Below are 576716 nucleotides of genomic sequence, written 5' to 3'. Positions count from 1 at the left end.
CTAGGTTGCTGACAGTCTCACTACTTGTTGACACTGGTCTCTAACCTGTGATTTTCCTGTCTCAGCCTCCCAAGTACTAGGATTACAAGCATGTGCCACCATGCCTGGCTCAATCTGAAGAAATTTATGTCCTAACCACAGTTGCTATTTTTATTTTATTTATTTATTTAGTTTTGCGGGTCTGGGGATGGAACCCAGGGGCATTCAACCTCCGAGCTATACCCCCCTGGCCTATATTTTTTATTCTTTATTTTGAAACTGGGTCTCACTGAGTTGCAGAGGGCCTCACTAAGTAACTGAGGCTGTCCGTGAACCGCGATCCTCCAGTCTCAGCCTCCCGAATGCTGGGATTACGAGTGTGCGCCACCACGCCTGGCTCAGTTGCTATTTTTTTTTTATTACTAGCCAGAATATGTCCATGCCTCAGCTTAAAAATCTCCATCTCAGAAATGACATCTGGGTCTTGATTCAAAATTACATGAAAGTGGAGCACCGAGGTGTGTGTGTGTGTGTGTATCTGTGTGTGTCTGTGTGTACCACATGCGGGATACTGGGCATTGAACCCAGGGGCATTTTACCTCTGAGCTACACCCCAATCCTATTTTTATTCTTTATTTTGAAACAGGTCTCACTAAATTGCTGAGTCTCACTAAGTAGCTTACTCTGGCTGTGAACCTGCCCAACTATGAGTGGGGGGTTTTGATTAAATGAAAAAGGATTGGAAGCTGGGCGTGATGGCGCACGCTTGTAATCCCAGCATTTGAGAGGCTGAGACAGGAGGATTACGATTCATGAACAGTCACAGCTACTTAGTGAGGCCCTTTGCAACTCAATGAGACCCTGTTTCAAAATAACGAATAAAAAAATAGGGCTGGGGGGTGTAGCTCAGAGGTATATATATATATATAATAGGTCTGGGAGTGTAGACCGGAGGTAGAAGGGTTTCCAGAAACTCCAGTACCACCAAAAAAAAAAAAAAAAAAAAAAAAGATTTATGACCCAGGCCTTGCTCTGGAATGTGGCTGTCAGCTTTATTGCCTCTGAAACTTAAATGCTGGCACACATAGACCTAATGGGACTCTAAGGGCTGATGAATGCCAATTAGTTAACTTGCCATGGGAAACATAACTAGAACCAGGCCCCATATTCGTTTGCTGATTAGCGCATTTTCTATCTATGGGAAACTTTTTTTTTTTTTTTTTTTAGTACTGGGGGTGGAACTCAGGGGCATTCTACCTCCAAGTGACACCCCCAGCCCTGTTTTTATTCTTTGTTTTGAAACAGGATCTCACTGAGTTGTAAAGGGCCTCACTAATTAGCTGAGGCTGTCCGCGAACCGCTGTCCGTCTCAGCCTCCCAAATGCTGGGATTTTTAGCGTGCACCACCACGCCTGGCTATGGGAAACTTTTAGGCAAAGCCAAATTATAATCAAAAGGGTATCTGGCGAGAGCAAGCTCTACAACATTGAATTTGCAACTAGAGCGAGTGATTGGGAGTCAATAAAGGCAGGGGGCTCTTAGGGGTATTTTTATGGGTGTGGTGTTTCCCAATCCTCCCCTCTTAAGCATATATAACTAGAAAAGACATCCAGTATTATAATTCAACAATGACTTTTTTTAGGAAAATGTAAATCCTATTGCTTTCATAATTAAAATGATAAACAGGAAAGCTCAACACAGGCTTTCTGGGTGGTGAGTCAGCTGGGAGGGTAGAAATCTACACATCGGACTCTCTGGAGGGTCTGAGATTTTTTTTTTTTTTTTTTTTTTGTGGTACTGGGGTTTCTGGAAGCCCTTCTACCTCCGGGCTACACTCCCAGACCTATTTTTACATTTTTATTTGGAAACAGGGTCTCCTAAGCCAGCGCGCGCTGCTGGCTTCGAACCTGCGCGATCCTCCTGTCTCCGCCTCCCAAGCGCGGGGATTACAAGTGTGCACCACCACGCCCGGCTGAGATTTTTTTTTTTTTAATTCTTTCAAAATGAAGCAAGAAAACACTGTTTACTGAGACACTAAACAAAGCCAAACAGGAGACAACTTACAATGGCAGGGTCCTAATCAAAATTTCTGTTTTCCAATTCTTCCCACTAAGCAGTTTTGTGATGACGATAATCGCAATCCCTGGCCACTAACTGTGGAAAGTGATGTAGAAAGGTTTCTAGGTCACTTATAAAGTATTCCTTACTCTAGCCGGGCGTGGTGGCGCACGCTTGCAATCCCAGCATTCGGGAGGCTGAGACCGGAGGACTGCAGTTCACAGACAGCCTCAGCTGCTTAGTGAGGCCTCCCGCAACTCAGTGAGACCCTGCTTCAAAATAAAGAATAAAAAACAGGGCAGGAGGTGTAGCTCAGAGGTCAAATGCCCCTGGGCTCCATCCCCAGACCCGCAAAATACATACATACATACATACATACATACATACATACATATTCCTTACTTTGTATTATAAAACATAAAACTTTGAAACACTACTAGAGATTTGTGAACAAATTCTGCTGCTAGCCCAAAGCAGTGTATTGGTATAGCAGATATTGATGTTTTCAGCTTTCATTTTTCTCCCTTTTTTCTTTCCAAAAGATTCCATTTTTCGTTTGGGGCTTGCCATGGTTGCCCAAGCTTGGAAATATCAGTAACAAAACAAGTTTGTTGAATTTTTTTTTTTTTCCCGGTACTGGGGATGGAACCCAGGAGGCATTCTACCTCTGAGCTACACTCCCCAGCCCTATTTTTTATTCTTTATTTTGAAACCGGATCTCACCCTCTTGCAAAGGGCCTCACTAAGCAGCTGAACCGCAATTCTCCAGTCTCAGCCTCCCAAACGTAGGGATTACACGCATGCACCACCATGCCTGGCTAACATTTTTTTGTGTGTGTGTGTGGTGGTACTGAGGGTGGAACCTAGAGGCCTTCTACCTCCAGGCTATCCTCCCAGACCTATTTTATATTTTATTTGGAAACAGGATCTCGCTAAGTTGCCGAGAGCCTCACTAAGTAGCTGAGGCTGGCTTCGAACCTGTGCGATCCTCCTCTGTCAGCCTCCCAAGTGCGGGGATTACAAGCGTGAGCCACCATGCCCAGCTCCGGCTAACCTTTTTTTTTTTTTTTTTAACACATATTAATTGTACAAAGTAATTTTCACTGTGACTTTTTATTGGTATATTGTAGTCATACATCTCAATGTGGTACAAGATGGTAGAGGCATACATGCACACACCACACAATTAACCCTTACCCAATTCCCGCCCTCACTGTGACTTAAAAAAAAAATTTTTTTTCAGCTCTGGGGATCAAACCCAGGGATTCTCTACTACTGAGCTACATCTCCACCATCTTTTATTTTCATTTTGAGATGCACCAGGCATCACATCACTGTGACATTCCATACATGCATCTAGCCTGCGCTGATCATTTCCACCTTTCCTCCACCATAATCTAATTTTCTTTAGGACACATGTCAGCTCAATTGCTTCAACAATTCATACAACTAGTTCCTTACCTGGTATAACTTTGAGTGCGGCTAAAAATAAAACAGTACCATTAAAGAACTCTTTTTTTTTTTTTTTTTGGGTGGTACTGGGGGTGGAACCCAGAGGCTTTACCTCCGGGCATACTCCCAGACCTTTTTTTTTTTTTAATATATTTTATTTGGAAACAGGGTCTCACTAAGTTGCTGAGAGCCTCACTAAGCAGCTGAGGCTGGCTTCGAACCTGTGTGATCCTCCTGTCTCAGCCTCCCAAGCGCGGGGATTACAAGCGTGCACCACCACGCCCGGCAAGAAGAACTCTTTGAATAACTGGCTAAGAAGATAATTCTCTCAGACTCCTCTAATTTGTATCTGGAAAGAGAATTCTAAAGAGCCATCATTGTAGAGAATACACTACTAAATCTATTAGAAGGTCTTTTATGAATATAAAGTAAGATGCAACTGGTTAAATTACAGTAAGACTAGGATAAGAATCAAACAATATAAAAAGAACTGGAGTGTCCAAAAAATGGAGGATTATCCAGGCATTAAAATGCTCCAATATGGATCTGGGCATGTTGGCGCACACTTGTAATCCCAGCACTTGGGAGGCTGAGACAGGAGGATGGTGGTTCACGGACAGCCTCAGCTACTACTTAGTGAGGCCCTTTGCAACTCAGTGAGACCCTGTTTTAAAAAATTGGACTGGATGTGTTGCTTGGAGGTAGAATACCCCGGGGTTCCATCGCTGGTACTGAAAAAAAAAAAAAAAAAGCTCCAATATGGATGAACCTTTATATGATTCATTATAATTATTCCCAGAAGAATAGATAAATCCAGAGATAGTAGATTTGAGGTTGCCAGGGGCTAAAGAGAGACAAAATTAGAGTGACTGCTAGGGATGACAGGCTTTCTTTGCAGATGATAAAAATGTTCTGTAATCAGACAGTGGTGACGGCTGTACAACTTTGTGAACATACTCAAAACCACTGAACTGTACATTCTGAAGGGGTAAATTTTATGTTTATACGACATACCTCAATAAGAGTATTTTTTTAAAAAAGGGAGGGAGGAGGTTTAATTAGAGGTTTGGCATGAAAATAAATTGTTCTAAGGGTCTAAGAAGGGCATGAAATTTGGTATATCTTGGCAAAGACAAGGGCTAGAAGAAAAAGCATGCAAAAGAATACCCAGTAATTACATTCTGAGAACCTAAACATAAAAAAGGGGGTTTAATTACATTGTTCATACCACAAGATAAGTCATTTTTGCCCTTTTTAAAAGTACATGGTGACTTGCTAATGTTTTTCAGGTATCTAAAAAAATAGCAGACTTTTTAGGGTTCTTCTTTCAGAAATTTAATTACGTTGCAGCACTTAAATTCAGTTGAGCTTTGTAAGAATTTTTTATTTATTTGGAATAAAGACATACGGTTTTCAGACGGTGCCAGGAAATCATATCCTAGCCATCTCTACTTGCCCCAGTGAAACTCAGACTTCCCTGGATTTTCTTTTCCTCATTCTCTGAATTTTAATCTGTGTTTTTAGTCTTTGAGTTAACTGAGAAGCCTTTGGTTCTGTGAACTAAGCACATTCCTTTAAAACCACAGGCATCCACTTCTCATTGGATTTATGACAATCACAACATTGGCATGCAGGTAAAAAAAAGAACTCCGTTTGCTTTTCCCATCACACCTCTGCTCACCTCAGGGAACCCCACTTCAGAGGAAAGGGAACAGGGTAACTCTGCCTCTTAACCACGTCCAAGTATTCCCCGGTATTCTGCCACAAGTCAAGTTTTTCTCTGCACAATTCTACACTCTAGCCACTGAAGCATATTGTAGCCTGGCCTTCTGGATGATGGTGAAGTTTCAAGGAAAGCATTGCCAGCAGACACAAGACCAGGAAACTCCCCTTCCTCAGAATGACTCCTGCAGGGGATTCGTTCCTGCAGCCTAATGAGCTTAGGGATTAAACTCACTCAGAGGATGGAATGGCCTGAGAATTCACTAAACTCTGAGTAGATTAGGACTTTATCCTTTGTTAGACACACAGCACGGATCACTCTCGGCACTTTATAAATATTTAACTGAATCTGTGGTATGTTTTAAAGAAAGGTAGAAAAGTTTTCGAGTTATTTTTCTTTTTTCTATCAATACAGTGCCATATATAAGTAGGCGGGTTATCGTTGAGCGTAAGAGAGTAAGGAGTAAAAGAGATGGAAGACCTCACACAGTTGGTGAGAAAGGCAAAAATCCCTTTTTCTGTGTTGTTTCTCTTTCTAGCTGATTGCTGGCAGACTTCTGTAATAGAGGAAAATGAACAGGGTCACTCATGCAATTGAAAAATAGTGGCCAGGCGTGGTGGTGCATGTTTGTAATCCCAGCATTTGGGAGGCTGAGACAGGAGGATCGCGGTTTGTGGATAGCCTCAGCTACTTAGTGAGGCCCTCTGCAACTCAGTGAGACCCTGTTTCAAAATAAAGAATAAAAAATAGAGCAGGGGGTGTAGCTCAGAGGTAGAATGCCTCTGGGTTCCATCCCCAGTACTGCAATAAATAAACAAACAAACAAACAAATAAATAAATAAACAAAAAGAAAAGAAAAATAGTGATTTAAGCCTAAACTCAAGAGCATGAGCTCATTCTACTGACCATATAATTAATAATGGTACTAATGATGACAGATGTCATTTACACTAATTTATTTTAAAAATCATCATATAGAAAGTTGCTTGGGTTTAGAATGGAATCAATCTGAATAGAAACCAAGTTTTAGAGTCATTAATATTTTTATATCTGATGTTCCTTTTTCTTCAGCTGTCGGTCGCAGTGACGACTCTTACACGATCTTCCTCAAGCAGTTTTATTACCCCAGGTTCTTGTACAGTTCCCGTAGATCTTCTCCATCTTCTTCCCCCTCTCCCCAGAAATCCTCCCCTTATATAGAGCCCAACAGCCAATCAGCAGACCGTTCACGTGTACAACTCATGGGCGCAGCCAGTCCATTGGCTGTTGCCCTATGGCATGCGGTGTTCCCGTGTATCTCATGCTCTTGTCGTCACTTCCTGAAAGCTGTTTACCACCTAAGCGCTCTGGGGAATTTCCGCTCAGCGCCATCTTAGCTCTCGGACTTACTGGCTGATGGGCGGGGCCCGTCACATTCAGCCCATTGACAGAATAAAATTACTTCTCCCATCTTTCACCATTAGGATACTCACAATCCTATGGACTCAATTCATGGCTATCAAGTATACTTAAGTTGTTTGAGTTCCTGGGCAAAGACATAATAAAGATCCATTAAGATTCAGGAATCAAAATTGTTATATATAGCCAGGCGTGGTGGCGCACGCCTGTAATCCCCGTGCTTGGGAGGCTGAGACAGGAGGATCGCACAGGTTCGAAGCCAGCGTCAACTACTGAGTGAGGCTCTCAGCAACTTAGTGAGACCCTGTTTCCAAATAAAGTATAAATAGGGCTGGGAGTATAGCCCGGAGGTAGAAAGCCTCTGGGTTCCACCCCCAGTACCACCAAAAAAAAAAAAAATCATTATACACACACACACACACACACACACACATACACATATGTATACATACATACATATATATACATATGTATACATACATACATACACACACACACTTTTTTAAACTATTTTTTTGTGGTATTGGGGATTGAATCCAGTGGAGTTTTACCTCCAAGTTACACCCCCAGCCCTATTTAATTTTTATTTTAAAGCAGGATCTTGCTGCCAGGTGTCGTAGTACATGCTTTTAATCCCAGTACTTGGGAGGCTGAGACAGAAGAATCAAAGGTTCAAAGCTAGCCTTGGCTACTTAGTGACGCTTTCCACAACTTAGTGAGACCGTGTTTCAAAATAAAGAATAAGAAATAGGGCTAGGGGTATAACTCAGAGGTAGAATGCCCCTGGGTTCAATCCTTAGTTCAAATATATATATATATATATATATATATATATATATATATATACATATATATATATATATATATATATATATATATATATATATCAGGATCTTGCTAGGTTGATGAGAGTCTCATTATTTGCTGAGGCTGTCCTTGAACCTATGATCCTCCTGTTTCAGTCTCCCAAGTACTGGGATTACAGGCATGTATCATCATGTCCAGCATTTTTATTTTTAAAACTAGGCATTGAACCCAGGGGCATTCTACCTCCAAGCTATGTCCTCAGCCCTTTTTATTTTTTTGTTTTGAAACAGGATCTCACTAGGTTGTTGAGTCTCACTAAATTGCTGAGGCTAGTGTCAAACCTGCAATCCTCCTGTTTTAGCCCCCCAAGCATTGGGATTGAAGACCTGTGCCAGAATGCCTGGTTTATTATATATATTTTAATGCCATAAAATTATCATTGTTTTTCCTTCCTTTTCATTTTTTTCAGTACTGAGGACTAAGCCCAGGGGTGCTCCATGAAGCTAAACCTTCAGCTTTTTATTTTTTGAGACAGGATCTTGCTAAGCTGCCCAGGCTGGCCTGGAATTTGCCATCTTCCTGCCTCGGCCTCCTGAGTGGCTGGGATTACAGGTGTGTGCCACCGTGAGCAGCTCTATTATTATTATTATTATTATTATTATTATTATTATTGTTATTATTATTATTTCATCTCTATAGTACAATGATTTACAAAGCTGAAAAATAGTGGGCTTAATCTGCTCTTTTAATTAAAACATTACTTTCAAAGTCGGTAAAGCTCACTGAACTAACCACGTGAATGGCAGAGTTAAGCTCATTTGTTCTAGGGAAAGTATGAACAGAATAGTCACGGTGGTTTCAAAGTGAGCGTACAGTTGGAGGGAATGTAGCATGAGAACCTTCCCACCGAAATATTTTCTCCAGTTTGTGAAAAGGAAACGACACAATGAGAGAACCCTATGATTATGGAAACTCTAGAGGAATAAACTAAGGAGAGGCTTAATCCAATACATATTTTTAAAAATAAGTAGAGAGAAGAGTATGTTATAACAGGACCTTAACACAGCGGCTGACACAACTTCCTGTTACAGGGGCTGCGAAAAATCACAAAGTGGCCTCGTATGTTTTTTTTTTTTTTTTGAGATGAAAACAACACAGATAATGCTTTAAGTATAAAATTACCTAGAAAAAGAGAACTGGCTTACATAGTCTTGAGATCCTCATGCTTCTTGCACTATTATGGGGGAAAATGCAGAAAAGATGGACTCTAGAGCAAGTCTAGGCAAGTTTTTCTTCTCTGTGGTTCTGAGGATGGACCCCAGGGCCTCAAGCAGGCTGGGCAAGAGCTCCACTGAGCTACGTTCCCAGCCCTTAGAGCAAACCTATACATGAAACCCTAGCAGCTTTACCTGAGTCCTTTAGGGACTGTTTTTATTTTTTTTATTTTTTATTTTTGTTATGTTCTCTCTTTTTTGTGTGTGTGGTGGTACTGAGGGTGGAACTCAGAGGCTTTATATCTCCAGGCTATACTCCCAGACCTTTATTTTTATTTATTTATTTATTTATTTATTTATTTATTTTATTTTTTATTGGTGCACTGTATTCATACATCATAGTGGGATACAAACTTTTGTAGACATACATGCACACATCGCCCAGTCAGCCCCCACCCGATCCCCACCCCATTCTCTCCCCATCCCTCCCTCCCATGCTTGGCTTAGTGGTTGACATCTAGTATTATAGCAATTTATCCAAAATTAAAAATGATAATCTCAAATAACAGTTTCATTTGTCTGATACCAAGCTTTTGATGACTTAAAGATAACATTTCAATATTTCTTTTTACTTTCTTTCTTACCAGAGAATATTTTTTTTCTATTTTTTTTAGGTGAAACTATCATATATTTATATATTTATTTTTCAGAAAAAAACTCTATCCTAATATGGAATATGGACTCTAGATACCCAAAACGATGTTGAAAAAGAACAAAGCTAGAAGATATATATTTTCTGATTTCAAACCATATAAAGCTACAATAATTGAAACAGTGTAGTACTGTTCTAAAGGCAGATATATAAACCATTGGAGTTAAATAAAAGCCTAGAGCTAAATTCTTCCCTATATTGTCAAGTTATTTTTGACAAGGTTTCCACGAACATTTGGTGGTGGAAATAATAATCTTTTAACTAAATATTGTTGAAACATAATAATTACATGGAAAAGAATAAAGTTGGACCCTTACCTAATCCCATATACAAATATTAACTCAAAATAGATAAAAGACCTAAATATAAATCTTAAGACTATAAACTTTTAGGAGAAAATCTGGGTCATAAAACCTCACAACATTGAAATTGGCAGTGATTTCTTGGATATGATTTCAATGGCACAGGCAATAGAAGAGTATACAAACTCCCTAAAAAATAAAAAAAAAATATTGTATATCCAAAGACAATGTAAACAGAGTTAACAGTTACTAATAGAATGGGATAAAATATTTCCAAATGCTATATCTGAAAGTATATTAATATTCCAACTAGAAATCCTAAAAATTAACAACAATAAAGGCAAACAATACAATTTAGAGATAGGTAAAAGACTAACATAAATAATGAATCTCCACAGATAACCAATCTTAGTTGTCTGTTGGATGGAAACTTGTTTCTCTGGTTCTGGTGTGTGTTACCTATTTCTTTTTTGTAGTTAATCTCTTTGAGTATTTTCTCTAGTGCTGGTTTTGAAGACATAAATTCCTTCAGTTTCTGTTTGTCGTGGAAGCTTTTTATTTCTCCATCTAATTTGATAGAAAGTTTTGCTGGGTAGGAAATTTTTGGCTGGAAGTTGTTTTCTTTCAGAGTTTGGAATATGTTACTCCAAGCCCTTCTGGCTCTCATGACTTGGTTTGGGAAGTCTGGAGTGATTCTAATTGGCTTGCCTCTGAATGTCACTTGGCCCTTTGTTTTTGTTGCCTTTAAGATTCTCTGCTTGGCTTCCACATTGGTCATTTTGACAATTATGTGGCGTGGGGATCCTCTTCTCCGATCCTGTCTAAAGGGAGTTCTGTAAGTTTCCTGGACCTGTGTATCAACCTCTTGCTCTGTGTTTGGAAAATTTTCTGCTATTACTTCCTTGAAGAGATTGTTGATCCCTTTGGTTTCACTTTCTTTTCCCTCCTCTATTCCAATTATTCTTAGGTTAGCTCTCTTAAAATGGGCCCATATTTCTTCAATATCAGATTCCCGCTGTCGGATATTTTTTCCTAGATTAGAAACTATGCATTCATTTTTGGAATTATCATCTTCTAAGAGCGAGATTCTGTTCTCCATGTGGTCTAATCGGTTGTTTGTGCTTTGAATTGAGGCCTTTACTTCATTAATTGCATCCTTTATCTCTTTTTGGCTCTCTCTGAGTTCTTTTCGAAGCACCTCTATTATTTCTACAGTTATTTTCCTGATTTGATCTTCTAGAAATCTCTGATTTTCTGTTTTATCGGGTTCTGATGTTGTGGGGTTGTGGGCATTCATTGCTCCAGTATTATTCCTCTTTCCCATGATTTAGGAAGTTTGTGCCTTCTCTGGGTTCTTCCCTTGGGTCACTATGACTTCACTTAAGGTGTTCTGGATCTCGAGTCTGTATTATCTCAGACCCCACTACTCCTTTACTGGGTTGTATCACAGAGTCACCGACCCAGAGAGTCGATAGAGGCTGCTTTAGACTGTGGGGGGTGCCAGGTTGCACGTTCTCCTATGGTGTGATATCTCTGCCACCGCCCCTCTCCCACTGGGTCAAGTCCCAGGGAGTACAGTACTGGGATTTCTCCTCTGTGGCCCGCAATTTGACTCACTGTTCTTGAGTATGCAGATGTAGCTGTACTGGATTCGGTGAATTCTCTGCTGCTGCCGCCGGTGGCAATATGGCGCTGCTGCTACGCCCTCGGCCGTGAGGCTGGTGTATTTCTTCTTGGTTTTGATTTCCACTCTGAATCCCTGCAGCGTGTGCTGAGCTCAGCCACTGGGAGCTTTAGATTTTACCTGCGGCGAGAAATCCTGCCTGGCTGTTCCGCAGCAGCTCACCTCGGCTTGCTGTAGCCGTCCGGTGAAGTCGCCGCTGCCGCCAGCAGTATGGCGCTGCTGCCGCGGCCTCGGGTGTGAAGCCGGTGTATCTCCTCTGTGGCTCTGAGCTCTGTTCTCAGTCCGCTTTCTCTCTGGAGCCTGGTGATTTTTTTGTTTCTCTGGTGATGGTGTTTTCTGGCTATGAAAGGTGCTGATTTTGTGGTAATGGAGATTAGTTGTTAGCGGGGCTCTTAAGCCCCGCTTTTCTCGGTCGCCATCTTCCCGGAAGTCCAGACCTTTTTAAAAATATTTTATTTGGAAACAGGGTCTCACTTAGTTGCTGAGAGCCTCACTAAGTAGCTGAGGCTGGCTTTGAACCCGTGCGTTCCTCCTGTCTCAGCCTCCCAAGCGTGGGGATTATAGGCGTGCGCCACCATGCCCGGCTCCTGTTTTTATTTTTAAAAACTATTTATTTATTTATTGGGATTTTTAAAACCTATTTTTAAAAACTATTTATTTATTTATTGTGGTTGGACTTAGGGGCATTCTACCTCTGAGCTACACTTGGCCCTGTTTTATTTTTTATTCTAAGACAGGGTATTACAAAATTGCTGAGGGCTTCTTTAAGTTGCTGAAAGCTGGCCTCAAATCTGTGACCTTATCCAAGTACTAACCGGGCATGGTGGTGCACGCTTGTAATCCCAGCATTCGGGAGGCTGAGACCGGAGGATCCCGGTTCACGGACAGCCTAAGCTACTTAGTGAGGCCCTTTGCAACTCAGTGAGACCGTCTCAAAATAAATAATAAAAAATAGGGCTGGATGGCCAGCCTCAGCTACCTAGGCTCTCTGCAACTTAGTGAGACTCTGTCTCAAAAAAAGGGGGGGGGCTGGGGGTGTAGCTTGGAGGTATAATGCCCCTGGGTTCAATCCCTAGCACCACATAAAAAAATAAAAGTAGGGCTGGAGCTATAGCTCAGAGGTAGAATGCTCCGGGTTCCATCCCTATACTGCAAAAACAAAAACAAAAACAAAACAGCTTGGCGTGGTGGCGCACGCTTGTAATCCCCGCGCTTGGGAGGCGGAGGCAGGAGGATCCTGCAGGTTCGAAGCCAGCCTTGCTAGCTTAAGAGACCCTGTTTTAAAATAAAAATATAAAATAGGTCTGGGAGTGTGGCCTGGTGTGATCTTTCTGTCTCAGCCTTCCAAATCCTGATATTTTAAGTGTATGCCACCATGCCCAGTGGCTGATTAAACAGCTCAGTTTTTTTTTTAAATTTTATTTTATTGGTGCACTGTATTCATACATCATAGTGGGATACAAACTTGTAGACATACATGCACACATCGCCCAGTCAGCCCCCACCCGATCCCCACCCCATTCTCTCCCCATCCCTCCCTCCCATGCTTGGCTTAGTGGTTGACATCTAGTATTATAGCAATTTATCCAAAATTAAAAATGATAATCTCACATAACAGTTTCATTTGTCTGATACCAAGCTTTTGATGACTTAAAGATAACATTTCAATATTTCTTTTTGCTTTCTTTCTTACCAGAGAATATTTTTTTCTTTTTTTTAGGTGAAACTATCATATATTTATTTTTCAGAAAAAAGGCTATCCTGATATGGAATATGGACTCTAGATACCCAAAACAATCTCGAAGCAAAAACAAAGCTAGAAGATGTATATTTTCTGATTTCAAACCATATAAAGCTACAATAATTGAAACAGTGTAGTACTGTTCTAAAGGCAGATATATAGACCATTGGAGTTAAATACAAGCCTAGAGCTAACTTCTTCCCTATATTGTCAAGTTATTTTTGACAAGGTTTCCACGAAGATTTGGTGGTGGAAATAATAATCTTTTAACTAAATATTGTTGAAAAATAATAATTACATGGAAAAGAATAGAATTGGACCCTTACCTAATCCCACATACAAGTATTAACTCAAACTAGATAAAAGACCTAAATATAAATCTTAAGACTATAAACTTTTAGGAGAAAATCTGGGTCATAAAACCTCACAACATTGAAATTGGCAGTGATTTCTTGGATATGATTTCAATGGCACAGGCAACAGAAGAATATACAAACTCCCTAAAAAATAAAAGAAAATATTGTATATCCAAAGACAATGTAAACAGAGTTAAAAGTTACTAATAGAATTGGATAAAATATTTCCAAATGCTATATCTGAAGGTATATTAATATTCCAACTAGAAATCCTAAAAATTAACAACAATAAAGGCAAACAATACAATTTAGAGATAGGTAAAAGACTAACATAAATAATGAATCTCCACAGATAACCAATCTTAGTTGTCTGTTGGATGGAAACTCTTGTTTCTCTGGTTCTGGTGAGTGTTACCTATTTCTTCTTTGTAGTTAATCTCTTTGAGTATTTTCTCTAGCGCTGGTTTTGAAGACATAAATTCCTTCAGTTTCTGTTTGTCATGGAAGCTTCTTATTTCTCCATCTAATTTGATAGAAAGTTTTGCTGGATAGGAAATTTTTGGCTGTAAGTTGTTTTCTTTCAGAGTTTGGAATATGTTACTCCAAGCCCTTCTGGCTCTCATGACTTGGTTTGGGAAGTCTGGAGTGATTCTAATTGGCTTGCCTCTGAATGTCACTTGGCCCTTTGTTTTTGTTGCCTTTAAGATTCTCTACTTGGCTTCCACATTGGTCATTTTGACAATTATATGGCGTGGGGATCCTCTTCTCCGATCCTGTCTAAAGGGAGTTCTATAAGTTTCCTGGATCTGTGTATCAACCTCTTGCTCTATATTTGGAAAATTTTCTGCTATTACTTCCTTGAAGGGATTGTTGATCCCTTTGGTATCACTTTCTTTTCCCTCCTCTATTCCAATTATTCTTAGGTTAGCTCTCTTAAGATGGGCCCATATTTCTTCAATGTCAGATTCCTGCTGTTGGATATCTTTTTCTAGATTAGAAACTATGCATTCATTTTTGGATTGCTCATCTTCTAAGAGCGAGATTCTGTTCTCCATGTGGTCTAATCGGTTGTTTGTGCTTTGAATTGAGGCCTTTACTTCATTAATTGCATCCTTTATCTCTTTTTGGCTCTCTCTGAGTTCTTTTCGAAGCACCTCTATTATTTCTACAGTTATTTTCCTGATTTGATCTTCTAGAAATCTCTGATTTTCTGTTTTATCAGGTTCTGATGTTGTGGGGTTGTGCACATTCATTACTTCAGTGTTATTCCTCTTTCCCATGATTTCGGAGGTTTGTGCCTTCTCTGGGTTCTTCCCTTGGGTCACTATGGCTTCAATTAAGGTGCTCTGGATCTCGAGTCTGTATTATCTCAGACCCTACTACTCCTTTACTGGGTTGTATCACAGAGTCACCGACCCAGGGAGTCGATAGAGGCTGCTTTAAACTATGGGGGGTGCCAGGTTGTACGCTCTCCTATGGTGTGATATCTCTGCCACCACCACTCCCTCACTGGGTCAAGTCCCAGGAGGCACAATACTGGGATTTCTCCTCTGTGGCCCGCAATTTGACTCACTGTTCTTGAGTACGTAGATGTAGCTGTACTGGACTCGGTGAATTCACTGCTGCTGCCGCCGCCGTTGGCAATATGGCGCCTCTGCCACGCCCTCGGCCATGAGGCTGGCGTATTTTTTCTTCTCTGGTTTTGATTTCCACTCTGAATCCCTGCAGCGTGTGCTGAGCTCAGCCACTGGGAGCTTTAAATGCTGTCTGCGCCGAAAGATCCCGCCTGGCTGTTCCGCATCGGCTCACCTCGGCTTGCTGTAGCCGTCCGCTGAGTTCGCCGCTGCCACCGGCAGTATGGCGCTGCTGCCGCGTCCTCGGGCGCGTGTATCTCCTCTGTGGCCCTGAGCTCTGTTCTCAGTCCGCTTTCTCTCTGGAGCCTGGTGGTTTTTTTGTTTTTCTGGTGATGGTGTTTTCTGGCTATGAAAGGCGCTCTTTTTGTGGTAATGGAGATTGGTTGTTAGCGGGACTCTTAAGCCCCGCTTTTCTCGGTCCAACAAATATTTTCTCAACAGCTCAGTTTTTTGAAGTACTATGTCTTTATCATTCCAAGAATTAAAATTTTGTGTGAAAGTATCATACTAAATATATATTTGAATCCATATATATATATATATATATATATATATATATATGATGGGGGGATAGAATTCAAGGGCATTCTACCTCTGAGCTACACCCCCAGCCCCTATTTTTATTCTTTATTTTGAAACAGGGTCTCATTGAGTAGTAGCTGAGGCTGTCCACAAACCTCGATCCTCCTGTCTCAGCCTCCCAAATGCTGGGATTACAAACATGTGCCACCATGCCCGGCGGAATCCCCTGATATTTTCTCTTCTTCTTTTAGACTTTTATTCTTTCTAAATATTATGGAAGTTATCCATACTCTGCAGACATTAAAATCACTCAGAAAATTAATGTTTTCTCCCAGTTTTCTTTTTTTGTCCATCTTGGGAAAAAATGAGCATACTCATAATCTACAAAATTTGGCAAAAACTTAAGATATTGATAGAGGTAAAGGCTTATCAATCACCCCGGGTCTAGAAACCTGGGTCATACTGAAGAGAACAGTGACTGCATCTGCAGAAAATTATGTTCATTTATTTACATGCTAAAAATATAAAATGTGGAGAAAACAAAGGAGGTGAAGGAGTCCATGAAGACGAGGAAGGTTTGAACAAGAAATGGAAGGCGCTCCTTTGAAAGCCTGTACTCAAAGGTCAGCCTCAGATTCTAAATTGGGAGCAGTTTTAATCTTGCCCTAACTCATAAAGAAGACAGGACATCACAGAAATAAGGGTGCAAAAGGTGGCCAGGGGAGTTTGATTCAAATAGTTTAGGCATGCTTTTCTGTTTTGATAGAGGGTGAGAACAGTGGCTAAGAGGTGAAAGACAGGTTGTTCTGAAGGACACAGGGGTATTATTTCAGACCTGGCAGGGTCAGTCCTGTTTATCTTCTATTAAATGTGGACAAATAAGAAGCCTCACAGAGCTATTTTATCACATATGCTCGGCAGGCATCACTCTGTTCCCTGTGCTGGGGACTGAAACCAAGGGCCTTGCAAACTCTCAACAGGTGCTCACCACTGCGCTACATCCCCAGCCCAACATAGCGCTTTAAAACCCAATGATAAAGCGGGCATGGTGGCACACAGTTGTAATCCCAGCATTTGGGAGGCTGAGATTGGAGGATTGCACAGGTTCGAAGCCAGCCTCCGCTACTCAGTGAGGCCCTTTGCAACTCAGTGAGACCCGGTTTCAAAATAAAAGAGTAAAAAATAGGGCTGGGGTGTAGCTCAGAGGTAGAATGCCCCTGGGTTTCATCCCTAGTACAACAATAACAAAAAAAGACATATGCTACCAATTCATGTAATCCATTGTTTCCTTTTGTCAGATCATTAATAAGAATTGCAGTAATTGTCACTACAACTAAAAATCTACTTCTAAGCCAGGCGTGATGGCGCACACTTGTAATCTCAGCGCTTGGGAGGCTGAGACAGGAGGATTGCACAGGTTCAAAGCCAGCCTCAGCTACTTAGTGAAGCTCTCAGCAACTTAGTGAGACCCTGTTTCCAAATAAAGTATAAAATAGGTCTGGGAGTGTAGCTCAGAGGTAGAAAGCCCCTGGGTTACACACACACACACACACACACACACACACACACACACACACACAATCTACTTCTGATTTTAGTTTGCTAATATATAATGAGAGTTTACTTTTAGCTAAAGATCATATATTTATAGGAAAAGGGTGGCCCAGTGCCTGTAGGGGCCAAGGACGACATATTCAAGTGTGCTTTTGTGCCCCTAGCCTCTGTGGCCTGGCAAGCCCTCTGGCTCCCATGACATCACTCTGACCTAAAAATCTGATTCGTAAGATGCCAAGTGTTGGGAGAGCTGCTAGTGCAGCTTAAGAGTTTGATGGTTCTGAATGCCTTTCCATGTTGTTCTCCGTGGGCATAAAAACCTCAGGATGAGGCTTTGGACACACAGGTAAGACTGAGCCCCCATTTCCACCTTTCCACATCACTGTGACTCTGCCCTGTTCTCATGCTGATCTGAAAAATTCACACCTGCATCTTTGGTTACCCACTTAAAAATCATTTGTAAGGAAAAAGGGATATCTGCCTGTATTGTAATAAAGATGGATGAGTCTTTTACAGTTTATTCAAACAAGACTATAAAAAGTGATTATAATTCATATCCAGATAATCAAGAACAGATATGCTGCTCTTGTATTCATTATACATGTAAATGAGAGTGTTGTCTTACTTGCTTTGGGTAAAGAAAAAAAGTTAGTCCTTAATAAAAACACAATATATGGTCACACAAACTTGAGTACTCTTAAAGCCAAATAACCATGTGCACAAGTCAAATTTAAGCAATATGGTAAATACTACAAAGAAAAACACAAAAATTGCCTTAACAATATAAATTATTATAAAAATCATACTTGAAATTACTCTGTGGCTCTTACTATTATGAGTTTTTTTTTTTTTTGTGTGTGTGTGTGTGGTACTGGGGATGGAACCCAGGGGCATTCTACCTCCAAGCTATACCCCCAGCCCTATTTTTTATTCTTTATTTTGAAACAGGGTCTCACTATGTTGTAGAGGGCCTCACTAAGTAGCTGAGGCTGGCTGCGAACCGCGATCCTCCTGTCTCAGCCTGCCAAATGCTGGGATTACAAGTGTGTACCATCACGCCTGGCTGTGGGGTGCTTTTAAAGGTAAAAAATACAGCCAAGCGTAGCGGTGCACCCTTGTAATCCCAGCATTCGGGAGGCTGAGAGGATCACGGTTCGAGGATAGCCTCATCTACTTAGTAAGGCTCTCCACAACTTAGTGAGAACCTGTTTCAAAATAAAGAATAAAAAATAGGGCAGGGGGTGTAGAAACCTCCGGGTCAAATGCCCCCGGTTTTCGTTCCCAGACCTGAAAAAAAAAAAAAAAAAAGTAAAAATTACCGAGCAGTCTAGAAATATTCTGAATGGTAACAGTTTAACACCATAAATTTTATTTTCAAATTTTGATCAATAAAGAGGAAAATAATTAAACTAAAGAGATGAAAAAGTACCAAAACAGAGTAATCATTCATATATACAGAAGATATAAACAGTATAGATTCATTACTAGTTGATTTCGTCCTATTTACATACTTAAAACAGAAAATACAATTCAATCTGTCCAGAAGCTGACCATATTTAGCACCAGAAAAGGAACGTTAGCTTCTGATCATGACCTCAATATCCTAGAATAAGAATAGAAGTTTCATGGAATCTATTTAGTACTATAGGTTAATAAAATATTAATTTTTGGTTCTGGGGATTGAACCAGGGGCATTCTGCCTCTGAGCTATACCCCAGCCTTATTTTATTTTTTATTTTTATTTTTTTATGATCTCGAAGATTGAAGCCAGGGGCATTCCACCTCTGAGCTACACTCCCCGCCCTATTTTATTCTTATTTGGAAACAAGGTCTTGCTAGGTTGATGAGAGTCTCACAACTTGCTGAGGCTATCTGTGAACCCATGATCATCCTGTCTCAGCCTTCAAAGTACTGGGATTACAGGCATGCTCCATCATGCTTGGCCTTACTTTTTATTCTGAAACAGAGTTTGCTAAATTGCTGAGGGTCTTGCTAAGTTGCTGAAGCTGGCCTTGAGCCTCCAGTACTCTTGTCTCAGGCTTCCAAGTACTAGAATTACAGGTGTGTACCACCACGCCCAGCTGATAAAAATTAAATTTGAACAGCAATTCCAGTATAGCTTCATTTCCCAAATTCGAAGGGCTTAAAACTGCTGCTACTTGATGTTGCGGACTACTCTCCTGCAGTGGCTGGTTTTCATCTCCTCCAACGCTTGTTCCAGTTGCTCAACTAAGTGAAGCAGGGTGGCTGGGTCCGTCTGCAGAGCTTTGGTGGTGTGCTCTCCATTCTGATTAAGGTGCAGCTTTAAAGTCACTGCTGGTTTAATCTGTTGCCTGAGACTTCTGCTTGCAAGCTTGATTTTTACATGGAACAAGAGCACAATAGTTATCTAATAAGCATACGGAATATATAATATTTACAATTATCTTACACTGTACAGAAAACTCAAATTCAAGATTGAATCAAAGACTTCAAAATGAAAAGGAAACTTTGAAACCTCTGAGCTACATACTGAGCCCTTTTTTATTTTATATTTTTATTTTGAAACAGGGTCTTACTAAGTTGCTGAGGCTAGCCTTGAACTTGCAATCCTCCTGTCTCAGCCCCCCAAGTACTGGGATTACAAGCATGTGCCACCATGCCCAGCTTGAAAAGAATGCTTAAACATCACATAAAATGAGCAAACCATAAAGATAAAATGGATAAATTTAACTATCTACAGATGGTGAAAACACATGCCATTAAACTGGGAAAACATATTTTGCAACATGTATATAACCCCCCCTAAAAACAGATGAGTATTCAGAATATATGAGAAACTCCTCTGATGTATTAAGAACCACTCCCCTCCCTCCACCGGGTGTGGTGGCGTACACCTGGAATCATAGTGCTTGGGAGGCTGAGACAAGAGAATGGCAGGTTTCAGACCAGCCTCAGCAACTTAGTGAGACCCCATTTCAAAATAAACATAAAACAGGGCTGGTAGTGTAGCTCAGAGGCGGAATGCCCCTGGGTTCAATCCCTAGTACCACAAAAGGGGGAAAAAAAAAAACCCAAACCCTCCAAACCCAAGAGAAAAATGCACTGATGATCTGAATAAGATTTCACAAAAGATAAATGGATAAACATAGAAAAATATGTAAATATGTTCAGTTTTATACATTAGGAAAGTGACCCACAAGACTCTCATGAGATACTTTTTTACACTTATCAGATTAGCAAAAACTAAAGACCTATCCACATCAGGCACAGCAAGAGACGACAATGTTCAAATTCTTGCCAACAGCCGGGGAACATAATGAGATAATCAATTTAGAAAATAGTACACATCGCCGGGCGTGGTGGGCACGCTTGTAATCCCCGTGCTTGGGAGGCGGAGACAGGAGGATCGCACAGGTTCAAAGCCAGCCGCGCTGGCTTAGGAGACCCTGTTTCCAAATAAAAATGTATAATAATAGGTCTGGGAGTATAGCCCGGAGGTAGAAGGGTTTCCAGGAACCCCAGTACCACCAAAAAGAAAAAAAAAAAAAGTACACATCTTCGGCATCTCTACTCCTAAGTGTACACCTTAAACTCATACCCATATACATTTATTCAGAACAGTATTTGATTTCAAGAGCCTAAAATTAGAACCATCGCAAATATTCATTAACAATAAAAATTGAGAATACTTATATATAATAAATTGCTTACTAAATGGTAGTGAAGAGAAATGAAATAGAGCAACATGAATTATCACGGATGAACTAAAAAGAAAATTTTATATCAAAAAAGCAAGTCACAAGCTGGTGTGGTGGCGCACACTTGTAATCCCAGCACTTAGGGTACTAAGACAGGAGGATTGCAAATTCAAGGACAGACTCAGCAAGTAGTGAGAGTTTCATTAATGGAGTGAGACCCTGATTCAAAATAAAAATAAAATAGGGATAGGGGTGTAGCGTGTAGCTCAGAGGTAGAATGCCCTGGGTTCAAAAAAAAAAAAAAAAAAAAAAGCAAGTCACAGAATATGTACAAATTTAAACAATATACAATTTAAGAGACAGTATATGTAAAAAAAAAAAAAAGCTAAAGAGTAACAGAAGATTCAGGAAAATGATTCCTTCTATGTGGCTGGGGAAGGAGAGTTGAGATTAGGGAGGACACAGGTGATTCGAAGGTACTGGTTAAGTTTGGTGGTGGAAATACTCTTATTCGCTTTATTATTATTATTATTATTATTATTATTATTATTATTATTATTATTACTTTGTGTGTAGTACTAGAGATTGAATTCAGAGGCATTCTACCTTCAAGCTACACCCCCAGCCTGATTTTATTTCTTATGTGGAAACAGGTCTCACTAGGTTGATGAAAGTCTCACTACTTGCTGAGGCTGTTTTCGAACCTGCAAGATCCTCCAGTCTCAGCCTCTCAAGTACTGGGATTACAGGTGTGTGCCACCACACCTGGCTATTATTCTTTAGACAGGGCTTTTGCTTTTTTTTCGGGGGGGGGGGTACTGGAGATTGAATCAGTGGTATTGTACCTACAAGATCTACCCCCAGCCCTATTTTATTTTGAAACAGGATCTCAGTTTTGAAGGGCCTCGATATGTTGCTGAGGCTGGCCTTGAACCTGTGATTTTCCTGTCTTAGCCCACAAAGTACTGGGATTACAGGTGAGTATCACCATGACCACCTACTACTGAAATATTTTTAAAAGGAAAAATCTGCCGGGTGTGGTGGCACACACTTGTAATCCCAGTGCTTGGGAGGCTGAGACAGGATGATCGTACAGGTTCGAAGCCAGCCTCAGCTACTTACTGAGGCCCTCAGCAACTTACCAAGACCCTGTTTCCAGTATCACAAAATAAATGAATAAATAAATAAATAAATATATAAACAATGACTAACTTGAAGGTAATGGCATTCAATTCTAGCACCATGGTGTTCTGTAAAGAATATTTTCTTTTCTTTTCCTTCCTTCCTTCCCTCCTTCCTTCCTTCCTTCCTTTTCTCTCTCCCTCTCTCTTTCTTTGCAGAAGTGGGGATTAAAACCAGGGTATCCTACCTCTGAGATATGTCCACAGCCCTGTTTATTTTTGAAACAGGGTCTCACTAAGTTGTAGACAGTCTCACTAAATAGCTGAGGCTGGCTGCAAACCTGTAATCCTCCTGTCTCAGCCTCCCAAGTACTGGGATTACAAGCATGTGCCACTACACTGGGCTGACTATTTTCCATTAAATGAAACAAGGACCACCTTGAAATAATAGTTGATTCAAGGGACAGAAACTGTTCAAGATGAGCCTGAAACATCTTGGTTTATTTATTTATTGTAGTGCTGGGGACTGAACCCAGGGTCTCACACTTGCAAGGTAAGTGCTCTATCACTGAGCCACATTCCCAGACTCTGAAACATTTTGTTATACAAGAAGTTACCAGAAATTATTAGTCACATAAAAAAAAAAAAGAAAAGAAAAAAGAAAGCCAGCTGGGCATTGTGGCACAGGCAGTAAATCTCAATAATTGAGAGGCTGAGAAAAGAGGATCGCAAGTTTTGTTTTGTTTTTGTGGTACTGGATGTGGAACCCAGGGGCTTTCTACCTCCAGGCTATACTCCCAGACCTATTTTATATTTTATTTGGAAACAGGTTCTCACTAAGTTCCTGAGAACCTCACTATGTAGCTGAAGCTGGCTTTGAACCTGTGTGATCCTCCTGTCTCAGCCTCCCAAGTGTAGGCTTACAAGCGTGCGCCATCATGCCCGGCTGTTTTGCAAGTTTAATATGAGCCTTAGCAACTTGGCGAGAACATTTCCCTCCCAGGTATCCATCCATCCATCCATCCATTATTTTTGTGACACTGGGGGTTGAACTCAAGAGCAATCTACCTCCGAGCTACACCTCCAGCCCTATTTTTTTTTTTTATTCTTTATTTTGAAATTGGGTCTCACTGAGTTGCAAAGGGCCTCATTAAGTAGTTGAGGCTGTCCACGAACCACAATTCTCCTGTCTCAGCCTCTCAAATACTGGGATTACAAGCGTGCACTATCACGCCCAGCTTTTAATGTTTTGTTTTGAAACAGTATCTTATTAGGTCATTGAGAGTCTTGCTGTGTTGCTGAGGCTGCCCTTGAGCCTGTGATCCTCCTGTCTCAGTCTCCCAAGTACTGGAATTACAAATGTGCGTCACCACTCCTGGCTAAAATGTCACTCTTTTTGTTAAAGCTTTTCTGAATCATACCAGAATACACAAAACTACATTTACTGTAATTTCTTTCAAATACAGTTGTCACCTTCATTTATGGAATCATATACTCTTTTTCTCCTTCTGAACCTTATTTTATTTATTTATTTATTTATTTATTTATTTATTTATTTATTTATTTTGCAGTACTGGGGATGGAACCCAGATGCATTCTACCTCCGAGGTACAACCCCAGCCCTATTTTTTTATCCTTTATTTTGAAACAGGGTCTCACTGGGTTGCAAAGGGCCTCACTAAGTAGTAGCTGAGGCTGTCCACGAACCCGGATTCTTCTGTGTCAGCCTCCCAAATGCTGGGATTACAAGTGTGCGCCACCACGCCTGACTCAGAACCTTAAACTGGTCACAGTGGTGCATGCCTGTAATCCCAGTACTTGGAAGGCTGAGACAAGAGAGTAGGTTTGAGGCCAGCCTCAGTAATGTAGTAAGACTGAGCAATGTAGCAAGACCCTGTTTGAAAATAAAAACGGGGGTGGGGGGGCGCTGAGGGATAGTTTGAAAGTAGAATGCCTCTGGGTTCAAGTCCCAGTATTACAAAAACAAAAAACACCCACCCCAAAAAACTTTTTTTGTGTGTGGTAGTGGGGATTGAACCCAGGAGCATTCTACCTCCAAGATACACCCCCAGCCCTATTTTTTTTTTTATTCTTTATTTTGAAACAGGGTCTCATTAAATTGCAGAGGGCCTCACTAAGTAGCTGAGGATGGCCATGAATTTGCAATCCTCTTGTCTCAGCCTCCCAGCTACTGGGATTACAAGGATGTGCCATCATGCTCAGGCCAAACCTTATTTAATACCTATCTTTAATTACTGGTTACTTTGAGAACTCCTAGTACTCCTAACCATCCAATAAACATCTATTAACTTATCGTTTTTTTGGGGGGGACTGGGGATAGAACCCAGGGGCATTTCAATCTCTGAGCTATAATTCTCAGATCTACTTTATTTTTTATTTAGAAACAAGGACTTTATAAGTTGCTGAGAGCCTCAGTAAGTTGTTGAGGCTGGTCAGGCGTGGGCTACTATCCCCAGCTCAATTAATTTATCTTTAACTGCTTTGTAAAGGGCTACATATAATGGTCTGAGAATTTCCTTTATATTTATTTGTTTAGTTATTTTTTGAGATGGGGGTCTCACTATGTTCTCAGGCTGGTCTTCAACTCCTGGGCTCAAGTGATCCCCTTGCTTTAGTCTCCCAAGTAGGTAGTACTACAAGTATGCATCGCTGTACCTGGCTTTTCCTTTCACTTATTTATATGGCTTCAAAAATAAACAAAGTTGGGCATGGTGGCGCACACCTGTAATCCCAGAACTTGGGAGGCTGAGACAGGAGGATCGCACAGGTTCGAGGCCAGCCTCAGCTACTTATTGAGGCTCTCAGCAATTTAGTGAGACCCTGTTTCCAAATAAAATACAAAATAGGTCTGGGAGTGTAGCCCAGAGGTTGAAAGCCTCTGGGTTCCATCCCCAGCATCACATACACACATAAACAAACAAACAAACAAAAAAATGAAAGTTTCACAAAAACAATGCTATGCTAAAGCCAGATACAATAGAGAATTTACTAAACCATTCCATATATAGAAAGTGAAAAAAAAAAAGCATGTAAAACCTATGTGTTAGAAGTCAGGACGCTGGTCGTCTTAGGAGAGGAGGGAAGCAACAATAACTGTAGGAGGCAAGAAGGATGCTTCTGGAATACTAGTGATGCCGTGTCACTTCATGGGTGTTTTTACCCTGTGATAATTCATTAAGCTGTATACAGACTTATACGCTTTCCTATATATTTTATTTACAGATAAATTTTCTAAAAATCTTGTGCCACTTAAAAATCTGCATAACCAAAGCAACTGATATATTAAAAAGTTTAAAAACATGAATCCAAATTCAATACATTAAACATAAAAGAAAATGAACGACTTTTGAAATGTACATTAAAAAAGCCAAAGTTTTAAGCCAGAGCGTGGTTAACGTGGTAAAGAACATATTAAGTAGGACATAAACCTTAAATAACTCTTGTATTCTATGTCAGGTTAAAAACATATTAAGAGACGTACCTGTACATCTAGTCGCCATTCAAGGCTGTGGTAACTGGGAAGGTCAGGTGCCAGTTCACCCAGAATAGTTCTGATTTCCTTTCTGTTGTCCAGATAAAGCTGAAGCAATAATTTGTTCAATTCTTCCGAGAATCCCAAGACCAAAACAGAGTCTTGGAAATCCAGTTCAGAAATCTAAAAGTGAATGGAGTTTAACAGAACATTATTTATTTTGTCTAGTAAATGCTAAAATACTAGTTATATACAAAAGATGTATTTGATATCCCCAATTCATTTCTGTCTATAACTCTTTTTAAAGACAACCACTGCTTACTCTTCTAAAAGCTGAGTTAGTGTTATATAAAAACATTTTCTAAAAGAATACAAATAATTAAAATGCTCAGTTTTATCTTTTATTCTCCATGAAGCCAGATACTACTGATATGCAAACAAAATAAATAATTTCATTCTTTCTTCTCATTGACTATGTATACTATGGCAGAAATTTTGACAACATAAAGAATTAAGAGACAATTTAATTTGTACTAGTAAGAGGTATTCAAATCAGAGGACGTTAGAAACATTGTTTAGGTATGTCTTCACAAAACTATAAACCATTCATAACTTTAAAATACACAGGTATTAAAGGACCCAGGTAATACAAAACAGTCTATAGAAGCTCTTACCATGAGCTTTGAGCTCTCTGTAAGGAGATAGGTTAGTCCTTCCACACCATGCTGGACTGTGTCACTACTCACATTGAGTTTTCCTAAGAAAGAAAAGGATAAATGAACAAATAAATTCTTGTTTGGTATTCTACTTTCATCCCTTCTCTTTCATGCCTGGCAGAAGAGGAACTCAAAAAAGACTGATTTAATCCCAGAGGGGAACCAAAACTTTAACAAAGCAGCTGTCTGGACAGCCAATATTAACCACAGACACTTGGATATTTACAGGTCAGCTCTTTGACAGTCTCTGGTATAGTGTGTTGGCTGGTTGGTTGGTTAGTACTGGGGATTTAACCCAGGGGTGTTCTACCTCTCTCCCAGATCTGTTTTATTTTTATTTCAAAACAGGGTCTCATCTTCTCATCTTCCTGTCTCAGCCTCTCAGCCTCCGAAGTATTGAGATTAGAGGTGTGCACCACCATGCCTAGCCTGGTATACGGTATTTATTAAGAATCATAGTACTTTGCCCCCCACCATACTGGGGATGGAACCCAGGGGCATTCTATCTCCGAGCTACACCTCCCAACCCTTTTCTTTCTTTCTTTTTTTTTTTTGAAACAGTGTCTCACTGAGTTGCAAAGGGCCGATCCTCTTGTCTCAGTCCCCAGATGCTGGGATTACAAGCGTGCTCCACCACGTCTTGCTATCATAGTACTTTTTTTTTTTTTTTTTTTTTTTGGTGGTACTGGGGTTTCTGGAAACCTTTCTACCTCCGGGCTACACTTCCAGACCTATTTTCTTTGGAAACAGGGTCTCTTAAACCAGTGGAGGCTGGCTTCGAACCTGCGCGATCCTCCTGTCTCTGCCTCCCAAGCGCGGGGATTACAAGCGTGCGCCACCACGCCCGGCTATCACAGTACTTTTGAAAAGCCGGTAATATTATATTCATTTTAAACATGAAGAAATGACTTCATAGAAGCTTTAAAACGCTCTCAGCTTCCTATGAGGACAAGGCCCCACGACATCAAAGACGCTTTTCCTCTCTCGGAAGAAAGCGGCGCCCACACTCCCCGCAGCTCGCAGAGCCGGGCTTCCCCTTCTTACTGGCGGCGCCTTCGTAGATCTTCGGGTTCGAGCCTCGCCTCAGGAACTCCACCGCGATCCGCCCGAACTCCGCCACCACTGCAAGGAAGTCGGAGGCCGTGAGCGCCGGGCGCCCCTGCCGCCTCCCCAGCCCCGATCACGTCCCTTTACCCCCTACCCGCGCTGTCCACTCGCGGCAGGAAGGCCAGGTGCTCCTTATGCTCCTCCGACAGGTCCAGCAGCATCTTGAATGAGCGGCGGATTTCACCCAACAGTGCCGAGCTCGCCCGCACCACTTCCGGCGCCCGCGTCCAGCACAAAAAGGCTCCGGCGCCCGCAGCATCCCAAGCTTTGGGTTCCGGCCTAGCACTGTCTAACCAGCGAGCGCCCCCCGGAGCGCATTCTCGGGGCCAAAGCTTTCTGTTCTTAAATCATCTTGCAGACTTTTGAGTGCCTGCTGGGTGCAGGCTCTAGTGGAAAAAGGAAAGTGTTTAAAATTTGACACGCCCTCTCATGGAGCATTTACTACCAATAGCTAACATTTATTAAGCACTGGGTCAGGATTGTTTTTGGATTTATTAACTCATTTGCAGTATTAAAAATCTTATCAGCGAGGCCCTTTATTATTGCCTTTTTTTTTTTTTTTGGTGGTGGTGGTACTGGGGATGGAACCCAGGAGGATTCTACCTTTGGGCTACCCCCCCCCAGCCGCATTTTTATTTGAAATAGGGTCTTACTAAGTTGCAGAGGGTCTCACAAGTAGCTGGGAGGCTGTTCACGAACCCGAGATCTTCCTGTCTCAGCCTCTTAAGTACTGGGATTACAAGTGTGTGCCACTATGCCCGGCCTATTTCTTTTATGGAAATAACTTAGTAAGTACATGAAAGATGTAAGGAAATTTATCTTTACAAAGTAACTTAATGAAAGATTCAGGCCAACATAAACTTTAACCAAAGTTAAAAATGGTATACCCATCTTATGGAATATTATGACTATTAATGCAGATCTGTATTTACTGACATAAAAAGGTGACCATTCATATTTAAAATAGCATATGATTCTAAACTTATTTATATAAAATTATATCATATCGTATGTGTTACCTTCAAATAGATTCTGTGTGTGTGTGGGGGGGGTACTGGGGATAGTACCCAGAACATTTTAGCTCCAAGCTACACCCCCAGCCCCATTTTTATTCTTTTATTTGACTCAGGGTCTCAGTAAGTTGAGACTGATGCTGAGGCTGGCAGTGAACCAGCAATCCTCCTGTCTCAGCCTCTATTATTGCATTTATTTATTCATTCATTCATTCATTCATTCATTCATTTATACTGGGGATTGAACCTAGAGGTATAGCTAAACCCCCCAGCCCTATTTTTTATTCTTTATTTTGAAACAGAGTCTCACTAAGTTGCAGAGGGCTTCACTAAGTAGTTGAGGCTGGCTGAGATCCCAGATCCTCCTGTCTCAGCCTCCCAAGTACTGGAATTACAAGTGTGTGCCACCATGCCTGGCTTTTATTGCCTTTAGAAAGAAGATAACAGAGATAAATCAAGCAATGGAGACTTTTACAGAGTTTTCATAGAGATTTTGTACATCTTATTTGTCTCATTTAATGTGTTCGGTAATCACGGCCTTCTTTTTACTACTGAAGAAACAAAGCTCTAAAGCTATGTGACAAACGCAGTGACAGTGCTGGAGATGGTCCGTCCAGCCTCTTCACGGCTACACATGCCCTGCTGGAAGCTGGACAAGGCGTTTTCAACAAGTCTGTTTATTTGTTTGCTTGTGTGGTGCTGTGATAAACCCCAAGCTAACCAAGCGCTCTATGGGTGAGCTACATCCCCAGCCCCTGTAACAAGTCGTAGGAATGATTCTAAATTATAGTGATGATAACAATAGCAGATACTTGTAGGGTTCAGAGCGATGCCTCTTTTTTTTGTTGTTGTTGTTTGTGAGAATGTGGACACTTTGATCCCTTTTATTTTCTTTTATTGGTGCACTGTAGTCATACATCTTAATGGGGTACAAGTGATGAGTGCACACCCCCCCACTCTCCTTCTCATGTTTGGCTTAGTGACTGACTTTGATATGTTTGTGAATGTACATCATATACTTTCCCTTTCCAAATTTCTCTTCTCACCAGCGGGTGTTCAAATACAAGAGACAATAGAATGCTAACTGATAGGAATAGACTTCAAGTCTCTCTCCCTTGTAGAGGAGGGAATGGTGGTAGAGAATAGGAGGGTGAGGAAGGATGATAGAGACACAAACAAGAGAAAGGAGAGAGAGAGAAGAGGAGGAGGAGACGAGGAAGAAGAAAAAGAAGTAGAAGGAGAAAAAGGAGAAGGAAGAGGAGGAGGAAGAGGAGGAGAAGGGGTAGGAGAAGGAGGAAGAGAGGGAAGACTTCACATCTGTCTTTCATATCTAGGGGTGCTGGGATTGAACCCAGGGTGTCCTGGGTGCTAGGCAAGCACTGTACCACTAAAATACACTTCTAGTCAGACACAACTCTGTCTGTTCTGAGTTTCCTAGGCAGAAGTGGAAATTGGAAGTTTGTCCAACTTCTCTTTCTATGTTTCTAGTGACTTTCACATATGATTGAAATTGTTGGTTTTCTCCACTGGTGCAGAGAAAGGCCAATCCTTGAACTTGTTAGTTAGATCTTGAAGCAGCGTTTGCAAGAGATCAATTTCTGCTTAGATGGAAAAATTGATAATTAACAAAAATGGCATAATTTCCTGAAGATATTTTATTCATACATTATTGAAAAAATGTCCATTATTAAAGCAAAAATTTCAAACAAAGCAAAATTGTGTTTCTTTTGCAAATATTTAAAGAACACAAATAAAAAATTGTACTGAAAGTCAAGAGTGGTGGTACACACCTGTAATCCCAGTACTTGGGAGGCTGAGACAGGAGGATCTCAGGTTTGAAGTTAGCCTCAGAAACTTAACAAATCTCTCAGCAACTCAGCAAAACTCCGTCTCCAAATAAAAAATAAAATAGGACTGAGGGTGTATTTTGGAGAAACTCATGTTAGATAATTTATTTTGTTGGGCATGGTAGTATACACCTATAATCCCACTAATTAGGAAGCTGAGACAGGGGGATCACAGGTTCAAGGTCAGCCTCAGCAATTTAGTGAAGCCCTCAGCTCCTTAGCAGGACCATATTTTAAAATACAAAATAAGAGCTGGGCGTGGTGGCGCACGCTTGTAATCCCAGTATTTGGGAGGCTGAGACTGGAGGATCACGGTTCGTGGACAGCCTCAGCTACTTAGTGAGGCCCTCAGCAACTTAGTGAGAACCTGTTTCAAAATAAAGAATAAAAAAGAGGGCTGGAGGTGTAGCTTGGAGGTCGAATGCCCCTGAGTTCCATCCTCAGATCTGAAAAAAAAAAGAAAAGAAAGAAAGAAAGAAAGAAAGAAGGAAAGAAAAAAAAAGAAAGCCAGTTGTGGTGGCACATGCTTTTAATTCCAATATTTGGGAGGATGAGACAGGAAGATTGCAGGTTCGTGGCCAGCCTCAGCAACTTGTGAGGCCCTCCTCAAATTAGTAAAATCCCGTTTCAAAATAAAGAATAAAAATAAGACTGAAGGTGTAGCTCAGAGGTAGAATTCCCCTGAGTTAATCCTCAGTAACACACACACACACACACACACACACACACACACACACACACAGGGCAGTGAATGTGGCTTAGATATTGAATTGTCCTGGACTCAATTCCAAGTATTGCACAAGAAATTTATAAACACAAGAAATTAATTTTGATAATTAAATGAAATAATAATTGAGAATTAAGCAATTGAAATACTTGTAAACTGAAGCATTTAGGTTTTTTGTATGTGTGTGGTACTGGGGATCGAACCCAGGAGGATTCTATCCCTGAGCTACAGCCCCAGTTCCTTTGTATTTTTTGCATTGAAGCAGGATCTCCCTAGGTTGCTGAGGCTGTCTTTGAACTTGTGATCCTCATGTCTTAGCCTCCCAAGTACTGGGATTATCAAGTACTGGGATTATAGGCATGCACCACCATGCCAGCTCGCATTTAGATTTTATTGAAGCATATTTTATGGTAAAAAATAATTGATCATCTTAAAGTATGTGATCATCTTGAAGTCCTGTCATTTACTTCAAACATTCATTGAGCAGGTCCTTAAAGGTTCAAGTGTATGCTGTGCCTTGTCAGTTTGGAGATAAACAAAGCAGTGTCCTTCTAAAAGAAGACAGTGAAGTGAAGGAGACAGACAGTGAAGTAATTTCAATACAGTATGATAAGTGGTGATGCTTGAGGAGTGAAGAGACGACATGAAAATAGAGAAAGTGACGATTAGCTCTAAATTCATTACAATTCAGGCAGGTCGCCCAGCTGTTGTCCCCTGGACACCACGCCGAGGCAAATGCGGTTCCCTGCAGGAGTGATGATATTGTATGTATTTTTGAAACACAGCTAAGGAAATGGCTTGTACAGAGATTCTGGTGCTGGAATTCCTAAGGGGGGGGGGAAAGAATATGGGAAGATGTGAGGGGAAAGGAAGGTGGGTGAGCCAGGGGGAGAGAGAAAGGTGCGGGCGAGTGTGTGGACAGGGATCTAAGGGGGTCCTCTGCCCCGGTCAACTGAAACAATGGATGGGAATAGAGAAATTAATCCATTCACATGGGGCTAATTGAGTCTCCACAGGGGTGCCAAAGAAATCCAGTGTGGGAGAGGGAGAAGAAAGGTCTTTTTAATAAACTAGTATTTAATAAGATAAATTCATGGGGGGAGGAGTCTTGGCCTGGCATGGGGGGCATGCCTATAATCCCAGTACTTGGGAGGCGGCCAGCCTCACCTACTTAGTGAGGCCTTCTGTAACTTAGTGAGACCCTGTTTCAAAATAAAGAATAAAACATCAGGTTGGGGATGTAGCTCGGAAGTAAAATGCCCCTGGGTTCCATTCCCAGCACCACCACACACATGCACAAAGTCTCGATTCTTACTACACACCACACACACAATTTGAGAAAAACTATACACTCAAAATAAAAGATAAAACTATAAAGCTTCTAGAAGAAAACACAAGAGAGTCTCTTAATGACTTACTATCACCAAACTAGAAACAAAACTCAATTTCTTTTTTATCTCTCCCACACCCAATCAAGGACCAACTGTAATTAATTATTCCCCAGAATCATCCCTCCTGTTTGGTGCTCCCTCTCCTCCCTCGCTTCTAGGGCTCTATCTAGGTCTTCACTGTCTCTCGCTTCTCATCACCACCCCTAACTCTGTCGTTGTCTGTTCCAACCTCTCCAATGCGTCTTCCACCCAACCACATTTGTCTTTGAAAACTGACTATGGGCTTGACCTTATATGTGATTGTCCCACCCCAGTCCTGCCCCAGAGAGAGGCATAACCAATGGCTACTCTTCCCACCCTAACCCACCTCTCTGGGTTGACCTCTGGAAGGATTACATTCCATTTGGTTCTCCAGATCCTGGCTCTCATGGTAGCGTGGTGATGATGTACAGCCATAACATCCACCAGAAATTCCTCATATGTGTGCCTTTGGGACATGACATCTGGGCGTGTCTTCGAGAGATGAGTACTCGGGCCACCTGCCGGCCTGGCTTGGTTGGATGCTTCAGGTGGATATAGGTGCTTCTGTGGCTGCTCTAGAGGCCTGAACCAGACCAAGAATATAGTCATGAGACCGTGTGTCTCACCTTCTTCAGAGCCTACCAATGAAGGATGAAGGAATGAATCCTAGGAAAGATGCAGAAAGAGAGAGAGAGAGAGAGAGAGAGAGAGAGAGAGAGAGAGAGAGAGAGGAAGGAAAGTGTATGTATATAGGAAAAAAAATACTGAAAAAATATAAAGGAAACAAGGAATTTTTTTTTAGGCGTGACTCTGCCAGGGTAAGTAAACAGTCAGCCTGACCACCACTTTTAAGAATCTTCCTTTTGCACTAACCCCATTCTTTAATAATAATGTTCTTGGCTTTGAATTTTCCTTCTTTGAAAACTTCAATTCTTATGAGATATATCTACAAAAACTCCAGCATGCCAGTATAACCTTCTTGGAAAACTGGAAGTGTTTACTAGAGTGAAACATAAACTCACTCTATGTCTCAACAATTCTACTCTTACAGAGTCAAGAGAAACAGATCCTAATGTCCTTCAAAGTTTATATACAAAAAGTCATACATTTTAATTAAAATAGCCCATCTCCCCAAAAAAACAGGTGTGGTGGTGCACACCTGTAATCCCAGTTCCTGGGAGGCTGAGACAGGAGGATCACAGGTTTGAGAGCAGTCTCAGCAAGTAGTGAGACTCCCATCAACTTAATGAGATCCTGTTTCCAAATAAATTTAAAAAATAGGTCTGGGGGCATAGCTTGGAGATAGAATGCCCCCAGGTTCAATCCTCAGTCACACACACACACACACACACACACACACACACACACACACACACACTGTTCATCAATAAGAAAATTGATACATAAATTAAGATATGGAATACAACATAGAAATTGAATGCCACATAGAAATAAGAAAAATCAGCCAGGCGTGGTGGGACACACTTGTAATCCCAGTACATAGGAGGCTGAGACAAGAGGATTGCAGGTTTGTGGCCAGCCTCAGTTACTTAGTGAGGCCCTCCACAACTTAATGAGAGCCTATTTCAAAATAAGAATAGAAAATAATGCCAGGGGTGTAGCTCAGAGGAGGAAGTACCACACACAAAACATTCAACTAACCTTCAGTTATAGAGATTGAAATGTAATTGTTATATTTGAGAGGGAGTAATATATTTCCCAACCTTTTTCTTTTTCTTTCTTTCTTTCTTTCTTTTTTTTTTTTTTTTTTTTTTTTTACAGAGGAGGAAACAAAATCCACCTTGAAAAGGCCTCTGCTTATTGAATGGGACCAGCATGATGGCTTTATTTTGAATTACAGTGTCTCTAAACTAGGAGATAGTTTTATAAATATTTACATAAATGCATGTACAATGTGGGAAAAGAATATTCTATTAACGGGATTCAATTAAATGGATTTCCTGAGCAAACCTGTATGTACATTCATAAACATAAAGAAATCAACCAGTAATCAGATTTCTGTAAAGCTCTGGGAGAGATAATTGACTGCCAAGGGGCAGGACAGAATATGGGGGTTGATGAAAATAGTTGGCATCTGATGTGGGTGTTGGTTACAGGGATATATACACAAACATGGGCGAAGTTTCTTTCTTGGGTTTTATAGTCTGAAGTTACTCTTGCTGCTAGGGGGCAACAAGAGAGCGGAAATAAAGGTGAGTTGAGAGGAGACCCCTAGGGAAAGGCAGGTGAAAGAAACAACAGGTCCTTGTGTGTTCTGTCCTTCTCTTATATTAACCAAGGAGGAGAGCTACCCATCAATCTATGCTTCTCCAACATCCCCATCCAATAATACCTCGTAAGCAATGGGGAGGACCTAAGGTCTCATCTGAGAATTCTGTTTTCAGCAAAATCTAATGAACAAAACTTACTTCATTGAAGTGGATGTGCCCAAAAAGTCCACTTCAGATACACTTTGTTCATTCTTTAAATATGATAGATTACGTGTGTGTGTGTGTGTGTGTGTGTGTGTGTGTGTGTGTGTGTGTGTGTTTTATTGGGGATTGAGCCCAGGGACATTCTACCTCTGAGCTACACTCCCAGACTGATTTTTTTTTTTTTTTGAAGCAGGGTCTGTCTAGGTTGATGAGAATCTCACTACTTGCTGATACTGTCTTCAACAACTTGCAATCCTCCTGCCTCAACCTCTCAAATTCTAGGGTTACAGGCTCGTGCTTGTATAGATTACCTTTTTTTTCTTTTCTTTCTTTCTTTCTTTCTCTTTCTTTCTTTCTTTCTTTCTTTCTTTCTTTCTTTCTTTCTTTCTTTCTTTCTTTCTTTCTTTTTTTGTGGTACTACCTCCAAGCTACACCCCCAGCACTATTTCATTTCTACATTTGGAAACAGAGTCTCACTAGATTTCTGAGAACCTTGCTACACTGCTGAAGCTGGCTTTGAACCTGTGATCTTCCAGCCTTAGCCTCCCAAGTAAACCCAACTACGGATTACTTTTTTTTTTTTAAGGCTAACTATGGTCAATTATTTATTTATTTATTTATTTATTTTTATGTGAAATGTATTAAAAATGGCATACATTCAGACTGGGATTAGCTTCCCCTTCCTTACTTTCCAACAGTGAGGGTCCAGACTAACCATATTCATACTTTTACACATATTCAGATGTAGCTCCTCCATTAATCAACCTCAGCTTTCTTCCTCCCTACCCTTCCATTATAGCTTTGCTGAGGTTTCCCCTCCATTATCCGGAGTCCCTCTGGTATTCCTAATACTTCCCTAGTTTAGGCATATTAGAGAAAACATATGTTCCTTCTCTTTCTGTGCTTGGCTGATCTTACTTAACATAATGTTCTCCAGGTCTTTCCATCTTCTTGTGAATTACATGATTTTGTTCTTCTTTATAGCTGAGTAGAATTCCATTGTGTGTATTTCCCATAATTTTGCAATCCATTTATCTGTTGATGGAGACCTAGGTTGGTTCTATATTTTGGCTATTATAAATTGTGCTGCTATGGACATGGATGTGCATATGTTACCATAGTTCTCTGATTTTTTTTTTTTTTTGGTGGTACTGGAGGTGGAACCCAGAGGCTTTCTACCTCCAGGCTATACTCCCAGAGCCATTTTATATTTTTATTTGGAAACAGAGTCTCACTGTATGCCTATTGTTGTGCCAATACCATAGTTTTTTTTTTTTTTTTTTTTTTTTTTTTTTTTTTACTACTATTGCTCTATAGTATAATTTGAAGTCTGGGATTTTGATGCCTCCTGCTTGGTTCTTATTGCTGAGGATTGCTTCAGCTATTCTGGGTCTTTTCTTTCTCCATATAAAATTCATGAAAGATCTTTCTAGGTCTATGAAGCATGTTGTTGACATTTTAATAGGAATTGTATTGAATCTTTGGATCACTATTGGCAGAATGGCTATTTTGATGATATTTATTCTGCCTCTCCATGAGCAAGGAGATCTTTCCATCTTCCAAAGTCTTCAATTTTTTCTTTAATGTTTTATAGTTTTTGTTAACGAGGTCTTTTACATCTTTGGTTGGGTTTATTCCTAGGTATTTTATTGGTTTTAAGGTTATTGTGAATGAAATTGTTTTATTTCTTTCTTTCATGTGGATTAATTGTTGGCATAAAGAAAAAACACTGATTTCTTTAGATTGATTTTGTATCCTGAAACTTTGATGAATTGGTTAATCCTCTCCAGTAGTCTTTTGGTAAAGTTCTTTGGGTCTTCTAGATAAAGGATCATGTCATCTGCAAATAAGGATAATTCTAATTCCTCTCTTCCTATTTGAATTCCTTTGATTTTATTCTCTTGTCTTATTGCCGTGGCAAGAGTCTTGAGGACTATATTGAAAAGGAGTGGTGATAGTGGACATCCTTGTCTTGTTCCTGATTTTAGGGGAAATTCTTGCAGTTTTTCCCCATTCAATATGATGTTGACTTTGGGTTTATTGTATATTGCCTTAATGATGTTGAAATATGTTCCTTCTATTCCAATGTTCTGCAATGCGTTTAACATGAATGGGTGTTGGATTTCATCAAATGCCTTTTCAGCATCTATTGATATGATCATGTGGTTTTTGTTCTCAGTTCTATTTATGTGGTGAATAACATGTGGTGATTTGCATATGTTGAACCAACCTTGCTTTTCTGGTATGAAACCAACTCGGTCATGGTGTACAATTCTCTTGATATGGTTTTAAATGCATATAGCTAGTATTTTGTTTAGAATTTTTGCATCAATGTCCATCAAGGATATTGGTCTGTAATTTTCCTTTCTTGAGGTATCTTTATTTGGTTTGGGGATTCATATGATATTGGCCTCATAGAAGGAGTTTGGGAGAATTCTATCTCTTTCAATTTCCCAGATCAAGTTGTGAAGTATTGAGATGAGTTCTTCACTGAAGGTTTTGTAGAATTCAGCTGGAAACCTATCAGGGCCTGGGGTTTACTTTGATGGCAGAATTTTTATTGCTATTTCTATTCTTTGCTTGCTATTGGTTGGTTTAGGCTTGCTATGTCCTCTTGGTTCAATTTAGGTAGGTTATATGTGCTTAGAAATCTATCAATTTCTTCCACGTTTTCCAGTCTATTGGAGTGTAAATTTTCAAAATGTTTTCCGATAATTCTTTGAATTTTCCTACTGTCTGTGGTGATGTCTCTTTTTTCATTTTTGATTTTAATAATTTGAGTTGAATCTCTCTTTTGGTTAGGTTGGCCAGGGGTTTGTCAATTTTATTAATCTTTTCAAAGAACCAGCTTTTTGTTTTGTTGATTCTTTGAATTTTTTGTTCTCTATTTCATTTATTTCTGCTCTGATTTTAATAATATTCTGTCTTCTGCTGGCTTTGGAATTAGACTGTTGCAGTCATTCTAGGTTCTTGAGATGTGTCATTAGATTGTTTACTTGGTGACTCTCTGTTCTTATGTGAGCACTCATTACTATAAACATTCCTCTTACCACCACCTTCAAAGTGTCCCATGGATTTTGGTAAGTTGTGTCTCTATTTTCATTTAATTACAGAAATTTCTTTATTTCTCCCCTTACTTATGTTCTTCTTCATTGTTCAATAGTGTATCAATCCTCCATGAATTTAAATAGTTTCTTTTGGTCTTCCTGTTGATTTCTACTTTCATTCCATTATGGTGTGAAAAGATGCAGGGAATTATATTACATCTTTTGACTTTGCTGGTGCTTGCTTTGTGGCCCAGGATGTGATCTATCTTGGAGAAAGTTTCATGGGCTGCTGAGAACATGTATTCTGCTGTTTCTGGTTGAAATATTCTGTATGTCTATTAAGTCCATTTGGTTTATAGTTTTCTTTAGTTCTGAAGAATCTTTACTCATCTTTTGCCTTGAAGATCGATCTAGTGATGTAAGAGGTGTGTTGAAGTCTCCCAATATTGTATTTGGGTCAATTTGAGATCTGATATCCAGGAGGGGTTGTTTTACAAATGTGACTACACCCACATTTGGGGCATAAACATTTACTATCATTTTATCTTCTTGGTGAATGGTTCCTTTTAATAAAAGGAAGTGCCCTGCTTTGTCTCTTCTGATGTTTTAATGTCTGTTTTGTTGGATATCAGTGTTGCTACCCCTGCCTGTTTTTGGTCTCCATTAGCATGGTATATCTTTTTCCATATTTTCACTTTGTCTATGAATGTCTTTGGCTGTGAGTTTCTTGCAAACAGCATATATTTGAATTATGTTATTTTAACCCACATTGCCAGTCTATGTCTTTTGATTGGTGAGTTAAGCCCTTTGATGTTCAGAGTTATTATTGAAATATGATTTTTGTTTTCTGTCATTTTGTGTTCTATCTTGTTTGGCATCATGTCATTTCTTCTTTACTTAGAATCCCCACTGATCAACTTCTCTCTTTCCTGGTTCTGAAAACTGCTTCCTTTTTCTTCTTTATGTTTTATTTAAGTATTTGTTGGCTTTGAGTTCATGAATTTTTTTAGATTCAGCTACCACTGAGGCCATCTTCAACTAAGTCACACCCTGTTTTAAAATAAAAGGTGGCACATGCTTGTAATCCCAGCATTCGGGAGGCTGAGACCAGAGGATCACGGTTTGTGGACAGACTCAGCTATTTAGTGAGGCCCTCTGCAAATTAGTGAGACCCTGTTTCAAAATAAATAATAAAAAATAGGGCAGGCAGTGTAGCTTGGAGGTCCAATGCCCCTGGGTTCCATCCCTAGGCCCGCCAAAAAAAAAAAAAAAAAAAAAAAAAAAAATATATATATATATATATATATATATATATATATATAATAAAAATAAAAAGAATAAAAAATAAAGATTAAAAAATAGGGCTGGAGGTGGAGCTTGTAGGTATAATGCCCCTGGGTTCCATCCTCAGTTACAGACACACACACACAATACCAAGAAGACCTAGCCCAGGGTGAGGGGAAAATTGGCCAACTGTTCCCCCAGGAAGAAGAATGAGAGTTCCTTTCTCTGATTTTCTTTCTTTTTTTTTTTTTTAAGTACTGGGGTTGGGTCCCAGGGGCATTATACCTCAGCACTACACCCCCAGGCCAATTTTTAATTTTGATTAAGGGTCTCACTGAATTTCGAAGGGCCTCACTAACAGAGGCTGGCCATGAAACACGATCCTCCTGTTTCAGTCCACAAATGCTGGCATTTGGGAGACTGGATTCACTAATAAGTGATCTATGTGGTCAGTGTTGGTGTCTTTGGAGCCAGAACAGGGTCTGCAGAGTCAGTGTCAGCAACTCATTCTTTTCTTTTAATAAACAGCTTTTTTGGGTTATAACTTATATACCATATTAATCCTTTTCATAATTCAAAATTTTTTGGTATATCTAAGTTGTGCAAGCATAATAAAACTAATTTTATAATATTTCCATCACCTCAAAAAAACTTCATTCCTGGATCCAGTCAGTATCCATTTCCACTGAGCCCAACAACTGCTAGCTTATTTTCTGTCTCCACAGATTTGCCTTTTCCAGACATTTCATATAAATGAGATCATGTAATATGTGACCTTTTGTGTCTGGCTTATTTCACATAGCATAATACTTGTTTTATTTTGGTACTAAGGATTGAATTCAGTGAAATTGTACCTCTGAGCTACAATCTTAGCCTTTTATTTTTTGTTTTTGAAACAGGGTCTCATTGTTTGAGGGCCTCACTAAAAGGCTGGGGTTGGCCTCAAACCTGCAATCCTTTTGTCTCAGCCTCCCAAGAACTGGGATTACAAGAGCACTGCTATTCCTGGATTAGCATATTTTTTAGGTATAGACATAATTAACAATCAGGGTCCCCAAAGAATAATCATGCTATGGTTTGGATCTGGAGTGTCCTCTGAGTCTCCTGTTGAAAGAGAGGTCTCAGTGCAGCAAGGTTCAGAAGTGGGGCTTTCACACAGTGCCTGGACCATGAAGGCTGTGACTGCATCAGTGGATTAACCCACTTAGTGCATGGCTCATTTGAGGGGATTAATCCATTGGTGGCTGAATGCACTGCTGGGAGGTAGGACCTAGTTGGAGGAAGCAGGTCACCAGGCTATGCCAAGTTTGTCTTATTCCCAGCCCCTTCTCTTCCTCTATCCCTATCTCCACTCTCCTCTTTCCAGGCTGCCATGAGCTGAGCCGCCCCACCCCTAGCCCTGACAAAGACCCTTCTGCCATGATATTCTACCTCACCTCAGGCCTAGAGCAGCACAACTGGCCAACCATGGACAAAATCTAGTCTTTCTCCTAGCTTCTGGTGGCTTTCTGGCAATCTTTGGCTTATAGATGCATTACTCTGATCTGTTTCCATACTCATATAGCATTCTTCCTATATGTGAATCTGTGGCCACATTTCCCCTATTGATAAGGACATAGTAATATTAGCAGCTTCCCCTACTACAGTATGACTTCATCTTAACTAATTACATCTGCAATGGTCCTATTTCCAGATAAGATCACTTTCTGAGCTACTTGAGGTTAGGACTTTTCAGCAGAGTGCTTGGACATGAGACCTAGATGTATTCCTTGGATCTAGGCTTTAATTCTGGATTTGAATTTGAGTAGAAGCATCAAGCCTTAGAACTGAACTTCACTTCTAGACCTTTAGCTTGTAACTCAAAACAGAGTATTCATGACCTTGGAACTAGCTCTTGGAGCTGGAATGGGATTTAGAACTGGACAGAACCTCGACTTCAGATATGGATTGAATCTAGTCCTTGGAATAACTTAGAGCTAGAAAAGTCGACTGAGAATTAGATCTCTGACTTGGACCTTGACTTCCCTCCGTGCTTGATATATGACCTTAGCAAGAGCAGCTCCATTGAAACAGGTGTGCAAATTACACTGGCGTGGGCTGCTGGGAAAGTGGAACTGCACCTGTCAGTGTAGACAACTGAAGGTATAAGAAGTAGCTAGAGTGGAAGATGAGGTTAGGAAAACTTTCAAAGATGGGAGACACCAAAACATGTTTGAATTCAAAAGTGAAGACTAAAGAGAGAGAGAAAGAGAGAAAGAAAAGAAAGAAAAAGTACTCAGTAGTAAAGAGTAAATGATGGAGAAAAGACTGGTACTTAAAAAAAGCAAGAACAGGCTTCATAGGAAACAGAACCTTCTTATACCAAAACAGGTATATGGGAGAGGATAGGTATATGTCCAGAAACATTTAGAGATTCAGATGGAAGAAGATTCTTTAAGAATTCTAGACTTTTCTCTATAAGCCAAAATATAGTGCATCAGATAGTATAACTGCTTCTGCCCACTATCTTTAGCTGACCAGTCTCCACACAAGGCAACCTTCCCTAACCTTCTTTCAGGTTCCCCACAACTCCAAGCATGTTATACTGTCACAGTAATGGCTCCCAGTGATTCACTTTGCCATATCCATGCTCTTATGTATTTCTCTCCCTCATGGACGCTGGACTTGGCCCTGTGACTTGCTTCGGACAATGAGATATCAGCAAACATAACACAAGCAAAAGTTTCATAAACTTGAATAGAGGCCTGCCCTTCATGGGACCCTGAAACTACGGTGCTGTGGAGCTCAGGCGAAAGACCATGTTAGACCTGCCAGGTGAATGCAGCCACATGAGCCCCCATAAACCCAACACATGCACACGGCCAACCCACAGATACGGAAAAAATCATTGTTCTAAGCCATTAAAATATGAGGTAATTTTTAATGCAAAAATAGATAACTGTTTGACTTGGTTATATTGGAGACATCTTTATCTTTGTACAAATCAGAAAAAAAAAAAAGTGTGTCATAAAGAAATGCCTCCACTGGGCAGATATACCTTGGTTCAACTAAAAGGTACCTCTTCTTCCTGTGCTACAGTCACAGCATGGATTTGAGTCCACACTCAGCTCTACTGCTGGGTTCCTTTATGTGTTACATTAGAGTCATTATATGCATCAAACTGCTGGGAGATTCCTCTACAATTCTCTCTTCACTTGGATGAGAAACCTAGCTTCAGGAGAGGTGTAATTATTCCAATTAAGGATAGAGGGAAAGCTCCCTAGCAGTATTCCCAGCCTTGAAGATTCAGTAGAACACTGACTTTTATAGAGAGTCACTGAATTTCCCAGGCAGGTCAACTGGGAAAGCTCCTTCTTGAGGAAAGATGAATAGTTTTCCACAAAAAGAAGAGTCACCATTCTCTTAACTACCCATGAGCATTTCAGAGAAGAGTTGGAGAGCTAGATTCTGGAGGCTACGCAGTGATGAGCTAGGCCCCCCTCTAGCAGGTGGCGGTGCCAAGTAGAGCCCAGACTCCCCTAGTCCTGTGAGAATGTTTTGGACTACAGATCTAAGAGAAGCCTGGGTCTTTTCACTGGCCTTCATGCAGCTGGCCCTGGCCCTCCTATCCCAGCTGCACAATGGACGCCTCCCTCTGGACTGTAGTGCACAGGGCCAGAGCGCAGCTGGGGCTCCTCTTCCTCATACCAGCGCTGTTCACTGAAGTCCGGGAAGAAGGCTGCAATCTCTCTGCTGGCTGAAACTGCAGAGTCTGAGGGGAGCAAGACAGAAAAGGGGTTTTCATAGGAAGTCCAGGGTGGAAGCAAGAGAGCCATAACCAGGTTCAGGAAACTGAGCCTCCACTTCTGCCTGCCCCCTCAGCCTGGGACACAAGAAGAAAACCCACGGGCCACAGCAGCAGGGATGTCTATGAAGGGCCAGAAACATAAGTGGGAACAAAGTTCAGGGGAGGAACGTGGCCGTCAACCTTACCATCTGCCCAACCACCAACCCTAAGAATTTACGGCTGTGAACAAGGGAGGCAGATCCACCTGAGCCATGGGTGGTGTTGCGGGTGTCAGTGAGACCAAAACTCCCACGGATTGAATCTGGAGCCAGGTGGCGTGCTTGAAACACTCTGGTGGGTCCCATTAGAGTCCTCCAGAGCTGGATGGCATCCTTGTGGGCAAGGATGTAGGCTCGGATTGGCCCACTGTGAACAAAGGAGCATATGTAAGAACAACCTATGAGAGTATGCTGTGAGCAGGGCATGAATAAGTGTATCACATCCTCACAATTTCACTGGCCTAGAAAAGCAGTACCAATGCTGCTTCAAGGAGAATGTGACAGAGGCCACTGCTTGTGGACAAGGAGACCGCAGTGATCAGCAGTGCCATCAGGCAGCATTCAACATGTCTCCTCTAGCCACTCGCCCACTGACTACCATGAAAGTCGTCTAACAGGGCAGTGCCCTACACTCACTTTAAAGAGTGGCAAATACAGTTGAAAGTTCTATTTATGGGACAAAGACAATATACCCTCGTGAAAAAAGATGCTGGGAAAAAATTAGAAGTACCTGGCCATGAACTCCACCAGCCGCTGATAGAAAAAACGACCTGCAAAGAGAATACTTTCATGAAGATAAGTGCCCAAGAGAAATTTCTGTGCTTCTGCCTCCTTTTCTGGAATAATAAACACTGCTTTAAGAAAAAAAAAAAATACCAACGACCTTGGAGTCTGACATTCCTGGCTATGAATCTAGGTTCTGAACTTACAAATTGTGCAGTTTTGGGTAAGTCCTTACTCTCCCTAATTCATCCTAATCTATATACTAAAAATATAACAATATCTACCTTTTAGGAACTTTGGAAGAATTAAATAAAATGAGCATTAGAACAATGTCAGATAGAATAAACACTAAATGTTAATTGCTGATATTATCATGACATAAAATTGAGTTTCAGAACTGGATGAGGTAGAACCTGCCTAGAAAAATAAAATCATAAAAAGTCTGTGTATAGCCAGGTGTGGTGGATGCTTGTAATCCCAGCATTCAGGAGGCTGAGACTGGAGGATTGTGGTTCACAGACATCCTCAGCTACTTAGCGAGGCCCTTTGGAACTCAGTGAGACCATGTTTCAAAAAATAAAAACGAAAAGCCGGGCGTGGTGGCACACGCTTGTGATCCCAGCATTCAGGAGGCTGAGACCAGAGGATCGTAGTTCATGGACAGCCTTGGCTACTTAGTGAGGCCCTCTGCAACTTAGTGAGACCCTGTTTCAAAATAAAAGTATAGAAAATAGGGTTGGGGGTGTAGCTTGGAGGTTAAATGCCCCTGGGTTCCATCCCCAAACCCGAAAAAATAAAATAAAAAGACTAAAAATAGGACTGAGGGTGTAGTTCCAAGGTAGAATGCCCTTGGGTATTATCCCCAGTGCTGCAAAAAAAAAAAAAAAAAAAAAAAAAAAGTGATGATCATGACAACTGGCTGCCATTGATCTGATAGGACAAAGTGAGCCTGCCTGACATTATATGTTCTTGGGAAAATCTCTTATGGGCTTCTTGGGATTGAGACATCTTCCAGTCCCAGCAATATTGGCCCTACCTTCATGTTCTTGGTAAAACCTCTGACAATCTTCCTTTCTCCATAGTAGCTCTCTCATTCGCACGATGAGGAACTTGTTGCTCAGAATCTGCTGATGAACCGCCTGAATGCCCCACCCAAAGGAAAAGCAAAGAGAAAACACAAAGATAAAAACCAATCAGGAGACTTAGGCTGGCCAAAGACACCATAAGGCAAATCCCTCCGCTCCGGACTTGAAGGCTTGTCCCACTGGTGGGTGTTATGGTTTAGATATTAATGTTCCCTAAAACCTTGTGTGCTGAGGGCCTGGTCCCCAGCTCATGGCACTACTGGGAGATGGAGGAGACGAGGAGGTGGAGGTGGGGTCCAGTTGAAGGAAGTGTGCTTTTAAGGGGAAGCGTGCTTTTAAGGGGATATACGGAGTGGGCCCCTTCCTCTCTTTTTCACTTCCTGGCTGTCATGATGTGTACAATTTAAAAAAAAATTTTTAACCTTCTTTTATCTCAGGTGTTCTCTCACAGCAAGAGAAAGTAAATGAACACACTGGGGTCAGAAAAGGAAGGTGGGGTGAGGTCAAGACCTTCAGAAACACAGAGTGTGAGCCAAAGGTGCATGGGGACAAAAGATGCTGTCCTCCCTCCATCCCTCAGCCCTGGAGATCAAACCCACAGGACCCACCATTCAGACCACCAGAAGAGTCCTGCCTTGAGTTTCTCTCATTCTCTCCAAACCATCACAATGAATAGATTAAAAAGTTTGTAACTTACATGTCATCCTCTGGTCAGAAGGTCTGGGGTCGTTCCTATCATTTATGGAATGAAGTGCAACCACTCTCTCCCAGGGCTTCTCCCTGCCTTCTATCACATTTCATGCCCCAATTATCCCAGCCCGGGCTACCTGTAGCCTTCTGACCACCACAGATGTTCCTACCTCAGCGTCTCCCTGCTGTGGAACTAACCAACATCCACCCTTCCTCTGAGGCTCAGTACAGTCCCACCATGTGCAGGTCACCACTCCAGAGCACTCTGGTCTTCCTCTGCACCACAATGGGCTACTGAGCAGGGACGCTCAATAACTGCTTATTAAAGTATGAGTAGGCAGAGCACTAAAATAATCCTTCCCTTGCCTATGTCTTATTATAAATATCTCCTAAATATTAGTGTTCATTAAGGTTCTGCCATTCTGCCCTTACCCTAATTCTAATTCAATGTTGTTCATTTCCACCATTTCAAATTCCACTAATGATGTGTAAGCATTTGTCTTCAGCCAGATTTCCCACCCTAATTCCCGGGACTGTGAATGAATACAATATGATTTTGTCACATTACCATAATAAAAGGGATTTTGCAGATAGAATTAAGGCTACTACTCACTGACTTTGCCTTACTCAAAAGGAAGATTACCCTGGTGAGCCTAATTAGTTACACAAGTCCTTTAAAAGCAAGTTTTCTCTGGCTAGGGGCTAAAGAAGTCAGATTACAAACATGAGAAGGATTTAATGCACTGCTGCTGTCTTAAAGATGGAGTGGGCCAAGTGATGAAGAATTTAAGTGAAACTGAAAGCACTTCCTGCCCGAAAGCCAGCAAACAAATGGGGACCTCAGTCCTCTAATTATGGGGGACTGAACTCTGCCAACAACCTTAGTGAGAGCAGAAGTGGATCCTTCCCCAGACAGTCTAGATAAGGGCCCAGTCAGCCCACACCTTGACTTTGGCCTTATTAAGACCCTAAGAAGATAATCCAGGCAACCCACTAGACCTGTAAACTAGAGAACTGTAAGATAATGAGTATTGTTTTAATTGGTCAAGTTTGTGATAATATGTTATGTAGCAATAGATACCTAATACATACACACTGGCTTGAGGGTTTTAAAAGATGCATTGGGTTCTTATATTTTATGCCTGCTCCACGTTGCCAGTGGACTTTTCAATTTCTTTATGGTCAGAGTCCCTGCCTCCTAGCCTAGGATGTCTCCTCAGCATCCAGCACAGGACTGTGTTGCAGTCACCGCCAGGGGCCCTAGAGCACCTGAAATGGTAGCCATGCCCAGCACATACAGGAGAGGCTCAAGGTTTATTCTTACCTCCAGAATCAGTGGGTGAGCAACTGCATCAGGCTTGATCAGGGCTAGAGTGAGCTGGAGAACCTGAGGGCTTCGCAAGACTGAGGTCATCTCACTTCTGCCGTCAGAGAACTAGATTAGGGACCCATCAGCGCTGCACTGCTGCCTCTTCCTATTCTGGAAGCCAGGCAGCCTTGCAAGCCAACCAGTACCCTCACTCCTGACACACACACAAAGTACCTGACATCTAAGGCTGTATACGTTTCTTATTTGCCGATTTCGGCTCACAGTAGTGGTAGAAGGGACACTCAGGTTACTCTGGAGTGTGTAGTATAGTTTGTGTAACTGTAAGGCCATGAGGATGTTACCCATTCAAGAGAAATTTAACTGCTACTGTCTTTGTCAATACTCTTTTTTCCTTCCAAACTTTCTTTTGTACTTTATACAAGATTTAGAATTACACATCTTACAGCCTAACCACAAGAATATAATGATTGATTCTACTTGTAAGGCCTTCTATCTCATAGTGGTCTCCTATCAATTTGAGAACTGGAAGACTGACTGACAAAAATTGAAATGTCAGCAGGATAACAAAAAGTCCACTGGCTTACCACCAAGTCTTATCTAATATGATAGGTCAAGATTTCTTCTTCCCAAATCAAATCTGTTAATATATTGAGGTGTCCTCAATGGTCAGACTTATAGACATGCAACTCCAAGTCAAAAACTGGTGGTAACCATTCTTTATATGAAGCAGCTGAAATAGTGCCTGGCACAAAGGTGCTGGATCAATTTTATTGACCACGGTAAACTATACAATTTTGTTTCTTTTCATCTTTGAATACCTAATGTCTAACATTGTCTAAATGCTCATTAAATAATTGTGGAGATGACATAACAGACATAAAAATATTTTATAAACTGGACTAAGAATTTGAGGTCTCTTTTGTGAAATTTTGTTTACATGTGAGAAACTGATCACCTCTGCAGGAATAAAAGTTAGGTCTCAAAACATCTCAGTATTATTTCTAATTTGCCAAAAAAAAAAAAAATACAGAGAAGGCTTCCGTGAACACACACAAGCAGGGTATGAATAACATTTTCATTTCTTTTGGCCTAAAGATCATGTAAGAGGTGATGTGAAGATCGCACCCAAATAAAAACCATGCTGAGGTCTCTTCTATTTATCTTTTTTTCTAGTTTTCGACTTGATGTTCTATTCAAACTATAAAGCCAAACCCAATCTAACCAGTAAAAGCCAACCCTCTACATAATGCCCCAGATTGTGCGTAACCCAGCACTGTACCCTAGTGGAATATCCTTTACACTTCCGGTCTTTCACCCTCCATATCCATTCTTCCCAAGTTCTGGTAATTTTATCTACCCTATATCTCAACATCCACATCATCAAATCTCTGTCTCTAACTGCTAGCACCCCAGTCCAAGACACCAGCCATTCCTCCCTGGCCTTCTCTAACAGCCTCCTTAACAGTCTCAAAGCTCAACTCTTGCCAGAGTAAAACTAAAAGTGCAAAGCCAATCATATACTCCCCTCCTTAGCCCCTAAAGTATAGTCTGCTTTTACAATAAAACCCCAAATCCTTGCTATGTGGGTACCCTCTGGCCTCATGTGGAACACCACAGTCCTTAACTTCTTTCGCTCCTCACGGGTCTTTCTGGCCGACATCCTCTGTGTTTGCCTTCACTCACTACCTCGGGAAGCTCACGCACCAGATCTTAGCTGGCTGCCCCAGTTTACTTCCTCGCAGTTCCTTGCACGCTTCAACTCAGCTCACATTACTTCCCAATGTAAGTTCTGGCTGTCTCGCCTCTTCTGTCATCAAGTGGAAAAACTTGCTCGACTTGAAGGTCATTCAGATGGAACTCAGAGGCATGTTACCTCTGAGCTTCATCCCGAGCCCTATATTTTATTCTTTACTTTGAAACCGGGTCTCACTGAGTTGCAGAGGGCCTCACTAAGTAGCTGAGGCTGTCCGCGAACCCCGATCCTCCAATCTCAGCCTCCCAAATGTTGGGATTACAAGCGTGCGCCACCACGCCTGGCTTGGAAAACTACAAAATTTAAAAGTTGCCTCGGGAGTAGCACACGCTCTCGGCCGGGACGTGCGGCCTCTCAGCTCCACTTCCACTCGCAGGCCGGTGGCCGCATCCTCCACGCCCCCAGACTCCCGGCCTCAGCCCCGGCCTCCCCTCCATCAGCCTCCAGCGGCCGCGCGGCCCCCGCCCGCTCCCGGGACCCCAAGCCGCAGCCTATCTCCCACTCGGCTATTCGGAACCTGTGTCTAGGTCGCCCCCGACCCTCACTCGCTCAGCCTCCAGTCGCACAACCCCCTCCCCCTGTATCTGGGGCCAAAACCCATCCCAGAGTGGGGCCTACGGACCCGCTCCTCCCGACAGCTGGGTCTTCAGCCGCGGCGCCAGGCCACCGGCACTGCGCTAGCCTGCTCGGCCCTTCCGGGTCCTTCGGGCGCCCGGCGGGGCAGCCCTCCCTGGGGTCCTTGCGCGTTGCGTAGCAACCGCGAGGCCGCGCGCCAAGCCGGAAGTGCAGCGACTGGCGGCCCCAATGAGCGCCGTCTGGTGGTCCTCGTGCTGCGGTTCTAGTGGGAACAAGACTCAGCGAGTGCGGATGGAATAGCCTCAGGTCTATGAAAGTCGTCCAGCAAGCCGAGTCTGATGGCACAAGTTTGTAATCCCAGCATTCGGGAGGCTGAGAGTGGAGGATCTCGGTTCGAGGACAGCCTCAGCTTCTTAGGCATTCAGCAACTTAGTGAGACCCTGTTTCTAATAAAATATAAAAATAGGTCTATAAAAATATGTCTGGGAGTGTAGCCTAGAGGTAGAAAGCCCCTGGGTTCCATCCCCAGTACTACAAAAAAAAAAAAAAAAAAAAAGGCTGGGGGTATAGCTCAGAGGTAGAATGCCCCTGGGTTCCATCCCCAGTACCGAAGGGAAAAAAAAAAAAAAAAAAAAAAAAAAAAAAAAAAAAAAAAAAAAGTGGTCCAGGTTGAGAACTAGAGTTATTCCTGTGTGTGATATGTCTGAAGAAATGTTGGCACTGGGAACGAGGAGTTGCATCAGATGTGACCAGAAAGCTGGTGACAGGTTTAATACGTGTGGTACAAGGTTTTAGAGTCCATCTTCATCTTCATTAACATATCTTTAGATCATAGGGACTTCGCTGGCTTACCTTTCCTTCTGTCTCTGTGTCTTACACACACGCGGCTCTATATTTTACAATTGCTTTATTTTCAACTAAAAACCTGTATAATAAAAGGGCAAATATTGTGTTTTTTTTTCTGAACTAAAGCTGAGAACTGGAAAAGAAAGAAGATAAAGACTAAATTGTTAGTTTAATTCATAATGGATGGAGCTAATGGAGAACATAGCTTAATGTGGAACCAAAAGTCCCTGCCTTCTAATTCTTCTGATTATTGTTCATATAAGATCTTTTATAAACTTGCTTGAAACAATAAGGACACAAAAATGATGCATAAGATATTAGTATATAACATAAGACAGTGAAGCGGACATAAAGAATTACCACACCACTCACAGATTTAGAAAACAGACTAATCCCCAGATCCTAACAAATCTCAGGTAAAAATGTGTCTCTAGAAACAAGTTTTTACTGTTATCGAAGACCCTAACAGATTCAGTGATACCCAATGGAAGGTGAGTGGGCTGAGAACATCCTGATTCGATTTTGTTGGGACTCCCAAGTAGTTCTGTGCCGGTTATTCAGAGTAAACTTGTGAATTTAAGCTCAGTCGGGAGGATTTGCCCTATAAATGGTTAGGATCTGTGCTCATCATATCTGAAGGGGCATCTACTTGTGTCTTGTCTAGTCTTATTTCTAGTGATATTGAAAACAAAACTACCAGCTGTGTGCATGCATGTTTCCATTACAATGAACCTCACTGTGAAGTATAATTGTAATGTACTAAAAAAACTTTTTTGTTGTACTAGGGATTGAACCCAGGGGCATGCTACCTCTAAGCCATACCCCCAGCCTTTCTTATTAATTAATTAATTAATTTTTGAAACAGCGTCTTCCTAGGTTGTTGAGACTCTCCTGAAACTTGAGATCCTCCTGTTTCAGGAGGGTCCTGCTTCCTCTCAAGTACTGAGGATTTTAGTCATGTACCAACACACCTGGCAATAAAATAATTAAAAACAACAACAAAGCTATCTTCTTAGAGTGTTAACTTGCAGTTTTGGAAACCCTAATTAGATCTTTATTGAGGTAGCTTTTTCTCTCCCACCCCCCACATAAAATTTCTTAATTTCATTTCCCCTTTGCGTCCCATGATCAGATAACAGTGGAAGCCTTCTGATTAGGGAAATAGCTCCATGGAAGAGAAGGGAGGGGCTGGAAATGGGAGAGCCTTTTCACAGAAAACTCTGGAGTGGAGCCAGCTCTTTACCTGGTTACAAACTGGGAAGGAAGCCTTTAGGGGCATACAGATGTATTCCTCAATCCAAAGAAAGTTCTTCCGTTCTGTGTGGTACTGGGGATTGAACCCAGGGACGTTCTACCTCTGAGCTCACTGCCAGCCCCATTTTACTTTTTACAACTTAGAACAGGGTCTAAGTTGCTGAAGGTCTCCCTACATCACTGAGGTTGGGGTGGAGCCTGCAATCCTCCTGTCTCGTCCTCCCAAGTATCGGGGTCACAGGCATGTGTGACCATCACCTGGCTCAGTCCTGTTTTTTAAGCCATCAATTTTTCTCTTAAGAAAATCTCTCTATTTTAACTCCTTTACTGCCTGTCCTATGCTGGGGTAGAATTTTACAGCTCCACTTTTCCTCCCCGGCTGGAGTGCATGTGATTCCTCAAGAGTTTTCCAAGAGCAGGCTTTTCTCATGCCATTCTTAACCCCGTAATTTCATTGAGTGTTTTATTTCTACTTCAGTCTAAGAAGATGGCATATTTTATTAGCAATAAGGGCACTGCTTTTTTTTTTTAATAAGTCATACCTATCACCGTTGTATAGTGAAGCTACACAATAGTATAAAACCATAGCCAGAGGCCAGAGTTTGTTACATTGCCCTTATGTAGAAAGTGACTCTTAAACCATATAGAAAAAAAATATATGAATTCATTTCATTTGTGCTCTGGTCTTAAGTGTAGCTGAGATTTACAGAAGGGCCTTCCCATGCCATCTACTAGGTTGGGACTAACCGTTTAAAGCTAGGAGCTTGAATACCCATGTCTCTTAGCAAACGTGGAACTTAGTTGCAGTTTAAAGCCTCTGGATGGTAGAATTAGCTAAAAACAAAACCAAAAAAAAAAAAAAAAAAAACACAGGAAAGGACCAAATAATTGTTTGTCCCTTGTCAGTACCTAGTCAGGAAAAGTATCCAGGAAAAGGACATGCTGGTTCTCATGAGAAAGGATCCGAGAACAGGGACAAAGGGTCCCAGCCAGCTCTCCATGTACCCAGATATGGCTTCCCGCCTTGCTTTGGTGCTTCCTCATGTCAACATTTGGTGTAAGTGCAGGCTTGCCTAAGTGTTCTCAGATAGCTTACAATTTAACATTTACTGAAGAGGACTTTGATCAAGGGTATCCTTGCCTGACCTTGCCTGGTCAGAACTGTATAAATATACTATTTACAAGAATAAAATTGTCTTCATCTGCGAGATTGCATTCTGCCTCATCCTTCAAGTCTGTGTGTCCTCAAGTTCCACTCCCAAAATAGAGGAGTGGTCCCAAGAAGCGACAAGTGGTGCCTTGAACAGGGACTTGAAAAAAGGAATTCCACACCAGGACACAGACCCCCACAGGAGGAGGTAAGCGGGAGATAGACGACGAGGCTAAAATCGGTCAGATGTATTCCTCATGTGGAGCTCATTTATCAGGCATTGCAGCAAGTAGGGGCCCAGGTCTCCACAGGACAACACAGACGTGAGTTCAGCACGCGCCTTGCCTGTGCTGTCCACCAAGGCAGCATGAGTTGCACTAGTTTCCCCTGCCCAATTTCACCAAAATGTCTATGAGGGGTTAAACTTTGATACTTTAATAGAATTTAAGAAGACATGCTCCTCCTATGGCCCTAGAGTCATGTGATAAACTAATCGGTAAACTAAAAGATGCTGTAATAAAGCAGGTAAAAGGGCAAGATTTATAGGATAAAATATAGTTTTTTTTTCTGGGCGTGGTGGCACACGCTTGTAATCCCCATGCTTGGGAGGCGGAGACAGGAGGATCGCGCAGGTTTGAAGCCAGCCGCGCTGACTTAAGAGACCCTGTTTCCAAAAATAAAAAAAAGCATAAAATAGGTCTGGGAGTGTAGGCCGGAGGTAGAAGGGCTTCCAGGAACCCCAGTACCACCACCAAAAACAAACAAACAAACAAACAAACAACAAAAAATATATATATATATATAGTTTTTTTTAACTGCTAAAACTAAGACCTTTTTTTCCTTGAGCTCATGGATTTTTACCCAGGTCTATAAGCATATATTTTTGTTCTGATTTATCTAACAAGAGACATTCCAGGTTTCTATCTTTACTCAGCAGCTATCCAAGGGTTAATTGTCTGTTTGATATCCTAAAAAAGAGATAACCAGTGATAATTGGCTGTTTGCCTACCATGGGGGGACAAAGTGGCCACCTGAATAAATTTGATTCAGTGTCACCCATGGTAAGCTAAGCAAACATCACCAACTGTGCAGGTAAAAAGCCTGTGCAATTTTATTTTCTCTACGCATGTCTGTGAGACCTGGCTTCACTCTGGGCAATGTGTGTATCTCTATATATGTGTTTATATATGGCTCTCTTGTCCACTACCTGTTGATGTTATATATTATGTTATAAATGTACTATGTTTGTCTACATGGTACCACGATATATTAAATACACTCTCATAAAAGTTACAACAGAAGATCTTATGCCTCTAAGTTCACATTACTTAAATATTTACAGCTAAATAAATCTAAAATATGTCTTTAAGATTAAAGTTTTCCTTAAAATCAACAACACATGCTATGCTAAAACTACAATTATTAAAAAACAAAAAGGGGGGAAATTCCCCCACAGATATCTTATCAATTACTCTTTTCACTTTAAATCTCTTGAATTTGTCCCATGGAGACAGACTTACTAAAGCAGAAAAGCACTTTTAACATATTGGCCCTAAGCAGGTCCTAGATAGACCCGTATGGTTAAACAGCTTGATCACTGGCTCCGGGTATGTTAGCACACCAAGGGAAAGGTTTTGTTTCTGTCATTCCAGATGGATCCTCTGAGCAAGTGTGGGTTCCTTTTTGGTGTATCCGCCTTGGAAAGACAATGACAACACCCAACCAGGAGACAGACAAAGTCAAAGAAACCACCACAAAGATGGCAAATTACAGATGAGGCCCAAGATCAGATACCGTCCTCACCAGAACAAGTCTCCAATGCCAGCCTGGGGTCGGATGAAAGGGCTGGCTCGCAAGGCTGAAGGCATCCTTAATAACACTGGTAGGCCCCTCACTCCTGAAAATGTATTATCAATGATGGCTGTCCTAACATGCACCAGCGTGGTAAGTGGGCCGTCTCATGTTTATTGGGGTATGTTTTTCACCCTCCTTTGCTTCAGGTAGTTGATTGGATCGACCTTGGGCCGGTGGTGTATACCAATGAGAGCCTACATATGCTCGGACCCTGGTACCAACAGGGTTCCCAATTTCCTCATGAAGAAGGGACTTCTTTTGTTTCCTGTAATTTGTAATTTGTCCATATGTTTCAGGAAATCACCTTGCTTACTGATTACGTCTCAAGTTTGGGATATGATTTGGCTAAGGGAGGCAAAGTGGGTTTATTTTGTCCCCAATCATTTATGTTTGTGGAACAATAGAATTATACACATTCTATTCAGGATGTCACCAATGATACGGGATGAATTTCTGATTCAGTCTGTGAAACAATGACCTTTAGACATCATGAATACAGCCCTGTTCATTGGTCCCTGTGTAGAGGAACTCAATGCAAAGTAACTAATCACTTTGGCTATACTTTTGTAGATTGGGGACCTCATTGGTATTTTGTCACTAATTGTACTGAGGACAATCCTACTGCTGACCCTTTACATTGGTGTAATATGGACAGCATACTATGAAATTTCACCACCAATGAGTTTTGGAGAATCAAAGGAACTGAACTCATGGCGTGGCATGATGGAGGATTATCACCACTATGGCCTCGTATTTTGTTACCACATGGACGCATAGGTCCTGAGCAATAGCATATTTGGAAATTGCCGGCTGCCACAGGGTCTGTTGTTCTTGGAGTGGGAGATTCTCCATCACAAAACCTGCTAATTTCTCTTTTCATGGATATTTTACTGGATTTATACAATCCTGTGTTAAAAATTTTTATGTACTTGCTGTCTAAACTTTAAGTATTAATCAAACCTTGTGGAATGTAGATTGCGGGATTGTAGGTGAGATACCTGTCTTAACACTTCTGTACACTGTAATCAGTCCACTGATTTTATTCTAATATTGAAACAATGATTAGATATTTTGTTACCAGTAAATTTGACCTGACTTTGGGAAGAAGGGCTCATGGCAGGGCTTATAAAACAAGTTTTATATCATCCTTTTCTTCTTTTGAGGTACTGGGGATGGAACCCAGGGGCATTCTATCTCCGAGCTACATCCCCAGCCCTTTTTTAAAATTATTTATTTATTTATTTATTTATTTATTTATTTATTTATTTTGGTGGTGCTGGGGGTGGAATCCAGAGGCTTTCTACCTCTGGGCTATACTCCCAGACCTATTTTATACTTTATTTGGAAACAGGGTCTCACAAAGTTGCTGAGAGCCTCACTAAGTAGCTGAGGCCGGCTTCAAACCTGTGTGATCCTCCTGTCTCAGCCTCCCAAGCACGGGGATTACAAGCGTGCGCCACCACGCCCGGCTTATTCTTTATTTTGAAACCAGGTCTCACTGACTTGCAAAGGGCCTAAGTAGCTGAGGCTGCCTGTAAACCACCATCCTCCTGTCTCAGCCTTCCAAATGCTGGGATTACATGCATGCGCCACCACACTCAGCTTGTTGTACCATCTTTTACAATGAAGCAGTTGTTTTATAGAGTGGGTGGTTCTTGGTATACTAGGATTAACAGCCATTTCAGCCACAGCAGCAGTTTCGGGGATTGCTTCATAATCCACTGTGCAAACATGATTTTGTCCAAAGTTGGCAAAAGGACTTCCATGCCTTATGGACCCAGCAAGCCTGCATAGATGAACAATTAGAATCCAAACTGCAGGATTTACAGACAGTGGTCCAATGGCTCGGGAGACAAATGATTGCTTTGCAAAAATTATGTGTGCACTGTAATTGGAACATTATATCTTACTGTGTAACTCCTGCCCACTTTAATCAAAATTAAATAGTATTCATGGGCCACTATTAAATACCATCCCCAAGATTTGAGAAGTAACATAAGTCTTGAAGTGAAAAATCCACAAGAATTTTCTTTTTTGGGGGGGGGGGTCTGGGGATGGAGCTCAGGAGCATTTGACCTCCGAGCTATACCCCCTGCCCTATTTTTTATTCTTTATTTTGAAAGAGTCTCACTGAGTTGCAGAGGGCCTCACTAAGTAGCTGAGGCTGTCCGCGAACCGCGATCCTCTGGTCTCAACTTCCTGAATGCTGGGATTACAAGCATGCACCACCACTCCCGGCTAAGAAGAAATTTTTCAGACTTTTTCTAAGTACCTCTCTGGTATTTCTGGAGAGGGTATTGCTAAGGAAAAAAAAAAAAAGTACAAGCCATCCAGGATATGGATTCTCATACTTGGTTTCAAAGTCTGACAAATGCTACTATTTCTTCCATCATTGTATTTACTGTCTGCTTTATTTTACTTTGCATAGGATACCTCTGTTTCTGGAAAGAAGTAAGCAAGGAACAACAGCCCAAATAGCTACTGCCCTTGCCATCCTGCATTTAAAAAAAAGAAAATACATGTTGGAACCTATTCAGAAAAAGTATCTGTGGAAAATTGACATGCTGGTTCTCATGATAAAGGATCCGAGAACAGGGACAAAGGGTCCCAGCCAGCTCTCCATGTACCCAGATATGGCTTCCCGCCTTGCTTTGGTGCTTCCTGATGTCAACATTTGGTGTAGGTGCAGGCCTGCCTAGGTGTTCTCAGACAACTTACAATTTAACATTTGCTGAAGAGGACTTTGATCAAGGGTATCCTTGCCTGACCTTGCCTGGTCAGAACTATATAAATATACTACTTACGAGAATAAAATTGTCTTCATCCATGAGATTGTATTCTATCTCATCCCTCAGGTCTGTGTGTCCTCAAGTCCTGCTCCCAAAATAGAGGAGTGGTCGTGAGAAGTGACAGTCCCTGATGTCTAAGTGGCCTGTGTAAAGAAAGGCTCCCTACAGTCAAGCCTGTGTCTCATCAGGGTCTCACTGCTGCTCAGCATCTCAGATATGCCAACCCCATATCAAGGAGGGCAGTGAGTCTGTGCTAAGGCCAGGACTGGTGTTGGTATAGTTGAGGGTTACACTGTCCTGACTCTGCTCTGAGGCCTAGATCTTAGCCAGCATAGAACCACAAATGCTTGCATAAGGAGTTAAGTGCTGTGTCATAGACTAGTATTTGGCTACAGGGTCCATTCATCCTTACCCTTATAGAAATACTTGCCTGTGAACACAGTGGCCAACTTCAGCAGGGCCCCCTTGAAAAGTGTTTGAAATGCCTCAAGGACTGCCGGCTCCTGGGTACCTTCCTTTGAGAGAATGGTGGCAAAAGACATTTCGAGGGCCAACAGGGGCCTGCCCTTCCCAAGCCAGCCAGCCCCACTTCACCTGGCTCCCTCTGGGTAGGACAGGCCCTTGCCAAAGAGAGTGGATGTTTTGCTGGACCCTGCCAGGGCCTCCACAAGGAAACAGCAGGAGGGCAGGAGGATGGTTGTTCCAGAGCAAGACTCAGGAGAGAAGCACAGCCCCCTCCAGAGGCCGCCTCACTACATACCCACCCTCTGACCAGACCCCAGTACCCATGCCCCTCCCCCGCCCATGGAGAACATAAACGTATGCAGTTTAGGCTTGTTTGTTTGTTTGTTTTGGAAAAAGTATCTTGCTAAGTAGCTGAGGCTGGCATCAAACCTTCGATCGTTCTGTTTTGGCCTCAAGTGTAGGGATTTACCAGTGCATGCCAAAGTGCCCAGCTTAGTTTTTTTTTTTAATGTAACATTTGTGTGTGTGTGTGTGTGTGTGTGTGTGTGTGTGTGTGTGTGTGTGATACTGGGGATTGAACCCGGGGCAGTTCTATCTCTGAGCTAAACTCCTAGCCCTTCTTATTTTATTTTTTTTTATTATTTTGAAACAGGGTCTTGCTAGATTTTCACACTAGCCTTGAGCCTGAAATTCTCCTGTCTCAAGTCTTCCAAGAAGAGGGATTACAGGCATACAACACCACACTCAGCTTCTTGTTTTTAAATTGCGATTTGTGGTTGTTGTGAAGTAATATATATGTGGTAAAAATAAATACATAAAGAAAATAAATCAAGCCAGGTGTAGTGGCAGAAGGATCACAGGTTCCAGAGAGACAGAAGGATCACAGGTTCCACGACAGCCTCAGCAACTTAGCAAGGCCGCCAGCCACTCACTGAGACCCACAGCAATTTATCAAGACCCTGTTTCAAAACAGAAAATAATAAGGGCTGGGGATGCAGCTTGGAGGCCAACCACTCCCGAGTTCAATCTCTAGTACCAAAAGAAGAATAAGAAGGAGAAGTAAAAGTTAGTAGAAGGTTAGCCAGTAAAAAAACCAACTCTTTCTCCTAGACCTACTCCCAAACCTGCCATTTCCCCTATAAAGAAATGACCACAGCTTCTTTCCCTGGGATTGATGAATTAATCCTTCTTGTGAGTCCGATGGATTAATCCAGGTTGTAAGTTAATCTTCTTGCACCTCAGTCTTTAAAAATTTTTGGGAAGTGCCACGCAGCATCGTTTCCTGAGTCATCACTGGCGCTGCTTACATGTGAGGCAGATAAACGGTTGCACAATAAATGTGGGATGGCTGTTGTGGATCAGTGAAGAGGCACCACTCAGGTTATAAGTTAACCATGCTAAGAAGAAAAAAAATAACCAAACTGTGGAAACAAATGGGGATAAGTCAAACAAGCTCAGAGATTTTAAGCAACTTTATTTTAATTTATAGTTTGTGGAAGATTTCTTTTTCCTTAACATCATAGAATTTGGATAACTGTTTAAAATAGTTATTGCTGGCATCTCAGTGCAAACCAGTGATCCCAGTACTTGGGAGGCTTAGACAGGAGGATCAAACGTTTAAGGCCACGATCAGCAACTTAGAAAGAACTTCAGCAACTTAGGTAGACCCTGTTCCAAAATAAATAAAAATAAATAATAAATCAATAAAATTAAACAGGCTTGGGGTGTAGTTCAGAGATAGAATGCCCCTGGGTTCAATCCCCGGTGGGGGGGGGAGAATTTTAAAACTAGTTGTCAGTTGTCTGCTATCCATAATAATTGGACAAGAGTTAGAAATGAGCTCTTATATTTTTAAAAGAAAGGTATCTTGTCTCCCCCCCCCCCTTGGTGCTGAGGATTGAATCCAGGTGCATTCTACCTCCAAGCTATACCCTCAGCCCTTTCATTTCTCATTTTGAAAGAGTCTTGCTAAATTGCTGAGGCTGGCCTTGAACCTGTGATCCTCCCTGTCTCAGCTTCCCAAGTACTGGGATTACAGGTACATACCACCATGTTGGGCATGCCTGGCCTTTATGAGCTTAATTTGTGTTCTGCATTCTGAAGGTTGTTTGTTCCCAATACCAAAGATTTGGCTTTTTGATAGCTATTACATTGATAGGGGTAAGATGAGTCAACAGGGAGTACTTGGTTTGCTCGGTACTAACTTGCTAGAGTTGATTATTGAGAAAATTACCAAACTAAGGTAGCATTATTAGCATGTCCGTTCAGAAGTAAGTTGTAAAAACTTCAGAGGTTGCTCTGTAGCATTTGAATCTGCTTCCTTACAGATACACTCTACCTCCTAATGCACCATGCATATTTTATATTAAAAAGCAAAGTGATATGGATCAATTGATACCTAATTACTACATCCTTTTATTATTGTTATTATTACTATAGGCAAGAAAAGGGAGCACCTCTTACCTGATCCCATTTAGTTTTACCTTTTATTAGTAAGTGGTAACTCTGACCACCCAGTTTCTTGATCCAGAAACCTGTCATCCTTGAAAAATTCATCTCCTTGTCGTGGATCACATCTCTGATGGCTGTGACAACCTCACTGCACTGGGCCCTTCTTCAATCCAATTCCCAACAGCTGAGTGGCAGTTGAAAGGGGGCTGATGTGTCATTGCTGTTAGGTCCTCGACCCCCCATATGGGACAGGGGCGGGGCTGACCCGCCTCCTTACCCTGCAAGTTCCCACGGAAAGCCACTCCCCTTTGATAAAAAGGGGAACGCGGCGATCTCGACACAGAGAAGCCACACACAGAAGAAGCCTGTGGGACGGAGAGGTTTTCTACATCCGTGGAAGGCTCTCTTCCAAGCCCTCTCCCACCCCCAACCCGCACCCGCGACACGGGGGTGGGGGAGGGAGCTGCCTGGGACCGATGGGCCGGTCTAATAAAGACTTATGCCGCCTGCATGGCCGATCTCGCGTGTCCGGTGGATCTCTCTCTCGCCATCAAACAATTGCTCTGCTTAAAATCTTGGAAAGATTCCACTCCTCTCATCTGGATGAAGGGAAGAGGGATGTGTTTGACCCTCCATTTGGGGCATTTTTAAGGGTTGGAGACCTTACTAATATGGTGAAGTGGGTGCACTTGAATTGTTCCAGGAGAGCGGATGAGCATCCAGACTTATGGGTGAGTGAGAGGGGGTGTGTCTGCTTCTCCAAATCAGCCCAGCCTGTTTCAGGAAACCAAACCCCTGGGGCCCTTTTCTGTGTGCCTGGATCCCGGGGGTGGAGGCCTGCCTGGGAGTAGAAAATACTGGTGGTGCCTGGGGTCAGCAGGCCAAATGGGCTACCAGCCCTGGACCCTAATATCCAGACTTGGGAGGCACATGTGGTACTCTGAGACTTGAAGCTGTACCCCTGGAGGAGAGGCTGCTGGTGGGTCATAGGAAACCCACAGGGGCCACCACTCAACATGGAGCCATGGCCGGTGCCCTGATGGCTTTGAAGCATCTGAGATCAATGAATGTATGGTGGGTCCTTCCTGACCTACCCTGGAAGCTTCCACATAAACGAGGAAGCAAAGCGTCACTGCCCCCACAAAGCTGGAGGGGGAGGGCCTGGCCAGCCAGAGATGGCCCCCGGGCAGCTCCTGATTCTGAGTGGATAAGTCAGAGTTCTCTGCAGGGAACGTGACCAGGATATCCATGGCGATGAGAAGAAGACTTTGGGTGGCCTAGGGCCGCCTTTGGAGGGCAGAGGCTCTGTGGGATCTGGAGCTCCCCCTGGGGCTCAGTTCTGCTGGAGAGGGGATGCCGTTCAGGGGCCAGATGGGGGCTATGGGCCCGCTCTTCTCTGAGTTTCTGTGGGTTCTGAACAAGTTGTGGCCCCTCTCTGAGCCTCAGTCTTGTCTTCTGGCAAGTGGAGGACTGACGAGCCTGGTGCTGACCTCACTGGAGGTGGAGAGCTGTGAGGACCCAAGGGAGACCAGGCCCAGCCAGGACCCTGGAGGTTAGAGCCAGAGCAGGGCTCTGACCTGGAATCTGCATGCTGGGGGTGGCAGGAGGGTTGGCTCCAGCCCACCAGCCGGAGGCCAGGGGCCCGGCCATCTGAGGTGTAAGGACAGGATGGCCTTGCTGCCTTCATCCTCAGCACTGGCAGGAGGGAGCCTCCATCATGACCACCCTGGAGATGCATGGCCACCGAGCCCAGAACTGGCCACGGGAGGTGGTGAGAAACCAGGCAACAGGCCAGGCAGGGGCAGGGATGACAGGGGTAGGAAAGGAAGGGCCTCCCGACCTTTCCTTTTCTTGCTGCACTTCCTGAAATGCCCCATTACACCAGCCTCCTCGCCACCACGAGGGCCAAGCCCCGAACAGCTGGCATCTTGTGTGGAGGAGCTATGGCCACCAGACCCAGGGCTGGACAGAGCCCTTGGGAGAAGAGCGCTAAGCACGGGTCACATAAGCATAGGCATCTGCTGAATGCCAGCCTGGGAAGTCTGAGAGGCAGCTGGCAGACATGGAGGCCAGGTAGGGGCTCAGGGAATTGGTCTAAAAGTACCTTGAGTGCGGCGCGCGTGCGCGCGCACACACACACACACACACACACACACACACACGAGTGGGGTGGGTGTTTCTTTGCCATGTGAGGCCATTTTGTGCACAAAATAGTATAAGCATCCATGGCCAGTAGCAAATCTCCCACACATCCACAGGTCTGACAACCCAAAATGTCTCTAGACATTGCCACATATTCCCCTAAAGGGCAAAATTGGCTCTGGTGGGAGTTGCGGGTCTAGGAGTAAAAACACAAAAGGATTATAAAAAAGTACAATGTAGTTAGGCATCTAACTCTCCAAATTCCAGAGGTGGCTAGGGGACCTAACATCCATTCTATAAAGGCTAACTAAGGTCAGGGAGTCAGCATGCTCTGAATTCAGGTGCAGGTACACAGCCTACCAGCAGAGGGCACCATCCACACACACAATGGGTCGCTGTCCCGGCGTCCTGCAGGCCCTGGTCCTGCAGTTTGTGCAACCACTGGGCTGCACAAAGCGCGCCTCCCCCTGCCCCATCCTGATCTTCACCTCCCGTGGCATTGTAAATACACTTCTCTCACTCCTTCCATAGAATGTGAGGGCTGGTTCTGTTTATAAGAATAAATACATAAGCAAATAAATAAACGAAACCATGCTTTTCTCCCCCAAAGGGTACTGATAAGACCATGAGGAGACCACCATCAGATGAGACATTAGACAGGTGTGGGGGTGCTGTGAGTGGTGGGGGCTGAGAAGCAGGAGGAAGACACACACGCAGCCCCCGGCAGCAGGCAGGGAACTGAGAAAGGAGACGCAGCCTCCACTTGCAGAAAAACTTACACCGGAAAAACACCTTTCACTTGCAGAAAAACTTACGCTTTCCAGTTGGTCGTGCAGAACCCCCAGAGTGGGAACATTTCACCTGACCCTTTTAGGTATGAATATAAGATTGTTGCCTTAATTTCTTAAGGAAGGATTAAAAAATGCCCCATACATAACCATCATCATCTTATGAAAAGAACATTTTCAAGATGGAGCAGGACCCAAAGTCATAGTAAGGGATTATCAGTTACACAATCACATACCAACAGACACAACAACACGTGCTGGTATGTACAACGTGCAACTGCAAAAATACATTACAATTTCATACAGATATGGTTCTGGAGCCGGGCGTGGTGGCGCACACTTGTGATCCCAGCATTCGGGAGGCTGAGACTGGAGGATTGCGGTTCATGGACAGCCTCAAGTACTTAGTGAGGCCCTCTGCAACTTAGTGAGATCCTGTTTCAAAAATAAAAGAATAAAAACTAGGGCAGGGGGTGTATCTCGGAGCTCAAATGCCCCTGGGTTCCATCCCAGACCTTCAAAAGCAATGGTTCTGGAAAAAAAAAAAGTATTTATCTTTTGAAAGAAAGGATTTTAAAATGTCTTTGAAGAGGAAACATGTTATTACCATGGCTCTATCTAGCTGCTTCCTTCAGCCATTGCCTTCACCAACCACTTCCTCCTCACAGGCCACACACTGTGGCCGGCCATGCCCCGGTTGCTTGTGGGTCACCTGATCAGCTCCGGGGGTCTGGGAGAGCCCGGCCTCCCCCACCACCTTATATCCAGAGTACTAGCTATTTCTGTTAAGGATGGCAGGGTGCCTGGTGCCCGCTGTGGGGGGAGCACAGCCGCTTCCCTCCACCAGGGGAGGCAGCGCCATTCTCTTTAGTCTTCTGCAGAGACTGGGTAACTTTTTATAGACTTGGATAAATGACAACTAACATACATCACTCCACAGCTTACAACACTGTAAGAAACACACATTTAAGCACAGATTCAACCTGGTTAAAGTATGCTACAGCATCAAGGATATTAGGCATCGCAATGGCTTGTCTGCACCTTTCCCTGCCGTGTTTGATGGCGAGAGCTCCTGCAGGCGCTTACTCTACAGATATGGAGGGGCCTGGGCCTTCGCTGCAGAAGAGGGGGGACCCTGTTTTAGTCTCTGGAGACCAACCAGGCAAGAGTCAGAACAACAAAAAAAGCTCCTGGTTTCTGTGGCTTGCTGGGCAAAACCTAACCCAGGGCACAGCTGGGGAAATGCTCAGAACTGTAGACCTCAGATGGCCTGCTCACGGCCGTGACATATACTCAGCTCTTAAAGCTCAACACACAGCCAGCTCCTCTGAACCTCAAGACACTCAAACCTGAGGTAGGCCCGCCAAAGACTCTCAGGACACTCGAGATGAAGGATGGCAACCCTCAGGTGACCCCAAAGGGACTGAGAGAAAAAGTAAATGGCGCGTGTGTGTGTGTGTGTGTGTGTGTGTGTGTGTGTGCACGTGACAACGTTCTATTCTTCTGAAACATTTTCTGTTTTCCTCTTCCATACCTCTGGCCTGGTTCCTTAACCTCTACAGAACTGGGACCACCAGGTGCAGAGTAGGTAAAACACAGACACAATGTAATAACTGGGCAGCTACAATAAGACTGAATGATGCTGGAAACCTGGGGAAAGGGTGAGGCCGCCCACTTGGGTGCTAAACAGGTTACTACCATGATCCACGCATTGTGAGGATTGTCCAGAGGAAAAAGGACCATGCTCAGAAACTCCCACTGAAGAAATCTTCTCTCTCCGTGTCCCCTGCATCCTGCAGCAAGCCGGCCAGACGCCCCCCTCCTCTCTGCTCGGAGAGGAGCCAGCCCTGGCGGGCATTAAGGCACATTGTCCCCACAGCAACATCATTAGATGCTCGCGGATCCTCTCCTCTGCCCAGGACCAAGGGCTTGACGGGGAAGAAAGAGTGAGATCAGCTGCTCTGACTTTGAGGTTGCCGAGTCCCCCTGCTCCCCACAAACACACACAAGCCCACAGGAACCCAAAGAGAATGGACATCCCATGCTGGTTCTTTCCCATTCCACACCAAGAAAGCACAGGGCCACACTTTCTCCCCCTACCGGTCCCTTCCTCAGCCTCTGTCCACGCAGCCAGCCACCCAGGTTCAGTCTACAAGGGCCTTAGTGATTCAGCCCAGTGCTTTTATTCTAGGCCATGGACATATTGCACTTAAAGGCCACTCTTTCTGAGGAGAAAAGCAAACACAGAGTGCTTTCTTAAGAGCCCTCTCAGCTGGTTTCTTGATTTAGCAAGTCCTCCTGGGACCTGCTTCCCCCAAAGCCTGAAATCCTTCAATTTCTCTAAAGGTTCAACTGGGATTCTGCCCATCTGGTCAATTTTGTCAAGAACTTACCGACTAGAGGAAATGGCTTGGTTAAATAAAATATAAGCTGTGTATATAGCTAAAACTACAAAGAACAGTCGTGTCTAGCATATAATTCCATTGTTAGCAAATTTTCAAAGCTGGAAGTGGTCTAGTCGGGGCCATTCAGCAGTGTTGCTTTTTACTAAATGGCCCAGTGAGAACCGTCCACTTTTAAGTGCAGTTGCTGTTGTGTTTCTTAATCTTGGTGCTAGACACCTGTAGATTTTTTCTGTAGGCATACTAAACTTGATTCTTTTTTTTTTTTTTTAACATCAGTACCTTCTAGAAAATGAGAGAATAAGGCCAGGTATGGTGGCACACACTTGTAATCCCAGCTTTCGGGAGGCTGAGACCAGAGGATCGCGGCTCACGGACAGTCTCAGCTACTTAGTGAGGCCCTGTGCAACTTAGTGAGACCCTGTTTCAAAATAAAGAATAAGCCGGGCGTGGTGGCACACGCTTGTAATCCCCGCGCTTGGGAGGCTGAGACAGGAGGATCGCACAGGTTCGAAGCCAGCCTTAGCTACTTTATTTAAAATGGTCATGAACCAGGGAAAAAAATAAGAAAGAGATAGATGAGTTTTCATAATTCATGTATAAAATAATATCAAAGTTTAATAAAGTCAAGATATTGCATAAAATGTAGGTAATCTATGTGTACCAACAGACATTATTTTGTGTGCTATTTTAAGTGTGCTGTCAATTAAACTATCTTTCTCAATGAAAGTGGGAACTATTCATGAGCATGAGTTTAGTTTCAGAAAGCCACAGGATAAAATTTTAGCAAATTCTGGCTTTGTTACAAATAATATATTTAAACTTAAGTGACCTATTTAGTTTTAAACACCACTTTTTAAGTTTTTAGTATAATTTCTATGGCTTTAACCCTGTAGGGAAGGTGAAACTTTAACACACGAGTAAAAGCAAGTCATGGGATGTACAGTTTTTCTCTTTCCCCTGGGCTTAGTGACAATTCGACAGTGCCCTTCCAACTTTATTTAGAACCTTCCTAACACGGCAGCAATTCCCCTTGCTGTGTGCCAGATTTCCTTCTGAGAGGACCTAAAGTGGGCGCGTCATAATGATGAGCAGTCAGAGCCTCACTGAAGGGGTGGTTTTGTAGGCTCAACCTTGCTAAAGGGTTCCACAAGAAGGTGAGATGCCTCACAAGGCTCCCCCTCAGCCCTCAGCCAGCCATAGATGGAAGCTTTTCCCTTACTGTTGGTTACCTTTCCTCATGCGTGGCCCATTCGCCCTTTACCTTGGGCGAATGGATAATAGAGCCCACCATCCTTTACTTTGATCTGGAAGGACAACACTATGGTTTGAACAGTTGTTTTCCAGAACTTGTGTGTTGTCAATTTAATCTCCACAGTCATATGCTGAAGGCACTTGGAGGGGCAACCTTTGAGGGACAATTGGTCAGGATTAAGCCATGCTCTGTAACCAAAGTCAGCTCTCCCTGGCACACTTGGCCTCACCTAAGCTCACACCTCTTCAGGACCCAGTAGAGAGGCCACACTGGCAAAGAAAACCCTCGACAGATGCAGCCCCATGACCTCAAAATTTTCAGCCTCTAGAACAGTAAATGTACATTTATGTTCTCCATGAATAGCAGTCTTTGGCATTCAGTTGTAGCCACAGGAAACAGATAAAAGCAGACATCACTAACAAGAAGCAAGGTAGATGGGCAATAGACAGATGTCAACTGATATCCAATATATCAGCAATAGAAGAATAATTGGAGCCAGGCGTGGTAGTGCACTGTAGCCCAGGCCACTGTAAAACTTGGATAGATGATTTTAATTAGTTTCTTACCTTATGAAAAAAATTGGGCAAAATTATTTCAAAATGTAAAGCCAAGAAGGAAATTATGGCAGAAAGGAATCAGTTTGTAGAAATGAGAGGCAGATGTGAAGAAGGTACATGAATATGAAATATCTTGTATGGGAAAGTTTATCCTAAGATTGCCCTAAATGGGAAAGGAAAGAATAGGATAATAACAGAGGGCTAAAAGCAAGTTGCAGGTTTGAGTACATCATAGAACGTTTGCGGAGGATAAAAGTAATACTGCACATGTGATAAAGATGGCTATATTTACAAATTATTCAAAAGGTTTACAGTGAGGTTCTATTAAGATGATTTCTTGTGTTTTCTACTATTTCTGTTTTCTGCGGTTATCCTATTAAGTCTTAGATTTTAAACTTCACTTCTGAAGTGAAAATTTACTCTTCTATAACTTTAATGCTATAGTTGTGCTTCCCAAATGTTAAAAATATACAAATTGGTATTAGATAAAACACCAGTCAGTTTAGCTATCCCAGTCCATCACAGCTGCCTGAAACCAGCAGCCCTGGAGCCAACTGCCCCAGAGACAACGCTGGACTTCTCACGAAGAATCTGAAAAGTCAAGCAAGCTGATCCTGAGAAGGACAACTCGCTCCATTCCAGTCACATCCAGAAGCTGACGAGATGGTGCATGACGAGAAACTGGAGTGCCACATCTCGGACGACAAAATTGGACTATAAATTTTATGTGATGAGTTCTTGAAGACTGACTTTACTAGTGGGATTGGCGATGTTCTTAATTTTAACACTTAGTTGTCTACCTAGTTTGACTTTGCATTGTTAATATGAAAAAACAATTGGCAATCACCATGAATATATCCAAAATTGTCAAGCCTGTTATTATCAGATTATATCTTGTGGCAGCCTGGAAAACCAGCAACTGTTCTCCTGGGTTGACAAATACCACTGACCTTATTTCAAAGACAAAAAAGGAGAAAATGTTGGGAGCATCGTTAGTCATCAGCTTTGAGGTCACCTCAGTCCTGCTTGGAAGGGCACAAACTGCCTACTCAAGTGGAGATTTCTGCACGCAGATGAGTCACCATGGACCAAATGATACCAATCAAAGACCCTGAAAACTTCCTTATTTCCCAGAATTTTATCTTTCCATTCCCAGATTCATCCATGATTACCTTAATGCCCCCCACCCCGACTCACCCTATGACTGTTTTTCTGTCTTCTATGATTACAATGTTTTGGGTGAAACTCTCAAGGGCAGGTAGGAGAGATAGATCTCTTTCCTCCCAGCCCCTCAACTGTCTTGTCATTTTGACCCCATTGTCATTCATGCAAGAGACTTTTCATCTATCCATCAATGGCAACTGTATCCGCAACACACCAGTAACCCCAGTCTTACCAGCTACATAACATGATCAAGTTGTTTAATAGTTCCCTTTCTCAGTCCTCTTGTAAGAAATGAGAGTAATGCTAGAACCCGCCTCTCAGGATCAGAGCAGGGGTAGATGGAACAGCCTGAGCAAACACCTCACTTGTACCTGGCCGACACTGATGCACAAGAAACGTCAGCAAATCTAATATCATCACTAGTTGTATGGCAACAATTAATATCAACACTAGTTGTTGAACAATTTTGCAACCCAAATTGGTTCAACGCTTGACACTATTGTTTTTACCACTGGTGGAATTCTGAAGACTGTAGACCAGCTTCGAGGTGTTGAGAGGATCTGATGACACAGAGCAGTGCGGGTGCCCAGCCTGAGTCCCGGGTCAGTTTGTTAAGCTCTGAGGTTGTTTGCTGGAAGACCTCGCCTTGTCCTGTCCCTCTGGGGCACTCAGCATATTGAGCCTGTTCAGCTGGAGGGAATGCCTGGGACAAGATACAGAACCAGAAGGCAGGGTCACTGCCTTCCACGGACAAGGTGGGGAGCAAGGTGACTCAGACTCAGCCCCCCCCCCCAATAAACACTCCCCAGACATACCCACTAGAGAGTCCTCTGACTAACAAACTACTTTATTATAAAGGAAAGAAGGAATCTCCACACTGATCTCCATAGTGGCTGGACTAGTTTGCACTCCCACCAACAGTGTTCCTCTTTCCCCACATCCTCGCCAGCATTTTTTGTTATTTGACTTCTTTATGCTTGCCACTCTGATTGGGGTTAGATGGAATCTCAGCATAGTTTTGATTTGCATCTCCCTGATGGCTAATGATGTTGAATATCTTTTCATGTATCTATTGGCCATTTGTATCTCTTCTTTTCTGAAGTGTCTATTCAATTCAGTTGCCCATTTCATGATTGGGTTATTTGTTTTGCTAGTGTAGAGTCTTTTAATCTCTTTGTATAAGTTGGATATTAGCCCTTTATCAGAGTGGTGGCTGGTAAATATCTTCTCCCATTCTGTAGGCTCTTTTCTAGTTCAGCTGCTGTGGAAATCAGTGTGGAGATTCCTTAGAAAGCTGGGAATGGATCCACCACATGATCTGGCTCTACCACTCCTGGGTATCTTTCCAAAGGGGTTGAAATCAGAGAACTACAGTAACATATGCATACCCATGTTCACAGCAGCACAATTCGTAATAGCCCAAATATGGAACCAACATAGGTCTCCATCAACAGATGAATGGATTGCAAAATTATGGGAAATACACACAATGGAATTCTACTCAGCAATAAAGAAGAACAAAATCATGTCATTTGCAAGAAGATGGAAAGACTTGGAGAACATTATGTTGAGTGAGATCAGCCAAGCACAGAAAGAGAAGGGACATATGTTTTCTTTAATATGCCCAAACTAGGGAGTATTAGGGATACCAGAGGGACTCCAGATAATGGAAGGGAAACCTCAGCAAAGCTAGAAAGGAAGGGTAGGGGAGGAAGAAGGCTGAGGTTGATTAATGGAGGAGCTACATTCAAATATGTATATAGGTGTGATTTTAGCATGGTCAACCTGGACACTCATTGTTGGGGGGAGGGGAAGTGGGGGGAGAGGGCACCAAGCGCTATGTGAATGTATGCCATTGTCAATATGATCCACATTATGATGTGAATCTATAGTGTACCAATAAAAAAAAAAAGAAAATTAAGGGAAATAAACCTGTATGTTTCTCATGCCTGAGAATGACTTCACCAGAGAATTAAGGTGGAGAACCTTCTGCTAGAGCTGTCCACTGAGACCCAGGGCTTTGGGGCAAGAGGACAGTGCGGGGAAGTGGTCTGGCCACACATGCAAAGGGAGTCCTGGGAAGCTCAGGAGATGTGAAAGGGCGCTGGATGCCCGAAGGAGGAAAGAAAGCCCAGAGGCACTCAGAAGAAAACAACCTTGTGGGGCAGCACGAGTAACCAGCACTGGTCCCTTGGCCGTGTCTCCTGGGGCCAATCAAAGTGTCTTTGAGTAGTAAACATTCCGCCCCAGCCAGAATGATTTTAGTTTCCTAGTTTAAGCCAAAGTGCGTTACACTATTTAAAAGAAAAGGGGCCTGGAGGTACAGGCCAACGGTAGGTACAGGTCTGCCTGGCCTTGGGTGTGACCCCCCAACACCACACACACACACACACACACACACACACACACACACGTCTCAGCCACATTTTTCAAATAATAAATTGCATGTACCTGGAATGTTTTATAACAATATAAAACAAGTACAAATCAATAGTTACATATATAACTTTGAGTTTTATGTTAATGAGTGTGAATTAAGATACCAGAGAATATTGCCGGGTGTGATGGCACATACTTGTAATCATAGTACTTGGGAGGCTGAAACAGGAGGACTGCAGATTTACAGCCAACCTCAGCAGCTTAGTGAGGCTCTCAGCAACTTATTTGGAGACCCTGTCTCCAAATAAAAAAAATAAATTAGGGCTGGGGGTGTAGTTCAGAGGAAAAAGGCCCCTGGTTTCAATCCCCAGCACCACACACATGAACACACACACGCATACACATATATTCAGATAATATGATCATATAAATATATATATATATATATATATATATATATATATATATATATAAACACACATATATGCTAACATCTCTTGTGTGCTAACTAAATGCCATGCCTTTAGTATGTGTTAGTGGTTCCCACAAATACATATAACCTCCCCCAAATAATCCTTGGTAGAGACAGAACCCGAGACAGAAGGTTGTATAAGCTCTGTCCCCCTACCTTGACGAGATTCTCCACAGAACACAGGGCACTGGGAAGAAACCATGCTTGCCGTAGCAAACCGTGGGCATGTTCCAGGGGTGGAGGCCAAGGAAAAGGTTTACATAAGCAAGGAAGAGTGTTTATGAATGTGCTGGGATGCAAGGTCCCTGGTTTTGGAGAATACAGCCCGCACTTAGTGTCATCTCACTGGTGGAGGCCTTGCTGGGCAAGTGCTCTGTGCAGAATATTTTGCCTGCCCTGCTGCAGTTAAAGGCCAACTGTGTGGCAGAAATCTGTGCCTAGTGCTAGGTGGGCAAAGCACAGGATGTGTGTGGAAGGAGAAGGAATTTCTCGTGGACCTTTAGAAAGTCCTTGGTAAATGCTTACACAGGTGGGCCTAAGCCCACTCCTTCTTTTACTTCTCAGCTCTAACTTTGTGGGGGTTACAAGAATAATTTTCTCTTTTCTTTAAATAATTTTTTTGTGGTATTGGGGATGGAATCCAGGTTCATTCTACCTCCAAGCTATACCCCCAGCCCTACTTTTTATTATTTTATTTTTATTTATTTATTTATTGGTGGTACTGGGGGTGGAACCCAGAGGCTTTCTACCTCCAGGCTATACTCCCAGACCTTTTTTTTTTTACATTTTATTTGGAAACAGGGTCTCACTAAGTTGCTGAGAGCCTTACTAAGTAGCTGAGGCTGGCTTCGAACCTGTGCGATCCTCCTGTCTCAGCCTCCCAAGCGCGGGGATTACAAGCGTGCGCCACCACGCCCAGGCTTATTATTTTACTTTTAAAACCCAGGTCTCGCCGGGCGTGGTGGCGCACGCTTGTAATCCCCACTCTTGGGAGGCAGAGACAGGAGGATCGTGCAGGTTCAAAGCCAGCCGCGCGCGCTGGCTTAGGAGACCCTGTTTCCAAATAAAAATGTAAAAATAGGTCTGGGAGTGTAGCCCGGAGGTAGAAGGGTTTCCAGGAACCCAGTACCACCAAAAACAAAACAAAACAAAAACAAAACCCAGGTCTCACTGAGTTGCAAGGGGCCTCACTAAGTAGCTGAGGCTGTCTGCAAACTGTGATCCTCTGGTCTCCGCCTCCCATTGCAGGGATTCCAAGCGTGCGCCACCACGCCTGGCTTGATTTTCTCTTGCTATGAACAACATTGGGAGCTCACCTGGTGAGTAGGAGGCAGAGGCTAGATGTGTACCCTGGCGTGCATCTCTGTCTCTTGTGCCTCCTATGAAGGTCACAGTAAATGAAGAGACACTTTGACCATAGTCACATGATCACAATGATTTAGGGGCCTCCCCCTTGACCCTTGAACTGCAAGAACCTCGGTGTACCAAGAGTTTTATTACTTATATATTTGTTTCTAGGCCCTGGTACTCAAAGATGGGAGAGAAAGGAAATCTTCTCTGGCTGCATAATCCCCACTATGAGGATGAAAGCAGCTCTGACAAAAAGGGGAAAAGAGAACAGGGCTCTCCAAATGTTTCAAGTCTCTGGCCTTTTCCTGTTAAGGAGCAGTAGGATTCTCAAAGCGCTGAAATGACATGGTATTCTGTCAGGGAACTGTTCTTACATTCACATAGCTTAGAGAATAAAAAAAGATGAATTTAGTATTTTCCTCATGTAGAAGACATCTCTTGAGCCAAATGCAGGCAATTATCAACGTGGTTCAAGGAAAAGTTCTGTATGATTTTAAGTGAATGTAGAGTATTTTTGGGTGTCATGCATAAAGAACTTCGGAGAGCCCAAAGGGTCACAGAAATTAGAATAATCTAACTACAAATCCTCTTAGTCGTTTTTTTCCCAGTTGAAGAATATTACGATGTCTAATGCATTAAGTCAGGGATCTGTGGTTAACAAACAGAACATTTTTTTGTGTATTTTACTTTGAGATTCAGATATGGAAAAAAATATTTGTTAATTTGTTTCAGGTATTAAAGCAAATTCTTCTTCTTCTTCTTCTTCTTCTTCTTCTTCTTCTTCTTCTTCTTCTTCTTCTTCTTCTTCTTCTTTTCTTCTCCTTCTCCTCCTTCTCCTTCTTCTTTTTTGGTGATACTGGGGTTCCTGGAAGCCTTTCTACTTCTGGGCTACACTCCCAGACCTATTTTAATTTTAGAAACAGGGTCTCTTAAGCCAGCGCGGCTGGCTTCGAACCTGTGTGATCCTCCTGTCTCTGCCTCCCAAGCGTGGGGATTACAAGCATGTGCCACCATGCCCGGCTTGAAGCAAATTCTTACAACCCATAACTCACAGTGTGGAAGCCTATCCATTTTTACTAAACTTCTTATAAAAATAAGGTTGAGGGGAGTTGGAAAATGGAGATGGTATTGCAGTTTCTTTGTAGGGTCAATTTATTCAAATATGATTAGAGTTTTCAGTTTTTCTGCAGTGTGTGTTTTAACACTTAAATGGTTCAATTAAGCCAAGCATGGTGGTGCACGCTTGTAATCCCAGTACTTGGGAGGCTGAGACAGGAGGATCGCAGGTTCAAAGCCAGCCTTGGCAATTTAGCAAGGCTCTCAGCAACCCAATGAGACCCTATTTCCAAATAAGAAATAAAATTGGGCTGGGGTGTAACTCAGAGGTAGAATGCCTCTGGGTTCAATCCCAATACCAAAATAAAAAAAGTTTGAATGAATTACACTAAAAACACATGAGAATTACTTGCATTCCATTAATTTATTATTATAATATTTATAAGGCATGATTCATATCCACTTGATAAATATATTAATAAATATAACATAAAAATATAACTTAGTTCACATGCTTTCATAAATATAAAATATATCAATAAATATTTTTAAATAGAGGGTGCTTAAATGTTTCTACAAACACTTTAGTAGAGAAATAGCTTATTAATTCCTGTTCTTCTATGAAGGGGAAAGAAAGTCACATTTGGGGCAAGCAGGTTCCCTTCTCAGCAATTTGCTCATAAAAACTAAAAGCAACTTATCCATGGCAAACGTGAGAAGGCTTGACTAAGGGGTTGGAGGACAGCTAGGTCAAGCTCCCTCTCCAGGCCTTAGCCATCTTTTGAGAATTTCTTTGGTTCAAATTTCTATAAAAATGACACTAAGGCTGGGAGGGACCTCTGCTTTTCAGGAAGAATTCAGGTAGCTCATCACTCTGTCGATAGTCACCGCACGAACTCTGAAGGCATGCAGAAGTATGCAGAGCTTGACTTTTGTTTTATAAAAATCTGGTTCTTCAAGGGGAAGTTTTTGTGGCACAGTCTCACTGTTGAAATTCAGGGCCTAGAAGAATAAATATGGAGCATGACTGTATAGTACTACAAAACTAAAACATTTATACATGTAAACAGGTAAAGACAATACATGTCTCAGAGCCTGCAACCCGGTCCCTCATTATACTCCTGGTCCCAACCCAAGTCTACTCCCAGCCAGATGGCAGGGCAGAGCCTGAGGAAATAAATGCTTGCTTTCCAGGCACATGCATCTTCAGTGAGCTCTGAACAGACCCTTAAAACTTCATAGGAACTAAATGCCATGCCTTTAGTATGTGTTAGTGGTTCCCACAAATACATATAACCTCCCCCAAATAATCCTTGGTAGAGACAGAACCCGAGACAGAAGGTTGTATAAGCTCTGTCCCCCTACCTCGACGAGATTCTCCACAGAACGCAGGGCACTGGGAAGAAACCATCAACACAACTTCAGTAGGAGTTGTGTTTTAAAAAGGCACAATTCTGTTAAGATGATAGCTGATGCCAAATCAAATTAATTTTTATAATTGAAATTAAGAAACCCAGGCCTTTGCAGAACAGGGAGGTGATGGATTGCTACTGATCAGAACTCTCTGTTACTAACAGATCTATTTACTGTAGAAACACCATGTGTGTGTGAGATAAGGACATGAGCAGCGAGCAGTGTATCCCAATATTCAGTCTTTGTTTGCCTGACAGGTCTGCATAGCACTGAGTTTCTCAAAGGAACACACTGAGGCGCTGGGGGCGTACTGCTGCGGGCACAGCTGTCTGGGCACACCCACGTCACCTACGTCTTGTTCCTGAAAATGAAGTCTCCTCTACAGCTATCTGCCTGCTAACATTCTCTGACACTTGCATGAAGCTCACTGCCGTTCACCCAAGTACTTTGGCAGACACATATACAAAATGAAATGAAAGAAGGAGTTGCTTTTCAGATAAGGATAATATGCCACCATGCTTGCATCCCAAGCCCCTGGGGCAGAAGGCCCTTTCTCTCTTATGTATATATTCCTGTGTTGTGTTAGCGGCGTGTACTATAGTGATCTAGAAAATGACACAGCAAGCCCTGCCTGTAACAGTGTGCGTGCTCCCAGGTAATTAGAACCTTCTTTTTATTTTGTTCACAGTTTGGTTCTAGCTGAGTCATAACCAGGCACCAGCTTTGCTTGTTTCCCCAGAAGTATCAGCAGATGCACACGCTGCCCCTCGCATGCCTAGCCTGGATCCTTCGGAGGTGAGAGAGAAGGCAGGTGCAACAGAACTGTTTTGAACGGCTCTGGTTCTGCTTCTCACAGGCCGGGCAACCTTGGACACGAGGTCTTGCTCTCTGAAGCTTTCATTCCTGCACAACATGGTTGTTGCGGGAATGACATTGGAAAATGCCTGGAAACATTTGCAGACAGCCTGGCACGCATCATGTGGTGCAGGTGGGAGGAAGCTCTTTTTAGTGTCTTTGCCCTCCCTCCCTGGAGAAGCAGCTCTGCAGGGGCCTTCAAAATGGGACTCTCACAATCAGTAAGGGGCTGCTTTTACACTTCCTCACCAAGGACCCCCGGTTGGCTATCTCCAGCATGAAAAGGTTCTTTTCATGGATAAGGTGAGGACTTACCTGTATCAGCTCATCAATAGCCGACAGCATGTTCTGATCTAGAAAGATCTGCCGCTTAGGGTCCATCAAAAGCTTGGCATTCATGGCCTTGAACTCCACTCGGTACGTCTTCAAGTCTTCATAAATGCTGCCGAGGCACAGGGTCTGGGGAGATGATGCAAGTGGGAGGAAGTCACTGAGGTGATCTAAAACCATCGCCCCACATTCCATCTGAGAGAAGAGTGGAGCATCTTACTTACCATCATCAGAGAGGTCTTCCCAGAGCCCAGGCAGCTCTTGCTCTAAGGAGAGAACAATCAGACATGAGTAATCTGTACCCATCAACTAGGGAGGGGGGACGTCTAGGTTTTCACTTACAGTTATGAAGGAGGTCTCCCTGGAAGCCAGGCAACTCTCATTCTAGAGAGAGAGGGGGGAAGTATGTTGAAGATTTTATTTGTTTGTTTGTTTGTTTGTTTATTTATTTGTAGTGCTGAGGACTAATTCTAGGGCTTTGTGCCTGCAAGGCAAACACTCTACCACTGAACTCAAGCCCCAATGATGTTTCATCTCAAACTTTCTTATGCTGGCAAAACCACAAAACATACAATTTACCATCTTAACTACTTTTAAGTGTACAGTTCAGGGGTGTTATATTCACACTGTTGTGACAAAAAAATATCTGCTCTTAATCCAGCTGTGGTGGTGCACACGTGTAATCCCAGTAGTTGGGAGGCTGAGATAGAAAAATTGAAGGTTTCTGGTCAGCCTCGGCAACTTAGTGAGGCCCTGAGCGACTTAAAGAGACCCTGTTTCAAAATAAAAAATAAAATAGGGCTGGGGATGTAGCTCAGAGGTAGAATGCCCCTGAGTGCAATTCCCAGTACCCCACAAAACTCGATATCTGTTTTTATAATTAAAAAAAAAATCTCTCTGATGGACACAAGAACCCAGCGAGTCAGGCAGGCTGTGGCCCAGAGCGAGGCCCTACCTTGGCGAGTTCCAGGGGCAAGCAGGCCTGCACAGTGGTGCTCTTGTCTTCTGTGATGTCTTCGTGGTCCATCTCTTCAGCAGTGCAGGGGTAAAACTCCAGGGTCTGTCTGGCCTGTTGAGAACAAGAGGATCAGCTCAGATGGAGCTGCAAAGAGGCGCTGGCCCCGGAGAATCTGGGAGCCAGAGGACAGCAGGGCTGGAACAGCTTCCTGGGCCTTGTCTCTGACCCGCAGGAGACATGGGCTTCTCACAAGATCCTTGCCCTCTCCTCTCCTTTTGCAAAGGACATGTCTCTCCAGATGACTACTTCTATTATGTATGTGTAAATCATTTTCACAGGTCTTGCAAATCAGCCTCTGCACCGCACAACGGCGCTTGGCTTTTGGCAAAAATGGCTTTCCCTTTTGCCAAAGTGCCTGTGTTGTATTAGTGTCTTTTTTTTTTTTTTTTGGTGGTGGTACTGGGGTTGGAACCCAGGGGCTTTCTATCTCTGGGCTACACTCCCAGACCTATTTTTATATTTTATTTGGAAATGGTCTCACTAAGTTGCTGAGAGCCTCACTAAGCTGAGGCTGGGTTCGAACCTGTGCGATCCTCCTGTCTCAGCCTCCCAAGCGCGGGGATTACAAGCTATGAGTGTCTTTTTAAAGCACAACTTAGGTATAACAGGGAGTGGGTATGGTTACAGCTTGGTGGTTATAACTCATATGCAAACTCTATTGACTAGATGGGATTTAATTTGCAACACACACACACACACACACACACACACACACACACACACACACGACATGCAGAGAGATAGCTTCTCCCGGGCATGGCAGAAAGCACTATTGAACAGAAGGATGTGATGCATGTTAAGAAGGCAGCAACTTTCTGATCGAAGGCTGAGATCACTATCCCACTGAATACTATGGATGCATATCAAGGAATGGCAAAGAGTAGGACCGGCATGTTCTTCTGGATTCCAAGCTTAGCTGCAGAGGGTGAGAAGGGTGCTTGGGTGCAGAGACAGCTCTGCCGGGAGATGGGAGCAGTTTCAGACAGAGGGAGTGGCATACGCCAGGAGCCTAGCCTGAAGCGCAGAGCATGCCAGGCACACACGCAGTGAAGTCCTATTTGTGACATGTAGTCAGACAGCCTTACCCCAAAGGCCTCCGCCTCCCAAGCCTGGCACCTGGGATATGTTCTAGGACAGGCAAGAAGTAAGGTTGCTAACAGCCTTAGAGTCAGTAGAACAAGAGCAGAGTGGGTCAGGAGTGACTACTGAGGAACCGCAGTGTGCTGGGCATGGAGCCCTGGGTCACACACTCTGCCACTCAGCGCCACCCCGGCCCTGTTTGAATGGGACGTGAGCCCAGAAATGTAGCAACTTTCTAGAAAAGCAGAGGCAACTCATTCTCCCCTAGAGCCTCCAGAAAGGATGTGAGCTCTGCAGACACACCGATTTTAGCCCAGTGAGGCCTGTGTTGGACTTCCAACCTGCTGAGCTGAAAAACAGTACCTTTTTTTGTTTCAAGGCATTCTATGTGGGGTTATTTGTGACGGTGGCTCAAGAGACCTCATGCTGCTCTTGGAGGCGTCTACCAGCCCTGACAGCCAGCACTTGACAGCCAGGTTGTCATGTTCAAGGTTTTTTTTTTTTTTTTTTGGTAGTACCAGGGCCTCATGCATGCTAGGCATGTATGCTAGGCAAGCACTGTCTCATAGAGCCACATTCCAGCCCTTGAACAGGTTGTAGAGAGACTTGGAGATGAAGGCTCTGTGTGCCACCCTTCTTGTCTTTTCAAGGAAGCTGGATATTTAGAGTTTTCCATAAGAGATCCATTGTTTTCAGTGGCATCAAACTCAAAAATCAAAATAAAATAAAAACAATAAGGGCCAAACTACTATCTAGGGGCTGGATGTGGCCTGGGAATTCCATATGTCTGCCACTCATTTTCCACAGCCGCTGAGTGGTTTCTTCCGGTAAATCTGATGCTTCGGTGGTATAAAAAACACCAATTTGAATTCAATAATGTTTTGACCTTCAATGCTGCATCTGGGAGAGTCGGCTCTTTCACATAAAGCATTTGCTTAAATTGGAGCTCCTGCCAGGCATGGTGGCTCATGCCTGTAATCCCAGTACTTGAGAGGCTGAGACAGGAGGATTATAGGTTCAAGGACAGCCTCAGCAAAACAGCAAGACTCTGGGCAACCTAGCAAAATCCTCTTTCAAAACAAAAAACGAAAAGAGTTGGGGGATGTAGCTCAGCAGTAGAATGCCCCTGGGTTCAATTCCCCCAGTACCAAGAAACAAATGAATGAATGAATGAATGAATGAATAAATAAATAAATAAACAGGAGCTCCTACATCTTATCCACATTATACCTTTTTTTCCCAGGAAACAAAGCACATACCTCTGCAGGTTTCTTTTGGTGAGCCCCTTTAAGATAGATTGAACTACAAGGAGCAATCCTCAGCATATTGTGAAAGATTAGAAATGAAGATAAGAGCGCGTTCAGGCCTGTGGCATTGAGCTTACTGTAAGATATCCATAAGGCAACAAAGGTAGAGATTCTCAAGAGAGACTAGTGAGCAGGAAGGCAAACGGAGCCTCCTCTCCCCCCCTCCCTCTCTCTCTCTCTCCCCCCCCCTCTCTCCCCTCTTCCTCCCTCTGTGCTGGGGATCTAACTCAGGTCCTCTACCACTGAGCTATGACACAAGCCCCAGAATAGCTCTATAAACACGGATCTTTTCTCTAGTTTTGCAGCAAAAGCAAGAACTAACTGATTAGAGCAGTTTTTTTTAAAAAAAGGTTTTTTTTGCATTAAAATATGAAACCCAAAGAAAAATGAATGAAGCTGTTGCCAAAATGAGATGACTCTTCCCCAGGAGATGAAGGCCATTCTTCTCCTGGCCCAGGTCACCGCTGGATGCTGGCGAGCAAGCAGTTGGGGGGCCAATATCATCCATCCCCAGGAGGCACAAAAAAAACGCTTCATCACTGCACCCCAGGTTGAGGAGCGGCTTCAGGGAACAGCACCGTCTAGGTCCCGCAGTGCTGGCAGACCGCAGGGGACCAAGTAAACCTGAGGGCTGCACCCTCGGCTGGGTGCAGCCAACACAACGCCATCATCATCCAGCCTCACTCTCGCTTTCCTGGGGCCAGGATTTTACCGCTCCTCTTTGGCTAACAGTCGGGCCATGTGCAAAGCCCCATCCCACTCCTGACATTTGCGGGAGAACAGGTTCTCCTGCGCGGCTCCAGTACCCCCCTGTGTTGAGGAAGGCCCCTTCAACAGTGGTGCCAGGGAGGACGGGGAAAGCTCACCTTCTGAAGCGCACTGCTGACCGCCTGCAGCAGGGCTTGGGAGCGGTGAAGACACTGGACCGGTCCTGAGGCTGGTGTGACCCTGGGGAGGCTCCTGGCCTGATTGAGATGGTCCAGGAGCACAAGGGTGAGGACGAGGAGGGTGCCTGGAAGGAAGAGGCAGCTGAGCTGTGAGCCTCGTTGGCGGCCTGTCCCTCTGGCCACCTGGCCTTTGCCCACTCACTTTGACTCCCCACCACCCATGTCTAACGCCTTCCTTCAGCACCCAGGGATGGACAGTGAGTGGAGGGCAGCCCTCTGTTCTAGCGTAGGAAGCCAGCCGCCTGGGCAGTCCAGACAGAACTGCTGGGATCAGTGCTTCCCCCAGAAAAAGCCTCCACTTTTTTGAGTAGGGTAACTGAGGCCAGGTGGGCGAAGTGCCTTGTTCAGATCCAATGTTTTGGAAGCGGTGGGGCCTCAAAGTCCCCATTTGGAGCTGATGGATAGCTGCCTTTTATTAGCTGTCGGTGTTAAGACCCCCCCGCCCCCCAGGCAAGACGTCTCCTTGGGCCTCAGTTTCTCATCCGTGAAGTGGGCCCATGAAGCGCAGGATACACTCCTCATCCTCCTTTCCCGCTCTTGCCCCCATGCCCAGCCTCTCGGCTCAGGCCCCAGCTCCCCGCCCACCCCCGGGACCACTCACCGCGCCCTGGGTACATGCCGGCGGCGCTGCGCACACGGAGCCAAGCTGGAGGCTGCGGGCGGACGCGGCAGGGGAGGCTGCTGCTGGCACATCGACCCGGGACGCCACTTTTTTATAATTGTCTCCAGACGCGGCAGGACTTTCCCGGGACCCGGGCAGGCTCTTGCTTTCTCTCTCTGTCTCTCACGACATCGTTTCTCGGTGCCACGTGCGGCGGGATCCTCGGCGCTTTCGGGTTAAGTGCAGGGGACCTCCCCGCCCGCCTGCGCGCACAGCGAAAGCGAAATCCGCGCAGCAGGGCTCCGCGCAGGGTCCAGCCCGCTGCCCCGCCCCAGCAGGCGCCCCGCGGGCCGCCGCCGCCGCCTCCTCCTCCGTCCTGAGCTGGAGAGGGCAGACCACTCTCCATCAGCTCCTTGGAGGGGTGGGGTGGGGGTGGGCACTGTGTGCCAGGCCGGCGACGTGCCAGGCACGGACACTCAGGGTGCACAGGACCCCATGGGGGCGCTCCCGCACCAAGTCTGTTTCACTGTGCCTGGCTCCTGGTCCTTCCAAGCCCAAAGGGGATGGAACCCCAGTGGCTATCGCTAACTGCTCTCTTAGAGAACCCAGTTTCTTTTTTGCAGCATTAGGGATTGAACTCAGAGGCAGTCTACCTCCGAGCTACACCCCCAGCTCTATTTTTTATTCTTTATTTGAAACAGGGTCTCACTAAGTTGAGGAGGGTCTCACTAAGTAGCTGAGGCTGGCAGGGAACCTGTGATCCTCCTGTCTTAGCCTCCCAGGTACTGAGATTACAAGGGTGCGCCACCGCTCCCCGCAGAGAACCCAGTTTCTCAGGGCAGCTGGGGAGGATCATTGAGTTTTGGCAGGGGAAACATGGGCCGGAGACCCGTTCCAGAGGTGGGAGGCAGGTCCGAGCTCCCAGACCCAGGATCAGAGTGTGGTGGTGGTGGTGGTGGTGGTGGTTGGGGCTCGGAGGAAGAGTGGAGAGAGAGCTCAGGACATGGGGTGAGGGCGGGCAGCCCTGTTCAGGAGCTAGTTCTGTTCTGAGGACTGGAGGGGCCTCTGGGTTTTCGGCAGGGAGATGTGGTTGGCTTTGCATGGCGCCTTTCCCACAGCAGCCTGATGGAGGATGGATGGGATGGGGGAGCAGAGCAGTGGGAGGTGATGCAGGGTATGGCTCAGGTTCCATGGAGCATGGAGAACAGGCAGAAGGAATTCCTAAGGTGGTGATGGGCCAAGGCACCGTGACCCCTCAGGTAGGAGGGAGAGGAGGGCAGTCCCCGCAGCAGGGGCCACTGTAAGAGGTCACACTTGGAGCTGACAGCGAGGAGTATGTTGTGGAGGTGCTGGGTGTGAGGTTCATTATGGTCCCCCAAGAATTAGTCGCCAGAGTGGAGGATGTGTCTGGTCACTGGCTGCAGCTTCCTGTGGGTCTGGCTGCTCGCAGGCGCTGAGATCTCAGATCTGGGGAGGCCAGGGTCCGCCTGTGTACAGAGGCAGCAGTCTCAATGATAAGGAGCCTTTGAGGCTACCGGAGAGAAGCGAGGTGCTTATTCCTCTCGCCTCTGTCCCCACTGAAGTCTGGATGGGGAGGCCAGCCTCAGCCTTGGGAAGCTGTCATGACCACCTGCAGGGCTGACCTGCTGAAGACGCTGGCAGGCCGGGGCACAGAGCTCAGGGTGGCCTGCCCGGACCCAAGGCCCTCAGCGGTGGTGGTGAGGAGCCAGCACCATGGGGACTTTCAGATGTGTGTGACGTGAGAGAGATGGCGGACCCGGGACCCCTTCCAGAGTGGCTATCTGAATTCCCCCATGGGAACACAGATCAACGTGGTTGTCAGAAACAACTGTTTTTAGTAGTGTGTAAGAAGCAAGTGTCAGCGTGGAGCTGTGTGGTGCCACAGAGACTTAAGATGGAGTCAAATGTACTTGAGGTCAGGATGTGGTTGAGTTCACTGAGAGGAGCTTCCTCTCCCCTGAAAGGGCTTTCTCCCATGGAAAAGGAATTTCTGCTACGTAGGTGAACACCAGGCTTCTGTTCAGAATGGATTCTTGGACATAGTTTCTGACGTGTGTGTGTGTGTGTGTGTGTGTGTGTGTGTGTGTGTGTGTGTGTATCTTTTTGTAGGGGACTGAACTCAGGGCCATTCTACTGCTAAGCTATATCCAAAGCCCTATTTTTATTTATTATTTTGAAACAGTGCTGTGCTAAGTTGCTGAGTCTGGCCTCAAAACTGTGGTCCTCCTATCTCAGCCTCCTAAGTACTAGAATTACAGGAGTGTACCACTATGCCCAACTTGAAACTATTTTTTTTAATAGCTGATATACAAAACAAAGAAACAACAACAAACACCCAGAATGCCCCACAAGAACTAAGATGAGAATTCACCACCTTAAAAACCAAGTGGGTTGGGGTTGTGCCTAGCCCTGGGTTCCATCTTCAGCATTGCAAAAAGTTAGAATAAAAATTAACCAAATTTTTATACACTGGCAACCATTAATTAGGAAATATACTAAAAAGAAAATATTCACACAGTTTCGTAATCCCAGTGCTTGAGAGGCTGAGACATGAGAATGGTAGGTTTGAGGCCAGCATCAGCAACTTAGTGTTTTGAAATAATAATAAATAAAAAAGGTGTAGAATGTCCCTGAGTTCAACCATCAGTATATAAAAAAAGACAGAAAATGCTCAAAATGAATAACTGTATCTAGATAGAGAGATAGTACAGTGCTAAGAGGACAGATTCTAAACCATTTAAATCTGTACCTTGACAGCTTGCCTAATGTGTATTCAAGGGCAAGTTATTTATCTCTCTGGACTCAGTTTCTTCATCTGAAAAGTAAGTATAACGTTGCTGTAATTATTACGTGAGTTAATATGCTCACAGAAGAGGTCTTTGGAGAACACTCCCAGCTTAGATTTGTTTTGAAATTCAAAAATTTAGATTTTATAAGAAGAGACAAGCCTGGGTGGCATATGCTTATCATGTCAATACTTGGGGAGGCTGAGACAGGGGGCTCTCAAGTTCAAGGTCAGCCTCGTCAACTTAGCAGGACCCTTAGTTGCTTAGTGAGACTCTGTTTCAAAATAAAATAAAAAGGGTTAGGGGTGTAGCTTGGTGGTGGAACTCTCCTGGGTTCAATCCTCAATACTAATTAAAATAAAGATAGGAAAAGAAAAGGTAGCATTCTCATGATCAAATGTAGTCTTTCTGCAGCAAAATGTGTTAAGAGTCACACTAATTGGAGAAAAATTACAAATAACCCTATGTAGCATAAAGACACAAACAACAGGATGTAGGTTTTAGGATCCATCCCACTGGGGAGCAAGGGAAATGAAGACGAGGAATGAGAGAAAGAAAATATACAAATATCTGTATGTGTTCATATAAGAAAGGGACCGATGGTGTAATGGATTAAAAGCTTATCAAGTCAATCCTTTTCATCTGAAGCCCTTTGCCCCAAAGACAATAAAAACTCCTTCCTTCCTTCCTTCCTTCCTTCCTTCCTTCCTTCCTTCCTTCCTTCCTTCCTTCCTTCCTTCCTATGGTACTAGGAATGGAACCCAGGGGTATTCTACCTCTAAGCTACACCCCCGGCTCTATTTTTTTTTCTATTTATTTTGAAACAGGGTCTCACTTAGTTGCAAAGGGCCTCACTAAGTAGTAGCTGAGGCTGGCTGCGAACCATGATCCTCCCATCTCAGCCTCCCAAATGCTGGGATTACAAGTGTGCACCACCATGCCTGGCTAAAAAAAACCACCCTTTGTGAGCAGATAACTCAAGGTGATTATTTGCAAACTTCAGTTGCCATTTTGAACATCTGGGTGTCTTCTCCTTTGGACATTTCTTTTCCATTTAGTTTTAGAATGTCCACTTGGTTAAAAAAACACACACACATAGATTTCAGTTGTTTGGTGAAATTCTCCATCTTGTCATCTATTTTCTTGATCATGTTTACCATGGTTATTTTGTATTCTGCATCTGATAATTCCAATATCTGGGTCATCTGTGTATCTGTTTCTATTTTGTACTTTTCCCTCGCCCCAATCTCTATATGCCTGGTGATTTTCGATCGCATGCCAGACATTTCTTAGGAAGAGTTGCCGAGGATCTCAGTGGCCTTTGCTTCTAGCAGGCAGTCAAAACAAAATCAGAACATCATAAACCCATCAGGGTCCGAGCCGATTGGAGGCCACCTGTGCATGCTCATAGAGGCTGTTTTTATCTATTTACACCGTTTCTAGGGTGTAGTACCCCGAGTTCCTACTGAAAGCAGCAGGTGCTTACCAGGCCTCAGTGCTGTGGTGGGCTCAGGAGTCTAAAGTGTCTTTATCCAAAGCAGTGGGACTGTTGATAGTTCTGTTCAATTTTGCAGCCACTTTTTGTCCTGCTTCTCAAACCCTGGCCTGTGCTGCTTACTAATTGGAGGATACGTAGAGGGTAAGAGTAGCTGCTTCTGTTTGGTTTCCCACTCTGTCTCCTTTCTTGGCATCTAAGTCCTGGTTGTTGTCCTGAACTTCAATTTGTTTTCTTCAGGAAACCTCCCAAACATTTCTGTTTCCTAACGGACAGGTTATGCTCAGCTTCTCAGTCCTTCCCTGGGCACCCACATAACAGTGTGCTTATGAATCGCCAAGTGTCATGGGGGGTGTCAGGAATCAGCTTATCTCAAAGTTTTTTCCTTTCAGGGTGCTTGGTTGTTCATGCCCTGGGTGCCTAGATAGCTTCTCAATGAATTCAGAATGTTAAAAAACTGGCTCTTCTACCAGCTATCTTATCATGGCTGAAAATAGAAGTAACTTTTGTATACAGTGCTAGGGATGGAATCAAGGCTGTTATGCTTGCACTCGACACTAAGCTACACCCTCAACCCATGAAAACAAAAGTTCTGTGTGTGTGTGTGTGTATGTGTGTGTGTGTGTGTGTGTGTGTGTGTGTGTTACTGGAGATTAAACCGAGCGGCATTTTATCTCCAAGATATCACCACTTCCCTGCAACCCTATTTTATTTTGAAATAGGGTCTCACTAAGTTGCTGAGGGCCTCACTAAATTGCTGAAGCTGGACTTGAACCTGCGATCCTTCTGTCTCAGCCTCTCCAGTACTGAGATTACAGGTATATATCAACTCTCCTGGCCAGAAATAATTTTTTTTTTTGGTGGTACTGGGGTTCCTGGAAGCCCTTCTACCTCTGGGCTACACTCCCAGACCTATTATTACATTTTTATTTGGAAACAGGGTCTCCTAAGCCAGCGCGCGTGGCTGGCTTCGAACCTGCGCGATCCTCCTGTCTCTGCCTCCCAAGCGCGGGGATTACAGGCGTGCGCCACCACGCCCGGCCAGAAATAATTTTAAATACAGGGACTACTCAAAGTTCCAAAGGTGATGCTTCAACTTAAGAATGATGATGAAAACTGATGGTGTGATTTTTAAATAGCTTATTAAATACTTAGAGAAAAACTCTGATAGTCATAATAGATAATAACATATGCCAGATATTACTATTATCATCTCATTTTTTTTTTTTTTGGTGGTACTGGGGTTCCTGGAAGCCCTTCTACCTCCGGGCTACACTCCCAGACCTATTTTTACATTTTTATTTGGAAACAGGGTCTCCTAAGCCAGCGCGCGGGGCTGGCTTCGAACCTGCGCGATCCTCCTGTCTCCGCCTCCCAAGTGCAGGGATTACAAGCGTGCGCCATCACGCCCGGCATCACCTCATTTTTACAGATGAAAAAACTGAGGAACAAGGAGTCTGAGTCAGTCACTGTAAGTCATGGCACTGGCTAAGTTTAGCAGCTGGGATTCAAACCCACATAGAGAGTCAGTCTCTCTCTCTCTCTCTCTCTCTCTCTCTCTCTCTCTCTCTCTCTCTCTCGTACTAGGGCTTGAAACATGGTGTCTCACTAAGTTATTTCATGCTGGCCTCAAACCTGCTATCCTCCTGTCTCAGCCTCCCAAGTACTGAATTTGCAGGCATGTGCCACTATGCCTGACTTTGAGGTCACTCTCTTAACAGAAAGATAGGCCTTCAAAACAAGTTCTTAAAAAAAAAACCAAAACAAGTTCTTCCCATTGAGAAGGCAACGAGGCAGTCTCCCTTGTGACCAGCACATCTGTAAGGAGCAATAACAGACACAAAACAAGCCTCTCACCACAGCATCCCTCAGGGATGCAGAGGACCCCTCTCTGCTGGACACACCTGCAGGTCCTACACTGAATCTGGCAGGCGAAGAGTCACAGCAAAGTGTGTTGACACTCAAGCGAGAGTCAAGATCTGAGCTGCTTTTCTCTTGCTGCTGTGGCGTGTGGAGGTGAAGCCCGGGTTGCAGAGGACACTGCAAGAGGGGAGGCTGAGCCAGCCCAGCTGGGCTTTGTCCCGGGGCTCAGCTCCCACTGCTCCCTGGAGGAAGACACGTGCCCTTTTCTCATCAGGTGTTAACAGACTTCCCCCTGATCCATCTCACTGGGGTGAACATCTTTTCTGGCCAAATAGTCGACACCCCGCTGTTTATTATTATATTACTCTCTTAACTTTGTGACCCTCTGCATGGGAAATTTTTATTTATTTTTATTTATTTTTATTTTTATTTTTTTGGGACTGGGGGTGGAACCCAGAGGATTTCTACCTCTGGGCTATACTCCCAGACCTATTTTATATTTTATTTGGAAACAGGGTCTCACTAAGTTGCTGAGAGCCTCACTAAGTAGCTGAGGCTGGCTTTGAACCTGCGTGATCCTCCTGTCTCAGCCTCCCAAGCGCAGGGATTACAAGCGTGCGCCACCACGCCCGGCTTGCATGGGAAATTTACTGGGTCTGATGATACTGATCTCAGAAAAAGGAGAAGGAAAACAGGACAGGAAAACACTGGGCATATTTGTACCTCAGAAAGGGAGGAGTTGAATCAGTTTTCTGTTCCCAAATGCTTCCTTCAGGGTGAGAACAAAAGCCACTTTTTGAGTAGATTTCCAGAGAAGAAACTGCAGGTAAAAAAAAAAAAAAAAAAAAAAAAAAAAAACCTTTCTGATATCCTATAATCTCATTTCCTCTGCTGTTTTTACAGCATGAAATGCCCCAGTGTATCTTTCCTAAATAATGACACAAATTTACCCAAGGTCAAGGAACACCAGAGTTTAGACCAAATGCCTATCCCCTGGGAGTAACGTCCTCTTATACAATGGCATGGAAGAGGTTTTTTTTTTTTTTGTTTTGTTTTTGTGGGTCTGGGAATGGGACCACCCAGGGGCATTTGACCTTTGACCTCCAAGCTATATACCCCTTTCTCTATTTTTTATTTTGAAACAGGGTCTCACTAGGTTGCAGAGGGCCTCACTAAGTAGCTGAGGCTGGCTACAAACCGCGATCCTCCTATCTCAGCCTCCTGAATGCTGGGATTACAAGCGTGCACCACTACACCCGGCTTGGAAGAGTTTTGAGTGGTTTCTCCAAGCCAGCTGCTAATGTTTCTCCCACCCCCAAAATATGTAGCTCTATAAAAAAGATTAAGCAAATGTATCTTGTAATGCAGTAGGAAATTACCTATTTAAATAAACAGAGCTTAACCAATGTCATAAAATTGTTTCTTGGCATCCATATGATAAACAAATTTCCACAAACCACTGTTTGTCTTGGTATTTTCTCAACAAATATTTTGGAAATAGCCAAACAAAAATTTCACTGAATTGTACATAAAGTCTAAAAAGACTCAAATTAATTGGAATGACTTTTCTCCATTAAATTACTCAGGGACTCTTTTTAAAAAGGCTTATAGCACAGATCTCTTTTGTGGACAGAGGATCAAAATGTAACAGTGCCTCAGAGCTCCAGTTACAAGGATGGACTGCAGAGCTGTTAGTGTTGATAACCTGTCTTTCTGGAAAAACATATTTTCCAAATTGGAGAAACTTCTCCTTTAAAAAAAAATCTGTTTCTCATGGAATAATAAAAAAGAAATATGCCATCATTAAAATAATATTTAGAAGGTAGAAAAATACCTTTAAAGATCCTCTTTGCTTCCAGTAGTATTAAGATATGCTACTATTTTAAGAATACTGAGTCTTTTTGTTTGAATAGAATAGTTGAGTGCCTTCAACCATTAACCTGTGTATTCAACAGGGAAGCTTGGTATTTTTTCCCATTGTTTAGGGGATTTTGCACCCAAATATTACTCTATCCAGGAGTGATACGGGGAAGAGTGGTATTACTGGCTGTTGGTAACAGATGCTGACAAGGAGTATGTCTTGTTTAGTAGGGACTGTTCTGGACAATTTTACATAATCATTTCATTCAATCCTTCTGAACCCTGTAAGCTGGATGCCATTACTATCCTGATTTACAGATGAGGAAACTTAACTTCAGTGAGTTTGAATAGTTTTTCCAAAATAGTAGAGCTGGGATTGAACCCAGTTTACCAGTACCCCTCTCTTAAAATACAGTGGGGTCAGAGGGATGTTTGAGGGTAGGGCGATATAAATTACACAACATTTTTTGAAAACAGGTTTGAAGTACTCATTAAAAATCTTCAAAAAATATTCACCAACTAACTCTACTTCTCAGGCTCCTGTCTGAGATATCAGCAGAAATTTGGACAATGAAACTAAGCATGGTAGCACGTGCCTATAATCCCAGTACTTGGGAGGCTGAGGCAGGAGGATTTCAGGTTTGAGGACGGCCTTAGCAACTTAGTGAGACCCTCTGCAACTTAGTGAGACCCTCTGCAACTTAGTGAGACCCTGTTTCTAAATAAAAAATAAAATAGGGCTAGGGGTATAGCTTGAAGGCAGAATGACTGGGACTCTACAGGTGTGGTTAAATCCTCAGTACCAAGAAGAAGAAAAAAAAAGAAAAGAAAATTGGACAGTGATTATGTAGAATTCTGATTGCATCAGTATTCACAAAATATTATGATGTAGTGGAAGAGAGAACAGACTCCTCTGTCTCTCGCATCCAACACAGAGCACGTTTGTGAAAGCTCCTTCCCGGCTGGCAGTACCTTACGTGTCTAGCTGTTCAGTTGTGCTCAGTTATTTGCTGCTGGTCTATGGTCCCACACGACAGCGTGCACCACCTGAGGTCAGGGACTTTGTTCTTTTTTTTTTTTTTTGTGGCACTGTGGGTGGAACCCAGGGGCTTTCTACCTCCGGGATATACTTCCAGATCTATTTTATATTTTATTAAAATAAAATATAAAAAAATTTTAAAAAGGGTCTCACTAAGTTGCTGAGAGCCTCACTAAGTAGCTGAGGCTGGCTTCCAACCTGTGCGATTCTCCTGTCTCAGCCTCCCAAGCGCGGAGATTACAAGCGTGCGCCACCACGCCCGGCTGGGACTTTGTTCTTAGACCAGTGCTTGATCAGAGTGGTAACAAAGGTCACAGTTATAGGCAAAGAAGGACTGAAGAAAAGAGATACAAATAAACAAAACCAAACAAGCAGATTGGTCATTCCAAAGTTAGTTTCCTTGTCTAGCAGGGATAGGGAACCAGAACACGGAGAAATCACTGATGGGCAAGTGGCTTCCAGAGGCCTTTTCTGTGAAAAGACTAGGGTCGAGGGAACTTGGCTCTCATACAAATTAAAGCTGGCTTGTTTGAGAAATGTGGCTATTTTGTCTTCATGCGCTTGTTTCTGTGTCTGGCCTTAGACTGTGATGCTCCTACATCAGCCTCCCAAGTACCAGGACTACGGGTGTGCGAGACAGTACCCACCCCGGGTGCTTTCTCTGTCCCCATGGCCCTTCCCTGATGTGCTCAGAGTCACGGATCAAGAGTCCTGGCCAAGGAACCTCCCTGACGATCGCCTGGAGGCATTTGTCTGAGAAGGGTTACAAAAATGAACAAGTGAACTGGTATCTTTCTAAAAATTTAAAGCAAGCTAATGGGATGCTGGATAAGTACAAAACAGTTTCCTACTTGAGAACATAGCCCAGTTTGCCCAGGCTGCAGCACCCCACCCCACAGCTGGCTGATCTCCCTTCCCCAGGAGCCCCACAGCCAGAGGGGAGTTCCTGCCTTGTTACTCCTCTTTTTTTTTTAATTTTATTTTATTGGTGCACTGTATTCATACATCATAGTGGGATACAAACTTTTGTAGACATACATGCACACATCGCCCAGTCAGCCCCCACCCGATCCCCACCCCATTCTCTCCCCATCCCTCCTTCTCATGCTTGGCTTAGTGGTTGACATCTAGTATTATAGCAATTTATCCAAAATTAAAAATGATAATCTCACATAACAGTTTCATTTGTCTGATACCAAGTGTTTGATGATTTAAAGATAGCATTTCAATATTTCTTTTTGCTTTCTTTCTTACCAGAGAATATTTTTTTCTGTTTTTTAGGTGAAACTATCATATATTTATATATTTATTTTTCAGAAAAAAATCTATCCTAATATGGAATATGAATTCTAGATACCCAAAACGATCTTGAAAAAGAACAAAGGTAGCAGATATATATTTTCTGATTTCAAACCATATAAAGCTACAATAATTGAAACAGTGTAGTACTGTTCTAAAGGCAGATATATAGACCATTGGAGTTAAATACAAGCCTAGAGCTAAATTCTTCCCTATATTGTCAAGTTATTTTTGACAAGGTTTCCACGAACATTTGGTGGTGGAAATAATAATCTTTTAACTAAATATTGTTGAAAAATAATAATTACATGGAAAAGAATAAAATTGGACCTTTACCTAATCCCATATACAAGTATTAACTCAAAATAGATAAAAGACCTAAATATAAATCTTAAGACTATAAACTTTTAGGAGAAAATCTGGGTCATAAAACCTCACAACATTGAAATTGGCAGTGATTTCTTGGATATGATTTCAATGGCACAGGCAACAGAAGAATATACAAACTCCATAAAAAATAAAAGAAAATATTGTATATCCAAAGACAATGTAAACAGAGTTAAAAGTTACTAATAGAATTGGATAAAATATTTCCAAATGCTATATCTGAAGGTATATTAATATTCCAACTAGAAATCCTAAAAATTAACAACAATAAGGGCAAACAATACAACTTAGAGATAGGTAAAAGACTAACATAAATAATGAATCTCCACAGATAACCAATCTTAGTTGTCTGTTGGATGGAAACTCCTTGTTACTCCTCTTATCCACTGCCATCTCCCTCCCCTCAAGCACACTCCTCTTCGATGTTGCACACCAAACAGCAATTGCCGCCTAACTGGGCCTTTCCAGCCACCCCGCTGCCTCTGGATTCCAGGAGAGCATGCATAAGGACTCCAGAGGGGGCAGACCAAGCTTAGTGTCCTTTGCAGGCCTCAGCATCCATTCTCTTCTAACTCCGCCCTCCGTCCTTCGGCTGTCCTCCCCTCTGCTAGCAAATGAAGGTCTCTTTCTCTCTGGAGTCCCCCACCCCCAACCTCCACAACCGTCCTCTTGAGGCTCATCCCATTTGATTCTGACCCATACCCAGAGAATGACCTTCCTGCAGAGCACAGTACTTATTCTCAGCACTAAGATTTGTTTCTGAGAAAACTAGTTTCTTAGCCACATGCAGTGGTACACTCTTGTAATCCCAACAATTGGGAGGCTGAGACTGGAGGATCACAGGATTGAGGCCCTGTTTCTTTCTCTTCTTTTCTTTTCTTTTTCTATTTATTTATTTATTTATTTATTTATTTATTTATTTATTTATTTATTTTTTTTTTTTGGTGGTGCTGGGGTTCCTGGAAGCCCTTCTACCTCCCAGACCTATTTCATACTTTTTTTATTTTTGGAAACAGGATCTCTTAAGCCAGCGCGGCTGGCTTTGAACCTACGTGATCCTCTTGTCTCCGCCTCCCAAGTGCAGGGATTACAAGTGTGTGCCACCACGCCTCGTGGTTGAGGCCCTGTTTCAAAATAAAAAAATACTTGGGAGGCTGAGACAGAAGGATTGTGCAGGTTCGAAGCCAGCCTTGCCGGCTTAAGAGACCCTGTTTCCAAATAAAAATATAAAATAGGTCTGGGAGTACAGCTCAGAGGTAGAAGTGTCCTGGGTTCCATCTCCAGTACAACCAAAAATAAATAAATAAATAAATAATAAATAAATAAATTAATAATAAATGACTGGATAGAAGTTTAGAGGTTGAACACCTCTGGATTCAATCCCAAGAAGAAAAGAAAAAGGAAAAAAAGGGAAGGAAGAACTGTTTTTTTAAATTTTTGTATTATGTATGTATAGCTGGTGAATTCTCTGAGGGCAACAAATATTTCTTAGACTTTCTTGCATTATACACAGAAACCATTTATTTATTAGTTCAACAAATATCCATCTTCCAGAATTCTTGGCCTATACTTTCTTTCTGAGGTACAAATATGCCCAGTATTTCTTTCTCCTTTCTCTGAAAACAGTATCATCAGACCCAGTGAATTTCCCATGTAGAGGGTCACACAGTTAAGACAGTAATATGATAATAAACAGCTGGGTGTCGACTGTTCCTAGGCAATGTGTTTGGCCAGAAAAGGTGTTCACCCCAGGGAGATGGATCAGGGGGAAGTCGGTCAGGCAGGAAGCAGTGGGAGCCGAGTCCCAGGACAAGGCCCAGCTGGGCCGGCCCAGCCTCCCCTCTTGAGTGTCCTCGCAACCCGGGCTTCACCTCTACAACACCAGAGGTGTAGGAATGTGTGTGTGCGTGGGGGCCTTCCCCCCGTCCTCTTATGAAATTAAAATGTTAAGATATAGTCTTAAGTTAGAATAAACCTGCAAGTTTCTGCTTCTGCAACACCCGCTTGCTAATATAGAATTAGGATAGAGTAAAATTTGTAAGTTCCTATTTGAAATTGCTTGCTCAAGTCTTTTGCTTCTGTAATGCGGCTTATGTCCCATTTACTTTAGAGTTAAGATGCTTTGATCTAAGGCCTCAGTTTGCTGTTAAAAGTTATTTTAAGGTATTTTAAGATGTTTTAAAGTATAAAACTGTTTTTCTTAGAAGTAAGTTCTAAGCCTGCTACAACCTTATCTATAGGCCAACATCTGGTCCTCGCCAGCCTGGGCTAAAGGTTACCATAGTAACCAAGCACGAGAGAGATAGTCATTCCTTGGCGGGCGGTTACGTAGAAAGGCTGTCCTTTAAAACTATTTGCTGTGATTCAAGGGTGTGTATGCTTTCTTTAAAAATCATTGGTTGTACTTGTTTACCTTTTTATTTGATTGGTTGTATCCTAATTTTTGGCAGGTTGTGACGTGTGTAACCACCCCTCCAGGGGCTATAAATTCAGAGCCTGAAGTGTGCTCGGAGTCGACTCTGACCACCTCCTTCTGTCAGGAAGGCTGAACGTTGGCTCGGCCAGGGCACTCCCTGGCAGTCATTCGGACAGTTCTTCTGACGACTGTTAGGCTTGTGAAAGAGCTCCGACCACTGGCTTGCCAGTAAGAGCTGCAGCACAATAAACTCTGCGTGTGATTTACATCCTTGGTGAGTTCTTCGCTTTTGGGTAGGGGGCGACTCTCAGACCCTAACATCAGCACAAGAAGAGCAGCTCAGGCCTCGACGCTCACTACAGCCAAAACACTTTCCTGTGATTCTCCACCTGCTGCACCTGCAGGTGTTCAGGGGAGGGTCCTCTGAGCCCCTGAGAGATGTTATGGCTTGTTTTGTGTTGCTCATTGCTTCTTACCGATGTGCTGGGCCAAAGTCAACTCAGTATGGATCAAAGACCTAGAGATACAATTAAAAAGGAATAGATTCTGTTACGTTTAAAACTTATGACATGAGTATACCTAATCCTGATGAGGATGCATAGATCAGTGGCAACCTTTTTAAAAATAAGTTTTACAAAACTTATCTTGAGTCTTAATATGCTCGTATCTTTTGATCTCAATAACTCTAGGAATCTACCCCCAAAATTTTTCAGAAAGGCTCTATCTCAAAGTTTTTGTCATAATAAAATATATTTAAAAGTACATCTGTCAAACATGAGTAAAAGCCAAATAAATTAGCATATAACATTACGCTGCAGCCAAAAAAACATTGAGCTCACAGAGAGCTTTTTAAAATTACCTATAAAAATTAAAAAAATAAAACGTACAATCCCTCTGTTTAAAAAGGCAGCTTGTGAGTAAGACTTCAAATGCAATGAGATTGCCCACACTAGAAGTGGATGCGGGAAAGAGAAAGGTAAGAGTGGGGACAAAATAAGAGCTAAAAGAAGCCCCCTGCACAAGCAAAAATAACTGCTGGGAGCCAGGCGTGGTAGCGCACACTTGTAATACCAGTGCTTGGGAGGCTGTGACAGGAGGCTCTCACAGGTTCACAGCTACTTAGTGAGGCTCTCAGCAACTTAGTGAGACCCTATTTCCAAATAAAATATAAAATATGTCTGGGAGTATAGCCTGGAGGTAGAAAAGCACCTGGGTTCCACCCCCAGTACCAAAAAAAAAAAAAAAAAGAAATAATAACTCTAGGAGTCTGAACTTTGGCCATGGGTGAGTCAAAGATATGACTTCAGCAAAAGTGAGGACAGGTGTTTTAGAACATCTCAGGGTGGAAGTTGCTGGGACACAGCAAGGGACAGACAGGAAGTGTCTGGCATTGCAGGGCACATGGGAAGTTTGCATAAAATGCTGGAATACAGAGCAGAAGGTGGCCTCGATTACAACATTGTTCCTACGGGAAAGTAGACCACGCTTCTTTCTGTTATAATTATGCACATGTTCACAGATGTACAAAAACATCCTTAAGAAAATACATCAAATTTTGAAAGGGAATTTGTTTTTAGACACACACATATGCATATGTTATATATACCTATAAGTGCTATATATACATGTATAGGTTATATATACATGTATGTATATATTTTATATATATGATGGAAGTAGAAGGAAGGCATTAGGAAAGGGGAGGGATGAGAAGGGGAGGGAGGAAGAGAGAAACGGGGAATGTGGACATGATCAGAGTACATTATGCACACATATGGAAGCATCATAAGAAAACCCATTGTTTTGTACAATATGCATTAGTGATTACTACAATAATCGTTTGTAAATCAAAAGTAACAGGTTGCTTTGGAACAGAAGCACCGTGCTGCCTACTTCATATCCGAGCCAGCGCTGCCAAGTCCTCTGCAGCCTGGACTACACTGGATGACGCCCTCGCTGGGAGACAGAACACAATTAGAAGCAGGTGGAAGGCAGAATCTTCTGTTCTTCGGTTCATGAAGCAAGGTCAAAGCTGGAAGCTCAGGGCGGGGTGGCTGCCGCCCAGTCCACAGGGCTGTTTATCTAGGAGATTCACCCATCAATTTGAAGCTGCTCCTGGGACCAATTATCCCTCTCTCTGGAATCCAGAAATAGCCTCTGCCAGAAGATTCTCTTGGGAAGCCACCTAGGATCAATGAGCGATGAAAGTGTGTGTGTGTGTGTGTGTGTGTGTGTGTGTGTGTGTGTGTGAGAGAGAGAGAGAGAGAGAGAGAGAGAGAGAGAGAGAGAGAGAGAGAGGAGAGAGAGAGAGGCAGAAAGAGACAGACAGGAGAAAATTGACCTCACTCCTTGACTTTGTCTTGCTTTATAGTCCCACTTGGTGGAAATATGTGTTCTCTGGGTAAAGGGGAAGTATTTTAGCTGCTCTGACCATGCGTGGGTCTGACACCATCATTTATTTTGGCTCAACCTTTGGAAATAAAAACTTCAAAGCCATATTGGCAAGTTAGAGGCCCTCACTTCGATTTTCTCCAGCAATTCAGTAAACAGCTGCTATGCAGGGCTGTGTTGGGAATGACTTTGCTAGATTTTGCTCTGACCTGGTCCTGCGCTCTCAGCCTCAAGAACTCTGAGATCACCTTTCCCTCCTACCCTCCTTGCCTCCATCCCTCCCTCCTGTGCTAGGGACTGAAACCAGGGCTGGGCGCCTGCTAGGCAAGCAGTCTACCGCTGAGCTGTACTGCCAGCTCTTTTTTTGTTTTTTGAGACAGTTTCACCAAGTTGCCCACGCTGGCCTCAAACTTGAGATTCTCCTGCTTCAGCCTTCTGAGTCGCCCTCAGACACCTTTCTTGTTTCTGACATCTGCACCAAGAGTTCTGTGCCCTTTCTTCCCACAGCACTTTACTATTTCCCTATTACCGTTGCTAGTGGGTGAATGATTACATTATCTGGCCAGTTATCGGCCTTTTCCTAGTAACCACAAGGGCAAGGTAGTCATAGCCTAAAAACAAGAAGCTATTATGCAGAGAGGTCTTGCTGCGGCCTCTGCTCAAAGGCTCTGTTCGTGGTGACCACAAAACGACAAAAGTCATTCTAAAAATTACAACTTATTGAAATTACTCTTTATGGTCTCACCTACAATAATTCTGCAGTCAGCTGTCCTTCTGAGAGTCACCCAGGTGACTCTGTTCATTCTCAAGATGGTACAAGTATTCAAGTCATTTAGAGAAGTCCTCTTTCTAACTGATTCTTTTTTTTTTTTTTGAAGATTTAAAGAAGTTTATTAGAAAGATAGAAATACAGAAAATAGAAATAAATAGAAATACAGCCCCATGCCAAGATGGCATGAGGGGATGACTCGAATGAGTACACCCTAACTGATTCTTAACTCAGTCTCTGCTCCACAGCCAAATGTCCCTTGAGTTCTGCAGACTTGGACACAGTGCTTGATCACCGCCTGGCTCAGGAGACTGGAGCCTCACACTTTTGGTGGCTCAGAATGGATCCTGGTCTTTGGCTGCATTCACTACAATTGCTGAAACTCCTGAGATGGAACAAAGACCTTATGGAGCTGGCCTGAGCCAACCATCCTCCCGCTCTCCCGCTGCTTCGCAGCTCAACCTCAGCCCACATCCTACTGCTGATCCCTGGGCACCAGCTGCAAAACCTCACTGTACAGTTGACAGGACTGGAGAAGGACCAGAGCAGGATGGAGGAGGATGGCTGAGGTCCAGGGATACAGTTGGTAGGAGGGATGACTTGTATGGTTCTATATTACAGTATGGTGACTGTAGTTGACAATAATTAATTGTATAAGTCAACACAGCTAGAAGAGTGGATCCTGAATATTCCCAACACAAATAACCATTTGAAGTCATGGATATGCCATTTACCCTCATCTGATCCTTGCCAAAGGTATGCATATACCATAATATCATACCTTCTCCTCAAATCAAGATATGTATCTTTCTTATTTATATATATATGAAAAGAAAGATATATAAAAAGAATATATAAAAACATATAAAACAAGCCAGGGGTGGTGGCGCACGCTTGTAATCCCTGTGCTTGGGAGGAGGAGACAGGAGGATCACGCAGGTTCGAAGCCAGCCATGCTGGCCTAAGAGACCCTGTTTCCAAATAAAAAGTATAAAGTAGGTCTGGGAGTGTATCCCGGAGGTAGAAGGGTTTCCAGGAACCCCAGTACCACCAAAATAAAAAACATATAAAACACACACACACACACACACACACACACACACACACGGAGAGAGACTGACTCTATCCTCTTTTTCCTGAACATTTTCTTCTTTTTGTCTTGCTCCCCTGCCCACAGCAACCGTCCTCACTTTATTTGCCTCCTCATTCTTCAAAGTTTGAATCAAATATCTCCAGATCCCCAGCTTGGTTTTTGTTGTTGTTGTTGTTGTTGTTGTTGTTGGTGGTGGTGGTGGTGGTGGGGTGTGTGTGTGTGTGTGTGTGTGTGTGTGTGTGTGTGTGTTACTGGGGGATTAATCCCAGCGGCATTCTACCTTTGAACCACACCTCCAGCTTCCCCCCTTCCTTTTTTTTGTTTGAACAGAGTCTTACTAAGTTGCTGAGGGTCTCACTAAATTGCTGAAGCTGGCTTTGAACCTGTGATCCTCCTGTCCCAGCCTCCCAAGTGCTGGGATGACAGGTGTGTGCTATCATACCCAGCTTCAGATACCCAGTGGTTGCTTCTCTACACTCCCTTGTCTCCCTGCTGGTGTTTCTGCACTGCTGTGTGCCTGGGGTGGTCTCCGCCAGGCTGGCCCTCCTTCCGGTGCCTGTGTCCTGGAGGGCAGGTGGCCCCCATGCTCAACAGAGTTGGGTGGATGGTGGGGAAGGATGATCGCAGGGGCCAGAGCATGTCCTCAGATATGTGCTGCTCACTCCGGAGCTGGCATGCACTCTAGGGAGGCACCTAGCTCCAGTGCTGGCCTGTCATTGGCTCTGAATGAAAGGGACCTGGCCCTCACCCCACGGAGGCACGACCAGAGGAGAGGAGAGCTGTAACCAGAGCGGGCGAGGGGCTGTGCTGGAAGAGCTGGGGCGCAGGAGGGCAGCATGCCCTGGCTCTTGTGGGTGGCTCTAGTCACGTTGGACTGTCGTCAGGCAGCAGCCTGAGGAGCTGGGGCTTGCAGGCGTCTTCTTGGTGTAGCTGGCCTCAGAGGAGGCTCTGCCTGCCTTCCAGTGCCGACATCCCCATTGTGGCAAACCTCTTCGGAGAACTGCACTATTTGCTCCAGAGAGTTGTTAAGAGTCAAATAGTCATGCACGTGACTGAATGAGCTAATAGTGTTCAGGCTCCCAGACCCCTGAGCCCAGGTCAGAAGGCTCCTCCATCTCCCTCACCTCCCGCTGGCTCAGAAGTCAGAGGGTCAGCTCCTCCTCCGAATGTACAAGGTTCCCTTTTAGGCAATGACACTCCAAATTATCTTCCTGACTTCACTCTCTTCTCCCTGTGAGCCACACTGCCTGATTAAGCTACTGAAAACAGTTATTTCACTATTCAGAACTCGTCAGTGATTTGCTCAAATTTTTAATTGAGTCTTCATGGCCCTTTGTGAGCTGATTCCAGCTGGCTTTCCTAATTTTGTATGGCAGTGATTTAGTTGGTAGACAGATGAAGCAGTCGGAAGAATAAGACCTCAAGTATGGTAGCATAAAAAAAAAAAAAAAAGACGGATGTTGCCAGGATGGTGGTGCATGCCTGCGACTGGAGAGGCTGAGACAGGAAGGTCACAGGTTCCAGGCTGGCCTGGGAAACTTAGCAAGACACTCTCTGTTTTAAGTCAGCTTTCCCATCACTATGACCTAAATACCTGATGAAAATAACTGAGAGGATGTCGGGAATCCAGCCCAGCAGCTGGCAGGGCTTGGCAAGATGATGAGTACCGACGACTCGAACACAAACCCACAAGCCGGGAGTCAAGTCAAGCAAGATCTCATTTATCTCTCTCCAAACAATCAAATATATAGCACCAAGCCACGAGGGGAATTTCCATGAGAAATAGCCTAGCCTATCTGGGATAAAGATCACTAGCACGTAGTTTACAGCCAATCCCAGGCCAGTACATGAGCCATTCATGTGTGCAGAAAGCTCCTTTAAGGTAGAAAGGGAAAAACCGCTCAGTCTCCCCACCCATAGTGAATGGGGAAACCACGCCTTCCTAGCTTCCTCCAGGCGCCATCTTTGCCCCTTTTCTGCTGAATCACTTTACTTAAAGTTTTGCCTTAGGCCGTAGGCCGCTCAGGCCGAATCTCCTTAGGCGCTGTATGGACACACCCCATCAAGAGGAGGTTTATTGGGGCTTACAGTTTTAGAGGTTTCAACCCATAGGGCAGGCTGGACAGCATAAATGGGCGCAGCATGGTGGTAGGTGCATGGCGGACTGCAGATCTCACATCATGGCAGCTGGAGGTGGACAGAGAGAGACAGAGAGGAAGCAAGAAAGGGCCCCAAGACCACCCCCAAAGACCCAACCCCTCTAGCCACACCCACCTGCCTGTATTACCACCCAGTGAATCCTTTTAATCCATCAACCCATCAATGGACTTACCCCCTGATGAGATTAGAACACTCAAATATGTCACCTCTGAACATTTTTTGTACTGCTAATACATGAGCTTTTTTGGGGAACAGTCTTTATCCAAAGTGTAGCACTGTCTTAAAGTACAAAGGACTAGGAATGTAGCTCTGTGGTAGAGAACCCCTGGGTTCAATCCCCAGCACTGCAAAGGAAAAAAAAGATATTTATTTCTTTCTCTTGCACAATTCTAAATCAGGTATGGTAGCACACACCTGTAAGTCTAATACTTGGAAGGCTGAGACAGGAGGACAGCTTCAGCAACATAGTGAGACCCTGAGCAACCTAGCAAGACCCTGCTTTAAAATGAAAAATAAAAAGGGCCAAGGGTGTAGTTTGGAGGTAGAATGCCCCTGGATTCAATCCCCAGTAACACAAAATAAATAGCGAAAGGCTAACATGGTGGCTCAGTAGTCATGAGGACTGTAGCGACCTACCTGTAGGATGGTCTCAATAGTTCCTGCTTCCAGGCCATTGTTATCCCCTCCCACACCATACAAAGATAAATGAGAAGTATTTTTATTTATACCATGCAGGGATTAATTTTATGTGTCTACCTGCCTGGACCACAGGGTGCCCAGATAGCTGGTAGACATGACTTCTACCTGTGTCTGCGAGGGTGTATTCAGAAGACATCAGCACTGAATCAGCAACTGAGAAAAGACTGACCTCACTAATCCATTCGTGTCCTCAGAAGCAGACTCAGGTGATCCCACAGATGCACACACGCACGCTTGTTCCCAGGCCGGTGGACACAGGTGTCGCCGACTAATCTCAGTTGGGTCGTTATTGTCAGCTCCCGGTCAAATCCTCAGAAAGATGGGGCAAAAGGCAGGTGGAGTTCTGCAGAAACTTATCTGCAGCAATTCTTTCCCCTCTATGAATTCCCTAAGTTTTTAGGTACGGCGCTTGGGAAAGAATCTGAGGTGGACAAAGGCTTCTTGAGCCAATGACACTTTATTACAAAAACTCCAAGAAATTTATACCTTTCACCACTAAAGTTAATAGTAAGAGGAGAGGGAGGTGGGTGTAATCATTGTGAAGTAATAATGAATGACATGTAAACAAAGGTAATAAAACTAGTCCTTCAGCTGGCTGTTGATCTTCGAGAGATTGACTCCTGACTCCTGATTCTTTTCCAAGGTCTTTGCAGATAAGCAGTCCCAGGGGGCCACTTCCCAAAATAAACAAGCATGGCCAAGGCTTGGGGGTTTCTCGGGGAATCTTCTTTGGCTTTCTTGGAACTTTCCATCTTTTGGGCTCAGTTCATATAGCAAGTGTGGGGAGACGTGGTGATTCAGGTGGATGTGATAAAGTTTCTCCAGGTGTTGGCATTTTTATCTCCTAAATCTGAAAGCTTAAGCAAACTCACAACACAGTTTTGCAGACAAAATACCACAAACAACACCACAAAGTTCTTGGTTTTAATTGTCAGATATATTTCCTTAACTGCTGAGCACTCTTCTTTAGACAATAAGCCTATTAAAAGTCTAACCATCTTTAATAATCCATTTCTCTGTCACAAACCCTCTGCAACCTGCTTCTAACTTTCTAATTCCTTTCTCTCCCAGTTGGGACTTTCTTATGATAAGCTCTTCTTCATGCAAAAATGCTTTTCTTACTCTTACACGGTATTTCCTTTCCTTCATACATATATATTTAGAACATCTGTCCTTTATTTTGTCATATTCATTAACCATGCGGTCAGCCTCTCTGTCTTCAGGAATATTTACACTGGGCGTAAAAGTCACCAATCTTTTTCCTTGAGTCTATTGTATTTGGGCAACTAAGTTGTTTATCAACTAAATTGCTTTAAGGTCACACACAAGGTTTTTATCTTCTCTGTCTCTAGGCAGGATCTCAAGGGTAAACAAAGTTTCCTTAAACTGAGCTATCGGTTACCGGAGTTAATAGCTTAACCTAAGTTAGTGATAGTGAGGGTCAGAGACCCTTTGTAATTGCTGCAGCTGGAATGCCCATCACAGCATCTGAATTCTGGCCAGTTTTTATTGTTATTGAGCAGAGCCAAGGACGTTTAGGCAAATTATCAGAGAGTTTATTTCCACGGACTCAGTTTCCATCTATAGTCCCAATTTCACATCACTGGAGCAATTCGTGTAGAAAGTTAAAAGGAATCATTAATAGTCATGAAGGGTAAAAGTGGGGGATATTTTGGCCAGAGACGACCCTCTTTCTCGGGGCGTTCTGCCGATTAACTATGTGGAGTGGGGGGTCTCAACACATAGATGCCGAGGCAGCAGGATGTCTTGGCACACAGGCTCTGTCACACCAGAGCTTTCCTGGCTCTCCAGGTTGCAGAAGGCAGCCCGTGAGACTTCATAATGTGAGCCAACTTCCACCGTAAGTCCCAGGTTGCGTATCTGTATGCCGGCTCTTAGCCCTGTCTCTTGGAACTCTGACTAATACAACTGCATATGCAAAGAAACCCGCATGGATTAAACCTTCCTGTTCCTTCCAGGGCTGCTCACAGGGAAAGCGACACCTCACACCTCACCCACGGTGACATAAAGACACATTTTTTCCCATCAATGTGCTTTTTTAAAATAACTTTTTATTGGTGCATGGTAGTCCTACATCTTAATGGAGTACAAGAGGGTGGAAGCACACATGCACACATCACTCATTTAGCCCTTCCCCAATTCCCACCCCAATTCCTTCCCCCTCCCCTCTTCTCATGTTCGGCTTAGTGATTAACTTTGATGTGTTTGTGAATGTACATCATGTACATTAGGAAATTTCCTTCTTCCGTCCTCTTATCCCCCTTATTAGGTGCTTTTTAGTGAAATATTTGATAAAGAAAGAGTAACATGGGGTAGGGGGTACATTCCCCCTTTTTTCCCTATCTTTTTAACTAATCAAACTACACCCTTTTCTGTGGGCTCAGAGATAGAAAGATTTGCATAATACCCTGGTTGCCATGGTTGATAACACCCTCTTTGTTAGTTAACCCTTAATGGAGGAGTCCTGTAGAAGCCCGTAAATGACCCCATGAATTATGCATAAAGGACTGTACTCAAGCCATGCATATAAAATTGGCATTAGAACACAACCATGACTCTCTTTCTTTCCTAAAAGCCCCACACGGGGCTTTCTAGCCTACTCCCTAGCTCTCTCCTAGCACAAAAACAGTCTGAATGATTGGTTTGAACTAATTTACAAAATGGAGACTACGAAGAAAATAAAGTCTTAGAAATGCAGTTGATATCTAGCTAATAATTATAATAATATGTGTTTTAAATTTTAGTTTAAGTGTTTTGCATAATATTCTGTGCACGCTGCACCTGATGAGAGCTGACATCTCTTCCCGTCCAACCAAGAAGAGCCAGTTTTAGACTGAGGAACAGCTAACTGCTGAGGGGCTCGGGAGGACGTTTGTGATCTACAGCTCCATTAGGGGGTCCCAGAGAAGCAGATCCGACAGGAGATGGTGGAGAGTAGGTAGAATCAGAAGCGCGGATGTCCAGGGGCAAAAGACACATGCCCCAGGTCCAGCAGAAGCAAATGTGCCCTCCCTCTGTCTTCTGTTCTGTTCAGGTCCTCAGTGGATTGGACAATCCCGACCACAATGGTGGATCTTCTTTACTCAGTGTACACCTAAATACTAACCTCTTTTTTTTTTTTTAAAGTTCTGGATATGGAACGCAGGGGCGTTCTACCTCCCTAGCTACACCCCCAGCCTATTTTTTATTCTTTATTTTGAAACAGGGTCTCACTGAGTTGCGAAGGACCTCACTAGGTAGCTGAGGCTGGCTAAGAACCTGTGATCCTCTTGTCTCTGCCTTCCAAGTTTTGGGATTACAAGCATGTACTACGATGTATGGCTAATATTAACCTCTTCTAGAAAAGCCTTCAGAGACACGAGTGCAGCTTTGCCAACTATCTGGGAACCCCTTAGCACAGGCAAGTCAATGCATAAAATTAACCAGCAACATACTCAAGTTTCACCCTTGCTCTCCACCCTTACTTTCCAGGATGCCTTTCAGGACATGATGCCCTTCGTGACATGCCCTGTCAATGTTCCTAGCCATTTCTGTACCACCCTACCCCAGCCCATCACTCTCCAACCCTAGGCTTCTTTCTGTTCTTGCATGGTGTTTGGTAGGCAGGCTCTTCACTGTTTCCAGGAGGCATTAACTCCTTGAGGGCAGTGTGAGGATTGATGTTATCACTTCTCCTGGGTGTCTGGCTAGTTTCTGTCCACACAGCTTTTATTCCTTTGTTCTATAGTCTGCAGACCCAACTGCAATGCTTTTGTTTGCTTTGATTTTTTTTGTCTCCAGTTGTATGTATTGTAAAGGGAGTGTCCACTCCTAGAAGGGGTGGGGCCTCAGGAAGCTCTGGGCCTAACTTTGGCCATGATCAGTGGTAATGGATTGCCAGAATTCAGGTCTTTCCAGGAGATCTGACATCTGTAGGGTGCCCCCATAATTTTTTTTTTTTTTGGCAGTAGAGATCATTCAGTGAGGTCACTCACCACCAGAAATTAGTCATAAAAAGTAAAAAACTAGACCCCTTTACCTACCATAATAGCATTCCACAAAAGATCCTGACAGCTGATAATACCTAATTTGAAGGGATGCTGCTATACAGACCTATGACAGTCCCCTTTTTACATCTGAAAACTCAAGTTATCTTTTTACCAGATAAATGATGATACATTAACAAGATACTTTTAACACCTCCTTTCCCTGAAAAGAGGCCTGGACCTTGGAAGAAGCTGTGTCTTTAATGTAAAAATAAGGTTAAAAAAACCTCTTTTCTCAGCCATGAACGATACTCTCTCTCCCCATCCTGTTACCCATGGGTGAGTCTTTGGGTAAAACACATGCCATGTGTCCTGAGGCTGCCTCCTAAAAAGGCTGGACTGAGAAAAGCCCTGTTCCCAAATCTTTCCCAATGGCAAGAAGTTTCAGCCCTAGAGCATAATTCCTTTTCATCTTCAGAGTCTTTCTATTTTTTTTGGTACTTTTGTTAAAACCCAACTCTCCGGACAAAGGTAAACTCCCAGAACCCCATCCCCGCCCCAAACTCTTATAGCAGCAGAACTTCCCAAGTACTTCCTAAGTACTTTTATTTGCTGTCTGCTGCCCACCAGGTGGCCAGGCACCTGAAGAGCAGAGACTAAGTACTGAGGAGCCTCAGTGACCAACAATGGTAGATGCTTCTAAGTCTAGAGAGAGCCGCGCTGAGGAAGAGGGTACAAATACTGGCGCAGGGATAATTGTAGAGAGACAGTCCCCTGACAGAAAGTCTTATGTCCTTGGCCCCACAAATCACTGAAGGGACAGGGAGCTGCATCCGTGGAGAAACTGCTTTTAAAACGCTTTCTCTGTCCTTCGGTGACTGTGAAGACCCAGGCTAAGCGGTTTCATCTCACCCCTCGCTCAGCAGTAAAAGTCTTTCCTTGAGGGAGTATTTGGGGTGTGGATTTAGAGACAGGCCTAGGAACTCCTTTAACAACCAGCACCGCCGGCTTCGGCGGCGTTGAATGTGCCCAAGACAATGGCAGCTTGATTTTCTCAGGTCACATCTCCTCTTGCAATAAGAAAGCAGCGCGTCCTTGCGGCCACATGCGGAGGGACAGGGCTGTGGCTGGCGTGTGGCTGAGAGGTGGTTCTCACGGTGCTCGCTGTGACAGGACAGCTGGCCCTAACCCCGAGTAACCCATGGCATGCTAAACATGGTGAGTGGGTCTTTTGCCGCAGGGTTGTGGGCGCCATCCGCTGAAACAAAGGCAGAACGTGCGCTCAGCAGAATGTGCGCTGAGAGTTGCTATATCGCTGTCCGGATGCACATCTGTCTGAGTGCAGTGCAGCTGCTTGTTCAGGGTTAGCTGAGCCAAGTCTGAAGAGCACATCCCTGGTCCTCCACTACCACGTGAATCCAGCCCTATAGACAGTGTGGAGAGAGGAAGGGCGGAGGCTGCCGACTTGCCTCCCTCTTCATGGCCCCCTCTCCCCGACTGACCCTTCATCTCCCAAGCGGGGTGGTGGGGGGTGGGGGTGAGGGTGGGGGGTGGGGTCTGGCTGTTGTTCTGGCCTTAATATTTTAACATAAGGACAGACCCCACCAATACAAAGAGAATAAAAGGATTTTGTTTTGTTTTGTTTTGCAGTGCTGGGAATCAAAACCAGGCCACTGGGCCATATCCCCCAAATTCTTCAACATAACAAACAGAAGGCATTGCAATAGGTAGATGATTTTTTTTTTTTGTGGTATTAGGGATTGAACCCAGGGGCATTCTACCTCTGAGCTATACCCCTAGACCAGTTTTTTATTCTTTATTTTGAAACAGGGTCTCACTAAGTTGTAGAGGGCCTCACTAAGTAGCCGAGGCTGGTCAAGAACCTGCGATCCTCTTGTCTCAGCCTCCCATGTACAAGGATTGCAAGTGTGGGTATGCCATCCATCACTCCTGGCTGGATATATGATTCTTAAGAAATAAGGAGTTTGGTTTTTATACCTCTCATTGGAAACTCTGAGGTAATGGGAGAAAATTATCCTTGGTATAAGTGTCTTTCAACAATTGTACAAAGTTTAAAAATTCCTAGATGTTTGGGTCCAAGCGGTCAGTGAATTAATGTAATCACAGTACAGAAACAAGAGTATTTCCCAGCCAAATTTCTGAAGGGTTTTCTGTGGCTTCATAGAGAAGTATGTTTTGCACTTGGAACCTCATGTCCTAAAATTAGAATAGGCCAAGAGAGACAGAGTTCCTCATAGGACAGGAGAAATCTTTAATAATGAAATTATGCGCTCAAAGCCTGACTCACTAACACATTTCCTGGACAAAAATGAACTCCCAGGGCTGGGCTGGCAGATATCTGAATTCTCTAGAAAAAGACTGATTTAGTTATAGGATTTTCCACAATGCCAGGAGCCCTGTTTTCTGCCAAGCCACGTCACTGGGAAAGGTCACACAAGTAGTAAGCTCACATAATAAGGGTGACAGAAACAGAAGCTAATTTTAGCAATGAGCTGCTTCCCAACTCTCTGGACAGGTGGGAGGACTCCTTTCCAAAGCCTCAGGGTCTCCGTGGTTCTCAGTTTCCTCTAGAGTATTTCTGTGGTTAATGTGGAAGCCTCCTGTTGAGGAGTAGAAAGAAATAGATAGGACTGGAGATTCATGGTGAAAAGACTTAATTTCCTGAGAGGTAAGACCAGACCTCCTGAATGTCAAGTGGTAGCAAGGTCAAAAGCCTTCTGAGAGTGACCAGATGTTTACAAAACTGCAGTTGTTTCTAACAATAAGGATCCCAGGAAAGAGTCTGGGACCCACTGAGAGAAGGAGACATAAAAAAAAAGTCCCAGGAAACCGCCTCTGGAACCCCGACTGGGAAAGGAAGGTCAAGGAAGAATATAAACCACTAAACAAGCCACTCTAAACAGTTACCCACTTGGGAACCCCTCCTTCTGGGCCTCCCCCCCCCTCCCCCTCTCTCCATCATGTGCATACAGGTTGTGTTGGCATTGAGAGAAGTCGGTGTGTAATTGATAGCACTCAGCCCAAGCTACTCTCGGGTAGTAACCAGATGACACCAATGGACATCAAGTCCAACCGAGGCCCCTAGGGATGGCTTGCAACTCTCTTTGGTAGATTGCATGGACTTTGGGAGAAAGCAGTTTGCATCTGACAGCACATGGCTTGGGCTGCTCCTAAGTAGTGTTCAGGAGGCAGCTGCTGGACACCAGGTCCCCATGGCCTGCAAGGGCGATCTGCCTCTTTTTCCCTTTCCCCATTCCCTTTATAATAAACTCTCTGCTCACCTTTCTGTTGTCTGTGTCATTCTTAATACTTCATAGACAAGAACCCTGGTAAGGAAAAACGTCTGTTTCCCTTTCTCCTGCTGGAGGGTCTGAACACAAGATGCTTCTGCTGAGGCCACTTAAAGACCAATCCTAAGGCTGTCCCTGTAGGACCTGGCTGCTGGGGAAGCTACACTGTGGGAACAGAAAGGTGTGGAGTTATCTTAAGTTTTAATAGTCCTCTCTCAAGGATTGGTACTAAATTCCCTTGGAGCAAAGCTAAAGGGCACTGCGAGACATCAGGCTGGTGGCTCTAGAAATATCTCCTGGCCAATACTCACCTGGCTTCCAAGCAGCATCTCAGACTTTGCTCTTGCCTGGGGAGGGACGGAGGCCCCATTCCCCTGGGGCAACCCTTGATGGATATATCTCCTAGACACACCATGTCACTGTGACTTGGAAACCTTCTCTCAGTCCTGGTAATTGGAAGAAGATGTATTCTCATTAGGTTCAAAGCCATGCGTTCAAAGCCTTGCAAGCAAGCCAATCTCATTAGTCCTTTGGTTAATGAAAGGCCTTAACATATTTCACCGACTGGCCCTCAACTGACAGCAGATTTGTTCATTTTTTAAAAATTCACCAGACATTTAGGAAGTGGGATGCAGGAATGGGAAGAATTCCAAGCACAAAGGATGCTCTTGGCAAGAGACAAATAAAGAGGTCGCAGCTAGCCTGCAATGGAAGTACAGAGTAAGGTCCTCGCCTGGACTCACCCCACAAGAAAGGATGAGAGATGAAATGCCCACGGCCTTCTTAGGTGATTAAGGAAAGGGAAAGGACCCAGGAAATGGCCACTCATTCCCCCTTCCACCTCAGAAGCGGGATGAAGGATCAGGAACATTGCAGCCGCTGCAGAGCCTTCTCCATAATCCTGAAAGGGATTCTAGAAGTCCTCCCTGAGCACAGTTAGGTTAACAGGAAGGAAGACTTGGAGATGTTTCCCATTCAGCAAGAACTGTGAAAACACAGTCACCTGTACTTAAAGGAAACTTTTCACTTCAAAGGCGAAGGCTAGTGTTTCTTAAGTGCGGTTACATGGTGCCTGTTTACTTGGCAGGTGGAGCAGCTTCCTCAGGGCAGGAGGCCAGGCTCTGCCCCTCGCCTGCTCAGAGCAAGCTTGGCAGGGAAAGAGTTTTTTATTCAAAGCTGGCTCTGAAGGAAGAAAGAAAACTTTCTTCCTTCAAAGCACCATCATCAGAGAACTCCGGGGCAAGGGAAGATTTTATAAGAGGAGCTGAATGTTTATAAGAAAAGAAATACACATGCAAATTCAGGCACAGCCAGAGGACCTGGGGTCTCTGCTTTGCAGGTGTCTATGGGGGACACAGTAGAGGGGGTTCAGCCTTTGCTCTCACAGGGAAGGTGTGCAGAAAGCAAGTAACCAGGAAGCTGCCAGTTTTAGGGGGAGTCTATTTCAATTCCCGCTGACCTTATGCATCTCCCAGTGTTGAAGGGGTCTGGACTCCACGTCCCCAGCTGGTCAGTCCTGTGCCGCAGTAGTATGCAAGTCCCACCAGGGAACAGGAACATAGACGTTAGGAGGATCCTGCCAGCCCTTCTGAGAAGAGATGTAGAGATCGCCCTTCCCAGCTGTGGCAGAGTCTTGCAGATTTACATACCGGTGGGAAAATTCCAACATGAGGTTAGTGCAATCACACTAAGCTGTGGCACAAAACCCGGAAGTGACCGCTGCAGACCACTCTGCATAAGAAGAGGTGAGATTTTTGCACAGCATAAGAACTCACCATGTGGCAAACTCTCTTCTCCACTCCTGATCCAGCCACCTTTGTGAACTTTCTGGTGAACTCACCCAAGAAAACTCCCCATGTTTACCCTATTTGTGTTCCCCCCCAAAGAAAAACCACCTTTCTTTTGGGGTGACAAATACCAAGAGAAGCTTGCCAACCTGTGAAAATGTCATTCATATTTACATAATTCACCCATTTTAAGTTGCTTCAAATTAAGCTAATCCTTTGATTAAAAAAGATTTAATTATATTCTCACATCCTTAAACTAGCACCTGTACAAATTTATAGAAGAATATAATATAGCCAGAAGTCTCAGATACACTGAGCTAATCTGGACTCCTCGGGCTGTCTCTATATTTCCTTTTGCTAGAGTAGCTATGACCATTTCTTTTCTTTTTTTTTTTTTCACTCAGGGTTTTTCTACATTCACTTGGGTTTGAATACATATATTTTTGTTCTGATTTATTTTTGTTTTGTCTAACTAGAGGCTTTCTGAGTCTCTGTCCCTTTGTTTTAATTTTTCTCCTGTTGTCTTTACTCAGCAAGATTTAGTTCTCTGGTTTGACTAAAAGTATAGCAATATCTCTTTTAGGGGGCCATTAAAAAGGAGATGGACAGATTGGTGTGTTTGCTGTCATGGGGAGACAAAGTGGCCACCTGCATCCATTGACTGAGTCCCATGTTCACTTGTAGGCTCTGCTCCAAGCATAACCAACTATATAGGTTTGCTCCATGCAAGTGTTATTTTATTTATTTATTTATTTATTTATTTATGTATTTATTCCGGGTCTGGGGATGGAACCCTGGGGCATTCGACATCCGAGCTACACCCCCTGCCCTATTTTTTATTCTTTATTTTGAAACAGGGTCTCACTGAATTTCAAAGGGCCTCACTAAGTAGCTGAGGCTGTCTGTGAACTGCGATCCTCCTGTCTCAGCCTCCCGAATGCTGGGATTACAAGCGTGTGCCACCACGCCTGGCTCTATGGCTGTTGATATAATAATATCTGTGACAGCATGATATGTTTTAGTTTCTGGAAGCCCAAGATGAGACTTTACTCTGGGTAGTAAATATCTGTAACTCTCTGGTCTCCTACCTGTTGACATTGTTTGTTTTGTTCTGTGTGTGACATGCCTGTATGTTGTTTATTTGGTGGCAAATTTGGAATATTAATAAATGAGCACTCATAAATTAAAAAACATAAACTCAAATGCCTCTTAGTTCATGCAACTTAAATAAATCTGATAACTGTAAATTTAAGATTGGTTCATGAAATTAAGGTAAAAATATCCTTAAAATTATTAACATATACCTTTTTCCTAGGTAAATTGTCAATAAAAATTATGTTTGTCTCTGTAGAATATTTTCAAATACAATATTAATTGCTTTAAAATTTTATCTCTGCGGCAGAAAAAATGGTTTAAAATACTAATGATGTTTATCTTGGTTTTACAGGATCAATCTATAATTTGATTATTAAATTATCTAAATGTGAAATGTAATTGATTCTTTAAAATGTTCTTGACTTCTTGAGATCTACAATAACATTTGGGTCTATTAAATGTTTTTTCAAATTTTGGGTATATAGGAAAACAATATCATGGTACGGATTTTTCCTGAGTCATTATTAAAGACAACAAAGGTTGCTAGAAATTGGGGTTCTGGTCAATGTGTAATTATATTTATAAAATATATATATATTGATGGGTTCAGCTATCCATTATTTTACCTAACCACCCTAAGAAATTGAAGACAATGGTCAGACCAATGAAACACTCCGCAACAACCCTTACCTGGAAGAGCTGCATGGAGATTTTTTAATCCCCTAGAAAAAGCAACCAAATTTTGCTGGACCAGATACTGGATTTACAGTGATGCCGGGAGCTGGGCTCTACATCCTGAGCTTCATACCCATATTATTGACCACTGACCTTGGAGAATTGGACACAGACAGACTAGGAACATTTCTCTTGGGTGACAAGGGAAGTCACAGAAAGGCAATAGTCGACACAGCCAAACCCAGTGTGTGTGTGTGTGTGTGTGTGTGTGTGTGTGTGTGTGACTGTGTTGGTGATCAGGGATAGTTGGGTGTTGTTGTCTACATCAGTGAGCATGAATACTCTGTACTCTGACAGGTTTGCTACATGTGTGGTCCTGCACAAATGGAGAATCAGGTTCAGGTTTAGGACCTGGGGAACACTGTGGGATGGTCTAACAGTGAGAGAAGTTAAAAGGATTTTTTTTTTTTTTTTTTGTGGTTCTGGGCGTGGAACCCAGGGGCATTCTACCTCTGAGCTATACCTAAAGCTCTATTTTTTTAGTATTTTAATTTTTTGAAACAGGGTCTCACTGATTTGCCAAGGGCCTTGCTAAGTAGCTGAGGCTGTCCATGAACTGGAATCCTCATGAATGCTGGGATTACAAGCATGCACCACCACTCCTATTTTATTTTATTATTTTATTATTTTTAAGTTTTTTTCGAAGATTTAAAGAAGTTTATTAGAAAGATAGAAATACAGAAAATAGAAATACAGCCCCATGCCAAAATGGCATGGGGGGAGGTGACTCGAAATGCATACACCAAAGGAATTACATGTGGACTCAGCCTTTTATACCCATGACCTCCATCTTGTTTGCCTGACTCTGACGTAGTTAATGTCCCTGTAAGGTACCTCCCCTTAACCCTGTAAGGTACCTTCCCCAATAAGGTGTGGCGAGATGTCTACTTTCATGAAGGTAGACCCCTCCTACCATCTTAGCTGGCTTATCATGTAGATCTGTCTTTAGCTAAAGGCCTAGTTCTCCTCTCCTATTGACTTGCTAATTACATGTAGCTAAGTCAATCTAAGTTTCAATAGCTGTTTGCTTCCTGACCAAGCCAAGCCTTTCTCTCTCCAGGTCTGCCACCATTTTGACACAATTAGTTTTGAAATATATTAATAATCAGAGCTTTCTCAAATCTTCCTAGGCCATTCCCAATACTGGCACATTCCCCCCTCTGTCTAGTAACTTCCTGACACCTGTCAGGCCAAAGGTAGATACAGAAAATACATTTTGACATTTACAATTTTGCAAACATTTAACACGAGCTCAATTTTCAATAATTTTTCCTCCATTTCTATTGCATGAATGTACCCCTCAGCAAAGGAATAAGGACGTCGAATAGTTAAAAAACTGCTTCGAGCTGTACAGGGGCAAAGTTAGGGCCCCAGCTTTAGGGTAACATTCATGCATGTAGTTGGCATGGGGAAATCAGATGGGTCAGTGCCGTGTGTGTCTATGATGATCCAAAGGGCCTTGATAGATGTCGATAGATGTCTGTCAGGTTTTGTCTTTTGGAAACCTTTAACCCTAGGAAACAATACTTATAATATAGGTTAACCATGAAACCCAAAAGATAACACCACTCCTATTTTAAAAGGATTTTTTCCCCACTGTCTTTCAAATGTGTAACTCTCCACCTGCCAAGATTACTAGCACCCCATCACATTGTATCTTAAGGAACTCAAGCTCTGTTGACCCCAGACTTTAAAGAAAAAATTTTTGGTCTTCTTCTGTGCCTGTGCTTGGTAATGCAGATGAAAAGACAGGGAGTATAAGCCACCAGAAGCAAATGTAAACAGTGATACTATCTTGCAGCTGGATTTGTTTTGCAGGAGGGAAAATAAAGGGTTTGAAGTTTGTGTTATGGGAAAAATTCAAACTTGTCCCAGCATGGTAAACCAGATGTGGTTCTTCTAACCAAACTGAGAGGTGAAAAATTTGCCATATCACTAGAGTCCAGAAAGACAAAAGAAAAGCCCAGTAAGTAAAAGGAAATGTTTACAGATATAAGAAGGCATTTAATGTTTTGAATTTTTGTTTAAAATGGAGTTTATTTGCTCAGTACACCAAATAGGATGCTTGCAAGCAGTCCTGAAAAATATGACAGCAACATGCAGATCAACAAAAATAGTAAGGTTGTTTACATAAAGAAAAATTTCTTAACTATTATGACAACATACTCCCAAGAAGAATCTTTTCTTCAGTTAATTATACATTCTTCAACAAAATTAAAAAGGTAATGGATTAAGTGGAAGTCTGCTTGTAAATTTTTCATAAAACTAAAACTCCAAGCCAGGCATGGTGGTGCACACCTGTAATCCCAGTCCTTGGGAGGCTGAGACATAAGGATCACAAGGTTTAAAGACAGCTCAGCAAAAAAAAAAAATTTTTTTTTTTTGCAGGTCTAAAGATGGAACCCAGGGGCATTCTACCTCCAAACTACACCCTCAGCCCTATTTTTTATTCTTGACTTTGAAACAGGGTCTCACTGAGTTGCAAAGGACCTCGCTAAGAAGCTGAGGCTATCCATGAACTGCGATCCTCCGGTCTCAGCCTCCCAAATGCTGGGATTTACAAGCATTTGCCACCAAGCCCAGCTTTCCCAGGAGGAATTTATAGGAAGTAAATGGGGGTGTACCCAGTAACATAGGTTCTCCACTGAGTCCTGGGTCAAACTGAAGAAAAGAGTATTTTAAAGTGTTATCTAGTTCCATAATAGAGCCTGATTCCCACAATAATAACAGTAATTGGGCACACTGAAAATGGTAACCACATTCCAACCATCGCACTGATTGTATGTCTACGTTACACAATGGTGAGATTAGAAACCAGTGTGAGACCATTGACATGGTTAAATGTTTCAGAATTGCTTTGTCTAAATGTGTAGCCAGCACCACATGGTGAAATACCCCATACACCATAATCGTTTGGATCTGACCATAGCATATCACACATTGGGCCCTCAAATGGAACTTCTTGTAAATGATCCAGGGCTTTTATAGGATCCAGTTTGTTTGTTTGTTTGTTTACTTATTTATTTGATGGTACTGGGGTTCCTGGAAACACTTCTACCTCTGGGCTACACTCCCAGACCTATTTTTATACTTTTTTAAATTTGGAAACAGGGTCTCTTAACCCAGCGTGGCTGGCTTCAAACTTGCGTGATCCTCCTGTCTCCACCTCCCAAGCGCGGGGATTACAAGTGTGTGCCACCACGCCCGGCTGGATCCAGTGTATTTGTGGATGGAGAGAGACCATCATGGAGACAGAATATCTGTTCATCTACTAAATCTATAAGTAGAAGATAATCAAAGAGATTGTAAAGTATTTCCAAATGTTGGCATTTCCATATCATAGATGTTCATCATAAAAGTCACATATTTTGGCAATTTGACGGCTTTCATGATTTCCTCTCAGTATTGTAATGCATTCTAGATAATACACATTTAATTCTACAAGAAGAGTCACAGTCTCTACAGAATAATAACCTCTGTCTGCATAGTTGCCCATAATTAGATAGTTTGTATCAGGTGATTTTCTACCAATTCTAAAAAGTTCCATAAGGTCATGGAATTGGCCATATACATCTCCAAAGATACAAACAGGGCATCGAACCTCTTGCACTTTTGATTCTTCTGTTGAAATTTCCCTGGCCTTTTTGCATAGCATCTGGACTTGGTTCTTTTTCAGCTATTTATGCTTGTTCAGCTGTTCAACCCCCTGGTCCAGTTCCATGGTGAAGGCCTGGTCATTCATGGCAGCCTGCACTCTGGCCCTGACCCACCTGGCGCGTGCATCCCAGATCCATCCCTTGGGGAGGATGAGGGAGCAGTAGAAGGCTGCTGCCTGGCCTCTGGGAAACCCACCCGCACCCTGGGAATTGCTGAAGGGCACCAGGAGGTGAGGCAAACACTGCATAGCTCTTCAGTGCTGTTCCCAAAGGATGATGGTTGCCCATGACTTCCTGTTGTCTAGCATCCCTTTTCTCTCCAGGAGGTATTTTTAAAAACTTAAATTGAAAGTTAAAATTAAAAAGGAATTGCTTTCAGGTAGAAAAAGTCTGTATATGTGATAAAATTGGTTATAGTAAAAATTTTACAAAAGCAAGCCCAGAGAGAAAAATTTTACATTTTGTTAATATAATTTTCTGTGATTCCTGTTGTCTTTATTTACTATGCCTAAAACAATAATTTTTCTTTTGATACTGAGGACCAAGGGGCATTCTACCTCTGAGCTATACTCCCAGCCCTTTTTTATTCTTTATTTTGAAATAGGGTCTCACTAAGTTGTGGAGGGTCTCAGTAAGTAGTTTACGCTGGCTTTGAACCTGTGATCCTCCTGTCTCAGCCTCCCAAGCACTGGGATTACAAGAATGCGCCACCATGCTCTGCTAACAATAATCTTTTTCTGATCAGAGATGGTATCTTGTGTTTGCTGTCTTTGTTAGGCCTTTGGTTACTTAGCAAACTGCACCTTAGAGACAGCTTAATTGTTAAATCAGTATGTGATAACTGAGGCTAAATGAACAACTCTTATGTTGGATGGTATAGTATATTTGACGTCCTATATATCTATGACTAGAGATACGCGTACATCTGAGGGCTACATATCTAAATGCTATATAAAAGCTTATAAGGTAAATACAAATTTAACACATGCAAGGTAATCAACACGTGATCCTCTTACACAATATGCATTGTATTGAACATTAAACATATAAATTAGTTAATAGAATTTTTGAAATTTCTGCCATCAATGTATTTAGTATCATTTGGATAAAAAGTGTTATTTTAAAATCTGATTTACCTATGTTTGTTTTGATTAAATAAGTAATTTATTATTGTATAAATAAGGTATAATTGTGAATAAGATAATAAGCCTATTTTTTATTATTAATACTGTTACTTAAACTTATAAAAGATCTAGAACTATATTTTTTTCGGTACTGGGGATGAAATCCAGGGGAATTCTACCTCCGAGCTACACCTCCAGCCTTTTTTTTTTTTTCTTTATTTTGAAACAGGGTCTCACTCAGGTGCAAAGCTGAAGCTGTCTTTGAACGGCGATCCTCCTGTCTCAGCCTCCCAAATGTCCAGTTTAGAGCTATTTGATTTTTAACAATATTTTTTGTCTAAATAAACCTGTAACTACAGTTATCTCACTGAGCTATGGATTCTAAATTTCACTTCAAAAGATAAAAGCTGCCATGCATGGTGGCGCACGCTTGTAATCCTCGTGCTTGGGAGACAGAGACAAGAGGATTGCGCAGGTTCGTACGTAGTCAGCCTCGCTGGTTTAAGAGACCCTGTTTCCAAATAAATAAAAAATATAAAATAGGTCTGGGAGTGTAGCCTGGAGGCAAAAGGGCTTCCAGGAACCCCAGTACCACCAAAAAAAAAAAAAATGGTAAAAGATAATTTAATATATGAAGGACTCCTATGTGCCTGTGATGTTAACTACTGCTAACTTCTTTTGGTGTTAGAGGTATTTTTGTTCCTAAAGTGCACAGGACTTCTAAAATACAATACTTAAAAAAAAACACCTTACCAAGCTAATGGCATCTAAACAAAAATTGGTGGCCTTTTCAGGTTCATATTTGTGTGTTCCTAAATGTATCACAACTATCTTTTTTATGCAAAGATACAAATGGGATTTGTTTTGCTCCTAGTAATTTAGTAACTGTTGTCTGTTAATGTTTGACAGAAGTACACCACCCAAATAGTATTTTGAGATGATAGCTGTCACTTGCAAGACAGCTTACAATGGAGTACCAAAAATGATCTCCTGGGTGTTCAACAACAGAGATTTATTTTTATTTATTTTTATTTTTTATTTTTTGGTGGTACTGGGAGTGGAACCCAGGGGCTTTCTACCTCCGGGCTATACTCCCAGACCTATTTTATATTTTATTTGAAAACAGGGTCTCACTAAGTTGCTGAGAGACTCACTCAGTAACTGAGGCTGGCTTGGAACCTGTGCGATCCTCCTGTCTCAGCCTCCCAAGCGCGGGGATTACAAGCATTCACCACCATGCCTGGCTAACAACAGAGATTTAGCGATCAATCCTCACCTTCCAGGGCCAAATAGAACCCAGGAAATGCCAGGGTCACTGGGAGGGCTCTGCAAGTCTGGTAAATCATCTGACCTCCTCCTCATCAGGGGGACCACCGAGGGCCCCCAAACTGGGAGCCACCAGCACATAAGGAAAAGGAGAGTCGATGGAGGGGAATCCTCCCTATGCTTCCAGGGGAGCGACCTAGTCATCCAGAACATGACCTGTCCTGGAAGATGGCACACCGGCAGAGAAAAAGCCTCACATGGTCCCGAAGAGCAACCCTGGGATGCCCTTGACAGTAAAATAATGTTATAAAATTTGTTTGCCCAACATTGCCTGCTTACTTGGTTTTTTTTTGTTGTTGTTGTTTATTTTTGTGTTACTAGAGATGGAACTCAGGGGTCTTCTATCCCCGAACTACACTCCCAGCCTAATTTTATTCTCTTATTTTGAAACAGGGTCTCACTAAGTTGCAGAGAATCTAAGTTGCTGAGGCTGGCCTCTAGTCTGTAATCCTCCTTCTTAGTCTCCCAAATACTGGGATTGCAAGTGTGTGCCACCACATCTGGCTTACCTGCTTGGTTTTGAACATCCAGCAGTAAAGTATAACCAGGGACAAGTGTGCTATTTCAGGGATTACAAAAGAAAAAAAAAGTGGTATTAAAGCTATTTATTTATTTATTGTTTATTTATTTTTTGGTGGTACTGGGGTTGGAACCCAGAGGCTTTCTACCTCTGGGCTATACTCCCAGACCTATTTTATATTTTATTTGGAAACAGGGTCTCACTAAGTTGCTGAGAGCCTCACTAAGTAGCTGAGGCTGGCTTTGAACCTGTGTGATCCTCCTGTCTCAGCCTCCCAAGCACAGAGATTAAAAGCGTGCACCACCATGTTCGGCTCTGTACTAAAGCTGTACTTTTATTTTTAGACTCACAGAATAAATAAGATATGACACTGATACCCAAAACCTCCCTCTAGCTAAGTCCTTACAAGATATTATAAAGTTAAACCTGTCATTTTTGACATTTTACAGGTCTAGGATCACCAGATTCTAAAAGAGGATTTCTATTCCTGAAAACTCCTAGAGGATCTATGAGTCTATTAAGAATCCTAAAGACAAAAAGAACCTGTTTAAACTAAGCTAAATATAACATGCTTGGTTTACAGGTAACTATCACATATGCAGCTGAAGTTGGCAGTGAATCTGCAATCCTCCTGTCTCAACTTCTCAAGTACTGGAATTACAAGTGTGTGCCTCCACACCTGGTTACCAAATATGTAAAAATAGAGAGGTGAGTAGTCTCATAATAAGAAAGTGTATGTTGTACTTCAGGCTGTGTGCCACAAGGACTTTTCACAATATTTTATATATACTGATTCATGGTATAATAAAAATGGTTTGGCTACCTCACTTCCAATTTAAAATACTAACAGATAGATGGTCCAAGGTAGCTAATTATGGAGAAAAAGCATTATGGCAAGATACCTGGATGATTATTATTTTTAATATATATTTTTGGTGCATTGTAGTCATACATCACAATGGAATACAAGACTTGTGAGGATATACAAGTACACATCATCCAATTAGCCCTGATCCAATCCCCATCCCATTCCCTCCCCCTCCCTCGATCCCATGCTTGATTGGTGGTTATTTTTGATACATTTGTTTATGTACCTCATGAGTTTTAAAGAGATTTCATTCTCCCCCATCCCATCCCCTCTGATTGGTCACCTTAATTGCACCTCTATAGGGCCCTTTCTTCAACTAGATCTCCTCTTATTACCTATTTCGTCCTAGCTTTTACATATTAGTGAAAGCATCTGGTTTTTATTTTCTGTGATATTTCTCTGTGTATGCCGCATTGCAAGTTCTGATCCCACTCTTGACGGCCCCGGGACTGGCTTGGCCACTGGCAGACTCTGATCCTGGCCTCACTGGCTCCAGCACCGGCCATGCCTCATGGCAAGCCCCAATCCCGACCTTGCTGGCCCCAGCACCAGCATCACCCCTTGGCAGGCTTCGATCCTGGTCTCGCTGATTCCAGCACCGGCCTAAACCCTCGGCAGGCTCCAATCCCGGCCTCTGAGGTCCCAGCACCAGCCTTGCCTCATGGCAGGCTCCGATCCCAGCCTCACTGGCTCCAGCACTGGACTCACCCCTTGGCATGCTCCAATCCCAGAGTCGGAGGTTCCAGCACCGGCCTTGCCTCATGGCAGGCTCCGATCCCGGCCTCCCTGGCCCCGGCACCAGCCTCACCCCTCGGCAGGTTCCGATCCTGGCCTCAGGCCCCAGCACTGGCCTTGCCTCATGGCAGGCTCCGATCCCGGCCTCCCTGGTCCTGGCACCAGCCTCACCCCTCGGCAGGTTCCGATCCTGGCCTCAGGCCCCAGCACTGGCCTTGCCTCATGGCAGGCTCCAATTCCAGCCTCGCTGGTTCCGGCACTGGCTCCACCCCTTGGCATGCTCCGATCCTGGCCTCGGAGGCCCCAGCACCAACCTAGCCTCATGGCAGGCTTCTATCCCAGCCTTGCTGGTCCCGGCACAGGCCTAACCCCTTGGTAGGCTCTGATCTCAGCCTCAGAGGGCCCAGCACCAGCCTAGCCTCATGGCAGGCTCCAGTCCCAGCCTCACTGGCCCCGGCACCAGCCTCACCCCTTGGCAGGCTCTGATGCTGGACTTGGAGGCCCTCGCAATGGCGTTGTCTCACACCAGGCTCTGATCCCAGCCTCCCTGGCACCAGCACTGGCCTCACCCCTTGGCAGGCTTCAATCCTGGCCTCAGAGGCCCCAACACCAGCCTAGCCTCATGGCAGGCTCCGATCCCGGCCTCGCTTGTCCCGGCACCGGCCTCACCCCTTGGCATGCTCCAATCCCAGAGTCGGAGGCCCCAGCACTGTCCTTGACTCATGGCAGGCTCTGATCCCAGCCTCACTGGCCCCAGCACTGGCCTCACGCCTCGACAGGTTCCTATCCCTGCCTTGGAGGCCCCCGCACTGGCCTTGCCTCACAGCGGGCTCCGATCCCGGCCTCACTGGCCCGGGCACTGGCTTTACCCCTAGGCAGGCTCTAATCCTGGCCTCGGAGGCCCCAGCACCAGCCTTGCCTCATGGCAGGCTCCGATCCAGGACTCACTGGTTCCGGCTCCAGCCTAACCTCTCGGCAGGCTCCCATCCCAGCCTTGGAGGCTCCAGCACTGGCCTTGCCAAATGGCAGGCTCTGATCCCAGCCTCAGAGGCCCCAGCACCGGCCTTGCCTCATGGCAGGCTCCAATCCTAGCCTTGCTGGCCTTGGCCTCACCCCTCGGCAGGCTTTGATCTGAGCCCCCTCTTCACACGGCATATTGTCCCAAGGTCCCAAGCGTGTGCGGTGGTAGCATTTTGCCTCTGGTGTTATTTCTTCAAAAGATCCAGGTGTGTTGCATCAGATCTCTGCATCTCCTAAGTGCTGGCCATTGCCATTGCCTCCACCATCTCAATTCTTTTCCAAACTCTTTTCCCACACTGCATGTTGTCCAGTATTCCTGAGCATGCACAACAGTAGCATCCCACCTCTGGGACAATTTCTTCAGATCTCTGCCTCTCCCAAATATAAGCCTCCACCGCCACCGCAGCTGCCGCTGCCAACACAGCCTTCCTCCTAGGTCTCCGCTGAGCTCCCTCCTTACAGATGATGTCCTGGATTCTTAAGCATGTAAGGAAGAAGCAGTCCCTTTTCCTGGGGAATTTTTCCAAAAGTTCCAGGTCAGTTGGATATGTTTTGTCTGTATCTCCAGAATCCTGGCTGCCACCGCGGCCATCTTGACCCCTCTCCAATATTTTTTCTTTTCTTTTTTCTTTTGAATAAGAGAAGACAGTATGTGTGGTTTGAAGAGGTTGTGGGATCAGGCACTTGGTAGCAGTGAATATTTTCTCCTTTCCAAGAGTGGAGTCCCACAGCCTCACTGCGCAGAGTAGGATCTGCTGTTCTAAGCACATCATGGCCCAACGCAGCAGCACAGCAGCACTGAGTTCCTCAGTACCCACGGCTTGGCCTTCCCCCTGGAACCGGGCCTTCCTGGGGGGAGGGGGGAGGTAGGGCTGCCAGCCTCCAGCCTGGCTCAGGGCCTTCCTGGGAGCGGGTCAGGCTGCCCGCCCCCTGCCCAGAGCCAGGCCTTCCCCTACCTGGATTATTGTACAATCTACTAACATCTTACTTTTCATGTAGATGCCCACTGCAACTGCAATACCATAGAAAAACAGATGAATTATTTTGTTAACCAACAAAACAAGATAACCAGGCTTATAAACACAGTCCAAAACTCTGACCACAAATTTAGCTGGATGAACATACCAAAAGTGTGGACACTTAGGAAACGCTACCTACAGATCATGTTCCTGAGGCTGTGTCCTTAAGATATAGATGGTAATGAGAACAAAGCCACACAAGAATGGTTCCTTCTTGCGTGGTCCTCTGGATCATACACCCCCTGATGAGACCCTGACTGCAATACTCCAACAGTGCCCTCTACCAGCATCAAGCAGCCAGAAAAATCTATGGCCCATTTTATCAAGAGGGGAGATATGATCAAACAGGCAGTCATGGAAAAAACAAAAACAAAGACAAATTTAAAAGAGGCAAACTAATTCCAAAAGCAAATGCTTTAAAACTTGCCAATCATCAAATTTCATTTGCATCCAATATATAAAGACTCTGTCAAAATTCTGAAAATGCATATAGCACCTAAGTTACTAAATAAAGTTATAAACAATTTCTGAAAATGTTCTTAGGAGTTGTGATTAACTTACAACAACAACAACAGCAACAACAACAAACCATGACTTTTTCCCTGAAATATGCCATTTCAGAAGTAAGGAATAAATTATACATGGATTATTAGCATTTTAATTCATCTGTTAGTTCCTTTGGTTTATCTTAGGCCTGGAACAAATTAGCAAGTGAGATTGAATTGCTTGAGTTTAATAATTCTGCTGTGTTCTAACTAATGCTCAGTTCTAATTCAATCTACACATTTTAGTGCATAGGCCCACATGTGAATTTTCAAATCTATAAACAAATCACATTTTCTATAAAACATTAATATCATATGTTTAAGCTTTATACATTTATCAAAAGAAGACACAATATTTAAGGTGGGAAAAGTGTCCAAGATTCCCAACTTTAAATCAAGATTTTTCTGCCCCCCAAAACCCCACATTTTTTAAAAAGAGCTATATTTTGAGCTGGACATGGCAGCGCACACTTGTAATCCCAGCATTTGGGAGACTGAGACAGGAGGATCGCAGTTTGTGGCCAGCCTTAGCTACTTAGTGAGGCCCTTGCAACTCAGTGAGACCCTGTTTCAAAATAAAGAATAAAATATAGGGCTGGGAGTGTCACTCAGAGGTAGAATGCCCCTGGATTCCATTCCCAGTACTGCAAAAAATAAATAATAAATATATAAATAAATAAAAGAACTATATTTTTAATTCTTTTGATGACATAGAAACAGGTAAACCTTTCTAGTATTATTATAGACTATTGGTATTAAGTCACATAAAAAAATGTATATGATAACCATCAGTCCTATTTGGAAAAGCCTTCAATGATGGGCTTTTATAGAAAATCAAAGAATATATTTTTTAAACTGATTAGACATTTATAAATGCCTGTTCTATATACTTATTATAATTTTCACTTTATGTGTGTGCATGTGTGTTACTGGGAATTAAAACCACGGGCATTCTACGCTCGAGCTAAGTCCCCAGCCTTATCTAATTTTTTATTTTGAAACAGGGTCTTGCTAAGATGCTGAGGGTCTAAGTTGCTGAGGCTGGCCTTTACCTGTCTCAGCCTCCCAAGGACTATAATTATAGGCATGCACCACTAGCAACAGCTTATAATTTATTCATTTTAACAGCTATCTTTGGATAACCCACAGACAAAAAGTTTGAACATTATACCTTCATTTTCTAGACCCAAAAGACATTTTAGTCATCAAAAAGTTCAAGTTAACTTAATTGTCATAAATTTATGAAACTTAGCTGGGCATGGTGGCGCACATTTGTAATCCCTGCGCTTGGGAGGCTGAGACAGGAAGATCGCACAGGTTCGAAGCCAGCCTCAGCTACTGAGTGAGGCTCTCAGCAACTTAGTGAGACCCTGTTTCCAAATAAAATACAAAAAAAATAGGCCTGGGAGTATAGCCCAGAGGTAGAAAGCCTCTGGGTTCCACCCCCAGTACCACCAAAAAAAATGTTATGAAAATTATGCAAAATAAAGGCATTCTGGCTAATTTAACAGGTTTAAGTTGCATGTTTAATCTATAAGCCAATTATGTTACTGTGCAAATATACAACATACAAACATAAAGGTCACACATACAATTTCAAAGTTTAGATGAATTACTTGCTATTTTTTTGGGGGGGGCAGATATTGAAGTCAGGGCATCCCTACCTCTGAGCTACACTCCCAGTCCTTTTTATTTTTTATTTTGAAACAGCGCTTTACTAACTTATCCAGGCTGGCCTGGAATATGCAATCCTCCCATCTCAGTTCCCTGAGCGGTTGGGATTACAGGCTTGAGCCACCATACCCGGCCATTTTCATCTCTCAACTGAGCTTGAGCAGTGGTTAGAGAAGTTCCATTTGGTGTGGTGTAGCAGTGGGGTCACGGGCTTTGAGGGTGGGCTCTGATTTCTTTAAGAGTCTGAGCCTCTGTCTGCTCATCTGTTCAGTGGTATCGTGGCAGTCCTGCTTCCATGGAGTTGAGTCATTAAGTGCTGGGTGCCCAGCAATGTGCTCAGTGGCTCACGACAGGCACACAGGGGAAGCCAGGTTTGCTGTTACCATCGGCATTTCTCCAGGCTGGTTTCCTTGCTTGTCTTGGAGGCTCTATACTGTTGACTGTAAATATCTGAGATAGTAAGATCTTCTTGTAGGGATCCTTTTCAGTTCCTTCTCTAGATCCCCATCCTTCATTGCAGATAGGAGAGAACCTAACATTGGTAAGGAAGAGAAACTCTTCAGAAGGACGTGTAATAGAAGGTTCCCACTTCCCCATGAATATCCTTGTCTGGATTCTTGTGCATCCTCAAGTAGACGTGCCTGGGGTGAGAGGTACTGAGAAGAGACTCTGGATCTGCTAGAATCAAGATCAAAGAATGACAGTGATGATCTGTGATTGGGAGAAGGGGAGAATGAGGAGATATGGTGATTCTAAGGATATCAGAAATCTAGAGATTTGGGCAGCAGCTGTTCACACTGCCTGTCCTAAAAACACAAGCTAGACTACCAAGAGCTGGCCTTCAGTTATCACTGTGCAAATGCAAACACATGTACAAAGATGTTACATGTTGAACAGTGCTCTATACATATGTATGTACACATGTACACAGGTGGGTCACGTGTGCTGTACAATGCTCAGTGTGCATGTGGACACACGGAACAGGTCTCTGTGTTGAACAGGTCATGCATATGGTTCTGTTCTCTTTCGTCAGTTACCTGCACTTTCCTCTGTACTGTACAACAGCTTCTTGTCCTGTCCCGTCTTTCAGGTAGGATCGGTTCCAGGGTTGAGGGCTGGGCAGACTTGCTGGTGTGAGGTCGTCCCAGGAAAGGGCCAGTGTGCCCCATCTGGGCTCATGCATGGTTCACGTTGCTTCTTTCTATCACCATCCATTTTTACCTCACTTCTTTTCCTCAAGGGTGGTCAAGTTAGTGGGGTTCTACGACTAGAAGCAGTAAAAATCAGCCAGATCCCTCCTGTGTCCTGCCAGGGTACTTCTAGGTAGCTAGAGGGATTAGGGTGGCCTGGACTCCAGGGCACTGTGGGCATCTCTACCCCTCCTCCCTGACCACATTTACACCGTGGTGCTTGGCCGACATTATCCCAGCCCATCAGTGATAATGTGCTTTTATGTTTATAGACCTCTAAAAGCACATGCCTGCACATTATCTCATTTGAAACTGGCAATAGACCTTGTTCTGTGCTTTATTTTCACAGGCAAGACCAATGCAGCCCAGATCTACAAATGGTAAAAGGCACTGAACAGAGTTTATTGATTACGTGGTATATGTGAACAGTTCATACCTGTATGACTGACTGCACGATTTACACAGCCCTAACACTCCTTGAATCTCACTAAAACAACAGCACACGTGTATCCCCAGAGAGACGAAATCATGCAAACCAATTCTGAAGAGGATGATACGAAATAAAACATTCCAAGAGAGCGGTTTTGTTCTGTTTCAGGAAGTGACAGAAAGGATTACCAGTAAAGTGGAAGCCAGGAGGCCTGGGCAGAACACCTCCACTTTCTTCTTGACCCCAGCCAAGAGTTAATTTTCCAGAGAGATGCACCAGGGGGACTCTAAACTGGGCAATGCCAGACATGGGCATTTCCCCACGACTTAACTGGAAGACTAACAAGCAAACATTTCAAGGATGCATGTGAGCTAATGCCTTATACATTAAGCAATGTACCCCAGCAAGGAAATGTATGTGCATGTTTAAGTAAGGATAAACACGTAAACAAATCCTAGAAAGACGCAACAGCTGCTGCCCAGGGCCTGGTGCTGGGGCCCTGCTCCTCTCCACATTCCCTCCTGACCAAAGAGTTGGGCTCTGTGGCCACGGTGACTGGCTGACAGGTATGTGTGTGACCCAATCAGAGCCCAGAGACTTCCAGGTAGTTTTTTTTTTTTTTTTTTTTAACCTGGCTTTGAACCTAAGAGGAAGGAAGGTCTTCAGCATTCTTGCTACTTGACTGCACCAGTCACAGGACAACCAAATCATTACTAATGCTGGGGGCTAACAATCCTTTACAGTGTGTTAGAAGACTATGTGTGTAGTTTATATTTCATTTGTTGTTAGAGTAAAAATCTTTATATGTTATATAGTCATTCTCATTCCCTGTTTTTTTTTTTTTTTTTCAGATCTGGAGATGGAACCCAGGGGCATTCAACTTCCGAGCTGCACCCCCAGCCATATTTTTTATTCCTTATTTTGAAACAGGGTCTCACTGAGTTACGGACTGCCTCACTAAGTAGCTGAGGCTGTCTGGAAACCGTGATCCTCCTGTCTCAGCCCCCTGAATGTTGGAATTACAAGCGTGCGCCACCACGCCCGGCTCTCATTCCCTATTGACTGTCACCATTTATAAATTACATAGTTAATTGGTTCTTTTTTTCATTTTCACCTTTCTTTCTTTTAATATTTATTTATTTATTTATTTATTTATTTATTTATTTATTTATTTTGAGGGTCTGGGGATGGAACCAAGAGGCATTTGACCTCAGAGCTACACTCTCTGCCCAATTTTTTTTTTATTCTTTATTTTGAAACAGGGTCTCACTGAATTGCAGAGGGCCTCACTAAGTAGCTGAGGCTGTCCGCGAACTGCGGTCCTCAGATCTCAGCCTCCCAAATGCTGGGATTACAAGCGTGTGCCACCGCGCCCGGCTTCTTTCTTTTAATTTTTTAATTTTTATTTTTGTATGGATCATATTGAAAATGGCATACATTTATATACAGTGATTGGTGCCCTCTCCCCCTTTTCTTTTGCCCACCTCCCAACAATGAGTGTCCAGGTTGACCATGCTACATTCACACTTATACATATATTTTGAATGTAGCTCCTTTATTAATCAACCTCAGCCTTCTTCCTCTCCTATTCTTTCTAGCTTTGCTGAGGTTTCCCCTCCATTATCTGGAGTCCCTCTGGTATTCCTAATACTCCCAAGTTTGGGCATATTAGAGAAAACAAATCTCCCTTCTCTTTCTGTGCTTGGCTGATCTCACTTAACATAATGTTCTCTAGGTCTTTCCATCTTCTTGTGAATGACACAATTTTGTTCTTTTTTATAGCTGAGTAGAATTCCATTGTGTTTATTTCCCATAATTTCACAATCCATTCATCTCTTGATGGAGACCTAGGTTGGTTCTATATTTTGGCTATTACAAATTGTGCTGCTATGAACATGGGTGTGCGTATGTTATTGTAATTCTCTGATTTCAGTCCCTTGGAAAGATACCTGGGAGCGGTATAGCCAGATCATATGGTAGATCCATTCCCAGTTTTCTAAGGGATCTCCACACTGATCTCCATTATGAATGAACTAGTTGCACTACCACTGATAGTGTAAAAGAGTTCCTCTTTCCCCACATCCTCACTAGCATTTGTTGTTGACTTCTTTATGCTTCCCACTATGTTTGGGGTTAGATGGAATCTCAGCTTAGTGTTGATTTGCATCTCCCTGATGGCTAATGATGTTGAACATTTTTTTTTCATGTATCTACTGGCCATTTGTATGTCTTCTTTTGTGAAGTGTCTATTCAATTCAGTTGCCTATTTCTTGATTGGGTTATTTCTTTTGCTAGTGTAGAGTCTTTTGAGCTCTTTATATGTTCTGGATACTAGCCCTCTATCAGAGTGGTGGCTGGTAAATATCTTCTCCCATTCTGTAGGCTTTCTCTTTAGGTTAATGATGGTTCCCTTTGATGAGCAGAAACTTTTTAGTTTGTTGCCATCCCACTTGTTAAGTCTTGCCTGAATTTCCTGTGCTTTGGAAGTCTTGTTGAGAAAGTTACTGCTTATGCCTATATGTTGGAGTGTTGAGCCTATGCTCTCCTCTAATAATAGCTTCATAGTCTCTGGTCTAATTTCCAAGTCATTGATCCATCTCCAATTGATTCTTGTGCATTATGAGAGGTAATGATTTAGTTCCACCTTTCTACAAATGGATAGCCAGTTCTCCCAGCACAATTTATTGAAAAGGCTGTCTTTTCTCCAGCGTATGAGTCTGGCCCCTTTGTCAAAGATCAATTAACTATAAGTGTGTGGGTTTGTTTCTGTATCTTCTATTCTGTTCTATGGGTCTGTATGCCTGTTATTGTGCCAATACCATGCTGCTTTTACAACTATTGCTCTGTAGTATAATTAGAAGTCAGGGATTGTGATGCCTTTTGTTTATATGGTTCTTATTGCTGAGAATTACTTTGGCTATTCTGAGTCTTTTCTTTTTCCATATAAAATTCATGACTGATTTTTCTAGGTCTGTGAAGAATGTCATTGGTATTTTGATAGGAATTGCATTGAAGCTGTAGAACACTTTTGGCAGAATGCCATTTTGGTGATATTTATTCTGCCTATCCATGAGCAAGGGATCTTTCCACTTTCCAAGGTCTTTTTCAATTTCTTTCTTTAATGTTTTATAGTGTTCATTGTAGAGGTCTTTTACATCTTTGGTTAGGTTTATTCCTAGGTATTTTATTGGTTTTGAGTTTATTGTGAATGGAATTGTTTTATTTCTTTCATTATGGATTCATTGTTGACATATAGAAAACAACTGATTTCTTTAGATTGATTTTGTATCCTGCAACTTTGCTGAATTGGTTAATAAGCTCCAGTAGTCTTTTGGTAAAGTTCTTTGGGTCTTCTAGATAAAGGATCATGTCATCTGCAAACAAGAATAATTTTAATTCCTCCCTTTCTATTTGGATTCCTTTGATGCTGTTCCCTTGTCTTATAGCTGTGGCAAGCATGTCGAGGACTATATTGAAAAGGAGTGGTGATAGTAGGCATCCTTGTCTTGTTCCTGATTTTAGAGGAAATTCTTGCAACTTTCCCCCATTCAATATGATGTTGGCTTTATTGCCTATTGCCTTAATAATATTGAAGTATGTTTCTTCTATTCTAATTTTATGCAGTGTTTTTAACATGAATGGGTGTTGGATTTTGTGAAATGCTTTTTCAGCATCTATTGATATGATCATGTTGTTTTTGTTCTCAGTTCTATTTATGTGGTGAATAACATGTATTGATTTGTGTATGTTGAACCAGCCTTGCTTTTCTGGGATGAAACCAAATTGGTCATGGTATACAAGTCTCTTGATATAGTTTTGAATGCATATAGCTAGTATTTTGTTTAAAATTTTTGCATCAATGTCCATCAAGGATATTGGTCTTAGTTTTCTTTTCTTGAGGCATCCTTATTTGGTTTTGGTAATAATGTAATATTGGCCTCATAGAAGGAGTTTGGGAGAATTACATCTCTTTCAATTTCCTGGAACAATTTGTAAAGTATTGTAATTAGCTATTCACTGAAGGTTTTGTAGAATTCAGTTGGAAACCCACCAGGACCTGGGGTTTATTTTGATGGCAGAATTTTTTTTTCTGTTTCTATTTCTTTGCTTGCTATTGGTTGGTTTAAGCTTGCTATATCCTCTTGGTTCAATTTAGGTAGGTTATATGTTCTTAGAAATCTATCAATTTTTAAAAAATATATTTTTCTTGCTGCATTGTAGTAAAACATCTCAATGGAATACAAGATTTGTGATTATATACAAGCACAAATCACCCAATTAACCCTTATCCAATCCCCATCCCATTCCCTCCCCGTCCTTCAATCCCATGCTTGATTTAGTGATTGATTTTGATATATTTGTTTAAGTACATTATGTGCTTTAAAGAGATTCCATCTTCCCCCTTCCCATCTCCTCTGATAGGTCACCTTAATTGCTCCTCTAGAGGGCCCTTCTTCAACTAGATTTCCTCCTATTACCCATTTCTTCCTTGTTTTTGCATATTGGTGGAAGCATCTGATTTTTTTTTTTTTTTGGTGGTACTGGGGTTCCTGGAAGCCCTTCTACCTCCGGGCTACACTCCCAGACCTATTTTTTACATTTTCATTTTGGAAACAGGGTCTCCTAAACCAGCGCGCGCGGCTGGCTTCGAACCTGCGCAATCCTCCTGTCTCTGCCTCCCAAGCGTGGGGATTACAAGCGTGCGCCACCACGCCCGGCAAGCATCTGATTTTTTATTTTCTGTGATATTTCCCTGTGGATGCCGCATTGCAGGCTCCGATCCCACTCTCAAAGGCCCTGGTACTGGCCTCGGCTCATGACAGGCTCCAATCCCAACCTCGCTGGAACCAGCACTGGCCTTACTGCCTGGAAGGCTCCGAACCCAGCCTTGGAGGCCCCAGCACCAGCCTTGCCTTATGGCAGGCTCCTATCCCGGCCTTGCAGGCCCCAGTACTGGCCTCGCCACACGGCAGACTCCAATCCCATTCCTCAGAGGCCCCAACACCAGCCTTGCCCCATGGCAGGCTCTGATCCTGGCCTCACTGGCCCCAGCACTGGCCTTGTCTTACAGCAGTCTCCTATCCAGGCCTTGGTGGCCCCAACACTGGCCTCACTGCACAGCAGGCTCCAATCCTGGCCTTGCTGTCCCCAGCAACAGCCTCACCACATGGCAAGCTCTGATTCTGGTCTCACTGTCCCTGGCACTGACCTTGCCTTACAGCAGTCTCCTATCCCGGCCTCGCTGGCCCTGACACTGGCCTCACTGCACAGCAGGCTCCAATCCCAGCCTTGATATCCCCAGCAATGTCCTCGCTGCATGGCAGGCTCTGATCCTGGCCATGCTGGCGCTGGAACCAGTCCTGCCACATGGCAGGCTCTGATCCCAGCCTCACTGGCCCCAGCACCAGTCTCACCACATAGCAGGCTCTGATCTCGACCTCAGAGGTCCAAGCACTGGCCTTGCCTTATGGCAGGCTCCTATCCTAGCCTTGCTGGCCCCAGCAACTACCTTGCCTTATGGCAGGCTCCAATCCTGGCTTCACTGGCCCTGCCACCAGCCTCACAGCATGACAGGCTCTGATCCCGGCCTTACTGGCCCCAGCATCGGCCTCGCCTTATGGCATGCTCTGATCCCAGTCTCCCTGGTCCCAGCCCCAGCCCCAGCCTTGCCTTAGAGCAGGCTCCTATCCTTGCCTCGTTGGCCTTGGCACTAGCCTCACTGCATGGCAGGCTCCAATCCTGGCCTTGCTGTCCCCAGCAATGGCCTCGCCACATAGAAGGCTCCAATCCCAGCCTCACTGTCCCCAGATCAAGCTTCATCACATAGCAGGCTCCTATTCTAGCCTCGTTGGCCCCAGCACCGGCCTCACCGCATGACAGGCTCCCATCCAGGCCTCGGAGGCCCCAGCACCAGCCTTGCCTTATGGCAGGCTCCAATCCTATCCTTGCTGGCCCTGGCACCGGCCTCACTGCATGACAGGCTCTGATCCCGGCCTCACTGGTCCCAGCACTGGCCTCATCACAGGGCAGGCTCTGATCCTGGCCTCGCTGGCCCTGGCACTGGCCTCATCGCCTGGCAGGCTCCGATCCTGGACTCAGAGGTCCCAGCACCAGCCTTGCCTTATGGCAGGCTCCTATCCCAGCCTCGCTGGCCCCAGCACCAGCCTCGCCACACAGCAGGCTCTGATCCCTGCCTCGCAGACCTTGACCCCAGCAGGCTCCATTTTTGGACTTCTTGTCCCCAACACTGGCTTCGCTGCATGGCAGTCTCCTATCCTGGCCTCGCTGGCCCTGGCACCAGCCTTGCCTCCCAGCAGGCTCCTAAATTGGCCTCAGAGGCCCCGGCACTGGCCTCACTGTGCTGCAAGCTCTTCTCTCTGTCATGGTGAGCAGGTCATCTACAGATGTTCCCTTTTTTCGTCCATTTTTTTTAAATATGAGAAAGCAGTACATGTCTTTTGCAAAAGCTGGGAGCCCGAATACCTGGTGGCAATGAATTTTGTCTCCCCTCCAAAGTCAGAGGTCCACAGCTTTACTACAGAGAGCAGGCTTTGCTGCTCCTCGTGCACCCTGGCCTCCTGCACTGCACAGAGGAGTGTGGTGGCCATGAGGGCTGATGTCTCTCAGAACATGCAGCATGGTGGCCCAACTGGGATATGCGGGGCTCCCTCTGATATGCCCCAAACACTTTTACCACGTAGCATGTTGTCCATAATTCCTGAGCATGTGGGGCAGGAGCAGTCTACTTTTGCAGAGATTTCCTCAAATGTTCAAGGTGGACTGGACTGGATCCGTCTATCTCTCAAACACTGGTCACCGCAGGCACCACCACTGCCACCATCGCCATCCAGTTCTCTCCTGAACACCTTTCCCACACAGCATGTTTTCTAGAATTCCCGAGCATGTGCAGGGGTAGCATTATACCTTTGGGGAGACTTCTTCAAAAGTTTAAGGTGAATTGGATGGGATCTCTGCCTCTCCCAAATACTGGCCACTGCTGCTGCCACTGCCACCTCAGTTCTTTTCCAAGCACCTTTTTCACAGAGCATTTTGCCTCAAATTCCTGAGCATGTGCAGTGGTAGCAGTCTACCTTTGGGGAGATTTCTTCAAAAGATCCAGGTGGATTGGATCTCTGCCTCTCCCAATTATTGGCTGCCAGGACTGCCACCCCTGCCACCACCACCGCCACCTGCACAGCCGCCGCTGCTACCCCCATCTCAGCACACTTTTCTCACACATCATGTTATCCAGAATTCCTGAGCATGTGTGGTAGTAGCAGCCTAACTTTGTGGAGATTTCTTCCAAAGTTCAAGGTGGATTGGATCAGATCTCTGCCTCTCCCAACTACTGGCTGCCACTGCTATCTCAGTTCTTCTTTCAAACAACTTTCCCACACAGCATATTGTTCAGAATTCCTGAGCATGAGCAGAACTAGCAGTCTACCTTTGGGGCAATTTCTTCAAAAGTTCAAGGTAGATTGGATCGGATCTCTGCCTCTCCCAAATACTGGCTGCCACTGCTGCCCCTGCCGCCATTGCTGCCCCTGCTGCTGTCACCATCCTCCTGGTTCTCCCCTGAGCATCTTCCTTACATGGTATGATGTCCAGAATTCCTAAGCATGTGTGGCAGGAGCAGCCCCCCTTCGTGGAGATTTTTTTCCAAAAGTTCAAGGTGGATTGGATAGGATTTGTCTGCATTTCCTGAATACTGGCTGCCGCCACCGCCATCTTGTCCCCTCTCCAATAGTTTTAATAAAAGAAGACAGTATGTGTTTTGAAGAGGTTGTGAGATCGAGCACTCGGCAGCAATGGATTTTTATCTCCTCTCCAAGAGCGGAGGCCCACAGCCTCACCTTGTAGAGCGTAGAGCAGGATCTGCTGTTCAGAGCACATCACGGCCCCCAGCGCAGCATAGAGGAGTGCAGTGGCCAGGCACACTGAGTTCCCTGGGACACATGGCTGGGCTTCCTGCCTGACACTGCTGAGCTCCCTCTACCACACCCGGATTATTTTTCTTACAAAGTATGTTGTTAAGAGTTCCCCAGCATGCACAGCTAAATTGATCTTTTTTCTAATCTCTTCTGGGATGTTCTTCGAAAAATCACTTTTCTTGCATGGTGGACACCTCATTGTCATCTTGCTTCTAATATAAACTCTCTCTCTCCTGTATTCTAGATAGGAAGTCATGACTGGAAATGCCTCCTTAAGTTGTCCCAATTAGATATTAACCCCAAATCTGGTGTCCAGGGCTTTTCCGAGGAATGCATGTCCTATTCGGCAACTGGGGCCGCCGCCATCTTGCCCCTTTTCGAAATCTATCAATTTCTTCCATGTTTTCCAGTCTATTGGAGTATAAATTCTCAAAATAGTTTCTGATAATCCTTTAAATTTCTCCAGTCTGTGATGATGTCCCCTTTTTTATTTCTAATTTTAATTATTTGAGTTGATTCTCTCTTTTGGTTAGGTTGGCCAGAGGTTTGTCAATCTTATTAATCTTTTCAAAGAACCAGCTTTTTGTTTTGTTGATTCTTTGAATTGTGTTTTTATTCTCTATTTAGTTTATTTCTGCTCTGATTTTAATTATTTCCTGCCTTCTGCTGGCTTTGGAATTAGACTGTTGCAGTTTTTCTAGATCCTTGAGATGTGTCTTTAAGTTGTTTACTTGGTGACTCTCTCTTCTTATGTGGGCACTCAATGCTATAAACTTTCCTGTTAATACTGCTTACAAAGTGTCCCATAGATTTTGGTAGGTTGTGTGTCTATTTTCATTTAATTCTAGGAATTTCTTTATTTCTCCCCTTATTTCTGATCTTACCCACTAATCATTCAATAGTCTTTCGATCTCCATCTCCATGTATTTAAATAGTTTCTTTTGGTCTTCCTGTTGATTTCTACATTCATTCCATTGTGATCTGAAAAGATGCAGAGAATTATATTACATCTTTTGAATTTGCTGTTGCTTGCTTTATGGCCCAAGATTTGATCTATTTTGGAGAAGGTTACATGGGCTGCTGAGAAGAATGTGTGTTCTGCTGTTCCTGGTTGAAATATTCTGAATATATTTTTTAGGTCCTTTTGGTTTATAGTTTTCTTTAGTTCTCAAGAGACTTTACTCATCTTTTGCCTTGAAGATTGATCTAGTGGTGTGAGTGGTGTGTTGAAGTCTCTCAATATTATTGTATTTGGGTCTATTTAAGATCTGATGTCCTAAAGGGTTTGTTTTACCAATGTGGGTGCTCCCACATTTGGGGCATAAACATTTACTATCATTATATCATCTTAGTGAATTGTTCCTTTTAATAAATGGAAGTGCCCTGCTTTGTCTCTTCTGATATGTTTCAGCTTAAAGTCTGTTTTGTTAGATATCAATATTGCTACCCCTGCCCATTTTTGGTCTCCATTAACATGATATATATTTTTCCATCCTTTTGCTTTCAGCCTATGAATGTCTTTGGCTATAAGGTAAGTTTCTTGCAAGCAGCATATATTTGGATTATGTTTTTTAAATCCACATTGCTAATCTATGTCTTTTAATTGGTGAGTTAAGTCCTTTGATGTTCAGGGTTATTATTATAATATAATTTTTGTTTCCTGCCATTTTGTGTCCTATCTTCTGTTTGATATAATGTTATTTCTTCTTTGCTTAGTTGCCTCACTGATCAACTTTATCTCTTCTCTGATTCTGACATTTGCTTCTTTTTTCTTTTTTATGTTTTATTTCAAGTATTTTCTCCAGTGTTGGCTTTGTATTCATGAATTTTCTGAGATTCTACTTACTTGAAATACTTTTGTTTCTCCATCAATTTTGAATAATAACCTTGCTGGATATAGCAGTTTGGGTTGAAAGTTTTTTTCTTTCAGGGTCTGGGTTACATCATATCAGTCTCTCCTGGCATTCATGACTTGGGTTGTATAGTCTAGGGTGATTTTTATTATTTTGCCCCTGTATGTCACCTGTTCTTTTGTTCTCACTGATTTTAAAATTCTTTCCTTAGCATCTATGTTGGTCATTTTGATTATTACATGGCATGAGGAGGTCCTTCTTTGATCTTGTCTTAACAGTGTTCTGTATGTTTCCTGTACATGTATGTCCAAGTCTCTTCCATGTTTGGAAAATTCTCTGAAGAGATTACAAATACCCTTGATCTGTACCTCTATCCTTTCTTCAGTGCTTTTTATCCATAAGTTAGGACATTTCATGTTGTCCCATTCTTGTTGGATATTTAGGTTTTGTTGCTATAATGACTTCTGTATGCCGTTGACTGTGCTTTCGGTTTTGAATGAACTGTCTTCTAACAGTGATAGTCTATTTTCCATTTCATTTAATCTTCCAGAATTTCTTTCTATTGCTGTCTTCATTTCATTTATTGACTCTTTCATTTCATTCCAGACCTCTTTCTGATTCTTTCTCAATGTCTCCATTTCCTCTTTCATTTTCTGTATGCTTGCTGTGAGGCCTTTCATCATATTGAAGATCAAGATTTGGAATTCTTCTTATTGCATTTCTTATAGGTCAGTATTTGTGATTTCCCTTATTTCCTCACTATTCCTAGTTCTCATATTTTCAGGGTTCTCAGGCTTATTTTTCTAATGTCTTGGCATCTTCTTTTTTGTGTGTGATTCTGTGGGTCATCTGTCTAATTCAATCTTAACAGTAGGAATTCAAAGGTGTCAGCAGGTTCGTGAATGGTAAGCAGTGCTTTTTTCAATGGTGAAGCTTGGGAAAGGGGGAGGAGCTACGGTGTTGGGTACAAGAGTCAGGTAGAGAATATGAATAAATTGAGTAAGAATTTAAGTATAATAAGGTAGTATCTGGTTGAGAATGAGAGAAGTTTAGATAATAGAATTCTTATAGTTAGTATTTAAGTGTGCAGATATGAAATAGCTTGAATATAAAACAAGTAGATACAGTAAGGGAAGAAAAGTGTTGAAAGAAGAGAATAGATAGGTTTTAGTGAGGAAGTTTGTAAAAGCAATGGGGGGAGGAGCAAACAATATGCATAAAGTAACAAAACAAGTTTCAAAAACTAACAATTATAAATCAAAGATAAAATGCAACCAAAAGAAAAAAGGAATAAGAAAAAAAAAGAATAAAAATAAAAAAGAAAAAGAACAAAAAGAACTAGTGACAGTGTGAGAGAAAAAAAACAAAACAAAAAACCCCCCAAAACATCAGTCCTGCTAATTTACATATATATGGCCTGGGCCTGTATAATATCGATATGTCTTTTCACTGTGGTAGAGTCTGGAGTATATTCGAATGTCTCTCATTTGCTCTGTAACCTATTGTCAGCTTTTGAACCCACTTTATTAGTGTTTGTGCCCCTTTCTCGCCTCTGACGGCTTTGTGTTTAGGTGTCAGGGCATCAGGTTCCACTGTTAATGAGTTCCACGTAAGCTCAGCGTTCTGCGTCTCCACACCCTCGGTTCTGCGCTTTTCTGCCGTTTGCTCCACACCCTCCAGCTCTGTGCTGTGAGCCCTCCAGCTCTGTGCTCCACGCCCCCTGGCTCTGAGTTCCCCATCCTCTGTCCCTGTGTTCCGGCTCCCTCTGGCCCTGGGATCTGCACCATCTTCCCATGGCTCTGTGCTCTCCACTCAGGTCTCTGTGGTCACAGGCCTTGCGCTCTGCTCCTTCCTGCCCTGGGCCTGCACCTCCATACCCACACCGAAAGAAGGCATTCAGTATAGTCTTGGAGTGACCTCTGTTACCCTGTGCAGACATCGCGCCTTGAGCACTATGGTTCTTTCCTGTGTCTTTTGAGGTTCTAACTGGACTACCTCTGGGATGGACAGCCAGGTCGTAGCCCGCCGGGGTCCCGTGGCTGCTCTGGGCGGTCTTCAGACTCTGCTGAGTAATGCAAAGTGATTACCTTGCTGTCCTGTGGCCTGGGTCTTTGGAGGGCACAGTGTGCCACTGCGGGTTCCACCTCTGTTAAGTGCACGGGCTTTTGGGTCTTTTTTCTGCGTTCCTGAGTGTGGTACTGGTCGCTTAAGATGTTGGAATTCTGCTGCTGCTTTCTGCACTTCAAGTTCTTGGATTATTTGTCAGGATTTCTTGAGGCTGCAGCGCCGAAGCCAGCAGCGCTGAAGCTGGCAATTGGGGTTGGGGCCGGCAGCCAGAGATGGGGCCGGCCACCACACCAGGTTAGTTGTACACTCGGGCTTTTTGCAGTGGATCTCACATTCATAGTACTGGATTTCCTCCTGCTGTGGTTCCCATTTGTGTTTTGCTTCGTGAGTATCTTCTGCTGCTTTGTTTATATTGTTTGTCAAGACAATGCCTTCTCGGTAGTTGAACTTTATTTGTTCCAGCTATTGAGATGTGCTGTGTCTTGCAGTCACCATTTTCATTAATTGGTTCTTAATGAAATAATTTTTTTTTGGTAGTACTGGGGATTGAACCCAGGGGCATTCTACCACTGAGCTACACCCCTAGCCCTATTTTTTATTTTTTATTTTGAAACAAGGTCTCACTAAGTTGTGGAAGGCCTCACTAAGTAGCTGATGTTGACCACAAACCTGTGATTCTTCTGTTTCAACCTTCCCAATACTGGGATTACAAGCATGTGCCACTACGCCTGGCTAAGTAAATTGTCTTAAGACATAATACTTCTCAACCTAGTGAGATATTGCTTCCAAATAAAAAATAATATAGGGCTAAGGATGCAGGGAGAATGTCCCTGGGTTTAATCCTCAGTGCCAATAAATAAATAAATTAAATAAATAAATATAATATCTCTGTTGTATGTGTTTCAAGTATATTTAACACATGCTTTTATTTTTTATTTTTTGCGGGTCTGGGGATGGAACCCAGGGGCATTTGACCTCCGAGCTACACCCCCTGCCCTATTTTGTATTCTTTGTTTTAAAACCGGGTCTCACTGAGTTGCAGAGAGCCTCACTAAGTAGCTGAGGCTGTCCACGAACCACGATCCTCTGGTCTCAATCTCCCAAATGCTGGGATTACAAGCGTGTGCCACTACGCCTGGCTAACACATGCTTTTAAATAACTTTTTTCTTGTGTGTGTGTGTGTATGGTCCCCCTACACACAAAAAAGAAAAACTGGGGGACTCCACCTCTGAGCTATACTTCAAGACCTGTTTTATTTTTTATATTTAAATAGGGTTTCACTAAGTTGTGGAGAGCTTCACTAAGTTGCTGAGGCTGGTCACAAGCCTGCAATCCCCCTGCCGTAGCCTCCCACAGTTGGCTTTTAATTACTTTAGTGCTATTATTAATGCTGAATGTGTCCATGAATAGTCACTAATGTAGTACACATTTAAATTCACATGGAAATAAAATAGTGTAGCAGAGTTTAAGCCCTTCTTCCTTTAGCAGCCCCTCCCAAAATTGGCTTAGCGTGGGTAGCACAATATGAAAATCCTCCTTCACAGACCTACAATTATGAAAACATGCATAGGTCCTCCTTCTCTCCTTTCTTTCTTTGTTCCTTTCTTCCTTTTTTCTTTCTTTCTTTCTTTCTCTCTTTCTTTCCTTCTTTCTTTCTTTCTCTCTTTCTTTCTCTCTTCCTTCCTATCCCTCTCCATCTGAGTATTACACTGGGGATTGAACCCAGCAGAATTCTACTTCTGAGCTATACCCCTAGTCCTTTTTATTTTTAAAGTTTTGAAACAGGGTCTCTCTAAATTTCTGAAACTAGCCTTGACCCTGCATGTGTGCTATCATGCCTGGCAACTATGTTCTTCCTAATAATATCAAGAGAGTAAAACATTTGAAAAGTGTTTTCCTTGTATTTTATCACTGAGAACATTAATGGTATTGGAAATATTGATTTATCATATAATTTTCCTTATTGACTAAAAGTAATGTGAGTTCATGTCTTAAGGACTAAGACCACTTGGTATTATGTTTTCTGTGGCCTCTTTGAGGTTTATGGACCAGCAATTAGGAAGTGATTTCTCTGACTATTAAATAACATACTAATATAGGGTGATCTGTTTCTTAAAAAGCTGTTCTCCACACATTTTTGTGTTGTTTGAAAAGAAATGCAGGTTCAAACAGGCCTCCACTGCAGTTGTCCCAGACGAGTAGAAGGTAAGGAGCCCCTGTTGGGTATGCAGACAGACAGACCTCCTTCTTGTTCTATCCTATTTGATGGCTACTCCTATGGTCACAGACTCTGGGAAGCTCTTAGGAGTGGGGACGTAGTGGGAAGTTTGGTGATGAGCTGTCCTTTCCGAAAGCCCTTGAGAAGCAACACAAAGGATGCACTGAACGTGATTCGGGTGGGGACCTTGGGAGACAGATGACTGAATACCAGGCATGGGACCGGGACATGATCAGGAGAAGAAAGGTGTGGGGTTTGCTGAGTTGGCAGAAAGAACAGGACCTGGGGGTCAGGAATGTACAAGCCGAAGGGAGAAGGAACCCTGGGTTCAGCCTTGGACACCTGGGTAGATGGAGGGCTGGGTGCTGAAATGGGAGGAAGCAAGCAAGAGGCAGTTTCAGGGAACAGACTTGAGCTGTCTGGACCTTTCAGAGACTCTAGAAGGGAGTGGGAGATTCAAGCTCAGCAGATCAGAGAGCTCAGGGACGGAGCTATGTCTAGGGTTACTCGTGCAAGCTGAAGGACACTGTAAAATGACCTTTCTTCAGGTTCCTTTGGCCTCTACCGCCCAGTGGTTTCCGGGTTTCTTATTCGAAGGCCACAGGCAGGAACTTCTCACAGGCATCTTGCCTCAATCAAAAGCCACAGAAATGAAAAGTGAAACCTCTGGGAATGGACTCAGAAACCAGACCAAACCTTCCTCTCAGAGGCTCGTTCTCTATTCATTCACTCAGTTTCCACTCTGCCAGTGTAGTTAAACAAGGCTGTTTTACTGGGAACCTCTATCTGACCACAGGGACTTCCCTGAGGAGTGGAGCCACTTCAAGGACTTCCCTAACCCCAGAGGCCTCACAAGAGAAGCAGCTGCTGGTCCCTGGAACTGTCACTTCTCTGCCTAAGGAATCTTCCTGACAATCATCCTGCTCACCCTTTATGGGAAATGCGGCTTCTGGGCCCTATTGCAGATAGCAAACTCACAGTGAAACTGTGGAAGACTCCCATTGGTTAAGCATCCCATTCATACCAGCCTGGTTGAAAACAAGAACCCATGTTGTGGTGTAGACTCGCCACTCTAAATGGGCCAGTTGGCCAATCGTCTCTGTGAGGATGTACATTTTCTGTGAATTCCGCAGGAGTCATGAGACATCAGGGAAAAGAAACACTTCTTATCTCACTTTTTATGTAGACACAACTTCCTTGGAAGCTTACCTGGGTGTGGGGTGGGGCATACTCCCAGAGGCAGCCATCAAACTCTGGCTGGATGCAGAATTTGCCTGGATCAAAGGTACACAGAGATGTCTCCTGTCCACAGGTGATCTGTTCCTGGCCAAATCTGTGACCCTGGCAAGCCACTACCTCTCCAGGTATCCTTTTTCTTCTTCTTTAAGAAAAGAGAGCCGGGCGTGGTGGCACATGCTTGTAATCCCAGCATTTGGGAGGCTGAGACCAGAGGAACGCGGTTCGCGGATAGCCTCAGCTACCTAGTGAGGCCCTCTGCAACTCAGTGAGACCCGGTTTCAAAATAAAGAATAAAAAAAAAAAGGGCAGGGGGTATAGCTCGGAGGTCGAATGCCCCTGGGTTCCACCCCCAGACCTGCAAAAAAGAAAAGAGAAATGGGATCAGTTGGTCCCTAATTTCCCTTCTGAATCTAAAAATGCTGTGATTTTTTATGAATGACAGTATAGTAGTATTCATGAAAAGGAGAACTGGGCCCAGCATGGTGGCACACACTTGTAATCTAAGTACCTAGGAGGCTGAGACAGGAGGATCACAGGTTTGTGGCCAGCCTCAGCAACTTAGCTGAAACCCTATTTCTAAATAAAAAATAAAATCAGGCTGGGGGTATAGGTTGGAGATAGAATGCCCTCAGGTTAAATCCTCAAGACCACATTAAAAGAAAAGGAGATTGTAACTTAGTTCACTTACTAGAAAAATATGTATGGGGGCCTACGATGTCCCACACACTCTGCCTGGCACAGCGAAGGTAGGATCAAGGTCATAGGAGACTGCCCTCGAAACTGCAGTGGAGACAAGACAGACATCTTTAGGGCAACAAAGGCCTGAGCTTTCTGTTTCTGCCTGGCTTGGTGTAAATGGAGTGGAATTCCAACAGTGTATTGTCTATCCATGTGTTGGTGTGGACGGCAGGGACGTGAACTCTTCTGTTCGTCGTGGTATCGCCAATACTGTGCCCTTTTTCTTCTTGGTGGCCGACGTGCATTGTGCAGTGGGGGGGTGGTAAAAATTTGAATGACACCTGTGAAAGATGAGCTAAAGGAGTGAGCATTGAACAGCTGGATGCTTGCCCCAGAGAGCTCACATGATGCTCAGAGGGATGTGTGGGCCTGGAGAGCTTTGAGGGACTTAATTTCCAGGCCCTCTAGGTTCATAGGAACTGTTTCCCAAGGCCCTTCTCTTTACAATGGACAAGATGGCTGCCTGGCTCTAGTTTTCTCAACTTAGCAATCCCAGCAGTCATCGCTCTTAACATAGACATGGCTTTCTCTCCAGTCTCACTGAGACACATTCTCCCAGGTGGTCAAAAGTACCTGGGAAGGAGCATTGGAGGTACAGATACAGTTTCGAGACACGCATGGCTCTAAAGACTATCTAATAAATTTTTGCAAGTAGGTGGCTTCTAATTCTTAGCTGTCCACAAAATTTAAGTAGAATGTAATGCAGTTGGCAGCTGATAGATCATTACAAGTAATTTTTGGTGATTGATCACAATGTGATTCTTGGCATATAATTAGAAGGTAACCTAAAGCATTGAACCATGTTACTGTAACAAGACTCCTTTCATTCCCATCTATTTACTTATGAACAGTTTCCTCAAGATTTTCATCTATATAAGCAAACGGTAGGAATAGAATCAGTGGAGGATGTCTCATTCTGTCAATAAGTAATATTAATCAACAGATATATGAATGAATTGGAAAGAAAAACACCCTTTTCACTCGCAATAAAACATATTTTGAGCCGGGCGTGGTGGCGCACACTTGTAATCCCTGCACTTGGGAGGCGAAGACAGAAGGATCACACAGGTTCGAAGCCAGCTGTGCTGGCTTAAGAGACCCTGTTTCCAAATACAAAAAAGTATAAAATAGGTCTGGAAGTGTAGCCCGGAGGTAGAAGGGCTTCCAGGAACCCCAGTACCACCAAAAAAAAAAAAAAAAAAAAAAAAATATATATATATATATATATATATATATGTATATAGTATATATATATATATGTTGAGTATGGCTTACCTTCATATTCTATAATTTGTTTATAAAAATAAATTATCCAGGCATGGTGGCATTACATACATGTAATCCCTGTTCTTGGGAGGCTAAGGGAGGAAGATTGCAGGATTGAGGCTAGCTTCAGCAAAATAGTGCAATCCCACAGCAATTGTGTGTGTGTGTGTGTGTGTGTGTGTGTGTGTGTGTACATCCACACACAAGTTAAAATAACTTAAGTTAGTTTAATTAAGTGATTAATAATAATAATAATTGTAATAGTGACTCAAAAATAGAATAATTTTATTACTTAGAACCTTAAGGTCACAAGAAACTTTTAAAATTTAACGTGATATTTGCATACAAATTTTTGTGCAAAGAAGTTTGATGGAATAAAAAGTACTTATAAAAATAAAATAAAATTACATTAGGATTAAATTCTGAGGGGAAAATAGAAGGGAAAGAAATGTAAGTTCAAGAATTAAAAAACGGGCGTGGTGACGCATGCTTGTAATCCCAGCATTTGGGAGGCTGAGACAAGAGGATCATGGTTCGAAGACAGCCTTAGCTACTTAGTGAGGTCCTTTGCAACTTAGTGAGGCTCTGCTTCAAAATAAAGAATGAAAAGGAGGGCTGGGGGAATAGCTCTGAGGTAGAATGGTTCCATTACCAGTATCTAAAAAATAAAAAATAAAAAGATATGAAACTTCAACAGTTAAAAATTTGTTTATATACACACATAGAGACACATGGAAAACATATATATGTGTGTACACTGTTTTATAGGACCAAGCCTAGGACTTTCTATGTGCTAGGCGAGAGATTATCACTGTGCTATACCCCCAGCCTATATTCTAAAAATATTGGCCATAGTCAAGTTTCTCTATTACTTATATTCCATTGGCTACATTTAGAAGATAAATTCCATTGCATATGTTAGATACATTTAAAATTTTATATTTATACAGTTCTGGAAATGCTATTATTTGACATTCTTTAAATATATGATGGTGCCGGGCGTGGTGGCGCACACTTGTAATCCCTGCGCTTGGGAGGCGGAGACAGGAGGATCGTGCTGGTTCGAAGCCAGCCTCGCTGGCTTAAGAGACCCTGTTTCCAAAAATAAAAAAGTATAAAATAGGTCTGGGAGTGTAGCCCAGAGGTAGAAGGGCTTCCAGGAACCCCAGTACCACAAAAAAATTTAAAAAAATATGATGGAAAATTGGAGGCCCACTTAGAATGCTGTGAGTATAAATGAAAACAGGATGATTTTCAAGCAACAGAGTTTGAAGACTATGGGGATAATGACATGAGTTCATTCTAATCCACACTCCATAGTTAATATTGGCCCTGGGAAATGCCCTTCCTAGCCCCTCTGCATCCATTTCCCTTTCTGCAAAATAAAAACCACACCAACTTGCTTTTCCTTATTCTTAGGAAAATTCTTAGACTATATGAGATATTGAAATAATGTAAAAAGACCTAAATTATTTCCTGGGGGTAAGTGGAATGACTCTGGGAAGTTTCAACAACTTTTTCAGGCTAACAGGATGCTGGTTAGTTCCCCAAAAGGCACAGATAAAAGCTGTTTTTATTATTACCTCTATATCTTACGATGACTTTCCATTCTCCTGGCTCTGATTCAGCCGGTGGAACTTCAAGTCCTCAGTCTTACATCACAGACTGGTCTCTGTGTCTTGGCCCCCAGGAGTTGGGCAGAAGGAACTGAGTCTACTTCAGGGTTACTTCCAAGGTCTCATCCTGAGGTTCAGTAGGAGAAATCACAGATGTAACCAATAGGAAACAAGGAGCAGAAACTCCCTTCCAGATGGGTGTGGATGCACGCATATCTTAGTCCCGACTGAGTTCTGTGCACCATTATTATTATACCTGCCTTTATAAGTAAATGAGGATGGTCAGCCCACAACACATGGTCCCTTTTAGCTTGCTGAACCACCTGCCATCTATCTTATATTTGATTCCTTTCCTCTTGAAAATGTTCATTATTTTGTAATTTATTTATTTATTTATTTATTTATTTATTTAATTTGTACTGGGGATTGGACCTAGAGGCATTCTACCTCCAAGCTATGCCCCCAGACTGATTTTATCTCTTTTTTTTAGCAAACAGAGTCTTACTAGGTTTCTGAGAGCCTCGCTATGTTGCCAAGGCTGGATTTGAACCTGAAATCCTCCTGTCTCAGCTTCCCACGTACTAGGATTACAAGTGTGCACTAGCATGTCCAGTTTTGTAAACAATTTATAAGACACAGAATGTGCTATGTCCAGCAGTCCCGATATGCTTCAGAACTGGCTTTTGCCTCAGACACCTTCACAGGATGCTGATCTCGCTTGATGACTTACTTTAAGGCACCTGGCACCCTGAACACACAGGGAGTTCTGAGTTGTATTCGTCTAAAAACTCACAGAGACATCGGGTGGTGAGGAAACTGGACAGTCAGAAGCTAGGGGTAGGACTTCTCTATGAGATGATATGGGACATTCACTTATTCATTTATTCATTCATTTGCTCCTTCAGATTTACGCTTACAATTTACCCACAGTGCTATTTTCTGGGATGGAAATGAACATACAGAAACAATTCCCAGATCTTGGAGAGTTTTCACTCTGGTTAAGAAAGGCACAGACAGTGCCGGATCTCTACATTTCCTGAGAGGACGGCACAGTGGAGGTAGACAGGCATAACAGCAGAGTCTGAACAGCAGGAGAGACTGCAGGTGAGACTGCATTTGAGTTCCAGTAGGAAGGGCATTGCAGGAGTGGAGAGCGTCGGGAACAAGTCCTGGAGGCCAGGGAGCTCTGGGTCCTTAGGAGACCAGGTTCTGCCTGCTCAAATCCAGAAGGGTGAGGCTGTGGAGAGGAGGCTAAGAGCCACACCCTGGTAGGCCTTGTGCATTGTGGGGAGAGTTTCTGTTCTATCCTTTGGGTCACAGGCTCTCAGAGATAGAGTAAGGCCACGTCAAGAGCAAATGTGCTGGAAACCTTGGGAGTTTACCTTGGCAGCCATGTGGAAGACGGCTTATGGAGGACAGCGGGGCCTGAGATTACAGAGGCGAACGCAGTAGGTTTTCAGGCCTGACAGAAAGTCTACTAAACTCATGTAATCAAATGGGGTATGGTGGCTGTTATGACAAAATGTCTAGGGGGATCTGGCCTCATAGCACTCACGGACGTCTCCGGGGGCCTCTCCTCCTGCCCTCTCAGCTCGGTGTTCTCTCCATATGGTGGACAAGATGGCTGCCAGCACTTATTTCTTGGTTTGGCAATCCCAGCATCCATATGCCAATGCCACAGGTGCTTCTCCCTGGCCCTCACTAAATCTAAAATAAATAGATTACTGCCTTTCACAGCTCCTTGGATACTGCTCTGGGAGAGGAGTTCAGATTCTGGTGGCCAGATAAGGCTACTTAGAGATAAATATACAAATAAAAATAGAGAAATTAAAAAAAAGAAAAGTATCTTACCATTCCTAGTTCCCCAAAAGAATTGGAGAAAAATAGACAGGCATGGTGGCATGGACCTGTAATCCTTGTACTTGGGAGGCTGAGGCAGGACGATCGTAAATTTGAGGACAGCTTCAGCAAACAGTGAGACTTTCATCAACCTAGCGAGACTCCGTTTACAAATAAGAAATAAATTTGGGTTGGGGTGGGTATAGCTCAAAGGTAGAGTACCTCTGGGTTCAATCCCCAGTAACACACACACACACACACACACGAATTGGAGGCAACTTTGCATGCTAACAACAGCACACCATGAGTACTATTATTACCCAAAGGTTTGTCATAGGTGGACTGCAAATCTAGTCCCCTGCTTTCTAGAAGAGGGCAGCATTATCAAGGAACTTAAAATGAGCATTGGAGAAACTTGAGTGTCCCTGGTACTGATCCCAGAAAGGCACATCTCCCCAAAATTCACAGAATTGCCACTGTGTGATATAATAAATATTAGTGTGCCCTTAAACATGTTTGTGGGACTCTTCATTAAAGTGACTTTTAGTGGTGACCACAGTCATGTACCTAAAACAGGGGTTAATAGAAGAAATGAGCGCTATGTAATAAACCTCGAACATTTTGAAATCTCAGGAAAGTCTTGCAGAAGTCTGGCCAGCCCAGCCAGGATAAGCAGCTGTATTTACTTAGTTGGACCCTCTGGCTGGGCCCCGTGTTCCTCGTCATTCTTTAAGGTCTTACACTCAACTTGCTTTTGTTATTTGTGTCATAGGTCTGGCCCCTCACTGCATTTGGGTTTGCGACCCTGGAGGAATGTGCAAGGCTAGTCCAACCCTCCTGCTCTGCATGTCTCAACCCACAGACTAATACACTGTGGTGTCGGTTTTCCTCTTCCCCGCTGCCTCCGGTGCCGGTTTCACTACATAAGTCTCCGCTTTCTTCCAGTCTTCTTGGAGGCAGATGTCCCCACATCATTCCTCTCCTGCTCTTGGCTTCAGGACCGGAAGCCAAAGCGTCCGTGTTTCTACAGATCCAGCACCCCACTGGCAATGGTGAGTGGTCCTCGTCATTGGATGGTTTGCATGACAGACTTGGAAAGTGAAGCCGGAGGAATTCCCAGCAAAAACACTTTTATTGCAGTGCAAGACGCCAGGGGTAACTTTGAATTGGGAATGACCGTGAGTCTTTGTCTCAGAAGTCTGAAGTAGCCCTAAGGTTGGACTTCCATTTTCTGATGTGATTATGAAAGCAATTGTTGCTTGTCCAATTAAATGGCAGTGGAGGAATACCCACGCAAGCATTGGAGAGTCAGAACTTTTTCCTTTCTTCCTATGAAATTGAAAAGTCTGAGGTAGATGGGTGAGCACATGTGGCGCCAGCTCCAAGTCCAGGGGCTCCTCAGGTGTGAAGCGAGCTACCTGCAATGCTTCATGGCAGTGTTACAGCCTCAAACACTAGCCAACCCTGCGATGGCTCTGTAGCCCTGAGTCCTTGACAATGAGCATGATTTAGGAAGTGACACACACATAATGCATACTTTAAAAAAAAGGAAGTGGGCATGTTGACGTTTTATTTCCGTGGATGAGGGAGGGCATTCCTAGTACAATATTGGCCCACCAGCTATGCAAATCAGGGGACTGGAGCTGATTATAAGAGGATCGAGAGAGAGGAAATGAGACTTCGGCACAGTTGGGATCTGAAGCCAGAGCCTAGGCACTTTCAGAGAGGAGGCAGATACAGCACAGACTTCAGGTGTAGCCAAAAAGGGAACCATTCCAGGCTTTCATGCTTTATTCTTTGTTGTTGGCTTCACTTCTTCCTTCCAAATTACAGAATATCTCCATCTCTCTCTCCTATCTATCTCTCTCTATATATATCTTGTTTTGCTTTTGTGGCACTGGGGATAGAACCCAGGGATGTTCTACCTCTGAGTTACACCACCTGTCCTATTTTATTTTGAAACAGTGTCTCACTAAGTTGCTGGAATTTGGGCATGTGCCACCATACTTGGCACAGTATATTTTTTGAGTGATTTTTGCCTCGGTGTTTAGGAGGAGGTAGCCCCTGGGTTCAACTTGGAAAGTAAACTCAAAAGAGGTTTTGGGATTTGAACCCAGGGCCTCACCTGTGCTAGACAACTACTCTACCACTGAAAAGAGGTTTTTAGTTATTTAGGGATAGCCTGCAAAATGCATCAAACGTCAGCTGTTCGGCCCTTAAGGCTGCCTTCAACGAGTCCCGCCTGGGCCTCCTAGGCTGGGCCTGCTCTGAGCTCCCCTCTTGGCAAGTGCAGAGTGGTGAACCTCTGTCCCAGCCTCCTATGAATCACTCTTCTGCCGTGGGGTCCTGGGAGGCGCGGTGGGAGGCAGGGTGTGCTGTGCAGGGCCTTGGTCTCTGCCGCCTACTGCGTCACTCTTTCTTGGTCAGCCCGGGCAGGTGGAGCTGTGGCCTGGCTGAACACCCAGTACTCTCTGTAGATTGTGGTGAGCACAGGGGGAACTCTAGAGACCCAAGCCCCTTCACTCCAGGAATGGCAAGGAGGGGCTACTGATCTTGTTCCATCCACACTCCACCGAGTCCTTCTGAGGCATTCATTGCTTCCCTTCAGATCCCTCAGCCCACTGCTGCCAGGTGCAACTTGATGTGCATCTGAGAGGGTGGCAGTTTAAAATGAGCCCTCCTGACTGTGGGGACAAGTGTCCTTCCCTGGAAAGAGGAAGAGGGTGCTCGGAGATGAGCAGGAAAACCCTTCCTCCTGCAGCATGTGCACACACCCTGGTCTGTCCTTGAACCTCACACCCGAAGTGCTCCTCGGAGAAGGACGCACTGCAAAGCATCCAGGGCTTTGCTCGGGAGCTCCAGGAGAGAGGGCATGTCAGCACACTGTGATTCTGCCCGAGAACCAGCAACGCCTGGAAGGAAGCAACTTTATGAGGCAAAAAGTTAAAAATCTGCTTCTACCCTCAACTACACCTGACTGGAGTCAGGATACACACTATTTTCTGAAAAGTCTAAAAGAGGGTATCGATTAAGTGCAAAGGCAGTCTTGTAGTACGTGACCAACAAGAAAGTCTGGCCAGAGAGTGAACACAGAGGCCCTTCTCCTAAGAACTGCTTTTCTGCCTTGTGCGTTTATACCTGGGTGGGGGAAGTGGGACAAGGGCTGTGTTGTAACCACAGGCCAAACACTGTTCTAGAAGAGGGAAATGTTCAAAAGGCATACAACTCTTCTTAGTGATTTTTTTTAGAAGACAAAAGCTACTAAATAAAACAGCCTTTTGTATTCTCAGAAATTGAAACACTAAGGAGTGCCCAGGCCATTAATTTATAATTGACTTAATAGTAACTGATACTAACAATTTCAACTAAGATATTCTAAAAACCTCATCACCCATCCCGCAATCTCTTAATGACTAGGTCATATCTTATTTAGAAACAATAAATGAGCACCAGTATAAAAGATGATTGCATTTTGGAGACACGAGTTCAGCTAGGATGCAGTAATCGGTAGTCTTGAGGGTCATAGAAACCAAAGCCTTTCCAGGAAGATAGCGAGCTCTTGTAGCAGTCTGTGGTGAGTGCTGCTGCCCGACAGGTGCTCTCCCAGGCAGGGACTCAAGGCCCAGCTCTTCCTGCCCATGGCTCCACCACCCTCCAGGTCCCCGCCCTGCTGTGGCGAGGGGCAGATGGGAAGACCCCACAAAACGTGGCTGCCATGAGACACATGGCACCCACTGACACTTCACCCGACACAACGGATCCTGGCTCACATCTAGAGCTGGGGCTCCCCTTCCCCATGCAGTCACTTCCCAGGGACACTGGTACAAGCATAGCAAGGTTGCAGAGGCACTGACTTCCGTAGTTGGCTTGCTATAACTGTCATAGGGCTGCTCATCAGAGATGGTGATTTGTTGGGAGGAAAGCTCCAGACCTTAGACCAGATATGTGGGGAAGGAAGGAACATACAGAAAAACACCCAACCAGTCCTGCACATTAAATTTGGCAACATGAGATTAAACCTAAGTGAGGCTGATCTGGGGTCCATCCCTCAGCCCAGAGGAGAGGAGTCACACAGGAGTGACTCCCGGATGACTGTCAGCAGCTGGTGGTCAGCCAGCATCAAAAGGGCAGGTCCATCTTCTCACAGCCAGCTGCCACTGCTGCCGTCCACTTGGTCCTGGCCAGGACTGCATTATAGAGGTGGCTGAGAGTCGCCTCCATCTAAACAGGAAGCGAGGGAGAGTTCTCCAAGAGGGGTGTGTGTGTGTGTGTGTGTGTGTGTGTGTGTGTGCGCGCGCGTGCACGCGCGTGCACACAAGAGAGAGGCAGAGGGAGTGAGGTGCAAGGAAGAGAGTTGAGGAGAGAGAGGAGTGTGAGAGGGAGAGGAAAGAGAGAAGAGAGAGGGGAGAAGGGGAGACACACACTCAAGAAGGAGAGGAGAGGAGAGGAGAGGAGAGGAGAGGAGAGGAGAGGAGAGGAGAGGAGAGGAGAGGAGGAGTCAGACAGATGCCTTCCGGTGGAGACACAGGTGAGCTCCGCGTCACCGCCTCGGCCTGTCCGCTCACTAGCGGACACGCACTAACACAGTGTGCTCACACCCTCCCAAGAATCCCGGCAGTGGCTGGCAGGCTTGCCTTCTGGGGCAACTCGCTTTTGCACAGATAAAGCTTCCTGGGGTATTTAGTCGCGCAGGGGTGAGGAAGGAGGAACCAGTCACCTTTTGTTAGTGAGCAAAAAGACATATCCTATGAAACAAAGTTTTAATTTTTATTTTACATATTTATACATAAAACTTTCAAGGAACCCTCTGAATCCAACAATGTTAATAGCACATCTACAATGAGCTTCAGGTAGTCAACATTCACAAAATGTTGAAACACTGATCGAGTATGTGCGTCACGGGAGCTACGACTTCACTACAGGCAGGCATGTCTTTTTTGACTTATAGCACCGTCATTTACAGTTCTTTAAAACTACAGTGAAGAATGAAAGTAGTCAATAGTAAAATACTGCTCCAACTTAAAATCTCTAAACAAACGGAAATAAAGTTAAAACTACTCTCTTTGATTAACCATGATTTGTGATGGTGTCAGTACTGTACATTTTTTAACAATATTTTATTAAAATGCCTGATAGTAAGTGGCACAAGTACAAAATTAAAATAAATTAAGAAGCAAAGGCCAACCACTGGACGTTAAGCTTCAGACATCAATGACGAACACTGATATTTGTTTCTGCGTCACCATTAGCAACAGCATGTTTACAACCACAGAAGCAAGACGAGTTCTTGCCCGTCCTCCAGCTGCTCCTCACTTTGCAGTCGTTCTCTCTGCCATGTGCTTCTGCTGACTTTCAGCATGTCTGTAAATTAACCATACAATTATTAAGAAGCATGACCCAAACCACTTAGTCTTATTTATTTATTTATTTATTTATTTATTTATTTATTTAGAGACAGGGTTTTGCTAAGTGGCTGCGGTTGTATTCGAACCTGCGATCCTCCTGTCTCAGCCTTCCAGGTACGGGGATTACAGGTGTGCACCACGATGCTCGGTTGCCAAACTGCTCTTCAATCAAAAGCCGCAGCATCCTCCAGAGTGATGTACGGAGCTACTAAGAGTGAATGTGTGGGAATCAAGGAGAAGCCCTTTACTCAAACTTGCTTAACCACTTTAATGTTTATGTTCAATGTATGAGCCCTTGTGTTTAGTATGCCCTAGATTAACCTAAGGCTTACAGATATTATCACCTTTGAGAAGAAGTATATTTAATATGAAAAGAGGTAAGTACCTGGGGTGCTTCTATCAACAAGTACTTGAAATGTGCTTTCTACCTGCTGGGCCCTTCTCCTGGAACTGGAGACCCCGCGGAGAGCAGGGTAATGGGGGAATATGTTCCAGTGAAGAGAGGGGACAAAGAAGTAACAGTAAACAAGGATATCACAGATAGACAAGGGATGTTAAGCAAATCATCCAAACAAGATGTGGTTGAGAGCTTCCCAGTGACAGTGGACCCTCACATGTCCAGACACCCAGAGCCAAGAACCGCACTGGCCCTGACAGAGCCGGTGTCTAACAGTGTTGGCCTCCGTGGATGTGGAGGTCCCATGTGCCCAAGTTCTTCCCCCTCAGTGAACCCTCAGGGAACAGTCATGGCAAGGAGGCAGGCCTGGTGGGTGAGTCCTAGTCATCAGACTCACTTAATACCTGTGAGCCCCATGGAGACCGAGGGGGGCGGCAAGTCCCCACAGCACTTCCTGGAGAATGTGGAGTTCAAGGCTGCAAAGGACACAGCTTTGGAGGACGGCAAGAAAAACATATCTGGCGCTATGGTTTGCCTTGGCAATCAGGGTGTGGGAAAAGCCTCCTGGCCAGGGAGGAAGGCGACATCAGGTTGAACTCCTTGGTTTGGTGCAGAATGTCTCATGAGTCCATGTGCAGGGAAGAGAGACCACAAGAATGGTCAGAAAGAGGGAAGTGACAACAGCACCCTGCCACTCAGCAGCCAGGGCGACATCTGCCTAACAGCCCAGGCGCTGCGAGAGACCCCTCCACACACCTAACACACGGGCCCTCCAGAGGACTGCCCGTCCTGCCATGTGCACCAAGAGACGATGGGCTCCTTCAACTTAGACAAACGCAGGTCAAGACATACATCGATGCCCACGAGCAAAGCTCCCACGCTAGTAATTAGGTTACAATCCCACCACAGTTGCTGCAACACACCTACACATGGGCGTGCGTGTGCGCACATGGAGGGTTTTTCTGAGAACTAAAGAAAAGCAGACGATAAGCGGCTTCAGCAAGTACTGCAAGTTGCTGTTCTTTTGAGACATGTGCAAAGGTGATATTATTAAAATCTTACACAGGACTGGGTATGGTGGTGCACCCTTGTAACCCCAGTACTTGGGAGGATGAGACAGGAAGATAGCGGGTTATGGCCAGCCTCGGCAACCTAGTGAGGCCCTTGGCAACTTGGTGAGACCCTGTTTCAAAAAAAAAAAAAAATAGGGCTGGAGGTGTCACTCAGAGGTAGAATGCCACTGAGTTCAATCCCTAGTACCCCCCTCCCCCCAAAAAAGATGACACAAAGGAGGGGAATTTCAGTTCATCAACAGTTCACATACAGTCCTTTTAAGATTGGTTTCACTGAGATACACAAGACTCCTTAACAGCACGCACTACTGAGCACCTACTATGCGCCAGGCAGGGCCTGTACCAGGCTCCGGGGGACATAGCGGTAAGTGAGCATGAGGTCGCCTTTGCTCCAGAGAAGGAGTATACAAACAGGTGGAGGGCAGCAGACTGGTCCCGCAGAGCGAGGGTTGGCGTTGCCAGGCACACAGAGAAGGGAGCCCTGAGGCACTTAGGAGCCAGCCCGGGCCATAGCAAGTGCTGCTCTGGGGCGCCTCCACGTGGCAGCTCACAGGCTGGACACAGGACAGTAAGGAAGGGCCTGGGGCCAAGCCAGGGGCAGTCCTTGAGGGTAGTCTGCCTGATGTTGGTGGGGATGTGGGAAGTCCCAGCCCACTGAGGAGCCCTTGGTAGGGTGAATGACTGCTAATGAGGAAAGGCGCGGGATCAGGGAGGACTTATCTCCAAACCATTGGCTTCCCCAGCTGGCTGTGCGTTAGAATCACCTGGCAGCTTATGAAAATCCTGATGTCCAGGCTGTCCTGCACAATAATTAAATCAGAATCTGCAGGGCAGGGCCCAGGCATTAGCATTTCATAAAGGTCCCATGAGGCTCCCCTGTGCGGCAAGATTAAGAACCATGTGAGGGACACGTAGAATGGCAGACGGCGCACAGGTAAAAGGAAGAGGTGAGCAGACCCTCCCACAGTTCCGACGGCCACGCTCCTGTGGTCTGGCAGCAGGACCCTGTGCCAGCATAGCTAAGTACCCTCTGGCCTGCTGGGGGCAGTTACTTTTCTACAGCCAGGAGCAGGCACACAGGCTGCTCCCTGCAGGTGGATACGTGAGGGACACCCCGGGCCCGGCAGGCCCACTGTACTCAGAAGCTCCTCCAAAGCCTCCAGCCAAGGTGAGGGGCTGCCTGCCCTTCCCACCATCACATCCCCTGGAGGGCAGAGGCTGGAAACCTGAGCACAGCCCAGCAAGGAACGCCAGCACTGCTTGGGGGAGGAGCAAAGGCCTCCGCGGCCCCAGACAGGTCAGAATGCACGGGACAGTGCATACGCTTTTCAGAAAATGCAGGCCTGGGTTGTTTATTTCACCACTGATTTCCCAGAATCTCAATACTTGTATGCAATTTCAAACTAACAAAAAGGGTCTGTTTTACAGTTGCTGTTGGTGCAATGCCTGAAAATGCCTGTAGGTGGCAGTGATAGTATTTGGGTCTCATTGTGCCATTTCAGAAGCAGACAAATCTGCTCAGATGGTGGTATGCTGAGGCCTAGGGTGTGTGCTTTGTTTTGTTTGTTAGGTGAGGGACAAAGCAATGTAGTTATTTAAAGCATAAACAGCAGAGTGCTGCCCATAGGTCTTCAAACAGGAGCCTAAAGTTTTTGCAGCTTTTATTTTGCCAGCAAATCTGTTTTATAAGAAGATGTCATTAAATTATTCCACCAGTGTCACACCCTGGGACGTGGCCCCTGGCAGCTGCTGTGTACATGTTCCCTGTGTGGTGCTGGGGCTTCCTCGGAAGTCCTGCTGTGTGTGGCTGACTCCCCACGTTCCCGGGACACACAGTGCTCTTTCCTGGGGAGATTCCTGCTTCCTAACATTTCTGGATGAACAGCAATTTTCGTCTTCCAGTTTGAAGGCGTCACACAGTATGAAACCATGGGGATATTTACAGTACGCCATGCACTTCCTAAACACAATCCTTAATGTATATGCGTGGTATGTGATACGCACGTGTGGCAGGCTTTTCGCTAAGGAAAACTATTAAGAAGTGGAAGATGGTGGCCAGCATGGCCCTGGTGTCCTTATACCTAGGGAAGGACACATTCCTCGCCTCTCTGCGGAGCCCCACTGACAAGCCATCACCCCCCCCCCCAAACAACAGATATCAGCAGGGCTGAGGTGCATTTCCTGTGGAGGTTAAGATGGCAATCTAGTTCTCTAGAAATAATTCTTGCCCTAATTCTCAAATTCCAGATCACCTGGTTCTTTCCTCCTTTGGGGAAGGTGAAGTCAGACCCACCTGGTCAAGTCCTCAATGTCCACCAGCATGGCATCCTGCTCTGTGTGCAGCTCATCCCGGATGAGGAGCAGCTGGACCAGCTCTTCATTCAAGCCTGGGCACAGAAAGGGGAGATGAGACAGGCACAGGGCTGGGATGGGCTGGCAGCATGGGCCGTAAACACATGGGTAGGAATAAAGAGCTGAACATCAAAGGAAAGATCTTTTTTTGTAAAAATTCATTCTCTTATATTAGCTTCCCATAGCCCATGAGAAGTCATCAAGCAGAGAGACAGGGCCAATTTGCAGAATCACTGGAGCGGTGGAAGGAGGGAAGGTGGGCATGCAGGTTGAGTATCCTTCGTGCAAAATGCTTGGGACCAGAAGTGTTTCAACCTACAGATTTTTGCAGTTTGCACAGACTTACCAGTTGAACATCCCTAATTTGAAAATAAAATACAAAATGCTCCAAACTCCAAAGCTTTTCGATCATTTCTGAGTATTTTTGGATTTCAGATACAGAGATGCTCAACCTGTATTGACATTCACATTGCAGTACGAAAAGAAATATTGTTGCCTCTTAGAAAAAACGGCTTGTTAGGAGAAGTAGGGTTTTATTTTGAATGAAAGCGAGGATATCAGGGTCCTCACCCCCCCCCCCAGGAAGCTCTGCCACTCAGAGTGCTACAGGCGTGGCATGGCGGGTGTGTGTGTGCCCAGAGCCCCGGAAGGAGCCCCCCTGCAGGGTGCTCTGAGCAGACAGTGGCAGGTCAGATTTCTGGAGCAGTCAGATGTGTAAGACCTTAGGAGATGATCCCTAAAATCTCTGGACAGTAGGTGCCAAGGGAAATGTTCCTCAGACTTACACTGGGAACACAGAAACATGGCGTGTGCTAATGGAAAGAGGTCCCACCCTCCTGTAACCAGTGCGCTGGGCGAGGCTGGCTCCTGCCTCTGACCAACACAGGCAAGTACAGGGCTCCTCAACCCCCCACCCCAGGAGGTTGTGGGGGGGCACCCAGGAGCAGGAGCTCTGGGAAGGGAGGACCAGGGAAGATATGTTCAGACAGGCACTAGTAAAGGCTTTCAGGAAGCCTCACTTGAGCGGTACATTTACTTTAGTTAGTCTGAACTAGTTTCCAATCTGAAAAAGAGGCCTAAAATTCCATCTGCTCCTGCAAAGGGACAAACAGCGATGTGCTTACTGCAGTCCAAGGAAGGTGTAACAATCCTAGTAAATCATTCTCGGCTGAAATTAAAATGCAGAGGTTTTGTTTTTAAAAAAATGATTCTGTGAATCTATGGTTTCTTAACTAATATATGAAAATTTTCTCCACTTTAAAACCATACTGAGTGTTTTAGCTTAGCGCTGAATACACTCTTTGGAGGTATGATTTGGACCTATCTCTGTGTGCAGCAAATCTGCAGCTTTGGATTGAGGCACAGCTGCGCGCGTGCGCACTTACTCTCGATCTGGGAGTGCAGGTCGTTGACAATCACCTGCAGCTGCCCGAGTGTCATGCCCCTCAGGTCGGCCGGCTTTAAACTCCTCTTCATCAGGCACTCACTTATGTGAGGCATGTGCGGCAGCTGCGGACACAGGGGAGGAAGGGTCACGAGCTGGCCGCGGGGCCCCACGATGGCCAGTCTCCTCCCAGAGCCGCCTGCCTTTGCTCCTCTCAAGGCAGGTTCTGGGCCTATCGGCGTCCTCATGGTGGCCTCCCCAACGTGGGCCCTAGATGCACACCTTGCTCTACCTGACAGGCGATCTGCATCAGAACGCGATGCTGCTGCCATCAAAGCTTCTGGGTGGTCTCACAGGCATGTGTCACAAGGCACCTAAGTACTGCCAGGGACACGGCGGTGCACCCTGGCAGCGACAGCGTGTACACCATGCTGCGGCACCGTGCAGCGTGCTTCAGAGCTCTGTCAGCGCGCACACAAGAGTGCTAGTGTTTTACCCCGGTTTACAGATGAGGAAACCAAGGCCCAAGTCACTCCAGAATCCCAGAGCAGGTCAAGGGAAGAGCTAGACTTAACCCTGAACCCAGGTGACAACCACAGCAAGAGCGCATGTGCCTCAGCCGGAGCACTCTGAACCAAGACCCTGTAAAGGTATTTAAGTATTCCTAAGACGGTCATACTGCCCTGAGAAACAGCAGACCCGATCAAGAGCAGGCTGACTCCATGTAATCTGCTGCTTCTGTATCCTTCAATGCTACACAGTAAGAACAAAAAGAAGCAAACCCAATTGCTTCTCAGTGACGGTGCTTTCTACAAACTGCCCTGGAGTGACCCGTGCTCGCATCATTCTACCATCCGCAGCCCCCAAACCCCCAGTGCGCTGCTTACGAGGTCGGCGACAGGAGACTTCTTCCTATTCTGCTTTTCCACTTCCACCTGCATCTTTGCCATTGGCTTGGCCATGGCCAGGGCCATCTTGGCTTCGGCTTGCAACTTCTTCTGCCTGGTGAGGAAGTCCATATCATCCAAGGATTCAGACTCCTCTTCAGTAGTGTCTCTATCAGAATAGGAAGAACTCTGTTTGCTCTGTGAGGGAAGAGAGAGCAGCCTGAGCCTTCCGTGCTGGTCACATCCACCTGGTGAGGGCTCCCCAGCCCCGCAGGACTGAGCGCTCCCTGGCAGCTCTTGTCTGCTTGCGCCCGCATACGCCAGACTCAAATAACAGAAAAAGGTCTATTTTTATAATAGACTCTGATTTTATATGATTAACAGCAGGGAAAATATTAACCTAGATATGAGCAGGATCTCAGGTACCCAGCCCTGTCTAAGGTCATGCTGTTCTCAACAACCAGCACCACCTCCTACCTGTTGGTCTTTGAGAGAGACCCTCACAGAGAGGGAAAATCCCAGCGGCAAGCCCTCGAGAGGGGTTATCCAGCCGACTTCTGTAGTATGTGGGGAGTGAGCTCACAGTTCCAAGCCCAATGGGAAGGGTTTCTATTTATCATGGCTTCCCTTTATAATTTTAAGAGCACGTCTGATTTCTCTTACGGTTTAAGACAAAGGTAGTCATTTAATAAAGTGTATGCATTCTTATTGTGTCACAACTTCAGTTTTTCAATCTCTATAAAATTTTAGAAGCATGTAATTAATTCCAAGAGACTGCTTTTCTGGAACATTTGCTCCTGATTCACAACAAAAAAGGATCATCGTGGGACCAAGGACTCAGCATGGAGACAAGAGCTGAGTATGGGAACAAAGGCTCGCTGTTGGGACGAGGGCTCAGCGTGGGACGAGGGCTCAGGGTGGGACAAGGGCTCAGGGTGGGACGAGGGCTCAGCATGGGACGAGGGCTCAGCGTGGGACGAGGGCTCAGGGTGGGACGAGGGCTCAGGGTGGGACGAGGGCTCAGTGTGGGACGAGGGCTCAGGGTGGGATGAGGGCTCAGTATAGGACGAGGGCTCAGGGTGGGACGAGGGCTCAGCGTGGGACGAGGGCTCAGGGTGGAACGAGGGCTCAGTATAGGACGAGGGCTCAGTATAGGACGAGGGCTCAGGGTGGGATGAGGGCTCAGGGTGGGACGAGGGCTCAGGGTGGGACGAGGGCTCAGGGTGGGACGAGGGCTCAGTATAGGACAAGGGCTCAGCGTGGGACGAGGGCTCAGTATAGGATGAGGGCTCAGCGTGGGACGAGGGCTCAGTATAGGACGAGGGCTCAGTGTGGGACGAGGGCTCAGGGTGGGACGAGGGCTCAGCGTGGGACGAGGGCTCAGCGTGGGACGAGGGCTCAGGGTGGAACGAGGGCTCAGGGTGGGACGAGGGCTCAGTATAGGACGAGGGCTCAGCGTGGGACGAGGGCTCAGTATAGGACGAGGGCTTAGCGTGGGACGAAGGCTCAGTGTGGGACGAGGGCTCAGGGTGGGACGAGGTCACACCAGGAGACTCAGCATGGGACCAGGGCTCAGCATGAGGACAAGGCCTGGCATGGACCAGGGCTCACCATGGGGGACAAGGGTGTGTCCAGGCTGGTCTCGGTCTTGCTGTCATCAGCATCGCTGTCCTTATCACTGCCGCTATCGTTGACAAAGCAGATCTGCAGGTTCATCCCACTCTGGAGTCTGGGCAGAAATAAACAGGACACTAATTCCATTTAGCTATCTGTTATTTGGCTTAGCCAACAGAACCAAGTTGCTAACAGAAAGAAACTTCATGTGCTCTTCACATGGAGAAATAAATGATGGATATTGATCTCCACGCACAAATGATAACTTTTACTAGAGGACTTTCTGATATTCTATTAGCCTTCCCACACTGACTCATGTTAAGTAAAAAATGATTTAAGGCTGAGCATTACGGCACCTGGTGAAATAGCAAACACATACTGGCACCAAAAAAACGTTCTGAGCCATCGAGCTTATATTCCTGTCAAGCTAGACAAACGGGGGGGGGGGGTCCTGCCCCAGGGACCATCAAAAGCCCTCTCCAGAGCCAGCACCCCAGGCTGCAGCTCTATGAAGAGACTCCTTTCTTCCCTAATACAATAGAAAACCTTTACTAAAGGCACTTACCAAAAGCCAATGGAGGGGACCCTTATGTCAAGAAGAGAACACACACCACAGGTTCACCTTAGTGGAATGTAAGGAAACCCAAAGCTCCGCCAGAAGAGGCCATCTTAGAAGGCAGCAGGGCTCCGACTCCACAGGGTCAGAGGCAGCTCCTGTGCTCTCCTGGGCAGAGGGCTCTGCAGAGCTCAGAGGCAGGCCTGGGGAGCTCTGCTGGGCGGGAGTAGGGGTCTGCAAGGCCAGACAGGACTCAGAGACAGGCTCGGGGAGCTCTCCTGGATGGCGGCCCTGGGGCCCCAGATGTGATTTGAACAGGGCAGCCTAGGGGAAAGCACTGGTAAGACGCAAAATCCAACTCTGCCCTAAGTTCCATTCAAGCCGAATATATTTCAGTACTACTTGGCAATAAATCCTTTGAAAGAAGTACTTTTCAGAGTACCACTAGTAGCCCTACTGAGTGTGAGCACAGAGAAAGGGCAACTGGTGGCTCTGAAGGCAGAAGAGATCCCAGGTGGCCGGCTGCAGCCAGAGGGCAAGGACACCACTCTGGTCGCTCCAGACGCACGCCGAAATGCAAATAGCAGCAGGTCTGGTGGCTGGCATTTGTATTTGATGTGTTTTGTGCGTGGTTCTGGGGACTGAAGCCAGGGGAGTGCTTTCACTGAATATACCCATGGCCCTTTTCATTTCATTTTGAGATTGGGTCTCAGTTGCCCAAGCTGACCTTGAACTTGAACTCATGATCCTCCTGCCTCAGCCTCTGAGTAGCGAGGATTACAGACGTGCACCACTGTGCCTGGCTTTAGGATTTTCTTATTCCAATGGTAGGGATGCTCCGTGGACTTTGCTGAGATGGTTTAATTTAAAATGCTCCTTTGAATGGAAACAATATAGAATATGGATCTACTCATTTAACCTAGGCTTTGCAATTATCGTGGGCATATACTGCCACCTACTGCTAGATTCTATGATTACACAAACCTCAGCTTATCTCCCTTTAAGGAATGCAGACCCTTACCCCACACCACCCCCACACTCTTTCTCCCAGGGCCTGGAGGCCACAGGTTCTGACTGATCAGCCTAGATGCCTCAAATCAATCAGATTAGGTTCCGAATCACTTCTTTCCTTCCTTCCTTCCTTTTGAACCCAGGAGGCGTCTACCACTGAGCTATGCCCCCAGTCCTATTTTTATTATCTATCTATCTATCTATCTATCTACTTATTTTACTTATTTACTTTTTTATGTGGTACTGGGGATTGAACCCAGCTAAAACCCTCCAGCCCTACTGTATTTTTCATTTTGTAACAGTGTCTCATCAAGTTGTAGAGGGCCTCACTAAGTTGTTGAGGCTGGCCACGAACTCGTGATCTTTTTGTCTCAGCCTCCCGAGTACCTGGGTTACAGTCATCTGCCACCAGGCCTAGCTTACATGCTCACTTCTTTCTCCAGGCACATCCTCTAGGTTCTCAATTTCCTTATTATGAAGTGGGTGAACAGCGCGCACTTCACGCTTCTGCAGGAGGGATTAGAGAGTTTGTTGCGAGCTCGGCAGGGGCTCCGCTTGCTACCCGTCCTGGTCCTCCTTTCTTTGCTCACTGGAGGCCTGGGCAGAGGAAGGATGGGGGTCCAGATGTGACCTGACTTTCTAAGTTGCTGACAGACTCAGCAATTTGGCAAGACACTCAGCTACTTAGTGAAACTCTATTTCAAAATAAAACATAAGACAGGGTTGGGGGTATTAGTGAGGCAGGCAGAGGACCTAGAACAGAAAGAGGCCATCCACAAGCCTTCTGTGAGGTGGGGAGCGAGCCAGGGGTGAGGGACTGGTGGACACTAGGGAATCAGGGGGCGGGGGGGGGGCAGCCCACAGATCAGCATTCAAATTCAGGATCAAAATGTGCAAAAGTCATTGGTTCCCTGAAACCTGATTCTGACCAATCCTAAAAGGGTATACAGAAGCCCTCAATAAGGCTTAAAAGCCCACTTCCCAAGAGCTCTGAGGTCACTCTTTCCAGGACGCCCCCCCCAACCCCTTGCTGATTTATCCTCTATCTTTCCCTAACTTAATATAAACTTTCATATTTCTATATCCTTTGCTAGTCCTTTGACTTCATTCATTGTAATCCACTGGTCAAGAATCTTAAGAGTGGATACGCCTGTTTCAGTAGCAGAGTAAGTAAATAAGTAAATAAAAATGTTTGTAACTACCCGGGGTAGGTATAACCACATTTCGTTTGAAGAAATGTGGGTGGTGTGAGGTTCAAATGAAGAACCGCTGCTCTGCCATGAACTGTAAAATGCCCTCCCATCCCACAAACTCGGCCCTTCCTCTTTTCCGTACTGACTACTCCGTGTTGATATTTCCCATACGAGTTATAAAAATACCTATTACTGATTAAAATGAAAGAGTTTTGTCATGAAAATACAATGCCATATTTTATTTTAGTGGGACTGAGTCAATTTTCTTTTCTTTTCTTTTCTTTTCTTTTTTGGTGGTACTGGGGTTCCTGGAAGCCCTTCTACCTCCAGGCTACACTCCCAGACCTATTTTTATATTTTTATTTGGAAACAGGGTCTCTTAGGCCAGCGCGTCTGGCTTCGAACCTGCGCAATCCTCCTGTCTCTGCCTCCCAAATGCGGGAATTACAAGTGTGCGCCACCACACCCGGCGAGACAATTTTCTTTTGCTAAGGGGTTGTAATCCAACAGGATGGCACCTTCTCGGACTTTTTAGAAAAAGAGTGCTATTTCCATAACAACTACAAATACGGCTGTTCTAACATATATCCTCATCACCCAAAGGTACCGTTGATGACTTTTATATCTATAGAAGGCAGAGACAAGGCCGGGTACTCAGGTACTCCCGCACTGAACGCTCAGCAACAGTCACACATGCCAGGTCCCCACAGGCCAGTGCTGAGCAGCTGCTCTCCCGCTAGCTGGGGCCCTCACTTCTTAGACTGCTCCAGTCCCTGCTACTCTCCTGGCTTTTACCTGGGCTACATCACTCATCTATGTTTCTTGTTGACTCCTAAAGTCATTTTAGGTTCATGACCCTAATAGTAAGTAGATGCATAGTAGTTAAACCAGGAACACAAGCCAGGTTCTCTAACAGGTACCAAGTGCTTGCCTCATAAATCACAATGTATAAATAGAAATGTGGGCTACATACAACCCTGGGAGAGAATTCACAGAACATCTAGTAGTCACTCTCTAACTCAGAGATGGAAGGACAAGCACTTCTGCTACTTGAACATAAATAAAGGATGGTATTTCAAGGAGCTGAAGGAGCAGGAGAGAAGCTGGGTGAACGGGGTCAGAGGATTTAAGGGTGGCTTCTACCTGGGTGCCGCAGGGCAGACCATGGGGGCCTTGTGTCTCTTTACATCCTGTCCTGACCCCACATCCCACAGGATCTGGGCCTCTGCCTTCTTTGGCAGTGTTGGGGCCATGCGGATGGCTTCTCTGGTCTTCTTCTCCTAGACTCACACATGTTCCCTTTCTGACTCTTCTTCAAAGCCAGTTCTGGGCCTCTCCATCTGTCACTTCACTGGCTCACCTCTCCATCTTCACTGGCTTAAGCGGCTCGCTGGGGAGGGATGAACACTCACCATCTTTGCTTTGGAAAAGCTCCAGCCTCATCCTAGCCAGGGTCTCCAAGGAGCCATGACTACTCACGCTCCTCAGACAGCTGCCAGTTCTCGTCGCACACTGGTGTCCATTTCCATTGCTAATGGCCACTTTCATGTAACTGAATTTGAAATTACACAATCTTAACGTTGGGAACACATTTTCAACAGGAATATTCTCTAGCATGAGTAGAAGTCCGGAATGAGGCCTCTCCTTATACAAGGAATCAGGCATCTCTCCTGGATGTCACATGGTCTGCTTGCACCTGAATTATGGCCAGATGATCTCCAAGTGGCCTACATGCTGCAATAAAAAGAGCTACCAAATTCTAAGCACTCACTGTGTGCCTGGCACTGTACATTTCTTGCCTCTAACGACTGCAAATCCCACTTTCCCTACGAGAACAGAGGCTAGCGAGGTGAAGCCACACAAGCTCCTGATGGGGGTGCCCTCCTCCAGGAGAGGGTCTCGGTGGCCAGCGCATGGTAGGAAGGACAGAATAAATCACAAGTGCAGAAAAAGAAGACGAAAAAAGAAGGCAAAGGAAACCACAAATGAAGCACAAAGCTGGAAACAGCTTAAACGCCTAACAACATGAGACCGATGGAGCCCACTCTGTGAAATCTATGATGGGCTTTTTTGTGGCTAGTAAAAATGCAGACAAGAGGAAGACAGTTATCAAGTGTGGATGAATGCTTCTGATATATTTTTAAGTAAAAACCGAGCTTAGAATAGTAACTATTGTATGGTTACAATTTTATAAATAATAACATAGTGATACTTGCATAGGAAAAATGGCAGGAAATACTCCTAAATATTTTTTGGCGGAAGAGATTCAGTTAACTTTGGATTTGTCTGAGGGTCTCTGGGAGGCCACATGTGGGCATTCAACAAGAATCAGGAAAGAAACAGCGCGGGCACAGTGCTGGGGACAGGGGAAGTGGCCGGTCCTGACTGTAGCCACCCCGCAGGGAGACCACTGGGGGAGACAGCCGCCTCTGAGGGCAGCCCTGTGCTGGTCGCTGGGGATCTGTGGGCCGAGGAATCATGGCGATGAACTCTTCCCTTAGCCATGGGCATCCTTCCCCAGTCTCGATTCTATTTTGCATCTGCAGCATGTACAGATCTCAGAGTAACTGATACAGATGTAACGCTTGTATTTTAGAAGCCACTTTGCCTATTTGTTCCCCCTCAGCCCGGAGTTGAAGAGTTGAAGCGTTTGTCTGCCTCCCCCACACCCTCGGTGCTGAGCCCCAGCCCTGAGTGGCCAGATAGTCATGCCGTGCCTTCCACACCTTGGTGCGCCCATGGAGGCAGTCTGCTTTTGAGGGGTGTGACTGGATGACATAAAAACAATCTTTTTGTACTGAAGATGGAACTGAAGACTTCCATGTGGGTCCTCTACTTGGAGCTACCCAACCCCCAGGGTGAAATCCTAACTCAAATGCCTTTGCTCTTTTCAACACATGCATTTCTTTTACCACTTTTTAATGTTCATGATTAAGAACATTTTGGGGCTGCCCTTCAGGCATGGTTCTATAGGAAGTTTTATCTCAAAAATATTCTATTTTATGTTTAATTTTTGACCACTGAATTATAAGTAGTCATGCTTGCAGGGCCTGGTCCATGTGTGCGCCTGTGCACACTCGCTGGGCCTGGTTCATATATGCTTCTGTGCCTGCTTGCAGGGCCTGGTCCAATGTGCCCCTGTGCACGCTCACCGGAACTGGTCTTCACACAGCTGTGTTTGCCCCACGCATGCGTGCACTGCTGCCCAAAGGGAATGCAAACTTCCGTGATAGAGTCATGATAGCCTGTCAGCGATGATGTGCCCTTGAGGAAGAATTCCTAGAAGCTCTTTTAATTAAACATTCAGCTCTCCGCGGAGCCATTTTAAAATATAAAATATAGCCCTGTGGCCTTTTTTCCTTCCTACCTCCAACCATTTTGCAATAGCTTAGGCAACTGAATTCTCATTGGTGATGAAAAATAAAATTCCTAAGTCAGGGCACAGCTGGCTGTGCCTCTAGGAAAATGTCAAATACGGCTTGCACAAAATTAATTGCACCTAATTAAACTGAGGTCATCGGCATTATTGTAAAGTAAGGCTATTTATTAGAAAAAGAACATTTCACAAATACCAATTTGCTTTTCTTTCAGGTTTATGAAAGAAAAGAATTACTTACATGATTAAATTTGTTTTGCCATTTTAATCTTATTACTACTTAAAAGATCCAGTTTAAACCTTGCCTCACTTTTGAAATTATGTAATATTTTAGAATACTAGAAGTAATCCTTGGAGGTAGACACAAAAAGGGTAGGGTTTCTGTAGATCATCCAGAGACTTTTAAAAAACTGCAAAGAAAGAGAAACTGTAGGCTACATATATATGCTACTCACATGAAGGATTTTCGGAGTAAATCTTGAGTACATATGCATAAAATTAATATCAAGTCTTAAAGATATGTTGAGTGTTATAAATGCATTGCTAGAGTACACAACTATTATTTCAAGAAAGATACCCTGGACAGCAAATCCTGCTGCATTGAAACAGGCCAACCTCTTTGCTTACCCCTGCAGGCAGCTGTGCCCACTCCGCCCACGTCTTCCAGGAAATTATGCAAAACTCATTACTGCTGCAGACAGAGGGTAATTCATTTTCTTGGCAACAATGCTGGCTGGACCCGAGGTCCTGTGGTGCATGGTCTGTACAGATCCTTAGTTCCTCCCTTCCTCACTCTACAGCCTGGTGAGCCCTGCTTCTTCACAGTTGTTCCAGAGTCAGAGCTATGGGCAGGCTAGTGCAGCTCTGGGCCCTGCTGGCTCCTGACTGCCCCTCTGCCCTAACAGAGGCCCCGGCCCCAGCCACTCACAGCAAACCTGCCAGGGCTGAAGAGCAATGAGCTTTAATTTGGGATGCTGCATGGTTGAGATAAGAAAACAGCAAGTGCCCGCTGCGTGGGAGTTCTGGGGACTCTGCCGCCCACAGCGTTGGTGTGACTGAGGGAGCAGAGCCCATCCCAGGCCACAACATCCCTCCGCATGCTGCATGAAGACTGTCACGCTGGAGTTATACGTACATGTACATAAAAAAAAATTGTTTTGGGGCAAGATAAGAAGAGGGGAAAGAATCAGATTTATCATGTGGTTAGTCTGAAAAAAAAAAAGGAGAATAGAGAAGGCAGGGAAAATTTTCAGCATTACACTGTCAGATCAGGTTATAATATTTGAAAAAAATAAAGATTTCCTAGATGTCTGTTATGTATGACCATTCTGTTTCTCATTCCCATAGCAGTTAGGCCAGTTTCTATACCCTTAGTAACACTAAGCTGCATAAACTCAAAAGTCTGAAATGGAATGCTAACTGATAATGAAAAAAAATTATAGGAAAGTATTAAATCAGCAATAAAAGAAAAAGAAAATTGTTTGAAGAACACAACTAAACCTACTATTTCTTGGTGACCTTATTTTGAAAATAAGTGATTCATTTTCCTCATTTGCTTCTAAGCTTTTAAAATCTTTTTTACCTTTGTTGTTGTTGCAACTGAGCTTTCCTAAAGGTTTCTCTGCTGCTTTATCACCCATGAAAGGGATGATGGTCAGTCTGTGCTGATTAAAAGAATTGATATTCTTAGAAACATTTCTTCTCATCACTAACAATCATTCTGAGGATGATCCAAAACGTCGCTGTGTTCTCACAGAGGATGAGTTCATCCAGAAGGCAGGGATGAGATGCCTGAAAAGACGGGTATAAAGACCTTCCTCGCAGTGAGTCAACAGTGGTGCTTGCAGAGCCACTGTGAGGCATGGGCGCGTTTGCAAAGGGGCGTCTCCAAAGGGCAGGGGACACAGCAACTCCCAGTGTTCGCTCCAGCAGAAGTCTAAGGTGGGCGTTGGGGACTCCTTTTTTTTTTTTTTTTGGTGGTACTGGGGATGGAACCCAGAGGCTTTCTACCTCTGGGCTATACTCCCAGACCTATTTTATACTTTATTTGGAAACAGGGTCTCACTAAGTTGCTGAGAGCCTCACTAAGTAGCTGAGGCTGGCTTCGAACAAGTGTGATCCTCCTTTCTCAGCCTCCCAAGCGCGGGGATTACAAGCATGCGCCACCACGCCCGGCTTGGGGACTCTTTTTTTTGTACCAAGGATGGAACTCAGGGCCATACTACCTCTGAGGTATATGCTCAGCTTTTCTATTTTTTATTTTGAAACATGGTTTTGCTAAGTTGTAAGGATCTTGCTAAGTTGCTGAGACTGACTTTGAAAGTGTGACCCTCCTATCTCAGCCTCTCAAGTACTGAGATTACAGGTGTGCACCACCATGCCCAGTGAGGCGCATGTGGGGCGCAGTGGGGCGGGCAGGGCAGCATTCCTGGTAGCCCAGTCCCTCCCCTCCAGCCCTTCAAGCCAGAGGAGGACCTCCTTGCTTTGGATATGGGGTTTCTACTTTGCATATTTTACTTGAGATAGTTCTGTTACTAAAAATTTTGAAAACCAGCCAGTTGTGGTGGCATGTACCTGTAATCTTAGCACTTGGGAGGGTGAGGCAGGAGTATTTCTGGTTTGAGGCGAGCCTCAGCCACTTAGCCAGACCCTGTTTCAAAATAAGGAAGAGAAATAAGAGCTGAGTTTGTAGCTGGAAGAGGTAGAATGCCCCTCCCCTGGGGTTTGATTTACACACACACACACACACACACACACACACACACACGCACGCACGCACGCACGCACACACACACACACACCCTCATGAGACTTAACCACATATAGCTTAATGAACATAGATATTTACACTCTCTTCTAAAATCCTACTAAAGTAATGGCAATGAACAAAGACATGGGCAAAGACAAAGGAAATGAAACAACAGCACAAAAATTGGAAGATAAAATACAAGGGCCTGAGAGGAACTTGACTTACCTACCCTAGTCCACGGGGGGCCTCCAGACACGTACCGCAGAGCCCTGGGGTACACAGGATGGCTGAGAGATGTGGTAGGACTCAGCACAAAGATCCAATACCCCAAAACCATGGAGAACTACTACCCATCGCCCGTTGTGGCAGGCAGAATCAGGAGGTTTATCATCCTCAGAGGTGGAGTCAGAGGGCCCTGGGCCAGGCATGCTCAGGCACAGCTGAGGTGGCCGTGGGCGCCTTACTGAGATGCAGGGAGTTAAGTAAAATTCTACACGTTAATATTACAACACTTCTTAAAACACTGACACAGGCTTGTAGCCCTTCAAGGTGAGGATGAAGGTTCATCTCTGCTGTAGCTCACAGCCCAGAAGAAAGGACGTTTAGATACGTTGAGTTGGGTGCACCCCAGCGAGGAGTTGTGCCCTTCTACAACCATTCTAAAGAGAAGATCACCGTTCATTTATTCCACTCTCTATTAGGAGACTATGTATTAGGTAATAGTTTATGGTGGCAAACAACATTGGTAAAGACTTGCTCTCTCCTGTATCTTACACTTCAGAGCTGGTGCAAGACAAAGACCAGATTACAGTACAAATAATACAATGTCAGGTGGTGATGAGGGCCATACAGAAACCAAGCCAGGGTGGGAGGATGAGCAGGACAGGGGAAACAGCGATGGGCAGGACAGCAGGGCGGCAAGGGAAGGGCTCTTTGAGATGATGCAGGTCAAAAAGCCCCAACCAGAGTTTACAAATATTTTCCAGTGTTTTACACTTAGTTATTAATGGACAGGAAGCAAAACAAAAATAAACTCAGAGAAATTCATGGACAGTGTAGGTAGCAGATCAGAAAAAAAAATTTAAATTAACTTAGCTAAAATGAATGCTATCAATTAAATGAGAAAATATCATGGCAACAACTTTGAAACCTTAATCCTAGAAAAATTCAACTCATCAGAACTAACTTAAAAATAAAGCATATGAAATCTTAAAACCACTTAAGAAGTTGAACCGGTTGTTAAACACCTAAAGTGCTAGGGGTTTCACTAAGTTGCAGAGGGTCTCACTAAGTAGCTGAGACTAGCCACGAACCTGAGATCCTCCTGTCTCAGCCTCCCGAATACTGGGATGACAAGTGTGAGCCAACACACCCGGTTTATACAGACTTTTCCTAGACAATATAAAAAGTGGCATAATTCTCAACTCATTTTTAAGCCAAAATAACTCAAAATGTAAAAGAATACAAAAGGTTCACGTAAATCATGTAAGTATAAAACAAAGTTTTATAAAAGAAGATAATTCCCTCTAGGGCTATAAGAGGTACGAAAGGATGGTTCTATATTTGAAAATCTATAAATGTCACCCATTAATTCATTTACAGATCAATAAGATAGAATGAAAAAAAACCTCAACAGATGAATAAAAAGAATGTGATAGAGTTAAATGTCCACTCATAATAAAAATTCTTGGAAAATTATTAATAGAAGGGAATGTCATCAATACCTTAGGGAAATCATTAAGCACACACTCAACATCTTGTAAACAGGGAAAGAGTAAAAGTATTCCATTTAACATGAAAAGTGAGATAAGGATTCCAACTATGTCCAAAATTGCCTATATTAGAGTAGTCACCAAGTGCAAAATAAAAAAGAGACCAAAAGCAGGCAGATTGGAAAGGAATAAAGTTGTGATTGTTTATAGATGATATTATTGTTTGAAAATCTCAGAATCTACTGACAACTTTATTAGAACTAGTAGGAGAGAAGATATAAGACTAGCATAGAGAAATGAACTGCGTGTGTGTTCACCAGCAAGCAATGGGAAAACTTCATGGAAGAGAATTTTTGATATCAGAAAATAAAATATCTAGAAAAAAAATAACAGAAGATATGCAATTTCTCTAATGAAAGATTATAAAAACTTCATTAAAATATTTTAAAAGATTTATATAAATGGAGGCATATAATGTTTATAGATAAAAAACTTATTATTATGAAAATGTAATTCTTTCTAAATTTATCTACAAACCCAATATAATTTGAATAAAAAATCTGAGAAAAGTAATTTATATAAAGGGATAAAAAACAGTATTAAGCAGCATACTTCTGAAGAACAAGAATTAGAAAAGGGACTTGCCTGTTCAGATATCAGGACTTATTTTGAAGCTACCCCTATTAAAATTAGTTTTTGTGCAGGAAGATAAACAATAACAAATTATTTAGAATGTATTTCCAGTGATGCACAGTATTTCCAGAAGCAGTCTATCATAGCTGTGAGTAAAAGAGGGACTGTCAGCAAATAAAATAAAAAGATCATACATAAGGAAAGAAAAAATTAGTCTTCTCTTCCATACCACATCAAGAAATCAACCCCTGAAAGATTATAGACTTCTAAACCAGTGCTTTCAATTTTTGGTAGGAAATAGAGTGGATGTTGATTGAACCCTGAGGTAGAAGATTTGTTGTTAAAATCAAGAACATATGGTCATAAACACATTAAAAATGAAAAAAAATAAGTCAAGACTTGGGAAAAGATATTTGCTATATTTGCACATTGTATTATGAATTAGTATCATGACAGGGAACTTTGATAAGTCGGAAAGAAAAGCACAAAGAATACAATAAAAATTTGGACACAAGACCCAAACAGATATTTTAGAGAAGAAAAAAATATGGCTAGAAAATACCATTTTATACCTATTCAGTTTACAAAAATTCAAAGGAAACTGGCAATATGATTAGAAAGGCTACAACCCACAGGACCTCTGAAATGCTGCTCAGCAGGCAGACATGGCTACCATGTTGCAGATGCGTGGGCAGCATCTTGCAAGCATGAGCAGTTACACGCTCTCTCACAGGTACACACTAAGGAGAAATGCCTGTACACATACAGCAAGGAGACGTGCACAGAATGTTTACAGGCAGAGTGATTACAAGAACAAAGCTTCAACACAACCCATCCCAGGAAAAGTGGCTAAGCAAACTGCGCAGTGTTCCCTCAGCAGAATATAACGCAGGAGTCAAAACCCTGCCCTGATTTCATGGCAGGAAACAGAATTTCTTAAGTAGCCATAGTTTTTCACATAGATCAGTAGGGACAATATATGATGTAAACATTAAATAGTTACCTGAGCCTTAATTGTGACCTTTTTCCTTCCTTTCTTCTTTCCTCTCTCCCTCTCCATCCCTCTTTGTTCTTTCTTTGTTTCTTTTCTCTTCTTTTCTTTTTTTCTATGTGGTACCAGGGATTGAACCTAGGAACATTCTACCTCTAAGCTACAACCTCAGCCTAATTTTTTTTTTTGGGGGGGGGTGTTCTGGGGATGGAACCCAGAGGCATTTGATCTCTGAGCTATACCCCTGCCCAATTTTTTTATTCTTTATTTTGAAACTGGGTCTCACTGAGTTGCAAAGAGCCTCACTAAGTAGCTGAGGCTATCTGCTAATGACGATCCTCCGGTCTCAGTCTCCCAAATGCTGGGATTACAAGTGTGCGCCACCATGCTCAATTCTGATTTTTTAAAAAAAGGGTCTCACTAGGTTGCTAAGAGTCTCACTAATTTGCTGAGACTGTCCTTGAACCTGTGATCCTCCTACCACAGCCTCCTGAGTAGTGGGATTACAGGTGTGGGCCACCATACCCAGCTCCCTATTTTCTATAATAGGTAGCCAGACAATGGCTATTCAAAATAAAAACTAAGCCAGGGCGTGGTGGTGCACTCTTGTAATCCCAGCATTCGGGAGGCTGAGACTGGAGGATCATGGTTCATGGCCAGCCTCAGCTACTTAGTGAGGCCCTCCGCAACTTAGTGAGACCCTGTTTCAAAATAAAGAATAAAAATAGGGCAGGGGTGGTATAGCTCGGAGATCGAATGCCTCTGGGTTCTATTCCCCAGACCCACAATAAATAAATAAATAAATAAATAAATAAGAAAATAAGCATTTTTAGAGGTATATAGGTAAAAAGCAGAAAAAAGAGCCAAGGAAGAGATAGCCACAGAGTTAAAAGTTACTACTTCTGGAAAATGGACCAAAGAATAAAAATATATATTTATTCCTATACTCACATAGATATGTATGTGTATGTATAGATATACATACATATGTGTGTGTGTGTGTGTGTGTGTGTGTGTGTGTGTGTCTGATTTCTTTTAAACACAGACCTCCCATTTGTACCAGATGGACCTGGCCCTGCTGAAGAGACAGATGGGCTTCTGGATGAAGACATTTTAGCATTTGGGAATGCTAGCATGCAGTAGCAGAGATCTGCAACATTATACGCTTGGGCCAATCCCCTCATGCCACAAAAATGAGGAAAACAAGATGTGGTAAAACCAATTGTGAAAGTCTAAAATCAGAAGCAGACTAGGATAGGCTGGCGGTCCCCAGGCCCCAAGCCAGGGCACTTTCTGCCACGTGTCACTGAAGAAAGAAGGAGGGCGCTGGAGGCGAGGCTGGCACCAGCTCTGGAATGCCACATGGGACTGCAAGGAGAGCCACCTTGACGCTTGACCAAGCTAGAGCTCTGGCCCGAAGCACCGGCCGCCTGCCTAGAAGGCACGCATCCACCTGTGCGGTCCGCTTCCTGAGCTTTGCCGGCTTAGCTGAGCCTCTACGCACTGGCCAAGGCTTGCTGAGAGCTGGGCAAGAGTAGATAGGCTTTGGTAACACAGAGATGCCTAGCCCAGCCTCACAGGAGGCGGAGGCATCACAGAAATTTGCTGGTTGGATGGACACACATACACTGTCGTCAGTCTCCAATGCGCAGCTTAACTGGTAAATGTATGTAATATTTACAGAGTGCATTTGCTTTTAGCCCAAAAGAAGACAGAGAAAAACAGGTGTTGGAGGACGGATGCTCAAGGAATGTGGAAGGGTCTTCAGCTACTATCACAGTCACAAAAACAATGCTGTGTGTACTTTCAGTACTTGGAATACTGCATTCCTAATAATTTTATCAGCTGTCTAGACTTTCATTAATCAAAGTAGCCTATGAGATGGCAGCTTGGACATTAGCTGGAGCTTTCCAGAAATGCAGAGTCCCGAGCCACAACAAGATCTACTGAATTTTAACAAAATCCCTGGAAGATCCGCAAGCTTGTTAAATTTGAGAAGCTCTGATTTATAGCCCAGTTTCCTAGGTAAAATTACAGGGATATATTTTATTGAGAAATAAAAGTTACACAAATTACCAAACATATCCTGAAACAAATTATGACAAATAAGAATATCATGAAGTAAATTAAGATGAAGGCGAGACGCCTGGGGACAAGCTAAGAGCATCATAAGCCGGGCTGCTCGGGTGCTGGCCTTCGTGGCACTCACATCGTGGAGTGGCTCTGGGTACATCAGGGACACCTGGTGTTCACCTGGCATTCTGCCACATGTCCGAAACATCAGCCAGCTTGCTTAGGAGTACAGCTCGATGCCTCCATCAGTCTGCAAATTTGGCATGTGTCCAAAAAAAAAAAAAAAAAAAGAAATACAAAAACCTGACCTCAAGTATCTGGACCACAAATGACAGTAACAAATAAACCAAATGGGTAGGGGTCAGCCTGAAACCCAGATAAAAGACAGAAGCATTGTGGAAAACAGTCACTGCAGGAGGTAGGCGCGTGGATCACTGGATAGAGTCGGGTGGTAGGACCACCCGGTGCAGGGGAAGCTGACGGGAAGCACACTTACCGAGAGGAGAGGCTGGGCTTCCCGCTCCTGCTACAGCTGGTGTAAATTCCTGGGCCATCATCAAAGAAGCTTCCCAGTGCCAACTTCTGTCTGATGGACTCTCTCTCATTCTTCTGTGCCTAAAATTTAAAAATAAATAAGTAAATAAATAAATGAATGAAACACACGGATACACAAGCAGATACCTTGCAACCATAGGCAGTCTAACATGTTAAGTTTCTTAGAGCTGAAACACGAGAAGAACAAAAGAGAGAAGGGCGGTAGCCCAGGAGCACTGAATTGTTAAAGCTGAAATCAAGCCAGTCTTTTCTGGTTCCAGCTCAATTTCTCAGAGCCCTGTGTGATCCCCAGTCCAGGGAATCCCCCTCATGGTGCTAAGTGACCATCACCATGGCAGAGCTAGACTACCTGGCCCTGTCATCTCCCCGCTGTGCAGTGGTAGGGTGAAGTCCTGGAGGTCCACAGCAAGTTCAATCCTTTTGGCCCCAAATGCGGCTTTCCCCCAGATCTCGTCCCCTCTCTTCCTTCCGTGTCCTTTCAGCTAATGGTGAGAACATTAGCTTATGGGTCTCACACGTGGCCCAACACCAGGACGAGGCAGGGCACCAGCGCACACGGCCACTGCCTCGCGGGGACTGTGGCTTCCCTCAGGCCTGGCCTCCTCTCACCACGATTCCGGTGTGAGGTCTGCAGGGGATGGCTGAAATGGGCCACCTGTCTCCTGGGAAGAGAGTCAGGTCAGTGTGTGAAGGAAAAGGATTTTGTAAACTGCACGACCGTGGTCATTTGGATGCGTTCAGCACACTCAGCTTCCCATAACAGCCCCATCAAGACTCACCCTGCTGAACTTCTAGGCTTTAAACAACAGGAGAGAAGATTAAAAATTGTTTTCTTAGATAAAAAGAAAATCACTACAAAAAGCAAACAAAAAATGAGTTAGGAATCTTGGGCTGGGAATGAGATTTGGAGCGTCTGTTCTGTGGGATGATGAAGGACATGAGAAGCATCATGTTATGTTCTAAGCAGGAGTTAGAAGACTATGAGAAGCAAATTATACTGCAAACCCAGGCTGTGTGACGGGGGTGGCGGGGAAGTCTGGCGTCCTGGCTGCACGCTCTGTCCCCAGCCTCTGTGAGGGCAGCCTGGGGAACGGCTTCCCTTCGCCGCCAACACAGGATAGCAGGCAGCAGGTAGGGCTGCTCTGTCTCATGGGAGTTGATCCTCACAGGTCCACAGTGGCAGGGGCTTGTGGAAGTCACACTGGGCAGACGGCACAGAACAGAACTCTGGGCCACCAGGACTACGGTTCCCGAGCTCTGGCTTCGCTCAGCTACAGAATACCCTGCAAGGCTTAACGCATGCAGCTCCAGCTCCACACTGAGTTTCAGTGGGCCTGAGAAAGTCACTTCTCCTCCCCCTTCCTCTACCACTTAATCCCTGTAATCCCTGGACACCATAGCATTCTCTTGTCTCTCACACTGGGCGATGATATCTAGAGCCAGTGTGTGTGTGTGTGTGTGTGTGTGTGACAGAGAGAGAGACAGAGACAGAGAGAGAGAGAGAGAGAGAGAGAGAGAGAAAGAGAGACAGAGAAAGATATAGAGAGAAAGAGAGGACACACAGAGAGAGACAGAGATAGAGAGAAAGAGAGACAGAGACAGAGAGAAAGAGAGAGACAGAGACAGAGATAGAGAGACAGAGATAGAGAGACAGAGAGAGACAGAGAGAGAGATAGAGAGAGACAGAGAAAGAGATAGAGAGACACAGAGAGAGACAGAGAGACAGAGATAGAGACACACAGAGAGAGACAGAGATAGAGAGAAAGAGAGATAGAAAGAGAGAGACAGAGATAGAGAGAGACACACACAGAGAGAGACAGAGATAGAGAGAAAAAGAGACAGAGATAGAAAGAGAGAGACAGAGACAGAGATAGAGAGACACACAGAGAGAGAAAGAGATAGAAAGAGAGAGGGACACACAGAGACAGAGATAGAGAGAAAGAGAGAGAGACAGAGACAGAGAGAGAGACAGAGATAGAGAGAGACAGAGATAGAGAGAAAGAGAGAGACAGAGAGAGAGACAGAGATAGAGAGAGAGAGAGAAAACACGTACACAAGAGAGCACCACAGATAGACTGCTTTTATAGAGATTTCTGTGATGCTGGTTTCACTGTTTTTACTGGGTAGCACAGTCCTGAGCAAGTGTTTTTGAGGGTGTAACAGGAAGCAAGAATCACTCTTGCTTTACTCCCCCCTTACAACTCTACTTCGGGAACCTTTGTCAAAGCAAACTGCCCTTCAAATATGCGGGCCTGGCACTGGCAATGGCCCAGCCCCCAAAGAAACACTTCGCTGGGCATGCATGCATTTCAGCTGTTCAGTGAACGCATTTCTCAATCCATATAATACCCAAAGAGCTTCCCAACTCATATCCACAGCGGTGAGAAGACTGTGGAGCAGAGCTGCGCATCCACATTCCGGATTGGCACAAACACGTGATGGTCAGCCCAGCCGCCCTCTGGCCTGGAGCTGCTCTAGGAGGCTCTGCTTAGGGGCATCCTCCCAGCCGTGACTGGGTGCACCCCAATCCCACGCCTCCATTTCACTTGGCACACTAGAACTATGGATATTAGGGAGGCCCTAAAACATTTCTATTTATATTAATTAAATTCTTGACAGCTGAACACTTCATTAACAGTGTAAGTAGGAATGTTCTGATATATCTCTTTCCCCCTTCTCTTTTTTTCTCTCTCTGCACCCCAAGAAAGACATGAAGAATACAAATGTCACCTATAACCCACCACTCAACAAAATCATTGCTAACATTTCCCAGCTTTTTTATCTTATGTATTCACTGTTTTCCACTTGATAAAATGGAGATCACACTGTATTTTGAGAATGTCCTTTCTATCACTTTGTATTCTTTAAAAACAGTTTTTAACGATTGCCAATGATCCCATCCTGTGGAATTGAGTTGTGTCAAAACTACTGCGGAAGTTACTGTCTTCCCATAAACCCCTCCCCAGGATAAGTTCCTGGAGTGGAACCTCGTCAGCCATGTGGGAACATCTGATACAAAGCTCTAGAGAAAAGCTCACCAATCCACACGTCCAGCAGCAGCACAGTGCTGCCTTCACAGAATCCTGACCATCATGGCACATTTTCACTTAAAAGTCCTGTTGTTTTTTAATTTGATAGGCATAAAATGGCATGACTTATATTTCAAGTTATTTTATTGATCAGGTTCTAGCACTGCCCTCTTTCCCCTCTGAGTTGCTTATTCCTAACTTTGCTTGTTTTTCTACAAAGCTCTGAGTGTGAGACATTTTATGTTAAGGGTATTTGTCCTTTTGAGTTTAGCTGTATTTTGTGGTTCACAAGCAGCCGCTTCCTGTTACATCTCCGAAGGCTTTTGGCTTGGAAGTCTCTTCCAGTCCAGAGGTACAGGCTAACACTTGATGTTGGAGGGTTAAAAGAGAGGCTTACTCAATCAGTCAGTACTGAACCTGGTCCACTGCAGTATGATGACGCTTCATCTCCCTGCAATTTCTGCTTCCCAATCGAGTTATCTGAGGGAGATGAAAGGTTACCTCGCTGCTAGGTGGAGGGGCAGGTTCAAGATCATGCAAGTTTCCTATTTATTAATAATGATGGACAGCACTTTGGAGATATGATGTCAGACTGAAGAGGTAAGGAGCTACTTCTACCCTCACTCAGAGGTGATGCTTTCTGAGAAAAGGACAGAACACCTGACTGCTAAGCACACACACCACAGACTAAGAGTAAGTGCGAAACAACCCGAGCCTCTCCCTCCCGCCCCCCTCGCTCTTCCTTTTGGAATAGATGTGATTCCTAAATTTCTAGTAACTATGATTCAGGTGCTTAGTAAAATACAGATTTTTCTCTTAAAATGCAATAACTGGAACCTAATTTCCTTTCTGGGGTGTGTGTGTGTGTGTGTGTGTGTGTGTGTGTGTGTGTGTGTGGTTTTGAAAGCCTTGTGCTCTCCAAGAAATTACACCTGCAGGACAGATATGTCCTGAACCCCAAAGCCAAGAGACAGGTCAGGGGGAGACACGCAGGAAAGGCCGGCCCCGACAGCACTGCTAGGTACACTTAATGGCAAAGAAAGCCATGTCCTCTCCTAAAACAGCCTGGGAAAATACCCTTGTAACACAAAAGCAAACATCTAAAGTTGATACTGGGAGCAGAAAGCAAAAGGGCAGCCAAGGAATAGCGGCTCGTCGCTGAGAAAGACTAAGATGAGGCAGAAAAGTGCTCAGAAACTCACCCTTACTCAGTACCAGGCCGTCTTGTCCTCTCTCCTGTCAGTGAACTCTCTATTGCCATTTCAGTGCCTGAGCAGATGAAGCTAATGTGACTCTGGAGGGTGCACATGAGCTGGAGGCTCAGACCCAGCTCGCTCAACACTTGGACTAGAGCCTCAGGCCCACGTTCCCAGGTGCCAGGGTTCTATACTGCCCACTCGGTGGGAACAGAGAGGCACTTAGCAAGGGAAACAGAAGCAAACATTAGGCTTTGGGAGACACTGTCCATCTCCAAATCTAACATGGCCCACGTCCTCTTCCATACTGCTTTCAGGATGCTCGTGCGCCCATCCTTACACCCCAGTACCATCCTGAGGACCCACTTTCGGGCTCTGGCCTAGTTGCCCCTGTAGGCAGCTTCTTGGTGTCTCTGAAGCAGGGGCCGTGTAGCCTTTAACATGTTAATCTGCACTTACATTTGCAAATGGAGAGGTTGGTGTTTTTTGCATCTCCATAATTCATTTACATGGCACACCACATTTTCACGGAGACATCTGTGAGTCCTCTATGGTTCTGAGGAATGCGCTTTGGGTAATAACATCCTCAACCCAAACCTAAACCCATCTGGTGCTTGGGACACTACCAACAGCTGCTTTCTTCTGACCCTGTGCGGGGGATGTAGGCGCACAGACAGGAAGGGCCTGCACCAAGATGAAGGGTTCTTCAAGCTCCCCTGAGGATGGACAGAGTTCAAGAAGTTTGGCCTGAGAATAAGGGGACCCAGCTGATGAGGACAGAGGTGCCGTGGGATAAACGCGGATTAATGTGTGGAGCAGGAGCAGTATAGGGCTGGACAGGGATGCCCTGTTGGGGGAGAAATGGTCTCCCTGAATCTCCTGTCTTCTGGGGCTCCGGATGGAGCCTCCCCTCCCCCAGCTCCACGTCCTGCTCGCCACAGGAACTGAAGCACTTCGTTATTTATTTTTGGATGTGCTGTTTTATAACGCCGTCTCAGTCCTCGGTCACTGCGACCCTGCAGAGGCCACTTCCCACACCCTCTCTTCTGCACTGCTAAACTGTCACTCAGCTCAGGACTCCTCAGACTTCATGTACACAGGAACCACCTGGGCATCTTGTGAGGCCACAAATTTGGATTCTCAGCAGGGCCTGTGGCTGCATTCCTAACAAGTCCCAGGTGCGGACAGGGCGGAGCCATCGGGCAGGTCCTTCCTGATGTTAAGAAGTCCCTCTGCACTGGCGTTGCACTCAGACCTCAGGAACTGCTTGTTAAAGCATGAAGTAGATACTTGGGCCTCCACACCTACAGGTTCAGATTCAACCAAGAGCCAACGGAAAATGCTCAGGGAAAAAAAAGGTGTCTGCGCTGAACACGTACTGACTCTTTCCTATGTCATTATCCCTTGAACAACATGGTACAATATACACATAGCATTTCCACTGTACTAAGTATCACCAGCAACCCACAGATGGTTTCGAGTATATGATGTGCTTAGGTTCTATGCTGTGCAAACACTTCCCCATTCTGTACACAGACTTGACCTGCCTCAGTCTGTGTATCTGTGGAGCGTTCTGGAACCAGTGCCCCACGGACACCACATCATGACTGTATTTCCCAACAAGGATGAAAAAGGAAACAAATCGTGGTGGAGAAAGAGCTTTAGAAGGACTGCGGGCTGCATTGTCCCAGAACCCGATGCATGCACCGGCCCGCATGGGTCAGAAACAAGCTCAGGAAGCCAGGGATGCTGGGATACTGTCTGCAGGTGGACAGCTGCGCATGCGCACACTCCCCAGGCCACCTCCCCATCACATGTTTTTTAAGCTGCAGCTCTCAACTTGACTGTGCATGACAGTCACCTGGAGGCCCCGCAACACAGGCTGTTTCTATTTCAGAAGGTTCAGGCTGGGTTTGTGAATGTGCACTTCTTAAAGCTCGCTGGTGCTCCCACCCTGCTGGTCAGCACAGTCAGATCTATTTTATTTTTTTAACAGAGTCTTCTTAAGTTGTTGAGGGCCTTGCTAAGTTGCTGTGTCTGGCCTCGAACCTATGATCCTGTGTCGTAGCCTCCCAAGTCCTGGGATTACAGGTACGTACCACCCTGCCCAGCCAGAGTTGGTCCTTTCTGGGCACATATCACTCCCCTGAGGCCTGTCTGGCCTCTGGAGTGGGTGGATTTAATTTGCAGCAGTTTTGAAGCAGTTAATGATCCTTTGCTTCACGCCACCTGTTGCCCAGGGACACCAGCACCGTCACCATCAGCAGCATCCACTTGGGAGCAGCCAGGGTTGTGGAAAGGTGCTCTTTCTTGAGGATAACATGGACCATTGCTTCTCTCCTCCACAGGGAGATGCTTTTCTCTAAAGACCACAGGCAGCTTTCCAGTGGGGACTCTGAGGCTATTAAATATCATGAACCAGAAGGAAAGACTTATGTGTACACTAGGCAAATTTTATTAATTTTCCTTCAAATTAAAAGGCAAAAAGAGAACTGAGATATACTAAAGACATTTCCTAAATTTAAGGTAATATAATGTCATTTCATGAGAAAATGAATTATATGCTTTTCAACGCCAAGTGCATAAATACTTGTACCAGGGTATTCCAAGTCCTTGCATCTTATTTTGATCCCTATGAAGTGCTTTTTAATTATTGGTTAATGGTTAGAGGACATAATATCTTTCCATTGTATCACTGTACAGATACTACATCTGTGCAGATCTTCACATGTTCCATTTCAGACACTATGCTGCATATTCCAGGAGGTCATGATGGTGGGTCACCAAATACTCGTTTGCTGAGCTTTCTTGATTTTGCATCCTTCACCAACCTGCCCAAGCAAGAGTCTCTGGACTAGGTGTCATCCCAGGCTGTCTAGGCCTATGGGCGCCACTTCTTGGGACTGGCTGGCAAGAGGCCTGGCGTGGATGCCTGAGGTCCAGGAGGGGCTGTGAACGCAGCCTGCGGGGCCCACCTGTGTCACCCCAGAGCTGGCCGGGATGCCAGTTCCAAGCCGGGGCGCCTGCCCACATTAGACTGACTGTGTGGATGGTTCTGCTGCTGTCCTCTGTCGTTGTGTAAGGAGGGGGCATGAAGAACAGCAGACAAACAGAAGTACTGCTGGGTAGAGCCCCAACCCTGCAAGTTCCATTGTTAAGGGGCAACGGTGCCTACGTGTACCACAAAGCTTGGTAGCCCGGAGTGTGGGAACTCTGGTAGGTGGGCGACTGAGTGCGATCCCCAAGATGACTACCGTAGGGAATGTACTTCCATATCAGGTCCTAAGGGGGCCCAGTTGAAGCAAAATGGTGTTCCTGTCCTCTGAGCAGCGACCAAACACAAACTGCTGCGAGCCGACTAAGTGCATGTCTAGTTTTCCAGTAACTGCCCACAGACCCCCGACACAGGACAGCATTTTCCAGCAGCTCTGAGACTGACATGGGTTTAGAGGCTGTAGGCCCTGCAGTTGCTGCCAGTGTCGTTGTCAGAAGCAGAGCAGTCCCACTGACTGCAGTGTGGAGACACAGCCCAGCCTCAATGGACTGCCGGGAGGGCGTGTTCTCATTCTCCCAGTCAGGGAGGACCAGGGCCTGGGATCGGGGAGCCAGACACAGACAGACACGTGACCAGGCGAGGCAGGGCTGTGCAGGTGTCAGGGTGGGAGCCCAGGCAGCTGCTTGGCTCTACCAGGGGGGCATGGTGCTGAAAACCCTCTGGGCCCCAGTTTGTTTTGTGAACGAAGGAATGACAACAACTATTTTTTGGTTGTTTTAACAAGTCAACAAAATATAGAAGCTGGTGAGGTGGTGCATGCCTGTAACCCTAGTACATGGGAGGCTGAGACAGGAGGGTCACAGGATCAAGGCCACCAACCTCAGCAACTTCCTGAGACCCTTTTCTTTTTTTGGTACTGGGGTTGAATCCAGAGCACTGCATTTGCAACTAAGAGACCCTGTTTCAAATAAAATAAAATAAGGCCAGTGGTGTAGCTCAGTGATAACCACAACAAAAATATAGAAAGTGCTTAGCATAGAGAGGTAACTTCCCACGTGGCTCACAGTTCACGTTGGGGTTCATGTTAATGGAGTGTAGTCAGCATGGTGAGAAGAGTGGAGAAAAGGAGACGAGAAGGAACAAGAAATGCCAGGACCAGAAAATCCAGAAGGACAGAGAGCTGTTAGTGGTCGCCAAAGCTAATGGGAGGAGGGTTTGGAGCGACTGCTCATGGCACGGGGTTTCTTTTGGGGTGATAGAATGTTCTGGAATTAGATGGTGTTTGTATAATCTTGTGAATATACCAAGCCCCTCAAGGAGTATATGCAAAATGGTGAATTTCATGTCTGTGAATTGCATTTTGGTTAAAAAGCCACATACATACCCTAAAACAAGAGGCCTGGAGGTGTGAGGAAGCTGGTGAAAAGAGGAAACGCCAGGGTCGCGTGACCCGGCAGTCAGGACCAGGAGGCGCCCCTCTCCACAATCCATGTGCAACAGTCCCCGTGGTCCCAGCCGGGAAGCAGCCTGCCCCAGTTGCTGGGGCCGCCCCGGGCCCCGCACCCGAATGTTTCCCCAGCACATTCATCGCTCATGGGCAGGAGACATGAGGTTAATGGAGGCTGACGGCTGCTTTTCCCTGTAACTGTGTGGGGAGGGCAGGAGCCCCATGGCAGCTGGCATTCTGTGTGGCTGCTTTTGCAGTTTATCTCAAGCGGTCACTTCCATTCCTTTTTAAAAAAAAAAAAAAAAAAAAAAAACATGAGGTGCAGCAATGGCCTCACTTTAAATACTGCTCCTTCCAGCTTTTGATTTTTTCAGGGGTCCTCCCTAATCCTTCACTGTGATTCGTGCAGGGCTCTAGCCACGGCAGCTCTGGGAGGCAAAGCCAGGTAGTGGCTCGCTCAGCCCTGGAATCGCTGGCCACCTGGGTTGTGTACAGCGCCTGGAACAAGGGGCAAAAGTGCGAGTCCGTGTGGGCTCGGGACAGAGCTGAGCCAGTGTCCTGCCCGTGCCGTGCCCACTGCGCCCGACTTCCTTTTCCTCTCCATTAACGAGTATCATGTGCACACCCCCAACAGGGATGGCTGCACACCTGCAAGCCCACACAGGAGGCACCAGCTCCAGGCTGTGATGAAGGGCATGGGAAGCCCAGTGCCCTTCAGATCCTGGTGCCTGCACAGTGCCAGGTCAGGGAGACTCTTGAGGGGATGGTGCCTGGGTGAGGAGGGTCTCCACCGTGGGCCCCTCAGGTCAAAGCCGGCATGTGTGGCCCTTGCCAGGGGCTCAGGAGCTGCTCACAGCAGAGCAGGGGTCGTGGTGCTGACTCACACCTCCAAGGCCCCCAAGGCCTCTTCTTCTAAGATATTCTTCTTCCTAGATACGGCCCCCTGTCATTTATCAAGCACAGTTTGACTATTACCATTGACGGAGCCACGGGGCCTTCATGAAATGGACCTTTCCCGAGGAAAAGGAGCGGATGCTAATCTTTCCTTCCTGTGTTGGTGGAATCTAACTTTAGTCATATGAAGTAACCTTCCCTTGAAGGCTGTTTGCCTGATTTTAAAACAAACCTGCACACTAATGCCAATGTGCATGCGGTGTTCATGAGTGTGGTTGGCTCTGCGTTCTTGGGCCAGCGTGACCCTGGGCAGCGGTGGGTAAGAGCACCAAACAGGAAAGAAGACACTGCTAGAACTTTCACCTTTTTCATACAGATATCTATTTGTATATGTTTTACACATGCACAATACACTTGGATGATTGAGAATGAGTGTAATTTCTGGATTACATGTATGCTTTTAGGGGCAGAGACGCAAACACCTTTCACCCATGGGTTCAAGGACAAAGCCCTGCAGAGTACTGTTTCATGGCAGCGAATTTAATTTTCTACTGAGCCAACTGAAGAGCAAAGACATTAGAGGAAAAACTTAGAAAAGAAAGATTCTAATTAGGGAAAGTGACTTTTAGACCAGGCAACTGTGTTCCTGGTCTTCACATGTTTTCTAAGAAGCCTGTGTTGCCCTGTTCACTGGAAGCTCTTAATGAAGTTAAAGTCACGGGCTGTTTTTCTAAGCACACTGAAGCTCCCCCCATCCCCTCGTCACAGTATGCACCTGCTGCGGAAGGTCTGAGTGCACAGCGGCAAGGACGCCTCTGCATTCGGGGTCCAGGATCTGCTGACCTCGCTTCCCACACTGCAGAAGCTTCACCTAGTGGTTTCTGACTGACCCATCAGATCCCGTTTCTCCTGCGATCACGTGGTGCGGTTACACAACGAGGCTCTGTCCTGGTGTTGCTGGTCCTTAAGCCCTCGAGTCGCTGTGCATGGCTTTCGTCCATGTCTTGGGTTGAGGGTATCACTGCTCACTCGTCCCAGGCATCTGGGTTCCCTCCCCGTTTCCAAGAGAGATAAAGTTACGATGGTCATGAATTTAGTGTTACTGCAGCTTTAGTTTTCCCCAGCGGGAAATGACCTACACTTTTCTATCTGAAAAATGGGCTGGCAAAGAGAACTTGTCCAGTTCTCTGGCACAGAAAGACAGGAAGCAGAAGAGCAGCCATATTCCCTGCAGGCTGGGAGGTGCCCTAGTGAGGCAGGGTCCCCAGCACCACCTGCACCTGGCTTCTGGGGTCAGCTGGGAAGCATTAGGGTATTAGGACTCTGCACACTTATTACCCTGGACACTTGCTCCCTTCCCAGGGGTGGAAAACACACCTGTGGCAGGTCACCCAAACCTCCATGTACCCAAGTTTCACCTTCTAGGGAAAGAATGTAAGCTACTGCACATTGCTATAAGAAATAATGTATATTCTCACAAGAGCCCCTGCATCACACTCAGCCATACGTATGAGACAGAAACCACCATCTTACACATCACTACAGGCGAGGGTCTATCACGATAGGAGCTTATTTCTACGCCTCACTCTGGGATAGAGCTAATGATTTATCTGATCAAATTAAAAATTTAGCAGCAGTTTTACTGTTCTATTGGGAGGAAGGAAATCTTCCTTTCATATTATGCTGTATGAACTACACTTGACTTTTGGCAAATAAGAAGAGAGGACACTGTGTGTTTAGCCTTCTGCGGGCAGACAGGCATATACTTGTAGTTTGATTTCATGACCTCACCCATATAACTAAAGCTATTTTTGGTTGGGCTTGTTATTACTAGACAATTACCATATAAACTATTCCTCAAATAGATTTACCAACTTTCAAAAAGAAAAGACAAGCAGAGTACTAGTAGATTTGGATTGACTTTTAAAAACCCAAAACGTTTCTTTGTAAAAGTTTATTACTCATTGTTAAAAATCTCAAACTTAGGTTAGCCATTCCAGTAATTTTTTTTCAAGCAAACTGTCAATATATGCCAATGATTTTTAAAAAGAATATGCCTCTACTTTTATAAAAGGCCTGCCTCGCAGTGAAGTGCATAATAGAATTTTCCCAACTTCAGGATAACAACACGTGTGTTTTAGTTACTGCTCTGATATGTTAATGAGCACATTCTGGGGGCGACAGAACCAAGAACGCTCTTGGCATAATGCGCTCAGGGCTGTGCATTCAGTGCCCTACTGTATTATGGAAACGGCCACGGAGCGCGGAATTTGCCACTCCTTATGGGCAGTCTTTCTCCTAGTTGGAAAAATGGCCCAATTGTTTATAAACAAAGGAGCTCTCCTTACCTTTTTATAATTCCCCTCCACATCCAGTGGGGATTCTTCACTAATGATGTCATCCATTCCATCACAGTCCGGATTCATCCTCTAAGGGCTCAGAATCTCACGCGCGCCCTCCCATGCACGCTGACGGGCCGAAGCACACAGACGCGGTTCCTGAAGGCTGCTGGCGCCCAAGCTCACATCCTGGCCCCATCCCTCAGTCGCCGCCCACCGGCTTTCTGGCTTGTCCCTGGGTCTGCACGAGGCAGCTGCCTGTTCTGGGCAGGCTGCAGCCTTCCCACCAGCTGTCACCTGCCCGAGGGACCCCACAGTGCTCTCCACAGCACCTTTCCTGGGGTGCCGGGTGCGGGCAGCTGACCAAACTCCCAGCTCAGGCTGAGCATGAACTCTGGCCCTGGGAAGAAGACGAGTGGTCTTGCTCCAGCCGGGTGGACTGTGCGGGATAAAAATAGATGCAGCAGCGCAAAGCTTCTCAGACTGCACTGGTGAGTTGAAGCCAGGAATCCCACAAGGAAAAGAAACTGTATAATTTAAAAGCTGACCTGTAAGACGGGCGTTTGCTTTCTCTTTTTCTTTTTCCCATAGCCGATCTATCTTAAAGTCAGTTGTAAAACTTTCATCTTCTGGTACAAGCTCCAGCACAAAACTGAAATTGATTTCCAACACAGAGAAGGCCCCTCCCCCCAGGAGCACTGCTTTGTGCTATTAATACAGGCAAGAGAAAAAGATCCATCTACTTTCCTTTAAAATCCAGCCAGCAGCCAGCCTGTCCAGAGGCGGATGCCCTTTTCTGTTGCTCTCCTGACCCCTTCCCCATGGCTCCTGGTTCTGTTTACGCTGTACAGAGTGAGGGGAAAGGCCCCCAGCTGGAGGGTGCTCTGATGCCAGAGGGCGAGGATCGCACAAATGCCGGTGCTGCGCTGGTCACTATCAAATTACTACTGCCACAAACTAAAAACACCCAGGGTTTATTTCAAAACAGCGACATTTGCAGGAGAAACAGGCCAGAGAAGACGCAGAGGCAGGGCTCCGCTGGTGTAGAAAGCAGCGAGTGTGCAGGGCAGCGCTCGAGCGGTCCCCGCACAGGAAGACCAGGGTCCTAACTGCAGAAGGCCACTCGGGAGGACCCTGGCCTCCGGGCCTCCACCGACGCTCCCCTCCAGCTGTCTGCTTACTGTTCTCTGTATTCAGTTGTGGAGGACTTGTGGCACAAACACATCTTGATGTCTTTATGTGGCTTACTTTATAAAGCGAGTGCTCTCCAGATCTAGGCCCTCCCGTTGCACACTCAGCCCCCAGTTCCCAAGGGGACGGATCCGTGTTTGTCAGGCAGGACAATGACCAGCCTGTCTGGCACCAGGTCGCCCTGTCTCACTGTCCTTGAGGCCCGAGGAACTCAAGGGGCCCACTGTCTGTGTGGAGGGAACATCTGCATTTGGGCCGCGCAGCAGTGTGGCTGCCCAGGTAGGGGTTTGTTGCACAGGCTCTGGGGTTGGGATAAACACCCCTGTGCGGGCCCCCAGTCCTTGCACCCTGTGGCAGGAGGCCCGTTACACACCCCTCACCCACGCTCATCGTCTCAAGAGCCTGTGGTGCTGACCCCAGGACCGGCTGCACTCCACAGCTGAGCCCAGAGAGGCTGAGCAACCTGCCCCAGTATGTCTGCTTGGCCACAGTCAGGCCAGATTCAAATCTGGCCCCTCGGCCTCCGCCCCCACACTCTGAATGGCTGCCCAGACTCCCCCACCATGGCTGCCTCCATAAGGAACAGTTACACAACAAAATGATCAGGCACAGCTCTTAAAAATTAGGATATAATACAGAGGAATCAGCCACGCTGCTACACAGTGGCTGTGCACACTGAGACGCCATATCCGTGCTCCGTGGGGACGCCCAGCACACAGGACCACCTGTCCCCTGCTGGTGGCGCTCAAAGGCGCGGGGGGGGGGGGGGACCTCAGCCCTCCCCCTGCCCGCGCGCCCTGCGGGAATTTACTTCCAGCTTTCTTCGATGTGCTCGATGGGATGGGCTCGGCCACACTGTGGCTTCTTTCCAACACCCATTAAGGCTTCAAGCTCTTCCCTAAGGGGACAAGGACTGTGTTTATTCATTTAACCCCCAGAACACTGCACTGCACAAGACAAGGGACCAGGAAGAGCCACGGAGTGACTGTGTGAACAGAGGAAAGAGGGCGCGCTGCTCAAAACGCTTCCTCTACCCGCCCACAGGAGGCGCGGTGGCACTAGTGCTCTCCACCCAGAGGCTCCTGTGGCTCACTCCTGCGCGAGGTACTTCACACCCTGCTCCAGCGAAGGCCCACCCGGCCCAGGACAGCTTCCCAGGATGCGGAGACCCGCAGACCCTGCAGGAAGAGCCCGAAGGCCCAGGGGTGGGGATGGCACCGCTGCAGTGCAGCAGGGCTGACCTGCTCCTGGCGGTGTGGGGCGCTGACTTCCAAACCCCGGTTGATGCCACCCACCTCCTGCCAGGACATGGACTGAGGTCTCACCTGGTGAGCACCCCGGTCCACTCAACAACCCATTCTGATGACTACCATGGCACAGTCACAAAAATAAAGAGATTGAGAGAATCAGTATAATACGTAAAACTACTAGCCTAAATTCTAACATCTTTTTGCCTTAATTTAATGGGGTGGGGTTAAGTATACAGTTAAAACTAAAAAAAAAAAAAAAACTCTGAATTTTTATTTAAAATTAATATGTATGCTACTTGTAGCATATCATATATATGTGAATGCTATGTGTTAATATATATATATATATATATATATGTGTGTGTGTACACACATTATTAACATGTTCTCACTGGGTGTGGTGGTGTATACCTGTGATCTTAGTACTTGGGAGGCTGACACAGGAGTATCACAAGTTTGAGGCCAGCCTCAGCAATTTAGCAAAACCCTCAGCTATTTAGTGAGACTCTGCTTCAAAATAAAACATAAAGTAGGGCTGGGCATGGCTCAGAGGTAGAATGCCCAGCTCCTAGGTACGATCCCCAGTGCCACAAAACCAAAACAAAACAACAAAACCCCATATTATCTTATGAAGAGAGATACCTCAAATCCAAGATGGAAACTCCCCACCCAGACAAGAACAAGGATAACAAGGCTTAGAACCGATAAAGCAGCACAGAGCCAGCCCACTCCTCTACCCCAGCTCGGTAAGTAACAGAGAGAGGAGCAGCAGAGTCTCCCCCAAAGACCCAGGAGGGTGTGGCTACTTCGCACCCTCAGAAAGAAGGTGCATGGCCCATGCCCTCTGCAGATGGGGCCGTGCGGCCACTGCCGGGGCAGCCTACGCAGCTGAAAGCATCTTTCAGTTTCCTATCATGTGACAGGTCTCTGGTGTTCTAGAGTTTTGCTACTCAAAGTGAATTCTGACCAGAGCACTGGAAGCTGGGGATCTTCAAGGATGCACTCAGGTCCCACTCCAGACCTCCTGAATAAGCAACTGCTGCGTGTGTGTGTGTGTGTGTGTGTTACTGTGGATTGAACCCAGGGGCAGGCATTCTACCTCTGAATTACATTCCCAGCTCTATTTTATTTTGGGGGGGGATGGAACCCAGGGGCATTCTATACCTCTGAGCTATACCTCCAGCCCTATTTTTTTATTCTTTATTTTGAAACAGGGTCTCACCGAGTTGCAAAGGGCCTCACTAAGTAGCTAAGGCTGGGCGTGAACCTGGATCCTCTGGTCTCAGCCTCCACCACACCCGGATTACTTTATTTATTGATTGATTGATTTTGAAGCAGGGTCTAACTAAGTTGCAGAAGGCCTCACTAAGTTGTTGAAGCTGCCTCTGAACCTGTGATCCTTCTGTCTCAGCCTCCCAAGGGCTGGGATTACAAGCATGTGCCACCACGCCCAGCTATCAATTGCATTTTGAAAAAGAGATCTCTACAATTTTTGAATGCACCTTAAAATATAGAAACATTACTCTGTAATGTTTCTGAATCTTCTGGAGAAGATTCATTGTAATCCACTGTGGCTTTATTTCAAGCCCCGTTTCCAGGCAAGACTCTGACTTTAGATGTCTGGGATCAACACTAATTGAATTCATTTCCAAGAAATCCAAACGAATACAAGAAGGGAAGAAACAAAACCAAATGCCAGCTCGGCAGACTGGTGCACTCGAGCTGAGTGGACCAGTGGTGATTTTTAGCAGTTACGCTGGACACGGGCTGAAGCCCTCTGTCCTTCCTGCCGGAACCGCTTGGGTTTTTCTGCTGCTGCTGCTGCTGCTGCTGCTACTGCTGCCACCTCCCTCTCTAAACACACCGCCCAGGCAGAAGACGGCCCAGACATGGCCGCTCTTCTGGGAAAATGTGCTCATAACCACTCAGCGCCCCTGAGATGGAAAGGGCCTCTTCTGCTCCCTTACCCTAAAATTCAAGGACTGGAAGCAAGCTAGCTTCCTGTCAAGCCACTCTCTGAATCACAAGGCCCATCGCTCACTTGAGCTAATGCTTTTAAACGATCATTATCGGCCACTGGTGGAAATTATTGACTTGAGAACACTGAAGGCATTACTGGGAAATCACTTAGGCACTGTCAAAAGACTTCCCTATTCACAGGTGCAGACTGCACTTGACCAGGTTAACCCTTCCGGTCCCACAGCCTTCCTTTGGCCTGGGTACCCAGATTCCATGCGCAGCATGTTATACACACTCTCTTCTCAGATCAGTTTTTTCTTCTGTATAAAGTATATCCAAAGTTAGCTTCCTTTTCAATTAAGGTATTTTATATTCAGAAGAGCCATAAAAATGTGCAGGCCTAAACATGAAAACAAAACATTAAAATAACCTCAGGGAGGTACGGGGTGGGGGGGTGTTGGAAGCAGCCAGTGCTTGTCCCACATCACGAAGACTGGGACAACACTTGCAAATCCTCCTGCCCAACTGGAGACCTGAGTACAGGGCTCTTATCTGTGGCCAGTGACGCCAGGCAGCTGCGGGGGCATCGCCCCAGCCTGCCGGCTAGTCTCACACAGGGGCTCCCGCTGCCACCAGCCTCCTCAGATGGCTGCCTTCTCTTAAATTCAAGCGGTTGACAAGTGGCTTTCTATCCCAGCTCAGGCATGTCAGATAGTTCTATAGAGTGTACAGGGCACAGATAATATAAACCAATATAAATAATGTGCTATGTCTCTGTTAATGCTGAGCTTCCAAGTGTGAAGCTGTGTTCATTACCCAATATTCCAAATACATCCATATATACATACATGGCTGTGGGGTCACCACTCTCCAAAGAGCTCTGATGCGGTGACAGATCCAGAGTGACAGGTGCCACAGAGATGCCCCTTCAGCCCTCACCACTGTCCATTCCAAGAAGGCACTAGACCTTTAGCTTAACATGTGTTTCTATAAATTCTTAAAGTCACTTTAAGTCTGAATCCTAACTTTGAGCCCTGAGTGGTGCTCCGAACAGGAAGGGTGTGCCGTGTAGAACCTTTTTTGAGGATCAGCCCCAAATGAAGCCTCACTGAAGATTTCCTTTGCTTTTTTCCCCCCATTTGTGGCACTTATGACTATGCTACTTTTGTGTGAAAGCATGTGAATTAGATTTTTAGATATTTTAGCTAAAAACTAATGTAGATAAATTTCCATCCAGAATTATTAATTTATAAGTTTGCACCCACAGCAGGAAATCCAGTTCAATACAGCAAACATTCAGTAGACACATGCTCCGAGTGCGTGGCAGGGGCTGACAGACACTAGAATAGGGCCTGTCTCGTGGGAGAGCGTAAAGAGTTTCCCAGAGAAGAAACAGCAAGGTGTGTTGGGAAGTAGGGCTCCTGGCTGGGGGTGCGAGGGCAGTTTTCTACAGGCAGCAACGCCTGAGTCTGGAAAGCTGCTGCGTTGGCATGTGCAGGTAGGAGCAGGTGGTGTGTGGGTGGCCAGCATCCCAGCCAGAGCCAGCAAAGGCAAGAGCTGCTGGCAGGAGAGGGCAGGGTCAGGTTTCCTTCAGGCCTGTGGGCGATGCAAAGGCATGGAACAAATCCTGCAGAATTCAGGACACATTCAGGACCTGTGCCTGAGCTTCTCAAGACCAGGCCTGTGTCTAAGAGGGGACCCTGCATGCCCCTGGGAAGGGGGGAGCTGAGGGCCGCCAGCTGGCCATCTGTCCCTCAAGTCTCCATTCCCAGGCAGCTAAGAACCTGAGGGTGTGGTCTGCATCTGAGTGGTCATTTAAAAGAAGACCAGAGGGATGAAAGCATGCCATTGTTTTATACACACTTACCCCAGAGCAAAACTTCAGGGGGAGGGAGAAAACATATGGGAGTTTTAAAGCAAAATAGACCCTCTGACCTAAACTTGTGCTTACAATTTGATAGTATTTCTGTCAGAGCCTCTTTGAAGGAATCTGGCCTTTCAAGGCTGCCTGGTCCTGAGACTGTGGGCAAGGTTCTTTGCTAAAAAGGCCGGTTCCCTTCCAAGACTGGAAAATGGAGGCCTTCAGTCTGGCTTTGCTGCGCCACCGCTGAAGATGACGACACCAGCCCCATTGCTAAGGTAACTCCAGTGATGGATGCTGAGACAACCTGAGAACCTCTACAGATGGACAGAGCACACCGTCTCTCGCTCTGGGCACAGCCCTCCACACACCTGCTCAAACCAGGTCAGGCTCGGGGAGCAGCGACACCCTCCCTCCTCAACAGAGTCCTCCATACGGAAAAGGGACATTCAAGAATCAGCTCTATTTCTACCTATTAGCAAGAAGCAACAGGGAATGACCTGGCTGACCCTGATGTGCACGGGCAAGGGGCTCTTGATTCCCAGCCAACCTGTTCATGCACAAAGGTGGCTTCTGGCAGGGTCCTTCCCACTCTCGTGCCAGGATGTTAACCGGAACTCCTCCTCCCCCCACTTCACAGATGAGAGATTCCCCCACCAGTGAAAATGGTGAGGGTTATTGGTTGGGCAGTGGACGGAGCAGGACTGGAAGCCAAAAATATGCCTTCACCTGATGCTGTGGTATACCTACAATGCCTTTTGTCTTGATCAATTTTTTATGTACTAGGCATATACATCCCTGTTGTCACTTGACCTGGTCTAAGCGCTAGAGAGGCAGAGAGAACAAGGATTACAAACCCTGTCATCACAGAGCTTACATAAAGCAAGGGGGAAGAAAACAGACTAAGAGTTCTGGATGGGGATAAACGGTATGCACAGAAATTAATCAGGGAAGAATGATAACATCACTGGGACAGGGCTGGGGAGCTGGGGTTCACAGAGTAGGTCTGGACAGGATCTCCCCAAGAAGTGGCATTTGAGCAAAGACCTGAAGCCAGTGAGATAGTGTGCAGTGGGTCATCAGGCAAGTGGTTTTGAATTTCAGATACATGGTCTACCATCTTTTAGCACAAACACGTGTCTCACACCTGGCAGGTTACTTGCTAAAATGTGGCAACTCTACATGGGAGAATGGGGGGGGCACATGCCTGGCAGAACCAGCTAGAGCAGGGATGCCCTGGGCAGGAGAGGGGGACCGGCAGAGCCAGGAGGGGAGAGAGACCAAGTGAACACAGGGGCCAACAAGGTCTGGGGCCCTGTGAAAACCCGGATTTGTACTATGAGTAGGATGAAAAACCTTTGGAAAATTCTGTGATGTGGAAAATGATCTGACTTGAAATTTAAAAGTTTACTCTGGATACCGTGTTGAAGACAGACTATAGTGCAAGGGGCGAGGCCAGGGCAGAGGGACCCTCCAAAAAACCTGACTGCAGTGGTGATAGGAGCAGTAATCACAACACACATCTACATATATGCACCACTGTGTGCACCTACTTTTAAAGGGAATGGCCTCTGAGGCTGTCTTCTTGAACTCTCCCTTAACGAATTCTAGAGAAATACTGGTACGCATCATTATGGAAGGGAAGGAACCAGTCCTCAACATCAATTCTGTCAACTCACTAAAAATGTAACCTAGGGAATTTTCCTTGACCACTGCACTATCATCCTTAAAAAACACAAGTAAGCCTTCATCAAATCAAGGGAGATTCTGAAAAATACCAAACTGCCAACAATCACAGAGAGCCAGATGACAAGCCAAAATGTCTGGAGAAACCACTTTTTTTTAGGTTTTTTTTTTTTTTTTTTTTGTACTGGGGATAGAATCCAGGGGCATTCTACCTCCAAGCAACACCCCCAGCTCTATTTTTTACTCGTTATTTTGAAACAGGGCTTCACTGAGTTGCAAGGTCCTCACTAAGTAGCTGAGGCTGGCCATGAACCACGATCCTTCTGTCTCAACCTCCCAAATGCTGGGATTACAAGCGTGCGCCACCATACCTGGCTGAGAAACCACTTCTGAATCCATCCACCCACATGTAATGCTGTCTGATTCTAAATCTAAGGTTTCCAGGCGGGATTAACACTTGGCTTCAAGGTTAATGGCTCTGATTTTGCTGAGCCATGTATCAAAGGGAGCATTTTAAAAAAAAGTATACATGAAAGTAATTCTACAAAATCCCACGGAGATAAAGAGTCTATTGACTGTTATTATCCATCAAACACACACTATCTTATTGTGCAAATAAGTGATAAATACTTTGAAACTATTAAATACACAATGCCAATCTTCTGTATTGCAGTTCATTTCAAATAAAATCAATTTGCTTTTCTTTGGAGGAAGCAGTAGGCTAACACAGCCCTTCTCTCCAGACAAAACTGTTGGTATGTGACCAATTTTTCACTCCACAAAAACCATGGTTTCACACTCAGCCTAATGAAAAGCTATAGGGAATAATCCGTTAGCTCACCCTTCAAAACGTAAGTGATAAAGCTTTTCTGAAAAGAGAGAAAAAAATTTAGTTGTCATGGTAATTTAATCACCTGCAGTCCAGCCATGCACAGATAGGCTCTGCAGGAACACTAGACATAGCCCACCCCAAGGTTGTATCACATCTAAGCAGGGTGTAGGGTGTTTGCATGTTTTCAGCCCCCTCTCTGACCCTTTTCTTGTGGAAAAATACCTCTGAAGCACTTTTTATTTATTTATTTTTTTGGTACTGGGGATTGAATCTGGGGGCATTCTATCTCTGAGCTATACACCAAGCCTTTTTTTTTTTTTTAACAGGGTCTTTCTAGGATGCTTGAAGGTCTCACTAATTTGCCCAGGATGGCTTCAAACCCACAATCCTCCTCTCTCAGCTTCCCAAGTACTGGGATTACAAGTGTGCACCACAATGCCTGGCTTGCAGCACAGATTTTGAGATTTAGAATCTAAATATCTAAAATGTCCTATAAAATGAAAATATTATAAACTGAGCCTACAGTTATGAAGCTCTAATGATTAAGCATTAGATGATTACAGCTCTGGGGTCTTGCTGACCCTGCTCTCCTGCCTGTGCGCCTCTCCCACTGAAGCCTGCTAGCCTGCTGAGAAGCACCTGCGTGCTCAGGTGGCCTCACAGGAGGCAGAGGCATTGTTAGGTGAGGGAGCTGGCCTCTTGGGGCTTCTGGGGTTGGTTGGCTGAGTGATAGCCCAATACTCACTGGGAGTGGATGGGCCTGCCTGCGGCTGCAGCAGTCTGAGAACACTGTTGCTGTTGTTTACAAGAAGGGCACTTTTCAGCACCGCCCGCCCGGTCCCACAGAGTGGGTAGGAGTTATGAAACATTGGAGCTGATCTTTCAAAATTGTCTAAGTGAACTCCAGCTAGCGAACTGGCAGAAAGATAGATACGTTAATAAAATGTTTCTATGCGCCATTTTTAATGCATATCAGTACTTTGATTCTCACCGTTTAGACCAATATTCTGGTAAAAATAAAAGTTCCTAAAGATACACAAGCGCAACTTGAAACATCAAGAGCCTGTTGGCTCATTTTGAAAATTTCCAAGATCATCAACCATGACTTTCTATTTACATAATTTTCTTAATGGCCATCCAAAAAATAAAAAAAATAAATAAAATGGACGAAACGTAACTCACATCCTATGCTATGAGCAAGAATCACATCTTTTTCAATGTTTATAGGTGTGCAATTCCGACCCGGTTTTCCTCTGAATCCCCTTAAATTAGCTGGCAGTTCGGAGCCATCCCTCTGGCTTACAGGGACGCACTGAGCTGCAAAGCCGGGCGCCGGGGTGGAGGGGGTTCGCAAGGCTTTAGAGGCCTCGGAGGCCCCCTGCTCCTATGCAAGCCTGCCTGCAACTCAGCGAGGCGGTGGAGGCCGAGCGGGCGGCGGGCCATCCCTGGAAACCGCCCCAGGGAGGGGGTGACTTGCTGCCCAAGACTCAGGCCTCCTCGGAGGCCCAGGCCTGGCGGCGGCGCCCGAACCTACCTGGTAGGAGCAGCTCTCCTGGTGGACCATCTCGGCGCATCCTAGGGCGGGCCGGCAGGGCCACGGCGAGGCTGCTGCGGGCAGGCGCGGGGCATCCGCCGACCAAGATGGATGCTGTCGCTGAGCAACCTGCGCAGCGGCGCCTCCCGGAGCCAGCCTCGCTCGCCGGGCCGGGGGGCGTGTCCGTCCCCGCGCCAGCCAATGGCAGCGAGGCTGAGGGGGGCGGAGCCAGCGGCGCTGACAGGTGGACGGCGCAGCATCCCGGCCCCGCCCGGCCTCCCACGCCAGGCTGCGGGGCGGGGGCGCTGCCGAGCGCGGCCTTGGGCGGGGGATCGTGGGCCTTAGACAGGGCCCAAGGAGGCCGCCCATCCCCACACTCACCGGGAAAGAGGGCTTCCTGGATGGGTTTAGATGTATTTGTCAACTTTAGAACTAAAGAAAAAGGCGTCACTCTTTAAAAAATAGTATTGTGTATTTTTTTTTAGATTCCTCGCTTTTTTGGGCTTTTAGTTGCTTTTAAGTTCAACAGAAATACTATGGGAGAATTATTCCTATAATTTTTTACAGGGAGAGAGCTTATTAAAATATTAAAATCGGTATAATTTATTCATTTCATGAACATTCAACACTAATTTGCAAGTTTTTTTTAAAGCCTTTGTGCATGTCTATTATTCCATGTTGTGATTTTAATATATAGACCAGACAAACACTGCACATATGGCCCGAGGAACAGCCCATCCTACCTACAAGGTAGTATGGAAAGACTTCTGGACTTGCAGATAATAACCAAGGGAAGTTAGACCAAATATTTTTATGGGGCAGAACTGAATGGTTTCAAGGGCCACTGTAGAACTTTGGGACAGGAAAAGCAGGACTGTTAGGTTCCTCCACTGCCCTTGTGGAGCTGGAAATTGAACCCAGGGGTATTCTACCTCTATGTTACACTCCCAGACCTATTTTATTTTTTATTTGGAAACATAAAACCTTGCTATGTTGCTGGGGCTGGCTTCAAACCTTGAGACACTTTTGTCTCAGCCTCCCAAGTACTGGCATTACAGGTGTGCATCACTATGCTTGGCTAGGCCTGATAATTCTTCAAGGTAACTTAATAACAGAAAAGTAAGACGGGGCGTGGTGGCACACGCTTGTAATCCCCGCGCTTGGGAGGCGGAGACAGGAGGATTGTACAAGTTCGAAGGCAGCCTCTCTGGTTTAAGAGAACTTGTTTTCAAATAAAAAATATAAAAATAGGGCTGGGAGTATAGCCCGGAGGTAGAAGGGTTCCATCCCCAGTACCACCAAAACAAAGAAAAAGAAAATTAAGGAAAAATAAGATACTATTTTCTTATCCATACTCCTTAGTTGCTATAGGCACTCATTTCTAAATAAATGTCCCTGGCACATAAATGGCATTTAATAAAAATGTAACTGAATTTAAGCCACCAAGTTTAAATAATCAGTAGGGACATTATTTTAAGCTACTTTAATATCCTTTATTTCCTCAAAAGCTCTTCCTCTTACCAATTACCAAAGCCTTCATCATGCTGACAGAGAAAAGCAGCTACTTTTGTCTGTGCACTGAAATGACATTTGACCAGCGTGTACAGCAAGCACTCTCTTATAGAAGGGAGTGTGTTATGAATATATGGTGGGGTGTGTGTGTGTGTGTGTGTGTGTGTGTGTGTGTGTGTGTACACACACAAATATGTTAGTGTGTATATAGACATACATATACATATACATATATTGTAGTACTAGGGATGGAACCCAGGGGCATTTTACCTCCAAGCTACATCCACAGCCCTATTTTTTATTCTTTATTTTGAAACAGAGTCTCACTGAGTTACAAAGGGCCTCATTAAGTGGCTGAGGCTTTCTAAAAACCGTGATCCTCCTGTCTCAGCATTCCAAATGTGGGATTATAAACATATACCAGCATACCCACTCTTTAGTGTATTTTTTTTTTGGTGGTACTGGGGTTCCTGGAAGCCCTTCTACCTCCAGGCTACACTCCCAGACCTATTTTTATATTTTTATTTGGAAACAGGGTCTCTTAAGCCAGCGCGGCTGGCTGCGAACCTGCACAATCCTCCTGTCCCTGCCTCCCAAGCGCGGGGATTACAAGTGTGCGCCACCACGCCCGGCTCGTTAGTGTATTTTTAATTTGCAAGTTTTTGTTTCAAAAAGGTCTTGTGCATATATATTGCTAATTTCTGTGAATTTAAAATACAGACACCCCAAATACAGCACATATGCTCCTTGAAATAGCCCACCTTACCTGCAAGAGGATAGGGAAGGAGTTCTAGACTTGCAGAGAACACTCAAGAGAAATGGAAGTTGGACCGAATGTGTTTATGGGAAAGAACTGAATAGAATCAAAGAGCTTCTAACAATTCTATATTTCTTGGAAAGAGACAAAATGCATTTTATGAATATTTTGAATTTTTGTTGAAGCTCAAACTTCTTCAATCCATTTCCACCACTGTACGAACATGTACTTCACTTCTGGTTCCTGGCCTCAATCTCAGCACCAGGTCCAAGGAGAAGCACCCTGGAAATGCCCCTGCCAAAGCTCCAGCCCATCCCCAGAAGTACAGGGGAATGGGGGTGCTCTGGGGCTACTCCTGGGCCCTGTAGCACAGGGAAAGCTTGATGTGTGAGGCAGAGGCCCTGTGTGGATAAGAGTCCAGCGACCAAATCAAAAATGGGCAATTGACCTGAACAAACAGTTCTCAAAAGAAGAAATACAAATGACCAATAAGTATATAAAAAGTGTTCAACATTTTTAGCAACCAGGGAGTGCAAATCAAAAACTATGCTGATAGCCTGGTGGTGGTGGTGCATGCTTGTAATCCCAGCATTTGGGAGGCTGAGACAGGAGAATCTGGGTTCACAGACAGCCGCAGCTACTTAGTGAGTTCCTTTGCAATTCAATGAGACTCTGTTTCAAAATAAAGAATAAAAAATAGGGCTGGGGGTATAGCTTGGAAGTAGAATGCCCCTGGGTTCCATCCCCATTACCGTAACAAACAAAAAACAAACAAACAAACAAACAAATCTATGCTGAGATTCTATCTACTCAATAGAATGGCAATCATAAATGCTGAATACAAACAATAATAAATGCTGGCAAGGATGTGGAAGAAAAGGAATGCTTCTACACTGATGATGGGATAGTAAATTATTACAGCCACTATGGAGATAAGTCAAAAGACTCTGAATGAAACCACCATATGACCCAGCTATGTTACACCTCAATATCTTTACAAAAGAACTAATGTCAGAATATACAGTGACACCTGCATGCCTATGCATGTATCTACAGCAAAATAACCCGCAATAGCCAAATTATAGAACCAACCTAGGTGTCCATCAACAGATGAATGGATAAAGAGAATGTGGTATATATACACACAATATTTTTACTAGGCCATAAGGAAGAACAAATTTATGCCATATGCAGGAAAATGGATAAAACAAGAGAATACTATGGTAAGACCAGCCAGTCTCAGAAAGTCAAAGGTGGTACGTTTTCTCTCATCTGTGAAAGCTAGAGAGAAAACAGCAAATGAAAGGGACTTCAGATAAAAATATTTCAAGGAAATCAAGCATCAAAGAGCACACTCTGTGCCTTTCCTCTCCCCTGGGTAATCCACAGATGACTTTCCACACACAGGACCCCCAAGGAACACTGCCTCTGGGCAAGGGGAGCAGGCGGGGAAGTTCCTTTTGTAGGCAGGGGTGAGGTGCAATGGAAACCACAGGCTTGGTAGGAAAGGCAGGCTCCTGACTTTCAGGACAGTGTGGCTCTCCTCCCCAACCCCCAAAGGCTGCTGAAGTTCTTGCAAGTGGTAGCTGGACAACCCATCAATTGTTCCCCATCTCTGGGCCCAAGGGTTCAACAGCATGCTTCTCAACTGTGCAAAGCTAAAAGGCTGCTTTCTGGATTCTGTTCTCTTCTGAAAATGAAGGCTTCTGGGGTATATTACATAAGCTCCTAAGACACTCATCATGTGTTGTTTAAAAAAAAAAAAGTCTAAACACAATCCTGCTCTTCACAGTTGCTGTTCCATAAATAGTGGCAGTGACTCAGAGGTGGCTCTGGGGAGGACAGATTGCTGACAATTGTATCCCAGATCCTGTCAAAAAACCCTCCCGAGAGATGCAAACAAGACAAAAAAAAAAAAAAAAGGAATAGATCAAGCAGGCTTCTCTATAAAAGCCATTCATTGGAAAGGACTTTGTGTTATTATTTAAATTGTGATCTACCAGTTAAAAAAAAACTTTTAACAAAAACCAGCTATCCTGAGAACATTTAAGCTAGAACAATTTGCCAGCCTACATCAATATTTGTTATTTTTTACTAAAAAAAATGTAATATTGATGAACTTTTTATTTGAGGCAGAGCCTGTGTAGTGCTGAGATTCTTTTTCTCCCAAGCCTTTACAGCTCCCCTTCCCCTTAAAAGTTACTGAGTCTCATGAGATGGTTGACTCCAACACTGTCATTTCCCAGACATGGAAACTGGATCTGAGAAAGCCGTCACATCCAATCATCAACATGGAGGTATCAAAGGAAGGAGAGATAAGGACATGGTTTTCTGTGTTCAGGCCTAGTGAGCCCACTTCAAAGAAACAGACACTCTCCCTCTTGCAGGTGATAGGAGGAGGTGCCACTGCCTCAAGTGGAATTTCCACCATTATTAAGACCCCCAGAGCCTGCCTTTCCACCAAGAGCTGGCCCCCTCTCTGAAGCAGATGGCCCCGCCAGACCCCAGCCCATGCCTGACCCAGGGACTCCCAATGCCGAGCAGGGGATGAATTTCTGTTGTTCATAAGCCACCCAGTTGATGTCATCTTGTACAGAAGCATGAACACAACAACACATATGCTAGATATAGGTTCACCAACCTTGAGAAATAAATTTTCTTTGAGCCAAAGTAGATGGTTTTCTCTTTCAAAGAGAAAAAGAGGTCTGTGGTGTGGCCTCACTGACCCAGATCCAAATGTGTTCAAAGGAAAAAAAAACAGTTATTTCTGACCAAAATATTGTTCCTGCCATTATACAAACTGTTGTATGTTTAAATTTAAAAAAAGTTTTTTCTTCAATTGTGGCAATTAGTTGCAACAGAAGGAAGGGTTTTTTCTTTTCTTTTCTTTTCTTTTTTTACCTTTTTTGTTGTTGTTCTTTTTGCAGTACTGGGTATTGAACCCAGGAGTCTACCTCTGAGCTATACCCTCCAGCCCTAGTTTTAATTCTTTATTTTAAAACAAGGTCTCAGGCCGGGCGTGGTGGCGCACGCTTGTAATCCCCACGCTTGGGAGGTGGAGACAGGAGGATCACACAGGTTAGAAGCCAGCTGTGCTGGCTTAAGAGACCCTGTTTCCAAAAATAAAATAGGTCTGGGAGTGTAGCCCGGAGGTAGAAGGGCTTCCAGAAACCCCAGTACCACCAAAAAAAAAAAAAAAAAAAAAAAAAAAATTAAAACAAGGTCTCATTAAGTTGTGGAAGGCCTCACTACATAGCTGAGGCTGGCCATCAACCTGTGATACTTCTGTCTCAGCCTCCCAAAAGAAGTTTTCGTGTGTGTGTGTGTGTTTTACTGGGGATGGTGGAACCCAGGGGCTTTCTACCTCTGAGCTATACTCCCAGACCTATTTTATATTTTAGAAATAGGGTCTCACTAAGTTGCTGAGAGCCTCACTCAGTAGCTGAGGCTGGCTTCGAACCTGTGCAATCCTCCTGTCTCAGCCTCTCAAGTACTGGGATTACAAGCATGCACCACCATGCTCAGCTAGGAAGGGGTTTTTAAGCAATAAATACAGTGGCAAAAAAGCAACATCCATAGGACACATGGCTTCAAAGGTGTATTATTGGGATCAGGGCTGAATTGGAAGGGGCATAGAAAACTTAAATAGATGTATAACTCTGTCAAAACTTACTGAATAAAATATGTAAATGCTGTGTATTTTATTATGTATAAAATTTACCTCTAAAGGATAAAAAGAGCTAGTTAACAAGTTTTGAACTCTAGTTAATGATATGCAGGCTAACGTATTTAGGGGACATTTACTGATATTTGAAACTTACTTTAAAATGCATGGAATAAATGAGCTGAACGGATGGATGAACACGGCAATCGGCTGACGAGAAGCTGTTACGAAGCAAGCTTGGTAAAACACCAATGGCAGAACTGAGAAGCACATAAATTGGTATTTGTGAAAAAAATCTGCATTTGAAAATATTCACAACAAAATGTTGAAAACAATGGTGTGTTCGGGACAGAGACATAGAGCTTGGGAGTCACCCGCTTAACAGTAACTTCTCAGCTTTCTCTCAGGACGGTGGGGAAAGTAGAAAACAATTTATACGGATTTAAGTTGTTCGACTTCACAGAGCAATGAAGGAAAATAAATTGCAAGGAAAATAAATCCTGTGGTCGAATGCCAGGGGAATGAGACCCACCAATGGATCCACAGAAGCCTGAGCTGCTACTGCCAACACCAACACATGCAGCTTGGGCTGTGATAAGGAACCTTTGAGGATACTTTTATTTACAAAGTACTTTCTTCAATTTCCCCCCTGATCCTTATAACTTTGTAGTTGAAACACATTCCTCTTTTCTGCCATGGGAAGTAGCATCGCTGCCCTTCGGGGCTTGACAGGAGGGATGGGCAGGGTGCTAGTGTTGTCTGCGGTGGAGACAAGCGCTTCTAGAGGGATTCCCTCTGCACAGTCACGAAGAATGGACCAGAGGAAGGGGGCGCTCAGTGAGGGGGAGCCAGAGGCTGCGGCAATCTCATTCACCTGGTTCATCTTGTCCAGATGTGGATGCAGGTGTGTGTCCTCAGAGCTCGGACCTTGGTTTACTCAGAAATAAGAGGTGAAAGAGAGATAAAAGGGACCTTTTTATCTTTGTAATTATGATTAAGAGACCCACCTGAGAATTTTATAAACTATGTAAGCTTAATGTACTCAGAAGTTAGACTACTATGGCCCTAATTACATGTATATTTACTTTTTCTGATTATTAAAAATAGTTTACTGTTAAAAAAAAAAGTTTCCTGAGAAAACTGCTGGTGTGAACCAGTGGTTGTCACTTTTTCTTTTTTAAAATATTAGCACCTGATTTTAAAATGAAAACCTATAAGTCGGGCGTGGTGGCGCACACTTGTGATCCTAGCATTCCAGAGGCTGAGAGCAGAGGATCGCGGTTTGTAGACAGCCTCAGCTACTTAGTGAGGTTCTTTGCAACTCAGTGAGACCTTTTATCAAAGTAGAGAATAAAAAATAGGGCTGAGGGTGTAGCTTGGAGGTAGAATGTGACTGGGTTCCATCCCCAGTGCTGCAGAAAGAAAGAAAAAAGAAAGAAAGAAAGAAAGAAAGAAAGAAAGAAAGAAAGAAAGAAAGAAAGAAAGAAAGAAAACCTATATGCAAATGATTAAAAATGTTTCATCAAGAAAAGACTATTCTGAGTTCAAATTTATATTTACATATTATATTACAGAGTATGAGGCTCTTCTTATATACATATCCGAGGCTCTTTTTATATACAAATATCTTAAGTCAGAGTTTAGAGATGTCATTTAGTCTTGTGCCTACATTTATTTCTATGTTTTGTTTGTGTCTTATCCATAGATTCCTATTTCATGAAGAAAAAGTAGCTATACATGGTGGCACTCCTTCCTTCCTTTCTTTTTTTAAAAAAATAATACTTGGGATTAACTCTGGGGCACTCTACCTCTGAGCACCCTCCGAGCCCTATTTATTTTTTCCTTTTGCAACAGGGTCTCACTAGGTTGCTGAGGCTGGCCTTGAACCTGTAATTCTCCTGTCTCAGCCTCTCAAGTACGGAGATTACAGGGGTAAGCCACCACACCTGGTAGCAGTTCTTATTAGCATACCTGCAATTCTGGATACTCATCATTACACATATGCATAAGTTTGAAACAAAACAGTAAGAAACTTACAGTTGATTTTCTAACAATATGGAGTGCTCACATCTCTTATAAACAAGATGAGGAGAGGCAGGGCGCTCACACATCACACATACAACAGGCACTGTCTATAACAAGACCTTCCCACTCATCTACTGCGCTCTTGGGCTTGATGAGGGACTGTGCCAATCAAACTGGACCCTAATCGGCCCTGCATTCAGCTGGCCTCTTGGGGAACCCAGATAATGGTTCCTACCTGGACCTGTGTGGCCATGACTTTTTTAGGAAGGCCAGCGAGGAGCAACCACCTTCACAGTCACTGGCTCATGTATGCCAGTTCAACTACTTTAAAGACATAAGCGACTACCCAGCAGGAGAAATTAAATATACAGATATCAAAAAGGAGGTGGAGAGAAATCATTTGCATAGATACTATGGGGATGAAATCATAACGGGGCTGAAGTGCTTTATAGTGCTTTATTCTTACACAGATTTATAGAAAGACTTTTCTTCTAAATCCTATCAACATTTCCACTTGTATATGTATTCTGAGTTATTTTTACTTTTTTAGGTGTATATTGAACTGTTTTTACATTTCAGAACTCTTTAATTTCTATTTTTTTGTCGGGGGGGTTGAGGGTGAAATGTTTAGCAGCTCACTATAATGGGTGCAAATTAGTCTCTAAAAATACCTCCTATAAGCCAAGGTTGGTGGATATGCTTGTAATCCCAGCATTTGGGAGGCTGAAACAGGAGGATCACGGTTCATGTCCAGCCTCAGCTACTATTTAGTGAGGCCCTCTGCAGCGCAGTGAGATCCTGTTTCAAAATACATAATAAAAAATAGGGCTGAGGATGTAGAGAATGCCCTTGGGTTCCATCCCCAGTACCGTACCGCCAAGAAAAAAAAAATTCCTCCTACAGCCTGGCTCTCTACAGACAGGGCTTGAAGCCCACCGCACTGGGCAGGCAGTGGGAGGGGGCTCTTTGTCCCTGCAGAAGAATGAGATGGACTGCACTTGCACAGAATCTGCCAGAGTGCCAGCTCACTGCACGCAGTCCAGCACCTCTCCAGATGCTACTTCTGCCCAGTGTAGACTGCAAGTCACATGCCGTAGAAAATTAGCAATGGGCACATAGGTAAATCTGGGTGAAGTCTACCTGATTTCATCTCAATTTTATGTTCATGTTTAAGGACATCTATGTAGATATTGGGAGGTACTGGGGATTGAACCCAGAGGTATTCTACCTTCGAGATATGCCTCAGTCCTATTTTATTTTTATTTTTGAAAAGGAGTCTCACTAGATTTCCGAGGGCCTCACTAAGTTACTGATGTTGACTTCCAACCTAAAATATTCTTATTTCAAGGTCTCAAATACTGGTATCACAGGTGTGCACTATCACACTGAACTGGACATTTCTTTTAGTCTCCATTTTCCTTTCTTTAGGAGCAGAAAGAACAGTGGCAAAAAAAAAAAAAAAAAAGTGAGAGGCTTACATCTGATAGAGTGAACATGAGATAAAGTTGATCTGGTTTTCCCAGAGGGGCCAAGCCACAGTGTGTACATGTGTGCATGTGTGTATGTGCTCCTGTGCCTTGTCCATGTGTGGAAGAAGAGCAGCCCCCACTTCCTAGGTAGGGACGCTCTTAGTGAAGAATGGTGACCTCTAGTGGGCTACTGTGGTTTTTCAGCTAGTTATTTTCAAATAGGAATAAGGTAACAAAAATGTTAAAGGTTCGTTAACAATTCCTAAGACTGATAACTTACAAAATCCACACAAATTTATAAATAAATATTAGTGATATAAATTCATTGTAATTATCAGCACTGATTTTTGTGCCAGATTGTATTGTCTTATTGGAATATACACATATATACACACAACTGTAAGGATACTCCATCTACCATATAACCTAATAATGCAGTTTCCTCCATTTTTGTACTATAGAACCGTTCTCTTATACAGTTGGCCTTTCTTATACAGTTTGGCCTTCACAGACAGAAAATACTTGTGTTTTAAGTCCACGTGTGAGTGTGAGTGTGTGTGTGTGTGTGTGTGTCTGTGTCTGTGTCTGTGTATGTATTTGTGTGGTGCTAAAGATTCAACCCAGGGGCATTTTACCTCTGAGCTACACTCTCAGACCTATTTTATTTTTTATTTGGAAAGAGGGTCTCACTAAGTTGCAGAGGGCCTCACTGTACTGCTGAGGCTGGCCTGGATCCTGAGATCCTCCTATCAAGTACTCAAGTACTGGGATTACGGGTGTGTCCCACCACACCCAGATTCCATTTTTTATATTGTTCATCTTATTTTCTAATTAGAGTATGTGTCCAGATTTTAACTGAGCGGTATGTTTCAGAAATTTCCATTCCACTTTAAAAATTAGGGAACAAGAGAAATGCAAAATGCAAAAAATGCAGCAGATGATAAAATGTTGCTGAGATTAAAGATCTAAGGAGACGGATTGGAAGACTCAGCATTGCTAAGATGGCACTTCTCCATAAAATGGTCTACAGAGTCAACACAATTCCTATAAGAATGCCAACAGGTTTGGGGGCAGAAATTGACAAAGTGATACTAAAATATATATATGAAAATGTGAAGAATCCAGAAAAGCCTAAACCATTTTGAAAAAGAACTATAATGGAAAACCAACACTTCTCAACCTCAAAACTTACTATAACCCTACCTTAATTAAGATAGCACCACACTGGCACACTGTAGACATATAAATCAATGAGACAGAATTTCTAGTCTAAAAATAAATGTTTACATTTATAGTCCATTGATTTTTTTACAAAGATAATTACAAGAGAAAGGACAGTGTTTTCAATAGATGGTGCTGGGACAACTGGGTATCTCATGCAAAAAGATGGATTCAGGAACCTCACACCATATAAAAATGAACTCAAGATGAATCATGTACCTCATATAAGGGCTAGAATAAAAAAATTTGTAAGAAGGAAACAGAAGGTATCTGCAGCCTTGGGTTAGACAAAGAGATCTTAAACACCAAATGTATGATCCAGGAAAGAAAAAAAACATCTTTAAATGAACTTCGTCAAAATGTGCTTCAATAAATACCAATAAGAAAATGAGACACCCAGGAGAAAATATTACAGAGTACTTCTGGTAAAGGATTCGTATCTGGAATATGGAAGTCCTCTTATAAGTCAATAACAAGACAAGCGACCCAATTAAAAATGGGCAACCGTTGAATCTTTCACCAAAGAAGAAATCTGAATAAAGAATAAGCACACGAGAAGATGCTCAATATCAGTCCTAGGGAAATAAAAATTAAAATTCCAGTAAAACACTACACTGTGCCCACTAGAATGGGTAGAATAAAAAAGACAAAATAATTTTGGTGAGGACACAGGAAAACTGGAGTCCTCCTGCATCACGGAGGAGATGGGAGATGCTGGCCACTTTTCAATTACTGTCAGTGCTTTAAAACAGTGAAACTAAATTTATCACGGAACCCTGAAATTTCTCTTCTCAAGGGAAAAACATGTACGTTGACACAGAGACATTATTCATGTCTACACAATGAAAAGAGTCTACATGCCCATCAACTGCTACAGCAAACGGTGGAGCCAGACAATGGGTTTTATCAGCAGCAAGAAGGGCCGGCTACTGCTCCCTGTCACAGCCGGACGGTTATCGAATGTAAGAGCAAAACCAGTCAAATGCAAGGATCACATAATAGATGATCCCATTTATATGAAATCGTATTTGTGATGTAGAAAACACAGACCCAGAGACAGGCGGGCCAGTGTTGTCTGGGCTGAGAGGGGGCGGGGAGTTACTGCCAATGAGCAAGAGGGCTATTTTGAGAGTGATGGAAATGCTCTAAATTTGGGTTGTGTGATGTTTGCACAGTCCTATAAATTTACTGAAAATTACTGAGTTGTAGCCTTAAAGCGGAGGAATTTTATGGTATGTAATTATATTTCCATAGAGTTGTTTAAAAATTTGAGAGCTTAATTTCCCCACAGAACGAGAGGTCTGTAGGCAGCCAAGTCCGGGCTGGTACCACGGGGTTTTTATAGTCACTAGAGAGTGGACTTCCTATCTCTGCCTCAGCTACCCCTAGCACATGCTCTCGGCCTCACAGTTACATCTTGACCTCCTTCCTGGCTAGAAGAAGAGAAGGAATAGAGAGTGGAAAAGGCAGTGGCCTTTTGGCTAAGTTCAACTCTCTTTTGGCTACTCTCATCAGTTTAATACCTGAGAAGTCCTCTATTTAAATTCAGTAGCTTTTGGAGCAGGAAAATAGATGTGGCGTTTTCTCCATCTATCTCACACATTGAGCAGGTATTGCACTATCTCAGATGATGCACCCTTGATGGGAGGGGAGGGAAGGAGGAAAAGAAAGGAGAGGAAGCCAGAACAAGCCATGGATACATCTGGGAAGCCCACCCAATAGCTCTTACAAGCCATTGGCTAAACAGTGTCACATGACCACTCATAACCACAGGGGGCCAGGGACAGGTAGGAAATTGTTGCCTTCAGTGTAATCTGCCCACATGTCCAGGGAAGAGTGGACAGAAAGCGACTCCTGGGTGCCGGTATAGGCACAGAGCTGACATCGCTCATACTCACAGCAGCACTTGGTTCTGAGGTGCTGGGCCAGAAGATGTTTATTATTAATGCTTTTGTACCAAAATGAAAACAAGAATAAGTTCTTGATGAAAACATAAGGGCTTGGGAGAAGTTGTCTAGAAGTTGAACAAAGGTGTATTGTTATACTTTTATTTTCATACTTTTATTTCTAAGACAGAAACTTGAGACTGAAACATTTGGGACAGTAAAAAGAGCAGGGCTCTTTGCATTACAAATGTCTGGATTTTAAAACCCAGTCACACCCTTTAGTGACTTATGCCCTGGACAAATACTAAAACTCGGCTAAGCCCCATTTCATGCTCTGTACAAAGAAATAATAATAATAATAATAATACCTGCCTCACGGGCTGTTAAGAAGACTTAAGATAGCAGGTGCAGAATTTGTTTGTACCTTAGGTTAGCTGGCCACTTTTTTCCTAGCACTGAGGAGTCCTTCCCTTGCCAAAATTAAAACAGCTGGCCAGCTATAGTTTCCCTGAGTCCTGAGGCTGACTGTTCTCCAGAGATCACTAATTAGAGGTCATCTATTTATTTAGCTGGATACCTCCCCCCCCCTCTCTGTTTGTCTGTCTCATTTGGAAAAGGGGAAAACAAAACAAAAACACCAAAGATAGAAGTTAACGTGGAGAATGAGCTGTCAAAACAATATCAGAGAACACTTAGGTAAACATGCCAATTCACAAAACCCAATCCAGACTCAGCACATTGGGGACTGTGGGGTGTGTGTCAGCACTAGTAAAGACCAGTGCAGATGTGTGTGCATGGGAGAGGGTTTGCCCTGCACCACCAGGCCAGTGTGAGGAGAAAGGAGGTCATCCTGTACCACCCAGCCCCTCCACATCTGCCAGGTATTCATTCAGTTTCACTAAGCTAATATGGAATTTCACCCACCACTTTCTCCCTGGATTATGAGCACAACTTCTAAGTGGCTCGCCACTGCCATGGCTTCTCCAAAATCCCAGTTAACACTGACTTAATAAGAGCCACATTTCCAAAAGAAAGCTCTTTATCTCAAAGGAGAAGGACTCCAAAAGCGAAACTGAAATGTCAGCTGAAAAGTAGAGCGGATAGTGTATCTTTATTTTCTACTCAATGTCAACCTCGTAAAGGTGATAATCTTGATGCACACAGCATTTGCCTAACTACAGCCAAACGCAGACTGGCATGCAGTGCTTTGGGACACAGTGCTGCAGTCTGGCTTCTGGTAGCTGTGCATCAGTGATCTGCCCCGCCCCATACTCATCTGATCACCATGAACTTTCCTGCCCATAATCTCCCTCCCTGTGGGAAGGGAAGGAAAGCCTGTGGGAAGCACATGCTCTCTTCTTAGCAGCAGCTCCGCCCGCCAAAACCAAACAGCCGCCAAAACCAAACAGCTGCCAAAACCAAACAGCCGTAGGGACTTTGCAGCTGTGCCTGCCACTGTTTCCGGAGCTGCCCTTGGACCCCAGGCTGAGAAATCTGATCTGTTTTTTCAGTGCCCTCCACTGCTAATGGCAGTTAATTTCCAATTCTGGCTTTGTGCAAAATTTCTCCTAGTCTGAGAGTGGCCTCATTTCACACTTGAATTAGAAGTCAATTAAAAGCAGAACAAAACAAAAACATTTTCTTTCCTTGCTAGTCATCCTATATCATGTTCCCACATTTCTTCTCTACCCATAACCCAAACTGCGGAGCACAGTTAAAGGGCTCTGCAGGCACAGACCAGAGATGGGCCCAGCTCCCACAGCTCTGCCTGCAGCTGGAGGAAGCAGAGCCCAGGCTGCTGTGGTTGTACTAAGAAGCCTGCGCAGCGGGAGGCCTCCTCTGCTCTGACCGTGTGGTGGTGTTCCATAACACAAAAGCAGCCGTCACATGTATATTTTGAGCAACTGTAATACTTTCATATCTGCATCACAGGCAGAACACAATTGCTTACTTTTCTCACTGCGAGCACAATCCAGCTAGCAGGTATGGTATTTCTGAGCCACATCTGCAGGGAGGGAAGGGCAGAGGAGCACTGAGCCACAGCTGTGCCGTGCACATCTCACGCAAGTATCCGCTAAGTGTGGGCTGCCCAGAGTGAGACCCCAGGCACGTTGCACCCAGGCGCTGCCACCCTCAGGTAGCACATCATGTGTCTGGGGGGGAAAGGCTTTGTGGGAATACCTGCAGTCGTGACAAGGGTAGCAGAGAGTGTGCTTGGACCAAGGATCTGTACACTGGGTCTTGAAGGTTCTCTGGAAGGCTTCCGGTTAAACTCACCGAGTCCTGGAAGTTGTGTTTTGCTCACAATCTCCTGGTGTGTGGTGGCACAGCTACTGTGATTCCCTGGGGAAGAAGGGAAGTGTCTGGATTTTAGGACCAATGCTCTACTCAGAACACTAGGGGTCAGCAGCCTTCCAGAAGATGAGAGTCTAGCCATAGCCAGATCCTGGGGGCTGTGGGCTGATCTCAATAGGTATAGAATGGACTGGGCACTGCTGGGGCTGCCTTGACCCCACTCCCATCCGTTCAGAAAGGACTTTAACTTCTACTTGGGTACCCTCGCCTTCTTTTGCAGAGGCCAGGTTCTTGGGGAGCTGATCTGCGGGGATTGGGAGGAGGAGCCCCAGGTAACCTGCATTGCCTCCCCCGCCACATATATTTCAAGGTAAACATGTGACCCTATTTGGGTAAATGAGACTGAGGAGAAATCTGCCTAGGATGATCTCCCTCCATCTGCTGAGGGAGCTCCTGGAAATGACCAGGGATGAGGAAACTCGGCTGCAGATGGAGATGGCCTTCGGGCCACCTCCAGGCATAGTGGGGGCAGCTGTATGATAAAGATCAGCAGAGAGGTTAAAAGGACACAGTAACAAGGCTCCTGGTCAAGTCCTATTGGGTCAGTGGAACAAACTGGTTTTGAAGTCCCCGGTGATGGGACGGAGCCCAGGGCCCGGCACATGCTCTGCACGCGCTCTGCACCCCCAGCCCCTGGAGCCTGTTCTCACCACACTGGCTGTGTAGGCCAGAAGAGCGCTTGGCTGGAAAGCAGGTTTGGGTGTGGTTTGCTCCTGCCTGTGTCTGAGGCCATTCAGACAGACAGAGGACAAAGAGTAGCTCCAGGCAAACTCTGGGAACAGTGGCAGCTCAGGACCTGTAAGCTGCTCCCTTCACCCCAGGCTGCTGATGTCAAAGCTCTTCAGCAAATGATAGGAGTCGTGGGTTCAGAGCTCCTGACCAGGTAAGAAAACTGGATGAGGAGACATCTCATATCCAGGCCTCTCTTTTCCCCTTTTTATTGACTGGTCACATTTCCTCCCCTCCCCCCAGCACTGGAGGGTTGTTTGGGGAGATGTATTGATCACAATCACATTCCCAAACTGCAAGGCCCAGGACGCTTGCCGGCCACAGATTCTGAACCTCGGTGGACCGGGGCGGCCCAGCCTGCAGCTCAGCTGCTTACCCCCAGTAGTCTCCAGGCCCTTGGGTCTCTGAAACAGGCATTTCCTGAAGTGCCCTGAAATGTGGCTTTACTTGTAACTCGGTGAAGACCCAATGAGACAGCTAAGGAACCCTAATACAGTCCCAGCTCCCAGTGGGTTCTGCAAAGCTGGGTCCAAACACCTGCAGATCAAAAATAGCCTTAAAACACTGCCTTGATACTGAACATGTACACATATTTTTCTTGTTGCTATCCCCCAAACAAAACAGTTATAACAGTTAGTTTCAGAGCACTTGCATTGCATTGAGTATTTTAAGTAACCAAGAGGTGACTTAAAGTATATAGAAGGATGCATATAGGTTATATGTAATAGTGCACCATTTTATGTAAGAAACTTGATCTTCCATGGATCTCTGTACCACAGGGAGTCCTGAACTAGTTCCCCACCCCAATCCCAAGGGATGACATACATTCCAGGGACCAGGAAGAGTGACCCCACCTCCCACTCTTTCTGCCCCGTAATCTTTTTGTTATTGTTGTTTGGTTTGGAGTTTGGGTTTTTTTTTTTTTCTAATGGTACTGAGGATTGAACTCAAAGGCATTCTACCTCTGAGCTATAGCCCTACTCCTATTTTGTTTTCAGTTTTGAAACAAGGTCTCAATATGTTGCTGAGGCTGGCTGAGAACCTGCAATCTTCCTATCTCAGCCTCTCAAATACTGGAATTACAAGGGTAAACCATCACACCCTCCCCCCTTTAATGATTTTCATTTTATTTTATTTGACTTGATACTGAGGATTGAACCTAAGGGCATTCTATCTCCAAGCTACATCTCTATCCCTTTTTATTTGAAAAGAGGATCTCACTAAGTTGCTGAGGATGATCTCCAACCTTTGATCCTCATAGCTCAGCTTCCCAACTGCTGGGATAACAGGTGTGTACTGCCTGCCCCGTAACCTTACATGTGCTGCTCCTCTGCCTGGAAAGCCGTTGTCCACGTCCTCTCAGGAAATCCTAGGTATTTTGGATGACCCAGCTTCAGAGTCTCCTCCTCTGACCTACTGAAATGGAGCGATTTGCTCCTTTGGCCCAGCACCAAGTCTAAAGCATATTTCATCATGTACTACTGTTATACTCAAAGTCCAGGACCCCAGGGTGACAGGAGACCACCACCACACACAATAATGCAAACAACAAGAAGGGGTTTATTGGGGAACTAGCTTGAGCTAGGGTCCAAGTCCCTCCAACGCATTTGAGTCTTGACGAGGACCCCGAGTCTTTGTTCCAAGGCAGTTTTATACATTTCAGTCACTCGGGCTGTGATTTACAAAGGAGTTATCTTTAAAACAAAAGGAATTTTTACTGCTGTTATCACAAGCAACAGACAGGATACTTGGTGCCTCCCATTTGGTTCGTGCCTCCTGGGGTTGGTTGGGAGTTTTTCATCCTGACCCAGGTGCCAAAACTGGCACTTAACTGTTAGTTGTATTCCTGGGAAACTGAAACTTAGGCCTAGCGTGTTTGCTGTATGGATGAAGCCTGTCATGGCCCCGCTTCGGTCCTGCACTACTCGGTCCTGAGACTGTGAACATCTGGGTCTCAAAAACATAGTTTCCATTCCTGCTGTGTCCCAGCTAGCTGTGATAGCACCTGAGCACCTGTGAGCCTCCCCTGTAAATGGGCCCCATAGAAGCTTCCTGGAAAATGCTGTCACTACTGGGGAAACTGAGGCAGAGAGATGAGCTAACTTTGTTCAGACCACAGGATTAGTAAGTGCAGGACTGGGATTAGACCCGCCTTCCCTACCAGGAGGAGCTGGCCCAGGGATCAGCATCTGTCCATGTGCCTAAGTTCAGTCTGTCCTGCTCACAGGTCACAGGTCACCTTCGGCTGACAACGCTTGGCAGCCGAGGTGGTGTGGAAACAGGTGGCGTAGGAACTTATGACTGTGTGTTAGGGTTGGATCTGCAGTGTTCTTCCAAAGCTCCAGGTGTTGAAGGTGTGGTCCCTGGCCTGTGGCTGCTGAGAGATGGTGGAACCTGGAGGAGGTAGGGCCTGGGGGGTGGCCATTGGGGGGCACGACCTTGTAAGGGATATTGGGTCCCCTGGCTGTCTTCTCTCTTGTTGCTTCCTGAGTTCCACAAGGTGAGCAGCTTTGCCCCACCATACATAGCAGCCACGATGAAACCTCTGAAAACCTTTGGACCAAAGTAAACCTTTCCTCTTTTTAATTTGATTACCTCAGGTACTTTGTCACAGTCATGGAAAGCCGACCAACTCACCAAGTCAATACCCCAACACCACGGAACTGTGCGCTGCTCCTTCATGGAGCCCTTGACCTCTGATAGCTTCCTGGGTCTTTCCATTCAATTTCACCTCTCCAAGACCAAACTCAATACCCTGTCTTCTGGGACAGATGCCAGAGCCCTCCTCAGATCAATTAAATCAGCACCTCAGGGGCGGGAACTGGTATTTCTTAGAGGCACCAGTCATTTCACCCACTATCTCATTAAGCAGCAGGTGCTGAAAGCCGCTGTCCACGGCCTGTCCCCTCTTGAGTGGCTTCCTGTATCTTTTGATCATCATCTTGGTGAGACCTACTATCTTCTTAAAGTCCTGTTTATTATCCTTTCATAGAAATTTCCAATCATTTTTGTGCCATGGAAGACTCCTCTCAGGATGTTTTACATGCATATGCTATAAAGCACAGGATCAGACAGGCATGTTGACACACACCTGTAATCTCAGGAGGATTGGGAGACAGAGACAGTAGGATTGCAGGTTTGAGGCCAGCCTCAGCAAGTTAGCAAGACTCCGTTTCAAAATAGAAAATAAAAAGGGTCAGATGTTGTAGTTCAGAGGTAGAATGTCCCTGGGCTCAGTACCCAGCACCCCTCTATGTCCCCCACACACACAAAGCACAGCATTACAAAGAAAGCCAATGACACCATTAGATTACTGACCACTAGAGGTGACTTTTTGACTTGGTCCCTGAGTTCAGGAATCCAATCATTTTGTGTCTAGGAGCCTAATATACACTTGGTGCTCAATGAAGGCTCACTGGGAGAATAAATTCAAGATTAAGCCACACCTACTCCTGTTGAGAATCACTGTGTACAGAGTAGAAAAGTACTCTACCGGAGGAAACCGCAACAGCGCTTCATTATCAGAGCTAATGAAATTCAAATGCCACACAGTCTATTTGTGAAACAAGTTCCGAAGGCAGTTAAAATTTTAAAAAATGGCATCCTTTTTTTAAAAAATCAATAAAATTGAAATTCTGGACATGATCTTATCACATCTAGCCTTAGCAAAATGTTCCTCTTTTGCCTGTCAAATGCTGTGGGGAAAGGAATCTGAGGCCGACTCTGAGGTCTCCAAACGCACATGAGAAAAGTGGGGATTTTAATGTTCCTCCCACCACAGTAGCAGAATAATGCTCTCCTGTGTGTCCAAGTCCTGCTTCTCAAAGCCTGTGGCTTTGTAGGAATTGTTAAGGATCTTGAATGAGATTACCCTGAACTATCTGGGCGGTCCCAATGTAATTAGAAGGGTCCCTGTAAGAAGGGGCAGGAGAGTCACACAGGAGCGATGCAATGGCCGAATCAGAGGTCAGAATAATGCCCAAGGAACGTGGGCATCCTGTCGAAGCCAGAAAAGCACAGAAGAGATCATCCTTTGGAGCCTCCAGAAGGAACCAGTCCTGCCAACCAACTAGTCATAGCAAGCCCATTTCAGACCTCTGGCTGCTGGAACTGAAAGATAATAAATATATGTTGTTTTAAGCCATCAAGTTTGTGGCAATTTGTTACAGCAGCAGTAGAATATGTTAATGCCATATCCAATAAGCACATGAAATGGCCAACACATGCGGTGCAAGAGGAAGAACCAAGGGAAGCCTGGAGCTGGCTGTATTCTCCATGTCTGTGGCTTCTACCCTTGCTGCATGCCGGACCACCTGGGAGCACAGAAAGGCGAGTAGGTAGGTAAAGATAAAGATATAGTTTAGACATGTTATAGAAGAGACATAGGTGACTACACTACACTAATGCTAGGGTCTGAAATAAGTTAGAATCCTAAGATGCAGTGTGATACCTGGGATCTGCGTGTGTTAAAGGTATTTGAGAATCATGCAACACTGGGAGGGAGGATTAAGACTCTGCCCCATGCTAACAAAACTAGGCCCTTTCATCCAAGATAAACATATGCTATTTTTAAACATCCTCACTAATTTGTCTAAAAACCTCTGTATATCACAGGGATGGCAGATATAATGAAAATAGGGAGCAAAATAGTTTGCCTAAGGTTACAAACTTCTGACTTGGTTAAAATTAGCATCCACATTATCTCTAAAATTTCAATTCAGCACTCTAATCTCTAGAACAAAATGTCTCCCAACCCCAGATCACACCTCTAATCTGATGAACAAACTATCCACTGCTAAGAAAACACAAAAATCAAAGGCCAGAAAAACGACTAAGGCACTTGAGTTATTTTTGAAGACCTCTTATCAGTGAAAATCCAGTCATCTCAGCTCCTTTCTAGAGGTGAGTGAGGAAACTGCACAAATCCTAAACAAACTATTAATTTTAAAATAAACATTCCCTTCATGTATCACACCATAACCCATTAATATGCACAATTAATACATGCTAATTAAAATAAAATCTATCAGACATATAAGTATTACCTTCTAGGCCAATGACTGAAAATAATTAGTTAAAATGCTATTAGGTGAATGCAACACAAATATCCAGCAAATGGAAACTAGTATTAGACTTAATACTGAAAAGCCTATACTCAAATCATGAGTGAATTTCAGAATAATAAAATGAGGACAGCATGTGAGTCACTGGTGACAGAGCCTTTGCAACAACAGGTGTTTGGGCTACCGCACAGCTCTGGCCGCCCAGTGTGCTCTGTGTGGGTCCTCACTTCATGGGGCGTGGCGGGGGAGGGTGCAGAGGCCCTGGGGAACGCCAGGCTCCTCTGTCTCCTAGCCGCCATGTCTCCAGCGCACAGCCTGGCACCACGACGGGCCCTCAATAAAGGCTTATTGAAGGAAACTGAACACAATCCCAGGAGGCACCATCAGTACCAGCCTCACCAGCTTCAGAAACAAAGGAGATGCAGCAGCAGGAAGAGATGCCCATGGGATTCTGGTCCTTAGAAGTAAATGAGCCATTTTTTTTTTTTCTAGGCATAAGCGATTCACATCGATGCACATGGTTACCATGAGGACACGGGTTCAACCCAAACATAAACGTGACCTTCAAAAAAAATCTCCAAAACTGGGCAGGGTGGTACATGCCTGTAATCTTAGTACTTGGAAGGCTGAGACAGGAGGATCACAGGTGTAAGGACAGCCCCAGCAACTTAGTGAGGCCCTGTTTCAAAATAAAAAATAAAATAGGGCTTAGGGGTATAGCTTGGAGATAGAATATCCCTGGGTCTAACTGCCAGTACAAACAACAACAACAACAAAACAAAACAAAACAAAAAACCCTCAAAAGTGAAATGAGATAATATGCAGTGTTCCGTTTTCTGGGAAACTTAAGTTTATCACACAGCATTCCATTCTCTGGGATTTTAAAAGTAAGCTGAGATTGCTTTTTTCTTCACTAATATAAAAGTATTCCCAAAGCCGGGCGTGGTGGCACACACTCGTAATTCCAGTATTTGGGAGTATGAGGCAGGAAGATCACAGGTTCAAAGGTTCAAAGCCAGCGTAGCAAATCAGTGTGGCTCTCAGCAACTTAGTGAGACCGTGTTTCTAAATAAGATATATATATATTTTAAATCGGCCTATAGGGTGTAGCTTGGGGGTAGAATACCCTTGGCTTCAATCTCTAGTACCAAAAATAAAATAAAAGCATTCCCTTTAATAACTGGAGAACAATCTATGGGATTAATTGGAGTAGATTAACAGATTCCCTTCCTTGTTATAAATCTTTATAAATAAGAGATTCTTAAGTGTTAAAGGCAGGTAAATGAGTAAAACTGGTAATAGACACTGTGGCAGGAAGGAGAAGAAGCCAAGAAAGCCAGGACAGCTGCTCGGTGGTGCTGAGGCTATGCCAAGGGCTTCCACAAGCTCTGTCACCTGTCCTTGCTCCAAGGTGCCTGGAGGGAGGAACCTCCCCAGATTCCCTGCTGGACCTTCCTCCAGCACCCAGAGTGCCTGCCCCAGGCGACCCTTCTGATCCTCTGTGGCTGCTGTTCCCCAGGGCCACGTCCCCACTTCCCTGTTTTGCCTTAGTACTCGGGTGATGGCTGCTCAACAGTAGCAATTGCCAGTCTCAGGATCACCTCAGTGCCCACATTTTGCTCATTTAACTCTTCATCACTGGTGTAGTAACTCACTGTATCAAATCTGCCCTCTGATATTCACAGAACAGCTTTGTTGGCATGGTAAAGGAACTGGCTGATGGACAGGAGGCTGGGTCCCTTCCCTCCACACCCAAAGGCTGAGCCAAGCTGGCTAGGATGGGCTCAGGGTCTCTCCCTGGTTCCTGCATCTGAGGACAGGAACCCAGAGGCGGCTCCAGGACCTGTATCCTCTATTCTAGATTTTTCAGCTGTTCCTTAGGGGTCAAGGCAGGTGTTGGCCACAGATGAGTCCTGAGGACCAGTTTTAAAGTTCTATCTCTACACAAAAGGTCACACTTTCCCTGCTGAGAAAGATGACAGCAGGATTCTTAAAAGAAAAGAAAAGAACACTAAAACAAATAATATAAGCATGTGCTAGGTGAGACGGCACACACCTATACGCCCAGTACTTAGGAGGTGGAGACAGAAGGATGACAAGTTTGAGACCAGCCTCAGGAATTTAGTGAGACCTTGTTTCAAAAAAAAAAAAAAAATTGGGGTAGGTGATATATCCCAGAGGTAGAATACCTTTGGGTTTAATTTAATTTCTAGTACTACAAATAATAATGATAATAATGATAATAATAATAATAATAATAATAATAATAAAAACATGACTTTCTTGGTTTGAAGGTCTTTATTAAGAAAGGAGGTGGGGAGTGGTGGCTCACGCTTGCTCACGCTTGTAATCCCAGCATTCGAGAGGCTGAGACAGGAGGATCGCGGTTCGCAGACAGCCAAATCTACTTAGTGAGGCCCTCCACAACTTAATGAGACCCTGTTTCAAAATAAAGAATAAAAAATAGGGCAGGAGGTGTAGCTCAGAGGTCAAATGCCCCTGGGTTCTATCCCCAAACCCGCAAAAAAAAAAAAAAAAAAAAAAAAAAAAAAAAAACTGACAGAGGTAGAATGCCAGAGCTTAGGGGAAAACTGGTTTCTAAATGGGCATAAAAAATGCTGACAATAAGAAATGTATGAGCCAAGTGTGATAGTGCATGGTTGTAATCCCAGTATTTGGGAGGCTGAGACAGGAGGATCGCAGGTTCGAAGCCAGCCTCAGATACTTAGTGAGGCCCTTTGTAACTCAGTGAGACCTGTTTCAACATAAAGAATAAAAAATAGGGATGGGGGTGTAGCTCAGAGGTAGAAGTTCCCTGAATTCAATCCCCAGTACCACACACACACACACACACAAAAGAAATGTATAAATGTTTTTGAAAGTCTGCTCAACACACAAGGAAACATGGAAATACTCTTTGAAGGGAAAACTATACTCAAATTATAACCAAGGAAAGAAACCCAACACATAACATTAACAAATTCTAATGCCCAAGTTCTTCTTTCATAAAACAGCATATTCTACATCAAATAAAATGTTTCCATAAAAACTAAGATTTCAATGATTCACTAAAAACATTTTCAATCTGGGTGGACTTTGAGCCCTACTGTCGGGCAGTCTGCAGAGTGGGTAGGAACATCCTTTCAGAAGAGTAGAGATGGAGGCTCCCACTTACCCAGCTACTCCCCACACCCTGCCTCTGCCTTGGTATCTGATTCCGGTCCAGGAGAGGGGCCTTGGCGGGGGACTGAGAGTGTGACCCTCCCTGTGGCTACGGCAGACAGTCACATCAGTGAATCCTCAGCAACTTGAGCTCTTCATTTGATGGTTTTAGTTCTTATCAGAAACCAGTAGTGGACAGTGATATTTTACCCATCGGCACTGTAATCTTGGTTTATTTGGTGCATCCCTGAGGAATAAAACTATCTTTCTCGTGATCACAAGAAAAAGGGGCAGCCTCTGAGTCACACAGATCCTGGTTTCTCAAAGTGCAGACCCTGAACCACAGCCTCCCCTCACCTGGGACTTGTTAGAAATGCAAGTTCCTGAGCCGGGTGTGGTGGCGCACGCTTGTAATCCCCTCCCTTGGGAGGCTGAGGCAGGAGGATCGCGCAGGTTCGAAGCCAGCCTCAGCTACTTAGTGAGGCTCTCAGCAACTTAGTGACCCTGTTTCCAAATAAAATATAAAAAATGGGTCTGGGAGTATAGCCCGGAGGTAGAAAGCCTCTGGGTTCCACCCCCAGTACCATAAAAAAAAATGCAAATTCCTGGGTTCCACTGCAGGCTCCTCCAGGGAGTGGGGCTCTGCAATCTATGTTTCAAGAAGTGCTCCAGGGGATTCTTATGCTGCTCAAAGTTGAGAAATGTTAAACTGAAATGACATAATTTTGGGATGTGGTAGTGTAAGGGGTAGGGTTATGGTTAGTTTTATGTGTGACTTCTCTAGGCCAATGTACCCCACTGTGTGTCCAAACACCAGGCTACATATAGCAGTGAAGGGATTTCCTTTAGCTGTGCCGAACATTTAAGTCAGTTGACTTTGAATGAAGCGGATTATTCCCCAATCTCACCCAACCAATAGAACACCTTAGAGAAAAGACTGGGCTCCCCTGAAGGAAGAGGGATCTTGCCTTAGACAGCTGTGCTCTGGAGTGTCAGCACCAACTCACTGCAATTCCAGCCAGCTGCCTGGACTCACCAGCACACCATCACAGGAGCAAATTCCTTAAAATTAGCCTCCATCCCCGTCTCCCTCTTTTCTCTCTCTCTCTGCACACTCACATGTACACACGCACACACAGTGTGGGTTCTGTTTCTTTGCAGAACTCTGACTATCCCAGGGGTGGAGGAAACCCATAGGTCTGGTGTGTATGGCCCACAGAGGGACTGGGACGTTGCCCAGAGTTTTCAGCACAGTGCGCTCAGCAGCAGGAATGCTCCCCGTGTATCTTTAAACTAGTTTTTTATTGGTGCGTGGTAATGATACATGACAGTGACATTCAACGTGATACGTTAATCTATGCATACATCATGGAAAATAGATTCTGGGCACTTTAAAAAAATAATGAATGCTGTGGTACTGGGGATTGAAACCAGGAGCATTCTACCTTCGAGCTACACCCAGCCCTTTTTATTTTTTATTTTGAAAATGGTTCATGATAAGTTGTAAAGGGTCTTGCTAAATTGTTGAGGCTGCCCTCAAACCTGTGATCCTCCTGTCTCAGCCTCTCAAGTACTGGGATTATAGGCATGCACCACCACACCCGGCCCCTGGACACTTTTGATGCGTGGATGAACTGTGGGGAACTCACTGAGGAAGGGAAGTTGACTGCCTGGCCTTGAGAGGGGCTCTGGGGAATTGCCACCACCGAAGACACCCTTACTAGATGCCTATGTGCAATAGAGCTCTCCTCCAGACTCTTCTAGACTCTACAGATGAGCCAGCAGAAGTCACATTCGAGAACGGTGCAGAGTGTCTCTGCATTTAATTCTTGAAGTGCAGGGTGCCTGGTGCTCCCAGTTCCTCCTGGCCTTCCGTCCTGCGCTAACTGCCCCAGGCAGTGTGCCTGCAGTTGGTCGTTTCTGTTGTGCCCTGTGTCCACAGCTTTTAGAGTGGACTCTCATCCATAGGTTGTTTTTCTGGACAGAGTGAAATTGAAAACTTAGCTTCAAATATCATGTATTTTGGGAAGAGAATTCACAAGCTTCTACACTCCCTGCTCAGTGGAGGTCAGTTAACTCCACAATAAAGCCAGGCTGTCCACAGAATTTGGGGATTGTTGTTCCAGCCCTGTTAAAAGGAGACCAAAAGTCACCTTGATTAGATTATTCCGAACCTTCCAGGATGGTAATTTTACCCTCACACACAATTGAAAAAAGTAAAAACACCCCTTAGCTAACCTCCTCACTGCCCAACCAAAGCCTTGAAACCATGCCAGAGCCCAGTGCTGCTGGCCAGGCCCAGCTGGTCAGGCAGGAGGGAGGCAAGCGGCCAGGAAGGGGCTGGGGCTGCTCCTGCCTCTTCAGCCCAGCAGCTGGCCCGCAGTGAGCTCGCCAAGTCCAGGACAACGTGCTCCCTGGAGGAGGACAGCACGGGGTCATTTGTGGGATTTGTGCTCCATCACATCTACAGACCAGGAAGAGGAGGAAAGACCTCATCATCTCCCAAATCTACCAGCTCTCGACACCCTACACGGGCAGGCTCAGCAGTCAGGGCAGGCCGGGGCATTAGCATCCAGAGAAGCAGCCAAAGGCCCCTGTTGGTAATTGTGCAAGGGGCAGGAATGAATGGGGAAGAGGAAGAGGAGGGTGGTTTCCCAGTCACCAAGCCTACAAAGACACCAACGCAAAGCCATCAGACAGAGGCACAGGTCCCACAGCCAACCATGTGGAAGCTGCCTTGAAATGCATGGTAAACTAAGTTGCTTTGGAACTGGAACTCAAAGTCAACCTCTCACTAGCTCGTGGAAGTTACTGGGTCCTCCTGGGTCTGTCAGTCCTCATCTTTTACTAGACAGCGGGTACACAGTTCGTTGAGTGGAGGGTGAGGCAGTGGGGGGGGGCAGGAGCCCCCCACAGGAACTGAGCCAGGGCAGGTCCTCAGCAAGCCCTCCTGGCTGGCAGAGCCACCACTCACAGCCCGGCCCACACACCTGCAGTCTTCAAAGCTCTCCTCCACGTCCACTTCAGTCTAACTTTACAAAAGTTGGGGGCTTCCTCCGGGAGGAAGAGAACCTTCTAAGTTCCCAAGAGAAGGACCTATGTGCTGTGCTGGCCTTGCTGGGGGGCTGCATTTCTACATCCCCAGCCCCAGCCACACACACGCTCACACACTTTGATTCAATGATTTCTCTCTGAGGGGTGAAGAATGAACCCATACTTCTGACCTCAGCACATCTCAAAGGACACGATGACTAAGAAATGTCATCTTGAATGGACATCCACCAATACTTCTATCAGACAATTAACAACTCACACCTGCACGAACGCATGTTGTCCAAATGTGAATCACTGGATAATTAAAATAACCTTTAAAAGTATCTTTGAGCCGGGCATGGTGGCGCACGCTTGTAATCCCCGCGCTTGGGAGGCAGAGACAGGAGGATCACGCAGGTTCGAAGCCAGCTGCGCGCGTTGGCTTAGGAGACCCTGTTTCCAAATATAAAAATGTAAAAATAGGTCTGGGAGTATAGCCCGGAGGTAGAAGGGCTTCCAGGAACCCCAGTACCACCAAAAAAAAAAAAAGTATCTTTGAATTTCGCCATGCCGTGAAGATGATCACGTGGGTGGTCAGACAATTTCTCCAGCAGACGGGGGAGGTCTAGATTACCAGACATTAGGAATGCCTATCAGAATCATCCAGGCTAAGACGCTATGGTTAAGTTCTCCAGCTATTAAGGAATAAACAGGGTTTACTTAACTGTAGCTGCAAACATGCAGGGACAGTTCTTGAGCAAATCTTCCAAGTATTCGCTGCAGGGCATAAGAGTCTTGAAATAAAAATCATTAGATCTTACAACGAGCCTTACTAACAGGAAAGAATGAAATGAAAATTACTTTCTTTTGAGAACTAAGCAGAACATCTCATTTTCTCCCATAGAAAGCAATATCCAATTGTGTATTTGAAAGGCTCGGGCCGTTTAGGACAGCAACAGAAAAGAACACACATATAATAAAAAGAGAATAACAATGAACTGAAACTTCTCTTTCAGATGTTCATGTCCCAGAAACAAATCTGGCTATTTTAGCCAGTCTGTTGTGTCGAGCCAAATCACCATTGTTTGCGAAGGCGTGAGCGGTCTCAGGGACCAGTGTCTTGTTTCTGCAATATAGAATGCCCCTGGGTTCCATCCCCAGTCCACCAAAATAAATAAATAAATAAATAAATAAAATGTGTGTTCCTAGAAACTGAACCCAGTGGCCTCCTACCTCTGGACTATACCCCCAGCCTCATTTTATTTCCAATAAATAGCAGCACTGAGGGGCTCCCCTGGGTATTTTGTTAGAGCTTCTGATGAATGTATTATGATGAATCTCACTATGATGTGCAATTGCAACATACTAATAGAATATTAAAACTTGATTAACGTCCTCTTTCCTTCTTTGGACAATGGGGCTGTGTTTTATGGAGTTACTTCTTTCTTTTTTTTCTTTCTTTCTTTTTTTTTTTTTTGGGGGGGGGTGGTACTGGGGGTGGAACCCAGAGGCTTTCTCCCTCCGGGCTATACTCCCAGACCTTTTTCATATTTTATTTGGAAACAGGGTCTCACTAAGTTGCTGAGAGCCTCACTCAGTAGCTGAGGCTGGCTTCGAACCCATGCGATCCTCCTGTCTCAGCCTCCCAAGCGCGGGGATTACAAGTATGCGCCACCACGCCCGGCTTAAGGAGTTACTTATTTGTAACTGCACAACTGTACTGAAGCACTTGAACTTGCTAACTCGTCACTGGCTCCCAGGATCAAGGGGACACCTAGCCCAGAAGGTGACTACCCGCTCCTTCAGCGGCACACCGTGGCACTGCCAGGCTCGCCCCCGGCTGCCCACTGTGGGCTCTTAGTCACTCTTCATCAATGTGTAGTTAGTGGGAGAAGAAAACATTTCACCTCCCAACAATATGCCTTTGGCAAAAACAGTTTACATATGAAATGTTTTACATTTATGGAGGCAGTTTTGCTTTTCAGGAGAGATACCAAATCAAGAAGCTGCATAGCTGCTCTGATGAGGCTCGTAGGGCACCGTTATTGACACAAGTATAAACTGAATAATAAGCCAGGCCTGATGGCACACGCTTGTAATCCCAGTACTTGGGAGGCTGAGACAGGAGGATCACAGGTTCGCAGCCAGCCTCAGCTACTTAGTGAGGCCCTCTGGAACTTAGTGAGACTTTTTTCAAAATAAAGAATAAAAAATATGATGGAGAGTGTAGCTTGGAGGTAGAATGCCCCTGGGTTCCATCTCCAGTACCACCAAAACAAACAAACAAATAAATAAAGTGTGTGTGTTACTAGAAACTGAACCCAGTGGCACTCTACCTCTGATCTATACCTCTAGCCCCATTTTATTTTAAAACAGGGTCTCATTAAGTTGCCCAGGGTCTTGCTAAATTGCTGAGGCTGGTAGTGAACCTGAGATTTTCCTGTCTCAGCCTCCTAAGTACTGGAATTACAGGCATGTGCCACCTTGCTGAGCTTTTATTTTTTAAAGTACAACATAACTTTGGGTTCCCCCTACGGCCACTTTGTAGTTATTTATTAATAGAGAAAGATGTTTATAGAAAACCTACAGAATTCATTTCTGGTTCTTATGTCTAGCCCTAGTTCAGTTTTAGGTTACAAAGCAAAGCAGCCATATTAAGGGGAAAATTCTGATTGGTTTCTCAACCTTAACATAAACGCTTTCACAGTTTTGTTTTGATAGATTTGTAAATAATTTTCTCCAACCAGGCATGATGCTCTGAAGCCACCTTATTCTTCAGACTGACTTAAAGAACACAGCCGTAGGTTAAAGGGAAAATCCAGAGAGGGTGAGAGTCCAGGTTACATCAATCCCCGGATTCCTACCTGATGGAACGCGGCCTGTCTCCTAAGAGCTGTTCAGCTGACCTGGAGACTCGCTGGTCTCTTGCTGAGAAGAGGCCCCCAGGCCATCAGGGAAGCCCCACAACACTCACCACACTCACAGGGCCAGGATGGGCTTCAGGTGAATCACCAACACTAAAAGAAATGCTGAGGCTTCTGCACAGACATGTCTGAGCTTGTGGCACCAGGAGGCTGGCAAAAAAAAACCCCAGGAACATGCCACCACCTCCAAACCAAAGACTCCAGCAAGTTCAGGAGCCTGGTGTCTGCAAAGTTTATTGTTACCTCACTACTCCATTCAAGGTTAGGACCACTTGATTCTCACTGAGTTCTCCATATGACTCCATCCCCACCCCACCCATTTCTCTAAGGGCAGAGATGTGGCGCTTTAAGAAGTGGACCTGTTATCATACTTCTCAAAGCATAAAAACTTTTAAATCAACTATGATAAAATTGCAAATTGTATTCAAGATGTTTTTTAGGTATAGTGGGAAGGGACCAACTCGAGTGCCTGAGGGGTGCCTGCAAGGAAAGAGTGACCTGGCCAAGTCCTGGCTTCACACTGCACAAACCTTTGCAAGGTCCCTTGGCCACAGCCACTCCTCAAATCTGTATTTAGCAGCCAGCCCCTGGCGCTGCCCCTACAGATGGCCAGATCGGGCTGTAACGTTTCCTCCCCCACAACACCCACCTCAGATATGGAGTAACTAGCTGAGAAGTTTGCTTAGTGTCCATCTCCCCTATCAGAAGATACGCCATCTGGTGAGAAGACAGCAAGTGTCTCTCAGCACCCCATTCGGTACCGCTCCTGAGCCTGGTGAATTCAGCCGAGACTCCCGAACCTGCCCATGGCCTCAGGGACCCTGGGAGTTAGTGAAGGAAGGCCAGTGTACCTGGAGCAGCCAGCTCAGGAACTGAACATCAGCACCGCTGTGGGTCCACTGCTTGCTCCACTAAACCTGAGGATCATCACAGTCCCTTCCAGCCAACACCTGGCTCAGGTCTCCTGCCTGGTGAGGCTCAGAGCCAACACCAGGCATTCAGAGCAGCACCTAGAACAAGCAGAAGCCAGGGAGGGGCAGTCCTGGCCCAGCCACCACCGTGGGGGCTCTGGCTGCTCTGGAGACAGCGGTGAGAGCATGGACTTTACCTGGTAAAGGGTAAAGGCAGGGAAGGCAGCGGGATGGAGGTTCCCAGACCCAGGGTCAGCCTCTTCTCACAGGAAAGCGGTTATTTCCCAAACTGGAAGGCATTAGGAGGAATCACTCAGCTGGCAGTAAACCCACCACACCTGCTGCAGGAGGAGGAGCCCAGGAACTCAGCTGGTGCCCACAGGCCCTGCTGCAGAGCAGAGCATCTGATCCCAAGCAGCACATGGACTGAAGCAGCCATTCAAAACACGAGTAAGTGCTATCATAATCTACATGGACCGAACCCAGGGACAGTCTACCTCTGAGCTATAGCCCCAGCCCTATTTCTTATTTATTTATTTGTTTGTTTGTTTGTTTGTTTGTTGTGTATGGTACTGGGAATTGAACTCTGGGGTGTTCTACCTCTGAGATACATTCTCAGCCCTATTATTATTATTTTTTAAAATTTTGAAACAGGGTCTAAGTTGCTGAAGGTCTCGCTAAATTGCTGAGGCTGGCTTCAAACCTGCAATCTTCCTGTCTCTGCCTCTCTAGTAGTAGGATCATAGGCATATGCCACTACCAGCCTATTTTTTTTTGTGCTGAAACAGAGTCTCGTTAAGTTCCTGAGGGTCTTGCTAAGTTGTTGTAGCTGGTTTCAACTCTGTGATCCTCCTGTCTCAGCCTCCCAAGTTCTGGGATTACAGGCATGTGCTACCAAATCCCACAGGAAATGCATTTTAACAAGCCTTAAGAGAAATTTACTGACCCTGTCAGCCAGACACCAGATGAGCAAACAGGATGGAGCCTTGTCTATGAGACATCACTGAGTCATGGCAACACCTCTTTACTGCCGACAAACCGTGCCTGGGGCCCAACAGAGCTCAATTTTAAAATTCTGATCTTTCATTCCATCAGTCTACAAATGCTGACCAACCAACCCCATATGCTGAGCTCCCTCCCGCTTTACACTCCTGCAAGACCCCGAACCTCTCTGCACCATTTCCAGCCTGTGACACCTTCCAACACACACCTCATGCCAGCTGGACCTCTCATGCTCCGAGTGGCATCTGTTCTGAGGCTGCTGCCTCCTCCTGCGTCCACTGTGGCTCACCCTACCAGCCTAACACCCACACAGGGCCTCCACAGGCTCACCAGCCACTCAGCCCCAGCTGAAAAGCTGCTCCCTTATTAACAAACAACTTGGGCATTGCAACCAAAGAATAGTGACAGCTTATAGCTGTCCCCAGCCTGTGCAGATTCTCTACTGAGGCACGTGCCCACTTCCATTTCCTGAGCCACGACCAGGGGAGGTGCAGTAAAGCACCCAGTTTCTCCCTCACTACATCCTGCCTCGATAGGTGGCTGCAGAGGTCCCTGTAGGAAGGGAGCCAGGGAAGAGTCTTCAAATTGCACTTGCAAAGCAAAGGCAGCCTTTACACAGATCCCAGGCTGGGATGGTTTCAGGGAGGGGTTTGGAGGCACAGGGACCTGATTCCTCTCTAATAGGTTGGGTCCCTCCCTTCCCCCGCAGAAGGGATAGGAGGCGGAACCCCGGAAGCCAGAGCAGAGATGTCATGAGACTCCAGACATTGTGAGACAGACCCTAGATGCCGCAAGAGAATCATTATTCCCCCACTGCTAGTACCACCCCAAACCCCCCATGCTTTAAATATCGGGGTACTTCCACTCTGCCATGTGACTCTACCGACCATGAAGCTCATCGCTCCCTTACCTCATGGTCTGCAGACCCGCCCAAAGGTGCCAGTTGATTAAAGCAGCTTTTGATAACTAGGCTGGTGTTTACCTACAGGGATATGGTGTTTTGGTTGAGTTTTGTTTGTTTTTGTTTTTGTACTACTGGGGATGGACCCCAGGGGCATTGTAACTCCAAGCTATACCCCAGACTAATTTTTAGTCTCTTTATTTTTGAAACAGGGTCTTACTGAATTGCAAAAGGCCTCGCTAAGTAGCTGAGGCTGTCCATAACCCGTGATCCTCCGGTCTCTGCCTCCCAAATGCTGGGATTACAAGCGTGTGTCACCATGCCCAGCCTTGGCTGAGTGTTTTCAATACAACTTTTTTTTCTTTTGGTACTAAGGATTGAACCCAGGAGCATTCTGCCTCTGAGGTACACCCCCCACCCTCGTTATTTTTTTATTTTGAAACAAGGTCTTCCTAGGTTGCTAAGGGTCTCACTAAGTTGCTGAGTCTGGCCTCAAACCTGTGAGCCTCCCAAGTACTGGGATTACTGGCATTTGCCACTGGACTCGGCTTAATACAACTTCTTAATGTAAAAATGCTATATAAATTCAAATGAAGTCTGTAGTGTAGGTCACAGTATTATGTCAACATCCATTTCTTGGTTTTGACAAATGTACCATAGTTATATAAGAAACGGACACCAGATGAAGATGGTAAAGTATACTTGGGAACCTTCTGCACTCTGTAGCTTCCCTGTCTAAAATAAGCCCTAAGTGAAAAGACTTTTAAGAAAGCTAATATAAAGACTGTTTCTGTACTAATATTGGGAAGAGGTTTCAAAATGTATTAATGTGCCAGTATTGGGAAATATTTCTAATTTTGAAAATATATCATTTGTACTAAAGAAAGCCAGGACTGTCAGGAAGAAGGGACTTGTAATTTACATTTCTAAAGAGAAGGAAAGAAAGCTGGAGCCAGGGAAGAGGTCTTTACATTTCTAAAGAGAAACATACTGCCTAGAGGTGGGGAGGAAATCCCAGGTCCCTGAGAAGCAATTTAACACATCTTGGGAGGGTAGCAAAAGGTGTAGAGGTCTGTGTTTGGAGACAGGGCTGCCCCCCTCCCCGAAGGGGGGCAAATCCGGCTGGGATGGAGACAGCAGAAAACTAGGCTACAGATAGGGCAACATATCTACATATCAAAGGACCTGCCTCAAACTTGGTCAGGATAAGAACACTCAGCATACTGGGGTTCTTTGGTACATACATTCATTCGAATTGCCCCCCCCCCCATGCCATTCTCTGACACAGGGCTATAACTATCTTCTGTATTTCTATCTTTTTAATAAACTTCTTTAAATCTTCAGCAAGAGTTCGGGCTAATGTGTATTTATACTTAGCTCAGAACAAGGACCTGCGGTTTTTCTGGTTTTCTGTTTGTGTAGTTGTGTTAGGGGAATTATTTCTCCCCTCACACATCGAACATATTTCACCGCAACAGTTTCCTTTTTTTAAAAAAAAAGAAAGTGAATTAAAACCCTTTGCAAAGCAAAGGCAGCCTTTACACAGATCCCAGGCTGGGATGGTTTCAGGGAGGGGTTTGGAGGCACAGGGACCTGATTCCTCTCTGATAGGTTGGGTCCCTCCCTTCCCCCGCAGAAGGGATAGGAGGCGGAACCCCGGAAGCCAGAGCAGAGATGTCATGAGACTCCAGACATTGTGAGACAGACCCTAGTTGGTCAGGATAAGAACACTCAGCATACTGGGGTTCTTTGGTACATACATTCATTCGAATTGCCCCCCCCCCATGCCATTCTCTGACACAGGGCTATAACTATCTAGTTTATTTGAAATCTGTCCTGACTTTTGCTTAGAGCCAATAGTTATGATAAAGAAAAAAAGTCCCAGCCTGTACACTTATAGTAAGTCCTCCTCAGTATTATATAATAATAGATGCATTAATAAAAATCTCAGTATAATTCAGCAACATGGCGGTTTCATTGGATTCTGTGTGCTCCCAACACATAAAAGAACGAAGGCCACTTACGTGCTCTTCAGCATTTGTGCGCATTTTCAGTTGGGATCATCTGTTCTTAAAGAGTTCTTCCCTTTCTATTACTTATAAATGATGAAAAATAAATCATGGTAAAGTTCCCTGAATCCCACCAAACAACAAATCGATTTTTGAACCTCTCTGAAGAGAAAAGAGAAAAGTAAATGATAAATGTAAAATCTATAAATTAAACAAATCAGAGTGAGATATGTAGTATCTCTTTTTTTCTTTTTGATGTTATTATTTCTAAGTATCTTAACCACTGAAAAGGGGAGGGTGTTACTCTGGTGTCTATACATAAGAACTGCTCTGCCCATTGGGTTTTCCTTCAGGGATCTCTCTTCTAGACCCTCACGCCTCCTGCCCCACCCCACCTGGCCCTACCCACTGCATGCGAGTCTCCTAACCTCTCTGGGTCTCAGCCTTCTCATCTTGGAGGCGGCAGGGCAGGTCAGCTGTGAGAGGGAACCTGGCTCCTGGAAGCTGTATATTGACTGAGGATTTGTTTGTTAGATCCCAAAAGGTATATGTGTAAAGTTTTTTTATCCACATATAACAGGAGAGAGATTTGTCTTAAAGGCCTGGGTTGCCGGGCGTGGTGGCGCACGCTTGTAATCTCCGCGCTTGGGAGGCAGAGACAGGAGGATCGCGCAGGTTCGAAGTCAGCCACGCGCGCTGGCTTAGGAGACCCTGTTTCCAAATAAAAATGTAAAAATAGGTCTGGGAGTGTAGCCCGGAGGTAGAAGGGTTTCCAGGAACCCCAGTACCACAAAAAAAAAAAAAAAAAAAAAAAAAAAAAAAAGCCTGGGTCATGGCTTCTCCTAACATATCATAATGCTGAAGCTGTTCTGGTGTGGTAGGAAGCCATCGCCCCTGGGACACTCCCAGCTCGCCAGGCTACACCTGCCCGGCCCTCAGAGCTGCCTCCCCTCCAAGGCCCCTGGAGTTCTACTCAGGCCTACTCAGAGTTCTGTCCAGAACCAATATTCTAACTCTTACTGAGACCAATTACCGATAAAAGAAAATGATTTCTTTTCTCCATGTTAGAGAAATTTCTCCAGAAACGTCTCCGTGTCAGTACAAACTCAACTGCGCATCAGTTTTGTTCAGCATCTGTATGAAACTGAAGAAAAACAGCCCAGATGCATACACGGCTACTCTGCTGGAGAGCAGGGGTTCTGGATGTTTTAAAATCGCTGCTTCCTGAAGTTGTTCTTCTTGCGCAAGATTTTATCTTGAGGGCTATTTGGGTCAGACGGGGGCCACTGGAGGCTAGAGGCCAGCACCAGCAGATCACCACCAGTTACATAATTTAAGTGTTCAAAAATAAAATCCCGGCGGTCTGCACTTTTGCTCTGTACGGAACCAATTTTAGAGGAGAAACAAAAAGGACATAGTACTTAAAATGCAGTTGTTCATAATAATGTCAGACCAGGTCAAAATGGACCAGAAATTACCTAAGATTGTACACAGAGAGAGAAAAAAAATTATCTGCAATTTTCATAAGTAGGATGATTCTTAGCTACTGTTGCATTGAAGAGAAATGCAGGAGACTAAATTGACTTTGAAACTATTTGAAAACATGTTATTTTTAGAAGAGAAAAGATTAGCCTTTAGGTTCTCTTCTAGAAAGATACTATACAGTCTTTCCAGACTCCGAGACTATCTTATTTGGGAAATAAGGTAAAAGGTCTCTTTGGGTGGCCAAGGGTAAGCCATCATACCACTGGACTTGACAGGAGAAATGCTCCAGCACTTCCTAACACAGCATCTTTTCTGGTTTTGTTTTTATTTTTTTACTAGCCTAAATCTAAATTTATAGTACTGCTGAAGATCTTAGGAATTATGAGGAAATTACCTCACTCTCCTTAAACTTTTTCAGAAAGCCAAGTTCTCTCCGTATATAGCACACCACAAAGGAAGCGGCCTGGAGTTACATTCCTTCAGCCGCTGCCAGGACTCACCTATGGTACTTTCCCAGCATGCCTACTGCCCATTTGTGAGACACAGACCCTGGACAGCAGCCTCTGCCAGTGTGTGAAAGGGCCTGCTTGCCAGAGGGACCCCCCACACTAGGGAGCTGAACTAGTTTTCTGCATAGACTGGTAAGGGCAGCTGAGGACCACAGGGATCCTAGCGTCAAGGGGCGCCCATCCGCTAGCAGGTGCCTGGTTGGATTGGAGGGACAGTTGTTGGAGGCCCAGCCGGGAGGCTGTGCAGAGATGCTCCTGCCTCTACCTTTCCCTTTTTGAAATACAGCCACACCTGCCTGCGGAAGAGGACTGTCACTGGCCCTGCACCTGCAAAAACCTAACCCACACCTTTATTCAGCAGAGGCCTTTTGTAATATCTTGTAAAAAAGAAAAAAAAAAAAAAGAAGAAAGAAAGAGAAAAAAGAAAAAAGAAAAAACCCCCACAATTCCAAGAATAATTAAGACATTTCCACAAGGAGCAGAGTTGAAGGGCTCAATCATCTCTATTAGGACATGGGAAATAAAACCCCTCTGAACTGATGAATTTGCAGAAATCAGCTGCTAATGTGCTGTTTCCCATAATCCATTAAAAATGAAGCTTTGGGGAGGGAGGTTACACTGTGCTAATATCCCAAGGAAGAAAGATTCAGTCACTTCTAGTGAACCATAAATACAAAGAAGAGATACAAAACAAAATGGAAGAAAGATCAAGAATATTGTATTGCTAATGATTTTTTGTTAGGGCTACTCAACTGCAAATAAAATATTTTCGTGGATATGCAGTTATCAGTAAAATGTACAGATATAAGTGACAATTGTTGGAAAATTTTGTATATAAAACTAAAGAAAACCAGTATCTCTTTAGCTTCCACAGTTTGGCTTTCATACAACCTGTCAAGTTTGAAATAACTAAAAAGTAAGTTTGCAAGTAGTTTCTTGGTTTGTTTTATGGGGCATTCTACCTCTGAGCTACACCCTAGCCCTATTTTTGTTGTTGTTGTTTTAACTTGGAAACAGGATCTCGCTAAATTGCTAAGAGCCTTTCTAAGTAGCTGAAGCTGGCTTCTAACCTGCTCTTGTCTCAGCCTCCCAAGTACTAGGATTACAGAAATACACAACTTTTTAAATTTTTTTTTGTGGTACTGGGGATTGAACGCAGGGGCATTCTACCTCCAAGCTACACACCCATCCCCATTTTTTATTCTTTATTTTTAAACAATAGGTCATGGTAGGTTGAAGAGGGCCTCACTAAGTAGATGAGGCTGGCCGTGAACCGTGAACCTCCTGTCTCAGCCTCCCAAGTACTGGGATTACAAGTGTGCGCCACTGCGCCCCAGCTAAAATGCACCACTTTTTAAGAAACTGTCAACCTGGAGCTGAGTGTGCACTGGTTAAATTCAGTCTTGTCTCCTGAGCATTTTTTGTTTGTTTTTGCGGTACTAGGGATTGAACCCAGGGGCATTTTACTTCCAAGCTATAACCCCAGCCCTATTTTGTATTCTTTATTTTGAAACAGGTCTCACTAAGATGCAAAGGGCTTCACTAAGTAACTGAGGCTGGCCATGAACCGTGATCCTCCTGTCTCCGCCTCCTCATGTACTGGGATTACAAGCATGGGCCACCACAATTGGCTCTCCTGAGAATTTCTTGACCAGTCCATCATGTTTTGAATTACCTGTACTTTACAGAGAAAATTCTCTGAATTTGGGACAATAATGTGAATAATCTGAAATGATTAAAAAAAAACTATTCGTAAAAGGAAGAGAAAATAAAAGATGAAAGTATAAAATCAGATTAAATATATGGTGAGTGAGAACAGATCCAGACTGGAAGTAAAACATGCTTGACATAATTATTTAACTAGATATGAGGAAAATGAAGATAATTCTCAGAAGAAAAACGACCAAAGCCCAAACAAAAAGGAAAAAACGAAACTACCAAGAGCCTCTGAAACACAGAGCCTCTTGCAGCTTGAAGGAGTGACGGGGTAGAAGGACAGTGGCTGGTGGGACCATGCTGGAGCTCAGGGGAAGAGTTTAGTTATGACTCAACCGTAAGTGTAATTGGGAAACTCAGAAGCACCATGCGGGGAATGTAAAAACTCCAACGGGACCATTTCCTGGGTCCTCTTTCCTCCCCTTGCTCTCACTCATTTCCTCTGTCCCAGCTTAGACTGTCTCATGGACTGCTCCTAAACCCCACAAACAACCTTTTCTAACTCTTTCACAGTTTTAATTTTTTTCCTCTTTTAGCTAATAACAAAATGCTCACAATAAAACTGTCTAGATGGAACAAAGTCCATCTCCACCTGTAGTCCATCTCCCAGCTGTCTGGACCAGGCACACAGCACAGCCCTGAGAGTCCCAATGGCCTTGGTAATGGGGAGGATGTGCAGAGGTGAGCCCCACCCCGACCGCTCCCTCCCCACCTTCAGAACCAAGTGGCTCCTTGCAAAATCCCCATGGTTGAGCATGAGAGGAGAGGACTGTGTTACCCTGGGCGGCGAAGAGGCAGCGAAAAGGTATCCCCTGCTGAAGGAGAATAGACGGAGAAGTCTCCTCCCAGAGCTCTGGGCTCCTACAATCACACTCCACAATGAGTGTGCATGGCTGCAGTCTGAGTGGGAGAAAGCAATTTTATAATTGTTCTGATGTGTTTGAACTTTCTATCAAATGATGAGAATTAGAACTTACTCTAGATTTTGGAAGATCCCAAATGATAAGCTTAGGTCTGTACTCCAAATTACCTTTGGGAAACATTCTCTCATTACAGAAAAGTGGGACACCAGCTGAGAGGGGGTCAGAGTTCGTTAGGCTTGGGGTGCAGGAGTAGAAGTCGTGAGTGGAGTTGGTGAGGCTGGCGCTGAGGGTGTGGGTAAAGATGGTTATCTCCATAGACCTCAGTTTCCCCCCATGAAATCAGTGTGGTCTTGATGGCCTCTCAGATTCTATCTCCAAAATTCCATTACTCTTCCACTGAAAGTGCTCAATTCCATAGCCAGCATTTGAATTTTCAGAGATTGGGTGTAAATAGACTCTAGTAATTAACAGCCAAGATGTCCTTGGTCCTAACAGGTCACAGAGCTCAGAGTAGTTAAGGAAAAGCAGGTGTAAAAGCCCCTATTTTCAAAGCGGAAGGACTGAATTGCAAAAGTCAGAAAACAAAACCACTCAAGTCTTCAGGGGCAAAGGTCCAGGGACAAACTTCCATTTTAATATGCAAATATAGTATCACAGAATCTGGATAATCTTTTAAGAAAGGATCTGGAATTACTATTGTTAGCACCAATAAAATTTCAGTATATAGCAGCTTTCAGTAAATTCAGAAAGACTGGTACAAAACACATTAACCAACTAGATAGCAAGCACTCATCCACTGTCCCTCATCTAGGAGGTTAGTGTAGTGTGTGGCAGGGGGAGGAGGAGGGATCCGAAATAGCTGGAGAGACAGGAGACAAACCCACATGAAGATAACTGGAAACCCAGGACCAAGACCAGAGGAGGGTGATGTCACTGGAAACGGGGATCCAGCCCAGAGATAGGCAGGTCTGCTCTACGCAGGCGTGAAACTCAGGCAAGTTCCTGAGCCTTGCTGGGCTTCAGTTTCTTTATATCTAAAACAGGAATATTGATCGCCATGTGCAATTTTCAAGTCTGGTGTGACGATAAAATATGAAAACCAGAAAACCTTTCGAAACCCAATTACAAGGAAATAGTACCAAAGGGAATACAAAATTGAGGAGTAAGAGGGCTGCTACGCGCTCAGACAGGCTTCTGCCTACCACAGCCTCTCCACGGCCTGTGTCATTGGAAGTAAGGACCCAGGAAGCAGGCCGTGGAGAGGCTGTGGTAGGCAGAAGCCTATGGATCTGCCAAGGAGCAAAGGGCCCACATTGGGGCCTCCCAAGCCAACCTACTAAGGGAGGCCCGGTAAGAACCTAGAGTTGGAAATACAGGGATGGAGAGCCAGACAGGGCAAAAACTCAACCTTGTGATAAGAACATTCACCTCGACTTCCAGACACACATCTGGGAAATTTCCTTAGGATGTCAGAAAGATCCACTGTGTGCAAACCAGGTGATGTGCAGAGATTTCTTTTAATTCATCCACAACATTTTAAAGCTAAGCTAATGGGATGTGTTCAAAATTTTAACAATTAATCACTTGTGGTTTACTTGTAACCTGTTTTTTTCCTCCTGCTGTGCTGGGGGTGGACCCCAGGGCTTTGAGCCTGCTGGGCAAGCACCCTACAACTAAGCTATACACCCATCTCTTGCAACCTAATTTTTTTGACCTATTTTTCTTTGAAGTTTTGACTATGTGCTAATACAGAGCAGCCTTTGCAGCTCTTAGAAATCAACAAGAATTTAAAAAGTAGGTAAGGAACTTTTCATTATGACACTAGGGATTCCAAGGTAAAAAGTCAAAGCACAGCCAGGCCTGGCAGCCCACAACTGTAATCCCAGTACTAGGGAGGCTGAGACAGGAGGATCCCAGGTTCAAGGACAGCCTCAGCAACGTCACCAGACTCTCAGCCACCTGGCAAGACTCTGTTTTAAAACAAAAAATATAATTAAATAAAATTAAGAAAGGCTGAGGCTATAGCTTGGAGGTAGAATTCCTCTGGGTTCAAATCTAGTACCAAACAAACTGAGAAACAAAACAAACCCACACAAACACAAAAGTTAAAACACAGAATACCTTCAGCCCTAGTAACTTCTAGTTATAGTAAGTACATTTATTTCAGTACTGCCCTGCAGTGGGCTCTCTGAAGGATGAGAGATTTGCTCTCAGAAGGAGCAAATGCCACTGCTGGGTCCTCCAATACTGCAAGGAGCGAATACCACGCGGTGTGTATGCACCATTGAGCCCGCTGCAGTCAGTAACTTGCTAAGCTTACAACCCTCACTACACTTTGTAGGAATAAAGGGATCTTAATTTAGTCTTCAAAACAAGAATTCAGGTAGTTCAAACAGAGCCCAAAATAACAAAAGGAACAAATGGCTGAGCTCTGGAGACTGCCCAGCAGTTACTGCCAGGATGGGGCCACTGGGCACAGGCTTTCAGAATAATACCTTGAAAACAACCCATGCCTAGCACTATGCTAGGAAGGAATGCAGGTGAGGTTTGAGACTTGCGAACAGTATACACAAAGATAAAGAAATTATTTTCAAGTACTTTGGAAACAAGGTCATGAGAAGAATTTGTTTTCAATTAACATGTCAATTAAAAGTATTCTCATCTTCTCATTAAATAAGGCAAATGTACTACTCATGGCACTAAAAAAAAAAAATAATAAAACTGCACCTAAAATGTGCCAGGCCTACCACTAAAACTCTTTTTCAATTTAAAATGACTCCTCTCCATCTTTGAAAGATGAATATAATGACTTTGGTTGGATGTAACCTGTGATTCTGTTGCTATTTTTTTCTGGTGGGAGAGGGGGACGGCCCTACCATGACTTGAATTCAGGGGCATTGTAGAGCCCCAAGGACTGAGAGGGTGGCCAAGGTCCTAGGCATGCTACGAGCCCTGGCAATGACCACACAAGTGGCACTTCCTTAGAACACAGGTGGCTTTCTCACAATGCTGAACACATAACTACAATAGGATGTAGCCACTGCACTGGTAGGCATCTACCCAACACACGCATGGACTCATGTACAATGCGCAGAGGAATTTCCAGGCAGTCATAGGCTGAGTACCTTGCTGACAAAATAAGTATGTACTGCATGACTCCAATTAGGCTTATTTTAGAAAATGTCAGCTCATCAAGGGTACAGAAACCTGACTAGTGTTTGCCCGGAAGATGTATTATAAGGGAGGGGCACAGGGTATTGGGAGGAATGTGTCCATTATCTTGATTTTGGTGATGGTTTCACAGATGTGTTAAAATTCATACATATTTCACACATATGACTCATGTCAAAATTCACCAAACTACATTTTAAATGAGTCAATGAAGGTATGTCCATTATATCTTAATAAAGTTATGCTTAAAGAAAAGGAGCTGAGTTTGCAGAGAAAGACAGTGCAGGCTAAATACGGAGGACCACGCAGCTTGCAAGGCAGAAGCCCTCACAGAAGCCATAGAGAAGAAGTAGAATGCAATCCATTTAGGACGAGCAGATGGGGAGGGGGCAGCAGGTGCCTCCCCACCCCTTTCATAGGTTTTCCACTGAGACCTCAGGCAAGTCACTTAAATTCTCTGGGCATCAGATTTCATGATCATAAAGTAAGGGGGTTGGATTAGGCCCAGGATATATATATATAGGTCCTGAAGTCCTTCTTCCTTCTTTGGGTATTTGAGAACCTGCATCCCAGCACCACCCTAGCCCTAGATCTCAGCAATTCAAAGACAGGCAAGAGCCAAAGATAGAGAACAGAGCAGGGCCAGGTTAGATAGTGATAACATCAAGGGGACAGGCAAGAGTGGGGGCGGGTGAGTGCTGGTGCTGTGCCTCTGGGAAGGCAGTCAGGGACCCTCTAAGGGCCAGCTGAGCTGGCTCTGAAAAGGTCAGGAGGAAGGGATGCTTGATTCCAGCAGAGGTAACCCGGAGGGCAGAAGGTAGGCACAAGCTAAGCTGCAGAGAACCTGCAGCCTCCGTCCAGCTCATACCCCTCCTGGAGGTTCCTACACAAATAATCCAAAGGGCAGCAAAAATGCCATTGGATTTAGGCAGCTCCTTCAAAACATACCTTCTCATTCACGCACCTTTGCTACTGTTCTCGTTATCATAAACTGCTCAGTAATTCCAGGCAGCACCAAGAAGGATTTAAATCAGTGTTTCAAAAACTGTCATAACAGCAAACCATAGTGAAAAATAACTTTATATTGTGACCTCCCATACATACAAAATTTACAGGTTTTAAAAATCACCAAGCTGAGCCAGAAATGGTGGCAATCAGGAGGGTCGCAGGTTTGCAGCCAGCCTCAGCAACTTAGACCCTGTTTCCAAATAAAAAGTGAAAATAGGGCTGGGGGTGTAGCACAGAGATAGAATGCCCCTGGGTTTGATTCCCAGCATTACTACTACTACTATTACTACTAATAATAAATAATAGTATGAAGAAGAAGAGGAAGAGGAGGAGGGGAGAGGAGGAGCAGAGGAGGAAGAGGAGAAGGACAAGGAGAAGACCACCAAGCTTACTGTGTCTGCTGCCAATTTTACTTTCTATTTTCTTTTTTTTTTAATGCTAAGGTGACTTCATGGGTAATTTACACTTTAAAAACACCATTCTAAGACAACAGGATGGATTAGTCATTTTATTCAAACACAAATCCAAACATGAAAAAGTATTTTAATCTCAAAAGCCACTTCTCCCCCCCACCACCTTTTTTTCCCCCCTATACAAATACTTGCCTTTGAGTAAGAGAATCTAAATTTCTGTGTGACTAGTAGAGAAATGCCCAGAGGGGACGTTTTCAAGAGATCTGTGGGGATGGGGGAGAGGAGAGAAACCTAAATATGCAAATTATTCACGGGGTGAGGGAAGACCCTTGGTTTCAAAAGCTGCCAAATAAATAAAGGCTCACAGTCTTCCTAATAAAAGAAGTCCTGCTGGGTGTTGGGGTGGGGGGAGGGCTTAAATGCAGGAGGCAGCCTGTAGGTCTGTCTCCCCTGGCCAGAATTTGAGCCATACAAACTGGACAGCTGTGTACTGCAACATCCTGGCACCTGGCTTATAGAAACACGTGGTGCTCAATAAAGTTCTCTCGCAACCAGTTGCGCCGCTCATGGTCACCACCAAACCCTGACTTTGTTTGTATGCCCCATTATTACATTTTCCTGCGGGTCAAAGTGCCATGCACTGCTCAGCTTTAAGTCATTGCTTCAATTCAGGCAGTATGATGAGGAGGTATTATTTTTCTCAAGCACTATGTGGGGGAAAAGATGTTCTCTGTTGCAAGGTAAAGAAACAGCACTGGCTGTCCTTATTCCGTGTTCGCCAGTGGCCATGGAAAACTTTCAAACCAGCTGGGATTAAACGAGTGTTAATTTAATAGGTGGTTTCTCAAGGGAGACTAGCCAGTGGGCGCCTTTCTCTAATAGAAACTGAGCCAATTTCTCTGTGAAACCAAGCTACCACCCTCTGCCCTGAGGTCAGAAGAACAGGAATCCAATTTCCAGCAGCCCCAGGGCCTTGGCGTGGAAAACCACACCTGCAGACAAACACTCCCCAGGTCGCCGCCACACAGCTGCCCACACGGAAACTGCTCCTTCTCCAGTGCCCTCAGCCCCTATCCGAGCATCAGTAATGTTTTCAAATTACAACTGTTGCTTTACCGCAGAACAGTGACAAATGGGGAGGCTGGCTCGTAAACTCATTCATCCGCTGCTCTCCTCTCAGGGCCAAACAAGATGTCAAGACACGTGCGAACCTGCGCTCATTACACACACACACACACACACACACACACACACACACACACACCCCTTCCTGGGCTAGCACCCCGCCCTGTCTGCTTTCCAGAACCCAAGCAGTAGCCTGCGGTGCGGAACTCTAAGTGGTTCCTTTATCAAAACAAGGAGGAAGTCACCGGAGAGGGCGCGAGTCTGGCGCTCGTCTAGAGTCCCTCCCTCCTCCTGGCAGCCCCAGCCACGCCGCTCCTCCCCCCTACCCGGGTCAACAATAGCTCGGAAAGGAATAAAGTCTGGAGCAGGGCGGTCCACACATCCAAATACACAAACACAGAAGCCTCCACTTAAGCGCAAGAAGGGACGCGCCCCCTGCCAGTCCGGAGGTGTGGGCCGGCGACTGCGCACAGGGACTGCCTAGCTATGGTAACAGAGGGAGACCCACACGACTGACAAAGCCGCAGCTCTGACGATCTGAAAATTCCCCCGCAGGCACAGGCTCGGGTGCCAAAACCTCCCTGGATTTATTTTCAGGCAAGTGACTCACAACCTCGTCTCCACACGCAATTCCATCAAAATGACTCGTCCGTTCCACCAGCCCGACTTTCCGCTGCCCTCTGGCTGCCCCTCCCGGCTCTCCGTCCACCCTGCAAACCCAGACAGCTCCCAGTCGGTGCAGCCCGCCCGGGCTAGGCTGGCTCCCGGCCCAGCCTCCCCTCGCCCAGGTGGGATGAGGCCGCGGGCGGCGCGCAGAGGGGCGTGCGGGCGGCGCGGGGCGTGTGCGCCAGTGTGCGCGCGTGGGCACGCACCCGGCCAACTTACGGAGGTGGAGTTGGTCCTCGCCGGGCCCTGGTTCCGCACCTCCTGCTCCCGGAACTGCAGCCCGGCCAGATGCTTCTCCAGCGCCTCCCAGTCCATGGGGGGCAGCGGGGGCTCTTCGGGGGCGCACGTGCCGCCGTCCGGAGGCTGGAGGCAGGGCATCCCTGCGGGCTGGGGCTTCTGAGTCGCCCGGCGAGGGCCCCGGGGTCCGCGCGGCCGGCCGGGCACCACCACGTTGCCGTTGTGCCCGACGTCCTGGGGGCCATTCGGGCCCAGGTTGCCGTTGGGTATCGGGGGCGGCATGGCGGTGGCGCTCCTGTCCCCGGGACGGGCGTTCAGGTCCCCTGGCCCCGGGGAGCCGTCATCCCGGCACCCTCGCTCGTCCTCCTCCGGCGCCCACTCATCGGTCACCTTCTGGTACCCTGGGAAGGGGTCCTCATAGTCCTCCAGGGCGGACACCAGGTCCAGGCTGCCCCCCGGCGACGAGGATTTGCACTCGGAGCAAGGGGTCACTTTGGCGGAGTTTGACTGCGAGCTGGCGAAGCTGCCGCTGCTGCTGCTGCTGCTGCCGGCGTCACTGCCGAGGTCCATCCCATCCTCTCGGAAATCCTGGGGGAGGAGGCAGAGAGTGAGCCCGGGCTCAGGCCCCGGAGGCCGGCCGACCCCGGCCCGAGTCCCCGCGCCCCTTGCTTCCTCGGGTTACCAGCCCTGGGGTCTCCCCGTCCGCCGCCGGCGCGCACACTTCTCATACGCGGGGCCCCGGAGCGCGCGCGGACTTTGTTTTAACCATTTTGCGTCAGGCTCGTCCCTGCGCGGCCGGGAGGATCCTCCCGAACCACACGCTCCCCGCCCCCCGACCCCCGAGGGTTCCCAGGGGCGGGACCGAGGGGTGGCGCACCTCGCTGGGGTCCGCGCCCCGCCCCGCCTTCCCCGGGGGCCGCGGGCTGCGCTGCACTGCGCTTGAGAGCGGCGGGAGGCGCTGGCCCGGCTGCCCGGCTGACCCCGCCTGTCCACCGGGCGCGGCTCGGGCGCGGCGCGGAGCCGGGGAGGGGGACGCGCCCTCCCCGCCGCGCCGGTCCCGCCACCGAGCATGCCCAGAGCCGCGGGCGGCGCAGTGCGCGCGGGGACCTCGGCTGCAGGCCTGAGCAAGGGCCCAGCGTTTGGGGCGCAGCCCCTGCCCTTGATGGGGGCATTTGCACTCGCGCCCGGGGGCCTCCTCGCGGATCTCGCCACCCGGCGCCTCCGGATCCACGCCTAAGTCCCTGGGTGACCCTGGGGAGGACCTCCCTCCCTGCTCACAAATACCCGAGCCGGTGGGAGCGCGCGCTGGGGCCCGGCGCCGTTCCCGCCACCTCCGGGTGCTCCCCAGCACCCTGCCCGCCTCGCCGCCACGCCCCTCCAGGCTCAGCGCGGAACCTGTTGCTGCGTCAGAGTTCCTCCCCTGGGGGCGGCGCGCTGGGGACCCCCAGGCCCAGCGTGGGGCCGTGGGGAGTGCGGTGAGTACCACGAAGATGCAGTGACGCGCCGCGCGGTGAGGGGGGCCGGGGGGGGGGGAGGCCGGAATCTCTGTTCCAAAGACTCTGGGGCCTCCAAAGACCCTCTTCCCCTCGCAGCAAGGAGCCCTGGAGGAGGCCCCTGGGACATCAGATGGATTCGTTCCTTGAGTTTTTCTGAAGTTGAAACCTATGCTGGGTGTTTTCACAGACACCCGCGGGCTCCAGAGTTCTGCAGCTCTTAGGAAGAGCTGATGGACCGAAAGGACCTTACATGGAAAACTTGGAGGGGTCGCAGTGTGCCGTTTATGGATTGAGAGTTTTCTGCAAACTGTAAGAACTGGGACAGTAGGACAGGCCCTCCTCTCTGTGAACATAATTAAAACAGCTGCTCTGTACTCCCAGACTTAGGCCTGCTACTAATTCCAGAGATTTCCAGCAGGCCCTAGCCCCTGTCAGGGATCCGGTACCTCCTGACACAGGGACAGGGAATGCTTGGGATTCTTTTGTAGGGAGTGGCTGCCACCCAGCAGACAGCAGAGACCCTTTGTTTCTAGGCTCCTACTTCTGAGCCTGGGGGGCTAAGCTGGAAGGCATAGCCTTTGGATAACAAGAAAAGGAGCCTTAAGGGCTGGCCACATCCACTGTTGGAAACTGGTGGAGACTTAAGGTATATTTTACACTAGCATCTGTAAACATACTGCCTTGTGCTTCAAATGATTTCCAGGGTGCCTGGGAGTGCGTGCCCTAGAGCAGGACAGAAGCCACCCCTTGCCACAAGACCTGGAGGAGGCTGAGATCAGATAAAGCCCCTGCCCTGGGGCAGGACACAGCCGGTCCAGTGAGTACCTATTAGTGGGTGACCAAGGCACAGTTTGATTTTTAAGCATCAGGGCTCCCCACCTACCCACCCACACTCCCTCCTGGACACCAGCTTATCCCCCTGCTGCCCAGATGGTCTGTGTTCAGGAAATGCAAAATAAGTCCTAAGAAAAACATTTGGTAAGGTAAACTGACTGCCAAGAATGCATGGTATTTCAAAGCCAGATATAAACATTTTTGAATTATCTATACTTTGACATTATTTTCTGACCAGATCAGATGGAATCTGATCTGGTTTTTCTTCTCTTCTTCCCATCCAAGGCGCTTGGCCAGCCCAGTTTCCTTCCAGAACCCTCACACTTTGGAACAAGAAGCCCTGCCAGCTCCTGGTCCAGCAGGATGGTGAGATGCACTGCAAAGGGCTGGGAGCTTGCAGACTTTAGATTTGTCTCCTGAAACCTCTGGAAAGTAGACGTCAGAGTTGTGAGACCAGGTGGGAGGCATCCCAGAGCCTTCCTGTACCTGTCACCAAGCACTGTCAGTTCTACCTAAACACAAAGTCCTTGAATACCTATTGCCCCACCCCAGTCAAGACCACTGTGCCAGCTGGAGGGGGGTGGCACACACCTGTAATCTTGAGTACTTGGGAGCCTGAGACAGGAGGATCACAGGTTTGAGGCCAATCTCAGCAACTTAGCAAGACCCTGTTTCAAAATTAAAAGGGCTAGGGTATAGTTCAGAGATAGAACACCCGGGGGGCTCAACCTCCAGTACCACAAACAAACAAACAACCCACCATGTTCTCACATTATTATGTAGCTCCTGCCCTTGGACTCACTAAAAGTACAAATCTGAGCAAGTTTGCTTCTTTAAACCCCACCAGTTCAGCCAGTTCAGCCCCGCGTGGTGGTGCACACTTGTAATCCCCGCGCTTGGGAGGCGGGGACAGGAGGATCCCACAGGTTTGAGGCCCACCACGCTGGTTTAAGAGACCCTGTTTCCAGGGTAGCCCAGAGGTAGGAAGGCTTCCAGGAACCCAGTACCACAAAAAAATAAAATTAAATAAAAAATAAATAAATAAATAAATAAACCACACCAGTTCCTCATTGCCCTTCCTACCACCACCTTCTACTTCTGACAATGTTACTCATCCCCCCAGTCTCAGGGTCAGTGCCCCTGCCGAAGGGCATGGCCACCTCCCTCTCATCTGGACGGGCAAGGTGCTCTTCCCACACTTATAACAATCCTGAGATGCTGTGTGTAAATCACTTACCTTCTTCTCTAGACTCATAGTAAAAAAAAAAAAATGTGTTAAGAACCAAGCTGCACATAAGGATAAAAATACTTGTAACTGAAAAGAGTTTCATAAAACTCTTCTTTTATACAATCCTAGTTTATGTAGAACAAAATCTGGTCACACCTCAGTAGGCTGACTTTACAACCATCAAATGGGTCAGGGCTTCAAAAAGCATTTCTGAATCCCATGAAGAGAGTAGGGCCATGGATGTAATAGAGTTCAGTGGGTATTTGTTGCTGAAATTATAAATTATATTATCTCACTCATTTTACTTAAAAATCCACCGGGAAAAGTTCTATCTTTCTCCTTTTGCAGGTGAGGAGACCAAGGGCAGTACGATCCAGTGGCTCGCCAGTGTCACCAAGCCGGGATTTGAACCTCGGTAGTGTGGATTCAGAATTCCTGCACTTAGTCACTCAGCCACAGGCTCAGCATTCCCTAGTACAGCTGCAGGTGGATGAGTTGACCAAGCAAAGATGTCTGAGGGGGACCTCAGACTGATGCGCAACCTCCTGCTTAGCTGAGGCACTACAGGATCTGAGCAAAGAGGCCCGAGACACAAGAACAGCTGTCCTCCTTGGCTTTTGTGTGCCTGAACGAGCAGCCACCAAGCTCAGCAGCATCCAGCCAAAGGGAAGATGTCGTCCTGCAGAGGATCTAGCACCGCAGCCAATGACCTTTCATGCTATTAACTGTGTGTGTTAAGATCGCCTCCAAATCAGTCCTTTAAGAAGGAAGCCACGGTGAGCTGGCATCTTCTTTTTGTCATCTGTAGGGAACTGAACTCATCGGCAAAGGGCAGGGAGAAGATCCTGGTTCTAGGCATCAGTGCTGTTTATAGGATTTTAATCTGTAAAGGTAACTTTTTTTTTTCTTCCAGTATTGGAGATTGAACCCAGGAGCATTCTACCTCCGAGGTCTACCCCCAGCCCTATTTTATTTTGAAACAGGGTCTCACTGAGTTGCAGAGAGCCTCACTAAGTAGCTGAGGCTAGCCACAAACCTGTGATCCTCCTGTCTCAGCCTCCCAAGTACTGGGATTGCCAGCATCCACCACCATGCCCGTCTTGTAAAGGCAAATTTTGAGGAAGAACATGATTGAAATAAATATATTAGTCTTATTTGGGTGCAGTGATGCATGTCTGTAATCCTAGTACTTGGGAGGCTGAGACAAGAGAGTCACAGACTCAATGCCAGCCTCCGCACTTTAGCAAGACCCTGTTTCAAAATCAAAAGTTAAGCCGGGCAGGATGGCACACGCTTGTAATCCCAACACTTGGGAGGCTGAGACAGGAGGATCACACAGGTTCAACGCCAGCCTCAGCTACTTAGTGAGGCTCTCAGCAACTTAGTGAGACACTGTTTCCAAGTAAAATATAAAATAGGTCTGGGAGTATAACCCAGAGGTAGAAAGCCCTGGGTTCCACCTCTAGTACCACCACCACCACCAACAACAACAACAACAACAAAAGTTAAAGGGCTGGAAAGTAGCTCAGAAGAATAATGCCCCTGTATTCAATCCCAAGTACCAATAAATAAATAAATAAATAAATAAATAAATAAATAAATAAAAAGTAGCATGAGTCTTGAGGAGTATGAATAGATAGGAAAAGACTTATCTGCAAAATTTCTAAACTAATTCTGAAATTGTTGGCCCTGACACGGAGCCTTCTTTATGTTCTGGCATTTAGAGAAATAAAGAAAGGTCTGGCAAAGGGTTTGCATTTCATCTCTATCACACAAATTGCATGCTAGCCACATGTCTCTCTGTCACGTGGCAGTGTGGGGTGTTCAGCAGCACTGGGATAGAGTCCTGGATATGGAACACCTGGGCCTGGTTTCCCAGCTCAGCTCTCACCACCTACAGGACCACAGCTTCCTCATGGAAGGATCTGGACTGCGGGATCCAAGTGTTTGGCACGCAGAATTAATTGAATGTCTGCATCGGCGAATGAACTCGAGGCTTTTTTCCCATCAAAGAACCTATGGATTTAGTGCTAGAAACTATGGGAAACATTGTATGAAAATTTCTAAATCTGCATTTGGGAGGCTGAGACAGGAGGATTGAGGTTTGCGGACAGCCTCAGCTACTTAATGAGGCCCTTTGCACCTCAGGGAGACCCTGTTTCAAAATAACGAATAAAAAATAAGGCTGGAGGTGAAGCTCGGAAGTAGAATGGCCCTGGGTTCCATCTCCAGTACTGCAAAGAAAAAAGAAAAGAAAAGAAAAAAAGCCTGACCCTTCATCATCATTCTTACGGAAGGCTACAGAACTGACTTATTTATTTATCAAGCTCCGTCTCCGGGGCGGGTGGGCTGCCCTGCATTGCTGGTATTGCTTCTTCGTCTCAGTACATACACTGGGTTGATCCTAACTTACCAGTCCACATGTGTAGATATTTTGGAGACTGAGCCTGACCATACTTAAAACATGATTTTCTTCCTTTCATTCAGCTAGAGCTATACTTTAATGAAAAAAAAAATTCCTTTAGAGATGTACGCATCTTAAAAGTTTTGATTCTCTATCAAACTACAAACTTGTATTTATTTTCTACATTTTCCTCAAAAATAAATGGGAAAATAGGTTAAATAGCACTTAAAAGATAGCTCCAGCGAGGCATGGTGGTGCACGCTTGTAATCCCAGTACTTGGGAGGCCGAGACGGGGGAATCACAGGTTCCTGGCAGCCTCAGCTACTTAGTGAGGCCTTCTGCAACTTAGTGAGACCTTGTTTAAAATAAAGAATAAGCCAGGCGTGGTAGCGCATGCTTGTAATCCCCGCGCTTGGGAGGCTGAGACAGGAGGATCGCACAGGTTCGAAGCCAGCCTCAGCTACTGAGTGAGGCTCTTAGCAACTTAGTGAGACCCTGTTTCCAAATAAAATATAAAAATAGGTCTGGGAGCATAGCCCGGAGGTAGAAAGCCTCTGGGTTCCACTCCCAGTACCACCAAAAAATAAAATAAAGAATAAAAGATAGGGCTGGGGCTGGCGGTGGAGCTCAGAGGTAGAATGTCCCTAAAGTTCAATCCCCAGTACCAAAAATAAATAATAAATAAATAAATAAATAAATAAAATAGTTCCATTGACCTGCTGTTCAACCTGGAGCAGGAACACCTGGCCTGGTGCTATGGCTCTAGGGATTACCATCCACACCTGGCATGAGGAAAAGGGCCAGGCTTCAGAAATCAGGTGACTGTATGTTTTAAGTAAAGACTACGCTGAGCAGCCTGTAGGCATTGGTAAGTGAAGGGGAAATAGCTGCAGCAGAGGGAAAGTGTCTTCAGCAGAGAAATCTGGTACAGGGTTAGGCCCGCAGCATATGGCCACACAGACTGTGCCCTGGACAGCGCATGGATTCTGAACCACCAGGAGGGACCACTTGGCACCATGCGCGTAGATGGCAGGGTGAATGGCACCCTTGGAGTTGTGCAGTTCCTGATCTGCATAACCGCACACAGAGGCTCTGCTGGGATCTCTGCTTTCTGTTGACCAGATAGGAAGCAAGTGGGAGCCTGCCGCTCTTTTCCCAGGGACGTTATGTATGGATTGGGTGGCAATGACAAAATTCAAACTAAACTCTCCTGATCTTTTTTTTTTCCCTGGAAGTTTTCTGTCACTGTCTCTACTTTAAAGTTCCTAGCAATTTTCGAAAATGCTAGTCTGTAAGCAACCCTGAATTTAGTGTTTAAGCCTCATGGATATAGGTATATATCGATCAATAGATAGATAGAGAGACAGGTAGATACAGATTATATAAAAGCTATTTAGGAAAAGCTGGCGGTCTGTAGGCATGCTCACTGCAAGAGCGCAGGGCGGCCTCTTGCATGAGGGCACAGGGGAGCCTGACTGGGCACAGGCTGAGCCGTGAAACCCTCGCACCTAACTTAGGAGTCACGCTTGCCAAACACGACTTTGCACAATGGTCCAGGAAATGAGGCTGTTCTGGGCACTTCTGACATGACTTTGGAAGCATTATGCAATCAGGAAACAGCTGCTGGTGTTGTCAGTGGGTTCCAAGCATGGGGCAGGTCTGTGGAACAGGAGGGACTCTTCCCGAGACGGGGCTGCTCCTGACTGGCCCACACATGTGCCAAGGCAGTCAGTCCCCACTGCTCACGGGGCCGCTGACCTCATCATGAAAGGACATTGTCTGAGCCAGAGAAGCTGCTGATGTCCCCTGGTCTGTGACTCAGATGCCTCCACAGGCCAGCGAGCAGGTGAGCAAAGAGAGGACAGGAGGCGCCGTCAGCACAGCAGGAAGGCATTCCAGTTAAAACCCGAGCCAGAAGCAGGTGCGTCCTCCGCGTGTCCCCAGTCAGCTGGAACCCGCTCTCTGCTCTAGATGCCCGAGTTCCAAGTCCGCGTGGAAGCAGAAGCTGGACAGGGCGTCTCTGGCCTGGCAGATGGCCCCCTCTGCTGTCCTGGCGTGATGTTCACTGGTACCCCCGCCACTCTCAGAGATGTCACCTGGTCACCCAAGGTCATGAGGAGCCAGCAATGCACCACAGAAACCCTGAGGAGCGGGTTTCTTTACCCCAGTCTTCAGATGAGGTTTGACAGGGTTGGCCGCATTGCTCTGTAAACAGATGATCCAAACAAACTTCCAGAATATCCCAACAAAAATGGTTCCACAAAAGTAGGCCGTGATGGATTTGAAAATACACGAGAGGCTGCCAATATGTGAAGAATGATCAGCCTCACTAAGAATCAAAGAAATCCAATGCCGATAATAATGAGGCAACATTTTTCTCTCAAAGTATTTACAGATTAGTTAAGACTTGAATACTGAGCGTCAGGATAGATGTGGTCAGAGGAACAATTATACATTGCTGGTGGGCTTGAAATTGGTCAATACAGACTTTCCAGAATGCTAATGGATAACATGTTTTTAAACTCTTTACAAGTTTGTGCCCATAACCAGCTATTTATTCAGTGAATATTTATGGAGTACGTGCTACCTGCAGACAACGGGTGAGACCAACAGTATTCAACTCAAACGGACCTTTATTCTAATGGAGAAACAGCTATTATGGGAAAGAAATACAGAACCACTTATAGAAATTTGTGGTACACCCCCAAAGTGGACATACATGCTGTTAAGAGCACACAGGTTGTGTGTGTGTTGGGGAAGGAGCCGGCCACCTGGTGTGTGTGTCAGGGTTGCGGGGTTCCCAGGCAGAGGGGCCAGCTGAACACAGGCTTGGGCTGGAGGAGACCTGTCTCACTGTGCATCATTGCAGTTGCCTGAAGGAACCAGGCTGGAGAGGATGGGAAGTGCCAGGACCGGGCTGAGAGGAGGGACTGCCAGAAGGACTGCCCTCCTCCCACCTACCTTCATCCTGACAGCAGGGTGCTGTTATAAAAGCAGACTGACGTTTCTAGAAATGTTGTGCATGGTGGAGAACTGAGAAGGGGGAAGATGAATAGGGCAGGATGGGGTGTTGGGGAGTCTCTTAGGAAACGTGCAGCAGTCCCAGAAAGAGGGAGAGATAGAGAGAAAAAGGAATAGCAGGGGCAGTTGGGAAATAACCAAGGCCTGGCTGAGTAGAGGGACTGTTGGGGAAACCAAAGGTGTCCAGCCTCCCCCTCCCGGATTGTACCCCAACTCTTCCAGGAGAGGAAAGTGCTTTGCTGCTAAAGAGGGGGGGTTTGGTCAGGGAGGAGGAGGGAAGGTATGATCACCCTAACAGTGTCACGTTAGCTTCAGTCTAAATGTTAAAAAAGATGCTTCTAAAAGTTATGACATTGAGTAAAAGAAGGTATAATAATATGCCTCAACGTGATTCACATTTTTCCTACATTAAATGGCTCTATGCCTACAAAGAAAAATTGTAGCTGAGTATCAGCACTGGTTAACTACAGATGGTAATGTTGCAGGAGATTCTTTCACCTGTACTTTTTTAAAATTTTCTTTATAGTAGTGACAAAATAGGTGGTAGTATTCTTTTAAGACAAAGCAGAAATTAGATACATCTATTCTACTTAACATGAGTAAAATGAGTGATTCCGAAAAAGTTGAGGACTTATTTAAAAAAAAATTTAGAAGAGCTAGAACTAATTTATATAAATTTTGTGATGAACTCTTATTATTATTATTAGTAGTAGTAGTAGTAGTACTACTACTACTACTACTACTACTACTAGAGATGGAACCCAGGGGCTTTCTATCCCTGGGCTACACTCCCAAACCTATTTTTTTTATATATATTTTGTTTGGAAACAGGGTCTCACTAAGTTGCTGAGAGCCTCACTAAGTAGCTGAGGCTGGCTTTGAACCTGCACAATCCTCCTGTCTCTGCCTCCCAAGTGCTGAGATTACAAGCATGCGCCACCATGCCTGGCCAATGAACTCTTTTATAATGCAAATTATTTTATGGTTCCATAAGTCACCTGTGAATTTGAAGTTTTGAATATAAATGGAGCCAGTAATACTTTTGAAAAATAGTTTGGGGTCATAACGGACTGAATAAGTTGGCAAACTGTTTTGTAGAGGGCTAGATAGTAAATATATTCAGCCTTGTGGGTTGTATAGTCTATATTGCACATTCTTTTAAAATTTAGTACCAGGGGTATTCTATGTGAAGCTCCACCACAGCCCATTTTATTTTTATTTTGAAACAGGATCTCACTAAGTTGCCTAGGGCCTCGATAAGTTGCTGAGGCTGACCTCCAGCATGAGAGCCTCCCATCTCACAAGTGCTGGGATCATAGGTACATGCCACCGTGCCCAGTTCATACTACACATTCATATATACATAGATTTCTTTTTAAGCAACCTTATAAAATATAAACACTCTCAGCTTCCGGACCTTATAAACCTGGCTGCTGGGGTTGGAGAACCCTTGAACTGAGAAACGAAGTAGAACAGCAGTGTGTGACTTATCTCCATAAAAAGCTGACCTAGCAAGATTGTGTCTAGATAAATCTCCAGTTATTAGAGTAATCAAACTAGTTTGTGCCTATTTCCATAGGAAGTGACTTAAGTAGAAAAGGTAGGAGAGAGCACTGCTTTTGAAAAAAGAGTTTATATGTTTTTAGTGGAAAATTGATCTATGCAAATATGTCAAGGAGTTGGTATGTTTAACTTAGAAAAGTAACAGCTAAAAGAAAGATATTTTTTGTCTTCCTATTTCTTCTCCAATCTTGAGGCTTTGATGTCACAGGGTGAGGTGTGTTGTGGTTCTGTAGGGCAGTCTGTCCAGCTGTCCAGGCCACTGACAGGGCCCCATCTTCCCATCACCAGCTGTGGGGGCAGCAGTGCTCCAGGTCCCTGTTCCAGGACACTCATGGCTGTTCTAGGTGGGAAAGCCTGTTCCTCTGCTGTCATCAGGCCACAAGTAGACTGAGTCTGCCTCCTCCTGGGCATCTCCTCCCTGTCCTGTTCTTCCCACTCCTTTACCAGGGGCTTTCAGAAAACCACCAGCACCCAAGTCCCTGTCTTGGCTTTGTTTCCAGGGAACCTGATAAAAGACAGCAGGTCTTAATAATTGTCTTCTGAATATATTGGCTTTGGGGCCAGTGCATTTGCATAGAGAAAGGGCACTGAACTGAGATACTCTTGTAATTTTATTCTATTCTTAATAAACTACAAAATTTAGTATCATCTAGATGTAGTGGCGCATGCCAAAAATTCCAGTATTTGGGAGGCTGAGACAGTAGGATCGTGGGTTCAAGGCTAGCCTCAGCAACTTAGCCAGGCCTTCAGCAATCTAATGAGACCCTATTTCAAAACAAAAAATAAAAAAGGGCTGGAGTGTAGCTCAGAGGTAGAGTACCCTGGGTTCAATCTCCAGTATCACATAAACACACACACACACACACACACACACACACACACGTTAATTTTTATGGATATCAGGAAAGAGTTCCTTAATAAATTATTCCACAAAGCTTTGATGAACAAATATGCCCAGAAAGTTTAAAAAGTAGAAGAGGCTTAGCTTTCAATTGATGTCACTAGATAGAATTCTTGCTGGTAGTTAGTAGTAGTGACTGGCAACAGCTACATGTCCATATTATCAATTTTGATAATTGTTACTGATTATGCTTTTAAATTATACTAATAACTAATAGTCTATAAATAGTCACTTGTTATAAGACCTTTCCATTTTATTATACTATAATAGGTTCATTGATACTAAATATGATGTGAATATTTGATGACTCTAAAGAATACTTTTATTAGGCTATGCATGTATTCCATTAATCTTCTCAATTGTGCCTACATTAAAGTGTTCAGAATTAAGTTTGCAAAAAGACTATGTGCAAGCAGCTTGGCCGATACGACTTGTGACCTCGGGCTCTATTGCACTCTAATGATTCACAGTGACCTTCAAGAGCAAGTACCGAGTAAATCTAAGGGCTCTGCCAATCTCTGGGAAAACTGCACAGGGCTAGACAGCCTCAGGCCTGGCAGAGCGGGAGGAGGGATATTGCTTTGTGGAGGCAGCCTCCACCATCTCAAAGGAGTCTCTTCACTTTTCTTGTTGTGAAAGAAGGAAATTAACTACTTTTGTACTTTCCCAGTGAAATATATTTTGCTTCAAGTTATTCATAGTCTTTCTTAACTGGCAAATCTATTATAAAAAGTAAAGTAGTATGCCTGTACTCCCAGTACTTGGGAAGCTAAGGCGGAAATATCATAGGTTCAAAACCAGCCTCAGCCATTTTGCAAGGCCCTCAGCAAGTTAGACCCTGTTTCAATTTTATTTCTGCGGTCTGAGGATGGAACTCAGGGGCATTAGACATCCGAGCTATACCACCTGCCTTATTTTTTATTTTTTATTTTGAAACAGAGTCTCACTAAGTTGCGGAGGGCCTCACTGAGTAGTTGAGGCTGTCCGTGAATCGCAATCCTCCTGTCTCAGCCTTCCAAATGCTGGGATTACAAACATGTGCCGCCATGCCCGGCTCCTGTTTCAAAATTTAAAATAAAATAAAATAAATTCTGGGAGTGTACCTTAGTCTGAGTTCAATCCCTAGTACACAGAACCCCCCAAAAGTAAAATACATTCTTATTTTTTTGATAACATATGAATGGATTGGCTGGTGTCTACTTGGCCATCATTTTAAGTAGATAGCCCAGCAACCGAGACTAAAATATGCTTTCTCCCTCTTTGTGGGGAAATGGAGATCTAAATACAAAATGAAGGAAACAAAACAGAAATCCGAGGACACTGTTATTTGAGTAGAGGTAAGTCTAGATTGCTCTGGTATCAGCCAGGAGTGCATTTCCTGAGAATTCTCGCACTCTCAGCAAGTGACTTCGGTGAGTTAAGGCCACATTCCTTAACCAGAGCACTGGCGCAGTGCCCAGCCCTCTCCCCTGCCCAGTGGAGGAGCTGGGCTCTGCCCCAGCGGGAACGGAACACTGCACTGCAGGGCAGAGGGCCGCAGCTCCAGCCGGGCAGGGACCAGGAACTGTACCTGGCTGAGACCCCGGGTGGCCGCGGTCACATGGAAACACCCCAGGATCTTGCCAAGATTTTCTTTCTAAATCAACACATTTTTTAAGGTAAACTCACTCAAAAGGGAAACTTTCTATCACGATCATCAATGGAATGCAAGTATCTGCTGGTAGGAGTGGTAATACAATACTGTATCTCTCAATCTCAAGACATACTTTTGATTTTAACATCTCTGAAATTGGAAACTGTCTTGGAATCAGTGGCATCTTGCAGGTATAGTTGATAGTATTTCTGGCGTTCTTTTCTTTGTTTTGTTTTCTTTCACTGTTGGGGATCAACCCCCGGCCTGGCACATGCTAGGAAAGTACTCAACCACTGAACTGCATCTCCAACCCATTCCTTTTTTTTAATTTATTTTTTAAATTTTATTTATTTATTTATTTATTTATTTGGTGGTACTGGGGTTCCTGGAAGCCCTGTTACCTCCGGGCTACACTCCCAGACCTATTTTATAGTTTTTTTTTTATTTTTGGAAACAAGAGTCTCTTAAGTCAGTGGGGCTGGCTTTGAACCAGTGCGATCCTCCTGTCTCCGCCTCCCAAGCGTGGGGTTTACAAGCGTGCGCTACCACGCCCGGCCTCCTTTTGTTTTTAAAGGCATATATAAAATAATGATCTGTTTTACTCATCAATGGTATATATTTGTTGAAATATAATTAACTCCATAAAAATACTATTATACTTTTTAAAAACAAAATAAAATTGCAAGTGAAAATGGAATAAATCAAGTTGACTTAAACAATGGATGGCTGAAGATAGGTTTCTTATTAGAAGAAGGAGACTTTTGATCAAAATAGCTGGATATTCTACTATATGGCTTCAGACAAAGATATGGATCCACGTCAACAGGACAAATATGTCAGTTTTTGTTATTATCTTGACCCACACTAAAAACTTGAGCCCACGTAAGAATGTGGATAGATAACCAAAAAGAGAGTTAACAGTTTTATCTATAATTAGGTCCACTCGTGTGTACTTTGCAACCCCAGAGAGTGACATTTGAACATGCCACTAAGTAGAACACAAAGATGCTAATGGACTTCAGTGCATCGGGGTCTCTCCCCATCTGTGGCCCTTGCTGCTGGTGGCCAGGTGAGCATGGCCCAGGGCTTATATGGAAATGAGGACATCTGAGATCATCCCTGAGCACTTGGTCTCTGGTTTACAGGCCAGTTAGGGCTGATTACCACAGCATCACCTAAACAGTATTTTCTGAAATCACAGGTTTGATGCTAATTCCCTTTCCCCCTGGGGTATAAATAGAGGACCATCAAAGCACATTGATTGGGTCTTATCCATAAATTCTTATGTACCACACTCTAAGTAGGAAGGACTTGGCAGTGACAGGTAACTGGGCTGCATCTGGAGCCAGATGGCCAGGTGGGTTGAGAAGGGCCGTACAGAGCCGGATGTCCCAGAACTGGTTGCAGAGCGACTATTGGAGGAGGCCTGTATGAGCAGCTGCTTTCAGGGCATCATGGGAAATTCATTCCTCTGCTCCTTTGGTACAAATTCATCCATATACAGACTATGTGCCAGGCACTGGGTCAGGTTCTAGAGAGAGCTGAAAGAAGCCAAAAGCTCATGGTCTCCAAGGGAAACCCGGGTCCCTGGTCATTATCATTGCGATTCAGAGTCTTAGTGTGGGCACCGAGAGTCCTGAAAAAAAAATCCTGGGGGTATTTAGCTCAAAGTGGACATCTCAGGAAGGTCTTTTGAAAGGAAGATGCTTGAGTCTTGAGGGACGCATGGACACTGCTGAAGAGTCTCAAAGGCTGAAGGACAAGACATGCCAGTCTAGAGGGCAGTAGGGTCAGACACCTGTCGGGGTGAGAAACCTGGCTTTTCACCCACAAATGAAAGCCTCGTGCAGCTGAAGAGAGTGAACGTACAAGCTGTCAGGAAGGTGGTGGACGTGTGGGAAAGCAAGGCACATGGGAAGGAGATGAGCTTGGGTTTGAACCTGAACTCCATAGAGACCCGAAGGATTCTCAGCCAACCGACTGATGTTGGCGGATGCTAAAGGAAAGTGAATTACAAATGAACGCATCGCCGAGGGCCTCCGCCCAAGCGCTGGACCTTGGGTGCACCTGCTCTGCATCATTTCACATGATATCAGGAGAGTCAAGGGTTGTGGGTGGGGGAGGGAGTGAGGGCGTGCGTGGCTAATGCTGGACAAGCCACCCACAGGGCCAGGTAGTCTCCCACCAGAGAACAGGGACAGGAAGAGAGAGGGGAGCAAAAGCTGAGCCCCGCCAGGAATGGGGGGATGGCGGGACTACCAATCCAGGAAGCACCAATGGGCCAGTGGGACCCATAAAAAAGGACCCTCCTGAAAGCCCCCTGAGAATTCTCTACATCTTAATATCTAAACTTTCTGCTTTTTAAAATATAACCTTTTATTTTCAGCCTTTCTTTGATTGTGGAAACATTTCAAGCAATTTCATAATTGAACAATACAGTTGGCCTCCATGGGCCTGTCTCTCAACCCTGGCCACCATCAACTTGCGGCAGTTTTATTTCACCTACAGCCTCCTAGTTCTCTCAGTTCCTGAGATGATTTCAAAGCAAATCCCAGCTGGGCGTGGTGGCGCACGCTTGTCATCCCAGCATTTGGGAGGCTGAAATGGGAGGATCACAGTCGCGCACAGCCTCAGCTACTTAGGTCTTTTGCAATTCAGTGAGATCCTGTTTCAAAATAAAGAATAAAAAATAGGGCTGGGGGTGGAGCTCAGAGGTAAAATGTCCCTGGGTTCCATACCTAGTACCGCAAAAAAAAAAAAAAAAAAAAAAAGAAACAAAGAAAAATAAAGAGGAAATCCCAGGTTTTCATAGAGTTTAAGACAATGGTGTTTATTCTTATCAGCCCCAACCTGTGTCAGAACCCTATGCTGTGATGTACTGAGGCCAATTAAAAATCCCTGAAAATTAACAAATACTAAAAAATAAGAATAAGACAATATTAACATAATTATGAGTCATTTGCAGAAAAGGGGTAACAGAATAATTGACTAAAAATGCTAATCTGGTAAATAAGATTACTGGCAAAATCCTACAACATGAAGGAAGTTAATGAGGTTAAATATAAAAGGGAATTCAGCTTTAAAAAGTAAATAAAAGGAGGCTGGGTGTGGTGGTACACTCCTATCACCCCAGCACTTGGGAGGCTGAGACAGGAGCATCACAGGTTAGAAGCCTGCCTCAGCAACTTAGTGAGCCCTCAGAAACTTAGTGAGACCCTCCTTCTTTAAAAAAAAAATAGAGTAGGTCTGAGGGTGTAGCTCTGAGGGAGGATGCCCCTGAGTTTAATCCCCAGCACTACAAAAAACAAAATAAAAAGGAAATAAGCTATACAATAACTATTAGACCAGAGGAAAATGTAAAATCAGAAAGAGCCCTGGGCTGAGAGCAGAACATAAGCAAATGAAGTACAGGCCATAATGTGTGGGGCCCCTTTCAGAGAGATCCCCGTTAGTGCCTCCACTTGGTAACTCAGGTCCGTGTACCTGCCATGTGCCGGCACGACCCTCAGCTCTGGACTGTCCGCCGAGCCATCTCTGCTGCCCTATGAGGGGCCAACAGGAGACCTGGGACAGCTGCCTGGACCCCGTGCTGCCAGTAACTCATCCAGATTCCTTATTAAGCACCCAGCTCCTGGAAGGGGTTCAAAGAAGTAGAATGGAAAATAATTGAAGGTGGAGATTGAGTTTAGCAGGAAGATCAAAGGAACCAAACGCAGGGCACTTGCTCAGGGAAAATGAGCTCTGCGGAGTACATCAAGAGTGAAGCAGTAAGAAACATCCATGGGCGCACAACCCTCCGACAGGGAGGCGGTGGGAAGGGCAGGCCCGGCCAGGCCTGGCTGCTCTCCTGGCCGGGCACGTACATTCTGATGTTTAATGGCTTCTGTTCAGCCTGCCATCCCTCAGAACCCCAGCGTCCAGAGGCAGGCACCTTTCTAATCTTCGCACAAGAGAAAAAAAGTGCTGAACCAGTCCTGCCTGGTAAGCTGGGTGGGCAGGGGGAGGAATTCCCTCTCCAATGTAATAATATTCTTCACCCCTAGTCAGCAAAATTTTATATTTTATATTTTATTTTGAAACAAGGTCTCACTAGGTTGCTGAAGACCTCACTAAATTACTGAGGCCGTCCTTGAACCTGCGGTACTGTCTCAGTCTTCCAAGCACTGGGATTATAGGCATGCACCATCATGCTTGGTTTAGCTAATTATTTAAAATTTTTAAATATTCTTTTATGGTATAGCTAATTGTTGTAAATTGACCTTCTTATATGGAGATTCTCGCACATTCACAGAGGGGTTCCTAATGGGCTGGGCGGGCCCAGGTTCCCCGTGTGGGAACATCTTGCAGATGGGTGTGGAGGTGGGTGCAGCCCCAGCACTGGCAGGGCAGTCAGGGCTCCAGGCCTTCTCCTCCAGGGCCTTCTCCCCCTGCCCACTCCCTCAGTCTCCCGGACACTGACACCTCTCTTCAACCCCTGGTGGCCATGGATCTGTTTTGCAGCTCTAGGATGTGGTCATTTGGGAACACCAAGTAAGTGCACACATTTTAAGTTGTCTCTGCTCCTTCCTCTCGAGACTCATCCAGGTGTGTGTCTGAGCGCACCCCTCCCTGTTGCTGAGCAGAGCCCCACAGCCTGGACACCATTTGCTGCGCCTTCCACCTGCTGAAGGACATCTGCACGCTTCCCATCTCTTGGTAGGCTCTTTGCTCTTAACACGTACAGGCATTCTCTATATCTATAAACACTTTTAATATCTCAATGTCCTGTTTCTAATCCATATTTTAAAAAGCTAACTAAAATGATCAGGGCTAGAGCGACTATCCTTTAGGAAAAGGCTGACAACCCATTCAGCAGAGGAGCAGTGGAGCTGAGAAGGGAGGGACCCTGAACCCACAGCAAGTCTGTTCTAGGAGGGTGGCATTAATCTCAAGAGTGTGTCCAGAAGAGTGTGTCTTACCCTTGTGTCCTGATCTCACGGTGGCCCTTCCCCCACTCCCAGCATAGCACTAAGAATAGTCAAGCGACCTGCTTCTTTGTAGAATAGACAGGAAAAGTAATTGGGGTCATGACACTGGCCACTCAGATTGCGAACAGAGCTTAGAAGCAGAGGTGGAAAAGCCAGCCTTTGCCCGTCACAATGACAGGGCTCTGCCTCGGGGCTGAGGGTCCCCTGGGGACCCACCGGGAAGCCACACTTGGGGGCAATGTCTCCTACCCTCACAAGGTGGCTGTTTTCTGGGCAGAGGGCTGCTGAGTTGGAGGCATGGCTCCGGCGCTTCCCGTTCCTCGTGAGCCTCACCCAGATGCTGCAGTCTGAGGACTACACTCAGTTCTGCCGCTGCACCTGCGACAGTCCCCTGGAATCCCAGCTCCTGGAATGGGACTGGCTCAGGCTACAACCTCCGCTGTCAGCTCAGCCCCTCCCACTGGCGCCCCTCCAGAGAGAAGGAATTACCATTTTTGGTCAAGAAGTGAGACAGACCTCCATGGGGTTGACCTCCGTGGCCTCCCTTTATGCTTTAGCCCTTCTAATTGCAAGGTCTTCCAAATCAATGAAAGGACCAAGCTTCCAGAGCAGGGGCAGGCAGACGCGCACTGGCTTTAGTTGTTGTTGTTGTTTTTTTCCCCTAGGAAGAACTTAAAGAGATATGAAGTCATGGAGGGAAATTTCTACTCAAATTTTTTTTTTTTTTTTGCTAGCTCTCTATAAATACACGACATTCCTTAAGTGCTAAGTAAAACTGAAGCATTTCTAAAATCCAGTAAAACTGGTATCTCCACCTCTGAAGAGACTTAGAAACTGTTGTGTCTGAGAATTGTTGCCATTATTTCTACCCCCGCCTTCTTGTTCTCGTTCGTTCTCTCTCCATCCCCCTTTTTCAAAAGTCCAGGATCTCATGGACAGAAAACGCAACGTCAAGCAAAAGCTGGCTCGGAAGCTTTTATTCTTCTCTGTATCCTCCCATCCATTCATTCAACAGCAAATGTTTGCTGAACATCTAATAAATGCCAGGTACAGAGCCAGGTACTTGACTCTCTGAAGAGTCAAGAAGCAAGACATCGTTGGGGTCTCCACTGAGGGGAGCTGAGGAGCTAGCAGAGGGGTGGTGGTCTGCAAAGAAAGAGGAAACGGGTCACCTGGAGGTGTGCTGAGGAGACAGCAAAGGCAGTATGGAGAAAGTTATTAATTCAGAGAGAGACAGACAGACAGACAGACAGACAGACAGACATGGCAGGTAGGGATGGATGTTTTGGTTTGCAAGAGGCTTCAGGAGAGCCCTGAAGATCGTGAGTTGAGTTATGACCCAGTGTAAGAGAAGCTTAGGGTCTGAGAAACTTGTCATCAGCTTCTTTCCCCCTTTCTCATGCTGGGGATTGAGCCCAGGGACATTCTACCTCAGAACTAAACCCCCAGCCCTATTTTATTTTATTTTCTATTTTGAAGCAGGGTCTCATTAAGTTGCCAAGGGCCTCGCTCAGTTGCTGAAGCTGCCTGTGAACCTGTGATCCTCCTGCCTCTGCCTCCCTAGTGCTAGGATTACAGGTGCGAGCCACCACGCCCAGCAGGCAAATCCTTACTTCTGAAGGCCAAGGAGGTGACCTTGTCCACATGTTGCATTGCTAGGTAAGACAAGATTTCTCAGCTCAAAACCTTGCCCTTTCCTTTCTAGCGCGCAGCAAGACTGAAGTGGGCTGGATGGTGCAAAGCCACACAGAGCACCTCTCCCCGGGCATTTACAGCAGAGGAGCTATCTTAATTCCTGGGAGTTTGGCTTACCTAGGTGGTGTGATGGGTTTGAACTAAAGAAGACTTAACTGAGGTTGGCAGGCAGGATATGGGTTGTAAGCACCTGGTTCCACCCAGGAGAGGAGTCTGGCCTGCTCAGCAATGGCCTCCAGGGTGTCCCGGGAGATTACCACTGTCAGCTACTGGGAGCAGGGGGAGGACCCAGGTCCTGTTTGTGGAGGGAATGAGGGAGGGGAGCCCTCTGCTCAGCCAGCCAGGACCTTTGAGGGCGGGCTGGGGGCCACTCCAGCCAAGGTGCAGGCAGGAGAGGAGGCTATGGGAAGAGACAGAAGGGTGGTAGAGGAATGAGTTCCCTGAGGTCTTAGAAGCTGAATCACCTTTGTAGGCGAGGAGCTGATGCACCTGGAAATGATTTGCAAGGCTCTAATATCCAAGTAAAATTAGCACCAAAATGCCTGCCATCTAGTCAAGAGATTTCGGTGTTCTCTTAATGTTATTCTTTCAGCAGAATAAATGTCTGCTTGCTACCTGTTATTCTCGTAATTAGGCATTGGTTTTGTAAAATGATACACGTAGGTTAATTCCTATTGACCCTTCAGAGAAGGAAATCACATATTGTTATTCAAGAAGTGCATGTAATTTCATCTCTTTTTACAAGCCCAAATCAAATAGATTACCTTCCCTGAGCAAAGAGCAGCTTGAAATGCAGATGGCTCTGCTGGGCAAAAATGCAGGAGGATCAGGACTTGCGTTTCAAAGAGCAAATTCTTCTGTAATTCTCTTAAGTGAACATAGAGGAAACAGTTTGAAATGGAAAAAAAAAAATCTCTCTCTCTCTAAAAAAAAAAAAGATAATATAAGAGTGTCATGGGAAGCAGTTTTATATTTACTTAGCAACTTCTTCTAAAACAGAGTGGTGCACGCCTGTAATCCCAGTACTTGGAAGACTGACATTGGAGGATCACAGGCTCAAGGTCAGCCTTGCAATTTAGTGAGACACTCAACATTTAAAAAGGGCCAGGTGAGCCGGGCGTGGTGGCACACGCTTGTAATCCCAGCACTTGGGAGGCTGAGACAGGAGGATCACACAGGTTCGAAGCCAGCCTCAGCTACTTAGTGAGGCTCTCAGCAACTCAGTGAGACCCTGTTTCCAAATAAAGTATAAAATAGGTCTGGGAGTGTAGCCTGGAGGTAGAAAGCCCCTGGGTTCCACCCCTAGTACCACACATACACAAAAGGGCCGAGTGTAGCTTGAAGATAAAATATTCTCCACTCTGGACAGGAAAAAACTTCCTGTGTAACTTTCCTTCTTTCATCTCTGTGCTCTTACAGTTCACCCTCCACTCAGTAGCCACAGTGACCGGTTGAAGACCGCCCTTTGAAAGTCAAGCCAGCATACTGTGGTGACACACGCATGCCCATGTTTATGGCAGCACATGCCACGACAGCCAACCTGTGGGACCAACCTAGGGGCTGTCAGCAGATGGATGGATAAAGACAATGCGGTGTATACACCACGGAGTTTTGTTCATAAAGAAGAGCCGGATTATGTTATTTTCAGGAAAATGGATGGAACTGGATAGCATCACGCTAAGTAAAGTCAGCCTGACTCAGAAAGTCAGGGGCCACATGCTCTCTCTCATTTGTGGAAGCTAGAGAGGAAAAGGAAAAGGGAGGCAATCTCATGAAAATAGAAAGGAGACAAGTAGAAAAAAGGGACTGGGGGAAAGAGGAGGGGAGTGCAGGCTCCGGGAGGGAGACAGACTACTGTGACTACTATGGTTTCCATGCACCAATGAAAGAGTAAACACAAGATGGTCTTGTGATGCTCCTAGCTCTCCAACAACTCCTGCTGTACTTAGGAGAAGTTTGTCCCTTCTTACCCTGGCCCCCAAAGAGTCAATAGAGACTATTTTTCAATAGAGATCACTTTTGAGGACCACCTGAGTGTGAGTCTATCCAGTGTAGTTCACAAGATTAGCATCCCTGGTCTCTTGTCCTCCACTCTTCTGCTGTGTCAAATCCCCACCTGTGGGTTTCCAAACACCTATGCTAAGAAGACATAAAGTCCTATCATCCCCAGGGAAACTCCATCTGTCTTCTTAGTCTCTCACCCCAGCCTTTGCCTCAGGACCCTGCTGCTGGCCATTTGCTTTGCTTGGAGAGCCCCGCTCCCTTAGCTGCCAGGGGCTTCTCTTCCTCGTTCAGTGCCTCCTCCTCAGACAGGCCTGCCCCACCACCCACCCAACAGCAGCCACACCAGAGTCTCTCTGTGATCACTTCACACAATTTCTTCTCTATTTACTTGCTCATCCTCTGTCTCTCCTCTCTAGAACCTAAGCTCTATGAGGATAATCTGGTTTCTTTGCTACTATAGCCTCAGTGCTTGGCAATGAATTTTTATCAATGTTTGTTGCCTGCATAAAATAGATATCAGTAGGTTATACGTCATTTTATCACATTCGTAATAAACGTTAAGATGAAGCAGAAAGGCATTATCAAATTCATTTTTATATAAAGCTGAGACACTAAAAATACCAAGTCCCACACTGAATATTAACAACAGAGGGAGGAACTAAACAAGAAACGCCATTACCTCCTTATTAAGTCACAGTGAATTATGTCAGCACAAGGCAATCCATCAGCTAGGTCACCCTGAGACGCTCGACTGCAAAGGCTATATGGTTAATGTAATGCTCTCCTCTCCACCAGATTAGGGCAAAACGTCCATGGTGGTTACTATTGCCTAGTAATAGACAATACCAGCAGCATTTTGTTTTATTTTATAGTTTATTACATTCCCTCAAGTTCCAGGCTGAAAACCTAGATTCACCCTTCAGAGGAAGGGAAGGAAACAGGTTTTACTGTTCCCCCTGAAACAAATTTGACTGTAGAAATTCTCCTCCGATTCTCGGCCCTGACAAAACCGATGCCGGCAAGTCTTAGTGTGGGATGGCACAGAGAGTGCAAGTCTACTCCCCACCCCTGCACCCCAGAGGTGGGCCCCCTTCCAAAGCTCCCTCCTGCTGATCACCCATCTGGCTTGGGACTTCCCAGCCAGTGCTCCAGATAAGTTAAACACTCATTTTCCAGGCCTGGAGTAATGGAGAGAGCAAAACCTTTCTAGGTAAACCTGAGTTTGTACACCGTGTCTTCCTCTTACTGGTGAGACCTTGGTTACTTAACCTCTTGCTGTTTCTCGTGACACCAAATGTGTAGAGTTGTAGGGAGAATTACAAATAATGAATATATGTCAGGTGTTTTCACAGTATGTGTGATCGGAATGCAGGAAATGTTAGATGTAGCTGAGGGGGGGGGGCTGCACTTCACCTTAGAAATGGAGAGACCTTGTCTTGGGGGTGGGCAGAAGTGCAGGCCACGGAGCCCTGGAGCTGAGGCTTAGAGCTGAACCAGAGGAGTGCTTCCAGCGTGGCTCTCAGATAACCGGGGACCACTTAGAAGTTGCAGGATCAAACACGGATGGGCCCAGGATCTGTGCTTTAACAGCCCTTCCAAGATCTGTCTAGTTTTGGGCAACTCAGTGATAGACAGGAGGAAGCTGGGGCTGGGGGTTACACTGACCCCCAGTATCGAAGCCACAGCAGCATTCCCACTCTAGTGGAGATTTCCCACAGCAGAACTTCAACTGAAAACACATACAAAGAGCAGATTCGGGCACTGGGAGAGGGTGGGCTAGTGTTGAAGATTAGAACACTCAGGGCTGCTTGGTGTAGTTATACAACAGACTGACCCTCAGCCTTTCCCTGAAGAGGGCGGCAGCATCTTTGACAGAGGTGAGAAGGTGGCTTGTAAAACTCCCCCAGCTTCTAAGGATCTGGTGGGGGCAGAAGAGCCGGACTTGGTGTGTTGAGAGACGGCATTCAGCAAGCGTGGCGGCACAAACCTGTAATCCCAGTACAGGATGATCACAGGTTCTAGGACAGCCTCAGCAGGAAGTGAGACTCTCATCAAACAAGTGAGACCCTATCTCAAAAATAAAAATTAAATACGGCTGGGGATGTACCTCTCGGAGGTAGAACGCCCCTGGTAACACACACACACACACACACACACACACACACACACACACACACACACACGGCATTCAACCCCACAGGGAGCTCTCTACTTCACCTGCCCCATATAGACCACTTGCTTCTTCTCATTCCAACTCTTTCTACCAGTTTACAAGAGAAAGAAGTGCTTCCCATGGGGTTAGACGTTAAAACATGTCTTCAAAGAACATAATCCATCCAAAGCCCTGTGAGACCCAGCAGCTTTTAAACCTCATTTGCATTTTCAGGCTGTTTCCAAAGTTAACCCCTGCAGCAGGTCTACGATTGTCCAGCACCTGCTTTTCCTAGGGTCTACCTAATTGGAAACATATTTTTTTAATAAACATCGAAATAAGCACATCTTTAGACACATGCCCGTACTTGCAGATGGCTTTCAAGTATATACACAGGTTCCAGGGCCAGGATCTTTTTAGTCTGGTATGGCCATTTTGAGAGTGACTGTTCATTGTTCTGATCCAACGTAATTATTAGGCACCTATACCTATTCCGCTGTGTTTTGTGCCCACCCCCAACTGAGTGCCCAGGTGATAGATGTTATCATGCCCGTGATAGAGATTGTGGAACTGACGCTCAGGCCCATAGAGGACCAGCCCAGAGTCTCTCAGCAACTCTCAGTAGTCAGACATGGACTCTACACGCCAGGCTTCTGACAGAGGCGTTAGTCCACACTTAGATCAGCAGTGGACCACCTGCCCCTTACTGTCATTGGAAGTGGCGGCTCTGTGTTCCCAACAGATGTGTGCTGTGTGTGTACTTCCAAGTGGAACGTTTCTGCTGTTGAAATTTATATAAGCAGCGGAAACCTCTTTAAGGTTTAGAAACCTCTCAAAGCTGGAGGAGAGATTGTTTTCAGGTTTTTTTTTTTTTGTTTTTTGTTTTTTGCAGTACTAGGGATGATGGAACCACCCAGGGACATTTTACCTCCGAGCTATACCCCCAGTCATGTTTTTTTTTTTATTTTTTATTCTTTATTTTGAAACAGGGTCTCTGAGTTGCAAAGGGCCACACTAAGTAGTAGCTCAGTCTGTCCACAAACTGCGATCCTCCTGTCTCAGCTTCCCAAATGCTGGGATTACAAGTGTGTGCCACCACCATCCCGGCTTTATTTTTGAAACAGGGTCTCACTAAGTTGCAGAGGGCTTCATAAGTGGCTGAGGCTGGCTGAAAACTCGCGATCCTCCTGTTTCAGCCTCCTAGGTACTGGAACTACAAATGTGTGCCACCGCACACTGGGTTGTTTTAAAAGTATGTATGCACAGCCCAGTTAAGGCAGTCCCACTCCTAAGTGGCCTGAAGAGTTGTCATGTTCTAAAGACAGCCTTGTGAATGGGTTAGGACACTTTACAGAAAAGTAGGAATTGGTTATTACCAAAACATATTTAAGAGGTGCCTTGTAATAGTAAAAGAGTTCCCTTATAAGTTTTTTTTTTTTTTTTTTTTACGGTACTGGGGATAGGACCCAGGGGGCGTTCTACCTCCAAGCGACACTCCCAGCCCTATTTTTTATTCTTTATTTTGAAGCAGGGTCTCAATGAGTTCCAAAGGGCCTAAGTAGCTGAGGCTGTCCTTGAACCACCATCCTCCTATCTCAGCATCCCAAATGCTGGGATTACAAGTGTGCACCACCATGCCTGGCAAAGCTTTCTCTCTCTCTTTCTTCTTTCCTTCTTTCTTTCTTTCTTTCTTTCTTTCTTTCTTTCTTTCTTTCTTTCTTTCTTTCTTTCTTTTGTTTTTTTTTCTTTTTTTGCAGTACTGGGGGTGGAACCCAGGGTCATTCTACTTCTGAGTTATACCCCCAGCCCTATTTTTTATTCTTTATTTTGAAACAAGTTCTCACTAAGTTTCAGAGGGCCTTACTAAGTAGCTGAGGCTGCTAGCAAACCTACCATCCTCCTGTCTCAGCCTCCCACATACTGGGATTATAAGCATGAATCACCATGCCTGGCTCTTATAAAGGCCTTTTAAAGTTACTTTTGGAGTAGACCACCTTTAGAGATGCTCAGATGTTTTATTCTTATACTAAGATGTTTTACTATTGTTCTTCAAACACATGGAATATTTTTATGTTGAAGGAAAACGATCGTTCTCATACACACACATATTGTTTTTTTGGTACACTTTAGTCTTACATCATAATATAGTTCAGAGTAATAGACTATTACATACACATCCAACACTTGGTGAGCTCCCGTCTGTCTCTCTTCACACTTCTTCCTCCTCCCTATACATGATACGGAGATTGGCATTGGTAATTTCATTGGTATGTACATAACGTCAGTGGAAGTGAGTCCTTCATGAATTCCCCCTCCATGCCACTGCCACCTTCCCTAGGCCCCTCCATCACTCTGCTGGGGTTTCTCCTCAAGTCCCCCTTGTGTTCAATTTCTCCTTGACTTCCAGCATATGAGAGATAACATATGAGCCTCCACTTTCGGAAACTGGCTGATCTCACTTAACATAATGTTCTCCAGGTCCATCTATTTTCCTACAAATGACATAATTTTGTTCTTCTTGATTGCTGAGTAGAATTCCATTGTGTATATATCCCATAATTTTTAATCCATTCATTTATTGATGGACACCTAGGTTGGTTCTATAATTTGGCTATTGTGAATTGTGCTGCTACAAACAAACATGGAAAGGCATGTATCATTACAATATTCAGATTTCAGTCCCTTTGGAAAGATATCCAGGAATGGTATAGCTAGGCCATATGGTGGATTTATTCCCAGTTTTCTGAGGAATCTCCACACTGATCCGCATAGCTGCTGCACTGATTTGCAATCCTACCAACAGTGGAGAAGAGTTCCTGATTCTTTACATCCTAGCCAATGTTTATTGTTGTTTGACTTCTTGATGACTGCCATTCTGATTGGAGTTAGAAGGAATCTCAGTGTAGTTTTGATTTGCGTCACTCTGATGGCTAATGATGTTGAATTTTTTTTCATGTATTTATTGGCCTTTTGTATTTCTTATTTTGTGACATTTCTGTTTAGTTCAACAGCCCATGTCCGGATTGGGTTATTATTATATTTTATATTATATTTATATAATATAAAATAATATAATATATAATATATAATATAATATATATATTATATTTATATTTTATATTATATTTTTAGTGGTAAGTCTTTTAAGTCCTCTGTACATTCTAGGTATTAGTCCCCCAACAGGGGAATAGCTGACAAAGATCTTTTTCCATTCTGTAACTCTCTCGATGGTTTCCTTTGATGAGCACACACTTTTATTTTAATGCCCTCTCATTTGGTACTTCTTGTTTTAATACACTGAGCTTTTGGGGTCTTATTGAGGAAGTTTAAATCAGAGCCTCTATGTTAGAGTGTTTGTCCTATACCCTCCTTTAGTAATTTCAAAGTCTTTGGTCTAACTTTCAGGTCTTTCATTCATCTTAAGTTGATTTTTATGCAAGGTGAGACTTTGGGGGTTAATTTCATTTTTCTAAAAAGGGAGAACCAGTTTGTTTCCTCAACATCATTTGTTGGAAAGGCTGTCGTCTGTAATAAATGTTTTTGGCACTTTTATAAAAAGTCAGTTGTCCATAATTGTGTGGATTTGTTTCTGTATCTTCCATTCAGCTCCATTGGTCTATGTGTCTGTTTTTGTGCCGATACCATGCTGTTTTTATTATTATAGCTCCGCAGTATAATTTGAAGTCAGGAATTGTGATGACTCCTACATGGTTCTTATTGCTAACAAATGGGGTTTCTGGCCTTTAAAATGGCCTTCCACATGTCATTCTTGTGTTTTACCCAGCAGTTACTAATCTGTCTGCTCACACAGATCCACAGGGATTGATGGGCTCCAGATGCCCCCAGAAGGCTTAAATCCCCTGAACATCAAGAGAAGGAGCTGCTTTGCCCTAACAGGCTCTAAAGCAGACTAATGAAATGGGCTTTCTTATGTGATGAAAAGTGCCTGCCCTTTTAAGACCAAGAGACGGGGCTGCAGAGAGTCCCTGGGAAGTTTGCGGCTCTATCCTGTGCCTGAATCTTGCTGCTACGTAGGGGAGTCCCAGACTTTCTCTCCCCACTTTTCCCTCCATAATATTCAGTGCTGGAAACACAGATGAGAGGGCTAGAGAATTTCAGGGCTGGAAGATATGATGTTGTTTGGACAAGTGTGAGCTAAAATAAGAAACCGTGCACAGGCAGCCAGGAGGGCAGATACACTGAAGTCCAGGGTAGAGAGCTGTGAGGTAACCAAGCACTCCAGGGTGAGGCGAGGCAGGGGGAGGCACTTTCGGTAGGAAAATATGCAGATTCTAGGCAAAGGCAGGACAGGTAAGCTTAGACTCTTGAGCTGAAAGTTTAAAGGAAAACCAACCAGGAGGAAATAATGCTTCTCTGGCTTTGCAGGAGCTGGGTGACTGCAGAGGAACAGGGAAGGCTGCAGCCTTAACCCTTCCACAGCCTGGCTGGTCAGTGGGTGGGTTTGGTGGCCAGGGAACACAGGTGGGGTGGGGTGGGCTGGGAATATTGCAGCAGGAGATTAAATAAGAGTACAGTAAACAGTCGTGCTATCCTCACAATACACAGGCAGAGAAGAAATGTTGTGAATTCAGAAATTCTGTGTCATCCACAAGCTAAGGGCTAGAAGAAGTCTCATTGAAGCTGATCGTGGCTCTGTCATTTGCTAATTCAGCTTTCTGTTTTTCCCCCCATGGCCTAGAGCCTCTTAAAATATTAATTTGAAATTAACCAGTAGAATTTTTTAACAACTAAAGATGTGCTAGTGGAAGCGTGTATCTCGGCAAGGTTGAGATGTACGCAGTGGGGTTGGGATTTTATTGACGGCGTAAAAAGAGGTGGGTGTGGTGTAGAAGCAGATACACTTCTGTTGCCTCAGATCCAGAGCCCTTTAACTGAGCCCATTCATCAGTCGACTGGAAAAGAAGTCCAGCCGGGAATTTAAACGGAGGGATGCTGCATTACAGGGCTCTGGCGGTCTCCCTCCCAGCTGAGGGGAGACTACTCACCATGGAGAGTCCAGTGGCTTCTGGGTAGTTGTTGTGTGGGGGTAGAGCACAGAGGCTGGATTTAAATTCCTTACATTCTCCATGCCTTTTAAAAACTCATTCATCTGAGTAATCACTAAAGAATTCTTTATATTATTAACTAACAAGTGCTTCGGAGAGGCAGAATGTGCTTGAAAAGAGACTGTGTTTTACCAACAGGGATTTGTTCACGCAAGGCTTCCTCTTCTCACTTCTGAAGGGTGGGCAAAGTGGTAACTATTGATTGCTGAACAGAGAGACCTGTTCTTGACTCCAAGTCATAAAGGACTCCACCTGAGCTTTCCTGACTCAGAAATCCCAGTGTCCCCAACAAAAAGTGGAGTTTTGTGTACACAGAGTGAAAAGTGCAGAGTGCATGGGCTTCATTTTGTATCCAGCTAAACACAGACGGCACGGTTGAATACGCTGTGTTCAGCAGGATGGATCCAAGAAAGGCAAAATTCGACCCGCAGAGCTGGAAAACCTCTAAAAGCAACAAACTCTGATCTTTCGTAAGCAAAATCAAGGCATTTAAGAGGAAAACACATGCGGTTTCCAAAACAGTTCACACAGCAACCGCTAGCCACCTATGGGCTTACATCGGCGTGCCATTCATTGTTACTGATGTGCTCTATGAGGAGGCCCATCCTCCTCTTGCCCCCCTCCAAGGGATGCCAAGCCCCCAGGAAACCTGCTTCTCATCCTTTCCCAGGCTTGCTGTCAAGTCCTTAAAGCAAACCCACTTCCACTTATTTTGTGTTCAGAGACATGAAGGACAGTTGGTCGTTCAAGAATTAAACTCACCACGTGCTCTGCGCATGCTCTGCGTGTCCCTAGCACTCTTAACTACATTATGATGTGAGACTCTAATGCACCAATATGCTTAAATAAATTAATCAAAAGTACAGGCCAGAAAATCCTTTAGATGGAGCTTGTTCCCCTGCAGAAAGGGCTCCTGGCAACGGAGACACCTTCCTTAATTATATGCAAGAGTTACTGTTTCTGTTTCAGGTTTGGCTTCCTGGAGCCAGTGGTCTGGCTCACCTCAAAAGGCTGAAGCAGTTCGACCCTTTTCCTCTTAACATCTGGAGACTGAAGAGTGAGCAGGCTTGTGAGTGAGCGTTTATTGTTTGAAACGCATTGGCCCTGCACCTTGGGCACAGTGGAGCTACCTTTGCTCTGTTAGCTGGCAGAGGGTTTCTCCTACACAGCCAAGCACACGGGTCTTCCACCACGGCTGCCTCGAGCGCTCTCTCAGGCTAAGACTGACCCCACAAGCAAATGTTTCCTGCTGCTGGTTCAGCGCAAAGCTGTCCTGTTCATTTGAGGTGGATTAAAATCAATTATATAAGCCAGACGTGGTGGCACAGGCTTGTAATCCCAGCATTTGGGAGGCTGAGACGGGAGGATCATGGTTTGCAGACAGCCTCAGCTAATACTAAGTGAGGTCCTTTTTAACAACTCAGTGAGACCCTGTTTCAAAATAAAGAATAAAAAATAGAGCTGAGGGTGTAGCTCAAAGGTAGAATGCCCCTGGGTTCCATCCTCAGCACTGCAGTAAATAAATAAATAAATAAATAAATAAATAAATAAACAATTATAAAATGCTAGTTTCTAAGAAAAATAGTGGTGCTTAACTTGGTCATCATTCAGGTGGTGGTATACTCCTTTGCTGCCAACTGGATATGGCCTTGAAGACACATCTTCAAGTCTGCCAGGCAGCTCCAGCCAGCACCTGCCCTTTCTTTGCTAATAGTACCCGTACCATACATACATCTGGGAGCTTTCAAAAGTGTGTACTGGTGTAAGCTTGTAATCCCATTACTTGGGAGGCTGAGACAGGAGGATTGCAGGTTTGTGGCCAGCCTCAGCTACTTAGAGAGGCCCTCCACAACTTAATGACACCTTGATTCAAAATAAAGAATAAAAATAGGGCTGGGGGTGTAGCTGGGAGGTAGAATGCCCTGGGTTCCATCCCCAGTACTGCAAAAAAAGAAAAAAAAAAAAAGAAAGAAAAGAAAGAAAATGTATTATATATATACTCTTGTCTAACTTTATACCTTACCTTCTCACAAAACTTTCTGATTTTTAAAGACAAAGACCTCTTCATTTTCCTCCACACGCTATGAATGCCTAGCGTGGGAACAAGTGTATGGTGGACTGAGAGAAGCTTTGGAATTAAATCAACTGAATGAGACTCAGGGATTTTGTATGATACCTACATATAGTGTTACTGAGAAAGTAGATATTTATTAAATTTTTGTTGTTTTCAAGTAAATACATGATTTTCTTTGCATTATTATCTCTTATATTAATGTGTTTATTATTCATGTTATCAAACTTAAACCAAGGGAAGGAGTAGAAGGATTTTTTAAATATTTATTTATTTATTTATTTATCTATTTATTTACTTTTGGTGGTACTGGGGTTCCCGGAAACCCTTCTACCTCCAGGCTACACTCCCAGATCTATTTTATATTTTTATTTGGAAACAGGGTCTCTTAAGCCAGCGAGGCTGGCTTTGAACCAACACGATCCTCCTGTCTCTGCCTCCCAAGCACGGGGATTACAAGCGTGCGCCACCATGTCCGGCAGGATTTCTTTTTTAAATTATCATTTGGATAACTCTTTGACCCAACAATCTGGATTCTAGAAACTAAATCTCACAAAATAGCCAAAACGAAGCAAAATATTATATAAATGGAGATGTTCATTACATTGCTATCCATAATAGCAAAAACAAGGGATGACTGGGAGGCTCCAAGGTCATTTTATACCTCAGTCATAGCGGCCTGTGGTTACTGACTGCTCATCTGGCATCAGGCACTGTTCTAACAACTTCACAGAGGTGAACTCACCTAGGCCTCACCACACACACATGAGGTAGGAATTGCCGTCACCCTACCCAAGAGCCAGAATACTAGGCGCAGCGCTTAGGAAGCTGCTTTGAACTGAGGTGCTGTGGCACCAGGAAGTACAGTCGGCATCATGCTCTGCTCTCATCAGGATCTATGACATCACAAAAGGCCCTGAGGACAGACAGCACCAAAGCAGAAAGGGCTCTTCCTGCATGTCACGGTTCAGCTAAGTCACTACTGTGTGCAAATATAGAAACATGCGTATGCTAGGAGGTTGACTGGAAGAAGCCCAATACAAAATATCTATGATAGCAATGAGGAAACTATCTGCATCTATCTATAAGAAAGAGAAAGCGATATTTATATACTGAAAGTAGGTGTGTATTAATGTTGGACTATGATATGACTTTCTTTAAAAATTATCTTAAATGAGTTTACTATTTTCATTAAGAGATTAATAAAACACTAATTCTTTCTACAAAATTTCACTGTGTTTTTTTAAGTGTGTGTGTGTGTGTGTGTGTGTGTGTGTGTGTGTGTGTGTGACTGGGGATTGAACCCAGAAACATTCTTCCTCTGAGCTATACCCTAAGCCTTATTTTATTATTTTATTTTTTTAATTTTTGAAACAAGGTTTCACCATGTTGCTGAGGGCCTTGATACGTTGCTGAGGCTGGCCCTGAATCTATGATCCTCTTGACTCAGCTTCCCAAGTACTGGGACCACAGGTGTGTGCTACCATACCTGACTGGTGTGGGCATTCTTTTTGTCTTTAGCTTATTGGTAGTTACAGTATGCTGTATGATACTTAGCAAGAAACAAGTGGTTCCCTTTGTGGTGCCATATTGGCACTCTGCTAACTGAATCACTCACAAGGATGGGGGCTGCAAAACTGGCAGACTGTGCCAGCACTGCCACGCATCCCCGAGGCATCTCACACCATGGCTGCCATTCGCCCTTCAACCCAGACTGACAGGAAATGACTGATTGTTTGAACCTGGTATGGAGAGGACCATATATCATATCATGAAAAGGTATGTCACCCAAATTTTTCCTTATGTAATTTTCTTTCCTTTTTTTTTTTTTTTTTTTTTTTTAGTGGTACTGGGGTTCTTGAAAGCCCTTCTACCTCTGGGATACACTCCCAGACCTATTTTATACTTTTTAAAATTTTGAAACAGGGTCTCTTAAGCCAGCACGGCTGGCTTTAAACCAAAACGATCCTTCTGTCTCCACCTCCCAAGCTTGGGGATCACAAGCATGCACCACCACGCCCGGCTCCTTATGTAATTTTCAACAAGTGATTCTATATCTGAAAAATTTTGTCAGTAAATGGACAGATGCATCTGAGTAATGAAGTTATTTTGTGAATAAAGGGGAAAACTTTTGTGTAAATTATCTAGTAATTTAAGATTATATATAGTGCTTACAGCTCTTGAGGGTTATAGTAAGTTAATGTGTTTCTGTATTGTGAGGTATTGCAAAATCAAAGAAGTTAAGCCATTAACATATTCACATATTTATTAACATATTCACATCTTTATACTCTCCTATCCCAATAATCATTTTGTATCTTTTTTAAAGTTTTTTTTTATTGGTGCATTGTAGCCATACATTTTAAAGAGGTACAAGATGGTAGAGGCATACATGCATACATTACTTATTTAGCCCTTCTCCAATTCCCACCCCATCCCCTCCATTTTTCATCTTTTAAAATTATTTTAGAGATTTTCTTTCATGGGAGGAGGTAGATGAAAGGGAAAGAAACCATGTGGTTTCAGATAAATAAGTCTATAGATTAAGGTTTTTTAAAAATGTGATAAAATTGAACATGTGTAAAATTATGAATAAGACATGGTTAACCTAGACAATCATTGGTGGGAGCGGGGAAGGGAAAACGGGGGCGGGGAGGAGAGGGCACCAAATATAGTTTAAATGTATACTATTTATGTTCAATAAAAAAATTTAAAATAAATAAATAAATAAATAAATGTGATAAAATGCCTATGGGAAAGTAGTGTTTTTCCCAATAGATTGTTAACATTGTAAAGTAGAATTTACCTAGTAAAGATATAGATTGGTCTAATTTATTTAATATTTTTCTTAAGTGAATATATGTTCTGTAAAAATATATACCTGGTTTGGAAAATTAAAAAGTGAACACAATAGAAAATAAACAACAAAAATATACTGTCAGTTTGAGCAGAATGATTTCTCATGTTTGTAGATGTCTCGTGAGAGGCATCAGCCAGGCAAGTCCCCTCGCATGGGTTACTTTTACGTTCATGCTTATGGTTAAGTTTATTCTTATGCTTATGGGTATATTTATCCATAGCGGTTTTATTCTGTATTTTGCACATTTACACCTCACCGTTTTCTCTACAAAACTTGATTTTTTTGGTATGATCCTTCAGTTCTTACTTTGCCTGAGCTCTTGTTTTACCTTTTAAATGCCGGAGTAAACATTATCAGTATTCATTTCCTTTCCTTTCCCCGGTGGATCTTTGCTCCTTTATTAGGATGGGAATTATTCATTCATTTGACAACATTTACTGAAAATCTCGAACATCCTAGGATCTTCAGAATTCTGGGAAACCTTAGTGGACAAAAAGGCAAAGTCCCAGCCAGTGCTCATGTAAGATTAGATTTTTTGGGGGGAAACATGCCAATAAAAAATGAGGGAGATGATGTCTGAGAGTGACATTTCTAGGATGAAGATGCAAGAGGGCACACAAGGGTGGCTGTGTGCTGGGCAGGGAAGGACTAAATTTCTGCCTTTCTGGCTGAGCCCATCGTCCTCGGTCCTGTAGTGCCTGTCTCCCACGGTACCTTGCCTCTGGTTGGTGGTAAATGCATATTTTATAATCATTAAATTTTTTTCAGCAGTCTTATAAACTTTTTTTCTTTGTGGCTTATAATATCATTGGCTCATATGGTAGAATTGATTTTAATTCCTAAGTCAGATGGCAATCCTCTGAATTTTTTTTTTTTTTTTTTTTTTTTTTGCAGTACTGGGGATGGAACCCAGGGGCATTCTACCTTCGAGCTATACCTCCTGCTTTATTTTTTATTATTTATTTTAAAACAGTGTCTCAAAAAAAACATAAACAAAAACAAAAAATAAAACAGTCTCTCAGTGAGTTGCACAGGGCCTCACTAAGTAGTTGTTGAGGCTGTCCTCGAACCACAATCCTCCTGTTTCAGCCTCCCAAATGCTGGGATTACAAGCGTGCGCCACCATGCCTGGCTTCCCTGGATTTTTGATGTAAGTCTCCTCTTTCTTTCCAGCATCTTTCCAGTTGCCAAGTATATGTTACAGAGGAGCAAATGCAAAAATAAGGTGACTTCCAATTATGGTGAAGAAGCACCTGTTAAAACACAGCACTCCGCCCGGCGTGGTGGCGCACGCTTGTAATCCCCGCGCTTGGGAGGCAGAGACAGGGGTATCGCGCAGGTTCGAAGCTAGCCGTGTGCGCTGGCGTAGGAGACCCTGTTTCCAAACAAAAATGTAAAAATAGGTCTGGGAGTGTAGCCCGGAGATAGAAGGGCTTCCAGGAACCCCAGTACCACCAAAACAAAAACAAACAAACAAACAAAAACACAGCACTCCTCCTCCTCGGTCTTCCCTGGGACTGGATTGGAGATTTTATGAAGAAGCTATCTCAGGACAGGGAGCTCTGTTTTACAGTACAGTGAGGGTGGCAGCCATTTACGGTCCCACGAGCTATTTCGCTGCAATAAAGGTCAATGAGCCTTTTAGAGAGGAAAGCTAGACCCTGTCTAAAGCTGCCATCTTGAGCACTCAAAAAGGCAGATTATTTGGAAAGAGTCAAGTCGTTGATGGAGCTGGGCAAGTCGTTCAGTCTGGCCAGCGGATGAGCAAGGCAGCAAGAATTGCTGACCTCCAGCAGGGAGCCCGAAGTCGCTGGGCAGGAGAGCCAAGCTGGGCATGGCTAGCGCGGAGTGGGCCTGCTGCCTCTACCGTTGAACTCTGCCAGAAACCATCCTCTTTGCACCTGAAACCCTCTTTCCTCGGATTCCTGGGCGGTGCCCTGGGGCCTGGCCTTCAGCCTGTGGAGAGACAGACCCAGGGCTGCAGAAGCAGTCCCACTGAAACGGAGCATTCTCTTTTTCTTGTTAGTCTTATTTTTAAAAATTTTTTTCTGGCAGTGGGGATGGAACCCAGGGGCATTCTACCTCCTAGCTGCACTTGCAGCCCTATTTTTTATTCTTTATTTGGAAATAGGGCCTCATTGAGTTGCAAAGGGCCTCACTAAGTAGCTGAAGCTGTCAACGAACTGCTATCCTCCTGTCTCAGCCTCCCGAATGCTGGGATTACAAGTGTGTGCCACCATGCCCGGCTTCTTGTTAGTCTTAACATCAAACTGAGTGGGTATCTCCCGAAAGATGCTGGTGTACAACAGTTTTTCAGTATCTCTTAGAAGAATTAAAAAAAAAAACCTCTGTACTCCAATTTTATGTTGTAATCTAAAAAATATGAAATTATATCCCTCCCACCTTTGGCAGGTGGGAGGGATATAATTTTTGGTCTGTTTTAAATATTGATTTCTTAAAGGAACACTGTTATCCAACTTGCTATACAACACATCCAATGGGATGTAAATTGTGCGGCAGCCTGACAGCTGTCACTCACAGGGGAAGAGGCGGGATCTTCACATTCTTTCTCTTTTCCTTGAATTTGTTTTCCAATTCTCTTTAGAAATTTATCCTAATAAAATGTAATTTTGTGTTTAAGATGATACATTTTCCTTAGTATAATTTCCTATCATGAAAATTTAATAGAAGTAAAGTGAAATTACATCTTCTTTCTTTCCTGTGGCCATAAGGATCCACTAATAGTTTATCTTCTAATTTTCACAGCTCATGCTGTAGCAGAGACACTGCTTTTTGCTCCTCATGCCCTTTCTCTTCCTGCAGGTTCCAGAAGTTTACATTTCTCATTTTCCCACTGGGAATGTGACAGGAATTATGTCACATTTTTTTCCTGTTTTAGACAGTTGCAGTTAAGGGTGGACTGAGCTCTTCTTCCTTTTCCTCTCTTCCTCCATTGCTCTCTGGCGTGGCAGAGGGACCAGAACTACACAGGTGGCCTAGGAACCAAAAATCTCACTGTGGCAATTCACACAGGGGTGTAGCTCTGAAGCTTAAAAAAAAAAAGATAAATTGAAATATTGGTAAGGATGTTGAGATTTTTTTTCAGGTGGGAGGAGAAATTGCTATTGAAAGAAGGAAGTAGAAAAAGATTTCTCAGGCAGGCAGTTCTATCAACATATTACGTGAAATTTGAAATTTGAAAATGTGTCCATTAATTTTCTTTAAAAGTCTGTGTTTTCAAAAGTCTACATTTTGAAAGACTCTATGAATGCCCAGTAATACTTAAGCCCGCATTAAAAATCCTGGTCCAGGGAAGAGAGAGAAGAGTCAGGCTGTGGGATGCCTCAAGCCTGAGCCTTCTTTGGCAGCAGATATTCATTAGAAGCCCTTCGCCCATCTTCTGCTGCCCCTTCTTCCAACTCCCACTAGCTCACAGTGAACAAGGTCCTCATCAAGATTAAAATCTGTACATAAACCAGGCACAGTTGCACATGCCTGTCTTTCCAGTACTTAGGAAGCTGAGACAGGAGGATTACAAGTTCAAGGCCAGAGTGCAGTTTCAAAATAAGAAATTAAATAGGGCTGGGGGTATATCTCAGAGGTAGAATGCCCCCTGGGTTCAGCCTCCTGCACCCCATCCTAAATTTGTAACATATGAGGAGTTATTTTAAATCAGTATTTGCTCTAACAGAAAAAGATGAGCAGATGATATGAACAAGTAACTCCCAAAAGAAAAAATGCAACCTGCCAATCCCTACAGAAAAATGTTAAAACTCAAAAATCATAGATAAGCAATTTAAGACACCACTTAGATGATATGAATCAAAAGCCTGAGAAAACTTACAGAGTTGAGTTAACAATCCCCAATCCGAGGGTTATTCTAAGGAAATAATCACGGTTTTGTACAAAGATTAGTCTCAAGATTTGTCACAGTATAAATTTTAGTCACGGTTCTGTTGGTTACAAGAATTAGGTTGCAGGCAATTTTAATCTGAAATATCTCCTTTCTTTTGCATTTTCTAGTGAAAATTCTTGATTGATTTTGACCCATAGCCTGCTAGTGCCAAAGATGACTGTCTTCCTTCAATCAGCTGTTTACTGAGAGGAGATGTATGACCTGCTGGCTAAGAGGACTTCTTCTAGATCCCTCCTAACATGTGGGTTTAGGGTCTCCATAGGAGACAGTATACCCATAAGGGTCAAAAACAAACTTATTTAGAAGTTCAATCTGAGACATAAACTAAATTCTGACACCATATAATAAGATAGCTACTAATGACGTTCTTGTAGAAGATTCTAGTAATGTGGAAATATATTTGTGATACTTTTCTATTTCTAAAGAAAACCTGTAAAAGAGAAAATATAGTGTAATTTCATTTAAAAATATTTACAGAGAAGCCAGGTGTGGTGGCACATGCTTGTAATCCCAGCATTTGGGAGGCTGAGACAGAAGGAATGAGGTTTGCTGACAGCCCTGGCTACTTAGTGAGGCCCTTTGCAACTCAGTGAGACTCTGTTTCAAAATAAAGAATAAAAAAATAGGGCTGAGGGTGTAGCTTAGAGGTAGAATGCCCCTGGTTCCATCCCTAGTACTGTAAAAAAAAAAAAAAAAAAGGATGTTTGTATAAACCATATACATATACCCACATGCAAGACTCTCTCTTGAGATAAACACACATGCACAAATTTTTAATTTATAACTCTCTCTATATTTATATATGTATATACTTATACATATATATGAGATAAATATCTCCAATGTACACATCAAACAGTTGTAGAAATAGAAATCAGAAGCCTAAACCTTTGATTTGGCTTTAGCTAACCATAAATATAGCCACAAGCCACTGGAATTAATGAGATGCCTAGAGAGGGAACTATCTCATTGCCAAAGGACCTTGACAGTGATTTTCACTCTTCTCCATAGGAGAGAGGAGGTTAAGGAATATTTACTTTTTGGTGGAAACAGAAGTCCAGGAACATTGTTGAAAGACAAGATAGGGGACCTAAAGGCCTTATTTAAATTTAAATATTTGCTTATAGTGTTTTAGAATATAATAAATTACAGCTCCTCTCTTTGTTTACTGATAAAGGAGGGCATTCCCAAGATATCCAATATTAACAATAAAAGTGACCATTGGCCACAAAGTTCAAGATTACTCTCTGTTCCATGAGCTAAGAACAGCTACAGTGGGCTATGACTTTGGTTCATGGGAGGACAGATCTGGCAACAGTGGGGGATGAAGGCCATATGGTCCTCCCCACACCACACAGTGCTCCCAGAGCCCACTCCCCAAATGCCATCCCTTGCACTGTATTTACAGTGCTTGTTTGTAAGGGACATCTCACATCTAGTAATTATCTTAGGGGCCCTACAAAGCTTTGAGCTTGCTACCCCACTAATACTCATTCAGAACTCAATTGAAATTTCTGATTTCTTAAAAATGTAATTCTTTCATTTGAAGGTACTTCAGAACGTTCTCAAGTTAAAGCCAGGAAGCTTACACCTCCCTGGCATAATCTGGATTCTCTGAAGACTGTTTTTACCAAACTGTGAAACTGGTCGTATCATCCCAACTGCTACTGTTGGGTAAACTGCGTGGTCACATCTGTGGGAGCCAGCGGCTTCCATCCAGGTGGATCACCTTCGCTTTGGTGTTGGCTGTGAGCGGGTGGCCCGAGGGCCGGGGGTGTAGGGTCCAGGCCACACTGGGCTTTCTTCTTACCACCCTCAGGTTTCTCCTTACCACCCTGGTGTCTCTCTGCTTAGTCTTGCTTCCAAAACATCCTATTGTATTATGTTTTTTTGTCTTTGCTTTTTTTAGTTTTACAGTATTAGGTCTTTTATAAGTTTTAAATCTATTTTCTCCTCAATTTTTATTTTTAATTGGCATAATTGCATATATTTATGGGGTGCAATTGAGATTTTGATCCATATATTCATTGTTGAATAAGCAAATCGGGCTAATTAAAATGTCTGTCACTTCACACACCTCTCATTTCTTTGTGGTAAGAACATTTGATTGTACGCTTTTTGCAATTTTTAAATAGACACATTATTGTTAACTGTAGTCACCTTGCTGTGTATTAGATCTCCAGAACTCACCTCTCACGTCTAACTGGAATTTTGTGACCTCGGATCAACGGTTTTCTTTGCTCTGCTAATGCCCTGCCCCAACTTCTGGTGAACACATTTCTGCTCTCTACCTACATGAGCTCAAAGTTTAAGATTCCACATATAAATGCAGTATTTATCTTTCTGTGTCTGGCTTATTTCATCTAGCATAATGTCCTCTAGACTCACCCATGTTGCTGCCAGTGACATAGCTTTGTTCATTTTCAAAGTTGAATAGTATTCCATTGTGTATATAGACCAAATTAAAAAAAAACATCAATCTATTGATGGCCAGTTGTTCATTTCCATATTTTGACTATTGTGAATAGGACTTGATGAACACGGGGCCGCAGACACCTCTCTAACATAGGGATTTTGTTTTTTTTAAATGCATACCAGGATAGTTAGATCAAATGGTAGTTCTGCTTTAAGCTTTTTTTAAAAATTTTTTTGTCAGTCTAGGGATGGAACCCAGAGGCATTCGACCTCTGAGCTACACCCATGCCCTATTTTTTATTCTTTATTTTGAAACAGGGTCTCACTGAGTTGCAAAAGGCCTCACTAAGTAGTTGAGGCTGTCCATGAACCACAATCCTCCGGTCTCAGCCTCCTGAATGCTGGGATTACAAGCGTGCACCACTGTGCCTGGCTGCTTTCAGCTGTTTTGATGAAGCTCCGTATTGTTGTCCAGTGTGGCTGTTCTAATTGACACCCTGCCAATAGTGCATGGGGCCAGTCTTATCTTTTTTTTATTATTATTCTTTAAAATATTTTGAAAAAGGGCCTCACTGAGTTGCAAGGGTCTCACTAAGTAGCTGAGGCTGGTCGTGAATCTGGATCCTCCAGTCTCAGCCTCCCAAATGCTGGGGTTACAAGTGGTGCACCATCACGCCCAGCTCTGCCTTTTCTCTATGCCCTCGCCTCGTGGCCGTTTTTCCTTGTTTTGTTGATGGCCGCTCTAACAGGTGTAATTGCTGTACCTTGAACCTGCTCTGCTATATGAATAGAGGATTAGATAAGCTTCCTTCCCTCCTGCTCTGCCCTGCTGTTATGTGATAGGCACTCACCCAGTTCTCTCTACCTTCATGTGTTCACTGTGGATTTCCTCCAACATCTCAATAGACCAAGGTTATTCAGTTATGTCTGGAACTTTTCAGCCTAACAAATATCCTAGAGATACGGTTATCTCTAACCGTGAGGGATGCTCAACAAAAACCAATTTGTTCAGCGATTATTACTAAATAAAACTCTCAGGAGCTTCTGATTTCTGGCCAAATCAAATGGAATATTCAGTCTTTGAGGAAGCAAATAATTAAGCTCATCTTGAAACAGTAAGACCAGGAAATACCCCCTATATGACATTAAGCTAACCTGTTTTGAAAAATTTTTAATTCAATATCTTATTGTGAGATAGTTATAATTCATGTGTTGTTCTAGGAATAACTTGAGAGATCTGTGAACCTTTAACTCAAAGGTCCTATCTTATAAAGCTGCAGTTCAATATTGCAGCTGGATACTGATGCAGTCAAGACACAGACCATTTCCATCCTCACAGGAATCCCTCCCTTGGCCCTGCTAACGCCTCACCCCTCCTTCCCTCCTATCTCTTCTCCTGCCCCTCTCATTTCTTCTTTATGAAAATGACCTTGATCTTCTCTCAAGGCCTTTTGGTGGCTTAGGTATCCAATGCAGGTGGCTATGTTCATCACCACACCCTCCCCGTGGCTGCATTCCCAGCTCCTCTCCCACCTGCCCGCTCTGTGCCAAGGACACTACTGTCCAGGCTCCTTAGTTCTCTGGTTTCCAATTGGCTCAGCCATTGGAGGCAGAGGCAGGAGCTGGAAGGAGCTGGGGCTGGAGGAGAATGTTTATCCTCCTGTGGCTCTCTTCCTCATCGTGGCTCAAACGCTGGCTATTAGCTGGGTTCAAAGGTGGCAGCTCCAGTTAGGAGATCTGGTCCTACTTCCATGGCTCCAGGTTCTTGCTAGTTACTGAGCTCATTTTCTTTCAGGCCCGGGAACAACAGCTTCTACTCTTTCTCATTTGTGGGTACCTCACCACCCATGTTAGTGTGCCTAACCCTGTACACACCTTGGAATACACGAGAGCCTCATAAAACCCTCACCAACAAAATTCTAGTGCAGGCCACATTTCTTTGCTAAGATCTAGTCAATGGAATAACTTTAAGGACTGGCTTGAAAATAGTCTGTCTGTGCCCCTGGCTGAAAACTTCTAAGAGACAGAAACTTCCATTTATGCATCTTTCTTTCCATCAATCCATCCAGTAATTTATATTCATTCTGTCCTTCCCTCTGTTTATCCTCTTTATCTTCTCATCTTCTTGACCATTAGCCCAACTCCAAATGCCGCATCTAGGTAATTTTAGGTCTTCTCTGGGGGCCCCCAACTTAACCTCATATCTACCACCTTCCCTCCTTAGTCCTAGAGGAAAGGACCAACAGGCCGCTCCTGGACACTCATCCTGGATGCAAGGCCCATTTGTTTCTCTGCGGTCACCCCCATTTGGGATGAGTTGAACTGGACTCTGTGCATTCATGTCATGTTCATGGGCCAGGTCCTCTATGTCCTCCAACTCAGAGGCATTGGTAGGACCCAGGCCCACCTCCTGTTAGGCCCTGCTCTGACCAGGGTCATCAAGGACACTGGCTTTTGCTCTGGAAGATGGGAAGGCCAGGGTTTCTTTGAGAAAGAAGAGAAGAGAAAGAGAGAAGGAGGAGAAGAGGAGGAGAGATGGAGAAAAAGAAACAGAAGGAGGAGAAAGGAAAGGGGGGTGGAGAGTGCCCCAGACCAGGAAAGGAACAGAGACCTTGGCCAGAGGAGTTGCGGGCCACCAAGTGGTAAAGCTATCCTGGACAGTGATTTTACTAAGTAATGACATTAATAGATCAGAGAGGATGAAGGAATCTAGTAATAATTGAGATAGAATTCCTTGATAGGAATAATTATTTGATCTAGGAAAAATCCTTGTTCTATAAGAGTAAGATTTAATTAGATTTAAATAAAGATGAAGATCATGGGATTTCTTTTTTTTGTGGTACTGGGGTTCCTGGAAACCCTTTTACCTCTGGGCTACACTCCCAGACCTATTTTTATATTTTTATTTGGAAACAGGGTCTCTTAAGCCAGCAAGGCTGGCTTTGAGCTTGCGTGATCCTCCTGTCTCTGCCTCCCAAGCATGGGGATTACAAGCATGCGCCACCACACCCTGCTGATGGGATTTCTTTCATTGTGAGTTGTAGATCAGGATTCATACCCTATCATTAACCACTTGATGCCCCAGCCATGATGCTGGGTTACTCAGCATCCCAGAATTGACCATCGACCAGTTTATAGCTTAAAAGAATTACATTCTAAGTGAGTAAGTTATCATTGCCAAATCATGTCCCTTTATGGATTATAGCCAAAGCTTAATAAACACTATTATTTGGCTGAGGTGAATAATTTTCTATCCATTGCCTCATTTGTCTCAGCCATCAACTCTACGCTATTTTCCTTACTTTACAGGTAAAGAACTCTAAGGTTGAAAGCTTCAATAAATTGTTCAAGGACACACAACTGATAAGTGAAAGATACGGAATTCAATTCTATCTTTTAATGGTTATGCCATATTGCCTCTTAATGAGATACATTTTCTTAAACCTGGCAATGGAAGGAGAGAATGTTCCTTTTTCTCCTGGATAGTCCGACAGGTCCTTTAGATCTTTGATCAAGAGCTACATCCTGAGAGAACCATCTTCACATTCCTGCCCAGATCTTTCCCTAATAAAAATTCTCTTCAGTTACACTTATCATGGAAATGTATGCTTGCTTTTGTGATCACCTGACTGATAGCTATCTTCCTCTTGTAAGAGGCTATGTCTCATTTTGCTCCTTTCCATCTCTAGCACTTTAGGCAGTGCCAGGCAGATAGTTAATGCTCTATAATTGTGGATTGATTCACTGAATCCTTAATTCATAGAACTATAGACTCCCAGAGGCAGAAGTCATGCAAGCTACTAAATACCCCACTCACCAGTCATAATCCATTTGGCACTATTATAACCAACTGGTCAACCACACGGCCTGAAATACTCCACCTTGACCACAGACTGCTGCTGCTGGCCACTGGTCAGGGAAACATATCAGTGAGCTCTGGTCTTCTCCCCTTTCCACCCCATCAAAGCCTTTGCCTAGGTCCTCTTTTCTGCAGGTCTACTTTCATACGGCCATCTCTCCATTCTTCTGACATATGCTCCTCAAGTTTAGTGCCAGGGGAAAGCTCTGAACTTCAGATATAGCTTGTGCTAATTTAATTTCCCTACTGATTCATACAAAGTTTTCAGACAACCCCAACTTCCAATTAAAAGTGTGCAGTGGAATAATCCGACCACTAAGCCTCATTCCCAGCATAGGAATGGGAATTCCTGGCCTAGCTCTTCCTCTTGCACCCTGAAAGTCAAGGATGGGTTTCTCAAACCCTGCTTAAGAAACTAGTAAGAGGTATAGAAGTCCCCTGGACAACTGGAAAATGGAATTGGTCACATGGGGCTGCATGGATGGAGTTCAGAAGACCTGGGACACAGTTGCCTGTCCTTAGGCTGGAAAAATCTCAGGTGGATTGAAAGCACCCATTGATAGAAGGTACAGAAGAATCTCTCCCTCCACCTTGCTGTTCTTATGGCTCTTCTAAGTGATGAAGTGATGAAGCTGCCTCAGCTCCCTGTGATGTGGCCCTGGACTCAGATATTCTGGACTCTTTCAATGCTGGACACCCCTACCTCCACCAAGCTTCTTCCCCACAGCACCCACAGGTGGTCCTCTTACCCCCTGCCTGCCTCCAGGCTCTCCTGCATCTCTGCAACTGCTGGTCTTCCATAGAGGCGTGGAGGCTGATGGCTGGGCCCTTATTTAATTTTCTTCAGTTTCTATGTCATGATCTCTGGGTTTCCTCAAGATGTCTTTTTGATTCTCAAAAGCTTCAAAGTCACAAGGCTGAAGATGTATTACTTATTCTCTTTTATTCTCCATATAGCCATCTTACTTCCCTTGAAACAGTATAATTGAATAAGGAAAAGTTGGGAAAAGAAGCACAAAACTAATTCTTTCTTTCTTGGTTTTTTTTTTTTTTTTGTGGTACTGGAGATGGAACCCAGGGGCATTCTACCTTCGAGCTACACCTCCAACCCTATTTTTTTCCTTTATTTTGAAATACGGTCTAAGTTGCGGAGGGCCTCACTAAGTAGCTGAGGCTGGCCACAAACTCAGATTTTCCTGTCTGAACTTCCTAAATGCTGGGATTACAAGTGTGTACCACCACGCCTGACAAAACTACTTTTAAAGATGCTATCTTGTACAGTTGTATTGCTGCTAAGCCCTGTATGTACTTTGCTCTTGATACCTCCAGCCTCAAGAACAGAATCCAAATATTTTGGGATTCTGTTTCAACACTAAAAATTTAGTGTTGAAACAATTACTTTCTTTTAAGGAAATTCTGATTTTGATTTCCAACAGAATTACTCAATTCAAGAAATATTTTCATTAAAAATTAATTTGTTGATGAGGTATTTATTAGGTTACTGCTAGGTGCTAGGACATTTGCTTTTCTATTTCCTTTACTTAAAGAGGATGAGTGCCAGGCATGGTGGTGCATGCTTGTAATCCCAGTACTTGGGAGGTTGAGACAGGAGGATCACACATTTACAGTCAGCCTCAGCAACTTAGTGAGGCTCTCCACAACTTACTGGAACTGTTTCAAAATAAAAAAATATAAAATAAAATAAAGCAATCTCCAGTACTGTGAATAATTAATTAACTAATTAATTAAATGATGTGCCTGGGAATCACAGGAATCAATATATCTTTTGGTAAGACACAAGTAAACAAGGCAGTTTCTCTTCTAATGAGCTACCATTCTAGTGTGGTTCTAGCATGGATAGTCAATGTTCATCGTATTTCCTGAGCTTTGGCTCAGCCTGTGACACTCGGCAGAGTGAAGACTTGGCATATGCATTCACAGTGTGAATACATGGGCATATAAGACAATGGTTGCTTTAAGGTGCACTTAGTTATTTGATACAGACAAAAAAAAAATCCACAAGAAAGGGAGTGAAGGAAGACTTTTCCAGAGCAGATGAAGCCCGGACTGCAAAGGTAGGGTCCAGTTAGAGTTTATCAAGCCAGAAACAAACAAACAAACAAGCAAACAAACAAAGGTATGAAGACTCCACAGCTTGCAAACCAGAGGCAAGAGAATGAAGAGTGTCTTTGGAGAATGGAAAACTACACAGATTCAGACCAAAGGGAACAACTTTTGTCCAAACACAGTTTGACACATGGGAAGGAGCTCGGGATCTCTGATTCCCCATGCTTCTACCTTCATAACAAAAATATAAGCTTGGCTATAGATACGGATGCCATCTTGTGCTTGCTGGAATGGGTGGATGGGATGATGCTGAAAGTCAGTGTTGCCCCAGAAATGCTTCAGAGAACTGGGAAGCAGAGAAGAGACAGGAGTTGCCTCGAGCAGCGAGACTGCTTGGCGGTCCATGTTTCTAAGATACCGTGGTAAGTCCTACTAGGGGAACTCTAGTTCGAGTCTGCAGTGCTCTGTGATATGATTTGCTCCTATCTCTATGATGGGTCAGCACATCCCAGGCTATTGCTAACCATTGCTTACTGTAAGCTTTAAAGCAATGGTTCCTCTACCGCGCATTCTTAGGTTAATAAGAGAAGGCGTTTGGAAAGTTAACGTTCATGGAAAATTTGAAAACCAATTTCTTCAATGTAATGGTTGATGGGATAAACTTTTTTTTCATTTACTTGTAGCTCAAGGTCTTGAGTCACTTGATTATGGCTGACTTTTCTTCCCCGATTCAGTCCATGTAGAAAGGTACCAGATTGTATTCCAATCACTTGGCTGAAATTAGATCAAAGCTACGGATTCAGCTAAAAGTCCAAATCAATAGTCTCCTCCTTTACACCTCAGTCTCAGAGGATGACAGTCAGATAAAGATACATACTCTATCAATTATCCTGACAATTGTTTAAGAAAGAATTGTTATTTGTATAGATGAAAATGCAAGTAAAAAGATACCATTGACTGTTTTTAACTGAGAAGTCTACTTTCAAAAGCTCATCAGACACTCTCGCTGTGCCTTGATTTTGAAATTAACCCTTTATTGAACTGGAAAAAAGAATTTTAGACTTTTGAGATATACAAACCATATATAATAAAGTTGGTATATTTGAACCTTGGAAAATTAAGAGCATGGGTGCACTGTACTTTCAAATGTTTTTGTCATTTTCTGAAAATGTTAATCAGAACTAACATCAGATTTTGAATTCACCTGCCAGGAGAGACTTGTGCAATTCATTTTCTTTTATTTTATTTTTTGGTATTGCGGATGGAACCCAGGGGCTTGCTACCTATGGGATACACTCTGAGACCTAGTTTATATTTTATTTGGAAATAGGGTCTCACTAAGCTTCTGAGAGCCTCACTTAGTAGCTGAGGCTGGCTTCAAACCTGCATGATCCTCCTGTCTCAGCCTCCCAAGTACTGAGATTACAAGCATGTGCCACCATGCCCGGCTGGGCAATTTATTTTAGAATGTTTTTTCTTTACAGAGTTTAGTTTAGCATCTTGCCTGTAGTAGGTGACTTTTTCAGCTATAGAGAACTCTGCATCACACCTTTGATGTGAGAGGACTGTATCGGCAATTACTTTACAGATGTTCTCTGTTTAGCAGCAAATATATTTTTCCTTCCCATGTACAACATTTTTAGGCCATTTTCTGAAGGAATCTAACAAATGGTATAAATGTGTAGGTTGCTATTTTGAACCAACACAGATTCAGGAACTTCTTATGAAGAAAATAATCTCTTCCAAAATATTATAGAAAGTTGAACATGATTAGTATATATTTTTAAAAAAATCAAGAATACCTGCAAACCATTTCTTGATGCCCTAAACTCCTGTGGCCCTGCTGCATGGAGTTTTGTACTTACTAAGATAATTTTGTGTGGGTCTTGCTTTTAGGTACAAAGGAGGATCAAGGCACAGCCTATAAATGTTGGCAGGTGAACAACAGTCATTCAGAAAATTTTCTTACTGGCAATGGATTGTTAAAGGAATGCAGGAGGGCTTCCAGTTCTACACATCCTAGCAGGTAACAGAATGTGTGAGACTGACTGGGTGCAGATTGCAGGAGCTGAGGAGAACACTGGCTACCTACAGAGAGCTAGGTTTACTCATCCCAGTGGGCTGTAGCCCTGGAGGGATGTTGGTCAAAGATGCTGTACTTCTGTAGCTGTTGACTCTTCTAGAGGACCACACACTCATGATTCTACTTGAAATTTCTGGGTTAAAAATAAAGTCGGGCATGGTGGTGCACGCTTGTGATCCCAGTATTCAGGAGGCTGAGACAGGAGGATCGCAGGTTTGTGGCCAGTCTCAGCTACTTAGTGAGGCCCTTTGCAACTCAGTGAGACCTTGTTTAAAAAAATAATAATAAAAAATAAAAAATAGGGCTGGGTATAGCTTGGAGGTAGAATGACCCTCAGTTCAACCCCCAGTATTATGAATAATCAAACAAAAAAACATACAACGTTGGCACATGCTTATGGCTATTTTCAACCTCCAAAAGGAGATAAACCTGCATAAAGGCATAGCTTTTCTTGTTTATTACAAGATAGGTTTCCTTTCACCATGACCCACATCTGGACTATCTTGGTTTCCTCCATCCCTAGATCAGTGCCTTGCACATAGCAGAGGCATCAAAAATCGTTACTAGACTGAACTGAGCTCAGGGTGTATGGTCAAGGGCCAGAGAAGACCTCTCTCTCTCTCTGTCTCTCTCTCTCTCTCTCTCTCTCTCTCTTTCTCCCTCCCTCCCTTCCTCCCTATTGCTCTGTTTTTCTTCCCTGTGCTGCCTTATATAAATAGTTACAACACACAACACAAGGCAAAGAATTTCCTTAAGGACTAAGAGGACTGCCACTTAACCTTGAAAATACAAGAAAATTATCAGAAAAAGACAAACTCACAATTCTAATGAAAGAGTTTTAAATACATAGCAAAATATGATAGATCTTATAGAACCCCACAGACAGAAAGTATGCCCTTCTTTTCAAGTATTTACCACATATCACCTAAATGGGAAAATATAAATGTAAATATAAATTCTTAAAGGATAAAAATTATTCAAATTGGACTGGGGGTGTAGCTCAGTGGCATGGTGCTTTCTAGGCCCTGTGTTCTAGTCCTAGAACAATAAACAAATAAATCACACAAATCATCTTTCAGACGATTCTACAGTTAAGTATCAAATTAGCAGGTGAAAGTAGCCATTTACTTGAAAATTTTAAGTCACAACCACCAACTCATGTCCTACGGAGGCCATGCTGTTGGTGGAGGGAGGGCCTTGCACCTGTGTGGGTGGGTGTGTGGGAACGCTGTGCTGTCTGTTCATTGAGGCTATGCACAGAAAACTGCTCTAAAATGAAGGGTACTAATCATAAAACAATGACATGCAAACACATATTCCTATAATGGAATTGGAAAAACTTTTAGAGTTGAATGATGATGGAATCTATTTAAAATAGGAGGAGAGAAAAACCTCTCCCTAATTTCCTTTCTACATAGCAGCGCTCTAGAAAGTCCAGGCCTGCGCTGGGTGCTGTTGTGTTTAATATTACAGCTTCCCTGTGACATAGGAATGATAATCACCCTCATTTCTAAGTGAGGAAAGCAAGTCTCAGAGAGATTAATTCGCTCAAGATACAACTGTGGGAAGGAGCCTTTACGTTAAAATTTAGGTTTTCTAATTGCCCTGCCATACCATATCATCCTACTGCCTGCAACCTGTTTTCCTCTTTAACTTATTTTTTCTGCTTCAATACTGTATCTTTTCCAATGAACACAAAGCGTTTCCACCATCTCGACCAACAGAGCAATGAATACCCATATACACGCCCCCTCTAGTCCCTTGCTTAGTTATTTACTTTGGAAAAATCGGTAGAATTTATTACACCAATTACTTATTTTTAGATAAATATCTACTGAATATATTTAAGCCTGAAATTCATCTCCTCTTATTTAATGGCATTCATTTCTTGGAGAAATGGGGTCATTTCTGGTTAGAGAAACTGTATCACTTCAAAAGAATATAGAATTTGGTAATTACTTCAGTAATAATTTAACCTATTTTTATTTCCTATATATATTGTAAACTGGTACTTAATATAGAAGTTTGATTGGATTTAAATTGAAAAATTTTAAGTAAGAATATAAGAACCAGCTGTGTTTGAAGAAAGTTATCTATACCTAATGTTTCAATATCCCCTTTTACTAAGACCTTTTTTTTTCAGTACTGGGGATTAAACCCAGAGGCGTTCTACTTCCAAGCTATACTCCAAGCCCTATTTTTTTTTCTTAATTTTGAAACAGGGTCTCACTAAGTTATGGAGGGCCTAAGTAGCTGAGTGTGGCTGAGAACCTGTAATCCTCCTGTTTCAGCCTCCCAAGTATGGGGATTACAAGTGTGCACCACCACGCCTGGCTAAGACCTTTAAAAGCTTTCTTACATATGGACCTGGTTACCGCTGAGACCTGCACCCTATGAGATGAGAACGTCTGACATTGTGGGGTATTAGCACCAACTGCGTTTGGGATGTCCTTGTTGTCAGGCCTGAGGGATCTCTTTCTGGTTTAACGTCTCCTCTGTCTTCTGACATGTAGAGCCTCTCTGCTGCATCTTTCCTAAGCCCCTGGGAGAAGCTCCAGCACAAACGCTCTCACTGAGGTCATTTCCATGCCTCCTCGTCTCCTAGATACCCCACCTATTTTTCCTTACGACACCACTAGGCCTGTTGGAAGGAAAACCTCCCCATGTCCTGTGGTGCACCTACATCCATCCTCCTCTGTGGACACCACACTTCCTGCAGCCTTACTGCACCATTTCATCAGCCCTGCAGCACTTTGCAGACTTCAGTTTTCCCTCCCCTGCACACCTCTCAAGTTTTGTTTTGTATGTAAACATCCCTGCTGCAAGCCAGATGTGGTATCCGGCTATTGTGGTCAGAGCACAGGCTCTGGGAGGCAGGCTCACAGCAGCATGAGGCTACTGCAGTCCCAGCTGTCAAACCACAACCCGCCCAAGCCGCAGCCTCACGCTTCCTAAATGAGGATGTTAGTGTTTACTATATTGGATTCCTGGGAAGATTAAGTGAAAGAGCACAAATGCTGTGGCCAGTTCCTGGACCACCCTGGACCATGGTAATGCCGGGAATGGAAGCGCCATGATGAGCAGATCCCATTCCTGTTAGTGCTGCCATGCCTCCAGCCCTTTCCTCCCACCAGGCATGGAGACATAGTTAATCTATCAATATATGGTATTTAATACAGAACAGCTATAATAAAATAATGAAGCGAAGTAGAATTTAATAAAACCTACATAGCTTAAAGCAATAAAATGTTCCTGAGGGTAGAATCATAAGATTACCGAGCTGGAAGGGCTTATAACAGTCATCTCAATCCCTCACTTTACAGAAGAGACAAGGGGCCCAGGCAGGTGGAGAACCTCCTTTTGAGAGCCTCTACCACCATGCATCTCCCTTGCACTAATGGTTGTTGCTATAAGCAAAAGCTGAAGAGGTATCTCTTGAGTTGTAGCTTCTAGATATTCCATTGCATGAAGAAAGGAAGGATATGCTTGGAAATTGCTGGGCACACCCTTTCTTTGAGCAATGGTGCTGCCGATATCCTACTGTGGCAGACACTGGTCCAGAGAATGTGTTCTTACATTTAAATGCTATGCTCAGTAAAAGAATGAAAAGATGCAGTTTCCTTTAGAAATAATTACAACATTGCCATAATAATACACAAGAGGAGTTCTGTCCTACCCTACTTGTGAGGTCTGTGAGGGAAACTTGGGAATGAAATTGTCCACCTGGACAGGTCTGTGCAGGGCCAGCCACTGGCTTACAGGTCACTCACTCCAGCTTCTGGTCAACTATCTTTTAATCCTTTTGTCTCTTTCTAATCATTATGCATAGACAAATATGATCATCAAATTTTAACTGCACCAACACAGCTCTATACAAATGATCACTATAAACTATTATCCTTTGGAGACATAAACTAGTCTCCTTTGGAGACATTTGGACTGTGACTGTGCCTTCCTGTATATAAGTGAATGTGTCCTACTTATTTTCAATGTGGTTATTATTTTGCCCAACTTTTTTCTTATTTCTATGATTTGCTCCCGTACTACTTTTCCAAAAATTTGGTTGATGCATTTCAATTCCATAATGATTTTTATATCTCCATGTTTTATACCAGAAAGTTTTAAAAATTAAATTTGATTGTATGTCATGTTCATTTTTTCAATTGCATTGCCAAAGCACCAACTGTTCCAGGCAGTGTGAGGCCCTGGTACATCCCGGTGTGTGGTCTGCAGGCCTTGCTGAGTTAAACCTAGTGTACTGGATTATATGCACCCCCTCCACCTTTACTTCATGTGATAGTGACTTTCAGACTTCCAGAACTATTTCCTCCTTTGCTTTGAACTCTAGACCCATGGATTTTCAAACACCTACTGAGAAGCTCTCCTTGTTTGTTTTAACGGCCCCTTAGCATCAACACATCCTAAACTAAGTTTATCATTTTTCCCGCCTATCTGTCATTCCATCCAAACATCCCAGGTATAAGCACGGTGCTCAAAGTACCTATGCCCGCAATCCTAGGGTTTTCCTTGCCCTCCTTCCCCTGCCAGCTGTTTTCCTAGTATGTAAAAAAATTCATAATCTACAAATAGTTGCTAGATGTGTTGGTAGGTGAACCCCAAAAGTGGTTTCATTTAGGAAGAAATCTTTCCATAGGAAGCAGTGGAGCTGGAAACTCTAGAGCAGTTGGGATGGAGCCCATGGTGGGGACCAGCCTTCCAAGTACCTCAGCTGCTAATTGCACCACGGAGCAATCAACCAGGCACTGATACCTGGCGGTGATGCCACATTGAGCCAATCAACCAGTTTATCAAGAATCACAAGCAATTGAGACGCTCAGTAGGAAGGCCTAACACACTGCTGTGTGAGCCCTGAGTCTGGGCTTCAGGGCAAATTGAGCTGAATATCTTTTATACTATCAGCTCAGCTTATAAAATTAGCCGTGGGCCCAGGAGGAGATTTTGTGTGTGTGTGTCTTTTGAATCAGTGGCACACTGTTGCTGGTTGTAAACATCGGGGATTGGGGTTATTCTGTTATACCACCATTTGATTTTTAAAATGTAGTTGATCATAATTTGCTTTGCAAGAAGATTTCATTACATTGCATGAAAGGCTCTGCTGGTTCCAAGCTTAAAGTTTAATCAGATCATGACATGATAAAAAGGAAATCCCAGTTCTTAGGTAAAATACCCTACTCATAGATAGATGTGTGCGCCTGTATGCACCAATGGGTGCACCTAGTCCGCGTCTACTGGCACAGGCAGAATAAAGCGCTCGTGAGCGTTCCAGCACACAGAGGCACAGTTGCTGTGGAAACCACAGTAGTCTTCATGACACTGGCACCCTCGGCTCTAACACCCTGAAAATGGCTCAGTAATGGGTGGATTTACCTTGTGAAACAATTTCTAAAACCTGTTAACTGAAATCTTAAAAAATGGAAAGGCTTTACAGTTATTGAAAGTTTTAGACCTAGGCGAATCTTTTTCTGCACACCTAAATCCCCGAATTCAAGCATTTTCATTGTTTTTAGTGCAGAGGTACAGAATAAATGCGATTCCCCAGGACTGACCTGGGCTTTACCTATAGTCACCATCAGGAAAGTACAGGCCAGAGCAAGGTGTCTGCTTGAACTCCCAGTGCTTTTCCCAGTTTGCAGACTTTCAATTCTAGCTGAATGAGGCACTGTATTCTCATCTAAAAACCTTAATAGTTGGTATACCTAAAGTGGCAGCTCAATTACTACCGGGTTGGGATTCAATTATTCCTTTCTGAGAGCATTATCTGTGTTGTTTTTTTTTACACCCAAGACTGCTGGCAGGAAAACCATCTCTGAATTTCTCTCCAAATATAAAGTTGGGAGATTTTATCTATTCTCTTTATATATGTATTATTTTATCCTTGAAGGAGAGATAGATCTTGGAATTTGCATTCTTCTGTGTGAAAATAATTTTCTACTTCAGAGAAACCCAGAATATTTTAATAAAGTTAGATGTTGTAATACTTTCAGGTGATAAGTAGCCATTTTTGAGTCATCAATTTATGGCATCAATTCTCATTAACGACAACACCTTTCAATGGGTGACATAAAGATCCTTACAGTCTTAAGTATAGCACTCTTAATTGTGAGATATTTTAAGAAAGTTTCATTCTTTGGGGCATGGTGGCACAGGCCTACAATTTCAGATGTTTGGAAGCTGAAGCTGGAGAGGTACAAGAAACTTAGCAAGACCTAGTCTTAAAAAAAAAAAAAAAAAAGACCTGGGGATATGGCTCCATGGTGGAGTGCCCTGGATTCAATCCCTAATACTACACCAAAAAAAAAAAAGAACAAAAAATGGCTTCACTTTACCTTCATAGCTACCAGCCACAGATTTCAGTAATTTCAATAATGCTGTTTTGATCTATTTATAATCAGTACACAGTAAATTAATACAATTTACCAGTGGTCTGTTCTTGAGACCTATGAGCTGATTAAATTTGTATATAGCTAAATTCTGTAACCCAATCTTTTTTGGTCATGTGATCATTTTGTTAAACCAATTTATTGTTAGATATATTTTCCTTTTGTAGAGACTGAGTGATAAACGTTTTTTTCGTGCAACAGAGTAGTATTTTGAATTATTAATGTATATATTTTCCTTCTTAGTAATTTTCCTTTGCCTGTATTTTTGGAGAAATACATACTTTAGAGAAAACACAAAGACAATGGTGGAAAGAGTACTACACTTAGCTTTGAGTTTTGAAATATGGACTTGAAAGCCAAAGCTTTCAGCTCTGAGAACAAGGTTCTTGTTATTTTTAAAAGAAAACCTTGTTCTTGTTATCGTTTATTTTTAATCTCCAAAGCTCAACTATCAAAATAAAGCATGGATGTCTCAGAGCATAGAGTTTATGCAATAAACATAATACCAAGTAGAATACAGACCTCATAGACAAAACATACTCAGAGCATGTGTCAGGCCCTAGAAATTAAGAGTAGCTCTGTGTTGCTGAGTAGAAAGTTATAATTCACCCCAAAGAGATTGAGTTTAACATGGATGGATCAAGTTACACTTAATTGTAAATACATTTTAAAATTTCCACTTTTAGCAGAAATAAACTCAGGAATTGAGTTCAATTATGGATATAAAAGTTTATCTTTTTATACTGACTATTATATTTTAAATTTCTGGTGTATTGCCTGTCTTAAAAATTATTTTAAGCCAGTGTGGTGGCGTTCGCTTATAATCCCCATGCTTGGGAGGCAGAGACAGGAGGATCCTCAGGTTCGAAGCCAGCCTTGCTGGCTTAAAAGACCCTGTTTCCAAATAAAAAAATATAAAAAAATAGGTATCTGGGAGTGTAGCCCGGAGGTAGAAGGGTTTCCAGGAACCCCAGTACTACAAAAAAAATTACTTTAATAATTTTTTATGGATTCTTGTCCTTTTCTGATATTTCAAGATTTTAAGTCATTTATTTATTTATTTATTTATTGGGTTTTTATTTTTTTGGTCGTACTAGGGGTGGAACCCAGAGGCTTTCTACCTCTGGGCTATACTCCCAGACCTATTTTATATTTTATTTGGAAACAGGATCTCACTAAGTTTCTGAGAGCCTCACTAAGTAGCTGAGGCTGGCTTCAAACCTGCGCAATCCTCCTGTCTCAGCCTCCCAAGTGCGGGGATTACAAGCAAGCGCCACCACTCCCAGCTTATTTATTTATTGTGTGTGTGTGTGTGTGTGTGTGTGTGTGTGTGTGTGTGTGTGTGATAGGTACTGGGGATTAAACTCAGGGGCATTCTAATTCTGAGTTCCAACACTAGCCCTATTTTTATTCTTTATTTTGAAACAGGGTCTCACTGAATTGCTGAAGGCCTCACTAAATTGCTGAGGCTGGCTACAAACCTGCACTTGTCCTATCTCAGCCACTCATGTACTAGGATTATAAACTTGCACCACCATGTCCAACTAAAATTTCTCTAAATATGATATATATTTTTCTTTAATAATTAATGTGGCCTCCACTATCTAAGTCTGTGTGTGTACCTGCCTGGCTCTTCTGTTTACACTTCTTGTTCATGGTACCTTGTTTCTTTGTGTGCGTGGGAATCTTTGATTTTTTGCTATTTGCAACGCTTGAAATAAGTTTTTCTGAAAATTTTCAATGGCTTAATAAGACATCGACATTTTTCTTTGGAAAAGACGTATTTGCTTCTTTAGGGGGCTTAGGTACAGTATCAGTTTCAGTTATACTCTAAATTAAATTTTGGGCACAGTTATAGGTTTGGGCTGCACATTTGGGCATTGAATCTTTCTGTAGGCTTTCTTTTTCTTTCCCTCCTGCCCTGTTTTGTGCTGGGTTATAGTAGCTCTTCCTGTGGCCCTCTGAGGGAAATGGGAGAGGACAGGCTTACCTTTGGTGTAGCCCTTTGTGTTCCAGATTAGTTTTGGGGTTTCCCTATTCTCCACATTTGATGGGCCTTGGGACCTGGTTTCATCTGCCTCACTACAGGAGTTCATTGAGTCTGCAGCTCAGTTTCACAGTCCAAATAGGCAGATGCCCTTGAACAAAAGCCATATCTAGTGCTTGGCCTACTTTTTTATTCTCATTTATTCTTGGTTTTGTCCTGATAGTGCATCATTATGTTTTGGCTTATTGATGTTTTTAATAAAGATTAAAACATTCTTTTCAGTAGTTTTAGCAATTTTCAGTGGGAGGATTGGTCTGAATGAACCAGCCTGTCCTTGTTGGACTCACTATATCTACAATGAGGTCAGGGGGCATAATATTCTAAACTTGGAAAAATAAAGAGGGAACTGGCAGAGTAATATTTACTCTATTAAAAATCTCCTTACAGGCCAGGCGTGGTGGCGCACCCTTGTAATCCCCGCACTTGAGAGGCGGAGACAGGAGAATCGCGCAGGTTCAAAGCCTGCCGTGCCGGCTTAAGAGACCCTGTTTCCAAAAAAAATTAAAAAAATATAAAAATAGGTCTGGGAGTGTAGCCCGGAGGTAGAAAGGTTCCATCCCCAGTAACACACACACACACACACACACACACACACACACACATATCCTTACAGTTTTACACTGGAAGGGAATTTTTGTGGGTAAATTTGGAAATTTCAGCAAGTGCTTCTTAGAGTGCAGTGGAATTACTCAAGAAGAAAAGTGAGAAAAATTTAATGATATTATGTTGATTATAGAATATGGTTGTAAATAACTGTGTATTTTTGTCCTCCATAATTTTGAGACTTTCATTCTAAATAGGATCTAAAATAAGAGCAGGAAACAGATAAAGAAGCTATTATTCTTTGAATACCTAGTAAAAATTTTTAAAAAACTTTAACTCTGGGTTTTGCTATTAAGACATGAAATAGCTTTGCCATTCATTTTCTATGGTTTCTCTAATAGATTTAATTATTTTTACTAAGTCCCATGATAATAAGAAAATAAATAGATCAACTTCCCGCTGTGGGACTTATTATCTGTTTGGTCACACAGACAAAAACATAGAAGTCTCCAGAAGCAGGGGCTTTTGTCCATTGTTTGATAGTTATTTCTGGAGCCTATGGCAGGTGCTGGTCCACAGGACTCCATAAGTATTTTGGTGGTACTGGGGGTGGAATCCAGAGGTTTTCTACCCTGGGCTATACTCCCAGACCTTTTTTTTATATTTTATTTGGAAACAGGGTCTCACTAAGTTGCTGAGAGCCTCACTAAGTAGCTGAGGCTGGCTTCGAACCTGTGTGATCCTCCTGTCTCAGCCTCCCAAGCGCAGGGATCACAAGCGTGCGCCACCACGCCCAGCCGGACTCTATAAGTATGCAAGGAATCTATAAAATGAACGAAACAACTGAGATGAGTACAATTTAATGAACAGAGAACAACGTGGACCTCACTTGTGGACGACCTGACCTCAGAGGCAGTCCTAGGGCTAAATAGGATCCAGTTGCACCTTGAGGAAGGTTTTGAGGTTTGATGGGCAACCACGGAGTGCTGACGAGAAAGTCTCAAAGTAGGGGAGAGGGTATTCAGAAATCCTGCTGAGATTTTATTTCTGGAGGTGCCTTTGAGTAATATTGAAAGAGAATGTATTAAGCCAGATCTGGCCCGCAGAAGGCACCAATGTTCTCAGGAGGAGCAAAGAAGCAGAGGGCCTCTGCTGGCGGCTTTCTCGGGGTGTGCATAGGAAAGGCAGGGTGGGGTGGGCAGTTTCTGATTGGCTAGCTTAAATAGTGCCCACGGGCTCCATTCTGCTGGAGCTGGGATGATTTGGGGTGGGGAAGCACCAGCTTCACTGGTGGGAGTTGGAGAGGGGTGGGATTACAGGGGCAGGCTTGCCTGTGAAACACCCACAGAGCGTGGCTGTCTTCAAGGATGTCACAGCCCTGGAGGGGTGGTCTCTTCTGGGCCACACGGTTTTGAAGGTGTCAAAACCCACAGAAATAAAAGACACAGAAAATAAAAGTTATGATTTATAGAGGAAGAGTTTTATGGAAAGGAAATAAAGTCTTTGCAGGCAGGAAAGGGCCATAGTAAATTTCATCTAAGACACTGTCATTGTTGTTGTTGTTGTTGTTGTTTTAATTATTCTATTCACCAGTCTTATCCTCAGATGAATTTCATGAGAAGCATAAGTCCAGCTCTGGTTGGAATGGAAACAGAGGATGGGGGGCCCTCAGGCTGTGCTGAGCAGTCTGAGGGCCTCCCTAAGTTGGCCAGCAAGGACAGTTGAACAAAATTCTTAAGGTCTACAATTCTGAAAATACTAATTCTGAAGAATTAAAATCCCCAAGTGTTGAAATCTCCCATTAGAAAGTTTCACCTCTACTTTGCCAGCCAGTGCATTGATCTAATAAAGAGCAATTAAGTTTCTTATGAGTTCATTTTTTTTGATTGAAATATTCTACTTATTGGCCTTATTTATAAATTAAACATATGTTTTATCAATGTCAAATAGTTAATTTTTTTTGTACCGGGGATTGAACTCGGGGACATTCTATCTCTGAGCTACACCCCAGCTCTATTTTGTTTTTTATTTTGAAACAGAGCCTCACTAAATTGCTGAGGCGAGCCTCAAGCCTGTGATCCTCTTGTCTCAGCCTCCTAAGGACCGGGATTAGGATTAAAGAATGCATTATCACTGCATCTGGCTTAGGTAAAATTTTTACCAGTAAAAAAAGTATAAATTCTTACCTATCTTGTTCCTCCAATATGTCTATAATAGCAGCTGAAATTGTTCACATTGTTTAACCCAGAACTTTATGAAATAGTCAATTTACTCGAAATGGAGACGATGATTATGAATCATTCATGCTTTAGTGGGAATCTGTCTCTGCATACTGCTCTTCTTTCACATGGAAGAAATCATCTTTAATGTGGGAATGGGACTTTGTGGCAGTGTCGTGCAAGAAGGGGAGAATAGGAGAGTTTGTGGGAGCTCAGGCTTGGGTGAGAATGCCGCCGTGTAGCAGACGCACTGAGTAGCTAGAGAGCAGCACAAAAACTACAGGTTCAAAAGAGGAGAAGAGATGTGCGCGAAATCAGCTGAGATTTGTTCAGGAAGGTTTCTGCCTCAAGCCCCAGAGTGTGCACAGGTTTGTGAAGTAACCAGAGCGATGGAAACATAGCTGATCAAGGCCCAGAGAGGAACCTGACCTTGGACACCCACCCTTAACATCACGAGCGCGCATGGGCATCTCCCTAACCCTCAGCTCACTGTGCTCAGAGTGTTTAACTGAAGCTCAGATCCAGGTGTTCATGGCCATCTCCCAGAACCTCGATGCCCTGGGCACATGGGCTTCTCCCTAAGCCTTGCCTCCATCACTCAGTGTCTCCTTGAACCTCACTTCCATGTGTCAATGAGCACCTCCCAACCTTCAGCTCCACGTGCTCAGGGGGAGTTTCCTTGAGCCCTCGCTCCACGTGCTAACAGCTGTCTCCTGGAATAGCAATTCCGCCTGCTCCCAGGCATCTAATTGAACCTCGGATACATCTGCTAAGTGGGCATCTCTGTGAAGCTCAGCTCTGCGTGCTCACGAGCATCTCCATGAACTCCAGCTCCATGTGAGCATCTAACTGAGGCTCAGATTTATGTGCTAAAAGGCTGTCTCTCTCAACCTGAGCACCAAATGCTGATGGGGCATTTGCTTGAGACTCAACTCTGTGTGCCCGGGGCTGTCTCCTTTAGTGTTGGCTGCACGTGCTGATAGGCTTCTTCCTAAACTTCAGTTCGTGTGCTCATGGCGTCTCTCTGAGCCTTAGCGCCACATGATAACAGTAATCTACCTAAATCTCAACTCCACCTGTTCACGGGCATCTAACTGAAGCTCAGATACACCTTTATCTCTATAAACCTCAGCACCACGTGCTCATTTATGGATGCTTCCCTGAACCTCAGTATTACACGTTAATGAGTCTCTAGCTGACCCTCAGCTCCATGCCCAAAGGCATCTCCCTAAAACTGAATTCCACATGATGAAGTGGCATCTCATGTTCAAAGGAGTATCTCCCTGAAGGCTGAAGCTTCTAAGTTGCTTTGTGTTGTTCTGAGCTATCATAGGGAAAAATCCTTTGTTTGAACCCAGGCCTACATGACAACATCCTCTGTAATGGATAAAGAACGCTTATCACGCTGTGGTATTGCTAAAGCATTCATTCTGACAGTGAAATAGGCATTTCTGAAGTACTCGATGAGTTCAATTTGCTAAATAGTAATTAGCCATGATTCAAATAGATTATTTTAAGAACTGAGCAGAATAACTGTTTATCTGAGCATAATCTGAGTAATCGACTGCTCTCAAACATCGGCGCAGTAGAGGACGCTGCCATCTGTTTTCTCGGGAGAAATATTTTTCAGAGGAAGAGCTGTGAAGGGCAAGTTCTTGTAGATGTTAATACCCTTTCTCATCTGAAGAAGCCCACAATTCCATATGCAAACATTAACACACTCTTTGTCCAGACCTGGCCCCCGGCTCTCTGTTCTGGACACATGGCTCCTGCTCGGCTCCCTCTCCTTACCCTATGGGGCTCCGATGCCCTTTTGAGACCAGACATGCCCTCAAACAGACCATTTTCCTGTGACGGAAGCACCTGACCTTAGGTGGGGAGATGGCATGTAAACAATAACTCAGCAACAAAGCAGAACAATTTCAACCCACATACTGAAGCACTGGGCTTTTGTGCATTTGAGAAAGTGGAAATAGTAAGAGAGAAGCTGATCTCCACACCTCTGAACAACCGGAACAAGAAACAACAGGAAAAAGGCCTGATGGGGCTGCCTCTCCTGCAGGACCTGGGGTGGAGCTGCAAACGCTGGGGTCTAGTCTCCTGTCTCCTGAGGGCTTTTCTCTTAGGTAAGCATCAACATTTGGGAACAGACATAGAACTCCCTTGCTTATTTAAAAAAAAAGCATGCATTTAGTTCTATTCTGCAGAAGAAAGAGAGGAAAAGGCTGAAAGGAAAGCATTCCTATAAAGCTTATATAATGGCCAGAACTCTTTTAAAATAGTTGCTTAGATCTCTCCGGCTGGAGGGAACATGGATGCGCTCACCCTCAGGAGAGCATCTTCAGAGGAGGTCAGTGTTCTTGCCAGAGAATGTGACGTCGGCCTCTCTGTCACTAAGCCCTTGCACAAGGCACGTGCCACCCAGCTACCCTTGTGGGTGCTCCAGCTCCCCTTCAATATTGTCAGGTTGCAGGAAGCGGTGTAGATGAGGCAGCATGTTTCACTTTAGGTAAGACAGGCCAAGTTAGGCTAAAGGAACTGCTGAATGGCTCCTGCCTGCAGGCACGAGGATGTCACAGAAGGCCCAGCACAGTGGGAGCTCCTGGATGTCAACCCTGCAGCCCAATTCCTGCGAGGCCCTGGGCCATCACTAAGATCTGTTCAGGTGAAATTCTCTCATTGGTTTGGACCAGGGTACCCTAAAGGGCCTACTGTCTTCATCTTTATTTTAAAGCAGCATTTTTGAGACAGAAATAAAACAGCATCTTAAAAAAGTTAACAGAATGGGAGTGATGGTATTAGAGCACCACTTGCACAGTGGTTAAGAGTAGATTGCAAAGCTTCTTTCTGTTGTACACGTGTGTGTGTGTGTGTGTGTGTGTGTGTGTGTGTGTGTGTGTGCACCAGGGTATGATGTCAACCACCCTGCCTATCTACCCACCTACCATATATACCCCTCCTGTTACAATAGAGCAGGCTTTGATTTTCTTGTCCCAGGGTTTTTCTCTCTAGGAAAAAAAATTTAAAGTGAAGAATTAATGCCTGAAAGACAAGTATCTGTCCAAACAATGAAATTAGCTACTGTGTATAGTAGTTATTATTATCATAGCAGGTACTCAAAATCTGCAAATACTATTTTATTATAGGCACAGTCTATTTTTAAACAATGCATGTTTCACAAAATATATGCCTATGGTTTATATACTACTGTTATTGAACTAGAAAAATAGTCATTTATGCCATTTCTTGTGTGGAGAGCTATATGGAGACTGCCTATAAATCACATGGAAACTGAGATGCACAGGGTTTTGTCATTGGACAAAAAGTGAGATTAGAAGACTGCAGCTTGGAGTCTCTCTTGGTTTTCAACTATTTCTTACTAATTCGAACATTTGATGGTTGTCCCTTTTAATTTATTTAAAGTGCTATTTTTTAACAAATAAAGGTTCATCAGTCAAAAATGTAGAAATAATCAGGTAAGTTATGTGATATAAATGAGGAAATAAAACAAGATATTGAGCTTTTACGAGTCTTAATTTTTACAGAAAGGAGTTGTACTCTGACTCTTAAAAGTCTGAAATCTCAGACACCATTTCACAAGTAGAAGTTGCCTCTCTGCATACTTCCAGCCCCTCTTCCCATCCTCATGGATCAGAATACTGTCACCAGAGCACAGGTTTCCTTGCTTCTCTCACCTGCTGGGCAAAGTACAGGGTTCTGGACTTTATTTCATACCAATAGAACTTTTCATAGTGCCTGATACTGATACGCACTTTGTGTAAGCATGGATGGGCAGGTGGATGGATGGGAAGGTGGATGGGTGGATAAATGGATGGATGGATGGATGGATGGATGGATGGATGGATGGATGAGCAGGTAGATGGGTAGATGGATGGGAAGGTGGATGGATGGATAAATGGATGGATGGATTGATGGATGGCTTTTTCTCTGCTGTAGACTGCTACTTGATTCTGTGGGCTGATTTCCCTTTGTTATAATCCCTTTGATTTAGACTTTCAAAAGTAACCTGTAGTATATAATTATGAGTTGGTTCAAGTATCTATTGATTTATTTTCAACTGGCCTCTGAAAGAGAACTTTAAATTCATGACCATCTGAGGTTAGCTTTGCCCTAGTCTCTTAAATTCTAATTCTTTGTTAATTTGAGCCTGGAGCACACTCATAGTAGTTTTCTTTGAAAACACATTGTCCTGTTGTTAAAAGGTATTCATTGTGTAAATATGTGTGTGTGTATAAACACATATGTGCATGTTAGGTAGTGTTATGTACACATATTAGATCTACATAATGTAAGAGCATATATTATATGAATCTGATAGAAATTCAATCTTATTTGTACATGTTAACCAATGACAAGCTACAATAGACTCCGTTTTTCTTTGGCACATAAAAGCTATGTTCTGAAAAGTATTTTAAGAGAAAATAGAAGAATGCAGAAATATATATATTTTTAAAAGGGTCTCCATGTCCCTGGATGCTCACAGTCCCCACTTGTGCCCTGAGCATTCTTCCAGGCCTCCTCATAGCTGGTTCCCACCATTGTTTATGAACTGAAGATAAGGCAAGAGAGTCCCAAACAGCTGCTCCAGAGATATCTACTGCTTCCATTTATCTCTGGGACTATTCCTTCAGGATTTGGAGATTTGAGTTCAAAAGTAGGCTCTAATTCACTAGACATCAAACATTCATTCTTAACTTTCCCCAGCAGCTATCAAAATCAAAAGTAACTAAATGTAGTGCCAAAAGATCTGAATATAATCCCTCAAGCTGCCTAGATGATGTCTCCTGCTGTTGAACTTGCATTAACCCTCAGTTCAAGGAGAAGGCAGGGCTACATGGTACCTGAGCTTGTCTCTTCGGAGGTGTCCCTCCCCTCTTTCATGCTTCAACCTTTTGCAATAAGGGGGGGAAATCTGTGTCTTGTTTTAATTATTCATCCCACTTTCTGTTCTGCCAACCCCAGAGCACATTTGAAATCATTAATATGTCATGAATTTCCTTCACTGAGTTATCTCAGATTTTTTTTAGACCATGAAGTACTACAAAAAGGCATTATGATTCATTAACAAGGATGTTATTCTTATGTTTTCATTCACTATTCTCAGCCTTATTAACACAGTTTTAGAAGCACTGAGTGTTCGATGAGGAAGGCACTAGGCACTGCACACATCAGGAGGCCAGTGTGAGTGATGCTGCCTCTCGGGTGGTATATGGGAGTGAGGGCACTGGCATCATGCAGGGGTGTGCCCTGAAGATGAACATCCGCTCCACTCACTGCAAACTCAGATGTGCTGAGGGCCAGTGCAATGGCCTGGATTTAGAATGTCCCCCTAGCCATCTTGGAAACAAGATAGTAATGTTGAAAGCAGGGTTTGGTTGCTAAGGAGGGGTCCCTAGGGGTGTAGCCTTAGGGATTATATATCCTTTCTGCTCCTCCTCCTCCTCCTTCTTCCTCTTTCTTTCTTCTTCTTCTTCTTCTTCTTCTTCTTCTTCTTCTTCTTCTTCTTCTTCTTCTTCTTCTTCTTCTCCCCCCCCCTCTCTCTCTCTCTCTCTCTCTCTCTCTTTCTCTCTCTCCAATACTATGTCTTGAGCTATATAGATGCTGGCCTCATATAGATTAATCTTCCTTTCTGTAACTTGTATAGTCAGTTTTTTGGGATTATAGCAAGGAGAATGCTATCCGAGACAAATTGGTACCAGAGGAGTGGGGTTACTGCTATTTCTAAGTCTGACCATGTGGACTATGAATCTTTTAAAGTGTTTTGTGAGAAGTAGAAAGAGCCAGAATGTGGCTAGAAAAGTGAACGATAGATACTATGCATAGGAGATTTCAGAGGGCAAAGAGGACTCCATAGGAAAATGAAGTAGAGGCTGCATGTGTTACATTCTGGCAAAGAACTTGTTAGTATTTTGCCCATGTCCTGAAACTGTGTGAGGCTGAATTTAAAGATAATTGACTGATTAATAAAGTGGCGGAGAAAATCTCAGAACAGCAACGTATCCAAACTGCATTATAGATATTGATATTTACATTCAGTGAATTGTATACCACATTTGGAGAGTAGAAAGTAAAACAGAGAGAATTTATAGATTTGCAGTTTGGCAAGAAAGATATGTGTAAGGCTGGGGCCCAGAGAGATGATGTTGTGGAAGAAAGTAAGATTGATGAAAGGAAGGAAGAAGCTGTGGCCATAATGGAAGCAAAGCCAGCTGAGGTCATAATGGAGGTGGGGACAACAATGGCCGTGATGGAGGTGGAGCCAATGCCAGCCTAGATGGAGGTGGGCCAGTGGCTATAATTAAAGAGGGTGTTACTATCTTCCCTGCTTGTGGTAGATCTCGGAGCTCATGTAATGCTGGATTTGCTGGAAAAATGGGGTCATGGAGTCTTACCACTAGATTTCAAAGGAAGGCCTGGGAATCCAGACAATATGTGGAAGGATCAGAATCCCTGGAATCAGGCCTAAATGGGGGCAATTTGTGAGGCTGTGAGGGTGAAACAGAGACTGCAAGTGAAACTCCTGAGATTTAGAGATGCCAGATATGTGCAACAACTGCAAGGAAAGCTTTAAGGTGTGAGTCATGGATACAGGCTAGAAGAGCCAGTATGCTGCCCATCGCAACCAACCAGGCAGTAGGGGTGGGGTTGCCAAGGCTCCTTGGAGATCACATCTCACCATCATGTGTTCCAGATGCCAGAAGTGGAGCTACAGGATCAAATGTTTGCCTTGCTGGATTTTGATAATGTTTTGGTTCCGTTCCTTCTTTCTATGACCCTATTCCTCCCTTTAGGAATACAAATGTTTACTTTGCCATTGTACATTGGATGAATGTAACTTGCTTATTGTTTTACTAGTGTTCATAGCCAAGTGTTTACTGTGAGTTTCAGAGGAGATTTTGTACTTTGGAATTTTCGAGTGATGCTAGAACTCTTAAGACTGTGGAAACTCTTGGAGAGGGATTAAATGCATTTTGCATTGTGAGGTGGCTTTGAGGTCTAGGGGGGCAGGGGTATACTGTAATGGGTTAGACTTAGAATGTCCCCCCTAGCCTTCATGGAAACGAGGTAGCAATATTGAAAGCAGAGCTTGGTTGCTAAAGGGGGGGATTCCTGGAAGTGTGGCCTGGAGGATTAAATAAAGTCTCTCTCCCCCCTGACTACTTTATCTGCTTCTGGCCTCTCTAATGTGAGAGCAGAGATTTTCATGCTTTTTCTCCCAGCTTGCTGCTGCCATACCTTGAACTCCACAGATGCCAGCCTTACATAACTGAACCCCAAATCTCCAATGAAACTGTGAGCAAATAAATCTTTCCTCCTCTAAATTGTGTGATAAGTATTTTTTATTATTGCAGTGAGAATGCTGTCTGAGGCAGGCAATCAGCCCAGTGACCTTTCCCTCTTTACCAGCATCCTCTGACTAGCCTGGAGCATGCCCACCTGGGCCATGCTGTGGGCAGAACAGCAAAAGTGGGGCATTTGGTTTCATCCTTAGAAAACCCTCAAAGACTCTGGCTTATCACAGCATAGTGGTATGAAAGCCAGTGTGGGTGTGCCCCCCAGACCAGGGGTCTCCAAGGATTACCAACACTTTGTGATTGAAGTCAAGCAAGGTCACATGCAAACCCAGCTAGCGCTAATGTTTTCAGCCTGCAGTATGTCCCAGTTTCTACACACCTTTCACAAATATAATCTTACATTATATTATTTAATCCACAACACAACAAAAACATTTACTAGTATTCATTGAGTTAGAGAGCTATATGTCTAGGGTTATGAATTGTTGGGACATGGGTACATATGTTTGCATAATTTGGAAGAAAAAAATCAACAGTACTTGTTGGATTAGATGTAGGGTACAAGAGTTGAGAACAACTTCAAGGTTTCTGGTTTGTGCAACTCAAGTGGGATTATTTAGTGAGATGGAGAAGACTGGAAAAAAACAACAACAACAGGTTTCCTGATATGCCAAGTAGACGTCCAAGTGATGTCGAGCAGGCAGGTGGGTATATGAACATGGGATGAGGTAAAATGATGTCTGGACTAAAGACAGCTATTTGGAAGTAGTCAACATGTGAACCAGGGTTAAATAGGTAAGACTGGATCAGATCTCCAATGGAGGGGGTCAGGTATGAACAGAGGTAGAGATCTGAGCTGGATACAGACCAATATGTAAGTTTGGTGAGAGGAGAAGGAGCCAAGAGCCATTAGGTGGAAAGATCCTGGGAGCCTACGAAGTCAGCACCACTCCTCTTCATCTTTCTCTGACTCCTTCAGACTTTCACATAACAAGACTATCTTTTTTTTTCCTCTTTGTGGTACTGGGGATGAAGCCCAGGGGACATTCTACCTCCGATCTATACCCCTAGCCCTATTTTTATCTTTTTAAATTTTGAACAGGGTCTCACTAAGTTGCAGAGAGCCTTGCTAAGGAGCTGGGGCTTGCCACAAACCTGCGATCATCCTATCTCAGCCCCCCAAGTACTGGGATTACAAGCGTGCACCACCATGCTCGGCTAAGACTATCTTAACAATATCATAACAAATCTAGGTGTACTCTACTTGATTTGCAATTAGGGGCTATCCAGCTATTGTTATTAATATTGTCATTTTCACCTTCCTCAGAGAACTGGAATCTAAGCCCTGCTCTTCAGCCTCAGAGCTGGGAAGTCTGTGACAGAGTCATAATGGTCATAGGATGGAGATTGGAGAAAAGCCAGTGTCGTGTCATGTTGTTTCTGTGAGTCAGAGAGAATGCCGTGCAGGAACTGCAGAGGCTGTGAGGAACTGCAGTCAGACAGCTCCCTACAGGACCCAGGGCTGGGTTCACTCCTCCTGCAGCCACGGGAAGGCCACTACCTTCTACAGACTCTCACTGCTGAGGGAGTGGGCCAAGCATGCTGAGGAGCCTATGCGGAAATCAGAGCATCAATCCATCTCTGCTGCCTCTGCCCAGGCAGGGCTGGAAACGTATGGCATTGGGTGGGACCTGAAAAGCCTCATAGCTACAGGCCAAGGGGAAAGGCCTCCTGCAGACATGGACATCCTGGTTTCAGGCTGCCTAGTTCCAGCTTCTGTCTTCCAGAGAGCAAGACCATCACCATAGCAACTGCATCCTCATGCTGCATCACCAGACCCTGGGATCCTTTCGGTAGCTTCTCCCCATTTTACTAATTCAACATTAGAGCTGACAATTAGCTTGGCTTTGGGAGGCTACTATCTGTTTAATTCCCTGCAGCACCTACATCTGAAAGATGTGGGGCCCTCCTTGCTGCTTCCAGAAGAGTTAAGTGACATTTAGGCAGCAGGAAACTTCTGCCAATAAAATCAAAATTCAAACCGGTTGCCCTTTATTATCACTTAAACTGTCCTCTCCACTTGACATGGATTTATTGGCCAGTTTAGACTTTGTGACAGATTTGGCTGTAGTCACATGGAGCGTGACTAACAGCCTTAACTACAAGCCTGAAATGGAGAGTGGCATACATACATGTACATTATCACACCTAATCATATCTGTGGGCCAATTATACCACGACCAAGGAACTAAACATGAAGTAGTGCCCTAGTTAACTGACCTGGGCTTCCAGATGGGACCAGGGGACCCAGGGATCTCTCATCTTGACTCACACTGTTTACCAGTGCTGTCTCCATGTGGGGAAGGCCACTCACATCTCTTTCTTGGTGATTCCATTTTGCTTCAAAGCTTATTTTCACAAAAGTGATGGGCGTAATGTTTCTGGCTTTCAATGTGTGCAGACTTCTAAGAGCATGTGTCATATGTAGGGTGACTTTTATGTTTCTCATTATTTACTTGATGTGGACCTTTGCAATTTTTAGTGTGCTTGAGAAAGAACCCCTCCTTGCTCACATAACACAAGTATGATAAGCAGACATGTGGCCTGATGTCCCAGACATCACTGGAACTGAGCAGAGGACAGACAGGAGCACATTGCCCCCAGGGCAGGCGGTGTCAGGAGGCCGCCTGCAGGTAGGAGGGCAGGCCTGGAACTCTACTCTGTTGCATTGAAGCTGGGAATGGACAGTTAAGACTCTTCTAAGCCTCAGCTTCTTCTCTGCAAGATGGAGACCGTACCTTATGCATAAAACCTCAATGAACTAATGGAATTAGTAGCCATTTCACAACTGACCGTCCTGGAACTTTCTAAGGACTTTACCTGTATGACCTAATTGTCCACATGGAAACCAAATGAGGTGGGTGCCATGTAGTCAAGATGAGGAAACTGAGGCACAAAGTAGTTGAACAACTTGCCCAAAGTCACACAAATGCCTTGTAGTCCACAAAACACCATGCACTGTGGGGGTATTTATGGCTGTGAGCATCATAGACACTATTAATGATAGGTCACTTAGTTGTCACCTTGGCAGTGCAGGGGCCTGGACAGGCAGGGGAGCTGAGTAGGTATCCTTTTCCAGGCCTCTCTAAGGTTGGAAGGAAGCTGGGGTGGGGGGGGGCAGCTGGAAGAATGCAAGCTAGGAATCAGAAACACCAAGGACCAATATCAGTTCTGCACTCACCCAGCAGCCCTGGAACCCTGAGACATCAGGATGATTAGCCTCAGTTTCCTCTCTGTAAAAGAGGATGACTCCTGATTCAAGTAATGTTGAGGAAATCTTGTGGGTGAAATGCCAAGCACCGGGCTGGCAACAGGTGCCTGCTCCATGTACGCCCATCTCCTTCCCTTTGCTTAACAAGAAAACTCATCCTAGTGGACCTAGCATGTCTCCTGCATCTCTGCTGCATGACATGTCTGACTTCCCCACAAGCCCAGGTGTACAAGTCTCTGGATGGGTCTACTGTGCTCTCTGTTAGAGACACACCCTGCCTTCTCTTTTCCTACAAATCCAGTCCACTCACCTGTCACAGCGCCCAGTACGCTGTCTCTGGCTTCCCCCTCATAGATCCTTGTCTCCTTTCTGTTAGTGCCACAGACCCTTGACACAAGAAGGACCAGGGCTTGCGTGCTGTTCTACAGGGAGTGGCGCTCCAGCCAGATGCAGAATGTCTGGGCAGGCAGGGGTCAGTGCTGGTGGTTATTGTCATTAGTCTGCTCTTGATATGGGCTTCAGGAACTTCCGTTCCAAAATGTCTTCACCCCCTTGGTTGACATCCAAAAGCCATCATAGGCTTTCTTTCCACACATAGAGACTTAAAGGTAAGTCAATTCCCACCAAAGCCTAATATCTACCTAATGCTAACAGGTCATTGCATGTATTAGACACTTACTATATGCCAGATGCTTCACTTTTGATCTTAAAACCTATGAAGTAGTTTCAGAGAGTTCAAGTGACTTATTCAAGTTTAGGATTGAAGCCCAGATGTATCTTCTAAACTCCCAGCCCTCCCCTGAGCCAGAGCCACCTTCCCTATAGCAGCACTGAGGTGATGGGGTGGGGGGAACTGGCGGTCCAACCAGTCCTGGCCAACACTGGTGACAAATCCATGTGCCACTCTGGCTGCATCCAGATTGTCACAGACCGTGCTCTAAGGAAGCTTCATTTTTCAAGGGGACAGTAATTGACACTGAAGCATCCTGCTGCTCTGTGCACCCACACCAGACCCCACGCTGGCCTGTGTAGGCTCAGGCTCTCGACTATGGCCTCATGCACATGTACCGCAGGCTCATGCACATGTACTGTGGGTTCATGCATGCACACCCAGGGCTTGGGCACGTGCACTGGGGGCTCCTGCACACACACACTGGGCTCATGCATGCATACCCAGGGCTCAGGCTTGTACACCCCAGGCCCACAGATGCACACCGCGGGCTCTCCCTCCCACAGACCTTGTCTTCATGCTAGGCACTGGACTCACACACACCTGTGCACGCACACAGGCAGTGAGGATACACTCACATATGAATATACACCCAAGCATTTATGAGTTAGTGATTAAAAGGATACAATTCTTTAAGGGAGAGAAAAAGGAAGAAATACTGTATGGCACCAATTATTCAAAGCAATTTCCTCAGCATGTAGGTATTTTAGACCTCTTTAGTCAAATCCGAGATTAGACTCTTAAACGGATCATCTCTTAGACCTGGGTTTGTCAGTGGGGGCCAGCCAGCGCTGGAGAGTGCATCTTGAAGGCTACCCCCACACCTCCCTGGCTTCGCTGGCGCTGTCCTCAGAGGGGCCACCTTCTGCTCCCTCCAGATTCCAGCTCAGATGTCACCTCTGAAAGCCCCTGGTGGCCGTCCTCCTGCCCCCTGCTTCCCCTCCCCCGTGGAATCTATTCTTCATGGACCCCTAGTGTCTCTCATGACTCACGCCTGTAACTGTCCGGCTATGTGGTGGCTGCATCTTCAAGCGCTCCCTCTGGGGCTGGGGGCTCCCCAAGCCACGGACCTCCCAAGCTGTCACCAGGAGAGGAGGTGCTGGCCAGACCAGCACATCCAGCTTCACCCACCTGCTTAGGGAAAGCTAACTTATCACACCCTGAAAATTAGTAGTGACTTTGTTGATTTTACTCCCTTTTGAAGTGTATAGACATCTTAACAGGGGCGATCACTACATTAAATGTATTAAACTCACCGATAAGTGCAACAGCAAAAAATAATAAATGTAGCAAAAGTATATTCACAAACATAACGTCATTTCCTCCCAATAACACTCAATAAGTATTTTGAGGATGTTATAAAAATTCTGATAAACACCGGGTGGGGTGGCGCACGCTTGTAATCCCTGCACTTGGGAGGCTGAGACAGGAGGATCGCGCAGGTTTGAAGCCAGCCTCAGCTACTTAGTGAGGCTCTCAGCAACTTAGTGAGACCCTGCTTTCCAAATAAAATATAAAATGGGTCTGGGAGTATAGCCCAGAGGTAGAAAGCCTCTGGGTTCCACTCCTAGTACCACCAAAAAAAAAAAAAAATTCTGATAAAGATCGTAGACTGAATAATGAATAAACTGCTCCGAGACAGTAAATAGGGATCAAATATACAAATAAACATCAAAGTAAATTTTTACTTAATTTTTTCAAGTTAAATGTAAATGCCTAATTTTTGCTATACCGATGGTAATATTTCGCATAGTTTAGCAATAAAAAGTTTGAGTTTTTCAACTTACTTTATGCTAGACCCTTTAGTAAAAAAAGTCTACTGAATTAAAACTAATAGAAAATGATAAGAAAACTTGGTCTAATGCTTTCATAATTATATAATTTGCCTTGAACTTTGCAGTTGGTCTGTTCAGAAGTGCTAATAGTAATCATCCAATCTTTGTCCTCACAGATGCAAAATAAATTTCAGTGCAGCGGAGGTCACAAACAACTCTGCTGTTGGTATTGAGGTAACTGAGCTCCTGGAGATGTTGCTTCACAAAGAGCAGGAGAGGTGATGTCACAATCTTTGATATAAAAAGGATGCCAGGAGTCAGCTGTCTGGACTGTTCACCCATGGGAAATTAAGTGCTGATGTTTTCATTTTCATCTGGTACCTCCCTTAAAGAACTCTCCCTAAGCCGGTCATAGCGGCGCATGCCTGTAATTCCAGGGACACAGGTTCGAGACCAGTCTGGGCAACTCAGTGAGACCCTGACTCAATATAAAATAAAAAAGGGATGGGGTATAGATTAGAGGTAGAATGTCCCTAGGTACTCCAGTACTAAAAACCAAAACAAACCCAAACAAAGAAACACCCAACCAACCAACCAACAAAAAAATGCCTCTTCCTATTGTGTGTGTGTGTGTGTGTGTGTGTGTGTGTGTGTGTGTGTGTGTGTGATCAAACCCAGGGATGTTCTACTGCCAAGCCACACAACCACCCTCTCACAAGTCCTTTACATTTATTTATTTATTTATCTATTTTTTGAAAGAGAGTCTTTCTGCCTTGCTGAGGCTGTCCTATAATCTGTGATCCTCTGTCTTAGCATCCCAAGTACTCACAGGCCTGTGTCACCACTCAGGCTTTTTTGTTTTTTTTTTTTTCCTTTAATTTATTCAGGTGTGGTGGCACACACTTGTAATTCCATTGCTTGGGAGGCTGAGACAGAAGGCTTGCAGGTTTGAGGTCAGCCTCAGTAATTTAGAGAGGCCCTTAATAACTTATGGAGACCCTGTTTCAAAATAAAGAATAAAAATAGGGCTGGGGAGCTGGGGGTATGGCTCAGAGGTAGAAGATTCTAGGTTCAATCTCCAGTACCACACACACAGAAACAATTCAGTCATCTGAGTTGCAAAAGTAACACGTTTGTTGCAATAGTTTAAATGCAAAGGAAGTATCTGTATACAGTTTAGAGTCTGCTTCATTTTCTAATTCCATTCGTTGCATGTAACTAATACCGGATATTTGGGTTATAAAGTCCACATTTTTTTCTTTTGCTTAAAGAAACATAAACATTAAATATAATAATAAAGTAATAACAAATGATACCTACATAGTGCCCAGGCTATGCCAGGTATTTCCTTAGGACACTAGACATAATTATGCCATTCACACAACCTTGTGAGGGGAGTGCAAGTGTTTATTTACTGGATTAGGAAGCTTGGGCACAGAGAGCTCAAGTGATTTGGCAAAATTCACAGAGAGTGAGACGCAGCCATACCAAGCATTCCCTAATCAGGTGTATAAGGAATCCTGATTACTAACCTATATCACCTTTCATGTTTAGATTTTCTGGATCTTTACATATAGGGGGTTGTATTATAGGCTTCCTATAACTCCATCATCTACCTAACAACGTAATTGATCTCTTTCTGGTGTAATGAAGATATATCTAAGACTTTTTGTGGGCAGCTACTTTGGCTTTAGTCTACGATGATTATATAGATTTCTTTTCAGTTTTTGCTACCTCAAATAAGGGAAGAACAAACCACCTTACACATAAATCTCTATGCACTCACATTTTTATTTTTCTCGGAACTGGGCTTTTGGGGTCAAATAATATGCACATTTAAAACCCTAATAAATACTGCTAGCTTATCTGCCTCAGATGTTGTGGAAATTTATAGCTGTGCCAAGAATGGATAGGTTTTTTTTTTTTTGCTACACCCACTCTGGGTCTTTTCTATCTAATATTTTGAATAAAAATAATTTTGTAAATATGTAATTTTTACAGAAATTGCTATTTTATAGTTTTTATTATTTTCTATTCCTGAGAAAAATATATAGGTAGGTCATAAAATGATTACATAAATAAAAGTAATTTAATGGTTACATTATAAAGAACAGCTTGGAAGTTCTCTTTTGTTTCCTGATTTCAAATGTAGAGGTTTTATTTTTCCCTGGTAGCTGTGTTCATTCCATATTATTCATTTCCTTCTACCTCTCATGCTCCAAAGAGGACCGAGAGGGGAGAGACCACCATCTGTCCTGGGGAGGTGACACAAGATGACCTCCCACGGTCCTTCCCAGCTCAGTGACTCTTGGAGAATATTATCTAGAAAGAAGGAAGGAAGGAAGGAAGGAAGGAAGGAAGGAAGGAAGGAAGGAAGGAAAGAAAGAAAGAAAATTAAGCTACACACTCGAGGACGCTGGCTTGTGGTTTTATAGGGCTCATGTGTGTTTCTATAAAATTCTGCTGCTGAGCTATTAGAGCAAGCAGTGTGTACAAACAAGCAGAGAAAGCGGGCTCTGAAGGCGCTGCAGTGACCAGGACTGTATGGAGGTGTACGTGCAGGCGTGTCCTGGGGCACAGGGTGCTCCAGGGATGCACAGGGTATTTCAGGGACACAAGGTTTAGGGGATCATGGTATTTTGGGAGTGCAGAGTATTCTGGAAACACAGGGTGCTTCAGAAATACACAGGGTGTCCTGGGGGTACAGGGTGTTTTGGGGTAGAGTGTGCTCTGGGGACACAGGGTAATCCAGGGGTCCACAGCATATTCCAGGAGTGAGGTGTACATGAGATTCAAGGTGTTGTTGAATCTACTTTTGCAGGGCTAAATTGCACGATGATGATTTGGTCTCTGATATTTTTATTCCATGTTAATTTCACAATGTACATTTTTAGCCATAGCCTCTTTTGTATTGATTTTTTCAAACACCAGCCTTCATTGTCTGTTATGGATCGGAATAAAAGATGGATAGCTTGCATTATTCTGAATAATCCATGATAAAATCCTGTGCACTTCTGTGATGGCACAGTGGGGAATGGAGTCTGAGATCAGGGAGATTGCAGGATCTGCTGGGCTCCTGGATGCACAGAAGGGTCCAAGGTTAGCAGGGGGAAAGCACTGGGGACAGAAAGCACTGGGCTGGGATGGCTGAACTCAGGCCTCCTATTCCCTCCTTGTGGAAGTGAACTCAGGAACTAAGCCTCTGGCTTCTCTCCTGGAATCCCTCCCTTAGCGGTCTTTGTCAGCACAGCTGAATTCCCGCTAAAATATCTCAGATGCCTTTCTTCTCCATCAGTCCTTCCTGCGGGGACACAACACTGCTCTCCTCTGGAGACCCGGTCTGCAGATGATTCTGCATCGTGTCACCCAAATGAACCAAACGTGAGGCCGCCCCCTGGAGACAGGATCTGTGAACTGCGGGAGAGCTGCTGGTACCACTCTAAACATTGCAAGGAGCGGTCGCTGTAAATTCACAAAGTGTAAAGTGGAAATTTGCCAGGGCTGGTGGTGCACGCTTGTAATCCTCGCGCTTGGGAGGCTGAGACAGGAGAATCGCACAGGTTCGAAGCCAGCCTCATCTATTCAGTGAGGCTCTCAGCAACTTAGTGAGATCCTGTTTCTAATAAAATATAAAAATAGGTCTGGGAGTGTAGCCCAGAGGTAGAAAGGCCCTGGGTTCCATCCCCAGTACCACACACGCGCGCGCGCGCGCGCACACACACACACACACACACACACACACACACACTAAATAAATAAGTAAATAAATAAATAAATAAATAAAGTGGAAATTCATTTTCAGAGCAGTTTCTCACTTTGTTCTGGGGAAGAACTTTGATTTGTCCTGTTTGGTTGAAGCTGAGGCCCAGGGCTTGGACATGTTTCTTTGTTTCAGTGAAGCCCAATGCGGGTGGTGGTGGGAGGAGCTGGTCTCCACTACAGGAGGGCCTTTCCTATCTCATGGGGCTTCTCCAGATCTGCCTTGAATATGTCATTTTGGCCTTTAAAATTCTCCTCCTCCTCCTTCTTGTCCTCCTCCTTTGTGGAACTGGGGGTTGAACCCAGTATCATTCTATCTCTGAGTTACAACCCCAGCTTTTTTTATGTTATAATTTTGAAACAGGGTCTTTCTAGGTTGCTGAGAGCCTTCCTAAACTGCCGAGGCTGGTCTAGAAACTGTCTCAGCCTCCTAAGTACTGGGATTACAGGCATGTGCTACCATGCTCCATCCTTTTAAGAACTTCTAAAGGTGAAGACAGCCTATCTCTCCCTTTCTTTCTCACTTGAATAGCACTGTATTAGGTAAAATACAAAAAAGAAGAAGGAAATATTAGATAAAATAGAAGATGGAGAACATGTGTGTTCTGTCAGATCCGGCATCTCCCATGGGAGATGAGGACCTGTTTAGAATGAACAGTCAGGAGGACATCAAGGTTCCGCTAATATTCTCAACATAGCTCCACCAGATTGGAGTACTAATTCTTTGGGGGAAGGTTCTTTTCCTACTTTGGCTTTTGCTTTCCAATGTTCCTAACATATGGCCGGTGTTAACATTTCTGTCTGATTTTTGACATTCAGACTTTTACTATTCCATGTTTACATTTCAACTTGAAAAAGATTAGGGAAACATAACATTCTGATTTTGTAAAATAATGAAGTTAGCTTCTAGTCTGAATTTAGTGGGCATTTCTCAGTCTCCAGAATTTCCACCTTGTTTACTTTTAGGACTTATGTCCCTTGATGGCCCTATTTTATTGACTAGTGAGAGATGAGTGTTCTCTCTAATCCAGTTTCAATCCTTCTGTGGTCACCAGAAAGAAAAAAATGTCTTACACAAAGTTCCAGTGGGTAAAGAAAAGAGTCCAGAAGGAATGTGATTGAAACCTTTCTATCACACTGGAGTTATAGACAACCTAGACTAGAGAAAATAATCACTTGCCCACATTCAATCTATAACCTGTGTCCAGGTATGTACGTAACAACATGGCAGTTCAACATATCGGGTGGGCTGCACCTAAAGCATGAAAAATAAAGCTTAACAGGAATAAATTAAAAATGCCACTTAAAATCCAGGAAGACATAGTTTAAAAATATAATTTAGTCGAATGTGGTGGCACTCACTTATAATTCCAGTACTTGGGAGGCTGACACAGGAGGATCACAGATTCAAAACCAGCCTCAGCAACTTAGCGAGGCTCTCAGCAACCTAATGAGACCCTGTTTCCAAATAAGAAACAAAAAGAAATTAGGTTGGAGGTGTAGCTTGGTGGTAGACTTCCTCTGGGTTTCATCCCCAGTGCCAAAAAATAAATTTAAAAAAGTAAAAAAAAAAAAAAAAGACAATTTAGCCAGGCATTGTGGCACACACCTGTAATCCCAGTACATGAGAGGTTGAGATAGGAGAATTACAGGTGCAAGACAAACCTCAGTAGCATAACAAGACTCTCAGAAAACTAGGGAGACCCTGTTTCCAAACAAAAAATAAAAATGCTAGGGATGTAGCTCAGAGATAGAATAGCCCTGGGTTCAATTCCCAGTATAACACACACACACACACACACACACACACACACACACACACACACACTCCAATTTAAGAGATTTAATTTAAGATGAGCATGACATACACTGTAATCCCAGCTACTTAGGAGGTTGAGGCGGGAGAATTACAAGTTCAGGATCAGGTTGAGCAATTCAGAGATCCTGTCTCAAAATAAAATCAAAAGGTCTTTGGGTATAGCTCAATGGTAGAGCACTTATCTAGCATGCATGAGACCTTCTGAGTTCTACCCCTAGTAGTGCAAAACAATCAATCAAACAACAACAAAATGAGATGTATCTGAAGTTCAATATCAGCAATCAATAATGCAGTGCTGCTACTGCGGAGAAAACAGATTTATCTAATATTATATCGTAAGGTACATCATCAGTGTGTGAGAAAAATGAGCGGCCATGTTGTGGTTTCAGAGTCCCTCAAACATACCTGCGTTTAATTACACATTGCGTTTAATTACACATGCTAGGTGTTTTTGTGATTCTGAGGATGTTGGAGTTGGGGTTTTCTACAACATGCCAGGCAAGCGCTTTGCCACCGAGCCATGCTCCAGCTTGAAGGTATGGCTTTCAAAGATGTCTGCTGACAATTTAGGAAATGTTCTATGCTGCGTGGGAAAGTGGAGACTGTGCTGGTGTTCCCTGTAATGGTTCTGGATGAGTGGGGAGACAGTGAGACAGCCTCCTGCCCTGTGCACCAACTCCAGCCACCGCTGGGTAGAGGAATTCGGGAAGTCAGAGTGACTTCCTAGAGTCAAAGCATGAAAGTCAACACACAGTGGGGGAGAAGAGAGAGAGATTGTATGCCATATTAAGTAGGCATTAAACAAATAAGGAAGAAAACGTCAATCAGGGAAGTAGAACACAGAGAAAAATCAATCATAGAGAAAATGACAGCCTTGAGGAGCAGGTTCAGTTCAGGGTGGAGGGATCTAAACTTACAGAGTTTTAGATTGGGGCCTGATGCCATGTTGGATTCAGTCTCCCTCCTCTTGCTATGACTGTGTGCTCCCAGGCTATATTTTCCTTCCTTCCTTCCTTCCTTCCTTCCTTCCTTCCTTCCTTCCTTCCTCCCTCCCTCCCTCCCTTCCTTACTCCCTCTCTCCCTTCCTCCCTCCCTCCCTCTCTCTCTCTCTCTCTCTCCCTCTCCCCCACCCAACGCCCTCTTCGATTTTTGCAATACTGGGGATGGAATCCAGGGGCATTCTACCTCCAAGCTACACCTCCAGCCCTATTTCATTTCATTTATTTATTTATTTATTTATTTATTTATTTATTTATTTATTTTTGGTGGTACTGGGGTTCCTGGAAACCCTTCTATCTCCAGGCTATACTCCCAGACCGATTTTATACTTTTTATTTGGAAACAGGGTCTCTTAAGCCAGCACAACTGGCTTCGAATCTGCGTGATCCTCCTGTCTCTGCCTCCCAAGTGCGGGGATTACAAGCGTGCACCACTATGCCCAGCCTCCAGCCCTATTTTTTATTCTTTATTTTGAAACAGGGTCTCACTGAGTTGCAAAGGGCCTCACTGAAGTAGCTGAGGCTGTCCATGAACCGCAAGCCTCCTGTCTCAGCCTCCCAAATGCTGAGATTATAAGGGTGCACTACCACGCCTGGCTCCAGGCTCTTTTCTGATGACAAACTGACTTTCCACATAGGCTAACAAGCAGAAATGGACACAAGGGCTGGCTGTACCATCGGGCACTCTCTGGTGACAGCAGTGGCCCCTCCTGTACCTGGTACTCTCTGTCTCAGGGTGTGGCCCACCTAGACTGTCCCAGAAGCTCCAGGAGCTTCATGTGCTCAGAGTCCCGCATTAGAAATTGCAAAGCTGAACCAGACTCCAAATTCTACCTCACCAAGGGTTCTGGGAAACATCCCACTTGAATGGCCCACTCTGTTTCCCAGAAATTGGAACAGTGGCCCTCTTGTGAACGCCTGTAATGAGAATACCATTTGATTCTTAGACAGGGCTTCATTAAATCCTGACTTCTTCAAGGGGCAGAATTTGGCCCATTTCTGTATCAATACAATGCTCCACCAACCAGTGGCCAATCATTGTCTGCCCTGGACCTGCCAGGCCCTCTTCCTCATGTTCAGGGCTTAATCACTGTTACCTCCAGCTTCCCAGTAAATACACAGGACCAGCTCCAGCCTCCGTGGTCTTCTGCCCCCACTCAGGCAGAGTTTCTCTGGTGTGCAGCTGTCTCTCCAGTCTCCTCTGCTCGGCACTGCAGACCTCATGCCCATGTCAATCCCTGCATCCCTGTACTAGTGGTCCCTCCCATCTGCCACACCCCATTGGCTGCTTACAGAGGCAAGATGGTCCAGGACACCATCTCTCCCCTGGGCAGTGCAATCCATGGACCAGTCTCTCCTCCCAGGTCCAACTCAGTCATTCCCAGGCTCAGGTGTACTGCTTGGCTGCCCTCTCGGGCTTGCACCTTGGTGCTTACGAGCCTCTGCTGGCTGGGAGGGGGGCTGGTCAGTGTTCTCTAAGAACCCTGCACATCACAACCCTTCCACCAGTGTTTGCCTCTCAACTGAACACAAATTAGCCATGCCATCTAAGTAAACCATGAACCTTCTGGATAGTTAAACAGAAACAGAAGCCCTGGGAAGGTGTGGTTGAGGTCTTCACACAGTGACACATACCCTATGACAGGAATCTCATGTTACCCTGAACTTGCAGGAGATATAGACAGAGGTCTCCTGGCAGTAGAGGAGGGCACATATTTGGGGCTGGGGTTTGAGTTAGTTTCAGTCACATTCCTTAGTTCATAACAAGTACAGGGAACCTGGACTCATTATTACAATGATCACTACTCCTAGTGATATTTCTACAAGGACGTGAAAGTCTGTTTGGCACTTTGTTGTAAGTTAAGGGCTATGAATATGTATTCATAGCTAATTCTCCTAATATACATTGAGATCACTGTTATTGAGCTTTGCCATTTATATATGGGAAACAGAAGCTCCAAAAAGCTAAATCTCCGATCACAGATACATGGTTTGATACAAGGGATCCAATACCAGGTCCCTTGGCTCCAAATCTTCCCCTTCCGCATTTTCCTGCAGCTGCAGCGTTTACATGATAAGGCTGCAAAAATGAACTCTGGAGATTCAGCTCAAGTCGCCCTTATGGGTGATAAAAATCATTTAATGTAATAGTATAAGAAAATCATCCCTTTCTTCTTCTTTAAGAAGGACTTTCTTTTTCTTTAATATGCTTTTAACGGTGCATTACAGCCTCACATCATAACGTAAATCATGTTGACAATGACATACATGCACAGAGCACTTTCTTTGTCCTTCCCTAAAATGTCCACGAAGAATTTAGCACCGATACTTATTTCCTCAGGGACTGTCACTGTTTTCCTCCCTGTCAGACTCTGTGCTGTGGAGAGGGGCCCTTGATATTTCCTAGTGTCCAGAGAACAGCACGGGAGCTGCCATTTGCAAAGGCAAATGTCAGATACTCCTAACATCATCTACACTTGCAATTTCCCCCAATTTCCTTTGAAACGCTGCTCTATTTAAGTGTCACTTCTCAGTTAGTTATGGGATACAATTGCCACTTTCAAATGACGACTTAAAAATAAAAAGCCCAATCCATATCCAGCCATACAAAACCATCTAAATGCATCTCATGAAATGGATGTTAAAGTCTGAGAGCATACCTAACACTCTTGAACTAATGAGAAGCAGACAGGGAAATTGTTTGAAGAGTATAGATCTACAAGTATGGCGAGTGTTGGAATTATTAGAATTGGTACAGCCTAAAATCATGAACACTGAGTAATCACTTATCTAAGAGTACAGGTTCAAATCAGTGATAAATGGTTCTTTAAGCAGAACTTAATATTCTGGTCAAATTTGCAGGTCGAAGGGATAAAATAGATACAGGGATATAAACCCAAACCAGAAACTTCACTTCACTTGGTAATACAGATTCAACAATGCTCGTTAATAGGCGGCCGGGCACAGGGACAGTGTGGGCATTTTTTACATTTGTTCTCCTAACAAATTTGTGGGAGGGCGGGTGTGGTGGTGCATACTTGTAATCTCAGCATTTGGGAGGCTGAGATAGGAGGATTGCGGTTCGAGGATAGCCTCAGCTACTTAGTGAGGTCCTTTGCAACTCAGTGAGACCCTGTTTCAAAATAAAAAGTAAAAAGTAGGGCTGGGTTGTAGCTTGGAGGTAGAATGACCCTGAGTTCCATCCCCAGTACTGCAAAAAAAAAAAAAAAAATCTGTGGGGGTTGGTGTTATTTCTGTCATTTTACATATGAGAATGTTAAAGCTTATATTTTAGAAATCTTTTTTTTTTCAGGCTCATATAAATAGTAAGTGAAAAAAGAAACCAGAATTTGAACACTAGTCATCTAGGTCCACCATGACATGCCATCTTCCAAACACATTATGCAAATTTAGTCACTGTCTTCTAGCACTGGTAAATGTCTTCAGAACGGATTGGCCTCGTGCTTTTTGCTCACAGGGAGCTTCCAGCTGCATCTGTCAGTGCCCCAGGGCAGGATCTGGGTTTCTCTGACGACTCATTGAGCACAAAACCAACAGAGATTGCGCCTGTCTGTCTCTCTGCATTCTGACTGCATTGTTGTCAAACTACTACTGCGCCTTCTCTTGATCTGACATTTCTGGATAACCTGTTTTCTTGTTTGGGAGCTAATGATGTAGATTCTGGCTCGAGTTTCTTACAAATTAAGGCAGAGATTTATATAACTCATTTAACTATCTCTGTTTTTTTTATGTACACATAATACTTTCATACAGAAACTAATCTGGCCATATGGAGAGAAAAGCCAACATTCCCGGCTTCCCTCCCAGGAATGAAATAAGGTTTATCTCCAAAGATGGAGGCCAGAGGATTACTCAAATCACCAAATGGAGGGATTAGACTTAACCCCCTCTATGCAGAGACCTGCATTGTAGACTTGACCTTGAGAAAGGATTTGCAGATATTTGAAGCTATCACACAGTTGCTGGTAGACTCAGGATTAGGGCACCTCCATTTCTCATTTGTACTTCAGAGCTCAGATAACTCCACTCCCTGGGAATTGGTGTTCCATCTGCTGGAAGACCAGACAGGACTACACAAACAGACATTTTGTGGTTATTATTGCATTGTTGTCAAACTACCTTATCTTTAAACTTCAAAGTATAAGAAACATCAGAGCACCTTTACTTTAATGAAGACAAATAATACTGTCAAAGGATAAAAGATCACCTGTACTAGTCAATGGAAGAACATTGAACATTAACTCCAGCTAAGATATTGGCTTGGCACTGAAGGTGGGGGGGCAACAAATCATAATCTTCAAGAGTTAAAAAGAATAGCGAAAATCATTGTCTTTTAGTGGGTATGTATCTGCTGTGTTCTGGAGATGTACCAACAGCTTTGTAAATACTCGTCTTCATAATACAGTTATAGGAAGGTACTGCCCTATTTTTCAGATTTAAAGCTTTGACTTGGATGTTAACAATTCAATTGTTCAAGACCACAAAGTCAAAGAGAATGAAGGCTCAAACTCTGGTCTAAGGTCCTCCAGGTCTGTCCAGCATGGCACCCTGCTTTCCAGCTCAGGTCAGGAGACTGACCTCTACAAGGAGAGTCTATGATGAAAGAGAATATATTTTATTTTTATTTTTATTTATTTTTTAATTTTATCTTTATGTAGGACATATTGAAAATGGCGAGAACATGAAAGACACTGAGGGTATGAAAGGCCCAGTAACAGGAAGAGAGATGCGATAGGCTGCCAGAGGAGAACCGGGAGCTCAGTCATCCCAGGCAAGGGGCCAACGAAATCAGTACCAGAAGCCAAGAGCACAGAATATTTTCCTTCATCAGTTCACAGAATCCTGATACTTCTCTAATTCCATCAAACCCAGAGGAATGACCACCTTGGCAGATGGCCATAGAGGATGTCAACGATTTCTTGGAGGTTATCAGTAGAATTTCAGATTCATGTTCTGAAGGCTTTTTAAGATAATACTCAACTTCCGGGAAGATGGCGACCGAGAAAAGCGGGGCTTAAGAGCCCCGCTAACAACCAATCTCCATTACCACAAAATCAGTGCCTTTCATAGCCAGAAAACACCATCACCAGAGAAACAAAAAAATCACCAGGCTCCAGAGAGAAAGCGGACTGAGAACAGAGCTCAGAGCCACAGAGGAGATACACCGGCTTCATGCCCGAGGACGCGGCAGCAGCGCTTTACTGCCAGCGGCAGCGGCGAGTTCACCGGACGGCTACAGCAAGCCGAGGTGAGCCGCTGCGGAACAGCCAGGTGGGATTTCTCGGCGCAGGGAGCCTCTAAAGCTCCCAGTGGCTGAGCTCAGCACATGCTGCAGGGATTCAGAGTGGAACTCAAAACCAAGAAGAAATATGCCAGCCTCACGGCCGAGGGCATAGCAGCAGCGCCATATTGTCACCGGCGGCAGCAGCAGTGAATTCACCGAGCCCACTACAGCTCCATCTGCGTACTCAACAACAGTGAGTCAAATTGCGGGCCACAGAGGAGAAATCCCAGTACTGTACTCCCTGGGACTTGACCCAGTGGGAGAGTGGCAGTGGCAGAGATATCACACCATAGGAGAACGTGCAACCTGGCACCCCCCACAGTCTAAAGCAGCCTCTATCGACTCTCTGGGTCGGAGACTCTGTGATACAACCCAGTAAAGGAGTAGTGGGGTGTGAGATACTACTGACTCGAGATCCAGAACACCTTAAGTGAAGTCATAGTGACCCAAGGGAAGAACCCAGAGAAGGCACAAACTTCCAAAATCATGGGAAAGAGGAATAATATTGGAGCAATGAATGCCCACAACCCCACAATATCAGAACCCGATAAAACAGAAAATCAGAGATTTCTAGAAGATCAAATCAGGAAACTAACTGTAGAAATAATAGAGGTGCTTCATCAATTATTGTAGCTTTATATGGTTTGAAATCAGAAAATATATATCTTCTAGCTTTGTTCTTTTTCAAGATCGTTTTGGGTATCTAGAGTCCATATTCCATATTAGGATAGATTTTTTTTTCTGAAAAATAAATATATAAATATATGATAGTTTCACCTAAAAATAATAGAAAAAAATTCTCTGGTAAGAAAGAAAGTAAAAAGAAATATTGAAATGTTATCTTTAAGTCATCAAAAGCGTGGTATCAGACAAATGAAACTGTTATGTGAGATTATCATTTTTAATTTTGGATAAATTGCCATAATACTAGATGTCAACCACTTAGCCAAGCATGAGAGGGAGGGATGGGGAGAGAATGGAGTGGGGATCGGGTGGGGGCTGACTGGGTGATGTGTGCATGTATGTCTACAAAAGTTTGTATCCCACTATGATGTATGAATACAGTGCACCAATAAAAAAAAAAGAAAATGGCATACAACAATGAGCAACAATGAGTGTCTCAGTTAACCATGCTATATTCATATTTTTACACATATTTGCATGTAGGTCCTCCATTGATCAACCTCAGCCTTCTCAAATGACCATACCTCTCATGGTTTTTTAAATGAATAAATTATACACTGATTATAAAGACACTGTCAATCCCCTTTGGATCTACTGTAGAAACTCCAGAACACATTGTTTTTTGTATGTTAGAGTACTGGGAAATGAACCCAGGGGTGCTCTACCACTGACTATATCCTGGCCCCTGTTATTTTTTTATTTTGAGACACGTCTTGCTAAGTTGCTCTTTTAGGCCTTAAACTTCCTGTTTTCCTGTCTCAGCCTCCCGAGTTGATGGAATTATAGATGTGCGTTCCATGTCCAGCAAGGTGCTTTGTTTTAAGCAATCTTGAGAAGGGAAAACCTTTGCTTTTTTATCTTTAAATTAAAAAAACACATTTTTATGGGTCTGATATTTTGAAATGATCAAAAATTATTAATGGCTCAATGATTTAAATGAGTGAGATGGGCAATAAAACTTAAATGAAAGAAAATAAAAGATGTACATAAAATAATAAGAATATAATTTTGTACTTCCTGAAGTGTTTGTTATGAACCAGCATTACTATCTTATTGACACACTTCATATGCATATAAAAAGAGAATTTTCCAATAAAAAGAAAACCACATTTAAGATCCAATGAAGGGAGAAGAAAATGAACACCAAGGGTGGGATTTTGGAGGGCTGGAGTGAGCAAAAGATCTTATTGATGATTATTTGAACTAGTATAACATGCCTGGTAAACTTCACCCTTAGATACCTCTCTTATGAACCCAAAACTGCAAAACTGCTTCTCATAGAAATATAAAAACTGGTTTGTAATCCATTTGGCCTATGCATTCAAAATTACCTGAACATTGCATATAAATAAATATGCATACACATTATGTATAAATATATGAATATAAGTATGTGTATATAAATACATATATATACACACACATACATACATATATATATATATATGAATATTGACTGATGAAATGGTATGTGATCAGCAACTTTGGGGGTCACTGTTCTAGATCAATTCAGGAGAAACTAAGGAGATGGGATCAATATAACAATATAATGCTGTCCAATGGCAGAGGCTAGGTGATTCTTTTGTTCCACAATAGAGCCATAGTCTGGAGAAAGCTTTATAATAGGTTGAGTGTCTCCCATCTTGTATCTTTCCTATTCTCCCATCTAAGTCAACCCAAACTTGGCCAACATCAGATGAGGTGGTGGGTTGGCTGCATGGTGGGTATGGCCATAGTAAATCTTTCATATGCTTTGTGTGCTATGACTTGGATGTAGGTAACGAGTGAGCCACCGCTGCTGAGTGAAAGCCTGGAAGAGTTTAGTCTAATGTGCTCCACCGGGGGGAAGAGATGTGCACCATGACTCAGGGAGATCAGGCAAGCTGCAGTTCATAAACCCCACGATCTTACTAAAGAAGTGGTTTCCTTGACTGATGCTAGAAAAGTCATTAGGATGCCAAGCCTGAAATAAAAAGTATATAGAGTGGAGACGCCACAGTGGTCATCTGGTCCACTCTCTACTCTATAGGAAGTAAACTGAGGTGCATAGAGTTAGAGTAAGTACATGTCATGAACATGGGAGGCAACCACAGTCCAATGTCTTCTGGGCCAGCCCAACTCCCAGCCATGTTCAGAGGAGGACTTGGTCATGGAGAACATGAGAATATTTTCCTTTATAAGGAAGGTAAATTCCATATCACTCATGTTAGTGTTTCCCTTCTCCATTTATATAGGGAACTATGTTATGAAGAGGCAATTTTGAAGAGTCTACATTGTGACCCATGGTTACATGATTACATGTAATAATTTTCTGAAAATATCCAGATATAGGAATTCTTTTTTTTCTCTTTTTTGTTTTTTGTGGGTCTAGGGATGGAACCCATGGGCATTTGACCTCCGAGCTACAACCCCTGCCCTATTTTTTATTCTTTTATTTTGAAACAGGGTTTCACTAAGTTGCAGAGGGTCTCACTAAGTAGTAGCTGAGGCTGTCTGTGGACTGCGATCCTCCAGTCCTAGCCTCCCGAATGCTGGGATTACAAGCGTGTGCCACCACGCTCAGCAGATATAGCAATTCTTGGTCTTAATTGTGTGGGCATAGCCATTTAATATTTCATTGGCCCTCTCAGGGACAAGGATTTTAAATATAGAAATATCTTGTAATGGCCAATGCTGGAATTTTTCCAAGCACTTTTTTATACCTAACTTTTGGGAACTTTTCCATATTTTTTTAATTGAAAATAACTGAGAACATCATGCCATGATAACTCTCAGATGGAAAATGTTAATTATTTTACTCTCCATGCCTTTTCTAGAAGGAGTCTTTTAGTCTCTGTGCATCCCATTAATTTAAACACTGGATTCCCTCTAAGGATTTCCCATCTGATTTAATGCTACAACAATTCCACATGCATTTTCTGGGTTTCCACCTCCCCTGTCAGAATGTCTTTCCTACCTAGCCAGTGTCTCTATTTTCTTACCATCTAGCTCAGGAGTATTTCAGAGACCTTTCCCTGGCCACTCCTGTCTCCCACCCTTAGCAGGAGATAGGAGGAAGAGAAGAGAAAGTTTTTTGTTTGTTTGTTTTTGAGGGGGACACTTTTATTATGAGATTTCTTAGGTTTTTCTGAAATCATTCACAGAACTATCTATTCCCTAAACTAAGTGTTGAGTTCCAGGATGACAGAGATTCTATCTTCTTTATTTCTACATTTTCAATGTCCGGCACATGGTCGCTCCTGAAACATGTTATTAGAAAAACATCAGTTCTTTTCAAAATCTTATTAAAGATCTAAAGATGCCCCCAAATCTAATGTTAACACTAGTTATACTCACTTACTATTTATTTCAAATGATCGAACACTCTTGCATTAAATAAGCCGTTCAATCACTTGGAACAAAACCTCTTGAGCCTGACTCGTACCAACAGTGTCGTAAATGACTTTACTCTACACAGAGCTTCAGACCAAGCTCTGTGAATTCAGATAATTGTTCTTCGAGAATAGGTAAAAATACAACAACGACTACAACTACAACTAATAAAGCACTAAAGAGCCAGGATGATACTTTGGCCTCAGACTCTTCTTTGAAAATTGCTTATTGCGGTCTGTTTCTATCATCTTACATTAATTCAAAAGGAGTTATTTAATATACTAGAGTACTCTATTCTAGGCAGCCGCGTGATGCACACTTTAAAAGTGCATTCCCTTGATCAATCTATTTCCTGACAGTTAACTCTGGAGGAAGAACGAGTGTTTCAATGATGACCCATATTTTGGCTCCTGCTGGGCTGATGCTTACAGGTGCCTGTCATCTCTACATTTAAATTAGGGAAAGAAAACACTGTAGCTTTCACGACCTAGATGAAAATCACGTTCCATCACAATACTTCATCCTATGGCTTTTTACCTTCTTGGTTCTAAGAATTGATTTTAAAAGACCCATCTAGTTTCCACCTTGCTGTTTTTGGATGTCTCTCCCTTTCTGTTCAGTTAGATTCCCTGGGAAAACAGAGGTGCCAATATGGTGCTGATGGTTGATACTTTCATCTCAATTCAAACATAAAATATTGCAAAATCAAAACACTGCCGGTGAAGTCTCCATTTTTCTTCAAAAGGAAAAAGGTTTTAGCATGAAACACTTCCCATTGCACACACATCCACATGCAAAGCCACCAAGCTGCAAGAAATAGACTCTATCTCTCCCCCCCTAACCTTTATTATGCCGATGACGACTTCTGAAAAACAGTTTCATTTGAAAATACCCAAAAGTTTAGGGAAGGAAGGTCTTTCATAATCACAAGCACAATCCTTTATGAGGTGAGAGATTAAGAAATAAACAGGCAGGGAACAAAGTTGAAATGTCGAAATGAGCATCCGTTGAAACACTGATTTTTTTCAAGTATGAGTTGTTTGTTTGTTTGTTTGTTTGTTTGTTGTGGTAATAGAGATTGATCCCTGGGGAAGCCTATCTCCCAGCTATATTCCCAACTCCAGTTTATTTTTATTTTTAAACAGGGTCTTGCTAGGCTGATGAAAGTCTCACTATTAGCTGAGGCTGTCCTTGAACCTGTGATCCTTCTATCTCAGACTCCCAAGTTCTAGGATTACAGGTATGAGCCACCACGACTGGCTAAATGTGAATAATTTAAAATGAGAAATAATTTGTCATTCATTTATTACTCATCCATGCATCCAGAGGAAGCACTGTGTCATACAGAGAAAAGAATCGGTTTCCAGATATTCTCTCCAGGTACTTATATAAGACAGAAGGGAAGACGCAGCTACGTTATATTACAGTGCTATTATAGGCAGGACAGGATCATGCAGGCAAGGCAGTTGGTTGCTCCTGTGTAAGACCTTATCAGATGTTCAAACATGTCAGTATTTTCAGACCAATTAGCTATTGCCATTTCACAGGCCCACCCCTGCCTCCTCAGTCCCTGGCCTGCGCCCACCTCTGTCACTCTGAGGCTAAAACCTGTTCTGGCCAGATTCCCCCAGTCCTCCTCTGTGCCATTGCCAGGGCAGTTCTGGTGGTGAAACAGCTGGCTTTTCACTCTTGGATAAATCATGCAGAGTACAGATTCATTGAAAAGAAAGCGTCTCCATCTGGATTTCAACTGCCTGGGAAGTCGGAACTATAAAAGTCAGAGTAAAGGAAATCATTGAGACTCCATTTTGGAGCGCAGGTTCACAGAGTCTCTTCAGCAAATTCTGGTTCTTCTTATAAAATACAAAAGCCAAAGTTGTATGCCCGGCTTACTACCAAAGCACATGTGCTTCTGTGGATCAGGTGGAGCTCTCAAAAGCAGGAGGAAGCCGCTGCCTTTGTTTGCCACTTGTCATTTTCGGCTTTGTTGTCAAATTTGCATTTGAAGACGCGATTAAACCGTAGCACCAAAATAATGATGCTAGTTGCTGCAAGATGTAAAATATCATAAGAAAAAAGGGAGGGGGACCCTCTCCAAAGAATGGCTCCAAATTCAGTAATTATGCTGAGCTGTGAGGAGCTTCATTCACATGCAATATACACTTCAAGAATGGGAGGAAGTGCTGTACAAACACATACCAGGAAAACCTCCTATCTTAGCAGCAGGCACTGTGTAGGGTCACACTCCGGTCTAGACAAGCACAACTGAGAAACTAGTGGCTCGGGCAAAATACGTGTGCTCCAAGAGCTCTGTCAAAACCAGTGTGGACGCAGTTCCCTCAGGAAGATAACTTTGATTTGTCCTTGTTAAACCAGCTAGTAAACTGAGGGAGGAGGGGTGGGGATGGCTAAGTGTTCGTTACTTCCTGTTTGTTTATCCTGGCTGGAAAACCTTGGATTCTTAACAAATTTTGCTGATATTTGATATACTAGTTTCAAAAATGGGTATCTTTAAAGCAAAGTAATGCACTTTCATAATTTCCGTTTGTACCGAACCAAACATGACTGAAAATAATTCACTTCTGCCTCCCAGAAGGCAACCCATTCTTCTGACCAACTTTTGTTTTTAAATATATACTCTGTCCATATTTCTGAATAGAATGCTAATATTTCTCCTTTACCAATTTAAACATTGTCTCTGTTTCCTGTTACTAAGCTAGTGACACCCAGGACCCTCAAAACACAAATCCCCAAACTTCCCCATTTCCTATACTCTTTACTAAGATTTGGTTATAGTGTGTATTTTTGTGACTAACTAGTGCTCACTCACTGCTCTAAGATTACAGGATCTCCCTCACCCTAAAGTTAATAATTGCTGTCCTCCTGTGCTTAGGGTCACCTGCTCATTACAGCTCACACTCCGTATTCTTCAACTGCTCTGCCAGAGCCTATCAATAATATTTCCCCAGTGGTCATTCCACCAGGTGACCTGATTGTGCCAATCCTTCCCAGTGGATACCTCTTCATACCCTTTGCTCTGCTGTCTGAGTGACCACTCCTCCATAAGCCTTCTGAGTGATTTTCTGGGCTCCGCTGTGTCCTTTAGACTTGATTTTTTCCTGTTTCTTGCATCCCTTGTACCCCTCTCTTTTGATTTATTCTCTTGTCAATGACTTCTCAAAGTCTGTTGTAAAGGAGTATGCACAGTGAGGGAGATGCTGTAAAGATGCAAGTGCACTTTTTGGCCCCTGTATTTGGAAATATGCCATCTCCTCTCCTCACCCTTGGTTTGCCTTGTGTCCAACTCTGGGAGTATCTGTGGCCTTGGCTCCGGAGGCCTACTCTATCTTCTTCTGATTTCTAGTATTGCTGTGGGAGACGTTTGATGCCAACTTGGTTTTTTCTTTCTGAAAGCCGTGAGGAGCACTTTCCTCCTAGTGTTCTGCAATTCCTTGAGATAGCCTGCCTTACTGTTTACTGTGCTGGGCGTCTGGAGCACCTTCTAGAATGGAGATGCGTGCTGCCCCACCCAGCTCACGTTTACAATTATGTCTTTGATATACTGCCTCCTCTGACAGATTCTGTCTTCTCTTTTCAGAGTCTCTATCAGTCACATATTGGACCCTCTGGCTGGGAGCCTTTTAGCTTTTTTCTTTTTTTCCATTTCTTTATGTTACTGTTTTTCTGCTTTTTGAGAGATTCTTCACTCTACCTTCCAACTTTTCTATTTAATGTTTGGATTTGGGGCTTTTAGATTTTAGGATATGTCTTGTTCTCTGTTCCTTTTCCATAGCAAGTGTGGTACACATACCTTAATGGACCCTCAGTGAGTTGCACCCACGTATATATCCTTGCCTTGAATTGCAACAGATCCTACAACTTGCTTCTAACCGATTGAATATGGATGAAGTTTTGTGATTAAAGTAAGGTATGAAAAAGCTATTTGAAATTCTTGTGGGTCTGATCATGAGTGATACACTAGTTTTTGTTTGTTTATTGGGACTTCATACGCACTCAAGATTACTTCCTTGGCCCACATTGAACTACTTTTGTAGCTACCTTTGTGATCCAAGTAAGTAAAAGCCTATTTGCTTCCACCTATAAAATCTATGGCCTTGGACATCTCTTTGTGAGTGGTGAGTCTATGGCTCACGAATTGTGACTGAAGCACACACTTCTATATCCAACTATTTCTGTTTCTGCCAACTTCTGATCTCTGAATGATCCTTGCCTTTCTCTACTTCCAGGAATTTCAGCTTTAGGTATAGGCTAACTCATGTTCTCTACTCTGTCCCCACATCTCCCCATCTCCAGAGGTTTTTGTCTTGGGTACAGGCCATCTCCTGCTCTCTGCATGATTCACACATTTCTCCACCTCCAGGGGTTTCTACCTTGAGTATAAGCCACCTCCTTACTGGGAGGATCTGGACCCTGTCTTCAGTGTCCTGAATCCACAATTTCTGTTGTACCTCTGAGAGCTAAAGGACATCACTTGCTTGTCTGGGGAAAGCCTGTGGGCTTCAATGTTTTAAAAAGTTCTGAAGTACCTGGATGAGTTCTCAGAAAGGCAGAATATAGCCTGTTAGGGCTTTGAAGTCACAGGCTATGTTATTTTGATCCATTTACCACCTGATCATTCTTCAAGCCTCATGCTCTTGCTCTGTGCCATGAAGCTATTCGTGGAAGGTATTTAAGAGGACGGCTGTAAGCACTGGCATGGCAATACACATCAAATGGTTAGCACAACATCTGGGTCAGAAGGTAGTGACCATTACTGTAGTTGTTTCTGAGAGTGTAGCGCTGGGCGTAGCATCTGACAAGCTCTCTCTGGTATGTGCAGGGCTCAGCAAACAGTGGTGTGTGGATCAGCTAGTTGTACTGAACCTGGAAATGTTAGATTTCTGCCTCCTAGAAGCAGGCTGCCCGGCCCACCGCGGTCAAGAGGTTCAGACTGGATGGGGGAAGCTGAGGGGTGAGGGGAGGCTGTTCCTACTGGGCAGCTTTCCAGAGCTGCCAAGGCCTGGCGTGCGTGCAAGCGTGAGGTGTGGGCAGAACAGGGATTCTGATACATGCGTACTCACATTCCTAACAGCACAATTCACAACAGCCCAAATAAAGAACCAACCTAGGTGCCTGTCAACAGATGACGGCATATAAGCACAATGGGATTTTACTCAGCCATAAAGAAGAAGCAAATTCTGCCACTGGCAGGAAAATGGGTGGAACTAGAAAATGTTAAGTAAGATCAGCCAGTTTCAGAAAGTCAAGGGCCATATGTTTCCTCCCATGACTGGGAGCCGGAGAGGAAACAGGAAACAAAGGGACTTTTCAGATAAAGGAGAAAGACATGGAGAATAATGAAAGGAAACCGGGGGAGGGCGGGAGGCGGGGGGCAGGCTTGATGTGAGAAACATTTCCACTAAGGCTATGTTCATATAGGAAGGTATCACTAACAGGTACGGGGAGCCGGAGGGAGGGAGCAGGGCAAAGCCTGGAGGGAACCACATTGGTGCTACTGCACGTATATTTGTGTCACATTGAACCTCATGACGAGGTATCATCACAACGTATCAATAAAAACATCCTTAAAAATTAAGGCAGAATGGAAGTGTGTCCTCAGTCGGGTTTTTCATCTGCAGGATAGTTTTACTCCAAATTGTCCAAAGTTTACACAAGTATCCTTCAGATACCTTAACCTGAATATCTACAATTCCCACCAAACAAGTAGCGTAGAAAATGGTCATCATGCCAAGTAGAAACTGTTGTTTTTCCTTTTTTGTTACTAAAATAACATTATAATAACATTACATAAATACTTAATTTTTCTTCTGCAGTGCTGGGGATGGAACCCAGGGGCATTGTACCTCCGAGCTACACCCCCAGGCCTATCTTTTATTCTTCATTTTGAAACAGGGTCTCACTAAATTGCCAAGGGCCTCACTAAGTAGCCGAGGCTGCCCTCTAACCCACAATCCTCCTGTCTCGGCCTCCCAAATGCTGAGATTACAAGCGTGTGCCACCATGCCCGGCTCACATAAATACTTAAACAAAAGAAGTCCATATGTTCACGTTTCCCACCCTGTAAAGATATTTCTCCACGTCTTTTCTTAGATTTCTACCTAGGATTTTTTTTCTATATTTGTGCTGGTGCATTGTAATTATACATCATAGAGAGATTTAAAGTGATACACTCATACCCGCACACAGCACTTGGTGTGCTTCCCTGCACACCCCACCCCCTTCCCCTTCTCGATACCTTCATATATAGATATAACATAATTTGAACTGTTTCCTTCCTCTAACCCCTATGCATCTTTTGCAATTATATCTGTAGTACAAATTCAACTTTGAATTTTACTTTTTAGAAAGCTTCCTATGCCGCTGCTACTATACCTTCAAATATATTATTTGTAATGTCTAAAGTTTATTTGATTGGGAGAGTTTACTATGGTTCAATGTTTTTTTTTTATTTTTTATTTTTTTGTGGTGCTGGGGATAGAACCCAGGGGTTTTCTACCTCCAGGCTATACTCCCAGGCCTATTTTATATTTTATTTGGAAACAGGGTCTCACTAAGTTGCTGAGAGCCTCACTAAGTAGCTGAGGCTGGCTTTGAACCTGTGCGATCCTCCAACGCCCGGCTTTGGTTCAGTGTTTTTGTAAGAGAGAACATTCAGGCTGTTCCAATCTCGTAGATTGCATCAAACATACTTGAATGTATATTTATGCATACCTAACATATTAATACACACATATGTATGTGTGTATATATACATATGCATTTTCTCCATGTGAAATATATATTTTTTGCCAAAAATCCTGAGTCAAAGGGTAGAAACATTTATATAGCAGTCAGTTTTATTTTGGCGCTTTCACTTGTGGGAACTGATGAAATTGCAAAAGTCTTTAAGATTTGGGGACAATTAGAGCTGTAGCTCTAAGCCCATTCCCCATGGCTCTGTGGAACGGATCTAAGTATAGCTTCCAAGGAAACTTGTTGGGAATGAGTGGGATTTCTGTTCAGATCATGCATCCTTCCCAATCCTGCAGATGTTGTGCAGTCATGTTAGTTTGGGACTAACTAGTTAGTTTGTAACTGGGCGGGAGCTCTTCTGTGTTGGCAGGTGTCTCCACATTGCTGTCTGGGACTTGCACCTCCTGTGGTCACATTTGTTTCTGGTTAGCTGTGTGCCTGCCGTGCGTCTGCCGGCTCCCTGAGGGCAGCAGCAGTGTGGGGCAGCCCTGGGGCCACCCGTTGAATCCTGGCATTGCTCACTCCCCCGCTTTTGCAATGAAGCAGTGTTATGGTGACCAAAGAAGGCGGGGGGCCTTGCTGCTGAGAGGCAGGCGCCCTTATCAAAATACACACTATGTTTGCTTCAGCTGCCTTTCCAAAGGAAGCAAATAGAGTCACTGTCATGTGAGAGAGTGAAAGGACCATGGCCTCCTTGGTCCACATCGGCCTTTCTTTAGGAAATAGAGATGCCAGTAGACACTGGAAGAGGGAGTGCTGCAGAGAAACTTGAGTCTTGAATGTGTATTTGACAGAGTCGAATGATCTTCATTCCAGTGCTCTTGGTACGGACACGGTTGGTGCGTCTCTGGAGCATACGTAGCTCTGAGAGTCCTGTTTTCTCAGGCCCTCCTGGTTGCCTGTTGAGCCTGTGCTGTCCTCCCACCACACTGAGGAATGGACGACTCAGCTAAGATGTCAGAAAGTGTCAAGCACATTAACATGTGATATATTTTATATGCCTATTCGTGCAAGTACCAGAAAATATAAGCTTCTAGGTATAATTGGATTGCCAGCCTAATCCTATGATTAGGCAGTTTAAGGATTACTAAGATAAGAATACTTTAAAAAAATATTTAACAGGACCTGGAGCTTAAATCAAGAATTGAAGGATTTGCTCCTGTGTCTTCCCATTTCTGTTCCCTGCCTGATGTGCCGTGAATCTTGACACTTAGCTAAGCTGTCGGTGGGTACCACACATCTGCCATCACACAGAACCGGCCCAGCGTGTCTGCTCTACCTCAGTGGTCCTTCCTCACAGCATCCTGCAGAGTATATTATTCCCCCATGATTACAGGCTCAGTTCACTTAAAGATCTGAGCTATGGGACAGACAGGGCATAGTTGTTACTTATATTGGGCACCTTTCTAGCTATCACAAAACTGATGAAAGCTACTTTCTATGTCTTTCCCCAGTTAAAACTAGGCTGTATGTATAACAGTTTCCAGGTGCATTAATTTTTTTTTTTTTTGGCAGGTCTGGGGATGAAACCCAGGGGCATTCGACCTCTGAGCTACACCCCCAGCCCTATTTTTTATTCTTTATTTTGACACAGGGTTTCATTGAGTTGCAGAGGGCCTCACTAAGTAGCTGAGGCTGTCCACAAACCGTGATCCTCCCATCTCAGCCTCCCGAATGCTGGGATTACAAGTGTGCACCACCACGCCCGGCTCAGGTGCATTAATTCTGCAAAGAAACACTATACTCCAGAAGGAAGGATGCTTATCTTGTAGTTCTAAGTGTTCTTTTTCTTTCCCTCCGGTTGCCTGTTTACAAATTTAGACTAAAACAAAAATTCTGATCAATACGAAACATTCAGTGGCAACGGGATAGGCTCTCATGGGTACGGAGCTAACAAGGCATGGCCACGCAGTGTTCATCAGCGGCTCTCACACGAAGAGTCACGCTGCCAGCTAATCTCCAATGTGCTGCAGGCAGGGAGCGAGGACAGAGGCTGAGCGTGGTGGAACGGTGCCTGTACTGGCTCACTCCCTCCAGGTAGTTTTGTGATTCTACAGTGAGTGACCTCAGACTGGGCCCTTGTCCCAGTCACTACAACCATCTGTAAAATGGTACGTCTAGACATCCTTCCTTCACACAGCAGTTATGAAGGTCAACTTGAGTTTATTAATGCTTTTGCTATGTGGCAAGAACTTTTACATCATGGACCTAATGTTTTAGTGTTCCCCTTTTGAAGACTTTAACGATGATAAAGCAATCATCAGACGCTAGAAACCTCTGCTATGCAATGTTACACAAAATCCCGCCATTTGCTTGCTTTGCCCAGGCCAAATAAGACTAGAAAGCAGAGGACAGCAGTTCAGTCTGCTGCAAACTTTGGACTGCTGCCTAGATAACAAGACAAGAATAGCAACAAGCAAAAAGGCTACATTTTCCCTAGCTACAGAAATCTGTTTTGTGGGTTCCAATAAATTGTTGGTAAATAAAAAGCATGGGGCCATCTGTAGCCTTTGTTTGGCTGAGGCCAAAGGGTCCCTTTTCACAGAGATGGAAGGCAATTTTCCTCGAAAGTGAGGGTGCGGGGGTTTGGAAGGACTTGGCGCTCAGAGAGTGTGCGTCCCACTGACACGGGCCAGGCAGCGGGGTTTCTGCTCATCCCCAGTCTTCATGGGCAATGGCAGCACCTCATATTGCCCCAAAGAGGAATGCCATCAGACATAAAGGTCTACAGCAGGAAGCTCAGGTCCTGGGAAGAGATGGCTGGCGACACTGATAGTTCCCTTCTCTTCCAGGATCTTAAGAGATTTATAAACCAGGCTGCTGAAATGCTCTGGTAAGTTGCTCTTCATGGGTATTTATTTTTTCTTTTCCATTAAAAATATGGAAGAAACGCCGGGCGTGGTGGTGCACGCTTGTAATCCCCGCGCTTGGGAGGCGGAGACAGGAGGATCGCGCAGGTTCGAAGCCAGCCGCGCTGGCGTAAGAGACCCTGTTTCAAAAATATGAAATAGGTCTGGGAGTGTAGCCCGGAGGTAGAAGGGCTTCCAGGAACCCCAGTACCACCAAAAAAATATATGGAAGAGAAGAAACATAGTCACGGTTTCATTGAAAGACAAATGCTGATGGAAACTTTAGTTTCTGTATTTCTTTCTTCTTTCTTAATTGAAAGGCTTTCCATGGTTGACCTGGCATAAATTTATAGCCCAGCCTATCAGCCCTGGAGTAGATCTACATGCATATTTTATCAGAGTCACCTTTAAAATTGCTGAAATGGCGCTGTTAACACTGCTAAGGAGTCTGCAAAGGGAGAAAGCAGCGCTCTGAGGAAAGGGGATGCAATTTATTTGCCTATCAGAAGGATGGACTGCCAGCCACTGGCCCATCAACGGGGTCTGGCAGCAGCCTGGAGTGCTCACACAAGGAGGCCCATGAACCCAGGATGTAGGCGGCAGGGTCCACAGCCAACCTTCAGAAAGTCAAGGGTCACAGCTTCCTCAGAGTTAGGTGGTAGGCAAGCTCCAGGAACTGGGCATGGCAATTATGGCATACGAAGAGATGGGAAGTGAGCATGAGGCCAACTTTAAGGAAAAGTAGAATGTAACAGTCCTCCCATCAGAGTTACCATTTTGTACATATTCACCTCCTTAGATTTTCAGGGTCCCAAGGAGATGAACAAACAGGTCAATTTCATAAATACATATGATTGCATACAGACTTTTTACAGGCTGTACAAAGTGTAAAATAAGCCTTTACTTCATACCTGTGTGATCATGGCAGTTCATGACCACACAGACTTTTTAATTGAATAGTTTTATAACTAAGCCAAAAACATCTACTCAGCTTCTTTAAGGCCTGTCTTGGCCCATTTTTTGTTGCTAATTTTACAATACCACAGACTGGCTAAGTTGGAAAGCAGAGGTTTGTTTTGGCCCATATGTCTGGCCCAAGGTTGGGAGGTCGCATCTGGGGATAGCCTTCCTGCTGGCAGATTCCTGAGGCAGGGAGAGAGACCTGGCCAGACTGACTGTGTGGCAGGCCCACTCCCCAGGACACCCCTTGACCAGGAGAGGGAGGGAGCCCTAATCGCCTTCTGGGAGCCCATCTGCTCCTACCTCTCACTCCCTAGTAGTAATAGGCTTTAAATTACAATGTGAATTTCAGAGAGGCAGCCATATTCAAATCTTTGTGTAGAATTAGAAGTTAGAATTTGGGGGATATAGTGGAATCGAAGGCTAGGAAATTAGTGTATTCTGTCTCTGAATACAGCATTTCCCATGTGTCCAGGTCAGGTAGACAATCTGCTGGCAAATTACTTAACCTCTCTGAGTCTTGGTTTTCATATATATACTGTTTTTTAATGAGTACTGGGAATGAAACTCAGGGGCATTCTACCTCTGAGCTACACCCCCAGCCCTACTTTTTATTCTTTATTTTTTTATTTTTTAAATTTATTTTTATTGGTGCATTGTAATCATATATCACATTGGAATACAAGACTTGAGAAGATATACAAGCACACATCATCCAATTAGCTCTCATCCAATCCCCATCCCATTCCCTCCCCCTCCATCAAGTTCAAGGGGCCTCATTAAGTAGCTGAGGCTGGCCATGAACCGCGATCCTCTTGTCTCAGCCTTCCAATAAGCCAGGCATGGTGGCGCACACTTGTTTTCTTGTATTTAAAGTTAAGATTATATCCACACAGGGTAATTTTTAAGATAAAATAAAGTGCATGGTATAGAGAAAGAGCTCAGTAAAATGCCTATAGTTTTTATTTTTTTTAAATTTAATTCTGACTTTACAACTTATTCATGACATCCTAAGGAACAATGCTAAGGTTTTTTTTTTTTTTTTTTTCTGTCAACTTTCCACGTGCCCATATCCTTAGCACGGTGCTCTCAGTCTCCTCTCCCACCCAGGCTGCAGCCAGAGCATCACCTGCCCACTTAGACCTGCTCAGAACCCTGCTGGCTTTTCTCTGCCTCAGAAAGTGTAGACAGACACCATGCAGCCCACTGTGCCATGGGCTTGGCTACCCTCCAGCTTCTCCCTACCCCTCCGGACACCAGCTCAGGCCTCTGATTTTACCTTTGTCCCCCCACCCTGCACACTGTGACTGAGCCTTAGCCAAGCCAGAGAATCAGTTCCTCGTCTGTCCACACCCTCATGGAGCCCGCTCTCAGGCTCCCGTGCAGTTCAATTCTCACATTTGTCTGCCGTCTGAATCTCCTGACTGTCCTGTGAGCTCCCAGGGCAGAATCCGCCCTACTAAAATTTACCATCTCCCCTATACCTCGCACAATGCCAGCAGGTAGCAGGCTCCTCTTGGGCACCTGTGAAAGAGAAATGAGTCGAAGGCTGCTCCAGTCTTTTTTTTAGTGATTAAATGGAGAGATTTTCAGCTAAACTTAATAGAAATGGAAGTTATTTTAATTTTAAGCGCTCCCCTCACTACCCATTGAAACACAGTGGTTTAAACTGCACAACTGCCTTTCTGAACTTGGTGATTTTTAGAGACTTCTCAGAACTTGGCAGGGCTGAACTGGGAAGAACTGGGATGCAGAAAACATAATTGAATATGCTGGTACCATTCCTTACTCCTCCATCCTCCAGAAATTCACATGGAAAACAGCAACACTGAGGTCATGTTTTAGGAGATAAGGTAACTGTGACCCAAAGATGTAAAAGAAAAAGAGATAAGGACACTCGCCAGAATTCTTAAAACTCCAAACAGGAACTTATTGTAATCAAATAGGAAGAAATGAGGTAAAAGAAAATAAAATGTGCGATGTGTGTGATGTGTGTGTATGCCTCCACCATCTTCTACTCCATTAAGATGTATGACTATAATGTACCAATTTTTAAAATCTGGATAGGAAAGGACATATTAGAATTTGGTGAAAGAAATCATGGCCTTTAGATTTATCATTCCACATTACATAGAAAATTTATACCTGAAGTTCTCAATTTCTGTAGAAAAGAAACTTAAAATTTTCTGTATGAAAATCTCTTCTGCCCTAACCTGTGCTAACTGGTGGGGGGGCGGAACTACATAGACTAAATTTATACCACGCGGGTCTGATATTTCCCATCCGTGCAAACACAGACAAGTTGCATGACCTCTCTGGGTCGTGAATTCATTCTTTATAGGATAGAGATAATGCTTGCACCTACCCATGAGACATATTCAGAAAGACACAGGGAGTCAAAGAAAGCAGGGAGGAGTGAGGGAGAAGAGGATCCCCAGGGGCAGGTGGAGACAGAGGCAGGCCCTGGGCACATGGATAGTCATCCTCTTCAGGGCACTGAAAATTTAGAGAGCGCTCACCTGTGCTACCCTGGCAAAGTGCTGGAGAGGTTGTGGTTTCTGTCTGGGCTACTCATGACCCCAGTCATCTGATGGGCACCTGGTGCTTGGCAGTGGACGTCCACAGCAGGTCAGGAAGCGCCTGCATGCTGTGGGCCAAGGATGGGCCAGAGCTGGAGGAAAGTTAGATGCCATCATGCTCAAATGATGAAATAAGATGCCATAATGATGAAATAAGATGGCTCAAATAGATGCCATAAGGGGCTGAGCTGACTTCAGACATCACACAATTCGTCCCTGTGCTCTTTGCTGAACAATGACAAGAATTTTACACTTCAGTGTTAACTGCATTGTTTAGAACACAATTCAATTAAACTGTCTTCCATGCAAACAATGAACAGCAGTGGGAACCTGTAAGTGCATCTCGCGCTGGACCACTGGTCCAAGCAAAGATGAAGTGCTGTGCCAGTGATGGCCGGGAGCAACAAACTTTTCTGTTGTACAGAACATCTGCCCAGAGATTTGGTTTTGAGCTCCAGATGGAATGTGTTTGATGTGGAAAAGGAAACAGAGGGAGGAAACAGAGCCTTGGAGACACTCTCTGCAAGTGTCCGAATCCAGGATCTGAACCATGCTTGGCGTTCAAAGTGTGAAAACAAACCCAAGAGGTCTGAAGGGAGCAAGAGAAAAAAAAATATCCTGAACCCAACTCAGAAAAACAAAAACAGTGTCAGTGATGTGCATTACCCTCTGCAAGATTTGGGGCTCATGCTGGGGTGATGACTAAGTGACAGGCAATTCCTCTGCACAGGAAAGCTCCCTGTCTGTCAGATTCCTCTCAGTTCAACCTCTGAGATGCACCTCACATGGCTCTCTGCTAGGAATGGAGTTGCCTGCCACCCCAGCTGCACAGCTCCACTGTCTACATTTCTTTTATTTTTTTTCCTGAGGAACTAGGAGTTGAACCCAGGGGCATTCTACCTCTGAGTTACACCCCTAGTCCTATTTTTTTTTAATTATTTATTTGGAAACAGAGTCTCACTAAGTTGTGGAGGGCTTCACTAAGTAGCTGAGGCCAGCCATGAACCTACAATCCTCCTGTCTCAGCCTCCCAAGTACTGGGATTACAAGTGTGTGCCACCATGCCTGGATCAGATTTCTTACCTAGAGGAAGGTTGGCGCAGGCAGAGAACCTGCCATGTAGACAGATGGACCTAGATTTGAATCCCAGCTTGGCCACTTACAGCTGCAAAGCCCTGAACCTGTTGTACGTGTCCAAACCTGGGGTCCCTCATCTAAAAATAATGAAGATAATCATACAATCACTAAGAGCCACCTAAGGACAGAATGAGATAGTGTTCAGGAAAATGGGCAGGACAGTATCTGCAAAGAGCAACCCTTCCTCTGCAAAGCTGATTCTGATATCCTTCTTCCACTGGAAACTGTAACCATTACACCTATCTACTCTTGACCTTTAAGTATAACCCGATTGCAGATCTTTAATTGTTTAGGGCTCAACCTTCTTGCTAGGTCAGAATCTCCTCAAGAGTGGGGTTATATTTTATTCTTATTTTGAATCCCTGGAATTTGCCTGGCTCAGAGTTGATCTAGGTATGATGAATGGATAAAGTTGAGTAAAAGTAGGAGACTAAACCACTGGGAGCCCTGATGTTCCACCAGTGAAGGTGGGGTACCCACAGAGCAGGTGCTTGGGGCAGCGAGGGGAGACAGAAAGAGCCGTTCAGCAGAACATCAGCCTGCACTCACCCAGAGTCCAGGACAATCAGATTCTGAAGCTGCTCATTTTAAGAAAGGAAAATTAAGGCTCAGAAAAACAAAGAACTTAATCATGACCACTCAATCTTTAAGAGTCTAGCTAGACTCTTATTGAAGTGTCTGGACTTCTTTTACTGAACTATTTCCATTGTGTCCCATCATTCTAAATTGATTTTGTTTGTATTTTCAAAGACTGACATATTCAACAAGCTGATAAATGAGGTGGATTCAGTTTAAAGTACTTGAAAATCTTGAGTAAGGTAATTATTATAATTAGATATAAAATGTCCCCTATAGAGCTCATTTACTAATGTTTAGAACTGATGTAATTGAGTCCAGAGGTCTATAATCCCAGCAGTGGCTAATTCCACTGTAATGGACTTACCTGGGTGGTGACCCAGGCCAGTAGGGTGTAGTTGGAGGTGACCACTGGGGACATGGTCTTGGAATTATGTGGTTCCTCCTACCTCTGTTCTCTCTCTCTTGCTTCCAGTCTTCATGATGTGAGGAGACACACAGCTTATGTGCTCTCCTTTCTCCTCCACCTACCACCATGCCCTGAGAACCATGGTCCCCGACTGTAAGAATACTGGCTGCAATAATAATATATCCCTAAAACCCAGACACAGTCTGGCAGAAAAAGTGTGAAAGAGAAGGAGGGTGTGCTGTCATAGGCAAACAGTGGCTGTCATAGGTCAAGTGCGGTAGCAGTTTTGTGACCCATTGAAGATGGAATATCAATAACCTTTTCTTTTTATCATGATGATTTCTATTTCTATATTTTGAGGTTAATTTCTGGCAAATATAAATTTTAAGGAATGTGCTTAGACAGGCTGGGTGTCAGTTCTAGTGGCGGCAAAAAAGTCTCGGTTTATGAGTTCAATTTAACTCAATTCCATGAAGGTGGCAGATTGAAGATTAAGTCACTCGGTACTACTGACCAGCAGCAGATCTGTCACCCCAGCTTTCTGTTTAACTCTGACATTCAGTACAATCACTGTGGCCTGTGAGATTGAACTAGCAGAGCCTATGCTCCTCCAGACACTCAGAGGGCAGCCCAGGGCTACACCAGGGACCTTGTGACTTCCTGAGGCTCCTACTCTCCCTGTCCCCAGTGCCCCGGTGTCTGTTTTCTTGGCTTCTCCTTTGGCCAAGACCTCTCCTCTCAAAGCCGCGTCCTCCCTTCATCACGCTAAGCCACAACCAGAGCTCAGCAATTTATGTGCATCAGACTTCATGAAGTTCAAGTGTTTGGATGGAGGAAACATCACATTGTAGAACACAAAACCACTTCACATCACGCCCCACTCCCCATGCCCCACACCCTGCTCCAAAGCCCCCAGCCCACCCTCCACAGGCATCTAGTTTTCCCCAGGTTTCTTCTAGGCTGCCGACCCACCTATTACTCAGGTTCCTAACTCTCTTTCCTTCTTTTTTTATTTTTTATTTTTTATTGCTGCATTATATTCATACAACTTATTGGGGTAAAAAACTTGTGTGTACAAACATGTACTCATCGCTGATTTAACCCCTACCCAAATACCACCCCATTCCCTCCCCGTCCCTCCCTTCCTTGCTTGGCTTAGTGATTGACTTTGATATGTTTAAGTACATTGTGTGCTTTAGAGATTTTTCTCTTCCCCCTCCTTTCTCTTCCTTTAGGTTATCTTGTTTGCTCCTCTTTTCTCCCTAACTCTCACATATTAGGGAAAGCATCTGATTTCTTATTTTTTGTGCCTGACTAATCTCACTTAGCATAATGTCCTCCAGTTCCATCCATTTCCCTGGAAATGACGTAATTGAGTTTTTTTTAATGGCTGAGTAAAATTCCATTGTGTACATATCCCACAGTTTTGTAATCCATTCACCTGTTGATGGACATCTTGGCTGTTTTCATAGTTTGGCTATGGTGAATTGTGCAGCTATGAACATAGATACACATGCATTAGTTTGGTAGTTTGGTTTCTTTTCTTTTGGGTAGATACCCAACAGTGGTATTGCTGGATCAAATGGTAGGTTTGTTCCCATTCTTCTGAGGATTCTCCATACTGTTTTCCAAAGTGGTTGCACTAATTTGCAATCCCACCAACAATGTCTTAGAGTTCCCACTTCTCCACATCCTCGCCAGCATCTGTTGTTGTTTGTGTTTTGAATGATGGCCATTCTAGTTGGAGTTAGGTGAAATCTCAGGGTAGTTTTGATTTGCATCTCTCTGATTGCCAGTGATGTTGAGCATTTTTTCATGCATTTATTGGCCATTTGAATTTCTTCTTTTGTGAAGTGTCTATTTAGTTCATTTGCCCATTTTGTTATTGGATGCTTTGTTTTCTTAGTGTTGAGTTTCTTGAGTTTCTCTGTATATTCTAGATATTAGCCCTCTATCGGAGGGGTAGGTGGCAAAAATGTTCTCCCATTCTGTTGGCTCTCGATTGAGGTTCTTGATAGTTTCCTTTGCTGAACAGAAGCTCTTCAGTTTCATGCAATCCCATGTATTGGCAGAGATATCATACCATAGTCACAACTCCCCGCTAGAGAACACCCAATTTGGCACCCCCCACGGTCTAAGCAGCCTCAATTGACTCCCTGGGTCTGAGACTTTGTGATACAACTCAGTAAAGGAGTAGTGGTGACTGAGATACCACAGACTCGAGATCCAGAACATCTTAAGTGAACTCGTAGTGACTCAGGGAAGAACCCAGAGAAGGCATAAACTTCCAAAATCATGGGAAAGAGAAATAACAATGGAGCAGTGAATGCCCACAACCCCACAACATCAGAATCTGATAACACAGAAACCCAAAGATCTCTAGAAGATCAAATTAGGAAAATAACTCTAGAAATAATAGAGGACTTTCGAAAAGAATTTAGAGAGAGTCAAAAAGAGATAAAGGATGCAATTAATGAAGTGAAGGCTTCAATTCAAAGTATAAACAACATATTAGACCACATGGAGAATAGAATCTCGCTTCTTGAAGATGACCATTCCAAAAATGAACGCATAGTTTCTAATTTAGAAAAAAAAAACCCGACAGCAGGAATCTGACATTGAAGAAATATGGGCCCATTTCAAGAGAGCTAACCTAAGAATAATTGGAATAGAGGAGGGAAAAGAAGGTGAAACCAAAGGGATCAACAATCTCTTCAAGGAAGTAATAGCAGAAAATTTTCCAAACATAGAGCAAGAGGTTGATACACAGGTCCAGGAAACTTATAGAACTCCCTTTAGACAAGATCAAAGAAGAGGATCCCCACGCCACATAATTGTCAAAATGACTAATGTGGAAGCCAAGGAGAGAATCTTAAAGGCAACAAAAACAAAAGGCCACGTGACATACAGAGGCAAAACAATTAGAATCACTCCAGACTTCCCAAACCAAGTTATGAAAGCCAGAAGGGCATGGAGTAACATATTCCAAACTCTGAAAGAAAACAACTTCCAGCCAAAAATTTCCTACCCAGCAAAACTATCCATCAAATTAGATGGGGAAATAAGAAGCTTCCATGACAAAAAGCAACTGAAGGAATTTATGTCTTCAAAACCAGCACTAGAGAAAATACTCAAAGAGATTAACTGCAAAGAGGAAATGGGTAATACACGCCAAAACCAAAGAAACAAGAATTCCCATCCAGCAGACAACTAAACAAAGAAGAATAAACAGTATCTCAAACAGAAATAAGATCTTAACATGTTGGGAATTAAAAATTATCTCTCTATAATCACACTGAATGTAAACGGCCTCAACTCCCCAATAAAAAGACATAAAGTGGCAAAATGGATTAAAAGCCAGAATCCATCCATCTGCTGCTTACAAGAAACACACCTTACAAGTAAAGATAGGAACAAACTCAAGGTAAAGGGCTGGAGCAAGGTTATCCATGCTAATGGTTCTCTTTCCTTCTGTTTCTGATCCTTGGCACCCTCTGTAAACTCATTTTTTAAAAACTTTTTATACTGAGAAATTTGACCTCATATCCCTTGAATACCAAGCACCTCATTTATGTGCTTAGAGAAAGAAAAAAAATTGCTTTTTATCAATAAGAACAGCTGACAGAGGATCCAACCACTGTCTCCTTTACCTTTCCTCATCAACCTCTGTTATGGTGTTGGGATTTAATTTTCTACTGATAAAAATTATGCTACTTACTTCTTCCTTCCTTAGAAGTTGCTAAAATCAACTTCAGCTTTAAATAAAAATCCTCCAGATTACAATATGTGATTTCAGAACAAAATCAAGAAGACAAAGTTTGCAAATAATCACTGGAACTGAAGGACTCACCATTATAAGTCCCAAACATATTCAGGACAAGACAGTTTTAGAGAACAAAGCTCATGTGTACTGAGAATTTAATTCATGCACTAAACACTAAAATCCTCAACAAGAAAAATGGAACTAAAAAGAAAATGCTGGTGTAAAAGCGCAAACACATGGAAACATTCTCAAGTCCGTTCCTTCCATTGTTTTAGCCCATGAACAACTGGAGGTGTTCAAAAGTAGAAAGGCCACCTATTGTAATTCTGGGAGCATACTGTAATTCGCTTTGTGCTGGTTACTCTGCCCTCTTCCCTTGCTCCCATCAGCACACCCATTCTTCCCAACCCTTTGTCCTGCTTTGGGCCAGAGAGGCAGACACCAGGCTCAGAATGCCTGGGCTTCCTCGCCTCCTCTCCCAGGTCTTAGTTGGTTGTAGCGATGGAGGGCCCAACGTGAACTTGGCGGTCTGAAAGAGAAAGGTCCAGCTGCTTCCCTCCTCTCTGAGAGGGCCTGGGTCTGAGTGTCCGGAGGGGGTTGTTGGTGGGCCCTTTGTCTGGTCTCAGCTCCCTGAGCTTCAGGGTGGTCCTTCCTCCGGGCGATCCTCAGCCTGGCAGTGGCAGCCTACCTGCTCCTGCTGTGGTGGCCTCCCTTCTTGCTTCCTTGATCTACTCCCGCCTCTCTAGGTGGGTCCTTCAATGAAACCTTTCAAACTATCCCATTTATTTATTTATTTATTTATTTATTTATTTATTTATTTATTTATTATTTATTTATTGTGGTGCTGGGGATAGAACCCAGGGGCTTTCTACCTCCAGGCCACATACCCAGACCTATCTTATATTTTATTTCGAAACAGGGTCTCATTAAGTTACTGATGGCCTCATGAAACTGCTGAGGCTGGCTTCAAACCTGCACGATCCTCCTGTCTCAGCCTCCCAAGTACTAGAATTACAAGTGTGCGCTACCACGCCTGGCTAAACTATCCTATTTAGAATCTGTTTCCTGCTAAAGTAATTAGTAGATATTATGAGTAAATTTTTGTGGTAGTAGAAGTATTTTCGAATAGAGGCAGATCACAGTTCCCAAATGCTGTCCCAGGTTTGGCTGGAAACAGTCACGGCTTGTTACCAGAAAGGGTTATTGTAACCTCCACGGGGGAAGGCATTTGTGAGACATCATAGAAGCCTTGCCTATATTAAAAAAAAAAATGCATTCCTCTCCTAGCCCAGCCCCGTGAATTTTCAAATCTTCTCTCTGTAGAACTAATGGCTTTAGTCTTATTGAAATCTGAGGTATTGGAGCAGGTAGAAGGATTTCTTTGAAGTTGAAGAACTAATGCTCTGAATCACTAGTGTGGGCCGTCTGCTTAGTCTGTACTTAGCTTTCCATCAAGGTGGGAATAGCCCTCATGATGACTGGAAGAACACCCTGGACAGCTTACATAGACCCCCCTCCAGTTCCTTGAGTTGGCAGCCATGGACCCCACTTTGAAGTCAGGTGGCGTGCAGGACTCCATCATCATGAGCCTTGCTCAAGTGCCCGCAGAGGCATCTGAGTCGGTCAGCAATGCAGAACCTGCCCCTCTAGACCAGCATTCACAGATGCTCTGGCTGCTATAGCACTCTCCACAGCAGATCATGTTCTAGTCAGGGACCATCTGAGTTTTGTTTTCCATGTCACTGACCAGGGTGTTGGCGCACTTCCCCTGGAGTTGATGACATGCTGGCCAGACAGCCCTACAGCAACCAGAAAGCTTGGGGTTCTAAGAAGACCAGGTTGTGGGGCAGCCCGAGGTTGGAGACCTGACATCTTCCCTGCTGATCATCTTGGATATGATAGCACAGTGATGACACATGTGGCCGAGTTCTGGGCTCTATCAGGCAGCCTCCTCTGCCTGGGAACAGGTGCATTTAGCCATTTGTGTGCTTGTGGTGACATTTTCCAGAAATGAGTGTACTCAGCCATCTGAGTTTCTATCAGATATAAAAAAAAAACTCAATTAAATACAGACACAATTGGCTAATCCGATGCTGAAGATGCTAGAAGAAGCTCCCTGTACATGAGCACCATAGATTTCTGTACCTCAGTGGTACTTAGGATTCGAGGCTGAGGATTCTTCCCTGTTTGTGATGGACAAGAACCCTGGAGGCTGGTTCATGGAACCAGGCCCTCGGAAACACTGTGTGAGTGCCCGATTTCACAGCCACAGTTTCAAATGTCATAGGCCACCAGTCATAGACCAAGTCCAGTATCTTCATTACCTACTTCCTTCAATTAACTTTGCTTTATCTTAGCAGGTGAACATGTCCATGGCCACTTGGTGTCAGGAGGCAATTAACCCACTGCCACAACAAGAGGGAAAAACACTCAAACACAAAGCAAACAAGCTCAGGAAGAATCACTCTGCAATTTCCTTTTGATCGATTTCCCAGCCCTTGAGGCATGGCCATCTTCCTCACTGAGCTCCTTCCCTTCAGCTCTGTATACATAGGAGCTGGCAAAGCTACTGAGTGAGCCAGACTTTAGCAAAGAGCTGCAGTGACCGCAGCTATATGCGGCTCTGGTGGCCTTCTGGAAACCTGTGGGTTCCTTCCCCAGGGAGCAGCCCACTCAGCAGAGTGTGAGAGCTTGGGCTGCTCTTGAGGGGTCTCTCCACTGTGGCCCGGGGAGGAGGGCGAGGCATGGGCCACAGAAGCCATCAGGGGAGGGCTAGAGAAGCCTGGCTGAGTATTTCAGTATGTGGCCTATGGTCTTCACCCTACACTACTTCAGAAATATCTGGAAGGAAAAGAAACAGGCTGCCCAGAAACACTGCCAATGCAACCTTCCACCTGCCTTTCCCCCACGCCTCTAGCTGGGCACAGCATTTCCCTTCTTCAGATCTCTTCATCCAGACAGGTAGGAGGGGAGAGCCAGGTGCCTCTGCTGGTGCTGATCAGAATGATTTATGTATTTAGCTGGGTGTGGTGGCACACACTTGTAATCCCAGTACTTGGGAGGCTGAGACAGGAGGATTGCACAGGTTTGAAGCCAGCCTCAGCTACTGAGTGAGGCTCTCAGCAACTTAGTAAGACCCTGTTTCTAAATAAAATATAAAATAGGTCTGGGAGTATAGCCCAGAGGTAGAAAAGCCCCTGGGTTCCACTCCTAGTATCACAAAAAAAGAGAATGATTTATGTATTTAAAATACCTTTCTGGAACCTGTGATAGAAAGGCCCCATGTCACATCATGGGATCCGTGGAGGAAGGTCTTGGACCATCCTTGGGCTCAAACGGGTGGAGGCAGGAGAGTAAGTTGGAACAACCCAGGTTGAGAAGAAGGCTGAGCCCTACAGCATCCTCAGGGATCTGCTAAGATGCCGTCAACTCATAAGAATTTATGTTTGGTATCAACAAATGTCTGCTCGGTGCAGCATTTTACAGACTAGGGCAGAAGCAGGGGGAAGAGAAGGATTGAAGGCCACTGGGATGGGGATGGACAAGCAGTACTGGCACAACCGGTGTTTTCGCAACATCTTTCCCAGTCCAGGCAGAGGTTTTTAATTTATTTTTTATCACTGGGTCCTGATTACTTAGGGAATCGGGGCCCAGTCATTGAGACTGAGGTGCCCCATCTTTCAGCCTCAGTGGAAGGACACAGCCAGGGGTCTTCTGCCCTCCCTGCCACTGCGAGGCTATCTCTAGGGGAAGAAAAAAGAATAGTAATTGGGGAAGAAGCACTGGACATAGGTCCTCATCACTCAGTCTCCTTTATCTGACCCCGAAACACTTACTAAATTACAAAACAATGGGCCTATTTGACAGCCTTCTGTTGAGAAAAAAAAAATCAAAGCTTTAATTCATTTCTACAGGTTCAAGGGACTGTTTAGTTACCTTAGAGCTGAACAGAAGAGGCAGCATGAAATGTATATACGTGCCCATCTGTTCATACATCCTACCCACTCATCCATCCACACGTCAATCTGTCCTCACATCCATCCATCCATCCACACATCCATCCCTCTATCCATTCATCACAGTATGCTGGGCACTGGATAGGTAGGGGTGGTGAATAAGAAATGGGTTTTTTTTAAAATGTTTTTTCATCCTAGCAGGGAGGATATAACTACAAAGCTTGTAATTAAACCTTCTAAATGCTTACACATAGGCATAACTCATCAACTCTGGAGTGGTTAACCTGGTATTATATAGATGTGCAGAGAAGAGTTATAGAGCTAGACTGCTGGGTTCGAGTCCTCTCTCTTCTGTATACCTTTAGCGCAAATGTAGGTGAAACATTAACCTTTCAGTGTCCCAGGTTCTCACTAATATTTTTTAATGTCCAAAACATATATATATATATATATATATATATATATATATATATATATATATTTTTTTTTTTTTTTTTTTGTGGATTGAGGACTGAACCCAGAGGCATTCTGCCTTTGAGCTACACCCTCCAGTTCGATTTTATTTCTTATTTGGAAACAGGGTGTGTTAGGCTGATGTGAGTGTCACTACTTCCTGAGGCTGTCCTTGAACCTGCGATCCTCCTGTCTCAGCCTCCCAAGTATTGGGATTACAGGTGTGCATCACCAGGATCTGGCTCTAGGTTCTCATTTATAAGGAGAAAAGAATTACATCTGCCTCAAGTGTGTGCAACGTACCTTGTATTTACTTGCATTTTGCAAATTTGATTGGAGTTTGATCTATGGGCTGGCAGGGACAGTTATGCATTACTGGACACTTCCAGGCAGGGCCATTCAGCAAGAAAACAGAGGCGAGTGGCATGTTGAAAAAGCAAATGCTGAGGACGCACACTGGCTCAGGCAGCTGAGGGAGGACCACTGGCCATGACTCATGAGTAACAGAGTGTTCCCACACGAGCCCTCCCACCATCGAGACAGGCTCCGAGACACTGACTTCTGCGTGAGACTGATTAAGACACGTCATGCCTAAGGGAGGTTTTAATTATAAAGCAGTGCCTCTTATCTGAATCAATTACAAGTCATTTTCAGACGTATGTCTCTTCATTTTTCTCTGGTTTTGTCATGCTCAGGGTCTGGAGATGGCTCTCCTCTTCAGCTAAAGTCAAGGTGACTGTATTCTGTCTATTCTAGCTAAGCCCATATCACAAATAAGTTCCATAATGTTCTTATGATACTGCACTCATCAAAAGAAATTGTGGAGCGTGACGTTTATGTTGGCTTGATTTAGTGAAAGCGCCACCCGGGAGCGTCCACCCCTAATTGAAGCATTGTTATACGTGTCCTTCTCCTTTGGGGTCTCAAACGTTCACTTGCTGAAGTCAGGCTGGTGCCTGGGAAATGTCGCTAGTGACTTTGGACTTTGGAGACGTTTGCTAGCAACCCAGATGTTGCTGGGTTTCACTGCTGGGGAGCTTTGGGAAAGTCTCTTGCATGGTCCAAAAATTTGCACAATGATTCTAACTTTCAGGTTGCTGAAAGTTCAAATGAGATAACTTGGGTAAATGTGTTTAAAACCCTAAAATTCTGTACAAAGTTTGCCCTTAGGATGATCTATATTTGAGGACTAACATTCACAAAATTTTTAGAAATGATGATAGAGGATGCAAAGTCTTTAAAATAAATGGGCTATTTTACATAGCAACAAAACATTGTATTCAGAATAAAATACGGTAGTTTAATAGTTAAAATTTAATATAGGCTCTTATATCAGAAAAATAATTACCAAATGTATTAATACTAATTTGCACTTAATGAGCTGTTCTGAATTGAATTAGTTTCCATGAGTCAAGAATAATGAGCTGGGCATGGTGGCGCACGCTTGTAATCCCAACATTCCAGAGCTGAGACAGGAGGATCATGGTTTGTGGCCAGCCTCAGCTACTTAGTGAGGCCCTCTGCAACTTAGTGAAAACCTGTTTCAAAATAAAGAATAAAAAATCTGGCTGGGGGTGTAGCTGAGTGGTAGAATGTCCCTGGTTTAATCCCCTAGATTACACACAAAAAAGAATAATGGCGATCAAATTTGAAAGTGTTCTTTTTAACAAGTGTGTGCCTTATATGATATATATATATATATATTTACAATATAGCTCCAACCTTCTCAATTTTATTATTTGTTGGCATAAATAATTCAGACTTGAGATCTTACTTAAATTGACACATGATTAAGTTTCAGAGGACAATTGTAAATAGAACTTTTCGTTTTTAGTTTACAAATTCTTATTTGGTTATACTGAAAAAGTATCTAGATTTTCTAATCTAGTTAAAATATTTAAATAACAGAGTGAATTTTGACTGTACATTTAGATTTTGCCTTTACAAATACTATTCAAAATGCAAAGCTAATTATTATGTAAATATGAGCCATAATTGAGTTTTAATTTATATGTTAAAATAATAACTTATCTATCTTGTGAAGATGTTGCAGAGAGAAAACTCTTCTGTAAGTAATATCTTCTATGTAAACACAGGTTCATAAAAAGATAAGACTAAGTTAGCCTTATCTAAATATATTATAGTACGAATAATATTTACAAAATTAAACCTTTTATTTTGATAAAATTATAGATTCTATCTCCCTGCTAAATCAGTCTTAATTACTGAGCTATATTCTGAGTTGAAATCGAGTAGACTTTCTTTTTCTTTTTAAACAATGTCTTAGATACTTGAATTCTGTTCTCTTTCCATGTAAATTTTAGGATCCTCTTCCAGGTGGGTGTAGAGTCCAGGCCCCTGGCGTGTGGCCTCTGATGTCCCAGGATAGGCCTCTTGATGTCAGTAAGTGGAATAAGAGCCCTGCACACTGCTGGCTGCCTGGCGTTGGGGTGGGTCCTGGGCTGGAGTGGGAGCTCGTCTGGGCCCCTCGCTGGCCTGGGGTGGTGCAGCAGGAGTGGGCAGTGGTAGGCGAGAGCACAGAGGCTGCTGCCTGAGAGTATTTCATGTTGTGGGCTGCCTTTTCTGTTCCTTGGCTAGAGAACAGGCTTCTATCAAGGCGTCTTTTCTGTACCATTGGTGTTTCTGGGTTGCTGGCATCCTTGGCCCCAAGTCTTGGACATATGGAAACAAGGAAAAACCAGGAACTTAACACCATCAATCCATGAACCCATGGTTCCTGGCCATTCTGCCTTCTTTTCTCTTTTTTTAGTTTATGTTTTAAATTTATTTTTTAATTTTTATGTGGATCATGTTGAGAATGGCATATATTCAGACTGTGCTTGATGCCCTCTCCCACCCCCACTTTTCTCTGTTTTATAGCCAATGCCCAGAATTTGTATTTGCATTTGCAGAAAGGAATAGGGATGAGTACATCTATTCTATCTTCTTGGTAGCAGAGGTTCTTCCTGCAACATTTTGATATTTATCTACATAAAAGTGCTATTGATATTTGCTTTTCTTTCAATATAACCTGAAAACTGGAGGTAATAAGAGGACGAAGCATACACCAAACACGGAAGGCTGAGGCTTTAAAGGGAAACACACTTTTTCTGATACCCTGTGACCTTATCCATGAGATAGGTGTGAGTGCTAAATCTGTTTAGGTTTCTGGTAAGCACTCAGGATTAGGAAATACTTAGAAAGGGGGCCTGCCTTTGACTTTAGTTCTGTGACTAATTTTGATTCTGAAAAGAAAACCATCTCACCAGGAAGTCTAACTAACACCTATCCTCAGGGAAAGTCAGGGAGTTCGCTGGGAACTTACAAGCTCGGCCTCAGTTTCTCCAAAAGGCATCCAAAGTCTGTTATTCTAAGAAAAATGAAAAATGGTATTCTCTGCTGAGGCTGTGTCTTCACTGAACTGAATTTCCATGGAAGTGAGCATCTCGTCTCTAGCCTGATTTTATTTTTATTGTGAAAATATCTGATACCATTTGCGGGGCACTGAATTTCATCCAGCAACTGCTTTGGGAGACATTTCAGCGGCCTTGTGGAGAGAGTAGCTGTTCTGCTGTGGGTTGACTGAAGCAATTCTGGCTCCGGCCAGCCGGCTCACTGTTTCACTTGTTCCCCCTGCCAGTCCAGTCTGTCATTTGTGAGGCTGCCGTGGCCAAGGACCAGCCCCGTGTCCATATGCAGGCTGCAAAGCCTGTGCTCAGAGATGCTTCTCTGACAACCAAGACCAACAGGGGCTCGGGGTTTTCAGGCTGTTCCCGTGAATTCCTCAGACTGGAGTCCTGGTGAGCCCCGGGAGGAAGACACCCTTTGATAGATGGGAGGATGAGCACATAGACAGGAGGAGGCTGTGGGCCTGTGCGTAATGTATAAATATGGAAATCTGCTGCCAGAGAGGTATATTTGGACCACAGCAGAATCTAAACTGTTTTGAAAAGTATAATAAGTTAGACCATGTGCCTCAGATCTTCCTGAAAACTGGGCCAGTTTCTGTTATTTTGACTAACTGGTTTATGGGTATATTTCTCAAATCAAAGGACATGTTATTGTGTAGTTTGGATAAGAAGCATGCGGTGGAAACTGCAAGAATTTCCATTTCTTCTCTTCCCTCGCCCTCATTTTCTGTGTTCTTCAATTCCCACATTGATCTAACCTCTAAGGTTAATGTTCAAGAAATGAAAAGAAAAAGATAAAGGAAAAAAGAAAAATGCAATACTGTTAATCCTAGTGGTTTTTTGTTGTTGTTGTTTTACGGTACTGGGGATGGAACCCAGGGTCTCACTAAGTAGCTAAGGCTGTCTGCGAACCATGCTCCTACGGTCTTAGCCTCCCAAATCCTGGGATTACAAGCGTGTGTCACCACACTCGGCAATCCTAGTGTTTAAAAATGTGCCTCTACTAGTATCACATTAATCCCCAAACCAAATAAAGATACCTTAAGAAAAGAAAATTACAGACCAATATCCTTGATGAACATAGATGCAAAAATTCTAAACAAAATACTAGCCATATGCATTCAAAACTATAACAAGAGAATTATACACCACGACCAAGTTGGTTTCATCCCAGAAAAGCCAGATGAACAAAAACCACATGATTATATCAATAGATGCTGAGAAAGCATTTGATAAAATCTAATACCCATTCATGTTAAAAAAAAAAAACACTGTAGAAAATTGGAATAGAAGGAATGTATTTCAACCATTAAGGCAATATACAATAAACCCAAAGCCAACATCATATTGAATGGGGAAAAACTGCAAGAATTTCCTCTAAAATCAGAAACAAGATAAGGATGCCAACTATCACCACTCCTTTTCAATATAGTCCTCGAGACTCTTGCCCCAGCAATAATACAAGAGAAGGAAATCAAAGAAATTCAAATAGGAAGAGAGGAATTAAAACTATCCTGATTTGCAGATGACATGATCCTTTATCTAGAAGACCCAAAGAACTCAACCAAAAGACTACTGGGGCTGATTGACCAATTCAGCAAAGTTGCAGGCTACAAAATCAATCTAAAGAAATCAGTTGTTTTTCTATATATCAACAATGAATCCACAATGAAAGAAATAAAGATAATAATTCCATTCACTATAACCTCAAAACAAATAAAATACATAGCAATAAACCTAACCAAAGATGTAAAAGACCTCTAAAATGAACATTAAAAAAAGAAATCTTCCATTTGATCCAGCAATACCACTGTTGGGTATCTACCCAAAAGAAAAGAAACCAAACTACCAAACTAATGCATGTGTATCTATGTTCATAGCTGCACAATTCACCATAGCCAAACTATGGAACCAGCCAAGATGTCCATCAACAGATGAATGGATTACAAAACTGTGGGATATGTACACAATGGAATTTTACTCAGCCATCAAAAAAAACTCAATTACATCATTTTCAGGGAAATGGATGGAACTGGAGGACATTATGCTAAGTGAGATTAGTCAGGCACAAAAAATAAGAAATCAGATGCTTTCCCTAATATGTGAGAGTTAGGGAGAAATGGGTCATAGGAGGAACTCTTGGAAGAGGATCAGTAACTTTTAACTCTGTTTACACTGTCTTTGGATATACAATATTTTTTTTATTTTTTAGGGAGTTTATTTACTCTTTTGTTGCCTGTGCCATTGAAATCATATCCAAGAAATCACTTCCAATTTCAATGTTGTGAGGTTTTATGACCCAGATTTTCTTCTAAAAGCTTATAGTATTAAGATTTATATTTAGGTCTTTTATCTATTTTGAGTTAATATTTGTATATGTGTTAGGTAAGGGTCCAATTTTATTCTTTTTCATTTATTATTATTTTTCAACAATATTTAGTTAAAAGACTAGTATTTCCTCCACCAAAAGTTCATGGAAACCTTGTCAAAAATAACTTGACAATGTATGGAAGAATTTATCTCTAGGCTTTTATTTAGCACCAATGGTTTATATATCTGCCTTTAGAACAGTACTACACTGTTTTAATTATTGTAGCTTTATATGGTTTGAAATCAGAAAATATACATCTTCTAGCTTTGTTCTTCTTTGAGACTGTTTTGGGTATCTAGAGTCCATATTCCATATCAGGATAGATTTTTTCTGAAAAATAAATAAATAAATGTATGATAGTTTCACCTAAAAAAAAAAAAGAAAAAAATATTCTCTGGTAAGAAAGAAAGCAAAAAGAAATATTGAAATGTTATCTTTAAGTCATCAAAAGTTTGGTACCAGACAAATGAAACTGTTATGTGAGATTATCAATGTTAATATTGTATAAATTGCTATAATACTAGATGTCAACCAGTAAGCCAAGCGTGGGAAGGAGGGATGGGGAGGAAATGGGGTGGGGATCGTGGTAGGGGCTAACTGGGCGAGATGTGCATGTATGTCTACAAAAGTATTTTCTTTATACCACTATGATGTATGAATACATTGCACCAATAAAAAATAAATTAAAAAAAAAGAAATTGAAGAAGACCTTGGAAGATGGAAAGATCTCCTTTGCTCACGGATAGTCAGAATAAATATCATCAAAATGGCCATTCTGCCAAAAGTAATCTACAGATTCAATGCAATTCCTATCAAAATACCAATTACATTTTTCATAGACGTAGAAAAATCAGTCATGAATTTTATATGAGAAAGAAAAGACCCAAAGTAGCCAAAGCAATCTTCAGCAATAAGAACCATGCAGGAGGCATCACAACCCCTGACTTCAAATTATATGATAGAGCAGTAGTAGTAAAAACAGCATGGTACGGGCACAACAACAGGCAGACTGACCAGTGGAACAGAATAGAAGGGCTGGAGGTGTAATTTGGAGGTAGAATGTCTCTGGGTTCAATCCCTAGTACCAAAAACAAAACAAAACAATATCAACAAAAACAAAAATAAAAACCAAACCCAGACAAACCCTAACCAAATGAAAAGATATACTACACTTGTAAATAAGTGGATTCGATATAATAAGGACATGGATACCCCCAAACTTAATGCAATTCCAGTAAAATCTCAAAGAGGTTTCCTGTGAAACTTGGAGAAATGATTATAAAATTTACATGGGAGAGAGGAAAAGGTCCTGAATAGCCAACAATGTGACAAAGAGCAAGATGAGAGAATTGTCCATATATGTAATGTCCCTATATCTGTGACCTATATATTTGTATATAAGTATATATGTATATATTTACCATTAAGTAACAATTAAGATAACGTGATACTATTATAGGGAAAAAATTTGGCCAGAGAGGTTAAAAATGTAGAAAAGCACTTATACATTTTTATAAATTTAGTTATAGAGCTATTATTATCTAGTGAGCAAAGTGGTACTAGGGTAGCTGGGTAGCCATGTAAGAAAAAAAAATCTAACTCACATCATTCCAAAGAAACATCATTCTAAAAATAAAAAAATTAGACTGTTAAGAGAAATTTGACAGAGATAGTAAGTGCCTTGAACACGAGAAAAGATTTCTTAAGCAGGACTGAAAGGATAAACCATAAAAAACCCAGCTGGACCTTGGCATCTGCCCTTCCCTCTGCTGGATGCTCTTCTTCAAGGTCACTCCAGAGCTGCTACTCATCTCTTTTTGGCATTTACTTGAATGTAAACTTGCCATTGAGATTTCCCTGGCCCCTCTGTTCTCTTTCCTCTTCTCAACTTAATGTTTTAATACCACCACTGTCATTAGCATGATGCCCACTTTATCTACTTGTTGACGGAATGAATGTCAGTCCCTAGAGGCAGAGTTTGGGTTTTGTTCACTGGAGCATCCCTAGTACCTAGAAAAAGACCTGGCCCAGAGGAGGTGGTTATTAAATAATTATCCCAGGAATAATTGTGCCTTAGCTGTTTATTAGAGCATCATTCATAATTCTTCATTCTTCTGTAAAACTGAGCAGCACAAGTAACATTCCCATTTGCACAGTGAGAGGAAACTGGGGCACAGAAACCTAAGGAGCTTGCCTGAAGTCACAGGACAGGTGTCACGCAGAGCCTGAAGCACCTAAGGCTGCTCTGAGACCTCAATAAATCCCACATTTCAATATGTTCTGGTAAGAAAAGTGTTAGAGTAGCAAAGCTGTTGACTCTCTTAAATATTATATAATCTCCTAGAAAATGGATTACTTTGGAGATAATTTTTCTATTCATTTCATAAAAAAAGTTTCTTTAAGGAAAATTGAAGGCAAAAGACTCTCAGTCATGCTTGTGTACAGGGGAGGCAGTTATTCTGCTGTGAATTTTTCTAGTGAGGATTTTTAATAGTGAGATAGTCATTATTTGAAACATGGAGAATGGTATGAATACAAATGCACGTTCATGCATTTACTGTAACCATTCTATATAGTATCATTTCCTCAAACAGGACTTTCTATTTTACTTTGTTTAAATTTTAAAATGAATAGAATAATGCATTTTTAAGGAGGCTATAATTTAGCTTTTCCTTACAAAATACAGAAGCCTACACATTCCATAAAAACACCTGATACTATTAGTGTTGACAGAACTTACTTATGTAAAAACAAAGAAGTCCCTTTAGTGGAAGAATATTTAAGTATACTGAGAAAGGAGTATTTCAGGTTTGAGGCCAGTCTCAGAAACTTAGTGAGACCTTGTTTCAAAATATAAAATAAAATAGGGCTGGGAATGTAGCTCAGAGGTAGATCAGTCTTGGGTTTAATCCCCAGTACAAAAAAAAATCTTAAATACAGTCCATCTGTACACACAACTATTGTCTGTCCTCCACAAAGAAGAGAATGAAAGTCAACATACTGCTACCATAGTGGATGTGGGAAAGAGGACCATGAGACAGAAAGATGTAGGGCACTCCAGTGCTCCTGGCAGAAGTCCACAGGCACGTGTGACAGCCTCACCATGATCACCTGGCAGGGAACACCAGCTTGAGAGAACTTAGAAAGAAACATAGCATGTTCAGAAAAATATCTGAAATTCTCTATTATAGCTGAGAATATGCATAGATGTGATCCAGTAATTCCACTCCTAGATACAGACGAAGGAGAAGAGTGCTCTCCAAAAATGTATGTGGAAACATTCATGCCAGCTATATGCACAACAGCCCCAAATGAGATAAAGATCAAGGTCTCTCTGCCCACAGTGACAGAGACCAGAGAACGCAACACAGCAAGGCCAGTGCCAGGGCCTCTGAGGCTAGGACAGAAGCTGTGAGGCAAAGCCAGTGCCGGGGCCAGCAAGGCCGGGATTGGAGCTTGCCTTGTGGTGAGGCTGGTGCCGGGGCCTGCCAGGCTGGGAGTGGGGCCTGCCATAAGGCAAAGCCGGTGCTGGGGCCTCCGAGGCCAGGATCGGAGCCTGTTATGTGGCAAGGCCGGTGCCGGGACCAGCGAGACCAGGATAGGAGCCAGCTGTAAGGCAAGGTTGGTACTGGGGCCTCCGAGGCCAGGATAGGAGACTGCCATGCGGTGAGGCCTGTGCTGGGGCCAGTAAAGCTGGGATCAAAGCCTGCCATGAGGCAAGGCCAGTGCTGGGCCCTCCAAGGCCAGAATTGGAGCCTGCCATGCAACGAGGCAGGTGCTGGGGCCAGTGAGGCCAGGATAGGAGCCTGTTGTAAAGCAAGGCCAGTGCTGAGGCATCTGAGGCCGGGATCAGAGCCTGCTATGCGGTGAGGCCAGTGTCGGGGCTAGCGAGGCCAGGATTGGAGCCTGCCATAAGGCAAGGCTGGTGCTGGGGCCTCTGAGGAACGGGATTGGAGCCTGCCATGTGGTGAGGCCAGTACCAGGGCCTGTGACACCAGGATAGGAGACTGTCATAAGGCAAGGCCGGTGCTGGGGCCTCTGAGGCTGGGATTGGAGCCTGCCAGGTGGCAGGGATGGTGCTGGGGCCAGCGAGGCTGGGATCAGAGCCTGCTGTGAGGTGAAGCCAGTGCCAAAGCCTTTGAGAGTGGGATCGGAGCCTGCAATGTGGCATCCACAGGGAAATATCACAGAAAATAAAAAATCAGATGCTTTCCCCAATATGTAAAAACTAGGAAGAAATGGGTAATAGGAGGAAATCTAGTTGAAGAAAGGGCCCTAGGGAGGAGCAATTAAGGTGACCTATCGAAGGGGATGGGAAGGGGGAAGATGGAATCTCTTTAAAGCACATGATGTACTTAAACAAATATATCAAAGTTAATCACTAAATCAAGCATGGGATCGAGGGAGTGGGAGGGAATGGGATGGGGATTGGATAAAGGCCAATTAAGTGATGTGTGCTTGTATATCCTCACAAATCTTGAATTCCATTGAGATGTTTGACTACAATGCACCAATAAAAATATATTTAAAAAATAAATAAATACTTGAAAGGATTTTTAAAATAGAGTAAATGAAATAAAGTTGTGTGGAAAAGTTTAAAAAATCAAGGTCTCTCAAAATTCAAACTAATCACTTGATGGTATACTACATACCAATGGAAATGAGCAAAATACTGCCATATGGAACAACATAGGTTAATCTTAAAATAATAATGTTGAGTGGAAGACACCAGACTGTACTGGCAAGACAATGGTGGTGTCAACACTCAAGACCATGGCTCCCCCTGGTGGGGGTATCAGGGAATTAACAGGAATCAGGCATGTTTTGGCCCCGGTTGCTCTGGATCCATTTTGTGAAGATTTGTCTGTTATACAATGAAGGTTTACACATGTACGTGGTAGGTCAATAGAAAGTCTTTTCACACAGTGTGAGCAGTCTGATGTGAAGGAGCACTGCAAAGAAGGTCAACTTCTCAGTGCTCATCAAGATTAGCAAAGTGTTTGACTTGAGAAGTGCAAGGGGCTGAAAGGAGCCAAGAATAATCGTGTGTGTGTGTGTGAGACTGGGGATTCTACCTTCAAGCTACACCCCCAACTCTATTTTATTTTTATTTGGAAACAGGGTCTCATTAGATTGTTGTGAGTTTCACTATTTCCTGAGGCTGTCCTCAAACCTTCAATCTTCTTGTTTCAGCCTCCCAAGTACTGAGATTACAAGCATATGCTACCATGCCTGCAAAAATAATTCTTTTTTTTTTTTAAGAGCTAGGGACTGAACCCAGAGAATCATGCATGCCAGGCAAGTGCCCTATACCTAGTTGAACTATTAAAAAACAGGTGCAGCTGGGCGTGGTGGCGCACGCTTGTAATCCCCGCGCTTGGGAGGCAGAGACAGGAGGATCAGGCAGGTTCGAAGCCAGCCACGTGCACTGGCTTAGGAGACCCTGTTTCCAAATATAAAATGTAAAAATAGGTAAAAATGGGAGTATAGCCCGGAGATAGAAGGGCTTCCAGGAACCCCAGTACCACCAAAAAATAAAAAATAAAAAAATAAAACAGGTCCAGATCACAGACCAAGAAAGGATGAAGGACCTCTGAAGAAACGAGGTGAAAGTTCCAGCATGGCCCTCCAAGTTCCCAATTCCCTCTCTCCCTGGATGGTTTCCATGTCTTCTCCCATGCAGGTAGGTACGTAGGCAGGAGGAATTGGAAACAGCCTTGGGAAGGTGCTAGCAGTACCCCCACTCCTGCGGCCTGGGGTACAGTTCCACACAGCCAGCAGCATCTTTGAAGATCTGGTCTCTCAAGGTCTCTTTTTTTGTCACTTTGTCCCACAAACCAGAAAGCATAGCTCTGAAGCATCCTGGTGGCTGAGACAAGCCCCCTTCAGCCTCACTCATCTGCACACCATGGATGGGAAGTCACTGGGCACCTCCCTCCCTCCCTCAAGGACAGCAGCTCTGAAGTTCTTGAGGTTGGCTCCTGGGGAAGGACCTTGGCCTACAGAGGACAGATCCTGAAATCTCTTAGAACACGGTGTGGCTGCACCCTACACTCAGTAAGGCATACACTAGGAGTGCCGGTCTCATTAAGGAGAATGGTGCTTATTATTTAGGCAGGAAGTTCTTTAGTGACATGGAACATAACACACACAGATGAAGAGAGGTGTGGAGAAACCCAAAGCCTGCAGCTCTCCTGGACGGAAACAAGCACAGGACAGAAGGAACCAAGAGTTGGTCCCAGAGATGGAGATCAAGCATGGCAGAGCTGCGTAAGGAGCACACAGAGGCTGAGAGGAGATGCAGGAAAGTGCGTGTGCCCTCTAGGCTTAGCTCAAGGGCATTTGAGGTTCTTGTGACTCGTTAGAAAAGAAGTCCCATGCTTTTCAGAAATGGAGAGATCTAGACTCTGAGGAAACAATTATAGGAATGGTTAAACAACTGTGGGTGAAGGGCAGCATCCCCCTCTTCTTACTTCAACTCATATCAAGAATAAAAGCAGAGTTCTATTGTTCCAGAGGGACTAATTGGGTCCCTTTTCATATTAGTTGTTGGGGTCCCCTGGGTAGTTCAGAAAAGTACATCTCAGACTACTTCATCCCTAAATACAAGTCTAGAACCCTAAATTTATAAAGTATGGATAATTTGCACACTAAAAGAATTCCTTAGCCGGGCATGGAGGTGCATGCTTGTAATCCCCAAGCATGGAAGGCAGAGACAGGAGGATCGTGCTGGTTCAAAGACAGCCGTGCTGGCTTAAGAGACCCTGTTTCCAAGTAAAAAGTATAAAATAGGTCTGGGAGTATAGCATAGCCCGGAGGTAGAAGGGCTTCCAGGAACCTCAGTACCACAAAAAAAAAAAAAAAAAAAAAAAAAAAAAAAAAAAAAAAGTTTCCCTGGTGCGTTTTGCAATACAATTTCATATACAATAATTTCATCCACGCATGATTTTCTGGGAGCACTTCTTCAGGGTTGAGTGGAATGCTTATGTATTCACAGAGGTTGTTATAAAATACACCAGGGTCTGATGATTCACTTGAGCAGCAAGTTCCTCTACTGCAGGGTGTGTAGGGGACACCAGCCTCACAGAGGGCTTCCAGCTGATGGCCCAGAGTGGGAGAGCCTGGCAGGAAGGAATGGGCAAAACTTGCGGGGGTTTTGTAGAAAGAGTTATTCCATTTGGTTTTGTACTGATCAGTTAGGGGCTCCTTCTTGTCACTCTCCCACTGAGGTGCTGGCAGATTATTTTGACTTGATTCAGAATCATGACTGGAGTTGCTATTAGGAGCAAATGGAATCACAGAAGAGGATGCATCTCACAGAGAATAGTGATATGCAAATATCAGCAGTCATGATCGCTCATCTCCCTCTGCAAATCATTACAAAGAGCTACTGACCAATGTGTAAAGTGAATAAGTATCGACTTTGCATCGGCTTCCAAAAGATGGCACCGAAAATAAGTCTTGCACAGAAAAGTATTTTCCAAAATATTAAACTCCAATTTGTTTGCTCTTTTTCCTTTTTCTTTTTGGTGGTACTGGGGTTCCTGGAAACCCTTCTACCTCCGGGCTATACTCCCAGACACCCATTTTTTATATTTTTATTTGGAAACAGGGTCTCTTAAGCCAGCAAGGCTGGCTACATACCTGTGCGATCCTCCTGTCTCCACCTCCCAAGCACAGGGATTACAAGCTTGTGCCACCATGCCCGGCTTGCTCTTTTTCTTTTTAAAGAAAAAAAAATGATGGTAAGCATCTAGGTTCATTAACCATAAAGCTGATGGGTTATTCTGGGATTCTCACATTCCAACAGAGTGGTTCCATGATAGACGGGCCTGGAGCCATCCTGCCATCTGCTCGGGAGCACTGGACACAGACCTGTGACAGCCCAGTGAGCCAGCCAGCAATGGCTGGGGCCTTTCCGTGTTTTGAACACAGTGTATCAGCAGGAAAAATCATTAAGCAGCAGGAAAGAGAAGTACAGAGGATGATAAGTGTAGCAGTGACTGGAGAGCCACTGGGGCAAATGGGCGAGGTGGGAACTGACATGAACAAGTTCAGTGATGGGAAGGAAGAAGCATAATGACCTGGAAGAAAACAGAGGGAGGGTGCCCAGGGACTCAGTAAGCAGAGACAGAGAGAAGGGGCTCCCGAAGATAAAGAGGAAGGGATCAGCTCTCAGAAACAAACACAAACAGAGGCCAAGTGTTGGATGTTTAGAAGCCACAATGGTTAGACATTGTTTAATTTGCAAAACAGTGGGTCAGAAACTCACTTATCACAGAGTGGGAATAGAATTCTCTCTCTCTTTGTTTGTCTGTCTGTCTGTCTGTCTGTCTGTCTGTCTGTCTGTCTGAAGCCCTAGGCATGTTCACTGAGCACCATGCAGAGAAACCCTACCCAGCCTTCCTGTTCTGGAAAGAGAGATGCTCCCTTTATGTTCTGACTTACACCTAGGATGGCCCAGTGGTTTGGCCAGATAGAGCTGTTGGAAGTACACTCTTTTCCAGAATACTCCATACTCCATAAAGGAGTATGATAGGGGGTGTGGCTAGCTGGATTAGACAGCATTCTTACTGTTGTCATTTAAAATGACGATCACACAACTTAGAGAAAAAAATTATTTGCTCAGTTTTCTTTTTCTTTTTTTAGATTTCAGAGTTCAGTCTATGTCAGGCCAGGTCTTCTATGAAGCTCAAGGCCTGGTGACAGGAAGCAGAGAGAGGGAGAGAGAAAGGGCTCTGCTCTCACATCATGGAGGCCAGGAGCAACACAGCAGGCAAGGGATGGTACAAAGATAAAAGCAGGATCCCTAAGGCCACACTGCCAGGGACCCCCCTCTCCAGCCACATTCCACTGGCCTAGGTTACCACCTCGTAAATCTATGACAATGGATTCATCCACTGATGAGATTACAGCTCTTATTGACTTAATTATGTCAACTGATTATTAACACATTAGCTTTTCAGGGGACATGCTGTATCTAGCCCTAACACTGGACCAAACAGAGCTTGCTGGAACTATTAAAGTCTGGTTGTTTGTTCTGTTTTTCTAAGACCAGCACTCACGGGGCCTATATTCAGAAGAACCTCCTACAGAAGTTCCTTCTTGAGCTGCTATCAGGAGACAGTGAGACTGCAGATCAAGCAGGGGCAATGTGTGCAATACTTCTTATTCGGCTTATTAGATTCAAATGGGACAGAGGTGCAGATGACTCATGTAATAACATGATTCTCCGTTCACTCATTTATCTGCAATAATCAGGCATTTAGAAAATGTTGAATCTTTCATGGGTTAAAGCCAAATATCCCTAAAGTTTGCCCAACTGCAAAGGTTCACTAAGGCCAGTATTTGCACGACTCTTGGGCAAGCACAGAATACTCTCATTTAAGCACAAGTTCATAGGAGTTGATGAGGTTGTCTGAGATTGGAGAATGAGGCTCCCTGCGTGGTCATGAGGGAATGCCAGGAAGATGGCCAGCTGGACATTGTGCCCTGTGACACAGAACACTGTATCCCAGAGACATCGGGGACACACAGATGTGTACCCTTGCAAAAACTCAGCACATGAAAGACGCTCGGCATATGCACACTTAGGGTTTGTACAATCTATTATATGTAAAGTTTACATTAAAACTTATAAACAGCCAGGTGTGGTGGCGCACGCTTGTAATCCCCACGCTTGGGAGGTTGAGACAGGAGGGTCGCATGGGTTCGAAGCCAGCCTCAGCTACTTAGTGAGAGACCCTGTTCCCAAATAAAATATAAAATAGGTCTGGTAGTATGGCCCGGAGGTAGAAAGCCCCTGGGTTCCACCCCCAGTACCACCGAAACAAAACAAAACTTATAAACAAATATTACAGTCTAGACTGTGACACACATGCTGAAGTATTTGGTGGAGGTGTTTTGATGTTTGGATTTCTTTGATGGTACTGGGGTTCCTGGAAACCCTTCTCTGGGCTATACTCTCAGACCTATTTTTATATTTTTTTTAATTTGGAAACAAGGTCTCCTAAGTCAGTATGGCTGGCTTTGAACCTGCACGATCCTCCTGTCTCCTCCTCCCAAGCACGAGGATTACAAGCGTGCGCCACCACGCCCGGCTCTGGTGTTTGGATTTTGAGATGTATAAATCAGAAGCTTACTGATGACTGAAAGGCTTCATGGAGGGAGAGATTCCTGGAAGCAAGAAGTCTCAGAGTGATGATGTAATCAGAGTGGTGGACCCTGTAGGTGTTTCCTCTGAAATCTTCAGTTTGCTATATGTTTAAAACTTCATAGGCCAGGTGTGGTGGCGCACGCTTGTGATCCCAGCATTTGGGAGGCTGAGACAGGAGGATTGCAGTTCACGGACAGTCTCTGCTACTACTTAGTGAGGTCCTTTGCAACTCAGTGAGACCTTGTTTCAAAATAAGGAATAAAATATGGGGTTGGGGATATAGCTCAGAGGAAGAATGCCCTTGGGTTCCATCCCCACTATGGGAAAAAAAATTCTTCACACTGACATGTTGAGGTAAGAAAAGGAAAAACAAAACAGCTTTTACCTTGACAAAAACTAGGCAGAAGTGAGTCTTCACACTGATGGAAGGTGCTGAGGGAGACGCAGCCTCAACCTTGAGTCAGACCAAGTGGGGCTTCCTAGCGGAGAGCGAGTCTCCACCTCCCCAGGGGCCACCTCAGTTCTGAGTGAGCCTCGCCATTCCGCGCTGTCTGCCCCGCCCATTTGTCCTGTGGGACATTGCTCTCTCTGTTCCTCGTGGGACAGGCACTGGGTGAGAGGTCAGCGTGAGAAGCATCAACGCCTCACAGGCAGCAGGCCAGTGGCTGCCCTGGAGGTGCAGAGCATGATGGGAAGGAAGGGAAGGTGCCCACCCCAGAGCTCTGAAAACTTCCCCAAGGCCTTCCTCAAGGCCAGGGCTTACTTTGTTTTCTCTCCAATCATCAGGCAGCTAGAAAGAAAGGAGCAGGCCAGGGCAAGAGTGAGACAGTCCTGAGGGGAAGTCAAGTGAATCCCCATGAAAAGCAATCCCCAGCTGCAGCTAGAGAACCACAGCCATCTTAGGAGGTTAAACTTACCACCCAGAGACAGCCTCAGGCAGTTATGGCATTCTTTACGTTCTTTACGTTCTTTACATTGCCTTTTTGACACCACTGACATGACTCTCGAGGTTCACTTAGGCTCCAAGGGAAATAGTTCCAACATGGCAGAAACCAGTACAGGCACACTAAGTGCTGGTAGGAAAAGAGATATTGACCTCCCCAAATGCATATTCACGAGGGGATGGTTTCCGGATTGAACAAAGCTCACCGTGTGGAAGGTTTGAGGCCATTTTTTCCTCCACTGTGTGAAGCAGCCCATTCCAGACCCTTTCTCAGACCATAGCCCTTTTGTTCTATGCCATTTGGGACGTTCTAGACTCTCTCTCCAATGTAACCCCCCGATCACAGCCTTATTTTAACCTGTACCCCACCTCCCTATATCAGCCTCTTATTTGTGCTTTCCATTTGAAATCTTTTTCATAGGAAACAAGAATTGAAGAAGAGATCATCTTGCAACTCGATGCCCTCTTCCCAATCCTTTATCTCCTTGTCTTGAGATCGAGAAGATGCAGGATTTGCTGATGCCTGTTTCCTGTTTTTCTCTCTGGCTGGCATGTGGAAGCCAGAAGTGCCTTAAAGGGAAGATCCTGAAAGCTCCTCCCAGCTCTTGCTGCTTGTCTTCTGGGTCCACAGGCTTCTTCTCCCCGCACTTCAGTGAATGTCCCTCTGGGCTCACCAGGTTCTCAGCGAGGAGATCCACTGTGAGGCTCCCTGTTCAATTATCCTCTTCTCAGCTTACTTCTTTTTAAAGGGTTTTTTTTTTTTTTTTTTTTTGTATTTTTGGAACCGGGGATCAAACCCAGAGTACCATACCTGCAAAGCAGGCACTTTGCCACTGAGCTATATCCTGGCCCCAATGATTCTCTTTTCAATAACCGTTGAATCCTACCCAGGAACTGCCTCTCAAGCTTTTTCTCTTGGAAAACTTGCTTATACAAAAGACCGAGGCTGGATTTGCCTAACTCTATGCTGATTTTAGCCTGGTTCTGACAAAGAGATAGTTTATGTCTCTTTCCCAGGAAAAGACACTCTGCTGTGACTTTCTTCTTCCCTCTTGGGAACATCTTCCTGCAGCTTAGAACAGAGGGAGAACTTGGGGGACCCAATCCATGGCTTCTAGTCTAACCTGCTTATGGATTTAGGGTCTTCAATGTCTACTAACCCAGAGTTAGAGCCAAAGAATTTCACTATTTTCTGGGTAAGCTTGTGGCTATCTCATTATTGCTCAGCCTTCCAGGAACCATTAACCAGACCATCAAAAAGGATCATTCCTAGCTGGGCGTGGTGGCGCACGCTTGTAATCTCAGCATTCTGGAGGCTGAGAAAGGAGGATCACCGTTCACAGCCAGCCTCAGCTACTTAATGAGGCCCTTTGTAACTCAGTGAGACCCTGTTTCAAAATAAAGAATAAAAATAGGGCTGGAGGTGTATGCCCCTGGGCTCCATTCCCAGCACCAAAAAAAAAAAAAAAAAAAAGGATCATTCCTTGGAAGAAGGAGATGAAGACACACTATCAAAGTTATGGTTATTCTAAAAATATTCCTTATTTACAAGAATTTTATTATCTTGAAAAATAAAATTGTCGGCTGGGCGTGTTAGGAGGTGGAGACAGGAGGAACGCGCAGGGTCGAAGCCAACCACGCTGGCTTAAGAGACCCTATTTCCAAATAAAAATATAATATAGGTCTGGTAGTGTAGCCCCGAGGTAGAAGGGCTTCTAGGAACCCCAGTATCACCAAAAAGAAAAAAGAAAAAAAAAAAAAGAAAAATAAAATTGTGAAATGTGCATAAGACATAATAGAATTTTTATATCCTTATAAGAACAACCATTCTTATAGGTAGAGTCAAGGATATTATGAGCAGAAGTTCATCATCACAGCACGTGTCTTCGATCTTGGTTTGGAAAGCAGTCACCGTGGAGACAGAAACATGTGGCCTTAATTGCAACAACATGCTCGTGGTTTTCTGATGTGAATGACAACAAAGCCAGTATTTTTTATTATTATAAAGATGGTTATGAATTTTAGGCCAATTCATGCCTTTTAATAGAGAATGAAAGTCAAATTTAAGAAACCGGGCCTAACTCCCATTTTCAGTAAATATGTGCATGCATACACACAGAGAAACACAGAGATACACACAGAGAGATAAAGAGACAGACAGACAGACAGACAGACACACACACACACACACACACACACACACACACACACACACACATGTTTCTCAAGAGAGGGCATTTAGATGGGTTATAAATTCCCCAGGATAATCAGTACCACATGACATTTGCTCTGCAGACTATCAATTTCCATGCACTATAACCATTAGTAAGCTACTCAGCAGTGTTTAGAAGTGGATGCTTTCAGCTCTGAATCCTATATAACAAAAGTAAAGAATAAAAATAAAGCACACCAAGTGCTAAGAGGCCTAGTGACCACAAATATCATTGGGGATGGGAAAGTGAGATTAGTTCCAGTGGGAGTTTCTAGCTCTGCATTCCAGGGCCCATTCACCACCGGGACAGACAGGGCTGGGAATCCTGTCAACACTGGGCTTCTCCTATCTTCTGGTAGCCAAAGAGAAGAATTAGCCCTGCCCACAGACCTAGATGGAAAAGCCATGAGACAGTCTGCTTCTGAGTCCAGCTATTTGAGCTTCTGATTTAGAATGTGTACTAGTATTGGAAAGAGGTTTTAAAATGTATTAATGTATCAGTATTGGGGAAGATTTCCTATATAAGAGAAGGCCAGGGCCAGGGAAGGGGTTTCTTTACATTTCTAAAGAGAAGGAAGAAATCTGGAGCCAGGGAAAAAGGCTTCTTTACATTTCTAAAAGAGAAACAAATGGCCTAAGGGAAATCTGAAGAAATCCCAGATCCCAGAGAAACAATTTCACACATCTTGGGGGATGGAACAAGAGGTGTAGAGGGCTGTGTTTGGAGGCAGGACAGCCACCCCCTTCTGGGGCAAATCCGGCTAGGAGACAGCAGAGACTGGGCTAGAGATAGGGCTAGGGATATCTATAGATCAGAGGACCTGCCAAGGACTTGGTCGGGATAAAAACACTTAGTAAACTGGGGTTCTGTGGTATATTCCATTCGAATTGCCCCCCTGTGCCCCTCTCTCGGGCACTGGGCTGTAACTACTTCCTGTATTTATTTCTTTTTAATAAACTTCTTTAAATCTTCAGCAACTGTCCAAGCTATGAATATTTCTTCTTAGCTTAGGACAAGAATCCACGGTTTTCTGTTTTTATATTTGTGTGGTTGTGGTGGGGGAATTACTTCTCCCCTCACACACCAAACACATTTCACCACAACAGAATGAGTATCAGGAAAGACCAGTTAGGCAGAGAAGATTAAATCCTTGTCTTTTTGTTTTTTTCAGGTTGTGCTATTAAGTATCAGCTTCCCTTGTATCCTCTTTTTTTTAGAAAAACTACAATATCCACATCATTTGACCTCTTTCTTTTCTTTCCCTCTTCTGGGATTGCAAACTCCTTAGGGTGAAAAGAGGAGCGGGGGGTAGGCCCAATACTGGTCATGGTGATGATCTGACACTAATTTTTCTGGGGAATTTATAACCCATCTAATTGCCCTTTCTTTAGAAACATGTGATGTGGTGTGTGTGTGTGTGTGTGTGTGTGTGTGTGTGTGTGTGTGTGTGTGTGTGTCTGTCTGTCTGTCTGTCTGTCTGTCTCACAGGAGATGCCCAGGTACAACAATGCCAGAGGCCACACACCCCATACCCAGAGTGGGGTGCTAATCCCATGGAAGTTCCAGTTCCAGTCTTGAGGAACCTTCACACTGTTCTCCAGAGTGGCGGTACCAATGTCCATTTCCACCGTAATGCATGAGACTCCCTTTTCTCAACATCCTCTCTAGCATTTTTTTTTTTTTTTGCTTCTTGTTAATAGCCATTCTGACTGTGCTGAGATATCTCCATTGTGTTTTGATTTGGACTTCCTGATGGCAGTATGATATTTTTATATGTCTGTTGAACACTTATATTTTATCCTTTGATACCTGAGCACCCATATTTATTACAGCACTGTTCACAATAACTAAGAAAGGAAATCAAGCTAGGTGCCCATCAAAAGAGGAATGGATAAAGAACATGCGACACACATATACATACAGACATACAATGAAATATTATTTGGCTATAAGGAAGAATGAAATCCTATCATTTGCAGGAAAATGGGCAGAACTATATATTATCATGATAAGTGAAATAAACTAGACACAGACGGACAAATACTACACATTCTTTCTCATCTGTGGAAACTAGAACCCTCCTCATCTCCTCCTCCTCCTCCTCCTCCTCCTCATCCTCATCCTCATCATCATCATCATGATAAAAAGCCAGCCTGAATGCAGAACAGTGATCACTAGTGTCTGGAAAGGGTGGGGTGGGGTGGTGAGGGTAGATGGGGTGGGACTTGGAGGGCACGTGCTGTGCACACGAGTCCAAGTTATCACACTGAACCCCATGAATATGCACAATTAATACATGTTATAAAAATAAAAAAATCTTTTAAAAGATCATAAAGGAATTAAAGCGAGTGGAGCTGGGCAGCCTCAGGAGCCACACCCTCTTCAGAAGAAAGAGGGGCCGCCCAGGTGTAGCTGGGGCAGAGGGGCAGCAGCGTGGTCTGATGAGAAGGACCCTGATTCTCACTCTGCACCATTCTATCTACTTTTCTCTCTACTTCCAGCAGTCCCATGGCCAAACCTGTCTGAAAGCCTGTTGGCAAAGGAGCCTTGTCCATTGGCCTTCCCAGGCTCAGCCTGGGTGATACAGGGCAGGGCAGGGGAGGTCGGAAGTGTATCTAAGGGCAGAAAGTAAAGGCCAGTCCCCTTTTTCTGCCCTTGCTCACAGCCCCAGGTGAGTTTAAATAAAACACATATGAGGCTAAAACCCACTAAAAATAAAAGAAGTTCTATTTTTAAAAATCTCCTTTTTCTAGGAAGAGCAACTTAGAAATAGTCATACATTCAAAATATCATCAAAAGTCATACATTGACTATCTAAACCATGATCAGCTCTGGCCAAGAAAAACTCAGAAGTTATCGCTGCATCTACGCATGATTTTTGTGCGGGAGGTTGAAATAAAGAAGACAATCATTTCCTTTCATCCCTTATAAAACAGAAGGGTCATTTTCCTGAATTTCCATTTCTTTTTTTTTTTTTCACTTTCTCCATTTGAATATTTTAATAACTATATCCATTTTCTTTCCTGATATAAACCTAGTTATGTTTTTAAAATCTGGCTAACACACATAGCCAAACCGTTTCTATTGGTCTAGGGAATACCTTTGTAATTGTAAATGTTGGTTTATTGGAAAGAAAAATTATTTTTCTTGCCTGCACTTAATAGGTGATGTCAGCCACGCACCGTCTTTCAGCTTCTTAATTTGTAATGTGATATGGTGGCACTTTTTGACAGTAACTAAAATGATCTATGGCCATAAGATAGAGTCTCATGGTTATAAGGAAGATTTATGGCTCTGGTGATAAAAGATATTTTGCTCCTCAGCAACATTAGAGGAATGGCTGAAAGCCCAACAAAATTGAAATAAATGTCCAGAAGCAGCAAGCTGATCAGGTAAAAGGGAAGTTCTTCAAATTAGTGGGAAGGTTACCCTGGGCTAGGGTTTGATTATTGGTGTAATTTTAATGCTATTTTATAATTTTATCTCAAATATTTCTAGACCTGGGTCTACTAATATTTAGGAAAGCAATTTTACTCTAAAAGTAACTGGAAGACAAGAAGGATGAATTAAATATTTTTTAAATACCAAGCACATAATCCTATGTCCTAGCATCTGATTGTACATAAGGAATGTTTTCAAAAGTCGCCTCCATGCAAAGCCCTTACTGTCAGGACAACGGTCTTTAAAACTGGATGGACCACTTTTCCCAGGGATGCAATGTCACCTTAGATTGGGCCTTGAAAATTTCAGCAGCCTGTTTGTTGATCCTCTCATCCTTGAGTGAGGATTGGAGATTAAGAAGCCCAAGGTTAAGATAAGCATGGTGGGTTACCCACTCTGGGAACCCCTCCCCTTTTGGGGAGCTGTTCTCCCCCCACCTCTCTCTCTCTCTCTCTCTCTCTCTCTCTCTCTCTCTCTCTCTCTCTCTCTCTCTCTCTCTCTCGCAGGTCATGTTGGCCCTGAGAGAAGGCAGAGTGCATCTGAGGGCACGTGGCTCCGGCGACTCTCGAGTAGTGACCTGAAGGCCTCTGCGGGACATCATGGCTGGCCAGGCCCCTTGGGGTGACCTGTACCTCTTTTCTGGCAGATCGCGTGGACTCTAGGAGAAAGTAGTTTGCAACTGATGGGCACTTGGCTCGGGCGACACTCGGGTAGTGAACCTGAAGGCAGCTACTGGACCCCGGAGTCCGACCGCCCCTATGGGGTGTTCGGCCACTTTTCTCTCTTCCCTTCTGGCAGATCACGTGGACTCTGGAAGAAAGCAGCCTGCACCTGAAGGCAATTCGGCTTGGGCTACTCTCAAGTATTGTCCTGAAGGCAGCTGCTGGACCCAGAGTTCCAGCCCTTTTGGGGGTGTTCAGCCACCCTTGCCCCATTCCCTGCTGCTTCCAATAAACCTTTTACTCCCCTTAAAAAAAAAAAATATGAGCATGGTGGCACAGACTTGTAATCCCAGTACTCAGGAGGCTGAGGCAGGAGGATCACAGCTTCAAGGCCGGCCTCAGCCAGTACTGAGACTCTCAGCAACCTAGTATGACCCTGTGTCAAAAAATAAAATAAAATACAAAGGTCTGAGGGTGTAGCTCAGAAGTAGAATGCTCCTGGGTTCAATCTCCAGCATGCACGTGCGCACACACACACACACACAAACACACACACATAAATAATAATAATTAAAATAATAATAATATTATTAATAATAATAATAATAATAGGAAGAAGAAGAGCAAGGTCAGCCGAGTTTCTCCAGTTACTGTCCCAAAGGGAAGAGTCCCAGTGACAACACAGCGCACCAGTCTAAAGGATTTCTGTTCATGTGAAATTATTGTTTTCAAAAAAAGTAAAAATTAGATAATCTCATATTTCTCCTTTTTTGGGGGATGCTAGGGGATTGAACCCAGGAGCATTCTACATCTGAACTATACTCTCATCCCTGTTTTAGTTTTTATTTTAAAACAGGGTCTCACTAAATTGTTGAGAGCCTCACTAAAGTGCTGAGGCTGGCAGCCGGGCATGGTGGTGCACGCTTGTAACCCCAGCATTTGGGAGGCTGAGACCGGAGGATCACGGTTTGCGGACAGCCTCAGCTACTTAGTGAGGCCCTCTGCAACTCAGTGTGGTGGCACAGGCTTTTAACACCCACCCCCACCCTCCCACCCCCCTCCCCGCTTGGGAGGCTGAGACAGGAGGAAGCCAGCCGCGCTGGCTTAAGAAACCCTGTTTCAAAAAAAAAAAAAAATAGGTCTGGGAGTGTAGCCTGGATATAGAAGGGCTTCCAGGAACCCCAGTACTACCAAAATAAATAAATAAATAAATAAATAAATAAATAAATAAATAAATAAATTAAGTGCTGAGTCTGGCTGCAAATGTGCGAGCCTCCCATCTCAACCTCTAGTACTATTTTCCTTTTGTAAGTATCATAAAACATCCAGCCAACTCGGAATTTTGTAAATCAGTTTAATGTCCTGTAATAGCAACATCAACTGGGGATAACCCGCGTCTGTCTGAATGAATCCTTGCATCGCCAAATGTAGTTTCATGCACCAACATAAGAGAACCAGTGTGACTTCATGAGAGCTTTTAGTCTAAATTATTTTCTTCAAAAAAAATTTTAAATGGAAAATAACTGATAGCCACAAATAAACATTTTAGTAACACTATTATAGCAAGAAAATCCCCACACTGGTAAATTTTAACAAGGGCTGTATTGTAAAAATATATAAGATTTAAAGATTCTGTTGAGCAGCAGGTAAGCTGTATAATGAAAATATCCTATAGTTCATTATTTTAAAATTTGGTAACGGAATAGTAACTGTTACCAATCTTAATTCTCCTGGAAGAAGTATTTTTTTCCTTCACATCCTGTATTTTGATTTTTCCCCCAGTGCAGCAGAAAATAAAAGAGAGGAAAGGAATGATGAAATGTATAAAACTCACTCTTAAATAAGTCAAATGTGAGCAGTAGGTGAGGGAAGTCTTTGGGCAACTTTAGGCTAACATAGTTGTTCTGGCAAATTTCCAAACATTTAAGAGAGAAACAAGCCGAGGTTGTGACACACACCTGTAATCTCAGTAGTTGGGAGGTGGAGATAGGAGGATTGCACGTTCAAAGCCAGACTCAGCTACTTAGCAAGATCCTGTAAAATTAAAACATAAATAAAAAAAAAAATAGGAGCCGGGCATGGTAGCGCACGCTTGTAATCCCAGCTTTCAGGAGGCTGAGACTGGAGGATCGTGGTTTGCGGACAGCCTCAGCTACTTAGTGAGGCCTTTCATAACTTACTGAGACCTTGTTTCAAAATAAAGAATAAAAATAGGCAGGGGATGTAACTTGTAGGTCAAATGACCCTGGGTTCCATCCCCACACCTGCAAAAAAAAAAAAAAAAAAAAAAGGAGAGAGAGAGAGAGAGAGAGAGAGAGAGAGAGAGAGAGAGAGAGAGAATGAGAATCAAATGTTCACAAGGTCTTTTTTTTTTTTTTTTTTTTTTTTTTGCGGTACTGGGGATGGAACCAAAGGACATTTTACCTCTGAGCTACACACCCAGCCCTACTTTTTTTTTTTTTTTTTTTTTTTTGGTGTGGTACTGGGAGTGAAACCCAGAGGCTTTCTACCTCTGGGCTATACTGCCAGACCTATTTTATATTTTATTTGGAAACAGGGTCTCACTAAGTTGCTGAGAACCTCACTAAGTAGCTGAGGCTGGCTTCGACCTGCGCGATCTTCCTGTCTCAGCCCCCCAAATGCAGGGATTATAAGCGGTTACCACGCCAGGCTCCAGCCCTACTTTTTAATTCTTTATTTTGTAACAGGATCTCACTGAGTTGCAAAGTAGCTGAGGCTGTCTGAGAACTAGGATCCTCCTGTCTCAGTCTCCCAAATGCTGGGATTACAAGTGTGCACCACTATGCCAGCTTCACAACTTTTTTTAGAGAACAGAAAAACAACAAACACTTCCCAAGTTTCTATTTAATTTTTATTTTTAAGACCAACTTCATTTTAATATTAACACCTTGCAAGAATATTACAACAACTAAACTGGTATTTTGGATCAATCTTATTCATAAACTTAACCATGAAAATCCTCAAATCAAGTATTAAGAAATCACACAGGTCAGGCATGGTGGTGCACACTTGTAACCCTTCACAACTCAGTGAGACCCTGTTTCAAAATAAAGAATAAAAAATAGGGCTGGGGTTGTAGCTAGGAGGTAGAATGCCCCTGGGTTCCATCCCACACCTGAAAAAAAAAAATCACACAGAATGACATATAAAATGATATTAGGGATTGGCCGAAGCCGTGGCGCGGAGTGGCCGGAGCCGCGGAGCGGAGCGACTGGAGCAGCCTGAGCGGAGCGGCCGGAGTGACGAGGCCTACATCTTCCCTAGCAGCACCAGGCTCCAGCGAGGAGGGAGACTCAAAACAGAGCTCAAATCCAGAGAGGAAGTACTCTGGCCTCGCGGCCTAGGATGCAGAAGTAGCGTCTTACTGCTGGCGACAGCGGCGAGTTCACCGGACGGCCCTAGACCAATCCACTCAACCAGCCACCAGGCACCTGAGAGGAGGGGTGGACAGCGAGCCGAGGTGAGCCGCTGCTGAACAGCGGGACAGCAGTCAGTAGTTTCTCAGGTGCAAGGAGCGTCTAAAGCTCCCAAGGGCCGGGATCAGCACACCCTGCAGGGACTCAGCGGAGCTCAAAACCAGAGAAGAACTACACCAACCTTACATCCGAGGACGCGAGTGCAGCGTCTTACTGCCAGCAGCAACTGCGAGTTCACTGGACGGCTGAAGACCCAATGCACTCAACCAGCCACCAGGCTCCAGAGAGGAGGGGTGGACAGCGAGCCGAGGTGAGCAGGTGCTGAACAGCCGGGTGGCAGTCAGCAGTTTTGTTGGCGCAGGGAACATCTAAAGCTCCCAAGGGCCGGGCACAGCACACCTGGCAGGGACTCAGAGCGGAGCTCAAAACCAGAGAAGAAATACGCCGCATCACGGCCGAGGGTGTGGCAGTGGTGCTATATTGCCAGTGGCGGCAGCAGCGAATCCACCGAGTTCACTACAGCTCCATCAGCGCACTCAACAACTGTGAGTCAAATTGCGGCCCCTAGGGGAGAAATCCCAGTACTGCACTCCCAGGGACTTGCGCAGATAGTCTCCCTGGGTTGGAGATTTTAGCAGTGCAGCCCAGTGGGGGAGTGGCAATGGCAGAGATATACCATAGTCACAACTCCCCGCTGGAGAATGCCCAACTTGGCACCCCCCACGGTCTAAGCAGCCTCGATTGATTCCCTGGGTCTGAGACTTTGTGATACAACCCAGTAAAGGAGTAGTAGTGACTGAGATACCACAGACTCGAGATCCAGAGCATCTTAAGTGAACTTGTAGTGACTCAGGGAAGAACCCAGAGAAGGCACAAACTTCCAAAATCATGGGAAAGAGAAATAACAATGGAGCAGTGAATGCCCACAACCCCACAACATCAGAATCTGATAACACAGAAATCCAAAGATCTCTAGAAGATCAAATCAGGAAAATAACTTTAGAAATAATATAGGACTTTCGAAAAGAATTTAGAGAGAGTCAAAAAGAGATAAAGGATGCAATTAATGAAGTAAAGGCCTCAATTCAAAGTATAAACAACAGATTAGACCACATGGAGAATAGAATCTCGCTTCTTGAAGATGACCATTCCAAAAATGAACGCATAGTTTCTAATTTAGAAAAAAAAACCCGACAGCAGGAATCTGACATTGAAGAAATATGGGCCCATTTCAAGAGAGCTAACCTAAGAATAATTGGAATAGAGGAGGGAAAAGAAGGTGAAACCAAAGGGATCAACAATCTCTTCAAGGAAGTAATAGCAGAAAATTTTCCAAACATAGAGCAAGAGGTCGATACACAGGTCCAGGAAACTTATAGAATTCCCTTTAGACAGGATCAGAGAAGCGGATCCCCACGCCACATAATTGTCAAAATGACTAATGTGGAAGCCAAGGAGAGAATCTTAAAGGCAACAAAAACAAAAGGCCACGTGACATACAGAGGCAAAACAATTAGAATCACTCCAGACTTCCCAAACCAAGTTATGAAAGCCAGAAGGGCTTGGAGTAACATATTCCAAACTCTGAAAGAAAACAACTTCCAGCCAAAAATTTCCTACCCAGCAAAACTATCCATCAAATTAGATGGGGAAATAAGAAGCTTCCATGACAAACAGCAACTGAAGGAATTTATGTCTTCAAAACCAGCACTAGAGAAAATACTCAAGGAGATTAACTGCAAAAAGGAAATGGGTAATACACGCCAGAACCAAAGAAACAAGAATTCCCATCCAGCAGACAACTAAGCAAAGAAGAATAAACAGTATCTCAAACAGAAATAAGATCTTAACATGTTGGGAATTAAAAATTATCTCTCTATAATCACACTGAATGTAAACGGCCTCAACTCCCCAATAAAAAGACATAAAGTGGCAAAATGGATTAAAAGCCAGAATCCATCCATCTGCTGCTTACAAGAAACACACCTTACAAGTAAAGATAGGAACAAACTCAAGGTAAAGGGCTGGATCAAGGTAATCCATGCTAATGGTACTCGAAGACAAGCAGGAGTAGCAACTATGATATCAGACAAGTTAGACTTCAAACCCAAACTTATTAGAAGAGACAAAGAAGGTCAAATTTTACTGGTAAAAGGAATAGTCCAGCAAGAGGAAATAACAATAATCAACATCTATGCCCCAAACATAGGGGCAGCTACTTTCATAAATCAAACTCTTTGTGACATGAAGTCACACATAAATCCCAACACAATCATACTGGGAGACTTCAACACACCTCTCACAATACTAGACCAATCTTCCAGACAAAGGCTCAGTAAAGATGTCTCAGAACTAAAGAACACCATTAACCAAATGGACCTGTTGGACACATATAGAATATTTCACCCAACTATAGCAGAGTTTACATTTTTCTCAGCTGCTCACGGAACCTTCTCCAAAATAGATCAAATCCTGGGACACAAAATGAGCACTAGCAAATTTAAAAAATGTTACATACTTCCCTGTGTCATTTCAGACCATAATGGAATGAAACTAGAAATCAACTATAAGAAGACCCAGAGAAACAACATAAACATGTGGAGACTGAACACCACACTTCTGAATGAAGAATGGGTCATAGAAGATGTAAGAGGTGAAATCAAGAAATTTCTAGAAACAAATGAAAATAAAGAAACAACATATCAAAACCTCTGGGACACTTTGAAGGCAGTATTAAGAGGAAAATTTATAGCACTGAGTGCTCACATAAGAAAAACAGAAAATCTTCAAATAAATAGCCTTACGACACACCTCAAAGCCCTTGAAAAGCAGGAACAATTGAACCCCAAAGCCAGCAGAAGATGGGAAATTATTAAAATTAGAGCAGAAATCAATGAAATAGAGAATAAAAAAACAATACAGAAAATCAACAAAACCAAAAGCTGGTTTCTTGAAAAGATTAAGAAGATTGATAAACCACTGGCCAACCTAACTAAAAAAAAGAGAGAATCAACCCAAATTATGAGGATAAGGGATGAAAAAGGAGACATTACTACTGACAGTGTAGAAATCCAGAGGATTATCAGAAACTACTTTGAAAAACTATACTCCAACAAAATGGAAAATCTGGAGGAAATCGACAACTTCCTAGATAAATACAACCTTCCTAAACTGAGTCAAGAAGATTTAGAACACTTAAACCAACCAATAACAATCAAAGAGATTGAAACAGCAATAAAGAGCTTACCATCAAAGAAAAGCCTAGGACCAGATGGTTTCCCAAGTGAATTCTATAAAACCTTTATAGAAGAGCTAATCCCAATACTACTCAAACTATTTTGGGAAATAGAAAAAACCGGGACTCTCCCAAATACATTCTATGAAGCCAACATCACACTAATACCCAAACCAAATAAAGACAGTTCAAGGAAGGAAAACTACAGGCCTATATCTCTGATTAACTTAGATGCAAAACTATTAAACAAAATACTAGCAACACACATTCAAAACCACATCAAAAAAAATCATTCACCATGACCAGGTAGGGTTCATCCCAGGGATGCAAGGCTGGTTCAATATATGAAAATCAATCCATATAATTCATCATATAAACAGAATCAAAGACAAAAATCACATGATCATCTCAATAGATGCTGAAAAAGCATTTGATAAAATTCAACATCCATTTATGATAAAAACACTGCAGAGAATTGGAATAGAAGGAACATATCTCAACATTATTAAGGCAATCTACAATAAGCCCACTACCAACATCATATTAAATGGGGAAAAGCTTCAAAAATTCCCCCTAAAAACTGGAACGAGACAAGGATGTCCACTATCACCTCTTCTCTTCAATATAGTACTAGAGACTCTAGCCAGAGCAATAAGGCAAGAAAAGGAAATCAAAGGAGTACAAATAGGAAAAGAAGAACTTAAGCTTTCACTATTTGCAGATGACATGATACTATACTTAGAAAACCCAACAAACTCAACCAAAAGGCTTATAGAAATGATCAACAAATTCAGCAATGTATCTGGATACAAAATCAATCTTAAAAAATCAGAAGCTTTCCTGTACACCAACCATAAATCCACTGAAAAAGAAATTCAGAAAACACTTCCACTCAGGATCTCCCACAAAAAAATAAAATACCTAGGAATAAACTTGACCAAGGAGGTAAAAGATCTCTACAAAGAAAATTATAAAATACTGTAAAAAGAAATCGAAGAAGATCTTAGAAGATGGAAAGATCTTCCATGGTCATGGATTGGCAGAATAAATATCATTAAAATGGCCATCCTCCCAAAAGTGATCTACAGATTTAATGCAATGCCCATTAAACTACCAAGATCATTCCTCACAGACATAGAAAAATCAGTCCTTAAATTTATCTGGAATAACAAAAAGCCCAGAATAGCCAAGGTAGTTCTCAGCAACAAACACCACGCAGGAGGAATCACAATACCTGACTTTAAACTATACTACAAAGCCATTGTAATAAAAACAGCATGGTACTGGCAAAAGAACAGATATATAGACCAATGGAGCAGAATAGAAGACCCAGAAACAAGTCCACACACTTTCAGCCAATTGATTTTTGACAAAGGGGCCAAAAACATACACTGGAAAAAAGATAGCCTCTTCAACAAATGGTGTTGGCAAAACTGGTTAACCATATGCAGAAAATTGGATGTTAATCCCACTTTTTCACCCTGTACAAAAGTCAACTCAAGATGGATCAAAGACTTGGAAATTAAACCAGAGACTTTGAAGCTACTTGAAGAGGGCATAGGTCCAACACTACAACACATAGGCACAGACAAACATTTCCTCAACAAGACCCCAAAGGCACAACAAATTGAAAGGAGAATCAATACATGGGATTGCATGAAACTGAAGAGCTTCTGTTCAGCAAAGGAAACTGTAAAGAACCTCAATCAAGAGCCAACAGAATGGGAGAAGATTTTTGCCACCTACACCACTGATAGAGGACTAATATCTAGAATATACAGAGAACTCAAGAAACTCAACACTAAGAAAACAAAGCATCCAATAACAAAATGGGCAAATGAACTAAATAGACACTTCACAAAAGAAGAAATTCAAATGGCCAATAAATGCATGAAAAAATGCTCAACATCACTGGCAATCATAGAGATGCAAATCAAAACTACCCTGAGATTTCACCTAACTCCAACTAGAATGGCCATCATTCAAAACACAAACAACAACAGATGCTGGCGAGGATGTGGAGAAGTGGGAACTCTAAGACATTGTTGGTGGGATTGCAAATTAGTGCAACCACTTTGGAAAACAGTATGGAGAATCCTCAGAAGAATGGGAACAAACCTACCATTTGATCCAGCAATACCACTGTTGGGTATCTACCCAAAAGAAAAGAAACCAAACTACCAAACTAATGCATGTGTATCTATGTTCATAGCTGCACAATTCACCATAGCCAAACTATGAAAACAGCCAAGATGTCCATCAACAGGTGAATGGATTACAAAACTGTGGGATATGTACACAATGGAATTTTACTCAGCCATCAAAAAAAAAACCTCAATTACGTCATTTTCAGGGAAATGGATGGAACTGGAGGACATTGTGCTAAGTGAGATTAGTCAGGCACAAAAAATAAGAAATCAGATGCTTTCCCTAATATGTGAGAGTTAGGGAGAAAAGAGGAGCAAACAAAACAACCTAAAGGAGGAGAAAGGAGAGGAGAAGAGGAAAATCTCTAAAGCACACAATGTACTTAAACATATCGAAGTCAATCACTAAGCCAAGCAAGGGAGGGAGGGACGGGGAGGGAATGGGGTGGGATTTGGGTAGGGGTTAAATCAGCGATGAGTGCATGTTTGTACACACAAGTTTTTTACCCCAATAAGTTGTATGAATATAATGCACCAATAAAAAAATTTAAAAAAATTCAACAGAGAAAAAAAATGATATTAGTGTATGATGGTAAAGACAAGTGTGCCCAAGCATACAAGAGGGTTTAACATTCAGAAATCAACAAATTCATCGTTTAATGGCATAATGGAGAAAATAATATTTTAATTTGTTAATTCTATATTCATTCATAATGAAAAAGTCTTAGCAAACTAGGAATAAAAAAGGGACTTTGTTAAACTAATGAAAGGTACCTACAAAAGCAGAGAAAACAGTCAATGGGAAAATATTGTAAGTCCCCTCCTCTTTCTCCTCTTCCTTCTCCAGAGGCTGGATCAGGATAAGTTTGCAGCCAGGCTGGTGGCACATGGGAGGCTACGACAGGAGGACCTCAGGCTCAAGCCTAGCTCAGAAACTTAGTGAGCCCTTGTTTCAAAATTTTTAAAAAATGAAATAAGGCTGGGGGTGTAGCTTGAAGGTAGAATGTCCCTGTGTTCAATCCCCAGTACCAGAAAAAGACTGGTGTGTCCACTATTCCCACTTTGACTCAAAATTTTGATAGCAATAAGATGAAGCATTAAAACAAATAAACGTATAATCATTGTAAATGAAGGAATAAAGTTATGATTATTTACAGATGACATGTTGTGTGTACAAAAAATACAAGTGATGCTTGATTACCATTAAAATAAAAAAGTGAAGCTGGGCGTGGTGGCGCACACTTGTAATCCCAGCATTCGGGAGGCTGAGACCGGAGGGTCGAGGTTCACGGACAGCCTCAGCTACTTAGTGAGGCCCTCTGCAACTTAGTGAGACCCGGTTTCAAAGTAAAGAATAAAAAATAGGGCAGGGGTGTAGCTCAGAGGTCGAATGCCCCGGGTTTCATCCCCAGACCTGCAAAAAAAATAAAAAATTTAAAAAATTAAAAAATTAAAAAGTGATTTTTATTAAGGTTGTCATATTTGTTCCAATATAAGTGACATAAAAGAAACAAAATTTTACAATAGTGTAAAAAGCATCAAACATCTATAAACAAATCTTAAAAAGAAAGAAATAAGACCTCTACATAAAAAACTATCAAATATTTTTGTACATGCAAACAGAAAAAACTTAAAAATGGAGAATATGTTCAGCCCATGTATAGAAATCTCATTATTATAAAGCTGTCAATTGTCCCTAAACTGATACATGAATTTAAAGCACTTCCATATCCTAGTGGATCCACATATACGATATACAATAGGAGAATATCTTTATGATCTTGGGGTAGGCAAAGATTTCTTTAAAAGAAGAACAAAGATAGGAACTCAACGTGAAAAAATACAAACCCTGAATACATTAAAATAAAGTTCTCTCTTCAGCAGACACATTTCCAGGATGAAACAGAGAATCATAGAAGAAAGTATCTGTAACACATGGAACCCATAACAAACACACATAGAGAATACATAATGAATTCCTATGGGTCATTAAGAAAAAATATAATCAGGTAATATTAACAAGAAAATTAAATGGCCTACATAATAGAGAACACCCAAATTTTAAGTAAACTTGGAATGGTGCTTACCATTAGAGAAAATAAACTAATGAGCAACCTCTGCCCACTGACCACAGTGGCTGAAGCTCAGGCAGCCTGGCTACATGGTCATGCTGGGCAACAGGCATTCATCCACTGATGGGTGTGCTGGATGTTGGTAGGACCCATAATGGAGACTGTCTGGCTTTATGTACTAAAGTTGAACATACGCATATGTTTATATTACTCAATCGTTCCACTCCTGAGTCCAATGTGTATAAGGATGCTCTTGAAGCATTGCTTATACCATAACACTACACCTCAAATAAACATTAGTATGAAAAAATGACTTATAAGCCGGGCATGGTGGTGCACGCTTGTAATCCCCGTGCTTGGGAGGCGGAGACAGGAGGATCGCGCAGGTTCAAAGCCAGCCACGCTGGCTTAAGAGACCCTGTTTCCAAAATAAAAAAGTATAAAAATAGGTCTGGGAGTGTAACCCGGAGGTAGAAGGGTTTCCAGGAACCCCAGTACCACACACACACACACACACAAAATAATAAATAAATAATAAATAAAAAATTTGAAAATAATGAGTTATATAACAATAAGCATGCAAAACCATTGTCTGGGCTGATCTCACAAGTATGTTTTACACTGGAAGAATTTTAATGTATGAATGCACAGAAAATATAATGCCTGAAGGTATCTGTATAGACCTCAAAATAAAATCATTCTACTGGTAGACTAGGGGCTACCTTTGAGGTGAGGTTAGGCTTGGAGGGACCCAGCAGGGCCCGTTGGACACCAGACGGTGGCCTAGTTCCAGACCAAGCTGGTGGTTGTGTGGCTCGGCTCATTTTATTCATCAAGCTGTTCACTCCTGATATATGATTTTTCTGTATGTATGCAATTAAAATATATACACTCCAACCTGTTTTATTCAAATCTATTCTTTTAGACCCTAGTTCTAGGTGCTCAGGGATGATCCTGTAAATGCATTCAAACCAATGAAATTTGGAAAATGCCCCAAAACACCTGGGTCAGTTGACTTTGTTAATTATTTTTGGTGTGTGTGTGTGTGTGTGTGTGTGTGTGTGCGCGCGCGCTACTTGGAATTTAACCCCAAAACATTCTGCCTCTGAGCTACACCCCCAGCCTTTCATTTTTTATTTTGTTTGCACTTTTTTTTTAAACAAGGTCTTGCTACATTACCGACAGACTTGATAAACTGCTGAGGCTGGCCTCAAACCTGCAATCCTCCCATCTCAGCTTCCCAAGTACTGGGATTACAGGCATGCACCAACACGCCAGGCCAAGTTTATTAATTTTATTGCAGAAACAAGTACATTTGTAATCTGCACGATTTGTATTAATTTCTTTATTTTTATCTCTGTATTGAAAGACCCAACAGATCACTCAGTGGGTGGCAGAAATCTGTTCTTTCAATTATAGGAATCGTAGCTCCATGCATAGCGGGTGTATGGCTGTTCCGGCAAAGCCTGGGGGAGGGGGTGAGCAAACACCACGCCTTGTACTCAATGGACCTGCTCAGCAATGACCTTTGGATGTTGCCCAGGACAGGAGCAACTAATGGAATGGGGCTTCACTAATGGAATATTTACAAACATATGATTAACAGAACTTTGATGTACTTTATTTTCATTTATGAGGAAAATTAGAAAAAGAAAGAAGAAAAATGAAACCTCAATATCCCACCCCCAAGGTACCCAGAGCCATTTTCATGCTGTTCTTTCATCCAGATCTAAACTTCATCCATAAATTCCACTTGGAAACAGCTCCGGCCTTGAAAATGTGCGCTCTAAATATTTCAAAGCCATTTTACAGCTCCTTTAAACTTCATTATTTCTGATTATTTCTCCCCGAATAAACTTTGAATTTATCAGTTTAGGTAAAAGAGCATTCTCCCTCATACAGGGAAAACCACGTGGAACATGTCAGTATCCAGAGAGCTTCTGATTCTGCTTTATTTCTAAAACATTTACAATCCAGAATTTATTAAAATTTCTTGCTAAACAGGATCAAAGACTTGCCCCCATTAATTTCATCAAATTAAGGCACGCCATGAGCGTTACATGCACATTTAGTGCCACCCACTCTGCCTTCTCCCCTCCCCCCATCACTTCTCCAGGCTAAGATTTGATCTGAGAGATATCCATAAATCTATCAGCCATAGGGGAATGTGTCATCTTTTCACTGAATTGGCTACAGTGGATCTATGGAAGCCCATTTAAGGAACTGCTCTCTGGGAGGTAAATTAACCAGACAGAAGAAAAAGCAAAGAACTAGTTATAACACCATCACATTTAATTCATTCCAAGATCCAAACGCACATCTCCCATAAAAAGCTTCTTTAAAAAAAATTTAGGATGTTTATACCCCTGTAGCCATCTGTTCCAACTTTATTCATATCATCTTGGTTTATGATCTTCCAAAACACATATTACCTCTTTTCTGAATGGGCTTGCTGATACTCTTTGCCCTCAGTTTCATCTAACTCCTAAGTCCTCTGTATTTGTGATTCACACGGGCCACCGATGTGCCCATCATTTTAAACCGCATCAGCAGTTCGATTCTTAGGCTTAACCTTCTGTTGAGTGTCTATTACTCAGCTCCTCAAAAATACGGCCGAGTGTGCCTCAGCCAGGCACACTAATGAATTTCCTGGCAGCATTTTATCAAAGCAATGTGTCAGAGTCTTTCTGTTATTGCTTCTTGTTTTGATGGGCTAGTGTTAGTTATTAAAGGAGAACACACATTTTTTTTTTTCCCTCCACTTGACAGGCAAGTTGAGGGCTTTCCGTAAGAGGTGCCAGAACAGGAACATCTGGTGTACATTTAACAATGCGCTGTTGCATTGTTAACTTAAAGCTGTTACACGCCTTGATAAGCACATAATAGGCCTCAAGAAATTAAGAGAAAATTAAAATGGAAATGTTTACTCAAACTATATTTCCCTTTTCTTTCCATTCAGGCATCTATACCTACACCTTATATATAAGCAAAATAAAGAATTAGGGCAAAACTTCTCTCCAAACTGTCTGAGGGTCATATTGTCAGAAAGTAGCTTTCTTCTCCTTCTCTACATGGGGCTGTAGTCAGGGCCAAATGGCACTATGATTCTGTTTCCCAGAAACAAGCTGGACCACTTAGAAAATCTGCCTCCCCTTGGCACAAAGGATGCTTATGGGATTAAATATACTGTAGATATGTTGAAAATACTTTTATCATATCACCAGTTTGGGGTTCCATTTTTGCTCATGGTTAAATATTAAAATGTAGTGGTCTCCTTTCAGCTATAGTGCTGAACAAAGTGCACTAAGTAGTCTTTCTTACAGTGAAAATGGACAGACTCAAGGAGAGTAAGGGCATTTCCAGGCCATCTGAAATGACTGGGGTTGTCTGGCATAAATAAATCCCTTAAAACATCAGTCCTGAGCCAGACCTCTCTGGGGGAGGGTGGAATGTCTATGCTATGGAAAGATCAAAGAGATGTAAAAGGGAGGGAGAATCCAGAGAGGACAGGTAAGGGAGATGGAGCAAGGAAGAGAAAGAGCTGTAGGGAAGGGAAGAGAAGAAAAGTGGTAACATAAATTTTTTTCTTTATTTATTTTGGACACTGGGGATGGAACCCAGAGGCATTCTACATCCAAGCTACACCCACAACAGGATTTTATTTCTCATTTGGAAACAGTGTCTCACTAGGGTGCGGAGAACCTCACTAAGTTGCCGAGGCTGGCTTTGAACCTGTGATCCTCCTGTCTCAGTAACCCAAGTACTGGGATTACAAGTGTGCGCCGCAATGCCCGGCTCAGAAAAGACTTAGAAGGCTTCTCTAAGAAGATGTATCCCAGGAGAAAACAGACCAATGGCCAACAGATATATGGAAAATACTCAACCTCTCAGAGATTCAGAAATAAAAATGAAGAACATGAGAAGTCATCTCATCCTAGTTAGAATGGTGATTATCAAACATAATACATAGCAAATGCTGGAGAGGCTATGGAGAAAGGGGAGCTCTGCTGTGTTTTTGGTGGGGTGCAAGTAAGAATAGCGATGTGGAAAATAACAGGGAGGTCCATCCAAAACTAAATGGGAACTCTCATCAGATATGGATGTCAGTGAGACATCCGCACACCCATGTTCACTGCAGCTCTGTTCACAAGCACAGAGGAAGGGGATCAGCTGAGGCGTCCATCAGTGGGTGAACAGGTAAAGAAATGGAGCATATGGACACACAGAATATTATTCAGTCTCAATAGAAATGGTGTCCCTTCATTTGCAGCAATATATAGGTCATTATATTAAATGAAACATGCCAGACACAGAAAGACAAATACCATATAATCTCCCTTACATATGGAAGCAAGAACATCGATTTTATAGATGTGAAAAGTTTAAGAGTAGTTACAGAAGCTAGAGAGAGTCGGGGTGATGGTGGTGGTGGCGGGGACAGAGACTGAGGGAGGTTGGATTATGGGAGCCAAAACACAGTTTCCTAGAAGGAATAAGTTCTAATAGTATACAGCAGAGTGACTATAGTTCAGAACAGTTTGTTATATATTTTATAAAGAATTAGAAGAGTTTAAAGTTTCCAATATAAAGAAATCCTTAAGGAGATGTGCCTGCTAATTACCTTGACTTGATCATTGCACATTGTATATATGAGTCAAATTTTCATGCTGTGCCATGTAAGTATATGCAATTATTATATACCAAGAAAAGCAACAAGAAGAGCTACAATTCATAACAGTTTTTACATAACAAAATGCTGCTATAGCTGTCTTAACAACTGAATCTATGTCCCCTCTGGACTAGGCACAATTGCACTGATGGCTGAACCTTGACTTGCAGCTATTTAACTTGATATAAACTGCTTACTACGGTTATTTGTGTATTTCAGGAAGCTTCCTTTTTAAAAGTTTTGGTCTATAGGCATAGCTTCACAGGGTGAGTTTTTAAAAATAAACTTTTCAGCTCCTTGCTCAAGAATTTTTTTGTAGCGGTTGTTGTTGTTTCTGTCTATGTTTTGATCTCAGGGTACCATTTTGAAGAAGCTCTGTCATTGAAAGCGACCAGAAGGTGCCCCTGTGTGAACTTGTGTCACACCATGAATAGTATAAAGCAAATAGAAAATCTTTGACAGGCTTTAAAATTGAAAAAAATAAACAAAACTCTAGTTTGTCTGAGCTAAAAGAGTGGAACAAGCTTACGGACATAGACATGGCCAGAATCCCTTGCAGAACTGCAGAGAGCTTTGCTCAAGAGACGAGAGAGAGAGCCAACCAAAAGGCTTTTCAAGTCTGGGGTCAGAGTGTCTGTCCAAGGAGGCTGTGTGAGCTTCCTTGGTCTTGAAAGATGCCTCACACATCTGACCAAAACAAAAGCTGGGTGTTCAAGCCACCCGCACTCAGGTGTCTCAACAAACACCAGATACACCTGACTTCCTCCCCATCATTTCACTATGAAGCAGCTCTTCTTCATTTCACAGGTAAAGTTGTCCTTGGTAAAGACCACACTAATTTTATCCTTTGAACCTTTCTGAAACTGGGATCACTGGCTACTTCCCTAGATTCAGTTTTATGAGTGGTCCCGAGTTTCGGGGCTTAATTAACGTGAACCAGAGACAGCCAGTGTGGTAGGGCTGCGCAAGAGGGCTGGATGTGAATTCAATTCCAAAAAGCTTGACAATTCCTGAGCGTAGTCCCAGGAGATCCTAACCCTTAATTACCTTATTTCTGGCAGCAGGTAGGGAAATTCCTGCGGGTAAGAAGCCTTCCGGCACATTCCTAAAATTATGGGAACCACAGCAGCCGGGCACTGAGTCCTTGAAGGAAAGTGCGCAGTTCTGTGCTTGAATGAGAAATGCCTCATTTTTAGAGCACAAACACCATTAAAATGTAAGAAATAGAAAAGCTAGAGGTGACATTAGAGAAGGGAGAATGTGATAGTCTTAAGAACTCCTCCCTTGAAACAGCATTTGATATCTATCCCTCAGAAATTCAAATGGGAAAAGGAGAGGCGATGACATGGGAAAGGAGAAAAAATATATATGCACTAGGAAATTAAGCGTGGTGTGTGTGTGGGTAGGCGTGTGCATACACGCACCCACGCACGAGCATGCATATTGCTGGAAATTGAATCCAGGGACATTCTTTCTACTTCTGAGCTATACCCCCAGCCCTATTTTACTTTTTATTTTGAAACAGGGCCTCACTGAGTTGGGGAGATTCTTGCTGACTTTCTGAGGCTGGAAATGAACCTGAGATCCTCCTATCTCAGTACTTGAGATTTCAAGCATGCACCACCATGCCGTTAGACTTTTGAATTTAAGTGGAAGGAAGAGGAGTAGAGGCCTCCATATTTTCCTTAACTTTAAAGAAACTCTCATCTCTTTAGAATAACGTGAAGTGGCCTGTTTCCTGAAGAGGAACCATCTCTTTGGGGTCTCCACTATTCTCTCTGTAAGGATGAAAGCAAGTACACAGATATACTTTTGTTTCCTATTGGTGCAGTGTGTGGTGTGATAATAGTGTTTGGGCCATCATCATCACCATCATCATCATCATCACCATCACCATCATCATCACCATCTTCATCACTATCATCATCATCACCATCACCATCACCATCGTCATCATCATCACCATCACCATCATTACCATCTTCATCACCATCACCATCTTCATCACCATCATCACCATCATTATCACCACCATCATCTTCTTCTTCTTCATCACCATCATCACCATCACCATCACCATCATCACCATCATCACCATCACCATCACCATCATCGTCATCTTCTTCTTCATCACCATCACCATCACCATCACCATCGTCGTCACCATCATCATCATCATCATCATCACCATCACCATCATCAGCATCCTCACCATCATCATCATCATCATCATCATCTAGCACTCACAGTGATTATGATGTAAAACTAGGGAAAAACAATCAGAGGAGACAAAAAGGTATGTAAAATAAAACAGAGCCAGAATGGAAAGCTGTCTTGTGACATCACTACTGATCATTCTCACTAACTCCAGGACACAGGATAAACGTTTTAAGCACAGAAAGACAGTACTTCCAGTCTAAAGAGCTTGCCTCCTAGAAAGCATTTACAAAGTCAAAGGGGCAGAGAACAGGAGTCAAATAAGACTCGCGACATTTTGTACCAGTATTCAGGGGCTTGGCGCCCCACCTCCATTCCTCTGCTCCTGCTCAAGTTCATCCCAGGCCATTAAACTGATTAGGATGACCAACTATTTTCTCTCTTTTAATTTTCCTTTACTATTATTCAAATGTCATTGTTGCTATGTATGCATCTTCGAATGCATTCTAAATATCATTTGGAAAAAAGATTGTTATAAAAAGTATAACACGCCGAGTGTGGTGGCGCACGCTTGTAATCCCCGCGCTTGGGAGGCAGAGACAGGAGGATCACGCAGGTTCGAAGCCAGCCTCGCGCGCTGGCTTAGGAGACCCTGTTTCCAAATAAAAATGTAAAAATAGGTCTGGGAGTGTAGCCCGGAGATAGAAGGGCTTCCAGGAACCCCAGTGTAAGGTGTGAGTCACCCCCGGCCCCACAGGGGGCAGGGCCGGAAGCTAGGAGGTGGAGCTCTGCGATTCCGGGAGGGAACCAGGCCTCCCGGGTCTGGAAGAAGAGAGTGCAGAGTTCAGAGAGGAGCCCGAGAGGGAGGGACGCACGCTCTCCCCCGCCACCGGCCCCCGCGGCCACGCGGGGGCTGGAGGCTGATCTCCCACGAATAAAGGCAGTTATATATATCTGCTATGGATTCTCCGCGTGTCTCGATGCGACCGGGGACACACACGCTCATTCAATCTTACACTCAGTACCACCAAAAAAAAAAAAAAAAAAAGTATAACACCAAATTAATTGCTGATCTGCCAAGACATCCTGCTGCCTCGGCATCTATGTGTTGAGACCCCACTCCACATAGTTAATTCGGCAAAAAGCCCCGAGAAGGAGGTGTTGTCTCTGGCCAAAGTACCCCCCACTTTTACTATTATTCTTTTAACTCTCTACACGAATTGCTCCAATGATGTGAAATCAGGACTATGATGAAATTGAGTCTGAGGAAATAAATTCTCTAATAATTTGTCTAAACGTCCTTGGCTCTGCTCAATAATAATAAAAACTGGCCAGAACTCAGATGCTGTGATAAGCACTCCAGCTGCAGCAATCACAAATGGCCTCCGACCCTCATTCCAATCACTAATTTAGGTTAAGCTATTAACTCCGGTAAGGTAGCTCAGTTTAAGGTAACTCTGTTTACCCTTGAGATCCTGCCTAGAGACAGAGAAGATAAAAACCTTGTGTGTGACCTTAAAGCAATTTAGTTGATAAACAACTTAGTTGCCCAAATACAATAGACTCAAGGAGAAAGATTGTTGACTTTTACCTCAGTATGAGCATTCATGGAGACAGAGACTGACCCATGGTTAGAAATGAATATGACAAAATAAAGGACAGACGTTCTAAATATATATGTATGAAGGAAAGGAAATACCGTGTAAGAGTAAGAAAAGCATTTTTGCATGAAGAAGAGCTTATCATAAGAAAGTCCCAACTGGGAAAGAAAGGAATTAGAAAGTTAGAAGCAGGTTGCAGAGGGTTTGTGACAGGGAAATGGATTATTAAAGATGGATAGACCTTTAATAGGCTTGTTGTCTAAAGAAGAGTGTTCAGCAGTTAAGGAAATACATCTGACAATTAAAACCAAGAACCTTGTGGTGTTGTTTGTGGTATTTTGCCTGCCAAACTGTGTTGTGAGTTTGCTTAAGCTTTCAGATTTAGAAGGTAAAATGCCAACACCTGGAGAAACTCTATCACATCCACCTGAATCACCACATCTCCCCACACTTGCTATATGAACTGAGCCCAAAAGATGGAAAGTTCCAAGAAAGCCAAAGAAGATTCCCCGAGAAACCCCCAAGCCTTGGCCATGCTTGTTTATTTTGGGAAGTGGCCCCCTGGGACTGCTTATCTGCAAAGACCTTGGAAAAGAATCCGGAGTCAATCTCTCGAAGGCCAACAGCCAGCTGAAGGACTAGTTTTATTACCTTTGTTTACATGTCATTCATTATTATTTCACAATGATTACACCCACCTCCCTTTTTTCTTATTATTAACTTTACTGGTGAAGGGTATAAATTTTGGAGTTTTTTGTAATAAAGTGTCATTGGCTCAAGAAGCCTTTGTCCGCCTCAGATTCTTTCCCAAACGTCGTACCTAAAAACTTAGGGAATTCATAGAGGGGAAAGAATCGCTGCAGATAAGTTTCTGCAGGACATCACCTGCCTTTTGCCCCATCTTTCTGAGGCTCCCGGCCGCGAGTGGACTTGCCCCCCCACAAGGACTGAGCTCGTCGGTAACACTGATCTTTGAAAATTGATAGGTGTTATTGGCTATCAAAATGAGTTAGATATGCTGGTCATGGTGACGCATGCTTGTAATCCCCGTGCGGGAGGCAGAGACAGAAGGATCCCGCAGGTTCGAAATCAGCCACCCTGGCTTAGGAGACCCTGTTTCCAAATAAAAAGTGTAAAATAGTTCTGAGAGTGTAGCCTGGAGGTAGAAGGGATTCCAGGAACCCCAGTACCACCAAAAAAAAAAAAAAAAAAAAAAAGAGTTAGATAAAAAGGTCCCTTTACAGTGTAATCAGACTCACATACTTTAATTTTCAGTGGGCACTCTAATATGCTGTCTTCATGGTTTGGCTATTGTGTTATAGGGTAATGATTTTTATCCTGAAGCCTAGCTCAAGGCTACAGTGTTGTCAGGGAGCAGTATAGAGACACTGTCTGGGGGACATGCACATCCACTCTACAAACACTCCTGGTGGGGATATGCCAGGCTAAAGGTCAGTCGAGGTTCTCATCTGTAAGATGGCTTTGCTTGGATGTGGCACGTTCTTGAAGAGGTATCTATGCAAAGGGTTATTTTAAAATAAGGCTCATATTATGTAGAATGTCAAATATTTTATTCATTGGAAGCCTTCCAAGTTAGGGAAAGAGAACCCAACAAGACCAAAAATAACGTTGGCTTTCATGTAATTTGCTAGCCAGTGAATAAAGTTTCGGACAGTTATACTGATATAAGATAGGAGAAATAAAAAAATAGGTAGAAAGGAGACAAACGGGAGGAAAAGGAAAACTGTAGCTTTAAATTTAAAATTTCCATCACGATCCTTATCTTCACCCTAAGGGTCTGTTTTTCTTTAGGCAAACATCCTCAGAGGGTTCTCACCTTTAATTCTAAGAGCTCTATCTCACCACAAGACCTGACCTATAGTTTCTAAGATGTTTGGTGAGCAGAGGATACATAAGGGATGTCTGACAATCCACACGGAATTTCAAGCCCAGGGCCACCAGCCACCCATCAGCTGGATGTGAAGAACCTGAGGATGCTGCAGAAAAGTAGAACTCGCCCCGCTGTGTGGCTACCCACCCCCCCGGGGCCTCCTACAACAGAACCTTAAAGACCCCAAAGGCCTCTCTCTCACTCTTGCAGTGGCCTGTTCTCCCTTGAACATGTACCCCCTGCACACACACTTTCCTAAATAAACCTCTGTCTTTGTCTCTGACCTGCTAGAAGGTATCTTTGTGATTCCTGTGACAATACAACATTATTACTTTTGATGTTATGGCCAAAGGCAACCTTTAAAGACAGCAGCATTGCCTGGTAGTTATGGGTATACAAAACCAGCACCTCCAGAAGCTTAAATACCAAGGCAACTGGCGTTTCATGGCTGAGCTTTCACTCTGTTGAGGTTGAAATGAAATACTTTCATAGCTTCTGGGCTAATGTGAGACACTGTGTACAGAATTATTTTTACTGTCACCTGGGAGAAGGTACTAAGTTCTGAAAAGCAAAAATATTCCTTAAACGTTTTCAAGTTCAAGTTCTATCCAAAGGACTTGAAAAGTACTTATATATATGTATATATATATATATATATATATATATATATATATATAAAATATATATATATAGTATATAATTATTAATTAGTATTTAAAAACACAATTTATAAGAAAAAATAACAAGGGGAATTAAGTTAATTACTTAAATCACTACTTGAGAAAAATAGTAAAACTTCTAGTCAAATATTACCTTTTATCATCACATGACTAGTGCTATTGGTTTTTACTTCTCGAGTTACTTATGCCTATATCTTAAAAATTCCCTCCCTTTTCTATACAATCTTGGCTAGTACTTGTATTATCTTGTTTGTTTGTTTGTTTGTTTGTTTGTTTGTTTATGTGGTACTGGGGTTCCTGGAAGCTCTTCTACCTCTGGGCTACACTCCAAGACCTATTTTATGTTTTTATTTGGAAACAGGGTCTCCTAAGCCAGCTATATTATCTTGTTTAAAATAGTGACTTCTTACATGTTGTGAGATGAGAAATAGAACATTCTTAATAGTGTTTAATGAAAACAACTATCTGGCTGAGAATTACACTAAATAGTATCAGGTTTTAAAAAGTGAGTTCTAGCTGGGCGTGGTGGCACACCCTTGTAATCCCCGCGCTTGGGAGGTGGAGACAGGAGGATTGCGCAGGTTCGAAGCCAGCCGTGCTGGCTTAAGAGACCCTGTTTCCAAATAAAAAATAATATAAAAATAGGTCTGGGAGTGTAGCCCTAAGTTAGAAGGGCTTCCAGGAACCCCAGAACCACAAAAAATAAAAAAATAAAACAACAAAAAAAGTGAGTTCTTGTGTTCCTGGTTTTCAAGTCCAGGGCTGTCACATCATATTGTCTGTAAGTGATGTGTTCTGCCTTCCTGGTTTCCTTCAGAGCAGGAACATCCCATTCTTTTCTCTGGCAACCTGGCTCATCTCCCTTGATACACAGAGTCCAGGACCAAGTCAAAAATAGGACCGTTTTTAATTATTCCTATCAAGAGTTATGTGAATTTGTGTCTTTGCTTCTGAGTTACACATCCTTTTGTTTTACCTTCTGTGAACTGCATTTAAGAATACATGTTTTTGTATTAATCATCGCTGCTGTTGATTACTGTCCTTAAATTAGATTCTTTCAAACTTATAACAGCTAATTTCTTATAGCCCTTGGAGAATGCCATTCTATTTTTATAAAAATGCTTTTCACAAATGTTAATGTGACCAAGAAAGTTAATTTTATACTGATGTCATTCAAAACTTTAAAAATCTTTCTTACCCCTCATGAGGTGGAATAGAAGAAATAAAATTTTAGGAGAAAGGAGACATTGGGAAGGAAATAAAAAATATGGTTTTAAAATCTGAAATCTTGCCGGGCATGGTGGCGCACGCTTGTAATTCCCACACTTGGGAGGCGGAGACAGGAGGATCGCGCAGGTTCGAAGCTTAGCCTTGCTGGCTTAAGAGACCCTGTTTCCAAAAATAAAATTTAGAAAATGTATAAAATAGGTCTGGGAGTGTAGCCCGGAGGTAGAAGGGTTTCCAATATGACCAAAAAAAAAAAAAAAGAAAAAAATCTGAAATCTTCAGATTCAGATGAATAATAGAGCTTTGTTATTCTTAAAAAGCCAGGCCCATATTTTTAAATCATAATGGTCTGGCTCAGGAAATTCCTGAGGCATTAAACCTGAGAGAGCTCCACCTTTTGTCAAAGTTCAGTTCGCCTCCAGAAGATCCTCAGAAAAAGTACACCTTTAGTTAAAGATCCCTGCACCCCAGCTTCAGGTCTCTGCTCCTTGGGATTCTTATCTAAAAGGAATTCTTACCTTTTGTTACCCTAAAATTTCAAAAAAGGAGCTTTGTATGCCATGTACCCCTGGCCACTCCTTCTCTAAGTGAGCTTTGTAAGGAAGTATAGATCTGAAGAGCTCTGGGGCACTTGAGGGCAGCTCGTGGACACTCTGGGCAGTGTTTTGCAGCTCTTGGTCTCTCTCCCTGTGGCTCGCATGCTCTTTGAGATGGCCTGCATTTCTCCTTTACTTTACTTGAATCCAAACCTCTGCTTTTATCTCTGAGGGTGTGTGTTGAAATTCTTTCTGCCATGGAAGCCAAGAACCCACAGAAGTTACAGTGCTGCCCATGATAGGAGCAAGATGATCACTTCTGTGTGAAAATACTGAGATTTCAGGTTCTAGTACAGCAGCCCATGTAGCCCCAACACACCCACTCCTCTACCCAGCTCCTCCTCCGCCTTCCATGTCAGTACCACAAACACAAACACACACACCTGTCAGGAGTCTACTGACATGACCAAATGTGGCCCTTTCCTCTAGAAGAATGTTCATTTTGGATAGGTAAGAACAGAATATTTTGTTCAGGAAAGAAATGCATCCTTGAATGAATCTACCATAATCCAGAGTCCTCCTACCACCCAGGAAAAGTGAAGGAGCAAAGAATCGAGTTTTTAAACAAAATAAGCAGAACTCACATTTTGAAAAAAAGAATTTTGGGAACTTCAGGAACCTTCGGGACACTGTCAACCCTGCTGGATCAGCTGGCTTCTCCTGCTCCTGCCCAGCCTCCTCAGCACATTGCACCCCTCAGCTGTGTGCTCGGGTTCCTCCTAGCCTCAGTGTGTGCTATCTCTCCCTGCAAAGATCCAGGTCCCTGCTGCCCCCTCCCTCTCCCTCCAGCATCCTCAGGCCAGGGTGTGCTCTCTCCCTGGTGTCACTCCTATGGAGCATGGTCTGCGCTACCTTTGGTGCCTCTGTGTGTGCAGAGCCCATGTCACTCACTAGACTATGGCTCCGGGAGGCAGATGAGAAGGTAATGACTAACTGCAAACCCAACTAGCAAAGGAACCCATGTGGCCTTCTCTTTCACATGGCTAAAACTGCATTGCTTTTCAAGCTAACTTCATAACATCGTTGTTGGTCACACTCATAAAAATTTAGAGCACATTTAGGAATTTGTTTTGGAATTACAGCTCACTCAGTGCACAGCACTACCTGCTTTTCTCTTAGAACATAACCAGGTGGTGGCTGCAAGCAGCACTTTGCAAACCCCTTGGTTCTTGCCATGTGGCGTAGGGTCTGATGGCCGTAGCAGGTCGCAGGGGCCAGTCCTGCAGGCACGAAAAGAGGGGATGACTACCCTGGCTGGAATTTGACCATGATGCTGGAACACACCTCACTTTCAAGACAGCCTACAGAATCGTTTTTCTAGTGTATCTATTGCCTTGAGTTTACAGATACCTTTCCTTTATGAAACTCCATTGCATTTGTTTTGCATCTGTATTTCTTTCCACGATTGAACAAAAACAAATTAAGGGAAGCAATAAAACCCAGAAAAACCAGTTTTCAAATACTAAAAATGTTTATAGCATAGACTATTATGATAAAGTTCAGATAATTCAGTGTTTTGCATTAGCAGTGCACACATGAGTGAATCCAATGATGTTTAGATTCTTCTTGGTTCCTTCTCAATAATGGGTCAGATAAATCACCATCTGATTGCCTGTTGCATTCTCAAGATTGCATTGGGAATGACTGCTAGTAAAAGCCCCCAATTTAGACTTGTGTGCAAACAATAAACATTGTTCACCATTTTTACATTTATGCCAGCGATTATGAAATTGTCAACAGCCAAAAGATATTTAGAAGAAAGCAACATCTTGCCTACAGAAAGAAATCTTTGACAAAAAATTTCTCTATTTTCATTTGATTATCCTCCAACACAGCAAGGCAATAAAATGAAATAGGCAACAATTCCCATAACCATTTATAGCTCTGCTATCAATTATAAAATAATAAGCGAGAGAATACAAACACGATGAATATTAAGCAAAAATAATACTTCTGTTTGGCTCAAATATTCTACGTCTAAGTGTGTATTTCAGAATCTCCAGATTGACCCAGCTGGCTGCATGGATTTTCCTGTGTTCAGCTTCCCCTGTTTCATTGAAATAACGCTGGTGATTACCACCATTTCCATCATTTATGAGGCTTTGCTCACACATCCTCTCAGTTGATTTGGTATTGTGTTTCTTTAAAAACTGAGGAAAACAATTTCTAAGGCATGTAAAATCACTTGCTAATGTTTGGTTAAACAGTCAAACAGGGCTTAAACTTGGATCTCATTTCTCCAGATATGAATCTTTACTTTTAGACAAAGATAATACTGTTTGGTAAAATTAAGCCTGAGAGTTTGACTTTTTGGATCAAGTTTCCAAATTTATGTATTTGAGCACATATTGGTTGATTGACTGAAGGATTGATTTCCTTTGTTATTTACCCATCAGCCCATCAGCATTGTGTTCTGTGGGGCATTTTGTCTTTTGTAGGCAAGCTGTTTTACTAAGCTCAGTGGAGGAAATAAAGGATAAAAAAGATAGTATTAAGCCAAAAAGAACTTAAATAATTACAAAGCAACTTCTGTGCAGGTGTGTGGTAGTATTGGAAAAAGAAGACTTCTTGCAAAAGGTGAGCCTTGCAGGGGATGATGGACTTCTGTTATCAGGGAAAAGGCGGACAGGCATCCCAGGTGGTGGAGACTGCATAAAACATTTCTAGGGACCATTTTAATGGCCGCAGTAAGTAATTAATGTGGTTATTCCCTAGTACGTCTTCATACTTTGCATTTTAAATGATAATTTAGCATTATAAGTACTGTCTGATTCTCATGAGCGTTAGTTAAAAATTATTCCATAGATGTTTTATTAATTAAAAATAATCCAACCTCCATTATAAGTTTCATGTCTCTTGGGATCTCTTGGTGTGAAGACAAGGGTAATATGCATAAATCAGTATATAAATTCAATGTTGGTGAGGCTCTGGGTAAGGACAGTGAACTCTCAGAAGAGTTTGACCTCTGGGTTTTTTTTTTATATGCAGAAATGTGGCTGTTGTTCTCCTCTTCCTTCATGAAGGCAGAGGTGCCTTGCCCTAATCCTTTCACTAGAAGACAGGAATCAATCCCAGGCTCTTGATCATGCTATTCCCCTCCCATTTCAAAAGGCTACTGGCTAGAGCTTTACCAATCTAGATTTATATCTCAGCAAGGCTGTTTTACCACAGTGGATCAGCCTAGAAATGGAAATGAGTACATTTAAATATCACATTCTCAACAATTTTATGTTTTGTTCTGGGCTCAAAATAAAACTACCCAGGTGTTCTTTTATAAATAGGCCTGCGTGAATTTACACAAACCTTTGCATTATTCATGGAAACAAAGGAAAGAGAGTTCCTTCAGGAGATAAAACTATAATGCTTCTCAAAGTAAGAAAGTACTGGAGAAAATTTGCACATCACAAAACACTGTCTTTAACAGATACATCAGCTTTGACTTGGCAACCGTTTTATTGGATGAACAGTTATTCTGAAAGTTATCTGTCATCACTTCATGGCCAGGGTGACCATATATTATCACAGATTGTTTTTAATTCAAGCCCTTGGCAAACAATTTAAATGAGATTTGTAGCATAACAGTGCTAATCTCATGGTTGAAATATTAAAACTTCATGCATGAAAGATTTATCCTTTTAATAAGATCAATCACACTGGACATCACACACCCTCTCCAAATTAAAACCCACTTAGTTTGCAAACAATTTATCTAAAAATCTGTCTGCTACAAATGCAAATTAGTATAATATATTTTCCATCCCAATTAAAATCAGCAACAACTGGCTGTACACGAACGCAAGCTCTTCTTGCCCTGTCAGAAACTTTTTATTAATAGATGGCTGACACTGAGTCAGAAACAAAGCTTCTAACAGTTTTACAAAACTTTGCACCAAAGAGCACTCATTAAATGAACATTTTAATTCAATGGGAATTTCCAGTGCGAAATCCCTGGGTGCTCACAATTGAGAGTTTGGTCCTTTCTGTTGTTTATCAGCATGACCTCAGGGTGAGGGCTTCTCTAGTGGAAAAGTCCTCCATGGGTCTCCTTTGGATTCTAGGTCAGAAGTAGACAAGATCTGCCCTTCTGGGGAAGAGTCCAGCTGTCACTGGCTATAGAGGCATGTTTCCCCAAGCTCTTCAGCTGTGCAAATCAAGTATTGGTGAGAAAGGGCTGGGAGGTGTTCAGGGGGCTGAGGGATCTTGGAGGGGAAGATTGAAATTGGATGCCCTCTGGTGTGAGATTCAGTGCAAGCGGGCTTGATAAGAGAAATTTTCAGGAGAGGAACTCAGAGGTTGTCAACAGACTGAGGGCACCTGAACAGAAGGGCCAGCTCTGGCCATGAAACTAAGTTCCAGGAAGATGGCTTTGTATGTGGGTGGTGTTGGGCAGGACCAAGTTTCAGGATGATGGCTTTGTATGTGGGTGGTGTTGAGTCCAGCACAGGAGTCCTCAAGCCCAAGTTCCACACTGGTGAAGAGACCTCGATTCAGTTCCTGTCCTACCTGAAAAACTGCAGAGGGCAGCAGCAGACTCCTGCGGGAAGAGAGACCATGCTGTTTGGAAAGCAACTCTCCATGAAGAGGTTTCCAGGTGCCACGTACAACAACACTGGCAAGATACCACCTGGCCCAGCACCAGTCAGAAAAGGGTTTTCTCTCGACAAACACAAAGCACAGAGACATGTGGCTTCCATAGGAGCCTGTCTGTACAGAGGATACAGGGACTAACCTGCATCTGATGGGCCCACAGTCAGAACTTGCTCTTGTTGGAAACAGAAGCTACAAAAACCCTAGGATCAAGGGGTTTATCTTCCACATTCAACTTTAAAGTCTACAGGTCATCTCTTAAGAAGTCTCACTTGAAAAACTATGTAGAAGTCAAGGAGAAAAGAGTCAGATATTTTGCCAACATGAAGGCCAGAAGAAAAGACAACTTAGACATGCTTTGAGCATGCCCATGCAAGTGAAGTTTATGTTCAGCAAGTTTGATGACTAAGTCCAGTTTTGAGTGGTGGAAACTGAAATGAATCAATTCCAAGTACGATTAAAAATAGTGTTATTATAAGAATGAAACAAATACTTCAAGATGAATTTAAACAAAAATATTTCTGATTTTTATTAATAAAAACATTTCTTCCTTGTGCTCATTAAATGAATATTGAACAGATACGTGAACAGTGGGCATCTAAGAGGCTGTTGACTCATAAGTACATCCAGGTTGCTGAGTGTCCTCCTCATGCAAGCAAACCCACGAGGAACCCGACTGTACTGATGTCGATGGTCCCTGTGGTCTAGCACTGCAATCCACATTTACTTCAAAACATGGAAAACTTTGATATGTTTAAGTACATCATGTGCTTTAGAGAGTTTCCTTCTTCTCCCCTCCCATCCCCTGAGTTAGGTTGCCTTATTTGCTCCTCTATAGGATCTCCTTTTTCACCTAGAGTTCCTCCTATGACCCATTTCACCTTAGCTTTCACACATTAGGGAAAGCATCCAATTTCTTATTTTTTGTGACTGATTAATCTAGTTTAGCATAATGTCCTCCAGTTCTATCCATTTACCTGAAAATGATGTAATTTGTGTTTTTTTAATGGCTGAGTAAAATTCCATTGTGTACATATCCCACAGTCAACCACTAAGCCAAGCATGGGAAGGAGGGATGGGGAGGGAATGGGATGGGGATCAGGTAGGGGATAACTGGGCGATGAGTGCATGTATGTCTACACAAGTTTTTTTTTTTATCCCATTATGATGTATGAATACAATGCACCAATAAAAAAATGAAAAAAGAAAGTGTCATAAAGTATACAAAACAACAAGCACAGAAAATATAATTCTGGTTTTGCTCATGAAACCAAATATAGCTGCTAATTTTCCCAGCTAATTTTTGTATATATAAAACTATTCAATTTCTAATATAATTGTATTATTTTCAGGTAAATCCAATTATAATGATCTCCTGTTTTTCAGAGGAATAACAACCAGGAACCACAGTTCCCGCAATTTTTTTTCCAGGAAATATTATGTTATTATGTTGGGGTATTATTTGCCATCTTCTAAAAATAAACAAGTGAACACAGAAAAAACATGGAAAACTGCTAGTGGCACGTGCTTTGCTGCTCTCTCTTCAGCACTGCACGCACACCTGTCTGACCATCCAGAGTACACCGAGTGTACTCAGTAGCTGTATGGGTTGAGTGGTAGAGTGCTTGCCTCGCATATACAAGCCACTGCGTTTGGTCCTCAATATCACAAACCAAGAGTCCTTAATTTTAAAGATATATTATGCAATATTTATAGATGAAATAATATAACATATAGTATTTGCTTCAAATTAATACAGAGTCAGTGAACATGGTGGAGGGTGAGGGTAGGGCAGTGCTGGTCAATATTTGGTGGCTGATGTGACCAGGTGACAGGTAAAGGAAGTTCCCTAAGCAAGCCTGTTTTTGTATAGGTTTGCATTTCTCCTTGATTAATCATTAAAATATTGAAAACTAAAATGGATAGTAAGATCAAGAAAACTTGTATAGCGGACACACTGGCGTTTTAAGTTAAGCACATTGGGCATGCTTCTGAATCCTTTATCTATGGCTACTGTACAGCGGCACTTACAGGCAATAGATGGCATGGTAAAGGAAGCATTTGTTTTTCTCTGACAAGTCATTTAAATAAAACAACCCCTGTCATACAAATCACTTGATATAGGACATTGTAAGCCTTGTGCCTATGCTTTAAAAGAACTCTATATTACTTGAAAAGCTTAGTGTAAATTCTCTTAGTATGTTTAACTAAGATTTACTAAAGCAAAACCCCAGGCCTCTCTCTTCTGACAAAAGCTGTCCTCTGCTCACTGGCTCCGCTCCCCCCGAGGGCTTTGCCATCTTTATTCTGCATGACTGTATTTATGTTGCAACTGAAAAGACTTCAGGACATCTATTTCACAAGCCTAATTCCTTCGTGATCTTGCAGAGCTAACTGCCTGCAGGACTCTGATTCCATGCACAGATCTCTGTCTAATTATGCTTTTGAGTTTCATGAAATGAATATAATTCTGTCCTCTGATCAAAAACTAGATGCTTAAAAGTTTTAGTTGGCTATTATTTTTCTAAGTGAGTATATTACAGTCGGAGATAGAATTAAATTGAAAAGTAGGTATGAACTAAATGCTGGTATCTCATGTTTTTAATCTATTGATGCCCATATCTCTAATCATAGATTAGCAATTATATTATTTACATGTGTACCTATTTCACATAAGACCTAGGTATAGGTTTATGTAAACATATTATGGTAAAATCCCTTTACAGTGCAGGACAGGACTCACATCAGAGGCTGAGCGGACTGCTACTGCTGCTCTTTTCCAGAGGTGCTGGTTTGATCTTCAGTACACCTAAACCTGGCTCATAATCCCACTCCAGAGGACTTTTCTATTACTCCAGTGAAGACTGCGCTGGGTGTGCTCGACTTTCCAGCTCAAGGTCTGTGGACAATGGGTCTGGCGACTCCAAGGGATTCAGGCTGTCAGAGGGACAGTGTGGCTGGGAGGAGCCTTCTCGCCTGAAGGTGACACTTCTTGGCTCTAGCTCATTGGACCTGGTGTGCACAGTTTTTCCAGATGTTCCGCGATTTCCACAGGAGTCACAGATCCTGATCTTTGTATTAAATTTAATTTTTAAGTGTGGGCCAAAAAGTCATACCTGCTGCCTGCATGAAGTAAGCACCAATTGGGAGTAAATAGCACTGAAGGACCTGCCTCCTACTCCTTGCTTCTCTCTTGCTATGGAGAAAAGCACCTGCTTAATGCTCAGGGTCTGTTTATTTCTTCCAATCAGGATAAGAATATTTGTCCATTGATCAGCTTTACAGGATCTCTGCATGAGGACTTTGCACATCCAGGGAACTTGGGCAGCCACCGTGTAGATTCAGGCCAGCATAGCAGAAAACCCTGGGAGGCCAGAACCATGCTTTCCTATGGGATGGTGAGTAGGGCAAACGGGATGACTTTTAAAGAGAATAACTTAACTATATGCTCCAATGATTTTATCTTACTCTTCTATCTTTAACAGCTAACTACTATATTCATGTGTGTACGTGTATGTTACTGAACCCAGAGGTATTCAACCTCTGAGCTACACCCCCAGCCCTATTTTATTTTTTATTTTGAAAGAGGGTCTTGCTAAGTTGTTAAGGCTGGCCTCAAACCTATGATCCTTCTGTCTCAACCTCCCAAGGACTAGGATGATAGGTACGTACCACCACCCCTGGCTTTGGCGTTCTCATGTTGTGGTCTTTCAGATATTTAGGGTAGTTTGGCATTAAAAAAAAAAAAAAGATCAAGTACTAGCTGGGCGTGGTGGCATGTGCTTGTCATCCCAGCATTAGGGAGGAAGCAAGATCACCATTTGAGGACGGCCTTAGCTGCTTGGTGAGACCCTTTGCAACTCAGTGAGACCCTGTTTCAAAATAAAGAATAAAAGAAAAACTGAGCAAAGTTATGACACATCCTGCATACCTCTGACAAGTTCCCCGCGGCATGCCGCGCTCCAGGGCTCCCTGGGTTTGCTGCCCCTCTTCCCGCAGGCACCAGTGTGCTCCAGTGCACTGAGCTTACGAGCTCTCTTCAGTTTCACATCATCATTAGGTCAGAGATTCAATTATAAGCCTCAAAACTTCCACTGCCTGCTTAGTCGATAATGCTTTGTTTCATTAAATATTGCCTTTTGGGGTTCAAAGACATACATTATTAGCATTTTAGAGTTTGGTTTCTTAAAATGAAAAGCCATCTATTAAATAAATTAAAAGAAATATTTTCCCAACTTTAACAAATAAAAATTTTTCATTATCTTGGTTTAGACATATAGATTTTTTTTTTTACCAGTTTTTTTCTACTTGGGTCTTGAGGAATAAATCCAGTCTGCAATCAATCTTGACATCATTTAATGAGAATGGATTGTTTTGTCTTCTCTAGTATATTTTGTATGATTTTGATACACACATGGAAGACATTGTATTTCTAGAAAATGTTGGAGGAATATAGAAAGAAAACCAAAGTCTAATGAATACTGACTCACTCCCACCTCAGTCCCTCATTTCTATCTGCTTTTAGATTCTAGAGGTTATATCTCTATAGGTTATTCAGCCGTCCAGTGTTTTATATTTAACACCCTGAGGGGGTTTCTTCAGCAATTAGAAAAACATGATAATGCACTCAGAAACCCATAGCGCTGCCACATTAGCTTTCCAGAATTAAGGAGAATCTCAGAAAGCTTCGCCATAGAAGTAAGTCTTCAGATTGTTGCAATTTTCTCAAAGAGTTATTAAAAGAAAATTATCTACAAGTGCAGAAAATACTTTCTTATTCTGAAACATTGTAGGTATGCCTGAAAGTAAAGAGAAGAATAACAAAAAAAACCCCTACATATCTATCACCAGGTGTGAATGGCTGCCAGAGGCCCATCAGCACCCCATCCCGCTCCTCTCCCGCAGTCCAGAGCAGCTGCGGTCCATGGAGTGGTGCCGCTTGCCTGCCTTTCTTCACTTCCACTAGCTATGTAGAACAATAAGCTCCAGATTTGCCCATTATTTTATATATTTCTAAATGACAAATAATGAGTCTCAACCTTTATGTATTTTTCTGTGGCTTGCTTCTCTTTTTCTCAAAAAATGTTTTAGAAAATTATCCCTCTTGATCACATATAGTCCTGGTTTCTCATTTTTGTAGTTGTATAGAATTCCAATGTATTGAGAGGCCATAATTTATTTTTCTGCTTCCATAGTGAGGGATATTTAGGCTAATTCATCTTTTTTGTTATTACCAACAATGCCTTGAGGAACATTTGCTTAAAGGTGTTCAGTTCCTAGTGGAAAAAGGGCTGTGAATGCTGCACTAAGTCTTTTATCACCTCTTTTATTAGCTGGGCCAAAGTTTTTGTTTTTAAAAATAAACTGGCTACCTTCACTGAATGTCAATTTGATGGTTTTGGAAATTATTAAGAAGGTTTTGGTCTGTGGTATAAATACATATAGGGTAATAGATAACTTTATTTTATACACACAGATACACAAACACATACATACATGAGTTAAAAAAATTGAAACAACTTAGAAAAATTTGTAAGTAAGGTAGAAAATTTAATTATAAGCTTTTTAGATGACAAACACAACATCAGTAATAATATCCACAGCAAGGTAAAATATTTCTACACTCTGTCATTCACGTGCTGTTTCCATAGAAAATTTTATTTGGACAAATAATTAATCTTTTAAGATGTGTATTTGTTTTAACATTTTTGCAGAAGAGCAGGGTCTCAGAGCCATTTTTTCCTTATAGTAAAGGGCAGAGACCCTAGAATATTTATTTTTTCAGAAGGAAAGAAATGCTAACTCAACTTTAAATTTTCTAATTTTTGTATGATAAGAAACTGTGATCACTGCTCATTGTGGTATAATAACATAATCCATGAAATCAATTCAAGCCTCAGCCTAGTTCTCTATCTATAATAACATGACTAGGAAATGAAAATCTTACAAAATGTCAATAATTATTGCTAAGCAATCGATGATTCAGATAGAATACCCAGATCAAGATAAGCAAATTTCAAAGAAAAATAATAAAACAACTGAAGCATATAAAAAGATATAAAAATAATATAGCAAGTGTGTAGTATGCCACAGCTTGGTCACACTATAATAAATACACAGCAGAAGCTGTCTATGTCACACTCAAATCCTTTCTTCAGTACAAAAGCAATAGTATTTGTGGATTTAGAGAATATCTATTCAGGACATATTTTTAAAAATGTAATTAGATACCTGGAATGGTTTAGATTTAGAAAGATTCACTAACCTTCATGGAAACAAGGTAGTAATGTTGAAAGTAGTGCTTGGTTGATAAGGAAGGGCCCTTGGGGGTGTGGTCTTGGGGATTATATAAGATCTCTCCTCTTTATACTTTCTCTCTACTTCCAGCTTCTGTGATATGAGAGCAGAGACCATCCTTCCCATCGACATGTCCTGAGCTCCATATGCATGGCCTGACATGGACTGAAATTTTGAAACCTACAAACACTGTGAGCAATACATCTTCCTTTAAGTTGTCTGTGGTTAGTTGCTTTCGATTACAGCTGTGAAAATGTTTACCTAGCCAGAAATTGGTCCCAAAGGAATGAATGGGGTCACTGCTGTATCATGTGATTTTTTTTAGTCTTTGGAACTGGTTTGTGAGAGGAAGCTGGGAAGGTCAGAATGTGGCTAGATTGGTGGACTTAGAGACTGTGCTCAGGAGATGTCAGAGGGAAAAGAGGACTCCATAGGAAAATGGAGTAGAGGGTATACCTGTTACATTTTGGCAAAGAACTTATTGGAATTTTACCAGTGTTCTGAAATAGGGCTGTAGGTCTGCCTACAGCAGGGCTGTAGAAATCACATCTCACCCTCCTGTGCCCAGAATGGTACAGGATCAAATTCTTGCCCTGCTAGATTTCCATATTGTTTTGGTCCCATTACTTCTCTCTATGGCCCCACTCCTCCCTTTTGAAATACAAATGTTTACTCTGTACCATGGTACATTGGATGTATGTAATTTGCTTTTTGCTTTTACAGGGGTTCACAGCCAAGAGTTTAGCTGGGGACTACTGAATGATGCTGGAACTGTTAAGGCTATGGTAACTCTTGGAATGGTCAAAATGCATTGTGAGGTGGCTGTGACAGAGTGCAATGGTTTAGATTTAGAATGTCCCCATAGCCCTCATGAAAATAAGAAAGCAAGGTTGAAAGCAGAGCTTAGTTGATAAGGCAGGGTCCTTGGGGTGTGGCTTTGGGGATTATATAAGACCTTTCTTCCCACTGCTCCCTTGCTGCTTCCAGCCTCCAGGATGTGAGAGCAGAGCCCACACTCTCTTCCTCTCTCTGTTTCCCACTGATATTCCCCAAGCTCCACAGACTCAGCCTAACCTGGACTGAACCTCTAAATTTTCAACTGAACCTCTAAATCTCCAAAACCTGAACAAATACATCTACCTTCCTCTAAGTTGTGTGATCAGTTCTTTGGGATTGTAGCAGTGAGAATTTTGACCTAAACAATATGTATCTCTGAATAGCATAAATCTTACTTTGGCATACTTAAAACAAATTATGTCTCATTGAATAATTCTGAAACTTTCTTATCTAACAATATGTGCTGTGAGTTACACAGTTTGATGAATGCAAGTATTTCAGTCATTCAATTGGCTATATTTTATAGCATGACTAAATTGGAGTCAGCATATTCTATTTCTTTCTAACAAGATAATGATTTTGTTCATGTCTTCCCTGTGCATGATCAAGTGAGGGAGAGGGGAGCGCTTAATACATTTAGTAGCTGAATGGCTGGGCTATGGAATATGAACATTTGCAAGTTTTTTTTTTTATTGCCAGCTTCTTTTCAAAGTGGCAGTAATAGTGTATACCACTTCTGGCAATGTTTTTTTATGAGCCTCCCTTTCCATCAACACTTGATATTGTCAGAGTTTAAAATTGTTGCCACTCTAATGAACATGAGATGCTACCTCATTGTGTATTTAATTTGCATTTACCTGATTAGTGATGTTTTATACAGTTACTGGCCATTCAGATTTTCTCTTCTGGTGGGTCATCACAGTCACAGCATTCCACTACATCCTCCCTTTTTCTTTCCTTCTCTCTTTTCTCATATTTGTATAAACATAAATATTGTTGTTGGTACTGGTTTGTGGGAGTTTTTTCTATAATCTGAGTACTAGAGTACTAATGTTTTCTTATATTATTACTTTTTGAATGGTATGTTTTGATTATGCTTAATAAAAAGATTTGGAGGTTTGCTTTTTATGTTTTGAGCTTTCATTCATCTATAATTTATTCCACATATATGATAAGAGGTAGAGTTCCATTTTGTTTTCTTTATAGAAAATCAGCTTCTCTTATTAATGTGTTCTGCCTTGCTTTGAGTCTTCAGTGTAGGTTTCATCAAATCTATGCTCATAGGCAAATACAGGCTCATTTTGTGACTATTTTGGTTGGTTGAACTATTCATCCTTGTTTTGAAATCACATTATTAAAATTACTACATCTTAATGACAAGTTTTTATTGCAGAAATCAGCAAGCTTGGCAAATATCCCAAAGAGGAGAATGAAAGAATCGGGAGGAGCCATGCCAGCTCTGAATCCTACAGACCCCTGGTGGCTTCCTTGACCTGAATGTGGTGATACTAATGGAGGCATTACTTGTGCTGGGTAAATAGCACCTGTGAGTGTCACAGTAACCTTTCTTCCCATGCCAAACAGTTAGTGCTACAATAGTAGTGTTCACCAGAGGTAGTAAGGTGGACACAAGAAATCAAGTTTCATCCATACGCACAAGCTGGCCATAATCTGACATTGTCTCCTTTATCCAGGACTTGGCCACAGAGAAGGGAATGAATAAACAAAAAGTCAATGAGTTGTCAAAAAAGACTGATACTATGCCTCCAAAATGGAGGGAGATGCTTTTAAAGGGCCCTGAGCCTGGGGACCACCTATCTGTAAGGGCTGCTGCTTACCTGCCATAAGTCTCGACTACTGTCAGGGTGGAACCTTCCCTCCACCACCCTGCACCTTCCTGTGAGCCACAGAGCAGTGTGATCCTTGGAAAGTAAAGGTCAAGGACACTTCTCGGGAGAAGGCATAGCTCATGTGGCTGGCAAGTCTGCAGAAGAAGCTGCCCCTGCAGAGTCTCCCCTTTCTCACACGTCTTTGCTTTCAGCTGGCCTATCTGCCTCTGTTTTCCTCCTAGAGGGCCAGCATAGCCCTGCATAAGGTTGTTCAAACATGCCTGCGCCCAGGCAAGTCAGTCTATCTGATTAAGAAGCAAACATCAGAAAGCCACTATGACTTCATACTCTTCCCAGTATACCCAGCTAAGCCTATGCATCATCAGTAATAAGGATGTTTTTGTTCATTACATGTAGATATTTCCTGCATACGCCCTTTGTTAGAAACTTAGGAGAGGAAAAGGATTTCCTTTACTACCTGTCACCACCCCTTCCCCACACCACAGCCTCCCATTGGGCATCTATGTGAATGTGCAACAGACACTCTCTTAGCATCTCTTCCAAGCCCCTCTACACATGTGTACAACAACAGGACATTCCAGATGAACCCAGAGTCTCTAATCCCCTTGTCCCCCTCTCCTTCCCTGAAGTAACCGGCATGACAAGGTTGGTAAGTCTTGGATCCAGCCAAACTTGAGAGCAGGTTTGCAGATGGCTAGATTTCTTTTTCCTTTATAACTACATGTAACACCATTATTAAGTTTGTTTTCTCAAATTTACATCCACTGAATTTCTAGAAACTGAAATCTTTCTTTATTAAGTTGTTAGTAACTAATTAATGGAAAAGGCAGTGCCCTGACTGTAGGTAATTCTGACTGCTGAAGTTTGAAAAATAATGGGGTTAGTCACCAGGAGACCTAAGACAAGACCTGCTGCGTGATAATGAACAGCTCACCTGTGTCTGCCTCCTCATCTGTAAAATGAGAACCCAGGTAGCCACCAGCTAGCCGAGGGGTTTGTGCAAGATCTAAATCACTGTGAAAAGGATTAAAAAACATAGATCACTGCTCACTTAGTGATGCTGTGGCTTTTCAAGTAAATTAATCTATCTGCTAAGAAAAACAGATCAGGCACTATGCTGCTTTTGTTATGCATGATCATTAAATTATAGAATTGCTATATAGAAACTTGAGTAACTATCATAATTTGAGAAAAAAAGCATTACTTTGCTATAACACCTGGTTTACTAGTAGAAACTACCAAGACCCAGCAGTAATGTAAAAAAAATATATATATATATATATATATATATATATATAGTTAGAACACTACAAAAGTAATACGCAAGTGAAAGTCTATAGTTCCGAGCCTATATAGTGATGGCACTATTTATGTGGCTATCCTGGTTAAGTAGTAATCATACACTTTCTATCGTGGGGCTTTTATTTTATTTTGTGATACTGGGAATCAAACTCAAGGCTTCACCCATGCTAGACCAGGGCTCTACCGCTATGCTACACCGCAAGGCTTTCTAAATTTTATTTTGCGATAGTGTCTCTAAAAGTTGCACAGGGTGGCCTCAAACCTGCAATCTTTCTGCCTCTGTCTCTGGAAGAAGTAGTATCGCATTATGTATCACCATATCCAGTTCCATTGTATTCTTTATTCTTTATCAGAAACACACACACACACACACACACACACACACACACACACACACACTTTTTGGTAAAATTAAAAGGGTTCAGGGATGATAGGAATCATAAAGAAAGTGAATCTGTCCTAAATTAGTGGCACTAGAGAATTCCTTTGGTTTCCAAACTTTAGTATCAGGAAACTTTTTTTATCCTTTTTAATAGATGAGAAAATATACATTCCCTACTGGAGACCCATAAGTCATGAGAGTTAACAGCAATAGACAAGAACAAAGTCAGGATTAGATGTCACAGTCCATGAGTTTCTGGTTTGAAAACTGAATAAAAAACGCAGCGTCTCAGTTCAAGTGCAAAGTATCACTTCGTCCTAGTTGCAGTGTGTGAATTTTTCAAGGAAAACATTATAACCTATTTCTATAAAATTCTAAATTTTTATATAATAATTGCTTGACTATCTCTATTAAGAATATCACTGGCCAAGCATGGTGACGCACGCTTGTAATCCAAGCATTTGTGAGGCTGAGACAGGAAGATCACGGTCCGTGGACAGCCTCAGCTACGTAGTGAGGCCCTCCGCAACTTAGTGAGACCCTGTTTCAAAATAAAGAATAAAAAATAGGACAGAGGGTATAGCTCAGAGGTAGAATGCCCCTGGGTTCCATCCCCAGTACTTCAAAGAAAAAAAGGATATCACTGATGATTTATTGATTAAAACATTTATTAGCAAAATTATAGATGTAACCTGTGACTGGGAGCTTGCATAGTCTACGCAGTAGCTAGCTTTTCATTAGTAAATAGACAAATCAATTTGCAAGAATAACATAATAAAACTATGAAAAATGAGCATGGGGACCCCCCAAATAGCAATTTGATTCTAAGTTATTATATATTCTAATAATGAAAAACTACCAGCTGGGCATAGTGGCGCACACCTATAATCCCAGTACTTGGGATGCTGAGAAAGGAGGATCACAGGTTTAAGGCCAGCCTCAGCAACTTAGAGAAACCCTGTTTCAAAATAAAAAGTAGGTCTTGGGATGTAGCTTGGAAGTAGATTGCCGGTGGGTTCAATTCCTATACTACAGAAAAAGAAAAGAAAGAGAAAAGGAAAGGTGCCAACAATGTTTAACTTTTGAGCAGATACTGGGGTCAATAATATTTTTTATTCTTTTTAAAGAAATGATATGAAAACATTTATGTTTATTTTCAAGGAAACAAAAAAAAATTCTTCTATGGCAACTAAGCTAACTACTTAAGGAAGGGCAGCAATATAGATCTTTTAAAAAGTGGGCACTGATGAGAACAGTTTGAAATGCCTTGGAACATAGCTGAGGTTCTTTGTATATATGACAAGAAAAAAAAAGCATTTTCCCCAAGAATAAAAGACCCTGAGAATGACATTTCATTGTTGCTTTGAATCCAGGATTTGGAAGTGGGCTTCCAGGCAGTGTGGTGTGAGGGTCATAGCCCCAGACTGGGAGCTTCTACTTTTACTTTTGTCTCTGTGAATTCCTTTTTATATATCTGTAAAATGAGCAGGTAAACTAAATGACACTGACAAGCATGAGGTTGCAAGCATGCTTCAGAATGGGGAACTGGACTGCATGACCACCTGAAGTCCATAGCTCCCTGGGCCTCGTTTTTCTGCTTGTGAAATTGATGCACTGAGACCCCAAAGGTCTCTTGTGATAAGCAGGGAGCATCAGGCATGCACAACGGTAGAACAGTGTCCACGTGCTGTTCTCTTGGGAGTCATCAGCATGGGTGTCACCGTGTGCTGGGCATTTTCAAAACTTTGCTCAGTGGCTCATAGATGTTGGCATGCATGAGTTTCTGGAGGTGGTGTTTCTACCAGATTCCCAGAGGAGGTGGCTGCTGCCGGTCCAGAGCAACACTCTAGAACCGCGGTGCCATCTCCAGGGTCTTCACCAAGTCTCTCCAGCACAGAGAACATTCTTCCAGCGGAGGTTAAGTGACATTAAAGTCTAACAGCTGGTGAGTGAATGGTCTCACTTATGATAGAATATTTTTCAAACTTAACTCTTTAAAAATAGTGGAATGGGATCATATCTCTGATTTTTTTCTGAGATGCTTCTTTTTAATGTTTTTGAAATTAAGGTCTGTGGAAGCAGTAGTGTCAAAAGAGCATGCAGGTGGCAGCAGGGGAGGCCAGGCAGGGGGGCCCCTCAAAACCCAGCATGGCCCACAGCTGAGTGCACGCAGGCCTGCGCAGGAGGGGGAAGCACCTATCTGTTCAATTCTCACCTCAGTCAACCAGGTTTTAACTCCAGTATGGGTTCCTAAAGGTTTCTTAATATTTTTAAAAAATCATATGATGGGGCTTTGACAGGAAAAGTGAGGTGTATGCAGAGGAATCCCATCGTCTCTCTTGCTCTCTCTTTTTTTTATGGTGGTACTGGAGTTCCTGGAAGCCCTTCTACCTCCAGGCTACCCTCCTAGACCTATTTTATATTTTTATTTGGAAACAGGGTCTCTAAAGCCAGCGCGGCTGGCTTCGAACCTGTGCGATCCTCCTGTCTCCTCCTCCCAAGTGCGGGGATTACCAGCGTGCGCCACCACGCCCGGCTGAATCCCACCACCTCTTAAGTGATGGAACCAAAGGTGGTAGAAACAGTGGGCTTCCTTGGAGAAGGTCACAGTATTTGCAGAACAGGGTGACTGATCCTGCTCCATGAAAAGATATCACACAGGCACTAACCATCTCCCTCAAACTCCCAGACTGCTTTGAAGAGAAGCAATTTTAGTATCTAGTATGCATAATTCAATTGTTAAAGAAGTACTATGAGTCTAGCCAGAGAGAAAATGCAGGCAAAATTCTGACATTCTTCCATAGGTGAAGAAATTAAACAGTTCATTGTAAAAATATTAATGAGGCAAAGCTGGGACAAGGGCTACGTTAGAAAAGCATCACAGACTGCCCTGGTCAGCTCAGATGAGGCTTTATCTTAGATGAATGGCAATGTTAGTGAAACATTTGGTGAATATTTGAGAATGTTCTGTGTGGGGTTTTTCCCCCCAAAGAAATATGTAAAATAAGGTTGCATCTTGTAATCTCAATGGGCCAAATAAATATGGCATGCTTCTGCATCATGACTTATTTCATCATTTCCTTGTTAATAGTTTCTGGCTATTGATATTATAAATAGGTCTGTTATGAGATTTTTGATCTACATATTTTTATACTACTGACGATTTCATTAGGCAAAACTGTGACTTACACTCGACAAAAGAGAACTATGAAGATATGCAGTTGGGCCACAGCCTTGACCCTTGTACTCAGTGTGGAAGGATGGGCATCCCCGAATTTCCAAACAAAGGATCCATTATATGATGGATTCTTCCTCCACCCAGCACTTGGAATTATCACTTCAGGAAGGAGAAAACAGACACCATTTCTATTTCCTTTTCTTCTGACATTTATCCAAATAAGTGACTAGATTATTTTAGTTAATCTTTCTAACCTTTTTTTTTTTGGTATCCTGAAGCAATTTTCTCCTATAGTTTAAGGAATTATTGGTAATTCTCCTTTTGCATCTTTCTCATATTCATGGATAGAATTGCTGCCCTTTGAGCATGACAATTATTCTCTAAAAGATAGAAATGAGTTTACTTCCCCTATGGTTCTGAAGTAATTACATAAACAAAATTTTAGAATGCAAGTGAGAATAGGAAATGAAAGAGTTGTTGGCAGAGCTAATTGGCTGATCTTTTTATGTAGATCTAATTTGGGATGTCAATTGAATTTTTGGAAATCATTGCTTATTTCCTTTGAGAGTTATTTATTGCTTGGTGTAATCTGAATGTATAATACAGTTTGTTCTCTTCTGCATTACAGCTTGATTGAGAAAAAAAAAACATTTCTATCAGGGAAATATTTAAAAATATTTTTAAATTAGCTTTCTGCTCTTCCAGTATTGGTTTAGAGAGAATATGCAGAGGTAAAATGAGCATATAATGAATTCTTATATTTATCATGGTTTAATTATTCCATGACATTGGAGAACCAGCAAAGGGAAGGTCCTCAGGGAATATGAGCTTCTCTCTGGACTGTCTCACTTATTGGTTGTGACTTCTGCAAGCTCAACTAATTTCTCCAACCCTCAATTTGAAGTGTGCAAAACAATGGAATCAATGATAATGCCCTCTCTTCCTTTTTGATGTTTCTTGCTGTTCACTTTCTCCTGCTCCGCAATGTCCTCTTTCTTCTTCCTTGTTTCCTCCTCCTCTTCCTCCTCCTGCTCTTCCTCCTCCTCCTGCTCTTCCTCTTCCTCCCACTTCTCCTGGTTGCTGTGGCTCATGCAGAGACCACTCGCTCTCCTCCTGCTCCAGAACCTGAGAATGTCTGTTTCCAAGTCACCATGAATTTTAACAAGGTCACAAGCTGGTAAGTTGAATGCTATTCTTGAGTGACACTCTTAAAATTGAAACACAAGTGAGGCTTTTACTAGGTAAAGCTAAAAAGTACCTTCAAAATCAGATCCCAAGCCCCTCGGGCAATTCACTTCCTGCCCGCATTGCTGACGCCTGAGCTTTTTTGAGGGATATTCCATATGTACATGGTAACACTTTCCAGAAGGCTTCCCTAACCGATTATACTCTTGCAGTGATGTTGCAGGAAACCCAGAGCAAGGCATTTCCACTCCAAAGAGAAAGAAGAGTTTTCTGTCTCTTCTTGACAAGTGTGCTGGATAAATCCAGCAGTTGCAGATGAGTGAGTGTGTGTGTGTGTGTGTGTGTGTGTGTGTGTGTGTGTGTGTGTGTGAGACCAGCTGCTTAGGGTATTGAGCGATCTTAATATCAGGCTGAGGTTGATGGTCTCATCAGGCAAGTGTTTCTGAGTCCTGGTCTCACTGAAGAAGACCTGAGCCCATGAGATAAAAGGAGTCAGCGTTTATCTATCACACCGCACTATTCACGAAGACATAACCATCACATTATTGAAAGCCACGTATATAAAGAACATACTCTAAAAGTATTGTATGATTAAAAAGATAGAAGGGCTTTTATATCAGTTAATCAAAAAGTAAAATTAACTAGTGTTATTGCTTGCATCTCTAGCACAGCATACAAAGGAACAAGAGCAATCACATTACGCTAGCTAAACACTTAGGAATTTGGGCTATAAGCATGTCCTAAAAAGAACCCTAGAGTAACATGGAGGATTAGAATTATCTTTTTATGCAACACATGCTCTGTTATCTTGGGAACTCCAGAATCAGGGGGGAAATTCTCACAGCTAGGCTAATTATTTAATAAGAACTGCTTTACTTAAAAGTAGATCCAAACGAATGCCAAAACTGGACCTGATGGCAATCGTCGTCTTCCCGTTCCCCTACCCTTCCCTACCCCCAGCATCCTGCAGCTGGTTCCTATCTCCACAACAGGAAAGGCCAACTTCCCAGAAAGTGGGAGGGAGCAAGGGACAAAGGTTTTTCTGAAATCCCCTCAGAGTTAAAGTTGATTTTTGAGAACTCTGTTCTGTTTGGCCAAGAGGGAAGGCTAGGGCTTGTTCCTCAAGGTCAAAATCACAAGGTACTAAAGACAGGGCTGTGAGACTGCTGTGCATGTCCCAAGAGTGAGTGTCCACTTACACTTCAAAGCAAGAGGGGGAGGAGCACCCAACCCACCGACATCTAAATATCATCATCCTCGATAGCCTAGATGGGAAATTAATGAGCTGTAGAAACGGAGAGGTCCTTCAGCTGTGACCCACCTGGGAGCTCTGACAGTAAGGGAGGGGAATTTGGGACGTAGCTTCCTAAGGAAGTACACGCAGCCCTGGAAAGGGTGATGCTGACATCCATATTAAAATTCCTTTCTCCAAGGTCCCTCCCTCAGGAATTATTTTCCACAAGCATCTAGATGAAATCAACTTCTGCAATCAGGTACAAAACCTGATACAGGTAGGAACACAGGATTAGTTTCCTAAGTTATATGGGTGCCTCTGTTTAAGCCTGCTCCTGTGTATATGCATATGCCACACACACACACACACACACACACACACACACACACACACACAACTCACCCACCCCTTAGGCTTGCTGGCTGCCATTCTGCTCTTTACAGAGAACCTTTCCCAACCTCCATCCTACTTTGTCTCACTGCCTGATTTTCTGAAATTTTCTGGAGGGGCTAATGAGGATGACATGTTGTGCTTTCCTATTAAGGTTAAGAGGGGGGAAAAGACCTGTTTTTTTCATGATACCAAATAAACACATAATGTTAAGCATTGTAATTATTGTTTTCCCAAATCACAGCATGTAGCAAAGTATTTATAAAAGGCAAAGATATAAATTACATGGTGTTTTCTCCCCAGCTCACCCCACTGCAGAATCAGAGAAACCAGCAGGTGCCACTAAACTGGCAGCTACCTACCATTCCGAGTTCCTGTCTTTCAGAACTCAAGTACATGGGGATGGGTTAATGATGGGGTTGACAGGTTTAACAAACAAAATAGAGCATGTCCAGTTAAATTGGAATTTAAGATAACAATAATTTTTAAAAATATGTATGTACCAAATATTGAATGGGGTCTATTTGTACTGTTATCATTGGGATGTGAATGTTTCCTGAAAAAGTTCGTGTACTGGCAATGCAAAAGAAAAGTGTTCAGAGGCGATAGAATGGAATCATGAAGGTTCTAATCATATCAGTGTTAGTTAAGTGGATGGATCAATAGATTTAGTGGGGTCAGGTAGGCAGTAGGACATGGATCCCTGGAGTGTGGCCTTGCAGATCATATATGCCCCTTGCCCCCTCCCCTTGCTCAATTCGCTTCTCACTGCCATTCACTGAGTTACACAAATGTGACCTGACCTAACATGGACTGAAACCTCCGAAACTTGCAGAGCTGGGAGCAAATACATCTTCCTTCCTCTAAGTTATGGTCATCATGTACTTTGGGTCATAGCAGTGAGAATGCTGATTAAAACACACTAATAGTAAATTTGTTGTTTATTTGAAAATTTGTTGTTAAAGAAATTCAGTAAACTTGGAGGATACAAATCAACACGTAGAAGTCAGTGCTTCTATGTACCAGTGATGAACTATTCAAAAAGGAAATGAAGAAAACAATCCTATTTACAATAACAACAGCACGTAAAATAAAATGTATAGGCATACATATAACCAAGGAGATAAAAGACTTATTCACTGAAAACTGTAAAATGCTGATGAAAGAAGTTGAAGAAAATACAAATAAATGGAGACACCATTTCATGGATGGGAATAGTTAATATAGTGAAAATGCCCTTACTATCCCAAATGATCTACATAATTTATGCTATCCCTGTCAAAATTCTATTGACATTTTCATAGAAACAGAAAAAATAATTAATTTCATACAGAACTACTACAAAAATGCCAAATGGCTAAAATAAATCTTGAGCAAAAAGAACAAAGTTAGAGACATTATACTTCCCAGTTTCAAAACAGCATAGTATTGGCATAAAAGCAAATATATTGACCAATGGAACAGGATAGAAAGTTCAGAAATAAACTCATGATTTATACTAAATTATTTTTTTATGTAGTACTAGGAGTTGAACTCAGAGACATTCTATCTCTAAGCTACACTCCAGCCATTTTTATTTTTTAAGTATTTACTTATTTGGGTTTTTGTGGTACTGGGGATGGAACCCAGGGCATTCTACCTCCAAGCTATACTCCCAGCCCTGTCTTGTTTTTTTGGTTTTTTTTTGTTTTTTTTTTTGTGTGTGTATCCTTTTTATTTTTGAAACAGGGTCTCATTGAGTTTCAAAGGGCCTTACTAAGTAGCTGAGGCTGTCCGTGAACCACGATCCTCCTGTCTCTACCTCCCAAATGCTGGGATTGCAAGCATGTGCCACCACGCCTGACCTTATTTTTTGTTTTGAAAAAGGGTCTTGCTAGGTTGATGAGAATCTCACTAAGCTTCTGAGTTTGTCCTCAAACCTTCAATCCTCCTGTCTCAGCTTCTCAAGTACTGGGATTACAGGCATGTGCCACCATGCTTGGCTGCTAAACTGATCTTTGATGAAAGTTTTAAGAGACCATAATGGGAAAGGATAGGCTCTTCAATAAACGATGTTGGGAAATTGGTTATCTGTGTGCAGAAGAATTAAAGGGACTCTGTATCACACACCATATACAGAACTAACAAAAAATGTTCTAAGACTTCAGTATATGACAAGAAACTATAAAACTACTAGAAGAAGACAGGAAAAAGGTGTATGCATAGGTCTAGGCAATGATATTTTGGATATGATCTGTAAGGAGAAGCAACGACAAAACAAACACAGACAAATGAGATGGCATCAAACTGAAAAGCTTCTGCAAAGCAAAGGGAATAATTAACAAAGTGAAGAGACGGCTCAAGAATGGAGAACATATTTGTGAGGGAAATATGTGATAAGGGGTTAATACCCAATATATACAAGGAACTCAACTGAATGGCAAGAAGACAAATAGCTTGATTAACAAATGGCCAGCAGAAACATGAAAAGAAAATGCTCAGCATCATTAATCATTAGAAAACTGCTAATTAAAATGGCAATGAAACTTCACCTCACACTGCCAAAATGGCTCTTATCAGAAAGATGAAAAACAAGTATTAGTGAGGATGTAGAGAAAGGGAACTTGTGTAGGCAGTTGACGGGAATGTAAATTAAGGCAGCCATGGTGAAAAATGATACTGAGATTCCTTAAAAACTTGAAATAGAACTTCCATGTGATCCAGTAATCCTACTTCTAGGTAGATGTCCAGGTGTATTGCAATCAACATGTCAAAGGGATATCTGTAAATCTCTGTTCACTGCTGTGTTATTCACAATGACCAAGACATGGACTCCAAAGAGTCCAGCAACAGATGAATGGGTAAATAAAATGTGGTGTGTATACATAATTGAATACTACGCAGCCTTAAGAAACAGAAGGAAATTCTGTCCTTTGTGGTAATGTGAACAAACCTGGAGGCCATTATGCTAAGTGAAATAGGCCAGGCACAGAAAAATAGACACTCCATTATCTCATTTATATGAGGAACCCAAAAATGTGGACATCATAGAGAGTAGAAGAATAGTTGTCAGAGGCCAGGGTGGAAGAAGGAAGAGAATGGGGGTTGTTGGTCAAAAAGTACAAAGTTTCTTTCAGAGATTCAAGAGGAAATAAGTTTTGGGATCTATTGTACCACAGGATGACTATAGTCAATAAAATATACTGTAAAATTCAAAATAACAGAATAAATTTCATGTGTTTTACAATAAAATGACAGATAAATGAGATGATGGTTCTGTTAATTAGCTAAATTTAATCATCCTACATTGTACATATATATATATAATCTCACTGTATACAAATATAATTTGCTAATTAAAAATAAATAAAATAAAATTTCTGTATAACATTCCAGCACATAAATATACCATAACTTATATTTCCATTTGTCATAAATAGATCTAGCTTTTGTTTTACTTTTGGTGGTATAGTCCATACATAATAATGCATACTGATAGCTTGAATAAAATATCCACAAAATATGCTCTGATAAAAATTTGGTATTTCCAACGATTTTGAACCTGTTTTAATCAAATGCAGTAGTTCCTTTCCCAACAGCAAACAAAAATACCTCTATAAGGAAACCTACAGTTGAGAAACTTGAGATTTTTCAAGAGTGAAGCGGCACCTCATTGTGGCCAAGTCTTAATTTTTAAAATTTTTATCAGGACACCCCAGGAGATATAAGACAGACTCAACTAGACACACTGAAGTCTCTAACCAGGTTCCTTTGGAGCCAGATTTGAGTAGTGACGCGTTGTGCTTGGCCACCAGGTGGGCACAAGTTCTCCAGCTCTTCGGGTTCAGTGGAACCCCTATCCATCTAATACCTGCTGCACTCACCCTTCACTGTTACCCATCTTGCTCCTTGTGGGCATGAGTTTGGTACTCCTTTTTAAACTTTCTATTTCTGTATCTAGAAATATTCAATCTATCATTATTAAGAATGTAAATCCATGAGCCATGTGTGGTGGAGCACGCTTGTAATCCCAGTACTTGGTAGGCGGAGACAGGAGGATCCAGGTTCATGGCCAGCCTCAGCTACTTAGTGAGGCTCTATTTAAAAAAATAAATAAATAAAATAAATCAGGCTGGGAGTGTAGCTCGGAGGTAGAATGCCCCTGGGTTCAATCCCCAGCACCAAATAATAATAATAATAATAATAATAATAAGAAGAAGAAGAAGAAGAAGAAGAAGAACATAAATCCAGATATAGCTTAGACAGATTTTAAAATACTAAGTTTTTGGAATTAAGCCTTCTGAAATGCAACACTTAAGCAATATACTTAATTCATCGGATATTCTCCTGCATTCATACTTTAACATTGTTGCTTTAATTGTAGAAGTCCTGGCACACCATTTTTAGGATTGTCAGAGCCTAATGATCATCAGAACACTTTGCAGACACATGCGATCTTCCCAATTCATATTGCATCTGGAAAACTTGATGTTTGTTAAAAACTCTGTGGTCTCACCTATGCTGTGAAATGGTCATCAACAAGGCAAACCCGAAGTCGTGTTCAGAACCAAACTGTGGCTGGAGGGATTAGAGGTTCTTTACACCTGGGATGTTTTGGTTTCCTACCTGTAGGAGTGGGATTCAAGGACATCACACATGAGGTGGAGAATCCTGGTTACTGAGAAATGATTCAGAGGAGATCAGTGCACTTAATAAAGAGGTAAGAAATAGCCGACATTCAGAGTGGACCAGTGTCCATCAGAAGCCAGACACTTTAGAGAACATTTGTGTATGTGTGTGTATGTCTGTGTATCTGTGTGTCATCTGTGTGTGGTGTGGTACTAGAGACTGAACCCAGGGGCATTCTACTTCTGAGCTACACCCCTAGCCCTAGTCTATTTTTATTTTGAAACAGGATCTTGCTAGGTTGATGAGAGTTGCACTAGATGATGAGGGTGTCCTCACACCTGTGACCTCATATCTCAGCCTCCCAAGTACTAAGATTATAGGTGTGCACCACCACACCCAGCTTTTAGAGACCATTTTAATCTCTATGTTGAAATAAGAAACTGTCTGTAGAAGATTGAAAGACAATTAGAATAGGAAAAGAGGGGATTCAATTATTCACAAAGAAGGTAATATTTTCAAAATATGTTCTATAAATTAATTTGTACTTGAAAAACCATCCATACCTGTATTTTCCTTATTTCAAAAATTTCTTTTTGTAACTCAGTATATGGATAAAATGAAAGTAAAATGTCAGCAAATTTATCTTAGATTGTCAATATTTTGGTGTGTAGGGAGTGTGTATATGGGTTTTTGGGGGGCTTTCTCTGTTTTCTCCTTTTCCCTTCCCCTTCCTCCTGTCCTTCCATAGTTTTTGTCTGAAATGTATGGAATCCTGTAGTCACATTTTCTGTAGGGTAGATTTCAACACATTAGAAACCCATGTTTCCCAAATTCAATAAAAATAGTTTTCAGCAGTAGACACACCGCAACAATTGCACAGAGTCTAGCAAAATTTGCTCTTAAGAATTAATAGGATTTCCCAAAGGATATATTTTCCTGTCAAAGCTAATCCTCATGATCAACAACTGTAGCTCCAAGAGATTCTTTATGGTTTCTTTTATTCATGTTTTTCTAAGTTTATTCTTACATATCCTCCAGGGTAACTTTCATTACAGGAATTGCTCGCTTTTCTGCCAAAAAAGAAACATGCTTTATATTTAGATGACAAGGTAACGGAGTCAGTGCTTTTCTTCCTAGTGGTATTTTTAAAACCATGGGCAATTTTCATAATTCTTATGTTCCCCAATTGCAGCCTAAAGCATTGACATTGTCTCTTCTTTTTCAATAACCAGAGATGGATTATACAATCTTAGCCCATACTGCTCCAATGGACTTTAATGAGTAATTTGGCCTACATAGATATATGCACATCTGTATAGATACAAAATAATGGTGATGCACTGGGGCAGGTAATTTGGGCTTCTCGGTCCTACTGTGTCACTGTAGAGGAGTCCAGGGAGTCAGAAACCCAACACTGGCTCAGCTGCGTTACAGCCTGTGAGATTACACAGGACACACTTGGTCCATTCACTGAACCTTAGCCTCAGAGAAGGCTCAGGCAAAAAGCAGGATAGGCCTCTGGGGACCTCTCACCACTCACACAGCCCACACGCCCCACATACTCGCTACCTGCAGCCAGGCCCGGGCTGGCGGGATCTGCCACCCAAGGGTGGCACCCAGCCAGTTTCCTCTGGGGTAGACTATGGTGGATTCCTTTGTCCTTCACACTTTCCCTCATCTCCCCTCGGCCTTTAAATGCCTTCATGCAAACCATTTAGAACTGTATACTTAACTAGGAATATTACAGATAGCTTTGAAAATGAACGCCACAGGTTGGATTAGCACAGCTCATTCACATGGTTGCTACTAACACAATATAACACAATAAGTCAGACACTGGTATCGTCCAATACCAGTGGTTGCACACGTCTAATATCTCACAGGATCAGAGCCAACAACTGCTTTTGAGGAGAGATTTTAACCCCTCATTCCTTTCCAGAGCTGAACAGGTCTTGCTTTGCTTTTTATTTATTTATTTATTATTATTATTATTATTTATTTTTTTTTTTTTTGTGGTACTGGGGTGGAACCCAGAGGCTTTCTACCTCCAGGCTATACTCCCAAACCTATTTTATACTTTATTTGGAAACAGGGTCTCACCAAGTTGCTGAGAGCCTCACTAAGTAGCTGAAGCTGGCTTCGAACCTGTGCGATCCTCCTGTCTCAGCCTCCCAAGCGCGGGGATTACAAGTGTGCGCCACCACGCCCAGCTTTGCTTTTTATTTAGACGTAATTCACACAACAGCTCCACGTGGGAATCCCCTCTCACGGCCGATATCTGGTTGCTAACCTCTGAATCATTTGTTCCTATGGTTGTCATTTGTGCAACTTTTCTTTTCCAGTGTATAAGACTGCTATTTGTGTTTTATGACTTTTATTTGTGTTTAAGATTGGATGCCTTTTCAGGCATCCAGAGGTCTCAAAATTTTAAAATCGATCATGTTTGTGAATGGATAGAACAGAGATGTTAATGATTCTTTATTTCCTTAATACAAGTGCTAAAGATTTCTCTAGTGACTGGCAGTTCATATCCAATACACAACAGTGGCGGTCAATTTAAAATGATTTATTTTGTTATTTTATTTTAAAATAAATAAATAAAATGTTTTTCTTTTTCTTTAGGATATAGAGGTTATTTAATCTTCTGAAATCTGTTTCCTTGTATGCAACATGAGGAGATTGGATTAATTCTGTGTTTGCCTAACTAGTGACACAAATAACACATTTAATGGGTGCTTAAAAAACAAACTTAAAGCTCAAACCATATGTGAATGGTGCATATAGGATTTTAGCACACGTGGCCTCAGGAAAATTATCAGGGAGAATTTGCTGCTGTTTATTTTTGGGTGTCTAGACCTTTAACTCTAGGATGGCTATAGAGGTCAATTCTATTAACCTATTTGTACAGATTAGGAAAGTTAGGCTCATAAAATCTTGTGAGAAGCTGGTGTTAGAGCTGAGACGCAGACCCCTGTTGCCCCGGTTCCTGTGTCCTCAATGCTCAGGGCTGTTTGCCGGTATCTGCTGTTACCCAGGGAGCTGAAACCCTCCTGAACAGGCATCAGTGCACTGCCCCCAGTCCTTGGCTAAATGACATCCAAGCACTTTTACTAACTTTACTGCAATTATTTTTGAAAGGAACTATTTTATTTTTCCCTAAAAAATTGTTTCTATAAGTTATCTACCAAAAATCATGTAACACTGGGAGTGGCATGGAAGTACATAAGGGAAAGCGAGTTATCTCCATTGCTATGCAGGGCTCAGTTAAACTTTTGTTAAAGTTTAGTTTTCATTTAATTTTATATTTATTTATTTATTTATTTATTTATTTATTTATTTATTTTGTGGTACTGGGGGTTGCACTTGGGGGTATTCTACCTCTGAGTTGCATCCCCAGACCTATTTTTTAGTTTTAACATTTTGAAACAGGGTTTCACTAAGTAGCTTAGGGCCTCACTAAATTTCTGAGGCTGTCCTTGAACCTGTGATCCTTCTGTCTCAGCTTTCCAAATACTGGGAATATAGGCATGCACCAGCATGCTTGGTTATTTTATTTAAATCAATAGTGACTACTGGTGGTATATTTAGATATCTTGAGCTTTTTGTAAAAAACCTTGACTCCATTATTTCACAACGACTAAATATACCATAGCCAATCTTCATGCCAAAGTCTGACCTCAGACCTAAGTGAACCAACAATGTTTATACCTTAGAGCTTTGGGCATAAAAAACATATGCCTTAGAATTAGCCTGATAGGTTAGTTTCTGTTTTGCCACTGGCTAATGTTTACTTATTAATTAATGACATATCATTTTAATTCAGTGTACAGAAACATTTACTACAATTCAAAGTTAGCCCTGGCCCAGTGAATATATTTCAGTATTTACTTGAGCAGAAGTCAGAACCTACTCACTAGAAATCTAGGCCACTCATTTAACCACACACCAAATAACTCACAATATCCTGTGGATAACACAACAATCCATTCAAAATTGCTAACATGCATTCCAGGTCCATAACACATATGTGCGTGTATGTGCATGCCCGCAAACACACAATCAAAAATATCAAGCTACACACCTGGCATGATGGCGCTTGCTTGTAATCCCCATACTTGGGAGGTGGAGACAGGAGGATCGCACAGTTTCGAAGCCAGCCTCGTTGGCTTAAGAGACCCTGTTTCCAAATAAAAAATATATTAAAAAAAAATAGGTCTGGGAGTGTAGCCTGGAGTAGAAGGGTTTCCAGGAACCCCAGTACCACCAAAAATACATATTTATATATATCAAGCTACGATTGTAGGAACAAGAGGATGAACATACCCTTAAAATACTGGTTTTTCTATTGCACACTTTAATTTGTCTTGCTTTTCAGTTTGATTTCTAGCCAAAGAAGCAGGAGTGTGTCTTTGGAGGGTATAGTAGAATACTTAGCTTCCTGATAGTGAACCAAAATTTGCACTTGGAAGAATCACTATCTAGACAACACTTGCTACTCTGTATTTTTAGCCCAGTTTCTGGGGAAGTGATGGTGGGGCAGGCTCCTGCTGGAGACCTGAGACCCTAGGGGCTGGACAGCAGAGGTTATCCTGTCTAGCTTCAGGCAGCCTGTGTCCAACATGAAAGGTGATTCGGGACCTTATATCACCCATAAAAGAACTGTGTTTCCAGTGAAATTCCTGCAATTTTAATGCTGTGTTAGCCATATGCCTGTGCTACTATTAAATGCTCAAGGAATAAAGCAGCGCCACAGAGAAGCTTAGCTCTGCCCTGCTCTCAAGTGTGAGTGTGCAGCAGGGAAACAGATGAGTTTGGATAAATGAAAATCGTTACCCTTGAAAAGGCCTCCTTCATTCAATTGATTCGAGCCCCGTGGTAGCAGCACAGGGGAATGTGAAATGGTGTGAACGTGGCCTGGCGTAAATCCCACTTACAGGAAATACAATGACTAATGTGGATACAGGCGTGAGCTGATTTAATGAACCATAATGAACTCCTCGCCATGAAATTCTCTAAATGCTTTTACCAGCATCTTATCACCATTACCACTGAACCTTCAATGAGGCAAGATAACCCCTTACGGTATGCACCTTATTTTTCAGAATCTGAGATATCCAAACGTTACTCCTGCGGGTGAATCTAACAAATGTTGAGCATTGGGGTTGAAAGGCTTTAGAGAAGAAATAGGAATCACAGAGACATCACTTACTGCTCAAGGTTGCACAGCCACTCAGTGGCCAAGAGTTCCCCAGAATTTATTTGACCTACAGCTGAGTGCTCGTTTTTCTCTGAAAATCACTTTTGAATGTTGGAGCAACACGTATGTGGATCATTGCCAGGGCTCAATAAAATTGAGTGTACAAGGAGGCCACGGAAGGAGGATTTCACCTTTGTGTCCCTGCTCAATGGTTAGAAGTCAACATAGCCCTGAGCAAGGTGTGGGCCGAGTGTAACAAGGTGACCACCATGTAACAAGGTGACCACGGAATTGTAGCCAGCTGGTCTCCAGAGAAGATTCTCTCCCTGCTGCTAAGGCTTCCAGAAATCCTGACCCAGGAAAAGGCCCGTTCTTTTAACCTAGCAATTCCACCCCTGGAAATCCATCCTGCAGAACAGTCTCCCATGTGCATAGCCCCAGAGGTAGACAGGGATGCTTGTGGCACTGTTGTTTATGATGGCGAGATGACAAAAACACAATGGCTCTCTAAGAAACTGACACATATGAACTGAAGGTGACCGACGCGTACCAATACAGAAAGATGCACAGGGCACACTCTTCAGTCACTGCATAGATCAATATAATATACAGAATGGCTACTTATATTAAAATGAGATGCTTCTGTGTGTCTCTGATATAAATCTCTCCCTCAATTCTCATCTTCCCATAGTGTCAGACTTTTGGATACATGGCAAGGGAAGGTTTGAGGATCAGAGCAATTGAGCAATGTCATTATAAGACTGAGAGCCCACATCAGCTTTATCCTTCCTGTAAAAGTGACATTTCATTATTAGGTGCTGTAGTGCCTATGAGTGCGGACTTGGCCAGAAGTTTCACTCCTACCTCTCATTGGCAGCATGACCCCAGGGACATCTCTTTACTCTCCTGACTCTAAGTCTGCGTTTCTGCAATATGAGGGTAATGATACCATTCTCAGTCTTTTGATATAAAAGCTAAATGAGCTTTACGTGAAATACCAAGCACTTTGCAAATGGCTGTCAATAAATGGTAACTTCTGTAGTTGTGGCCGTGTTCAAAAAACTCAAATTAAGTAAAAAAAAAAAGTATCAAGTAGAAAGTAAATATCAAGCAAATTCAACTTCATGTAAAGTTGACCTATGTGAACATAATAACAGTAATAGTCTTTACAATTATGTGATCTACCCTTTTGATTCACAATGTTCTATAGCATTCTCTTTGTGTTTATGTAATAAGCTATGTCGTTTTTACCAGCAGAACTTCATTTCACTGGACATCTACATGATCTGTAATTTATTTACTCATCTTTTATTGGTGAACATTTAAGTTGGTTTTAATTTTTTCTCCCACAGACTTGACTGCAATAAACATTCTTATGCAAATATTTTCTCTCACTGTGTGGTTATCTGGAGAAGGGGAATTTAGGGAGTAGGATGTTGGGATGGGATGGTATTGCTCTCAGAGTACCATTAACATTCCTAATTTTTCTTATTGTTTTCCTTTTTATGTTTCTTTATCCCACCTTATCCCTCCTGAAACTCTGATTCTTAATCTTATAGGTTGGTGGGGGGGGGGCGGTGAAGGTCTGTCTTCTTATAAATCTCTCCAGCTAACAAAGGATGATGGCCCTGCCTAGCCAGCGACTAAAAGTCTCATCCACTGATCTAAAGGAGATGGAGGAAAACTGACCTCAGTCACTGAGATTTTTTTAGTAGTGAGTGTTGAACCAAAGGGCATTCTACGTCCATTTTACATCCCTGGCTCTTTTCTTTCTCCTCCTCTTCTTTCTTCTTCTTCATTGTCTTTGAAACAAGATCTCACTAAGTTTCTCTGGGTTTTGCTAAGTTACCAAGGCTAGCCTCAAACCTGCAATCCTCCTGTTTCAGCCTTCCAAGTACTAAAATTATGGGTGTGTACCACTCTGCGTGGCTTAAGATGGGTTCTTCACAGTCAGATTACAAATTAACATCACATAAGGAGACAGCCCCTGAAATACGACAATCTGTAGATGGCTTTTTCTCCTAAGTCCCCAGACTTTTGGTGCTCTCATTGGGTTAAACCTGTCAACAGAGTTGTTGGATCAAGTTCATAAACCCAGTTATTTTGGTTTTCTTGTCAAAAAAGTGATTTATCTGTTTCTTGATGGCATCATGGTTGCAGTGGGCATCTACATAAAAAACTGAAACACTGGTACATTGTACAATAACCCAGATGTCTGGCCATGATGGTTTACCCTGGATCATGAGCTGATTGACATTTTAAACCAGAAACCAGATAGCCAACCCATTTGCAATAGACTACAAGTGTATGTATATCTATATCTCTATGTATAGCATATATATGTGTGTATATATAGTATATATATATTTAGTATATATAGTACATATATGTGTATATGTGTGTATGTATATATACATATAATATACACATATATACACAATGTTTTATACATATATTGTTAACATATACAATGATATATATATATATATATATATATATATATATATATATATATGAGATGTCCTCATGGCACAAAGCCTGAAACATAGCATACAATTTAGCATATGACTACTATGTTCCTTCGATTAGTACTAATAATTTATTTACTCTAAGGATTATATGCCACCCCGACTATATTATTTCTCTGTTCCTGCATATTTGACAGAGCCACCTGTAAGCTATGCTATGACTCACATCTTGGCATCTCCAGCCCCTTAGACAGACTCTGGCCCTGAATGGTGCTAGGTAATAATTGTCAAATGAATAAAGGCTGATTTACCATTAAGATGAAGTCTAGGAGGATAAGGCTACTCTCAATCTTCACTTTATTAACTTTTTTGATTAGTGTTTTCCAGGCCATAACCTTAAAGTGGCTGCAATTAAATCACTAGCATGGACCACAGCATTATAAAGCCACCATGGGGCCAGGGGGCAAAGCACAGAGACACCAGGTGATGGAGGATGGAACCAGAGTCAAGCCTGACAGAGCCTGGTGTGGGCAGACTCAAGGTATCTTCCTTACATCATGCATCATAAAAAGTGAGAAGAGAAACTGCAATTATCTCCTTTGAATTGTCAAATACATGTGTAATTTTAGGTGACAAATTTGAGAGCAATGATGACTAATATACTGACAGAAATAGCAGGAAGTTATTCGGTAAAAACACAGATGTGCGTGTGAAGATGTGTGTTAACGTGCATTTTCTAAAATTTTTATTGGTGCATTGTAGTCGTACATCTTAATGGGGTACAAGATGGTGGAGGCATACATGCACACATCACCCAATTGGCCCTTACCCAATTCCCGCCCCATTCCCTCCCTCTCCTTCTCATGTTTAGCTTAGTGATTGACATTGATGTGTTTGGTAATGTACATCATGTGCATTAGAGAATTTCCCTCTTCCCCCTCCCATCCCCTCAGTTAGGTCACCTTATTTGCTCATCTACGGTATCTCCTTCTTTGTCTAGAGTTCCTCCTATGACCCATTTTCTCCCTAGCTTCCGCATATTAGGGAGAGATTAGTAAGTTAAAGTGCATTTTTAAGAGGCTCTCAAGGCACAAGCTTAGAAAAGCCCTGCACTTTCCAGGGGAATTGTAGCTCCCCTAGGATTTTGTTATTTAATTCCAAAAGAGATAACAGTTTAGTTTTCTGTCCCTCCACTTTGTAGCTCATGTGGGTTAAAGATTAGTTCCCTACAGCCTTTCACCCTTGTCATGTTAGGTAAGATGTCAGGAACCATTCTCCAACATAAAAGTCCTCTGAGTAATTCTCTTCCTGAGCTCCTCCACTGAGGCTGAGCTTGGCTTCAGTCCAGTAAACTCTTACTGTCTCTTACAGAAGCTCCTACAACCAGCCCAAACCATCAACTTGTTTAAAAAGTCAGCTTATCATTAAGAAGCTGAACTAAGAGTATAGTTTTTGACTACCACCCATACTGAGCCATTTAGTTAGTTAGTTAGTTAGTTAGTTAGTTAGTTGTTCTTAGGAGCCAAGGGAGAGAAGAAACCCAGAGGCAACTTCTGATACCTGGCTCTCCTGCTGGGATTGGCACCCTGGTTTGTAGAGTGCCTCTGGAGAGCCTGGAGCTTAGCACAGGCTCCCAGGAGTGCCTGAGGCTGAAGGAAGGTCCCTTGAGAAGAGACCTTTTTCAGGAGAGGGATTATATAGTGGGGGAGGGCTGGCTACCCGTTCCTAGGAAGGGACATCTTTGGTGAGGACAGGTGGGATGTCACAAGATCAGTGCCACCAAGTCACAAAATGAATGTGTTTGCATGAAATAACCCATGATAGTTTGTTTGTTTGTTGGTTGGTTGGTTGGTTGGTTGGTTGGTTGGTTGATTGGTTGGTACTGGGGATGATTCTACCTCTGAGAGACAACTCCAGCCCTACTTTTTATTCTTTATTTTGAAACAGAGTCTCACTGCATTGCAAAAGGCCTCACTTAGTAGTAGCTGAGGCTGTCCTTGAACGGCAATCCTCTTGTCTCAGCCTCCCAAATGCTGGGATTACAAGCATGCACCACTACACCTGGCTTCATGATAGTTTTATGTTATTTTTTACTTTTAAATTTCTCTGGGTTATTTCTTCAGATTCTGCATCACTTATAAATATAGACATGATATAGTATTTTTAATTCCCTGTAGAAGATTTCTTAAAGGCGTTAGTAATTGCTAAGCTGACTGAGTTTTAATATATTTTGAGGTTGATATATTTTGAGCATTCCTCAAAAATACATATCTTCCTCTGAATATGTCATATTTAGTGCTGAATCAACAAATAATACATGACAGTTTACATCAGACATTAATAAGACTAACTGTTGTCTTTACCTCTTCTCTTCCTTCCATCAAGAGACTTCCTATTACAACTCCTGCTCATCATCCAGTCCGACTCATACCTGCTGAGCCCAGGACCAGCTTTCCTACTTCCATACCCACCAGGCTGAATATATGAAAGAGCAGAAGCAATGCAAACATAATAAAACATCACTAAGCACTGAGAAGAAAGTGATATCCACCATATCTCCACACCAAGTTGTCATTTCCTACATTTAAGATGCATCATGAACACAACTCACAAGTTCATTTAATCTGTGACCTTCAAATTATCTTCAGTGAGATGAGCTACCATTCTTGGGAGCCTATTACCCCACCCCCCCTTTTTTTTTTTAAACAGCTCTCCTTGATGCAGATATTGAGCTAATTACAGGCATGGTCATCAGTTCCCACACCCAGAGTTTCTCATCTCTTATAAAATATCATGTATCAGAAAATACAAAAAAGGAAATAGTGGTGTCTGTACCAGTATTGGGAAGAAGTTTCAAAATGTATTCATGTACCAGTATTGCGAAAGATTTCCAATTTTCAAAATATATCTTTGTAGTGAAGAAAGCCAGGAGCTGTGGGGAGAGGGCCAGCAGATTTCTCCATGGATAATTAGCAAAAGAATAGAAGAAGCCTCGGGTCTTTTTACATTTCTAAAGAGAGCAAGAGTTCCTCAAGGATGGGAGGAAATCCCAGACTCCAGAGAAGCAACTTAACACATTTTGGAGTGTAACAAAAGGTGTGGGGGTCTGTGCCTGAGACAGAGCTGCCCCCTGCCCCAGAAGGGGCAGATATGGCTGGATTGGAGACAGAGCAGGATACCTGGGTGAGAGATAGGGCAGGATATCTATATATCAAAGGACCCACTGCAGACTTCGTCTGGATAAGAACACTCACACTCAGCATGCAGGGATTTTTGGTGAATTTGTTCGAACCACCCCCTCGTGTTACAACATGAAGCTGTAACTATCTTCTGTATTTCTATCTTTTTAATAAACTTTTTTAAATCTTCAGCAAGAGTCCGGGCTAATGTGTATTTATCCTTAGCTCAGGACAAGAACCCGTGGTTTTTCTGTTTTTGTGTTCTGAGGGAAATTGTGTCCGGACTCCTAACAGGAGTCCCTGGGGACAGTTTCCCCAAACCATAACATATTCTCAAAACCATAACAGTATCTACAAGCCTATTTCATTTCTAGCAGGAATGTTTATTTAAAAACAATTCCAAGCTGGGCGTGGTGGCACACGCTTGTAATCCCCACACTTGGGAGGCAAAGACAAGAGGATTGGACAGGTTCTAAGACAAGCTTTGCTGGTTTAAGAGATCCTGTTTCCAAATAAAAATATAAAATAGGTCTGGGAGTGTAGCCTAGAGGTAGAAGGGTTTCCAGGAACCCTAGTACCACCAAAAATAAAAATAAAAATAAAAATAAAAAAATAAAAAAATCCAAGCCGGTCAAGGTGATGCATACCTGTAATCCCAGTACTTGGAAAACTAAGACAGGACGACTGCAGGTTTGAAGACAGCCTCAGCAAATAATGAGATTCTCATCAACCTAGAAAGATTCTGTTTCAAAATAAAAGTAAAATAGGGCTGGGGGTATAGTTTAGAAGCAGAATGCACCTGGGTTCAATCCCATGTACCACAAAAGTAAATAAAACAGTTCTAAATCATAATTATATGAAGGGTTGTAATAAATGCAAGCTATGTGAAGACAATGCTATTGAATGTTGATAACTCTTCCTGGTATAAGTGTGGGCTTCTATAAATTCTTTTATTAAAATTATGGTCTTTAAAATTGCCTATTTTTATGAGTATACATACTTATTTGAGGTTTCCATATGTGGTTTTCACATTCTTTGATACTTCCAAGGTCAGGGTAATTAAGGTGTTTTGGATAGAAAATGTTATCATGATCTTAATAAATTATTCCATGAAATGAAAGTCTTTAACCTCTGATCTCATTTTGATACTTACAAAAAAATTCCTACACTTTCTTGAGCTCTTTTTTCCTCTACCCTACAAATGATTTACATAGTTTATTTCTATGAAGTATGATTATACATATACAAAATATAACTATACACATGCATATATATGTATAAATATATATATGTATATATACACACACATATATGTATATACATACACACATATCCATGTAAATCCCTGTAAAAGTGAAGAGATATCATTTTCTCTGAATGGGCAAAGATGGGTTTTATTTTGTTTGTGATGTGGGGAGAAAGCAGCATTTAGATTTCTGAACTAAGAATAATGTTCTTTTCCATGGAGGAAACGTTTCTGGAGCATTAGGCATTTAGTTGCTTATGAATTTTGCTCATCTTGTCAAATCAAAGTATGAAAACTTCTAGTATCCATACAAATGAAATGATCACTTTTTCTGATTTTGCAACAGAGAGGAAAGACACAGAACTACTTTTATTCTTGAAGTCGATCAATGTGCGTAAGTCTCATAATATCCATCCAAGGGAAGAGAGACAGACTATGACTTATCAGTCAAGTCTGTCATTGGTTCATCCTGGAGGGAAGGTGTCCAGGCACCCTGCACTGAGCTGAAACCCAGAACTCCCTGGGGTGGAATGTGCCCCAGAAGTTATTTTTTCAGGTTCTAAACCTCGGCTAACCTAAGGATCCCAATGTGCAGCCCATGCTGAGAATCACTTCCCCATTGGAATCTTCCGAAAAGGAAGGGAGAGATCAGCTGGGAGCTCTGAGTGGTTGAAAGTTTTAGGCCTATTCCACAAGCAATGATTCAATTTCCAAACTGGGAAACTGAAGATTATCAAAGGGCATTTTACCACTGTAGAAACCCAAAATTCATGCTTTGCAGGAAATGTGCTATGAAAATGTACTCCTTCTCCGGAATCTGACTTGACTTCCAAAACCCTCATTACCATAAGTAACATTTAAAGTTCTGGTCATGAGTGGTTCCTTGCTTGTTGAAGCTTGGAAGGGTGTAGCTGAAGTCTCCTGCCAACAGAATGAGGATTCTGACGGCATCCGGCATTAGCGGCACTCTTCTGATGCTTAGTTGCAGGCAATAGAACTCACTGATGAAGTGCGGCTCATTTCACATGCCCCATAGAGTCACTTAATTGTGAGTTTATGGTATGAGACCCTTGCTGTGATTTTACTGTCAATCAAAGACACGGATGCAGAACATTATTGAATGTAGGACAATATATTAGCATAGAGAGGGGAAAAACACTTATAAATCAAGTAGACCAATTCCCTGAAATTGAAACCTTGAACTCTCGTCATTAAAAACCAGTCTCATCTTGCCAATAAGAAAGATGTAAAAGCTTGCTATTAAGAGACCTTGGTCCTTTCCGATCCCCAGGGCTGTCCTCTCCCTATCGCTGCTTCCCTTTCTTTCCTCCCTCGTGGTTCCAGCCCACTTGGCCTCACCATCTCCAGTCCACAGCCAACAATTATTTCCCAGTCTCAGAAATCAAAGCTCAACCAGTTTCTAGGAGACTAGGCCAAGAATCCCTTTTCTAGTGTGAAACTAACAATATCAGCAGCACTAGACAAATCATTTTGGATCAGGGGCACTTTGAGAGGTACACATGGACTTGGGTTCTACAGAATTGATGAAGTGCTTGGATTTAAGTTTCTTATAATATCCACGTACTTATTTCTTACTTTATGATATGGACAAATGACATGCATAGGGCCTTTTCTTCTTCAGATAATGAAAACATTCTGTGAGGTATTAGGATATATGACTGAAAAGAATTCCTACTTGTGTTATTAAAGTATATGTGTGTGTGTGTTGTTGTTGTTGTTACTGTTCATGTTCTTAGAGTCTGTTGACTCCTGAGCCTCCTTTGCAAAAGGCAAAATTAAAACACTGTGCATTGCTCTCTCCACACCCTGGTAAGAAGGTAAGAAGGGGAGCATGGCACCCTGCCCATGACCAGGAGGGCTCCTTCTTCTGCCTCCCTGACCTGCTTCCTTCTTAAGCCTTACAAATGGCCCTGATTGCAGGCCATGTTCTTATCTAAGATTTAGCTCCATCTTCAAATAGAGACAAGAGAGGCACCTTAGATTGAATACTGACTTAACTGTAAATCCATCTGGGCATAATGGGAGGCCTTCGGACTAACGACGGGTGAGAGCAGGAGAGCAGGAGAATCAGAGGAGCCTGGGATGTGAGCCCAGGGCTGGCCAGGGCTTCAACCTCTGGCACCAGCAGAAGACAAGGAGGGATAGAAGGGCTTTGGCTTATGTTTTCTGTTGCCCTCTTATAGCCCTGTAGGAACTTGAATTAAGCAATATTTTTAGATAGAGATAGCAAGGATGTTGATGGGGTTATATGCAGAGTAGGAAAGCCCAGATCCAATTGCTGGCTCTCCTGCAGGCCAGGTGAGAATGACCCCTTCAGGAGAGCCGCCCCTCAGCACACTGCATGCATTATTTCCTGGACACCCCTTAAAACACATACTCTGTGACAAATCTTAAATCATACAACTTAATCAGTGCACAGCAGTCTCATGAGACATGTACACCCAACCTATGGGTTGCTCTCCATCATTTTCTTTCTTTTTTTTTTTTTGTGGTACGGGGGATGGAACCCAGGTGCATTCTACCTCCAAGCTACATCCCCAGCTCTATTTTTTTATTCTTTATTTTCAAACAGAGTCTCACTGAGTTGCAAAAGGCCTCACTAAGTAGCTGAAGCTGTGCACAAATTGCAATTCTCCTGTCTTAGCCGCCCAAGTGCTGGGATTACAAAGTGTGTGCCACCATGCCTGGCTTTGCTCTCCACCATTTTCTTTTAACTGACACATAAAAGGACTAGACAGAATAATGTCAAGAGCTTGCAAACCCTTACTCACTCATGAACAAGGACACCACCAAGCGGTCAAGGAGGGGGTAGCCACTCTCATGGGAACCAGGACAATGAGATTCAGAGAAATGATTTACTCAGGCCAGTCAGCAATGGAAACAGGAACTGGTTTTCTAACTCCATAAATAGCCCTGCCTATTTGCTTGTCTACTCCTGCCCCAATTCCTGTGCTCCTCATTCCAAAGACACTGTGACACCTTGACCTTTTAAGGGGTATGGACCTTGTAGCCCTAAACCCTAGTAGTACAGACTTGATATATGTTAGAAAATGAAGCAAAAGACAGAAGTTTGGACATAAATAGTAGAGGTCTAGAAGAAGACGGTGCCAAGAAACTGCATCTTTACATCATAAGCACTGCCCCATCACTCTTGTTTTTTGGAAAGGGTGGTCAAAGCAAATGTTGCAATGGTCATACTGAGCCCAGGGAGCAGCAGTGTGGGAGAAAGTAAAGAACTAAGACGCATGACTTCCATGCTGAGAATCCTCTGCAGGCTGTCCTAGGCACAGTAAGCAGTAGAGATTTATCTGATGCCTGTCAATCATGTGGCATGGCTGTGGGAGCCCAGATAATGGTCTACACAGTGACTAAAATCCGGGATCTGGCTGATATTGGGTCTGAAGGCCCATCTTGTTGGAGACCTCAGCGTTTCTTATGTTTTTGTATTTGGGGAACTTTGTACTCTCCAGATCTTCACAGTTCCCACCACTCCCAATTTCTTACTCTTAAATACCTCAAACTTTTCTTGTGATTCTGATCTGTAGCACAGATTACTAGTCTGCAATTGAAATCGGCCTGACTCCTCTGGTAGCCTGAATCCTGCTACCTTTATAGTCTCGTTTCCCATGAATTCCTAACACTGCTTTCTTCTTGCTGTCCTGTGGTTCATACCAGCAGCTGGGCACTCCTGTTCCTCTGAGTGATGCTGTCTCAGCCATCCCTCAAAGGCGAGCCAGCCCCCATTTCCTCCATGAAGCTTTCTTAACCATTTCAGCCCACTGATGGCTTCCCTGTCTAAACAATGACAGTATGAACCTTCCCTAATTTACAGTGGCTCAACTAATGACTTTTCTACTTTAATATGCTGCAAATGCAATACTCACTCCATAGAAACCTTAATTTAGATCTTTCCTGGACTAGCGATGTGTGTGCTGATTCTGGGCAGCCTTTCAGCACAACCTGGGATCCCCATGGCCTGAGAGATGCCATCAGAGCAGATGTTCAGTGTGTGTGTGTGTGTGTGTGTGTGTGTGTGTGTGTGTGCACGTGCATGTGTATGTGCTATTTCTGCTGCAGCAAAAACACATTATTGTTGTAACAAGAGAGCACAGCACACGTTACAAGTTGATGCCACTCCCACGTGCCTGACAGGCCAGTTGGAACCACTCTGGCTAGTGGGCAGAGGTCAGCAACCTGAGCACGAATTGAAGGATATTCACAGTTGGGCCCAATGGAGCTCTCTGAGCATCCTTCAGCTCCCAATGGCAGCCCCCAAGTAGGATTTTGACCCAAACAGAGCCCTTTGCTTTCCAACCTCTGTGTGTTCCTTGTTTATCATGCCCTGCATCTGTGGTGATTCTGTATCTTTGTGTGTATGGTTGTGGTGTAGGGGGGTATTGGGGATGGAACCCAAGGACATTCTACCTTTGAGCCATACCCCAGACCCTGTTTTATTCTTTTATTTTGAAACAGGGTCTCATTAAGGTGTTGAGGCTGGCTGTGAACTGGAGATTCTTCTGCCTCAGCCTCCCAAGTAATGGGATTACAAGCTTTTTTTTTTTTCTTTTTGTGGTACTAGGGGTGGAACCCAGGGACTTTTCTACCTATGGGGTATACTCCCAGACGTATTTTATACTTTATTTGGAAACAGGGTCTCAAGTTGCTGAGAACCTGGCTTTGAACCTGTGTGATTCTCCTGTCTCAGCCTCCCAAGCACTGGGATTACAAGCGTGCGCCACCATCAGCATGATAGACTTATCTGTAGTCACATCTCTGTGCCTTTATTAGGTTGTAAGTGCCTTCAAAGTATGATGCATGGCTGAATACCGACTCTGCCTCCTTTGATGCGATGGGAAGTTCTTCAGGGGCACACGCAGATTTCTTTTTAAGATGCAGCAGTTCATTGTTCCCAGCTCATTTTGTACAGCTGTGGGTTTTGTCCGATACACATTCTGGACCTAACCTGGAGGTCACCTGGCTCTCCTGCACACAAGGGCTTCTCCGGAGTGTTCTCTGGTGCAGGGGCATGTGTTGGGAGCCATTAAGGCCTTCCCCTAGATTGGTGTCTCTGACTCAGCTGACTGTCCTTCGCCCAGCGTCAACAAGGTTTGGGGTTATGGAAAGTTCAAAGAGGTCTGAGAGAGGATCAGGTGGTGACAACAGGAGGGTACTGATAGGCCTATCTGTAATGATGTGTTTTGTATTGGTCTTTATTGTATTCTGGTGGTGGTAGCATGAGAGAATGTTGATTGACCTGTAGCTGTGTATAAATACCTCTGGAAAAACAAACCCAGCGGCGTCGACGCAATAAAGACGAGATTGACCCAGAAACTGCGTTGGCCAGGAGCGTCCGCACAATAGAGAATACTGACCCAGGCATAGTCGTCGACCTGTGGGAAATATTGACCCACGAACAGGGGTCGACCAGTGGAGATAGTACGCTGGTGGCTCCCCCACGTTAGAGTTAAAAACTCTTCATCCTCACGCCTCACTTCAGAACCCCTACTCTTGCTGGCTGGCTCCGGCAGGCATGCCCATCCATACTATAGCAGGCTGGAGGTGCTGGACACTTCCTTCCCCTGCAATGCCTGTCAACACATGGGGGTGGTAGGTAAACGCTCCAGCTCTGCTTCTCTCAGTGGGACAGTTCTGAAGATCCTCCCACTCAGCACCCATGAGTGCCCAGTACAGGATCAGGCTCCCCTTGCCCACAGCTGCCACCCACCCACTCACCCTCTGTCCTTCCTCCTACCTCTCCTCAGCACTCCCAAATACCTACTGACTCCAAATTCTCTTCTCAGGGCCTCAGACAAACCTACTATTTGCACACTCATCTGGTGATCAGAGACAACCTTTCCTATGTGGTGTCTGGATCAGAATAGGAAATCAGCAAACACAAAGACGCATACAAAGATGGCCTCATGGGAGGGTAGACAGAGGCACTGGCCTGGGGGTCAGGTTCACCGGACCTCTGGAGTGGTGGGCTGTGGCTGGAGTTTTACTGCAGTAGCTTCACCCTGAAATGATTGGTTCTCAGTGCTGAGAAAGGTGATTGGCTGTGTTGAATGACTTGAAAAAAATACACCTGTTCTCTTTGGATAATAAAGTAAATAAAACAAGACAGTTCTCATATAGTTGGGGCTCTCAAACATGCTTGCTCATAATGCTGGGGATTCTAATCAGATCTCAGCCAGAGATAAAAGGCCTGATCAGGAAGATAATTATTCTTCACAGGAATAACATTGTGCCATTCAAAAAGAGCAAGTTGCCTTTCCCACTTCCTCTTTGACCTGTCAGGGGGAAAAATCACAACCTCACTGTGAAGTACTTCCCAGAAAAAGGTGGCAGGTTGGTGGGGGAGGGAAGTGCTCTGAAGTTCTTGGGTTTCCACTAATTCTCCCAGTTCCACATTATTCATGACAAGAAAGACTTTCCAGACCTGGCTTTATCAATTTTCCTATTAATTGTTAATGTAACAGCTAAGTCTCCCTGGAGTGTGTATTATTTTCTCATTTGTAAAATCACAAGCCCTGGGAAAATCCCTCATCATATTGATAATACTCTTGCCAAGCAACTGGAACACCATCCAAGGAGACAGCAGAGTGTGGCTCCTCCACTCCATGGGCCTGCCTCGCCTCCACCTCTGCATTCTCCCTACAGACAGCAGTGCTCACTCGGACCAAGGCAGACCACCACCCTCCTAGATTCCTCTGCTCTCCCTGGGTGCTGCCCTCCTTCCACATTCACTGACTATTTGTCACAAACCAGGAGCCAAACTAAGCAGTGAAGAGAAAGGAGTTGGAGTCGCAGCTTCTGCCACCGAAGCTCTCAGAGTCCAGGGTGAAATGGGTGTCTACAAGTCAGAAGACATGCCCTGAGGCAGCCGTGGGCTCGGATGGCATGTCAGCAAGGAAGAAGGGCTCATGGGCCCTTGATGCCACAAAGTATGATTACAGAAGGACTTGCCAGATACGAGCAGAGGGAGGTTAGTGCAGGATGAGTACAGGAAGATCTAGCAGACGGACCGAACAGGGGAACTGAATATCGTATCATATTCAAAGACACACAGGTGAGAGACATGGTACAGTGTTCTTGGGGCCTTCAAATAGGGCCATGACCAGAAGCTAGTGAGTATCATAGGACTCAAGAGAAGAGTAAGGGAAGACTGTGCTACAAGGAACTTAGATGTTATCTGTAAGGCAACGAGGATTCTCATGAATTACAGCCTGGATCTACTAAGGGACTGCAAGACAGTGGGATGAAGAGGACCTGCAGAATTCATATTACCAATAAAGCATAGTAATTGGGCATCTAGAATTCAAGGGTAAGAACTGGAAGGGGTTGGCCATGCTCATCAGAACTTAATTTTCCTTGTAGCCTCTCAGAAGGGCCTAGAGGACCTCAGAGATGGGTGGCACCATGAAGGGTAGATGTGCGCACAAATTCTATACTCAGACCAGGAGAGAAACCCCACTCACCAAAGCTCCTCTGACCTGGCACCTGAGCTGCTGCTCACATGACAAAAGGGATACCAGCCCTTTCCATATCCAGTGATCTTTACAGATACCCCCCCAAGTATCTTGAAGGTAAAACCCGAGTCCCAATCATTCTTCATCTTCAGTGATGTGGTTGAAATAGACTCTACCTTCCAAGTTCTAAGACATAACTTAAGAACAGAGTTCATTAGCTTTGTTAAAGATTCATTGTTTAGCCATTAATGTTTGGGACAAGGGAGTGAGCCAAGAAAAGGTACAAAGTTCCTTCAGGCTGGAAGGGAGGGAGGGGTTTTGCTCACTGATTCTGGAGACAGAGTCTCTGCTGGATTCTCTATAGGAGTTAATAACCCTTAGTCCTCAAAGCAACATGACAAGAAGGTATTCTCCTCATTTTACAGAGAAGAAAATCAAGGTGCAAAGATGTGAGTAGCATCTAGCCAGCCAGTGCTGACAGGGTCCAAGCCCAGCTCTGCTTGGCAGCAAAGCCCACGCTACTATTCTCCAAGTGCAGCTTATTGCAAAAGACTGGAAGAGGCGACAGAACGTGTGTGCTGGAGCGTGCATGGTGGTGTGAAAAACGGCAGCATGATTATTTGATACCAGTGTTGATGAAGCACTTATCTCGTTGCTGGGGATCTGTAGGTGGCTGCACCTGCAGAACAGGCTCATGGTTTAGGTTCAGGCCAATTTCCAGGTGCAGCCTGCAGACTGAGCTATTAGCCCTAGCAAGTAGGACAGTATTTAGGAGGTTCTTATCATGCAACCAGGACCAACTTGTTCTTATTCCATTTGGTCTGGTTATCTGGATCTCCTGCTGGGTGATATCATTCAATAAATTTGGCTTTTAAAGACTTTGACTTAAGATGGGTGCTGTGGCACATGCTTGTAATCCCAGAATTCTGAAGGCTGGGACTGGAGGATCGTGGTTCACAGACAGCCTCAGCTACTTAGTAAGGCCCTCTGCAACTTAGTGAGGCCTTGTTTGAAATTAAAGAATAAAAAATAGGGCAGGGGGTGTAGCTCAGAGGTCGAATACCCCTGAGTTCCATCCCCAGACCCACAAAAAATAATAAAAATAAAGACTTTGACTTAGATTTTAGAAAATTATTACACCCCAGACCCCTCAAGTACCTGCAAGATTTTTTTTTTGGGGGGGTCTGGGGATGCTACAACCCCTGTCCTATTTTTTATTCTTTATTTTGAAACCGGGTCTCACTGAGCTGCAGAGGGCCTCACTAAATAGCTGAGGCTGTCCACGAACCACTATCCTCCAGGTCTCAGCCTCCCGAATGCTGGGATTACAAGCGTGCGCCACCACGCCCGGCACCTGCAAGGATTTGAACCTGGTGGGAGTTCATTCCTGCTCAGTGGAGGGTGGTCACTGAGTCTGGGGAGATGACATCATGCTGCGTGACATTTGATGAGCCTGACTAACCATGGTCTTCTTATTAGCATATCTCAAATGTTTAGCAAGATCAAAACTACATTTATACACATAATGTCTGAAAGAATGTGCCTTTTGTCATGAATGGACCTTGGGACAGGGAGGCACCAAAGGCAGAGTCCTTTATCTGCTTTTCTGGTTTGCACCAAATCATTTGGAAGATGTCAGAAATGCAAGGAAACACAGTAAACCCAGAGCCCTCTCATGCCACCTACAGTCAGCTCAGTGGCCAACTTCTGAGCCTCCCATGAGGCTACTAGCGCTTGTCCTTACAGGTGCAGGGGAGTACGCAGGCTTGTGCTAGATGTTGGGTTGCTTTGATTTAGTTGTTTTGAAAGCAGAGTCCTGACAAAGAACATTCATTCCCAAGTGCCTGGTAGAACTACAACAGTTAAAATGTAGACTGCACAGAATATCTCACCTAACCACGCAGTGCCCTTGCTTTTCAGTATAGTCATCTCCATCTAGTGATGAGAACTTGAGGCTTAGAGAAGGTATGAGACTTGTCAAAATCTAAGACTCTGGCTGGAAACCAGACACACTGACTCCAAGTACTCTGTTCTGAAGACAGTAGAGTGCATGGTTGTCTGGCACACATAATCATAGGAGTGCCAGAGGTGTGGTCAGGTCTGACCATCATGGCCACAGGTGAACGATTCTGGGAAACCAAAGCCGAGTGGACCTGGCACACCACCCGTCTGTCTCCCCATTCCACAGGGCTGTGGAGTCTCCATGTCTGCTCACATGCTTCTGTGGGGGAGGTGATGAGAAGTGAGAAAGGTGGAGCATCCCTAGTGGCGCATGCTCTGTTTGACCACCCAAAGCCATCCCCACTTCTCACCATAGGTGGAACAACTAGAAACCCAATTTTCCAGCCCTTTTAAAGATGGGAGCACCATGTGATCCCGTTTGAACAATGGCATCTATCTTATTCACAAGACTTCCTGGAGGTAGTTTTCTACAGATGAGAAAATGGAGACAGAGAAAGTTATCCTCAGCTCATCACAGAGCTAGTAAGTGGCAGAGCCGGGGCTGAACCCAGACAATCTGCTCAAAGGCCATATTTTAACCAGCATATGGAAGCATGCTCCTGCTTTCTCAGTGTTCTCAAGAATCTGAGAAGAATGAAAATAGATGTTTTCACCATTACCCTTGTGCCTGCATTTAATTGGGACACATGTTTCGTTGGATTTAATTCTAGCCAAGAACCTGGTACCAACTCTATTCTTTAAGCAATTACCCCTTTCCTTTCTGCAGAGCATGCAGATCACCTCAAGAATGGCTGCACTGATTTCCACCTCCATTTTAAATAGAGTCAAGAAAGGACCAGCCCTCGGTTGGGCTAAGAATGCCTTTTCTATCTGTGGCAAAGGGGTTTCAAGACAGTTTCCACCAAAGATATATATTTTTTTCCTTACAAAAGGCGAGAAATGTGAAGTCTAATTACTTAGCGGTGCCAGATATGCTTTTTCAGCTTCTGCTAGACTTAGCTCAACACAAACTGTGCTTGCCCTTGCATACACAATGAGTCTCATTAATTCCTTCTTCCTTCCAAGCTCACTGAAGGAAAATGGCAAGAGAACAGTGGGGGAGGGGCCAAATCCGGCTCGTGTGAGAGGCTTCACTGTAAGTCTAGCTCTCCCACTCTTCCAAGGGCTGCCCTGCTCTGACCTACCAGACGAGGGAGGCCAGAACTTTCAGAAAATCTGAACTGGGTGTGGTGGCGCACACTTGTCATCCCAGCATTTGGGAGGCTGAGACCAGAGGATCATGGTTCACGGACAGCCTCAGCTATTTAGTGAGGCCCTCCGCAACTTAGTGAGACCCTGTTTCAAAATAAAGAATAAAAAGCAGGGCAGGGGGTGTAGCTCGGAGGTCAAATGCCCCAGACCCCCCCCACACACACACACACAAACATCTGCAACTAATGTCCTTGGTTTTACGAAATACCATTTCTAAGAACACAAGTCAGCAGGTGGAGCCATGGGTACATCCGGGTCCTCTCTTGTAGCAACAACACGGCAAGCAGAGCATCCAGCCAGACTAGCTCAGACAGGACACCACCAGTTCAGATGCTGCAGTAGACACAATGGAGTGACAGCAGGCTCAGAATCGCTTGGTCTTTTAGGGTGCCTATCCATAAAATGGCATAGCACAGTATGTACACTCCACCGTTTCAGGCCCAAGGAATCTCAGTTCATCTATACAATACAGACATCTCCCTGTGAGATTCTCCAAACTTTTAGCTGCCAGGAGTAGTTTAGAAAGATGCCTACAAATACTTCAACACTCCTCACTTGCAAAGGCAGAACCTTCCTTTTAAACATGGGCTCTCTGTAGGGGCCTGATCCTAACAGAGCGTGGTAGCAGCCAAGATGTGTGGCTCCTAAGACAGGTCATGAAAGAACCATCTGTGCGTGTCTATCTCTCTTTCTCAGGGGCCAGTCATCATGCTGTGATGGGCACAGCAGCCCTGTGGAAGCCCATGTGGGGCTCCTGAGGCCCCTGACAACATCTGGCTGAGACTTCCCAGGTGTGGGGGTGACCCCAATGGACAATCAACATACTGCCAGGGTATGTTGCTCAACACACGGCCGATGATAGCACATGTCTACCATTTTATGCTATTCGCTTTATTGTCATCTGTAAAACAAAAAGACAATCAACATACTCCAGGGTAAAGGTGACCCAAATAGGACTGACATTAGATGCCTCTTCAGCAACAGCACTTGCCTGGGATCAGAAAATGCTGCAGAACACTGTGTACTTCTCAAGGAGTCCAGTCTCCTGCCTCTTCCTGGCTTTGCTCCATATATGACTATGTTCACATTTCAACACCCACACCATTCCTCCCTCTCTGTAAACACTTCTTGCCTATGCACTTGTTACACTTAGATATGAAATGCTCCTCTAAGAGTTCATTTGTTAATGTTTGGAGGTAATATAATTGAGTCACGAGGGTTGTAATCCTAGCAGTGGGTAAATCCATTGGAATGAATTTGTCTAGGTGGTAACACTGACCAGGAGGAAACAGGTGGACCCTGGAGTAGGTGGTCCTGGGGGTGCAGCCTTGGAGATTATATAGGTCCTCTTCCCTTGCTCTTGCTTATGCCCTCCATGATGTGAGAAGCACAGCCCATGTGTTCTCCCTTTCTCTGCCTCCCACCACCATGCTCTGAGATCTGTGGTCCCCAGCCTCACAGGGACTTAGCCCAAAACCATAAGAAAAAAAAAACCACCTTCCTTCTTTTAAGCTATGTGGTCAGGTCTTTAGATTATGACCATACAAATTCTGTCTAGAACAAAACCTATAAAAATCTCTCTTGTCATCCAACAGAAATAAAACCAGCCACAAATGTGACCCTTTCCTCCTCTGGCACTCCATTCTCTGTCTTTGTCCTTGCTTCCTCTGCTGCTTGGAGCACACTCACATTTGAGCACTGCCCTGCCCCCCTACACACGTGCACACACATATACACATGCAAATGCACATGCATACACCCCCATACATGTACACAAACACGCACACATGCACACACATGCATGGGCACACTCTGAACCACTCTTCCAGAGCCAGTGGCCTGTCCCTGCGTGCCTTGCCTTGTCCTGCTCACTGCTCAGACCCACTCCTGCGCCCAGCCTTCCTGCTTCGCTGGTCACCACTGGTGGTCCTTCTTCTTCCTTGTGCTCTGAACAAGGAAGCTCTACTTCTTGAGAGATCCCTTGAAGCTCTTTCCTGAACTGAAAGCTCTACTTCTCCAACTCGTTTTAAAAGCAGCAGCTCCGAGCCCACAGAAGTTGATTACACCTGCTGCAAACTGTGTTAAAACTCAGCCCTGAGGTCAATTTCCTTCCTTGGAACTTTTGGCTTCAACTTCTACCCACTGTTCCAGCCTTGAGTTCCTGCTTTATTCCCAGAATCCCAAGCTGTCCCTGGTTTTCGTGGGACACTGCTCTGTTCTCCTGTTGGAAGCACAATGGCTGGGGTACGCCTATGGCTAGGGGCTGGGACATGGGCCCCGAAAGCAGCTCAGCCCACGCTACTACAGAAATTGTTCTTGGGTCTATCTCATGCTTCACACACAGGCCTCCTCAAAGGATCCTTGCCGCTACCTACAGCCGCAGGGGCCGTGGCTGGGTTTATTCTTCTTTGGTAGTTTCTATTATGGGGTTCTTACCCCCACAGTGCTTAGATGGACAGAAAAAAATATCTAATAAGCATCTTTATTTCTACTTTGAAAAAATTTACCAAGCCCAATAACTGCCGATTTCCCTCCTTTTTTCTCCTCAGCACCCCAAGCTGCCTCCTGTGCCCTCAATATGCACAAGGGCTCTGGAAGGAGCGAGCCGCGCTCACAGAACCAGAGTGGAACGGAGCCCCAGAAGGCTCCTCTCTGTCTGGTATAATCACGAGCTCTGATTACTCTCCTGGATCTTGGTTTTACAAATGTAGGTTGTATCTAAAATTAAAGTAGATTGCTCCATTTTTATAAGCTGTAAATATAAAATGATGGCACTTTTCCATAGAGCTAGGCTTTTTCCCATGGGAAAATAATAACTTAAACCAAACTTAGGGAGCAGCTAATAGCTGAATATCGACAACTAGAACTTAGGTGGAGCAACGCAATCTTCTAAATATTCAGAAGAAATTCATAACAAGATGTCCATTTTCAATCACATATACAGGAAGGAACAGACATCCCTTTGCTTTTCCAATAGTTTACAAATCTGTGTCATTTCATCCGTGCTTCCTCTTCTAAGCAATTTTTAGAACTCTGTTCTTGGACTGGGGGTGAAGGAGCCCAGAGGAACCCCACAGCCTTTTCTTGGCCCCAGGTTTAAGAACATTCAACAGTTCTCTCCTCCCGTGGCTTTCCCTGCAGCTGCAGCAGCATTGACATTCATAGCAGCCATGGTGATGGCTCAGTACACACACCTGAGGAGGGATGCATCTTTTCTAGGAACTTGACTTAGGCTGTTTAGATTTTCAGGCTTAAATTGTATGGTAATTTTATTTCCCAAATTTTATTACCATGAGCAGTATCTATTTTCTACTCCTGGATCTCACTGTGGGTATGGCATGCCCTGTTCCTGGTGTTTATCTTTCTGCAAATGAGTGACATAATTTGGAGATGCCACCTGCCTCGTGGCGGGAGAGAAGTGGAGGATTAATTAATGTCTATGAAGTGCTTTGCAGAGGGAGGGTGGATGCAAGTGTGAATTTTCCTTGTGGTGCCTGCTCTCTTGGGTGCCTGCTGGAGAGGCAGATACACACAGGATGGTTTCCAAGAAGCAGCAGCAATGGTCTAACTTGTCACGTAGATGCTTGATTTTTTTTTTTTTTAAGACTGGGGATGGAACCCAGAGCATTCTACCTCCAAGCTACACCCCCAGCCCTATTTTTTATTCTTTATTTTGAAACAGGGTTTCACTGAGTTGCAAAGGGCCTCGCTAAGTAGCTGAGGCTGTCTGCAAACCACCATCCTCCTGTCTCAGCCTCCTGAATGCTGGAATTACAAGTGTGCACCACCATGCCCGGCTGATGCTTTGATTTCCAAGAGTCAAGTTGTCTGTGTCTTGTGATTATGGAGGATATTTACCCATTCTGTTCTTCTGCAAGAAAGAGAAAGAATTTGGACTCTTCCTGACCCCAAAAGTGGGCCTTGTGGAAACCTCGTGTCCTCTAGAAATTCTCAAGAGTTGGTGGCTATGACTGGATTCTGTTGTTATCACATTCTTTGCTTCCCTATGCACATATATTTTTTCTTTTGGGAAAAAAAATCAGTTCAGATCTAGAAGAGCACTGGAATCTAGGTACCACTCACATGAAAAGGGAACCATGTCCCCCCTCCAGTTTCTTGCGTAGAATGTTCTCTCAACAGCCCCATACAGGGAGCAGTTCAAATGCCCATTGAGAGCTGAAAAGATAAATCGTGGCCCAGTCACACAGTGAATATTGTAGAGTGATGGTGTGGATGATACGGCTCTAGACCCTATGCAAAATATATGCTTCACAAACACACTAAAAATGGAGAGAAGCCAAACACAATTCCGTTTACACAAAGAACAAAAAGGCAGAAGGACTGCTCTTCACGGTCCATGGCGAGGTGTGGCGAGGTGACTGTCCCTGGAAGGCTCACGGGGCAGGATGTGAACTGCCGATGGTGCGCTCGGCTGTGAAAAATCACGGAGCACGGATGATCTGTGCAAACATTGATGAAAAGATTCCAGGAAAAACAACAGTCTGAGATTCTCCACTAGCACCAGGTGAGCAGAGCTTCAAGGTGCCAGGTGCCCCTTATTTCTGACCTGTCACTTAAAGCAAAGCATTTGCGAGATTTAGTTGGCAGAAACAGTATGAATTGGGGTAGTTTTAGATGACATTCGAGGACTTTGCTGAAAAACTTTAAGTGAGAGGATAAAGAGGCAGTGTGCTCATCCTCCCCATTCTTTGGGTAGCAGGCTGGAGAAGAAGAAAGCGGCCTCTAGTCGTCCTGGAGTATTACTATAACACATGCTGATGTAGAGCCACACCTGCACAGGTCAGCATTTTCAGTTCTGGAGAAGATGCTGAAAATGATCCTGAGAATTTAAACTCAGCAACTTAATAACAAAGTAGAATGCAACTCTCTTTTCAACAGGTAGCATCTGCTCTCAGAAGATGTAACTGGAAAATCTCAATTTAAGTCCTCATTTTGACTGACGTTTTTTCTAAGCCTCTTTTTGAAATATCATACCCCATGACTTGACAGCACCTTTGAAGGACGCAAGAGAACAGTGGGCTACCGGGAGTTTAATGATCGGGATAGGCAGTGGGGAGTCAGGAATTTCTTGTACAAGTGAAAATTGAGTAAAGGGTCCACTTTGTTTATTTGGCCAAAATATATAATCTCAGGCCCAAATGCCAGAGGATAAGAGCAATGGGCAGATTTATTTTATGGTAAGTCAGACATTAAGAACATGCTCATGTCTTCTTCATAAGCCAAAACTCCATACTGGCTATTCATCAAGTAAACACACCTATTCTGATATCTTTAGACACATTTGTGACATGCTACTACACATATGTTGCATTCAATATATATATATATATATATATATATATATATATATATATATATATAATTTTTTTTAAAGAAAGGCAGACTGCCACATGCAGTGCCTCATTTGGAGTCTTGGAAGCTTGACTACCCTATGTTCTCCTACATATGGACCTTGAGAGCTTGTTTGGAGGTTCTAGCAGGAGAGCACAGCTACTCGTATACCCTTGACCAAAGACCAGTCCTCCTCTCTTCGGGGAAGGTTGTCCTCTTCGACCGAGCATGCAGCTTCGTGAGGGACGCACATGCAGCGGTGAGGGAGGAAGGGGACACCGCCTAGCCAGCCAGATCAGCTGAATCAACCCTGGCGATCAATGGGGTGACAGATGTTGCAGCCAGATCGCCCTCACATCCTTCAACCAATATTTAAATACTGGGGGGGCGTGTAGTCTGGGGGTGCAGCTCAGTGGTAGAGCATGTGCTTAGCATGCACAAGGCCCTGGGATAAATCCCTAGTACAAAACAATTAATTTTATTTGTTCTCGTGTGTGTGTGTGTGTGTGTGTGTGTGTGTGTGTGTGTGTGTGTTATAAACCATAGATTTTTAAACTATAGAAAGCAGGAAGCCATAAAATCAGATGCAGCACTGATGCAGGAACACAAGATTATCCCCTCTGCAAGATCCCAGGCCTGCCACACCTGAGATCACCTATCCCAGTGATAGCTCTTCAAATATTTGGAGTCTGCAAACTCCAGACCCTGTTCTGGACTCCCATGACCCAGAAGTGAATAGATCCCTGCGAGGTGCACACTCCAGCCGTGTAAGACACATGGAACAATAAGCTCAGTAAATAAGTATACAGACTGTGTAGTATGTGAGAAAGTGGTAGATTCTATGGGATAAATCCCAGAGCACAGCAGGTCAAGGGGCTAGTGGTTCACAAGGCGGGGCAGGGCAGGGTCTCGGACCTCAGGTCTCACTGTACAGGTCTTTCTTTCCTTGACAGCCACCAAGGACCTGGGCACGGCGCACTCTCATGCTGACCCTAGTGCTGCTGGTTACCATGGACACACAGAAACACGTCTCAGTCAAGCTTTGTGGTAACCAGTAGATTGACTTGCTTCCTGGGGTCAATGAACCTATTCTATTTAAAGGACATCTGCCCCAAACAGTGCTCATCTTGAGCAGTTGATGATGATGCTGAGTTCCCAATATAACAGTCAGCGGCACGGCAAACTGTCTACTGAGACCTCCGTCATCCAGTTCTGATCAATCAGATTGAATCATTCATGAGGAAGAAATACTCTCCTGTCCTCAGTGGCCTCCACGGCAATCACCCACGAACTTTCACACCATTTACACGTGAACTAAAAATGAGGGGGACACAGGACCTGCTTGTCCTGACCCCGCCTCGCTCACCCCTGCCCCCCACTGTGCACCAAGGTGTCCCTCGGAAGCAGCCGCCTGCATGTCCTCAAACCCTTCAGCCTCTTTCTGGTGCTCCTGGCTGCAGCTGCCTTGGGTGAAGCTAGCTGCTCTTTCCCCATCCTCTCTCCCTTTAAAGCTTGGTGATGTTTTTTTTTTTTTTTACTCCTGCAAGCCTGGCATTTCTGTAGCAGCTGTGCTATTTCTTGGCACCAGCCAACTGCCATGTACAGTTAATTATGTTTTATGTCTGTGCCCTGTTTCCCTGGTGGTATTGCAAGACCCTCCAGAGCTTTGCATTTCTGGGTCTCAGCCCAGACATCTTCACCCCAGGTTCTTAGCTGATGCTAAGAATGACAGTCATAGAAGGAAGCAGCACCCCAGCCTCGTGGGGCTACAGGTGCTTGTTTCCCTGGTTCTCACACTCAGGGGAGAACGTGGGGAAGAATGGGCTCCCCAAGGGAGACAAAACGCGACAGGAGAAAGCAGTGAGGTAAAACAACAGCCTCTCATGGGAGTCTCACTGTGCACCAGCCTGGGCCAGGTTCCCCACACAGCACCTGCAGGCTTCACCCACCGAAAGACAGAGCTCGTAAGCATCTACGAGGAGGAAGTGGAGGAAGAAATGGAACAGGCCTAAATTATCCCATTAGCAAGTGGCATGACCGAGTTCTGTCAAGTGACAGGACATGCCAACTGCCCAGGCAGGGGAGGACAGCAAGCTCCAGGAGGGGATGAGGGATCGGCATCCCTGAAATCCACCCCCCTGTGTGAGGGAGATCCAGTGTATCCATGACTACCCAGCTCTCTATTTACCTATGCATGAGCAAGATACATGTTGAAATGTACCTAGAAAGCTTCAGAAAGACTCCAAGAAAACTTGCAATAGTGGTTCTCTCTTGAGAAATGTGGGTTTGTGATAGTGAGTGGGAGAGGTTTTTCAAACTATTTTCGAATCTCCAGTACTGTATAATTTGATATCATGAAAATATTAATCTAAAAAGGTTAAGTAATTTTATTAAGGTTCCAACATTTATGAGATTCAGAGTGGCTGTGTGTCTCTTCATGGCTGACTAGATTTGGAACCCCACATTCTCTCTGTCTGGTCAGTTTTCTAAGTTCTAAACGGCCCTCCAGATCCCTATACTAATGACTCCGCTTCCAGCTTGTGAGCAACTGCCCTGCTGGAAGGAGAGCTCATTACTGAGCAGCATAAATCACCCAGACCTGTCTCCAACAAACCCAGTGAATGAGGTGGATAAAAGGGATGGAAGTATGACACACGTCGTCAGGGTAAGGAAACTCTCTTGGCCCGAAATCAAACAGCTAGCCCCTGCTCATTTTCAGCCACATTACAGATTGAAGATGGGCCAAATGATCACAGAGCTTATATTTCAGAGATGTGATCGTGCCTAGCTGCAGCTTTCTGCCAGGGACCCGCACTGGTCTTCACAAGCTAAGGCTGCTTCTCCCTGAGAGAGTTAGAGCCCCAGCCACACATACGGGCCCTGCCTGATGCAGCTGGAGGTGCACATTGGTATTCTGTTACGGTCATATAATTTAGTGCCCTGCCCTGCAGCGCCACACAGCTGTACCATATGCATGTGTTGGGTGCCAAGAAGTTGTGAAATTAATGGCTTCCTATTTTCATTGGATTCTTCTGCAGTAAAAATACTAAATCAAGATTTTAAAGATGGAAATCAATTCAGATTTAAAATTTACTCAGGTAGGTTGATGAATTATTGGATGTTTGGGGACCAGGAAGTGAAAAAAAATCCAATTAGGTAAACAAATTATATTTATGGATTTTCTTCTGGGAGAAGAATATGATCATTCAAAAAACTATGGGATTTATTTATTTATTTATTTATTTATTTATTTATTTGTGGTTGGGGATCGAACCCAGGGGCATTCTACCTCTAAGGTACACTCTCAGCCCTATTTTTTTGTTGTTGGTGGTGGTGGTACTGAGGGTGGAACCCAGTGACTTTCTACCTCCAGTCTATACTCCCAGACCTATTTTATATTTTATCTGGAAACAGGGTCTCACTAAGTTGCCAAGAGCCTCACTAAGTAGCTGTCAGCGAACCGCAATCCTCTGGTCTTAGCCTCCCAAATGCTGGGATTACAAGTGTGCGCCACTACACCTGGCTTAGCATTTTATTATTGAATTCTGTGTTTTCTTAAGTCAAGGAATAACTTTTTAAAAATGTCAAAATGTACACTGAGTAATTTCCATGCGTCAGGCACTATACCAGAGAATTTATTTTAATTTCAATAGTCAATTCGTATGTCATTATTTAGTCCTCAAAAGTAGCCAGTCATGTATTATTTAGCTTGCTTACCAGAGAATAAAACAGAAACTGAGAGAGTCAGAGAAATTTTCCCAAAGGCATGCTGCTCCTGAATGACAAATGGGTACTGGATATACACATAACTTAGTCTCTGGAGTCATGGACTGCAATCCTCCTCAGCACAGACCTGATCTTCTGGAACAAGTCTGGGCCAAGTGTTTCCTCATTCACTGGGATGAGCTGCTGGTCTGAGCTCAAAACAAATCAGTCTTCAGCCACATGATGAGCCGCGTTAAGTGGACATGGGCGTGGCCATGTAAGAAGGACAGCTAGCATGCTTGAGAGTGGACAGGTGCTGGGCACTGTGCGATGGGCTGCCGTGCATCCTCTCTACTTAGCAGCACACAGGCAGGAGGGCTGTGAGAAGCAGGACAGACATAGAAAGATGACCAACAGAAGGCGGATGGGGGCCATCGCTGAACCCAGATGAGTCTGTTCTTGGCTAAAATGAAAACGTAACATCTCCACAGAATTTCCGCAAGAACCGGAGCTTCAAAACATCATGTTCAAAATATCTGAGCAATAATTCAAAATTGTTAAAAAATCAGAATAATCATAACTCACGTGGAAAAAGTCCATCAGCCAAATTCCAGTCACAACAGATGCTGGAATTATCCAAGGCTGAAGACATTCTCTTTAATCGGGAACACTTCTGTCTGCTTGTTTTATTATAATAAAATTGTGAGGCTAAATGTGAAGAACCACAGTTACAATTCTGAGTATATAACTGCATGTGGAGCTTTTTAAACTATATTAAACACACTGGAGTAACTCCAAAAGGAGCAGCTGGCTTTCCACAGCTCCAGGCCCAACCAGCACCTCGGCTCAGCCGGGCTCTTGCTGCTCCGTCCTGCACATCGTCCTTCTGCGCCCCCCATTCCCTCATCCTAGCAGGGCAAGGAATCAGCTCCCCACGTGGGCTCCGGTGAGGCCAGGGTCACGCAGGGAAGTCCCCCAGGTGCTGACAAGCAGAAGGAACGGCGATGTTCATTCCTGTCCCCTCACCCGCATTCACCTGCCAAGTGCCACCACCAGTCCTGAGCTTGAAACAGCAAGATGCTCTTCCTACTCTCGAAAGGGGCGGCAATCATTGGCATCTATTTCTCTCTTTCTAATCTAAGAAGAATGAGAAGGAAAACAAAATTTCTCCCTCAGCGATGGTGGTCACTACTGCATAGTTTCTCTGGTGTGCAGACTCCTGTAAATCCATGAACAAGAGTCTGTCTTCTCTGCTATAGCTTTCAAAGGAGGCCCCTGCTAGGTTTGCCACATGCTATCTAAAAAACTATGCTTCTTTTATTTGGTGGTGGGGGGGTGAGGGGTATTATGGATTGAACTGAGAGGCATTCTACCTCCATGTTATACCCTCAATCCCCTTTTTCATTTTTTGTTTTGAAACAGGGTCTCACTAAGTTTGTGAGGGGTTTGCTAAGTTGCTGAAGTTGGCCTCGAACCTGTAATCCTCCTGTCTCAGCCTCCCACATACGCAATGGAATTATAGGCATATGTCATTGCACCCAATATAACCACATTTCTTAATCTGCTCTGCAGTTGACTTATGTGTTTAACTTCTTGTGTTCTGTGTATGGAAAAATGTCAAATGTGTTTCTTTGAAGTGCACTGAGGTTTTTCATGTTACGAGTGGAAAGTTGACTAGAAAGACATTGTCCTCTGCTCCCTGATCAATGTGGATTCCAGGATTTCGAGCTGGAAGAGGCCCAGGGGTGTTGGTCAGTGTTATTAGTTTGCCTTTGAGGGAACTGAACACAGGGAGGGGGTATATTTTTTTTGTCTTGGGAAGCATCATTTGTATACATGTTTTTAAAATACCCTTTGCCAAAGGCATATTACTTAGACATACTCAAGAATAAGGTCAGAAACTGTCATGCTCACCGCTACACCCCCACTCTAGAGGACCCCTAGAATGCTTGCTGGGCTCTCAAAAAGTGTTTGTTGAATGACATAGAAACCTTTACCTTTCAGAAATTAGCACTACAGTAGGTCCTATAATGAGCTAAGGAATGTCTGAATGGAATCGTCTAAAAAATGCTACTTTCTGTTCATAAAATTGATGAACTTCAGCAAAATGATCACTTCTTGGACCTGAGAGACATGTGCAAGACAGTTGAGGTATCCCTGCCTAGCTGGCCACCCTACTCCCTCTGTCCCCACCCGACCTCTATGCCTCGACCCCTCACCTTCTGCCCCTATATCCAAGTCCACTTTGCACCAGCGCCCATCATTTGTTAACAGAACTTCAGTCCTGCTAGGCCAGGGCACTGGGACTGGCTTTGTAAGCAGGTACACTTCACATCATGATGTAAAGGTTCTCACCGCTGTGGAATTTCATAGTACAACATGGCTCCCCAGACTCCCCCCTCCAAAGCATCGCTTTGGACCCAAACAATTGTTTGGTCCCTTTCAAGCCAGGAAAATAGATTTTCTCCAAGTGTACAGAGGTCTCTTAACACACAGCTATATATCACAGTGGTCACTCTTCAGGTGTTTGTGGCATAAGGTTCTAAACTTGTATACCCAACTGCAATTGCAAATCATATTTGAATTGTAGCTATGTATGTATCATGTCAGGTTGTGGACTGGAAAGATATTAAACAGGTTCACCATCTATCCCTGTTTGTCTGAGAGAATCCTGATGAATAGCCAACAAAATTATTAAAGGAACTCCTTTTACTGTCAAAAGTACCGGTTTAGAAGATAAAGTCCTTATAGTAAGAAATGCAGTCTGATGTTGATGATAGGCTGTCAGATGGTAGCATAATAAACTTGGAATATAGTGAGGGAATTGGATGGTGCTCAACCCAGAGTGTAGCCTCTTTATGGGAACTCTACTCAGCAATCAAGAAGAACTAAATAATATAATTTGCAAGAAAATGAACAGATCTGGAGAACATTATGCTGAGTAAGATTAGACAGTCACAGAAAGTGAAGGGTCATATGTTTTCTCTCATATGAGGAAGCTGGGGAGTCATCAAGCTTCCTTAACAAGATGAACTCAAGACAATGGAGGAGAAACTCCAGAAGGGCAAGGGGGGTTCTAGGGAAGGGGGAAAGGAAGGGAGAGCTAATGAAGGTCATTTCCACGGACATTATGTGTCGTGCGCAGTGACGACTCTTACACGATCTTCCTCAAGCAGTTTTATTACCCCAGGTTCTTGTACAGTTACCATTCCTCTTTAATGCTCTCTCAACGCCCTCTCAGGTAAAAACAACATCAGTCTTCTATCCTCTCCCTCATCACTCCACCAACCCTCCTTCTGGCACTCTATGTCTCTGCTGCAGCACACACCGGTCACAGTGGTGGCTTTGTGAACATGTCCGTCCCAGCTCGGAGCCCGGAGCAGTCCGCCAAGGAACTGCTCTTCCTGTCCACCAACCCTCTTAGCTCCTTCTCCTTTCTCCCCGCTAGGGCATGCGTGCTTTTTAACCTTCTCCTGGGCGGGCAGGTGGTAGCACGAGGCGTTGCGTCACTAATTATCCGTAAGGCGCCTGATAGGGCTCACTGCGCAGGCTCAGGGCACCGCCAGCCTCGTGAGCCTCGTGACTTGGCTGCAAGCCCAGGCGCCATCTTGAGTCCACGCTGGCAACAAGCCTGGGTGCCACCTCGGTCCTACCGAGTGGGCCCCAACATATCTCCCTTTTTGTTTTATTAAAATAAGGCTCGGGATCGTGCCTGTCTTAGGTTGCCGACCCTCAAGGACCATTCTTACCCGTCATTGGGAGAACAATAGCATGATTGTTTCCCTGTCTTAGGTTGAAAGGTCCCGGGGACGATCTTACCCGTCACTGACTACCGATCCAGCATACTGAGCCATACATGGGGAGATAAGCCAGCTTCTAGGGCTGCCAGAGCTTGCACCAATATGCGCTGTTGTTGCAGTGCGCGTTGTCGAGTTCGCCTGATATATCCAACCATGAAACATCATGCTACCACCAGCAAGAATGCCCAGAACGCCATGCCACCCCAGTCTTTTAAAAAAACCCAATGTTCCGTGTATTAAGTCCATTCATTGTTGTACTGCGGCGATTTCCACGCGGGTAGAATTAATTGCAGCGATGGATGCTCATAGCTCAATCATGGTGTGTTCAAATTCACGGCTCCAAGTTCCTAGAAGCGTCTTGCTTAATTGACGAAACAAATTGCCTGCATGGGAGAAATTCTGATACTGCACATACGTTATACATATAGTCCAGATAATTGAGCTTGCTGAGCCATGCCAGCAGCCACATGTGAGGATAGAGCATTCATAGTGGCTGCAATAACTGCCACGGCCACAGAGGCCACAATTACAGCAATAAGAGCAGAAATTCCAAAGTCTCCAAGGATGCATAGAAGCATAGCAGAAAGTCAGAAAACAGGTATCAATAAAACAACCTAAACTATCATTAACCAAGGTAAAGGAAGAGGGAAAGTAGAAATAATTCCCCAAAGATCTTAAAGAAAACAACTCATCTCTACGGTACCGAGCAGCAGTTTACAACTCTTACGTTAGGAACTAATCTTCTGACCTATCCTTTACACATTAGGCGCCTTTTCCAACTAACCTCAGGTGTCTTCCATCTATGGTGGCGGATTAGGAGAGGGAGTCGAATCAGGACCAGCCCGATTCTCTAACTTGCTTACACTAAAAAATATCCTCCTTAATGGAGCCCCCTTTGATCGGGGAAAATACAGCGCTGTCCCTCGCTTTTCCGCGAGCCTCGCTTATCCGCGAGCCTTATTTACAAAATATCCTCCTTAATGGAGCCCCCTTTGATCGGGGAAAATACAGCGCTGTCCCTCGCTTTTCCGCGAGCCTCGCTTATCCGCGAGCCTTATTTACTAAATATCCTCCTTAATGGAGCCCCCTTTGATCGGGGAAAATACAGCGCTGTCCCTCGCTTTTCCGCGAGCCTCGCTTATCCGCGAGCCTTATTTACAAAATATCCTCCTTAATGGAGCCCCCTTTGATCGGGGAAAATACAGCGCTGTCCCTCGCTTTTCCGCGAGCCTCGCTTATCCGCGAGCCTTATTTACTAAATATCCTCCTTAATGGAGCCCCCTTTGATCGGGGAAAATAACCCTCCGTAAACGGAGCCTCCTCCTCCCTTTTCGGAGTCAAAGGAGTACTTACCAGCCGACTGCCCGGGACTGCCGAGGTTCTGATCAAAGCGAAGTTCCCCGTACGGGCCACCACTTGTCGTGCGCAGTGACGACTCTTACACGATCTTCCTCAAGCAGTTTTATTACCCCAGTTTCAATGCTCTCTCAACGCCCTCTCAGGTAAAAACAACATCAGTCTTCTATCCTCTCCCTCATCACTCCACCAACCCTCCTTCTGGCACTCTATGTCTCTGCTGCAGCACACACCGGTCACAGTGGTGGCTTTGTGAACATGTCCGTCCCAGCTCGGAGCCCGGAGCAGTCCGCCAAGGAACTGCTCTTCCTGTCCACCAACCCTCTTAGCTCCTTCTCCTTTCTCCCCGCTAGGGCATGCGTGCTTTTTAACCTTCTCCTGGGCGGGCAGGTGGTAGCACGAGGCGTTGCGTCACTAATTATCCGTAAGGCGCCTGATAGGGCTCACTGCGCAGGCTCAGGGCACCGCCAGCCTCGTGAGCCTCGTGACTTGGCTGCAAGCCCAGGCGCCATCTTGAGTCCACGCTGGCAACAAGCCTGGGTGCCACCTCGGTCCTACCGAGTGGGCCCCAACAATTATGTACGTATGTGAGAATGCCAATCCAATCTCAATATCATATAGGGAATGTGGGAAGGAAGCCCAGGGAAAACTCACATATTATATTCTTATATGCTGTGTGCATGTATGTCACTGTGATGTGAGACTGTAAGATTATAATGTACCAGTAAAAATATTAAAATGTTTTATTAATTCAAATATGTATTTAAAAACAACAACCAAAAACTTGCCTTTGCCATTTTGAGGGGGAACTAGGACTACCTTATTCTAAAGACAAGTTTACATATTAATTGGATGATCTAGATAGGATGGAAGGAGGGGATAGACCTTTGGGAATGGAGAAACCTGGGAGTAAACTAAGAGTTCGACAGGAAAAGTAAGGGGAGGAACTTTACAAGGACTTTACCTATGTCATAGTTACATAGGAGAGAACAAGATGGAGGAGGTCATGTCTATAAAAAGTCTGCTCCGTGTATTGTATTTCGGTGAATTCATTCAAACACACACCCCCATACCCTGGCATGGGGCTGTAACTGCCTTCTGTATTTCTATCTTTTAATAAACTCCTTTAAATCTTAAAAGAAAAAAGCCTACATTCTTTTTGGGTTCAAAAATCTGTCTTTGCCACTTAGTAGCTATGTGGTCTTGAGAGAAGCCGCTTGGCCTTTCAAAAGCTCCATTCCTCGGCAGAGCTTATAATTAGTTGATTATATAATTATCAGCTGCCTATAATAAGTTGATAATTATTAGCTCTAATGACAACAACATGCATTGATAGTTACATGAATTGCTCAGTGGCCTTTCTCCTTGCCCTGTTTTTGCTCTTCTCTTGCATTTCAGCTCTGGGCTGTTCTCAGCTACTCCATTTCCCTTCTAATAAAACATGTCAGTCTTGGTCTTCATGCCTCAGGAATGGTGTCTGGTTGAAGAACTCGAGGTTTACAAAGTGGCTTTGGGGTTGAATGAATACAAATTCTAATTGCTGTTCTGAGGTTCCAGGAGAGTCATTCTCAGCAAGTGGTCTGTGACCAACATCCATCCAGGAGGTCCTAGTAACGGCCTGAGAACGGGCTCTCAGATAAGTGCTTATTTAGGATTGCATGGCATGCAATTTCAGCTTAATATCGAATTAAGAGTTTTTATGAGTAGCTTTTAGAAGCTGTTATTTATTTTATAATTAATCCTTTAGTACCTGCTGGTGTACCGACATATTTTTGAGCTATTATTTTTCAGTTGAAACTCTTCAACATAGACATGCAGGGATTCAAGGAAGAGTCGTCTAAACTGTCATTGACCCTGTGGGTGTACATTGACTCCTACAGAGGCATTTCCTCGATGCCCCTATGTTCTACTGGGCCACTAAATGAAGCACACAGTAGATGGACAGGGGATCCTTACCCCTGCCAATGAGCATCTGTCAGTGTGAGAGTAGCTGGCCTTGAGCCTTCCAATGCTCCCCAGCTTAGGCACACTTTCATCTATAGGGAACCCTCCCACTCAAAAGTACTTGGATTTAGGGGATACATTTCTGTAAGTAATACACAATGTGTATAGAGAAGAGGATAAAATGATTACAGGATTTGGATTCATATTCCCCTGGATTTGATTATTGGTTCTAGTACTTTTTAGTTACTTGTACTTGAACAGGTTACTAAGCCTTTTAGAATATGTTTTCTTTTCTTTTTAATAGGGATAAAACAGTACCTATTATATGGAGCTGTCTTACATGCTGTGCCTTTAGGTTGCCCACTGTTCATGGGAAACAGAAGAGGGTGTGTGAAATACTGCAGGACAATGTCCTATGACCACCTTCCTATGTGTCAGGAACAGTGAAAAAATTTGTGAGCATAATCCCTTCTGCTCTTTATTTATAACTGTCCTATTAGCAAATACTGTTATTGTTTATTTAGTCAACTAGGCTGCCAAGCTTCAGAGAGGATAAGTAACTGGCCCAAAGTCACAGAGCCATGAGAAGTTGGAGGCAACCCAGAAGCACTGACCTGAAGGTTTTTAAGGTCCAGATATTTTATTTTATGAATCTGTGATTTGGGAGTAAGTGGGGACCGGAGGGCATGGGCAGAGAAAAGACAACCGACCTCTGTCTTTTCCATGGGGACTGGGGGTGAAACAGAGTAATGGGTGGTGTTTCTTCTGTGTTCAGTGTGTTCAGTCAACAACTGTTTGTGTGTGTGTGTGTGTGTGTGTGTGTGTGTGTGTGTGTGTGTGTGTGTGTTTTAGATCAAGGTCCAGCTCTGACACCCTGAATGAAAGTACAGTGAGCCACAAAATCAGGTTTTATAGAGACATCTACTGTACAATTTAATTGCTTTCAGGTAAATGCCCTTTTGGGCTACAATGTCTAAAGGTTTTCCTTAGAGAATGCATTATATTCTTATATTTTTTTTTATGTTAGTGGGGATGGAACCCAGGGGTTTTCTACCTCTGGGATACACTCTCAGACCTATTTTTATATTTTATTAGAAACAGGGTCTCACTAAGTTGCTGAGAGCCTCACTAAATGGCTGAGGCTGGCTTTGAACCTGTGCAATCCTGTCTCAGCCTCCCAAGTACTGGGATTACAAGTGTGCACCACCATGCCCGGCTCATATTTTTATATTCTAAATGTCTTCTGTATTAAAGCCCTGCTATAAAAGAAAAAGAGGCCTCGAACTGCCACCTTAAAATCTAATATTTGGATGAAATAATTTTAATTCATAAATTTATCAGGATTACTATCAAAATGATAAAGAACAGGAAAAAATGACTAGGAGAACTGGACCTTTAAGAACTGATTTTTTGTTGGTGGCAGAAACGTGTCCACTATAATGGGACAATTTAAATGCATAACGGTTAAAACAAACTCCTTAAACTATTCCCCGCATGCCCCACATTTATCATGTTGACTAGCAAGACATCAATTTTTCATAAAATACTATATAACCAAAAAGGAGACATTTAAAGGAGAGAAAAAATTGAATTGGCTGTTTCGGCTCAGACTCTGATGATTTCAGCATTTTGTCAGATGATTAACTGGTTGCAGGAGGGAAGAAGCAAGTGGCCCTCGCCAGGCTCTGCCCTCGGTTTCTTCTCTCCCTAAGCACCTAATTTCCGCTCAGAGGCACCGGGCTGGGAGGAGAGGAGACAGCGGGGCCATCTGCCTGCACTTCCTCCCATCCAGGGACCAGCACCAAAGCCCGCAGGTGAAGATACGTATTAGAACAGGCACAGTTCTATTTTGTTCAAATTTAATACCCATGATGCACTGTACCATTGCCAGGGGTGAAGGAGGTAAGAACGATTTTTTTAGCCTTTCAAGGACTATTCCTAATATGTTAGTTTTTATAGGAGCTGAGGGGACATCTTGCCTCATTGTTTAAATTAGCCCACTGCAAGGCTAATATCTATAGGTAGAGAGATGATAGATGACAGAAAGATAGATAGATGGACTGATAGATAGATAGATAGATAGATAGATAGATAGATGATAGATAAGTAGGCAACCAGGAATGGTGAAATGAATTTGTTAATAGATGCAAAATTGGCTACTATTACATGGGACAGCAAATGTAATATTTGAAGCTGTCTTTTTTATAAGGTGGAAGTCAGTTGTATTTCTTTCTTTTGGGGGGGTAGTACTGGGGTTCCTGGAAACCCTTCTACCTCAGGGCTACACTCCCAGACCTATTTTTTATATTTTTATTTGGAAATAGGGTCTCTTAAGCCAGTGAGGCTGACCTCGAACCAGCACAATCCTCCTGTCTCCGCCTCCCAAGCGCGGGGATTACAGGCGTGCGCCACCACGCCCGGCATCAGTTCTATTTGTATGGGACACAATTTATTTACATTCCTGGGACAAGTGTCATTTGCATTAATATTCGTTTTCTACAATTTTACTTCTGTCCTTTCAGCATTATAAAACAGCCCAATCAATAGAAGTATAGAGGCACACACAATTCATGAAAGAAGATAATCTAAAAAGTGTACTACATGATACCCACGCTCCACCCAAAGAACACCCAGCAATCTCTTTTGACCATTTGTAACTCTTGAGTGATTTTTCAGAGCCATTTAAGATGACAGAGTCATCACATTTCCTGTTATATGCTTGCTTTGTAATGGCAACACATGGTGTCCTTTAGATTGTCCCAGTTTTCTCCTGTCAGAAGCAGAGCTCCAATGATTATCCTCATGTGTGTACTCCATATGCATGTGCCACTCATCACAGGAGGGGTTCACATCAGCGAATTTGCTAGGTCAAGAGGCATGATCTATTAAAGAGTGACCAAACAGCCCTCCCACCCTCCAAAGATACTATGGTAGTTTTGTTACCACTAAAATATATGTGGGGCACCATATCCCCACACCTGGTTACCACTCCATATTATAAGTTGTGAAAATTTCATCAATCACATGGAGGGAAATGTTTATTTTTGACATGCCTATTTGTGTGTGTGTGTGTGTGTGTGTGTGTGTGTGTATAGACATGTAGATAGATATGGATACACACATATATGTATATATATATATATCTTAAAATTGTTGTGAAGATTACATAAATAAAGCACTTAAACATAGTTCTTATCATGTAAATTCAAAATATAAAGATGTATCTTTGCTCATGTTCCATTAAAATTATTTTAATTTTCATTAAGTTTAGAGTACCTATATGTATTAGGGTTAATAAATCTCTGTCCAAAATATATACTTTGATATGTAATATATGTAAAATATATTGCACACACATGTCAAATATCTCAGTACTTTTTCCTTTCTAGGTCCAGATAATCCATGGTGTCTCATGCAAAGTATTTCCCAACCCAAGCTTATAAAAATATTTTTCTAATGCTCTTATAAATGTCTATACATTTAGATTTTTAGTCCATTTCAACTTCATTTCACATATTAAATGAAGACAGATTGAAAATTCATGCTTCTTTGTTTTCTGATGAATTAGTTCTGTTCCCTACAACATGCAAAAATAGAAAGAAAGCAAATTTCAGGTTTTTTTGCTTTTGGCAAGTGTTTGTGGCTGGATAACGCTGAACATTTCTATTTAGCTTTTAAAAGTTTTCCTTTGGTGGCCCTCTTACTGCCATTGACTGATAGTCTCTGCTGTGTTGGCATGGTCATTCTATCTACTGTGGCTTTGGGGAACCGCTGCTATCACCTGCAGAGCAGAGGAGAACTGGCAGCAAACAGAAGCATCAGGGTTTCTCTTGATCATGACTTAACTTTCAGAAAGAAGAAAACCTTAGGGTGCATAGGCAGGTGGCCAGTCCTCTTGCCCTGGAGGAGCCAGGTCCTTCCTCCATGTTCCTTGAACGGCCACTGTGCCAAAGCCACTTCAGTCCAGAATGGTCACCACGGGCCACTGTGTCTAACGTGAGACCATCTACGTGAAGGAGATGCTTCACATAGACTATGTGGCTGGCACAGTATCTGTCTGAATACAGTCTAGCACCATTATCTTGTTCTTCCCTGTGCTGGAAAGCCTTTCCCACCTTGTGCTGTGCAACAATTAGTAAACACTTATTGAACACCTACTATGTGCCAGCCACTTCTTTAGACCCTCAGGATTGATTAGCAAAAAGCAAAGGTGTTTAGACTCAAGTAGCCTGTGGAGCAGGAAGAGTCTCATAATCAGCCATCATATTTACATCAATATACTCAACGTGAAAAGCGCTCTCAGAGCAGGGCAGGGGCAGGTCACAGCACTTGAGGAGAGTTAGCCTACCTGAGCAGGCCACACCTGACCCAAAGCTCGAAAGAGATGTGGTCACTGGCTAAGCAGACATTTGGAGAAGAGTCTTTTAGGCAAAGGAACAACCAATAAAAGACCTGGAGAGGGAGGGGCCTGGGGCGCTCAACCACCAGCAAGGAGCAGGGTGGAGAGAAGGGGCTCAGTGTATGCGGGTGTTTGCCTGAGAGAGGGGAGCGATGGCGGCCACCAGGAGGAGCGAGTTGCTGGCTACCGATTGCAGGGTTATTCTGGTTGTGGTGCTGAGAGCAGACCACTGGGACGGAGATGAAGCACAGAAGCCAGTTTGGCCATGACAGAAATCCTGCAGGAAGGCTGGTGGCGAAGGCCAGACCTGGCTCCATGTGGGTAGGGATGAGACTTTGGGTAACAGTGTCAAGGGTGGCTCTAAAATCTTTGGGCTAAACTCATTAGAAATGTGTTTTGGAAGAAAGTGACCAATAGTCGGAGAGACTTGATTGTAGTTTCCTAAAAGAGGAAGCTTTGCATTCCTTAGAAAGTCTGTGTTGGCACGGAAGCCATGATGGCAGCTTTGAGGCTTTGGGTGGAATCAGGCTCCCTGGGCTTCAAAATCAGCTCTCTCAGCACTCGGCACCCATGATCACTGTCCACCGGTGCACTGGATGAGCAGGCTTGAAATTCTTGTTCCTGTTTTATTATTCCTCTTTGTCTTGTGTGACTCTGAGAATAAATGGCCCTAAGTGATCCACCTCACGCAAGAGCGGTCATAAACAAGTAGTAGTAAATTAAGCACCTCCTTGTAAATCCAGTTCACAAGGTAGTTAAAATCTGCCCAGGGGAAAGGGATGGTTACTCGGCGTATTTACAGCATTAACAGGGACTAAAACAGCAAGAGCTCTTTGTGCGCTGTAGGAGCTGCTGTAGACAGCTACCGGCACATAGCTCATTGTAAACTACATTCCGGTCCATAGCTTGAGAAAGGTGCACTGAGATGTGGGTGAAACACTGAGGATTTAGATTCAGACCAGAATATTTCTTCATGCAAGCATTGCTAATCACCAGCGGTGTGGCACAGAGAGAGTGGCCAAGCCTCTCTGAGGCTCACTTTCCGTATCTGTAACCCTGGGACAACCATGTCCACCTCGCTTGGCTTCTGTGAATACTTTAAACAGTGTAGGTAAAGCCTGGCACTTGGCAGGTACTAAACCAACAAAGTTATTGTTATGATAGGCGATACACTCATATTAGTGACTGCTACATATTGTGATGTAAAATTATATTCTAATATTGGCATCCATGTATTAACACATTCTACATACTGATATAATCATAATGGTGATGAGAACATGAACAAAAGGCAAATTCAAAGCTGAAGTAATCCCATTTTTATTAGAATCAATAAGCAAGCTTGAGCTGGCCATGAGGTACCTAGAGTTGTGCAGCCTGATGATGGGCTTGAGGCAGGAATGGGCAGTAGCTCAGCCTCCATTCACTGAGGGAATGAAGGCAATGTCTGATTTTTCCTGGGGTGGCGATTTCCCACAAGCAGAGAGAGCAAAGGACCTTCCTTGGACCACTGCACATAGACTAGAGCCATCATCCACCCCCTTAGGATCTTAGAACTACCCATCATCAGTGAAGTCATTTGTCCTTCAATAAGAGAACTCCGAAAGTTTCTCCAGAGACCTCGTGACTCTGAAAGCTACTCGACTCAGCATTTCTAACTAGAAGTGTTTGAGTTTTTCTTCTCTTTCATGTTTTTTCTAGAATTGACTATAAGAACGGGATTAAATCCACACCTTAGGTATCAAACGAAGGCTCCAAAATGCAAAATGTCATTCGCAATTCCCTGCTGGAGAACAGAAAGGAACGTCAAAGGGCAGCATGCTTGGTTTGTCCTGTGGTTTTCCTAGACGAGATCAGGGAGGTTCAGAGCCTGGCCCACACAGGCCATGGTGGATGGGTGCTGAGAAACCTGGGCTCACCAGGGCAGCAGCCGCCACAGCACCAGCCAGTCACCATCCTGTCCATCTGGACAGGGTGTGTGTGTGTTATGTGCTGCAGATGAGGAAATGGAGGCTGGAGACCAGGGCTTTGCCTGGCACGAAGTAGAATGTAGGACAGGGACGCAGATCCATCCCACCTTCCCATTCTTCTCCCACGTTTCCTCTCTCTCCCCATGGTTTTCACAGGAGGCTGGGTGGCTTTTCTCCTGTCACCCACGGGGATTAGCACTGCCATGAAGGTGGTGAACAAGCCTGAGAGCAAGCCGGGCCATTCCCAGTAGACACCGTGGCTGTGCCCAGCAACAGCGGACAGTGCGCACCTCCCTTGGATCTTCAGAATCTAGGAAGCCTTACATGTCTGCTGGGGAATTAAAACAAGTTATTCCCAGTAATTACAAATTATATCATTCTATTTTGTGCAGAGATGGTTAAGAAGCCACCACAGACCATATGATCAAAGGCAATGAAAAAAATGTCCTGAGGTTTCTGACTGACTGTGGCTGCCACCCGAGACATCCTCAGCCATGTTGGGAATGTGGAAACAAGCTGGACGCTGGCTTCTTGTGCTCTCGCCAACAGCTCCATTGTCGGCTGCCCTCCAATGAAACGTTGAGATCCTGCGCAAGTAAAATCTGTCCACTCAAAAGAGACACTGAGACAGTTATCAACTAGTTAATGAAAGAAGCAAGAAGAATCTTACAGGGCTAGCCAGAATCATGGTGCATGTATGACTAAATGCCACTGCGATGTCTCCGACACAGAGCACTCACAGGGAGCAGCCTGTTGATCACACGGGTGATAGTGAGCAGGTGCAGCACTGGGCTGTGTTTAGCTATCTGCCTCCTACCAGGGGAGCACAGAGGCTTCTGAGGGTAATGCCAGGGGGTCAGAGAATACAGTGCAAGTCGCAGGTAGATGTCAGGGTGCCCTGAGCCCCTGGGCTGAGGCAATCACCCAAAAGAAGGACGCAGATCCATAACCTCTCCCTCCTCCCACAGCTCTGCAATGCACTTGATCAGAGAGATGTAACAGTGCATAAGTATTTTGAAAGTTTAAAATGAACTAACAATGGAAACTAGTAACACCCTAAGAGCCAATGATCTAGTAGATGTTATACTCCAGGAAAGATCCTTGAAAATTAACCACACAGCTCCAGGAGTAAATTATTATTTTCATTCACATAGTTCTACATGCTCCTTATTGGAACTGGACTGATTGTCTAATACAGCAACCTGAGCACAGGTCCAGCTCTATAAGGAGAATGGCTGGTGCCCCATGGACACCCTGACTACCCTACCCCAGTGGGTAGCTCCCCACAGCCCTGCAGACCAGGCAGTTAGGATGCAGACGCCCAGGGAGGAGAGCACAGCCCAGACAGTTTTTTAGCCTGGAAGATGCTCTCCACCCAAATAAATTTGCATCTGGGGAGTTTTGCTGTTGCTAGGAGGCTCCTGTTGTCTAAGCAGAGTCCTGGGCGCTTCCCTCTGGGCTCTCCTGTTCTACCTGCTGGCTACAATGGAGTCTCAGATATAAGTAATACCTAGCATTTTGTCCTTAATACCATAAGATTAAAAGTTCCATGTAAGGTCACGATAGATAATTGTGAAATTAAGTCTTTAACACTGGATTCTTCATAATCCTTTGGTGCATGGATCGATGCAGTCCTGCCTCATCCTCGGGCACTAGTAGGACTGATCATCCTGTGCTTTATCCCGCTCCTTTGTGTTTCCCGTGGTTAATCCACTGTCCAGGGTCATAGACTTTCACAGAGCAGAGGGATGCACGCTTCTGTTACCTGATTTGCTCAATTTCTTTTCTTTCCTTTTCAAATGTCTTCTTTTCAGTCTGCTGCGTGGCCTCACTCGGCTCTCAGCTCACCCCTCAGCCTTCCCCCTTCTCCTGTGTACTCATTCCCACCACCCCAACACTGTGCATCGTATAAGAACAACCGGAGCCCGGCTACTTGATGACTACATACTTAAAGTGATAAGCCCAGTCAACAGTTGAGTAAAGCATGCTCGTTTCTCTACCACTGACCAATACAACAAAAAATTCAATATAGTAAAAAAATAAATAAAATAAAATTATAGCTTGTTTAAAGCTATAGTTTTTATGTGTTCTGTTAATAGATGAATGGTATTTAGAAGAAGAATAAAATTAAAAATATCTTGGTGGGAATGTAAATTAGTACAGTCATTATGGAAACTATATGTGGATTCCTTTGAAAAAATAAAAATAAAGTTACCATAAAATCCAGCGATTCCACTTTATTATATTTACCCAGAAGATTTAAAAATCAGCATGTTGAAGAGACATCTGCACTCCTGTTAATTGTGGTGGTACTGTTTCTTTTTTTATTTTTATTGGTGCATCGTAATCATTCATCTTAATGGAGTATAGGACGGTATGCAGTACTGTTTCTAATAGCCAAGATGGGAAATCGACCTAAGTGGCCATTGATGGAAGACCAGAGAAAATGTAGTCTATTACACAATGGAGAATTATGCAACTCTTAAAAAATAAATTCTGCCATTTGAAACAACATAGATAGAATTGGAGAACATTATGCTAAGTGAAATAAGCCAGGGACAAAAAGACTAGCATCCAATATTTTCACTCATATGTAGAATCTGAAATAATCAAACTCAAAGAAGCAGATGGTGGAATGGAGGTTGTAGAGGCTGGGGATGTGGTGGTGACAGGGAGATGATGGCCATTGGTTACAGGGCCTCAGAAGAGGGAAGAAGGGTTCTTTGTTGGAGATACATGGCCCTTTGCAATGAATATAATAAATGATAATGTGCTGGACATGTCAAAACCCTATGAGAATAAGTTTCAAATGCTCTCACCTCAATACTGGTAGTATTAGAGATAATGAATACATTAATCAATGCTATTTAATTATATTAACTAATTAAAGAATTACTTTGTACCCTATAAACATATACAATAGTAATTTCTCAACTTATATTAAAATTAAAATTTAGAAAAGAGCAAAGAGAGAACATTTAGAGAGTTACCATCATTTTGGCTTCAGTACAGAAGAATCCGTATATGTACATATCTTTTAAAGATTCCTTTTAATTCAAAATTACACCTGTTTCTATGGTCTTGTGTTTTTATGTTTCAGAGGTAAATAAAATATAATATTTTCTAAAATTTCAAGATTTTTCAAAAATAAAATTAAGAAATATATGCTTGATAGGTTATTGCTTATTTATAATATAAATAATTTTCCTTCAGATATACTCTGTAGTATAATCTAGATTTTAATACATTTTGTGTCCTATTGATAGTAATTATCTAAAGCTGAGGTCAGCAGGCTTTTTCTGTTGCCAGACAGATGGTGAATGTTCTAAGTAGGGGCACGGCTTCTGTAACCTCCTCTGTTCCACTCTTCTCACTGCAATTCAAAACAGTGGTAAACATTGTGGGAACAAGTGATTGGGGCTGTATTCAGTAAAGCTTCATTTACAGATGTTAAAATCAGAATTTCAAGTAAGAGTTACATGCCACAGATATCATTGCTCATATTGTTTATTTATAAAAAAAAAAATTCCTATCTTTTCTAAGCTGACAAGTAGAAGACCGGAGTTGGTCTGCAGAGCATAATTTGTTGACCTCTAATCTATTTTTTACTTTAATCTATTTTTTATTTTATTCTGGTACTGAAGATTGAAATCAGAGGCATTCTATCTCTGAGCCATACCCCCAGCCATTTTAGTTTTTAATTTTTCTTTTTTGAAAGAGGTTTCTGAGACTCTCACTAGGTTGCTGAATGTCTTGATAAGTTGATGAGTCTGGTCTCAAACCTGCAATCTTCTTGTCTCAACCTCCCAAATACTGGTATTACAGGTGTGTGCCATCATACCCAGCCTGATTCCTGATTTAAATGATTGAAAAGCAAAATTCAATTGATTTTAAAGTGTAAGAAGTTCTTTTACAAACATTTTTATTGTTGCATTGTAATTATACATCATACCGAGGCATAGAGTTATAGGAACTTACATGCTCTCAACTTTCAGAGAATTTCTCTCTGGGTCCTTCCTCCCTCCCCTTCTCCATACATGTTTTTGGAATTGGCATTGGTAATTTAATACACATTAAGGCATTATTTCAAGTGTTACATTCTTTAAGTCTCTATCTTTTCTTCTCCTTCCTCTAAACCCCCTCTATTACTCTACTGGAGTCTCTGCTCATCTATCTGATATTACCTTTGTTTTCCAATTCTTATCCAGTTTCCGCATATGAGAAAAAATCTATGACTCTTTGTTTTATGAGATTGTTGAATTTCGCTTAGTCTCTCATGTTTCATCCATTTTCCTACCAATGACATAATTTTGTTCTTCTTTATGGTTGAATAAAATTCCAATGTGTATTTACTACACAGTTAATCTGTTGATGGGCACCTAGGCTGTTTCCATCATTTGATTATTGTGAATATCCAAATTATTGTGCTTCTATAAACATGAATATAAATGTATCACTAATATTCTGACTTCAGTTCTTTTGGAAACATGCCCAGGAGAGGTATTGCTGGGTCAGATTTGGCTCCATTCCCAATGTTATGAAAACCTTCCACACTGATCTTCATAGCGGCTGTAGTAATTTGTAAACCCATTGATGTATATAAACCTTGCCAGCATTTATTATTGCTTGTGTTCTGGATGATTGTCATTCTATCTGAAGGTAAATGGAATCTCAGTATAGTTTTGAGTTGCATTTCCTTAATTGCTAATGATGTTGAACATTTTCATATATTTATTGGCCACTTGTATTTCTTTTTTAAAGATGTGTCTATTCGGTTCAATTACCCATTTTTTATTGGGTTAATTTTTTAGTGTTAATTTTTAAGCTCTTCAAATATTCTAGATATTAGTTCGTCATTAGATGGGTAGCTGGCAACAATCATCTTCCATTCTGTAGGCTCCTTCTTTAAGAATTTTTATGGTTTATTTTGCTGAGCAGAAATGTTTTAGTATAATGCCATCCCATGTATTAATTCTCATTTTAATTCCTGAGCTTGCAGTATCTTATTGAAGAATGTTCTACCAGTAACTATATGTTGGAGTATCGGTCCTATGCCCTCTTATAGCAGTTTCAAGGTTTCTGGTCTAATTTCTAGGTCTTTTTTTTTTTTTTTTGGTGGTACTGGGGGTGGAACCCAGAGGCTTTCTACCTCCAGGCTATATTCCCAGACCTTTGATTTATCTTGAGTTGACTCTAGTGCAGGGAGAGAGGTTGGGATTTAATTCCATTTTTTACAAAATAAATAACCAGTTTTCCCAATCCCTTTTATTGAAAAGGATGTCTTTTTCTATAGTATATGTTTTTGAAATTTTTATTAAAAAAGTCAGCTGGTTATAAATATGAAGATTTGTTTCTGAGTCTCATATTCTGTTCTATGGGTCTATGTGTTTTTATGGTAATATCACGGTGTTTTTTAAAATACTATCTCTTTGTAATATAATTTGTAATCAAGTACTGTAATGCCTCCTATATGCTCCTTATTGTTGATAATTTCTCTATTCTAGTTCTTTTGTTTTACATATGAATTTTATGACTGATTTCTCTAAATCTATAAAGAATGACCCTGGCATTTTAATAGAGATTGCATTGGATCTGTAGGTTGCTTCCAACTTTCATCTCTAGGATGGCCATTTTCATAATATTTACCTATCTAAAAGAATGAAAGTTCTTTCCATCTTCTAAGAGCTTCTTCAATTTATTTCTTTAGTGTTTTATAATTTCATTGTAGAAGTCTTTTATCTCCCTGGTTATATGTATTCCTAAAATTTTTTTTCAATTGAGGTTATTGTGAATGAAATTGTTTTCTGTATTTCTTTTTTAATGGATTTATTATTGATGCATAGAAATGCTAATGTTTTTCATAAGTTGATTTTTATCTGGCTATTTTGCTGAAACTGTTTATCACCCCTAAAAGTCTTCTGGATATTTTTTTTCCTAAGTAAAGTATCTTATTAGCAAACAGATAATTTTAGTTCTTCTTTCCTATTTGTATTTTCTTAATTGCCTTTTTCTATCCTATTTGCATGCCTAGAGTTTTAAGTACTATAACAAATAGTATTGGTGACAGTCAGCAACCTTCTCTTGTTCCTGATCTTAAGGGGAATTTTTTCAGTTTTTTTTTCCATTCATTATGATGCTGAGGTTGGGTTTATTATGTAAAGCCATTATGATGTTGAGGTAGGTTCATTATATCCCTACTTTCTTTAGCAATTTTATAATGAAAGAGTGTTGAGTTTTGTCCAATGCCTTTTCTGCATCTATTAAATTAATCATGTGATTTTTGTCTTAGTTCTGTTAATGAGGTGGAATTGATTTGCATATGTTGAACCAGCTTTGCATTCTTGGAATGAAGCAAACTTGATCATAGTGCACTATTTTCTTGATGTAGTTTTAATGCAAATTACCAGTATTTTATTAAGAAAATTTGCATCTCTATTCATCATTGCTACTGGTCTGTAATTTTGTTTTCTTGAGGTTATCTTTATTCAGTTTTTGGGATCAAGTTCATACTGGCTTTATAAAATAAGTTTGGTGGTATTCTTTATTTTTATATTTCATTAAATAATTTTATTTATTTATATTTTATTTTTACTTTTATGTGGATGATATTGAAAATGGCATACATTCACACAGTGCTTGGTGCCTCCCCCCTGCTTCCTCTTTCTCCCCCTCCCAACAATGAGTGTCCAGGTTGACCATGCTACATTCACAATTATACACATATTCAAATGTAGCTCCTCCAGTTAATCAATCTCAGCCTTCTTCCTCCCCTACCCTTCCTTTCTAGCATTGCTGAGGTTTCCCCTCCATTATCTGGAGTCCCTCTGGTATCCCTAATACTCCCTAGTTTGGGCATATTAGAGAAATCATATGTCCCTTCTCTTCCTATGCTTGGCTAATCTCACTTAACATAATGTTCTCCAGGTATTTCCATCTTCTTGTGAATGACATGATTTTGTTCTTTATTGCTGAGTAGAATTCCATTGTGTGTATTTCCCATAATTTTGCAATCCATTCATCTGTTGATGGAGACTTAGATTGGTTTCATTTTTGGCTATTAGGAATTGTGCTGCTATGAACATGGGTATGCATATGTTACTGTAGTTCTCTGATTTCAACCCCTTTGGAAAGATACCCGGGAGTGGTATAGCCAGATCATATGGTGGATCCATTTCCAGCTTTCTAAGGAATCTCCACACTTATCTCCATAGCAGCTAAACTAGTTTTCACTCCCACCAACAGTGTAAAAGAGTTCCTATTTTCCCACAGCCTCATCAGCATTTGTTGCTATTTGACTTCTTTTTGCTTGCCACTCTGGGGTTAGATGGAATCTCAGTGTAGTTTTGATTTGCATCTCCCTGGTAGCTAATGATGTTGAACATTTTTTGTTGTTGTTGGTACTAGGGGTAAAACCCAGAGGCTTTTCTACCTCCGGGCTATACTCCAAGACCTATTTTATACTTTATTTGGAAACAGGGTCTTGCTAAGTTGCTGAGAGCCTCACTAAGTAGCTGAGGCTGGCTTTGAATCTGCGCGATCCTCCTGTCTCAGGCTCCCAAGCGCTGGGATTACAAGCGTGCGCCACCACACCAGCCTTGAACATTTTTTATGTATCTATTGGCCATTTGTATCTCTTCTTTTGTGAAATGTCTATTCAATTTAGTTGCTCATTTCTTGATTGGGTTGTTTGCTTTGCTACTGAAGAGTCTTTTGAGCTCTTTGTATATTCTGGATATTATTCCTCTATTAGAGTGGTGGCTGGCAAAGATCTCTCATTATGTAGGCTGTCTCTTTAGATTCTTGATGGTTTCCTTTGATGAGCAGAAACTTTAGTTTGGTGCCATCCTACTTGTTAATTCTAGTTTTAATTTCCTGCACTTTGGAGGTCTTGTTGAGGAAGTTACTACCTTTTCCTATATGTTGGAGTGTTGAACCTATATCCTCCCTCTAATAGCTTCACAGTCTAGGAATCAACTCAAGATGGATCAAATCAAAGTCAGACAGAGACTATGAAGCTAATAGAGGAGGGCATAGGTTCAATGACCTCTTTATATTTCTCAGAGACCTGCCTTGAGAGCTCAGAGTTCTCATTCAAGGTTTGAATGGTTATTTCCAGGTTCACAATCTATTAGTTTGTATAATGAGAGGGAGGAAGAAGCTAGGGGAACAGTAATATTCTAAAACAGAAAAATCTAATGAGGAAAGCAACAATGACTGTAATGATATGAATAATAAAACAAATACTTAAGAAAAAAGAACAGAAATAGATAAAAATGAAGAAATAAAAAAGTAAAAATCCAGATAGAAAAAGACTGTGGATTAACTCAAATACAGACACATCCATATGAAAGAAAAGGAGAATTAAAAAGAGATAAAACCACAAATAAAACACAAATCAGGCAAACAAAACCAAAAACCAAGACAAAACAAAACAAAATAAAAGTGATTAAAAAACAAAAATAAAAGGAGAAAAGAAAAGGAGTATCAACCTAATGACAACCACAATGAAATAGAAACAAAATTAAGAACAAATATAAGCAAAAAAAGAAACCTCCAAAACCACCACAATAGAAACAAAATTTTTTTAGAACTTTGAATGGGAACTTGGTCTTGTTAATAATAAAGTTTCAAAGACGATGTCATCTTCTGCTCTAGATGGCCGTGGGCGGCTTCTATTGCCTATGTGTGTTATCATCTGTGTTTCCTTTATTCTTTAGCAAGCTGGATCCAGGAGGGTCAAGTTGGGATTGTTTGAATATTTTCTCAGTTCCTTTCTAGTTCAGTTTAAGAATTATGGAATCTACCATGCAGCATGAAGCTCTGCTGAGAGTTTATTGGAGAGGCAAGCGTAAAGATCCTCTCCCTGTCTCTAGACACCTTGATTCTGATAGCACCCTGTCCAGAGAGCACCCTAAGGCCTGTGCTAATGGTGGGCTTTCCCCTCCTGTGCTGTGTCTGGGACAAGGCAGAGAGAGAGAGAGAGAGAGAGAGAGAGAGAGAGAGAGAGAGAGAGAGAGAGAGAGAGAGAGAGAGCCTGAAGGCACTCACCATCTAAGAGGACCCTACTTGTCTGCCTTTAGAGGGGATGGACCTCGATGGCGCAGTGGTCCTGAGGCTCTCTACAACCTAATGTGGCTTGGGTCCACGCTGCTGCCACTGGGCTAACAGGGGGAGTTAGGCTACTCTGCTGGGATGGCCCAGTGGTGGTTCCTGGTAGTTAGCGCTTCTGGGCTGGGGTCCTGCCACTAGCATTACCCCCACACACACACCCCCCGCCAGGGCGGCTGGGCTGCTCTGTCAAGGAAACCTGAAGGCTCTCTTCTTCTCCACCGTCACTGCTGGTATTGGGGTCTGTACCATAGCTACTACTGCTGTCTCCTACAAAGGACCTGGGTGCTGATTCCATGTCTGGGCTGGACCATGCTGGTGGGAAAGCCTGCCTGGCCTAGAAGCGGTGGGTGCTTTGGGTTTCCCCTCAGCAGGAGCTGGCTGCTGATGCTGCTCTGCACTAGTTTGGGAGGCGCTCCCTGGCCTAGGCCACTCTGCTGACATGGATTCTGTAGCTGGGGTTGGGCCATGCCAGAGGGGAGGCCTGCCAGGGCCAGCTTCTGGCAGCAGTTTGCAGCCTGGTGCACAGGTGCTGGTCCCCTGATCTGTGGTTGTAGAGAGTCCTGAGGGAGCATGCCGCAGCTGCTGCTGCCTGCCCTTGCTCTAGAATACAGCTCTCCCCTATGCCGATCTTGCTGCCTCTGATTCCACAGGGGACCTAAGCTGCACTATTAGAAAAGCTTGGCCATACCAGCTGGCCTGCTAATGCCAGCTCCCAGCCACTTAGTGAACTAAACCAATGGAAAAGGATGAAAGGTCTCCTCTCAAAGCCTATAACTCCTGTTCTCCAGGACCACCTCTCAGCCACCCTGGGAACATCTGTGCAGGCAAGGCAGAGCAAAGGAGGAGTTAGTGATGTGGGGATGCAACTTCTGTTCATGTCAATGACAGAAAAAGTATCATGTGTGTTGAGTCAGTATGCAGGGGTGTGTCTGTAAGAGGTTGGTGTCCCAACTCTGGGATTGAGACCGTGAGACCGACCCTGGGGCCTGTAATGGCAGAGGGGTTCCGAAGGTAGACCTACCCCTTGGTCTTTGGTTGCCCCATTTATCAAAAGGAGCCATTTCTAAGGATCGGAGTTTGCTATCTTGGATTAGTTAATGATTCCATAATTAATTGTCATTCCTGTCTTGGCTCTCTTAACTCAAAAGGAAAAGAGGACATTTCTTTAGATCAATTTTCTTGTGGGGCTCCCTGGCTTTGCCTATTTCCTATCTGCCATCTTGAAACCCCTCCTCCAAAGCTTGACTATATTATAAACATGTAAATTAAGTGTAAAAACATACAAGTAATTTTTATGTTTATTAAAAATTATTTCCCCTAAAAATATCCAAACTTTCCTACCAAAATAAAATACATATTTTAATCAATAAAAATGAAGGTTAAATCATAATTATTTAAATATTCTATTCTCCACTTCTATTTCAGCCCCCTAGTTCCCAGCTCTTTATTAATGACAGTGCCAAGCATGGTCCATTTTCAGCTTTAATTTGAAATTGAAGGTCTTTATTTTAAGAACCCTTCTGTTCACTTCCCAATTCTAATTAACAATTTGTACACTTGAGAAATATAGCATGGCTTATTTTAAGACTAGCTTTATTTTTCCAGAGTGTCCTATTTAATTTTTATTCAGTCTGAGAAATTAGAGATAACAGCTTTTAATTACTAGGGGGGGGATAAGATTTTAAAAATGCTTAGGCATGCTAAATATTGATATACATTCATTGATTGATATGATCACATCAGTTTTGATTATCTATTCCAATAAAACTCAAATATGCGTGATTGTCCTTAGCCCTAAAATTGTATCGTGGAATATCTCAGATAATAATTTGATGGGAAAAGAACGTTGGTACAGGCTGCGACCCTGACACATCCACTCCCTGACTTTATTGAGCACTTCCAACCACGCAGCTTCTTTTGATTTTTGAAACTCTGAGTTAGGTCTGCCTAACACAGGACCTTACACTAACTGTACCCTCTGCCTGGGATGCCCCTTCCCCCAAGACCTCTGTGCCTAACCTCCTACCTTTATAGTCTCTGTTAAAATGTCCCCATTGCCGGGCATGGTAGCACACGCTTGTAATCCCTGCGCTTGGGAGGCTGAGACAGGAGGATCGCACAGGTTCGAAGCCAGCCTCAGCTACTGAATGAGGCTCTCAGCAACGTAGTGAGACCCTGTTTCCAAATAAAGTATAAAACAGGTCTGGGAGTATATCCCGGAGGTAGAAAAGCCCCTGGGTTCCACCCCCAGTACCACCAAAAAAAAAAAAAAGTAAAATAAAATAAAATGTCCCATGTCAATTTACTTTAAGCAACAACTTTGTTCTCTAGCAATGCCATATTCTGTTCTATTATTTTTTGCATAGTATATTTGCATATTTTTGCATGGTATATCACTTCATAACATACCATGTAATTTACTTATTCACTATATGTGTGATCTATTGTTTGTACATATATCCTGTTAACTGCTTTGCACCATGTCAAGAATGTTGCCAGAGATATCACATTCTAACACACACTGAACAAATAAGGGTGGACATAACCTAGATGCTGTGCGAGGAAAATGAGAAATGACGTAGAAAACACCTGGAACTAGCTGCTGGGGTGTAGAGAATGTCCTGCCTCCCCAGAGAAAAGAGCCTTTCACCCAAATCACCAGCACTGTGCCCTACATTCGGACTCAAGTGATCAGCGAATAAAGTTTGGTTCCACGGACAACAGTTAGCTACTGATGCTCTTGAGAAGAAAGCATTTGGGGGACACACACCTGCGAACCCTACACACGAGAATGGAAACACAGGCTCACTAACACAAGCCCTGCCTCCAACTGGGTGAGAGCTTAGCTTTCTTGGATGCCCTGGCCTCGGGGTCTCGGTGCACTTTAATAATAACTCACAGCTCAAAGCCTAAGCCTGCAAAATATTGCCTACAAAATAACTCCATTTATATTACTTTCTGGAAAAGACCACACCGTAGGCAGTTGCTAGGGACAGAAGTGGAGTCCGAGGTTGAAAGGTCAGTAGGAGGAATTGGTCTATTTTCCTGTTTGTGGTGGTAGTTGTAAGAATCTATGCATGTGTTAAAGCTCAGACCTGTACACCAGGAAAAAACTGAATACCATAGTATGTAAATTTGTTTGAAATGCTACTCCCCATTTTCAAGATACTGCTGAAATTGAAGCTGGAGGCTACATACTCACAAATTTGAAAGATAGGGGACACTTAGTGGTCCCTGGGCCCATGGGCTATTTGACTGCCTTCAGGCGTCAGGGAGGGCTCTGGCTCAGGCCCGCGGCATTTGGCGGCCAGGGATGCGCCTGTGTTTGCTCCAGGGTGTCTTGATAGGCTTCCTGGCCTATCCCCTCTGCTTTGTGCTGCTGGGTGACTTTGAGGGATATGGGAGCCACACCCATGGGTCTGTGTCAACAGGACAGGCCTGCTGCTCATGACTGGCGGACAGGACCTGCCTGCCCTGGATTGTGTAATGCTTTCTATCCCTGCTCAGCCCAACCGACGTTTCTTTTCTACTCTAGGGTCTTGTCTTCAGCATCCTCACTACTTTATCCCACTAAACCTGACCACACAATTCAGAAGAAGAAAGATTTATTTGCTTAGAGTTTCCTTGGAGATTTTGGGTTCAGTCCACGAGAGGCCAGCGCCTACCAATCTCAAGGCGCGGTGACAGGAAGTAGAGAGAGAGAGAGAGAGCTCAAGTGTCTACTTCCCACATCACAGAGGCCAGAGGCACAGAGAGCAAGCACGGCAATCAGAGACATACAGAATCCCCAAGGCCACACCCCAAGGGGCCACCTTCTCCAGGCATACCCTACCTGCCAGGTTACCACCCATTACAATGGACTCATCTACTGATGATATCACAGCCCTCACGACATCTCTGTGTTGACGCTGAGCTTCGTACATGAGCTCTTTAGGGGCATTCTATATCTAAGCATGACATTCCCGGTTCATACAATTTACTTTCAAATAAACTATATCTTGGACATTTTAAAATTGCAGTCTGGTTGTTGATATTTGTCTTACAGTTTAAAGAACACTTTTATCTGTGTGTCATCTTTTAATTCTCACAGTAAACAATTAAGTTGACATGCAGGTAGCACCGCTTCTGTTTTACAAAGATGCACAGCTGTGGAGTGGTTAGGTAACTTTCTCAAGGTGACATAATTCATCAGACAGCCAGGGTAAGGGCTAAATTCTGTTAAATGTAAGGGCTCAGCAATCTTCAGCTCTCTTGTAAAAAATGAATTTTCACACCATTTTATGTGACTCTAAAACCTATCAGCATATAATCATGTTCTTCTTTGTCTTGTCCTTTACCAGATTGATGAATACTAAGCTATACAGACATTGGATTCAAATCCCATATGAAACCCCATGTGTCCATTCACTCATAGTGCTGTGCTGGCATTTTTATTCCATTCCTGCAGCCCCAACATGTCCTGGCCACCTCGCTCACCTCTTCAGAGGCTCCTCACAGTCCTTCACAGCTTGCATAACTAACTGTAAGCCTTTGCAACATGCCAACCAGAGTCCAGTCCAGTTCTTGGACACCTGCTTTGGGTCCATGCCCTTGACACATTGCAGTGTTTTAACGATGGGGCGGTTCTCTTGGGCTATGTAGAAACCTTAGTTCTCCCCTGTGTAGAGGTGATGCCTGTGATGTGTGGTGTCCCTCGAGAAGGCACTGGTGTTGCCCTTTAATGCCCCTCCCTTTCCAGCCACAGCTACCTATTTCCATCTTCCCGTTTTGCAGTATAGTTTAGCCTCTGCTAGGTTATTTCCTCTGCCTGGTTTCTCTCCTGTGTCCTGGTCCTGAGGACTACTAGAAACAAACACTTGAGGAGCCAAGGACAATAAAAGACATTGGACATCCAGGCACACCGAACTGAAAGGTAGATCTGGCCCTCTGACGGCCTCTCCTTTCTCACCCTCTTCCCTCCCTCTTTTTAGTCTGCATCTCTGACCCTGACAGCTAGGCTGGCTCCTGGCTTTGCAGGATGTCAATCCCCCATCCACCTGTGGGATTTGGCTGCTGTTCAAATACATTTCCCAGGTGCCAGGTCTCATTCTGCAAAGTTTGTTTCAAATGCTGCCACCTCTGCCTTCCATCTCTGCAGAAGGCCCTGTCTCCCTTCAGGGGACAGAATCAGTTCTTCTTTACCCTGAGCCCAGTGAGCTTTGCACACCAACCCCCACCAGTGTTTTTCTCACTCATACCAGGGTATGTTACATCCTGTAGCCAGCTGGGTGTGGGACCCCACAGGCTATGGCAATGGGCCATGCATCTGTGTTCGAATCAGCTATCCAGAGAGAACCTGGCACATGGTAAATTCTCCATAGTGTCTCTTGCTTCAGAATGTAAGTGCAATTTCACTTCTTTTATGAGACTTCAGAATATTGATATAAAGGAGGAAAAATACCCAATGGAACAAACATGCTGAGTCCAGAAACACGATGAACAACACATTTTTGTTTGAGAAAACCCACTGTCAGAATCTATTGGTAACCCTGGATTAGATATTTGAGTAATCAAATCTGCACAGTAATTTATCCCCTCAAGCTAATCTATTCAAAAGGGCAACAGTTCCTGTCCTCTCATTGATGAAGCTCACCTGGGTCTCCTGCTTGCTTCGTGTGTGTGTGTGTGTGTGTGTGTGTGTGTGTGTGTGTGTTCATGCATGCGTGTGCATGCCGATTTTGTGCCAAGCCCATTATTTGAAAAATACACATTGCCCTAGAATTTCAATTATTATCAGTAATCTAGGAATATATCAGAAAAGAGAGCTTTCTCCTCCATCTCTTCTGTGTCTTTATGTTTGGATGTTTAAAATACTCTACCAGCTCTCCGTGGTTTCTCTCCTGAACTTAGGTTTTCTTTGCTTTATTTCAATAACAAAACCTGCTATAGCTAGATAGAGCAATATTATGCATACAAGTGATATTCAATTATAAGAAAGCTGTCTTCGCATCCTGAAGCAAGTCTCTCCCTCTCTCTCTCTTTTAAAAACTCATTCTACAAATTTGTGTTAGGTGTTTTATCTTAAATTTGATCTAGCCCAATTCAAATAATAGTAATGCAATGAAATTATGGAACGGGAACACATAAAATGGGGTGGCCATTTGGGTTTATCTTTCTTCAGATATTTGATTTAGATGCCAACAGCTGAATTCATTCACAATATTCTTCTTGAGAAACATTGTAAGAAACACAATTCAGAACTTGTCTCCCCTCTGCCCAGCCTCCAAAAGACACAAAGGAGTCCACAGACTATGCTCCTGCCTTAACACAGCGCTGCTCTGCTGGTCCCCCTCCTGGGAACTGCTTCTCCAGACAGAAAGTTAGAAACTAAAGAGTCAAATTCTCCCAGGAAACCAGGCTTGGTGGCATGCATCTGTAATCCTAGTATTTGGGAGGCTGAGGCAGGAGAATTGCAGGTTTGAAGCCAGCCTTTGCAACCTAGTGAGGCCCTTAGCAACCTGGGAAGACCTTGTTTTGAAACAAAAATAAAAATAAAAGGTCTGAGGGTGTCATGGAGGTGTAGTTCAGAGGCAGAATATTTCTGGGTTCAATTCCCCAGAAGCAGAAAAATAAAAATTCTCCCAGAAAATTAGACATCTTTTCATGCTTAACTCTTTCAGACCCTAGATCACACTTTTACAAGTTGCTAACTCTTCAATATACTGGATTTCACTGTCAATGTTGTCTCATTATCTAAAAAAGATATTTAATCTCAGGATCTTTCCAGACTATTTTTTTCCATATTAAGATGCCTCAGACTATAACAACAAAATCAAAATTTTGGCCAGATTTCCCTATCTACTACCCTCAAGACAGGAGTAGCAACAGGAACTTGCTAAATAGTGGACTTCTGTCCTCCAAAACAAAATCCTCACCAAAGCCTGAACTGCCATTCCAAAGGCACAAACTCTAAGTCCTTTGTAGCCTGAGCAAGATCACTGAGCTCCCAAGGGTGCTGGCGACACGCCTACCAGATATGTGGTGATGTGCTACAAGAGCACATTCGCGGTAAACGTGGGGCTACACAGCAGCACAACCCAACAGAAGAGGAAAATTTCCTATGGAAAGAATTGAATTTTCATTAAAGAATTGTGAGTCAATCTACTCCTCCCAATTTCTAATATAAAGCAATGAAAAGCAATGACTTTGTGAAGTAGTAGATAAAAAAAGATCAGGATCCTGACTCTCTACGTCTTCAACTCCCCTTAAAGAAATTTGATTTGTGCAGGTCAAATTTACCCTCTTCGGGAAAAATAGAATGCTGTGGCTTGGATATGGAATATCCCCAAAGGCTCATATATTTAAGACATCATCCCCAGGGCAGCCATGTTCAGAGGTGGGGCTTTGGGAAGTGGTTGGATCTCAAGGGCTCTGACGTCATCAGTGGGCTAATCCATTGAGGGATTCAAGCTGGGAGGAGGTGGAAACTGAAGGAGGCGGGGCTCAGTCAAAGGAGGTAGGTGCATACTCTCAGAGTCCCACCCCCTCTTTCTCAGCTTCCAGCGGCCATGAGCAGAGCAGCTCTCCCACCACATCCATCCACCGTGAAGCTCTGCCTCATCTCAAGCCCAGATCATGGGCTGAAACCTCCAAAACGAGGAGCCAAAATAAATCTTTACTCCTTTAATTTGTTTGTGCCAGGTATTTTGTTCACAGAGATGAAAAGCTGACTAACACATATAATAAGGTGAGAAATAGCAGAGATTAGATAGTTGTGGGGTGACGGTGTTTGTGAGGTAGGTGGGAGAATTGCAGAGAGTTGTGGTGAGGAGGAATCAGGATGATTAAAGGAGGAAACACTTTCTCCAAGAAACAGAATATAATTTTGAGTCCAGCATAAATACTGAGCACTGCAATAGATGCTTATCAAGTTTCCATTTCATGCATCCAAGGAAATTGACTCTCAGATGTCTGAGTTCACAGCGATCTGATCTTACATAATGTCACCTTCGAGGTGTACACTAGTGACTAAGATGAATGTCCTCAGGCTTAGCTGTGCTGATTAGTCAGCCTTTTGTTTGGGGTCTGACCTTGTATTAGCTTTGGGGGTTCAAGGGAAGAGGGATGCTGCGTTGAGAAGATGCTGGGGGTTCAAGGGAAGAGGGATGCTGTGTTGAGAAGATGCTATTGGTGTGATGTGGGTACCTGACAGACTCTAGGAGCATCGGAATCCTTTCATTCCTGGGGGATTTGCTTTGTTTCTCTGATCTCCTCCCAGTGTATTTGATGGTGGCGCATGTGTGCACATGTGTGTGTGTGCTGTAGAATGCACCCCACTGTGTACCCTGCCTAGCTGGGATCTTCCTTCTCACTGGAGGGTAGAACTGCAGAGAGCAAATGCTCTGTCAATAAGCACAAAAAAATTAAGACTGTCCTTGAGAGGTCAGGAAATCAGCCTTGTTAACATCCTGACAGGGCAGGAAAGGTGAGATATCTCTGCAACAGAATCCATTCCTTTTAATATTGTCATGAAAAATCAAAAACAGAATCTTGCTTGTGTTTTCCTCCCTAGCACAGTTCTAGTCCTGGGTGTGGAAATAAATGCTACAGTTAGTTTCTAATGCAGATCTATTATACTTTTCTTGCATAACGTTTTTTAAAATGCTCACTTTACTCGTATTTTTTTTTTCTCACATGTTTTACCCTTTCCCTGCACTGGTCAGATTCGGAAGTGAGATATTCTGGAAATATCAATCCTTCCTCCAGAGATAATTTTAAATCGACATTCAGCCATTTTCACCCACACTTGTTCCTCAGGAGTATCATCATGCCCCTGAGTTCCAATATGAAGAGTGTTAATCAAGTCTAGTTTATAAAAATTTAGCACACGTAATATAGATTTCTTCTTCCCAAAAATAGCCATAGAGAAACTCTAGACACGTCTTTCTGAAAGAGAATGCACACTGTCTCATCTCGTGATAATCAGGGAAATTCCTGTGAATTAATGCAGCGATAAATACTGCAGAGATAGCCCTCGATATAGTGTAACATGGTGTTTTCTAATTAAGATGGAGTGCAATTCTCAAACACAAAATCATCCTTTTAGATTAAGAGCCAGAATTAGAATGACTGGTGCCAAAGACAGCATCAACCCTAGCGGCAACCCTTGCCCACTGGGTGTTTTCAGTGAACGCTAACTGGATTGAAGTTTTAGAAAGTAATGATATCATGACGTGAATCTAGTTGAAACTACAGACTGGATGTCAGTGCTGTCCATCAGCGGACAACCAAGGCTTTCACCCAACTTTGTCATTATCCTTTAGGGCTTCATGGGAAATGAGAACACAAAGGCAAATTTGAAACAATGCTAACGGTAGTGGTAACAGTGTTCACATTAAGCATTTGCATTTCACTAAGAAAGAAAACAAATGGCAATGTTTAGTTTCACTGTTAAACTAGTAAAAGTTATCCCAAATTAAATCAAGGCAGTAGCCAAAAAAATCACCTGATGCGTGGACTGCTGGGCAGCGGTGGTGCATGTTGAGAATAAGCCCGCTCTTGCACTAAGCCCAAACCTTCCTCATCTTTCCCACTGGGATCCTAGCTCACCACACAGAAAACAAGTAAACACAAACACAGGGTGGAAAGTCTACTCTTACTACCAAAGGGCTACCTGATGAGGAAATTTTTAAAATATCTACACTTAAGCTCTTTTGTAAAAGATGTATTTTTTTAACCACACCTATAGAAAGCATGAAATAACTTAGACCTTGTTTGTTGTTGTTGTTGTTGGTATTGGGGATTAAACCCAAGGGCATTCTACCTCTGAGCTACACCTCCAGCCCTATTTCATTTTCCTTTTTGAAACAGACTCTCGCTAAGCTAAGACTCTCGCTTGACCATGAACCTGTGGTCCTGTACTAGATTACAGGTGTGCACCACCATGCCTGGCTAAGTGTCATATGTTTTAGCTCTGATTCTTCCTCCTCTTTTTTTTTTTGCATATGAAGTGTGAAGCTAGTTTTGTATGTGCATGCAAACTTCTCTCAGAAACAAGCAGAATATTCTCTTCATCTCTTGTGAGATACTTAAAGTCTGCTTCGATGTTCTGATTTCCACTTTATTTCAGATTTGAAGTGGAAAAGCAAAATTATTTTCAATGAAAACTTTCTAAGTTTAGACTCTGTCACCTGAAAATTCTCTATTCTGCTGGCCAGCCAGACAGGGCATATGGAAACTCTCCCAGCTCAACCCCAGACTTGTTAGGTGAGCATCTCTCCCACGCTGACCCTAGGCTCACTCAGGTGTATGGAAACCACTGGCTAACCTGCAACCGGAGCCTGAAAACTGGACTAAAATGTTGGCTTAGACTGCTGGAGCATGCAAGGACTACTTTTGTGTTAGAATAGGGTTGACTGACGATCTCTCTCTCTTCAACCATTTCTGTCTGTTCACCTTTGTTGTCTCCGGAATATCACCTGCCACCTTTACAATGTTGTCAAACCTGTGCCCCTCCTGAAGTATCAGGCACTTACTGTTTCTTTGGATTGGCTGCTGTTTCAATCTTAAATGTTCCCGTTACTTTAGTCCTAAGCAATATCTGTGAAATCATGGTTTTGAACAACTTTCTTTTCAAATATATGTTAAAATAAAAGCTTAGACATTAAAAATGTTTGTCTCTTAGCAAAATCATGGAGCTGGTAATAGGCTAGTGGTTGCCAGGGCTTTGGGAGGAAGACAGGAAGGTAACTGTAGTGGTCAAGAACCTATAAAAGAACCTTGAAAGTGTCTATTCATTTTTCCCAAAATAATTTCAGATTAAAAAACATTGGGCATTCTTAATATTACTCTTTAAAAGTAAATATTAAAAATATTAAGACCAGTGAAAAGAAAACACCTGTTTTCTTCAATTTCCACTCTTACCATTTCTAATTAAAAGTGAGAAAGAAAAATCAAAACATTTTCTAATGATTTTTTTCAGACTATCAAGTTTAATAGTTCCAACTTCACATTTTGGGATAAATATTTACAAAACAAACTCTTTTTTACTATGCAATTTCTGATTTTTCACAAAAAAACTTCACTAAAATTTTTATATGTTTACTTAAAAAAGGAAAAATGCCACATCCACCCCCGTTGATACTGGGCCATTGCAGAGCAGGTATCCAAGAGTTGACTGTAACCTCCACCTTCCCTCTCTTGTTTTGCTGATCTTCTGTTTCCTGACTGCAGGGCTGGTGAGAGGCTAAAATGGGATGATACTATATACAGTGGCTCAGATAAAAGACTGCAGAGCCAAGCAAAAAGTATGTAGTAAATGGTGCTGCTGGGCAGCCTTATGCGGTAACTGACATCTGGGTGTGCGGACCCACACAGCTGGCTGGAATGAGAACCTTTCTGGTGAGAACTTTTAGACAAGTTGGTGAAGCCTGTAGAACTCCCACTTGATTTTCTGCAGAATGGAATAATGGCATGTACAGAATTTTGAAGATTACGAAATAATAATAGCATATTGGCGTGCACGGGGTCTTGAAGATTACTAAATAATAATACCATATGAGTCATATTTTTGTGAGCTTCATGTATGGTGGGAGCACATAGTAGGTGGTTGTTAAGTGAAAGTTGGCAATAGAATTTGATAGTGATGATCATATCTCTTTGGTTGACAAAACTATAAAAATATTTAGCCAAGAATACTGAATGACTCGTGGAGGAAGCCGGTGAGGAAGTCACATCTGTGCACACATAATGCTACAGCCCTGAAGCCAACTCTATGACCATATGAGAGTATGAGAATAAATGGCAGACACAACCCTAATTATGAGGCACAAAAGTGTCATGTTTGGAGGAATTCCAGACTATATTAATTAGCAACAACAAAAACAATGCTTAAGCCGGGCTTGGTGGCGCACACTTTAATGCCAGCATTAGGGAGGCTGAAACCGGAGGATCGCAGTTTACAGCCAGCCTCAGCTACTTAGTGAGGCTCTCTGCAACTTAGTGAGACCCTGTTTCAAAATAAAGAATATAAAATAGGAGAGGAGGTGTAGCTCGGAGTCAAATGCCCCTGGGTTCCATCCCCAGACCCACACACTTAAAATTTTAAAAAATAAAAATAAAACAATGTTTAGCCAGGCGTGGTGGCGCACGCTTGTAATCCCTGCACTTGGGAGGCGGAGACAGGAGGATCGCGCAGGTTTGAAGCCAGCCATGCTGGCTTCAGAAACCCTGTTTCCAAATAAAAAAGTATAAAAATAGGTCTGGGAGCGTAGCCCGGAGGTAGAAGGGCTTCCAGGAACTCCAGTACCACAAAAAATAAAAATTAAAAAAAATGTTTTTTTAATAAACAATGTTGTTATAATATCTGTTTTCTGAAACTCTATTCATGCCAGGCATTGGGGTATATACTGGATATGCATTATCTCCCTTAATTCACAGAACAAGCCCAAATGATTGGCATCATTGCTACTACCACTCTTTGAAGATGAGCAAAAGAATCAAAAGATTTTTAAGGAATTTGTCCAAGGCCACAGAATTAACAAAAGTCAGAGCCAAATTCTAATCAAGTTCTGTTTGACTCTATCATGAGACTCTTAGGTGTGTCCTGCTGTCTATCAGTACTTGCAGAGTAAGATTGTTAAATAAAGTGGTGTATATGGTACCTCTCTCAACTCCATCCTCACTTACATCTGAAACTCTGAATGTCCTCTCGTGATATGGGTCGAAACAGAGATGCTGCCCTTTATCCCTGGTGACAAAAATAAATGAGCATCTGGAAACTTGGTTAGCATGCCAATCGTCACCAATCTTGGAAACTGTAGTTCCGAGGATGGATGTTATCTTTGCACTAAAAAAGATGGTATTCATTTAAATAAAGTAGAAGATTTTTGCTCTATAATACCCCAATTTCCATGACCGTCACCTGTCATTAACTCAGCCCATAGCTTTTTTATTCAGGCTGAATAATGTTCTAAAAAAAGCAGCCAGGCTATTTAAACATTCATTCCTCCACGGAGTAGGAATTCACTTTTTCAGCCACTGAATACTCATTCCTTATGGACAGAAAAGGTTTGATATGAGTAAAATATGTATTGAGGAAGGAATGATCTCCCCAGGACAATTCAAAATAGGTGGAAAGGACCATAGTCATTTCCTCACAATTGCATAGTTCCTTTGGCTTATTAAATTTTGAAGAGGTTATCAATTTGGAATATAACCTAAAGAGTTTATGTTTCATAATTTTACTTTATTGCTGAAATATTTATGCAAATATTCAGTGTAGGAAGATGCTGCCAGATGGAAATGCAATGGTCGTGGAATTCTTCCTGGCATTTCCGACAAATGTATAATATCAAATCGCTTTATGCTAATGTTTAGCAGTGGAATACATATTTTATAGCTACTTTGAAATGCAAATTTAAAAGATCTGAACACTTTAGAAATCATGCCAATGCAAAGCAAACTAATATAAAAAGTAGGAGTTAGATAAATTACAGGAGTGCCATATCAAATGCATTTTGGTAAAAGTAATGAGCCATGTCACTATCCCTTCTGTGTAAATACACTTTAATATTGAGAAGTACAACTGTTTTGGCAAGATTAGCATCAACTATCCTCAAGATATATATGACAGCTGCCGAACAGCTGACGTCTAAGGATATTTAGCTTTCTTGCTAATTTTTAGCATTGATAAGTTCTTTTATGTAGGCTCAGTGATTTTTTGCTGCATTAAAATCTGAATGAAAAATTGAAAGTGTGTGTCACAAGTGAGTTTGAGTTACAGGAGAATTAAAATTTTATTATTATTAAAGATTATCAGGTCTGAAATTTGTTCTTACAACTTATCAAGTCTATTTTATTTCCACACTTTATAAGGACTTGTACAAATCAATACCATATCCTAAACCTTTAAATCAATACCACATCCTAAATCATTCTTTAAGCTTATCAGGTACTCAGTGTTTAAATGTAAAATTTCTTTCTTTCTTTCTTTCTTTCTTTCTTTCTTTCTTTCTTTCTTTCTTTCTTTCTTTCTTTCTGTACTTGAGATTGAGCCCAGGGGCATTCTTCCTCTGAGATACACACCAACCCTATTTTTTTTTATTCTTTATTCTCTTTTTTTTTTTTTTTTGGGGGGGGCAGGTCTGGGGATGGAACCCAGGGACATTTTACCTCCAAGCTACACCCTCTGCCCTAATTCTTTGTTCTTTATTTTGAAACAGGGTCTCACTAACTTACAGAAGGCCTCACTAAGTAGCTGAAGCTGTCCGCAAACCGCCATCCTCAGATCTCAGTCTCCCCAGGTCTCAGTCTCCCAAATGCTGGGATTACAAGCGTTGGCTACCACGCCCGGCTCTATTCTTTATTTTTGAAAGAGTGTCTCACTAAGTTGTGGAGGGTCTCACTAAGTAGCTGAGGTTGGCCACCTTCGATCCTCCTGTCTCAACCTCCCAAGCACTGGGATTACAAGTGTGTACCACCATGCCCAGCTTAAAATATTCTTTCAATGGTACAAGACAGTACAACCTTTTATTGAGTTCACTGAACTACATCCTGTTTATAAATTGGGATATATTTCACATCATGTTTTGAATAAAATGGCATCTTATTTGAAAAGCCTGATTATTCTTAAAAATGCTTTCCATTTATATCCTCCTTTTAGGATTATTTTAATACCAATTATAACTCAGGGATTGAATCTGGGCAAGGACAAGGAAACTATGAGCTTCTCTTATAAAATTACAAACCCCAAACTCAATCAAAATAAAAATTTAGTTTGGTTAAGATTCCAGTGCATATTCTCTTTTCCTCTTTTCTCCTCAGCCTCAAAGAATACACACACATATGTGTATATATATATATATATATATATATATATATATATATATAGTCAGAAACAGCAAACAACATCATGCCAATAGGATCACTGGCAGACAATAGAACATTCAGATCCAGTGGAACTGATTGGAAAGCAACATTGCTGAAGTCACTATTAATAAAATATGTGGCACTGCTAACGCAGTACATTGCATTCTGGTTATCACGAAATGCTCTCATGGTCATTCCACTTGTTCTTTGTGACTGCTTCAGGAGCAGGTGTTATATTTCTTTTCACCATGGGGGAAGTAGACTGGTGGGATTAGGAAGCTGGTCAACTCACACAACCCAGAGAATACTCTGCTGGTCTCTACTATGACGTGTAAACGTTGGTGATCAAGGCTCACTGTGTCCACGTGGAGGGTGTGATCTGGAATGCTTCAGTGTCTGTTTTTTCCACTGGCTCTACCTGGGAGCAGATCCTGAAGATAGCCCCTGCCTCTGCCTCCTCTCTCGCTGTAGTCCATGACGTAGACTGTGCTAGTGTGGTACAGCCTGTGATTGAGTTCTACAGCACATGTCTATAGTTGGTGGGTAAAGGGTGGGATGTTTGTACCTTCTCTACTGTTGGAGGACCGAGGGTGTGACTTCAGATTCAGCCATGAAACCAGTGAGAGGTGAGGCTGTGGGGATGAGAAGGAGGAAGAGGGCCACTCCTTTACCAGGCCCCACAGAATGCAGACCCCCTGTGCAGAGACCCAGCTCCGCCTAGCACCCAGACATCACCTCAAATCAGCAGACCTGAAACAGCTCTTCCCTGGGGTTTCTTGTATTAACTGAGAAGTACAATCTTTCTTTTCAGTGAGTGCAAGCACTGAAATCTAGGGGGAGGTCTGGTTCATGACAGCCCCTAAGTACGCACCTCTTAGATGCACCTCCTCATGCCTGCCACCAACCCCACACACCCTCTCCCCACCTAGAGGGGCGGGGAGAGTATTTTTCATAACACAAATCACTATTCTCTACAGTGCTCAAACCCGAGCTGATCCAAAATGAGTCATGTGGCTCCCAACACATTGAGAGGTAAATCAGGAATCACCATCTGTCAGAGCTTCTCTTCTTAAAATTACTCTCTCCTTTCTTGATTAAAACATGTTTTAATTAAAATAGACATGTCAAGAAGCACTGTATATCAATTGCATGACTGACAATATGCTTTCCTTTTTTTTTCTAAAACATATGAACCAGAAGTGGGATGTCACGGTTGCTCTGCGGAAAAATTGAAATACAGAACAGAAGAAGGAAGGATCACTATGGGAGCACTCCAGCCGGGTCAAAACCCAGCCTCATCGTTCCTCTAGTGACTAATTGTTTTACAAACACTGAATAGGCACTTGCTTCTCATTTCTCAGTGCAACTAATGGGGTTTTCATTCACTCCATACAACCAGTAGCTGTGGACATTTCTGACGTTCTCAGTCATTCTCTCTTAGCCACCCCAAAAGGGTCCCAGACCCACCCTCACTGCCCAGGCGCTCCTCTGAGCTCCCTCCTGACACACACCTGCCTCAGAAGCACCAAGCAGGGGCAGCAGGATTCTTAGTGTAGCTAGAATCGAAATAGGGGGAGTGGGGCATGGTGGAGTGAGTGTTGGATGCCCAGCACAGCTGAACCAGAACCCATAGTAAGGACATGAGGGTACCTTACACTGTGTGTGTGTGTGTGTGTGTGTGTGTGTGTGTGTGTGTGTGTGAGAGAGAGAGAGAGAGAGAGAGAGAGAGAGAGACAGAGAGACAGAGAGAGAGAGACAGAGAGAGAGAGAAAGAAAAAGGAGGAGGAGGAGGAGGAGGAGGAGGAGGAGGAGGAGGAGGAGGAGGAGGGGGAGGAGGAGGAGGAGGGGGAGGAGGAGGAGGAGAAAAAGAGGAGAGGAGAGAGGGAACAGAGAGGGGACATGGGGTTGGGGAGAATACTGTGGAGTAAACTGAGCTTCCATTTCTTTACGCCATCATTTAAACTTTCCTAGCACTATCCCAGGGCAATTTCTTTAGGACATCCAGCTCTGAATGTATAATGATCAAAAATTAATGATCACAGTGAAACCTTTAGCAATATTCACATAGTTTTGAGCTTTGACTAGTTTTCTCAACTTTCACAAGCATTTCATATCACCATAGTTTTCTCTCTTTCTTTCTTTCTTTCTTTCTTTCTTCCTTCCTTCCTTCCTTCCTTTCTTTTCTTTTTCTTTCTTTCTTTGCGGGTCTGGAGATAGAACTCAGGAGGATTCAACCTCCAAACTACATCTCCTGCCCTATTTTTTATTCTTTATTTTGAAACAGGGTCTCACTATGTTGCGGAGGGCCTCACTAAGTAGCCGAGGCTGTCTGCGAACCGTGATCCTTCAGTCTCAGCCTCCCAAATGCTGGGATTACAAGCGTGCACCACCACTCCGGGCTTTTTTTTTTTTTTTTTCTTTAAGAATTATTTTCCATTCAGGTTGTGTGGTGTATACTTGTAGTATCAGCCGCTTGAGATGTTGTACCCAGGGGTTGGGGACCAGCTTGGACAACATTTTATTAAGTAAGCTTTTAATTATAAAATAGTTTTATAAACTATTATATCCAGAAAATCTTACTGACCCTATGGATTCACTTCTACTTGTAGTTCTTGCTCAAAGGCCCTTCTTGAGGATGGAGGGATTTACCCAGGGCAAAGGACCAGGGGAGGAAAGCTAAGAAAAGCTTCCCTTTGTGGTACACAAAGATTCCCCCCAGGGCATCCCCTCTTCAAAAAGGAAGACATGTTTGGATACATCTCCAAGCCTTCAACTGCTACACCCCAAAGACCAGCAAGAGCCCAGAGAAACCCCTTTAGGACATCCCAGTTCTCCACAGAGCACAAGGCCTCACTCTCCAAAATCCAGGGCAGGGAGAGTGGGAAGGAGACGTTCAGCTGCAGAGAGCATGGGGCAGGACTACTATGTTTCAGGACAACTCCCCAGTGAGGCGAAGCCAGGCCGGCAGGTTTACACAGGGACAGATCACCCTCAGTTCCCGAAACGTGGCAGCAGACCTCTAAAACACAGGGAAGTTTCTGGAATTTTCCTGATGCCTTTGATAGGAGGCCCTGATAGAAGGAGAATCTGGATCATGCCCTTGGAAGTGTTTGGAGCCAGCAGAAAAGCAAAGAAAACTACAGGTGCAAAAGAAAGTGTTCAAATGCAGTGCAGTGAGTGAGCGCTCACGCCAGAAGCCCAGCAGGAAAGGAGGCTCTTTTTCTGTTTAGTGGTAAATAGCATTCCCTCTGTCTCTGCTGAGCAAACTGCCCATCCTTAAAACATTATAATGCATCAAAGAGAAAAAAAAAAAAAACACAAATCACGATTAAGAGAAGAAGTAATCAACAGAAATCGATTCCGAGATGACCCTGAGGTTGGGATTTGCTAAGAGAGAGATGGAATAACAATGGTCAACATGCTAAAGGATCCAGAGAAAAAGTGGTCCCTGGAGCGAAAAGATAAGGAATCTGACTTCTTCCTTCACCTATAAAATGGAATGTGAATTTTCCCTAAATTTTATACTTGTAAGTCTCTTATTGGTTACTTAATTTTATTTTTCTCCATCAAACAGGAATGCATTTTATTAATTAATTTATTTTGTGGTACTGGGGATTGAACCCAGAAACATTCTACCTCTGAGCTATAGCCCCAGCCCTTTTTTTTAATTTAATTTTTTTGTGTTTTGAAACAGGATATGACTAGTCTGCTGAGAGTTTCAGTAGTTTTCTGAAGCTGGTCTTGAACCTACAATCTACCTGTATCTGCCTCCCAAATACTGGGAGTACAGGCATATGCCACCATGCCCAGCCGTGAACGGATTTTTAAAGCATTTTTATAACTGTAAAACTTTCAGGATTTAAAATTTCTTCTAGGTTTTATCATTTTAATTATCATTACCATTATGGGTAGCATATAATTGATTGAAACAACATAAATATAGAATAAATTTTGATAATTGTTAAAGGTAAAAATATTTTTATTGGAACTGCATCATTTTAAGGAGCTGAATCAAATTATTTTTCTACTAGTTCATCTCTGAATAAATATTACCTCTTGATGAATGAGTTTTTCCACCAATTCCATTATTATTCATGATTTTAATAAACCTGTGAAACCTAATTTATGTAAATATGCAGATCAAAATGAATAGGAATTCAAGTTTTTGCTCAAGCCTCCATTCCAGATACATTCTTAAAATCATAGTGTCTGTCATCAAACATTAGATTTAATGCTTTATGAACTGACAATTAAATTGGGTCCGCTTCAGTTTCATTAGAAACTTTTCTAACTTGGAGGACTATTGTTGTGGATGGTCTAGAATCAGTCCCTTTCTCAAAATCAACAATGACATTTTAATGTCTTGGAGGTTTCTACTCACTGGCAAATATGGCATGTTAACTTTGGGTGATGAGAGAGGTACCTTCTTCTTTTTATTTTTTAATGTGGAGTAAGGGTAATTATGACAAAGAAAGAAATAACAGGGAGTATGTTCCCAAGCATGTGTGTTCTAGAGGAAAGTTTAATGGAGTTAAGCTTTTGTCCATTAAATTCCATGCATGCCTTCATCCTCCCTGGAAAAAAAATTTATATACTGCCAGTTCAAATGCTATGGGGTTAAAATGTCCTTTAAATATGTCAGCACATGAATGCAGGCCTGTCCACTGCTACCAAAGGGAACTCTGTTCTGAGACAGCTGAACAACTGTTGGGTAGAAAGCCAGAGAGCTCCTGTATGTGGAGGGAAAGTTCCCATTTTCTCCCTACTTGATGACAGAGGGCTCTGAAGAAGGAGGCAATGCTATGGCCCTAGATGCAATTCCCACAAGTTGTTGGCAAAGGTTGCCAGACACCTGCACCTGTGCCTACTGGTTGGAAACAAGGCGCTTCTTTCTTTAACAAAGCAGCAAGGCAGATGTATGCTCTGGTAGCACAGTTCTCGATACGAGTAGAAGACACCAACTTTTAATTTTTCCTTCTAATCATTTCATGCTTGGCAGAGGCAGTTTTCCTCAGTTTGGAGAGGCCAGAGGCCTTGACAGCCTCTGAGAGGGGCTTGCGCATGGATCTGTGGATGCGCAGATACCCAGGAACCTGTGAACCCGGAGCCTGCTTTATTGAGTTTGTCCTGGAGCTGCCTGAGTGGCCACCGAACCTGTGCATGGTCATGGAACTGGCTGTGGAAGGTTAGAGAAAATGTCCCCAGTACCGGGGCCAGAGCCTGCCTTCTGCTCTGTGCTGCAGGTTACCCCTCAGCGGGGAGACAGGAGGCAGTGTTCTCCGGAATACCAGCATTTCGAGGTTCTGTTAATGAGGGAGCTTCCTTTGCTGGGAATTGCAATATGCTCAGCATGGAGTCTTCAAACTCATAATTTCATATTTGGTAAAATAAAAATATTGGTACTATTCCAGTATGTTGAAAAACAGTCTCAAAAACAGCCACTGCACCCAACACAGTATCAGAATGTTCAGAGAAAAGGGTTCTCTCACTTGGCTGGAACTGCATTTCCCCAGGTGTCACCCTGACCCTAGCTAACACCATGCAAACTTAACCTGCCTGCTTACATTGTGGCTTCTCAAGTCAGCTTCCTGCTTCCACCCCGGCCAGGGCTGTGCTGCACCCAGGAGTCCTTCCATGTCATCTCTGTTCAGAGCCCACCAGAGGACCATCCAGAGTGAGACCAAGTCACTGTGGCCTCCTCTAGGGCTGTGCAGCCTGGCCACCGCCCCTCCTGGCCTGCCCTGCCCACAGGTCCCTCTCACCTCTACCAGCTCCTGGCTTGCTACGCCGCTACCAAGCAGCTCCTGCCTCATGCCCATTTTGGAGGTATCTAAAAGGTTCCCCTGGCCTCCCTCCAACCTCAGCTTTCACAGAGGCTTCCCTTATTTTTCTACTACCTGACCCATCTTAAAAATGTTATCACTAACACTTTAGCTAGACCCAATGTGAACAAAACCTAGTGCCATTTAGGTATCAGCAGGCAAGTTTAGTAACTGTGAGAGATTCTCTTCCAGTCCCAGTATAGAGATAACCATGACTTTATCAGGCTGGATGGTGTTTAGAAGTAACTCCTGCCATCATGCACTATTTCAAGTTGAAACAAGGCTAGCATTATACCAGAGAATGTATCCCAAGAATTTTTGACAAGAAGTTGCCATTGGTGAGCTATAGTGGTGCTAAGCAAAGAAACTTGATTGTTGAAGTTAAGGCAGCTATTTGAGTGGCTAAATCTAAAGTAACTATGCCAAGGACTGACAAGAATGGAAGGAGCTGGGTCTTTCCTACATTGCTGTGGGAGTACAAAATGGTACAGCCACTTCAGGCAGTAGTTTGCAATTTCTTATAAAAATGTATACTATTTGAAGCTGGGTATGGTGGTACCTGCTTATAATCCCAGTACTTGTAATGCTGAGACAAAATGATCTGAGGTTCAAGGACAGCCTCAGCAAATTATCAAAACCATCAGCAACTTATTAAGATCCTGTTTCAAAGTAAAAAGGGTTGGGGAGACAGGCATGGTGGCACACGCTTGTAATTCCAGCATTCGGGAGGCTGACACAGTAGGATTGCAATTTGCAAACAGCCTCAGCTACTTAGTGAGGCCCTTTGCAATTCAGTGAGACCCTGTTTCAAAATAAAGAATAAAATATAGGGCTAGGGGTGTCACTCAGACATAGAATGCCCCTGGGTTCCATCCCCAGTACCTCAAAAAATAAAAATAAAATAAAAAGGGTTGGGGTTGTAGCTCAGAGGTAAAATGCCCTGGGACTTAATAACATCAGTACTACAAAAAAAAGTAAAATAAAATAGAAACCATTTGGCTCAGCAATCTTAGTCCTAGTTACTTACCCAAAGGAAATGAAAACTTACACACACACATACACACACACACACACACACACACACACACACACACACTGTACGCAGCACTAAACATAAACTAGAAATCAAATATTCTTCAACAGAAGAATGCATGACTGAACAAAGGCACAGCCATACAAGTACTCAGCAATGTAAAGAAACAAGCTATTGATACTTGCACACCTGTGGCTTTTCCACCTGAGCCTTTCTCTCCCTTCCCAAGGGCCATCCAAGAGGTGAGTTAACAGTCTCAGAAGCTCCTTCACAATGGCGAATGGGGAGGAGGACAAGTGCCCAGTCCTCTGAAGGAAGACAAGCTTGGGTGGTGGTCTTCTGCTGTGTCGCAGAGTCTCTGGCAGGGTCCCTATCCTATGTCACTTCCTGTGCCCTTAATAGTACTTTCTGAGATGCCTAATGCATTAACTAGTCCACACACACCCTGCCTGGGAGTCCACTCAAGGGGACTGTCCCTCAAAGACCTAGGAGCCTCCAGACCAAACAGATCTGTGAGTCCATGGAGAGGTCTGGGGAGGAGATGAAGATTTAGAAACTCCCCCATACCGCAGGTAATTGGAAGCCAGGGCAGGGAATGGGCTTTCAAGAGGAGGGGATTAGAGGGGTGATATTAGGACACGAAGTGAAAGAAAATTGACTCCAGCAAAGTGTGGAAGCCATCTAGCATTACGAGGTCCTTGGTCCATTTCAAATACAATCTGTGGCAGGACAGTTCTCAGAGTTGTCTATTTTATAGTTATGTAATCAATTTAATTTATAATTTCTGCTGTACCTTGAAAACAGAGTCCTTACTAGTTCTTTATGAGCTGCAACCTTTTATGGCCTGTCAGGGTATTGATTGATACAGTGCACTGAAAAAATAATCATACAAGATTACCTTAAAATATGTCTCAGTATCTGTCATTTTGACAGTGGATTTGCAACATTATAAATCTACACAAATTAAAAATCTTAAGTGGAATATTCTAAGTCGAATATTTATGAAAATACCTCAACTGCACCAACGGAAGAAATAGAAACATAATACTAATTCAATTTGAAGAAAACTTGGTGTGGAATTTGGGGACCACAGGAGGCCTCCCACTTCTCACAGACCTCGATGTCACCTGCCGTTCTCATTAACATCTCTCGTGACAACTTCCAGCCTACTGTACAACCCTACAAGATGCCATCAGCAAGATACTGATGACCTTACAAGATGTACTTGGAGATCCCATGTCTCCAGTACCTGGAAATAGAAAACAGGACTCCTAGAGCGAGGTGTGGTAGCACTAGTCTATAATCCCAGTACTTGGGAGGCTGAGACAGAAGGATTACAGGTTCAAGGCCAGCAAGCAAAACTTAGCAAGACTCTGTTTCAAAGTAAAAAAGAAAAAATGAAATTCCTGATCTATGCATGCTTTGATAACAGGGCTCCACATTAGAAGAGCACTGTAATCGCTATGAATTTCCAACAACCTGAAATGTCGGTTCCTCCTTTCATGTATATTGATAATCCCAGCATCTACTCATCTTCTGATGTCCCTTTTGACCTGCCTCAATGGACCAGATCTTCTGAAAGAGTTTATGTATTAACTACACACATTGATGATTAGTTTTCCAGTGTTTTACTAATAGGAGATAAACAATGTCATTTGGAGCTTTAGATCAATAAGACAAACTGCTTGACAGAACTCTAGACGAAGTTCTTGATACTGAGGGTGGACATGCGTCTCGTGTCTACGTCCAGCTCCCACAGAAGTGGAGAGCTTCTAGTTGGAAAACACCAGAGTAGATGTTCAGTCAGAACTGGGGCTCTACTGCACCCTTAACTTTGGCATTCCATGGCTAAGAGAAAACAGGTAAGAATGAGAAGATGTGGTGTATGCTGATGTGGAATATGTGTGTTTGTGTGGCCTGGACAGTCTGTGTGTGCCTGTGTGGTATGTGTACGGTGTGCATGTCTGTGTGAGATGGGTAATCTGTGTGTGTGTGTTTGTGTAGTATAAGCAGTGCATTTGATGTGTGTGTCTGTATGGTATTTGTGTGTGGTGTGTGTCTGTGTGAGATGGATGGTGTGTGTATATGTGTGTGTATGGTATAGGTAGTATGTGTCTGTGTGTGTGTGAGTGTCTGTGTGCTGTATATTTGTATGGTGTGTGTGTTTGTGTGAGATGTGTGGTATGTGGTATGTGTGGTACAGGCAGGTAGTGTGTGTGTTTGTGTGTGTTACATGTGTAGCCTCCTTGCCCTATTCTGACCCCTACTCCTTGCTCTATCCCTACCCCACACAGCAATATATTGATGAACTTCTGTCACTACTCCAGTAGTTAACTTAATCCTTTACATATTCCTCTATCTTCTAAAGACTAGATTCCTCAGGGCAGGAGTCACAGCACATCCATCCAACTACCTCTTGAGCACTGCTGTCCAGTAGAACGTCCTCTAATGAAGGAATGTTCTTCTCTGTCCTCTGACCCAGGAGCCGGCAGTGGCCATGTTTTATAGCTTGAGAAGTTGAGATGTGATTGGTATAGCTGAGGAATAGAGTTAGTTTAATTTAAGTTTAGGTAATTTAAGTTCAAATAGACACACATGACTGGTGGTGCAGCTCTAGACCTTCAAAGAAGGGTCTGGGGCGGGACTGGGTGGAACTCCTGCAGTTTAGGCTGCTGCAGGCTTCCCTCAAAACAAGCACAGGTCTTTGCTCAGCTTTTAACTGTGCCCAGCCACTTCACTGACACAGACTTTCTGGACCATCTTTTCTCTTCCCCATTCACCCTCCGGGCCAGGGGAACAACCCTCTCCATCTGGAAACTCTTTCTGACCCCTAATTTGCTTCCTTTGCTTATTTTTTCTGCTTCTCGTGTCTGCCGAGGCTATAAAACAGGATGGTATTTCCACCAGGGTCTCACTGTGCAATGTGTCGCCATAAAACATAGCAGCAGAGTTATTAAAGCCTCGAGGGAAAATGTATGAACAAAATATCAGCCTGATTCATTATGAATGGTTATTATAAACAGTGGGCCTGCTAGCAAATGAGAGGAACGCTAATTTGCATTTGCAACGAAATTATGCCACACACATTCGCTGTGGCTCCCGTCCCCAACTACCATGTCACCAGGACTTGTTAATTAAAGAGATCCTGCCAGCTTGCAGAGCTTTGGGGTCTGTGACTGTGTTCATAAGGGCTGGACTTGAAAATCTTTGCGGAAGGCCTCAGGCTTGCCTAGATTCCCAGGTAGGTAGAACGTCCTCTAGACATGTAAGAGGAGAAAATAGCCAACAATGACCAGGCACACATTTCAGACATGCAGGAAATCTCCCTGGCTTCTGTGCTGGATAGGTGTTAAGACTCCACTTGGCCAGTGAGAACAAGGAGGAAGAAGGTTGCTTTCTGACCTTGGGGTACAATCATGGGACCCCACTTTGAAGCCCATGTTCTTCCTGCTCTCTCAGCCTCTTCTAAGATTCCAGTTCATCTGAGAAACAGTTAACTGCTTCTGAATGGGTAGTTTTCTTTACTAGCAAAATTTTAAATGTAATCTCTTTTCTTCTATATAAAAACCTTAACCACCACAAATCATACTTTTAAAGCTATACTTTAGGGTCTTTATCTTCTCATTAAGTAATTTTCTTTCCACTTTTCTTTAAGCTTCTTGCTTTGAATACTTCTCCAAGATCCGCACAAGCATCTCAAGAATAAAATTCTGAAACAAGAGAACATTACCTGGGTCTGCCTGGTGCCCAGGACTATCAGGCTTACAGTTTTACTTCAGTCAAATGAAACCTTTATGGGAGAAACTAAAACTAGATGGAAAAATACCCAGTGGAAACCTGGACTTAGCCAAATACTAAATTTGGATTTCTTCTTTGTTACTCAGCTTCCTCATTCACAAAATGACCAAAATAATAACTGGGACAATATGGAAGGGTTTTATGAGGATTAAATGAATATAATCTACATAGGAAAATAGTACAATGTTGAACAGATCATCATCCTTCTTGTTATTGATATGTATAAGTCATATAATTAGCATGCCTTATTATGAAATTAATAAAACAACTAGAATTAAAAATGAGGTTTTTTTTAATTTAAGTTCCAGAGCTGGCTTGAGATATTTTCAGAATACTTATTTTATCTGAGATAATAAAAATAATAGTTAAAATAATGGAAGCCCAGGGTTTATGTTCAATTGGTAGTATTCAAGTATATTGTTGTCATAGGGATAGAGTATTCATCAAATGAAATGCATTTCCACAAGAAGAAATAGCAAATGAGATTCAGAGGGGAGTAGTAGCCGAGAGCTAGTCTGTGTGGATTGTAATCCTTGTCCCGCCATCTACTGATGACCTTGGGTGGGTTACTTAGTCTCTGTGTCTCAGTGTCGCTTTCTATAAAATGAGTAAATGCATTAACACATATAAACCTCTTAAAAGAGCACTGACATACTGAATAGATCTAGTCATCTCTATCACAAACACTAAAGATGAACCTGTAAAGGCATTTCAAGCTGTAAATGTCCATGAATCTAGCAATTCAAAATTTTCAACATACAAACCTATTACTATGATGAAGCTTATAGGAGGTATTTGAAAATCCCCCCAAATCCAGCAGCACTAAGAGGAAAAATGTAAATAGTAAATCCTCTGAATGAGAGCGTGCGTTTTACTCCCCCTATAGGAAAACAGTTCAACCTTCCTTCCCAGTTCCAGGTGCCTTTAAAGAGAATTAACAATGATGGAAGACCAGAAGTTCTTGAGGGGTGACAATGAAAAGGAAATGACGAATTCCAAAACCAACCCAAGCTGGTTGTGTGGTGTACCCGTCATCCCGGTACTTGAGAGGCTAAACAGGAGGACTGCAAGTTTGAGGCCAGCCTCAGCAACTCAGGGAGACCATGTTTCAAGATAAAAACTAAAATGGGCTGGGGGTGTAGCTCAGAGGTAGAATGCCCTTGGGTTAAATCCTCAGTACCAAAAACAAACAAACAAAAAAAATTAATGCCCATTATTACCAAAATTCCTCTCAAATCCAGTGGGCAACATGTTTATTATAATATATAACGAGAGAGAGAGAGAGAGAGAGAGAGAGAGAGAGAGAGAGAGAGAGAGAGAGAAAGAAGAGGAGAGGAGAGGAGAGGAGAGGAGAGGAGAGGAGAGGAGAGGAGAGGAGAGGAGAGGAGAGGAGGAGAGGGGAGGGGAAGGGAGGGGAGAAGAGGGGAGGGGAGGGGAGGGGAGGGGAGGGGAGGGGAGGGGAGGAGGAGGGGAGAAGAGATGAGAAGAGGACACAGAGATTTAATTTAAAGAAACACCAGGGCACAGGGTCACAGTAAGGCAGCCCTGCTTTTCAATTCACCCATAAAAACCACTTTTACAGTCTGGGGAAAATAATTTCTTTTAAAGGTTTCTGAAAAGCACAAGCACATATGTATACTTCATCTTGTTTCAAATAGTGAAGGCTGTAGCGCGCACTTGTGAGTTATGACTTTAGCAAGTATTTATTTACTTCTAGAGTACAACGTGTTGCTCTAATTATCAAATAAGGGTATTAAAATAAGATGCTTTCGGAAAAGAAAAGATCCAGAATTATCGAGACAGAGTTTGGGAGGTTTGATATGTATTGAAATGTGTTGATAATCTTTATCTTAGATCTTAATAATTAAGGTGGTGTGGAAGATGGGGATGAGATTCATTCCTCCTTCAACTGGCACCGTGAGAGACGTGCTGTGCACTGTGTGGGACGCAGTGAGCTGACACAGGAAACTACTAGACCAGGAAGACCTTCCTCAGTAACACCACCCAGTAACACAATTCTAAGCTATAAAACAGTGATGCACATGACCCCCTGAAGATAGAAGCCTTTTCCAAACACAAACACTTACTTGATCAGGATCATTTGAGATTATACTGCATGGAAAAATGTGTGTGATAATATCCTTTGCTTCATTATTTACTTTTGGGCCACTCGGATAAATGACTACTCTATTTCTTGTGCAATAGCTGAACTTCCCAAATTACCTACAGAATGAAAGCAGCAATTTACAATAGTCAAACTGTGGGGCCGGCCTCAGTGTCCATCAACAGCTGAATGGATTACAAAACTGTGATATAGACGCACGATGGAATTTTACTCAGTTATAACAAGGAACAAAGTGTTGTCATTTTCAGGAAAATGGGTAGAATTAGATAATATTACACTGAGATTATCCTGTCTCATAAAGCAAATAGCAGTATCTTTTCTCTCATATCTAGAAGCTAAAGAAAAATTGATAGCAAAAGGGACTCCAATTAAAGGAGGAGAAACTCCAGCGGAGCAATGGAGGGGATTTGTGGGAGGCAGGGGAGAAGACATGATGGGGAAAACAGCTCAAGTAATGCTCTGTACATATACGAATGGATAAGTACCAATCTCACTACCGTGTGCAGGGAGGGGGAGAAGACGGGTGGGATTGGGAGGGAGGCACCAAGTGTTGTGTGTGTCTGGACCTGGTTATGATGTATAATTACAATGCACCAATGAAAGTATGTTTAAAAAAAATGAAAGCAAAATAAATTGTAATTCCAAAGACTCTACCTCCATCACCCCCATCTAGAATCATTAGGTAGGTTTTTGCCTTTAAAATGAGGCAACCGGTTACAAAAATAACCTAAGCACTAACAATTTGAGTGGGGAACCAAGCTAACCAGACGCAGCACCTCTTCCCAGCATCTGCTTTCAGAAACGCTGCCTTTTCAACAGAGTGGGATATTGCCCAAATTACCTCTGGCCGCCACTGAAGTGCCGCAAGCTGTAGACAGAAATCTCCAGCATTCCTCATTCCTACATTCAAAAGAGAGCTCTGCAGCCTCTCATCTGCTGAAGAGCAACCCCGTTATTATGTGAGGATGTTGTCACTGCGCCCAGCCTTTCCCTACCTCAGGAGAGAGCAGAGGGCTAAGAGCTTCTCAAGGTCAGTTAGATGCTCTACATGGTGCTTCATAGGGACCAGGCAGGTGTTAGACATGCAGATCCTGAGTCGGCAGAGTTAACCAGATGCTCAAGCTCAAGTAAACCTTTCACTTGATAAAGATCCCTCCACCCTAAGGCCCAGCTATCCAGAAGGTCCTGCCTATAAAGGAGTGAGCCCTGCTGTGCCCCCAGTGGGGCTCAGCTGTGCCTCCTGGTAGCCCGTGGTGGCAGTGAACTCAGCAGGCTGCTGGTGGTGGCTTCTGCAACCCTGACCAACACAGCTGGGTTAGACAGAGCAGCAGACTGGACTGGACACCCGATGCTTCCAGCAATTCTAAGAAGTCAGGAATGGACTATGTCAAGATGTTGAGCCTGCCTCGCCCCAGGAATTTTAACTGTGTGCTATTCTCACTGTAAGTATAAGTGACAGCCCCCACCCCAGAACACAGGGGCTGCAGAAGAGGGGCTTTGGTCTGCTCTGTTGGCTGATGCTGCCGAGACACTTACGTGGTTGTGTCACAGGGCAGTGATGCTCAACACCAACTAGACAGCCCAGGATCCCAGGGGCCCCGCTCAGGCAGGAAGTAGGACACGGGTCCTGTTAGATGCAATCTGGTCCTCTAACCCTGCCCCAAATGCTACCCAACTTCAGTGTATTCCACCTGGGCAAAGTGGTATGAACTGTGGGCAAAGATGTAGCCCAGAATAATGCTTTATACATATACAAAATGGATTTGAAGCAAAAGATACTGATGTGTTCTCTGACAAAGTACTGCTTAGAAAAAGTATCTCATGAAATATCAATCTGAATGGTCAGAGTTACTAAATATAACATTGAAACTATACCTCTATAAGCCAAGAGGATTATTAAAAGGAATTCCAAAATCTTTATTATTGAATAATAATATTTAAGATGTACTCCATAGTCTAGAAAAATCTTAAAGAGGTTCTTTTCCACTTTCTCTGAGTAGATGACAACTTTCAATATTTCTTGGCAGATTCCAATGAAGAATACATCATGCTTATAAAAGAAGAGGAACTACTTTTATCACTAATTATACTTGGGAACTAAAAATCTAACATATGGATGGATGTTTTTTAAGAAGCAAAAAATTTCAAAGCAAATAAAATAAATTAAGCCTTAATAGCAGAGAAAATATCTGTTTATTAAAGTAGCCATTAAGTATTAACATCAGTGCCCAGAATGGTCATTTCCACTGACATTGTTTACCAGCCTTTAACATATCCCGTGGATAAATGATGTGCTTGGGTCTCAGCCAGAGTTCCTGAACCTAAATAAATGTGCAGCTTACAGATATTTATAATGGGCCCTTGGGTTACCTGCGTGCTGAAGTGTTTTGACAGGGATTTCAAGCCCAGGTGGGTATGTTTGGCTCTCTATTCTCAGAACCAGCACCAGAGCTTCTGGGCTTCACGTGGACAGTAGCAACCTTCACCACTGCTCACTGGTCTGTGGTTCAGCATAATGGGAAGATGAGCCCTTCCTTCAGAAAGAGTCTCACCCAGCACTGCCCACGTGCAGGCAGGGAGAAAGAAGCCCTGCTGTCCTGCTGTAAAGGCACTGTGCCCCAGGGGTCACGGACAGGGACTTGAGCTGGGTGCCTTCCCAATGCAGACTTGGCCTCAGGCATGGTGTGGAAATTATCTACCTCAGCTCCCCATTTTACAGATGAGTCCAGGAAAAGTATGCCTCCATGTACCCTGTCTTCACCCCATACCTAGCCTGAAGGGATGCAGGTTTCACTCTTTTATGTTGTAGGTTGAAGCAGTTTCTGCTTCTTGTTTCTTCATACTGTTCTACTTTATAAGACAATTTACTTTATAAAACATGATTCCTTAAAATCGTGGACTAGCACTTATCCACAGAAGAGCAGACAATTAGGCTCAAGAAAGAGCAAGCTGATAGATTTCTTTTACTCTCACCTACCAAAGTGTTGTCGTGTAGATGACCAACTACCCAGAACCTGGGGAAAGCAGGTACCTATAGTAAAGAAAGACACAAGCACTGTCCCCAGTACCCACACCAAAGATCTACAAATTACAGAGAGAAAATTGCAGCAGAGAAACGGACAGGTGCCAGTTTGGTCATGTGAGCAAAGAAAATGCACTTACAGAAGATGGCGACCGAGAAAAGCGGGGCTTAAGAGCCCCGCTAACAACCAATCTCCATTACCACAAAATCAGCGCCTTTCATAGCCAGAAAACACCATCACCAGAGAAACAAAAAAATCACCAGGCTCCAGAGAGAAAGCGGACTGAGAACAGAGCTCAGAGCCACAGAGGAGATACACCGGCCTCACGCCCGAGGACGCGGCAGCAGCGCTTTACTGCCGGCGGCAGCGGCAAATTCACCGGACGGCTACAGCAAGCCGAGGTGAGCCACTGCAGAACAGCCAGGCGGGATATCTTGCCGCAGGTAAAATCTAAAGCTCCCAGTGGCCGAGCTCAGCACACGCTGCAGGGATTCAGAGTGGAAATCAAAACCAAGAAGAAATGCACCAGCCTCACAGCCGAGGGCATAGCGGCGGCGCCATATTGCCACTGGCGGCAGCAGCAGAGAATTCACCGAATCCAGTACAGCTACATCTGCGTACTCAAGAACAGTGAGTCAAATTGCGGGCCACAGAGGAGAAATCCCAGTACTATACTCCCTGGGACTTGACCCAGTGGGGGAGGGGCGGTGGCAGAGATATCACACCATAGGAGAACGCCCACCCTGGCACCCCCCACAGTCTAAAGCAGCCTCTATCGACTCTCTGGGTCGGAGACTCTGTGATACAGCCCAGTAAAGGAGTAGTGGGGTCTGAGATAATACAGACTCGAGATCCAGAACACCTTAAGTGAAGTCATAGTGACCCAAAGGAAGAACCCAGAGAAGGCACAAACTTCCGAAATCATGGGAAAGAGGAATAATACTGGAGCAATGAATGCCCACAACCCCACAACATCAGAACCCGATAAAACAGAAAATCAGAGATTTCTAGAAGATCAAATCAGGAAAATAACTGTAGAAATAATAGAGGTGCTTCGAAAAGAACTCAGAGAGAGCCAAAAAGAGATAAAGGATGCAATTAATGAAGTAAAGGCCTCAATTCAAAGCACAAACAACGGATTAGACCACACGGAGAACAGAATCTCGCTCTTAGAAGATGATCATTCCAAAAATGAACGCATAGTTTCTAATCTAGAAAAAAATATCCAACAGCAGAAATCTGACATTGAAGAAATATGGGCCCATTTTAAGAGAGCTAACCTAAGAATAATTGGAATAGAGGAGGGAAAAGAAAGTGAAACCAAAGGGATCAACAATCTCTTCAAGGAAGTAATAGCAGAAAATTTTCCAAACATAGAGCAAGAGGTTGATACACAGGTCCAGGAAACTTACAGAACTCCCTTTAGACAGGATCGGAGAAGAGGATCCCCACGCCACATAATTGTCAAAATGACCAATGTGGAAGCCAAGCAGAGAATCTTAAAGGCAACAAAAACAAAGGGCCAAGTGACATTCAGAGGCAAACCAATTAGAATCACTCCAGACTTCCCAAACCAAGTCATGAGAGCCAGAAGGGCTTGGAGTAACATATTCCAAACTCTGAAAGAAAACAACTTCCAGCCAAAAATTTCCTACCCAGCAAAACTTTCTATCAAATTAGATGGAGAAATAAGAAGCTTCCATGACAAACAGAAACTGAAGGAATTTATGTCTTCAAAACCAGCACTAGAGAAAATACTCAAAGAGATTAACTACAAAGAAGAAATAGGTAACACACACCAGAAACAGAGAAACAAGAGTTTCCATCCAACAGTCAACTAAGATTGGTTATCTGTGGAGATTCATTACTTATGTTAGTCTTTTATCTATCTCTAAATGGTATTGTTTGCCTTTATTGTTGTTAATTTTTAGGATTTCTAGTTGGAATATTAATATACCTTCAGATATAGCATTTGGAAATATTTTATCCCATTCTATTAGTAACTGTTAACTCTGTTTACATTGTCTTTGGATATACAATATTTTTTTTTTAGGGAGTTTGTATACTCTTCTGTTGCCTGTGCCATTGAAATCATATCCAAGAAATCACTGCCAATTTCAATGTTGTGAGGTTTTATGACCCAGATTTTCTCCTAAAAGTTTATAGTCTTAAGATTTATATTTAGGTCTTTTATCTATTTTGAGTTAATATTTGTATATGGGATTAGGTAAGGGTCCAACTTTATTCTTTTCCATGTAATTATTATGTTTCAACAATATTTAGTTAAAAGATTATTATTTCCACCACCAAATGTTCGTGGAAACCTTGTCAAAAATAACTTGACAGTATAGGGAAGAATTTAGTTCTAGGCTTTTATTTAACTCCAATGGTTTATATATCTGCCTTTAGAATAGTACTACACTGTTTCAATTATTGTAGCTTTATATGGTTTGAAATCAGAAAATATATATCTTCTAGCTTTGTTCTTTTTCAAGATCGTATTGGGTATCTAGAGTCCATATTCCATATTAGGATAGATTTTTTTTTCTGAAAAATAAATATATAAATATATGATAGTTTCACCTAAAAAAATAGAAAAAAAATTCTCTGGTAAGAAAGTAAAAAGAAATATTGAAATGTTATATTTAAGTCATCAAAAGCTTGGTATCAGACAAATGAAACTGTTATGTGAGATTATCATTTTTAATTTTGGATAAATTGCTATAATACTAGATGTCAACCACTAAGCCAAGCATGGGAGGGAGGGATGGGGAGAGGAAGGGGTGGGGATCGGGTGGGGGCTGACTGGGCGATGTGTGCATGTATGTCTACAAAAGTTTGTATCCCACTATGATGTATGAATACAGTGCACCAATAAAAAAAAAAAGAAAGAAAATGCACTTACAATGAGGCAGGCAAATGTTCTTCTCCCAACCCTAGGGTAACCCTGAGAAAACATCAGACACCCCAACAGAGTGGACAGCCTACAAAATACTTGACAGTATTCTTCAAAGAAGGTAAGGCGACAGAGGTCAGGAAATAATGAGGAGCAGTACTAGACTAAGGAGACCCATGAGGCGTGATAAGAAAACCCAACGCAGGATCCTAGGTCAGACACAGGACAGGGAAGAACCTTTGTGGGAGATGTGGTGAGATCCCAGTGGTGTCTGAGGTGTGGTCAGGAGCATTACATCAGCAGAACTTCCTTCTCAGCTGGTCCCACCGCAGAATGAGGGGGGAAACTGAGGAAGGGCATGCAGGAACTCTACCAGCTACGACCTTCAAAGTCTAGAGTCATTCTGAAACTCAGGATTCTTAGAGGCAACTATTCACTTGCTATTCCCTCATTCTTATTTCAGGACTTGAAATCCTGAATACATTTTATCACATTTTTTACATATTTTCCTACTTCTCTACAGCAGGGGCCTTTGTGCCAACAACATGAAGTGAATATCATGGTTCCCCAGTCACTGAACATCAAAAATCAGCAGACACAAAGTACCCAGGTTCAGGATGCATAGTAATTTCAATGTCATGAAGCCAAGTAACTTTGTGTACACTAGTTCTTTCTTCCCTGTCTATCTTGCTTCAGAAGTCATTTTCTCAACTATTCTAGAGCTCATAAATCTTCTTCCATAATCCTTATAATCACTGATAAAAATGGTCCTTTTTTGTTAACGCCATTATATGCTTTAAATATTGAGGGCTGTAGAGGATTTTACTAAGTAGCTTTAAGTTTGCTAATCTGAGCTACAAGATGACAAATGGACTTAATAGGTTCTTAATATGAGACAAATTCTTTGGTGATTTCTCAAGAGGAGCAACTGCGAAAAAGAAAGGAAATAACATGCGTCACTGAGGCTAAAGAATCATGCGAGGCTTTGCAAAGCAAAGGAAAGAAATATGCTCTCTCCCTGATACTGTCTGTCTTTCCCCAAAGAAACCATCACCCTGGTGTTTCCACCAGGTCTCATTGCATGTGCCGAGAAGCAAGGGCTTACAATCTGCATCCCTGTCTCCCTGCAGATAAGAGGGGTCACGACCCCTTGGGACATGCAAGGAAGAGGCGTGCTCACTTGTAGAATCAGCACAGGTCGGCTCTGCACAGCCCTGTCTTCCTGCTCCCAGCCTTTGTGGCTGGAGGCTCATACTCAGTTGCCCTGCAGGTCCCAGATTCTTGAGTTCTTTATGACAGCAGTTAGCCGACCCCGACTAATATAGTATTCCTTATGATTTAGGAAATAGCGATCCAGGACATTCCCTGTCTCTCAATCTTTCTGTCAAGTGATGTATGCTGTGTCTGCACTGCTCAGAGCCCGCGGACGTGTTTGGACGTCTCTGCTGCCTCCTCCTTCTTTGTCCTTTTGTCTAAGTTTGTCCATGTTATAGTTTTATATTATTTGAGCTTTTGGTAAGTGGAGTGACCATTTGTTTCAACATTCCTGAGATATTACTAGTTTCTGTCTGCTGCTACTATATTGCCATTCATATCAACATTTTTTTTTTTTGCTCTCAAAAGTTTGGACATTAAATTATATGATTACCCTAACTAACAATAAAACACCTTATTTCCCTGAGAGTGAGAGGGATATAAATGAAAGAATGAATAAAATAGATTTATCATGAAGAGTCTAGCCTTATACTTTATGAGTATTTGAAGTTACAATTTTTTCTCCTATTATTCTTTGGATGGCCAAAAATATGGTACCTTCTCTCCAGTGCAGTGTATTGAATACATATCTTTTCTTTACAAGTATATAGCAATTGCAATGATTAGGAAAGATTGAATGGGATACCTGTAGAATATAAAGCTGCAATTCTTTCTATCATTTAGAACAAATTGTTTTAATGTATGCTATATTATACCTTACTATTATAATATATTGTTATTAAATGGTTATTAAATACCAAGAATTATAAGATGTGACTGTAATCATTCTGGATAAAGACATTCTACATACAAACTTAGGAGTCTCATGAGAAATAGAACTAGAAAAGAGATGTGGGTGATATTTCACACCTGGGTAGCTGGAAATATAAGTTTTCATTAAAGGTTATGCATAAAAAACTAATCCTGTGTGAATTCTTTGCATTAGAAAGAATTTCAAACTGATAAAAATACACATTATTGGAAAAGTGAGGATGATTCTTGATTTTCTGCATCATTAATCACAAATAGACATTTCTTTGCACTCCTTAGAAACAGTTGTAAGACAGTTGTAAGAAAACACTTTTAGACTATTTCCCCACAACAGGTTTAAAAAGGAAATGACAAAAAGGAAGCTCTCGTGGTTATAATTGTTAGGGTTAATTAGGCATTAACCTTTATAGAGCATTTTTTAAACAATTGTAGTGAAGAAACTTCCTTTTCAGGAGTTTTTAAGTGGAGGAATTCACTTTAGTGAATATGGCATTATAAACTCATAGAAGCTGTCATGCGATACAAAAAAGACTATGAATAGCAAATAGATTCACCTCTAGCATGCCCCCACAGCGATCTAAACCCTTGTCAGTCCAACGATGGGGCACATCTCCATTTTAATACTGGCATGCAAACCTTAACGGTTTTATTCAGGTGGCTGAAATCTCCCTCACATAAACTCTAATGTACTCTAAAAAAAAATCACGAACCATTCATAAGAATTAATCACAAAAGATGCTGAAATTTTGTGTTCCAGCTCATCCCTGCAAACCTATCTCAAACGTGCCCCACCACAGTGAGCTTCTGCCTGAAACTGCTGATTTAAGCCCTTGATGGAGTAGAGCGGGTCCCCCCATTCATTGTGTTATCATTTTATACAGTCTGTCCATAAAAACCCCAAGAGAAGAATGCACTGTCTGTCCCTGAAAAATAACCCACCATCTGTGGCTTAGGAAAACAACAACAGAATTTTAAATACCTTGGAAGAGCCGGCACAGCCATTTACACGATTCTTGCCGGTGCTCTTTGGGTGAAGGGCAGCACGCAAATATAATGAACGGACAGACACAATTAACTATGCACTCTAACGAGGAAGGGAGAATGGAGATTTTTGCCATTTTTCAAAACAAAGAGCTTCCAAACTTTAGGATTCTGAAGTAACACGGCCACTGGAGAGAAGAAGAGACGCGTGATCAGACACGGCAGTAAATGTCAGACATAATGTATGGCCGCAATATTCTTCAGTTTGACTATGGCTCTTTTATTTCTTGTTCTCATGTATCTCCTCCTGTTAACTGTTCATCTCCCATCAATTTCGTTCTCATCAGTAGTTGCCCTGGTCAGGCAGGAAGTCTGTCTTAGTTTAATTAAATGCCTTTGCTAATGCTCTGATGCTGAGCAGAGCTAGGCCTAAGGTGCTACCTCTCACCCCAGTGGGCGTGTGAGCTTTCACCCAACTCTGGATCGCCTTCGTGGCCACTCAGGACGCTGTGCTCTCTCAAAACTTCTCTGAGTTTTGAGGCACTACACTGCAGAATGAAAATAATTTACACCAAGGTAATTATTATTGATTCCTTTTGCACAGAGCTGTTAGCATAATGACTTCGGATGTATGAAAGGCACTACAGTTTTGCTTTCGGTTAAACTGTGATCCAAACATTATACTGTGAGCCTGGAAAAGTCACCACTTAAATTAAGGCCCTTGGAACTGAGGTCAGGCGCAGAGACGATCCAAGAAATAATCGATTGTTTTCAGGTCAAGGGCTAATAATGCAGAGACTTTTAATTGTGTGTGTGTGTGTGTGTGTGTGTGTGTGTGTGTGTGTGTGTGTGTTATCAGTTTTAGTCTGATAAAAGAAAGCTGAACAAGGAGGAAGAAGATAAACAGCCTCATATGATCTGTTAGCCTGAAGGTCACAGGCACTGTCCAACCATGAGCAGGAGCTCAAAGGACCAGGCAGCAACTTCACCATCACCATTGCAGCACGACCGAAGCACACCTGACTCTTGCATGTGGGTCCAGTCCATAGCGCTTCGGTGGAAATCGGGTATTAATGAGAGTAGAATTTCCTGAGTTCGGAGGAGCAGGAAAAAGATGTACCAGAACCACCTGGGGTCAAGCACTCCACCCGGCGACCACTCCTATGCACTGTAAGCCTTATCCTGGAGGATATTTTTAAAGTGGCTTTCATTTTCCCTTGACTAATATTTTAAGGTGGCTTTCACTTTTCCCTTGGCTAATATTTGTTGCATATATGTTACATATGACACAAATCTTTTTTTTTTAAATCAACCCACAAATCACCTGCCCTAAAGCATTTTTTACTTATTTTCTTGTCCATACCCCCTGCCAGCCCTGACCCGTGCACGTCAATAGTTGAGTGTGCCAGTCTGGTCTTCTGATTATTTTTTTTTTTACCTCACACTTAGCTCTGTGCTGTCTCCAGCACTGTCCGAGCTTGCTTCTTTAAACCCCACAATGACCCTGAAGCGTTGCCCCCCATTTTATAAGGGAGACTGAGAGGAAAGTTGAGCAACTTGCAGTAGGTTGCGTGACAAATTGAGAGAGTGTGACTGAGCTCTGGCGGATTCACGTCTCAAGCCTGACTCTTACCCGCCGTGCAGTGTGCCCTCCTGGCCCAGCACCCCGGCCTACGTGACCAAGTCGTGGATGGGCTTTTGTATCCTGCTTTACTTTTTCATCTTGATAAATGAACTTCTTATCTTTTTTATTGCCTTCTCAAAATTCATTTGAAGAAATGTAATTTGGCTATTTCACTATGCCGGGATATTTATGTACATCTCATTTCTCTGCTTATGTAGCTAGCGCTGCAAGAAACATTTTCTTGCATAACCCTTTTATCTTCTTCCTTGAGAATTAGCTCCTGAGGATAAATTCCTAGAAGTGGTATTATTTTGTCAAGGGGATATAAACATAAAATATTTAATTATTTTAAACATATTTTAATACTTTACAGAGATTTTAGAAAACATTTAATGAAAGAATAAGAATTATTATATTATATTCGTTAAGCATTCCTTGTGAGTTCCTGTTACATACTCGACACTGAGCTAAACATTAGGTATTAAAAAAAAAAAAGAAACACATCAGGATTGGGAACAGTGGCACACCCTGTAATCCCAGGACTGAGAAAGAAAGATCACAAGTTCAAGGCCAGCCTCAGAAATTTACCAAGATCCTCAGCAACTTAATGAGACCTTGTTTCAAAATAAAAAATAAAATAGGGATCTGGAGGTCTAGCTGAGAGGTAGAATGCCCCTGGGTTCAATCTTCAGTTCCAAAAAAAAAAATATCAGAAGATCAGAAGTCTACCTTCCTAGTACTTAATTCTACTAAGTAGAAAATTATTTCTTTTAAGTATATGTTTTTAGATCAAGTAGGCAGTTTCTCTTTCAGATGTATTCAATTGCATTTGTCCCTGAATATTTGTACTAAAACCAAAAGTCAAGACATCTTATTAGTTAACAGGAAATTGTTCAGATATATGCAATAAAGGGGAATTGAATGCATTATTTCCAAATTGAATGTGCCACATAAATTCAGCCAAATACCAGTCCAACATAGCATGACAAGTGCCTTTCTTGGTCACACACACTGCTTAGCTTTATCTCAACAGGACTTCCTGTCTGGCTGAGCAAACCAGGATGTAGCTGGGAACAGAAGCTGGAGCCACTGTGGCTAACCTGAGCAAGGAGGTCACCATGAGATGCTGAGGGTCATTACCTACGGCCCATGAATCGGAGTGAATAGTATGACCAGCTAAACTATGTGTTGCAAAATAAGGCACAAAGAAGAATATTTACCAACAATTTCAGTGACCTGGAGTGAGGAGGAGGAGTATCTATGATATAAAAAATTCTATATTTTCCTCTGTGAAGCACTGTTGTGATGATACTTGATTTTATAGCTAAAATAAAAAGAGTACTCATTCATTGACAAGTAATAACACACAGGGAAAATTATTCAATTAAAGAACCAGTCAAAGAATTTGATCCGCAGGAATAAATGGTTCAATTGATCCTTATTTTCTTCTTAAGTCATATGATAATAAAATTCAAACAAGATTTTTCTAAATTATTATAAGGTTAAAGTAGTGAGGTATTTGTGTATTTTTTTTCATAAAGGAAGATATCATATTTTAGGGACCCAGACAACCTCAACTCCCACACTTTCAGCTAATCCTTGGGCAATTTTCTTAATCTCTGTTTCCTCATCTCTAAAATGGTATAAACAGCCAGGCGTGGTGGCATGCACGCTTATAATTCCAGCATTCAGGAGGCTAAGACTGGAGGATTGTGGTTTGTGAACAGCCTCAGCTACTTAGTGAGGCCCTCTGCAACTTAGTGAGACCCTGTATCAAACTAAAAATACAAAATAGGGCAGGGGTTGTAGCTCGGAGGTCAAATGCCTCTGGGTTCCATCCCCAGACTTGCAAAAGAAAATGGTATAAACATGTTATAGGACTGAAATAATAACTCTTAGCACTCAGAGTGGAGCATAATATCATTTGGTAGTGCTCAAAAACTGTTAGATAATTTATTCCATGGTGTACTGGAGGCAGCTGAGAAAAGCCTAGGATTTCCAATTTTTCAGGACTTTTTCCAAAAGAATTGTTAAATATTACCGATATTAGGATATCTTTATGGTGGGAGTATTTACACCACACAAATTGGGTACATTACTAAAAAATCAAGAACTTTTCCTCAGAGGATAGTTGTCAATCTCACCAGCATCTCACCGATCACTGTTTCTCCTGTGTATTCTTACTGCCCCCTCCCACCCTGCAGAGTGTGATCTGTGTCTCAAGGCCCCTGAGGAAGCACGGCCATGGATGTCTCTCTGTACCACTGACCATCCAGGGTGCTCCGGGTGGGGTGGAAAGCTACATCTTCAACTGTGTTGTCACTTGATTAAGAAATGTAGTTGTGAAGGGGAAGAAAAGGGAACTGTGAGCGGGCCAATGGTGGCGGCGTCAATGGGATTGCTTTTGTTGTTAATATGCTTTTCTTGGTGCATTGTAGTCTCCCATCATAATGTAAATTATGTTAACAGTGACACATGCACACAGCACTTGGTGCCCCCCCCCGCCTCCCCATTTTACCCCTTCCCCAATACAGAGTACTGAGACTGACGTTCGTATATTCACACATGTGCACATAGTCGATAGTAGTATTTCCATAAATGAATCATCCAATGTTCTGACATCAGATCAGGCCAGTTTCAGCTATGGCTCTGCCACTAGCTAACTTAACACAGCGGTCCAGTTACTCTCTCTAAATCTTAGTTTTCTTATCTGAAAAAAGAGGGACAAATAGCACCTTACTCATAAAATTGTTAGGATTAGTAAATAAGAGCGTGAGTTCTCAAGGGGCCCACATAAAGAATGCGCTCACACAATGAAGAAAGAAATGATGTCATGTGCAGGAAAATGGATGGAACCAGAGAATATTATGCCGAGGTCAGCCAGTGTCAGAAAGTCAAGGGTCCTGTGTCTTCTCGAATATGGGGAAGTTATTAGAACAAAAAAAGGATGTAAAAGGGGCTTCACTGAAAGGAGGGGATAAACCAGTAAAATAGTAAAAGGGGGTGGGGGAGGGAAGTGGGAAGGGAAAAGTTCAAATAAGGTAACATCTATAGGTAAAATTATCACTACCAATCTCACTAACGTGTATGAGGAGGGAGAAGGGAATCAAGGTGGGATTTGGAGAGAAATACACCAAGTGATGCATGCATGTATGCTTGTATCACTTTGAACCTTGCTAGATGCATAATTAGAATACACCAATAAAAGTATGTATGTGTAATATATATATATATATATATATATATATATGTATATATATAAAAGTATGTATGTGTAATATATATATGTATATATATATAAAAGTATGTATGTGTAATATATATAATATATATATATATATATGGAGAGAGAGAGAGAGAGAGAGAGAGAATGAATGAATCAGGTATGTGGTGGTGCATGCCTGTAATCCCAGTATCTGAAATGCTAAGACAGGAGGATTACAGATTTGAAATCAGCCCCAGCAAATTAGATTCTATTTCAAAGTAAAAAATAAAAAGGGCTGGGGGTATAGCTCAGAGGCAGAATATTCTGGACTCAACCCCCAAATGCCAAAAGAAAAGAAAAATTTTGTGAGAACATAAACAAGAAACAAAGTAAATTTCTTAGGAGGCTGAAGAGATAGCTGAAGGGCTTACAAAAAATAAATAGATGCAAAAGTTCAAAGTAATTTAAAAATGCCAGTGAAAATGGTATATACTTCTTCCAGGAAACACTTCTCTCCTTTGAGGGAGACACCATACACTTGGATACTTGAGCATGTGTATGTGTGTATGTGTTTATGTGAAGAGCTAATCTTGTTCCTCCATCGCCCCATGGCAGCCAAGAAAAGATGGGAACCCCGCATGAGAACTACTGAGAGACAGATAAGACTGAAGATGCCAATCTAGCTTCATCTACGTAAGGGGAACGCTGGGAACATCAATGAAGTGATGAGAGATTGTGGAACACACCCAGGACGGGTACCAAACACTGCCATCAGCCTTCTGTAATGGTCCCATCATCCTTTGGGGAAATGTAAACCTTTAAATACCCTCATCCAAGTTCTAAATCCTAAACCCACAGATACCATATTAACTGCCATATTTCTTCCTATCCTTAGCAAACAACCAGATTTTAATGATCTCTCAAGTATGTGTTGTTTCTGCAAGTTGAAACCAAGTACCTTCTAATTGCTTAGAGCTGAGGATTCCTTATCCCAGAAAAACCCTACTGAACAAGACTTGGGGTTGGAGCGAATCGCTGTCCTGACATCACAAGATCCTCACTGCTCTCAGCAACCCACACGCAGGCCTAGCAGCAGCAGCTGGTATGCGGGAATGGCATGGTTTAAAATAAACACTTCCAGTTGGCATTTGCAAGTGATCTTTTCATTTCCACACTTAAAATATGAGTGCGAACATATTTTAAGAACATGAAAAACAAATGAAAATGAAAACCACTGAGAAAGGTATGCAAGAGAAGAACACGCCTGAGAAAATGCTTACTTCTAAAGGAACCTCTCTCTGCCTTTCTCACCAGCAGAGTGTTCACACTCAGATCAACGGAAGTTTCTTCCCAATGGTTCCCCAAATACAGACTTCTATGGCCTCCAGGGGGAAAAAAAATAGCCCATATCATTTTGTTCCTCAAGTGCTTGGAGAATGCCTTCCATGTGCTAGGTGCCATGGGAATGCCAAGACGGAAAAAAGAAAGTCACATGACAGCGTATAAATAATACAACAAAAGCGAGAAGGTATAGCTGGGAGTTGCTGGAGTCGATCTGGAAGCAGCAGAGCAGGCAGAGACAGAAGCTCTGGAGTGGAGGATTGCAAACTGGGAGAAGGGCTCCACACCCCACTCTTAAGGGACCATCAGGGACACCGATGCTGAATCTGCTGTGAAATGGTCTTGCCTGTGTTTGTTCAGACGCTCAGTGAATTTGCAGGGGGGCGGTCCATGTGCAGGGTGCGCCTAGGTGAACAAGACTGGCAAGCCCCCAGCCCCCACAGCTTGCTTACTTTGCAGTGGATGGAGAGGTGCCATATCTCACCAGTCAGTGGGCTGAGTACTATCTCGATGCCATGTTTAAATCAGTTCTATTTTTAATGTGAAATAATTTAGATTCAATTATTTTTGCAAGGTTTTTTTTTACTTAAATAAAAAGGACCAACCATAGTACCTGCCCGGGTCTTGACTATTTCCTCCTCTCCTCCACTTTCAGGAATGACATTACTCGCTGTTGGAAATTAAGGTTTGGGCAATGAAACAACTGTGCAGCTGGTGCAAACACAGACAGCAGTGGTCTTTGAAGTTTCTACCCTTATCATTGCCTCTTCGTGTTTAACGTCAACTTTAATTTTTTTCACTCATATGTTTTCCTACAGTTGACCACCTACAGGTACATTTTTAATTACATATTAAGAAAGATGCAATATGAATGAATTCTATGTAAAAAGTTATAGAATACTTATCAGGTATATTTATGGTGAGATAAATACAGGGTCCAACACCAACCACACTTCCCTTCAAGTTTTCGGTCTGGAAGGAAGAACCATGCTGTGGACATTCCCAGCATGGGGCCGCAAACCATGAATAGAGATCCGTGAAGTCTATGCCTCCATGCTGGGCAGAAGTGCTAGTCCTCAGCTGAGGCCAGGATAGGAAGAAGGATTCTTCATATGTCAGCAGGGGTGAGAGAGGCTCCCTGCCTGAGACAGAGATAGGAAAAGAGGATCTGAAGAAACATTTGCAGGAGGTAGAGGACCATGAGTGCTGGGATGATGTTTTAGAAAGCCACATCCTATCAGAACTAGACTGAGTGAGGGGAACACACCTGAAGTCCACTGTGGACACACTCACTAGACTCTTCCTGTTCCTGGAGTTCCCCTGGCCAGCATCCCTTAGGGCCACTTGCCACAGAACACACCATCAGAAGCTGCCATTTCTACCTCCACAACCGGGATTCAGGTAAGTGGATGAAAGTAAAACTTAAGCCGGGCATGGTGGCGCATGCTTGTAATCCCTGTGCTTGGGAAGCGGAGACAGGAGGATCGTGCAGGTTCGAAGCCAGCCTCCCTGGATTAAGAGACCCTGTTTCCAAATAAAAAAGTATAAAAGTATAAAATAGGTCTATAGCCCAGAGGTAGAAGGGTGGTCTGGTTTCTGGTCTATTCTAAGCTGTTTAGAAAGAGTATTCCTACCCTGAGATTTCACCTAACTCCACCTAGAATGGCAATCATTCAAAACACAAAGAACAACAAATGCTGGCGAGGATGTGGAGGAGTGGGAACTCTAAAACATTGTTGGTGGCCAGGCGTGGTGGTGCACGCTTGTAATCCCCGTGCTTGGGAGGCGGAGACAGGAGGATCGCGCAGATTCGAAGCCAGCCGCGCTGACTTAAGAGACCCTGTTTCCAAATAAAAAAGTATAAAATGGGTCTGGGAGTGTAGCCCGGAGGTAGAAGGGTTTCCAGGAACCCCCGTACCACCAAAAATAAAAAATGAAAAATAAAAATAAAACATTGTTAGTGGGATTGTAAATTAGTGCAACCACTTTGGAAAACAATATGGAGAATTCTCAGAAGAATGGTAACGATTTATCATTTGATCCAGCACTACCACTTCTGGGTATCTACCCAAAAGAAAAGAAACCAAACTACCAAACTAATGTATTTGTATCTATGTTCATAGCTGCACAACTCACCATTGCAAACTATGGGACCAGTCAAGATGTCCATCAGCAGATGGATGGATTACAAAACTCTGGGTTATGTACACAATGGAATTTTACTCAGCCATAAAGAAAAACAGGATTACATCATTTACAAAGAAATGGAGGGAACTGGAGGACATTATGCTAAGTGAGATTAGTCAGTCACAAAAAATAAGAAATCAGATGCTTTCCCTAATATGCAAAAGCTAGGGAGAAATGGGTAACAAGAGGAACTCTAGATGAAGAAGGAGATTCTATAGATGAGCAACTAAGGAGACCTAACTGAGGGGATGAGAGGGAGGAGGAAGGAAACTCTCTAAAGCACATGATGTACTTAAACAAATATATCAAAGTCAATCACTAAGCCAAGCACGGGAAGGAGGGAGGGTGAGGGAATGGGGCGGGAATTGGGTAAGGGCTAATTGGGTGATGAGTGCATGTATGTCTCCACCATCTTTTATCCCATTAAGATGTATGACTACAATGCACCAATAAAAAATTTAATAAAACAAAAAAAGAGTATTTCTAATTCTCATCGACCAGATAGATGTTTAAAACTCTTTGGACATTGGGCAGTTAAAGTCCCTAGCCCAATCCTATGAGCAGTTTGAGACTTGAGGCCTGCTTCCAGCTTCTCTGGGTAAAGACAAAAACTATGTCTTTCCCATTAACTTTTCCCTTTCTCTGAAAAGTTGCCTCTTGATTTTATATGAAGACGAGAGGATGTTTTGAGGACGAAATCTGAAAAATAACTGTAAATATGCTTGGCAGGATTTGAATAATATTTCACTTTCCAACTGCGTCTGCAGACAATAGCCAGATGAAATTATAAATCCTGGGGTGCCACTTGAGAGTTGCATTGAAAGAAAAATGTCACTTCAAATCTCAGCCACAAGGTGGGCTATAAATAACTACCTATATATTCTCAAGTGACAATTTCTGAAATCCACACAAAGGGGGATATTTTTAAAGCATCTCATTAGTGGTTCTAGCCTGTGAGAGTCCATTGAAAACCCCCAATCAACTTGATGACATTGGTATTTATCATTAACTGCTAATGCAGAGATGGGACTGCATAAACATTCTGCTCCTAGTAAGATGAAAGTACTTTGCATTTTTCTTAGGCTGCTAAAACAAATATTTGTGAGTTTTTGGAAGCATGCCACCTGCCATTGTATATGAAGCAATCAGATCAGCACTTCTCAAAGTTCCTAAACAGCAACTCATCCAAGTTCCTCATAAAATACATGTGGAAACTGAGTCTCACAGGGGTTATATAACTTGTCCACACTGCTGGCACCAGCTGAGCCACACGGCTACAAAGAGAGCACCTACAAGACTGTCTCTGGAGACAGTATGGGCCCACAGTCATCCTGTCCTGCTATTTCCAACCTGGATTTCTAACCATGAACCTACTTGTGCTAACCTCTGGGGCTCTTGGTTCCTGCAAGTCCCCTGTGTTATTTTAATTTTTCTCTAAAGAAAATAATTATCTGATGGGGAGAATATCTCTTTCTTGGATGCTTTCTCATAACTTTTTTCCAACTCCAAGAGATAGAGACAGAGATAGAGAACTATTATTTTCCTTCCTAAATATTGAGTTCAAGAGTCTGAAAGATATCCTCAGAATAATTGGCTTTCTAGCTTCCACAACTAATATGCTATGAGGGCAATACACAGAGGAGAGGAAGCTGGAAGAGAGAAAGGCTCATGCCCCTGCTTATCTGAGGTTCCTTTTGCATTAACCACCTGCTGTGGCTCTCATTTGTGATTCTCCAGACAGGCTGCCATGGACATCGTGCACAGTGGCCATGGGGATGACAGCCTTGCTTCAGACCACAAATTAGAGGAGGCAAAAGTCAGAGCAAGAAGCAGAGCTATGCCATCCATACCACCTTCCCACCCACCCACCACTCTCTGATTGGCTCATCAAGATGAATGCAGAGAGCCAATTGGATCACCAGCCAGGTTCACATAGGCCTCAGCCTGTCTGAGGATGGATGCTCTCCTTTCTCACCTAGGGCCCTCATCCACCCACCCAGGAGCATGGCCAGGCAGCCATCTGAGACCATTCCCTCCAATAAGTCAGAGGCACTTTAATGAAGGACTTTAAAGGTAATGCTAGGATTTGTTCTGCCTATTTAGAAAGTAGACTCAACACAGGTGACATCTACAAAAAATAAAACACCCAAGAAAAAAATATTTTAATCATTGGCATTTGTGTGTCCCTGGTGAAAGATTGCATAATACCTAGTATTTTCAGTCTATCTAAGAGATGCTGATTATAGACATCATTGTGTGATATTGAAGTGATACAGATGAAATGGTCACTTCTAAGCTGTCCTATACTGACAGGCCCAGAAAGAATACAAGAGGGAGCTTATGATAATATAAGAGGAACAAGAAAATCTGCAGAAAGTAGGGAGACTAGTACTCTTACAACAGAAACTCTCTATATATCCACCATTCCCTAAACCAAAACTAAACTGAAATATGCTGTCAATACTCAAAGATCTCTATGCATTATACGATGATATGTACACCAATGAACAATGAAATTAAAAATAAAAATAAAGAAAAATTGATCCAGGCATAATGGGCACATGCTTGTAATCCCAGTACTTGGGAGACTGAGATAGAAGGATCACAGGTTTATGGCCAGCCTCAGATACTTAGTGAGGCCCTCTGCAACTTATTGAGTCCTATTTCAAAATAAAGAATAAAGAAATAGGGCCGGGGATGTTGCTCGGAGGTAGAATGCCCCTGGGTTCAATTTCCAGCACCACTAAAATAAAGAAAAATTGAAAATTTGTATAAGATAGTAACTCTTTGTTCCATAAAAATAAAAACCAAAACTTCTTTTCAAATATTCATGGAATATGGACAAAAGTGAAATCTTTTTTGTATAGAGCACCAAAATATCATTTCTAAATTTACCCAAGGCAAAGCCTTTATGGCCTCAACAAAATAAATTATTATTTTATTTGTAACATTTTTAGAATTTTCACTATATTAAAATATTCAGGGGATTGAGGTGTAGTTCAGTGGTAGAGTAAGTATATACTGAGGCACTGGTTCAATCCCCAGCACTGAAAAAAAAAATTAAATGCTTTTCTAAGTAATAGTTGAGTTAAAGAAAAAAAATCAAAATATGTAATTACAAAATCTTCAGAAGATTAAGAAAATGAGGATTTACTTATTATATTAAGGACAAAACAGAATTACAAGTGGCTTCAAGACATTAATCTTGCTAGAACATCAACTTATTAACAAATAAATGAAATATTTATTAAACTAAAGAGATAAAAAATGAAACAAAATACAAATAGAGTTAATAATCAAACTAAATATTAAGTATAAATTGCAAAATATGTTATTTAGAAAATATAGCAGGATTAATTAATATAGTAGCTAATTGCTATAAAAGGAAAAACTAAATGAACAAAATTATAAATATTAAAGGTAATAAAAGAACATAAGTAGAAAAAAATTTAAAATAAAAATAATAATATGCTCATGAATTTCAATTTATTCACTGATAGATCTTGGAAAATAAGCACTGGTATTAACTTATGATAATACAGGAAACCTGAATATCTAATAACCATAAAAGAAATGAAATGCTTGTTTGTTTTGGTGGGTTTGTATGCATGTGGTGCTGGGGATTAAATCTGGAAATCCTACCTCCAAGCTGTACACCCAGCCCTATTTTTTTTGGAAATGGAGTCTCCCTAAGTTGCTGAGAGCCTCACTAAGTTGCCGAACCTGTAATCCTCCTGTCTCGGCCTCCCAAGTACTCAGATTAAAGGCATGTGACACCATGTCTGGCTAAAATGTTATTTTTAAATAATCGTGAAAGAGGACTTTGTGGCTGAGTAGGTTCACTTAATTTTTTTCAGACTTTCAAGAAGCACCTAATTATTATATATGAAATGAGATACCCAAGCAAAACCTGGGAAGCTTCTTATGTATAAAGCTGGCATGGCCCTGATTTTAAACCCCAGGAAAACATCACAAACTAAGTATTCATCACAAGGTGAACTTGAGTTTCTACATAAAGATGTAAAAACTTAGATAACATATGGAAAAAAACCAAATATTGAAGAGCTTACTAAAAACTATCTATTAAAAGAAAACTGTGATTATGCCATACGCAAGAATGTTTAGTTGCCAGAATATAACTCATTACACCAAGTAGGATTATAAGACAACCTACATTGTTTGGGTTGGATTTTCCAATAATACAATAAGACTATTGGAAAGGAAGAGGCACAGTTATTACCATTTGCACTTTTTAAAAATTGCATGCTTAGAAACCCCAAAAGAAACCAGCTAAAATAAGCAATTTTAATAATGTGAAAAGATACAAATCAACACAACAGAAAGTCACTGCTTTCTCTCCTAATGCCCACCTGGCAGAGGCAGAAAAAGGAAGAAAAGAATCCATTTACATAAGAATAATCTTAATAAAAAGGTAAGCATATATGTATACACAGAGGTCTAATAAAGTTTAAAATCCTTTTTGATATCTATACCTGCCCTTGTTCATGTGTAATTCTGTATCTATCCATACTATGTTCATAGATGGGAAGAATAAATATTGTAAAGATGACAATTCTTATGTCAATTTATGGATCTGGTACAATTCCAATTATTATCTCCAAAAATTTCTTTAGAGCCGTAACTACATAATTTTAACGTTTATCTGAAATGAGTGATTGATTGACCAAGAGCATGAAAAGAAATGCAGTGGAGAATTTCTCTAGTAGATATCAAAATGTATCATAAAAATGTAAAATTTACTTGGGAGGTTGAAACATGATGGAGGACAACCTCAGCTACTTAGTGAGGCTCTCCAAAACGTAGTGATACCCTGTTCCAAAATAAAGAATTAAAAATAGGGCTGGGGGTGTGGCCCAGAGGCAGAATGTCCCCGGGTTCAATCCCCAGTAACACACACACACACACACACACACACACACACACACACACAAACGAAAAAATTAAGACAGTGAGATATAGGAGCTGGAACTGACATGTGAGACCAGGAAAGTCACTTGGGAACATTCCAATATATTTTGAAAATGTGAGAGCGATCACATCACAATCTAATGAACAGCAAAGGACTGGTCAGTAAATCGTACTTTGGATAATAGGTTAACTGTTTGGCATAAAACAAGGCTCTTGCCATACATCAAACTTCGTGCCATACATCAAAATTTCAAATAAATTCTAAATGAAGTCATTTATAATCCATAAAAAGATATAGGCTAAAAGGGTAGTAAGTAGATTTTATTTCATAGAACTGAAGATTTAAAAATCTATAGATCTTTGGTCAAGCATGGTGGTACACTCCTGAAATCTAAGACTTGGGAGTCTGAAACAAAAGGGTCATAGGTTCAAGACCAGCCTCAGCAATTTAGAAAAATCTGTTTAAAAATTAAGAAAAATGGCTGGGTGTATAGCTTGGAAGCAGAATGCCCCTGAACTCAATTCCCAGTACCAAAAAGAAAAACAAAAAATTGTAGGTTGTTGTATTACCTTAATGTACCCTATAAAGCTGTATGAATATTCTGTAAAAAATAAAATTCTATAGATTGAAATAGCATATGCATAAATAAATATACAAAGTAGGAAAATATTTCCCACAAAAGTAATATGAAGTTAAAAATTAAATACACATACTATTTAAAGAGCTTATACAAGTGATTGAGAAAAACAATAAAGCAATAGACAAAAATGTCTCTAACATTTTTAGATAGATTAAATGTCCCTAAAACTTGTGAAATAAACTTCAATAACTAAAAAATAAGTTCATATTTGAAAAACAGGCTACTTTCAATCTGTCAGACTGATGGTACTGACAGAATAGTTCCTGAAAAGCTACCATATGTGTCAATATCTTTACAAAACTCCCTAAAAATTTAATCTACTTCTAGTGTTCTCTTGTAAGGACACAGAAATGTAAAAATATATAAACACCCGCTGTGGTGTTGACACTGATAATGCAAGTGATGTTGGACAATGGATCCTCTCATATATATCTACTATCAGGCAAACAGTTATATTAGACTGTAAGACAGCAATTTAATGATAGAAATTAAAACATTGAGTTTTTACTTTTTTATTTTTAAATTAAATTTGTTTTTAAACTAATACATAAAAAGTGTCCGTATTACTGGGTCCCGTGTAATGTTTTGATTCTCGCCTACATTATAATACTTAAACAGTGAGGTTTTTGTTTTGTTTTTTTCTGGCAATGCACAGCATTTGGGATTGAACCCAGGTCCTCTCATATGCCAGGAAGCACTCTATCACTGAGAACATCCCCAGCCTTTTTATTTTTTATTTTGAGGCCTGGTCTTTCACTAAATTGCCTGTTTCTGGCTTTGACCTCCCAAATTGCTGGAATTACAGGTGTATGCCACCATATTCAGGCTTAAGCACTGCATTTTTGAAAGCAAAGTAACAAATACTGAAACTGTTTCTCAAGGGGTATGTGTGTACACATACATATTTTTCTAATTTATGTATATAAGTCTAAAGAAATTCACCAAGATATTAGCAATGGTTTCTGTTGTATTAAGGATGAGACGATATTTTTTAAACTTTGTCCATAATTTTCTGAAGTGAACATAGATACATGTTAAAATTAGAAGTAAGCATTGCTATAAAATGTGACAGAGAATTTCATAGCATAATTTGGGAAATGGTATTCAAAAAATGTGTTGATGGATAAAGGATAACTTGCCTTTATTGGTGGATTTCATTTATGTAGAAGCCTAAAAGTTTTAGATAAATCCATGGTCATTTTATTTTGTGGTTATAAGTAAATAGCTCCTTTTCTCTGTTGATAAGGCTTAGATTTGTTGGCCTATATGAAGATTCAAGATGTATCTACATGTAAGACTGCTTTTGAGCCCTAAACACAGAACAGTTCTAACACCTTTTACTCCGATGTGTGAATGCCATGTATATATGTAAGTACATATAAGTGTGCAGTTTAGACACAAACATGAAACCTATCCATTTGAAAATGAATCTTATCTCAACAAAGGAAGCCATTTAGACCCATGCTGAGTAACTGTTTCCCTGAGTTCCCACAAGTTTCCCTGCCTCTTCTAAAATCATTAAATGAAATTCCCAAAGGGTGTTCATCTCTTCTCTGTCTTCCAATGACTCCACTCTTGGGTTTAATTGGCAAAGGTGACATTTAAAGGATCTAAAAAGATTCTGTGAGCATCCGTGGGGTTCTTCTGATCACTTAAACAGAAACCATCGGGTCCAAATGGCCAGTGTGGTGGGGGACTCTGACTTAGGAGTATGTGGCTGCCTGCCCTCATCGCTCTCACTGGCACAGTGAGAGGTGCTGCCCCAAGTCCACCAGCGGCAATATGCATAGTACGTGCTACTCTTCTGTATCTGCTGCCGGGCACTGGAAGATGGCCTGGCACAGTTCATCTCTCAGAAATGCTTAATGCCATCCCTGGGGACAGAAATATCACGAGCCCAGAAAAACACAGCTTTTAGCCTGCACGGTGCTGAAAACTTCAGGCAGAATTCCAAAATCCTCAAAGCTAATGTCAAATTGACAAAGTGCCAAAAACCTCACTGGCGTTAAAATTCTACTCTTTATTTTCCCCCCTCAGGTTAACAGCTTGTGAAAATAATGATGTGATTATGCCACCCTGTGTTCCGGATATCTCCAAGCACCATCTTTAGGGCCCTGCATCTTCTGGGTCTGTGGGAACAGAGCTGACTTGTTCATTTCCCAGGACATGGGTCAACTGTCTGGGCAGAGGCCGAATAGACTTATCACAGAGGCCCAGGTCTAAATTGAGTTCTCAGACAAGGCCAAGTGTTGCTGGACAGGGCTTGAACATCTCAGCTGGTGTCAGAAAGGGGCAGAGCAAGCTATACAGAACACTAGATGGATTCGGGTAATAAACTGGGGAAAGTGATCAAAACACATCCCAGGAGAAGTGATAAGGCCTGGTCTAGCCATAACAATATAACAATAAAGCATAGGTTGGGGGTGTGGCCAACTGGAATCGGGGAGAACCAGCATGGCCATCCATCCAGCTAATGAATGGCGTGTTGAGGGAGTCACAAGAGCTGGCCCATTGGCTGATCCTGTGGGAATGTGGATCTGAGCCCCTCCCCATAACTATAGCCCTACCATCATGGACATTACAGCAATGCCCAGGATGCACCCCAGACCACAGAAGCGATGCCACCTCCCCAAATCTGATGTAGGATAAAAGAATTAAAATAAGTAAGTAGAAAGGAGACATAAGGGAGAAGCCTGTGATAAAGCCTGTTAGACCCAAAAGTCCTCCGAGGCAATTACGTGTAATCCTGAGCACTGGCTGGCCCACCCTCAGAGAGGGATTTGTTAAGACCATGGAAGGCACACAAAAATAGACATCCCCTTCCTCTCTAAGAGAGCAATTTCTTCAACACTGTTGGTTGTCTTGAATAATTTAAAAGAACACCTGCTGATTAGACAATGCAGGTCAGGACCTGAACACCCTAAATCACCTGTGACTATGGACGGAGGTCATCCTCACCTACCTTTTGCCCACCCTTCACAAAAGTGCCTTATACAAGAAGAGTCCTGGACTCCCAAAGTGCTTCTATCACTTTTGGGGTGGCCTACATTCTCTGTTGAATATATATGTTTTACTCCACTAAATAAATTTCTAGGTCTCAGACCAATACATGTTATTCTATCACATAAGCCAAGACCTCGTCCAAACTGAGAAATCAACCCTTCCCCATCGACTCCACCCCCATGACGAATCCTAGTGAGCCACTTGGATACATGGCCCGGACATATCAACAGAGAGATGCAGTTCAGAGCCTTCCATCCTGAGGAAGAGTCTAAGAAGAGCAAGGGTGGTCGCTTCCAGCACCCAGTGAGGCCACCAGCACTCTAACAACCTTGTCCCTGGCCTGGGATCTGGCAAGCTCATTCCTCCTGTTCTGAGTCTGTTCTCCAGACTCCCTGTCAATGCACTGAGCTATCTAATGTGTGTGTGTGTGTGTGTGTGTGTGTGTGTGTGTGTGTGTTGTTGTTGTTGTTGTTGTTGCTAGATATTGAACTCGGGCATTCTACCTCTGAGCTACATCCCCAGACCTTCCCCTTTTATTTTGGAAACAGCGTCTCACCAAGCTACTGAGTGCCTCACAAATTTGCTGAGGCTGGCTTTGAACTTGTGATCCTCCTGTCTCAGCCTCCCAAGTACTGGGATTACAGGTCTGTTTCACCATGTCCAGCTTTGTATATTTCTAAGAAGTTATTTTTCATCTGAAATCAACAGGGTCAGCTCTGTACTTTGCCACCTGGAAGACTAAAGTGGATGGTGGCCACAGTACGAAGAAATGTACATCGAGCGGATCTCGGCAATCAGGAGCAGCCGCAGGAGCTGTAGGTTTGGAGGAAAAGTTCCTTCCAGAGGAGAGCACAGTCCAAGGCCTGGCACAATCTGCTTTCTCTTCTTGTTTCTATGGAAACGAGAAGTGGACTCCCAGCCTTCTCTTGTAGCTAGGTATTTCAGCAAGAAAAAGTGAGTGGAGCCATGCCCGCCCCTCAGACCTGGCTCACAGACCCTACACTGTGGCACTACCCCTCTTCCCTTCCCACTTTGCTGGAAAGAAGACAACGCTGGGGTGGCCTTGAGAGCCAGGTGTTAGTGATATCGGGCCTATTTGTTAGAGCATGGCCTAAATATGCCATGTATGGTTAAAATATAGTCAATCAGCAAAGGCTTAAATTCAGAACAAGGTTGACCTGCTATTGACCCTTGAGGATTGATGGTCCACACAATTTCAGAATTGCTCCCACTGGAGAAAAAAGAGACAGGACAAAACCTCCAAGGGCATATTATTTACCTATAGCTACACAGGTTGGAAGAATCCAGGCAAAAAGGCAAAAAAGCAAAAAAAAAAAAAAAAAAAGTGGAGATTTCATAACCCTGATGAAAACACGGAATTCCTTAGAAACCAACAAACTCAAAGTTTCTTGTTTCTTTTTTCATAGACACTAGAGATATATACTAGAGATATACTAGAGATATTAGAGATATATACTAGAGATAATGAAGAAATGGGCTATAGCCGGGCATGGTAGCACATGCTTATAATCTCAGCATTTGGGAGGCTAAAACAGAAGGATCGTGGTTCACAGACAGCCTCAGCTACTACTTAGTAAGACCCTTTGCAATTCAGTGAGAACCTGTTTCAAAATAAAGAATAAAAAAATAGGGTTGGGATATAGCTTGGAGGTAGAACACTCTGGGTTCCATCCCTAGTACCGAAAAAAAAAGGTAAAAAAGAAATGGGTTATAACTTTAGTTCTGCTTCCCCTTTTAGTCTACTTTTTCTTCTCCTAGTGCTTTAACTAATGCACCCTACTTGAGTATCTTTCCAATCCCTAAGGTTTAAACTAAACCCTTAGGGCTATTTTAACACATCTTCAGGTCTCCTGGCCCATAATATATTATAAAGTAGGAGTGTCTCTTGTGGGTTTAACAGGGAAAGAACAATCAACCATAAAATATGGTGACTGAGTACAAAAATTACTGGATATTGTGTGATTGTCTAAAGCCCAAAGACTCAGAATCCAAATGGCCCCAGATAGAAAACTTTATGGAGCGCGGACATGATTCTACAAGTAGAAAATTTCACACCATAAAACTTTGTTTCAGCTGGGTGTGGTGGCACACACTTGTAATCCCAGTACTTGGGAGGCTGAGACAGGAGTGGGGGGGGAGAGAGAGAGAGAAAGAGGAGAGAGAGAAGGAGGAGGAGGAGGAGGAGGAGGAGGAGGAGGAGGAGGAGGAGGAGGAGGAAGATAATGGAAAGAAGAGAAGATACCCTGAAACTAAGGAGACTCCTCCAAAAGCTTCTCTCTGGCCACACATGCTGCTCTGGGATCCCCCACTATACCTGGTTCTCTGCAGAATACAGCTAGTGGTGCTGCTTCTGGGGACAGCTGCAATGAAGCCCGAGGCAACAGAAACTAGCCTGTGGGTGCCACGGTGTGACAGTCCTTTCCAAAACCAACCTCTCTCCTGCTGGAAAGGGTTGAAGTCTAGGAACAATTATGGTCTTCCTCTGTGGTCAGCCCCCACAAAGAGTCATAACTAGCGGTCTTCACAAGGCAATTATGTCCTAAAATACCATGTGGCAAAGGTTATAAAGCCATGCAGGCAGGCTGAGCGGACCACAAGACAGAGCTCTGTGAGCATATTTTTACATTGGCAAGAAAACAAAATGTCAGTCAACTAAATTTAAGATTGTTCGCAAACATCTGCTACCACCAGAATGTTAGAGAAGGAAGGAAGGAAAGAAGGAAGGAAGGGAGAGAGAGAGGGAGGGAGGGAGGAAGGAAGGGGAATACCTCACAATCTAAATAGCACTGGACATTTTTCTGCTATTCAAGTGACTTGTACTCTTTCAACAACAATTGAAAGGCTATCAAAACAGAAGCCAAGATATGTTTTTGGCCTGTCATGGAGCAACAATTTGTGGCTAAATAAATAGACAACCACATCTCAACTACAAAACCTATATGCTAGGTAGCTACGGTTATAAATGTATCACTAAATGTTTTCAAAAACAACAAATATAAAATGTTGTGATTCTGACAGTATGATAAGTGAATCACATCTTGGAGGGAGGGACAAGAATAATCAAAAATGTATTTCTGAGGCTGGCCCTCCTTCCCCCTTGCAGAGTGTAAAGGGGATGCATGTTATGACAGAAGTCTTGGGTTCTCTGTAAATGAGTCTGGTCAGCCAGAATGGCTTGCCCCGGGCTACCACCAGCAGGGATCAAATGAACTTTAAATCCACAGAAAACTTCATGGAGAGAAAAATACCATTTACTTGTAAAAATCCAAGCAGATTTATAAAATTTGGGGGAATGAAACTAAAAGAACTGAAATTATAACCGTCTTTCACCCTTTTCAAAAAGCCAAGTTCTTTTAAATATTGACACCAGTTAACCAAATCGTCAGTGGATCTATTAAGCAAAACTGACAAATATGTATAGCAAAGTCTCCTTAATATCAAATTATGTCATGTTCTTTAAAATTATGCACTGCCTACACTGTCAAAATGTAACTACTATCTAACCCAACAGCAATTCACTTGACAATTACATGTAACAAAAAGAACTAGTTATATTTGAATTAGGGGTTTCACTAAGTAAACTGCACTTACTAAGCAGTTTTTAAACATGAGAACTATTGAGAGAAATAAATATTATAGTCATATACAAAAATGTAGCTTATATTAGACTTTAAAATAAATGGCTCAGCATAAATAAATGATCCAAAATATACTTAACGGGCCCGAGAAAAGATAATCATTGGTTAAATTACATTTTTATAACACTATGTTCTCTCAGACAAATTTGAACAGTCAAAATATTCATAGTACCATTTCTTCACTGGCTGTGTACTGTCATAATATAAACTATGCTTTCAGTGGTTTCAAGGGAGACGTAAGAGATATTTTTTAAAAGTCTGTTTTTTTGTTCTTGGTTTGGACAACTGGATGAGATTATTTTGAAATTAATTAAATATTTTTAATGATGATGAAAGTACTATTTTAGTGGTTCATATCGAATTATGTTATAAAGAAACATGCTCTTTCTACTCTCAGGTTTTTACTGCGTATATTTGATACCAATAAATTTAAATTTTTTTTTGTCATCTCCCCTCCCACCATATATCTCAAAGTTAGAATACCCAGACATGCGCTATTTGGGTAATTGAAAGTATAATCTACTTCCCAAAAGTTAAACTGTTCTTCTAAACAAGTACAAATTACCAGTCACTCCTCAAAGGGAGCCTTCTATTTACGAAGGAAAACAATGTGCACATTTGGTGTTAGTTATATGTGTTAGTTATATGTGTTAGTTATGTTAAAATGCTATTTCCAAAGCAACTGGTTTGCCCAAATGACACAATTCACTTGTGGTGGATTAAAGACAATTCTCATAATTCATAGCACCAAGCATTTGCATACCAACTAATGAAATGATAAAGCAATTTTAAATTAGCATATTAACACTCTCTAAAATACTATTTCAAATGGTTAATCCTGAATTTAAAATGCAATGAAGTCCATCTCCTTTTAGAGCTTGAATCTAACGCTGGGGAAACTTACGCTGTCCAGCGGCTTGCCCAGGTCTCGGACCCATGTCCTCAAGCACTGCTCAGACCTCTCCATGGTGCTGAGTTACTCTCGCCCATTTGAGAGAGAAAAGTAGTTGTTTACTTAATTTGGCTTTGAGATAAATCCATAGAGGGCCGCCGAGGTTAGCAAGTACCCAAGGAATCTCTGCAGCCCATACTAGCAAAGACCTTTCAGGTCTGCATGCCGGGCAGCTCAAAGGAGATTTTTGGATCAAAAATCTTCAAATGCTGACAAAAAAAAAAAAAAAAAAAAAAAAGACAGAGCTCTTTGAAAGATGAAGCTCATCAGATTTTGCCTGTGTTCTTCAAATTCAAAAAACATACACAGCCAAGGCTACTCAGAGAAGGCAGGCAGGATGGCAGAAAAGTTCTTGATCTAACGTAGAAAGCAAGCTCCCATTAGTCCGAAGCAGCCAGTTCTCATCATCCTCTTATCCCACCAACTTCTGCAATAAAAACACAATGCTAAGCATCCCACAAGAAACTGCACGCAGTAAGTAAGCAGGTCTGCCTCCTCCAGTCCCAGCCTCGCTGCTGAAGATTATCACGGCAGAGATCCGGCTCCTGTGTCTTTTGCAGATTATCTCTTTCTGAGGCTGAAACAGAAAGAGCCACATGACACCCGATGATGTCATGTCTAAAGCAGGTCACAGCTACTGCTGTCTGCAGATAAGGTCCTTCTGTTAAGCATTCAGCACAGTGATTTTCTCGAAAATCTATTTGTATTAAATAGCTTGGTCTTCTACCAATGTACTTAACTCTATCAATACAGTGCTCTGAGGAGAAAAATCAATTCCCGACTCTGTTTAACCTGGGATCGGCTTCTGGTGCTGCCTTCGGAAATTCATAATTATAATTAATTTATAGGGAATACAGTGAAGAGAGGCTTTTCCATCGAGAAGCTGCTATGGGAACTAATGGAGCTAAACAGAAGCTTCTTCTAAAACATCTCTTGGAATTTTTGGCATATGAAAAAATTTGGTGTTTTCAAATCAATTCATGGTGATTATATAATAAACATGATGGCAACTGTTTTCAACTCCTAATAATATTTTATTTAATGAAATCAAACAAATTTAAAAACTTACTAATTCTATCTCTGAAAGAATTTTAATAGGTTCAAAAGTTATAGAAAACTGCCAGGCTTGGTGGCACAGGCCTTTAAAACCTGTATTTGGAAGGCTGAGACAGAAGGACTGCAAGTTTGAGGCCAGCTTTAAGAATTTAGCAAGACCCTATTTCAAAGTAAAAAATAAAAATCGTGAAAAAATCTAAATATCTAGATGTTTTGTTCATGTAAATTTCCTAAATAAAATTGGCTTTTTTTCAGTTTCTACAATTTAGGCTTTTTCTTTTCAGTTTCTACAACTTAGCACTTTAACAATAATAAAAATTATCTGGGACATTTTAAAAATGTAAAGTACCAGGCCCCTTCCCTCAGATATCTGACAGAATAAATCTACTCTGATTCTGGAATTTGTAATTTTAAAAAACATTCTCAGCCAGGCGTGGTGGTGCACGCTTGTAATCCCAGCATTTGGGAGGCTGAGACAGGAGGATTGTAGTTCACGGCCAGCCTCAGCTACTTAGTGAGGCCCTTTGCAACTCAGTGAGACCCTTTTCAAAATAAAGAATAAAAAATAAGGCTGAGAATGTAGCTCGGAGGTAGAATGCCCCCGGGTTCCATCCCCAGTACTGCAAAAAAATAAAAAATTTTTCTCAAAGTAATTTTTACTTAGAAAACACTACAATACTTAGTATAGTATAATTATACAATCATGTAAAAATCAACATAAGTTAAAAACATTTTGTGCGGTACCAGGAATGGAACCCAAGATAGCTTCAGTTAAAAATATTTTAAATATCTATGATAAAAAGCCAAATTGCTGCTACATAAAGTGTTGGGTCTTCAGCCAAGAGTGGTTGTACACACTTGTAATCCCAGCATTCGGGAGGCTGAGACCAGAGGATCGTGGTTCGTGGCCAGCCTCAGCTACTTAGTGAGCCCCTCCGCAACCTAGTGAGCCCCTGTTTCAAAATAAAGAATAAAAAATACGGCAGGGGGTGTAGCTCAGAGGTCAAATGTCTCTGGTTTCCATCCCCAGAGCTGCAAAAATAAAATAAAATAAAGTGTCAAGGCTTCAGGGCATCCTCCTTTTACCCCCCGCCCCCCAACTGCTCTGCATGAGGAGGCCTGCTCTCTGCCTCTGGTCCTTCCTCTCAAGAGGCTGGAAGGACTCACCCTTCATGGAGGATTGGGAAGAGGACCAGCCTGTGGCCCACCCACCTGCACCCCCAGGGTCAATTTGGCCTGCCCTGTGGGAAGGCCAAGTTTTCAATGCAGCCTGTGTTTCTAAGTTTCTCTGATTCCAAAGTCCAAGAGTAGAAGACCAATGTTACATCCACAAATCCAATTCTTAGTGGAAAAGAAAGTTGAGATTACCACCCTCTGCCTGCATCTCCTACCTCTACAAATAAGTTCCTGAATCAGAAAGGGAAGAAGAATGATCTATGGACTTCCAGAAACTCCATCTTCCAATACTGCTATTTTGTTGAGCATATTTGGTTTTTTTTAATATACATTTTACACCGGGTGTGGTGGCACATGCTTGTAATCCCTGCGCTCGGGAGGCAGAGAAAGGAGGATCACGCAGGTTCAAAGCCAGACTCGCTGGCTTAAGAGACCCTGTTTCCAAATAAAAAAGTATAAAATAGGTCTGGGAGTGTAGCCCGGAGGTATAAGGGTTTCCAGGAACCCCAGTACCACCAAAAAAAAAAAAAAAAGTAGTAGTCCATTAATGTAACAAGCTTTATATATAGATTAAGAACAAAATTTTCATTTGGATAATATAGCTGTATGATAAAGGTCTATAAAAAGGAAATGTCATGTGTAAAATTTTAACTGGAAGTTTTACACAGTGCACTCTCCAACATGCATTGATTCTATTATTGAGCCACTTAGAAATTCTAGCTTTTGGAATTTTTCTTTGACAACCACTACCTCGAAAACAAAGTGTGTTTCATTGACCAAAAATCCAATAAGGTATTATTTATATTGCATTTCATGGTCAAGGGTGCTTGGAAATATGAGAACAGTACCCTATTGTCAGAAGTTCAAAATCTGTATTTACTTAATGAGGCCTTAAGAAGTTCTAGAGCAAATAATTCCCCTTTCATAATTCACCTCTCTTTCAATTAGCATCTACTAATATCCTACAAAATTAATATTCCAGTTACCACATCCTAGGACATGCTGCTGTATAAAGTGTTTCAGCTTTCAGGGTTTTGTTAATAACACTCAAAGTTTGCCAGGTGTGGTGGCACACTCTTATAATCCCAGCATTTGGGAAGCTGAGACCAGAGGTTCACAGTTCGTGGAAAGACTCCGCTACTTAGTGAGGTCCTCCAGAACTCAGTGAGACCCTGTTTCAAAATTAAGAATAAAAAATTGGAAGCCGGGCATAGTGGCGCATACCTGTAATCCCAGCATTCAGGAGGCTGAGACCTGGAGGATCGCGGTTCACGGACAGCCTCAGCTACTTAGTGAGGCCCTCTGCAATTCAGTGAGACCCTGCTTCAAAATAAAGAATAAAAAATAGGGCTGGGGGGTGTCACTCGGAGGTAGAATATCCCTGGGTTCCATCCCTAGAACGGCAAAAATAAATAAATAAATAAATAAATAAAATAAAAAATAAAAAATAAAAAATAAAAAAATCCCCAAGGGTTTTCTGGATACATCTGCAAGACTGTATAAGACTGTATACTAATTATTTCTGCAACTGTTATCAGTCCCACTTATAGTATACCATTCCATAGTTTCTTTCTAGTATATAATATTAAACAAATTCCAGATCTCTCAGAGCCAGGAAGTAAAAGTTTAAGTACTTTATCATGTGATATTGATTAATAACAAATCCATAAAGCACAGCCCATTGTTCTTCATGCAATAACTAATGTGTGTGTATGTGTGTGCATGCGTGTGTGCGTGCGTGTGTGTGTGTGTGTGTGTGTTTCTAGAGATGGAACCCAGGACATTCTACCTCTGTGCTCCACGCCCAACCCTATTTTTTATTCTTTATTTTGAAACAGAGTCTCACTAAGTTGCAGAGGGCCTCAGAAAGTAGCTGAGGCTGGCCACAAACCTGAGATCTTGTCTTGGCCTACCAAATACTGGGATTGTAAGTGTGTAACACCACATCTGGCTAATAACTAATTTTTTTGAGGTAAAAAAAATTAACTGTTTCTCAGTGCAATACCCACAATTTCCATTCCCCAATAATTGTTGCTACTCAAAATTCCTATTTCTCAAACAAATTTTTCAGTTACCACAGGATACATTGTGGTGTAAGGGTATTTAATATGCAAATTGCTAATATAACTTAATATCATCTTCCCTCCTGTTGCTCTTTAATTTGGTGGTGAACAGCTGAGGTTTGAGATTTTAATCAAAGAGCACTGGATGGGGCAATTTATAAAATCAGATGAATTTTTTCAATTGTTTTATTCACTGCTTAGAGCTCTCACGTTGTAAGTAGTCTGAGGAATGCATTACAACTTGGCCAGGCTAAGTGCAGGTTCATTTGCAAGTGTCAAAGCCTGGGAAGAGTGGAGCATGGGAGCCCCATCCAGGTGCTACCTGAGGCAAGTGAGTTACCTAAGTCTCCCTGGCATCACCTGTAAAGCGGAGATAATAATAGTGCCTCTTTCAGATGGTCATTGAGAGGATTAAACAAGATAATCCGTGGAAAGCTTTAGCCAAGTATGTGGCACGTCACGAGCACTCAGCTCTTATTAACATGATAAACCTGAGCACTCACACTAGAACATTACTACTGTTACGTGCTTTAAAGCAGAAATATCCTGAGAGCTATATTAACCACTGAACTCAGCCAACGCAACTGGAGCAGAAGCATGCGACCACGTCATTCTGGGCTCAGCTCAGGCACTTGGTCGGATTAGGGAGTTGGTTTCCCATACGGCACAGGCCTAGGGCAGGCGGCTAAGACAGGCGGTAATTGCTGTTATTATGATAAAGGGGTGGAGGATAGCTGGCAAGGCTCAGAGCTTGGGCAAGAGCAGGCTGGCCTCTAGTGGAGGCTGTTAGAGGTTAAGGTGGGGCAGGTCAGAGACTTCAGACAAGGCAGGCAGTTAGTCAGACTCGAGAAGATGAACGGTGGCCTAGGTTGCAAAAGCAATGGATTAAAACCACAGAGGGCTGAAGATCAAGTCGGAATCAGGACTGGATCACCCACAGGGAGACACCTTGCTGACAGATTTTTTTTTTTTTTAGTACTAGGGATTAAACCCAGAGACATTCTACCTCTGAGCTATACTCCCAGTCCTATTTTGTGTGTGTGTGTGTGTGTGTGTGTGTGTGTGTTACCGGGGATGGAACCCAGGGGCATTCAACTTCCAAACTACACCCCCCCCAGCCCTGTTTTTTATTCTTTATTTTGAAACAGGGTCTCACTGAGTTGCAGAGGGCCTCACTAAGTAGCTGAGGCTGTCCGCGAACCACGATGCTCCGGTCTCAGCCTCCCGAATGCTGGGATTACAAGCGTGTGACACCATGCCCAGCTCTTAATGATAGATTTGATTTGGACAGAAGGCTTTAAAAAATTAACAGATAGCATTATGTGAAGTGAGAGTGGCCAGGGGTCACCCTCTTCCCTCCATGAACTTGAGGCACACATTGACTAAGGCTTCCAACCTGGTGCTGCCTGGGAGGGTGAAGGAGCCTGGCAGGTCTGGCAGGCTGGTCAAGGTAAAGCCAAATCATCTTCCTCTATTTGTATACATTTCCCAGATGAGCCACAAGCCCCACAAGACAAGATGTGAGAAGGAGTCTTCCTGAAAGGGGCTGGCAGAGCAGTGATCACTAGAAATAAAGAAAGCTTAGCGAGCTATAATGACTGCAAACAGTGAAGAAATTAAAGGTCGTGTCTTGGAGAGTCTAACTCATGTTCCGGGGACTTTGAAACATTCCGACACCCTATGTGTTTATGTTTCATTTTACACATTTAGTGTCACACTGCTGCCACAGCTAATACCAACGCCATTATTACAATCAATCACTCCCTTAGAATCCTGGGCAGGGCCTGCTTGCTCTCTGATAGCTGGCTCCTATAAACCTGTTCTGATTCTCATTTTCTGTAGGCAGACCCCAAACACTCCAGAGTCAGCCTGCTCCTGTGACCTCGGTGCTCAAGGATGGATAGCTGGATGTCTCGCTCTATCAGTCTGGCATATGCTGTCAAAACCCAAGAATGGGGACAATTCAGGGAGGACATCGCCTCTATGGAGAAGCACCCGGGAACCAAGAAGTCAAGCTGGATCAGAGAAGGTGGAACTGTTAGCAATGGTGTGCAGAGATAAGTGTGAGAACCTATGAGCGAGAAAAAGGTCATTTACCCCAAACACTAGCAGAAACAGGATCAAAAGCTGTGGCAAGGTGGAGAGAGAGACAGGATCCATCTCCCAAGATCCCAGTAAAGTCAAAGGGTTGAGCCCTAAAGCCACACTGAACACGAGATCCCTGGACATAGCAGTGTCTACCATAGTCCTGAATCCGGGCTGTGAGAGCAACTAAGACAGGAAACTCAAACCTTCAACAAGCAGACAAAACAATTTTTGATAAAGAATTTCTACCACTCGATTGCAGTCTTCAAATTCATCCTAATTTGCGCTTTCTATTGGCATTTAAAACCCAGACATCTTACCCATTTTTTACTCACAAATCCTAATTAAGGAGCCCTGGGTTTTCCCAATGTGGCTCACATGCGCCCTCTCGTGACAGAGCTTGAGAGCACAGGTCATCTGCCAAGAAATCGTCTTAAGAATGAAAACTCACTAAATACTCCATTTCTGCTGTCAGTTAAAAATAGATCCCTGTCACTTCTTTCACAGGCAGAAAGTCAACTTATTCACTCTCTTTAAACACCCACATCTGGATAAAAATATTTAGCAAAGAATGTGCAAAGTGGCCATCCGAACACTTTTCAAATAAAGTAACTTCTTCTTGATCCTAAATTGAACACTGACTTGAGTGCTGACAACCCTTTACACAGCTGCATAAGCATGACAGCAAGGCAGTAAAGGAATATTTTTGGAAGCAGTATATTTTGTCTGGGTACTCCATTTCTTTTCCTAACTTTTCAGCATTTCAGTGACAGGTTATAAATTAACACAATGGTCAAATCCACGGAACTCTGGTTTATACATACCTGTGATGCAATTCCGCCCACATGTAGTGTTTTATTTTTAATCCAGGCTTTCGCAGATTCCTTTATTCCTTGATCCCACACCCAGGCATTCCTACACAGTTGTCCTGCAGGCCAACAGTGGTCCACTTACCTTTTCCATTTTCTTAATGATGCCAGCATTTAAAACCCCAGACCTCTGACACCTCCTGAAGGATGAGCTGCATTCAGCAATGTCTGTCCTGCACGTCCATGTGGAAACACGTTCCAAAGGGCCCCAGCAGCCGCCTTGCTAAGGGGTCTGAGCGCTCCATCCAGACACAGCACACTGTGCCCACACCAATCATGTGGGCCACCTGCCTGCCCCTCCCCAGTTTATGACTGTCCATATCTTCCTGGAAAGCTCCTCTTTCCAACCCCCACAGCCAAGCTACTCATCTATAAAATGACCGGACCAAACGCACACTAAAAGAAGCCTGCTGTGACAAAGAAAAGGAAAACGTCTCGCTAACAGAGCAGTGAAAACTCAGGTTGATTCCAAGTGCGATGAGCTTTTCCAGACTTAATATGGGCACCTCACATTTACAAATTGTGTCCTCATGCACAGGTGACAAAATTCTCGCTGCGGGTTCCCATGTAGCAAACAGACAAGACAGAGCCATGTTGTCACAAGCCACCTGCTTGCGCCCCAAGACTTCAGTCTTTGGACCAGAGCTTGGACTAGCCACAAGAGAAGGCAAGTCGGGCCAGGAAAACAGAGCCGCAGCACTCACCGGTGTGCTGTCCGAGAAGGTGTTCATGCTGACGGAACTGCTCAGCTTGTCCGAGGAGACAGAGGGTGGGGACGGGCTCCTCTTCTCCAGGGGTTCCTGCCGCTGCAGGTACTCGCGCCAGGCTCGCTGAATGCTGCAAAAGGAAAACCGCCATGCACTCAGTCAGCCCTGAGCCACTACGCACAGACTCAGAAAGCACACGGAGCCTGCGGGAGTGGCCTTCGACAGAGAAGGGGCAGCTCACAGAACGTGCCTTGGAGCCAGAAGAACTGGCTCTAGCTGCAGTCAGACCACTGCAGCCGTGTCTCTACTCTACCAGGCTGACTTTCAGACTGGACTGGACTTAATCTGGCTCCAGGAATCAACTCTGAAAAAGCCATCAGTCAAAGTCAAACTGGTATGCACACAGAAATGTACTTTGACATACAGCATACGAATCTTTTAATTTCTCATCTGATATTTCAAATGAGAGTAATAAACAAGGTAACTGTGACACATGCAGTCATTCAATATGTTATCCTCCAAGGTCCTCTGTGTGCCCGATCATTCCCAGGCTCTGGATGGAGACTGCAGTGTGTGCCTCGAAGGCACTGCCTGCATGGACCACCAGGGGAAGACGCCTGTGATGTGGTGGTACACTGTGTCTACAGGCCAAACACAGCGGCTCTGCTCCAGAGACTGCATAGATTGAACCCTGTGTCATGGACTCCACACACCGTGGAAGCAAATGGACACAGAATAGTAAATCAACAAAGACATATTGGGAAATGCTATGTTCTACTCAGAAAGTTGAAGCAGCTGATGAGGTGGCAGCTTGAGATTCATCCACGGAAAGTCGTTACTTCCTGTGACACATAGTGGAAGAGTCCTCCTCCACTCTGAGCAGCAGGGGCCTTCGTGTGAAGGCTGCATGACTTCTCCACCAACTGGCTCCCGATCTGGGGGTGACACCCCAGCTTTACAGGACCAGTGAACACATCTAACTGTCCTAGGAGTTAGCTGGGTATGAAGACCAATGGTCAGGATTCAACCTTTCTTTTTTATATGGTCCTAAGGGTGAAACCCAGGAGCCTTCCACCTCCAGGCTACACCCCAAGACCTATTTTTTATATTTTATTTGGAAGCAGGGTCTCACTAAATTGCTGAGAGCCTCACTAAGCTGAGGCTGACTGTGAACCTGTGATCCTCCTGTGCCAGCCTCCCAAGTACTGGGATTATAAGTGCGTGCCACCACAGCAGGCTTAGGATTCAACCTCTTAACACAGTTTAATAGAGCTAGATTCATGTCATGGCTAGATAGAGAAAATGCCTGGAAGCACCTGACCTTCTATAATTCTTCACACATGAGCCAAGTCACCAAAGTTGTTTCTGTATAAACAACTTAATGGCAGATTTTTAATTGACCACAATACTCAGTGGCCAGAAAAGAGAACACAAAAATACAACCACACTACCGGGCCCAAGGGTGGTTTCCTAGTTAGATAAGGCTTTGTGGATTATAATATAGTAGTAAAAATCTAAAAGCTCCAGTGAAAACCAAACCTCAAGGGCAGAAGCCGATTCCCTGAAGCTCTGCCAGTAGATGGACTCCCAGAGCCCCTTCCTACATTGCATAAAATTGCAAAAGTGTGATTTTTAGGACTCTCAGATTGTGTAAACTTTAAGCTCCTCTGCAGCAGGCTCTGACTCTGCTTTCAATTACATTTAGTCGTTGTTTATTAATATATATAGTGCTTGCTCAAAATGCAAAAATGTTCGGTTTTCTTTAAGGATTTTAAACCGAATCTCAACATCCCGAAGATAATCTTCCTGGCATTGGCGATTTATTGCTTCTTCCAGGACCTGTTTCATCAGAGAATGCCAGACTTGTGCAGCGGTAGAGACTCCACATCTTCCGGGGCTTGGGGACACCCTGAGCTCAGCTAGCAGGCTCTGCCACTTGAGGGCACCTCCAGCCAAGAAATCTTCCCACGGCAGCTCAAAGCATGCAGCATTAGGAAGGTAGCGTCATGTACTCCAAACACATATATTTTTCCCAAACATATTTTATGCCAGCTTGGACCAACAAAATCATATCAGTAAGGAGCCTCAAAAACCAAGAATGCTGTGTCCATGTATATGATCTGCAGATTACCTCTAAATATTTGAAAGTTTGTGACATGTCTTTATTTTTTTCCTACTGTGGATGGAACCCAGTGGCATCCTACCTCCGAGCTGCACTCCCAGCCCTATTTTTTAGGCCTCACTAAGTAGCTGGGGCTGGCTGTGAACCACAATCCTCCTGTCTCAGCCTCCCTAATGCTGGGATTACAGGCCTGCACCACCACGCCCAGCTGTCTTTTCTTAAGTAATTATAATCATTTAAATAGCCCCTTCATTTGTCAAATTTGGGGCTAAATGAAACGCACACATTATCTTTGTCTTGCGAGGGTTTGGAAGGGGTGAATGTTGTTTTCTTTGCATGGGTAAGTGCAGTGTAGGTCAGCGTAGTCATCATTTTGCTGAAGTCCACACACACTGAGCAGGAGCACGGGCCAGAGCCTCTGCACTCCAGTCACACTTCCTCAGGAGGCCAAACTTTCTGTAGGCTATTTCTGGGATGCAATGTTAGAGGAATGCATTTGCTCTTCAGCTATTTACCATATCCCCAGAACCAGAGGCAGTAATGCATACATGGGCCTTTCCCAAGGGGCCTAGCCATCTCCTGGGGACTTGTTGGGGATGAAGCCTTTGGACTGGCCTCGCTGATGCCCTTGTTTTTAGGTGTTTAATAACTTCTCGAGGCTGCTTTTCTCCTTCTTGGACTTGGTAACCACTATGTTCTCTAGTTCTGAACTGTCTTCTCAGTCCCCATAAAGAGAACCATGTCACAGGTCCAGGACCGAGATTGCCCATGTTCTCAGCCAGAAGAGCAGGCGCTGCCAGTTGTCAGGGTGGGTGTTGATGTTGGTGAAATGCCCAGAGAGTTTGAATGAGCATCTGTCTCTGATGCACTGGAGTACCTAAGTCAAGTAGGGGTGGAGTCTAGTGTAAACTGGACCAGCTGGCAGAGGGAAGCCGCTGGGACAGGGCAGTCCTGTGGACAGCCTGTCTGTTTATTTATTTATTTATTTATTTATTTATTTATTTATTTATTTAATTTTGGTGGTACTGGGGATGGAACCCAGAGACCTTCTACCTCCAGCCTACACTTCCAGACCTATTTGATATTTTGTTTGGAAATAGGGTCTCTTAAACCAGCCGAGGCTGGCTTCGAACCTGCATGATCCTCCTGTCTCAGCCTCCCAAGCATGGGGCTTACAAGTGTGCACCACCATGCCTGGCTTGAAATCTGTGCTTTCAACCATGTGTCTCTCATGTCTTTTTAAAACCCACATTGTTCCATCTTCCCAGATGTAGAACATCTGTAGAAACTATAATATATAATATAATTATATAATAGGAATTATAATGATATAAATATATTAATATACAATACAACTATACTATATATTCTGTATAGTAAATATATAATGCAATAATTATATATAAATATAGTGATTGTAATTAATTAAATTAATATAATCATATTATATAAGCTCTAGGTCATGGTTTCTAACTGATTTTAATACACCCATGTCAATTTTATTGAGATATTTACAGCACTAAACACTTGGAACTTACTGGGTTAATTGACTTTTGACTAAAGCCTGTAAGCATTTATTCTCAAACAAATATAATTTAACAAGGTTTGCTGAGAATTATCTTCACAACTCATATGGGCACTGTCTTATTCTCCAAAATGTCTCTTCACCCTCTCCCGTATAGGATCTAAAATCTTTCTTTTTATGCAACGTTGTGTTTTCTTACCACATTCTTCCTTTCCTGCTGTCCCGAGTGTGGGAACCCACTCAGAGGCCTTCCTGCCAGCTACACCACCCTGGGGTTCCCACGCCTGCAGGAACAGTGGGGGCACCTCCCCTGAGGATGGTTCTCTGGCCCTCAAGGACCATCTCTTGCCCTGTCTCTTAGGTTCAGAGGCCAACTTGCCTTGGTCTCTGGGTCCACACAGAGCCAGCAGGGTCTGGGCTATTGGGAGTCCAGAGCTTCTTGCACTGATGGAAGAGGGTTTTCAGGAGAGCAAATTCTATGCTGCAGTGATCCTCACTTTTCTCTGCTCCCAGGAGAAGACAGATGATCACTTTGTCCAAACCAATAGAGGTCACAGTGCCCCCAAAATCATCCTGTAATGTTGGAGGGTGCCCAAGGCCTGAAGACACCATCTTTTGTGGCAATACTTTCAGCTTCCCTGAAATACAGGGATGGGAGCACCCCTCTCAGGATGCCATAGTGTGCTGGGGTCACAGGAGAAAGCCCTCACAGAGCAAGAGGTAGGGTCAATGAAAGCCACAGCCTGCACCATTGGGCTGGGGAAACCCCAGGGAGACCCAGTGACCTCTCCCTCCAGGGCTTCAAGCCCCAGAGGCATGTTAAAGGGACTAACTACCTGGCTGCCCCAGGGCTGCCTGCTGGCAGAGAACCTGCAGCCTTGGTGTTCAGCACAGGAGAGCGGGGAGGGGGCAAGGCAGGAGGGAGGGAGGAAGGACAAGATTGGGGAGGAGTGATGCAGCTGCATGGATGTAAGAAGGCTCCTGTGTGCAGAGGGGAGACTTTCAACCTGCCCTGGGAGTCAAGAATTTAATAACCAGATTAGACAAAAGTCACTGAACTGGAGTGAATTCTCTGATGGGACTCAAATTCCATTATTGGGCAAGATTAAGTTTTCTTTCCCTCGCCCCCCTCCAGTGAGTAGAAATGGGGTTCAGAGTTATTAGAAGAGATAAAAGTCACTCGTTTGCACCTCACTGAACTGAGACTCCTCCAACAAACCAGCCAACATAAGGTCATAAAATCCAACTCCTAGCTGGCTCAGCACAGAGTGGTCCTCCTTGCCCTCCTCGTGCTGCTGAGTGGTCCTCCCCAACCTCCTCTTGCTGCTTCGTGGAGCTGAGGAAGCTAAAGGCCACTGGGAGGCCTCCTCTCCTGACTTAACTCTAGCTTTCTAATTAAACGCTCCTATTTCTCATGAAGCAACTTTCCTTTCCAGCCCCTTTTCATTTCACAGGACCTTATCTTAATGAGAAAATTCCTAAGGGCCAAGCCACCGGGTGTTTACAAATCAGTATCCTGTGTGTGAGGCTTACACGGAGCGATTTGATGGCCCTGTGTCTAGTGTGACTAGTGTCACAGAGCTTTCTAGCAGGGACCAGGGCTGCAGAAGCCACATCAGAGCCTGTCCTGACGATAACCCCGTGTGCTCCTGCGAAGTCCAACTTTCCTCTGATGTCGAAGGTTGACTCGGATTTCCAGACGTGTGCATTTCTATTTGCTCTTAGCCAGCAGAATGTCAGATGCCTGTGTTATTTCTGTCTTCATTCATTCCTCAATCCAGCAACTAGCTTACTGTTCTTCAAAGTCATGTACCTCAAGGAACCTTTCTTCAGGGTGTTTTTTTTTTCTAAATGATCTCTTATTGGACTATTTATTTATTTATTTTACAAATGACTGTAGTTCTGGACAAATTCAAACATGTAACACGTTTACCTTTCCAGAGTGTTAAGTGAGCTTCTCAGAGTGTTAAGCTGAGTGTATGGGAGAGAGAAGACCATGTATGTAACATCACAGGTAATTCTTATGTGCCCCCCGATGGAGACTCACAATGGCAAAGGACCACGGACAGTCATAAATCACTTGAAATTGCTTCCCAGGAGATGCTGATAGGCTCCCTTTCTACTGTTAACCATTTTAAAAGATGATTGTTAGCCGGGCATGGTGGCGCACGCTTGTAACCCCAGCATTCGGGAGGCTGAGACGGGAGGATTGCTGTTCACGGACAGCCTCAACTACTTATGAGGCCCTTTGCAACTCAGTGAGACCCGATTTCAAAATAAAGAATAAAAATTAGGGCTAGGGGTATAGCTCGGAGGTAGAATGCCCCTAAGTTCCAACCACAAAAAAAAAAAACAATGATTGCTTTGTCCTAGAATAGATTCTATCATTCTTTGGATTTTACTGCTTTCATCTTGTTAATACTAGGCTGTTGTTAGTACCATCATGATAGAATAGTCATCTGTGGTGGGAGAGGGGATTACACTGGGCTTTATTACAAAAGAGAAGGAGTGTGTGTGTGTGTGTGTGTGTGTGTGTGTGTGTGTGTATGTATGTATGTAAAATGAAGAGCTGGCCTGAGGGGGATATAAGTTGCTCCAAGGTGGAAGTAGCCAAGTTACCAAGATGAAAAGAGACGCGAGCTGCACATCTAAGCTGAAGAACTGTCCTCGACCTGGAGGAAGAGGCCAGGAGGCGGCAAGGAGATGGCGATGGAGCAGCCCACACCTTCCCGGAGGGGCTCTGTGCACCTGCCACAGCGCCATTGGTGCCCAGAGCAGGGGAGTAACGCGCATCCCAGAGACAGAGGCAAAGTAAAGGAAGCTGTGATTCTTCACCCCACATTCCAGATTCACTCAGAATGGCAGAAACACAGAACGAATCACTTAATGTAAACTTTGTGCTAACTTACATTTTCACCGTTGATTCCAGGGGCCGGAGATTGAGGGGATATTTCTCAATATTATTCTCCACATCCATGGCCAGCTGGTGGCTAGAAACAAAAATAATATCTCAGTATAGCTCAGCCCAGGAGGCTAGTGTGAGAGCAATGATACTGCTGGTTTAGATGCTTTGATGGAGCTGATGTACGTTTGACTTTGCTCTTCTGAATCTATCAACAGAAGCCTGAGAATGGTGCTAGAACAAGACCATCCTAGAGTGGCGGCCATGGCCTTGACTTTCACCTTTACTCTTTCCATGCCTACTACTCAGGTCAACATTCATAGCCAAGGAATAAAGGCTATTTCTTTTCTATTTTTTCGTACTGGGTATTGAACACAGGGACACTCTACCTTCAAGCTATACCCCCAGACTTTTTTATTTTTTTAAAACATGGTCTCACTAAGTTGTTTAGAGTCTCAAAAGTCACTGAGGCTGACTTCAAACTTGCAATCCTCCTGTCTTAGCCTCCCAAGTATTGGTATTACAGGTGTGCGCCACTCTGCCCAGCTTCACACTTTGATTTTTTATTTCCAGAGTTTTTTTCTTTTTATCCCCTCTGGGGATGGAACCCAAAGGCAGTCTACCTCTGAGTTACACCCTAGCCTATTTTTTATTCTTTATTTTGAAACAGGGTCTCAACTAAGTAGCTGAATCTGGCTGTGAACCTGCAATTCTCTTGTCTCAGCCTTCCAAGTACTGGGATTACAAGCATGCGCCATCGTGCCCTGGGTCTTCTAGAATTTTTAAAGGCGGCTTACAAAATTGACTTATCAGACCACAGATGGATTGTGGCCACAGTGACAGACACAGTGCTAGCAGGAAGTACAGGATCCGAGCACGGCCAGGCTGTACCGTGGAGAGATCTGAGCAAGGAGGGTGGAGGAAGATAAGACAGGGCTACTAAAATCAGCCATAAAGAAAAGGAAATGATAGAAAAATAACTGAACCCACTGGCCCTTCAGCTCACACAGGTGCCTTCCCTTTCGGAAGTTGGGGCAGGTAGGCCCCACTCCCCAGAAGTCACTGGGGGGAATTCTGGTGCCCAGGGCCCCTGGGCAGCTCAGAAGGTGGGGCACTGGCACTTGGGGTTCAGTTAATTCTCCACCATTTGCTCCTTCTACAAATGTGTTTACCATCCTCTCTGCTGGACTGATACAGAGGTGGAGACAAGGTGGTGGACAGTGGACAGTCCCCATCCTCAGTGTTATGTCCCCAGGGGAAGGCGCATTGATCATTAGGACAGGTGATGCGTCCCTGGGGGAACAGAGGCCCTGGCCCAGGGCAGATGGGCAGGAGAATCTCATTCTTATAACTCTATGGTCTTCTATGGACCACAGCCTTATAATAAGCATGCTTTAAGATCTGTTAAGCATCCCATCAATTCCAAACCAGCAGAGGGGGCAACAGAGATGTATGTGAGTGTGCTGTGGGGCACGCAGCCGGGCAACAGCCCAAGGAAGAGACATTTGTGTCAGCAAGCTTGCTAACTTGGGGTATAATTTATATACCTCCACAAACTATAACTATGGATACCTATTGGTTTAAATGAGCAGCATGAATCCAATCTACCAGTGATTGCCATGGTTAATAAAGTGATTCTGTGTCAGCAGAGTGTGTGATGTGCAATTTTACCTCTACTAGAGACCCAGCCTGGTTCAGTAATTAGAAACAAGGCATCGGGCTAAGGTCTTCCTTGAGTTAATAGATGCTCATTATGACCAATGGCATTTTAAGAGCCCCCTAATTAATGGCCTTACCAATTGCTTCTCTCTTTCTGGGCACATGCCAAGCTTTATTGAGTGTGTGTGTGTGTGTGTGTGTGTGTGTGTGTGTGTGTGCATGACCATGTGACTGGCCCTGCACATGGTTTCTGATACATGGATTTGGAGACCCCCTCCTCACGTGCTATCTACCACAAAACCCTGTTGAGCATTCAGAATAAATGTAATGTTTCAAGTGGGAATAACTTATCAACTGCTATGACACCACTACCACTTAACTTATGGCCATTTGGAGTACCTGAGGTGATTCACATCAGTGCCCAAGTTGGCTACATTATAATAAAATGCTTGTTCTGCTTACTCAAAGTACACCAGTTTTTCAATCAAATCTGACAGCTTTCAAGGGCACAGTCCCGCCTAGAAACAGCCCAGGAAATTTTACAAAATCCAGGCAAATGGGTATAGCCATTAGGGCTGATGGCTCCTGCTTTTCTTCTCTCTGTCCTGGACAAGCAGGAAGGGGAAGGTCACCCCACAGCCTCTTGATCTTTGAGGGGAGACAACATTGTGTCCCTGAAATTCCCCAGTCATGACTGCAAAAAATCAGTGCATGAAATGGCCTGGCCATTTTCAGATATGTTTGCTTTCCCAGTCTCTGGATACCAAAAGGAAAAACAGAAGCCGACACATACAACATTAAGTTCCACAAATCTTCCTGAGAGCAGAGAGCTGGGAGAGGTGCATGTCAGTACATGTTCAGTATAGATTTGTGGTCAATTAACAGGAGGAAAAAAAAACTTTACAGTTCATTTCATATTAAAATCAATAATGAAGAACTGACATAGTCAAGTTTAATAAATAAATGGGCTGTACATCACAGAAAGACCGTGTGTTCTCAGAGAATCATGATATAGGAAAAGGTTTCTGGGTAGCCAGAATGGCTCTGAACTGTATCCACGCCACCAATCCTCACCCAGCTCCTAATTAGACTCATGCTAAGGACACTCTTTAGAAATGTCAACCCCCAGTACTGTAAAAAATAAAAATAAAAGAATTACCGATTTCTGGGCCTATCTCTAGGCTCGGATTCTATAAATCTGGGGAGAGCTTAAGCCAGAACATTTTCATTACACTCCACGACAAGTTTAAGTGCTGCCAGAGTGAGAACCACTGATCTAGACCTAGGTCATTACAACACAAGTCTCTGTGAAAGAAAATCCCCTCTAGAGTCGGATAAAGACTCCTCTTTAGTACTATCTGGGTATGGTGGCAAATGCTTATGATGCCAGCATTTGGGAGGCTGAGAAAGGAGGATTGGGGTTCTCAGACAGCCTCAGCTACTTAGTGAGGCCCTTTGCAACTCAGTGAAACCCTGTTTCAAAATAAAGAATAAAAAATAATGCTGGGGGTATGTGTGGCCACCATTCCTAGTACTGCAAAAAAGAAAAAAAGACTCTTTAGTTATTACTGTTTACATATGGCTAGTGATGGTGACCATAAGATGGGGGGGCAGATCTAACTTTCTTCTTAGTTTTTAAATTTAAATTTTTATTTTTAACTCATACACAAAAATAAAAATTATACATATTAATGGAGGTAACATGATGTTTTGATAAGTATATTCACTGTGCAATGTTTAAATCAGGTTAAACATATTTATCTGCTCAAACATTTGCCATTTCTTTGTGGCGAAAGGTCTCAGTGTAATTTCTTCTGGCTTTTTGAGGCATAGAGTGCACTGTTGACATCTATACTCATCCTCCAGGGCAATGGCACCAGAGCGTCCCGCTCCCATCTAACTAGAATGGAGTACTCATAGATTCACTTTTTCCATCTCTGCCCCAACACTCGCAGCCTCTAGTAACTACTGTTCTATCCTCAGCTCTTGTGAGATCAACTTTTTCAGATTCCACATAAGAGTACACAGTCTTCCTCTGTCTGGCTTATTTTATTTAATACCAGAACTTTATTCTGGCTGAATTGTGTTTCTTGTTATTCTTGGTATGGCTCCATCGTGTGTGTGTGTGTGTGTGTGTGTGTGTGTGTGTGTGTGTGTGTATCACATTTACTTTATCTGTTCATCAGAACTTGGGCTGCTTTCAAGTATTGGTGATTGTGAATAATGCTCCAACAAGCACAGATTGTCTCTTCTGTATACTGATTTCATTTCCTTTGGATATACACTCGGGAGTGGGATTGCCAAATCACACAGTAGTTCTATTTTTAGTTCCTTTTTTTTTTTTTTTGAGGAACCTCCATAATGTTTTCTTCAATGTCTAAACTTTCGTTTTTATTTATTTGTATTGCTAAAAACAGGCAGATAAAGAACAAGTGAAATCCCTAGGTAATCCAGGACTTCATCTGCAAAGGGCTGACGCTGTCCTTGCATGTGGTGATGTGACATCGTGGAGTCCAGGGGCTGGATGATCTTGAGACACACTGGGTGCAGAACCTGCCTGGGAGGGTGACTAGGAGGTCCATGCGGTGTCGCCGGGGCATCTCCTTTGAGGCCCTCAGAAACTCACAAGTCAGTACCGCTACTTTCTTTTTGAAAAAAAATGAGGAACCTGGGCTGAGGACAGTTAAATAAGTTGTGCAGACTCACAAAGCCAGGGATAGGCGGAGAGAGGACCGGAAGCCACAGCTCACCGTCGCCAGAAATGCTCTCCAGAGCATCGCTATTTTAGTTACACTGTTCTGGGTACTTCCAGGGTCGGTTGGCTCACTCTTAGTCAAGTCCTCTGTGGTCGGGCAACGAGGCCGCTTCTCAACAAATCCTCTTCATTGCCCTTCGCTCTACTTTCCCAAACAGAAAGCACCCTGAGACATCTCTTGTACAGGAATGTCCCTGCAGATGCTACACAATGGCCCCCAGGCTGATGCTGAGACTTCCCTCTGGGCGGCACGTCCTTCATTCCCCAAAGCAGGTTTGCATGGTTCCATGGCCCTCACACGTTTGGTGCGTCTCCTTCAGTATTCTCGGGGTGTAGACGTGCTTTCTGCATTGGGTAGCAGACACCACGTGGGCTTCACAAGTCCAGAGTATGCAGGGACTCGGCCAGCAGTTGAGAACAGGGGCTCTGGAGAAGCCAGATGGAGTGATTCCCTTCCTACTGCTCACTAGCCGAATGTACTGGGCAAGTTGCTGAACCTCCTAAACCTCTCTCTTCAGCTGTAAAGTGGAAATAGGGATGCCTGTGTCAGAAGGCCACCGTCAGGATCGCAGGAGAAGATGCTTGTGAGCGTTGGTAGCACAGAGTGCATTGCAAATCCCAAGCAGGATCATCATTTTCTCCTATCTCTTCAATGCCTGCCTATTAATCGGTCTAACATTGTGCTAATATTTTTAGAAACCCTATAAAATCACGAGCTATGTTAATGTCCGATAAACCCTCTAAGTATGTACTCATAAAATAAAATGAGGATATATTTCTCACATGCCCCAATTGTACAGTATTTTTTTTTTTTTTTGGTGGTACTGGGGTTCCTGGAAGCCCTCCTACCTCTGGGCTACACTCCCAGACCTATTTTTTTATATTTTGAAACAGGGTCTCGTAAGCCAGCGCAGCTGGCTTCGAACCTGCGCCATCCTCCTGTCTCCGCCTCCCAAGCGTGGGGATTACAAGCGTGCGCCACCACACCCGGCAATTGTACAGTATTTTTGAAAAATCCAAGCGGAAGGCACTACTTTTGTATCTATTCAATTTCATCTTTTTTTTTTTTGCTTTTTTTTCTTTTAGATCAGTTTTGTTTTATTTGGCAGTGTTATTTTGAATGTCCATTCTATTAGTTTGGGGTTAGCCTTGCACTTTTAGCAAATTTTATGCTTGCACTATATAAATGTACCTGATTAAAAGTCAAAGACAGGACAGAACTAAGTTTCCAGCCCTCAAATGGTTCAGCACATGAGCTTCCTATGAGCCTGTACCAACACACAACCAGCCTCAAACCTAACTATGCCTCAAATGAGCCGCATTTCTCAGCTTTTGCAACACAGATATCATAAGGAACTGACAAATTTACTTAATCATTTTTGCTTCAGCAAGTTTTTCTTTTTTATGCAAGCTATTCAACCTAGCAAATGATTTATTTTCCTTTAACATTTTTACTTACTTTTCAAGCAAATATTTTCCATCGTGAATTTGTTCTAAAGGATTTTGCAATCTTTTCAGTTCTTCCTGTAAAAAAAGAAAAAAAAAAGTCTTACCAATTGATATCATGTACTTCTGGCAATAGGTTTTGAGGAAAATTATTGGCAAAATTGAGATAACATGTCATCAAGAGTTCTAGACTTTGTAGTGGTTATGTCTTGTTTTGTTTTGTTTTATTGTTATTGTTTTATTTGCATTGGGGATTGAACTCAGGAGCATTCCACCTCTGAGCTACGCCCCCAGCCATATCTTATTGTTGGTTCTGAAACAGGGTCTCACTAGGTTGCTGAGATTATCCTTGAACCTGTAATTCTCCTGCCTCAGCCTCCCAAGTACTAGGATTATAGGCATGCACGGGTGCCCAGTAGTGGTTATGAACTTGAACACACAATGCAGTGTAACCCTCGATTTAATTGGAATAAATACTGTCATTCAAATCATGTGATTTTCATCACTGAAGATAATGTTGCCTACTGTCTTCCAGAGTGGGGATATGTTGATATGAATCCACCTACACTTTTTTCAATTCACTCTGTCAACAGTCATGTTCCTGGTTGCTGGATGAGTGAGTGCTGGGTATGATCTTTGAGTAACCACCATCTCTGTTCTTAGAACCTTTCCCCATGTGTGCATACACACACACACACACACACACACACACACACACACACACACACACACCCCTCCTCTGAAACTTGGCCTCCATCATCTTTGTAATTCTATTCCTCTGGCTACAAGGATGTGAATAGATGTCTTGGAGATGGAACCTAGTTGTTGGAAGAAGTGATCTCTTCTCTCTCTCCCTTCTTCTTCTTCTTCTTCTTCTTCTTCTTCTTCTTCTTCTTCTTCTTCTTCTTCTTCTTCTTCTTCTTCTTCTCCTCCTCCTCCTCCTCCTCCTCCTCCTCCTCCTCCTCCTCCTCCTCCTTCTTCTTCTTCTCTCTCTCTCTCTCTCTCTCTCTCTCTCTCTCTCTCTCTCTCTCTCTCTCTCTCTCTCTCCAGTAGTTCATTTGGACATCAACGGGTGAATCTAATGACTTTGTCAGGGCCCACATGGCCCAGTCTCTTCCCAAAGCCCCACCTCTGCACCTTGTTGTACTAGGGACCTTTGAGGAAAAGTCCAGATCCAAATCATAGCAGAGCCCTAACTCAAAGAAACTAAACACAAAATTCTACGATAAGTCATAGAATGCTGAAAGTTCAGAACTGGACAGTCATGTTTTGCTTGTTTTGTTTTATTCAGAAGACCAATGGGTAAAGAAGGTCACAATCTTCAGCTGTTTTTGTTGATGTGTTTTATTTTTGCAGTACTGGGGATTAAACCCAGGACCTCACACACACGAGGCAAATGGTCTATCACTGAACTACATCCCAAACCCTTCTTATTTTTATTTTGAAACAGGATCTTGTTAAGTTTCTGAAACTGGTTTCAAACTTGTAATCTTCCTGCCTCAGCCTCCTGGGTACCTGGGATGCAGGTGTATATCACTGTACCTGGCTTTCAGTGCCTTTTGCCATAGGATGCTGCTTTTATGCAAAGCTTTGGTATCATAAATCTCATGTGAAGAAGGTTTCTGCATCTTCTGCAGAATTGTTTCATGATATTCTTCTATACAGCATGCCACTATGTCTCTCATATATAATAGGATGAAGAAGAAATTCACTTTAGATTTTAGTACTAGGGGATATTTGCTCCTTTTGATACACTAATCCTTCTTTTTTTTTTTTACCAATAATATGTGTTAAAGAAATAATTTCTTTTTCCTTGTCTGCAAGAAGCTTAAGCTAAATTAAATATTTAATTGCATAACTAGTATTTCCAAGCTGTTAGTACAATTATCTCCCCCTCTTTCACTACATGCAGTGTGAATGTCTTTATTTTTATTGTAACTCTCTTATTATAGCTGTACTTTTCACAGCAAGTGGAAGAAAACACCATACAGATCGAGTATATATGATAAATTAGTAAGAGATAATAGATTAGATATAGATAGATGATAAATGATAGAAAAGATAGAACATCCTTTGCAATCTTACACATAGCATTTTACTTTTAAGTTAAAAACTCCCTCTTTGGCCCAATAAATTTTGACTCCTTATTCCAGGATCTACTTTCCCCATCTATCCATCTTCTTCCCCTAGCCTTCCTGCCCTCTCCATCATATCTCATCCCACTTCCTATGACATCCAGGTTATATAAAAGGTCAGGCTTGATGTCAGTTTTATAGAGAAAGAAACTAGTTTGAATGATATTATTCTTGAAAACTAGAGGTGGAATTCTAGGCTGTAGACTTTTCTTTCTTTCTTTCTTTCTTTCTTTCTTTCTTTCTTTCTTTCTTTCTTTCTTTCTTTTTTTTTGGCGGTACTTGGATGGAACCCAGGGACATTTTTACCTTCGAGCTACACCCCAACCCTATTTTTTTAGTCCTTTTATTTTTGAAACAGGGTATCACTGAGTTGCAAAGTGCCTTGCTAAGTAGCTGAGGCTGTCCAAGAACTGCAATCCTCCAGTCTCCACCTCCCAAATGCTGGATTACAGGAATGCACCACCACGCCTGGCTTGGCTATAGACTTTTTTTGATGAGTAGCAGGAGGGTTAGCTCTTGGCAGGACCAGCCTGCTTTCCTCTGGGATGTGCCTGTGGTGCGCTTTCTTCTTTTCTTTCTCCCCGGGGACTTGGGGACAGGAAGGAAGAGTTTCCGCACACTGTGTCAGCCCCTCTTATTGATTCTCTCTTTGCTGGGAGCGGGCTGGGCAGGGAGGGCTTTGGTGCAACACTTTATTCAATCTGTCTACCCGCATTCTAAAAAATCGTATTACACATAAGGTCAGCGACTAACGAAAGCTTCTGAACAGCTGCCTGGATGACAATTGGGAGGACTGATATCATCGTTTGGTTAGATAACTATACAAAACACTTTGATTCAGTCAGCCTGGTGTTCCAGACAGACCTTGTTCCCAGAGATAGAGTAGGATGATGGATTCCTCTACCAGTATTCAGTGGGAGTTTCCTCTTTGATAAAGTTTTGGTTTATCATTAAAAACATACAAATTGGAATCTTCCAACATTGTTTCCCCACTGGTCCTTTTCCTGTCTGATTTCATGTTTGGCATCAGCTTTCCTTTGGAAACCATCAACAGGATGGTTTTGATGTCAGAAGGGTTCCAAATTTTATATCCACTGACTACACAGCGGGACCCAGCCTGCCTCCTCGCTACCTGTGTACCTGGCTCACCCTCCTGAAGTCTGGTCAAATGAAATCCTGCACAATCCCAGGACCCACAATCCCAGTTATCGCCTTAGACATTCAATGATATCATGCCTCAGGAAGACCCCAACTTTCCCTAGCCCACATGGACTTCAGCCTGGCAGGAGGGCTGGTACCCCACCCATCTTCTTCAGCAATTTGTGGTGGCCCCAGCATCACTGCTCCCTCTCTACCTGCCTCCCCACTCCGCTTCTGGAGGCCACCGAGGCTGACTGTCCTCCTCAGGGGCCTGTGCCCCAAAGATGCACTTATGGAATACTCATTGTACAAATAAATTGAACATGTTCTGGTTAAGATGAAAGGGAATTTTAGGAGCCTAATGGACTGGGTAACCCCAGAAGTTTTACATTCTCTGTGCTTGCAGATATTTCTTCACCCTTCCCCACCCTCCTCTGTGTTCTAGGAACCTCAAAAGTGTGGATTTTTATCAACCAGGTCACTGTGGCCTCTAGGGAGATTCTGCATGGGCGGCTTGAGGTACAGCAGAGGCACAGAGGGAGACACAAGGCTCAGTGCTCTTTTCTCCCCTCTAGCAGAAGCGTGGCCAGCAGGACTGAGCGCCATGGTGGATCTTGCCACAGTCTTATGACTGTTCCCTTTCCTGCCCTGCCAAGACCTTCCCTCCATCCTTGTCTTCTTCTCCCTCCTCCTCCTCTTCCTCCTCTTCATCTTTCTCCTCCTCCTCCCCCTCCTCCTTTCCCCTCCTTGACCCATCCAACTAAGAATAGCCAGATGCTCCCACCTCTTGTGGGTCCCCCCCACCCTCCCACACCAACATAAATGGCCACTTTGTGAAACCCTTTCAAATGCCCTCTTAAGCATGTCATCTGTCCTCTCCCTGGGTCCTGGAAAATGTGCCTCAAGAATCTGAAATTGCTTTTGTTTTTCCTATTCTTACAACTCCTTTTTATATAATCCCACCAGACCAATTAATAACATCAACTAGTAGTATTGATTAACAGAAGGACAGGTCCATTTGATGACTGTTCCCTTGAGGGAGAAGCTGTCCTGACTTAAAGGCCTAAACCCAACATTTTCAGTCAGTTTTGCTTTCCAAAACTACCAAAATTTTTACCCTCCTTTATTTAGTTTCTGTCTTTAAAAAATGTAGACAAATCCCTCTGCAAAGTAAGCATTGAATTATTCAGGTGCAAACTGAACATACAGCCTCCTAAATGTATCCAAATTCTTCCCGGTGGGACCTGTGCTGAGCATCGAGGTACCTGGGATGCAGGTGTTACGTCACCTGTCATAGTAGATGGTTGATTGACTTCTTGCGGGACTTTCCGCTGGGTAAGAGCTGCCCTGACATAACGTGGGTGTGAAGGATTAGATGAAAGGTGGACACTGGGTTTTGCCTTTTCATGTTGGACTTCCTCCTCCTGCCTCTGTCCTGTGGGCTTGTCAGTCACCAGCTGTGGAACAGCTCCAAGTCAGGCCCAAGGTCTGCCCAGTGATCAGACAAAACCCTTGCTATATTCCGTCCCCACCACTCTACTATCTAAAGAAGCAGGACATGTCTTCTGAACAGGTTTAAAATCAGAACTCTCCTTAAAATTGCCTCTTCCCTCCAGGGCACTTCCGTCTAAAGGCAGCCTCTTTGCTTTTTGGACTTGGGCTTGGCCGTGCTGTTCCCAGCTCACCCCTCCATAGGTAAGGCCGCTTCTGTGTCTCCTGAACGCAGTCTGCTGTGGGGGACAAGACCAGTTACACTCATGGAAATCAGGTTGTGTTGAGAATCGTTTCATATTATTCCTGAGGGTAAATATTTAACAGAAGTCAAAATCCAAAAGCACTCTTGATTTAACTATTCAATCATTCAATTAAATATTACTAGGCTTCCTCACCTCCTCCCCACATATCCCTTTTTTAAAAAAATGGAAGGGTAATAATGGGGGCTCAAAAAAAGGGGTTACTAATGTTTGCATAATTTGGAAAAGTAGAAGACATAAAATCTATACTAATTTTAGCTCTGCATCATTAAACATGAAATATTGATTACTGCTCCTTGTAGCAGAATTTATGAAGCTGGCTGGGCCATTGTGTCCACACAGAGTAACTCCGCAGTGGTGCTCTCAGGCCGCAGCGGCTGTAAATGAGGCTCCCTTATGAGGACTGGGGGCTCGCATCCCATCCACAGCTTAAGGAGACTGATTTCCAGATTAGGCCAGGAACAGCCCAGCTGCACAACCCAACTTCAGAAAATTAAATTGGAGAGAGTCCAAACCTCTGTTGAAATAACTGGGTGAATTACAGTGCTTCCGCGGGCCTTGTTATAATATAAATGTGCTTCACAATTTACTGCCATTTCCCTTCTACCCTGCTGTGAATATGGGCATTAATAGTCATATTTTTAAAGGCAAAAAAGGCATCAAAATAAAAATGCAAGATTCATGCTTTCTCCCTTGGGAAAACAAAAACTAAATTCCTCTTTTTATCCTTCCTTTGCAAAAAGAACATTACATTTTATTTATGTATTATGCATTAATGTTTTTTATGGCTGGCAGACCTGTAAATTTCACATGGGGAAGTTACCTAGCAGCTAAACAAGAGTTTCTTTGTGAAACAAAAGGGACTAATGGGACATGGAAAGCCTTTTGCAAGACCCATCTGGGTGAGCTACGGGCACAGGAGACACCTCTAAGGCGGGAAGGCTGCAAAGCTTCCTGTTTCCAGCACCTTGACGCCATGGTGAAGGATCACTGAGCAGGGTTCCCAGGGAGCTCTGAGCCTCCTAGGCTTGTTCACGGGGCTTTATATTCACTGCATCGGACACAGTAAACTCAGGAACTTGCGAACATAACTTATGATGGTGAGAATGGCCGCGATGGCCCATTATTTACTCTCATTGGCCTACCAGGCTGTGTGCAGAGACTACATGATATAAAAGCCTTTGGCTGCCAAATGAGAGCGAAAAACACCTGAGCCCATATGAGCAGATTCTGGAGAAGCATATTAAGTAAGAATCCAGTTAGGACTGTTTAAGTCATTGTTCTCTGTCACCTTGGATCAGGGATAGCACAGTCTCTTAGATTCTCCTGGCATAGATGGGTGGTGCTTCTGGAAGACACGTCTACAACCAACCACCCAGGCCAGCCCTTGTCCCTAATCTGACTGAATAAGTACCAGCAAACAGCTGCCCAGCAGCAGAGAATCCAGGATCTGCATACAAGTGAGAAGCCCAAAGCCGGGCGTGGTGGCGCACGTTTGTAATCCCAGCATTCGGGAGGCTGAGACCTGGAGGATCGCGGTTCGCGGACAGCCTCAGCTACTTAGTGAGGCCCTCTGCAACTCAGTGAGACCTAGTTTCAAAATAAAGAATAAAAAGTAGGGCAGGGGTGTAACTCGGAGGTCAAGTGCCCCTGGGTTCCATCACTAGACCCGCAAAAAAAAAAAAAAAAAATGAGAAGCCCAATCTTATTTTTAAAAAGACCTTTCAGAATTAAACATCTCCCTCTCCTTTCTCTAAAATGGAGCACAGTCTCAAGAACTTTGGCTAATTTCAGCTCACAGACATTCCAAAGCTATCCTGGCAGAACAAAGGCCCAGCTCATTGCAGTCTAATCAGTTCCATTAAATCCAGACACAAGAAATTATTACTAGTTGTAATAATGTGAAGGTGGCAACTTCACTCAAAATTAATTCAGCTAAACAGCAGGACAGCCGTGAAAAATCGACTGAGATTGAAATACTAGGTACAGGTATTTTTGCACTGTATATGGTTCTACATTCTGAAAAAAAAATTTTAAAGGAAAGCATAGAGACCATGCTTCCAGCTGAGAACTCAAAGACAAATGAACACACGAATCAGCAAATAAACTCATCTCGAACTGCAGATGGAAAAGCAAACATGGATACGTGAACCTGCACATCAACTCCAGAATCTCTGCCAATGGACATCAGGACGCAGGCAATCAGAACACCATGTGACCCCCAGCCCCTTTGTTTAGACCTGACTCGTGAATGTTCCTCTTTGCAGTGGAGCAAGTCATCTGAGTTAGACTTTTTGCTTTGTTTGGTTGGAAAATGAGTTTCCATGTTTTAAGTTCCCACGGAGTGGTACTGAGGAAGCAGCCCAAATGCATGCTGGGAAGGTCTTTCCCAGCATGCTCTGCAGCACAGCCTACCTCTCTACTTCAACCCAACCTCTCTTCTTCCCCTCTCCCTCAGGACTTTGTCAACTCTCACAAGGACTGCTGCATTCCGCTGCTCAATTGCCCTTCTTTAAGTGCATTTCCAATAACAAAACTCTACATAGGCCTTATTTCTGGCCTAAGTAAAAATCATCTTCAGAGCCAGGCGTGGTGGTGCACGCTTGTAATCCCAGCATTTGGGAGGCTGAGACAGGAGGATTGAGGTTCGCGGACAGCCTCAGTTACTACTTAGTGAGGCTTTGTGCAACTCAGTGAGACCCTGTTTCAAAATAAAGAATAAAATATAGGGCTGGGGGTGTCACTCGGAGGTAGAATGTACCTGGCTTCTATCCCCAGTACCGCAAAAAAAAAAAAAAATCATCTTTAGGATTCAAAATACTCCTGACTCCCTACCCCTAGTTTTGCTTCTTATACCTTGGGAACTCCTCGAAAGTTCATCAAAAATGTGATTTTATATATTACAGTATTTCCTTCTGTAGCTAATTGCTTGTCATTTCTCTGAACTACTGTTATTACTATTAACATTTATTGAATTTTACTAGATGTCAGGCACTTCGCATGGATTATCTTCTAAATGACTGTAGCTCCATAAAAACGGCAAGAGATGCAATTATCGTTCCCACTTTGTGGATAAAAAGACAGACACAGAGAGATTAAGTAACTTGTTCCGGGTGGGTGTTATGGCAGAAGTGAGATCTCTCTGAGCGTGACTCCAGGATCTAGGCTCAATCGTACCTCTCTTTCCCAAGAGTGTCCCGGGACACACAGCAGTGGGGCCAGGGTGGAGTCTCACCAGCAACGCTGGTGAGGAGAAAGCAACAGTTTTATGTGACATCCTCGGATTATTGTTTACCCAGCCATGCCATCCCCCTGCTATCTGATCTCTATAAGTCACTGGGGAGATAGTGATGTCCAGCCTACCACACAGTGCTAGCAGAGGCCTGAGCAACCCCCCTAAAAGCACCCTGTGTACTTGTAGGCGTCGGCTGTCGCCGGGACCTTCCTGAGTGCCATGCTGACCATCATGGTCATTTTCCACTTGTCCTGTGGTGCCAGCTCTGGTTGTGTGACCTTGAGCTGCATGACCCTCTGAGGCTTGGTAAAAATTAGGATACTAACTTATCAAATGTCAAGGGTCATCATGAAGCCCGATGATTAAAAACTCCTGTCAATTTATCTTGCACCAGACAGGAGGCAGATGGTCAATGACGCTAATTTTGTCATTGATTACATTTTTGTTATATCTCTCTAGCCATTTCTAAATGTAACATGCACTTAGATCCCTTCTCCTGGCTCCCTCCAAATCCAGGTCTGTGGACTCTACCTCCCGACTGACCCTGGAGTACCCTGTTTCCTCTGTTCTGAGCTGAGGCTTCATTTTTGGCTGGAGTAAGGACCTGCTACGCCAACCTCATCAGGACCGCTGTCTGCATAGACCCTGTTTTGACCTCGCCCAGCAGAGGAGCTGAGCTCTGGCCTGCAGATCTCAGAAGAGGCCTGGCTGCTTTCCATCTGCATCCAGCCCCTTCCTCTGCCTTCAACCGCATTCCGCCCCTCAGAGCAGCATGATGGTTAGTCTGGATTGCCAACTCAACTGGATCATGAAGCACCTAAGATGATGTGACTCTGGGTAGATGATTGGCTAGGTAATGGCAGACTGAAGGGGAAGTCTTGACCTGAATGTAGGCGACACAGTTCTGATAGGTACAGGACCTGGATAAAAGAAGGAGAAAGCCCTGTGAATACTGCGTGGTTCCTCCTGAAGAAAGCACGGCTGTTCTGGTCTGAGATATTGGCCTTCAGCTTTTCCAACTTGACCTTCGCCATTCTTTCTTCAGAGAGTTTCCTGGCCTTTCCATCTTGGACTGGGATTGAATCAGTGGTCTCTTCAATTCTGAGACTCCAACTCTTAGACTGCTTGACCATTGCTGGTATCTCTGGCTCTCCCCGTATAGTCAGAAACTTGGGGCTACACTGCTTTGGACTGTAAGCTGATTTGATAAATATCGTTTTACCACATATGTGTTTTGACTTCTATTACTCTAGTGAACCCTGACCAATCACTCAGCATGTCACTTGCACCCTATATTAATATCATGCTCCCCCAAATGTAGAATGCGTCCATGAAGGATGTTTAAATAAAACAAGGATGAAGAAAATTTTACAATGTTAAACAATAATGGTAATAGGTTGCAGCATGTGGATCATCACGAACAGCACTGCAGCACTTCCACTGCCGGGGCAGTCTCTCCCCATCCATGGACATTTCACATGGCTCCCGGCCCAACCCCACCCCATCACTGAAAGTCTTCATTCAGAGCCTTGTTTAGGAAGCAATTGTCACACAAGCTTATGTCACACACCTTGTTAAGTCTTAATTGTCAGCAAACAAAAGATTCCTAAGGATGACAGTAGAGGAGACAGGCGAGGGACCACAGACCAGGCAGGGGAGAAGTAGCAGAAGGACTACATGGCATGCAGCTCTGGCGGCCTCGGAAGCGGCTCTGATCCTCGAATCAGATCCCGAATGCTGAGCAGATCTCGCCCTACTGATCCCAAGCATCTTTTAAATGTGCATTCCCCAGTTCTGGCCAAGGTCTGGATGTCAGCTCCCTCCATGGGCAGCAGAAGCAGAAAGTTAAAATGAAGCACAAGCTAGGATTGGTGGCCCATACCTGTAATCTCAGTACTTGGGGGACTGAGACAGGAGGATTGCAGGTTTGTGGCCAGCCTCAGGTACTTAGTGAAGCCCCTTTGCAAATTAGTGAGACCCTGTTTCAAAAAGAATAGAAAAATAGGGATGGGGGGAGTAGCTCGGAGGTAGAATGCCCCTGGGTTCCATCCTCAATACTACTAAACAAACAAACAAACAAACAAACAAATAAAGGAGCACACAGTTTGTGTTAATTTTACACATGCAGGAGACCTCAGATAAAGTTTAGATTTGTTATGCCGATTTTTTCTTATAACCTCCCAGCAACAATAAACACTCATTATTTTCTGCCTTTGTGAATTCTGAAAGATTTTGAACTAGTTAAACTACAAGAGTGAACATCATCTAATTTAAAAATTAAGATGGAGCTGGATTTAAAATTAAGATGAGGCTCAAGGCCAGCCTCAGCTACTTAATGAGGCCCTCCACAACTTAGTGAGACCCCTATTTCAAGATAAAGAATAAAATAGGGCTGGGAGTGTAGCTTGGAGATAGAATACCTCTAGGTTCAGTCCCCACACAAGCTGGGTGTGATGGTGCACACTTGTAATCTCAGTACTTGGGAGGCTGAGATAGGAGGATGGCAGGTTCTTGGCCAGCCTCAGTTACTTGTGAGGCCCTCTGCAACTTAGTGAGACCCTGTTTCTAAATAAAGAATTACAAATCAGGCTGGGGGTGGGGCTTTGAGATAGAATGTTCCTGGGATTACTTCCTAGTACTACACACGCACACACAGACACACAGACACACACACTTGTAAAGGTAAAAATTTTAATGCTACAGGCCTTAATTTACTTTTCTCTATAGTGTCATTACTTAGCAAAAATGTCACTACACATTGGCATGGAAACACAAAGGGGGAGGCACAGACTAACGGTCTCCCTGCCACTCTAAGGATCAATATGCCAGAGGAAAGATGAGCTTTAGGCGCCAAGAAGTTTTTATTCAAGAATCAGCATGAACCATTGAGGTCCAGGGCAGAATGCAGCTCCTTCAAATGAGCCTGGCTCTTTGTACCCAATGCTGGAGCTTGATGTGGCAATCCGGAGGTCAGGAGAAGGTCAGGCTGTGAGCTTCGGGGCAGCTGCTCCCCAGCTAACCAGACAGTGTGTTTTTGTGCAAACGGGAAGGGTGGTACCAATGCCTCCAAAAATGAACTGATGAATTCCAAGGTGCACATTAGGGGCTCACTCAGCAATAATGACATATATCGACGGAGAGAGACAGACAAGAGAACAAGAGTGGTTCCAGATCTTCTTTGTCATATGGGGCGTACAGCACCATTGCCAACTGGAATGCCTGTTTACTCCTTCAATACAATAATATATTGGCAACCATCACCTTGTGGCATTTAGCAACTTCAGGTAGATGTCACAGAAGAGTATTCCTTTTACAGATTCTTCCATTCTGGACTATGCATTTAGTTCTCTTGAATAGGCAAAACCACACAGAAGGGGGAATGATTTATATTTATACAGAAAATCACTTTGCAAAACCAACAAGAAATCTCCAGGGAAACCATCCCATTTCACATCTTAGCAATGGGCCCATATTGCTTCATAACATTTAGGTGGACTAACTTGATAAGGAGAAGCATTTTATTCTATACCAAGATATATTGGAATTGCTATTTTTCCTCCAGACAGCTATAGCAGAATGTTCAGAAAGAATGCCCAAATCCCAAAGAGGAAATTAAACTTCAGATGAGATCTCTGCTATTAAAACAGCTATTACATCTTTAAGACATGTAACCTCTATGTGCCCAAGATATTGGCACAACTGTTATCTTAAAACCAAGTGGAACTACACATGAGAGAAATGACTGGTTTTCTAAAGATGGAAGGTGAGGTCGGAGAGAGGAGTTGAATAATAAATTATTACAACAAAACGTGGTGAAGGGTCTCCACTCTTTAGCACTGCCTGAGTCTGTGAGTGGTACCAAGCCCTATTGGGTGCTCACAAAGGCTTCATCCCCAGCTGATGACTTCTCTTCTCTTTTCTCCCTGTTCACACTGAGTTGCTTTACTGACCAGCCCTTCGTTTCTGTTTAATATGTAATCATCATGCTCAGTGCCTGTAAAGTCTTGAAACTGAAGATTACATCCAGATTTCTCCAATGACTCAGACTCCCCACTGCCTGATCTGTAACTCCACTTATGTTGGAAAAGCTCTTCTAATACGTGCCTCCTTTAATAAGACATTTATACCAAGTCTTGGGGTAAAGATATGTGGATGCAAATAACTGGCATCAGCCAGGTAACATTTGCTAAGATCCATCTGGAACTGGTCATCAATAGCTTTGAAGTGTCGAGGTGCAAAGGCAGCCACTGAATCCATCATATCACATATAGAGGCCATCATACCCTCTCCCAGCGTTTTTCAGATGTAAACTGAGCCAGGCCAAATGTGTTCCCAGATATTGCCTTAGGGAAAAGAACCTTGACATTTCACCCCACCACCCCAACTCACAAAATAACAAAGAAGCTCGCTCTAGGTAAGAGGGTCTCAAAAATATCAATATAAGTGGTTATAAGCTTTAATAGACCTTGGAATCCAATTAGCTACATGGTGGTTAAATAATTTATGATAATGGACAAATCATTAGATTATAACTCACCACAGCCAAAGCTATGGATTTCCCAATATCTTTAAAAGCATGCATTCTCAAGGTGAAATATGGTGTTTTCTATGATCACTGCTACAAAAATCGCCCAATTTTATTAAGTGAACATGCCTCCCTTTACTTACACCCATTCCATTTGGAGGCTTTCTCTGTTAATGCAAGAGCACTGTACCCTCTCAAGCAAAAAGGAGTTCCCCAGGGGGACAGCAGTGCACAGGGAGGCAGGAGAGCCCCCTGGGAAAGGAGGGTCTCCCTCTTACCTACCAGATCCCCGAAAGATGAATTCTGACTTCAACACAACATGCAAGTTCAAGATCATTGTACCCAAATAATATGGGTTGAGGAGAACCCATGCTCCAGAGTCCTACAGGGCAGGAAGTATACATCTCACAAACTTCCCGCCACTGTGTGTAAGGCCAGCCAAGTGGCAGGAAATGCTCAGCCAACACCTGAGATGTGATTTCATTTATCTAAAGAAAAAATGTCTTAAAGGACCGCCTTGAAATCTGGAGAACAGCTCAGTCATCCAACTCTCAGAAAATAATGATTCAATGTTAGTAATCAGAATGTTACAGGTCAAAATTTGTACAGAGGTTTTCAACCCTCTTTGGACATTGAATTATCTAGAGAAATACTAAAAATTACCTGTTCCCAGGTCTGATCCCAAACTAATTAGATCAGAGTATCTAAGACTGGGACCTGTTCATGGGCATGTTTTAAGTCATCCTAAACTGTGCTGATATATAGCTAATGTAAAATGACTGGCTTAGCATGGTCTGTAAGACTTCAAGAGCTTTGAAAGGTTCCAAACTTTTCTATGAAATGATCTAGTCCAATTCAGATTACAGTTTCAATCTGAAGTTGTTAGGCAGAAATGGAAAAAGAATACACTCTTAAACTGAAAAAAAAAAAAAAATGGAGGCTCCTGTTCCAGGGATTATCTTGATTTTGTGGTTTGGATTTTCTTCTTCCCTTCACCTGTGCTCATACATCAAGTTACTGACTTGTAAGTCACATTGCTTTGTTTGTAACGATAACTTTAGGAGTTGTTTGGAGATTGCCCCTCTGACATTTTAGTGTATTGCTAAACGGAAAACAACATTAGTGGGAAATGGACTGTGTGCTGCTATGCACTTATTTATTTTGAAGAAAAAAAAAAAGAAATGCATGGGTGTCAGTCAAGAAACAAGTCACAGGCCCCAGAAAAATGTCCTGCTGAACAGAAAATTAGGCAATAGGAAGGAAACAAAGGGCACTGCAATGAAAATCCTTCAAGCTTGAATTAGGTTACGGACTAATGAGGATCCTGCAGGGAATGGCGATAAGGGGGCTGGCTGTTTATTAAAGAACTATTCATGCAAATTACCTGACTGATGGCTGCTGGCAAGGCCTGTGAGCTCCCCCTGACAAGGCAGGACCCGAGGGGCAGCAGCCATTAAGCAACTTAGACAGGGAAGCATCTGAAAAGAAAGTAATTAAGAACCATCTTTACTCCAGGAGGAGAAATGGCACTATTTATCAAAAGATGGGTTCTCCAGAAAATATGCCTTATGAAATCAGATCTGATTGACAAAGGATCCAGAAGGAAAGACCTTTGAGCCACTGTTGGCCTGCAGCAGTGTGACAGGTTGCTGACACTGGGTAGGCATGTGCCTGGGAGAGCAGGAGGAGAGGCATAAGAGCTACTCAGTCCTTCCCTGAATGTGTCCTGTACCACACACACACACACACACACACACACACACACACACACACACCCTTCAAGGGAGGACAGGAATTTCTCCCATTTCTCAGAAGTCATTGATGATGTTTCTGTTCTGTACTCATCCGGTAAGACACACAAGGCCCAAGGCCCAAGTCCCTCTGGGTCTAGGTGTGTGACCCTGACTTGGATCTTGAGAGAACCTTGGTTTTTGAAAATAAACATGAAGCAAGTACTCAGTGCAGGGCATGGACTGTGGCTCACTGGAAACCAAGCACTGTCGCGGCCTGTTCTCCTGGGCCATCTGGGTCTCCTGCCATCACCTTTGAGGCAGTTGCAACTCTGCAAAGGGTAGGAAAAAAATCACAGTGCAGAATGGTCCTGGTCTGTAGATATCTAAACCCTCCTGTCTGGCATGTCAATAACCTCGCTCTCCCACTATGGAAGGAGCTGGTTTTACTTCTTGCACACTCATTTCAGTCTTCCTCATTTATCAGTGTGTCTGTGTTTTTACTTCTTTGAGCTGGTTGTCACACCTTTGACAGCTTCCTCATTAATAATTTACAGCCAGGTGCGGTGGTGCATGCTAGTAATCCCAGCATTTGGGAGGCTGAGACAGGAGGATTGCAGTTTGAGGGTAGCCTTACCTACTTAGTGAGGCCCTTTGCAACTCAGCAAGACCCTGTTTCAAAATAAAGAATAAAAAATGGGGATGGGGGTGTAGCTCGAATGCCCCTGGGTTCCATCCCCAATACTGCAAAATGAAAAAAAATTAACTTACATAAAATCTTCAGGATGTGTTCATTTTTAGATCTGGATGAGAGTTTTGATTTTATATGTTCATAATAATCGATATTATCTGGGTCCATATATTTAAAACTAAAAACAACATTTCAGGGGCTCAACCTTGTTATGTGTGGACAACACTTGCCCTCATCCAGGGTGTGACAGGTGGGGCAGCTTCTAAGAGCAGAAGGGCCTTCTGTTCACCACGACACCAACAATGGCCTCAAACCGGAACCATCCTAGGAGAGCCAGTGTGCGGCCAGTCCTGTCATCCACATAACCTCCGGTGTGCTGTGAAACTGCTAAGATGATGCTCAGATTAACCAGGATGGTCATAATCAGCAGATTTAAGTTTAGAGCAATGGATGTGAGGCCAAGCACACCTAGCTTTCTCCTTCTTTCTCTTCTTTACGCATATAATGATGTGAGTATTTTAAACCCAGGTTGGGTTGTTTTTAATACCTTCCCCAATATGGTAAGATTATTTTCAGAAGTAACTGTTTTATAATCAGCCATACTCATATTTTCTTGATTTGTTCTTTTCAAACAATGATCCTTAAATAATTCCCTTCAATTATGGCAAAAGTCAATCTTATGTACCAATAAGAGTATAAGAAAAAAGAATCAGTAAGATTCAATTGTAAAGGCTCAGTAAAATATTTCATGTTGTTTTTTATAAGAATATTTCACAAGTGAAATATTCTTGTAAAAAAAAAGTTTGCACTTACTCAAACTGAGATCATGTGCCTTGCAATCCGCGCTGTTTTCAAATTCCATCACAGAAATTCAGAGTGATTGCATAGAGTGACAGAGACGAAGCTACTCGTGTTATCTGTCATTAGAATTCATGTACTATCATTACTTCTTCTAACACTATTACATACA

At 43.4% G+C, this 576716-nt stretch overlaps 4 protein-coding genes and 1 pseudogene across 15 annotated transcripts; all 5 read right to left on the bottom strand.

Moving 5' to 3' along the window:
• Positions 1-19291: 19291 nt before the first annotated feature.
• COMMD2 (COMM domain containing 2) lies at positions 19292-27414 on the bottom strand (the record flags this gene model as incomplete). The annotated part of the gene is made up of 5 exons (XM_080696182.1): positions 19292-19489; positions 25440-25613; positions 26105-26187; positions 27191-27268; positions 27348-27414. 5 exons carry the CDS (start codon positions 27412-27414, stop codon positions 19292-19294), a joined length of 600 nt encoding a protein of 199 aa, XP_080552308.1.
• A 15185-nt stretch (positions 27415-42599) lies between these two features.
• NME6 (NME/NM23 nucleoside diphosphate kinase 6) lies at positions 42600-46758 on the bottom strand (the record flags this gene model as incomplete). The annotated part of the gene is made up of 5 exons (XM_080696594.1): positions 46666-46758; positions 44603-44705; positions 43574-43613; positions 43050-43210; positions 42600-42769 (listed from the first exon to the last, which is right to left on the bottom strand). The coding sequence occupies exons 1-5, from the start codon at positions 46753-46755 to the stop codon at positions 42600-42602; spliced, it is 564 nt and encodes a 187-aa protein (XP_080552720.1). The 5' UTR covers positions 46756-46758.
• Positions 46759-74220: 27462 nt separating this feature from the next.
• IL12A (interleukin 12A) lies at positions 74221-80941 on the bottom strand (the record flags this gene model as incomplete). The annotated part of the gene is made up of 7 exons (XM_080696593.1): positions 74221-74376; positions 75958-76101; positions 76197-76238; positions 76315-76356; positions 76928-77041; positions 80244-80389; positions 80926-80941. The coding sequence occupies 7 exons, from the start codon at positions 80939-80941 to the stop codon at positions 74221-74223; spliced, it is 660 nt and encodes a 219-aa protein (XP_080552719.1).
• Positions 80942-114716: 33775 nt separating this feature from the next.
• LOC308263763 (serine/threonine-protein phosphatase 2A catalytic subunit beta isoform-like) lies at positions 114717-115859 on the bottom strand (annotated as a pseudogene). The gene is made up of 2 exons: positions 115320-115859; positions 114717-115096 (listed from the first exon to the last, which is right to left on the bottom strand). The product of its transcript is annotated as a serine/threonine-protein phosphatase 2A catalytic subunit beta isoform-like (transcript).
• Positions 115860-152301: 36442 nt separating this feature from the next.
• On the bottom strand, positions 152302-560608 carry LOC308263197 (schwannomin-interacting protein 1; the record flags this gene model as incomplete). 11 transcript variants are annotated; one of them, XM_080696090.1, is made up of 9 exons in its annotated part: positions 152302-152353; positions 156161-156254; positions 157605-157728; positions 158491-158688; positions 160102-160219; positions 174895-175013; positions 242965-243570; positions 548125-548257; positions 560550-560608. In XM_080696090.1, the coding sequence occupies 8 exons, from the start codon at positions 548149-548151 to the stop codon at positions 152302-152304; spliced, it is 1338 nt and encodes a 445-aa protein (XP_080552216.1). The 11 variants fall into 11 exon arrangements, with proteins under 11 accessions (XP_080552216.1, XP_080552211.1, XP_080552214.1 ...); XM_080696085.1 differs by lacking the exons at positions 548125-548257; positions 560550-560608 and adding an exon at positions 243713-243751; XM_080696088.1 differs by lacking the exons at positions 548125-548257; positions 560550-560608 and having other exon boundaries at positions 243004-243552.
• Positions 560609-576716: the final 16108 nt, after the last annotated feature.

Source organism: Muscardinus avellanarius (assembly GCF_963383645.1).
Source record: "Muscardinus avellanarius genome assembly, chromosome: 5".
NCBI classification, from domain to species: domain Eukaryota; kingdom Metazoa; phylum Chordata; class Mammalia; order Rodentia; family Gliridae; genus Muscardinus; species Muscardinus avellanarius.
Note: the sequence above shows the minus strand (reverse complement) of the source record. Positions and strands in the feature narration are given on the sequence as shown.